The sequence below is a fragment of the Typopeltis vanoorti genome, chromosome 1 (assembly GCF_054136105.1).
Source record: "Typopeltis vanoorti isolate ZY-2024b chromosome 1, IOZ_Tvanoo_1.0, whole genome shotgun sequence".
In the NCBI taxonomy this organism is placed as follows: Eukaryota; Metazoa; Arthropoda; class Arachnida; order Uropygi; family Thelyphonidae; genus Typopeltis; species Typopeltis vanoorti.
Window position 1 is genome coordinate 157,307,826 of NC_143549.1, and position 460,702 is coordinate 157,768,527.

The 460,702-nt window shown below is 35.0% G+C and overlaps 1 protein-coding gene across 2 annotated transcripts; it reads left to right on the forward strand.

Annotated features, from left to right (window-relative positions):
* Window positions 1-37,707: 37,707 nt before the first annotated feature.
* Window positions 37,708-438,326, forward strand: sp3 (phosphatidylinositide phosphatase spermathreecae). 2 transcript variants are annotated; one of them, XM_090394946.1, is made up of 18 exons: window positions 37,708-37,847; window positions 58,456-58,536; window positions 85,190-85,326; window positions 117,758-117,886; window positions 142,654-142,698; window positions 159,503-159,691; window positions 168,598-168,973; window positions 175,857-176,049; window positions 203,136-203,213; window positions 223,862-223,982; window positions 244,642-244,770; window positions 308,750-308,820; window positions 326,155-326,400; window positions 344,925-344,996; window positions 358,782-358,855; window positions 389,530-389,685; window positions 399,233-399,639; window positions 435,721-438,326. In XM_090394946.1, the coding sequence occupies exons 1-18, from the start codon at window positions 37,751-37,753 to the stop codon at window positions 436,663-436,665; spliced, it is 3,546 nt and encodes a 1,181-aa protein (XP_090251072.1). In that variant the 5' UTR covers window positions 37,708-37,750; the 3' UTR covers window positions 436,666-438,326. The 2 variants fall into 2 exon arrangements, with proteins under 2 accessions (XP_090251072.1, XP_090251080.1); XM_090394954.1 differs by having other exon boundaries at window positions 435,724-438,326.
* Window positions 438,327-460,702: the final 22,376 nt, after the last annotated feature.

The window sequence follows — 460,702 nt, forward strand, 5'->3', positions numbered from 1 at the left end:
TGTTTATATCAAATTTTGTATATTATTTTAAAATTGGTATTGCAGTCATTTTGCTTTCAGTAGAACTTGTTTAAATTTTATTTCATGCCCATTTTGTAATAATTGTAAAATTCATTCTATAATTCCATGGCCAAAAAATTAGGGCCAATTTAAGGGCCCAAAACAATGAGAAAGTGGGGTCCCAGAGCACTCTACTGACTCAGGCCCTGCCAGCCTCAGGAAAAGTGTAAGTATGGCCCTGTCATTAAACTGTATTATGAGTTAAAGAGAAGGTATGACAGCTGGTTTGGTTGATGTATAGCCTTCCTCAGTGACTCATTGACTCCCTGGAGGTCTCAGATAATAATAATATCAACTTCTATAAATTCAAAATGCTAATCTCCAAAGCATTCTACAGTAAGATTCTGGAGAGAGAGAAGGAAAAAAAAAAGCCTGTATATTTGGAAGAAAACAGTTTTTACATCTGGATCTTCAGACAAGATGGGATTTCTTTTCTTTGGATTACTCTAACCAGGGTGGAAGCTGTGGTGAAGCGCAGTACATAGCCTTTCCCACTCAAATGTCAACCTCACCTTCTCGTAGTCCATCCTGTTCTAAAAGTGCAGACGAGGCACTGGCGACCAAGTATGGGTGGTATAACCCTAACAATAAATGCTGTTAGATCTGCCTGTTCAGAGGTGTTAGGTAGCAGCCCTACCACTGGACTCACCCAGCGACAGGTTAGTAACCTCCCATGGGGAATTTCAAAATACTTTCAAGTCTCATCCAAAGAAAAGCTAGACGGACTATCAGGGAAAAGACCACGATTCAGGAAACGGTAAACGAAATTGGAAAAAGGAACACATAATGAAGATTGCAAGATGGAGTGTGAGAAGCATTACACTCAAAGAAGTAGAACTTGATAAACAACTAAACCAAGCTACATAAAGATATGTATAGTAACAGAAACATAGAAAAAACAGAAAGGTACAAAAGAAATAAACAACTATATACAAATCTACAGTGGGGTAAAAAAAACAAGAAAGAGCAAAAGCAGGTATAATGATTATGGTACATAAATCACTAAATAACAATATTGTATATTAGCAAAACAAGTGTTCTCTGCCAGGTTGGCAGCAAAACGACCCAGAGGAAGACCAAGATATAGGTGGATTGATACGGTACAAAGTGCTTTAGACAATAGAAATATAAGATCTGATAATGTTGGAGTCTTGACAAGTAACAGACTGATTTGGTGGAAAATTGTAGATAGAAAATTAATAATGATGTAATTTTTTTCATGTAGTACTCTCATATCCTGTACACCCCTTGAGGGTACATGGCAGGAATTTGATGATGATGATGTATATTACAACTATTTGAATGAAAGATTAATAGAAATTAGACTCAAGACATTAAGAAGCCACATAACAATAATTGCTGCATATGCACCAGAAGAGAGAAAAGAAGAAGACAGTAATATATTTTATAAAGAATTACAGAATGACATAGATAAAACAAACAAAACTGATTATTTACATATAAAGAGCCAATAGGCTTCATTTCGGTGATATAAACATTATTCAAATTAAGGGGATATTAAATCCCACATTGTTTTAAAACTGAATAAGAAACTCGAAGATTGGAATCAGAGAGTTTCATGCCAAATATAGTAAATTATAAGTATCGGCCAATTACTAGCGTGAGCTAATGCAAGTAGTGCATTAGCCCACCTTTGCAACGAGTTGCCCGAGATTATACTACGTACTAGGACTACTTGCATTATCTCACGCTAGTAATTCGCCGATACTTATAGTTTATTATATTCGGCATGAAACTCTCTGATTCCAATCTTTGAGTTTCTTATTCGGTTTTAAAACAATGTGGGGTTTAATATCCCCTTAATCTGACTATTTACTACTGGAGGAGTTACGCAGGAGATTTAAATGCCAGAATAGGAAACAAAAAATGCAAAACAAACATAGTCAGAACCCCCTTTCGAGTCCGGAACTCGGGGGGGTAGTCCCCCTAGCATATAAATAAAATTATAACAATCTGGAAACAGTATAACCCCTTTGGTAAACAAATAACCCCACAAATGAAGATAGGTACACTACTATTTGCACAGATGATCAAATAATATTAGTTACATCAGAATGATTTACAAAGATCATTAAAATCATTAAGTGATATCTCTAAACAATATATGACAATATCTAAAGAAAAAACAAAAATAATGTCATTCAAAGGAGAAAAACCAATAAGAAGTAAAATAGTGATAGATAATAAAATATTAGAACAAGTAAATACTTTCAGATACTTGGGATTTTCTTCTTCATATTTATCATATGAAGAAGAAAAAGTCATAGACACCAAAATATCAAACTTTGTCAAAAATAATGTATTTAAGCCATCCCTAGTACAAAAACACACTGGAATCAGACTATATAATGTCTTGTCAAAACCAACTCTACTATACGAAGCAAAACATGGACCATAAAAAGAAAATAAGTTTCTCAGAAAAACAGCTGGATTGAACCAAAAAACAAATGAAGAAATTTTACAATCCCTGAAAATAAAACCATTTAATTACTACATAAGACAGTATAAACAAAAATGGCAGCGATAGGTTTTTTGCTTGGAGAGTGGTAAGTGAGTGGAATAGATTGCCAGAGGTGGTTCTTGAGTGCTTCAATAAGTTTATGGAAGGTATGATAGCCACTGCTTCAGTAATGATTAGTGTAGGCCCATCCTGTGATGACTCTTCAAACTTGATAGAGAGCTTCTTAGATAATAATAATAAACATAATATTAATATAATTTTGTACTCTCACCATAAAAATTTAAAGACTAAGTGCGTCAAGTATTTGAGTGGACTATGGGATTAAATAAACCAGTAAATATTCTCTAAAGAATATTTTAATTCAGGCTTCTCATAAGCACTGTCTAGAACATAAACACGTATCCGCATTTAAAAGAAAAGTGAAATATATTTCAGACAAACTATCACCTGCGATATATGCAGCATTCGATAATATGCAATAATTCCAAAAACATACAAGTGATTTTAATTCATAGAAAGTGCTGCAAACTAGGTAATAATAGTTGCATCTAGTTTGCAGCTTAGCTCAATGGATAATATTTGATTACTCCTGAAATGTTAATGATGATGGCTTAAAAAATATATATATACAATTATTATAAATGTGAATATCTAATTTCCACTACAGAAAGGCAGTTGTTACAATCTAAATAGAGGCAATGCAATAAAGAAACATCCATAATCTAAATAGACTTTTACATACAACCACTCCATAGTGTGATTCAATTCCTTTGAAGTGAACTGTTGATTAGATAGTAGGCAATTCTGTCTTCTGAGTGTATTAATTAAAAAAAACAAAAACAATTTCTATTAAATTTATTACAACATGAAAGTTTTAAAATATTTCATGCATGTTTCGTGGCCATCTTTCACAAACCAGGATATTAGTTTCATACCTTCCATAGTATAGTATATATCTGCATGGGATTAGGCACGTGCAGACCAAGTGGCTTTATCTTGATCTCATTGGAATTGTCATTCGATAATAATAGTAGTCCCACTGAACATTATTCCTTTTTATCATTTCTTTTAGCATACATGCATTATTTAACTAAATAATATATATATATTTCATATATATTTTACATTTTCTTTATTTATAAATAATACTATTAATGATTATTATTAGTCCTCTTACATAATTAAGAATAGTTTAAGAATATGTGATCATGACTCAGTTCTGCAAAACCATGGAACCTAAAAATGTATGAATGAGTCACTGTTACTTTCATAAAGACAGTCTCTCCTTTCCTGAAATATTACAACTGAAATCAGTCAGAGCTTAGTTACACGATCTGGTTGGCAAAATTGATCTTCTGTAATTTTTTTTTCTGATACCTTAGTCATGAAATCTGGCACTTTCAGACAATTTCAGCCAGGATATGGGATAAAGCATAAAGATTTCATGATTGTGCCAGGTTACATATGTACATGGCTACTAGGTTGGCCACTGTGTTCAGGCTAGTGAATGAGACCTGTTATCACTCACTCAGAAATATACAATAATACCATGCATTACAATGATCTGTTTATGCGATGCTTTTCAATTATGATCAGTGTCCATTATACAACACTGCATTTGCTAATGTGACAGTGTTAATGATCAACATCAAACAATGCACAGCATTCTTGAACTCAGTTTATTTCTGATGTCTGCTTTCTACTTCTTTGTTGTCATGTTTAGTTGTGTGTTTATATACCATTTATAACTTATATATACCATTAGTTATATACCATTTATAACTATTTTATTCTTGTTGATAATAGAGGATAAATTTCAAAATAAGAGTTCTGTTACTTCCAGTGAAAAGAAGATGCCAACCTATTTCATTACATACTATTGTATCAAAACACAGACAGGCCGGAGGCTAAACTTACTTCACTACTATTGTTCTTATCCTGATTTACATTCATGCATAGACCCACACTGTTGTTACAGTTGTTACTGTTGTTGCAGCTGTTAAAAACAAAGATAAAGTTCTGAGTGAAGTGAAAAGTGTTACTCTAATTGATACTGCAGTTATTTGTAAATGTGAAAATTATTTAAAATTTTTCATTTGCTTATCTGATGTAAATGCTTTATTTACATCAGTTTGGAACCTTACATATCATATGTCAAGGGCATGCCTCTATCAGGTTTATTGTAACACTCTCTCCAGATTGCTGAGTTCAAATCTTCTATAGCAGTGCTTCTCAAAGTGTGGTATATGTACCTAACCCCAGGGTTACAGGAAAGGTCTTTAGAGGGTATGAGGTAATTTTTTAAAATTTTGATTACCTTCTGTACTGCACTTATCTGCAACACCAGGTTGTTGCAGAAAAGCGGGGGTTAATTTTATAATTTTTCAAAAAATGAAAAATCTAAAGGAAGTTTTAAACAATGTCTTGTATCATATGACCTATATTAGGGTTGTATCTGGTTGACAGTATGGTTGCATTCTAGCCATGTGGTTTTAGCTGTTTGCATTACAAATTTAAATTCAAATAGTTTGAACTATGTGGTCCAAACTCTCCACTGAATTTCAGAATCATTTGCATCTTGGTCCTTGGCAAATGTCTCACCATCCATATGTGCATTTATATGTTTGTGTCACAAGTTGACTAATGTGCATGGATAATACTCTTACTTTTTTTTAAGCAGATGTGTTATTGGTTATTAACAAATCTTGAAGTGGAGTATAATAATAATTAATATAAAGTATTTAATTACTATTTCCCTTTGGCATTTCATCAATTCTTTAATATTGGTCACTGGTTAAAAATGGGATGTTTGAAATGCACAATAGAAAATAGTGAAGCAAATTAAAATGATTGTGGTAGCTGTGAGAAAGAACATGTTGATGCGTTGGGATCAGATATTGTAATTAAAGTAAGTATGAGCCATCTGTAAGTTTCTTAAGGGTCAACTACAAAAAAGTAAAAAAAAAAAATCCATAAATATGATATACCATAAAGATTACCTAAAATTTGGATTTTCATGGACTAGTGATGTAGAAACACCTATTCCGGTAGGTGGTGTTTGTTATGAATGCATAAATGAAAGTATGAAGCAGTCCAATCTAAAGTTCCATTTTGAGACAAAACATAAAGTATCGGGAAAAACTTGTAGAATTTTTCGAAAATAGATGCAAAGATTTTAAAAAATTCCAAAAAAAACAATACATTGTGGGTGGAAGGTGAAAATATGAAAGCTTTGGGTGCTTTTATTGTGTGCCATTCTTAATAATGAAATCTGGAGCAGCTGAAGCATGAGTAAAAACCTACAACCAAAATAATGGTGCAAGCGATGATTGCAGATAAGGCAAACAAAGTTATAGATCTTATTACTAGGACCCATCCTATTTATAATATATGTTAATGATCTATGTAAATACAAACTTTTTGGCAAAATGATATCGTTTGCTGACGATACGGCTTTAGTATACACCGAAACAACCCTTGAAGATCTAAAAAATCAGATTACTAGCGATATGTTAAAACTAAGTATATGGTTTAGCAACAATGGATTTAACATTAATACCAACAAAACGAGATATGTGTACTTTACATTAACAGAGACAAATTAGATCACAGTATAACTATAAAATGGCATGAAAGGAAATGTAGTGATATTCTAAATTGTAAATGTAGCTTAATCAAAAAAACAAAAACTGTCAGGTATTTGGATCTCCATATCAATAGCAATTTGAAGTAGAACTCCCACACCACTTTCTTAACAAATAAGTTTAGGTTCATAATTAACAGAATATATTGTGTTAAAAATTTGTAAATGCAGCATTCTTAAGATGTTTATACTATTCCTGGATAAATTCTTCACTGCAATATGGCATTACCTGTTGGGGAGGAGACTATTATAACAATCTGCTTCCATTAATAAGAATGCAAAACAGAATAATTAGAGCCATAACTACTACCGACTTTGTACATTCAACCAATGATCTGTATATCGCTCATAATATTCTACCATTATGAGCGATATTTCAGAAACTATATCTCTATGGTTGTCTGTTATATGTAAAAAGAAACACTGAAAGTTTCTTGGTATATAATGTAGACTATGGATTTCGCTGCGGTCGAAACACGCTGGAAGTACCTAAGGCTAACAAAGAAATTTTTCATAAATCTTTCAAGTACATTGCAACCAGTGGCTATAATAAACTTCCGAATGAAATTAAATCTATAACCTGAGAATATGTATTCAGAAAAAGATTGAGAAACTACCTTATGGGATTAAAGAATGTTGACAATTATTTTAAACTTATAGTATAAGAGATCATTATAACTCATATTTCATAAACAGTTAAGGTATTGATTTACAAATTGGTTCATTCAATTAGGTATTAAAATATCAACATGTACATTATTATAACTGGTAAGGGAGCCCTCTTAGATGCGGTCCCCGGACTCTCAGTGTCTGTTTTGAACTAATTACTTTTCGAGTAACAAGTATGGCTACGGTACTTGGTTACACATATTTGCATTAGCTAACTTACATTACTCTAAACCAGTTACTTATCATAACTATGAACCCATTCGAAATATATTATATTCTACTTGCATATATGAGAACTTTTTATTAACCATAATAAAATAATAGCCAAAATAAGTGTTAGTACCAACGGAATATGATAGTAATACTTGAATTTTATTTTGTAACATTGTACTGTGCATTGAATTGTATTGTGAAATATTGTCATAATTATACAAGTTGAATAGTGTAATATGTATAATTTGTATACATGATGTGAATAATAAAAACTGTTAAACTGTTATTCCCTTGTCAAATAGCACTGTTCATCATACAATCACAAAAATGATCAAAAATGTAATAATTTCAAACTTCTCCCAAATTGCCTTTGCTTAAGAAGGGAATATGTGTTAAAATTTCAAAAGCAGTGTGCAGGTGCTGAAAGTTGGGAAACTGTTCTACACGATCTGAGGAATCTATAAGGATCTTTCAACTTTTAGCTGCACTCTTGGAGGTGTTAGGGTTTTCCTTCCTGGAAACTCAGATTTTTATTTTGCAAAGGCAAATGCCAGAGAGCTCAATTAAAAGAAAGAGTCCCTTGTTCCCTTTGACTGGGAGAAAAAAAAAATCATTATTTTCTTTAATTATCATCATCAATTTCCTGATATGTACCCTCAAGAGTTGTGGCTATTATGACAGTACTACATGATTAACTTTGCATCATTATTAATCTCTTATCAACAATTTTCTTCCAGATCAGTATATTATGTATCTCCAAATCAGTATATGATTCATTTATATGAATCACATTATGAAAGAAAGTAGCATTAAATCTGATATTAAAAATGGCAATATCAAATTAGCTCTTTGCTTTGTGCAGATAATGATGTACTCCTAAACACATCCAGTGTTAATCTCCAGGTTTCTCTAAATTGAATAATAGCTATAACAAATTTGGCATGAAAATCAGCAATAAAAAGACTAAATCAAAGAAAATAGGCAGGTAGAAAACTTCAGTTGCATTCTAAATGGAGAGCCTATAAAACAAGTAAAAAATATTTCAGCTATTTAAGCAAGTTATTAGTGAAGATGCAAGTTAAATCTGGAAATGCAATAAGCAAATAGTCTTACACCTAATTTTACATCAAACCATCTTCCTCTATCCTTCAGTTCTAACTGCTGACTTACAACTTAAATATAGACTATATGTTGCCCTGTATAATGTTTCATTTATCCCATAACTGTAGTGTTTCAAAAAGCTTTTCCCTGGCACCTTGTTGTATGCCTGTTATAGATGTACAAAACTTAAGTACAGATCCTTATGGAAACAACTACCGTATTGGAGTTAAACTTTGGTTTAATATAAACACTCGTCATTTTGACCTTTACATTAAGGTCATCATCTGGAGTATACACATATGCAAAGAAACAAGCTGCACTACAATCTACATAGCATGCTAAAGTTACTAACCGTTACAACTATTGGCCTGATTTCTGGTGAAAAAAAAAATACTTACTACATCAAAGCTAGAGTACTATTATTATTATGATTATTATTATCCATTAGGTTATAAAATTAAATTAAACTGGAGTGCAACATTTTTACAAAAAGGAAAAATATAATAAATTTAAAAAAATATAAGTGCATATAAATTACAGCCAACTAGTATGAATAGTTAATTAATAGATATCTAATTATTGGATAGTTGCCAATAAAAGCTGAAAAATTGCTTCAAGTCCTAAAGTCAGGGTTTGCTGGAAACTAAGTGGGCTGAATGTGTGCCATCCAAATTCTTGGGATTTTTATGCCAAGTTATCAATAACACCGTTACTGATAACATTGGGGTGGTTAATCAAAATTTCACAGTCTACTTTAAATTTCCATTCATACGAGGTTTTTGTATGATGTAATGAGCAAGCACTTTTCCAATCAATTTGGTGTAGGGTGTTAAGAGCATGATCTGAGAGGCCTGTTTCACCAAAATTGTTAAATTTAATGTGTCATTTGTGCTCTTTTTATGGATGGGGATTGTAAGTCCAGTTTCCCCGATATAAGGTAAGTTACAGGTGCAATAGATGCAATAAACTCCAGAATGTGCCTTAGATGAGTTGAATGTTTTTTTTTTTTTTTTTAATTTTATTTTAAAGGTGGTGTAAAAGTGGCATTAAGATTTCAATGCTGCAGGATTCTATTAATTTTTTATGATAATCCTTTAATACATGGGATAGCTATGGTTTTATTGTAATCTCTATATATTTTTTATGAAGTTTATGAACTATATTAATGGTATTTTTGCTATAGCCATTATTTATAAATGTATTGCTAATAATTTTTAATTCTTGTTTAAGAGTGTTCATTAGAGCATATTGTTATAGCTCTGTTTTTGAGGGTGTTGATGACTCCTCCAAATTGTTGCAAAGGATGGTGATAATGATTTAGCATGTTAATATTGGCCAGTATGTGTAGGCTTGCAATAAACCGTGAAGGATAGACAGCCTGAGGTGAGACATGTGACTTGTATATCCAGGAAAGGGAGCAAGTTCTGATTTTCAATTTATTTATTATTCACCAGAGGTCTGGCCGATAGTTGTAATGGTTGGTCAGTAATTTTAGCATGCCATGTAGATTGTAGTGCAGCTTGTTTCTTTGTATATATGTGTATACTCCAGATGATGGCCGTAACGTGAAGTTCTGAAACATCGAGTGTTTATTTTGGTTTATATAACAAAGTTTTACTCTGACACTAGTTGGTTCTATAATTTGCATGATGTACAGTTCCTTGTCATACTCACGTGATTTCTCAACAGTTTGTCATAAAGTGAAAATCTGATCTCGACAACCTCTATTTGGTCTACATCGTGATCAACTGTTAAAACTATTGGCCTGGCCTCTGGTGTGAAAAAAAACTTTACTACATCAAAGCTAGAGTTCTATTATTATTATATGGGTATCTCCATGGAGTCAGAAGACTTATTGCGGGAGACCCAAACTATCAAAGCAATATCTATCATACCTCTTCTTGAACTCATTTACAGACGAAGAACTCGCAACTGAGTCAGGCAATGCATTCCATTCATTCACCATTCTCCAAGCAAAAAATCTAGTTCTTGCACCCTTGTTTACCACACTTTTCCTTAATTTCCAGGGATGACCTCTTGTTCTTCCATCACTATCCCACAGCTGAAATATTTCCCTTGCATCAATCTTATAAAAACCTTGAAGATTTAAATGTTTCTATCATATCTCTTCTTCTCCGCTTATCAACCAACCTCTGTAATCCACAATCTATCAATGTAGGGAGCATTTTTTACACCACTCACCAACTTAGTCACTCTCCTCTGAGCCCTCTCCAATTTCTCATCTCCAAGGAATCCAGGCGACCAGACTTGAGCACAGTAATCCAAATGTGGAAGTATCAGCGCCTCAGAAAGAGGAATAATAACCCTTTTATCTCTGGATGTTAGTGTGTTCTTCAATAACCAAATAATCCTATGTGCAATCTTGGACACCTTAGCAATGTGTCCTCTGAACTTCAACTTCCTATCTACTAATACTCCCAAGTCCCTAGCCTCATCAATCTCTGGGAGTACCATTCCATCACTGTGGTACACAGCTGGTAATCTTTTAACCCAAAATGCATAACTTTACACTTTTCCACATTGAACTGACATCCATTACCATTTGCCCGTTTTGCCAGCTTATTTAAATCATCGTGTAAATTCTCAACATCGGCTTGATTTCTTATTGCGTTTCCCAACTTTGCATTGTTAGCAAACAGCTGAACATGTCCCTTCAAGTCATTTCCTATATCATTTATGTACAAATTAAATAATAACGGCCCAAGCACAGAGCCCTGAGGCACACCACTAGCCACCTGCTTCATCCTGGACTCTGCTCCTCCATATACTACTTCCTGGTATCTCTCCATGAGCCATTCTCTTATCCATAACACCAGTTTAGTATAAATCCCCATTTTTCTAATTTGTGCAACAGTGTTCCATGGGGTATCCTGTCAAAAGCATTTGCAAAATCCAGAAGTATCACTGTGTGGCCATTCCCCTTGTCCAACTCAGATGTCACTCTATTATAAAAAAAGTAATAAATTGCAAGGCAGGACCGACCTTTAACAAAACCATGTTGGCCCTTATAAAGTATCATATTCTGATCCACCCAATTCTGAATTCTGATCCAACTTTTCCAATACTTTTACCACCACTACCGAGATGGTAATTGGTCTGTAATTTACAACCGCAGTCTTGGAGCCTCCTTTATGCAAAGGAACTATTTTGCCTTCCTTCCATTCCCTAGGGACCATACCAGAGTTCAAACTTAAGTTAAATAACCAAGTAAGAGGAGTTGACAATTCCCTTGCACATTTGCGTAACACCCGAGCTGATATTCCATCTAAGCCAAGAGCAGTGGTTGCGTTTAAATTCTGCAATATTCTAAGTACCTCTGTTTCATTAACTTGAATTCTCACATCAGTTATTGCTACAGATACAGAGATATCCTCACTTGGGTGAATATATCTCTGTTAGTGCTCACTCAGTAACTCTACTATTATGTCTGATTTGGTCACCCCGATACCATCGGCACCCACGAAGGGGTTATCCTTCAAAAGTCATTCTTCCTTTTACTTGCCACATATCGAAAGAATTTTGGAATTACTCCTGATCCCCTTAGCTAAGGTCTTCTCATAATCCGATTTTGCTTTTCTTACTATGCTGGTAAGGTCATAAAATTAAATTAAGCTGGAGAGTAACACACAGAAAAATAATAAATAAATTACTTATATATGAGGGTGGTCTGAAAAGTTCTCCGTGTAACAATGAGAAAACGAATTTATAATTTCAAAATTATTTTTATTTTTCAACATAATCTCAATTAAGACTAATACATTTATTCCAGCACCATTATCCTGTCCCTGTAGTGGTTCTCAGTAAAATCTGCAAAATACCCCTCTACAGCTGCAATCACCTCTTGATTCGAAGAAAAATGCTTACCAGCGAGGAAGAGTTTTATTTTTGGGAAGAGATAGAAGTCAGAGGTAGCCAAATCTGGAGAATAGGATGGATGTTCCAACAATTCATAGTGCAGATCCCTTAATTTTTCATTGCCAAAATACCTTTGTGGGTGGGTGCATTGTCCTGATGAAAGATGATTTTTTTCTTCTGCAAACTGGGTCTTTTCTCACGAATTTTTTCATCTAGTCTGGTTAAAAGAACGGAATAATATTCCCCGGTTATTGTTTTATCCTTTTCAAGATAATTAATAACAATTGCTGAAATGCTTTAAGCATCCCAAAACACCATACAGTGACCTCTCCTGCTGATGGAACTGACTTTGTCTTCTTTGACAAAGTTTTGACTGCTGTTTGGATTCTGGTGTGTAATGGTGAATTCAAGTCTCATCCATAGTAATAAATCGACGCACAAAATCAGTTTTATTCTTGTTAAAACACTCCAAATGCTGTTCAGAGATTTTCATGTGAGGTCATTTTTGATCTGCTGTGAGATATATTCATGCAAAATATATTCTACATGTTCTTTTGAAATTCTTATAGTCTCATCAATTTCAATCACTTTGACTCGCTGGTCATCCAATACCATATCATGCACTTGATCAATGATTTCTGGTGGTGTTATGCTTTTTGACATCCTGCTGGTATGGCCACGTTTAAACTCAGTATCCCATTTCTTAATTGTCAAAAATGAAGGAGAAGAGTGCCCATAAACTATTATGAACTTTGAATGAATTTCTTTTGACGTTAAACCTTCATTTACAAAGAAGTTTATAACCGCAAAAATGCTTATAGTCTCAGCAATTTCAAGCACTTTGACTCGCCTGTCATCCAATATCATATCATGCACTTGATCAATGATTTCTGGTGTTGTTACACTTTTTGACATCCCGCTGGTATGGCCACATTTAAACTCAGTAGCCCATTTCTTAATTGTCAAAAATGAAGGAGAAGAGTGCCCATAAACTATTATGAACTTTGGATGAATTTCTTTTGACATTAAACCTTCTTTTACAAAGAAGTTTATAACTGCACGATACTCAGTTTTATCCATTTCAAGGGATACAGACAACACTTTTGTTTCAGACAGCTGTATAACACACACTACTTGATACAATGACTTGCACTTTCACATGGATGCTTGTGACAGATGTACCAACTTGGAAAAAAAAAAAATCTTGTTGATAGTGTTGCCATCTGTGGTTGAGGCCAAGAACTTTTCAGACCACCTCGTAAGTATACGTATAAATTGCAACAAATTGTTTATGTTGTTGCAATTTATTATGGATAGTGGCACAAAATTATTATGGATATTGGCCAATAAAAGCTGAAAAATTGCTTAGAGTCCTAAAGTCAGAGTTTGCTGGAAAACTAAGTGGGCTGAATGTATGCCATCCAAATTCTTGGGATTTTTATGCTACCATTATTAAGATTAGGATGGTTAATCAAAATTTCACAGGCTTCTTTAAATTTCCATTCATACCAAGTTTTTGTATGATGTAAAGAACAAGTATGATGTAGGTGTTAAGAGATGATCTGAAACACCTTCTTCTCCAAAATTGTTAAATTTAATGTGCCATTTATGTTCTTTTTTATGGGCATGGTCTATTTGGTCAAAATTTAGTTCGTTCTTCTCCCAGTTTCTCTTCCACAATTTTTCTGTCTGTTTTCGAGTATGCTTGCATAAATCTTACCTGGAACATTTATTAGAGAAATTCCTCTAATTCACACATTCAATCATATTCTCTCTCTCTCTCTCTTTTTTTTTTTTTTTTTTTTTTTTTTTTTTTTTTTTTTTTTTTTTTGTAGACTACTCCAATCATCTGGAATTTCTGAAATCCTGGTCCCTCTGAATTATGCAGTGTGGCCATGGAAAAACGCTTATACCTCCATGTATGAACATTTCTGGTCAAATATCATCTACTTCAGCTGCTTTTCCACATTTCAAGTTTTTCATGGCATTTTCTACCTCAAGTATTGATATGTGCTCCTGTTTGCATTTCCCTTGTTCCATTTAACAGTCTTTCAAAGTAAACACTCCAGACATTTAGGATATCTTATTTTCAGTTTTCATGTTACCTTCTTTTCATTTTATAGTATTGTTTCCTCCTGTCTAAGCTTTATCAATATCCTCCAGGACATTTTGCCACCTTCTTTAATTATATTAATTTATAACATGTGTACATAAAAAGCAGCTAGTGCAAATTTTTAGCTATTTTTTAGAAAATTGGTTGACAGCTACACTAGTGGCCAAATTTATGGAAACCTTTTGGAAAAAGTATTTCTGATGTTTGATGGCTCATAACACCACTTTGTTTTTATGGTATTACTCCAAAACTATATATGAATGGAAAGATAATTTAATAAAGAATGTAATGCAATAACTTTTATGAAGGATTTTTTATTAGAACAGCAGTTATAAAGAAGAAAAGTAAAACATAGAAAAAATGAGACATACAAAAATTCTGACAATGTGAGTTAATACTTAATTGGGTAACCTTTAGCGTTAATTACGGTCTTTCAACGCCTACCCATGGAGATAACAAAGTTTTTAAGTTCTGCAGCTGTTATAATGTGAAACCAAGATTGAATAATAAAGTATATCTTTAATTAGTAAAAGGACAGATATTTCATACTAAAATTAATAGTACATCCTCAGTGTCTGTAATAGGAATGGAATACAGGTAAAACGTTCGGTGGATCACCTATTAAAATACAATTGTTACCGCGTGCTAGGAAATAATAGAAATAACAAATTTAATCTATTAAGATAAATGGTTTTTTACATAACATAAAAGTCTCCCTGATCTTTGAGAGAGACATAGTCATTTCTATTTAAATTTGGTCGGTGTAAGATAGTTTCACAACTTTCTTTGAATAAGCGTTCATATTTGAATCTGCATCTATGGAGGAGAATTGCTTTATCCCACTGGACACTATGAGTAGAGTCAATACTGTGCTGCGCCAGACCAGACTTCAGAGGTTTGTTATAATCAATATAATATTGATGTTCTTTTATTCTTTTTTCCCAAAGAACGGCCAGTTTGTCCAAAATAAGAGGCATTGCATTCGCAAGGTATTTGGTAAACGCCAGCCAAAGATAGAGAAGAAAGTTTATCCTTTGTAGAAGGTAATGAAGAAATTTTGTCGATAGGAATATATGTTGGAATCAATTGATACTTTTTTAGAATTCTACCTATAGGTTTTGAGATTCCTGGAATGTATGGAATAGAAACTCTGCGGACTGTTGAAGAAACTGTAGGAGTTGGAAAATAAGAGTCAAGTATCTGTTGGATTTGATTGGAGTTGTAATCATAAAGTTTGCTCTTCCCCAATAATCTTACAACAAGAACTTTCCATCATTAAAAAGTTAATGGAATCAAATAATTACAACTCCAATTGGACAGAGGAAAATGGGATACTGTATCGGGGACAGCATGGTTTTGTGAAGGGTAGGTCATGCCTCAGTAACTTGCTCACGTATTATAACACAGTGACGGCTGAACTGGATAAGGGTAATGGGTTTACAGTGATTCTACTGGATCTTGCTAAGACCTTTGACAGGATACCACATGGAATTCTAATCAGTAAATTGCAGCATATGGGGGATGGCTATAGGGTTGGTGAGATGGATAGGAGGGTGGTTGACGGAGAGATATCAGAGAGTGGTTTATTCAGGAGTAGAGTCCACAAGACGGCCTGTGACTAGTGGTGTACCACAAGGATCTGTTCTTGAACCACTGCTGTTTAATTTGTTTGTTAATGATATAGGAAAGAATCTGAGAGGAACAGTTCATTTGTTTGCAGATGATGCAAAGTTGGGTAGGGCAATAGTGAATGCAGATGACGTTAAAATTTTGCAAGATGATTTGGATAGATTGGAGGTCTGGGTTAAGGAGAATGGATGTCAATTTAATGTGTCAAAATGTAAGGTTATACATTTTGGGGTGAAAAGATTAGCAGCAGTTTACTACATTGGTGGAACTGTACTCCAGGAAATTGATGAGGCACGAGATTTAGGAGTATTGGTGGATAAGGAGTTGAAGTTTAGGGGCCAAATCAGCTCATCAAATCACTTGGTTGCTGAAGAATACGTTGACAAGCAGGTTATTGTTCCTCTGTATCGAGCCTTGATAAGACCCCATCTCGACTACTGTGCCCAGATTCGGTCACCTAGGTTTCTTCTTGATGGTGAGGAGATGGAGAGGATCCAGAGGCGAGTGACCAAGATGATAGCAGGTCTGTGGAATGAACCTTATGAGAACAGGTTGAGGAGTTGTGGGTTGCAAAAATTGATTGATAGGCAGAGGAGGGGAGATATGATTGAGACATTCAAATTACTGAACGGTTTCTATAAAATTAATTCAGAAGATATTTTGAGAACAGGGCTGGTTGTGGGAGGACTAGGGGACATCCATGGAAACTGGGCAAAAGTGGTTAGTAAAGGTGTTAGAGCTGGTGAATGAGTGGAATGCGCTCCCAGAGTCTGTGGTGGATGCTGTGACAGTGAATGAGTTTAAGGCGAGGTATGATAGATACTGTATGAATGTCGAATAGCTGTGATGAATATGATTTGGGGCCTCCCTCGATGAGTCTAATGACTCCCTGGAGTTGCCCGTTATAATAATATGTTCCAACTCCTACAGTTTCTTCAACAGTTCACAGACTTCCTATTCAGCACATTCCAGAAATCTCAGCACCTATAGGTAGAATTCTAAAAAAGTATCAATTGATATAATATAAATTTCTTCTTTATTACCTTCTACAAAGGATAAACTGTCTTTTCTATCTTTGGCTGGCATTTACCAAATACCTTGTGAATGCGATGTCTCTTATTTTGGATAAACTGGCCTTTCTTTGGAAAAAAGAATAAAAGAACATCAATATTATATTGATTATAACATACCTCTGAAGTCTGGTCTGGTGCAGCACAGTATTGACTCTACTCATAGTGTCCAGTGGGATAAAGCAGTTCTCCTTCATAGATGCAGATTCAAATATGAATGCTTATTCAAAGAAAGTTGTGAAACTATCTTACACTGACCGTATTTAAATAGAAATGCCTGTATGTCTCTCTCAAAGATCTAGGTGACTTTTATCTTATGTAAAAAATCATTTATCTTAATAGATTAAAGTTATTTCTATTATTTTCTAGAACACGGTAACAATTGTATTTTAATAGGTGATCCACCGAACGTTTTACCTGTATTCCATTCCTATTACAGACACTGAAGATGTACTGTTAATTTTAGTAAGAAATATCTGTCCTTTTACTAATTAAAGATATCACTGTGGTTTTTATGTGTTACTTTATTATTTAATTACTATGCCACAGGTTCCACTAAAAATTAAACCAATATTGAATTATTGCTTCTATTAATTGGGTTTTATTGGTGGGTTGCTTCTGATTAACAAGTTTCTTTAATTGGCTATATACATTTTCGATTGGGTTATTCCCAGGTCATTAAAGCAGTAGAATATGATTATCTTGAAACCACTTTTTGCACACAGCAGCAACATGACATGGAGCTGAATCCTGTTGAAATATAAATGCTTCATTATCTTGGAAAAGATCACATGTGGAAGGCTTCAGTTTGGGCTCAAGTATTTCATTTATGTATTTTTGGGCATTTACATTCCCATTAATCACACAAATTCTGCCCACACCTTTTGATGTCATACAACCCCAGATCATAACACTAAATGGGTGTTTCATGGTAGGTGTAATGCAATCAGGATGAAAATCTTCTCCGATTATTCTCCTTACGTATTTTATGCCATCACTACCAAACAGGGAGATTTTGTTCTCATCGCTCCAAATAACACTGTCCCATTGTTCCGCTGTCCAGTTAACATGGGTTTTAGCCTAGTTTAATCTTTTCAACTTTTGTTTGAGAGATAAAAATGGCTTTTTTCGTGGAATTCTAGCATTTAGACCAAATTCCTGCAGTCTGCGCCGAACAGTCCTTGCACTGAACTTCACATTGTATTGCGCCATTTCATCTTGTATGCACTCAGATGATTTTCTTCTGTCACGTAGGCACAGTCTCTCAATTCTTCTGTTCTCACTTGCTGTTGTGCACCTTTTCCTGCCTTTGCTAGTCTGGTTTTGTAGTGACTGAGTCTTATACCTTTTCAAAAATTTAGAAATGCCACCTTTGGTTAAGTTTCCACCAATTTTTCTTCTAATTTCTTCATAACTGTAGCCTTAGTCACTTAAAGGTACTATATTACATCGCTTTCTGGGTGACCAGTCAACTCTTTGCCCCATTTCTTTAATTTTATTACGTTTTACAAGCTCACTAAATGAAAGAACACAAAAAAAAACCAACCAACTTGATAGCAATTACATAAAACACTGACAAATGTCCTCCTCTCAGCTCCAATACATGACATCAATAGCTGAATCCTACTGTAACCTTATTGGTTCATTGCAAAAAACAAGATGACACCTGATTGGCTCTCTAAACAGGCATGCTCATTGGCTATATTCAAATGAAGGAAAGCTACTTCATATCAACCTAAGCAAGCTGTGCTTCTTTTTTCTGGTTATTTGGCTATAACTTTTCATAGAATACAGATAACTGAACAAACTTTGTTGCATTTCATTCTTGATTAAATTATCTTTCCATTGATATATAATTTTATGGTATTACAACAAAAAAAAATGGTATTATGAGCCATCAAACCTCAAAAATACACTTTTTCCAAAAGATTTCCACAATTTTGGCCACTAGTGTAGGCTCCATATTGTATGCATTAGTTGAGTTTCAAGTGTCAAGTAATGGACAGTATGGTGGTGATATATTGGTATGTTCAGTAAATTACATTGTATTTAAAAGTTTTTAACTTGTAAATGCAATGTAGATATATGTTTTTTAGTCACATTGCTATTTTTTGGGGTCCATATGGTCATTCCATACTCCATAGGGTTTTGGGAGTGTAGTCTCTGTTAGAAGAGTAGAACAATCACAAACATCCATGCCCATTGTGGAATTAGAATCCACAGCCTATTGGCTGGTGTGGATATACTAACCACTCAGCTAACCAGACTAGTACAGTATCACGTATTTCTTTACAAATGCATATTCTATCACTATGTGCTAGATAAGGGATTTGTTTGTGTAATCATGTGTGAATTCTGTGGTTTATTTGATTAAAATGTGAAATAAAAATCAAATCCAAGTGTTGCTTTTATTGGAGAAAAGAATTATTTATTTATTCCTAAGATGGATTAATTAGTGACTAGAATCAATAATGGTCTTTCTTCTAAAGCCTTATCTTCTGCCGCCTCTCAATTTCATGATGCTGTCTCCGGTCATTGTAAAAAAAAAAAAAAAAACATAAGGGGAAATCCTGTTTAATGAACATTTTATTGGGATATTTCATCCTGAAGAAGTAGGTTTAATACTAGAGAGAAGGGGGAAGTTTGAGGTTTAGAACTGCAAAAAGAGAATGTGTTTCAAATACTGAGAACTCTGGATGTCGATACAGCAGTGGGACTATTTGAGAGAATGTGCTAAAAAACTGATAGATTGACAGCTCTTCTGACCTAGCTTTTCAATGAAAGTTTCGCTGAGAGAAAGGTACCCAAGAAGTGAAGATAGTGCCATTGCATGAGCATGGTTGCAGACTGGAAGTGTCAAATTACAGTCCAGTTTGTGTTTCATCAGTAGATGTTAAGGTCGGAGAAATTAGTGAGGGACTATATACAGCGTTGGGCAGAGGAGGGGTAATGAGAATCAACATGGATTTGTTAAGGGGCGCTCTTGTATGATTGCCTTTCATAATAAAGTTACAAGAGCAGTTTATGAAGGAAAGGCATATACTGCCATTTTTTTGGATTTTGCAAAGGCATTTGACAGGGTGCCATATGATAAGCTGATATTTAAGTTGCAGCACATGGGTTTAAATGTCCGGTTAGTCAAATGGATTCAAGATTGGCTCTGATAGGTGTCAGAGAGTTGTGTATGGTGGGACAATATCAAGGAAGCAGAAGGTTACAAGTGAGGTTCCACAGGGTTCAGTACTGGGACCTGTATTGTTCAACCTTTATATAATGACATTGTCAATGGATTGTGAGGGGATATTCAGTTGTTTGCAGATAATGTGAAGCTGGGAGAGGTTATCAGTAATAATGCAGATGTGGCAGCCCTGCAAGAGGATTTGAATAAACTAGACAGATGGGTAAATGAATAGGGGTATCGGTTTTATGCAGTAAAATGTAAAGTCTTGAAGTGTGGGATCCATCGATGGGAGGATGCATACTCGATTGGAGGAAGTAGAGGAGACGAGATCTGCGGTGATGATTGATAGAAAACTGAAATTCAGGGACCATATTGCAAAGGTGGTGTATAAGACCCTGATCAGAGCACACTTAGACTATTGTTCTCAAATTTGGTCCCCAGGATTTGAAGGGGATAAATTAACCATGGAAAAGGGTACAGAGGCAGATAGCAAGGATGGTTTCAGGACTGTACAATGTCAGTTACGAGGATCGACTGAGGGAATGTGGACTGCAGAGTTTGGTGGATAGAAGAAGGAGAGGTGATATGATCAAGACTTCTAAACTGTTGAGAGGCAGTTACAGGGTAGACATTGGGGAGTTCTTTCACTTGGTGGGAACAGCGGGAAAGAGTGATGATAGCAAAGGGGGGGGCATCCCTGAAAGTTACAAAAGGAAGCTGTGAGCAAGAGGGTGAGGAGTGTTTTCTTGGCATGGAGGGTCATTGATTGGTGGAATGCATTGCTTGAGAGTGCGGTCAGAGCAAGAATGGTCAATGAGTTCTAGGAGTATGATAAACTTTGTATTTCCTAAGAACGACCTCCCACGATGAGTCTTTTGACTCCATGGAGGCCTGGATAATAATGATAATAAAAATCATATATTTGAACAAGTAAAGCAGTTTACATATCTTGACAGTCTCACTACTCACAACCTCGACGACACAAACAGTAAAATACAGACTTGACAAAGAATGGTCTAATGTGAATAAATGAAACAAAATATGGAAAAATAGCAGCATTTCAAAAAGCATCAGACTAAAACTATAAAACCAGCATATCTCCTTCAACCTATTGTTATATACTCTTCTTTTTCTATATTTTCCCTTTTAGCCCCTTTAAAGTTAGTCTATACTTAACTCGTTCTCTTAAATCTTTCTCCTTTTTAAACAAATAAATTCTTTGGCCACTCTTAAGTTTAATCACGTGTAGGGTACTTAATGATTAGGGCTTTGTTCTAGAATGAGATGTGGCCATTAACATATCTTCTGAGACAGTCCACCTGATAAGCATTGACAAATTTATTTTTTTCTGTGCCAGCCAATACCGAGGATAGATGAGACTTATCCAGAATGGCTCTCTCAGAGTGAAACACAGTAAACTACAATGAATATCTAACTTCTGTTCACTATATTCTTGCTTGCAGTTGTGGTCCGCTTTATCTAATTATATACACATGGGTTCTTCCTGCTAAGTTCGATAATATTTTTATGAGTGGCTGTTTGAATTCATATACTAAACCAGATCAGACAGGTACTAAGAAACATATTTATTAATTAAAGAAAAGATACATGAAAGTCTTACTACTAGGTAATCTGAATCAAATTCAAGAAAAATCTCTGGTTCATTACTACTAATAAAATACATGAACAAATTTGCTTAGATCACCTCTATATGTAACTTACATTTTCTCATCACAAGTTATCACACATTCTACACTCACGTGGTCACTAGTTATATCACTTAACACAACACAACACAATTCATACAAAATAAATAGAGCCCTTCTAGGCAGACAGTTCTCAAACAAAGATGGGTCTATGCCAAGTTGGAGGCAGTTCCTAAACTTCCATATATTGAGTCCACTACACAAAATGTTCTTTGGAAAAGACACAATTCCTCAACCGTGAATATATAATACAAGAGTCTACATTATCATCTCTGAAATGATACTCGTTCCTTTCTTCTGCCTTGTCTGGGCATCAAGGCTTCTTCTCAGTCAGCTACTCGTCTGGTCACCTTCGACGACTGTACAGCCTGATTCTCAGTGGGAAGGGCGATATGGCTCAGGAACTTAGCCAGAACGGATGGCTCTACTTGGTTCTTCCGTCACACGACATTGCTCAGCTATCCTAGTCCTAGGAAATAGCTAGCCCTATTCCATACGCTGCAGCAGATGAACCATACCTTCCACGGTCAGCCTGGAACTTCTACGTCGGTGCAGAATGGACCAACGTCCGAGAGGTCAGGAACAGGAACCAAAAAAATCCTCAAGTGGGGGTTGCTTGACCTTTTTGTTTTCATGCTCTTCCCAGCGTTTTTCGTATATCGCGATGCCTGCCAACGCGGGCACTTGGGTTTTCGTCACGGAGTCCAGCTCATTCGACTACATCGCGCATGCACTTGGTGTGTTTTCTTAGAAAGCGCTCTAGTTTCTCATAATTTCTTCCTTCCCCCCCCCCCCCCCGGGCACACATAACACTGGACGGTCGAAAAGGTGACCCTTGGACTCTGGCTTACAGATTTTGCTATCATATGACACATGAAATGGGGTTCTTAAATTGATTCAATATTTTAAATAATTTCTTTATCTGACCCTTATACATAACAGGTTAGGTCTTACAATTTTCTTTCATTTGTCATATAATTTCTTACTCCTATTTTAGTGTTATATACGTAAAAATACATTTCCAGTATATAGCCAACACGCCACATTCTCTGCCCTTATTTAAAGAAAGTTGTTCCTGAATAAAAAAATTGGTAATTCTTTTTCTCGGTTTATTCAGGACACAACACAATGCAGTCAAGACATGGAAACTCAATCAGAAAAAAATACAGAAAATGAGAACATTTGAAATGAATTGCTCAAGAAAAATAAGGCTCACTGGTCAAAATACGAGGACTGTTCAATAAGTAATAAGACTAATTTTACTGTCGCGAAACCACTCATCACAATATTAATTTCTGTGGAATAAAGAAATGTTGCTGTCTGTATTAACAAAAGAGGTTGATAGATGGCGTATACGGGTTGATGTGCCAGAGTATCACGTGACTAAACGCAAGCTTGTTTCGGCGCGCCTCGAGCCACGACCAGTCTTCGAAATGGAAACGTCCTTCGAACAGCGTTATGCAATTAAATTTTGTGTGCGTTTGCGAAAATCGGCATCGGACACTTTTAACATGATACGCGAAGCTTTCCACGATGAAGCAATGTCGAGGGCAAGTGTTTTTCGCTGGCATAAAACTTTTAAGGAAGGAAGGCAAAATGTGGAAGATCTTGAACGTGAGGGAAGACCTTCAAGTCCATTACAGACAATGATCAACACAGCAGCGATTATCATGAAGGAGGATCGCAGAATTACAGTACGCCAGCTGCATGTTGTCCTGAATATTTCTGTGGGAAGTGTTCACTCAATCATGGCTGAACATTTGGGACTGAAACGTGTTTGCGCCCGATGGATTCCCAAACTCTTGACACCGGAGCAAATGCAGCATCGAGTGGATGTGTGCACAGAATGGAAAGAAAGACTGGAACAAGAAGGCAACAACTTCTTAAAACGCAACATTACTGCAGATGAAGCTTGGTTATCACTATAACCCTACAATGAAACAACAAAGCAGTGAATGGAAGCATCCGAATTCGCCTACCCCTAAGAAAGCAAAAACTGTAAAATCGGCTGGTAAAGTTATGACCTTAATGTTTTTTTTACTACGAAGGCATTGTTTACCAACACGCTGTAGAACCCGGGAATACTGTAAACGGCTCATACTATGCAGATGTTTTATGGACAATGGTACAGCACGTCAAAAGGAAACGTCCATTGCTGAAGAATGGCTTCTTATTGCACCACGATAATGCAAGGCCACATATTGCTGGTTGTGTAGTGGACGTTTTGCAGAAGAACAACATAGATATCCCACCACACCCTCCATACAGTTCTGATCTCGCACCGTGCGATTTCTGGCTGTTTCCTCAGCTCAAGAAACAACTAAGAGGCCGCCATTTCGAAAGCAACAAAGCATGTGTAAAAGCTGCGGAGGTGGTTTTGAAAGAACTCTCAAAAATCGGACTTTCACATGTGTTTAAGAAGTGGACGCAACGTTGGAACAAATGCATCGCGTCTCACAGTAGTTACTTCGAAAAAGACAATGTAAATGATGATGATTAAAGGTAATCTGTTTTCTGTATAAATATAGTCATAACTTATTAAACAGCCTCCGTACAAAACAAATGAACAAGTTAAACACGAATTAAACTATAGAAAGATATCATATATATAATTCTTGAACAGCAATAAGATCCTCAATAAGAACAGCAATTCGGTCCTCTCAGAGATTACCGAATATAGTGTTGAATGGAATCAGTGAACTTGGTTACAGTCTTTGAAGGAAAGTGACAGGTATATGGCCAAATGGGAAAGATTTATTTATATGGGACTCAACCCATCATCAGATGGATAAAAAAGAAAATTAGTGTAACTGGCATTCCTTTTAATTTCTGTTTAGGTATCTTAGTTTTACTGGAAAAGGTTTAACAAATAGTTTGTTTACTCAAATTAGTGTAACTGGCATTCCTTTTAATTTCTGTTTAGGTATCTTAGTTTTACTGGAAAAGGTTTAACAAATAGTTTGTTTACTCAAATGCAACAGCCTGTTTGCTATTACTTTGTACATTTACTCCTGTGTACTGTTGAAGGTATTGTTTATGTTCTGACATTATTAATGCAAATATTAGAAATATAAATACTTTTACATAAATACTTTTAGATTATACACTCATCTGTCATATAACTTTTAGTTCTTTCCGTGTAATCTTCTGTTATTAACTAGCATTAATTTCTCTCCATTACTTAATCATAATATCTCTTGCAATTGTAGTACCAGTGGCAGCTTAAGTAACAGTACAGTGGAATTACGGAAAATTGGAATTTACTAGGTCAAAGTTTGGGTTTAGCAAATATTTCCAGTGAATTCTTTTTTTATAAGGAACAAAGCATGGCAATAAAATACAAAGTAAATCTAACAATCACAAAAAGTTTTATACAAAATTCATTGGTTCTGAAAGTTCAGAACTACATTTTGAATGATAAAATATTGACTGCACTACCTAAAATTTGTACCAAAGTGACAAAGCATTTGCAAAAATACAAACAAAAAATAAAGTGGGAGGAGGGTTGGTAGTGCTAGATGTTCACAATGCAAAAGTATATTTTTATAGATTATTTGAATCAAATGGTGGATAGGACGAAAATAAGTTATTGTTTGCAGAATTATTTCCAAATATGTATAATTAAACAGGCAGTAGTGTTCTCCCCCCCCCCCTCTCGGAAACTTTAACCATTATTCCAGAAACCACCTTAGTCAATCACCTCTGAACTTTTTCCAACGCATTTTCATCTTTTTTGAAAACCAGGCGACCAGATCTGTGCACAGTAATCCATATGTGGCCTGATCAAAGCCTTATACGAAGGAACCATAACATTCTTACTTCTACAAGTCGATGTCCTCCGCATCATTCCCATTATCCGCTGTGTTGTCTTCACAATTTTAGTAACATGTTCCCAAAATTTAGGTCCTTGTCTACAATCACTCCCAGATCTCTCATCTCCTCTACCTCCTCCAAGACATTTCCACCGATTGTGTACTTTACATCCCATCTCTGCTTCCCAAATTTCAAAACCTTACACTTTGAAACATTGAATTGACATCCTCACTCATTCACCCAATGTATTCAAATCTTCTTGCAAAGCTACAGCATCCACATTACTCCTGATAGCTCTCCACAACTTTGCATCATCTGCAAACAACTGCATATCACCATTCAGACCTCTCCAAATATCATTTACATACAAATTAAACAGCAATGGACCCAAAACATACCCCTGAGGTACACTACTAGTAACTTTCCTCTTGTGGGATATTGCTCCTCCACAGACAACTCACTGACAGCCAATCTCCAGTCCAGTGAACCAATCTATTGTTCAGCCCCATCCGTTCCAATTTAATTACCAGCTTGTCATGTGGCAATTTATCAAACGCCTTTGCAAAATCTAAATATACCACTATATGCAACATCCTTATCCAACGCATTTGTCACTTTATTATAAAAAGCAAGCAGGTTGCTAAAACACGATCTTCCTTTAGTAAATTCATCCTGGCCACCAAAGAGTATTTTTGTGTTGTCAACCCAATTCTGAATCTTAGTCCTAACTAACTTCTCTAATACTTGGACCAGAACTCCAGACACACAGACTGGTCTATAATTCAAAGCCTTACTCTTATCACCTCCCTTATGAATTGGAACAATTTTACCCTCTTTACACTCCCTTGGAACTTGACCCAGTGAGAAACTCGTATTGAAAAGATATACAAAAGTTGTTGTTAATTCTCTGGCACATTTCCTCAAGACACATGGTGAAATAGCATCAAGTCCCACAGCCTTATTCACATCAAGTGTATTAAATTCCTCATATACCTCCTGTTCACTTACTAACAGTTCCTCCTCCTTTCCCACTGCTTTCAAGTTCTGCATGATGTCACATTCGCAAGAATGAAATACCTTTAGAAATTGCTCACTAAATATCTCAACTATATCTTCCACAGCGGTTATCATTCCTCCGTTTTCACCAATCAATTCCATCCTACCATAATCATTCTTTCTTCTACTGGCCACATATCGAAAAAACTCCTTAGGATTTTTTTTTTGGCCGCTTTAGTAACTGCTGCTCATGCTGCATTTTTGCTACCCTTATCAAGTTAGTCACCTTCCTCGCCTGCTCTTTCTACTTCTCATGCAATCGGTTGTTATAAACACTAATTTTGTGTTCCATAATACCTTCTTCCAGACTGCATACCTTATCTCTTGATTCATCCATTTTACACCTACTCTATTTACCCTCTTAACTTTTGGAAAACACTGATATTGCCTCCACCAAATAGTTCTTGAGTATGGCCTAAGCAGCATTGATATCCTTTCCATCCAGTCCAACTTTCCAATTTATTATCGCAAGCTGTTTCCTGAGCTTTTCATAATTACCGTCTTATAATTCCACATATATCCCTTTCTAACAGACGTCCTCGAATGACTGGTCACCCTGCAAGTGATCACCTCATGGTCACTCTCACCAACTGGTGGAAGATTTGACACCTCATTTATAATATCATCTGATGAGATGATCAAATCAACTACTCGTGTATCCTCTGTTACGTGCTGCCTAAGGTAATTATCTTTCAAAAATTCCCAAAATTCATTTCTTTACCCAAAGATGCAGTCTCTTGCTTCCAGTCTATATTAACATAATTAAAGTCGCCCATAATGATAACTCGTTTCTTGTTAGCTAGGCCAATTCGCCTATACATTTCCTTCTCATTACCCTCCATATTACCAGGTCTATAGCAACATCCATCTAAATATTTCATCCTGTTTACTTCTACCTCACACCATATTGCCTCAAAACCATGACCACTATTTGCACCTTGCAAATCCAACTTAGATGGCCACAACTCATCTGCTACCATTAAGAGTAACAGATGAGATGTACTCCTCCTCCCTTTCTTCCCTGTCTCTTCACGAAAAATATCATATTCGTTCTTCTCTATTCTTGTCAGGATGTCATTGTCATCTAACCACATCTCAATTATACCAACAATTTTGGGGCGAATAGATTCAAGCAAAGCAACAATTTCGTTTCCCTTATTTCGAACACTTCTAGCATTAGTGAAGAAACATAAGAAATCATTACTGTTTCTACAAGTCCTATGAACGTCACTCCTACGATGTGATTCTTCAATATCTTTCCCAGTCATCACTTCCTCTAAATTACCACCAATTCTACAACTTTCATCACACATAAACTCTTCCCATCCATCTCGATCTGTGTTTGCCAGCTTACACATTCACCTCTGAATTCAGCATCCGCATGTTTCATAAAGTGTCTCCCCGTCCACCCTGACTCCCCCCCCCGTTTCCCTGTTTGTGTTGCACCTTCAATCTCTCATTTACTTCATTCATAATATTCACCTCCCCATTTGCAAGTGAACAAATACCTCTCCCTACCCTGCTATTTTGCTCTTTCATATCACTTCGCATCACCTCAGATCTATTCATTACAGTCATTACCTCTCCTGCCAGTAACAAGAGGGATTGTTACTGGCAGCACAGAATTACCGATGGCAATTATGTGCTGCGTTTTTTCGGTTGCACCTCACCAAGTAACAAGGCCTGGTTACTTGAGTCATGTTCACTCTTCTCCTGAATATCAATACTGGAAGTATCCCGTTGTGCAACTTCTGTACAGATCTCACCATTCAGACTTTTAGGAGCATTAAGCAACGTAGCAAGTTGGTCCTGCAAAATGATCACTTCACTCTTGTACATAAAATCTATTATTATTTTTAAATTCGTGTATTTTATATCTTTGAGAATAACAACTGGATATTTACAAGAGTTTTCAAGAAATATGCCATAAAATAAAGAACTGCAGGGAGACAACACTATTTTGGGTGCTTTAAATCTATTACCTTCACATACTAAAGTCACATCTACAAAAGTTTCAGTAAAACATAATTCGTTAAAAGTAGTTAGTACATTGTCATGGTGATTATTCCTTATTAAACAGATCTGCTCAGCCTCCATCTTCATAATCTGGTAACAATTTTTTTTTTTAAAGTTAACCAATAACAAGTCGGGAAAATGAAACTAGCACCTAAATTGTTATGTCCTTACCAGCAATACAGTGGTAGTCACAGTAATCAAACACGTGTAAAATTAGCCTAACTCGACGCGTATACGAAACCCCAATCAGTGAAAAATGACACCACATTAATTAATGACTTCATTTATCATTGGAATGTCTGATCAGACATATACCATCAATTATATTGATGGTATATGTCTGATCAAACTAATAATGTAAACACAAGAACTGAAAATTATCGACATTAACTAATACGCCACCATTAAGGTTATTATAAACTACAAAGTCGATTAATTTTTTATCATTCCTAATTAGAGTATGTTCTCCGTATATTCCTCTATATTATTATTAATTTTCGTGGTTCCAATTCTTGCATTTAAGTCTCATATTAGATCATTTTTATTTATTATATATATTGTAATTGGTTATAAAATTCAATATTATCCTCTTCTTTCTTTCTTCTGGGACATATAAACCAATTATTGTTAAATAACCTCTATCTATTTTTATTTCAGCTTCTGTTATTCGTTCATTCCATAATTTTTATTTGAACTGTTTTGAAAGGGAATTATGGATCCAGATCATAACATCTGCTTGTGCTCTTTCGACTCTGTCAACTCCATTACATATTGCATTAAAATTTTCAGTTCTCATGGTTCCTTTTAATTTATTTTTTGTTTCAGTGATTACTGCAATTTGAAAATTTCTTTCATTTAATATAATTATTTATATTTCTTTATCCGATTATATTTTTCTGTCAGCTTACAAGTAGAATTATGTTCTCCATGTCAGGGGACTACCCTGATGATGGAATAGTTCAGTGGTAGGGCTGCTACCTTAAGGCTTCTGAACTAGCCTTCTTCCGAATTTAAACCCATAGGAGGAATATGGTATATGGAAGGGGGAAAGAGTAGATTATAGAAGAATTATAGTAAGGTTTATAGAGAGGGCATAGTTGTAAGGCCAGAAATGAAAAGACCCCATGGCCCTCGAGTACTCTAATATATCATAATGATCATAAAATGAGAAGAGTCGGCTGATAAGGCCTTATAGGAAAGATTAAAGTAAGTGGATCTTCCTTAAAGTAGAGGAAGAAGAGGATAGATCCAGCTTGGGGGGTCCATGGGAGTGCCACTTCCCCTACAATCAAGATGATTGCCCCTTATGGCCCTGTTGGTCCACGAGTCGTTATTCAGTATATACGGACCACCCAACCATACATACCCACACACACATTGGCCATTAGGAAAAAGAAAGCCAGGACGTCCTCTTAACCGATTCAGCGATGACTTCTAAGGCCAGAACAGGCCATGCTAGGTCCAAATCCTTGATACGCATGATGATGATGATGATGATATTTCTTTATATGCTGTTCCTCTTACGTTCCAGTTTGCTATGTGTATTATATTATATATTGTCTTTTCCATTCCAGGGTCGTTTTCCATATATTCATTTCGATTACTTTTTCTCTGTTAGCTTAAAAGTAGATTAAAGTTCTCTATATAATTTTGGGATGATTTGGATAGTTTGGAGGACTGGGCTAGGGAAAATGGATGTCAATTTAATGTGGCAAAACGTAAGGTTATGCATTTTGGAGTGAAAAGATTAGCAGGAGTATATCACATTGGTGGAACCATACTCCAGGAGATTGATGAGGCCAGGGATGATTTGGGAGTGTTGGTGGATAGGGAGTTGAAGTTTAGGGGGAACATTGCAAAAGTGGCCAAAACACCTCATCAAATCACTTGGTTGCTGAAAAATACTTTAACAAACAGAGACAAATAAGTGTTTGTTCCTCTATATCGAGCCTTGACAAGACCCCATCTAGACTACTGTGCCCAGATATGGGCGCCAGGGCTTGATGGGAAGGAGGTGGAGAGGATCCAGAGACGAGCGACCAAGATGATAGCAGGTCTATGGAATGAAACTTATGAGCACAGGTTGAAGATTTGTGGGTTGCAAAAATTGCTTGATAGGCAGAAAAGGGGTGATATGATTGAGACATTCAAATTACTGAAGGGTTTCTATAGGATTAATCCAGAAGATATTTTTGAGAATAGGATTGGTGGTGGGAGGACTAGGAGCCATACATGGAAGCTGGGCAAGTGTGTGGTTAGCAGTTGTGTTAGAACTAGGTTTTTTACTTGGAGAGTGGTGAATGAGTGGACTAAGCTGCCAGAGTCTGTTGTGGGTGCTATGACCGTGAATGAGTTCCAGGCGAGGTATGATAGGTACTCTGTGAATGTCGAATAGTTGCTCTTGACATGATGTTAGGGCCTTCCTCGATGAGTCTGTCGACTCCTTGGAGTTGCCCGAAATAATAATAATAATAATAATAATAATAATAATAATAATAATAATAATAATAATAATAATAATAATGTGACTTGCCTGGCGATGGATAGTCCAGTGATAGAGCTGCTAACTTAAGGCTTCTGAACTAGCCATCTTCCAAATTTAAACCTATAGGAGGAATAGGGTATTTAAATGGGAAAGAGTAGATTTTAGAGGGGACATAGATATTGGCCAAAAATGGAAAGACCCTATAGCCCTCAAGCACTATAATATATAAGGGTCATAAAATAAGGATAGTTGGTTGATAAGGCCTTATAGGAAAGATTAAAGTGAGTGGATCTTCCTTAAAGTAGAGGAAGAGGAGAATAGATTCATCTAGGGGACATTAAAGTGCCACTTCCCTTACCATCAAGTGATGGCCCTGTTGATTCACGAGTCCCTATTCAGTATATTGAGACCACCGCACCATATTGTAAAATTCATTCATATTACAGTAATAATACACACAGTAAAATTACAGATTTTGCTTCTCGACTCGGTGCAACATAACTATAAAGCATTATGTTGAAGTTTTCTTACAAAATATAACAAATTTCGATTTGGTAAGGGTTAGTAAAAATAGTGTATAGCGAAAAGGTGAATATAAACTGTGAGATTATTGGTTGATATGCATACATTCACTATTCCAGTGTGCTGTTGTCTGTCTACAAACCGATATTAAGTGTACAAATACTTTCATATACACAGTTACAGACGAAGAACTTAAAAGCTTTCTGAATCTGCAGCAGAATTATGCAAAATTATTAAAGCATGCAAATATAACATTTTATAATTATGCCCGTTACCTGACGGAATTTTAAGCATGATTGACGGACTTCATATTTTCTTTCTCAGGAGAAATGTCCTGTAATGTTGAAAATTTAAGCATTGCCAAGATATCAATTCGTACGTTAGAAACATATTAACATCTTGACCACTAGTATTAATAAATTAAAGACTTAATTCTGTATGTTAGTCAAGTAAATAATAGTTTAATATCCGCCGTTTCACTGACTAATATCTGTCAGCATTTTCAAAGGATACACTGGTGAGCAATAGAAAGTAACAAAAACTAGGAAACTAACCGACAATGACAATTCTAAAAATTATATAAAGTTATCATTGTGCGTGATAACAATACGACATATGATACAATACGCATGTCGCAAGTGCAACGTTTTATTTGTCGAGATATTTATTGTAAAAAGTTGTTTTAGGCGAAGACATTTTGGTATAACGTTGTTGTCACGACACCTTTTTAAGAATGTCAAATGGTTCAAATGCCTTTTTACATTTTAAACTTTCAAGATTGCGTAGCTTTTTGTACTTGCGACACGCGTATTGTATCACGTGTCGTATTGTTATCACGCACAGTGAATACTTTATATAATTTTTAGAATTGTCGGTTAGTTTCCTAGTTTTTGTTACTTTCTATTGCTTACCAGTGTATCCTTTGAAAATGCTGACAGATATTAGTCAGTGAAACGTCGTATATTAAACTATTATTTACTATATTAACTTCGTTGAAAAACTATTTCAGCTACCAGAAAGTAGCGCTAATATTGAAAATTTTAGTCAGATTGGAAGCCAGAAAAAATAAACTTTTTACATCAACAGATGTTAAACAGTTATCAGACGTATGTGAGATGAAGTCAATTTTTTTTTGAAGAACTCATAAACAAATTGTTCAAAAAAAATTGACTTCATCTCACACACGTCTAATAACTAACCTTAACGGAAACTAACCTTGCGACACGCGTATTGTATTACATGTCGTATTGTTATCACGCACAGTGATAACTTTATATATAGCTTGGGAAACACTGAAAAATTTAAACAGGTATTACTAAGAAAGTCACCTGAATAGAAAGGATAACGTCAAGGACCATGTTACCAATAAGTACACATGTAATTCTCATAAATTTTTATAAGACGATAAATATTTATCGTCTTATAAAAGCTTGATGTCAGGTAGTTGGATAGATGGAATAAAGAAAACATTTCCATATATATCATAGGCAGGTTTTTTTTAATTAAATAAGTTAAATAATTTTAAATTAAATAAAAGAAATCTAGTTTCTAAAATTTTCATTAATGTAGTAGACGTTATTCTTTGCCTGTCCAGAAGTATAGCTTCCGTGAGAGAATATTTTCCATAAATTGCATGTAGTCAAAGGAGAGATATAGATTAAGTGCTGACAACAATGAGAGCAATGCTAATTATAAAAACAACAACCCTGGGTTCAACTCCCGTAGGTGTCTGATGCCATCTTGATATGATTCTTTCATTGCATTCTGTTTTGTGCAGGATGACTCAGTTTGTGCACAGAGGTTACGCACCATTTGACAATGTCATCGCCCCATTCTCTGTTTGGCTATCCTCTTTTGTTCTTTCTTTCCATCATCCCGAACAACAGCGATTTTAATTTCCTCTCATCATTTATTCTACATATATGGCTAAAGAGACTTAGTTTCCTTTTGATTATTTTCTGTATCAGGTTTTCTTTTGGTTGTATTCGTCTATAGATTTCCTCATTTTTCACTTTCTGGACCCAGCTTATTCTCAAGATCTTTCTATAGCGCTTCCTCTCGAATGCTAATATCCTCCTTTCAGGTTCTCTAAGGAGTAATAACCAGGCCTCACATCCATAGAGCATGCTGCTGAAGATAGAGGTTTCTATAATACGCAATTTAGCATGTATCTTTATAGCTCGTCTCTTCCATATTTTGTCCATGGCTTGGTAACTAATTATAAGCCAACATTGTAATATGAAGTATAAGTTTTGCAACACTATCTTAAGAGAAGAAAATTTCTTCCCCAAAATATATTCATCCAAAGAATATTCTCAGTATGATCACGATGCCATGCAGCCCCCCCCCCCCTACGTGGACCTAATATTTTTAAATATGCTTCCATTGCACCAGGCTACCTGAAGAACTCTAAGAACTCTTCTAAGTTAGATTTCTACTCACTGACTGAAGGAACGTTTTCTAAGTTGAAGGGTAAGTTGATATTTGAACAGGCAAGTAGGTTCCTGGCTCCAGAAAGTCTGATTTGTAATACTGTACCTCAAAAATCGACAGTATTATTATTAAGAGAGACCTCCAAGGAGTTAGAGACTCATCGAGGGAGGCCATATACCACACACACACACACACACACACACACACACACACACACACACACACACACACACACACACACACACACACACACACACACACACACACACACACACACACACACACACACACACACACACACACACACACACACACACACACACACACCAGCTATCATATTTATTCTTGAATTTATTCACACTGCTTTTACTCACATATCAAAGGCAATCCTCCGTAGGAAGCGCCTCCGTAGCGCAATTGGAAGAATGACGGTACATTATGCCCTTCGATTGCAATAGGCCTAAGTCCGATTCTCGTAGCGACGAGAGGAAACTTTATCTGGACGATTTCAGTCGATGGTGAGTTAGCCAATCTCATACGGAGGTAGCAGGATTTTTTCTCCCGGAAACTCGGGTTTTTCATCCCGCATACAGACAAATCGCCCTTCAGAACACACGCAATTTACAGACAAAAAAATACTAGTTGTAGTGGTGGTGGAGGTGGGCGCTAGATGGCGTTGAGGGAGATGATTCGTAGTAGAGGTTCGGTGTAGTGGTTGAGACAGTTGTAGGTGTCCTCCCACGATGAGTCTTTGGACTCCTTGGAGGTATCAATAATAATAATAATAATAATAATAATCCATTCCAATGACGCACCACACTCTGAGAGAAAAATCTGGCCCTCACACCCTTCTTGGCGGCCTTCATTCTCAGCTTCCAAGAATCCCCTCTCATCCTTCCCCACTCCGTAAATTGAAATTATAACTCTGTTTGACCCTTTCAGAAGTTTGTAAATCTCAATCATATCACCCCTCTTTCTAGTGTCTGCAATCTACAAATTCTCAATCTCTCCCATAATCAGTATTCTACAATCCTGATATCCAATATATCAGAGTCACAACGGACACCAGGAGACTAGACCTGCGCACAATATCCCAAGTGAGGTCTTATCAAGGCCTTGTAAAGAGGCAAAATAACACCCTTTTCTTATATATAAATGTTTGTTTCAGCATTGCAATTATCTTTTGTATTTGCAATCTTTGCTACATCCCCTGAACTTCTGACTTCCTATTTACTAACACTCCAAGATCTACAGCCTCATCAGTTTCTTCTAGCCTAATCGTGCAATATAATACGACATTGGATATCTAATCATGCCGAAGTGAATGATTTTACATTTACTGACATCCATTTTCCCATACCCACAATTCCAGCTATTCAAATTATTCTGCAGACTGCATATCAGCAACATTCCTGATTACCCTACCTATCTTTGCCTCATCATCAGGAAATAATTGTATGTCGTTTGTCAAATCCTTCCCAATATCATTAATGTACTGATTGAATTCTAGTGGACCATGCACTGATCCCTGTGGTACACGGATATTACCTTACACCTTGCATCCTCAGATCCCCCTTATACCACTTTTTGTTATCTGTCAGTCAGCCATCCTCTTATCCACGCCAATATTGTATAGCACAAACCCATTTTCTCCAATTTATGTAGCATTCTTCCATGCTGTATTCTGTCAAAATCCTTAGCAAAATCTAAAAGTATCATGGTGTATCCATTCCTCTTGTCTAGTTCAATGGTGACATTATTATAGAATGTAAGCAAGTCGCTAAAACATGACCTTCCCTTAGTTAACCCATGTTGTTCATTGCAAAGTAATGATTCACTGTCAACCCATTTCTGAATGTGGACCCTGACCAATTTTTCCAAAATCTTCACCACCACTCCTCAGATATTAATTGCTCAATAGTTGGATACATCGGTCTTTGTACAACCCTTCTACAATGGAATTACCATATGTTCCTTTCATTCCTGTGGAATCTTTACTGTTCTGAGACTCATATTAAACAACCTGGTCAAAGGAATGGCCAGTTCAGCTGAACACACTCTTAGCACAGGTGCTGATATTCCATCAGTCCCTATTGTTGAATTCTTATTCAATTTGTGCAACAACTCTAATAGCGCCGGCTCACACACCTGCTCTAGTGAAGAGGTAACAGTGAGCTCAATTTTGCGTTTGCAGGTTAATAGCTTTTAACGCAATGGGCACTCATTAACTGATCAACCTCCTCTGCATCTGTAACCCTCACGCCATCTTGATTTAGAAGAGTTATTCTTCCATATTCATTTTTTCTTTTACTTGCAGCATATCGATAGAATTCTTGTGGATTGTCTTTAGCACGCAGAGCCAGTTTCTTTTCATACTCAGCCTTTGCTTTCCGTACAACACTTGTGACTATTCTAGTCTGCTGCTTACAACGTTCATAATGAACGTCATCCTTATGCACACCGTATTCCTTCCACATTGTCCTTTTCTTACGGATCTCTTGCTTAATAAGATTACACATCCATTTCGCTCCTACTCTGTTTATTCTTCGAACTCTCGGGACACATTCTGATATCGCATCATTTAAGTATTGTTTAAATACTTCCCATGCACTGTCGATATTCTTTCCATCCAACAACCGATTCCATTCCACTGAACACAGTATACTCCTCAGTTGGTCATGATCTTCTGCTTTGTAGTCCAACATGTAACCTTTTCTGAATGGAACATTCATAAACTTGGTCATTTCCCACGTGAGTACCGCATGACCACTGTCACCAACATTCAAGTTAATGTAGTCTATCAGATTAATAATACAGGGGAATTATAAAAAGAGTGAATATTAAGATGGTAAGAACGAGAGGCCATTTCTGGAAGTTTATAAATATGTGGTGAAGAAGGGTAAAGATAATTTTTACTTGGAGAGTTGGTGAATGGAATGCATTGACGGAGTCCATTATGAATGCAAGGAGTGTAAATAGCTTCAAATTTCATTATTATGGCACGTTGCTGGTTGACTAGGCCTCCCGATTAGTCTATTGATTTGGAGATTACCAAAATAATAATAATAATAATAATAATAATAATTATTATTATTATTATTATTATTATTGTATATCTAATCATTTACCGAAAACAAAAAAGAAAACTTAAATTCATGGAAGAGCCGTTGGTTTTTGTCTTTCTGATGAGAACTGTGATAAACGCTGTCTTTATTAGATGAATGAAATACTTAATCTAAACCACACATAAAAGGCGAATGTATGGGTTCCTAGATTGAGAACATATATTTTATGGAGTGCTATATTATTTTACTGTATGTTGGGAGGCTGTCCTATTTTATAACCTCCTGATCACTTTTGAAAATTTTAAATGCACATTTTTTTATCCCGTTAGTATGAAATGATGGCAGATTTCTATTCGTGTATTAATAAATTTCACCATCAGTAGAAGTCTTTTATACTCCTTTCTTTATTCATTATATTATATATTTTTTAATTTATGAAGTAAGTGGAGACCACTTCCAGGTTGATGTCGCTTTTTTCTTAAATGATGTAACATCTTATGTTTATGGGTACATTAAGCGTTCACGAATCGATAGAAGGCGGAGATTGGGAGAATAGTGAAACAGTAGAGTTAAGTTAGTGAAATTTCGAATTTCGTGAATGTTTATATTAGTTCATCATGGAATTACTAATGACAAATGAATATTATGTTATCGTTAAAGACAATTACAGTTTATGGTGCAGTAGAGTTGATGGCCAACTATCGGCGAAAGGAGGTAAACATTGTCATCTTTCGCGTCATTCATTTTCCGCTCATTTAACTCAGTTTAACAGTATGTTTAGTTTTAGGATCGTGTTAAATCTGTAGCACAGGTTTATTTTGATCATACGTGAATGAGAAATTTTAAAGGCGCTATAAATGTTATTATTATAGTAATATGTAGTACATATTTATTTGTGTTGTGCTTCTATGAGAAGTTTTTCACGAAACCCTGTTAATTTTATTAATTTGAACAACATAATTTAATGATTCAGTTTTTATATCATTTAGGTACATATACGATATATCACGTGGAGTTTGTTTTCCTTTATAACTTGCTGGAAGAACTTTATCTCAGACATTTAATTATCAGTTTTTATTTATTTATTATTATTATTTTAATAGTATATACATAGGATGTGATTCATAGCCAGTTTTCTAATTTTAAGCTTTTTTGATAATAATGTTTTGTATAGAATTCTGTCCATTACACTGAACATGAGAAAGCAAACGTTAAGACCCATGGTTGACTACGTGCATTTGCGGTAGGTTTAAGGACAATAGCAGCAGCATATCATATGTAGATAGTATTACACGCAAATTTATTTCTTCCATTGTGGATGCTAAAATAGATCTTTCCCAGAGACCGAATTTTGCAGGTTGAAATCAAACTGCACCCAGAGATGATATTAGTCTACCACCTAAATATATTCGTGCCCTGCAGTGGGAATCAAACTCACAACCTATGTTGGAGAGTGCATAAATTACCTTGGCCAGCCCATAGTTTTTAGTAAAGATGGCAGGTCATCATCATCATCATCAAATTCCTGATATATACCCTTAAAGGGTTTACAGGATATGATAGTATTACATGAAAAATTACATCATTACTAACTCCATATCTACAATTTTCCTCCAAATCAGTGTTACCTGTCAAGGCTCCAACATTATCAGATCTTATATTTCAGTTTTCTTGCTGGATTATATTCATGCAGAATAAATAAAATAATGAAAGTTAGATGTTAAATGCTAACTTTTAGTTATTGAATACATCTAAAAATGCTGAATATAGTATTTGAAAGTTTTTACACTCGGTTATACTGTAAATTAAAGATGGTATCACTTCCAGACCTAGAAGTTTTTCCACTTGGTTATACTCTAAATTAAAGATTCCAAGAAGTTATATTTTTGGTTTCATCCTTTATCCAAGTGTAGGCAAACAAAGTTTACACATGAAGTCATTAGCCTCTATATGCAAGTAGTCCAGTCGTGAAGTGACTTCACATACAAACTTTGTTTGCCTACACTTGGATAAAGGATGAAACCAATAATATAATTTCTTGATATTATTAGTATTACAACAGAAAATCATACACACCAATTAACATATGCATTAACATTAATTTGTTGTTACTTCACTGACAACAAAGAATATTGTACAATGAAACTCCTCTGCACTTGTATTATTCTATTTATAAGAATTATCATCAGAGAAGGCAAATTTGTTAGCCTGCAAAAAATGGTAGTAAATGTTTTTTTAGCAGAAGATACACAGAATTGATGGACATAGCAGGTTATCTTCTCATCAGAGTATCAACTTTATATGAAGGCAAGTTACTTGGTTATGACAGGCTATTGATTCATATGTTAAGGGGAAGGTAAATATCTCAGAAAACCATAAAGAAAATAACCAAAATTTACTTCTTGTATAAACAAGCATCATATACAAAAGAGAATGTGATTCTATTCTCATATTCTCTTCTATGATTCATATTTTCTTCATTTTCTACCTTAGGTCTAAGACCTTTTGTGACATTAATGTTTTGTTGCTTTGCAGTGTTTCCACTGTTTTCATGATCCAGTCGGTCTTCTGTTATTTGGTTTCCATTTTGTTTTCTATTTGTCTGATTATTCTTTCTTTTTGCATTCTGTTAATGTGTTTGCCATTTTTTTTTTCTTTTCTGTTTGCTATACATTCATTTATTAGTTGTAAGGCACATTGTTTGAATATTTCTTCCTTTCTGATTTTATGAAAATTTTTTTTCTGCAATTTTCCTAAGAGTTTTTATTTCTGTAGTGTTTAACTGTTTGATCTTAACTGTTAGATGCATAAGTTAAAACTGGTCTATTTGTACTTGTTTTAGTTGCAATATTTAGATTTTATTTTTCTATACTATTCTGTTTAAACATCCAGAACGTTATTTGACTTAAATGCTTGCTCTATTATTTCATTTTTGTGTCTCAAGGGGTGCACAAAAATCTCTGGGGCTCACATTGTTGGGTACGGGCATAAGATACCTGAGCTAGACCTGATCTTACTTCCTACAATATACACTTGTTATATTATATCTGTAGACTAGTCTTCTGCTCTTCTTTCTGCTGTCTTACTTCTTACCCCCCCCCCCCCCCGAAGTGCTATTAGAGCAATTTGAGGGTAAGAGGGTGACTCTTTCCTCTCAAAGTGCAGTTTTCACTATCTACTAAAAAAAAAGGCAAGCCTAGTTGCCCTAAGGTGGCAGCCCACCATTATGATACCTATCATCATGATAGTAACTTGATATAGGGAAAAAACATATTATTTTCAAGTCTCATCAAAATCTAAACTGGACAGAAAACATGAGAAAAGACTGCAAATTGGAAAAGGCTAACAAACTTTGGAAAAAAGTAAAATGTGGTGAAATATGCTACATGGAACATAGATGCATAGCACATAAAGAAGCATAATTAGATAAAATTTTAAATGAAGAAAATATAGAAATTGCAGTTCCTACAGAAACAAAAGAAACTTAAAGGAACAAAAGAAACAACTGATTATATCGTATATAGTGGAGAGACAAACAAATACTTGCAAAAGCTGGCATAATGATTTGGATCCACAAATCAATTAAAGCAAAAATAACTCATTATACATACTGGAATGAAAGAATATTAGAAGTGCGATTAAAATTAAATAAAGCAAAGTTAACAGTTGTTGGAGCATATACTTCCGAAGAGGTAAAAAAAGAAAATGGTTACTTTTACAAAGAGTTACAAGGAATATATGTTAAATTAAATAAAACAGACAGTGTAATTATAGCTGAAGATCTTAATGTCAGAATTAAAAAAAAAAAAAAAATAATAATACAGAAAAATTTGGAGAACAACAGTAAACAAAAATGGAAAACAACTCATTGATTATATAATTTAAAAATAACGAATGCATTTTGGTGTGCAAAAGGACAATAATAGACTGCTTTGTAGCAAATGAAAAGAAGCAAATTTCTTCCTAGATGTTAAAGTCAGGAAAGGACTAGAAATAGAGATCATTATTTAGTGCAGGCAAAATTAAGGTTTCTGCCAAATTGGTTACAGAAAATGCAAAAAAAAAATAAATAAATAAAATAAAATAAAGAAAGAAACAAACAAATAAAAAAAAAATCGAATTACAAAGTAAGAGACTACTAAATGATTAAGTACAAGATATTTATACCAATAGAGGATTAATAACTATTTAGAAAAAAATACAAGAAAATGAAGCTATTGAGAAAGAATGGAATAATATGAAAGAAATTATTACATCAGCAGCATATAAAAGTCTAGAAACAAACAAAAAAAAAATCATAAAAATAAAAAAATTACATATATGGGATAATGAAATAAAAACAGTAATTGAAAATAAAAAGCTGGCATTTAAAAGATGGTTAAGTAACAAAAAACAAGAAGAAATTGAATATAAAAAAGATGAGCAATAGCCAAAAGAGATACAGAGAAAGCTGGGAAAATTTGTATCATACCTAGAAAATGATATATTCAAAATAAGTCCCACTGCATATAAAATACTAAAGCACATGAATGCAAATATAAGAGAAACTGCAAATATAAATTGTAAAATAGATTTAAAAGAATCCTTGGATTACTTTACAGATTTTTGGACAGATAATACTAACAAAAAAAAAAAATCTGCCTAAAACTTATAAAATGCTTTAAACGATACAATAATTAAAATAAAAAATGGTAAGTCAGCAGGAGAAGATGAGATAAACTCCGAACTATATAAATTTGCTGGAAAAAAATTTCATCAGAGATTATTAAAATTTTTAAATAAAATGTATGCAAATAGGCAAATACAAATAGAATGGAGTACAAGTATAATACCTATATTTAAAATGGGGGGATAAAACAAACCCTGCTAATTACAGAGGTATTATTTTATTGAATACATGCCACAAAATATATAGTAGAATACATAATGAAAAATTGAAAATATACAGTGAAAAAATATTATTATTATTACATAACACCTCCAGGGAGTCCAAAGACTCATCGAGGGTGGGCACCTGCTCTACATCTCCTTCTCCACCAGCTGCAACTACCTTCATCATCTACACCAATGCTATCTACCACTGTCCACCACTAGTATTTTCACAAACAACCATCCATGCCCACGACGGGATTCGTACCCACAGCCTTTTAGCTGGAGAGAGGGGATATGCCAAACACTCGGCCAACCAGGCTGGCATATTATTAGAATGTCAAAATGGATTTAGAAAAGGATGCTCTACAAAGATGCAGCTTTTTGTTTAAAACTCTGTATAGAAAAAGAGGAGAATTTAATTTAGAAACTCATCTTTTGTTTTATAGATTATGAAAAAGCACTTGACAAAATAAAAAGATATATACTATTTGATATATTATTACAATGAATAATTATACCTAATATTTTACTACATGCAATATTGAATATATACAAAGATATCGAATACTAACAAATGAAAAAATGTCTGAAAAACAATCTATATACCAAAGAGAAAGACAGGGTTGCCCTCTGTATTCAACACTTTTTAATATTTATATTAAATATGAAATAATACAGTGGAACACCTTAAATAATCCAGGTATAGAAATTTCCTGGAATAACAAAATAAATACACTGTTATTTGCAGCTGATCAGGTAATAATATCAGATAAGGAAGACAATTTACAAAGAGTAATATTATACAGGGTGTTTCTAAAGTGTGTATACAGCTTTGTAGGACAACAGAGAATAACTTCGAAGATGTACAAAAGCTGAATGAGTGAGTGTCATAATGTAGTGAAACATCATATTTTGATTCACATAACTTTATTACCAAATGACAGCACTACATGGTGTGATACGGCACACCATTTGAAAATGGCAACTTTCGATGTTGCATATTGAGCACATTGTGTGTTTTAGTTTGAGAAAATGACCCAGCCACTGGGGAGGGCAGACCAGCCCATCTCGGTGCCAGTCCCAAGCCCGGATAAATGGGGAAGGTTGGCGTCAGGAAGGGCATCCAGCTGTAAAAAAATATGCCAAAACCAGGGATGAAATGTCGGATAACAGAAAAAGGACAACTGCTATGGCGTCCCCCGTAAGTGATGCGCAGTTCCGTCGCCCGAGGACTGTGAGAAGTGGGCTTGGGCTACCAAACCAAAGACAGGTTCAGCTAAAGAAGCGAGTCCAACAGAAAGAGAGTGTGTGTAAAGTAAGAATTGGGTTGCTGAATGTGGGTACAACAGGGAGAGATAGCAGACATGATGAGAAGAAGGAAGCTGAAGATCTTGTGCATGCAGGAGACAAGGTGGAAGGGCAACAAAGCAAAGGAGCTGGCTGAAGGATATAAACTGTTTTACAGCAGGGTAAATGAGAATGGAAGAAATGGAGTTGGAATCATCATCGACAAGGAGCTCAAGGGAGTCTGCGAGGTGTGCCAGAAGAATGATCGGATTATGAGTGTTAAGCTTCAAATTGGAGGAAGTGTGGCTGCGATAGTGTGTGACTACGCTCCACAAGTAGGTTGTGATGAGGAGGAGAAAGAGGCATTCTGGAGAGAACATGACCAGGTTGTAATGGGAATCCCTGATGGTGAGAGAGGGATCGTCGGAGCAGACTTGAATGGGTATGTAGGAAGACGACGGAGTGGTGAAGAAAGGGTGCACGGGGGTTGGAGTAGTGGTGAAAGAAATGAAGAAGGTTAAAGAATCGTAGAGCATGCTGTGGCCTTCGACCAAGCTATAGCTAACACATGGTTTAAGGAGATAGTTGGACACCTGATAACATATGAGCAGGGATAGAATGAGTCAGATTGACTATATTATGTGCGATAGGAAACATCTGAAGGAGGTGAAAAACTGTAAAGTGATTAATGGAGAAAGTGTAGCTGCACAGGTTGGTTGTGGTAGACTGTGATATTAAAGGGGAAAAGAAGAATAGACGGAAGTGGCGGAAAGATTGGAAAATAACGTGGTGGAAATTGGAAGATGAAGGCCCAAGGAATAAGTTTAAAGAAAAGGTACTGAAAGAAATGAAGCTACCAGAGGATGTGGAAGAATGGTGGAATGTAAATAGTCAGATTATTAGAAAAATTGGAGAAGAGTGCTCAGTATAACATCAGGAAAGGGGCTGCCTGAGGATAAGGAGGTATGGTGGTGGAATGAGGAGGTGCAGTTGGAGATCAATGTAAAGAAAGAGGCAAAGAAAAAATGGGACATGACTGGAACTAGAGCCGACAAGGAGGCATATTGATTAGCAAAGAAAAATGCAAAGAGAGCTGTGGCAAGGGCAAAGGCGAGGGTAGTTGATGAGGTTTATGAAGTACTGGAGAGAAACGGTGGTGAAGCTAAGTTGTTGAGAATAGCGAAAGCTAGAGATAAGGCCTCGAAAGACATAACATCAGTCAAGCAGATAAAGGATGCCTCAGGAGTAGTATTGCAAGAGGAGGATAAAATCAGAGGAAGATGGAAAGAATATTTCTGTAATCTGCTAAATGAGGAGAATCCAAGAGAGAGGTGTGAGGATGGAGAGGCAAACGATGGATTGGTGCAGGACATCAGCAGAGAGGAAGTGCTTTGGGTACTGAGAAAAACGAAGAATGGAAAGGCTATGGGGGTAGACCAGATACCTGGGGAAGTGTGGAGAAGTCTGGGCAGCGAGGGCACAGACATGTTATGGGATTGATGAGGAAAATAGCCCAACAGGAAAAGATACCAGACGAATGGAGGAAAAGGTCCCAATCTACAAAAGAAGAGGAGTGTTCAGAATTGTGGCAACTATAGAGGGATCAAACTGATGACACACATGTTGAAGCTATGGGAAAGAGTAATTGAAGGAAGGATACGGCAGGAAATGCAAATTGGCGAGGAGCCATTTGGATTTATGCCAGGGAGAGGGACAATGGTTGCGAGATTTGTGCTAAGGCAACTGATGGAGAAATATAGGGAGGTGCAGGTGGAGCTGCATATGGTGTTTATAGACCTGGAAAAGGCATATGACAGAGTGGCCAGGCAGGAGGTATGGAGGTGTATGAGGAAGAAAGGGGATGTCAGAGAAGTACGTGAGGTTGGTGAAGGAGATGTATGATGGAGCGAAAACTCAGGTTAGGTATAGTGTCGGCATGACAGAGGGGTTCCCCATAGTCGTTGGGCTCCATCAGAGATCAGCTCTCTGAGCCCTTACCTCTTTGATCTTGTCATGGATGTATTAGTGGAGGACGTTAAGAGGGAGGTGCCATGGAGCATGATGTTTGCCGATGACATTGTTCTTTGCGAATTGTCCCAACAGAAGCTTGAAAAGACCCTGGAAGAGTGGAGAAAGGTATTGGAGGAGAGAGGCATGAGAATTAACCGGGTTAAGACCGAATATGTCAACAGGGAGTGCCGAGGATAAGGTCATACGACTCCAGGGTGAAAGGTTAACTTCAGGGAAGAAATTCAAGTACCTCGGGTCAGTTGTCGAGAGGAATGGAGACCTGAATGAGGAAATACAGCACCGAATAACATGCGGCTGGATGAATTGGAGGGAGATGAGCAGGGTCCTGTGCGACATGAGAGTGAGTTGTAAGATGAAAGGAAAGCTGTATAAGATGGTGGTGTTGCCGGTGATGCTTCATGGTGCAGAGACGTGGCCTATAAAGGCACAGGAGAGGAAGATGGAGGTGGTGGTGATGCGGATGTTGAGATGGATGAGTGGTGTGACAAAGAAGGACAGGATAAGGAATGACTACATCAGAGGGATGGTCAAGGAAGGACTGATCAGTAAGAAGGTACAAGAAAGCAGGCTGAGGTGGTTCAGTCATGTAGAGAGGAAGATTGAGGAGTATGTTGGCAAATGAGTTGAGTGCATGGAGGTGGAGGGAAGGAGGAAAAGAGGCAGGCCCAAGCTCAGGTGGAGGGATAAGGTGGCAGAGGATCTTAGGGAGAAAGGATGGAATCGGGAAGACCCCCTGGACCGGAGAATCTGGGGGAATATGATTAAAGATGGGAACGCTGACCCCGTTTAACATGGGATAAAATCATAGCGAAAGTTTGAGAAAAAAGAAGTTTGAAAAAATGGCCCTTCTTTTTTTCGGAGTCTACTGTTACTGGTGGTGGTGTGTATCTGAACATGCTACTTGGATACCTAATACCACATGATCACGATGATCTCAACAGATGCTTACATTTCCAGCAAGATGGAGCACTTCCCCCATTGCCTGACAGACGTAAGGTTGTTCCTCGACACCCTTTATCCAGACAGATGGATTGGTAGAGGGGTGCCTATAGCATGTGGGGCTTTGCAAAAGATCAAGTGTTTGTTCCACCACTACCAGCCAATTTGGATGAGCTGTATTCCAGAATTCCTGCCGGTATTGCTGAAGTTATTCCAGATATGCTCTGCCACGTGTGGTAGGAAATTGATTACAGATGGGATGTTGGAATTACTGGAGGCAGTCACATTGAACTTTAATTGTCTGTGTTGAAACTTCAAGTGTTACACTACATTTGCGTGATAATAAAAATTGTTCACCTATAGCTATTTATCTTCTATTACCATTCAAAGTTGTATACCCTCTTTTGAAACACCTTGTATAATTTAAACGTTATAGTAGAACAGTTTGGAATGAAAATATTCATAGATAAAACTAAACCGTGTAATTTTGTCGACAAACTCCAGTTAGAAGTAAAATAGTTATTAATAATAAAATAATGGAACAAATACTTTCAATTATCTTAGATGTGAAATATCATACGAAGGAGAAAAAGACATAAAATTAAAAACTACAAAATTTTTACATATTATAAGCATGATAAATAGAACACTCAATCTAAATATTTTACAAAAAAGAAACACACTTGAAAACATGCACTACTTTAGCATTATTATATGGCAGTGAAATTTGGGCATTAAACAGAGAATAGAAACAAGTGAAATGAGATTCATGAGATCTTTAATAATAATAAAAATATTATAATTTTTATTATTATAAAAATACATTATTAGACAAAAAAAAAAAGAAACAAAGATATTTTAACAGAACTAAAAATAAAATCAATAGAAGAAAAACTATCCAATTACAAACAAAATTGGAAGCAGCATGTAAACCGAATGGCCAATGCTTGATATCCTAAACAATTAATAAAATATAAACCAACTGGAAACAGAAGGCTAGATAGATCTCAAAAGATAGATAACGAGACCGGAACAGACCAATATTTTTTATATCCATAATTAGCACGATGATGATGATGTGTGCCCTTCCATGACAGCAGAAAATAATTTAATATTATTTTCTGCTGTATAAAAATATTATAATAATTTTTATTATTATAAAAATACATTATCAGACAAAAAAAAATAAAACAGATATTTTAACAGAACTAAAAATAAAATCAATAGAAGAAAAACTATCCAATTACAAACTGAATTGGAAACAGCATGTAAACTGAATGGCCAACACCTGATATCTTAAACAGTTAATAAAATATAAACCAACTGCAAACAGAAAGCTGGACAGATCTCAAATTATGATTTACTCAAATTATGATTAGCGAATACTCTACTACATTACCAGTAGTAGAGTATTCACAGTGCGTATCGTGTTTACTCCGTCTCTTTGAATATTTGGACATTACAATTAAAGGTATAACATTTGTTATAGTTTTTATTTTAGAACAGTGGTCTCCAAACTTTTTGCCGTGAGGGCCACATTGGGTACTTCAGCACTGTTCAGCGGGCTGTAGTAATAAAAAACTCTAGAACTAGATATACGAGTTTTATTGAAAGCAGATAAAAACTGATTACAGAGTATGTGAGATTAAATTATCATATATTAATGACAATGAACACTATCAGCAAATTCTCATATTTTTATCACAAATTATAATAAAACCATTAATGTGAATGATGTAACTGTGTTTGTGTTTTTCAAATCTTATTAAACTCAGGTTCAAATTTTGAAGTGCCATTAAACAAGTAGTGATTTCAAATGTTCATCAGATAAATTTGCCCTGTATTTTGACTTGATATATTTCATTCGGGAAAAAGTTTGTTCGCAAAGATACGTTGTCCCGAAAATAGAGAAATTTACAAGCAAATTTCTTCAAATTTGGGAACTGCTCAGAGTAGTTTTATAAATTCAAAAATTTATAAAAATCAATCAAGTTTCCTTCTTTGTATTTATCTTTAATATGTTCATTTGCCTGAAGTTCAATAATTTCCGTTTGAAGTTGACTTGGGACATCAGTAACAACACAGTCAAACGGATTTTGAAACAATCTTATTTCCCTGGCATTGGCGTCCAAATCAGCAAATTGCTTCTTAAATTGTTGTTTAAGATCTGAAATAACTAAATTTGCAAACGAGAAAGGAAATTCTGCTTCACCCTTTTTATGCAATTCTGCACAGTATGGCATATGAGCATAGTTACAATTTTTCACCTGGCCTTCCAGAAGTATCAACTTTGCTCTGAATGCCCTGATATGAGATAATAAATCACAAACTAAGTTATTTTCACCCTGCAAGTTTAAATTCAAATTGTTCATGTGGTTCACCAGATCTGCAAAAAATGCCAATTTCCAAGCCCACTCAGTATCTGATAAAAGTGGTTCATAACGGTTTTTCTCGGTAAGAAATATATCAATTTCATTCCTGAGATGCAAGAAGTGTGAAAGAACCTTTCCACAGCTAAGTCAGCAAACTGCAGTAATATGTCAAGTCAACATGCTCAGAATCACATTCCTCGAGAAAAGACCTAAATTAACGATGATTAAGTGCATGAGAGCGAATAAAATTTACCATAGACAACAGGTTTCAAGACACAGCTAGTCATTAGTTTTTCAACCGAATATACACCAACAATTTACATGTAACTTTTTTTTTTAATTTTGTATAACTTCGAGTTTTTTGCCAATGAATACAGATAAGGAAATTTTATTTTATTTCGTTTTTTGCTCGTTAGTTCATATTAATCATGTTTTTACCGACTTTTTTAAGTGTTCTTATTTTGAGCAACATAAATTTTTTTTTTTGTTGATAAAAAAGTTTATTTGGATATAACTTTTTTATTTTGTTTTGAATTCTTTTAAATTTTTTTTCTTCATTAGTCCATTTTAACCGACCTTTTAGTCAGAAAGACCCTAACTTGGATTACAGTTACTTTTTGCTATTCGGGAATATATTTTGAACACAATTTTAATTAATGCATTTGAAACCTATCAACACCCCATATTTTTTTTTTTGCGGATTCTTATTGAAAAATTAGTCCAATTGGCAGGCCTGATAAAATCATATCGTGGGCCGTAGTTTGGAGGCCCCTGTTTTAGAACATTATTTGGGGTTATGATAATGGATTTTATTTTTAAGTAATTTTGAATTATACTAAACTGTATAATTTTATCGATAATAAACAATATTTTTTCATGAAACAAAATAAGAATGTATTTTATTTTTAAGTAATTTTAAGTACCAAACTATATGGTTTTATCGATAATAAACAATATTTTTTGATGATTTAATTTATTTTAAATGTTTACCATAATTTTGATATTTTATTCAAACATGCATACACTGTACTTACAGTGTGTATGTATATTTCGAAAGTTGCAGCACCCCCCACGATTTCAAGCCACGAGCCGCCACTGACATTGATGGAATGGTACTCCAAGAGATTGATGAGGCTAGGGACTTAGGGGTGTTGGTAGATAGGGAGATGAAGTTCAGGGGAACACATTGCTAAGATGTCCAAGATCGCACATAGGATTACTTGGTTATTGAGGAACACACTAACATCCAGAGATAAAGAGGTTATTATTCCCCTTTATAAAGCATTGATACTTTTGCATTTGGATTACTGTGCTCAGGTCTGGTCATCTGGATTCCTTGGAAATGAGGAGGTTGTGGAAAGGGTTCAAAGGAGAGTGAATAAGTTGGTGAGTGATGTAAAAAATTCTGTGTAGTAATTTAGAAATTCTTCTAATTTCAATTCGGTGTTTAATTTTATGTTTTCTTTGGTATCTGCATTTAAGTGTTTCAAAATCTTATATACATTGGATCTTATTTTATATAAATCATGTTCTAAATTAGAAACAAATTTGTTCAATGATTCTCTGTCTTTTTTTGACTTCTCTTTTAGCTGTAGCTCTTATTCTTTTATATTCTATTTCATCTTCTAATCTTTTACTGCTTAACCATTTGTGATAGGCTTCTTTTTTCTTTTTGGTTGTATCATTTCAGATCTTCAGTTTTTTCCTTTTATTGAATTTTTTGGCCTTTCCTAAGCTTTCATTCATTTCATTTCACCCGTAATAATAATAAGGGGTGTTTGAGGGTCAAAGCTGTATAACTGAGAGGAGACCTCCACATAGCCTTTAAAGGAATGTGGAGAACCGACCAGGGATTCTGAACTAATGTCCAATCCTCACCTTCTTGTGGTGCACCCTGTTGGGTATTTACTTAGATACTGAACGAACGAGGATGGGCTGGCAATTTGGGATTTAGCTGATTTAGCTAAATCCCAAATTGATTTAGCCAAATTGTATTCTTATTGGTTAAACCAAAAAAAAAAAAAAAAAATAATAATGTAAAGGCATATGTAAATGGACTTATTTTATTATCATCATCATCATCATCAGACCTCCATGAAGTCAAATGACTTGTCATGGGAGGTAATTCTCTCTCTCACACACACACACACACACACACACACACACACACACACACACACACACACACACACACACGCAGCTCGTCATACCATGACTTAAAGGCATTCACTGTCTGTGCACTCACCAGACTTGCAGGCAGTGCATTTCAATCACATATCACTCTCTGTGCAAAAACCTACTCTTCACCTTTCCATATACAGCTACCAGGAATGGTCTCTTGTTCCGTCTATCTCTGTTTGTAAAATCTCATCCATATTAATCCAGTAATTATCCCCTTACCAACTTATATGTCTCAATCTTCCTTTTATCCACTAGACTGCAATTTGAATTCTCCCAATCTCTTCTCACACTCAACATTACAGAGACCAGAAGCCACCTTAGTAAATTGTCTCTGAGCCCTTTCCAACATCTCTTCATCTTTTTGAAAAACAGATGACCAAATCTGTGCACAGTGATCCATATGCAGTGTGTGATCAAAGCCTTGTAGCCTTATATGGTTGAATTATAACATCCTTACTTCTTCAAGTCAGTCTGTGTCCTCCCAATTTTTGCAAAATATTCCCAAAATGTTAGGTCCCTATCTACCAGATCTTTCATTTCTTCTGCCTCCTCTGAGATATTCCCACAATCCTATTCTCTGCATCCCATCTTTACTTCCCAGATTTAAAATCTTATAGTTTGCTGTATTGAACTAGTATTCCCACTCGTTAACCAATTCACCCAGTCTATTCAAATCATCTTGCGAGGCATATTCTGTTCTACTCCTAATTTTTATGGTAAATATTTTCTATTCTATCAGTAGCTCTAACAGGCACTTAAGCATCTCTTTTCCTTTTCAAGCATCCTTCGATTTCCTAACTAATACGAGGATAAGGTGGTTAGTCCTTTGTCTTTAGTATTCTTATCTGTAAACTATGTGTGTGTTCTACTGACCAGTTTGCCTGTTTTGAGGGACGAAAAACCCAAGTTTCCTGGAGGAAACCCTCTACCACTGTATCTGGCCAGCTAACTCACCTCCACTTGAAAAACCCTAATAAAGGTTTTTTGCATCCTAGATGAGATTCAAACCTAGGTCTTTCCTAAGGAGGAATATCATTATTAATTTTAACTTTAAGTATTATATTAAATAAATAAAATATTAATACTATTATTAATAATATTATTAACATCAGACATTCATGGAGTCAAGACTCATTGTAGGTGGTCTACACTCTTACACAAAAAGGTTATCAAACCATGCCTTAAACCCATTCACACAGTTTTTGCACTCATTGAACTCTCAGTCAATTCATTTCACTCACCAATGACCCTAAGAATCTGCTCCTTGTTCCCACCCTTCTTATTCAGCTCATAGGGATAGTCTCTTATGCTATTCCTGTTCCCCTCTTCTCTACCAAAAAATCTACTGCACAATGATCTGGTAACCACCAGCTTGTACTCAGTCATATCCTCCTCCTCCCCTCATTCTATTCATGAGTCTGCAAATCACTTTCCCTTGATCCTTTGAAAAGCAGGCAACCAGATTTTTGCAGTAGTCCAATATGGTCTAATTAAGGTTTTACAAAAGGGGAAAATAGTCTTTGTTTCTATATGTTAAGTTCTTCCTCATCATTGCCGTAATTTCTTGTGATGTGTTTATAATTTTAGCAGTTTGATCCCTAAACTATAAGTCTTTGTCCACTATCACTCCCAGATCTCTCATGTCCTCTGTTTCATCAAAATTTCTCCATTAATTGTGTTTTGTGCATCTTATCCTTGCCCCTCAAATTTCAAGATCCTTCTTCTTCGCTCTTATAGCCTATTCAGATAATTCCACAAGGCCATAACATCTGCTCTACCTTTCATAGTCCTCAACTTTGCATCATCTGCAAGCAGCAGCCTATCTCCAGTAAAGTCTGTTCAAATATCATTAACATAGAAGTTAAACAATAATGGGCTTAAAAAACTGATTCCCTATAGTACACAACTAGCGACTTTCCTCTTTTGGAAGACTGCTTCCATATACATAGCCTGCTGCATTTCCAATTGAGTTACCACCATTTTAAAGGGCTTTGACAAATCCAAGTATACTACTATATACTCCATTGCCCATTGAATTTGTCACCTTATAGTAGCAGAGAAGCAGACTGGTAAAATATGACTTCTCTTTAACAAACCATACTGATCATCACAGCGAATACTGCTGTCATCAGCTACATTCTGAATTCTAGTACCCACCAACTTTGCCAACACTTTAACCACAACACAAGACACAGATTGACCTATAATTTGTAACCTCAGTCTTATCACTTCCTTCATGAAGTGGAACAATTTTTATCATTTCTCCATTTCTTTGGTACTCTCCCTGTTACAAGACTTGTTAAACGGGTATGTCAAGTGTGCCATTAGTTCATTAGTATTAGGTACTTTAAGATATGATGTTATCAAGTCCTCTTACTGACTTATTAACATCAAGTTTATTAATTCCCTGTATACCTACTCACTCTCTATCATACCCCTACACTTGAGCTCCTTATGGTGTTGCATTCATGAGGCTGAAATACTGTTAAAATTGTTCATTGGATACCTCCACTATACCATTGGCAACAATTACTAATTACCATTTTCATACAGTAACATCCTTCTCCCATAATCATCATTTTTCTACTATATATATATATATATATATATTGTAAAATGAGTTGAATGACTTAAACCAAGAGTTAGGTAAAAAGGGGGTTTAATAGTAAAACATGACTAGTTTCAGCTTATAACAGCCTTCATCAAGTGACATTATAAAAGAAAAGAAAAAAACACTGAAGGTTAAAAAACTATGAACAACATAAAGAGTTTCTATACATAATTAGCATGAAAATGTTGTAATTGTATTTAAAGCTATTCTTTCATTTGTTGCATTGTTGGGAGAGTGCATGCTTGCAGCATCATGTGAACGCCAGTACATGATTACAGCTGAATGATTATCTGGGAAGTTGTAGCTCAAGTTATTATTTAGATGTTCAGGGTTGAGGATGATTTCCCTAGATTCTGCAATTTTTTTCTCCAATTCATCATGGCAACGAAAGATGTTAGTAGATCTGTCCCAGCGGACTGTTGACTTGGGTTTTCATCATTAGGATCAGCCGAGAAAAAGATATGGCTTGATAAGGCACTGGCTCGCTGTCTCTTGTAAGCAATGTCCGTCATGTGTTCTTCCATACTTAATTCAATAGATTTGTCCATCTGGCCAAAATAAGGAATATCACAATCACACCATATTTTGTACACACCAGGATATTTAAGATGATGACGACATGGTTTTGGGTGGCCTATTAAGGAGCGGATTTTTGGAAGTGGAGTGAACAAAGTTCTGATATTGTATTTTTTTAGAACCTTGGCTAATTTTTGTGAAACTGAACTTATGTAAGGAATAGATATATTGCCTTTAAATATATTTATTTCTTCTGTGTGATGACTTGGAGGATTAAGAAGGAATTTTTCAATAATTCTTTCAGAATATCCATTTAGTACGAAAGTAGTTTTGAGATAGTTGATTTCTTTTTGAAGTTCATTTGGGTCATCAAGAAGAGAGTGAGCTCTATGTCCCAAGGTAGAAATTATTCCAAGTTTTTGGGGAGGGAAGTGATGGGACTGACTATGAAGATATCTGTTGGTATGTGTAGGCTTTCTATACATTGAAATTTTAAGTTTACCAGAAGAGTGGGTCAATTTTACATCTAGAAAAGGCAGGGAACTATCAGTTTCAAGCTCTGCTGTGAACTTTGTACTTGGATGTTGACTATTGAGATGTTCCAGGAAATCCATTGGGGAATCTTGTCCATGGCTCCAAATGAGGAAAATGTCATCCATATAACGTTTCCAAACTTTAGGTGTTAAAGCAAAGGAAGAGATAGCCTTGGCTCTTCAAAATCCTCCAAGTAAATATTTGCAAGAACAGGGAATAAAGGATTACCCATCGCCAGACCATGATTTTGATATGCTTAGTGATATAACATCACGCGGCGTGTTCTAATTTTAACGATCTATTGTTAGTATTCTAGCTTGTATTTTTTAAACTGTTCTTGTAATACCACTGATGATGGTCTGCTATTTCCAGACCGAAATATTTGGGTAAATAAATATCTTTCTTGTGATTACGTGATTATATCATTCAGTCTTATGTCGCAAGTATCCTTGAAACAACAGACCATGATTTTGCTTGTATATAGTATCTTGGAATCTAAAGTAACTGGACTTGATGCAATGGGTAAGTAAGGCCAACATTTTTTTGGATAACTTGTCTTTGAGTAATGTTATGACTTCGTCTGTTGTATATATATATATATATATATATATATATATATACACTTTCCTCACAAAAATCTTCATACGATTGGTACAACCAGGTAATCACTTAATAGGCACTCTTGTAAACTACAGGATAATTGGATATCTCATTCATAATAATATCCTCTGATGATTTGATCAGATCTAAGACTCTCAATGTTTGTGTGCAGAACATTACCTAAGTCAGTACTGGCAGACCACGCTTTGGACACACCTTCACACAGCATTAGATGGAGGAAAACGAATGTGCTATTTAGGAGTCGTTACAGATCTGAAAGATTATTTTTTGAGTCAGCAATGGCTTTGAAAGAATTCTCCCAACCTTAACAAATATGGCTGCATTAATTTGCCAAAAATTTGGGAGACTGTTATCCTAAGAGAAACTCCCGCATAGCTTTTTTTTTTTTTTTTTTTCATTAGAGGGCGCCAAAATAAAGGACTTTAGGTCTTTTGTCCATTGCAATTGTATTGTTTCACTCACTCACTGTCGTGTGTACAAGTGTGTTGTGCTCTAATGATGCTGAGTTGAAATTCAGCAAAATATAAGCAGTTAATAAAACATCTCTGATAAAATTGTGTGGTGTTGTTAATACCATTAAAAATAAGTCATGAATAACCGTCAACACCTAAGTTTATCTGTTAGATTGCCTAAGATAGTTCCATATTTCCAGATTTGGTCTCTTCATTCCAACTTGTATTATCACAAAGAAAAGTGCACATAATCAATCTTCTCTTGCTTGCTAAGCCAGTATGCCTTTATTTCTATGTTTGTGGATATGTCACTTCAAGTCGATTTAGTCATGATGGTAACTGCTGTGACGTGAGTGTTCCCCCAAAAAAGCAATGCACGTATGTAGATCCATTGATCATGACCATAGTGAAGTGCTTAAATGTTACTGCAGCATTTGCATGGAATATATCGCTACCTTGCTAAAACCAGATATTTTTCATATATTATTATTGTATGGGCACTTTTACATAGTCTGAAGCCTCATCTTGGGAGACCCAAACTATCCACACATTATCTGTCATACTGCTCTTTGAACCCATTAACAGACAAAATGTTCACAGCTGACTCTGAAAACTCATTCCATTCATTCATTCCACCACTCCACTCTCCAAGTGAAATATCTAGTCCTTACATCCTTTCTTAACTCCTCTTACTCAATTTCCAGGGCTGCTGTAAACATCAACCAATTTCCTCATCATAAAATCATTGTCATCACGATCTTGAGCTATGATCACTTGATCATCAGCTAACAACAACAGTGAATGAATAAAAGTGTCTCCAATTTCAATTTCCATATCTCTACATGGAGCATTCCAACATATTACAAGTGCTGCATTAAAATAGATTTTAAAGGTCAGTGACATCTCAGACCTGTTACCAACTCAGCTCTCTGCAACTTTTTTATGTTCTCTTAATCAAACTAATGATCAACTCATTCACTTTCATTATCCTCATGGTATGCTAATAGGAACTGAATCACAGGCCTTCTCAAGATCCACAAAAATCAAACATTTCCTGCCTTTATGTGATTTTTTTTTCTTTTTCTGTGATCTGTCCTATGATGAATATTATCAATACAAGACTTGCCAGTCTGTTCTTTTGACACAGAAGGAAATACTCTCTAACTTTGCAATTATAATTTTACTTAATAACCTACTCATGGATGCCATCACACTACTGCATCTGTAATTTGAAGGATTGTTCTTATTGCCCTTTTTTGATAATATGAGTTATATGTGAGACCACTCATCAGGAGTCATATCTCCTAGAATTTGATTTAGCATTTTTGTTATTATTCTTAGCTGCTAATCACCTCCATATTTCCACAATTCTGTAGGTGCTCCTCCTCCTGGTCCAGCTGCCTTCCCATTATTTGACCTTGCTAGGGCATCTTGCACTTCATCTTCCAGTAACGGATCCACTAGCTCCTTATACCCTCAAATCACTATCTGTGTCTCCTATCCTTTCACTATCTATAAGATGTATTTCATCTTATACTCTGTCAAAAGTCATTAAAATGTTTCATCCAGGCTATCATAGGTATTAACCTCACTAGATATGATCTACAGTTTGATGTTCTCACGGGTCTGATGGTCCTCCATGCCTCAGCTGACCTATTATATCTTAGTGGCTGATTAATCTTAGAATAAAGCTTTCCAACATTCTTCCTTACATTTTCACACAACTTTTTTTCACTTATTATCCTCTTAATAACTTGATACTTTCCCAATCCTCCTGTCTTTCAGAACTAAGCTGAGCTTTGCTTCTTTTTTCTTGGTGATGGTCTCAGCAGCTTCTCCTATCTATATATGGTGGGGGGGGGGGGGAGGCTGGAGAGGTAAATTTGTTATGATGGATTGGTTTCAGAGCTCTCTTTGAGCTTTTTTGCCAGTGCAGGGTACTGTTCTATCACATATCCTCTTTCTCTTCATAAATGACCTACTGTGTCATCATCAGTCTTATCCACAGCTTTGCTGACAGTAGCACTCTCCATTCACCCTACTCCTTTAATAAATTATGTAGTTCTCAGACATCCCTAACATTAGGATCATCTCTTTAGGATCATAGTTTCTACATTCAGCTGCATGCAGCTGAATGTAGAAACTATGAAAGTTTAATAAAAAATAAGTTGACCAGAGAGCTTACAGGAATACACTCACTGCTATTCACGAATTGCCTTAGCACAGACTACTTGGAAAACATAAATGCTTCCCAAGTGTCTATGTATTTGCTCTCTATTAGTCATTTTGATAACGTTTCACTTTCCTGACAGTTGTTTTTTGAACTGTTGGTTTTCCTCGGAGACCAGTGTTTAAGTAAAGTGCCTCTCTAAAAATTAGGCACCCCACCCCAGACCACTCCCCACGAGTGACCGAAAGATTGTCCATCTCATAGAGGCCCACCCCATCACTGAGCAGAGCTGCCCATATTCCAGGGAAAAGCATCCAACTGACAAAGCTCCCCCCCCATGGGCCACGCCGGAAAACACTCTACCTGGAGACCCAAATCGCTTTCTCAAGGCAAAACTCTTCTGAAATCTTAAGCCTACCTCACTGGGAACGAAATTCTTGAAGAAACTTTAAGAGAGCAAAAATTTGAAGAGGACACCACTCCAACATTTCAATGTTGGAGTGGTGTCCTCTCCAGTATTCAGTTGTTTTGCATCATCAGCAAAAAGTAATCAAAGAAATAATTATTTCTTTGATAATTTCTTTTATTTCTTTGGTGAAAGAAATAAAGGATAGTATAATTCTAGAAATACTGTGAAAGAGATAATAAATTACTAAGTAGCATCTAGTATGAGAGAAGTTTTTTGACATTTTATGCTTCCTTTCTAAGTGCTATTTTTGTTCACTTCATTTTGCAGGATCAGAAGTAAATAGTCTAACAGATTACATATGTCTAGGAATGGTTTATGGTTTCATTGGAAAATTCAGCATTCATCCTGGTAAGTTCTAGTTTATTTTTAGCAAGTTTCAGTATTAAACATTTTTTTTTTTTTTTAAAGAAAGGTTTACATTATCTTAGCTGATTATCACATTTAGTACTTTCATAATTTCAGTTATGTAAATCAGAGTAATTTTAATGCAATAAATTGTAATTAAATACATGGCATGTTTTGTGAAGTGAAGCATTGAACATCTACATTGTTACGTTGCTTTTTTGTTTATTGGTTCTTATATGCTGTTTATTCTTATTACTTCCCTGTTAAACTTATCTCTTATTCCCATATATAATCTTCAATTTAAAGACATACTATACTTATTCCGTTCTTTATTTAAATCTCCCCTTTCTCAATAACCAGTCCTATTGGCCTCTCTATAGTTTAACCATGTGTAGGTTACTTAGTGTTTAGGGCTTTGTCCTTGTGTGAGATGTGACCATTTACACATCATTCTGAAAGAGTCCACCCAATGAGCATTGACAAAATTTATATTATAACTGCACCAGCCAATACCGAGGATAGATGTGACTCTTACCCAGGATGGCTGTCTCAGAATGGTACACAATGATTAAACTACAATAAACTTATGTTCAGTACTCAAGATTCTTGCATGCAGTTGTGGCTCGCTTTGTTTAATCATACACGTGGGTTCTTCCCGCTAAGTTCATCAATAATTTTATGAGCGGCTGTTTGAATTCATATATTAACAACAGGTCAGGCAGGTACTAAGAAACATGTATAATAAAATAGAGAAATCATACAAGTAAGCATTATTACTAATTAATCTGAATTGTTCTCAAGTAAGATCCTTGGTTCAATACTAATATACAAAACATATAAATAAACTTGTATAGACCACCATTATAAGTATCTTAACATTATCTCATTAATATCTACCACACCTTTTACATTCACGTAGTCATTGGTTATATCATTCTATACATTTACTATTAATTCCTGCAGAATAAACCTGGCCTTGTTAGGCAGATAATTCTCAAACAAATGGGCCTGGGCCAAGCTGTAGATAGTTCTTAAAGTTCCATAAAATTAGTCCACTTCACAAAATTTCTTAGGGAAATACACACTTTCTTAACTGGAAATCACAATACTAAAGTCTGCTTTACTGTCTCTGTATCAATGCTATGTCTTTCTTCTTGCCTTGTCTGGTCATCAAGGCTCCTTCACTTTGCCTTCCGTCTGATCACCTTTGATCAATTTATACGGTCAGAACCTCGGTGGGAAAGGGGATATGGCTCGGGAGCATAGCCAGAACGGATGGCATTTGCTTGGTTCCTCCGTCGCACGACATCGCACAGCTATCCTAGTCTTAGGAGGCAGCTAGGCCATTCTCAAATGCTGCGACAGATGAACCAATGCCTTCCACGGCCAGCCAGGAACTTCTCCGTCGGAGTGGACTGGACCCTACATCCGAGAGAGAGGTCAGGAAACAGGAACCAAAAAAAAAGCCTCGAGTGGGGTTTGCTTGCCTTTTTTGTTTTCGTTCTCTTCTCGGTGTTTCTCGGCTATCGTGATACCTGCCAATGTGGTCACGTGGGTTTACGTCATAGCGTCCAGCTCCCTCTATAACATCGTACGTGCACATGTCGTGTTTCTTCTTGGAAGGCGCTTTAGTTTCTCTTTCCTATAACTACCTACCCCCTTTTTGGTATGCGTAATACAGGATGGTTAATGGTGACCCTTGAACTCTGGCTCACAGGCTTTGCTACTTTATAATACATGAAATGGGGTTCTTAAATAGAATTAACAGCTTTAATTAATTTTTATATCTGACCGAGATGCATTACAGGTTAGGTCTTACAAACATTTTTATACATTTTTGTATAAAAATGTATTATTTCTCGCTCTTAATTTTGATTTATATACATAAAGTTATCTTTCTAATCTATTGCCAACATGCCACATTTTCTGCCTATGTTTAATTAAAGTTGTGTCCTGAATAATTGTGTTAAAACATTTCTTAGTTTATTCAGGACACAACAACATGGAATATGGATATAATTTTTAGCTCTGTATTCAGTTTGCTTTAATATTTTAATTTTGCTTATTTGTTATTTTGCTAGATTTGGTAACTCCCCTGCCACAATTTTTATATTGCTTTGTTCTTTGTGTCTGATTTCTCTGAAATCTGTATGATTGAACTACAACAAAGGGCAGTATAGTTAAAATTTTCTTGCTTGGCTATCTGTCCTTTTGTTGGCTTCTTTGTTGATCTATTTTTAAAAATTTGTATATTTCATTTTTTAAAAAATTTTTTTTGGATTCATAATCATATGGACATTATGGCAGCTTGCTGTTAGTGTTGTGTTTATTGCCATATTCCATAATGTCAGTGCAATTGAAGACCATTTTATGTTGATTGCATTATCTCATAATGGTGATAATTTAATCATCCCTTCAGACACTGCATAAATTAAAATTTCCTCTAAAGATAGCAACTACAAGTTATTTATCTTTATATTTACATTTTGATCCTTCTCGTGGAAAGGCTTAGACGTTGGTTATGCATTTTTAACTCAGTAACTGAAGGAAATTACAACGTCACTAGGATATACATCAAAATAAATTTTAATATACTTCAATATTTCGGCAACGTCGCGTTGTCATTTTCAAGAAACTTAAGAGCAAGACACGTGCACGTAGGCACAACAAACAGTAAATGAGGAAGAAGCAGGAAGCTATTATTTCTCCTAAAGTCCTGATAGTGCCCCCTAGCAGGCAATGTTGGGGGCACTATCAGGACTTTAGGAGAAATAATAGCTTCCTGCTTCTTCCTCATTTACTGTTTGTTGTGCCTACGTGCACGTGTCTTGCTCTTAAGTTTCTTGAAAGTGGCAACGCGACGTTGCCAAAATATTGAAGTATATTAAAATTTATTTTGATGTATATCCTAGTGACATTGTAATTTCCTTAAATTACTTAGTTAAAAATTTTAAAAAAATTACATTTTGATAGAATTGAATAGATAGACTAAAGCTGCATTTTCTGAATAGATCATGGACTGCAGTTGTATTTCCTGCAAAAGCTTATGAACTGCTGTGGCATTTATCTTATTGTGTCCCCCACAGAAAGGCATTTAAGTTCCTTTCATAATTGAAACAGTATGCTATATTTGATGTGTGAGTGATTGTATCAGCATTAAACTAGTATGGTTAGAAATTTCCAAATCCTGAATGCTTGGGCTTTGAAGTTTTTATTTTTTATCTATACATTTGCGGAGAACCGACCAGGGCTTCTGACCTAATGTCCAATCCTCACCTTCTCGTGGTGCACCCTGTTGGGTATCTACTTTGATACTGAACGAACGAGGATGGGCTGGCAATTTGGGATTTAGCCGACCAAATTATATTCTTATTGGTTAAACCAAAATAAAAAATGATGGTACAACATGACAAAATTTCATGCCGGCTGGGGCGTCGCCCGGTTAAACAAGGCCCCCGTTGTTTTCGCCAGGGAACCAGGGCGAACAGCAAAAAGTCAGCTACTGGAACAAATCTGAAAACAAATCCCAACTCAACATCACCAGAGTTAAAGATCGGTACTATCAACGTAAGAAGCCTGAATGGCAAAGAAATGGAGCTAGCTGAGGAATTAGATAAGTACCAGATCAACATAATAGGGGTGACTAAAACAAAAAAGACCAAAACTGGTGAGATCTTTCTGAGCAATAAATAAAAAATGTTATATTCAGGCAATAACAATCAAGGAAAAGAAGGAGTAGCCATAGTATTCAACACAAAATACGAGGCTAATCTTCTTGAATGGCAGTCAGTCTCAAGTAGAGTAATGTGGGCAAATATGAGAATGGGGAACTGGACAATGAGACTTATTTGTGCCTATGGTCCCACAGAAGGTTCTACTAAGGTAGAAGTGGAGGAATTTTTTGAGGCTTTAGAAAAAGCAACTGACACAATGAAAAAGGAAAAGTTGGTCCTTGTTGGGGATCTAAATAGTAGAGTAGGATATGATTGTGAGACATACAAAAATATTTTGGGAAAATTTGGAGAAAAGAACAAAGCTAATAATAATGGCAAATATCTGTTGGATTTCTGCTCAGGACATGGACTGGTTATTACTAACACCATGTTCCAACATAAAAATGTGCACAAATTCACATGGAGAGAAGAGGCTAGGAATAAGAAAAGTCTCATTGACTATGTTATCAACAATAACATAGTCAATGAGACTATGTTATCAACAATAACATAGTCAATAACATAGTCTCATTGACTATGTTATTGTTGATAGTGATGTTTTCTACCTGGTGCAGGACACCAGAGTATACAGAGGATTTGAAATTGGAAGTGATCACTATTTAGTCTTGAGCAGGATAAAATTGAATTTCATATTGAAAAGAATAACATGTAAGAAAGTTTTAAAGCGAATAAAAGTTGAGCAGCTCTCAGATGTAAACTGTAGACTAAAATACAGAAATATTATTGAAAAGAAAACGAAAGAGTTTGAGAACAGGAATCAAACCTTGGAGATTCAGTGGCAAACTCTGAAGGAAACATTGATTGATTCTGCCAGAGAGGCATGTGGTGAGGTTGTGTGCAAAGATAAAAAAATCAGAACTCCCTGGTGGACACAGGAAGTTAAAGAGGCAGTGAAGGAAAAGAAGAAAGCATATCAAAAGTTCCTGGCAAATAAGTCAGCTTTTATTCTTACAGAATACAGAGACAAATGTAAGAAAGCTAAACAGTGTGTAAAACTAGCTAAACAAAAGTCATGGGAGGACTTTGGCAAGAATATAGAAAATAAATATCAAGAAGGTGGCAAAATATTCTGGAGGTTGTTGAAGAAGCTTAGGAATGGAGGAAAGAGTGCTGTAAAAGGAATTAGAGATGATAAAGGTGAAATGAAAACAGGAGAAAAAGATATCCTTGAAGTATGGAGTAATTACTTTGAAAAACTGCTAAATGAAACAAGCAGTGATGACAGCACAGTGATAAAAAACACTGACCAGGAATGCAGTCAGGAATACATATCCATACTTGAAGTAGAAAAAGCCATCAAAGGCTTGAAATGTGGAAAGGCAGCAGGAGTAGATGATATTCGACCAGAAATGCTGAAGTATGGTGGTATAAGAGTCTTACAGTGGCTGCACTGCATAGTTCAGAAAGCGTGAACAGAGGGACGAATTCCCGATGATTGGAGTAGAGCTCTCATAGTACCCATATATAAAAAGGGAAATAAAACTGAATGTGAGAATTACAGAGGTATTTCCCTACTGAGTGTTCCTGGCAAGATCTATGCAAGTATACTTGAGAAACGGTTGAGAAGAATTGTGGAAGAAAAGCTTGGTGAAGAACAAGCTGGATTCAGGCCAAATAGAAGCTGTCAGGATCAGATCTTCACTTTACGACAAATAGTCGAGAAAGCATGGGAATATAACAAAGATCTGTATTTAAGTGTTGTCGATTTGGAAAAGGCATATGACAAGGTGCCAAGAGAGAAGCTATTCAATACGCTGCAGTTATATGGTGTCAATGGGGCATTATATCAAGCAATACTTAGTCTTTATTTGAGTTGTGAGTCAGCAGTTAGAATTGAAGGAAGTACAGGAAGATGGTTTAATGTTAAATCTGGTGTGAGACAAGGATGTACATTATCCCCTCTGTTATTCATTATCTATATGGATCACATTATGAAGGAATGTGGTATTAAACCTGATATCAAAATTGGAGATGTTAATGTCAGCTCTTTGCTTTATGCGGATGATGTTATACTTCTAAATAAATCCGCTACAAGTCTGCAAGATTCTCTGACTAAATTGAATAGCTGTTGTAATAGATATGGTATGAAGGTCAGCAATAAAAAGACAAAGACAATGAAAATAGGCAGAATCATTGAAAATGTCAACTGTGTTGTGAATGGAGAACCTGTGGAACAAGTAAAACATTTCAGCTACTTAGGCACAATTTTTACTGAAGATTGTAAAACTAAATATAGAAATAGACAACAGAATCAGCAAAGCTGGTATCGTGGGAAGTCAATTGAATAAATTCATATGGAATAAGAAAGAAATTAGTCGGAACACTAAATTAGCTGTATACAAGACTGTGTTCAAACCAATTTTAACTTATGGATCTGAGAGCTGGGTCAGAAGTAAAACACTTGACCAAAGACTAGAGACCGCAGATATGAGAGTCCTGAGAAAGATTAGAGGCGTGAACAGATGGCATCAATGGCAATATCATATTAAAAATGAGGATATTAGGAAAGAACTTGACATTGTCAGCATCCAGGAATGTGTTAGCAGAGCTAATCTCAGATGGTATGGTCACTTAAATAGAATGGGAGAGGAAAGATTAGCAAAACAAGTGTTCTCTGCCAGGTTTGCAGGAAAACAACCCAGAGGAAGACCAAGATATAGGTCGATTGATACGGTACAAAGTGCCTTAGACGATAGAAATATAAGATCTGATAATGTTGGAGTCTTGACAAGTAACAGACTGATTTGGAGGAAAATTGTAGATAGGAAGTTAGTAATGATGTAATTTTTTCATGTAGTACTGTCATATCCTGTACACCCCTTGAGGGTACATGGCAGGAATTTGATGATGATGATGATGACATTTGCTTTCTTCTTCACTATTAAGTGTAAATCCTTGTAAGGGCCTCTATTTTTAAGACCATCTCACCATCTATTTTTGCTTGGTCTTCCTCTACTTTTCTTGAACAGATACTGAAATATGACCAGTCTGCTTTCTTTTCATTTGATAGAATGACATATCTCAGTTGTTATAGTTGGCCTGGTTGGCTGAGTCGTTATTGTATCCACTCTCCAGCCAAAAGGCTGCAGGTTCGAATCCCACCTTGGGCATGGATGTTTGTGATTCTCTGTGAAAATACTAGTGGTGGGCAGTAGATAGCGTCAGTGTAGATGATGCAGTTTGCTATAGTTGGTGGAGATGGAGAGCTGTAAAGTAGGTGCCCTCCCTCGTTGAGTCTTTGGACTCCTTTGAGATGTCACATAATAATAGTAATAATAATTTAGTTTGTCATATGTACAGATATTTTTCATGCTCCAAGAGGAGTTGGCCACACTTCAAGGATTGATTCCAAGTGATTTTAAGCAAAGGAAGTTTATCAACATTTATTTAATTGCTAACTGGTATGAAGTGAAATGCTTGTTACAAGCATCACTCATGCTGCTTTAAGTAAACATTTTTTATCATGGAAATAAATCGATGCAGTTTATTTCCATGATAATTTTTTTTCCATGATACATTTTATTTCCATGACACATCAAGAAGTTCATTCATGCATCATAATTGTACCTGTCAGTGTGCTATACTTGCAAATGGTATGGATGTCCACACTCTTTATGTAGTGGTCTCCAGACAGTCATTTTAGGTACTTGCAAGATGGGTAAATATTTTCAAAGTACTTTGCCCATATCACATTATTTTGAGTTTGGTGATTAATGTAACATTTTAATATGATACTGAGCAAGATTGTTGGTATACGTCATTCAAAACTTGTAAACGAGGGGTTGATACAGGCATGAAGTTTATTAGTATTGCAGTTCTGGTATAGATGCTTAGGTGTTACTTATCACTAATGTTGTTATGATACAAACAACCTCCCCCCCCCCCATAAATTTAGTGTATTCTCCCTTGAAAACTTAATGAGCATCATTTTAGTAAAAGCACATAGTCAAACACATTCAACTCAGTAACACACAATGGAATATTTACAAACCAAAAAAAAAAAAATGATTGTGAGGCCTACATAACTGGGTTGTGATTGGCACAATCAGGCAGTGTTGCAATTACCAGTAGCTGAATCATGCAGTGACTATCTCCTTTTCCCCTCTTAAATATAGCAGATTCCTCTTGGGGCATGTATCATGTTAATTCCTTGTATAGACAAGAGGATGAGAGAGAGAAGAAAGCCATTGTTCTTTTTGCATAGCTGAAGGGTGTAGTCTTTAGGAAAGGTTGGGAAGGAAGGCTATTTCAGAGAACAAGGAAGAAGATGGTTTGGATTTGGACTGTGAATGATGTTGAACAACTGTTATTATTAGCTCAAAGAAAAGTTCAGAAATGATGATTACAAGTTCAGTTACCCTTATCTGCTTTAGTGATAAATTCTTGTTCCCACATAGCTTACTTAGTGTAGTGAATTCAAGATGAGAAAGATTCATGTTTGGTATTAGATGCTTGATTCTATTTTTGACATAATTTGCAGGCTAGGTATTTCTTTTGAAGCTGTTTGTTAAGGATATTAATAGCTTCTTTATGTAGTTGAACTAATGGCAAATTAACATTTGTTTTATTGATAGCTGTGACCTTTGTATAGATTGATAAATTTATCGATATTGGAGACCTTCATTTTCTTTAATTACTTTTGTGCTGATGCATCAACTGAAAAGGAATTAAAGTTAGAATCTCCAAAGCTTGTTATTCAGCGTGTTGAAAAGATCATCTTGCACTGCTGGATTGATGCCATTTGTGTCTGCCTACATGATGCATCTGCCTTGAATTGATGTCATTTTTCGTCAGCCTATATCTGCTATTAATCTGTTCTTGTAAAATGGTGAAGCCAGCATGCAGAAATGCATAATAATTGAGAATTTAAGCTTGATTTTGACACAAGCATAAATAATGCTTGGATTACGACAACATTTGCAGAATGCTAGCCCATTGAAAAGTCTCACTATGCTAGCATGCAGAAATGCATAATAATTGAGAATTTAAGCTTGATTTTGACACAAGCATAAATAATGCTTGGATTACGACAACATTTGCAGAATGCTAGCCCATTGAAAAGTCTCACTATGCTTATCAAATTAATATCTGTAGGCTGTTTAATAAGTAATAAGACTATATTTATACAGAAAACAGATTACCTTTAATCGTCATCATTTACATGGTCTTTTTCGAAGTAACTACTGTGAGATGCGATGCATTTGTCCCAGCATTGCGTCCACTTCTTAAACACATGCGAGAGTCCTTTTTTTGAGAGTTCTTTCAAAACCTCCTCCGCAACTTTTACACATGCTTTGTTGCTTTCGAAATGGCGGCCTCTTAGTGGTTTCTTGAGCTGAGGAAACAGCCAGAAATCGCACGGTGTAAGATCAGGACTGTATGGAGGGTATGGTAGGATATCTATGTTGTTCTTCTGCAAAACATCCACTACACAACCAGCAATATGTGGCCTTGCATTATCGTGGTGCAATAAGAAGCCATTCTTCAGCAATGGATGCTTCCTTTTGACGTGCTTGATGATAATCGCTGCTGTGTTGATCATTGTCTCTGTGATGGATGTTGAAGGTCTTTCCTCACGTTCAAGATCTTCCACATTTTGCGTTCCTTCCTTAAAAGTTTTATGCCAGCGAAAAACACCTGCCCTCGACATTGCTTCATCATGGAAAGCTTCGCGTATCATGTTAAAAGTGTCCGATGCCAATTTTTGCAAATGCACACAAAATTTAATCGCATAACGCTGTTCCAAGGACGCTTCCATTTCGAAGACTGGTCGCACCTCGTAGGCGCACCGATGAGCAGTTGCATTTAGTCACGTGACACTCTGGCACATCAGCCCGTATACGCCATCTATCAACCTCTTTTGTTAATACATACAGCAACGTTTCTTTATTCCACAGAAATTAATATTCTGATGAGTGGTTTCGCGACAGTAAAATTAGTCTTATTACTTATTGAACAGCCCACGTACGTTACACACTATATCAATTCCATGTAAGACCACTGATCTGACATGGATATTTAGATGCTGATTGCTTGTTTTTTCTGTAATGCAAGAAACAGACTTCTGACCAAAGTCCAGTTCTCATTCTCTTGACAAATGAGGATGGACTGGCAGTTTGGGACTTTTCTATTGTCCATTTCTCCTTTTGGAATGGATGGAATAGATGACAACTGAGTATAAAACAATATAGATGATATAGGACTGTTATGGAGCACAACTTTTAAGTACATAAAAGGAACTAACTTTTTTGTTGTTTAGGTTATTCAGTGTTCATTTTGTCTTGTAAAAGATCATGAGGAGTGTGTAGTTCGAAGAGAAGATGATAGTTTTGTCTTGAAGTGTGCTATTACTCTAGTGAGATGAGAAGATGAGTGGTGGAAACTCAGATGGTTGTCTGTTAATTTAATTGCTTTTGAAGAGAGCAGAAGTTACCATTGCCATATGGACAACAAATTCCTGCATTTAAGTGTTTTGAAATCACATTTGGATTTGTTAATGATTTTGCAGCTGTTTTCATTGCAGAAGCTGAGAATGGAGCTGAAGTCCTTGTCTCGAGCTGCTTACATTATTCTAATAACAAGAAGAAAGCAATTCAACATACCTAGATTTATTGAAAACTTTGAAATTTTGTGACTTGGTCAGAGTAAGTATTTGAATCAGAGATTGTAAATAGTCTGACCATGGAAAACAGGTTACAAAAGTGTTCTCCCTTGGCTCATTTATAATTTGAAATGATGCAGTGAGAGTGACTCAGGGTAGGGTGTTCTGATTGTGAAGATGGTTTATTCATTTAGTAGGAGGTATTTACTGTGTGCATTAGATCATTTATTGCATGCTTCAGCAGCTCCCCCAATATTGTTAGTGGAATCAGAAAAAAAAAAAAGAAGCTGGTTAGGTCTGTGGAGATTAAATCAGCAAAGAAGACGACCTCACTGTTTGGGTAATTGGATTACAGCTGCCTCAGGGATAAGTCAGAGGTCATGGTGATTTTCAGAATTGCGGGAGCAGTAAAGACAGCAGAAGAATGTTGTAGAATAAGACTTGGAAACCTTAAGTAGTGATAATCAAAAAAAGAGAGGATTCTAGACTGCATTCTTTGCTTTGTGGATATGACACAATACAAAATGCATGGATGGCCCTCTCCCCTTCTGTTGAAAGGAATCATACACTGCATATTGTTGAAAGTTTTTTCACTTAGTTATACTTTATTTAAAGATACCAAGAAATATTCTTGGTTTCATCCTTTATCCAAGTTTAAGAAAAAGTTTGCACATGAAGTAATTTCATGACTTGTATATAGAGGCTAATGACTTCACATCAATTGCCTTAGTATCCTATAATGCAAAGCATATAGGCCATGATAAGGTATGACACCATAGAGTGTATAGTTTGAACTGTTAAAATGCACAGTAGTTGTTATAACTGCTTTTTTCTTTTCTTTTTTTTTTTAAATTTATGCGACTCCCACCCATGAAAGGTTTATTGTAAACCTATAGTACATTTGTACCATGGGTGGGCTAAGGATTTTTCCCTCCTATTTTTATTGATTTTATGTAGTTTTTGTATTTTTATTTATTTCTTACATTGCCCAGAAGTTTTAGGTTTTATGGTTTTTGCCCTTGAATATTTTCTGTCATTACTTATTTCATTTAAAAAGTCTTGCAGTGTAATAATCCAGGCATCTAGAACAGTGTTTCCCAAACTTTCAGTGCTTGCATATTCCTTCTAAAATTTTAGTAATACTGCTATACACTCTCTCCAGCAAAGTTATTCTTATAACTTCTCTTTGAGAGAAGTTATAAGAATATTTCATTCAAACACAAATAATTATAAAGATATTTCTTTTTTATTATTTGCAGTGTAATAAACTACAAACATGCGCTAACCATACATATGCTAACCACTCGGCCAACCAGGCCGGCCTGGTTTGCCGAGTGGTTAGCGTATCCGCTCTCCAGCCAATAGGCTGCGGGTTCGAATCCCACGTAGGCATGGATGTTTGTGATTGTCTTCCACCTTCATACATTCCTTCACCCCAGTATAGATACACTCTCCCAATATGGACTGGGTCACCATGGGAGCAGTAGACCCAAACCTCCTGCAATTGAAGAGGCTTTCACCATACAGTGGGTAGAAAAATAGGCTATTCATCATCATCAAACTACAAACATGAAATATTTTAAATACATTTTAGTTACACTAATTCAGTGTATGTACACCAGAAACCAAAAAAATTATAAAATATACATTTTCAATAATAATAATAAAAAAAAAAAGTTTAATGAAATATTGCTCTTTGGAAAAAGTTAGTTTGGCAAATTCCAGTTCTGTATTTGCTGTTTTGACACAACAGTTTTTTTGAGGTCCACAAGCTGCATGGGTTGTGATAAATCTCTCTGAAGACTGTTTACAATTTAAGGTATGAATGATTCCAAAATATAGCAGTGAGTTCTGACCACATGGTTCCAACTATTTGAATTTAAACTTTTAATGCAAAATCGTGGTGTCATCAACTAGATGTGGCTCTCATTGAGGTCATTTGATACTTGCCATGAGACAAGTTTTGTTTAAAAATTTCTTTAGATTTTTTAGTTATTGAAAAATTGATTATAAAATAGATCTGCACTTATTAGCAACAGTGCATTGACAAAAATATAAATAAAAAAAAAGTAATCAAAATTAAAAAAAAAGTGCCTTGTATCCATTAAAAACGTTTTGCATATCCATGGGGATACATGTACAACACTTTGGGAAACAGTCATCTAGAATATTTCTGTCTTTGGTTTTTCATGTCAACTTTATCATCTCTGAATTCCTGTTACTGTATTCTTTTCTCTAAGCTCTTTCAATAGCTTCCGATACCATTCTGATATTTACCTTCTGTGTTCTTATCAGTCCTCCTATGACTTGTTTAGCTACTTTTACACAGTGCTGCTTTCTTATTCTTTTTTTTTTTTTTTTTTTTTTCTGTACTCTCTTAGGGAGAACTGGCTAACTTACTTGCTAGAAAAACTTTCAAAACACTTTCTTCTTTTTTGTGACTGCCTCTTAAACTTTCCCTTAAACTTGGAGTCCACCATCAAGTTCTCATTTTTCTATCCTTTCAGAACACTTTTCCACCTGCATCTCTTGCTAAATCAGTCAGTGTCTTTAGAATCTGCGCTGAGTTTTCAGGATTTGGTTCTTGTTTTAAAACTGTTCTTGTCTCTTTCATTTTTTATTGAATAATATTTGTATATTTGAGTCTACAGTTCACCTCTGAAAGCTGCTCGACTTTGATTCTTTTTTTTTCTTTTTTTTTCTTTTTTTTTCAACATTCAATTTTATCTTCCTTAGAACTAAATAGTAATCACTCCCTATTTCACATTCTTCTGTATTCTGAACTAGCATGAAAATGTCACTATCAATGATGACATGGTCAGTAAGACTTTATTTCTTCTGCCCTCTCTCCATGTGAATTTGTGACATCTTTATTTTGCAACATTGGTTATTAGTAATGACTAGTTCATATCATGAATAGAAATCCAGCAGGTACTTATCATTATTACTTCAAATTCCAACTTTTCCCCAAACATTTCTATTCTTCTGGTATTTATTTTTTATTCTGCTGTTTAGATCTTCAAGAAGGACCAACTTACCTTTTTAACATTTTTTTTTTTTTTTTATGTCAGCTGCATTCTCTGACCCAAATTCCTCAATTTCTTTCTTTGGAGAATCTTATATAGAACGTTCAAATAAGTTTCATTAACCTATTCCCATTTTGTCACATCTGTGTCATTCTGGAAAAGAAGATTATCATAATGTTTAGAGTTTAATATTATAGCTACTCCTTCTTTCCCCCTTATCATCATTGCCTGAATATAACATCTTGTATTTAGAAGAATCAATTCTGTTTTCTTTGTTTCAGTATCACCAATTTTGTTGATGTGGTACTTTAATTCTGCAGTTCCTCTTCTTTTCTATTGATACTTCTTACACATCACCATGGTGCATATTTTTAATTCTGCTGATTTTGAGTGGGAGTAATTTGTTCCAATAGCTGACTTTTCACTGTTCACCCTGGTTCATTAATGAAGATAGGGATCTTGTTTAACTGGTTGAGTTCCATCCTACATGATATTTCATCTTATTCTACCATCATTGTGTTCTGGTATTTATTTCATACTTTTACATGGATCTTGTTTAACTGGTGAACACTTGGGTAATCCTGCACTGGTAGGAAAATTGTATTAATGTTAGAAAAACTTACCATAACATGTATTAAGAGAACTCAAAGAAAGATTAGTGTGTTCTGGTTTAAGCCAATACAGAATAGTTTGGTTGGCTAAATCCCAAATTGCCAGCCCATTCTCCCAAGTAGGTAGCTACTAATGGTGGTGCAACATGAGAGTGTAAAGATTGGATATTAGTTAAAAAGCCCTGTTGCTTTTCTGCATTCCTTAAAAGTGTATATAAGTATTCTTTTTAATAAAATATGTTATTAAAATAATATATATATATTTTGTCTCTCCCACCTTTGAAAATTTTTAAATCTATAATACATTAGCAATCTGGATGGGCTAAGGATTTTTTTATCTTTTTAAAATTTTTATTTATTTTTCACATCCAGAAACCCTGAAACTTTTTCAAGCCTGTTGAGGTAATAACAGTAGTCTGATGGGTAGTAAAATTCATTTCTCACCTAAAGACAATGGCAAGCGTCCATGCTCATGTCTAGATTTGAACTGGCAGCCTGTTGGTCAGAGATTGAGTACGTTAACCACTCACTAAACCATCAGTCATATTTGTTAGTCATCAGTTTAGGAGCAGTTTCTTTGTTATATTTAAATAAGCCAAGTCATGTATACAGTTTTTCCTGTTTTCTTTTTCCGCTGTTTCATGTATAGGAGAGTGCTATTTTGAGTCCGTATTAAATGATTAGTTTTACTTTATCTAACAGACAAAGGGTGAAAAGAAAGGAGGAATCTTTCAACGTATTTTTAACAGCTGAAAGTTGTAGGGGAAGACAAAGGTAAGGGTGACTGAGATAGATGGAATGAAGGAAGAGATAGAAATGTTGGTTTGGTAAGTTTGAATCCAGACTCAATGGATGTTAAGCAACAGCTCTTATTATTATGGTTTTGTTAGAAATTGGAGGAAGGATACATAACAGCCAGTTCAGCAGAACATTGTCCATGAAAGTATCTTGAGAGAGGCATAATGCAGAAATTGAACTTCTATGAGCGAAGGATTGGAGTGGATCTTTGAGAGAGGAATCACCAGTTAACTGGATTTCCCTCTTCTTAATAGTATCAAGTAATCTTAGAGAGGATTTGGGATTTATAGTGTTAGCAGTTAGGGGTAGTGACATGAGATCTTTTTTTGTGAGAAATTAATCAGTCTTCTTGAATTAAGACTTTTACCATCCTTTTGTTTCTGGAATGGGCTACTTTATTGGAGTATTTCATCCTGGAGGAGTCAGTTTTAATGCTAGAGGGATAGGGCAGGTTTGAGGTTTAGAGGTACAGGAGGAGAGTGTGTTTCAAATACTGAGTACTCTGGATGTCAATAAAGCTGTGGGACTGGATGGTATTTCACCACGAGTTTTGAGAGAATGTGCTAGGGAACTGACACAGCCTTTGACCTGGCTTTTCAATGAAAGTTTGGCTGCAGGAAAGGTGCCAATGGAATGGAAGGAAGGTAAGATAGTGCCATTGCATAAAGGCGGATGCAGACTGGAAGTGTCTAATTATAGGCCAGTTTGTGTATCATCAGTAGTTAGTAAGATCTTGGAGAAAGTAGTGAAGGACCTTATACAGCATTGGGTAGATGAGAGTAATGTTATCTGTGAGAGTCAACATGGATTTGTGAAGGGATGCTCTTGTTTTGGCAATATGCTAGCCTTTTATGATAAAGTTACAAGAGCATTAAATGAGGGAAAGCCATATACTGCCATTTTCTTAGATTTAGCGAAGACATTTGACAGGGTGCCACATGATAAGCTGATATTTAAGTTGCAGCACATGGATCTGGATGTCAGATTGGTCAACTGGATTCAGGATTGGCTGTCCGATAGGTATCAGAGAGTTGTGTATGGTGGGGCAGTTTCAAGGAAGCAGAGGGTTACAAGTGGGGTCCCACAGGGCTCAGTACTGGGACCTATATTATTTAACCTTTATATCAGTGACATTGTCAGTGGATTGCAAGGGGATATTCAGTTGTTTGCAGATGATGCAAAGCTGGGAAGGATTATTAGTAATAGTGCAGATGCAGCAGCCCTGCAAGAGGATTTGAATAAGCTAGATAGATGGGCAAATGAATGGGAGTGTCGGTTTAATGCAGCAAAATGTAAGGTCTTGAGGTTTGGGAAACATCGATGGGATACTGCATACTCTATGGGAGGAGTTATACTGGAGGAAGTAGAGGAGACGAGAGATCTGGGGGTTGATGATTGATAGAAACCTGAAAATTAGGGGACATATTACAAAGGTGTGAAGGTAACACAGAGGATTGCTGCAATAATGGGAAGGATGCTGCAGAGATAAAACACTCTGCAGAGACAAAGACAGTCATCATTCCATTGTATAAGACCCTGATCAGACCACACTTGGACTATTGTTCTCAGATTTGGTCCCCAGGATTTAAAGGGGATAAATTAACTGTGGAAAGGGTACAAAGGTGGATAACAAAGATAGTTTCAGGACTGTACAATGATAGTTATGAGGATTGGCTGAGGGAATGTGGACTGCAGAGTTTGGTGGAAAGGAGGAGAGGTGATATGATTGAGACTTTTAAACTGTTGAGAGGTGGTTACAGGGTTAATACTGGAGAGTTCTTTCGCTTGGTTGAACAGCGGGAAGGAGTGATGACAAAAGGCCATCCCCGGAAGTTGCGAAAGGAAACTGTGAGCAAGAGGGTGCGGAGTGGTTTCTTTGCATGGAGGGTGGTTGAACCATGGAATGCATTGCCTGATGGAGTGGTGAGAGCGAGAACGGTCAATGAGTTTAAGGAGTGGTATGATAGACTTTGTGTTTTTTAGGGGGGAACTCCCCTCGATGAGTCTTGATAGACTGTGTTTCTTAGGAAGGACCTCCCACAATGAGTCTTTTGACTCCATGGAGGCCTGAATAATAACAATAATAATAATAAATATAGGCTTATTTTCATGGATTAAGGGGGTGAATGTCAGTTGAGTAGAAATAGTTGAAGAAGTGAGGTAACCAAAGCACTAAACTCTAATCTCCTTACTATACTTCTGTGGAATAAGGACAACCTGGCTTCACAGAAATATGGTAAGGAGATTAGAGTTTAGTGCTTCGGTTATGATTGATCTTGAGATTTCTAACAATTGAGTGTTAGAAGGTTTGTCAACTGAAAAGGAGGAATGATGTAAACTGTCATTCAGACAAAATAATAGAAAGGATTAAAAGTTAGTGAGAGCAGGTAATTTTTGTGGAGGAAGTGAGTGTGAGTGAACACTTGGATAATCCTGCTTGGTAGGAAAATCATATTAATGGTAGAAATACTTATCATGACATGTAGTAAGAGAACTTAAAGAAAGCTGGTAATTCAATTACAAAGGGACAGACTGTAGGACGGTAGTTTGTTCAGTCTTCTATATAGGCCAGACCAAATCATATGCTTTAGAAATGTCAAGAGCAACCACATGTGTTTCTCCATACCTTTCCATGCTTGAGTTGAAAGTTAGATAGTGTGGGCTGCAGTATCATCTATAGATTTGAGAGTGGTGAAATTAATTTTAGTTATTCACATTTAACATCACTGGACACCATATGGTCACTCCTGTGTATCTCACAGGGATTTTGGAAGTGAAACCTTCTGCTAGAAGTGGTAGGATCACATGGTTAATAGCACAATCACAAACATTCATGCCCATGACAGAATTTGAACCTGCAGCTTCTTGTCTAGAGAGCTGATATGCTAACCACTGCCAACCAGGCTGGCAAAAATTCATATTGCTGGTCACTAATTAGCTGGTTTTGCCTCCAGGTGATGAAGAAGTTTACTATTGATGACCTGCATGGTTTTTGATAGTACTTATGATCAACTGGATGGTAATTTGTTGGCTGACTTTTACCATCCTTTTGTTTCTGGAATGGGCTAAATATAGGCTTCTTTTCATGCATTGGGGGGGGGGGATGCCAGTTGAGTAGAAATGGTTGAAGAAGTGAAGTAATACTGATGTTCTGGAGCATGTTTTTTCATACACCATGTGTGGATAGGGGTATGCCATCAGCACCAGATGCCTTGTTTGTCTCCAAATTATTCTGGATTCTTCTTATTTCTTTGTGGTGAAAGATTCTGGGGAGGGTGGCATGGAGTGAGCATTTTTTGATAAAGTGGGAGAACTTTGTCTTGTCATCAGTGCAAGAATTGGGAGAGAAGAGGAATGATGCATATCCTTCATCTTAGAAGGAATATTGCTTTGATTCGGTGTGACTTCCTATAAACCCAGGTCAAATAAGGCAGGATGAAAATCCTGGGCAGTATATATACTGGTCTCATAACCTTAGTTTAGTCACTTCCTGTAATTCCAAACAACCAATCTTAGTGATTATTCTACCTTCTTTCACAGTCATCATGTGCCTTTTCACACTATACTCGTGTCAAATGGGAATAAGTCATATTATTGTTTCTACTCTTCAGAGTGGAACACTTGTTCAGACTGAATTACTGAAATAATTTTTCTAAAAGAAAAACTCCATTCAACTCCCTTTATATTATTCAAATCTTTATTTTCAAGCAATTTTGCCAAACCAACCAAAGCATGAAATTCACAAATATATCACAAGTATCTTAAAATAAAAACTTCTGTTTCACTTCACTTTCAGCTTATACTTAAGCTAGCAACGGTTTCAGGAAAAATAAATAAAAAATAAAACATTCAAATTTCACTTCGAAATTGTCAAACTCAGAAAACACCTACTATGTAAAAATGATTGTGTCTCCTGGTCACTTGCAAAGGCCATCAGATTTAATTTCTCTGCTTCGGCCTCTCTCTTTCTCTCATATCCAGATGGTACTACTGTAACATAATTGTCCGGCATTATTCTCTTCTCCATATTTAAATATAAAACAGATGTGCTGCAGTGAAATAATTATTATTTATTAATCACATATTTTGTTTTACATATTGACATCAAATAAAAAGAATAAAGAAACACATGTTAAAATGGAATCTCAAACATTCAGGCTAGGATAAAACACCATTGGGTGTGTGTGTGTTTAAAAGTATAAAAATTATTTAATACAATTAAGGATAACAATTTTTCCAAAAGTTTGGAATCGAAAGGCAGTCATTATGATAAGTTAGGTCAATGGAATAGGCTTTCTTTTTATTTTTATTACCCCTCCAGCCACAATAGTGCTTCTTAGCTGCTACTTCACTATCTGTTTAGAAGGATTTTACTGTAATGCACAAGTTTCTCTATTTGTTTTACTTATTGCAAAGTATCATCAGTGAGAGTTCAACTCATAGTGATGTTTTGCAATAAGTAAAATGAAAAATTTGTGATTGATAAAACTTATTTCACTGTGATATATGTGTTTTGTATAAATATGGAAGGCTCACAGGTGTCTTTATACGAGGCCTGTTCAATAAATAATAAGACTAATTTTACTGTCGCGAAACCACTCATCACAATATTAATTTCTGTGGAATAAAGAAATGTTGCTGTCTGTATTAACAAAAGAGGTTGATAGATAGTGTATACGGGCTGATCTGCCAGAGTGTCACGTGACTAAATGCTTGTTTTGGCGTGCCTACTAGCCACGACCAGTATTAGAAATGGAAACGTCCTTGGAACAGCATTATGCAATTAAATTTTGTGTGCGTTTGCAAAAATCGGCATTGGACACTTTTAACATGATACGCGAAGCTTTCCACGATGAAGCAATGTCGAGGGCAAGTGTTTTTCGCTGGCATAAAACTTTTAAGGAAGGAAGGCAAAATGTGGAAGATCTTGAACGTGAGGGAAGACCTTCAAGTCCATCACAGAGACAATGATCAACACAGCAGCGATTATCATGAAGGTAGATCGCAGAATTACAGTACACCAGCTGCATGTTGTCCTGAATATTTCTGTGGGAAGTGTTCACTCAATCATGGCTGAACATTTGGGACTGAAATGTGTTTGCACCCGATGGATTCCCAAACTCTTGACACCGGAGCAAATGCAGCATCAAGTGGATGTGTGCACAGAATGGAAAGAAAGACTGGAACAAGAAGGCACAACTTCTTAAAACGCATCATTACAACAGATGAAGCTTGGTTGTATCACTATGACCCTACAATGAAACAACAAGAGTTGTTTGGAAGCATCTGTCTTTGCCTACCCCCAAGAAAGCAAAAACTGTAAAATTGGCTGGTAAAGTTATGACCATAATGTTTTTTTACTACGAAGGCATTGTTTACCAACAAGCTGTAGAACCCGGGAATACTGTAAACGGCTCATACTATGCGGATGTTTTACGGACAATGGTACAGCACGTCAAAAGGAAGCGTCCATTGCTGAAGAATGGCTTCTTATTGCACCACGATAATGCAAGGCCACATATTATGTAGAGGATGGTTATGTAGAGGATGGATGTAGGTTATGTAGAGGACGTTTTGCAGAAGAACAACATAGATATTCTACCACACCCTCCATACAGTCCTGATGTCGCACTGTGCGATTTCTGGCTGTTTCCTTAGCTCAAGAAGCCACTAAGAGGCCGCCATTTCGAAAGCAACAAAGCATGTGTAAAAGCTGCGGAGGTGGTTTTGAAAGAACCCTCAAAAATTGGACTTTCACATGTGTTTAAGAAGTGGACGCAACATTGGGACAAATGCATTGCGTCTCACGGTAGTTACTTTGAAAAAGACCATGTAAATGATGATGATTAAAGGTAATCTGTTTTCTGTATAAATATAGTCTTGTAACTTATTGAACAGCCTCCGTAAAAGATTTTTCTTTTTATACTCATACATACAAGATCTAGGTAAATCATCAACCAGACTTGCTTCTGTGCATGCCTCCTTTGTGTTGTATGGAGGTAGGAGAGTATCATCTTTAGAAACTTGGGATTTTCATCCAACAAAATGGACAAACTGGCTAGAAAAGAATATTTCATTAGCAGACATAATACACTGATCTCATAACATTTAATTGCTTGTGCTGAAATTTCAAAAAACAACAACAATAACAGTATGTGCTTCTTTTTTTGTCTTGTGCCAGAAAATCTGCAGAAGAATTTTGAAGGTAACAAAAATGTTTTCTCATCTTGATGGAATTCACTGTCCCACATTATTTTCCAGAACTGACTTCTTTTTTTTTTTTTTTTTTTTCATACTCAGCTAGTTTCTTCTCCATCACAGCATTGAAGCTTATATTCATTCCATTCTGTAAAAGTGAGATAAGGCATGATTACATCTATCACAGAGGCCTGCCATGTTATCTTCTACCCTCAAGTTTATGTTCAATGGAGAAAGCACGTAGCTAGAGATAATAATTAACTAAATTTATTTAGCTATTTAAACCAATATTTCATCTTACTAAGCACATGTATGCAGGCATACCAGCAGGAATGTGAACACGGACTGAGTGTGAAAGGTGGGATTCTACAATTCTAACTGGAATCCTTTATAGGTGCATTGATGGAATCTTGCTGAAGGTATGAGTACAGTGGTCTCCAAGATTATTATCTCATCTCATCTCATCTTCTTTATACCCTCTTTTACCTTGCAGTGTCGAGGGTCCATTGATCAACGGACCTCAATCCGTTTATAGGATAAGGTGGTCAGCTCTATGCCCCGGTATATCCTATGGCCTGTAGTGTTAAGTTCTCAAGGCCAGTTTGCCTGCTTTGCGGGATGAAAAACCCCAGAATAAACTGAGGAAAAAACCCTGCTGTCCATGCCCAAGACTGGCTAACTTGGCTATGGCTGAGGAAGATCCTTCAGCTCCTCACGTCACCGACGGAAATCGAACCTAGGACACTCCTTCCCCAGGCATATGGTTGCGAAGCGCATAGCCACTAGGCTAACCGCGCGGACTCCAAGATTATTAAGATTTAGAAAATGTAACGCTGTGGTTCCAGATTCCAGAAATAACCTTTTGGATTTATATCTGGTTCTCTATAAAATGGGAGTTTTACCCATTGGATCCAGTAGTCTGTATCCATGTCATGGTCTGCTACTTCAGAAGGTTGTAGTGCAAATAATTAACATAGTTTCTGTGTTCATCCAGTTGGATTTTTGTTCTTCCAGTTGGTCCCAAGTAATTTAGCTTTCAGGAGCAAGGGATAACCAGGTCCAGCATGTATGAATGTATGGGGGGGGGGGGGGCTCCCTTTTATATCGAAGAAGAAGACCTAAATTGACAGATTACTTCTGGAACCTGCCCGAGTACTACAACATTCTCCAAATCTAAATCTTTACAGATTCAGTTCTCTTTTCCAAAAATCTGGGAGGCCATCATATTGAAACCTTAGCAAGTTTCCATCACCACACCTATAAAGGATTGTAGGATCAATTCATTGTTCACTCTGTGTTTGCCTTCCTGTTGGAATGTCTTTATGCACATACTTAGTATATTTATGTTCATGAAGAGGTCTGGTGATCAGAGCAATATATTGCCTTAATAATCTAATACAATAATCTAACAATTAATAATCTAATACAACTCATAAGGGGCAGTCATCTTTATTGTAAGGGAAGTGGCACTTCCATGAACCCCTAGCTGGATCTATCCTCTCCGTCTTCTACTTTGAGGAAGATCCACTTACTTTAATCTTTCCTATAAGGCCTTATCAGCCAACTCTTCTTATTTTATGACCCTTATGCTATTAGAGTACTCAAAGGCCATGGGGGTCTTTTCATTTCTGGCCTTACAACTATACTCTCTCTATAAACCTTACTATAATTCTTCTATAATCTACTCTTTCCCCCTTCCATATATCCTATTCCTCCTATGGGTTTAAATTCGGAAGAAGGCTAGTTCAGAAGCCTTAAGGTAGCAGACCTACCACTGAACTATTCCATCCTCAGGCTAGTCCCCTGACATGGAGAACATAATTCTACTTGTAAGCTGACAGAAAAAGATAATTGGATTGAATCTATGGGAAACGACCCTGGAATGGAAAAGGTAAAACAAAAATGGAAACGATAAAATATAATACACATAGCAAATTAGAATGTAAGAGGAATAGCATATAAAGAAATACAATAAGACCAATTATTAAATGAAAGAAATTTTAAAATAGCAGTAATCACTGAAACAAAAAAGAAATTAAAAGGAACTATGAGAACCGAAAATGTTAATGTGATATACAGTGGAGTCGACGGAGACCAAAGAGCACAAGCAGGAGTCATGATTTGGATTCATAACTCCCTTTCAAAACAGTTAAAACATTATAAATTATGGAATGAAAGAATAATAGAAGCTAGAATAAAAATAGATAGAGGTTAATTAACAATAATTGGTTTATATGCCTCAGAAGAAGGAAGAGAACAGGATAATTTTGATATTTTATAATCAGCTACAAAATATATATAATAAAATAAAAAAAATTATTACATAATTTTAGAGGGATGTCCCCTCTCAGCAACTCTTTTTAATATCTACTTAAATGAAATAATAATAAAATGGAATAAAAATTTACATCAAGGAATTAAACTTTCTCCTACAGTAAACTTAAACATTCTCCTCTTTGCCGATGACCAAATAATAATTACAAATTCTGAAGATAACTTACATAAAGCTATTTTAGATCTAAATAAGATAGCCAAAGATTATGGAATGATAATATCAACAGAAAAATCAAAAACTATGTCCCTTAAAGGACAAGATCCAGCAAGAACTAAAATAGTAATAGATAACAAGATCTTAGAACAGGTGAATACATTTAACTACCCAGGATGCATGATCACATATGAAAATGAAAAAGATATAAACATAAAAATTGCAAAATATTTAAAAATAACATGTGTAATTAACTCTATATTTAAACCAAACCTAGTTCAAAAACAAACCAGACTAAAAGTATACAGTACATTAGCCCTACCAGTCTTAATGTATAGAAGTGAAATCTGGACAATAAAACAAAAAAATCAAACAAAGATTAACAACAGCAGAAATGAAGTTTATGAGAAAAACTGCAAAGTATACCCTTTTTGATCACAAAAGAAATGAAGAGATAATGAAAGAATTAAACCAAGAACCAGTAATAGAAAAAATTAAAAAATATAAACATAAATGGATGGAACACATTCAGAGAATGAAAACAGAAAGATTACCAAAACAAGCCTTAAAGTACAAGCCATTAGGAAAAAGAAAACCAGGACATCCTCTTAAATGATTTAACGATGACTTCTAAGGCCGGAACAGGCCATGCTAGGTCTAAATCCTTGATACGCATGATGATCATGATCTAATACAGTAGAGAATGGATATCAGTTCTGAAAAACAATGTGGACAGTGAAATACCATCAGGACCAGAAAAAATTTACTAAATAAATTTAGTTAATTATTATTTCTGGACTTATTTCTCCACTAAACATCAACTTGAGTGATAAGCAGTGTCTGAGCTTCCATCCAGATTCTTAACCGGTGGACCACAAAAAATTTATAGAACGTTTCTAGTTTTTAAAATTTTAAATCTTAAAATAATTATTTTTCTTCTTTATTTTACTTTGTTTCAAACTTATATCGTTTTGTATTAGTAATCTGAATTATGCAGTTTAATGCAGTAGTTTCTTTTGTGATGGTACCACCAAGTAGACTTTTCTCTGCTTGCAATACTGCAAGTTGTGACATCTGCCTACTGGACGTGTGAACGTATGGTAGAAGTGATTCTCTGAAATTTTAAACAGTACTAGTATGAATGCATAGAACTTAACATTGTTAAGTGCTACTTGAGTGCAATTACTTTTCAAAACTTTCAGTGCTGTAATACTGATTTGTTATTTCTTAAAATTTGCCCCCTTATAAAATGAGCAAAAAATATTATTTGATTTCCTAAATATAAGTAGAGTAAAGTTTTTACAGTAATATTTAAGTAAAGTTGATTTCTGTTTTCTGATTTTTTTTCGTTGTTATAATCAGTAAGTAAAACCACTATTTTTTAAAAAAAAGTTTAATTATTATGTTACTACATACTAGGGGGCCCACGACTACTAAAAGGTAAAGAACCACTGTAACCATTTTACTACATTTTGTGATAGCCATTTTCCTATCCTTGGATTTCCCTGCCAAAGCAAGAATGCATAGAGCTTTGTTATCTTAACTATCTCTTTCACTATACATAATTATTTTTTCCTTACTGATCTGAATTCCTTCCCCTCCACCCCTATAAGCTTACTGATAATAATGCACTCTGTTCTTCTTCATTTAAACGATCTCCTAGTACCTCCAAGCTTTCAGGATCCTTCATAGTGTCCACTATCTTAAACAAAATTCTCCATACCATTCTCCAATGGGTTATGGCAACTTGGTCATTTTGAATGCTACCACAACACCATCCTGCTTTATTTTGCAAACTGGAGCCCACTTCAGCTTCTTTCATCTCTAATGATGATGCTCAGATTCCCAAAGAAGATGATAACCAGATTTCTCTTCTATAATTCGTCTTTAGCCTCTAGGCACATTCATATCTACTCAACCTCAACAATATTTGTTACTTTCTGCTTAGATGTTACTTTTCAACTGTATTTTGCAGAAATTCCAAATGTTTCCAAACTTGGAATTTTTGGAGTAGTGCATCTCTAAAAGTTTTTGATAATATTCAGAGAGCATTTAGATTGATTTAATTTATTGCTATCTGAAGGCAGTCTCCATCTACCTTATGTCTTTAGTGAAGGTACTGTACTTGTATGGGTGCTGTTCTACTGAATTTGTATCTGTTCATAGTTCCAAGTTCCTGAATGAGCTTCTCATTATTTTTCATTCCACCTGCTATGATACACATTTAGCCTAGTTAATGAGTTCATGCTGCTTTTGTTTTTCCTTTCCTTCTTTACTGAATATATCTATGAATTTGTCACTCTAATATGGAATTGTATAATTTTAGATATGTACCCTTTGACAAAGGATGACCATTTCTGAAATTTTTGCAGTTTCTTATGGTCAAATTTTTTTAAATTAGGGGTTTGGGATGTTCTGTAAAACAGCATAGTCGAAGACTGGTTGAAAGGCTGATTTCCAGAATAGTCTCACTTCTGAAGCAGGACTTCATGGTAGCTACCAGTTAGTGTTTCCCTCTAAGCTCACACCAGTCAAAAAGGGAGTTCACATGTCTAGTAACTTTTGCTTTCATAATTTGTAATTTAAAGTTAATAATTTTTGAATGTATTATTGTAAAAACCAATTATATGATAAATCATACTTGTAATATATTTTATTTAGTTATTTCTCCAATGTCCAAAGTAACTTAATATCCTCTAATTAGTTAATGTGCTTTATTGGTAAACTGATACATGTCAACAAGTTGCAGAGGCATATTTATTTTGTGTGTATGCAGCATGCCTAGACAGCAAAATTGCTTGAACTCATGCAAATGGTGAGGAATTTTTCTAACCACATGGACTTGAGTGAATTAATTTTGTGCTTCCAGTTTATAGGTTATAGCTAGACAATAAAAGTACAACATTAATGTGAGAAATATTACATTAGCACACACATTGAGTCTGAGATATAAAAATTGCCATATGTTTGGATTTACTAGAGTGTTTTTTTCACTGATTTGCATAGCTTGTTTAGAGGTTTTGACTGTTTTTGCTCTAAGTAATTAATTTTTTTATGCTTTATATTGTATAACCACCATCCTTATAAGCTTGATTTATGAACATATAGGCATATTTTGATGAGGAAAATGTGTGTGTGTGTGTGTTTTGTAATTAATGTATGCATGTTATATGCAGTGATTTTTATTTATCTTCCACTAGAAATTGACAAAAGGATTGTTGTCATTCGCCAAAGGACAGTAGCTGGATGTCTACCAGGAGATCACGAGGTTTACAAGATTCAGAAAGTAGCACTGATTCCTTTGAATCAGCATGATATTGCAGAACTTGATTTAGAGGTATTCTAATTTTCATTTAATTTTGTTGATGGTTTATTTAAATTTATTGTTTCTCTTCCTCAGGACTGCAGTGATATAATTTTTAGAATAAGTTAATAGAGAAATTTAGTAATCTTATAGATAAATTCAGAATTTTGCACAAGACTTTTAGCAGTGAACTTTATAATAACAAATACTGTATTGGATTCTGCTATACTCTGCTTCACTATTCTCAGATGGACAGAAGTAAGCTAGCAACTGTGCTATAGTATAGGTAATCACAACATGGTTGTTTACGTGTACAGGAAAACCTTGCTTAACGCGAATTTGATATGCGTGATAATCAGTTAGCACGATTGAGTGAAATTATACTATTTCCTGCTTTAAGCGAGTCATTAATCAGTTAATGCGATTTTTTATGATACGCAAAATTTTTTGTCATCGATCTGCAGTGAGCAGAAGAACTGGAAGGCATTAAGAGACATGAAAGCGTCTACAGTTTGGACTATATTAAATAAGAGCAAAGAATACAAAGAACAAGGAAAAGTTGCTACTGCTTCTTTAATCATGCCAATCACTCAAAATAGAAGCCATTTAATGGTCAAAATGGAGCATCTTTTATCACTCTGGATTGAGGATTATAACCAAAAAAGAATACCCCTTAGTGCAAGGAATATTCAGGCAAAAGCTCTCAATATTTTTACCTCATTGAAAGAAACCAAATTTCAAGAGGAATGCGAAAGCTTTACTGCGAGTTTAGGATAGTTTGACTGTTTTAAAAATCGAGCTAGACTGCATAACTTAAGAATAACTGGGGAATCTGCTAGTGCTGATAAAGATTCTGCGGCCAAGTTTCCTGAAGAATTGCAAAGGGTAATTCAGGAAGGCAATTATGATGATCGTCGAATATTCAATGTTGACGAAACTGGTTTCTTTTGAAAGTGTATGGCAACAAAAACTTTCCTAGCTAAAACTGAAGCATCTCAAGGATACAAAGTATCTTAAAATAGTCTTACGCTTTTATTAGGAGGCAGTGCAGAAGGTAACTTTAAACTGAAGCCTATGTTAGTTTATCGTGCACGAAATCCAATATCTAACATTTTAAAGAAATCAGCACAATTGGAAAAGAACTTGGATTTAATGAACTGAATAATGAATATGTGAGAAACTTTTCGATTCCCATTCAGAACAGTTAAGCGAGAGTGATCTCTAACTAGAACAGTGTGCATATGAAGAAGAGGATAAGGAGTGTGAACAAGAAGAGAATCTTATGACTAAGAAGCTAACTGCAAAAGAACTTGCTAGTTTTCAATCATTGAATATGCTAGGAAATTTTGTTTGATGCTGATCTTGATATGGAGCGAAGCTTTGAAGTCCGCCAAACCTTGATAAAGCAAATGCCAGCTATTGCAAATTGCATGAAAAGATGAAAAAGTCAAGCACGATGCAAACATCTATCCTTAATTTTTTTGTAAAAAAAGTAGCTCAATCAAATATTTAGACATTAAATAAAAATTTAAGCAATTAATTTTTGTTAACTTGATTTTATCTTCTAGCATAGCTTATGCTGTAATTTTTTTTTTCCAAATTTACACTAACTGATGGATGAATTATATTTATTCCTATTGTTTATTGTATTTGCGTGATGCGATTTCACTTAGTGTGCATTAATTGATGGATTAATTAATCGGGTTAAGCGAGGTTTTCCTGTAGCATGATTTTTTGCCTGGTTAGAAATTAAATCATACTTAAGAAGAAATTATATGCTTGTTTTTATCCTTTACCAAAGTGCTTGTAAACAAAAGTTTGCGTGTGAAGTAATATCATGCAACTAGGCTACATGCATATAGACAAATGACTTAATATACCAGGGGTAATTCACTGCAAAGTCATATGCTTCTGCATTATTATTATTTTGGTAACCTCCATGGACTTGTCATGGGGCACATTCTACCAGCAGCATTATGTCTATCATAATGAACCTAGAAGTTATTTACACTCCCTGCATTCATAATGCACTCTGGCAATGCATACTAGTCACTAACAACTCCATGTAAAAAGATTTACTCCTCACACCCTTCTTCATCACATCTTTATACAACTTCCAGGCATGGCCTCCTGTTCTACCCATGTTAACATCCACCATTTTTCCTTCTGTATTAATCTGGTAGAATCCCTTAACTAACTTGATGATCTCTATCATATTTCCTCTTTTCCTTTTATCCAACAAACTCTGTAATCCACATTCTCTCAAACATTCTTAATAACCAACACACCAGAGTCCTGATATTGCTTTGGCCATTTGTCTTTGGACACTCTCTTGTGTTTTCATATCCCAAGGAAAACCAGGCAACCAAACATGAACACAATAGTTCATGTGTAGTCAGATATGTCTTATACATATCTATACATATAGATACATAAAGTAAGAATACCTCTGAGACCATGAGTACATGAATACATATTAGAGATTCACTGGCCTCCAATATTTTCAAAAATTTATGACGGCTAGTAGCATTGCATAATAAATAATCAAGAATCCAAAGTAGTGATCCTTTCTTATATCCAGTGTTTAACATACAAAATTTCTGAAATACTTTGATAACATGACATAAAAATGGCTTTTGTCCAACTATGCAAAGATGCCAAGATTTGGACTTCTAAACCACCTCATCTGCCTATTTAAAAACTAGGAGGTTTATCTTATAGCATATAATGTTTAGGACAAATGAGATCATTTGGATTTTTTGTATGTTGGAACATGATAAAGATGTTAAAAAGAAACACCTGTGGACTAGCCTATCATGCAACTCGGCAGAAAAACAGAAATGATGTATCCAGATCATGGCTACTTTGTCAGAAAAATTGAAGTTAGAAATGCTATGCATACTACTGAGTGCAGTAAAATCCTAGACATCATGTTACATCACATCTGGTCATTGTTCACCAATACTCATGCAGCTTGGATATGATGTAATTTAAACTGCATAATACACATTATGTTTCAAAACATAATAATTATAGCTAGCTCATATACCAGCACAAGTCCCCTGTTAAACCATTTTCCGACTATTGATTCCATTTCAGCTTTGAAATATAATTTAAGGTGTATGTCTCCATTTTTTAAGGTGTAAGTACCCAGAACAGCATATAAAACTACACAATTTTGCTAAAAGTGTCTGGACACCCCATAACTTTATGTTGCCTCACCTGTATGATGCAAATACTCATCTGCAATGCTATATAAGCATGGGGATGTGAGCATTAGCAGTGTAGACATTCTTTGCCATCAAGATGAGTATGATAGTTGGAGCTCACAAGTTTGGTCATTTGGTTTGAGAGATTTCTGCAACATTGCAGGTTCCCAGGTCTACTGTCAGTGATGTTATCGTGGAGTAGAAAAGTAATGGAACCACCAGACCTCTTTCCCTGAGCTGTTAGGCCCAAGAAACTGACAAATCGGGACTGGCAAACTCTCAAGCTTGTTGTCCCAGTAAATTGTCGGTCAGCCTTAGCAACCATCAAACGGCTTCTGCATGAGATCTGAAATAGATGCGAGTGACAGAACTATTTCTCAAGAGATGTTTGTTCTTGGTTTTCATGGTTGTGCTGCAGCTCACAAGCCCTTGATTACATCTGCCAATGCCCGGCATCATCTGGAATGGTGCAAAGAACACTGTCATTGAACTGTGGATCAATGGAAGAGGGTCCTGTAGACCAGTGGATCATGGCACATGATCCGGAAATCCGATGATTGTGTACAGACCTGGTGGGTTTCTGGTGAATGATACTTAAACGAATGTCTTGTATTGGCTGTAAAATTTGAAGGCATAGCATAATGGTCTGGGGCTGTTTTTCCTGGTTTGGACTGGCCCCATTGATTCTGTGTCTGGATTTTTAAATGCTGATGCCTACTGACATTTTGGACAATTCTGTTCTTCCTACACTGTGACAACAGTTTGGAATAGGTCCTTTCTTGTATCAACATGATAATGCACCTGCTCACAAAGCAAGGGCACCAGCTCCATGGTCTGAAGACATGGAGGTGGAAGAACTAAACTGGGCAGCTCAACGAACCCTGTTGAACATCTTTGGAATGAGTTGGAGTAATGGTTGTGTGCCAGATCTACTTGCCCAACTAACACTTGTCAGATGTTTGCCATACTACAGGAGGAATAGAAACAAATTCCAGACACTTTTGGCAACATAGTGTACTAGAGAATTGTAAAACTAATAGTTTTATCTTAGAATTAGTTAGGTGATTTCTTTATGCTGGAACTCTCAAGAATGGATGTTTATTTTTTTGGTTTAATGGTTTTCATGCTAAGACATATTTTTAGTCTCTTTAGTAATTATGATTTATAACTGTATTTCTAAGAAGAGAAGTCAGGGTTTGCTGAACATTCCATTTTCTTACATTTCTTTACATATATTTTATAGCCATAAAATATATGTAAGAAAGCAATTTATAGACAGTGTTTAAATTTGAAAATTTGTTTATAAGTTATCTGAAGCTGTGATGAATGTTTATAATTTAAATTGTAAGGACTGAATCCAAATTATCATCTAAATTCTGCATGGAGTTCTAAAATTCACTGTGAAGCATCATACATCATTGTTCACACTCTGCCTATCATTCCTCTTTAAACTCATTCACTGACAATACATTCATAACGCTCTCTCTCTCTCTCTCTGCAAACCATTCTCCAAGTAAATAATATAGTTTCCTCATCTTTACTTACCATACTGTTACTCAGTGTTTCCAGGGGGAAAAGAAGGAGTAGCCATAGTATTCAACACAAAATACGAGGCTAATCTTCTTGAATGGCAGTCAGTCTCAAGTAGAGTAATGTGGGCAAATATGAGAATGGGGAACTGGACAATGAGACTTATTTGTGCCTATGGTCCCACAGAAGGTTCTACTAAGGTAGAAGTGGAGGAATTTTTTGAGGCATTAGAAAAAGCAACTGACACAATGAAAAAGGAAAAGTTGGTCCTTGTTGGGGATCTAAATAGTAGAGTAGGAAATTATTGTGAGACATACAAAAATATTTTGGGAAAATTTGGAGAAAAGAGCAAAGCTAATAATAATGGCAAATATCTGTTGGATTTCTGATCAGGACATGGACTGGTTATTACTAACACCATGTTCCAACATAAAAATGTGCACAAATTCACATGGAGAGAAGAGGCTAGGAATAAGAAAAGTCTCATTGACTATGTTATTGTTGATAGTGATGTTTTTTCCCTGGTGCAGGACACCAGAGTATACAGAGGATTTGAAATTGGAAGTGATCACTATTTAGTCTTGAGCAGGATAAAATTGAATTTCATATTGAAAAGAATAACATGTAAGAAAGTTTTAAAGCGAATAAAAGTTGAGCAGCTCTCAGATGTAAACTGTAGACTAAAATACAGAAATATTATTGAAAAGAAAATGAAAGAGTTTGAGAACAGGAATCAAACCTTGGAGATTCAGTGGCAAACTCTGAAGGAAACATTGATTGATTCTGCCAGAGAGGCATGTGGTGAGGTTGTGTGCAAAGATAAAAAAATCAGAACTCCCTGGTGGACACAGGAAGTTAGAGGCAGTGAAGGAAAAGAAGAAAGCATATCAAAAGTTCCTGGCAAATAAGTCAGCTTTTATTCTTACAGAATACAGAGACAAATGTAAGAAAGCTAAACAGTGTGTAAAACTAGCTAAACAAAAGTCATGGGAGGACTTTGGCAAGAATATAGAAAATAAATATCAAGAAGGTGGCAAAATATTCTGGAGGTTGTTGAAGAAGCTTAGGAATGGAGGAAAGAGTGCTGTAAAAGGAATTAGAGATGATAAAGGTGAAATGAAAACAGGAGAAAAAGATATCCTTGAAGTATGGAGTAATTACTTTGAAAAACTGCTAAATGAAACAAGCAGTGATGACAGCACAGTGATAAAAAACACTGACCAGGCATGCAGTCAGGAATACATATCCATACTTGAAGTAGAAAAAGCCATCAAAGGCTTGAAATGTGGAAAGGCAGCAGGAGTAGATGATATTCGACCAGAAATGCTGAAGTATGGTGGTATAAGAGTCTTACAGTGGCTGCACTGCATAGTTCAGAAAGCCTGGACAGAGGGACGAATTCCCGATGATTGGAGTAGAGCTCTCATAGTACCCATATATAAAAAGGGAAATAAAACTGAATGTGAGAATTACAGAGGTATTTCCCTACTGAGTGTTCCTGGCAAGATCTATGCAAGTATACTTGAGAAACGGTTGAGAAGAATTGTGGAAGAAAAGCTTGGTGAAGAACAAGCTGGATTCAGGCCAAATAGAGGCTGTCAGGATCAGATCTTCACTTTACGACAAATAGTCGAGAAAGCATGGGAATATAACAAAGATCTGTATTTAAGTTTTGTCGATTTGGAAAAGGCATATGACAAGGTGCCAAGAGAGAAGCTATTCAATACGCTGCAGTTATATGGTGTCAATGGGGCATTATATCAAGCAATACTTAGTCTTTATTTGAGTTGTGAGTCAGCAGTTAGAATTGAAGGAAGTACAGGAAGATGGTTTAATGTTAAATCTGGTGTGAGACAAGGATGTACATTATCCCCTCTGTTATTCATTATCTATATGGATCACATTATGAAGGAATGTGGTATTAAACCTGATATCAAAATTGGAGATGTTAATGTCAGCTCTTTGCTTTATGCGGATGATGTTATACTTCTAAATAAATCCACTACAAGTCTGCAAGATTCTCTGACTAAATTGAATAGCTGTTGTAATAGATATGGTATGAAGGTCAGCAATAAAAAGACAAAGACAATGAAAATAGGCAGAATCATTGAAAATGTCAACTGTGTTGTGAATGGAGAACCTGTGGAACAAGTAAAACATTTCAGTTACTTAGGCACAATTTTTACTGAAGATGGTAAACTAAATATAGAAATAGACAACAGAATCAGCAAAGCTGGTATGGTGGGAAGTCAATTGAATAAATTCATATGGAATAAGAAAGAAATTAGTCGGAACACTAAATTAGCTGCATACAAGACTGTGTTCAAACCAATTTTAACTTATGGATCTGAGAGCTGGGTCAGAAGTAAAACACTTGACCAAAGACTAGAGACCGCAGATATGAGAGTCCTGAGAAAGATTAGAGGCGTGAACAGATGGCATCAATGGCAATATCATATTAAAAATGAGGATATTAGGAAAGAACTTGACATTGTCAGCATCCAGGAATGCGTTAGCAGAGCTAATCTCAGATGGTATGGTCACTTAAATAGAATGGGAGAGGAAAGATTAGCAAAACAAGTGGTCTCTGCCAGTTTGGCAGGAAAACGACCCAGAGGAAGACCAAGATATAGGTGGATTGATACGGTACAAAGTGCCTTAGACGATAGAAATATAAGATCTGATAATGTTGGAGTCTTGACAAGTAATAGACTGATTTGGAGGAAAATTGTAGATAGGAAGTTAGTAATGATGTAATTTTTTCATGTAGTACTGTCATATCCTGTACACCCCTTGAGGGTACATGGCAGGAATTTGATGATGATGATGATGATGATTCCTTATTTTTCCCCCTCTTTCTATGTAAATAAAAATTCTCTTTTCATCTACATTGGATTTGGTGATGATATTTGCTATGATATTATTGCAGTTTTTGTTTTAAATGAGTGTGGGTTTGACTGAGCAAGCTATTTTGTAAATAAATGTATTATTATTTTTTCTTTAAATATGATATTGTCGGCATGGCACCAATGTGTGGACAAACAATGGCAGCAAAGACCACATTGTTGGGCAATTTGAATTTGTAGGATTTTATTCAGTGCAGTGTGTGTGTGAAATGTATTTGTTGAGAAAATTTAAGGATATGTGGAAGGAAATTGAAACTGGAGAGAGAGAGAGAGAGAGTGATAGTGTATTAAGTATTTCAAAAGTGACTGTCAGGTGAAGAGAATGGTAAATATTAGTAGAATGGACAGTACTAATGGAAAATGATGTTATTAATGTTGAATGTGCAGCTATGGAAATAGAGGAGAACAAAATGGTTCTCCTCTATTTCCACTGGACTCTAGGCCAAAGAATGTTAGATTTGATTATAGTGTGAGGGTGTTTCAGTTAAAGATGTAACTATTCTCCCTCCGGTTGGTGACAGTGATCATGTGGTACTCACTTGGGAAGTGGTTAAGTTTATGAATGTTCCATTCAGAAAAGCTTACATGCTGAACTACAAAGTACAAAATTATGACCAACTGAGAAATATACTGTGAGTTCATTAGAATGGTATTGGCTGCTGGATGGGAAGAATATCAACAACGCATGGGAAGCATTTAAAAAATATTTAAATGTTGCAATATCAGAATGTGTCCCAAGAGTTCAAAGAATAAATAGGATTGGAGTCAAATGGATGTGTAATCTTATTAAGCAAGAGATTTGTAAAAACTGGATGATGTGGAGGAAATACGTATATGATGTCCATTAAGAAAATTATAAGCAGCAGAAACAGTTCAAAATTATAAATTATGAACCACTGTCCCCGGTGCCGCCGCCAGGGAGTGGTTCATAAGTTAATTTTTAAGAAACAAAATTTTTATCATAAAAACAAAAAAATCCTTAGAATGATCAATATTAAAATAAATAAGGCCGGATACACTGAATAAAAATTTAAAAAAAAATGTATATTGCCGCCTCTTTGATCAGCCGGCTGTTTACAATTTGCAGCTAGAGCAGGCTAAATGCTTGCCTGCAGAATGTTGTGTCTACTGCAATCTATCTAAAGTGAAACGATGAACGGTTTTTATGCGCAGAAACAAATTTTCGTACAAAACATTTGTTGCTAGTTAACCAGTCATATGGTACGCATCTCAGTAGGCTACTGACAGTAGCGCAGTGCTGACTATTATTTCGTCTCTGTGTCGTGTTGTGTAATAATTTCTTGTGGGTATAAAATAGAAATGGAATCAAAAATTTAAAAAAAAGTTATTCGGTGCACAAAATCATAAGCGTCGTGCTGCAAAAGAAGCAGATATTAAGAAACAAACTGGGGCTCTTAATAAATTTGTTAAAATATTAAAATATTCTGATGCAGATTGTAACCAACTCGATACATCAGAAATCAGAGTTGAAGAACCATGCACATCATCCAGTTTTCATGAAAGTACTATTGCAACTATTGAACAAGATAATTGAACATGATTTGAGTGAAAAATAGTTAGGATTTAGTCAACTACAACAAGATTTAGTTGTAGTTGACCAAGAAATTAACACATTGCTAGTCTGTAAATTTAGAGGATCCAGGTGAATGGGGAAATATTGATGAAAAATTATGAGCTGTTTTAATTGAAATGGGGCCTGTTCAAAAGAAAAATATAATATATCCCAGAGATACATATGGTCGTAAATTTGGTGACACATATTATAATAGAAAAATGGAAAATGGGAGTTCGTGCCAAGAACATGGCTCATTTATTCCGAAACTTTAAATTCTGTTTTTTGCTTTTGTTGCAAACTTGTCGCACCTACTAAATCAACTGAATCACCTACTGAGTCTTGTAGAAGGTTATAACGATTGGAGAAATGTAAGTACAACTTTACATAGACATAAGACTAGTTTAACTCACATGAAAAATTTCTTTAAATGGAAGGAACTTGATAAAAATTTAAAAAAAACAAAACTACTATTGATTTCCAGACTCAAAGCATGTATGAAATGAAAAAGAAACATTGGACGAGTGTTTTAGAACGCTTGATTGAAATTATAAAATTCCTTGGTAGATGAAATTTAGCTTTTCGCGGATCATCTGATAAATTATATGAAAGGAGTAATGGCAATTTTTTAAAATTAGTTGAACTGTTTGCTATGTTTGATCCCATTATGGAAACTCATGTTGAAAGGGCCCTACAACGAATACAATAGGGTACACTATTTGAGTAAAGACAGTCAAAATGAAATATTTGAAACTTTAAGTAATGCAATCAGGGATACAATTTTATTATAAATTCGAAAATCTAAATATTATTCCATAATTTTAGACTGCACACCTGATGCAAGTAAAAGAGAACAAATGACCATTATTATTCGCTTTGTTTCCTGTGACAATGCAATTGTCAAGATCAGGGAAAACGTTTTAGGTTTTGCAGATATATCAGATTCGAACGGACGTGGTTTATGTGCAACAATAATGGAACAACTGGAAAAATGGAACATCCCCATTGAAGACATGCGAGGTCAAGGGTATGAAAATGGGACAAATATGAAAGGGAAAAAATATGGGCTCCAAAATTTACTTTTGAACAAAAATCCTTGAGTGTTTTACGTGCCACATGCTGCTCATACTCTAAATTTGATCATTAACGAGGCAGCCAAAGTGAATGCAGATATAATTAGTTTCTTTGCAATTATTCAAGAAATATAAAATTTCTTTTCATTCTCTTACAAACATTGGGCAATCCTTTTAAAGTTCATAAAAAAACTAACATCGAAACAGCCATCAGAAACGCGATGGGAAAGTAAAATTAATGCAATCCACCTACAATATCAGTTAGGAGAAATTTATGATGCACTTTTTGAAATTTTAAATAATGAAAATTTTAATAAAGAAACTCAGCATGAAGCACAAACATTATGTGCTAAAATAAAGGACTACAAATTTATTTGCTCTCTTATAATTTGGCATGATTTACTTAACAGAATAAACCCTATGAGTAAAATGCTTCAAGACAAAAATACGAACATTACACTTGCTTTAGAATCTATCGAAAACTTAAAAATATTCTTACAAGAGTATCAATCAGATACAAATTTTAAAGAAGTTCTAAAAACGGCAAAAGAACTGAGTGAAGAGGTGGATGGAGAACAAGAGTTTAAAACTGGTACAGAAGTTTGATGACTAAAGAAGACACGACAATTTGACTACGAGCATCATGACGAAACGCCACAATCGCCAGAAGATGAATTTAGAGTGAATGTGTTTTATACACTTATAGACATTGCAATGTGTTCGTTAATAGAACTTTTTGAACAACTAAAAACATATTATGATAATTTCAATTTCTTGTATAGATTACTACAAATTAATAACGAAGATTTACGAAAAAATTGTGGTGATTTAGAGATTCTCTTGAAGGACTGCGACAATAAAGACTTAAATGGAATAGAACTATATGACGAGTTATGTGATTTCCAGGATATTTTTCGGAAGGATAATTTAAACATTCAAAAGCCTTTCGATATTCTTAATTTTATTGTGTCCAATAATTTATCTTTCCCTTACTTTTCAATTGCTTTAAGAATACTATTAACCTTACCTGTTAGTGTAGCGAGCGGTGAACGTTATTTTTCCAAGTTGAAATTAATTAAAACCTACTTAAGAACAAGTATGTCACAAAAAAGGCTTGTTAGTTTGGCGTTAATAGCTATTGAAAATGATATATGTGCGGAATTAAACGTTAAAACCATTATTTCTAATTTTGTGAATATGAAATCAAAAACCTTGAAATTTTAATAAAAAAAATTTCAAGTATATTTATGTAATTTAATTTATTTTCTGTTATTCTGTAAAGATGTCATTTTTTGAATACTTATATTAAATGTTCTAATTATTTCTGAATTCTTTTCTTATTTTCTCATCTATTTTGAGTTTCTTTTATTTTTCTAAAAGATAGTTCCACTTATAAAAATTATTAAAAACTTTTTACAAGTTACTAAGAATTTAGTAACTTGTAAAATGCAAGAATTTTTTAAACTTTAGTTCAAATAAATTTTAACTTTAATTAAAATTCATTTTAATTTTGTTAGCGATTCGGGTTGGTGAGAAGGCTATAATCCCTGTATCATTATATTCAACGATTAAAGTGAAGTGGCTTTATCAAAATTTGCTTTAACTTTTGAGAATTTTTTGAATATTCTAGTTTTTAACGATTATCCTGCCTAGCCAACACCCCCAGTTCATTATTACATTTAGCGAACCAACGTGTGGCTGTTCCGTCAAAATTTATTTAAGAAATTTCAAATAATTAAAATTTTTATTATCGTAAAAGAACCACACTCTCCCAGATCTTTACAGGGGTGCTTAGATAGAAATTGTATGCAAGTGCCAAAGACCCTAGCGCCAGCTCTGTATATACTAAGTAGCTGAAATGAAACAAGAGGGAGGAGTTTTTGGCATTGGTTAATGCAACCTCGTCAAAAGTTATAGGAATAAGTGAGACTTGACTAACAGCAGATGATGCAGTTAGTCAAGTTAGAGGGATAGAATGTAAAGGGTTTAGTATTTTCAGGGAAGATAGGATGGGGGAAGGGTACTGCTGATAGCAAATGAATTGCAGTCATAGGCAGTAGGTTGGCTGTTGGTTTGAAGCAGTCTGGTGTGATTTTAAGGCTACTAAGACAAAATATACAGTTGGTTGTTGCTATAGGCCAGGGAGTTCCACAGATGATCTGGAAGACATTCATTGCCAAATTATTAAAATGAGTACAGGTCGAGTGATTATTAAGGTGGACATCATCATTATCAAATACCTGATATATACCCTCAAAGGGTGTACAGGATATGATCAATCACATCATTACTAACTTCCTATCTACAATTTTCCTCCAAATCAGTCTGTTACCTGTCAAGACTCCAACATTATCAGATCGTATATTTCCATCTTCTAAGGCACTTTTTACTGTATCAATCCACCTATAATCTTGGTCTTTCTCTGGGTCTTTTTCCTGCCAACCAGGCAGAGAACACTTGTTTTGCTAATCTTTCCTCTCTCATTCTGTTTAAGTGACCATACCACCTGAGATTTGCTCTTCTAACGCATTCCTGAATGCTGACACTGACAAGTTCTTTCCTAATATTCTCGTTTTTAATATGATATTGCCATTGATGCCATGTGTTCATGCCCTTAATCTTTCTCAGGACTCTCATATCTGTGGTCTCTTCTCTTTGGTCAAGTGAAAATTCTGACCCAGATCTCAGATCCATAAAAAACAGGCTTGAATACCATCTTGTATACAGCTAATTTAGTGTTTTGGCTAATTTCTCTCTTATTCCATATAAATTTATTAAGTTGACTTCCTACCATACCAGCTTTGTTGATTTTGTTGTCTATGTCCATATTTAATTTACCATCTTCACTGAAACTTGCTCCTAAGTAGCTGAAATGTTTTACTTGTTCTATAGGTTCTCCATTCACAATACAGTTGATATTTTCAATGTTTCTGCCTATTTTTATTGTCTTTGTCTTTTTAATGCTGACCTTCCTACCATATCTATTACAACAGTTATTTACTTTAGTCAGGGAATCTTGCAGACTTGTAGCAGATTTATTTAGAGGTATAACATCATCCATATAAAGCAGAGAGCCAAGATTAACATCTACAATTTTGATATCAGGTTTAATACCACTTTCCTCCAATAATATGATCCATATAGACAATGAATAGCAGAGGGGATAATGTACATCCTTGTCTGACACCAGATTTAACATTAAACCATCTTCCTGTACTTCCTTCAATTCTAACTGCTGACTTACAACTCAAATAAAGATTAAGTATTGCTTGATATAATGCCCCATTGACACCACATAACTGTAGCATTTTGAATAGCTTCTTTCTTGCCACCTTGTCATATGCCTTTTCCAGATCGACAAAACTTAAATACAGGTCTTTGTTATATTCCCATGATTTCTCATCATTCGTAAAGTGAAGATCTAATCCTGACAGCCTCTATTTGGCCTGAATCCTCAATTTGGCTTGTTCTTCACCAAGCTTCTCTTCCACAATCCTTCTCAACTGTTTCTCAAGTATACCTGCATATATCTTGCCAGGAACATTCAGTAGAGAAATAGCTCTGTAATTCTCACATTGTTTTATTTCCATATTTATATATGGGTACTATGAGAGCTCTGCTCCAATAATATGTAATTCGTCCCTCTGTCCATGCCTTCTGAACTATGCAGTGCAGCCACTGTAAAACTTTTATACCTCCACACTTCAGCATTTCTGGTCGAATATCATCTATTCCTGTTGCCTTTCCACATTTCAGGCTTTTGTTGGTTGGTTTTAGATAAGGATATAGGTGACAATTTATCCTTGGTAGATTGCATTTGCAAAGAATTTGTGCTATTTGTTTAGAAGTCCCTTTAAGGTGAGTATGGAAATCCTTTTAACATCAGATTATAGTCTGGTTGTAGGATGATAATTATTGATTTTCTGGATTTAGGGTTTTCGTTATACCCATTAGATGCTAATGTGATTCTTATTTGGTTGAATTCTCCTAATAGAAGGGGATCAGAAGAATAAATTGTACGAACTCTGTCAATAAGACTCTCAGCAATATCTGCCTTTTGTGATGAACAAAAGGCATATTACAAGAGAAAAGCATTTTCAAAATGCTACAATTACATGGTGTAAATGAAATGTGATATCAACAAACAGTCATGAACATTGAAAGCATCAGCTGCGTCTTGAGTGAAGAACTGTAGAAGTAAAATATTTCACCTGTTTCCTGATATATATATATATATATATATATATATATATATACTATCCTTGAGGGAACATACCAAAACTTTTTAGTCAAGATGGAAAATTAAGTATGTCTAATTTACTAAAAATTAAATTAAATTCAATATTAAAAAATGAGTATATTAAATAGTAGAATACATAAATAAACTAAATAAATTTATGTGGTATAAGCAGTGGTGAGCTATGGAAATTTTAACAAAGGGCTTGCATCATCGAGCAAAAAAAACCGTATTTCACACAAAAACTTTTATTAATACAGCTTGTGTACAAATGCCAATCAAAAAGTATGAGGGGACAATCAACCTGTAAAGGTTATCATTTTTAAACAAATATTTCATGATCTAAACATGAAATATTTGCACACAGTCATCTGTGTTAATTTATCTTACATAAGAAAAACATTTTTTAACTATCAAAATATAATAAGAATAAAATCTTTTATAATTGCACATATGCAATAGTCTGCATTTTTTATAAACAAAATAAATTTATTTATGATAGAAGTTTTTATGGCCAGTGGATCTTGTTATGTGGATGCAGGTGAAAAGTTATCATTACAGGCCCAGCCACAAATTCTAGTATCGATTCCTTTGACAGATTTGCAGTGAGGAATTACACTGCAAATCTGTGTAATTCCTCACTTGCAAGAGAACTTGCAAGAGAACAAGTGTGGTTTTATTAGGACGAGAAAGAAGAGGACCGCTAGGTCTAGGGATGCTATTTTAGATGTAAGACTGATTGTGCACATTGTTGACAAATGGAGTAACTGTTAATGCATCTCTTTTTTCTCGTCCACCAGTGCTCAAGGATATGATGTTTAGAAACAACGTTAAATGCTATGTTTGTTTATGCTATGTATGCCTCAGGCTTTCAGAAAAACGTGGTATGAAATTAAGGAGGATTTATATATATGTGGGAAATATAAACTAATTGATGAAATGATATGTGAAAACATAAGCCTGAATGTGCATGTAAATGTGAATGATTCTGTGATGAGTGAAGAACGGAAGTGCGGTAATGAGACTTTAGGGAGATTTAGGGCTCTCTGTAGCTCACCACAGATGGCACAGAGTGAGATTGGGGTGTTGGATAAGAAAATGGAAAGGATGAAATTGTAGAGATGGATAGACAGAGAAAGATTAAGGTTGATGGGTAAGGTTAAGAAAATAATAATAAGGGATTCAATGATTAGTAGAATAAAAACCGGAGATGTCTTTAAAGAATGTTAGCCGGGTGGTACGGTAGAGTGTGTAACTAGAGCTGTAAAGAGAGGTGATAGTGTAGATGAAATGATTTTAATGGTTGGGAAGAATGATTTGGGAAACAGTGTAAATCTTGTGGCAAGTGATTTAAGGGAGATGTTAGAGATTGCTCTAACATCTCCCTTAAATATGCTGAAGATGGTCTGTATTTGAATAAGTATGGGAGTAAGCTTTTACAGAAGTTACTGTTTAATGAACATATGGGGGGTTTTAGACCAGGGAAACGAGAGTTATTAGAAGGGGAGGTGCAAGGATTGTTGTCAGAAATAATGACAGGAAAGTAGAGTTAGCTGTAAATAGTACTAAGGTCAATAATTAATGTTATATGGGGAATCATTGTACTCAGAATTTTAACGGTATTCAGAGTGGACTAATTCACGCACCGTGTGATTATGGGGGAAAGGAGTATTGCAGTTTTGTATACTAATGCCCGAAGTGTTTGGAATAAGTGTGATGAATTTTTGTCATTACTCAGTTCTACTTGGCCAAAAATTATAGAATTAGTGAGACTTGGTTAATTAAGAATGATTTAGTCATAGGGATTGAATGTAAGGGATATAGTATCTTCAGAAAGGATAGAGAGAACAGAATGGGGGAGGAGTTTTATTAATGATAGATGGAGTGTTAAAGCCAGAAATGGTAGAAGTGCCTCAAGGTGACAAGCATGTAGAGGGTAGTTCATTATTTGAAGCTGTTTGGTGTGTGAGATAGAAATCAATAGGATGAAATATGTAATTGGTTGCTGCTGTAATCCAAGGGGTATAAGGGAGAATGTAGATGGTATGCATTGGCAAATTAGTAAGATGAGTGGAGGACGTGTAATTATTATGGGCGATTTTAACTGTGGGGACATAGATTGGGAGAAGGAATGATCTCAAGGAACAAAGGAATTGGAGTTTATATAATTGTTAAGAGATAGCTACCTGAGACAGCATGTAATGGAAGGGATAAGAGATTTGAGAGTGTTAGATCTGGTCATAGCATCGGAGAACATATCAGTAAGTAATTTAGATACACTGTCTCCACTTGGGGAAAGTGATCATGTGGTCTTGACTTGGGAGATTATATTATGTGCTGAATATTCTGTTAAGAAGGGTTATATGTGTAATTACAAGGCTGGTGATTACGACAAGCTGAGAAGTCAGCTTTCAAAAGTGCTATGCAATGAGAATTTAAAGGGGCGAGATGTTGATGGTGCATGGGAGATTATCAAGGAGTATTTAATGAAAGCTGTATCCGACTGTATTCCCAGAGTCAGGAGGAGGAATCAGGTAGGGGTAAGATGGATGAATAATATTATTAAGCGAGAGTTGCAGATAAAGAGAAAATTGTGGTATAAGTATAAAGAAAAAGGTGATGAGCATTCCCATGAGCAGTACAAGATAGAGGCAAGAAGGGATAACCTGCATGGTAAGGAAGGCCAAAGCTAATTATGAGAGGAAGCTAGCTGATGAGCCGAAAAAAAATCCTAAGGAGTTCTTTCACTATGTGACAAGTAAAAGGAGGAATAACTTTGGAAGGATGACTTAAAAAAGTGTTGTTGGTAAGGAAATTACAGAAGCTAATCAAATAGTTGAGTTGCTTATTGATCATTTTGCAAAAGTGTACCATCTTGGTTGTGATATTGCAGTGCCGAATGTGTCATTGACTGATGAGAGTCTAGTGATAGAAGAATTTGAGGTGCTTAGTATATTACAGAACCTTAACGTTAACACTGCCATTGGGTTAGATGGCATATTGGCCCATGTTTTAAGAGAATGCTCAAGAGAATTAGCACCTCTTCTAACTTGGCTGTTTAATTTAAGCCTCAGTCCCAATTGAGTAGAAAGAGGGGAAAAATTATTCCACTACATAAGGGGGGAATAATTTTTCCCTCGTAGGAGACATCCCATAGGACTGCAAGAATTTTTGTAACCTGTCTCTGAATCCTCTCCACCGTTTCCACATTACCAAGAAATCCAGGTGACAGATCTGTGCACAATAGTCCAAATGAGGTCTTATTAATGCCTTATAAAGTGGGACAATCACTTCCTTATCCCTGCTTGTCAGTGTGTTCTTCAATAACCATCTAATCTGATGTGAAGTTTTGGCAACCTTTGCAATATGCCCTTGAAAACTTAAGTTCTCTGTCCACAATAATTCCCAAGTCCCTAGCCTCACCAACTGCTTGCAGTTCAGTTCCATTAATATAGTAAACAGCATGTGATCTCATTCTTCCGAAATGCATCATGGCTGTTTAATTTAAGCCTCAGTCCCAATTGAGTAGAAAGAGGGGAAAAATTATTCCACTACATAAGGGGGGCTCCAGGACCAAGGTAGCAAATTATAGATCAATCAATATATTGGGACTGGTGGTTAAGGTTCTGGAGAAATTGATAAAAATTAGAATTCAGTACTGGGTGGACAGCAATATGATACTCTATAAGGGGCAGCATGGTTTTGTGAAGAGTAGATCTTGCCTTAGCAATTTGCTCATTTTCTATAATGAAGTAACAATGAAGTTGGATAAAGGAAATCCTTTTTCAGTGATCCTGCTGGACTTTGCAAAGGCATTTGACAAGATTTTGCATGGAATTCTGTTACATAAATGGTAGCAAATGGATATGGATCCGAGGCTAGTGATTTGGATTAGAGGATGACTAGTGGATAGATATCAATGAGTGGTTTATGGTGGAGCGGAGTCCAGTAGAAGGCAAGTGACTAGTGGTGTGCCTCAGGGCTCAGTGCTTGGTCCTCTATTATTTAATTTGTACATCAGTGATATTGGGAATACTTTGAAAGGAGATATCCACTTGTTTGCTGATGAAGCATAACTGGGAAGAGCGAAAATTAATTCAGATGATGTTGATATCTTGCAGGATGACTTAAATAGGCTGATGGTTTGGGCTAACTAAATGGCTGCCAGTTTAATGTGGCCAGTGTTAGATGATGCATTTCGGAAGAATGAGATCACATGCTGTTTACTATATTAATGGAACTGAACTGCAAGCAGTTGGTGAGGCTAGGGACTTGGGAATTATTGTGGACAGAGAACTTAAGTTTTCAAGGGCATATTGCAAAGGTTGCCAAAACTTCACATCAGATTAGATGGTTATTGAAGAACACACTGACAAGCAGGGATAAGGAAGTGATTGTCCCACTTTATAAGGCATTAATAAGACCTCATTTGGACTATTGTGCACAGATCTGTCACCTGGATTTCTTGGTAATGTGGAAACGGTGGAGAGGATTCAGAGACAGGTTACAAAAATTCTTGCAGTCCTATGGGATGTCTCCTACGAGGATAGATTGAAGGTCTGTGGGCTTCAAAAACTAGTTGATAGATGTAGGAGAGGAGATATGATAGAGGCATATAAATTATTAAAAAGGATTTATAGGATTGACACTGATAACTTTATTAAGACCAGTGCAGGAAGGGAGAGAACGAGGGGTCATCCCTGGAGATTGTATAAGAGGTGGTATGGTTAATAAGGGTGTTAGGAGTAAATTTTTTGCTTGGAGGGTGGAATGTGTTGCCAAAGGTGGTTGTGAATGAGTTTAAGGGGAAGAATGACAGGTATTGTGTGAATAACGGTTAATGTTGGGTCTCCTGCGATGAGTCTTTTGACTCCATGGAGGCACTTTATATAATAATAATACGTTATATTTCTCTTGTTTTTATACTTCAAGTGATAATCAACTGTTTTACCATACAATTGGCTACCAGAAGAGAGATGGGTAAAGATAGTGCATGCGCTTATTTTATTTTCAAACTTGGTCGCATTTGTTATAGAGGAGTTGAAACAATAATTCCAAATAATCTATACACTGCCAAATAGACTAATTTTTGTTAGGTTACCATATGAGTTTGTCGCTTAATATATTTCAAAAAATTATGTTTACTCTTTTATTTTTTCAAAACAAAACAAGAAGAACAAGGTACTCGGCAATTTGAGAAAAATTTAACAAAGGGCTCGTGCTATCTCCTGCGAGCCCCTTATAGCTCACCACTGGGTATAAGAGAGAAATTAGTCAAACACCAAACTGCTATATACAAGATGGTGTTCCAACCAATTTTAACTTATGGATCTAAGAGCTGGGTTTGAAATAAAACAGTTGATCAAAGACTGGAGACTAAAGATATGAAAGTTCTGAGAAAAACTGTTAGTGAACAGGTGGTATCATTGGCAGAATCATATTAAGAAAGGAAAATTTTGGAAGGAATTTGAAATTGTTAGCATTTAAGAATATGTGAGCAGAGCTAATCTAAGATGGTATTGGTCACTTAAACAGAATGGCAAAAGAAGTTTTTGAGGGCAACAGAAAGACCCAGAGGAAGATAAAGAGGTGGGTTTATACAATTAGAAGTGCCTTAGAAGGCTAAAATATAAGATTTGACAGTATTGGAATCTTGACATATAACAAATTAATTTTGAGCAAAACTGTTGATAGGAAGTTAGTAATGTAAACTTTCATGTAATATACTATCATGTTAGTGAACAGGTGGTATCAATGACAGAATCATATTAAAAATGAAAATATTATATCAACAGTATCTTATATACCTCATGTGGGTAAATATCAGGAATTTGATAATGATTAGTGCTTATGACCAAGCCTCAGCATTTTTCAGGAAGTGAAAAAAGAGAGACAAGACATGGACTGCATATTGCAGACTGTTCAGTATCTCAGAAAGGCTGTAATTAGGAGTGGATGCATGGGAATATGATTACTCCAGTAGAGATGGCAGTATGACTCTAATGGAGAGATTCTGCCTGAATAAATTACTCATTTATTGTAGAGTTAGACTAAGGATCAAAGCCGTATATATCTGAGAGGAGACCTCCACATAACCTTTAAAGGAATGCAGAGAACCAATATTTCCAGTCCTCACCATCTCATGGTACACCCTGTTAGTACACCCAGGTAGATATCTACCTGGATACTGAACGAACGAGGATGGGCTGGCAATTTGGGATTTAGCCTACCAGATTGTATTCTTATTGGCTTAAATCACAATGTAAAATGATGATACAACATGACAGAATTTCATGTCGACTGGGACGTTGCTGTTAAACAAGGCCCCATTGTTTTTGCCAGGACGAACAGCGAAACAAGGGCGAACAGCGAAAAGTCAGCTACTGGAACAAATTCTGAAATACATCCCAACTCAACATCACCAGAGATCAAGATCAATACTATCAACATAAGAAAACTGAATAGCAAAGAAATGGAGTTAGCTGAGGAATAAGATAAGTACCAGATCAACATAATAGGGATGACTGAAACAAAAAAGACAAACACTGGTGAGATGTTTCTGAGAAATAAATGCAAAATGTTATATTCAGCCAATATCAATCAGGGAAAAGAAGGGGTAGCTATAGTAATGAACACTAAATACGATGCTAATCTTCTTAAATAGCAGACAATATCAAGTAGAGTGATGTGGGGAAATATCAGAATGGGGTACTGGACAATGAGACTTATTTGTGCCTATGGTCCCACAGAAGGTTCTACTAAGGTAGAAGTGGAAGAATTTTTTGAGGCTTTAGAGAAAGCAACTGACACAATGAAAAAGGAAAAGTTGGTCCTTATTGGGAATCTAATTAGCCGAGTAGGAAATGATTGTCACAGATACAAAAAATATTTTGGAAAAATTTGGAGAAAAGAGCAAAGCTAATAATAATGGCAAATGCCTGTTGGATTTCTGCTCAGGACATGGACTGGTTATTACTAACACAATGTTCCAGCATAAAAATGTGCACTAATTCACATGGAGAGAAGAGGCAAGGAATAAGAAAAGTCTCATTGACTATGTTATTGTTTATAGTGGTATTTTCTCCCTGGTAGAGAACACCAGAGTTCACAGAGGATTTGAAATTGGAAGTGATCACATTTAATCTTTAGCAGGATGAAATTGAATTTCATATTTAAAATAAAAACATGTACAAAAGTTTTAAAGTTAATAAAAGTTGAGCATCTCTCAGATGTGAACTATAGACTAAAATATGCAAACATTATTCAAGAAAAAATGAAAGAGTTTGAGATCAGGAACCAAACCTTGGAGATTCAGCCAGAGAGGCATGTGCTGAGGTTGTCTGCAAGGATAGAAAAATCAGAACTTCATGGTAGACACAGGAAGTTAAAAAGACTGTGAAGGAAAATAAGAAAGAATATCAAAAGTTCCTGGCAAATAAGTCAGCTTGTGCTCTTAGAGAATACAGACAAATGTAAGAAAGCTAAACACTGTGTAAAACTAGCTAAACAAAAGTCATGGGAAGACTTTGGTGAGTCTTTCCATGACTTTTCCCAGGAAGGTGGCAAGATATTCTGGAGATTGTTGAAGATTGATAAAGGTGACATGAATACTGGAGAAAAAGATATCCTTGAAGTATGGAGTAATTACTTTGAAAAATTGCTATGGTAAAAAACACTTAACAGGCATGCAATCAGGAATACATATTCATAGTTGAAGTAGAAAAAGCCATCAAAAGCCTGAAATGTCGAAAGGCAGCAGGAGTAGATGATATTCGACCGGAAATGCTCAAATATGGAGGTATAAAAGTCTTGCAGTGGCTGCACTGCATAGTTCAGAACTTCTGGACAGAAGGATGAAATCCAGATGATTAGAGTAGAGCTCTCGTAGTACACATATATAATGGGAGATAAAACTGAATGTGAGACTTACGTATTTTCCTATGAGTGTTCCTGGTAAGATTTATGTAAGTATACTTGAGAAATGGTTGAGAAGGAGTGTGGTAGGGAAGCTTGGTGAAGAATCAGCTGGATTCAGAACAAATAGAGGCTGTTAAGATCAGATTTTCACTTTACGACAAATAGTTGAGAAATCATGGGAATATAACAAAGAGATGCATTTAAATTTTGCATATCTGGAAAACATATGACAAGGTGCCACCAGAAAAGCTATTCAAAACGCTACAGTTATATGGTGTAAATGGAGCAATATATCATGCAATCAGTGGCACACCCAGGGAGGGGGGGGGACAAGGGGCCATGGCCCCCCAAAAAGAAAAAGGAAAAAACACTAGAAAATTTTCAAAAAAATCTTTTATTAATTAAACATTTTTTAAAAATTTATATTGTGTTGTGTCTTCTGTTTCTATACTACTTATGAATTAGTGGGTCACATAAGGTGGGAATACCCTATAGCTCATGGGAATCACAGCCACCAAGCGCTACTTCGTTTGCCTGAGCCGGGCCAAAGGAGATCATGGGTACCATGTATTGGCGATCACTGCAGATGCTCAGTCATAGGTCGTATGCAATGTGTAGTGTGTATTCTCAAATCCTATAGTTAACTCGGCCTTCCCTCCCCAAGATTAAATCTGAGTGTGCCACTGCATGCAATACATTGTCTTTGAGTTGTAAGTTGGCAGTTAGAATTGAAGGAAGTACAGGAAGATGGTTTGATGTTAAATCCAGTGTCAGACAAGGATGTACATTATTCCCTCTGTTATTTACACCCTCTGTCCAAAAAGAAACTTTTCGAAAATAGAAGAAAGTAGTGGTGCCACCTGTTGTAATTTTTTGTTGTCGAAAGCGGCAACCTTCATTAGTGCTGTGTCAACTGTTTATGACATTTGTTTCATTAGAAGCCAAGTTATAGTGCCCAAAAGTGACAGTGTGTTTGACGAACAGTCAGAAAATGAGTTTCAAACAGAGAGCTGTGATTGACTTTTGTGTTAAACTTGGTAAAAGTTTTACTGAAACGTATCAAATGCTTCTAAAAGCATATGGTAATGAATGCTTATCCCATACTCAAGTTTATGAATGGTTTAAGCGATTTCAAAGTGGTAGTGAGATGCTTGAGGACGACGAAAAGCTGGGCCATCCAAAAACCGAACTGAGCAAAGTTAACATCCAAAAAATGCATGATTTCATCAAAGAAAATCAGAAATCATCCGTGAGATTAATTGAAGATGAATTACGGATTCCAAAAGTCAACTGTGCACAACATTTTGACAGAGTTTGGGCCTTCGTAAATTGAATTTGTGATTTATTCCCCACAAGTTGACCGACGAGCAAAAAAATGTATCGAATTGAACACTGAAGGATCTCATTAAAATCGTTCGTAAGGACTCAAACTTCCTTGAAATGATCATTACTGGTGATGAAATGTGGTGTTTTGAGTATGAGCCCGAAACAGAGTGCTGAATGGAGACCACCAGAAGAGGACATCCGAAAAAAGTCGCTTGGAGAAGACAATGCTGATTTGTTTCTACGATTCCCAGGTCATTATCCAGAAAGAATTTGTTCCGCCCTGCCAAACGGTCAGTGGTGAGTTTTATCTCGATGTTTTGAAGTGATTGATAGCGAGAATTTGTCGTGTGCGGCATGAATATTGTGACGACTGACAGTTCGTCAAAACACACCGTCACTCTTGGCACAATAACTAGGCTTCTAATGAAACAAATGTCATAAATAGTTGACACAACACTATTGAAGTTTGCCTCTTTCAACAACAAAAATATTCAACAGGTGGCGCCACTAGTTTCTTCTATTTTTCGAAAAGTTCAGTTTGTTTTTGGACAGAGGGTGTATTATCTATATGTATCACATTATGAAGGAAAGCAGTATTAAACCTGATATCAGAATTGGAGATGTTATTCTAAGCTCTTTACTTTATGCAGATAATGTTATACTTTTAAATAAATCCAGTGCAAGTTTGCAAGATTCCCTGACTAAATTGAATAACTGTTGTAATAAATTTTTTATGAAAATGAGCAATAACAGGACAAAGACAATGAAAGTATGCATTAATGATGAAAATATCAATTGCATCGTGAATGGAGAACCTATAGAACAAGTAAAAACATGTCAGCTACTTAGGCACAATTTTTAGTGAAGATAGTAAATTAAAAATGGAAATAGACAACATAATCAACAAAGCTGGTATGTTAGGAAGTCAACTGGATAAATTTATATGGAATAACAGAGAAATTAGTCAAAGTAAATTTGCTGTACAAGACAGTGTTCAAACCAATTTTAACTTATGGATCTGAGAGCTGGGTTAGAAATAAAACACTTGACCACCGATATGAGAGTCCTGAGAATGATTAGGGGCATGAACAGATGACATCAATGGCAATATCATATTAAAAATGAGGATATTAGGAAAGAACTTGACATTGTCTGCATCCAGGAATGTGTTAGCAGAGCTAATCTCTGGTGGTATGGTCACTTAAACAGAATGAGAGAAGAAAGATTAGCAAAACAAGTGTTCTCTGCCAGAGAAAATCAGATTTAGGATTTATAAAAAATGCTTTAGAAGGCAGAAATATAAGATCTGACATTGTTGGAGTCTTCACAGATAACAGATTGATGTGAAGGAAAATTGTTGAGAGGAAGTCAACAATTCAAGAAAATTCAGTCAAGAAAATTGTTAGGTTTTTTCATGTAGTGCTATCATAATATCCTGTACATCCCTTGAGGGCCAATGTCAGAAATTTGATGATAATGGTTATTGTAGAGTTAGATGAGGGAAATAGCTATACTATGATATTGCTGGACTTGACTATAGCATTTACAAGGATATTATACAGAAACTAACAAATTTGAGTAAATGAGGTAAATATTAAGCTAGTAAATAGATAAGAGGATAGCCCATAGACATTGGAGAACAAAAAAGAATTGCCAGTGGCCATTTCTTTTTGTTCATGTTCACCAAACATCAATATGATAGCTTGCCTTCTACTTCTGTCTTGCAAACCAACTTTTATTGGTAGCTATCTCTCTCTCTCTCATTTGCACACATCTATCTCAAAAATATGGAATTATAAAATCCTTGGTATTCTAGATAAAATCTACTTCTGAGAATAGGAACAGTCATGGTTATTATTATTATCTGGACATCTGTAAGATGTCCTGGGACTTATCACAAGTGGCCCACACTATTCATTTATTCTCACAATGCTTATCAGATTTTTTCCTTCACCGCTCCTTCACTGATTGCACATTTATCTACCCATTCCACTTATTTGCACTCTTAGCAAAAAAAACCTAGTTACTTACATCCCTACCAAGCACATTCTCACCCAATTTCTTTAATTATACTTGTACATGTACTTTATACACATCTAAGCAATCCATTGTACTAATGTCTTCACTTCTTGAAATATGTACCCACCTTAACTTCTTCCTTCTTCCGCTATGACCCTGAAATTTCTAGTCCCATCAGTTTTTTGTAAGTGTAATTATCCTCTGCATATTGCCTTATTCAAATTATCATGCAGAATCTCTACATCTCTTATTCGATGCTATCCTTCCCAATTTAGCATTATCCTCTGTAAAAACACCTTGAATACTCTCCTTCAAATAAAAAATATCACTGTTGTGCAAATTAAAAGGTACTATTCCACGCACATAGTCCTGTGCATGGAAGGCATATCACTGATCACCTTATCCTCAATTCTTCTCCTTCATAGTAGTGATGGAGAAGAATTGAGGAAAAATTAGTTTGCATGACAAAAGTAGAAAGCAAATTATATTCATGTTTGGTGAATGTGTCTAAAAAAGAAATCGTATCTGGCAACTGGCAAGTCTTTTTTTTTTTTTTAAAGCAAATTTTATTGTAAGATGAAATTTGTTTTAAATAATTTACTTTGATATAATTTACAATAAAATTAAAATAATTTTATTGTAAATTATTAGTTTTATTTAGAAAGTTAGTATCTCTGGCCCACTTCAATTTCAGATAGCAAGATGTTTGTCATCTACATAGCATAATCAAAGAGAACATTTGTGATTGAAATTTAAAGGTCTTATTTCACGATGTTCTAAATCAAAACTGGTCACATTTGGGGGTACTGGTGAGCTCATAAAAGCTCTTTCGAACCTGTTTGTAAAGTTTGTCTTTACAGGTGAAATGCTCAGAAATGATCTTAAATTTGAATATGTATGTAATGTCTGATAGCAGTTCTTGGGATAAAAATTCTAATGTCTCATTATGAAGAATATTTGTAAAAAAGAGATATACAAATTGACTTTGATAGCTAAACTTTAAGTTAAGTTTTAAGTCGCATTTTTTGAGAGAAATTCTGCAGAATTTTTTTTTTTTATTGAACAAACAGGGTGACAAATTAGAGAATGAATAAGGTTAGACAAAAATTTAGAAATGTAGGTAAGATTACCTATAAGTTCACAATTTTTTTTTTAATATCTGATCTATACACGAAAGGCCACAAGACCTATAGCACACTAGTGCTGTGCGTGTGGGCAAGAGGAAGTGAAGGAAGGAGGAGTCTGTTCACATTTTGCTCGACTAGTTGAGGGTTGTAATCTTTGGGGGAAGGCAAAGTGTGCAAGACTGTTCCAAGGGACAGATTTAGATGGAATGAAAGAGGAGTCAGTGAAGTTGGTTTGGTGAGTTCCAAGATGGACTCTAAAAGGGTGTTGGTTAGCAGTGGCTCTTGTTTTAATGACTTTGGACGAGAGTGGAGGAATAATAGTGATCATTTCAGCAGAGCACTGTCCATGAAAATATCTGTAAGAAGCACAAGGCAGAAACTGAACATCTTTGGGAGAAGGATTGAAGTGGGTCTGTGTGTGTGTGTGTGAGAGAGGGATCGTTAATTAGCCAGATTGCCCTCTTCTGGATAGAGTCGAGCAGTCTTAGAGAGGATCTTAGCATTTTGGTGGACCACCCTGAAATATGGGAGCAATATTCCATGTCTGGGCAAATGGGCTTTGTATAGAGTTAGCAGTTGTGAAGGTGTGAAATAGTGTCTTGTGCAAAAAAAGTACACCAAGTTTTTTAGTGATTGCTATAGTTGAAATATGGTTGTGCCAGGAAAGATCAGCAGTGCAAGTCAGTCCAAGAAGAGAAATCTGATCTTGTTTGGATATCTCAGTATTTCTGAAGGTAAAGGGGGAGAGAGATGCAAGCTCTTTCTTGTGAGAGATTAGACAGAACTGAGTTTTGGTAGCATCGAAGTTTACAAGGTTGTCCTTGCCCCACTGAGATATAGCTAGGAGATCTGAGTTCAAGTCCATGTTAGGTAGCTCTTGAGGATTCTAATACTTGAACACTAACAGGTTTGTTGAATGAAAAGGAGGAATGGAGTGTGCTGTCTTCAGCAAAGCTATAGCAAAGGATAGGATTAGAAGTCTTTGAGAGCAGATTATTTATATACATGATGAAGAGAGTGGGTGAAAGAACAGAACCTTGAGGTACTCCTGCATTGATGTTGAAATCTGAGGAGTAAGCCATCCACCATGATGCATATTGAGTGACCAGTGAGCAAGTTGGCAATCCATTTGCAGAGTGGGGAAGGTAGACCATAGGATGACAGTTTGGTGAGTAGGACTCTGTGCCAAACCTGAACAAATGCTTCAGAATGTTAAGGGCAACCACGTGAGTTTCTCCAAATTTCTCCATGGCCCTAGTCCATAGGTGGGTGGTGAAAGTAAGATCAACTGTAGATCACAAGTGGCAGAATCCATACTGCTGGTCACTCATTAGTTGGTATATCTCTAGATGGTTCAAGAGTGGTTGTTGATAACCTTCTCCATAGTTTTTGAGAGAACAGAAGTGAGAGCAATTGGATAGTAGGTCGTTGGTTGACTTTTATCACCTTTCTTTGGGATGGGCTGGATGTGGACCTGTTTCCATGTTGTTGTTGGGTAAATGCCAGTTGAATAGGATAGATTGAAGAGGTGATACAGGATAGTTGTTAGTTCTGGAGCACATTTTTCTGGATCATCTGGAGAGGATTGTCTGGTTTTCTGATGGAAAGATTTGAGATAGGTCATTGCTGATGGCAAACACCTCAGCATCCCTGCATGCTTGATTGGTGAAAGTGGAGAAGGGGAGCCAATATGAGTTGTGGATAGTGAAGTCCCAAGAAGGATGACCTTACTCTTGGGGTATTTTGACTGCAGAAAGACTGGCTTTACAGAGAGAAAGCTGAAGAGGTCAAAGTGGTTGATGGAGTTTGGAGAGTGATAGAAGGAGCATGCGAAAAGGGTAGGTTGATTTGGTAGAGAAATTTTGAGCCAAATCAGATCAAACAGTGGGGATTCAAGGATTTGAGTCTTTTGCATGGTTTGTCAGTTCTCATAAATGCACAAGTGTCACCCTTGTGGTGGAAAGAGCTGTGTAATGTGTAGTGAAAAATGTGTTGAAGTTGCCAGTTGGGGTTCTGAAAGGAATAATAGTTCTGGTTTTAGATGACTGCAGGTGGTGATGCACATCATTTATATTGCTGGGCCATGAATATTGTGAAGTGGATGCAGAAACTTTTTTTGGTAAGAATTGGTGTTGGTGGATTGTTTGATTGGATCTTTTATGATTATTTTGGTTGGATTTTTTTTTTTTTTAATTAACTATTTTGCGTGGGAGAATTTTAGAGATCCACAGGAAAAATACATTTCTTTCAGTTGTGACTCATTGTGTTTGGTGGATGGTGCACAACCATACCACCCACACATAAAGGAGTTGGTCTCCTATCCATATGTGGTCTCGAGTTCCTCCTGCAGCCACAGTATTTGGTCTCCCTCCAGTCACAAACTGGCAAAATATGTGTTTGGGATTTTTCACTAGCTAATCAGAAACCCTCTAAGTTTGTTACTACCTAATTCAGTCCCATGTACTAACTATCGGCCTGCTTGCTGAACAGTTTTACTACTGTACCCTTGAATTGGGGTGGGGGGTAGGTCTGGGCCTCCTGCAGCGAGATTGATATGTCTTTGATGGTATTACTCTCACTGCATGTGAGAAGAGTTGTGAGGGAGGCAGAAACTGGAACCCTTGCTCTAATCATACATGGCCGCAGTCACTTCAGGTCTCTAATAAGCAAGGTGGTAGTATTTCACCAGGTGATGAAAGACATCTACCACCTAGAAGTTAAGTTAGCATTTCCTCCAACTAGGGAAGATATTCTTTTTCAGTGCTAGTGCTGCTCGCCATGTTCGCCAGATTCTCCTTTGTGGAAACAGGCTATACCGCTGGAAGGTGGGGGATGATTTGACTCGACTGTGAGAGGCTATATATTGCACATCAACAGCCCTTTAGTAGCCCAAAGAAGGTTGAAGTAGAAAATTATTTTTTTGTAGTTTAGGTGGGCTGTAGATTCTAGGAGACCTTGTGTGGTATATTCTGATGTGTTTTATAGTTGCTTCATTATTGGAAGTGGTCTTATATAATAACATGTAGTTTATTTAGCGTTTTGCTATGATTCCTTCTGAAGGTTGATCCTAAAACCTCTTTGGTTCCACTATTTGGAATACTACTGAGCTGGAGCTACTATCCTTTCTAAAAATTAATCATTCACATATTTATTGCAAATTTGCCATAGGAAGATGGGATAATTTTTTAGACATATTCATCAAGTATGAATATACTGGCTCACATTTTGCAAGCTACTTTTTATAGGTTACTATATATGTATGTTATCTACGTGCCATCCACTTAAAAACAAGGAATTATAAAATTTTCATAGGAGCATATAAAATTTGCTCCTGCAAAAAATCATTGGCAATTGGGTGTTCCGAAAAGTTGTGATAAACATATGCCTAGATTCTGCAAACCTAATAAAACAGATTTGCTGTTATGCCAGCCTGGTTAGCCGAGTGGTTAGTGTATCTGTTCCCCAGCCAAAAGGCTGCGAGTTCGAATCCTGCCATGGGCATGGAGGTTTGTGATTGTCTGTGAAAATACTAGTGGTGGTGAATAGTAGGTGGCGTTGGTTTGCTAAGTTGGTGGATTGAGAGATGGAGATTTGGAGAGTAGATATCTTCCCCTTGATGACTTTTTAAACTCTTTGGAGGTGTTATGTAATAATAATAATAATAATTGCTCTCGACATCCTCCAAGGTAAGAAGTTACAGAACTCCTGTTCCTTATGTTAAGGCATTTCTGCATGTAGCATTTTTGCTACATGCAGAAATTCCAACTCATTATCACCTTCACAATCTTCAACCAAATCTATTAGTTATCTTTTCCAAATGACAAATTACTGCCTGGATGTTTATCATATTTAATGTTCCTGTAATTTATCTTATTTTTGTCATATGAAAAATCATTTAATAAAACATCTCAGAACATCAGATCCACATTTATCTTATCAAACCTCACAAACCTAGTCTGGCTCAACCTGAAGTCGACAGCACTATCCATGGGATTCACTAATTATAATTTTAAATATTTATTCAGAGAAAGTACTGAAGCCTTACTACATCCAGCTAACTTACATTGTGATGATTACCTTTTTCTTCCAAAAGTTTGGAAATTCTTATCTTCAGATGTATTAAATCTTTTTTAATGTCACAGTAGTGTTTTATCCCAGCTGCTATGAGACTGCATGCCTTAAAGTTTCACTGTAGTGGACACATTTCACTGTTCAGTTCTATTCAAATATTTGATGAGATATAAAATACTTATTAATGTCATTAATAACTTACCATTTAGCTGTGGCATGTATGTTCTCACACATTTAATTAAAGTGATGTGACATCACTTTAATCACAGACAGCTACACATTTACAAATTATATACGTATGCAATCTATACATTGACTCATTTGTTGTTAGGACCCTTCTGAGTTCACTCCTGTCTTCTTCTGTAACTGTATGGCATTCTCTCATTCCATACAGTCACTTCATATCATTCATATCTGCTAAAACTTAACTTTTATTTCTCTCTTTCATTCTAAGCATCAGTCACACATCTTTGCTGGTAAAAAAACATTTTTGTCACACTCCCACCCTTGAACATAGAATTGCCATACCATATTATCTTTTTCCTTCTCAGTCTTTTTCCTATTCTCTTATCCCATACCTTTACACTTCCCACCCGCCCCTTGCTTCTTTCTCTGCTCTACCACTCAAAAGACATGAGTGATCAAAAGACCGGCTCAGCTCATTCCTTCTGCCTTATGAGAGGACGTTATTTCTCTTATCACTGTTACCTTAATATTATCCTCTACTATCCCTTCTTTCATGTCACTTTTTTTTTCCAAACATGCCCTTTTATCATTTACATTTTGTTTACTTTCATTCATTACTCTAGTTGCATTCCAGCCTTCATTCTAACCTTTTATTCATTTTTACAGTGGTTTTCCCATTCACACATGCTTGCTAACACTTGTATCTTTGTGCCTTTGTTCCTATTATTCAGGCTCTGCTAAGTTGCTTCCATCAAAACCTGCACTTTTGGCACTTTCAATACACTTTTGCTGTTTCCATTTCCACAAACATCATCTCTCTAATGGTACATCACACAAATGCTACAAAGTCACTTATGTTAAATTCTTTTTAAACAGTGGTGTAATATTTTGGCTATGGTTCACACTATTATGCTTAGATGGCAGTTTGCTGTGCTATGAATTATTTATAAACATACAGTGTTATATATATATTTCCAGTCTCATATTTAAATTCTGGATGCTCATACCTAGCTAAGACCAAGCATAAGCAATCAGACTTAGGATTTTTTTTTTTTTTTTAATGTTGTTATTTCTTTCACAGTACACAGCCATTCATTAAAGAGGCAGTAGTACCTTAGGCTTTGTTCTCTCTCTTATTTGTGGGTATCACTTCACTGCTATTAAAGCTTGACCTAGACAGTTAGGCAGATATTTGATACAGTTAAGCTGTTACTGTCATATTTAAAATTTGCCAAATTATTAATGTTTAATTGTTTTCTGTTTCTAAATTATGAATGTTATTTCTTATAGTTATGCAGAAAGCACCATCTGAGTCCAAAGAAAATGGATAAGCACTCACCTGCAGATTTTCAACAGCGTGCATTTCAAAAAACTTGGAACACTATAAGAACTGCAACAGCCCAAGTAAAACCAAGAAAGGTAAATTTTAATCTGTGTTTATAATTTTAATGTTAGTTGAACAAGTTACTTGGTTATATTGAAACTGCATTTTGGGTTCCAAGTGTTTTTAATATATGCATTATGTTCCTAGAACCTAATTAATTTACATGAAATGTAAATTTAGTAAGGCTCTGTATTAAATTTAATCCTGAATTTATGTGAATATTAAGATGTTACCATATTTGTTGAAATACTAACCAGGTTTGTCTTTATGAAATGTTATTACAGATTTGAAACATATTTCATTGACATTTTCTCGTAAATTCTCTTTTTATTTATAATTGAAATTATTGGAGCAAATTAGTAATAGTTGTAATAAGTGCTAAAACCAATACATATTTCATTTACTCATCCATTAACCATTTATATGTATGTATTGAAGAATTTTCAGAATTTTCAAACTGTTTGAATACTAGAAACATAAGTGCCCCTGATTTCATCTTTAATTCATATTTAAAGGAATATTCTAGTAAGTCTATAGAAGATGCATGGAGTTTGGTGCTCAGTCTACTATATGTAATACTGAATAAATATGTAACATGTCATTCATGTCCATCAGTCTAATATTCACAAATCGTTGGATTGTTCTAAAAAAAAAAAAGTTTTGAGAACATTCAAAGTTGAGCAGCATCCAAATACAAACTGTAGATTCAAATATACAAATATTATTCAAGAAAAAAAAATGAAAAAAGTTTGAAAACAAGAACCAAACCTTGGAAGCTCACTGGGAGACCTTGAAGAAAACCTTGATTCAACCAAAGAAGCACCACTACATAGATAACCACTATTCATTCTTAGTATTAGTTTCTTTATTTCTTAAGGGAATCATTAACAACTTTTCTTTTCAGTTATCCATTTCTTTTTAACTGTCCTCTATGTATATTCTTTTTTTTTTTCATGTACATCTGCTTTTCAACTCATCTCACAATCTAGCATACTCTATATTTCAATAATTTTGGCTGTGCAAACTGTCATGAAAACTGGGTATTACAAATGGCAAAGCACAGTTCAGTCATGATAGATGCAGCACAGTCAAGGCAAAGCTTCCTTTTTACTTGATGCCTAATTTATATAGTCAACAGAAAAACTTTTACATATATTTTAGTTCCAACAATGCAAGACAGTTGTACATTTTGCTGATTCTTCGATTTTGCACTTACTGAACAAAATGTACTTTTCCATCAGTGAACTTCATTGTGAGGTATGGTTAGGCTTAACAGCTTCACTGGTCTTCAACTGTTACCAAAATCAGAGGCTCTTTTATTGCATTCTGTTTACATTGGAATATTGTTTGGACAAACATGTTAAAATATTATCAGTATGATATCCACTTATACCTTTTATTCAGATTTTAATAAAACTAACAAATAAAATTTGTCGGGTAAGTTAAAATATGTTTAAAAGAATTTAAACATCTTTTTACATCATGATATGAAAATTGGAGATGTTTCTCAGCTCTTTATTTAAATGTTATGCTGTAAAAAAAAAAAAAAAAAAAAAAAAAGGAGTACAAGTCTGCAGGATTCTGTAACTAAATCGATTACATGCTTTAACAAATTTGGCATGAAAATCATCAATAAGAAGGCTAAGAAAATATGCAGGAACATTGAAAAACATCAGCTGCATTCCAAAAATTGAACCTAAACATTTCAGCTATTTAGGTTCAATTTTTAGTGAAGATGCAATTTAATATTTAAATAGACAAGATAATAAACAAACCCAGTATACTGGCGAGTCAATTAAATAAATTTATAATATAGAGATATTGGTCAGAGCACTGAACTAACTGTATATAAAACAGTATTCAAAGCAATTGCTAGTGACTAGAGACCACAGATATGTGAGTGCAGATAAAAATGGTAGTGAACATATGGTATCAAGTGGCAGAATCATATTAAGATAGGGTGGAACTTGAGATTGTTAATATTCAAGAATGTATGATATGATTAGTCATGTGGTATGGTCACTTAAACAGAATGGAACAGGAAAGGTTAGCAAAATGCTGTTTCATGCAAGGATAGCAGGAAAAAGATCAGAGGAAGACAAAGATATAGGTGGATTAATGCAGTAACATGTATCCTAGAAGACTGAGATATAGACCATATTGGAGTCTATATGAATAACAGATTAATTGGGAAGAAAATTGTTGATAGGAAGTTAGTAAGAATGTAGATTTTCATATAGTACTATCATTGTATCCTGCATGTACCTTGAGGATAAATATTAGGAATTGAGCGATGATGAAAAACGTAATGAAATTCTCTGTGTGTGGGAATAATATTGAATGAAGGCAATTAAGGCATTACAGTATTGTAATGCAAAGCAGATTTATTAGCTTTATCAATATCAAACACAATAAGAATTTTTTTTATTCTGTATCTTATAGAGAAAATACAGAACACTTTAGATTGTTAGAGGAACAGTTCAAGTTGTAACTGAAAAGGAAAACTAATGTCCTTCTCTACGATCCAGATGAAAACAAAGTTAATTCAGAGAAATCATGCTAACCTAACCTAACCACATTTGCAGTTTTAGAATATACCTAACTGTTATCTATTCAAAATCAGAGAAATCTGTTTTAAATGTAAGAAATCTATTCTAAATCCAAGAATTAAGATACCAGTGTGAAATATTTATAACTGAAATGATTCTGATCCTCCCATGTTCATGTATGAAACACTGTTATGTAAAACAAATTTCAGTTTTCATATCACAAACCAAAATATTTGTATGGTTTCCATGACACTTTTCAATCTATGTGCTATAATAATGGCATATATTTTTATATGTAGTTTTGTATTGTTATAATTGGGCATTTATCTTCTTATATTTCTAATATTATTTTACTTACTTTTAATACTTGTATTCATATATATATATATATATATATATATATATATAATTATCTTCTTTTCTGACTTCCCCTTTTTAGTAATTTCTTAAACTATCAGTGAGTCATGTCTTAACTTTCAATCTAGGCCGATAAGCAATTATACAAGATGTGCACGTGAGTTATGAAGACAAAGGAAATGTCGTTAATTGGTGCCAATTCCTTTGTTTCATTTCAGGTACTGGTTCCTTCTTAATTTTAGAGAAAATTTATATTTATACTGCGCCACCCTAAAATGTACTTGATGAATATTTATTCATGGAACCAAACACAGTCTCGTAATTCTTAAACAATCTCACTGATAGGATTTATCTCGCAGTCGTAGCCCCTTAATTTATGTTTGTCAATCTTATCTCCCGCTTAGGTTCGAACTTTTAATGAACGGTTCAGTAAAAAAGAAATCAGGCAAGTCTTCACATTCATTTCAAAGGAAATTAACATTTAATACATTGAATAGACATAATACATATTATAATCAATTTTTTTCTGACATTAAATTAATTTTAGTTAATATTGGGAAGAGAGTAGTTTCACTTATGATGCTAAATCTCCTGTAACATATTAGATAATAATTTCAATTCGTTTCTTCTAACAAAATCTAACTCTCATCTATGTAAGACACCATTAAATACTATACTTTCTATAATTCACATACATTCACAATTATCTTCACACCATTAATTCAGTTATTCACAATTATCTTCTCACTACTATTTCAATTAGAGTATAGAGTTCCTAAGTTTCATCAGCATAACTCCTAAAGTTCTTTCAATGAGGGTTCAGTCCTAAGTTGAAGACGTACATATATCTAAATCAATGTCCCCTACACAATTTTTACATTAACAAATAAGAAACTCATTACCAGTAGTTGGGGACGCACTAGTCCTTCATGCATATCCCTACAGCACTTTCAATTTTCTGATTAACCTCCTAGATTTACCTCGGCTTTTCTACACATCAGTTGGATTCAGACATGACACATCGCTGACGTGGGAAACAATTCTGGCTCCTCGCTCGCTCATCAGTCGGCTGGGCATGGGTCTACGATCTTTGGCGTGATCTGGAACTTCACCGTGTCAGGTCATTCCATAGCCCCAAACTGCCCATGGACACTGCCACTAGCCGCGATGACCTCACGATGGACTTCTCCACTGATGACTCTAGTACAGGGAACGAGAAAAAAAAGCCGCGAGCTGGTGTCACAGCGTCTTTTAAAACGCACGCCCTACGTTTCTTGTCAGCATCATCCTGATTTCTCCCGTCGCGTCACTCCTATGAACACCTAGCGCCAATCTCACCCCTAGCGTTCTATTCGGAGGTCATCTGCGTGCGCCTTCTATTAGGTGCACGTGTATGACTTCAGGCCATTACTGTATAATCAGATTGCCTTTTGCCTTCAACATTGTAATAGCACTTACATAGATTACACATAGTTTAAATTTTACAGAACACTTATTTAATTTCGATATGATGCATTAGATTAAAACTTTCTTAAATATTAACGGAACTGATAATTTACAATTGATTATTTTTCTCTTGATATATTGATAGGCTTCGTAATTGATAAATCGCGTTAAATCTGAATGAAGGTAAAGGTTTTGACTTTTCTTTTCATTCAGAGTTTAACAGTATGTATGCTAGATTGTAATCTTTCTTATATAGTGAAACCTGTGGGTATCCATAACCATAAAATAACACGTCTGCCACAGTAAATAACTTTTTTTGTTATTTTTTTAATGATGATGGAATTTGTGATACTAAGTTAATGCATAGTAGTATCTTTAAATGTAAACACCTTTTCAAATAAAAAAATTATTTACTGTGGCATACGTGTTAATTTATTGTTAAGGTTCTAATCTGTAATGCCATTGTGTGTACCAGGTTATAATCTCTAATTCTATTGTGTGCATGTGTATACGCACGTACACACATGCTAGTTTGTAATCTTTAACACTGTTATAATGCAATGAACTATAACATTACTGGAATTGTGGTCTATTTTTGATGTTAATGTTAGGATGATCTCAGCACTTTCTTTGAAAAGGTGTTCATATTATTATTATTATTATTTCCCAAGACCTCATGGAGTCAAAGACTCATCTGGGAGGTCCTTTTATCACACACACATCTCATCATACCATGTCTTAAACACACTCAAACTCCTTGCAGTCACCACACTCTCAGGCAAGGCATTCCAATCATTCACAACTCTGCACAAAAAAAAACCTGCCTCTCACTCCCCTACTCACACCCTCTTTATACAGTTTCCAGGGATGACCTCTGGTTCTCCCCTGATCTCCCACTATTCTCTGTAGAACTTCTCCACCATTGATCTTATAACAACCCGTTACCAACTTGTAGGTCTCTATCATATCTTCCCTCTTCCTTCTCTCCACGAGACTCTGCAAATTACATCTTCTCAATCTTTCCTCATACTCAACATTCCAGAGGTCAGAAACTACCTTAGTCAGTTGCCTTTGGACCCTTTCCAACATCTCTTCATCCTTCTGAAAACCCGGTGACCAAATCTGGGTGCAATAGTCCATGTGTGGCCTAATCAAAGCCTTATACAATGGAACAAGAATCTCCCTACTTCTACATGTCTGGAGGGTATTAGGCCTTAAATAGGATACTACTATGCATTAACTTAGTATCACTTCAAATAGATACTACTATGCATTAACTTAGTATCACAAAGAATCCCACTGCAATGCACAGAAATTGACATGTCAATTTCTGTGCATTACTGTGCAATTCTGGACTTACAATGTTTAATTAAATGTATTTAATGAAATTTATCCATCCATCTGTTCATTGGACATTAGCAGATGCTGTATGGTCACTCAAATGCTTGGTATACAACAGAACCTCACCATGTGGTTGTGTTGTATACTTTTCTGGAGGCTTCAGATCTCTGAAGATCAGACACCATCCATCCATCTCATTGATGGTCTACCCCTTCCTCTTTTTCTAGGAATTTTATCTTCTATTACTGTTCTGAGAAGTCCTCCTTTCATCCTTTCAGTGTGTCCAAAGTATTTCAGCTTTTTTTTTTCTGTCACTATCCTTAAGGAGCCTTAAAGTTCTATTGATCCTTTCTACCATCCATCCATTTGTCCACCTTTCAGTATAAATCCTCCACAGCCTTCTGTAACACCACATCTCAAAAGCAGCTATCCTTTTCTTATCTGACTTCTTTTGGTTCCAAATTTCACATCCATAAGTCACTGTTGGAAAAACAGCTGCATCTAAAATCTTCAACTTTATTCTTGTAGAGATAGATCCATCCTATCCAGATTTTAAACAGGTCTCTGACTGTTGTTTTAGCTATTCCTAATCTTCTTCTGACATCTTCTGAACAGCAAGCAATTCTTCACATTAATAATGGATTCCAGGTACTCGAACTTGCTAACTTCCTCAATTTTTTCTCCATTAAGGTTCATTTGTTTCTCAGGAGCTTCCTTGTCTGTATTTTCTTAGAGAACCATAATCTTTGTTTTGCTAGGATTGAGCTGAAGTCCTCTGTTCTTACTGATCTCATTAACTTTGTCTAGAATTTGTCCTAGTTCTTCCTTGTCATTACAGAGGAGTACTATATCATCAGCATACTTCAGATTACTGATCAATCCACCACCTATCCTAATTCCTGTCTTGCACTCATCCAGTGCTACATGCATGATGTCCTCAGCATAAACAAGTGAGGTAAAGTAGACATCCTTGCCTAATTCCCTTTCTAGTAATCTGTAAGCCAATCAGTAATCAAACACCTGTTCGTACTATGGCTTCTGGCTACCTGTACAAGTTAGCAATATCAGATTTATAGTGTGTTGAGGAAAACCCAGTCTTTTCAATACTTCACATACTGAACACATTCAACAACTTTAGAGTAGTCTATGAAACACATTACCATAGGAAGTCTAAAGTCTTTATACTTTTCTGTGATCTGTCTAAGGCAAAGGATCTGATCTCTGGTATCCTTACCTTTCTTAAAACCTGCTTGTTCCTCAGGCACATCTGTCTCAACTTTGGCCTCAGTGCTATTTAGAATAATGAAATTTTGCTTGCATGAGATATTAAACTAATAGTTCTATAGTTCTTGCAATCCTTCATATCTCCTTTCTTATGTAGTGGTATGAAAATCAACTTCTTCCAGTCTCTTAGCCATGATCCTGTCTCCCATATCCTTGTAATCAATCTATGAAACACTCATCTTTCTACCCCTCTGTAGCCTTAACTCTGCTGGGATTCCACCTGCACCTATAGTCTTACTACTATTAAGCTGTTTAACTGCTCTTTCAACTTCATACTAAGCGGAGTTCCAAATTGAAATTTTTCTGGTGAGAGGGCTCCAAATTTTCTTTATCCTCTCTATTGTACAGTTCCTCACGGTATTCCTTCCATCTGCTTTTGATTTCCAGTCCTTCTGTCAGTACTGCTCCATTACTGGCTTTGATGACATGCAATTTGGGCTTAAACTTGTGTTTTAGGTCACAAACTAAACAAAACTTTCCTTTATGATTATGCCTCCTCATCTGGAACTCTCTTCACATTTATTAATATAAAACTTTTCCTTGTCCTGCCTGTTTAATATAATTAAACATATATAAATGTATTAAATTGGTGTTCTGAGGTTGGTTTATCATTTGATTGACCTGTTTGTCCAAAATTAAGAGAAGTTGTGGCTGCATGGAATTTGATGAACACTAGGCAGCTGCAAAGGAGAAATTTTATCTTTAGAAGAGAATAACAGAGTATGGATTTCATTGATGGTTTTATATGCTGCAATAAGTTGAAGTTTCTTGACAACATGAGAGACACGTTCTAAACACCTCTTAATATCTATGGCTATTAAGGCTATTATATAATTAATTAAATTGGAATTAAACTATTAAAAATGTATCATCATTGAACAAAGTTTTAATTTTTATTAAACAAATAAAATAATATAATAAAGGTATAAAATAAAAAAAATGTAAGCAAAATTTATTTTTAAGAAATTTAAAAAAAAAAAAATTATAAAAACAACAGAAATTTTTTCAAATGCATTTAGCCATTCTAAAATTATAGTTGAGAGCACTCAGAGACTTTAATATCTTAAACTAGCATTTCTCAACCTTTCAAAGCCCAAGAACCAGTAAAATGCCTAAAACAATTCTATGGACCACTAACTTACAGAGGCTGGGGGGGGAAGGGGGGAGCAATCCGCCCCAGGCTGCACTTTTTTGGCTTTTAAGAAATCTTTCCATACTGTCTATAAAACAGCAACTGAGTGATGAAATAGACTTCGACAATGTCATAGACAATTTTGTGAACAGAAAAGCAAGAAAAATAACATTTTAGAATGTTGGAATTAAAGTTTTACTTCAAAAATAAATATAGTGTTTTTAATTTATTTCCCTATACGTCGTTTTGACTTTTTGAAATTTTTTTAAAAACCTATGTAGGAATTACCAATATTTCTGAAAAACTGTGCTCCATCAATTGCAATATCATATTAAAAACAAGGATATTAGGAAAGAATTTGACATTGTCAGCATCCAGGAATGCATTAGGAGAGCTAATCTCAGGTGGTATGGTCACTTGAACAAAATGGGCAAGGAAAGATTAGCAAAACAAGTGTTCTCTGTCAGGTTAGCAGGAAAATGACCCAGAAGAAGACCAAGATATAGGTGGATTGATACAGTACAAAGTGCCTTAGACGATAGAAATATATGATCTGGTAATGATGTTGGAGTCTTGACAAGTAACAGACTGATTTGGAGGAAAATCGTAGATAGGAAGTTAGTAATGAGGTAAATTTTTCATGAAGTACTATCATATCCTGTATGCACCCTTGATGGCACATGTCAGGAATTTGATGATGATAATGATAAATCTAAAAGAATGTTACACATGAAAACATAATTAATTAAATTGAAGTAAACTATTAAGTGTATCATCATTGAACAAAGTTTTGATTTTTATTAAACAAATAAATAATATGATATAATTATGTTACTACTTACTTTTAATGAGATGATTGAGCTTCTCGGCCCTTGCAGAGCTGCTGGATATCTGGCTCAATATTGGTCAACTTCAGTCGAAGATCGGCACACACACTAAGACAATTTCAGTATTTTGTTTTTATTTGAAGAGGCGATGAAAATCCTTTCTCACAAAGATAAGTTGTAGAAAACTGTATGACGATTTTCAGTACTTCTTCAGATAATTCGGGAAATTCACTTCTCACTGAAAGCGAGATTCAAAATCGAGCTAATCCAAGATCATGAAATTGCATTTTAAGTCCACTGTCACTTGAAAGCTCAGTTAAATTAACTGTTCTTTTTTCGATAACGAAAGGTCGTTCTCGTGACTGCAAGCCTGAAATGGATCGCGAACCCACAGAAATTTCTTATAAAAGTTATTCGGAAAATATGTTTTGAAATTCCATTTCAGATTTTTGAGTGGTCACAAACCCTTTCCAGAAACTCAGAATCACAAAAATATCATTTTCCAGTAAAAAGAATTCCAATGTTGGAAAAGGTGCAAATTGTCTGTCTTTTACATAATTAATCCATAAAACCAATTTTTTCTCGAATACTTTTATTTTGTCATAGGCATCAAGAACAGGTAAAGAATTTCCGTGAAGGGAGGGATTTAGTTCATTTAATTTCAAAAAAATGCTGAAAGATAGGATAGTGTTGATAACCATGCTTCGTCAACAAGGAGTAATGCAAAATCAGAATTACGTTCGTTTACAAATAATAAAACTTCGTGCCTTAATTGAAATAACCTTGTTAGTACTTTGCCCCTGGAAAGCCAGCGAATTTCAGAATAAAGCAAAAGTTGTATATATTCACTGCCCATTTAATCTCAGAGTACTGAAAATAACCTGCAATAACCTGTTTGAGCTTTAATAAAATTAACTAGCTTTACAGCATTGTATAGCACAGTTTTAAATTCTGGTGGCATTCCTTTGGAGACTAACGCTTCCTATGTATGAAACAATGTACCCAATTCATATCCGGAGCTACTTCCTTAACCATAGAAACAACCCCCCCCTATGCATTTTTCCCACTGGATCCCTTTGTGTATTATGTAATTATTGAGTGTGAAATATTTCTTCTCCAGTTGTTCGGGATGGCAAAGTTCTACAAAAAGAATATCATCATGAATGTTGTTATCATGTGTATATCTTACATAGCATATTAACTGCACATTTGTAACATTAATAGTCTCTCGTCTATTTGTAATGCATAATAAGGGCTCTTCTTAACTCTTTCGATTAACTGAGATAAATGTCATTAATTCTGCGACCGACAGTATCATTTGAAAGAGGAATCAAATCAGCATCTTTTAGTAACTTGTTGTCAAACATAGTTTTAACCACATCTTTTATAGCTGGAAGTAGCAAATTTTCACTGATAGAATGAGGTTTCCCTGTTTTCGCTATAAGAGATAGGGTGCTTCCAGTGCCTTGCTATTAATGGAACCCATGGCCGAAACTATATCTTTCCCACAATTTAATGTCCCTAAGCGTCGCTGAAAAAATTTAATTTGATTATTTTTCACATCACAATGTTTAGTTTCTAAATGTTGTCGGAGTTTTGCAGGTTTCATGCACTCGTTCGACAACGCTTCATAACACAAAACACACTGAGGTTTCTGTTCACTTTCATCTCCACACCAAGTAAACCCGAATTCCAAATATGAACTGTTATATTTCCTATTGTAGTTTTTCTTTGAACTGCTTGTTTCTTCTACTTTAATAGTATCAGATTTACTCGCCATTACAACACGTGTATCACAATTAGGGGTTAGCATTACCTGTTCCATTTGCTCTTGTTTTCAAGTCCTAATTCTAAGCCACTTTTCCATTATTAAAAAATGTTTCCGAAAAATATATTATTATTATTCCTGATACCTCCAAGGAGTCCGAAGACTCATCGCGGGAGGACATCTACAACTGTCTTAACCACTACACCGAACCTCTACTACGAATCATCTCCTTCAATGCCATCTAGTGCCCACCTCCACCACCACAACAACTAGTATTTTTTGTCTGTAAATTGTGTGCGCTTTGAAGGGCCGATTTGTCTGTATGCGGGATGAAAAACCCGAGTTTCCGGGAGAAAAAATCCTGCTACCTCCATATGAGATCGACTAACTCACCTTCTATTGAAATTTGGGCACAGAGGATTTGAAATTAGAAATGACCATTTTATCTTACTTAGTATTAAGTAGGATAAAAATGAATATCGCATTGAAAATAACAGTATGAAAGTTTTAAAAAGAATTATAGTTGACCAGATAAACTGGAATTAACTATAGAAACATTATTGAAGAAAAAATGAAACAATTTGAAAACAAAAACCAAACTTTGGCATCTCAGTGGCTGAAGAAAACATTGATTGCTTCAGCTACGGAGGTATGTGGTGAAGTTGTTTACAAGGCTAGAAAAATAAGAACACCATGGTGTACACAAGAATACAGAGAAAAATTGTAAGCTATGTGTAAAAGTAGCTCAGGAAGGTAGCAAAATGCTCAGTCTATTGAAAAAGTTTAGAAATGGAGGAAAGAATTCTGTAAAAGGAATCGAAGATGATAAAGGTGACATGAAAACTGAAGCTAAGGATATCCTAGATGTCTAGAGTAATTATTTTGAAAGACTGTTAAACAAAACAAACAGTGAGAGGATTAAACTAAATTTATTATGAGAGAACTGTAGTAAAAAAATTTCAAGAGAAATCCATATACATATCAATATGTAGAAATGTCTCTACATATCAATATTTGAAATAAAAGCAATCAAAAACTTGAAATGTGGAAAGGCAGCTGAAGTAGAGATATGAGCAGAAATGCTTAAATATGAAGCTATAAAAATTTTACAGTGACTACACTGCAAATCCATAGGATCTGGTCAGAAGGTTTAAGTCCAGATGATTGGAGTAAAGCTGTCATAGCTCCCATCTATACAATAGGGAATAAAGCTGAATGTGAGAATTACAGAGGAATTTCTCTATTAAAGAGTGTTCCAGGCAAGATTTATGCAAGCATACTGGAAAAGAGGTTGAGTAAAATTGTGGAAGAGAAAGTTGGAGAAGAAAAAAGTGGATTCAGGCCAAATAGAGGTTGTCAAGATCAGATTTTCACTTTATGACAGATAGTTGAGAAATCATGGGAGTATCTGTACTTAAGTTTTGTAGATCTGGAGAAGACTTATGACAAGGCACCCAGGGAAAAGCTTTTCAAAAAATCTACAGTTATATGGGATAAATGGAAGATTATACAGGGCAATACATATATTTACTTGAATATAACTTCCTCTTGCGTATATCTCACACCCCTGTACTTTATGAAAAATAAAAATTAAAAAGTTTCTCATATATATTGCACATGAAAAAAAGTTTAAAACTTTAAGAAATAGATTGTGAATGTCATTATGGCAGTTTCAGATATTTTTGTATTCGGTTGAAGAGAATCAGCATAACCTAACAATCATCGGCTTGCTTTTGTCGTTGAGTTGCGTGATCTTTTATTAATACCACACCAATCATTATGCATAGAGATGGAAGCAACTAGTAGAGGAAATGTGGGAGTGTGAGCATCGACTTCTACTCGATCTTGGATTGTCCGGGGATCAATGAGGTGAGGTTTAGTTTCTACATGGAGTAGATTGCAGCCAGTGGCTGCAACCTGACTCTGGCAGGGAAGATTAAGAGACCATCATTAGAACTGTTTTGGAACTGGATTTTGAGAGCTTGGGACATGATTTTGCCAGAAATGATTGTCCAAATTTTTTTAAAAACCAGCATCTATAGGAGCAAAGATGACACTATTTGGGTAGATGACTGTTTGTTCTAATTTATTTACAAAAGCATTGCTGCTAAAGATTCAAATATATCACATGATGGTGAGCAGCCGATTGCTTAAATAACATTGATAATCAAAATTTAAATACATTCCTTTTATAATATGAGCAATTCTAAGTTGTAATGAATACTGAGGATTTAATTATAAATGTCAATCTAATTTTTTCCTGAAAAACTTTAGTTTCCGAAAATCCTGCATATATCTCGCACCATGATTTTTTAACTTTCATTTTCTGGAAAAAAATGCTAGTTATATTCGTGTAAATACGATAATACAGCAGTTAGAATTGAAGGAAATACAGGAAGAAGGTTTGCTGTAAAATCATGTGTAAGACAAGGATGCATATTATCTCCACTCTTATTCATCATCTGTATGGATCCTATTATGAAAGAAAGTGGCATTAAACCTGATATTGGAATTGGAGATATCAAACTTGGTTCTTTGCTTTATGCTCTTACTGCTAAACACATCTAGTGCAAGTCTACAGGGTTCTCTAATTAAATTGAATAACAGCTGTAACAAAAACACCAGTGATAAAAAGGCCAAAACTGTGAAAATAGTTTGAATGTAAGAATGGCTGCATTGTCAATGGAGAACCTATGCAACGTAAAATATTTCAGCTATTTAGGCACAGATTTTAGTGAAGATGCACATTAAATTTGGAAACAGACAACAGAATAAGCTTGGTAAGGTGGGGAGCTAGTTGAATAACTTTATATGAAATAAATGAAATTAGCTAAAACATCAAACTAGCAGTATACAAGATAATGTTCAAGCCAGTTTTAAGTTATGGATATGAGAGTTTTGGTTAGAAATAAAGCACTTGATCGAAGATTAGAGATTCCAGATATGAGAGTTCTTAGAAGAATTATGGGAGTGAACAGATGACATCAGTGGTAGAGTAATATTAAAAATGAACATATTAGAAAGGAACTTGATGTTGTCATTCAAGAGTGTGTGAGAGCAGAGCTAATCCAATGTGGTATGACTGACCACTTAAATAGAATGGGTGATGGAAGGTTAGCAAAACAGGTGTTTGATGCCAAGATGGCAGGAAAAAGACTAAGAGGAAGTATAAAGTCTTGGTGGATTGATTCAGTCAAAAGTGCCTTAGAAGAACAAAATGTTAGATATGGAATGTTAGAATGTTAAATATTGAAGTGCAGACAAGTAATAGTCTAATTTAGAGGAAAATTGTTGATAGGAGATTAATAATAATGTACACTCAATCAAGTAGTGCTGTCATAGTAGCCTTGAACACCTTGAGGGTACATATCAGGAAATTGATGATGAAACGTAATATTCCACTTCCTGAACTAAAAGCCTTTCAGAGTTAAAAAGAATGAACTTCATGTTTTAGGGACAGAAAAAACAGTTATCTCAAAAACTTATGAGATGGATATTCTCCTTTGTGATAGTAATATCTATGCCTTCATTAATATAATCCTACCAAAAGCCAACTTAAATGCTCAGTATGCTTCTAGATAGTGTTATCACTTGGAATCAAACAACTGTTAAAAAAAAAATTTCATTTTATCATGCTTGAATATTCACATTCTACAGTCTACCTAAAGTGCATAAAACCGGCTGCACTCTTAGACGAGTTGGTGATTTTTGGACTTTAAATAATTAGACAGTGTAACTTATTAAACTTCTAAATTCCTGTCAAACCATCTCTATCCTCACAGGTCATTCCTTTTGCTGTATTAAAAATACTATCAAATTCATCTCAAAAATCAGTTTTAAAACTAAACGTCTGTGATATTATGGTAAGTTTTCATATCATCTCACTTTTCACCAGGTATTTCCTTGAATGACAACTTGGAATACAGGAAAACCTCACTTAATGCAAATTTAATCATCATCATCATCATCATCAAATTCCTGCCATGTACCCTCAAGGGGTGTACAGGATATGACAGTACTACATGAAAAAATTACATCATTACTAACTTCCTATCTACAATTTTCCTCCAAATCAGTCTGTTACATGTCAAGACTCCAACATTATCAGATCTTATATTTCTATCGTCTAACGCACTTTGTACCGTATCAATCCACCTATATCTTGGTCTTCCTCTGGGTCGTTTTCCTGCCAACCTGGCAGAGAACACTTGTTTTGCTAATCTTTCCTCTCCCATTCTATTTAAGTGACCATACCATCTGAGATTAGCTCTGCTAACGCATTCCTGGATGCTGACAATGTCAAGTTCTTTCCTAATATCCTCATTTTTAATATGATATTGCCATTGATGCCATCTGTTCACGCCTCTAATCTTTCTCAGGACTCTCATATCTGCGGTCTCTAGTCTTTGGTCAAGTGTTTTACTTCTGACCCAGATCTCAGATCCATAAGTTAAAATTGGTTTGAACACAGTCTTGTATACAGCTAATTTAGTGTTCCGACTAATTTCTTTCTTATTCCATATGAATTTATTCAATTGACTTCCCACGATACCAGCTTTGCTGATTCTGTTGTCTATTTCTATATTTAGTTTACCATCTTCAGTAAAAATTGTGCCTAAGTAGCTGAAATGTTTTACTTGTTCCACAGGTTCTCCATTCACAACACAGTTGACATTTTCAATGATTCTGCCTATTTTCATTGTCTTTGTCTTTTTATTGCTGACCTTCATACCATATCTATTACAACAGTTATTCAATTTAGTCAGAGAATCTTGCAGACTTGTAGCGGATTTATTTAGAAGTATAACATCATCCGCATAAAGCAAAGAGCTGACATTAACATCTCCAATTTTGATATCATGTTTAATACCACATTCCTTCATAATGTGATCCATATAGATAATGAATAACAGAGGGGATAATGTACATCCTTGTCTCACACCAGATTTAACATTAAACCATCTTCCTGTACGTCCTTCAATTCTAACTGCTGACTCACAACTCAAATAAAGACTAAGTATTGCTTGATATAATGCCCCATTGACACCATATAACTGCAGCGTATTGAATAGCTTCTCTCTTGGCACCTTGTCATATGCCTTTTCCAAATCGACAAAACTTAAATACAGATCTTTGTTATATTCCCATGCTTTCTCGACTATTTGTCGTAAAGTGAAGATCTGATCCTGACAGCCTCTATTTGGCCTGAATCCAGCTTGTTCTTCACCAAGCTTTTCTTCCACAATTCTTCTCAACCATTTCTCAAGTATACTTGCATAGATCTTGCCAGGAACACTCAGTAGGGAAATACCTCTGTAATTCTCACATTCAGTTTTATTTCCCTTTTTATATATGGGTACTATGAGAGCTCTACTCCAATCATCGGGAATTCGTCCCTCTGTCCAGGCTTTCTGAACTATGCAGTGCAGCCACTGTAAGACTCTTATACCACCATACTTCAGCATTTCTGGTCGAATATCATCTACTCCTGCTGCCTTTCCACATTTCAAGCCTTTGATGGCTTTTTCTACTTCAAGTATGGATATGTATTCCTGACTGCATGCCTGGTCAGTGTTTTTTATCACTGTGCTGTCATCACTGCTTGTTTCATTTAGCAGTTTTTCAAAGTAATTACTCCATACTTCAAGGATATCTTTTTCTCCTGTTTTCATTTCACCTTTATCATCTCTAATTCCTTTTACAGCACTCTTTCCTCCATTCCTAAGCTTCTTCAACAACCTCCAGAATATTTTGCCACCTTCTTGATATTTATTTTCTATATTCTTGCCAAAGTCCTCCAATGACTTTTGTTTAGCTAGTTTTACACACTGTTTAGCTTTCTTACATTTGTCTCTGTATTCTGTAAGAGTAAAAGCTGACTTATCTGCCAGGACCTTTTGATATGCTTTCTTCTTTTCCTTCACTGCCTCTTTAACTTCCTGTGTCCACCAGGGAGTTCTGATTTTTTTATCTTTGCACACAACCTCACCACATGCCTCTGGCAGAATCAATCAATGTTTCCTTCAGAGTTTGCCACTGAATCTCCAAGGTTTGATTCCTGTTCTCAAACTCTTTCATTTTCTTTTCAATAATATTTCTGTATTTTAGTCTACAGTTTACATCTGAGAGCTGCTCAACTTTTATTCGCTTTAAAACTTTCTTACATGTTATTCTTTTCAATATGAAATTCAATTTTATCCTGCTCAAGACTAAATAGTGATCACTTCCAATTTCAAATCCTCTGTACACTCTGGTGTCCTGCATTAGGGAGAAAACATCACTATCAACAATAACATAGTCAATGAGACTTTTCTTATTCCTAGCCTCTTCTCTCCATGTGAATTTGTGCACATTTTTATGTTGGAACATGGTGTTAGTAATAACCAGTCCATGTCCTGAGCAGAAATCCAACAGATATTTGGCATTATTATTAGCTTTGCTCTTTTCTCCAAATTTTCCCAAAATATTTTTGTATGTCTCACAATCATTCCCTACTCTACTATTTAGATCCCCAACAAGGACCAACTTTTCCTTTTTCATTGTGTCAGTTGCTTTTTCTAAAGCCTCAAAAAATTCCTCCACTTCTACTTTAGTAGAACCTTCTGTGGGACCATAGGCACAAATAAGTCTCATTGTCCAGTTCCCCATTCTCATATTTGCCCACATTACTCTACTTGAGACTGGCTGCCATTCAAGAAGATTAGCCTCGTATTTTGTGTTGAATACTATGGCTACTCCTTCTTTTCCTTGATTGTTATTGCCTGAATATAACATTTTGTATTTATTGCTCAGAAAGATCTCACCAGTTTTGGTCTTTTTTGTTTCAGTCACCCCTATTATGTCGATCTGGTACTTATCTAATTCCTCAGCTAGCTCCATTTCTTTGCCATTCAGGCTTCTTACGTTGATAGTACCGATCTTTAACTCTGGTGATGTTGAGTTGGGGTTTGTTTTCAGATTTGTTCCAGTAGCTGACTTTTCGCTGTTCGCCCTGGTTCCCTGGCGAAAACAACGGGGGCCTTGTTTAACCGGGCGACGCCCCAGCCGGCATGAAATTTTGTCATGTTGTACCATCATTTTTTATTTTGGTTTAACCAATAAGAATACAATTTGGTCGGCTAAATCCCAAATTGCCAGCCCATCCTCGTTCGTTCAGTATCAAAGTAGATACCCAACAGGGTGCACCACGAGAAGGTGAGGATTGGACATTAGGTCAGAAGCCCTGGTCGGTTCTCCGCATTCCTTTAAAGGCTATGTGGAGGTCTCCTCTCAGTTATACAGTTTTGACCCTTAAGCACCCCTGCAAATTTAATATATGCAATAATTAGTTAGCACGATTGAGTGAAATTATACTATTTTCCTCTTTACATGAGTGATTAATCAGTTAACGCGATTTTTTTTTATGTTATGCGAAATTTTAAGTTACGTGAAATTTTTTAATGTGCCTTTAATTATGTATCTCATTCCCACTTTGAGCCTGTTATTGATAATGTGAAAAAATATCTTGTAGTCAGTATTAGATAGAGAAATAAGTCTCCAGCTTCTGATAAGGTGTGATCTCTAATAGAGATTACACCTTATCAGACATAAGGTGTAAGGAATGAGGATGGTATGGTTTGCTACAAATTCACTTGGCATGTGTCCTGATGGAGAAAAGAATTAAAAAGAATTAATTAGAATGGGAAGAATAAAATCCCAGGCCTCGCGGTAAAGTTTTATTCTCAGACCATCAGGTCCTGGGGATTTTCTTCTCTGGCATTCTTTATAGGCTATGGTAACTTAGGGTCTGTCAAGCGATCTTGAATATGAACAGGAAAGACATAATTTCCAACAGTACTATTGTCTTGAAACAGATTTTGCAGTCATATTTATGAATTTAGGGACACAAAACACACGTGTTGAAAAGATTATTTTACTGATTAATAATAAAATAATAACGTGACGTTTCGACCCCTGTATTGAGGTCATCATCAGAAGGATACATGTGTATAAGAACCAAGTTACATGCTGTTGCACTCTATACAAGTAAAGTACATCTACATTGCTAACTAATCTTTTTTCTTAGCCTGCCCTCTAGTGATAAAAAAAAAAACTCCAATAAACTCTGCTAAAGTCCTCACATACTAGGATTCTTCTGGAATTATACAGTTCATATTGTTAATAAAATATTGTTCATAATCTTTTCAACGCGTGTGTTGTTTGTCCCTAAATTCATAAATATTAATGCTGATCACCATGTAACCTTAAAAGAAAGACTTTTGCAGTGTTTTTGAAAGGAGTCAAGGATGTCTGGAATAGTGGACATGTCTTGACCATCAATGCAGATTTGAGTGATTGTCCTTTCTTTGCAGAACTTAGTGAATTGTCAAGACATGTCCACCACTCCAGACATCCTTGACTCCTTTCAGAAACACTGCAAAAATCTGTTTGAAGACAGTAGTACTTTGGAAATTATAATGTCATTCCTGTTCATATCCAAGATGGCTTAACAGACCCATTACAGACCCTAAGTTACCACAGCCTATAAATAATGCCAGGCAAGAAAATCCCTAGGACCTTGATGGTCTGGGGATAGAACTTTACCTCGAGGCCTGGGATTTTATTCTTCCCATTCTAATTAAACTATTTAATTATTTTCTCTCATCAGGACACATGCCAAGTGAATTTGTAGCAAGCCATACCATCCTCATTCCAAAACCTAATAGAGATCACACCTTTTCAGAAGCTGGAGATTAGAATTGTAAATCCTCCATATGTCTACTAGTTGAGCATTGTCGAGACATGTTTTTAACTGTGCATATCCCACTTTCCCACTCCTGGAGTGTTCTCCTATTTTGTCTAATGTGGGATTTTCAATGTAATTCCAGTCTCCTCCAGCTGCTATGATGTAGTGGGCACCATATAAATATGGCTCCAATTTCTGGAAGAATTTTCATCTAACTGTTCCATTGGATGGAGCATAAACATTTATAAACCTTATTACACATCCACAGTATTTCCATATTGTTGTCAAGATTCTCTCTTCTGCATCCCTTTGGATATTACATTATGACCCAAGGAGGGGGGGGGGGGTCATAATAAGAAAGAAGTGGATATATATCTGTTAAATTTTTATATCTGAAGAAGTATATTTCTTAGAGAAACAAAAACTTGATATTATGGTGTAGCATAAGTTTCCATATAGTTTCTTATTTAATTTGCCTGTAGAATCCTTGTCCATTTAATGAGGCAATGCAGAAAGGAGAGATGTTGTGATTAATGAAGTGTTACTGGTAAGTCTTTTACTTCCAAATTTGGATGAATCTGATGAGGTCTTCAATCTGCGAAGGAGCAATTTTGTAGTCTGCTTCTTGTAAACTGTTTTCCAGTTTTTCCATGTGCTTTCCATTATTTCAAGTTCATGCCTGTTTGGGAGCTAGTTATTTTCTTTTCATGTAGATCATAATCATACTGAGAAAACTTTGAATCAGTAAACTTTATTATTTTTTTCTTTAATTATATCTCTTTCCCTTTATTAGCATGAGATGGTTCTTCATAGTTCATAAACTCTTCTGAGCCTGAAGAGTTTTCATTTGATCATCCACAATCTTCTCAATCTTTACATTTTTAATTACTTCTTTTTCTTTTAGATGTAGTTCCTTTCTTTATTTTATTTTTGTTTATCCTTTGTCAATTTTTTTTTATTAATTCATCTTTCCTTTTTGATTATCTTCTCTGCATATTAAGTTCTTTCAGTTGTCTTACTTGCTTTTTTGTTTCTTCTCCAGTTTCTCCTGTTTTTGAATTTCGTCTTGTATCTGTTCTGTCGTTATACTAGGTTCATTATTGGTAATGAACCTAGCATAACGAGGTTCATTATTGGTAATTTCAACTGATGTTGTTCTATCTATATTTGACTGGAAAAGTGACTCCTGCAGATCTGGAATTTTGGGACTAATTTCTAGCTGATTTGGTTGTGCACTTTTTGTGATTTTACAAAGTGTAGTTTGTTTAAAATCACTGTCTTTACTAGACTTAATTGGAAAATCTGGGAACACTTCATTATGCCTCTCTGATATATATATATATATATATATATATATATATACACGGTGTTTTAATTGGCTCTACCAGGTGTTCCCACTCGTTCAGTGAAATTTTTAAAAGGACAGGTGTTAACGGAGTGTTCAGAATGTTCACATTTTTTCTGACAAGGTTTGAGACACTGATTAGCAATATGTCTGATCTCCATGCAGTTGAAACATTTAGATTTGGGGCAGTTATCAAGTGATCGTATGAACCACAACACAGGCACTGCCTTTGTACTTCGGTATGGTTTACCATAAGGTGACATCACCAGAAAAACAGTTTGGATCTTCACCTGATAAACCCTTTCATATGTCACTAATCTTACACCATTTCGAGAATGTCTGTATAAGAATTTCATTCCCATTCTCTATATATTCCATTAGAAATCTTTAAATTTTTACTGTTTTTACCTGGCTCCCAACCATTACAGGAATAACCAGGAATAACTGCTGCCTTTGAAAGTAAAAAACCCTTTAATAGTTTGTCCCCCCCCCACCCCATCTTCCACTACAATTAAATATTTCCCTCTGCTGTACAGGGTGAAAGAATGAATCTTATTAGCACCAACTATCTCTTTTAAAACCTTAGTCAACCGTTTTGCTTCTTCAAATCTCTGCATTTGATTGTGAGAGAGAAAAAAGAAAAAAACTTTCAGCCCAAGGTTTTTTCCAGCAAATGCTCTATTTGAGCTCCTATAAAATGGCAGCCTTGATACTTCCAAAAGTAATCCCATAATGCAGATATTAATTACACTACCAGCAATCTTAATATTTACTTCAAAAAAAAAAAAAAAAAAATAGTGCTACTGGGAAGCCAGACCTAGAAGTGATACCAAAGTTGAAGTAATGTAGAGGTCATATTTCCATATACAAGTAGCCAAAAGGTGTCACACCTTATTACTAAAATAGTCTGGATTAGAGATAGATGTTGGAAGCTTTTTCACTTGGTTAGACTATAAATTATATATATTTAGTTTAATCCTTTTTCCAAGTGTAATCAAACAAAGTTTGTGCTAAGTATCTTCAGGACTGGGGCAACTCGTGGTAAAGGTGGAATAAGTTCTCATCACTTGCCTAAGTATCTCCCATAATGCAAAGCACATCTCTTTGCAAACATGTATAATGCTATGCATTAAGGGATGAGCCACTACCCAGACTGGTTTTGATCTTTATTGCAGTTTCATCAGCGGGAGCCAGACCCAGAGGTGGTGATACTAAGGTGGAAGTAATGGAGAAGTCATGTTTACCTATACGAGTTGCCAAAAGGTGTCACGCTTATAACTAAAATAGTCTGGATGTGGAATGTTTTTTTCATTTAGTTACACTGTAAATTAAAGATATCAAGAAATTATATACAGTGGATCCTCGGTTGTCGAACATAATTCGTTCCTAAAGGCCATTCAGAAACTGATTTGTTTGAAAACTGAAACCATTTTCCCATAATAATTAATGTAAAATGGATTAATCTGCTCCCGAACCCCAGATGATTGCTTATTTAAACCTTTATAACTTTTTTACTTCGTGCATAAAATCATATACAAAAACAACGAAAATGCATAGAATCTTACACAAAAAGAATAAACACAATAAATAGATAACATATAGACGAAAATTGATCACCTCTTTATTTCTAAGTATTGTACAGATCGTTGATTTCGCCATACCAAACTGCATAGCAAGATCCGAGACACGAACGCAATTTTCATGTTTGGATATGATTTCGTTTTTCACCTCTATTGTGGTTCTAACAACTTTTCTTTTCACTTTGCTGCTATCGCTATCCTTCTTCGTCCCCACGGTGGCTTATTTGATAATAATTTATAAAAAAAAAAAATACAAAGAAAATCAAGAATGTGTGTTTTTTTTTTTTTTTTTATAAATTATTATTAAATAATCCACCGTGGGGCCGAAGAAGAGAAGTATGACAAGTATTGTGTGAATAATGGTTAGTATGCAATGTTGGGTCTCCCGCAGTGAGTCTTTTGACTCCATGGAGGCACCTTATAATAATAATAATAATAAACAATAGGTGTCTTAATTTAATTAATTCTCCAGAAATTCCACCAGGTGTCTGCACTAAGCGGAGGCTACGGCATAACCAACGCTCTCCTGCCATAATCTCAGCTCGCAGAGCATGTGGTTGCCTGTTTGCCTGTTCAGGAACCGTGATTCTGTTCAGAAACTGGTGCAATTTTTGTTCGGAAAATATGTTCGGGAACCGATTTGTTTGAAATGAGAGTCGTTCGACAACTGAGGTTCCACTGTACTTGGTTTCATCCTTTATCCAAGTGTAAGCAAACAAAGTTTGAGTGCAAAGTCAGTTCATGACTGGGCTATCTGTATCTCTATATACAGGTAATGACTTCACATCAATTGCCTTGGTATCCCATAATGCAATGCCCATATCTTTATGAACATGTGCTTTGCATTATGGGAAGGGCCACTACCCAGACTGGTTCTGAACCTTATTGAGGTTTCATTAGTGGAGCCAGACCCAGAAGTGATACCAAAGTTGAAATAATGCAGAGGTCATATTTGCATATACAAATAATCAAAAGATGCATTATACATGGTTGAAACTAAGAATATAATTTTTGGCATCTTTAATTTGTAGTATAGCCAAGTGAAAAAACTTTCAACATCTATATCTTTCAAGAGTATTTTAGTAACAAGTTGTAACACCTTTTGGCTTCTTGTATATGGAAATGTGACCTCCTCATTACTTCAACTTTAGTTTTATGATGAAAATAACACTGTAATGAAATATTAAAAGGATAATGCTCAAATGGACTCATAGCAATGTCAGTTGTATTCCTCTCAGTTCTTCTTTTCTATTTATGAAAGTAAAATATGTCGAAAATAAACAGCAATAAAAGATGCAACAAAATTGCTAACACTCATTGTTTATTATATATTTATTGTGAAAAAAACTGCTATTTTGATTATGCATTATAAGTTCATTCATATAACCTAGTTTGTGTGAAATGCTAGGTTTCACATTGCCAGAAATAGTGGGGAAATAATCAGAATGCATATTTTAATAGGAAACATTTTAAAAAGTGATACCAAGATAATAAAAGACGAGCATTTGATTAAATAATTAAATAAAAGTAACTTAAAAGTAACTTTTCAAGAACATGTACAAAAAAGTGGTTCTTGTTTTTCATTTTGTTTCCAGGCAAACCACATGAATAAGTGTAATTTTTTTTTTTTGGACATTTACTGTTTTTTTGGGAGTTATAGGTTTGGGACTTTGTACCAGTATGAGTAACAATTTTATTATGGTATCCATCAACTGGAAATTGTTTGCATTCATTGTTGTATGTTATGATTTTCATTACTATTTTGATAAATGGATATTGCCAAATAGATTTCATATTCATTGCATATTGCACTATTCTCTTCATTAAATCTTCTTACGCTTATTGTATTTGTCTTTTCTCCCTTGAAATAAAGCCCTTACAATTGTAAATATGTTTATTTTAAGGTGCAAGGTTTTAGGCAATTGCCTTGATTGCTTATCCCTAAGTCGGCTCTCTGTTGTAGAGATCAATTATGACATGTGGAGTAATATGATTTTGAATGAATTGTCTACATCATAATTAAGTTAAACACTGCAATTTTAATAAGTTTGTTTTACAAGGTATATTGTTATTATTGTTATCATTTTCTATTAGAAATGATCTTAGCATGGATGTTTTTTTGGTATTGATGGGATTATATGTCATATTCACATGTGTCATATGTGTGTCAAATCGATTTTCATTTTATTAACAAGAATACATCTCCAAAATTATAAAATGAAAATTGATTTGACACACAAGTTTGTTTGATTGAAGCATTTTAAGGAATTCTTTCTTTTCATACATTGAGTGATGTATTTTCATGAGGTTGTCATTATATGATATATTATACAATGTAATACCTTTCTTTTTTGTTGACTTGAATTTTCAGTCTATGTATTTTTATTTATTTTTCATTTGTCTGCTTATCTTTATTATTGTTTACAAATGATTTTTTTCTTTTGACAGAAAGAATTGAGAGATAGAGAAAAGCTGGAACGAAGAGTATTAGATGTAAGATTTTATTTTATATGTATGTAGACATTAATTATTGGAATATTTCTAACATTAGTAATTTCTGTTTTTCTGCCTTAATTATATGAATTGCATATTATGCCAGTATAACCTGTTTATTCATCAGGGATGTTTTTGAAAAGCATGACAAATAGCAAAGCAGTTTTCTTCATAAGAATTAATACATCGTGAAAATTATGAAACAACTACCACATTAGAGTAAAACTTTAGTTTAATATAAACCAAAATAAACACTTGACGTTTCGACCTTCGCATTAAGGCTATCATATGGAGTATACACATATATGCAAACTTGCATACAAATTATTGTACTCTGTTTTTATTTCAAATATTTCTTCCGAAATCAATAGCAAATAAAAAAGTTTCTAATTTCTTACAGTCTTGTAAATTAGCATCCAATACTATAAATTATATATTTAGTTTAATCCTTTATCCAAGTGTAAGCAAACAAAGTTTGCACCTGAAGTATCATCAGGACTGAGGCAACTCGTGGTAAACATGGAATAAGTTCTCATCACTTGCCTTAGTATCTCCCATAATGCAAAGCACATCTCCTTGCAAACATGTATAATGCTATGCATTAAGGGAAGGGCCACTACCCAGACTGGTTTTGACCTTTATTGAATGTTCAAGTACAGGTCAAACTCTAAAAACTCAGTGTTGTTCCCTTCAGTAACAGGCTCACCCTGCCACTGAGAAGAACTCTCGGAACCGGTTGCTCTATCCCATGGCAGGCTCACCGCACTACCAAGCAGAGCCGCTCATTTGTCATCTGAGGGATAACAGCAACAGCCGTGCCTCAGTTAACTTCATGGTCTACATTATTGCCATTCATTACCCCCCCCCCCCCCCCACCCACTCAAGACCTGGGTGACAGCAACAGCCGAGCCTGAGTTAAAACTTCATGGGCTAAAGCATTGCAATTCATTACCCAAGCTATCAACCAGTTTTGATCTTTATTGAGGTCTCATCAGTGGGAGCCAGGCCCAGAGATGGTGATACCAAGGTGGAAGTAATGGAGAAGTCATATTTACCTATACGAGTTGCCAAAAGGTGTTACACCGTATTATTAAATTACTCTGGAATGGAGAAAGATGTTGGAAGTATTTTGACTTGGTTAGACTATAAATTATATATTTAGTTTAATCCTTTATCCAAGTGTAAGCAAACAAAGTTTGTGCCTGAAGTATTTTCAGGACTAGGGCAACTTGTGTTAAGGTGGTATAAGTCCTCATCACTTGCTTTAGTATCTCCCATAATGCAAAGCACATCTCCTTGCAGACATGTATAATACTATGCATTAAGGGAAGGGCTACTTCCCAGACCAGTTTCAACATTTATTGAGGTCTCATCAGTGGGAACCATACCCAGAGGTTGTGATACCAAGGTGGAAGTAAAGGAGAAGTCATATTTATCTATACAAGTTGCCAAAAGGTGTCACACCTTATTACACTGTTTGCTTACACTTGGATAAAGGATTAAACTAAATATATAATTTATAGTCTAACCAAGTGAAAAAACTTCCAACATCTTTCTCTAATTCAGATTAATTTAATAATAAGGTGTGACACCTTTTGGCAACTCGTATAGGTAAATATGACTTCTCCATTACTTCCATCGTGGTATCACCACCTCTGGGTCTGGCTCCCACTGATAAGACCTCAATAAAGGTCGTAACCAGTCTGGGTAGCGGCCCTTCCCTTAATGCATAGCATTATACATGTCTGCAAGGAGATGTGCTTTGCATTATGGGAGATACTAAGGCAAGTGATAACTTATTCCACCTTTACCACGAGTTGTCCCAGTCCTGAAGATACTTCAGGCACAAACTTTGTTTGCTTACACTTGGTAAAGGATTAAACTAAATAAATAATTTATAGTCTAACCAAGTGAAAAAAACTTACTAGCATCCAATACTTTGAAATTTGGGGTACCTGCAAATGGTGATCTGATAAGATTTGTTTCCAACTGGATCTGACCATTCTTTTTTTATTAATATTTTCATCAATACTTTTTTCGTTGTCTCTGGCATCTTAGCTCACAGAACTAGATGGTCAGTTAATTCCTTTAGTTATTTTTATGACGAGTAAAACCCAGTTGTTCTCTTCCTTAAACTTCACTGGTTAAAATTCTCCTATCAAACATCATTAGATAAGTATATTGGAAGGATAGCAAAGTTTAATAGACTTTATCCATGAATTGTCGGTCTTTTGAGATTTTTAGTAATTAACTGGCTGCATCCAAACATTGCTTTAAGCAGAACAGAATAGTGAGCATCTTTTTACATTCACAATGGTTCTTCATGGTATAAACAACACCAAGCGAGGAAAAAAAAAAAAATTAATTTATTGAACTTATTATTTTGTTGGTTTTTCTGCACAGCATCTTCCGAGCATAAATTAGAACTGTGTCAAGCACATCAGCACTTATCAAAATCATTAGAAACATTTCAGATTGTAACTGAAACAGAACTACTATCTTAACATGGCAGCACCATTTGAATTGGATAACCATGAAGTTATTTTGGAGAAGTTAGGCTATCTGGTCTCAGAATGACTGTTGACCAGATCTTTCGAAAATTAATGCAATCATGTATGTTGTGGTTGCAGGTGGGAAGGGATAAATAGCCAAAGATCTAGGTAACATTTTGAGACCAGATAACCTGACCTCTCCAAATTAACTTTATGATTATCCATCCCATAGAGGATGGCATGTTATGGCATTAGTTCTGTATCGGTTAGTTTGAATTGTTTCTAATGATTTAGTTGAGTGCCTTTGTGCTTGTCAGTAATAATTTGCATCTTTGAAGATGCTGAGTAGAAAATCAGTGAAATATTAGTAAGTTCAATAAATTAATTTATTTCTTCCTCTCTTGGTGTTATTGCCGTGAAGCTCTATTATGAATAACCAACAACACCTAAGCCTTTCTTTTTTGTATTCAATTAATTGGATCTTAAGAATGTTCTTTTTTTTTTTTTTTTTCTGGTGAAAAGAAAAATATTGGCTTTGTTTGACCTATTTCAATTCTCACTTACATAATGTGCAGTTGATGTTGGTTGGAAAAAGTGTGGGGAAAAAATATATATATATATACTAAAATAAAAAGCCAAAAGGCTTCAATTCGGCGATGAAAAATTATATAAATTAAATACAGGTGCTTCGGCATGCGTGCTTACTATTAGGTTCGGCTAGGGCAACTCGTAGTATGGCAGCGAATATATTCCCACAAGCTCTCTGGTCAATTTTCAATATGAAACTTTTATAGTTTCTGTATTCGGCTCTGAAATAAAGTTGAATTTAATATCCACTTAATTTATATATATATATATATATTTTTTTTTTTTTTCCCTCCTGTAGGTATGCTAATTATATTTACATTTTACTTTGAGCAATGTACCAAATAACTTATTTAATGTTCCCCTGCCCTCTCTAATCAAACATTATTTTTTAATTCTGTTTACTTTGTCTCATCTATTACCAAGAACTCCATGCTACATACCTCCAAAATCCCAGATGGATGACTTGTAAGTACGGCTAATAAAACAGGTTACAAATAATATTCCAGTTTATTCTAGTTTAATTTTTTTATATAATGAGGTACATGGTAAACACCAGTGTTTCACTTTTAAATCTTTCTAAAAGTTAATTCAATCTACAGTTGCCACTTTTGCTAGCATAAGGTGTCCCATCCACTCGTTATGTCACAAATTGCATACGTCAAGAAATTGTTATAATATATTAACTTTATATAAGTAGTTACACATATTTTTAACACAATATTTAAATAATAAAGTACAGATTATCTGTCTGTTTTTCTTTAACATATTAACATTAATTATTTAGCACTTAACCAGCAAAGCCTTAATTTTGTTCTCATAAAACAGTAGCTAAATAGTTTCATAAAAACTATAACTAAAATATATCTAAATTTAAGAATGTTTATAAAATATATCTGAATTAATATATTTTTTATCATCTGTACTCAGGGTAGAGAAATCCAACAGAAACCTGAAAGGAAGCTATGAAAAGAATCTGGCCTCATATGCTTTCTGACCCTACCCTTTCTCATCTTCCAGGAAAGAGTCTGAGTTCCCCCCCCCCTCCACCTGCCATGAATTGTGAAATTTCTGCTGGATCTTTATCCAAGATCTTCTTACCAACTCATATGTTTCTGTCATATTTTCTACTGTTTCTCAGACTTTGAAGACCACACTCCTTTCCCTCAATGTGGGACACCTATTAGTGGTGGAGGGGACCTCCCAGAGATGGTACTGTCCTCTCTATATTCTCTACTTTACTTCTCCCGAGTCTTTTTTTTTTTACTCTCCTTTCTTCCAGACCACCATCACTGGGATTCAACACCATGCTGATGTGTTTGCTGTGTGGTGCAACCTATGGACATCTGTAAAGGGGGATCCTGGTAGTCTGTTTACTAGTCAGTTATCCTGGATGATCCATCCAGGATCAATTGACTAGTGGGCTTCCTTGCAAGGTAAATGGTGTTGCAGTAAGTCTCTCATCCTATGCTCTGGGATGGATTCTTCATCTTCAAACATTTCAGGGGCAACCCAACAAAGTTCCAATCAAGTACTGATACTGTAGATACAGCATTTGGTAACAGAAACAAAAGATATATGATACTAGTATAAATCTACCACTGTTTTTAATCATCCACTTAAACATTTTAAACATTTTCCCAATAGGGAAAATGTTACCCTTCTTTATTCAAAAGAGTTTAGAAGGACTGGTCAGATCTCCCAAAACTGTTAAGAAATTACATTCCGGTGATATCCTTGTGAAAACATTGTTTCAGCAACATTCCAAGAAACTACTGGGAGCAACATCAGTGGGTGGAATACCAGTCACAGTAACACCTCATAAAATACTAAATTCTTGTAAGGAGTGATATCAGAATGGGATCTCCTTGATGAACATATCTCCTGATGAGGAGATATGTTCAGAGCTTAAAGATCAGGGAGCGACCGGTGTGAGGTACATCCTGATATGCAGGGATGGTCACTAGGTAGGAAGCTAATGACTTCACATAACTTTTAGTATCCCATAATGCAAAGCACATATCCTTGCAAACATGTATAATGCTATGCATTGTGGGAAGGGTCACTATGCGGATCGGTTTCGACATTTATTGATATGTGCTTTGCATTATGGGATACTAAGGCAAGTGATGTGAAGTCATTAGCTTCTATGTACTAAGTTGCCCCAGTCCTTAAAATACTTAAGGCGCAAACTTTGTTTGCTTACACTTGGATAAAGGATTAAACCAAGTATATAATTTCTTGGTATCTGTAATGTGCACTATATGTAACATTTATAATCATTGATAAGGATAAGATAAATGGAAGATGGGCAGAGTACTTATCAGATCTCTATGATTAGGATAATGGTAACATGATAGATGATTCACAACACCTTAAGTTAAACGTAACAACAGATACCCTCTACCGACAAGAAAGGAGATAGAACACATAATTAAGAATCTTCCTAATAGTAAATCCCCTGGGTGCTATAATATTCTGACTGAGCTGCTGAAAGCTTTGACTGGCAATAATAACTATTTAGTGGAATCCATTCAGGACATCTATAAAACAATAGAATTACCTGAAGTTTTTACAACATCTATCTACATACTAAATTCCAAAGAAAAATAATGCACAAAATTACGAGGATTACAGAACTGTGAGCCTAATATTCTATTGTTGTGTCCCAATTTATGATTTTTATTCTATCTAATAATTTCCGCTTATCTATGTTCTACTATTATCTATGCTCGAGATATCACCAAAATTTTTACTAATACTTAAGTTATTTCTCCCCTTAGTATCCCTAATATTTGTATTATGCTGCGCCTTTTGGGACATTTAGTTTAAGATATATACAAAAACAAGGAGAAAGAACTAAAATATGTCTGAAAGTGAAACTATGTTGCAGTCGTGACACTTTATCTCGTTTCTTAACACATTAATTTCCCGCGTGATTAGGTTCGTAATTTTTCAAGTGGTGCTTTGGACAGCAATTTCAGACAACTGTTTTATCATTGGACAAAAGGTTTATTAAATTCCTTAACATGGTACAATTCAAATATTAGTTATTACTCAATTCAATGCTATACTAAATATTTACAAACTGGCATTAGCTTATCATAAATGATTAAGCTATGATCCTATAATGGGTATTACGATCATGCCGCCATACACATTCAACACATAAATTCATTTGACACGGACGTATAAGATTAATTCACACTATTTAACTATCCAAACTTAAGTAGATTAACTAAACCGTTTACTGCACTGACACATAACTATGACATTTAAACTTTCTTATACAATATATTAGACATGCAAAATTCTCAGGACACTTAATTACTCATATAATATTAACATTAGTAAGCTTACTTTCATTATATTCTGTCATATACTAAAGTCCTAGTATTGTTTTCTTGGTCACTTCAACAGTTCAGTATTAGAATAATGATAACTAATACAGACGAATCTTAGTTAACACGAGATATATTTTACAGTACCTTTCTTTCTTGAATTTTCCATATGGGCCTCTACCTTTTTCCTATCGAACTATCTGTATAACCTCTCCGATAATCTGTTTCTCCTATGTTCCTTTTGGAATTGAACTATGCTTACGCGGTCTTAACCTCTCGTAACTTAGGACACACTTTGAATCATCTGTGTAACGGCTGTACAACTCGCGACGTGGACATCGATTTCTTTACTTCTTTCCCTTTCTCGTAGTTGACACTGGAGTTGAAACACAAAGAATATGCTTTCTTTTCTTTGACTACATGGCATTCCTCACTTCTTACATAGGAAGTACGGAATCGAAATCCCGCTCACTTTCGTTTCCGTGTTGTGACGACGGAGATATAAACCCTATCTCGCCACTCATGAAAACACCGTGAAATCCATACAAAAGAGCTCGCGAAGAACTCTCCTGGAACAGAACCAAAACCAAAAGCCAAAAAAGAGTCTCAAAAGCCTCTAAGTCAAAAAAAGTCCCCTGGGGGGGGGGGGGGGTTCCAACCCTTTTATACTTGCTCTCCTAACGGCACCCTCTTTAACTTCTTTTCTCTGCCCTCCTCCTTGACTTGATTTTACCGACCAATTAGGGTGGCGTTTTTCTGCCAAACGTCCTTTGATCGGCGAGCCCGTAACGAAGTCTCAATCCGGGAATTGACCCTAAGCGATTTTCTGTTGTTTTTCTTGTGCTAGCCTCTAACTTAATCCCCTTTCCAAAATTTCTCTATGAATTCACTTAATATTTTAATCTCTAGCCTCTCACATACCATCTCTTATGACTAATCCTTTTCTGTCTTATTTAGTTAAATTTTCTCTTTTATATCATATTACAACATTAATATATTCTTTATTTTTGTTAGTTAGTTCAACAAACACCTTTATATTTTATATATTTTATTGGGTGCAAGAATATTTCCTTTTCTTTTAATTAATTCATCTATTATCTTTTATGCAGGGTTTTTAATTTATTTGCTCTTCGTGTTACACCATGATAGCTGAGAATTCTACATTCTTAAGATATCAGGTATAATACTATGCATCTAAAATTATTTTTACCATTGTTAACAAAGAAATGGAAAGAGCCTTAATCGGTGAATTGAGTGAACAACACAAAGGCTTCAAAGAGGAATAGGAACCTTTCTTTTAGTGTTACACGGTGAACAGCATTCATTTTTGAAATTATGGATTCTACGACCGTATTAAAATAACTCTTTTTATTATCCCATTTCGATCTTCATATCAAGATCATCATCTTGAGCATACATTAATATACAGGACAAGCTGCGTTACATTTCCAACCGTAAGCTAGAGAAACAATGATTTGATCACATGCTACTCACTGCCATGACCTCTAGTGAAAAAAAAAAAATAAATAAATACATCAAGCTAGATTTAATTTATGATTACATGAATAAACATTCTTGCTTACAGATGGTTTTCCTTCCAGTAACAGTGATGTTCTATTTCTATTATTACAATTGTTATTTTTGATTTAAAAAAAAAAAAATAAAATAATTACAAATTACGACATGAATAAACATTCTTTCTTATAGATTTTTTCTTTAACAGTGATGTCCTTTTTTTTATTATTACAGTTATTTTTGATTTAGGATCCTGGATTTTCTACAGTTCTGTTTATAGTTGTTTTTAGAGAGGAAGGACTCGTGGGACGAACATATGCCTTCCATATGTATGGGATTTTTAGACCATCATTGTTTAGATTGGGGTGGTTGATAACGATCTCACAAGCTTCCTTAAATTTGCGTTCATACCATGTTTTGGTGTAATGTAGACAACTAGTGCTTTTCCAGTCAATTCTATGTAAGGTGTTCAAGGCATGGTCAGAAAGGCCAGCTTCACCATAATTATTATATTTGATGTGTCGTTTATGTTCTTTTTGTCTGATCAGAATTGTGCATCCTGTTTCTCCTATGTATGGTAATGTTGCAGGTGCAGTAAATACGGTATACTCTAGGGTGTGCCAGCGGAGGGAATGGGTCTTTGGATGAGTTGAGTAAGCTTTTTAATTTTGCAGGAGGTTTAAAGGTGGTTTTGAGGTTGTATTTTTGTAGTACTCTGTTTATTTTGTCTGATGTCTCTTTAATGTAGGGAATGGTTATAGTTTTACTGTAGTCTGGTTTGTCTTTGTTTTTTATTGAGGTCTTGTAGAGAATTTTGTTAATAGTGTTTTGGCTGTATCCATTTTTTGAAAAGTATTGCTGATTACTTTAAATTTGTTTTTCTGTGCCTGTTCATTGGAGCAGAAGAGCACTGTTTTTTAGGGTATTGATGACATCTAGTTTTTGTGTTGGGTGGTGGAGTTTATGTGTATATATTGGCCAGTATGTGTCGGTTTCCGGTAAACAGTGAAGGAAAGATTGCCCGAGGGAAGACGTGACAAGTATATCTAGAAATGCAGTGTGTTATGTTTTTCAATCTCAATTGTGAACTGTATGCGTTTGTGTTGCTTGTTTAGGTGGCTAAGGAATGTGTCTTGTGTCTGGCAGCCATGAGACCAGATCGCGAAAACATCGTCAACATATCTAAGCCAGACTTTGGGTTTTAAAGGGGAGGAACCTAAAGCAAGTTGTTCAAAATGTTCCATATAAAAGTTAGCAATTGGGGGGGGGGGAGGATAATGGCTACCCCATGGCTGTGCCTTCTTTTTGTAGGTAGAAAGCGTTTTGCCCTACAAATTAACCAGAACGTAATACATGTGCAAAGAGCGCCGTGATATCTGGAGGAAATTTGTTCTGTAAAAGAAGAATTGTCATTGATTGGGACATTTGTAAAGAGGGCAGAGACGTCAAAACTGACTAATAGATCATCTTTTTCTAATGTAATGTCTTTGATGATGTTTATGAAGTGTTGTGAGTTTTTGATATAGGAGGGGGAATGACCTACCAACTCCTTGAGTGTTTCCGCTAATATTTTGGCTAAGTAATAAGTCGGGCTATTACTTATTACACTTATTAACAATCACAAAGAAAACACACCATGTTTTCTTTGTGATTTTTCAGTAGCCCGTAAATTCTCGGGGAACGAGCGTAGTGGACATAGTTTTTTGACCATATCTTCGGGCAATGTGGTAATTGATTAAATAGATTTTCTGTTTTCTTTTTTATTCTATTAGTTGGGTTATAGTTAACTAACTGATAAGTGTTATTGTCCGAGACCAGCAGATTCATTTTTTCCACATACGTGGTTCGGTTTAAGATAACAGTGGCACTTTCTTTATCTTCTCTGGTTATTATTATTATTATTTTTTTTTAAATCAAAAATAACAATTGTAGAAATAGAACATCACTGTTACTGGAAGGAAACCCACCTGTAAGCAAGAATGTTTATTCGTGTCATCATAAATTAAATCTAGCTTGATGTAATTTTTTTTTTTTTTTCGTTTTTTTTTCACTAGAGGTCATGCCAGTGAGTAGCATGTGATCAAATCATTGTTTCTCTAGCTTACAGTTTGAAATGTAACCCAGCTTGTCCTGTATATGAAGATCGAAACGTTGGGATAATAAAAAGAGTTATTTTAACACAGTTGTAGAATCCATAAATTCAAAAATGAAGGAATAGGAACCATTAATGCTATCCTAGAACTAAAAATAGTAATAGAAAGAGCACTTGAAAGAAATAGGAACATTTACATATGCTTCATAGACTTTCAGATGGCCTTTGACCAGGTTAAACATAATAAAATGTTCAGTATATTAGATAAATTAGACATAGAAGATCATGTACTTAAGATTATAAAAATGATTTACACAAACAGAAAATGCAGCTGTTTAACTCTGAGGCTTCTGTAGTAAAAATAAAAAGAGGAGTTAGATAAGGTTGTATCCTTTCACCAAATCTATTTAATATCTGTAGTGAGACAGTAATGAAAAAGATTGAAAAACAAAAAATAGGAATTAGTATCAATTAAAATACAATCTTAGATACACTGCTATTCTAATAGCAGAAAACAGAAACAAATTAATCAAATTACTGCAGCTACTAATTGAAGAAGGTAAAGAGTTTGGATTAGATATAAATGCAAATAAGACCAAATTTATGAAAATCTCAAAAAACAGATCTGAGCCAGAAATATTCATAAACAATAAAAATTGAACACACAACAGAATACAGATATTTAGGCACCTGCTTACTGCATATGGAAAGCAAGATAAAGAAATTAAAATAAGAACAGCCATACCTAAAGATGCCTTCTGGAAAAATAAAGATCTCCTCAGAAGTTCTGTGGGTATCAAGACAAAGAAAAGAACGATAAGAACATTAGTGTGGCCAGTTTTCACATATGGAAGTGAGACCTGGATATTCAAGAAGAGAGTAAGACAAGAGATAATGTCTCTTGTCTTACTTGAAATGTGGTGCTATAGGAGAGCTCTGAAAATCTCATGGATAGAATGACAAATACAGATGTCTTACAGAGATTGAGAACACACAGAGATCTTTATTACAGGAAATGATCCAGAGAAAGACGAGATTGGCAGGACATTTACTGAGAGGTTCAGCAGGGCAGATGATTTTAGAAACAGTTTTAGAAGGAAAAATTATGGGAAAAGGATCAAGAGGCAAAAAATGAAGGACATAGCTTGATCATGGACAGGATCACATGGCTATGCAGAAACAAAAAGGAAAGCCACCAGCAAAGAGAACTGGAAGGACATGGTGCTGTACCCTCTCACTGAGGAAGCTACATGAAGAAAGAGAATATAACATTTGGAGATTCTTAGTCTTGTTTTCAGATTTAATTCTGTAGATCTCAGCAGATTTTTCATATTATTGAGAATTGACCTTGCGATTTTTCATATTATTGAGAATTGACCTTGCGATTTCTTCTTCTAATTTCATCTTCTGTCCTGCCATTCTTTGTGATCAAGTGTCTGAGTTATATGTATGTTTGCACTTGTTATAATTTATTTCCTTTTATATTGATGTATATTTTTGGTATTTCCTTTTCTCTTGAAATCATCATGATTTTTGTCTTTTTAAAGTTGAAACTGAGACCATACTGTTGGCTTCACTTGTAAGTTTCATCTGTAAGAATCTTGTGGTCATCTTTATTTTCATCTAGAACTGTGTCATCTGCATATCTTAGGTTATTAATATTTCTGCTCCCTACAGAGATTCCTTTGAGGTTACTGATTTTATTAAATATTTCTTTTATGTATATATTAAAGAGAATCAGAGGCAAGACACCGCCTTGTCTCACACCTTTCTGAACTGGGAATTCTTCTGAAGTCTCTCCATTTATTCGCAAAGATGCAGTCTATTTCCAGTAGAGATTAGTTATTAGCCTAATATCTTTTCTATTGAAGCCTATTTTTGAAAATATTTCAATTAATTGCTCATGTTGAACGTTGTCAAATGCCTTTTTGTAATCATGAAGCAGAGGTATACATCTTTTTGTTTTTGTAGATATCTTTCTATGATGGTTCTGATGTTGAAAATACCTTCTCTTGTACCTACATTTAACTTGAAGCCGCTTTGTGTATCATAAGAGGACTTTTGATACTTGACTGATGAGGCTAATTGTCCTGAACTCTTCTCATCTTGTAGTATTATAAATTTAGTTTAATCCTTTATCCAAGTGTAAGCAAACAAAGTTTGTTCCTGAAGTATCTTCAGGACTGAGGCAACTCGTTGTAAAGGTGGACCAAGCTCTCATCACTTCTTGTCTTATTATCTTCCATAATGCAAAGCACATCTCCTTGCGGACATGTATAATGCTATGCATTAAGGGAAGGGCCATATCCAGACCGGTTTCGACTTTTATTGAGGTCTCATCAGTGGGAGCCAGATCCAGATGTGGTGATACTAAGGCGGAAGCAATGGAGAAGTCATTTACCTATCCCACTGACGACACCTCAATAAAGGTCGAAACCGGTCTGGGTAGTGGTCCTTCCCTTAATGTATAGCATTATACATGTCTGCAAGGAAATGTGCTTTGCATTATGGGAGATACTAAGACAAGGAGTGATAAGAGCTTGGTCCACCTTTACCACGAGTTGCCTGAGTCCTGAAGATACTTCAGGCACATACTTTGTTTTCTTACATTGGATAAAGGATTAAACTAAATTTATTATAGTCTAACCAAGTGGGGAAAAACCTTACAACATCTTTCTTTAAATCCAGAGTAATATTAAGAGTAATTTAATAATAAAGAGACACACCTTTTGGCAACTCGTATAGGTAAATATGACTTCTCCATTGCTTCCATCTTAGTATCACTACCACTGGGTCTGTCTCCCACCGACGAAACCTCAATAAAGGTCTTGTCAGTGGTCAAAACCGGCTGTTGCTGTCACCCAGGGCCTGAGTGGTGGTGGTGGGGGGTAATGGATGGCAATGCTGTAGCCTGTGAAGTTAACTGAGGCATGGCCATTGCTGTTACCCCTCAGATGAGCAAATGAGCTGCTCTGCTCAGTGGTGAGGGAGCCTGCCATGGTGTAGAACCAACCGGTTCTCAGAGTTCTTCTCAGTGGCAGGGTGAGCCTGTTATTGAGGGGAACAATGCTTTGTTTCTAAATTTTTGATCCTCCAGGTCGCTCATTATTGGGTGATCTGGGGGATCTCACGAGTTTTTGGAGAGGTTACCCCTCACTTAAACAGGGAAATCAGTCTGGGTAGTTGGCCCTTCCCTTAATGCATAGCATTATACATGTCTGCAAGGAGATGTGCTTTGCATTATGGGAGATACTTGGTCCACCTTTACCACGAGTTGCCTCAGTCCTAAACTAATTTATAGTCTAACCAAGTGGAAAAAAAAAGAAAAGAAAAAACTTGCATCTTGTAGCTTTTGTTTTTTTTTTGGGAATTGGAATGAAAATTGAGTGCTTAATATCTTTGGGTAGAAATCCGGTCTCACATATCTTATTGCATAATTTTGTTAGGAATTTCAATCCTCCTTCATCTAGAGCAATCAACCATTTTGCCAAGATATTATCTGTTCCTGCAGCTTTATGTGGTTTTAGTTTTCTGACAGCTTTTTCAACTTTTCAAAGTAAAATGGATAGTCCTTCTAATTCTGTCTGTTCAGGACTATTATTTCATTGTTGCTTGTATAATTTCCTTGTGTATTCAGTCCATCTTTCCATGATTTCTTTTTTATCCATTAGAATATGGTCTCTTGAGTAGCTAATGACACTTGCGTGATTTACTGTATTTGTCTTGCTTGTCATTTCTCTGCTTCTGTGCTTTCTATCAAGTTTTCTATATCTATACATTTATTCCAAATCCATTCCTCTTTGGCTTTCGTGCATTCTTTTTTTATTTCTTTATTCATGCTTTTATATTTGGGTTTGTTCTTTAACTGTTTTCTTTGTTCCATCAAATTTAATATTTCTTTATTTATCCAAGGTTTATTCCTTTTCCTTTTTAATTGTGGGAGTGTATTTTTGGCTGCTTCATTGATGCTATTCTTGAATGTTTGCCAATTCATGTTAATTTCATCAATTGGCATTCTATTTTCTGTGTGAGTTGTGGTGTCAGACTTGTTAAGGGATTTTGTGAATTATTTTATAAAGCAGTCTTTAACTTCTTGGTTGTTAAGTGAGTTTGAATTATAGGTTTCTCTTATGAATGGTTGGCTTGGTATCTTAAGTTTTGTTTTGATTTTTGCAATCACTGAGTTGTGGTCTGATTCTGTGTCTCCTCCAGAATATGTTTGTGTTTGTGTGTGTGTGTGTGTGTGTGTGTGTGTGTGTGTGTGTGTGTGTGTGTGTGTGTGTGTGTGTGTGTGTGTGTTAGTTATTGCATTTTAGAATTTTTTGCTTATTATTATATAGTCAATTTGGTTTCTATAGATGTCCCCAGGGCTTTTCCATGTATATAGTCTTCTGGGAGGATGTTTAAATAGTGTGTTTGCAATTATTAGGTCACTGGTTTCACAGAATTGAATTACTCTTTCACCTTTTTCATTTCTAATTCCAAGTCCTTGATTTCCCATGCAAAATGAGAACAACATATGAACAACACACATCCACTTTTCATCATAAAAACAATCACTGTTAATAATACTGGTTTTAGTGATAAATATGATTGTATTATTAATTGATAATCATCAAAAATAATTAATTATATGGATGAAAGTAATATATGTAACTGTCAAACAAAAAAAAAAAAAAAGTTAAAACATCGTATAAAGAGATAGGTGATTATCTCAAGTAAATCCAGATCAGGACCATGGAAGATGCATGCAGGTGCTCCACAAATGAAAATGAGCTGATTCTTTATACTACGATTAGAGCAGTTTAGATATACAACCTGAAACATGTATAGACTTTTTTTTATGTTAAACCTTAACCTTTATTGTAGATTTGGAATCTGATAAACTATGATTCCTTTTTTTTTATGTAATAGCTTCACTTGTTTCTTCTCTTATTACCTCCCATATGTATGTCCTTTGCATAATAATACAAACAATGATGGGATGAATGGGATATTATATACAATTTATACCTATATTATAAATTATACACGGCCCATTAATTATATGTGTTAAGTGGGTCATTACACAGAGCAATAAATTGTCTGTATTTAAATTCTAAGTTAGTAGTTAGAATGATTTTTATTTTTATGTAAAATCAGGTGTCAGATAAGTATATACACCACCACAACTCTTCTTCCTTGTTTATATGATTCACATTATAAAAGAAAGTGGCATTAAGGCTGATATCAGAAATATCACTTAGCTCTTTACTTTATGCAAATACTATTATACTCTTAAACAAATCCAGTACAAGTCTCTAGCATTCTTTAACTAAACTGAATGACTGCTCTAACAAATTTGACATAAACATCAGCAATAAAAAGACCAAAACTATGAAAATATACAGGAACATAAAAAAAACATCACCTGCATCTTGAATGGAGAACATATAGAACAAGTAAATTACTTCAGCTATCTAGGTACAAATTTTAGTGAAGGTGGAAAATTACATATAGAAATAAACAGCAGAATAAGCAAAACTGATATGGTTCAGAGCCAGCTGAATAAATTTATTTACAATAAGAGAAAACTTAGTCAAAACATTAAACTAACTATATAGAAGACAGTGTTCAAACTAATTTAAGTTATGGATTTATGAGTTGGGTCAGAAATAAAACAATTGATGAAAGACTAGAAGTTACAGATCTGAGAGTTGTGAGAAAAATTAGGAAAGTAAACAGGTGAATATGATTGGGAAAATCATATTTCATATGATTTATGCCATCAATGCCATCAATGGCATAAATCATATGAAAAATTAAGGTATTGGGAAGGAGCTTGACATTGTATTCAGGAATGTATGAGCAGAGCTAATCTAAGGTGGTATGGTTATTTAAATAGAATGAGAATGGAAAGGTTTGCAAAACAGGTATTTGCCAAGATAGCAGGGATAAAGATCCCAAGTGAGACCAAGATCTAAGTGGATTGATGCAATCAGAAGTGTGAGTACTCCTGTGTTGTCAGAAATATATCTGACAATATTGGAGTGCTTAGAAGTTACACACTAATTTGGAGGAAAATTGTTGTTAGATGCTTAGTAATAATGTAAAATTAGTCATATAATATTGTCATAGTAATCCTCTGCACTACTCCTTGAGGATATGTAATCAGGAATTTGTTGATGAGAGATAGTGATAAAAAGCTATTGCTTAACTTTTCCCCTTTGCCACTATGTGAAGAAAGATCTTCATCATTAAAAGGTTAGTCAAAAATACTATTATGCCTGAAAAGAACTGTAACTACCTCTGTAATGTCCTTGCTAAAGATGTTTTTGGTACTCAGATAAGAAAAAACTGTGAGCTTTATGAAATTAATTTTTATAATAAAGTACAACAGAGTCAAAAGTACCACTTTTGATTTATCGAATTCATTTTAGACTCCTTTCCTATAGTGCTACACGGTGATCAGCATTCATTTTAGACAAATTATGGACTCTACAACTGTGTTATAAATAATTATTTTAATTTCTCAACGTTTTGACCTTCATATTAAGGTCGCTATCTGGAGTATATACACATAAACAAAGACAGTCTACATTAAATTTCACACAGTAAGCTACAGATACAATGAGAATTGATTTATTGAATATTTTCATCTCTCCCGTGCACACATGCGCAGATTTCTCATTGCTTGGCATTTGTGAACCACTACCTTAAAACTTAATATTATGTAGTATTCTGAAAAGTTTGTTCAGTTTGTCTGTAACCTAAGTTTTTTTTTTTCCCTCCCACCTTAGGAATTCTTGAAGATGTTTCATGATACAGAGTCTTTTTATTACTCTTGGACGGGTGATCTTACAAATTCTTTGCAGCGACAGTATGCTCAGACAAAACTTCCTGGTGCAGATTCTTTTCCTCTATGGAGGCATGTAGATGAACGTTTTTTTTGGAATAGACATATGCTATTGGAGCTCATTGAATCATGGGTAAGGGGAAAAAGCATTTTTGGTATAAGTTAATTTGCAACTTTTATATTATAGTAAGTAATTTATTGTTCTCAATAAATTGATTCATATTTCACATGCAAGTGAAATATGAATTATTATCTTTTCGTCTTCCGTTGTAAAACACATACCTGTTAATACATATTTTACTTTATTATCTGGCCATTATTAAACACATGGACACAAGAATATGTATAAAATTAATAAAACTTTATTTAATATTTTGATCTGAAATAAGCAGATCATCCTGAGTGTTGTGCCATTGCAAACAAGGTAGAATGATAACAATAGATTTTTGTTAAAAAAATGGTATGAGTCATGTGTTAGCATAATGAGGTATAATTATTGTGCACAGATTTGGTCTCCTGGGTTCCAAGGGGATAAAGAAGCTGTGGAAAGGGTGCAAAGAAGAGTTACAAAGATTATATTCAGATTATGGGATTTAGATTATGAGGACAGATTGCTAGTATGTGGATTGCAGTCTCTGGTTAACAGGAGAAAGAGGGGTGATATGATAGAGATCTATAGACTTTTGAATGGGTGTTATAGCATTTCAAATGATGAAATTTTTCATTATATGGAAGGCGGGGAGAGAACACGGGGGGGGGGGGCATCCATGGAAGTTAAGGTTGTTCTCATTCTGGAAAGGGATAGGAGCTAGGTTTTTCTCCCAGAGAGCAGTCAGTGAGTGGAATAATTTGACCTTAGGGGTAGTGAGTGCATCTAGTGTAAATGAATTTAAGGGAAGGTATAATAGCTGGGTTGGGTAATTTACAGCCTCCCTTGATGAGTCCTTGACTCCCTGTAGGTCTCAGATAATAATAATGAGATGTAGACAACAAGATATAGTATAATGATGTGTGGTTGACAAAAAAAAATTAATAAAATGTTGGAGAGAATTAAATTTGAGAGATATAGTAAGGCTTCAGCGAAAGTTCTCGACCAGAACATACTGAGGTCACTAGTGTCAGCTCCATGTTGTGCCAAATCTTATTTTAGATTTCTTAGAGGTGATATATTCTTGCTTTTTTTTTCTTCCTCCAGAGAGTGCCCAGTCTACCCAAAGTAGAAGAGGTAACAGTTCCCAGTGATTGTTACAATCACTGGTAAACACCTTGAAAGGGAAATAGTACACCATTATCTTTAGAGGAAGCAGCCAAGAGGAAAGTTTATTAATATTAATATAAAGAATTGGATTTCTTCATACTGGGTTGCTAGAAGCAAAAGAGTAAAAAATCTTCTATATTCTCTTGGAGGAAGTCATTCTTTTGCACAATAAGCTAGAAGTTGTGAAGTTCTAGTTTGAGGCACTGAAGACTGTAACAGACATCATGAGCTTTATTTAGTAAAGTTTTGATAATTTTTTTCAGAATCCTTGCTGGTGTTCACTGAAGGTCAGTTTGCAGTAAACATAGATAATTCACCAGAATGAGAATAGGAGAGCAAAATGTGTAAAAGGCCAATTTACCATTCTTTTCTTTTTCCATGGTGAAGTTTATAGGGTAAATCCACTTTGTCATCTATTGGTACTTTATCTGCCAAAATAAATTCTGAAGGTACTTCCATGGAAGCCCACTCTCTCCAGTACTAGTTAATTCTTCTTTTTTCTTGATTTATGCTCATATGTTTATCTACACTTTACTGTGCAGGCATTTGAAACTGAATCCTGCAGAATAGATAGTTAATTCATATTCCCATAGTGTCCTATATCTGTATACTCTGTGTGTTCTTCTGGCTGGTTTGTCAAATCTGAATCTTTCTAACCAAAGGCTTATCTAAACCAAATGAGCTACAGAGGCTCAGCCAGTTCTTAGTCTGAACATTTAGAAGAGGAAACTTCTCCTTCATATAACTCCAACTATTGTTTTTGGTAGTACTGTGTGGATGATTTTTCCACCATCTGTTCAAGGATAATCTTACCCACTTTTCTAGAAAAACAAATAGCCTGTACCCCCCTTATAAACTGCACCATGTAAATAGGAAGGGATGATAAACTGACCTTTTTTAGACATATTGTTCTCCCGTTCTCATTCTGGTGAAACATCTACCTCTGTTTACTGAAATCTTACTGCCACAGCAAGATTCTACTCATTATCCATGTCAAAAAATTATCAAAACTTTACTAAATCAAACTCATGCTGTCTGCTTCGGTATCTCAAAACTTCTACTCTTAGCATCCTAGAACCAGTATAAAGGGTTCCAATTCTTTTATTTCAGGTATCATCAAACCCTTCTCAAAAATCCTCAAATAAATACAACATGGTATCTACAATTTTTCCTATTAATGAACTCTCTCTCCTTTTGGCTGCTTTCCTCTAAGGATTAATGGTTTACTCTTTCATTTCCACCTCTACTTTGGACAGATTGGACATTCTGTGGAAAAAAAGATTGCAAAAACATCAATTTTATGTCACCTCTGATCACAACGTGGAATTGACACTAAACTCAGAATCTTCTGGTTGAGAACTTGTCTACTTCACTGGTACCACTTCAAATTTGAATGCTCGTTCAAGGAGAGTGCTGAAACCATACTACATCACCCATATTTAAATTGGAACGACTGTCTGTCTCTCCTTGCAAAAAATTTGTCAAAGTCTCATTCTTATTAGTCATTAATAGTTTATCACACTTCATTATGCTAAGTTTCAGACAGAAATATTTGTCAAATAAAGTTTTATTAATTTTATTTACACAGTCATACCTTGATTATTCCATTAGGTTCCAGATCACCGTTGTTTATCAAATTTGCTTCGGGTATCTCTTGTTGCATATTTTTCATCTTTCAAATTATTTGTGTTATCAGTCAAAACAATCAATTCTTTCACTTCTCCCCCTCTACAAACATGCTTTCATCACTTTCTTAGTAAATACACTACACTTCTTATCTCCATACACTACTTTCTCCTTAATTCCTATTTCTCACACTTTTATACTTTTCTCATTCACTGTTTCTTTCATTCTCTCTCTCTTTTGCATTACACAGATCAATATTTAAGTTGTAAGTCTGCAATTAAAATGTAAAATGAGGTGTAAGACAAGATTGTACTCTATCTCCAGTCTTATTCATCATTTATGTTACTTTATGAACAGGATTACTTTATGAACAAAAGTAGCAAAAGTTAAATATGTCCAATTTCCTGATATGGAAATTGGACATATTTAACTCAGTTCTTTACTTAATGCACATCCAACTGTTGTGATAAATATGGGATGAAAATCAGCAATAAAAGGACAAACTATGAAAATATCAGGAACATGAAAAACATCTACTCCTTCTCAGTAGCAAATCTGTTGAATAGATAAAACAATTCAGCTGTTTAGGCATAATTTTTAGTGAAGATGGCAAATTAAATATTGGCAATAGACACGTGGTATGGTATGGTGAAAACCAGTTGCATAAATTAGGTATCTCTGTGGAGTCTGAAGACTCATTGTGGGAGGTCTATCCTAAGTAATTCATGCAATACCCCCTCTCCTTCAAGTTGTTCATCAACAAATCACTCATGACCATCTCTGGTAATCTGTTCAACCCATTTACTACTCTTTAAGAAAATCTAGTCTTTACACACCTATGCCAAATACGCTCTTACACAACTCCCAGGGGTGATCCCTTGTTCTTTCCCATCCACTTGTGTACTGGAAAATTTCTTTAGCATTTACTCAACAAAATCCCTTTAGCTTATGTTTCTCTCATATCATCTCTTTTCTGCCTGTCAGCTAAACTTTTTAATGCACATATCTTTAATCTGTCCTTACAGGAAGCACTACATAAACTAGTCATCCTTTTGGTTACTCTCCTCTGAATCCTCTTAATCATTTGCACATTACCAAGAAACCCTGCAACTAAATCTGTATACAAGCAGTCTGGATGTAGTCATATCAATCCTTATAAAGAGGGATAATTACTTCTTGACCCCCATCTTGAGCATGTTTCTTAACATCCAAGTGATGCTTTGAGATATTTTTCAATTTGTCCTCTGAACTTCAGCCATTACTTGTAATGCACCAACTAATTTTTTGCATTGCAGTTTGTCATTGTAATATACAGTCCATAGTTGTGACATCCCGATGTGCATAACTTTACTCTTTCACACTTCTCTGAATTGCAGCTGTTAACCTTTTATTAAAATTTTATTAATTCAGTGTATTTAGATTATCTTGCAGGGGGTCAAAATTCAGAATGAGCAGATAAAAATATGATAGGTCCTGTGTCAGTAATTTATTCACATTCTACATGGGTGGTCTGAAAAGTTCTCTGCCTAACAATGAAAAAACGAATTTATAATTTCAAAATTATGTTTATTTTTCAACATAATCTCTCTTAAGAATAATACATTTATTTCAGTGATGCTACAGCACCATTATCCCATCCCTGTAGCAGTTCTCAGTAAGATCTGCAAAGTAACCCCTACAACTGCAATCACCTCTTGATTCGAAAAAAAACGCTGAACAGCAAGGAACAGCTTTAGTTTTGGGAAGAGATAGAAGTCAGAGGGAGCCAAATCTGGGGAATAGGATGGATCTTCCAACAATTCATAGTGCACATCCCTTAATTTTCCCATTGCCAAAAACACCTTTGTGGGTAGGTACATTGTCCTGATGAAAGATGATTTTTTCTTTTTCAAACTGGGTCTTTTCTCACAAATTTTTTCCTCTACTCTTGGTTAAAAGATTGCAATAATAGTCTCCGGTTATTGTTTTAAATTTTCAAGATAATTAATAAACAAAATGTCTTTGGCATCCCAAAACACCGATGCTATGACCTCTCCTGCTGATGGAACCGAGTTTGTCTTCTTTGGCACTGAACAACCAGATTCTGTTCACTGTTTTGACTGCTGTTTGGATTCTGGTGTGTAATGGTGAATCCAAGTCTCATCCATAGTAATAAATTGATGCACAAAATAAGTTTTATTCTTGTTAAAACACTCCAAATGTTGTTCAGAGATTTTCATGCGAGTGCGTTTTTGATCAGCACAGCACCCATCTCGTGCAAAGCTTTTTCATATGCAATTCTTCATGCAAATTTTATCCTATACGTTCTTTTGAAATGTCTGTAGTCTCAGCAATTTCACGCACTTCAATTTGCCAGTCATCCAATACCATATCGTGTACTGAGCAATGATTTCTGGTGGTATTACGCTTTTTGGACGTCCTTCACATGGATCATCTTCAAGGCTGGTATGGCCATGTTTAAATTCAGCAGCCCATTTCTTAATTGTTGAAAACAAAGGAGAAGAGTGCCCATAAACTTTTATGAACTTCGAAGAATTTCTTTTGGCGTCAAACCTTCTTTTACAAAGAATTTTATAATTGCATGATACTCAGTTTTATCCATTTCAAGGGATACAGACAAAACTTTTGCTTCAGACAGCTGTATAAAACAAACTACTTGATGGAATGACTTGCAATTTCACGTGGATGCTTATGACAGATGTACCAACCTAGAAAAAAAAAAATCTTGCTGATAGTGGCCCATTTATGGGCGAGACCAAGAACATTTCAGACCACCTACATACAATAAAGTGAAATCTAAGTTGGACAAAGGAAATGGCTACACCATAATATCACTCACTAGACTCTACAAAGACATCTGAGAGAATACTACATGGAACCCTATCTCGTAAGTTGGAGCAAACAAGGATAGACATGAAGCTGGTGACAACATAAATAAGATGATGGCTGACAGAAATTGAATCAAGAAGAAGATGGATTGTTATTAGTGTGCCATGAGACTCTGTACTTGGGCCACTGTTGTTCAATTTGTACATCATCGAGAAGAAAATGGATTGTTACTAGTGTACCAAGAGACTCTGTACTTGGGCCACTGCTGTTCAATTCGTACATCAATGATGTACAAATTGATCAGCAGTGGCCCAAGTACAGAGTCTCGTGGTATACTAGTAACAATCTATCTTCTTCTTGGTTCAATTTCACTATATACTATTATCTGATGCCTACCTGTCAACCACTACCTTATTTATGTCACTAGCTTCATGTCTATTCCTGTTTGTTCCAACTTACATGATAGGGTTCCATTTAGTTTTCTCTCATATGTCTTTGTGGAGTCTAGTCGTATCATGGTGTAGCCATTTCCTTTGTCCACCTTAGCTTTCACTTTATTGTAGAATGTGAATAAATTACTGACACAGGACGTTCCCTTCACACAGTCATGCTGCTCTTTGTAGTGTATCATATTCTTATATGCTCATTCTGAATTTTGCATTTAACCACCTTTTATGATACTGTAACAGTCACTCCTGAGATAAGACCTGGTTTGTAATTTGCTTCCTCAGTCTTTGAGCCTCCTTTATATAATGGAACTCTTTTGCTTCCTTTCTGATACTGTTGCACTGTGCCAGTGCTGAGACTTGAACTGAATTAGATTAAAATTTATATGTAATAAGAAAATTTAACCAAAACACTAAACTAGCCTAGTAAACAAGACGGTATTCAAACCCATTTTATCCTATATTATAGATTTGGGAGTAGAAATAAAACGGTTGATCCACATCTAGAGCCCATAGATATGAAAGATTTGAGAAACATAAAGGAGTGAACAGATGGCATCAGTATTAAAAAATATTAAATATTAACATATAAACATCATATTAAAAATTAAGTTTTTTAAGATTAAGAATTAGGATGGAGTTTAATATCATATTATCATTCAAGAAAGTGTGACCAGAGCCAATCTAAGATGCTATGATCATTTATAGAGATTGCAGAGGATATTCTCGTATCACAGATGTTTGATGCTGAGATGGCAGGAAAAGACTGAGTGGAAGACCAATATCTAGATGGGTTGGTGTAGTTTAGAAGCACCTTAAAAGACTGAAATATAAGGTGTCACTATTAGAGTACTGACATATGACATGGATCTGGAAGAATATTGTTGTTAGTAAATTATTAATACTGCAAACTTAATCATGTAATACTCATAGTATTCTATACACCTCTTGAGGATACATGTTAGGCATTTGATGATGATCATTAACTAGTAAGCTCCACACTGATCTGGTGGTTTGAGGTTGGAGTTAATTTTCAAAACCATATGGTGTATAATCTCTCACACAGATTTTGTATCTTGCTGAAAGGTTTGTTTATGGTAGTTGTTCCTATCACTCTCCTCACTAAGGGGTCATGAATAACTACTCAAAAGACTTGTGATCAATAATCCTTGTAGGGATGCCATAAACAAATATTGAAAGGCATGTGTCAGTCCAGTAAATTTTGTATTTGAATGACAGGCAATATATATTCTTGACACATTATAAAAATGCCTCTAATACAACATACTGTTCATTAATATTAACATATATAAATATTCTAAGTAAATTATGTGTTTGTGACATAAAAGTGATTTAATGCATTCTTGGCACGAGGTCTATTACATTTTTAATACATTGCCACATGCACACAGAGAACATACAGACAGACCTAGAAGATAAATATATTATACAGCTAGATCATGATTAATGCACGTTTGAATAATGCAATATTTGCTTTAGTGTGAATTCTACAATGATACCAGGTTGCATTTAATGTGAACCAAAATTCAGTTAATGCAGGCTAGTGTATGCACATTTCCAAGGTTACCAAGTTACCATTACCAAGATCCTGCTACTTCAGACTGCATGTTTTATTTTATTTTATTTTTTATTTATTATTTTTTTTTTTTAAAGAAGTACTCTTAAAAAAATGGACAAAAGAAAGATTCCTTCAGATAAAACACAAGTACAAGAAAGAAGTTTCATTATCACATAAGAACAAAACTTTGATGTGATTGAATGTGGTCATAGCAACTCTAAAATAGGACCACATGCCAGATTGCCTGACTCTATAGTATGGAAGCTTTTAAAACATGCAAGGGGAATGAAAGAAAAGGTAAAGGTTCATCACCTTTTTGTGGTTTGCAAAAAATCCACAAGGATAAAAGTGTTACAATGATAGAAACGGAGCTTCTTTTAACTGTACAGATTGGGAATTGCAATCAAGAATGCATTCCCCTTAGCCATTCAGATAAAAGCCTTAAATTTGTATAAAAGGATGAAAGAAGAAAAATGATGATGCAGAAGAAACATTTAATGGAAGTGTTGGTTTGTTTGGTCGATAGATCAAATAGATCGGCTAAAAATAGATAGTTCAGTTGCATAATGTTAAAATCACCTGTTAAAATTAATGTGAAACCACAACACCTTAATATCCTGATGTTTTTTTTTTTAAAAAAATAATCAAAGATGGTGGATACACTGATCAACAAATATTTAGCATGGATGAAGCTGGTTTATTCTGGAAAAGGATGCCTTCCAGGACTTACATTTCTAAGGGGTGGGTGGGAAGCTCAGTCTATGCCACTAAAATATTTCGGAAGACAATAAAGATGTTTTCATCAGTGTAAGTAAGCTCACCTTCAGGAATGATACTTAGAATATTTTGAACATTGTGAATTTGTTAACAATAAATTTAAATTTTAAGTGTATTCTTTTTATCCTTTACTGTAATGTTTTTTTTAATAAACATATAAAAACGTTATGTTTAAATTTTTCACTGCTTATTTTCATCAAGCTAGAATCAATTACCATATTTTACATATAATTATAAGTTCAAATAGTGTAATTTGAATAATGCGACCATTACATGGAATTCATTATCTGCACTAATTGAGACATACCTTTGTGTATATAACTGCTGCCTGATATTTTAGATGTTTATATTCAGCTTCTTGTTTTTGTTTAAATATATATTAGTATTAATTGGAATATTCCATGTTGTGCTTCATTTAAAATGGCAATCAAAATTGTTCATAATTCAGCTACTTTGTAATATCACTGAACTGAATATTTTTTTCTTATACTTTTTTGGTAACTGATGTCATAATTTTTTCATAGGAGCCACTTGCTGATCCTTGGATTATTCCTATAATACAAGGTTTTGTACAGATAGAATATTGTTGGACAGATGGTTCTGAGGACAGTGAATTAACACTGCTTGATGGAAAATATGATATGGATAGGGTGTCCCCTGAAAAATCAGGAAAAGAATATAGAATGGCATTGATTTCTAGAAGAAGCCGTTATAGAGCAGGTACAAGGTACAAGCGTAGAGGAGTTGATGAATTAGGCAAATGTGCAAATTATGTTGAAACAGAGCAAATATTTGAATACTCTCCTCACATTGTGTCTTTTGTTCAAGTGCGAGGTTCGGTACCGGTGTACTGGAGCCAGCCAGGCTATAAGTACAGACCACCGCCAAGACTAGATAAAGGTTAGGAAATTTTAGTCATTGTTTCTGTATCATATTTTCAAAAATGAATTGAATAACACTTCTCTGTTGCATTATTTTCTATTTTAAATAACTAAATGGAAGAATGGCTTTAATTCTTATATGGTCATGCCTGTCCAACTGTTGAATGAAGAAATTTGAAACTTTGTTGTTGCCAAAACAAAGTTTCAATGCTTTGTTCCAAACATTCTAGATTTGATATTTATGAAAGTGTTTGAGCGATCATTTTTCATCACCTGGCTTGTGTGTGTTGTGTGTGACCCCCACTACCTTGCCTGCTGTATGCTTGAAATAGCATGATAAAACAAAGGTGATTTACTTTTTTTTTTTTTTTTTGACAAATTTCCTGATTTGTTTGTTGCGGATGCTGTCAGCCATGCCATTTGGTCCATTACTAGGGCCATTGATGATCACCAACTTGCTCATCTTCAGATGACACCATCGTAATGATGTTTAAAGAAGACAGAGCTTCCCTTTACACACACACACACACACACACACACACACACACACACACACACACACACATACACACACAATATTTCTGTTCTCTATTTCCTGTCAGATAATGAAGGCCTTTTATTATACCAAAGACAATACACCTCTGTTCTTTCATCAGAAAAATCAGACTTTTGAGTTTCTGTGCTACGAAAGTCTTCCAGCCCTGATGGTAATCCCCAAATTGTATTTAAAACTTTCTGCTTCAGAACTAACCAATTCTGAATCATCCCTGCAAGATGATTCAGGATTGGTCAGTTTCTGCAAGTTTTAAAGTCCACTTTTCTCATTAGCTGTTTGCAACACTGTACATTATTCTCATTAGCTGTTTGCAACACTGTACATTATTCTGGCTTTAAATTAAAGATACCAAGAAATTATATTCTTTGTTTAATCCTTAATCCAAGTGAGCAAACAATGTTTATATGTGAAGTATCTTCACAACTGGACTACTTGTATATAGAGGCTAATGACTTCACATTGATTACTTTAGTATCCCATAATGCAAAGCCCCCCCCCCCCCCCTTTTTTTTTTTGATGTGTATAATGCTATGTATTATAGGAAGGGCCACTAATTAGACCGGTTTTTACCTTTATTGAGGTCTCCTCAGTGGGAGCCAGACCCAGAAATGCAGAGTCATGTACAAAAGTCAAAAGGTGTCATACACCTTATTATTAAAATACTGTGGATTAGAGATAGATGTTGTTTATTCGTGGTTCTACTATGAAGTACATATGGGTTGGTGCATCCACCCAACGAGATGTCTCTCCAAACCATCACACTACCTCTACATAAGTGTCCCTTTCATGGATATTAGTGGGATGAAAACGAGTTGCTGGTTCTCTCCAGATCAGAGCATGCCTTTTGTATTACTTTGTAGAGCAAATTGGGACTCATCTGTTAACAGCACCAACCCCCATTGTTCTTGAATCCAGTTGACATGGAGGATAGTCCATTTCAAACATTTTTTCCTATGCCATGGGGATAGGGGCATTCAGATTACTGGTTGCCTAGAATATATATACCACCTTCAAGCTTTCTGTGCACCATGGAAGCAGATACTTATGTTCCTGTTTTGTTGAGCAGACAATCCAAGATATTGATCATCTTCTGTAGTTATAGCCTGTGACTGTTGGAATTGGTTTGTCTGTGAACTACAGAACAACTTACATGCAGCCATCTGACTACTCCTGCATGACTTTTGCTGGATTCAAGGCTAATGATGTCTTGTCACTTGAATTCGACAGTTAAATGATATCATGCAGAAATATCCAAGAATTTTGCTATCACAAAATGTTTTATTCTGACTCTGGACATGAAATGGAAAACCACTCCAGAATACCTGCTTTTATGCTGTGGCTCATTTGCATATAATGCTGATACCGCCATTCATTTGTTTATGATAACTCGACTCAGCATCACTTTTTTGCATAATGTACCTGACTTTGTCATGTTCCCATCTTCTGAGTTATTGGTATTTTTCTCTTTGTTCCTTAATTTACAGAAACCAGTGTAGTAATTGGAATTGAGTGTAAATGGTATAGTATTTTTAGGAATGACAAAAAAGATAGGAGAGAAGTGGGAGTCCATTTATGAAAGTAAGAAGTTGGCAAGACTGATCCTTTACCTTGGGACAAATATTGGCTCTGAGGAATGGGCTAGTCAGGATGGGGTCTGAAGCAGATATGGCACTGCACCAGTACTGGGCAAAACTATCCGGTGGTGGAATTGGTTCAGCTTAGACTAAGGCATTTCATGGATCTTCCCATGAAATGCCTCAGTTGTGTGGCATGCTAGATGGCCCATCTGGTATGACCATTTTAGCTGGCAACTAACAGCTGACTCTGAACTGGCACAGACCAGGGAAACTGTCTAATTAAAACAGAACATTGCAATGGCCTTTGAGAGATATTGCTGCCATGTGATCCCTGCCGATTGTTGTGAATGTTTAAGTGAAAGAATATCAATCAAAATCATGAGTGAATGGTGGCAAGGGTGATCATAACTCTCATTGAGGCAGATGCTGAATATAATCATATATCTCAGTGATATGGAAAGTATCATTGAAAAGTCCCATACCACTGAACTGTATTCTGAGTAGATGATCTTCATCAGCCACTTGTGCAAATGCTAATTTGTGCATTCCTTTGATCTAAGACATAACCTCCTTTTCCTTGCTTTACCATTGAAATGCTTTTATTTTTTTAAAATGTGGCTAAAGTGTTGGCTAGAATTAAGTTAAAATATATGTTTGTATTTTTGAGTTGAGCAGTTTGATGTTATTTGCTAATAAATGTGGTTTGCTATACTAGTCGGTTTGCGAAACTCCATTGTTCACAACATTATTATTATTACTGTTATATAAAGGTATCTGTGGAGTCCAAACACTCATTGCAGGAGATCCATTATTCACACAATACCTATCATACCTCTCTTCAAACTCAATCACTGAATGAGTGAAATGGGTTGCACTCACAACCACCCCTGACAACCCATTCACCACCCTCCATCAGGGTTAAAATAGCATTACTACTGTAGAACTTCATTTAAAACTTACATTGTTGAAACAACAATTTTTTTTTATAAACAGGGTTTACTGCAATGTGCATCTACCATACTTTCAATGAGGAGCCCTTGAGCTACCTAACTAAAGTAATGCTTTACCACAAAACTCCGCATTCTAAGATTTTGTGATATGATAGTGTAAAAATAGTCATAATTTAAAATTAAGAATATTTTTACAAATTGCTTATGTTAATACATTATTAGTTTTGGTTTCATAACATGTATTGTTGGCACTTGCGATGTGCCCATTATTGATGTTATTTTGTCAAAATGAAACGTATAGCAGCTAAAAATTTATGTACTACTTACTGGATTTGGATAGTTACTTTCAGAAATTTTATTGTAGTTTAAAATTATTAAGTGTTGTGTTTTGAAAAGACATTCTTGTTATGGTAACGGAGACAAGTCAGCCATTATACCTAACTTCTTGCTTGCCACTTTCACGGAGTATCCATGCTTGCCTAGGAATTTGATGCATGATTGACAGCTGGACAACTGACAAGGAGAGCCTTCAGTATTGAAGTAACGGGAGTAAATAAGAGAGAGCATTCAGTATCAGGATAACAGGGGAAAACAAGAGAGAGCTAATGGAAGTTTAAGAATGCAGACAGAGGAATTTTGCTCTTATGAAGTTTATTTAGTTGTATGTGGCAGTCGGAAGAATATTAATAGAAGATTCCGAAAAGGAATCGCAGAACTGTTACTCTTTAAACTGGAGGAGTTTGAAACTGTCAATAAGTATTGGTTAATAAAAGAAGATATTGCAATTGATGTTCTGAAGGAATGTTCGAGGAAATGCTGATTGGAAAGTTTCATCTGTCTTTAAGGATGCCGGATCTATTTGTTATTTCTAATGGAGCTGTTAATTAATAAAAAAAATATTTTTTTTTTATTAGTTAACAGTTCCTAGCTTTATGTATACATGTGCTTGCAACAACCCTGCTGTGTTTGGGGATGGCAGAGAACAAGTGAAGTTTAGGCCAGATAGGGATAGTCAGGAATGAACACACACACTTGATGCAAGGAATTACTTGGCTATATGACATAAATAAATTTAATGACTAGAAGCTGAGAAATACCAAAATAGAAAAATACTATTTATTATTTGAATGCACAACTAGTTTCATCTTCTTGGAAGACTTCATTGGGTGTATAACTTGAAAGAGAAATACAAAAATATACATTACAAGAGAACAACAGCTATAAATTAACTTGCAAACATCGTGCTAACATTTGAAGGTGTTCTGGATGGCATGGAATTGTCAGGCACACGTGTGTGTGTGTGGGTGGGTGTGTGTGTATGTATGTACTGACTTCACAGGCATTAAATTCACACAAGCATGATCTTGTGTATCCAAAGTTGGATACCTGAAGAGTGACACTCAGATAGGTTATAGCCAAGGTTAGTATTAAGATGGACTAGATTGAGGACAATTTCTGTTGATTTCACAATTCTTCTCTCCAGTTGCATCAAATGTATATGTTACGGTTAAAGTGATAAATCTGGTTATTATTAATAATTACCAGTTTTTATTAATTAGAATTAATCACTTTAACCGGTTAAAGTGAATAATTCCTAGAGGAGTTGGTAAATGTAATAAAAACATGTTTATAGGTTTTCATTCTCAATAGAAATTATAACAGCTTAGGTTAGGTTAGTTTATAATGAAAAAAGTAAGGAAAGTACTTCTTTTGCACTCAATGAAATCAGAAATCATTATAAACTAACCTAACCTAAACTAACTTAACCTTTATAGGTTAGGTTAATTTATAATGATTCCTGATTTCATTGAGGGCAAAAGAAGTACTTTCCTTACTTTTTTCATTATAAACTGACCTAACCTTTATTAGGTTAGTTTAGGTCAGGATAGGTTAGTTTATAATGAAAAAAGTAAGGAAAGTTCTTCTTTTCCACTCATTGAAATCGGAAACCAGAAATCGTTATAAACTAACCTAACCTATCCTTTATCAGCTGGAAATCATTATAAATAAACTAACCTAACCCAACCTAAACTAACTTAACCTTTATTGGTTAGGTTAGTTTATAATGATTTCTGATTTCATTGAGTGAAAAAGAAGTACTTTCCTTACTTTTTCATTATAAACTAACCTAACCAATAAAGGTTAGGTTAGTTTAGGTTATAATGATTTCCAATCGATAAAGGTTAGGTTAGTTTATAATGAAAAAAGTAAGGAAAGTACTTCTTTTGCAGTCAATGAAATCAGAAATCATTATAAACTAACCTAACCAATAAAGGTTAGGTTAATGATTTCTGATTTCATTGAGTGCAAAAGCCCCACCCCCCCCCCCCCCCACCCCCCCCCCCCCCCACCCCCCCCCCCCCCCACCCCCCCCCCCCCCCACCCCCCCCCCCCCCCACCCCCCCCCCCCCCCACCCCCCCCCCCCCCCACCCCCCCCCCCCCCCACCCCCCCCCCCCCCCACCCCCCCCCCCCCCCACCCCCCCCCCCCCCCACCCCCCCCCCCCCCCACCCCCCCCCCCCCCCACCCCCCCCCCCCCCCACCCCCCCCCCCCCCCACCCCCCCCCCCCCCCACCCCCCCCCCCCCCCACCCCCCCCCCCCCCCACCCCCCCCCCCCCCCACCCCCCCCCCCCCCCACCCCCCCCCCCCCCCACCCCCCCCCCCCCCCACCCCCCCCCCCCCCCACCCCCCCCCCCCCCCACCCCCCCCCCCCCCCACCCCCCCCCCCCCCCACCCCCCCCCCCCCCCACCCCCCCCCCCCCCCACCCCCCCCCCCCCCCACCCCCCCCCCCCCCCACCCCCCCCCCCCCCCATAGAGGCTAATGACTTCACATCAATTGTCTTACTATCCCATAATGCAAAGCTCATATCCTTATGGACAAATATAATGCTATGCATTACGGAAGAGCCACCAACTACCTAGAACAGTAGTGGGTAGCCCAGTCCCAGAAGTGATAGTTGATATCACTTCTGGATCTGGTTCCCACTGATGAGATTTCTATGTTTATTGAGGTAGTGGCCACTACAGTCTGGGTAGTGGCCCTTCCCATAATTCATAGCATTATATTTGTCCGTAAGGATATGTACTTTGCATTATGGAATACTAAGCAATTGTTGTGAAGTCACTAGCCTCTGTATACAAGTAGTCCAGTTGTGAAGTTACTTCAGCGCAAACTTTGTTTGCTTACACTTGGATAAAGGATGAAACCAAGAATATTATTTCTTGGCATCTTTAATTTGTAGTCTAACCAAGTGAAGAAACTTTCACCAGCATAGCAAGATCTCAAAAATTATCTTCAAATGAACAATCTTCAAGCTTCCAAGTTCCTAGCTTTACATAATTTTGTCTCATTTTAACGTCATAATGCATTCTTTGCACAATTTTGATAATTGCTCACCTGCAGCAAACAATCTTGTATTATGTCCCAATTTCTTTATTTTAAATTAAAATTTATTATTATTAATAATATTATTAATCTGAAAACACAATACTATCTAGTGTAAAACATTACTGCAGTATCATGTATTGGAACTGAGTTTCTCTAAAGTAACTTATGGGTTGGAATTCATGCTTTAATTTTAAAATAATGTGCCTCACATCACATGAAATACTTGAATGTTTACACCTCATGATTTCGCTTTGGTTGAAAATCCTGATATCCTCATATAATGCATCATAGTGAATCAAATAATCAGAATATTATAAATTATTACATTTGCAGTTATCTTAGCTTAATAAAAAAGTTTCCTGGTTTAATTTTATTCAACTTGAGATGAATTGGAATACTATTGAAAATCAGATAACTGTTTTTCTTTAGGTGAAGAGGAGGCACAGGTAGCATTTGAAAAACATTTTGCTGAAGAACTTTCAATCTGTGGTAATCAAGTTATAGTTAGTTTGGTAGAACAAAGTGGAAAAGAAAAAGTTATTGCTGATGCTTATCTGAATCATATTCTGAACTTTAGCTGCCCTGATCTTACCTATGTTGCTTTCGACTTTCATGAATATTGGTATGTTTATCTGTTCTATAGATTTAGTTTTAGCATAGAGGGTTTTGCATATATTTTATAAAATAATATCCCATGTACCATTAATATACAGGGTGTTCTGCAGCATAAATCAACAACTTCAACAGATGTTTAAAAGTCATTTTAAGCAGATATGTTCATATACACTAGGGCTAGTTTAATACCAGTATTGCATTATACAGGCTGAAATAGTGGTAAAGTAGCACCACTGTAACCCTATGCTGCTCACTCTGCTTTGTGTCTGAGCAAGAGTGGTTGTGTTGTTTATGCACAGTGCCTCAAACATTTTCAAATGTGAAATATGACACTGTGACAGGAATGAAAATGCTTTTGTTGCAATGAAATATTGGTGATACCCACATGGTATGGTTCCTCATTACTCAACATTTACAATTATGTATTAGAAGGAGACTGCTTCCCCCGCCCCCACAGGCAAAAATGGAATATGCACAACAGCAGCATGAAGATGTTCTGAATGTATGCAGAATTTCATATATGACTTGTATTCCATCCACTCAGGAATTGAGAATTTTGCAGTCGGATTATTTTTATCCATACCACCTGCAAAGAATACAACATCTCTTTCTCTATGGTCATGCAGCTTATGTGAACTTTTGTTAATGTTTCCTGGCAATATTTGAATATTCTTCTTCTTTCTTACATTCTGTTTATGGATGAAGCTCGGTTTACCTGTGAAAGTCTAATCTATACATGAATTCTAACACTTACTTGCAAACTGAAGTCCATTTTATTTCTAAAGTTACCTTATTCTAGTGCCCTCCAGCTCTTCCAACCAATCATTCCTTTCTTTTTCTGTATTTCTCTGTCAAGTTAGTTTGACAGATGCTTGAAAAATAAGATGCTTGAATTACTACAGAGTGACACTTACTCAATTCTTGAGAGAGATCCCACTCGTGAACTTCAAAATCGTACCAACAATTTATTAAAAACAACTTCTGAACTGTCTAGAAACATTCGCCTTTCTCTTCGCTCTCTCTCCATCTGCTTGTGCCATGCATATATGGAGTTCCCAAGATCCACAAGAAAAATACCCTACTTCGTCCCATTGTTGAAGGCATTGATTCACCAACATACAACCTTTCAAAATATCTCGCAAAATACCTTAAATGTTTTTCTGGCAGGTCTTCGTCTTTTATTAACAACTCTGCGGATTTTGTATCATACATTAAAGATATTACTGTTCAAGAAAATGACATCATGGCTAGCTTTGACATAGTATCCTTCTTTACAAATGCTCCTACAAATGAAGTCCTGACATTACTCAAAAATAAGTTATCTAAAAAAATGTTAGCCTTACTTACTCGTTGCATCAAGTCTGGATACTTTAGATTTCAGGACACCATCTACAAGCAAAATCATGGTCTAACAATGGATAATCCTTTATCTTCTGTACTTGCCAACATTTATCTGGAAGATTTTTGAAGTTAAAGCTATCTCTTCCTATTCCTTAGCACCTAGAATTTGGAAATGATATGTGGACGACATTTTCCTCATTTGGAGCCATGGACATGATTCTCTCCTGGATTTCCTTGAGCATCTCAATAGTCAACACCTGAATATCCAATTCATGGCTGAGTTTGAAACTAATGGTTCCCTGCCTTTCCTGGACGTGAAACTGACCCGTTCTTTTGAAAAACTTAAAATTTCGATGTACAGAAAACCTACACGCACACACCAATAGATATCTCCATAGTCAGTCCCATCATTTCCCTCCTCAGCAACTTGGAATTATTTCTATTTTAGGACATAGAGCTCGCTCTCTTCTTGACGACCCAGATGAACTTCATAAAGAAATTAATTTTCTTAGATCTACTTTCAGACTGAATGGTTATTCTCAAAAAATTACTAAAAAATAACTTTTTAATCCTCCTAGTCACCATACTGAAGAAATGAATAATGTTAAAGGCAATATATCTATACCATACATAAGCTCAGTCTCTCAAAAATTAGCCAAGGTTCTCAAAAAATATAACATTAGAACTTTATTCACTCTGCTTCCTAAGATCCGCTCTCTAGTGAGCTGTCCAAAGCTTAGCCATCACAATCTAAAATATCCCGGTGTATACAAGATATGGTGTGACTGCGACATTCCTTACTTTGGCCAGACGGATAAGTTTATTGAATTGCATATCTGTCTTGTCACTTGTTTAGTGACAAGAGAACACGTGTCAGTGCTTTATCCAGCCATATCGTTATTTCTGCTGATTCTGATGATCAAAACCATAGTCATACAATCCTTTGGGATAGATCTAACAACATTTTCCATTTCCATGACAAATTGGAGAGAAAAATTGTTGAATTAGAGAAATCATCCTCAATCCTGTACATTTAAATAATAATTTAAGCTACAACCTCCCAGACTGTCATTCTGCTGTGATCACATGCTGGCGCTCAAGAGATGCTATACTCATGCACTCGCCCAACAATGTGGCCAACGAAAGAACAGCTTTGAATACGTATACAACGTTTCCACGTTAAATATGTTTAGTGACTTTCCTGCACTGTTCACAATTTTTATCTTTAATATTTTTTCTTTTCTTATATGAAAACACCTGAAGAAGCTGTAAAAAGCTGAAACTAATCGTGTGATACCGTTAAACCTTTTTCCTTTACTCTCGGTTTATGTCATTCAATTCTTTAAAAAAAAAAAAAAAATACATATATATATATATATATATATCAATTCTGGGTCTGCATGGTTAGCCTAGTGGCTATGCGCTTCGCAACCATATGCCTGAGGAAAGGAGTGTCCTAGGTTCAATTCCCATTGAAGATGTGAGGAACTTAAGGATCTTCCTCAGCCATAGCCAAGTTAGCCAGTCTTGGGCATGGACAGCAGGGATTTTTCCACCAGTTTATCTCGTGTTTTTCATCCTGCAAGCAGGCAAACCAGTCCCGTGAACACGCATGCTACAGTCATAGGATATATTACGGCAAGGAAGGCAACGGGAAACCACTTTGCTCATAATCATTTCCCTGCATGGTAGCATATAGCCACTCCCCACCAGCTGTATGGCTGAGGGAATAGAATAAATATATCAATTCTATAAGAGGTGGTGCAGAAACTATAGCACTATTTTCCATAATCGCCTACCATATGTGGGTAGGTGATTATGGAAAAAGATTGAACTTCTTGATATGTGTCTGGAACATCTTCAAGTTTTTCTTTGGGGGAAAAATAGTGTGAAGAAAAAACAGAATAAAAAAAAAAGGATGTGAAGTTAGTTTAGTAAGTTGGAAGTAAACCAATAGAGCTGCTTCTGTTTTTACAAGTGTAAGTGAAAGTGGAGGAATGGTGGCATCTACAGTGACCATGAAAATACCTGTAGAAACAGCAAAAGTCAAACAGGATGTCTGTTTGAAAGTAATTGCTCTATAGGAGCAAGTCAATGATAGATGATTATTTATCAGTTGGATTGCCCTTCTCTGTATAGTACCAGGCATTTTTAGGAAGATTTTCCAGTACATTATATGTTTATGTTAGGTAAGGTTAGCGTTGTAAGTCATCGCAAAAAGATAAATCTGATTTGGATTGGCAATTTATTTGTTTTGCATCAGACTCATACTGTGTGTATAGGTAAAAACAAAGAAGGAATCTCCTGATGTATTCTTTGAACAGCTGAAGGTTGTGGTCTTTGGGTAAGACACTGAGGGAAACTGTTCCAAAGAACAGAGATAGATGGAATGAAAGAGGAGGAAGAGAAGTTGCTTTGCTAAGTTTTCATCTGCATGGTAAATGAATGTTGACTGATGTGTGCTCTCTTTTTATTACAGTGTTGGAAGCTGGAGGAGCAATCATGGTGGCCAATTATTATTATTATTATTATTATTATTATTACTGGCAGCTCCAAGGAGTCCTTAGACTCATCGAGCAAGGCCCAATATCATGTCAGAACAACTATTGAACATTCACACAGTATCTATCATACTTCTCCTTGAACTCATTTACAGTCATGGCACCCACAACAGACTCTGGCAGCTTATTCCAGTCATTTACCACTCTCCAAGTAAAAAACCTAGCTCTAACACCCTTGCTAACCACACTCTTACCAAGCTTCCATGGATGGCCCCTAGTCCTCCCACTACCAGTCCTATTCTCAAAAATATCTTCTGAATTAATCTTATAGAAACCCTTCAGTAATTTGAATGTCTCAATCATATCACCCCTTTTCTGCCTATCAACCAATTTCTGCATCCCACAAATCTTCAACCTGTTCTCATAAGGTTCATTCCATAGACCTCCTATCATCTTGGTCACTTGCCTCTGGATCCTCTCAACCTCCTCCATCAAGAAGAAACCTAGGTGACCATATCTGGGCACAGTAATGAAGATGGGGTCTTATCAAGGCTCGATACAGAGGAACAATAACTTGCTTATCTCTGCTCCTCAAAGTGTTTTTCAGCAACCAAGTGATTTGATGAGCTGATTTTGCCACTTTTTCGATGTGTCCCCTAAACTTCAACTCCCTATCCACCAACACTCCCAAATCCCTGGCCTCATCAATCTCCTGGAGTACAGTTCCACCAATGTGATATACTGCTGCTAATCTTTTCACCCCAAAATGCAAAACCTTACATTTTTCCACATTAAATTGACATCCATTCTCCTTAGCCCAGTCCTCCAAACTATCCAAATTATCCTGCAAAATTTTGACATCATGAGCATTCACTATTGTTCTACCTAACTTTGCATCATCCGCAAACAGATGCACAGTTCCTCTCAGATCCTTTCCTATATCGTTAATGAACAAATTAAACAGTAGCAGTCCAAGAACAGAACCCTGCGGCACACGGCTAGTCACAGGCCGTCTTTTGGACTCTACTCCTGAATAAACCACTCTCTGATATCTCTCCATCAACCACCCTCCTATCCATCTCACCAACCCTATATCTATTCTCATATGCTGCAGCTTACTTATTAGAATTCCATGTGGTATCCTATCAAAGGCTTTAGCAAAAACAGTGATCCAGCAGAATCACTGTAAACCCATTACCCTTATCCAGTTCAGCCGTCACTGTGTTATAGAACGTGAGCAAGTTACTGAGGCATGATCTACCATTCACAAAACCATGCTGTCCCTCATAGAGTTTCCCATTTTCATCTATCCAATCTTGTATTTTCCTCTTGACTATTTTCTCCAAGACCTTGACAACAATTCCTGATATGCTGATCGGCTGATCGGTAATTTTCAACAGCAGTCTTTGAATCTCCTTTATGCAGTGGAACTATTTTCTCCTCTTTCCACCCATTTGGGACTAACCCAGACCCGAGAACTCAAATTAAACAAAATGGTCAAAGGCACTGACAAAACCTTTAGCCACTTCTCGTACGACACGAGCTGGTATGCCATCCAATTCTGCAGATGAATTGACATTGAGGTTTTGTAATAGACTACTGACCTCCACTTCATTCACCACAATTCCCGTATAAGCTGTTTGTTCTTCCATTTCTGCAATGTCACCACATGGATGATATGCTCTTGCAAAGTGCTCACTCAGTAATTCTACTATATCAGCTGATTCGGTTACCTCCCTACAATCAGCATTCTTTAAAATCAGTCTGCCGTATACATTTTTTTTTTACTTGCAACATATCGAAAAAACTGTTTGGTATTCTCTTTAGCTTGTATGGCTAATGTTCTTTCATAATCCGCTTTTGCTTTTCTTACCACACTTGTTACCTTTCTGGCCTGGGCTTTATACCGTTCATGTGCCTGCAGGTCACCTTTCTCTTTAAATTCTCTCCACAGTTGTATCTTTTTTTTCAGCTCAAGCTTAATGGTGTTATTCATTCATTTAATCCCTACTTGATTTATTATTCGGACTCTAGGTATACAGTCAGCCATTGCCTCCTTCAAAAACTTCTTAACTGCCTCCCATGCACTATCAACTTCCAGCCCTTGCAGTTTTACATGCCATGGCACTGAACTAATCAAACTCCTAAGCTTGTCATACTTACCAGCCCAATAATTCCACATGTACCCTTTCTTAATTCCACACCTTTAGCCACCTCCCAAGTCAAGACCCTATGATCACTCTCACCAATTGGTGGCAATGTGGTCATATTCGTTACAGCCAAATCCTCAGATGCAATTACTAGGTCAAGTGCTCCCTGACCCCCTAGTATTTTCCATTACATGCTGTCGCAGATAGTTATCCCTTAATAACTGCATAAAACCCAATTCCTTCCTCCCGTGTGTCCTCTCCTCCCTCCATTCAATGTTACCATAGTTGAAATCTCCCATAATAATTACCCTCCTTCCACTCATTTCTTCTGTTTGCTTGTGCATACTATCTCCACGATCTTTTCCATTACCTGGTCTATAGCAGCACCCAATTGTATATTTTGTTTTGCTAGCCTCAATCTCACACCAAGTGGCCTCAAATGTGGGTCTTTTCTCTATCCTGGAATTCAATTTCTATTCTCCTTGGCTGCAGCTCATCAGCTATAATCAACAATACTCCTCCCCACATTTTATTCTCCCTGTCATTCCTGAACACACTAAACCCATCGCATTCAATACCACTAGCTATATCATCTTCAGTCAGCCATGTTTCACTAATGAAACCAGTACCCTGTGGTCTGGAAGTGCCAACCTAGGCCAAAAATTCTTCCTTCTTGTTCCTAATACTCCTAGCATTAGTGTACATGAATTGCTGACCCCCATTAGCCCCATCCCTACCTTGATGCCTTATACTAACTATTCCATTCTGATTTGTTGTCCTTATTCGCTCAGGCATATTATACTCATTCATACACTCAACTGCCTCCCTAAGGTCGGCATATCTACTCCCACCCCCCTTAATTAATCTAGTTTCCCTGATTCTGCACATCCACTTTATTCAACAACACTTTTTCAAGTCTCCTTACACTGAATCCATTTAAATGCAAACCATCCATCTTATATAGATCCTTTCGCCCATCGAACTCACTCCATTCGTCCAGAAATTCCACACCATCCATCCTGCATAACCCATGCATAAAGTCATTTGCAATTATGGCCCTCCTTCTAAACTCTTCACTGTCATACCGTGGCAAAAGACTAATCATCCTAACTCTCTCGCTCTTTTCTTTTGCTACCTCAAACAATTCATTCAGGTCCTTTATCATTTTCATTTTATCTCCTTGCAAATCATTCATACCTGCCACCACTATCATTTCTTTCACCCTTTGCTTTTGCTCTCTAATAGACTCACTTACGTCTTTAATGGTCGCACCAGTAGTACGATTTTGTCAAATTCTGTACTATCACACCTCGTACTAACAAATCTCCATACAGCACTCGCTCCTTCGTTTTGTTTACATTACATTCACAATCATACTCTTATTTTTCCTATTGTACTTTTTATTATTGGCTAGTACACTCGGTAGACATTTGTGCATACGTTCCAGCTGCCGCTTTGCTCTATGTATCGCTCCACTCAACAACACGATCCCACTCGTTGCATCTATCTCATCTTTTTTATTATCTGTTAAACCATTAATTTGCTCTGTATTAATACCTTCATATTTTAAATTTTGATATCAAAATTGGAGATGTTAATGTCAGCTCTTGCTTTCTGCGGATGATGTTATACTTCTAAATAAATCCGCTACAAGTCTGCAAGATTCTCTGACTAAATTGAATAGCTGTTGTAATAGATATGGTATGAAGGTCAGCAATAAAAAGACAAAGACAATGAAAATAGGCAGAATCATTGAAAATGTCAACTGTGTTGTGAATGGAGAACCTGTGGAACAAGTAAAACATTTCAGCTACTTAGGCATGATTTTTACTGAAGATGGTAAATTAAATATGGAAATAGACAACAGAATCAACAAAGCTGGTATGGTGGGAAGTCAATTGAATAAATTCATATGGAATAAGAAAGAAATTAGTCGGAACACTAAATTAGCTGTATACAAGACAGTGTTCAAACCAGTTTTAACTTATGGATCTGAGAGCTGGGTCAGAAGTAAAACACTTGACCAAAGACTAGAGACCGCAGATATGAGAGTCCTGAGAAAGATTAGAGGCGTGAACAGATGGCATCAATGGAAATATCATATTAAAAATGAGGATATTAGGAAAGAACTTGACATTGTCAGCATCCAGGAATGCGTTAGCAGAGCTAATCTCAGGTGGTATGGTCACTTAAATAGAATGGGAGAGGAAAGATTAGCAAAACAAGTGTTCTCTGTCTGGTTGTTTGGAAAACGACCCAGAGGAAGACCAAGATATAGGTGGATTGATACGGTACAAAGTGCCTTAGACGATAGAAATATAAGATCTGATAATGTTGGAGTCTTGACAAGTAACAGACTGATTTGGAGGAAAATTGTAGATAGGAAGTTAGTAATGATGTAATTTTTTCATGTAGTACTGTCATATCCTGTACACCCCTTGAGGGTACATGGCAGGAATTTGATGATGATGATGATGATAATACCTTCATTCACACTTTCTACATTCACGCCCTCACAGTTCTCTGGTACATCCTCACAATTTCTTATCATATCGTTATTTTCTACATTCTGAAATTTGACAAAAATATCACACTCATGACCTGAAATACACTTTAATTCCTCATTTTCCTTACATTTTCTACACACATTCACTCCATTATTATCATCTAACCATACTCCAACCGCTCTCCGCAAGGAGTACATTTCGCAGGTAGTACATTGTATAATCTCCTTTATATTACAGTCATTGAACAAAGGTGGTGAACCATTATTACTAGCCGCCATTTTCCTTCTTAACGGAGCCATGTGCACACTTCTATCCTGTTTTATCAAATTAATAATTGAAACACCAAAAACACACAAACAGACACACTAAGATACGAAAAGCAAAGACAAACGTAATATTCAAGCAAATTTGTCAATGATAACTTAAAATAACACTTATCTTATCAGGAGCTCTCTACAAACACTGACATTGTCCATGAAAGTAAGAGCTGCAGAAAAAGGAATTACTGTTGTCTTTGTAAGTGATTGAAGTAAATCTGAGGGGAAGGGGTGGAAAGGAGTCATTGATTAGCTTGCCCTCTCATATGTCATGGAGCAATCTTAAAGAGGTTTTGGGGGGCACCACTCCTAATGTATGAAAAGTATTCCATTGATGGATAGATTTGGAATTTAGGTAGTATAGTTAGTGTCTTGAGTGAAAAATTGTATCAAATTTCTCAGAGGCTGAAGAAGCTATGAATGAGATGGGTTTGTGACAGAAATGTTGGAGATATAAGTCAGAAAAAAAGAGAAATTGGATTGTGTTTAGAGATCTGGATATTATCAAAAGTAAGGGGAAGTAAGATCATCATTGCGAGAAAGTTCTCAACTGGAAGTCTTCAATCATTAGATCTCAAGCTCTTCTATAATTTAAGACTTCCACTTCTTCCTTTGACAAATATTGTCTGTGGAGGAAGTGGATTTAAGTATACTGTCATTAGCAAAGTTCTGAATATATTGGATTTGTAATGAGAGATCATTGTGTATAGGAGGAAGAGAGAGGTGAGAGTTCAGACCTGTAGGATTCTTCTGCATTGGTGGAGAAATCTGAGGGAGGAAACCATCTACTGTGATATATAAGCACCCATAGAGGAAGCTGGTGATCCATTTGCAAAAAGTAGAAAGCAGCCAAAGCATGGTAGTTTGCTGAGTAGACCTCTTTGTCAGACTCATTCAGATGCCCTAGAAATGTCAAGAGCAATTGTGTACACATTTCCAAACCTTTACATTGCTTGCCAAAGGTCTGGTTATTACAGACTTCAAAAACAGCCTTCCTGATTTCTAATGCCTTCTGTGTAAGATTTTTGTCATCAGCCATTATCAATTCACTGCTATATTAAGGCCTTTCCAGGTTGACTCTAAAATTATCTGTCAGTGGCTTTTCTTCCTCATGTTTTCCTCCTGTACATCTGATTTCTTCATTCTGTTGTGATTTTGGCCAGCATTATGGTAATTTTTCTTTGCATGGATTCTAATTCAGTGCTTCTCTTGTCCATTGATAGTATTATCTTCAAGCAATATGCCCAGCCGCTTCAGATGTGTCACGCTTTCTATAATGTTTGAAATGTATTTGAGACTGGTTTGAAATGTATTCCTTTAGTAGTAGTTCTTGGTATTAAGCATACTAAATTGTGTTGTTGTTGGTTTTTGAGTTTCCTTTACATTTAATATCCATGTTTTGCAGCCATATGTCAATATAAGAAGAATTGACTGTTAAAAAATCCATCTTTTATTTTTTTATTTTTTTTTAGGCATAGCATAATGGTAATTAGCTTTTTGAATATCAACTAATTTAATTTTCCAAATGCTTTTTAGCCAAATGTCATTTGTATTTTGACTTCTTTTATGGTATTTTGATTCATTGATATTTGTTTTCCTAAATATATATAGATTCACTTGTTCAGTTTTATCACCATTGAATTTTATTATTTTTGTTGTATATATCTATTGAACATAACTTGGATCTTTGGGTTTATCCTTAAGCCAGCTGTTTTACTAGCAATTTGGAGTTCATAGGTATGTGTCTGTAGTTCATGTGAACTTAAAGATGTCCTCTACAAAATGTAAATTTTTTAAATATTGCCTGTATATCTTCAGACTTTTTTTTTTCCCAATCAAAATGTTTGATACATCAAACATATTGATTGGGATTTCTTCATTCTTCATTCTGATTTCTTCATTCTGTTGTGATTTTGGCCAGCATTATGGTAATTTTTCTTTGCATGGATTCTAATTCAGTGCTTCTCTTGTCCATTGATAGTATTATCTTCAAGCAATATGCCCAGCCACTTCAGATGTGTCACGCTTTCTATAATGTTTGAAATGTATTTGAGACTGGTCCCCCACTCAATGACATGGTTAGTTAGTTCTCTACAACTAACTATGTCATCGAGTGGGACAAAAGCTGTTCCCCTTACATAGAGACAGATTACCATTCAAGAATTTTCAAAGCAGCAGCCACAGTCGCCCGTTCTACTGTAAACCTTAACAGAAACCAAGGCCTAATACTCCCAGAGATATGGAAAACCCTAATCAGAACCTTAAAAACGGAAGAAACGAACTTTAATACAAACTAGAAAGTTCCTCAGCAACAGCTAGCTGATCTTGTACACGCGATACGTGTTTCACTCACGTTCGATACTATTTTATTTGTAATTATTCTAGTCAGTTTTTTATTCTTGTCAGTTTTTGCAGTTACGCATAATTGTGAGATTGTTTAAACCTATATGTAAATGCTCTGAAGATGCCAACAGATAAGTGTGGCGAAACTAGTTGGTTCAGTTAATAAAATTGATCAACACTTGATCGGTAAACCAAATATTATTATTTACTAATATTGATATATGCTCTTGATACATCATCTTTCTTTAGATGCAGGGTAAAAGTTTGCCTAAGATTTTGTTTACTTTCCCACCTGCTGTGAGAAGTTCAACTATGACTATATCCTCTTCTATAGCTTTTCAATTAGCATACTTTGGATGCTCTGCCTAACTTCTTCTGTTAGAATATATGGTGCTTTAGTTATTTCACAGTTATATTTTGCATTTGTTTTGTCACTCTGACACTGTATTGAGTAAAATTCTTCAATTCCTTTTGCTGTAGCATATCTATTTCTGGTTATACTTCCATCTTGTAATAGTTTAACTGCAATCATCTCTTTTTATCAATTGATGTTTAGCTTTTTTGAAACTGCATTTGTGTTCATTCATTTTATGTGAGTATGCATAACAAATCTGAAAATTGAATTTTTGTATCTGGTTGTTTTGCACAGGTCAATATATTTAATTTTATTTAGTCGATTTCAGGTTTGTTTCATTTCTCTTTGTCTCTTTATAAGTTGCCTTATTTTCTCAGATATTTTATCTTGTTTCATTTCTTTTATAGCAGCTATTTCAAGTGAGAATTGTAAAAGGTTCTGGGTAATGTGGTCATTTCCCAGATAGATCAGGGTAAAAAGTTTGCCTAAGATTTTGTCAACATTGCCATCTATATAAGATTTATAAGTCTGTTGCTTAATTCATGGTGCAGTATTTCTTTCTTTCTTTCTTTTTTTTTTTTTTAATGTTGTTGATGTATATTTTATCAAAGTTATATCAAAGTTATATTTTTTCAAGAATCTGTTTTGATTCTTGAAACATTTTCTTCTTCCTTTTTTGCTTTTTGGTAGTGTATATGTTCTATTCGATACTATTTCCAGTGTTGAAGGTGCTGATAATAAACATTCCATAAATATGTTTTTTCTTACTATTGAGGGTAAAGTCAATTTCACTAGTCTTTAATTTGGAATTTGCCATGTCCACTTTCTATGTAGCTTTTTCTTGGAAAAAAGAATTTATTATACAAAAGTTCAACAAATTCTATTAGATTTGCACCTCTGCCATCTCTTGTACCATATCCAGAATTTCCCATCAAGATTTAATATGATTCTTGTGTATCAATTCTTGCATTAGTCTCTCGTAACAATTTTGAGCTGATGCTTTTCCTTTGTTGCAGAGTTGTGATACATCATAATAGAAGTCTTCAATTTATCAGTATGGCTTATTACAACAATAATACTTGCTATTTGATCAAATATACTTTCAAATTCTATGATCAAATTTTTGTTGATCATGAATCTGACCACACTGATTTTTTCTTTATCCTGATCTTTGTGGTACAGTATGTCTCTGGGTTTTAATTGAAGAGTTTCGTCACTATTATGTCTAACTTCAGACAATCCAGAAATGCTCAGTTTTAGTTGCTCTAACTCTTCTTTTAATTCAGTTAGCCATGTTTCACTGCTTAGAGTCCTACAGTTTAAAGTTTCAAAGTTTAGTTTCTAATGGCAATGTGATTCCAATTAACTTTTGGAATCACATTTGGAAGTTTGTGCAATAATTAACCACACTGCCTAAAAAGAAAGATTTACAACCAGTGTTTACTCCTAACAGTGATTTATGGTAGTCTGAAAAGAACATGGAAAGAGCTATTTTGGGAATAACCCAGTTAGATAAAAAAAGAATAATATTTGGATAAGGAAGCAAACAGAGGTAACGGACATTGCATTAGTAATAAAAGGCAACAAGTGGTGGTGCTGGACAGGACACATGATGAGAATGTCTGACAGCAGATGGATAAATATAATAGAATGGACACCAAGAATTGGTTATCAGAAACCAGGTAGACCAGCAATAAGATGGGATAATGAGATAACAAGATGTTATGGACATTTATGGTGGAGAGTTGCACAAGATTAGCCAAAATGGAAGACATATGGAGAGGTATTCATCTAGTAATGGACTGAAGAAAGCTGTTGATGATTATATATAAAAGAATTCAGTATAAGAACATTATATATTATATGAAAATGGAGGACTTTTATTCATTCACTCACACAAACAATACCTTAAAATTATGAATTGAGATTTTTTAGATATTATTTTTAAATTGTCTATTGGGATATAAAGTCAGCATATTTCATCCAAAAATTAAATATACACAAAATGTCAACAGTTTAAGAAAGCTGACTAATCTTGTTTTTGAATTTCAAAATGCACACACAAAACGGCAAATAATAAAAAAAAAAGGCAACAGAATTTGCAAAACTGGTATGGTAGGAAGTCAACTGAATAATATTTATATTGAATAAGAGAGAAATTACCAAGAAATTAAAGAACTTACTAAATAAGAGAGAAAGCACTAAACTGGCTGTATACAAGACTGTGTTCAAACCAATTTTAGTTTATTGATCTGAGTACTGATTTAGAAATAAAAGATCAAATACTGGAGACTACAGATATGAAAAAGATTTGGGAAGTGAACAGATAGCATCAGTGATATTGTCATATTAAAAACTGAAAGTGGAATCAGCAATAGAAATTGATGGACATACAATGAATCGATGTAAAGCAGTATAAGACAGCTGTGCCATCTCAGCTACTGTTTATCATCTATATAGATTGCATTTTGAAGGAAAGTGGTGTTAAAACTGATCAGAATTGGAGATATTAAATATGAGTTCTTAACTTTATGCTGATGAAGTAATATACTGTTATTCAAATCTACTGCAGGTGTTCATGACTCTAAACAAAATTTGGTACATACCAGGAAATTATAATTATGATAATTAGTTACAATATAAAAGTAGTTTTCAAACTAGCCAAACAAAATCTCTTATTCATTCTATAAAGTATTACCATGTCCTTTCCTAACTCCAAGTATTGATGAAACCCTTAAGTTGTATAGACCTAGTTTTAAATCCTGGGTAGGACGAGAAGAACTTTTCTAAGGGTTTTTTTTCATCTGAAGATGAGTTGGTTAGTATGGAGTTGAAAGATTTCCTCTCTAAAACCTTGGGTTCCCCCCCCCCAAAAAAAAAACAAAAAAAACTGGCAAGGCCACTGTTTGTCCCTTCCCCCTTATACACACACACACACACACACCATGTGTTAATTGTGAATACCTTGCAAAATCCATACTTTGAGTAGACTATGAAGAATGGTTTATCGGATTAGTTATTGTCATAAAAGTTACATGGTTTTAACAACAAAAAAATTCATTTACTGTGGTTAATTAAACTTTAAATTTTATTAAATTTGGATAGTTTTTGTAACTCAGTTTTTGATTCAAGAAATCGTTTTAAGAAAATGGCTAATGTGAATGGTAACTGTGCCTTCCCATGAGTCCTTGAACTCCTTCGAGGTGTCATGTAATGTTGTTAGTATTATTATAATTATTCCATTTGCCTATATAAAGTTTGATGAATATATGTTATAAAACGAGACTTTTTGAGGTTATGAGACCATAGGTTTTTTTAATTAATACATAGATTAGTATAATCTCGCCTACTAGTTTCACTAGCGACTGTCTAGCTTTGTCAAGGCTCGAACGGTACGTACAAAAAAATAGGAGAGAATACAGAAACATTGCTAACTGTTAGGCAGTTAAGTTTTAAACATATGTGTGACAATGCATGCATGTGTTGAGAAGCTTTAGTTAGTATCATGGATACGTGTTGTATGCACATGTGCTACATAATTTTTTGCGTATTGTAGTTTTCCGTTAAACTGTGTGAGTTCATTAAGTTTTTCCATATATCTTTCAGTATGGCACCCTGATTTCTGTTGAGGTTGTTACCCATTCTTAATACCACTGCTGCTTCCTTGAAAATTCTGTAACTGTAATTATCATCTAAATACGGCATGGAGCTATTTTCTCAGTCAATTGCATGGTTTGAAGTAGAAATGTGATGTGCTAAGCCTGAGGAGACTGTCCTGTTGTGATTGACATCCCCAACATGCTGATTTCCAGGCTTCTTAAGTTTGCCCAATATATGAAAGACTGCACGTAATTCTACAAATACCTGGATATTTGAAATATGGTACACTGTCTTTAGGAGATCTTAATACTTGTCTGATGGTAGTAGTTGGATTAAATACCACTCTGATGTTGTGAGATTTTAACATTTTCGCTAATCTTGAAGAGACTGAATCAACATAAGGGATGACTACTGTTGAAGCGTACTGGGCGATTGTTCCTTGTTGTTGAAGGTTGTCTTTATAAAGAAATTTGTTGATAATGTTTTTAGGAAAAGCATTCTGCAATAGTGTTATAGCAATTTGAGAATGGTTTTCCTACAAACATTATCAACAAATTCCTTTATGTATGCTTCAACAGTAGTCATCCCTTATGTTGATTCAGTCTCTTCAAGATTAGCGAGAATGTTAAAATCTCACAACATCAGAGTGGTATTTAAGCCAACTACTACCATCAGACAAGTATTAAGATCTCCTAAAGACAGTGTACCATATTTCAAATATCCAGGTGTTTATAGAATTCCATGTACGCGCGGTCTTTCATATATTGGGCAAACTTCAAGAAGTCTAGAAATCAAACAGAAGGAGCATGTTGGGGATGTCAATCACAACAGGACAGTCTTCTCAGGCTTAGCACATCACTTTTCTACTTCAAACCATGCAATTGACTGGGAAAATAGCTCTATGCCATATTTAGATGATGATTACAGTTACAGAATTTTCAAGGAAGTGGCAGTGGTATTAAGAACAGATAACAACCTCAACAGAAATCAGGGTGCCATACTGAAAGATATATGGAAAAACTTAATCAACTCACTCAGTTTAACGGAACTACAATACACGAAAAATTATGTAACGCGTGTGCATACAACACATATCCATGATACTGACTGAAGCTTCTCAACACATGCATGCATTGTCACGCATGTGTTTAAAGCTGAACTGCCTACAGTTAGCAACGTTTCTGTATTCTCTCATAATTTTTTGTATGTACCATTCGAGCCTTGACAAAGCTTGACAGTCGCTAGCGAAACTAGTAGGTGGGATTATACTAATCTATGTATTAATTAAAAAACCTGTGGTCTCATAACCTCAAAAAGTCTCGTTTTTTAATTATTTTATGACCAAATATGTATAATTTGAATATGTTATATAAATATTAGTTAGCTGCTGAATTTTTAGTGTGTAGTCTTCCTGTTTGTGCGAGTACAGTCATTTCACTTTTGCAATTATTTAGTCATTTTATATTACTTGTGTATGTACGTATATATATATATATATATTTTTTTTTTTGCTAACAATATGCTGTTTTACTTCATAGCCATGTATTTTTTCCCCAAAAAATGATCAGTAAATCATTGAAATATCAGAAATAGAAAAGTTTTGTTTTTATTTATTAACAGTGAAATGCTGATTTTAAACATGAATCATGGGTAACAGTAAGTTAAGGGTTAGTTTATTATTGATTTTCGTGCTTATTGATATTTAAGTTTCTCTGTCTTGTTTTATTCTTATTGATTAGAATGCCTGTTGACATTTTCATTAGTTATACTACATTTTATGCATTTAAAATAAATACATCTGAGTTGACGTCTTTAAAATATAAGTTTTTTTATAGTTCTTATTGGTAACTGAAGCCAGGCTGCACATTTAATAACACGATTAAACCTCATGAAGTAAGGTGCATCATATATTTTTATTAAGAATAATCGTCATTATGAAAAAAATATGAAAAAATATTTAAAAATGGATTTATTGCATCCAGTTTTGACTGTTGTTACAAGGACATTTTCAGGGAGAACAAAAAGGGAATAAAAACATTCACAATGGACAAATGTCACAAGAAAGCATGTATTTACTGCTTGAGTCTGATTACAACGTGAAAAAAGAAACCATTAGAGCTCAGATATATTGGGCAGTTATGTTAATTAAATACAGAGATCATGTTACTTCATTTGAAAAGAAAAATAAATAAAATATGGACAGTCACATAGGCATCTTTTTTTGCATGTAATAGCCATCTTTATAGATAGGTATATGAGAAATCATAATACCATTCATTCATTCAGAATTTGATCATCTGACCAGGCCTTCTGAATTTTACAGTGCAGTCACTGTAAAACTTTTATACTTTCATATTTGAGCATTTCTTGTTGAATATTATCTACTGTAGCTGCCTCTCGACATTTCCAATTGTTGATGGCTTTTTCTAGTTCAAGTATTGATATGTACTTATGGTTGCAATTGCACTTAAAGATTTTTTGCAACTGTTCTGCCACTTATTGTTTCATTCAGTAATAATTCAAAGTAATTTGAATTTTAATCTTCTGGGCTTGTTTGCTGACTGGTCAGATATCTGCTCTTCAATTAACAGACTGCAGGTTTGAATCCTGCCATGGGCATGGATGTTTGTGAATGTCTTTAGGTGGGAGATGAATTTCATCACCTGGTGTGAGACCACCCTACTTATTGGAGGCCTGAAGTGGCTTGAAAAAGTTCCATGTTTGGTCTCTAGAGCAGGGTTTCTGGACTATGTGAAGAAATAAAAAATACTAAATATATATGTTACTGCTAAAGCTCGAAAGCCGTTAATGTGCACACATTACCTAGCTAATCTGCAGATTAACTGATTTGCTCCGTTAACGTGCGGAATCAAGAGTTTTCCGCATTTTACCTAGGTAATGTGCACATTAACGGCTTCCGTATCATTAAAGTTCAAAAGTTTGTTTCTCTCATTTCCTTTCCCTACTCCTTCCCCCCCTCTTCCTCCACTTTTAGTTTGGTTTCGTCAGTGTCATATGTTTTGCAAATTCATTTCCTTAATTGTAATAATATTTTAAACCGTTTGATTCTTTGTATTATAGTTTTTTAATTGATTGATGGTTGATTCTATCAACTAATTTGCTGATTGTTTGATTGTATTAACTTGATTCTTTAGATATCGAAAAATAAATAAATAACATTATGTTAATTTAAGCGTACAGAAACGTTGCTGTTGTTCCAGCAAAGATCTTATTTTCACTTTAACGAGTGCCTAGTAGGTGATGTGCAGATTATCTAGGTAATTTGAGAAATGAAACAATTTTCGGCACGTTAACAGATCACCCTAGTTAATCTGCACAATACCTAGATAATCTGTAGAATAACTGATTTCTGCACTTTAGCGGTAACATATATATATATATATATATATATATATATATATATATATATATATATATATATATATAAAATTAATTAAAAAAAAAAAATAGAAAGAAATCCTTTCTTTATCCATGGTCTTGTAATATCTTGCTGTTTGTTGCTATTATTTATAATGTCTTTACTCTATACTTTAAATACCGTTATTCTAATTAGCTGTGCGTGCTTTCTCTCTCGTAACCTTTCTCATTTACTCTACTGCGTACTATGATTATCCACCTTCCGTATTTACTAGTCGAATGCCTATGAATACTGGAAATTTATTTGTCAGACTGCACCACCAATATATCATTTAATTGGCATAAGACTAAATAATTGGCATAAAACTAAATATACCTTCAGATAGATTTCCCTCTCTCTCATGAGCGAAGTTTCTTTTATCAATGTTTACTTTAACAGTCGTGGTTCGTAAGTAACTGAACTGCATTTTTATTGCCTTAAATTATTTCCTGCTCACAAGTCCGATTTATTTAAGAACAGTGCAGTTGTAAAATAGAAGATCAGGCAGCACTCTTTTAACAAATAATTAAAACACATTTATTTACAAATTATACATGAATTAAACAATATGGAGATTGCTTTCTCTATCCATTTATAAAATCTTTAGCATAAATTAGAACCTTTTTACTTTAACACTAATTAACTTCTTTAACTCACAATCTTATTTACTCTCCACTTACAAATTCAACTTATTAAACTTCTAGTTTACTTGCAAAGAGGTTAGCTAACTCTCTGTTAAGTTATCTTTACGATTTTTATATCAACTTCCAATATGCCAATCGATTCTCTTAATGACACTTCATACTGCTGTTAACCAAATTCTTAAAATTCTTTCTATAACATGCTATAAGAGGAATTGTACAAAAGTATGGAACTTACAAAGGCTCTAATAACTACCTTACCCCAGTCCTGAAGATATTTTCAGGTGCAAACTTTGTTTACTCACACTTGGATAAAGGATTAAACTAAATTTATTATAGGTCTAACCAAGTGAAAAATAAACTTTCAACATCTTTCTCTAAATCCAGAGTAATTTAATAAAAATCCTTTCTTTTAAGCTTACACGGTGATCCGAATGCATTTTTGAAAATTATGGAGACAACTATCGTGTTTGAATAAAAACTTTAGTTTAATATAACTAAAATCTACATTCGACGTTTCGACCTTTATGTCAAGGTCATCTTCTGGGGCATATAACTATACACAGAAAACAAGCTACACTACAATCAAACTGGTTTGTTAAAGATACTGACCAACCACTGCAACAATTGTTGGCCTGATCTAATATATGCTGGATCTAATATATAAGATCCAGCATAAGTCAGCACTCTAGCCAATCTTCAGCTAGTATTAGAAACCATTCCACAACCAACTGGCTGGAATATACAAGTATAATCATGATGTTAATATATGTATATAGATAGATACTTGTTGTTACGCCCAATGTATTTCTACAACCAACAGATAACACTAATAATAGGACTCTAGCGTTGATGTATAATTTTTTTTTTATTTTTATTTTATTTATTTATTTTTTTTTTCATCAGAGGTCAGGCCAACAATTGTTGCAGCAGTTGGTCAGTATCTTTAACAAACCAGTTTGATTGTAGTGTAGCTTGTTTTCTGTGTATAGTTGTATGCTCCAGAAGATGACCTTGACATAAAGGTCGAAACGTCGAATGTAGATTTTAGTTATATTAAACTAAAATTTTTATTCAAACACGGTAGTTGTCTCCATAATTTTCAAAAATGCAGTTTAATAAAAGGTGGCACACCTTTTGGCAACTCCTATAGGTGAAGATGACCTCCCATTGCTTCTGCTCTACTCTGGGCCTGGCTCCCACTGAAGAGACCTCAATAAAGGTCGAAACTAGTCTGGCTCTTCCCTTAATGCATAACATTATACATATCTGCAAGGAGATGTGTTTTGCATTATGAGAGATACTGAGATAGGAGTGATGTTAGCTTGGTCCACCTTTGTTATGAGTTGCCCAGTGTTGTACTACTTTACCCCAGTTCTGAAGATATTTTCAGGTGCAAACTTGTTTGCTCAAATGTAGGATAAAGGATTAAACTAAATTTATTATTGTCTAACTAAGTGAAAAATAAACTTTCAAAAAAAAAAATTTACAAAGGCTTTGTATCGCACATTCGGTCAAAAGTCTTGCACAAAAAGTTCTAAGGCAATTCTTTGATCTCAGATCTTGAGCTTCCTGAGGAATGTCTTGCTTCAGTAATATCTCATCTGGATAGCGGACTGCAACCTGTGGTACTCGTACAGCTCCAGTGAAATGAAAAGCTTTCGAGCAAAGTTGCTTCGGGTAATTTACATCGTCTTATTTCCCCTACTTGGGCTCGCCGTAAGGTCTATATGACTCGCTTTTCTATCTGCCCATTTCCAATACCTCTAGCTGCTGCCTCTAATGACCATAATTGCCACCAACTGACTCTCTTATGGACTCCCGAATCTATTCCCTCTCTCTGGCGTCGACTGGAAGCTTTCTCTGGCAACCTGGAAGCTCCTCTTTCTGGCGATGACTGGAACCGGGAAGCTCCTTATGCTCTGCTCAGTCTCCTTTTATTTGGCGATTTTGCAACCTTGCGCTAACGAAGAATTCGGCATGACTTTTTCATCTTCTTTTTAGTTTAACGTGCTCTTTGTTCTCCTCCGTTCATTCTTTTGATCATATTTTGTCAGGTGCGGAAACTTGTCTCTAAAACTAGTGCACCCCTTTGATACTTTGCTTCTCCTTTCGGTCCATGGAAATTTCTCTAAACCTGGTGGCACTATTGAAAACTAACTTTAAAGGTATTAGCGCAGAGCTTGTAGGCAACTCTTATATATAAAACCAGTAAACAACTTTCCTGCGCTCTTACACATAACTATATACAAAGTTCTGATGGGAAAGCATTGCCTTTGTTTTTGATGTTAAAACAGTAAATACATTCACTTCCCACAGGGTTAACTACATTAATATTTTGCAAAATATGCATAGAAACAAACAAGGTTATTTACAGTTCTCTAGGGACTTGACCTATGTAAAAAAATCAATGTAAAGGCGCCTTGATATTTTTAAGCTACATCGAGATTTTACAGTATGAATGTACTGTGGATTTACAGAGAAACTTTTCATGGTGGAGCTATTTAAAAAAAAATAACAATAATATTCTAGCTCATGACTTATTTTTAACAGTATTACAACACCAAACAAACTATTTTCTAAAAGGATGTTTTATTAACTTGCTCATATTTTGCTGAATTTCAAATCGACATCATCAGAGCACAACACAGTATATATATATATGTGACAGTGAGTAAGTGAAACAATACAATTGTAATTGTAATGGACAAAAGATCTAGTCCTATTTTGGCATCCTCTATTGTTATAAAAAAAAAAAATTACATCTATGTGGGAGTTGCTCTTAAGATAACAGTCTCCCATTGTCAATTGCATAGATAGTCTCACTTGTAAACTTTCCCAATAATTCGCCAAGTCTCTTCTTCACCATCCTCTAGCCCCTAGCATACCCTGGAGTGTATGAAGTTCCTTGTGACAGTGACTTGACCTACTATGGGCAGATAGGATGATCTAACATCTGCCTGGAAGAACATAAAAAATAATTTTTCATGTACATAAAAATACATTTTATATTTGTTTTATTTTATCTGCCTGTCCTGACTTTGGACAAAATGGCAGATCACACTTTGGACACCTCTTCACACAGGATGAGATGGAAGGAAACTAATGTACTATTTAGAAGTTGTTACAGATCCGGAAGATTATTTTTTGAGTCGGCCATGGCTGTGAAGAATTCTCCTAACCTGAACAAATATGGTTGCATTAATTTGCCAAAAATTTGGGAGACTGTTATCTTAAGATCAATTCCCACATAGCTGTGATTTATTTATCTTTTTTTACAACATTAGAGGGTGCCAAAATAAGACTTTAGATCTTTTGTTCATTATTAGTGTATTGTTTCACTTACTCACTGTTGCATATACATGCTGTGTTGTGCTCTTTATAAAATAGTTTGTTTGGTGTTGTTAATACCATTAAAAATAAGTCATGAATAACTGTCAACATCTAAGCTTATTCTGTTAATACTTTGGCTATCCAGAATATGTCTGTCTACACTTTTCATGTCACTCTTATTATTTTGGAATCCTTTTCAGGATTTCTTCATGGTAATAATTTCTCTGTGCTGTTTTCTTTATTATGTTTATGTTAATACTAATTTAAATCAGAATGAAACTGCTTGTGATACAGCCTGAGTTTTAGTTACCAATAGGCAACTGAAACTTGTGCTGTATGCTGAATAATGTATTTCAGTTTGACACTTAAGGTAACCTTTAGGAGAACAGCTGCACCTCAATGCCACTTGTTCAGAATTCAGCCTTCTGATCAGGCCTTCTGAATTCCGCAATGCAGTCACTGTAAATCTTTCATACATCCGTACGTATGAAAGTTTTAAGTCTAATCGAAGTTATTTAAGTCTAATCAAAGTAAATTTTGAAAACTTGTTTATTAAGGTGTCTAGAAAGAATAAGTTGTTGTTAATATCTTTCCTTAGTTAAACAGATTTTTTGAGTATTCAGGTTGAGGTGGATGAGAATTGTGTCTATATCTACCAAATTGAAAACACATCATCAATATATCTTAGCTAGATAAAGAGCCTATTGGGACTATGCCACACACACACACACACACACGCCATTAAAAGATTATTACGGGTTTGTTAATCTTTTTCTTATAGAGAAAACACTATAGAAATAGCTTTGTATATTAAGACTGCTGTCTCTGCTATTTATCATACAGACAACACTGTCAATTCAGAGAACTTGTGAATTAATTGCTAGGAGGGAGTGTTGTGGAAAAATATGTATGATTATGTATTATGTATGATATGTTATAGAAAAATGATATGTTATGGGAGTGTTGTGGAAAAATATGTATGATTATGTATTATGTATTATATATTATGTATGATAAAACACTTTGTGTTTTATCAGATATTTTTTGTTTATATTTTTCTCATTGTAATTATTGACTTTTTCTTGTAAAACATGTTCACATTGGGCACCTACAAATTGTTTCCTTGTGTACTTGCCCACAGGGCAAGATGTTTGCCTACCAGAGGGCACAAATCAAATCGTTACAAGTTCTTTGTATAAAAATCGTAGCTATGTAGAAGGGATAAGATTTGTTGCTTTCAGGATATAAATCCATGAGCCAAAACATCATGACTGCCTATCTAGTTGCAGTTGGCTGAGATAATTGTTTTAACCATCTTGGTATCAACTTCACTGGATTATGAAAGATGTCCTGAGGCATTCTGGACAAACTAGAAGAATAACATCCCAGAGGTCAGTGACTAAGTGAGGCACTGGCATTAATCAGCATGTGTTGTGTTCCATATGATCCCACAGATGTTCAGTGGGATTAAAATTAGCATATGGGGCTATACCACACCCACACCATTAAAAGATTATTACGGGTTTGTTAATCTTTTGCTTATAGAGAAAACACTATAGAAATAGCTTTGTATATTAAGACTGCTGTCTTTGCTATTTATCATACAGACAGCACTGTCAATTCAGAGAACTTGTGAATTAATTGCTAGGAGGGAGTGGGGAGGAATGTTCAGATATACTCTTTGAACTATGCTTGCATAATGCAAGACTTGTATAATCTAGAGGTAAAAATTAGTCACAGTGTATTCAGTGAGAGGAACCAGAGGTATCCTCTGGTTCCAGAGGGGATGAGAGGACCAAGTGATATCCATGAAAACAATCATCATACTAGGATACTGCTATCGCCAGCCAACTGTGCATGGGTGATCATAATGTTTTGGCTTATGAGTGTATAAGTAACTGATAATTCAGAGAATTTGTATAATTGGTTGGTATGTTTAAATATCTTAGAGGTGTAGGTAATTATATTTCAACCTACATTAATCAGATATGAGCCCTTGCTTACTGGTACATCTAAGGCAGAGAATAAGCATGAATACAAATAGATTTGTTACAGACAAATACATATCCACTTTACATTTGTGGTATTATGTGGTATTATCGGTAATGTGCAGTAAATTAAATGAAAAGTAATGAATTACATGTCATCCCATAAACTCTATTTATTGAGCAGCTTCAGTTAAAAACAGGGTGGAAGAGAATTTGTGAATAGATAGTAGGGTAAATACATTCCTCTCATCCCACACTGCACTGCACGAATACTTAATGAATGCAAAACAATGCAAGTTTTACTGTAGCAGGAAATATAGTAAATATCTTAAAAACTTATTTCAAAATAATGGATAAGAGATTTTTTTCTAAGAATTTTTGATAACTGTACACCTATTCCTTAACCCCAAGATAGAAAAGACTTCAGTTTTAAGGGTTTATTTCCAAGAAATCCAAGAAAAGCTTGGATAATTTTAAAAGATTAGCAAAGTTTATCTTGTGTGTTTGGGAATCATCTGTGTTTAAAAAAAAAAAATAAAAAAAATAAATAAAAAGTGAAACAAGGAATTGTGGAACTTTATGCATAATCAGTATTTTATAATATATATTTTTTTATTTTTGAACCTGGTAATGTAACCAGACTTTATTTGAGAGTGAAATATATGAGAAACTTTATATTTAAGGATTTTGAATATTTTTTCTGCAAATAACATACAATTGATTATTTTATGAAATGAACAATAACTCTGGTTTTCTGTATAACATTTGATTTATTTTTACTGACCATTGCTGACTGAATTGGAGGGAAATGAGAATGGAAACTATCTATTTCATAAACAGTAATATTCAGGAACAGCATATGAAATAATTGCAAGTTCAGATAAATGAATTAATAATTCATATCTTTTGAAATCGATGCTTTATTAAATTCAAAAAACATAGTTCTAGAAAATACAGTAAAACCCCTTTTTTACACTTTTCAGGGGACTGATGGAAAAAAGTGTAAATAGCAGGAAATGTAAAAAAAAAGGCTAAAAGATGACTTACTGCTAGTATGTGAGTCTACCTACTCGATTACCAAATTTAATAACTGAAAATAAATGAATTTACAATTACTTACATTTATCTATTTAAAAAAATCTTTAATTGTTGATTGTTTTTGCTTTTCGTTTTTTTTTTTTTGTGACATAGCACCAGATTGCTTTGCGTTGAGTTCAATGCTTGACCTGTTTTTTATTATTGTGCTCAAAGTGGACACGGAGAGTCCAAGATCTTTTGCTAAATGAACACGTGTTCCGGCATGCCAATCTACATGTCACAGAATTGCCATCTTTTCTTCTACCGAAATACATTTTCTGTCTTTTTTCTCCATATTACTAACATGGATAATCCACCACCGCAACTCGAAAGCAACTTTCACATGCTTAATTACGTAGCAGAAATTCTGCAATATCAATTCGTACTGTGATTGAAAAATCACGGTATCGCTCATCACTGCATTACTGCTGCAAGCGTGCAAGTAACCATGTTGGCAGAAACGAAACTACAGCCGAAAGCAATGCTATTTGGGAACAGAAATGCGCATATTTCCGCAGAAATCGATTCGAAAATCAGTATTGCCACCTGCGAAAAAAAACGCAAATCACGGGAAATGACGTCCACATCGTTGTTAATGGCGGGAAAACAATATATCGTAAGAATAGGCCTTAAGACGGGACAACGGAAAATGACGTAAATGGCAGGAAAACGTAAATTGCAGGAACGTAAAAATGGGGTTTTACTGTATAAGTAGAAAATATAGCTAAATGGGTGAGCATACTACTATATTATTATTATTATGTAACACCTCCAGGGAGTCTAAAGACTCATCGAGAAAGGGCACCTACTCTACAACTCTGTCCCCACCAATCTACCAAATGCAACTACCTTCATCATCTATGCCAACGCCATCTACTGCTGACCACGACCACGACCACTAGTATTTTCACAGACATCCCTGCCCACGGTGGGATTCGAACCCGCAGCCCTTTATCTGGCGAGCAAATACACTAACCACTTGGCCAACCAGGCCGCCAATATGAAAGTGCAATTCTGTATTCATAGAAATGGTGTGTGTGTGTGTGTGTGTGTGTGTTGATGAATGTGAAAAAATTTTTCTCTGTGATGCAAAAGGATGTAACATGGTCAAATGAGCTCTCACTAGATACAGCATATGTGTGAACAGTGGTGTAAATGTGTTATGTCAGAGATTCTTTATACTATTTTTTTTTTAAGTTGCTGTTATTGTTTACAATCAAATTTGGTTTGTGTAGTTAATTATAATTAAATTGCATCATCATTAATGATAATTATAATTAGCTGCAGAAATAATCTTGATAGTAATTGATAAAGGTAACTTATGAATTTTAAAAGAGTTTATACCAAAGTTCATTTTTTAAAAGGGAAACTCAGAAGGCCAGCTAGAAATGTAGTAATATCAATAATATTTTTTACATAGAAATATTTATTAATAATTTTTTTTTTCTGTTCTCTTCCACAGTATAATTTAAATGTGTTATAGTAGTATATTACTTGATTATTATTAGTTTTCTTTTCTTAGCCGTGGAATGAAATTTGAAAATGTAACTGTACTTACTGAAAGTATTAAAGACATCATTCGGGATATGAGATACTGTTGGTAAGTATATAAACCATATTATTGATGGTTTTCAGTTTTTTATTAAGCCTAACAGTACAATCATCAATCTTTGTAAGTGAAATACTGATGCACTTTATTCATGATAAATGTGCCTTAATAGTATATATTATATGTTCCATTTTCTGAAACATTTTGTCCCTTGTGCATGAATCAAGTCAAGATATTATGATGTTAGGCATGGGCTGGAAAGCATATATTTGTATTTAACTTTTAAGTAGAAGCAGGGTAATGGTATATACATCTGTGTGGTGAAAATTTTATCTCTTTCTATTGAGAAGAGATAGCTTGAATATACTTTAAAATAAGTTTGAGACAAACAATGTTTCAAAAAAACCTAAACCTAAAAGTAGCATTTGCAGTATGCATGGTATAGTGTCATTGAAAGAGACATCTATTCATGAGACTTACACAAAGTGGGAAGCATTGCATTATCCAAAAGTGTTGCTCATCCATTGATGTTCATCCTTAAGGGTTGAGTCCATACTAGAACTCAAGCTTTTGGTTGTAGTGATACATCTCTGCCAGCAGATATCACAGCTGGATTAGTGTGCATGTCATAACTACTGCACAGAGTTTTCAGATTATATATCCCTCAGCCCACCCAGGGTACTGTTATGCTGTACTTTTATATCTTATATATAAATGTATCAGATCCACAGAAGGAATCTGTTGACAGGTTTCTAGAACAGCTGATGGCTGTAATCTTTTTGAGAAGGAAAGTTATTCCGAAGGACAGATGTAGCTAGAATTAAAGAAGAGGTTGAGAAGGTGGTTCAGTAAGTTGGAAGCCAGATAGATAGCATATGGATACTTATGTTCTTAGAAGATAATGGAGGAATGATGGTAGCTAACTATTTCAGTAGAAGATTGTCTCCATGGAATTACTTATGGGCAGGATAAGGAAGAAACAGAATGTCTGTGGTAAGAATGGAGTAAATTTCTGTGAGATAAAGTCATCATTTAATCCAAATTTCCTCTTCTGGATACCATTGTTAGAAGTTAGCTGGTGAGAAGAAGTGTCTTGGATAAGAGGCACCAAATTTTTTTGAGGCTTCAGAAAATATGGCTGGGATGTGTTTGTGCCAGGAGAGGTAAATATAAGTTAGTCCAAGAAGAAATCTGATCCTGTTTGGAGATCTGGGTTTGATATCAGTAAAGTTGATGAGGCTATCTTCACCATTGAAGAATTGCAAGGAGATCAGAGTTAAAGGCATAGATTATAGAAGATTTTGAAGCTTCTAATGATTATATGCTATAAGGTTTGTCAAATGAGAAAGAGAAATGTAAATACACTGTTATCAGCATAGCTATAGTTAAGATTTGAGATATGTGTGTGAGAGAGAGAGAGAGAGAGAAGGAAGAGAGTGCCTTACTCTCCAGCATTGGCAGGAGAAATCTGAGGTGAGGAAGCTATCACCCATGATACGTAGCTAATGACCAGCTTCCATATTTGGTCCATTAACTATGAACAGCTTTCTAGTTCTAGTAACAACCAGAAAGGAAACTAGTAATCCTTGCAAAGCATTGAAGGTGGGGGCCATAAGATGATAGTTTACTGTCCACCCTATGTGCAGCTTGGTCTAATGGCTTTGAAATGACAAGAGTAACCTATTGCTTGTCATTAATTAATTGATGGGTCTCCAAGTGATGAATCTGATATAATCTTTGTTACTCTTATTTGCACCCTTTCCACAGATTCTTTATCCCTTTCAAACCCAGGAGACTAAATCTTTGCACAGAAATCCAGGTTTTAACTTTATACTTACTAATATTGATTTGATAGCCATTATCATTTGCTCACTGTTCTAGCACTATTCAAATCAATTTGAATAGTGCTAGAAATTAGAGAAATTAGAAATTAGAAAATAGTGCTAGAAAATCAGTAGCATCCCCGATTGCTCTGCCTATCTTTGCATCATCAGTGAACAATTGAACATCTCCTGTCAGCTTCTTCTCAATATTATTAACGAATACAACAACGATCCAAGGAGTAATCTCTGGGATACACCACTGGAGATGTTCCCCATATATCACTTTCTGATATCTATCCCTTAGCTACCCACTTACCAAGTCAGTAGTTTATGTTCCCATCCCATGTTCTCCAGTTTATGTGGTAGCCTTTCATATGTGGTATCCCATCAAAAGCCATATGAGCAAATTGCTAAAACAAGACCTCCAACAAGAAGAATCATGCTGTTTCAAAATGTGATGAAAGTCATCTACTACCTAGAGGTCTAGTTAGCAGTTTCTTGAAGTAAAGAAGATATATATATATGCTTTTGCAGCATCAAAGGTTGCCTTTGCTGGATATGTCAGAGTGTGGAAACGGACTATGCTAGGAGAAGTTGGAGTTGTCTTGACTGAGAGAATCTATGTATTATATGTTGCCATCTCTTTAATAGCTTATGAATAGGATTGGTATCAATAAATAAATAATAATAATAATAAAATAAAAGGTTGGGGAAGAAGAATGGATCTTTAGTAGGGAGATAAGGTTGGGGATTGAATTTTATTATGTGATTTATTTGTTTGCAATGAATTGTGTTTTTCCAATTCAAGATGATTGTAGGATATGATCATATCAACATTGTCACAACCTGTAATCACCTACATGATTGGAGAAAGTTTTTTGGAAACACTTGGTTACAAAATAATTATACTTGCCAAGAAATTATATTCTTGTTTAATTCTTTATCCAAGTACAAGCAAACAAGCTTTGTATGTGAAGTATCTTCACAACTAGGCTTCTTCTATATAGAGGCTGTTGGCTTCACATGACTTCACATCAGTTGTTTCACAACTGATGTGAAGTATCCCATTATGCAAACTTTCTTTAGTGTATATTTCATGTATATTTGTGTATTTTGTGTATATATTTGTTATACAACCTTCATAGCTGATACGAAGCAAGATCTGGAGAGGTTGATTCTATTGGCTAAGATGGAAAGTGACAAAGCTGGGCTTGATTTAAACATTGCCAAAACAATTTATAATAGAGGGAGATAAAATAGAAATTGTCGAAAGTTATGATTTACTGGGGTCCAGAATCAGAAATGATGGTAAATGTGAAGATAAAATTAAAAGAAGGATAGTCGTGGGAAAAAAAGTGATGTTAAACCTGACAAAAATTATGAAAGATAGAGGTGTGAGTAAGGCCACGAAAGTTAGAACTGTCGAAGCAATGTGGACTATTAAATTATTTAAGGAATTTACAACGTATACTGGAATATTAATTTAAAGAAACTTTAATAAATACTTCCTGTATTTTGGCAACGTCACATTATCATCTTCATGGGAACATACAAATATGATAAACTGTCCTACTTTGGCCAAACAGCCAGGACAGCGAATATCAGGATTTCAGAACACAAAGACTACATCTGGTTTCACCAGTACAGCCACTCTGGTCTTGCAGACCATGCTCTGGATACCCACCACAGAATACGTTGGAAGAAAGCCAAAGTAATACACCGCAGCAAGTTTAAGTACGAAACATTATTCATAGAATCTGCCTCAGCTCTAAAAAATGTTCCAAACCTCAACAAATTTGGCTGCATGAGACTGCCCCAAATTTGGGAGACTTACATCATGAGAACATCAGCCCATTGGCCAAGACAACCCAATATAACCCCCTAGGGGGGCACCATTAGAACTTTAGGAACAACAACAGAGTCTTATCTTCTGCTTCATTTGCTTTTTGTAGTGCCTACATGCATGTTCCCATGAAGATGGCAATGTGACATTGCTGAAATATAAGAAGTATTTATTAAAGTTTCTTTTAATTAATATTCCAGTATACATTGTAAATTCCTTAAATAATTTAAGTCATATATTGCCAACGTATAAGCCTTTCTACAAGAAGCAATGTGGACTGTATGACTTGCTACAAATTCATTTGGTATGTGATCTGTAGAGAGAAAAGAATTAAAGAATATAACTAGAATTGGAAGAATAAAATCCCAGGTCTGTCAATAACTTTAGCTGCTGTAATATCGAGCCCACCTTGGATATAAATAGGAAAGACAATGTTCCAAGAGTTATAGTTTCCCACACTATTGTCTTGAAACAGATATTCATAGTTATTTTCAAAGGAGTCAAAGATTTCCTGTGGTAAACATGTCTTTACCATCCATCTAGATTTGAATGATAGTCCTTTCTTCATGAAATTTGGTGAACTGTCTGTTGACGATAGCAGCTGAAGAGCTATCTGCTAATTGCTGCTGCTGTATTGTTATTTAAAATTGTTTTTTCCCACTTGTTTCTGCCTTTCCAGTTCTATTTCTATGTTGATGTTTCTGATGATATCACAGTATTCTATACCATTATATTAGTTTGCTATGAACCAGCTTCTTTCTTTATACAGATCTTTTAAGTGAGAAGTTTTTTCACTTGGTTGCAAATTAGATTAAACTTGCAAACTAATTATATTCTTGTTTTATCCTTTATTCAAGTGTAAGCAAGTTTGCATGTGAAATGCATTCGTGACTAGGCTACTTGTATGTAAAGTCTAAATTACTTCACATTAATTGTCTTTGCATCCCATAATGCAAAGCACACGCCCTTTTGGATGCATTATGAAAATGGTCATTACTCAGACCAGTTTTGACCTTTACTGAGGTTTCATTTCTGGAGCCAGACCCAGATGAGATACCAAGGTTGAATTAATGCAGAGCTCATATATTTTGCATATACAATTAGTAAAAGTAAAGATGTATCACCTTATTATTAAAATTCTCTGGATTAGAGATAATTGCAGGATGTTTTTTCACTTGGTTGCAAATTACATTAAACTTGGCAAGAAATTATATTCTTCTTTTATCATTTATCCAGGTGTAAGCAAACAAAGTTTGCACATGAAATACATTCACAACTGGGCTACTTGTATATAGAGGCTAAAAGACTTCACGTTAATTCTCTTATTTCATGAATGTATTTTCGTGTGTAAACTTTGTTGGCTTACATTTGGATAAAGGATCAAACAAGAATGTTTTCTTGGCATATTTAATCTAACAGGCCTTTTAACTTTTTCCTTTTGAGGACACCATATTCCTTTCTCCATTAAATCATTTTCTGTTTTACCTCTTCTTTGAATTTTGACTGTATCCCAGTCCTGTGTAACATTATTCCAGTTTGAACACAAGGTTTAGAGCTTGGTTGAAAAGATCAGTGTTAAATCTGGTGGAAGTCTCCATGGTCTTGAACTGATCTTTACTTGTTCCATGCAGTGGAATTTTAAGTAAGGCTAGATTATGACATAATCTTCCATATATTTAACTACAACCAAATATTTCCCTTTGCTGTATGAAGTAAAGAGTAAATCTTACTAGCCATTACTATCTCATTTAAAATCTTAGTCTTTTGGCTCACCTCTTCACGTCTTGGAATTTCAATTCCTATAGTTTGCACCATTAGAGAAATTGGTATCAATATTGTGTGTAATTATGAGAAAAATCTTCCAGTCATAAGACCGAAAATAAAATGATCTTGTAATATAGAAGCAATTCTATACCACCAGCAAATGCTGTAGCTGAGCTACTATATGAGAGTTCCAGATGAGAAGGCATAATTATAAAAGGATGTTTTATTTAGTTCGTGACTTAAAGCACAAGTTTAAGCCTAAATTGAATGTCATCAAAGACAGGAATAGATCATTACTAACAGAAGAGTTGGAAATCAAAAACAGATGGAAAGAATACTGTGAGGAACTGTACAGCAGAGTAGATAAAGAAAATGTGGAGTCCTCCCACCAAGAAAATTTTGATTTGGAACCTCCTCCACTTAGGCATGAAGTTGAAAGAGCAGTTAAGCAGCTCAACAGCAATAAGGCCCCAGGTGCAAATGAAATCCCAGCAGAGTTAATTAAGGCCACAGGGGATGGAGGGATAAGAGTGTTTCATAGATTGATTACAAGGATATGGGAGACAGGATCATGGCCTAGAGACTGGAAGAAGTCAGTTTTCATACCACCACACAAGAAAGGTGATAAGAAGGCATGCAAGAATTATAGAACTATTAGTTTGATATCTCATGCAAGCAAAATTTTATTAAAGATCATGCTAAATAGGATTGAGGCCAAAGTTGAGGCAGAGATGCCCGAGGAACAAGCAGGTTTTAGGAAAGGTAGGGGCACCAGAGATCAGATCCTTTGCCTTAGACAGATCATAGAAAATATAAAGAATTCAGACTCCCTCTGGTAATGTGTTTCTTAGACTACTCTAAAGCTTTTGACTGTGTTGAGCCTGTGAAACTGGGAAGTAATGAAAAGAATGGGTTTTCCTCAACACACTATCAGGTTGATAGCCAACTTGTATAAGGAGCAAGAAGCCACAGTAAGAACAAGTGTTGGATTGACTGACTGACCTTATTATTATTTTAATAATAAGGCAGTTGCAGTTTTGTTACTTGGATATGGAAAATGCATAATTTCTGCATTAATTCGACCTTGGTATCATCCTAGGTGTGTCTCCCACTAATGAGACCTAAATAAGGGTTGAAACTTGTCTGTGTAGTGACCCTTCCAGTAATGCTTAGCAATGTGCATATCTAAAAGGAATGCCCTTTGCATTGTGGGATGCTTAGGCATTTCATGTGGTGTTAATAGTCTCTATATACAAGAAGCCTAGTTATGAAGATGCTGCATTGTGCAGAGTTTGTTTACACATGGGTAAAGGATGAAACAAGAATACCGTTGGATTTGTTGAGCATGGAAATAACGAGATCATGGCTGTAATGAGCAAAAAGCTATACTGATTTTAATTTATGCATATCCTCATACAATTGCTCACTTTTATAATGAATGTACTACATGGATATGCCATACAATTTTGAGAACTATGCAAACATTTTAATTGCTCGGATATTTCTTGGAATACCCAAGTGACTCAGGGACCATCGCTTCACTACCATGACTGTAAGTCTATTAAAAATGAATCTTTTCATTGGAACATTTCTACTAAAAGAAAGTGTCCCTCGGTTCATGAAAAAGTCGAAATTATTCATGAGTTAGAACATGGTGCGAAAAATGTTGAAGTGTGTAAAAAGTTTTCTTTGGCCTCTTCAGTATCGACATTTTGAAAAATAAGATGTTTACATATTGGCACTGGAAAACAACTTAATCAAAACAAACAAACAAAAAAAAATTTTTTTTAAAAAATAGAAATTGTGAGCTCAGAAATGTCAATGAAGCATTGCTTCAATGGTTCACTATACAAAGAAGTGCTGGATTCTCAGTAGATGGTCCAATCTACTGAGAAAACAAGTGGAATAAATTGCTAAACAATATAGATGTGATGATTTTGTATATAACAATGTTTGGCTGGATTGATTTAAAAATTGACATAACATTCCTATGTTGGTTTTTTTAAAAAAGACTAATTGACATTGTGTTTATTATTAATGAGTATTGTTTTTAATTATGAAGAAATAAACTGTTAAGATTTTGGTTTTAAAATTATGGACAAATATATTATGTTTAATATTAAATGTATTGTAGTTTATATAAGAATATTCATACAAATAATATCTATGTGTGTAATTGTATTATTTTTCTTTCTAATACTCCTTTTTTTTAATCTATTTTTTATTGAGTTATTGAGAATTAAAAACAATAAGAGGTGAATTTAACTCATCACTGATATGGCGAGTAATGGTTATAACGAGGAAACTTGTCAGTCCTGTGGTGCTCGTTATAACCAAGTTAGACTCCTTTCTTGTCAAGCATACAAGTACATTATCATTACAAAAATACTAACGATGTATTAAAAAATACAAAAAAAACCTCACAAGAAACCAAATCCCACAGTCGTAGTGAGTTTTTTTTCACTTGGTCAGAAAGTAAATTATACTTGACAAGAAATTATGTTATTGTTTGATTTTTTTGCCCAAGCATGCGCAAACAAAACTTTGCACACAAAATAATAATTCTATGACTACTTATGTACAGAGTTGCCGACTTACCAATAAATTGCCTAGATCCAAACCAAATGGGTCTGAACCAGTGTTCCTTCTAAGCTTTGCACATACACACCAGTCTAAAAGTGATTGCACATGCCTTGTCTCCACTACAATATTATGCTAACCCATTTCATCTTAATACTCTAATTAGTTGCTTTTAGCCTGCACCATGTGGGCAAACTGACACTGATGTCTGTATGTTGCATAGGCATAATTTGTGTAGTGTCCACTGTGTACACAATCACTTTAACTCATGTAAACAGAGATGGAGTTTTGTAGCTGTGTGTATTTAAACAAATTAATTTAGTGCTTGGAATTTTACAATTTATAGCTAGACCAAAAATGGGCAACATTAATATGAGAAATGTTATGTTTCTCATATTAATCTCATGTGCAGACATTGAGTCTGAGACAGGAAACTTGCACACAAAATGACACTCTCGCACACATGGGCCAGAAAAAATTAGAAGGAACATTACATCAGGGTTACCCAACTTTTCTGACGACGAAACACTTCACAAATCCTGAAATTATCATGGAACACCTTGGTTATTTTATAATGTATTAATTAATAATTGATCATTAATTATTAATTAATTAATTAAACATCAATTAAACATAAACACCATTAAATTAATTTGTGCCGATTTTCATTGACATATCCCATTCTGATCACCAAAAATTTATAATATTATAAGTACTTATGAGTGAATGCAGACTTTTTCTCCTGTGTGCTGGTAGTTTTCCCCCTCCTTTTATACATCCTGGAGATCGCTTTTGTAGGCTGGTAATAGATGACTCACTATCTGTTTTGTCACAAATACCTTCAATAAGAGATTTCTTAATAGCAAAATTAAACAAAGTCCCTTGTCTCTTATTCATATTAAAATTTAAATCTGCAGGCCTATTACTTTTAAAAAATCATGGCACTACAGTTTTGAAACTCTCACCCTACAATATGAACTTGCGAAGAAAGTATTCGGTATTACTAGATTTGAGAACCGGATACAGACTACCTTGATCTTCAATTTTAGTGGAAAAATTTTCTTTATACTTCCTTGCTGATTACTCACTAACATTTGCAACATAATGTTATTTCTTTCAGTTTTGAGAACAGAGGATATGTCGCCCATTGTTGTAATCCGCTTGCAGGCAATTTTTATGATCGGTCATAAACAGTGGTATTCCCGTTCCCAAATGTTGAAAGGTTTCGATGTGTGAAAATTAACGATACACAGATGTTATTAGGCATTCTGGGTCTGAGCTTTTCCACATATTCACGAATGTTATTCTCCTTATTCTGAGAATATTATTCTCAGAATATTTCCACTATAAAATATTTATTCATGAAAAATGCTTAGAAAACTAAAATGACAAATTCCAGGAGAACTTCTTGCGGAACACTTATTCATCTTCCGCTGAACACAGTTTGGGAAACCCTGCTCTACACCCTAGATGAAGGGTCATTACTCAGATTAGTAACCTTTCCCGTGATGCATAGCATTATCCAGTGTGCTATGCATTATGGGATCCTAAGCAATTTGATGTTAAGCCAGCAGGCTCAATATAAAAATAACTTTAATTGCAAAAAATATATCTTGTGCAAATGTTTACACATCTTTGATAAAGGGTATTTATTAGCAAGTGGAATTTAATTTCTGACAACAACAAAAAAAAAAAAAAAAAAAAAAAAAGAAAAGCTTAAACTATCCTTCATCCAGTTTATCTATGTAATGTGGTGATACATCACTTTGTTATTTGTATATGGAAAATGTTACTTTTGCAGTGAATTGTCTCTTGGTATTTCCCTGAGCCTAGCTCTCACTGACGAGACCTTAGCAAAGGCCAAAATAAAGATATAGAAACTGTAATAGACAAATATCTACTGATGTCTTATTGAAGCTTTGGATTGTCTATCAGGGGTTTCATTATCAAAAGAGCCTATTATAATACAAGTACTCACCTCATTCAATGGGTTCATTTTGAACTGACCTGCTCTTCTAAATATTGCCTCTACCCCTATCCCCAGTCCCTTGCCTTTTGCATTGATTTTGGAATGGTTTGTATATTGTACATTCGACATGAAGGAAAATAAAGTACATACATATGCAGATGGTGTAACAGACACTCTAAAGGATAATAATTATATTTCATCTTTTGGTATCTTGGAAAAATTCAGCAAAGTTAGGTGACTAACTTCCAATGCTGATAAGAGGAAATTAAAACTTTTTTTTGGAAGAAGGAAATGAGTCCAAGATCTTGTCTAAACCTCTAAGAGAGAGAGAGAGAGAGAAAGAGAGAGAGCATCTCTCACTGTACTTAGAATTTTACCAGTTCAAGAACTTATGCAGAAAAGTACAAAACCTTAGAAAACTGAAAAATCAGATCACTTTCCTTTTCTTCTAAAGTATTTAAAACCATAATCTTCCCTCTGTACATAATTAATGTACAAATATCAGAGAAAAACAATTATATAGTACACCTGTGCAATTTTTGGTCCAGACAATACTAAGAAGTTCAAAGTTAATTTCATTAACTACCAAAGAGGCATAAGGGCTTTCAGTATTATTCAAATTCTACTATTTAAGCAATACAGGTTTAAAAATCCATAAAATATTTCAGACCAATCACACATATGCAGCCTTCTCCAGTACTACCTAGGTTTTCATATGTTTATTAAGAGATAACTGTATGTTATTCATTCTTAATAAATAACATGTAGACACAGTTGAAAATATGTAATTAAGATGGATTAATTAGAAATAGTTTGATCCACTATGCATGAATTGAAATATCTGTAATTAATCCATTAATCCAAAGTATTTTAAATTGTGTCTATGTGTTACTTATTAAGAATATATAGGTTTTCATCGCCCACTATTTTGAATAAATTACTACAATGGACCAAGAGTTAAGATTGTTTCTGTGTTTAGTAACTCAGAGACTCCTCTCGCATTCTGCTACCTTCTGTTCAAACTTCCATGGTTGAGTATTAACAGTAATACTATTTAATAAATTAACGAAGTTCCAAGGACACTCTAGCAGGAGGGTTCTTGCTTGGAGAATTGCATATGGTCACCTTCAAGTAAATGCTATCAAATAAGGGTACTTTAAAATTAGAGATCCATCAGATCTGTGACATCCATTATAGATTAGAAACAGTAGAACATGCATGCTACTGCTGCATTTTCCCTGTGTATTTGCAACAGACTATGTAATGCGTTAGGCCAGTAGTCTCAAACTGGCGGCCCGCGGGCCGCATTCGGGCCCCCGAAGCAATTTTGCATGCCCCGCAAATACATTTCAATTATGTATTTGTTGTAAATACGGTGCTTATAGATTTAGAGAAATAGAGATATGGACTGAGCTTATGTGCGCATAAGCCTTGTCCATATCTACAATTTACAATCAGTAAATTTAGTTCGCCAGCTGACAGTTGGTGGCACTTCAGTATTCTGGTGTTTCCGATGCACAGCTGCACAGTTCATATTGCAATATAGATGGAGACAAACTAACGTATGGCTTATAAAACCTGTTTATTTGTGCTTGTTGTTAGATCTACATTATATCAATACCTATCGTTTAGAATTGTGCATAACTTTTGAGTGTTGCTTTCATACGAAAATTCATCTTATTGAATTAAAGTTGTAAATAAAATTATAATAGTGATTTTAATTAAGAGATGAAACTACAAGCCATGTCTTTAACAAAGAGTAAAAGAAAAGTGGACGAAGAAGGACGTGTTTTTCAAGATAAATGGGAAATTATGTACTTTTGTGGTGTTGTGCGCAATAAAATTGTATGTTTTATTTGTAATAAGGGAAGATCAGTTCCAAAAGAATACAATTTACGTCGCCATTACGAACCAAATCATGAAGAAAAATTTGAAATGTTGGAAGGCAAATTGAGGGAAGAAAAGTTACAGTTTCTGAAATCTGGCTTACAACGACAACAAAATTTTTTTACTGAAGCAAATAAATCCAGTGAAACAATAGTTCACGCAAGTTTTGTTCTCACTCACATCATTGCAAAACGATCGAAACCATTTACTGATGGCGAATTCCTTAAAGATTGTTTGATTAAGTCTGCTGAATAACAAACAACAATTATTTAAAAATATTAGTTTGTCATCCAACACGGTAGCAGAATGTATTAACGAAATCGCTAGTGATTTACGATATCAGTTAAAAGAAAAAAGTATAGATTTTGCAACATTCTCAATAGCAGTTGATGAGCGTACTGACATCACAGATATAGCACAACTTGCCGTTTTCGTACGAGGTGTTACTGCTGAATTTGAAGTAATTGAGGAATTATTAGAAATAATTCCTATGAAGGGAAAAACTGGTGCACATGATATTTTTTCTGAAATAAAAACTGTAATAGTTAAATATAAATTAAGTTGGGATAAAATGGTTGGATTTGCAAGTGATGGTGCAGCTGCTATGGTTGGTAAAAAAAAATGGAGTAGCGGTAAAATTAAGAAATATACTGAAAGAAGAAAAATTTCAGAATAAATTTTGCACTATACATTGCATTATTCATCAAGAAGCACTTTGTGCCAAAAGTTTGCAGATGGATAATGTTATGGAAACAGTAACTAATACAGTAAACTTTATCCGTGGAAGAGCTCCGAATCATCGAGAATTTGTTGCATTGCTTGAAGAAATTGAAAGTAATTACGGAGAAATGATTTATTATAACGAGGTGAGGTGGTTAAGTCGAGGAACTGTATTACAACGTTTTTTTGATTTAATAATTGAAATCAAAATTTTCATGACACAAAAAAAATAAAACCATCAACGAGCTATGTAATGATACATGGATAACAGATTTAGCATTTCTTGTTGACTTAACCGGCAATTTAAATATTCTCAATAAACAGCTGCAAGGAAAGAATAACCTTATTACTGACATATATGCTTGTATTAAAGCTTTTAAAGTTAAATTGCAATTATGGGAAACAACTGGAATCAAAAAATTTCGTACATTTCCTACATATTAAATCCTGCCCTATTATTTCAAATGAAAAATCTCAAGAATATGCAAGAAAAATAGCATTATTACGACAAGAATTTGAAGAAAGATTTAAAGATTTTAATGATTTGGAGTCCGATGATTTTACATTATTTATTATTATTATTATTATTGTTCCGGGCAACTCCAAGGAGTCAACAGACTCATCGAGGGAGGCCCTAACATCATGTCAAGAACAACTATTCGACATTCACACAGTATCTATCATACCTTGCCTTGAACTCATTCACGGTCGTAGCACCCACAACAGACTCTGGAAGCTTATTCCACTCATTCACTACTCTCCAAGTAAAAAACCTAGCTCTAACACCCTTGTCAACCGCACTCTTGCCCAGCTTCCATTCATGGCCCCTAGTCCTCTCACCACCAGTCATATTTTCAAAAATATCTTCTGGATCAATCTTATAGAAACCCTTCAGTAATTTGAATGTCTCAATCATATCACCCCTCCTTCGCCTATCGACCAATTTCTGCAACCCACAAATCTTCAACCTATTCTCATAAGGTTCATTCCACAGACCTGCTATCATCTTGGTCACTCGTCTCTGGATCCTCTCCACTTTCTCCCCATCACAAAGAAACCCTGGCGCCCATAACTGGGCACAGTAGTCCAGATGTGGTCTTATCAAGGCTCGATACAGAGCAACAACAACTTGTTTGTCTCTGCATGTTAAAGTTTTTTTCAGAAGCCAAGTGATTTGGTGAGCTGTTTTAGTCACTTTTGCAATGTGCCCCCTAAACTTCAATTCCCTATCCACCAACACTCCCAAATCCCTGGCCTCATCAATCTCCTGGAATACGGTTCCACCAATGCGATATACTGTTGCTATTCGTTTCACCCCAAAGTGCATAACCTTACACTTTGCCACATTAAATTGACATCCATTTTTCCTAGCCCAGTCCTCCAAACTATCCAAATCATCCTGTAAAATCTTGACATCCTGTGCACTCATAATTGCTCTACCCAACTTTGCATCATCAGCAAACAAGTGAACACTTCCTCTCAAATCCTTTCCTATATCATTGATGAACAAATTGAAAAGTAGTGGTCCAAGAACAGAGCCCTGTGGCACTCCACTAGTCACAAGCCGTCTTTTAGACTCCACTCCTGAATAAACTGGTATCTCTCCTTCAACCACCCTCCTATCCATCTCACCAACCCTATATCTATCCCCATCTGCTCCAGTTTACTGATTAGGGTTCTATGTGATATCCTATCAAAAGCCTTGGCAAGGTCCAGTAGTATTACTGTAAACCCATTACCCCTATCCAGTTCAGCCATCACTGTGTTATAAAACGTGAGCAAGTTACTGAAGCACGATCTACCCTTCACAAAACCATGTTGTCCCCCATACAATATCCCATTTTCATCTATCCAATCCTGTATTCTTTTCTTGACTAATTTCTCTAAGACCTTGACAATGATTCCTGATATGCTAATCAGTCGGTAATTTACAACAGCAGTCTTGGAACCACCTTTATGCAGTGAAACTATTTTCCCCTCTTTCCACCCCCTCGGGACTAACCCAGACCCGAGACTCAAATTAAACAAAATGGTCAAGGGTACTGACAATTCTTTAGCTGCTTCTCGTACAACACGAGCTGGTATACCATCCAATCCCACAGATGTTTTGACATTGAGGTTATGCAATAGACTACTCACCTCCACTTCATTCACCACAAAATCCCGTATAATCTACTGGTACATTCGTTTCTGCAATGTCACCACCTGGATGATATATTCTTGCAAAGTGCTCACTCAGTAACTCAACTATACCAACTGATTCAGTTAGCTCCCTACCATCGGCATTCTTTAAAATCATTCTGCCATGTACATTTTTCCTTTTACTTGCTACATATCTAAAAAACTGTTTAGGATTCTCTTTAGCCTGCATGGCCAATGTTCTTTCGTAATCCTATTTTGCTTTTCTTACCACACTCGTTACCCTTCTGGCCTACGCTTTATACCATTCGTGTGCCTGCCGGTCACCTTTCTCCTTAAATTCCCTCCATAGTTGTTTCTTTTTTTGCAGCTCAAACTTAATGGTGTTATTGATCCATTTAACCCCTACTTGATTTATTATTCGGACTCTAGGTATACAGTCAGCCATTGTTTCATGCAAACACTTCTTAACTACCTCCCATGCACTATCGACTTCTAGTCCTTGCAGTTGTACATGCCACGGCACTGAACCAATCAAACTCCTAAGCTTGTCATACTTTCCAGCCCGATAATTCCACATGTACCCTGTCTTAATTGAAAATTAAGACAGGGTACATGTGGAATTATCGAATTATCTACACCTTTAGCCACCTCCCAAGTCAAGACCCTATGATCACTCTCACCGATTGGTGGCATTGTGGTCATATTTGTTACAGCCATATCCTCAGATGTAATTACTAGGTCAAGCACTCTCTGACCCCAAGTATTTTCCATTATATGTTGTCGCAGATAGTTATCCCTTAATAACTGCGTAAAATCCAATTCCTTCCTCCCGTGTGTCCTCTCCTCACTCCAATCAATGCGACCATAGTTGAAATCTCCCATAATAATCACCCTCCTTCCACTCATTTCTTCTGTTTGCTTGTGCATACTGTCACCACCATCTTTTCCATCACCTGGTCTATAGCAGCACCCAATTGTATATTTTGTTCTGCTAGTCACAATCTCACACCAAATGGCCTCAAATGTGCTCTTTTCTCTATCCTGCAATTCAACTTCTATTCTCCTTGGTTGCAGCTCATCAGCTATCATCAACAATACTCCTCCACCCATTTTATTCTCCCTGTCATTCCTGAACACACTATACCCATCACATTCAATCCCACTAGCTATATCATCTACAGTCAGCCATGATTCACTAATACCAATAACCTGTGGTCTGGAAGTGCCAACCATGGCCAAAAACTCTTCCTTCTTGTTCCTAATACTCCTAACATTAGTGTACATGAATTTAAGACCCCCATTAGCCCCAACCCTACCTCGATGCCTTATATTAACTATCCCACTCTGATTTGTTATCCTTATTTGCTCGGGCATATTATATTCATTCTTACATTCAACTGCCTCCCTAAGGACTGTATATCTACTCCCCCCCCCCCCCCCAATAAATCTAGTTTCCCTGAATTTGCACATCCACCACATTCAGTAACATTTTCTCAAGTCTTCTTACACTGTAACCATTCAAATGCAAGCCATCCATCTTATATAGATCCTTTCGCCCATCGAACTCACTCCACACGTCCACAAATTCCACACCACTCGTCATACATAACCCACGCATAAAGTCATTTGCAATTATGGCCCTCCTTTTAAACATTTCACTGTCATACCGTGGCAAAAGACTAATCATTCTAACTCTTCTCACTCTTTTCTTTTGCTACCTCAAACAATTCATTCAGGTCTTCTATCATTTCCATTTTGTCTCCTTTCAAATCATTCGTACCTGCCACAACATTCATTTCTTTCATCCTTTCCTTTTGCTCTCTAATAGACTCAGTTACATCCTTTATGGTCGCACCAGGTTGGTACGATTTTGTCAAATCCTCTACTCTCACACCTTGTACTAACGAGTCTCCATACAGCACTCTATCCTTCATTTTGTTCGTGTTCACACTCATACGTCTGTTTTTCCTGTCATACTTTTTATTATTGGCTGGTTCATTCAGTTGACTTTTGCTCATATACGCTATAGCTGCTGTTTTGCCCTTTGTATCGCACCATTCAACAACGCGATCTCACTCATTGCATCTGTCTCATCTTTTTTATTCTCAGTAAAACCATTAATACTATCATTCACACTCTCACAATTCTCTGGTACAACCTCACCGTTTCTTGTCATATCCCTGTTTTCTTCATTCTGAAGTTTGACAAAAATATGACACTCGCGATCCGAAATACTCTTCAATTTCTCGTTCTCCCTACATTTTCTACACACGTTCACTCCTTTATTATCATCTAACCACACTCTGACCGCACTCTGCAAAGCGTACATTTTGCAGCTAGTACACTGAATCATCTCTTTTATACTACCGTTCTTTGATAAAGATGGCGAACTATCATTACTGGCCGCCATTTTCCTTCGTACTGGAGCCATACTTACTTGCAACGTATTTTATCAAATTATAAATTATAACACACCAAAAACTCGCAAAAAGATGCACTAAGAGACGCAAGGCAAACAAAACTACGCAATATTAAATATATTTATCAAACGATAACTGAAAATAGTACTTATCTTATCCGGAGCTTTCACGAACACTACACACTACGAATCCCTCTAGCGGCGACAACCCCAATAAAATATGTTATAAAGACACACAAAATACTCATATAACCTCGAACCCAATTATTTTCATTACCATTAAAAACGAATGTGAATAACGCACCAGAAAACCTACAAATGGAGCTAATTAATTTACAGTGTGATATAAATCTTATTCAAAGATTTGAAGATAATACAGATTTGATTAACTTTTATTCGTATTTGTCAAAAGATAAATACCCACAGTTACGAATTTTTGCAATAAGAATAATCGCTTTGTTTGGGAGAACATTTATATGTGAACAGTTTTTTTCGCAGTTGAAAATTAATAAGTCTAAGAAAAGAACCCGATTGACTGATGAGCATCTACAATCCGTGATGAAGATAGTTTCTAGTAATTTTTCTCCAAGGCTACAAACTTTATCAGAATCGAAACGCCATCAAATGTCAAGTTGCAGTAAGAAATAAAGAAGTTTATAATTATTTACATACAAGCATATGTATTTTTTCTGTATGTGTCGAAGAAAAATTTAATAAATAAAAGAAAGAGTATAGGTTGTCATTATTTATTCTCAAGTTATAAAGGTTATAAAAGAGTTTCATAATTATAAAGGTTATAAAGGGGTGGTATCCATACATTAGGGGTAAGTATGATTCAATATATATATTCACTCCCATTTTGTTAAAAAAAAAATTCCAGCCTGTCAGCTGCTTTCACATCGTGCATTCGGCCTGCATGCAATTTGAGTTTGAGACCACTGCATTAGGCTTTCCATTATTCACAACAAAACTTCTTTTTTTTTTTTCCTCAGTACCCTGACTAGTTAGCATTGGAGGGGAAAAAAAAAAACATAATTTTAAAAAAACTAGTGTGATATTCAAATGCTTTACAACATTGTATTATGGAAATTCTATTGTTCAGTCTTGATTTTGTTTTTATTTACTTAGAAACCTTCTAATGATGCTATATATTTAGCATGATGGAAGATTACTAACATTATCCAAGATTGGTTTCTGACACTGTTCTGTCTTTTTAATCTCACTGTGGTCTTAGGTCAAATAGAGAGACGACTGCTATGATCAGTCTTTGGCAGGGCCAACTCAAGACAGTTAACTTAGAAAAAGCTAACCACTTGGGTACCATTCGCCTTTGAATTTTGGTTGTTCAGTTGCATAGGACTGGTGAAAAAGAGAAAAAAATATCCTTTGGCTACATCATGATATAAATGAGTCGAGGCCTTTTGTATACCTGTCCTTTCTTTCTCCTAATACTATCATGCCCTCTTGCACTCATTACTACTCTAAGCCTGTTATGAGCAAGCACACCTTTAGTTTTTTACCTCAATTAAGGTTCAAACTATTATGGATAGGTGACCCTTTCACATAATTCATAACAATATACTCACCCATAAGGAACACTTTTCACTACTTGTGTTTGGAAAATTGATGTCTGCATTAATTTAACTGTGGTATTTTGGGTATAGCAGCCACTACTGAGGCCTCAATAAAGGTTAGCAACTATGGATTGACCATTCCCATAATACACAGCAATATATAAGTCTGTAAGCAAATGCACTGTACATTATGGATTACTGAGGCAATTGACAAGCACAACATCCTATACACACAAGTAGTCATCAAGACACTTTGTGTGTAAACTTTGCTTCTGCTTGAGTAAAAGCTTAAAACCAAAATATAATTTCATATCTAATGTAATTTACACTAGAACCAAGGGGGGGGGGGGGAAACAGCACTTTACAAATATTTGACAGAACATGGGAGTATAACAAGGATCTGGATATTTGTTTTGTAGGCTTTTGGAAAAGGCATATAACAGAAAAGCTGTTCAAACAGTACAATTATGTAGTGTAAATAGGATGTCATATGAAGCAGTATGTAGGGTATATTTAAGTTGTAAGTTAGCAGTTATATTAAATTAGGTATGGAAGTATGGGTTGCTGTCATATATTGATCATGTATATGTTACGAGGATGCCTACTGTTATTCCCCATTTATGTGGATCACATCATAAACGTTTCATTAAACTTTCAGAATTGGGAGATATTCAACGCAGCTTCTTATTTTATGCTGATGACGTTTATATGCCTAAATAAATCTAGTGTCAGTCTTCAGGATTTAAACTAAGTTAAGTAATTGCTGTAACAAATTTGTCATGAAAATCAGCAATAAAAAAAAAAAAAAATCACAAACTCTGAAAAGTGGTAGAAATCTCAAAAACATTGATTTTACTATAAAATGGAAACCTAAAGAATAAATAAAATGTTGCAACTATTTAGGCACAATTTTTCATGAAATGGACAATATAATAAAGAAAATATGCTGATATGTTAGTGGGCCAGTTGCATTGAATATGAGAGAATTAGCTAGAATACTAAATTAGCAGTGTGTAAGATGTTTAAACCTGTTTTAACTTATGGATCTGAAAGTTGGGTTAAAAACTTGGACAATGGATCAAAGACCAGAGACCACAAATATGAGAGTTGTCAGAAAATTAGAAGAATGAACATGTGCCATCAGTGGCATAATCATATAAAAAGCTGATGATATTAGGAGAGAACTTGACATTGTTAGCATTCCGGTGTGCATTTGCAGAACTGATCTGAGGTGGTACGTTCACTTATGCAGAATAGGAGAGGAAAAGTTAGCTGAACAGTTGTTTGATGTCATGATGGCAGGAAAATATATCCAAAGATTGATCATGATCCTTGGACTGATAGATAATAGTGCCTTAGAAAACTGAAATGTTAAATGTGATCTTATTGGAGTTCTGATAAATACCAGAATAAATTGTACAAAAATTGTTGGTAGAATGTAAATAATCATGTCAGGTGTTAGGAGAGTTGAACTTATTAAGTGAACTGCTGTAGTATCCTGTTACATATCACAAATTGGATGATGATGGTTTTCATGGCGATATTGAAAATCTTAATAATTTTGAAATGAATATAATTTCAGTGATGTGGAATATAAATCAGGAGAATGTCTGCAAACTCTGGTAAATGGAGGAAATAGGTGTGACATGATCATTAGCCATTGAGCAAGTCTTACTTATATAGTGGAGTGCTTTTTCTAAGGTTTCAGGAAGAAAGGATACCTGTGGAAACTATAAAGGTGTGGTAATCAAGAATGTGAAGATTAAGTTTTTTGCATGGAATATGTTATCAGAGTGTCATGAGCATGAAGACTGAATGGATTCAACTTGTGGCAAAGTAAATTATATATGCTTTCTTCATGTGTAATGCCTTTTGACTCAGTGGATATGCTATAATAATAAATAATATATATTTTTAAAAGTTCTCTTTTTATATATTTCTTATAATATTATGTAAGGGTTTTTAAAATCTGTTTCAGGCTTGACAGTGAAGGTATGATATGTGACCAGAAAAGTGTATTCAGGGTGAATTGTATTGATTGCCTAGATCGCACAAATATTGTTCAAACTGCTCTAGCAAAAGCTGTTATGGATACACAGGTAAATAAAAATCTGCTTGAATTTTATTTATTTATTTATTTTTGTAATTAGATGATTTTATTACATAAAAAGTTAGCAGATTTATTAATAAAATAGAAGAAAGCATACATGGAAGACAAAACATAGCCTACAAAATATTAAGGAAATTAAACAGTGAAGAAAGAGATACAGCAGAAATCACCATAATACAAGTGAAACAATGGATAGAACATAAGAACTTATGGTATGACCCAAATTTAATAACAGAAAACAATAATGAAAAAAAAAAAAAAAAACAGTGCTGATATAAAACCAATTAGATTAGAAGAACTAAAAGAAGCAAAGAAGGTATCAAAATATAAAAAATCAGCTGGATTAAATGATATAAATGCAGAGCTTTGAAAATATGGTGCAGAATCGTAAAATCAAAGATTCTTAAAATTAATGAATAACTGTTGGAGGAAATGTAAGGTTCCATCAGATTGATCAAAAGCTAAGGTTATATCTATATTTAAGAAAGGCAACAGAGATGATTGTGGAAATCACAGAGGAATCAGTCTATTAAATACAGGTTACAAAATTTACAGTAAAACCTAAATAAATGACTTAGAAATATTGCAAACAGTCTACTCTTAGAAAAACAAAATGGTTTCAGACATGGTAGATCGTCTATACATCGTATTTGTTTTAAAACAAATTATTGAAAAAAGATGAGAATTTAATTTAGAGACTCGTCGGGCCTTTATAGATTATGAGAAAGCTTTTCATAAAATATTCAAAGAAAAATTGCAGAATATAATGAAAAAATCAGGGATATCCATTACATTTGGTACAAGCTATACAAAATTTATATCAAGATACAAAAATATAGTTATAGTTATACAGTGATGTAGCTTATCTCCAACTCTATTCAAAAAAAAAAAATATATATATTTTTTTTTATATATATATCTATATCTAGTATATATATATATATATATATATATATATATATATATATATATATATATATATATATATATACGAGGGCTGTTCAATAAGTAATAAGACTAATTTTACTGTTGCAAAACCACTCATCACAATATTAATTTCTGTGGAATAAAGAAATGTTGCTGTCTGTATTAACAAAAGAGGTTGATAGATGGCGTATACGGGCTGATGTGCCAGAGTGTCACGTGACTAAACGCAAGCTTGTTTCGGCGCACCTACTAACCGCGACCAGTCATCGAAATGGAAGCGTCCTTGGAACAGCGTTATGCGATTAAATTTTGTGTGCGTTTGCAATAATCGGCATCGGACACTTTTAACATGATATGCGAAGCTTTCCACGATGAAGCAATGTCAAGGGCAAGTGTTTTTTGCTGGCATAAAACTTTTAAGGAAGGAAGGCAAAATGTGGAAGATCTTGAACGTGAGGGAAGACCTTCAATGTCCATCACAGAGACAACGATCAACACAGCAGCGATTATCATCAAGGAGGAGCGCAGAATTACAGTACGCCAGCTGCATGTTGTCCTGAATATTTCTGTAGGAAGTGTTCACTCAATCATGGCTGAACATTTGGGACTGAAACGTGTTTGCGCTCGATGGATTCCCAAACTTTTGACACCGGAGCAAATGCAGCATCGAGTGGATGTGTGCACAGAATGGAAAGAAAGACTGGAACAAGAAGGCGACTACTTCTTAAAACGTATCATTACAGCAGATGAAGCTTGGTTGTATCACTATGACCCTATAATGAAACAACAAAGCAGTGAATGGAAGCATCTGTCTTCGCCTACCTCCAAGAAAGCAAAAACTGTAAAATCGTCTGGTAAAGTTATGACCATAATGTTTTTTGTCTACGAAGGCATTGTTTACCAACACGCTGTAGAACCCGTACTGTAAACGGCTCATACTATGCAGATGTTTTATGGACAATGGTACAGCACGTCAAAAGGAAACGTCCATTGCTGAAGAATGGCTTCTTATTGCACCACGATAATGCAAGGCCATATATTGCTAGTTGTGTAGTGCATGTTTTGCAGAAGAACAACATAGATATCCTACCACACCCTCCATACAGTCCTGATCTCGCACCGTGTGATTTCTGGCTGTTTCCTCAGCTCAAGAAACCGCTAAGAGGCCACCATTTTGAAAGCAACAAAGCATGTGTAAAAGCTGCGGAGGCGGTTTTGAAAGAACTCTCAAAAACGGACTCTCACATGTGTTTAAGAAGTGGACGCAACATTGGGACAAAAGCTGCTGAGGCGGTTTTGAAAGAACTCTCAAAAAACGGACTTTCACGTGTGTTTAAGAAGTGGATGCAACGTTGGGACAAATGCATCGCGTCTCACGGTAGTTACTTCGAAAAAGACTATGTAAATGATGACGATTAAAGGTAATCTGTTTTCTGTATAAATATAGTCTTATTACTTATTGAATAGCCTATATTGAATATAGGATAGAATTTATCGTATATTGAATAGAGTTGGAGATGAGCTACATATATATTCTTCTAGCTTTACAACTCTGAGTTTTAGCCTGCAAAAACAATTTTTAGCCATTCTTTTCTTTTCTGTGCAACATTCTTCCAATTCTGAACTTTTAAAGTTGTGAGATCTTTTTGTACATCATCAATCCATCATTTTCTTGGTCTACCTTTCTTCCTTTGTCCTAATGGTTTCCATTCAAATATTTTTTTAAACTCTTTTTCCATTCTTTCTGTATGCCCCAACCACGCTATTCTTTGTGTCTTTATATATCTTACTATATCTTCAGCATTAATTAGTTGTTCAAGTTCATTATTTGTTCTAATTCTCCATATTCCATTTTCTTCTATCTATATCTTTTTTGCATTAATGACCATGTTTCACATCCATACGTTGTTACAGGTCTTATAATTGTTTTATAAAGTTTTAATTTAGGATTAAGAATCTTATTACTCATTAACTTTTTATAAATTAAATAACACTTATTTCCAGGCATGATTCTACTATTAATTTCTTTGGATATATTATTGTTTGTTGTTATTAATGAACCTAAATTAAAACTATCTACAACTTCAAAACTGTATTCACCTATATCTTGTAATGTTTTTATTTATGGTCTTGCCACATTGCATATATTTAGTCGCCTGTTTGTTAATTTGCAATCCAACTTCTTTAGCATTTCTATCAAGTTCTTCAAATTTCTCTTCTAAATCTTTTCTCCTGCGACTTGTTATTGCTATATCGTCTGCATATGCACATATTTATATTAATTTATTATTAATAAATCTTCTCATATTTAACTGTCTTATTATTGTTTCAAGTACCAAATTAAATAAACTTGCTGAAAGTACATCTCCCTGTCTTACTCCACAGTTTATTTCAAAGGGATCCGTTAATTCCTCTTGTATTTTAACTACTGCTTTGGATCCTTCTAATGTAAGTTTAATTAATCTAATTAGTTTTCTTGGTATTCACAGTGTTTTCAAGCTATGTATTATTTCTTGTCTATTTAATTTATCAAATGCTTGTTGGAAATCAATATAAAATTGGGAAGTTCTATATCATATAAGCATTTTTCATATATATTTTGTAGCATAAATATATTATCAGTTGTGGATCTTTTATTTCTGAAACCACAGGTACTCTCCTGTTATTGTTTCTATATATGGTTCTAATCTTTTATATATCATCATCTTATCTCCTTTTTTATTTATTATTATTATTATTACCTAACATGAGGTGGATGGTGGATTGTGAGTGGTGCCCTCCCTCGATGAGTCTTTGGACTCCAGGGAGTCTGAAGACTCATCGAGGGAGGGCACCACTCACAATCCACCATCTACAACAAACTGCAACTACCATCATCATCTATACCAATGCCATCTACCACTACCACCACTAGTATTTTCACAGATAGTCACAAACATCCATGCCCTCTGCAGGATTCGAACCTGCAGCCTTTTGGCTAAAGGCAGATACGCTAACCACTTGACCAGCCAGGCTGGCTATATTGGGTGGATTATTCCAATTATTTGTAATTTTTTCTTTCCATAAGATTTCACCTGCATTCTTTATAAGTTCTCCTGTTATCCCATCTACTCCTGTTGCTTAAAAACGTTTGATTTGTTTTATTATTTCGACTATTTCTTTATAAGTTGGTTTGAATTCTTTCTTCTATATTTCTATTTTGATCTTCATTGTCCTTATTTTTTTCCGCTGTCATCAGAAATAATTCTTTTAAATATTCCTTCCATCTTTCTTTAACTAATTCTTTCCCAGTTAATACTTTTTCTTGTTTATCCTTACATCCTATCATTTGTGTATCAAAATTATGTATAAACTGTTTTAATTCTTTATGAAATTTTCTAGTTTCTCTTTTCTCATTATTCTGCACTATTAGTTCCGCTTTCTTCTCCATCATTTCTTTCTTTCTTTTTTTTTTTTTACAAATTTTATTTCCCTGCTTTCTTTTCTCTTCATATTCTTCTCTACTTTTTCTTGTGTTCCTTATGTTCCTACCATATGTTTCTCTATATTTCATACTTTTATATTGTAAATACTTTTTCCTTGCTTTGTTTTTCAATTCAATTATTTCCTTACATTCTTCATCAAACCATTCTGTTTCCTGTACCATCCTATTGCTTCTTCAGCTGCTTGTTGGATTAAGTCCCAATTTTCTTCTGTATTCTTTCATTTTTCTATTGTTTTAATATTATCTTTTATTTTCTTCTGATATTTATCAATTATCTCCATTTTGGAATGCTTCAGTGTTCCATTTCTTTATCTCTTCAGTTTTCTGTTGATCCACATTTGATAGTCTGTATATAAATTTAATTTTAACTAACATAAGATCAGATTCACAATTTGCTCCTTTATATACTCATACATTATTAACTGAACTTGTCCATCTTTTCGAAATCAGGACACGATATATTTGATTACATCCCTTGGTTGTTGGAATAATCTAGGTCTCCATGTATAATCTTCTGATGTTGAAAGCATGTACTCATTATTCTAAGTTTATTTGATCTTTCCTTTCCCATTCTATTTAAGTGACCATACCACCTGAGATTAGCTCTGCTAACAAATTCCTGGATGCTAAAAATGTCAAGTTCTTTTCTAATATCCTCATTTTTAATATGATATTGCCACTTATGCCATCTGTTTATGCTTCAGATCTTTCTCAGGACTCAGATCTGTGGTCTAGGCTTTGTCAAGTGTTTTATTTCTAACCAAGCTCTCAGATCCATAAGTTAAAATTGGTTTGAACACTGTCTTCTATACAGCTAATTTAGTGTTTTGACTAATTTCTCTCTTATTCCATATAAATTTATTCAGTTGACTTCCTACCATATTGGCTTTATTGATTCTGTTGTCTATTTCCATATTTAATTTACCATTTTCACTAAGCATTGTGTCCGCGCGGTTAGCCTAGTGGCTATGTGCTTCGCAACCATATGCCTGGGAAAGGAGTGTCCTAGGTTCGATTCCCATCAGCGACGCGAGGAGCTTAAGGATCTTCCTCAGCCATAGCCAAGTTAGCCAGTCTTGAGCATGGACAGCAGGGTTTTTCCCCCAGTTTATCCGGGCGTTTTTCATCCTGCAAAGCAGGCAAACCGGCCTTGAGAACTCAACACTACAGGACATAAGAAAAATCTGGGCGTAGAGCCAACCACCTTATCCTGTGAACGGCTTGAGGTCCGATAATTAATAAACCCTCGACACCAAAAGGTAAAAGAGGGTAAAAAGAAGATGAGATGAGACTAAACATCGTGCCTAAGGCTGAAATGTTTGTTCTATAGGCTCTCCATTCACAATGCAGTTGATATTTTCAATACTTCTACCTATTTTCATTGTCTTTGACTTGTTATTGCTGACCTTCATACCAAATCTAACAGTTATTCAATTTAGTCAGGGAATCTTGTAGACTTGTGCTGGATTTATTTAGAAGTATAACATCATTCACATAAAGTAAAGAGCTGAGATTAACATCTCCAATTTTGATATCAGGTTTAATACCACTTTCCTTCATAATGTGATCCATATAGATAATAAATAACAGAGGATAATGTACATCCTTGTCTGACACAAGATTTAACATAACACCATCTTCCTGACTTACAATTCAAATAAAAACTACGTATTGCTTGATATGACGTTCCATTGAAACCATATAACTGTAGCATTTCGAATAGCTTCTCTCTTGGCACCTTGTCATATGCCTTGTCCAGATCTACAAAACTTAAATGCAGATCTTTGTTATATTCCCATGATTTCTCAACTATTTGTCATAAAGTGAAAATCTGATCCTAACAGCCTCTAGGCCTGAATCTAGCTTGTTCTTCACCGAGTTTCCCTTTCTCAGTCCTCAACATTTCTCAAGTAGGGAAATTCCTCTAATTCTCACATTCAGTTTTATTTCCCTTTTTATATATGGGTACTATGAGATCTCTACTCTAATCATCTGGAATTTGTCCTTCTATCCAGTCTTTCTGAATGCAGTGCAGCCACTGTAAGGCTTTTATACCTCCATACTTGAGCATTTTTGGTCGAATATCATCTACTCCTGTTGCCTTTCCATATTTCAGGCTTTTTATGGATTTTTTCTACTTCAAGTATGCTTATGTATTCCTGATTGCATGCCTGTTGAGTGTTTTTTTACTATTGTGTTCTCACTGATTGTTCTTTTTCAGCAGTTTTTCATGTCACCTTTATCATCTCTAATTCCTTTTACAGCACTCTTTCCTTCATTTTTGATCTTTTTTAACAGCCTTCAGAATATCTTGCCACTTCTTGATATTTATTTTCTATGTTCTTACCAAAGTCTTCCAATGACTTTTGTTTAGCTAGTTTTACACAGTGTTTAACTTTCTTACATTTGTCTCTGTATTCTCTAAGAACACAAGCGAACTTATTTGCTAAGAACTTTTGATATGCTTTCTTCTTTTCATTCCTTCACTGCCTCTTTAACTTCCTGTGTCCACCATGGAATTCTGATTTTTCTATCTTTGCAGACAACACCACAGGCCTCTCTGGCTGAATCAGTCAATGTTTTCTTCAGGATTTGCCACTGCATCTCCAAAGATATGTTCTCATTGGTTCCTGTTCTCAAACTCTTTCATTTTTTTTTTTTTTTTCAATCATGTTTGTGTATTTTAGTCTACAGTTCACATCTGAGAGCTGCTCAACTTTTATTCTCTTTAAAACTTTCTTACATGTTCTTCTCAATATGTAATTCAATTTTTTCCTCTCAAGACTAAAAGGTGATCACTTTGAAATAGAAATTCTCTGTACACTCTGGTTTCCTGCACCAGGGAGAAAACATCACTATCAACAATAACATAGTCAATGAGACTTTTCTTATTCCTTGCATCTTCTCTCCATGTGAATTTGCGCACATTTTTATGTTGGAACATAGTGTTAGTAATAACCAGTCCATGTCCTGGGCAGAAATCCAACAGGTATTTGCCATTATTATTAGCTTTGCTCTTTTCTCCAAATTTTCCCTAAAATGAAAGCAACAGGATTCGATAAATGGATGAGGAAGGGAGGGACTAAATCCTACTTATGCAAAATTCAATTATTATTATTATTATTATTATTATTGTACGGGCACTTCCATGGAGTCCGAAGATTCATTGTGGGAGACCCAAACTATTCACACAATCTGTCATATCCCTCCTTGAATCCATTAACAGACAAAACACTAACAGCTGACGCTGGCAACTCATTCTATTCATTCACAACTCTCCAAGTGAAAAATCTAGTCCTCACGCCCCTACTAACCACACTTTTACTCAATTTCCATGGTTAATCTGATGTTATGCACCCTCTAGCCCAGTGCTGAAACATTTCCTGTACATCATTCCTATAAAGCCCTTTAACCCGGCATTAGTAAGGTGGCATGTGTCACAGTTATTTTTTTCTATATCTTTGGGGTCTGTGACACCCCACCTTACTAACGCCGGGTTGAGTAACTTAAATGTTTCTATCATATCCCTCCCCTCTTTATTTTTGCCTATCAACCAACTTCTGCAATCCACACACCCTTGATCTATCGTCATAGGGAACATTCCACAGACCACTCACCATCCTGGTCACTCGCCCCTGAATCTTCTCTCCCACTTCTTCATCTCAGTAGACCAGACTTGAGCACAGTAATCCTGATGTACAAGTACCAAGTTCTTATAAAGAAAAATAACAACTTTCTTATCTCTACTTGTTAATGTATTCTTCAAAAGCTATGTAATCTTATGGGCTACCTTAGGAAAATTCTTTTGTTTAAAACATTTGTTTATAAAATTTAATTCAGAGCATTTAAAATTTAATTTAGCATGCTTTGGCCAAATTCTAGAATGAAGGAGTGAAAAATATGTAGAATAATACTTCACCTAACCAAATAACTATATGAAAATACAAAAATAAAAATTGCCATCCTTAATTCATAACCAAATACACACACACACACACACACACACACACACACACACACACACACACACACACACACACACTCTCTCTCTCTCTCTCTGTATATAGAACGTGGAAAGATTCAACAACAAAAACCCAGAGAGCTTCTAGGAAGAATACAACCTGTAGCCCCAGCTTGCACTGTTTAAAATGCACAAGTGCTGCCCTGCCCAGGTGCCTGTATGTTTTCTTTTTATTAAGAATTTTTTGATTAAAGTTTCATTGGCCAGAGCTGTGTTGAATAGGTGGATCTCATTAGAGAACAGATCAATGCACTCCTGGTTGTATTTCTCATAAATGAAGTGAGGTTGGTGCATAAGAGTAATTATCAGAGATGAGTCTAAAAGTCTTCATTTTGGCATTGCAGAATAAACAGATCAATCCATATTTCATAGCTGAATATATGAGGGTGGTCTGAAAAGTTCTCAGCCTAACAATGAAAAAACAAATTTATAATTTCAAAATTATTTTTATTTTTCAACATAATCTCCCTTAAGACCAGTGGTGAGCTATAAGGGGCTCACTTCAGCCCTTTGTTAAATTTTTCTCAAATTTCCGAGCCCCTTGTTTACTTTTTATTTAAAAAAAACATAATTTTTTGATATATATTAAGTCGCAAACTTGTACGGTAACCGAACAAAAATTATTCTATTTGTCAGTGCATAGATTATTTGGAATTGAAAGTTTATTTTTCACTTGGTCAGACTATAATAAATTTAGTTTAATCTTTTATCCAAGTGTGTGCAAACAAAGTTTGCTCCTGAAAGTATCTTCAGGACTGGGGCAAAGTGGTACAACACCGGGCGACCCCTTGCAAAGGTGGAGCAAGCTACCAACATTCCTATCTCAGTATCTCCCATAATGCAAAACACATCTCCTTGCGGATATGTATAATGTTATGCATTAAGGGAAGGGCCACCTACCCAGTGGAGATACCAAGGCTATGCTAATGCTTCTGTCTTGGTATCTCCACTTGGGCCTGGCTCCCACTGAAGAGACCTCAATAAAGGTTGAAACTAGTCTGGGTAGTGGCCCTTCCCTTAATGCATAACATTATACATATCCGCAAGGAGATGTGTTTTGCATTATGGGAGATACTGAGATAGCCTTGCGGATATGTATAATGTTATGCATTAAGGGAAGGGCCACCTACCCAGTGGAGATACCAAGGCTATGCTAATGCTTCTGTCTTGGTATCTCCACTTGGGCCTGGCTCCCACTGAAGAGACCTCAATAAAGGTTGAAACTAGTCTGGGTAGTGGCCCTTCCCTTAATGCATAACATTATACATATCCGCAAGGAGATGTGTTTTGCATTATGGGAGATACTGAGATAGGCATGTTGGTAGCTTGCTCCACCTTTGCAAGGAGTCGCCCGGTGTTGTACCACTTTGCCCCAGTCCTGAAGATACTTTCAGGTGCAAACTTTGTTTGCACACACTTGGATAAAGGATTAAACTAAATTTATTATTTGAAATTATTGTTTCAACTTCTCTGTAACAAATGCATCCTCTATAACGAAAGTTTGAAAATAAATAAAGATAGCATGCTCTATCTTTACCCTTCTGATAGCCAATCGTATGGTAAAACCAGTAGACAATCAAAAGTTTGTAAAACTGTCATCAGCGGGTTGTTCCACTGGACATTAGTTCTGTGTTCATCAGTACACTGATGTATAACAATTGTTTGTGTTTAAAATTTAAAAATAAGAATAAATTTAAAAACTGTACATTCAGCAAATTTTATTTTTATAATTGTAAAAGTATTTTTACCCATGAAACATGAAAAGACAGTGAAATTCATTACATTTTTTTGGGAAAAAAAATAACGAAAAGTGATTCTGCTGATTCTACTGTTGTGGAAAATGAAGATGAAGTTGATGATAATACACGCATTGATTCAATGAAGATGCAACAAGTTGGAGGAGAAAAAGAAAATCATTTACCTGATTGCTGGAACGAGAAGAAAGCATCGTATTTCTAGCAGTAGTATAAGTGGTTAGAAGTTAAAAATGATAAATTAGGATGTCGTGTTTGCTCAAAATATAAAAACTTAGGTGTTGAAAGAGAAAAAAGTTGTCACCTATCAAAGGAATGAGTAGAAATGAAAATGGAACCGAATGGAAACACTACAGACTCAAGAACGGCATATTTGCATAAAAAGTTATCCAAACATAATGAATCATATGCTCATAATAAAATCATGAAAATAAATGAAGAATGCAGCAAATCTATATTACCAAATTTAATTGACAAACTAAATGAAAAAGAAATTTTGATAACTTCAAAAATGTTTAATTCTGTTTATAGTTTGGGAAGAGAAACCGACCAATTTCTGATTTACCAGATTTAATCGAACTGCAAATTAAAAATGGTATTGATCTAGGATTATCATTGCATTCTAGATTCTCAGGAATTAGAATAGTTGAACATATTTCTAAACAAATAAAATTAGACATATTCTCCAAAATAATAGAAAAAAAAAAATTGCAAAATTTCTATATTAGCTGACGAATTGATAATGTTGTCAATTCTTCTGCTATTATAGAAAATAAGTGTTTTAGTTATTCGCATACAAGTTGAGCTCACTGAACCATGTATGATTTTTGTAGATCTTGTAGAACTAGAAAATACCACCGCAGAATGTATACATGCTACTATAATTGCTACTTTAAATTCATATGGATTTTCTGATAACTATTTAAAAAATCATCTCATTGCATTTTGTTCTGATGGAGCTAGTGTAATGTTAGGAAACAAATCAGGTGTTGCAACAAACTTCTACAAAAATTTCCCAACATTGTGATTTGGCATTGCATAGCTCATCGTTTACAATTAGCATTAGACGATTCGATAAACAACATTAAAGAAATAAATCATTTTGAAATATTTATGCATATATTTTATCCATATTTTATCATCAATCACCAAAAAATCAATGAGAATTAAATATGATTGCAAACGACCTTGGTATCGAAATTTTAAAGATCGGCCGTGTGTTTGGAGCACGATGGGCAGCTTGCAGTTTATGAACGACTCTTGCTGTGTGGAGAAATTATCCAGCTTTATGTAAGCATTTTGCATTGAATGATAAATATAAGGGCTTTTTAAACCGACTTCTCAATTTGAATTTTTAAAAGATCTAGCATTAATGATTGACATCCTACAGGAATTATCATATCTGTCAGAAGCTCTACAAAGTCGCAATATAAGTATTATAAGAGCTAACTCCTTAATCATGTGAACAATTAATGCAATTAATGATTTTAAAAATTCTGTAGGTTCTTGTGAATCTAAAATTGATACTATGTTAAAATCAAAAGAATTTGAAGGAATAGCAAGTGAAAGCAAATCAGATTTCACAAACTACTGCTAGAAACATTACTAAACCCACTTATAATGTCTTTAAAGGATAGATTAATGCAGAAAAGAAATTTTAAACTTAAAAATGAAAATTATGAGGATTTGGAAGATGAACAACTGAAAAACGTTTTAAATGTATGTTATCTTGAAACATGGAATATGAAAGAAGTTCATGGTTAGAAGAAAAAAAGAGAATAAGATCTTTAAATTTTATTTTGAAATATGAAATTAAAATTAACGATTTTAGAGATTTAGTGGAAATGACTTTGACTGGAAAGATACAAAACGAAATTCCCAGTACGATGAAAAAAGCCAATGTGATTATGGCAACAATTGCAGTTTACAGCGCTGAAGCCGAACGAGCTTTTAATGTGATGAATAATACCGTAACGACGAAGAGATCTCTCATTAGAACATATTTTGGATTTAATGACAATATGTATAAATGGGAAACCCTTGAATGAATTTAATCCGAATCCCTATGTCAAATATTTTCTAGAAAATCATCGTTTGGCTATAGATCCTCCTAGAAGAACACAAGACGTGAAGGAGGAAGGAAATAAGGTGTGGCAGCTGTTGTCATAAGTATTTCCTTAAAGTAATTGTTTATAAATGATAACCTGTAAAGGAAAGAGTTATTTCTTAGGTAAATGTGCACCAGACAGTGAGTTTTTTTTTTTTCTTCATGTAAAATCGTCTCATCGTCTCGAAAGTGATTTTATTAAATAAACTATTATAGTTATTATTACTACCATTTTAAAAATAAGAATTCACTTTTGGTAATCACATAAATTAAAAGGACTATAAAATAATGCCCCTTGATTGGTACCGTTGATTATCACTTGAAGCATAAAAACAAAAGAGAAATATAACGTATTTCAATATTATTGTGTTTTAGATAATATTTATGTATTATTTATAGATTGTTTGTCATAAAAACTTCTATCGTAAACAAAACAAATTTATTTTGTTTATAAACACCCCGCAAACATCCATTCACATTCACAAACATCCTGCCGTGGGCATGGATGTTTGTGATTGTCTGTGGAAATACTAGTGGTGGCAGTCAGCAGTAGATGGCGGTGGTGTGTTTTTTTTGTTCGATGATGCGAGCCTTTTGTTAAAATTTCCATAGCTCATCACTGCTTAAGACTAATACATTTATTCCAGCGATGCTCCAGCGCCATTATCCCATACCTATAGTAGTTCTCAGTAAGATCAGCAAAATACCCCTCTACAGATGCAATCGTCTCTTGATTCAGAGAAAAATGCTAACCAAAGAGGAAGAGTTTTAGTTTTGGGAAGAGATAGAAGTCAGAGGAAGCCAAATCTGGGGAATAGGGTTAATGTTCCAACAATTTATAGTGCAGATCCCTTAATTTTCCCATTGTCAAAACATCTTTGTGGGCAGGTGTATTGTCCCGATGAAAGATGATTTTTTTCTCCTGTAAACTGGGTCTTTTCTCACAAATTTTTTCCTCTACTCTGGTTAAAAGATCGGAATAATATTCCCCGGTTATTGTTTTAACCTTTTCAAGATAATTAATAAACAAAATGCCTATAGCATCCTGAAACACTGATGCCATGACCTTTCCTGCTGATGGAATCGACTTTGACACTGAACAACCGGCTTCTGTCCACTGTTTTGACTGCTGTTTGGATTCTGGTGCGTAATGGTGAATCCAAGTCTCATGCATAGTAATAAATCAGTGCAAAAATCAGTTTTATTCTTGTTAAAATGCTTCAAGCACTGTTCAGAGATTTTCATGAGAGTGCGTTTTTGATCTGTGCAGCACTCATCTGGTGCAAAGCTTTTTCAGTTGTAATTCTTCATGCAAAATATATCCTATACTTTCTTTTGAAATGCCTATAGTCTCAGCAATTTCACGCACTTTGACTTGCCAGTCATCCAGTACCATATCGTGCACTTGATTAATGATTTCTGGTGTTGTTACACTTTTTGGACGTCCTTCACGTGGATCATCTTCAAGGCTGGTACGGCCACATTTAAACTTGGCAGGCCATTTCTTAATTGTTGGAAACGAAGGAGAAGAGTTCCCATAAACTTTTATGAACTTCGAATGAATTTCTTTTGGTATTAAACCTTCTTTCACAAAGAATTTTATAACCGCACGATACTCAATTTTATTCATTTCAAGGGATACAGACAACACTTTTGCTCCAGACAGCTGTATAAAACAAACTACGTGATAGAATGACTTGCAATTTCACATAGATGCTTATGACAAGTGTACCAACTTAGAAAAAAAAAATCTTGCTAATAGTGTTGCCATCTATGGTTGAGGCCGAGAACTTTTCAGACCACCCTCGTATATACACAGTCTTGCCATAGATATTGTTTCAGTTTCTACAAATCCCCAGACTGCCCACAGAATTGCACAAACCCATTTCCATTACTGGTGCTGTGCGCGGTGAACATTCACATGTTTATCAGCAGAGAGAGAGTTGTATAGCTGTATGGGTTAACGTGCAAGAGAGGATGATTAAGATGTAACTGCAATAGCCGTTCCTAAGATTGGAATACAGCCATCTGTTATTTTCAACATGCTAAAAAACACTTTGGATCAGTATGGTGTTTTGTGTATTGGACTGTTAACCATTATAATGATACATCAGACATATCTGATTATCAAAGAACACGTCAACCATACTGTGTTAGAATGCAACAGCTATGAGAACTCTACTTTGCACTTTCTAACACCATAACTTTTACAGCAGGGGGTGATAAAATCAAAGACACTTCTCTGGTAGTACGATATCCTCTTCACAGATGAGAAGATTTTCACTATTGGAGAGTCGTTTAGCTACCAAAACAATCGGGTATATGTTGCAGATGGTCTCACAGCATGTGTCATCGCACCCAGGATTCAGAGGTAATCACCCCATGTCAGTTATGGTTTTATTAGTGATGCATCAGGAGGTATCCAAGTTTCATTTCTGCAAGAAAGGAGTCAAAATCTCTAACCAAGTGTGTCAAGACATAATTCTGGAACATGTAGTACTATCCCTGAACAACACTTGTTTCATCGTAGACAGTGGTCCTTCCAACAGGACTCCGCACCTGCACACAAGGCAAGGACCACATAACAGTAGTTGAAGGTGAATATGCCCAACCACATATCACTATCTGATAGGCCATCTGGAAGTCCCAGTCTGAATCTATTGAACTTCAGATTGTGGTTGGAGCTTGAGAGAGTAGCCTACAAGAAATGACACTCCAGCATTGCCAGCCTGAAGGTGGTTTTAGAGCAAGCAGTGGGTATTATTTCCATTGGATGTTGTGTGTGTGCTGGCATCAATATGTGGCTCTTCAGACTTCAGGCATGCATGAAGGCAAAAGGGGGACATTTTGAATATGGAATGCTGCTATATGCATGTCATTCATGTGGTTTTTATGTGCTGAAAACTGGTGATAGAATGTAAATAATTTACTGATAAATTAAAGGTTTATGCACTATTCAAGTTCTAACAGTATTTATGGCTAGACTAGGTATAACATATAGAAAGATGGAAAGTTTTTTAAGAAGTTCTAACTAAGGCAACTCTGCTGCTAAGGATTGTATTCTCATAAGCTCTGTGGTCTTTATTCGAATCTTTTTAAGTTTATGAAATAAGCATATATCTTTAATATCCCCTGTTTCTGTATTTTGCAATTGTTTCACATTTCCCAAATAAAGACTTTTAGGCTCTTCGATGAAAAGCGAAAATTAAATTTTTGTTTTCCATGAATGTAATAAAATTGGCAAATATTAAAAGTAGAGTCTAGAATCTTCAATCTGGCATTAGTAAGATACTGAAAGGAGAATATTATGGACCCATCTATATTTTATAGCCAAATGTAGAAACATTTCCCAGAGCTTAAGAAAACCTAAATTTCTCATACGCTCTCTGAAAGATTTTTGAAACTTTTAAGTTTTTTCTATATTTGGGTGTAAAATACAAATGCATTCATATAATATCTACTAGTTTATTTTCTTATTTATTCCAAATTAAAGTCTTTTTGCTTTATAATTTAATATGTGATTATGCAGCTACCAAGAGTTTACTTATTCTGTTTAACTTTTTGACATAGAACTGCTATGGTATTGTTATATAAGTCAAGTGGATATTAGATCCGGCATTATTTCAAAGCCAAATATGGAAACTATGAAAGTTTCATAATGTAAGTTGACCAGAGAGTTTATGGGAATACACTCCCCAGCATTCACGAGTTGCTTTAGTATGGACTACTTAGATGACATAGGCGCTGCCCAAGCATCTATATATTCGCCTTTTATTAGTCCATTTTGATAAGGTTTCACTTACCTGACAGCTATTTCGAACTGGTTGGTTCTCCTCAGAGATCAGGAAACTTTAAGAGAGCAAAAATTCTCATTCAGCACTAAGGAACTTGAAATATCAGAGAAATGTATTTTTTATAAGTGAATTCTCAGTCGGTGTGTAAAAGTAATTACTAAAATAAAGAGCCAGATGGCTCCATTTTGGCGATGCAAAATTATATAAGTCAAGTGGATATTAGATCCAGCATTATTTCAAAGCTGAATGTAGAAACTATGAAAGTTTCATAAGTAATTACTATAATAAAGGGCCCAAAGGCTTTTAGCTCTTTATTTTAGTAATTACTTTTATACACCAACTGAGAATTTGCTTAGGAAAAATACATTTCTCTGACATTTCAAGTTCCTTTGTACTGAATGAGAGTTTCAACCAGTTTGAAACAGCTGTCAGGTCAGTGAAACCTTATTAAAATGGACTAATAAAAGACGAATATATAGATGCTTGGGTGGCACCTATGTCTTCTAAGTAGTCCATACTAAGGCAACTTGTTAATGCCGGGGAGTGTATTTCCATAAGCTCTCTGGTCAACATACCTTACAAAACTCTCATAGTTTCTAATTCGGCTTTGAAATAATGCTTGATCTAATTTCCACTTGACTTATATAATTTTGCATTGCTGAACTGAAGTCTTTTGGCTCTTTATTTTAGTAAGTGCTATGGTATATTTAAAAGAGACTTGTTACTCTGAGGTTTTTGTATGGGCTGTTATGATGAGAATAAACAGTTTGTAACACCTATCAGGCCAGTGAGACCTACTAATAAAATGTGAATATACCGGGTTCCTGTACAGATGTCCAGGACTCATGTCCTTTAAATAGTGAAAGTCAAGACAACTCATGCCAAAGATTATGTCCTCATAAGCTCCCTGAAAAATGTTTGAAACTTTATTTCTGCAATATAATTAAATTTTATGTGGAACCTTTAATAACAAAATAAATAAACAAAATAACAAAATAAATATGCTATTATTTGCAGATGATCAGGTAATAATATCAGATAAGGAAAGCAATTTACAAAGAGCAATATATAATTTAAAGATTATAGTAGAACAGTTTGGGATGAAAATTTCCATAGATAAAACTAAAACAATGGCATTTTGTGCAAACTCCAGTTAGAAGCAAAATAGTTATTAATAATAAAATAATAGAACAGATAAATACTTTCAGTTATCTTGGATGTGAAATATCATATGAAGGAGAAAAAGACATAAAATTAAAAACTTCAAAATTTTTGCAGATTATAGTTCTGATAAATAGAACACTCAACCCAAATATAGTACAAAAAGAAACACGCTTGAAAATATACAATACGTTAGCAGTGCCCACATTATTATATGGCAATGAAATTTGGGCAATCAAAAAACAAGATAAACAAAGAATAAAAACAAGTGAAATGAGATTTATGAGAAGAACTGCAAAATGCATATTATTAGATCAAAAAAGGAATGAAGACATTTTAAAAGAACTGAAAACAAAATCAATAGAAGAAAAACTAAACAATTATAAACAAAAATGGATTGAACATATAAATTGAATGGCCAACACCCGATATCCTAAACAAATACTAAAATATGAGCCAATTGGAAAGAGAAGGCAGGGTAGACCTCAAAAAAAAAAAGTATATTGGATGGAAAATGAGACCGGAACAGACCAATATGGTCTATACCCGTAATTAGATTATGCATCATCATCATTATGATGATGACGATGCATAAAAATCAGAACAAATATTGCACTTATTTCCTCAAATAGCAAAATTAAAATTATTTTTATTTTAAATTGCGAAATATAGAGAATAATTATGGATTTATTTTAAAAAAATGAATTCATTTTTGAGAGAAGCCTACATCTAGTTTCATAATGAATATTTGCCCTTCTGAAGAACTTATGTTGGCAGGATGCCAAAAGAAATTGTACTACAGAATAAGTTTATTCATTATCCTTAACCCCCCATCCTTCCTTTTTTAAGCAATAGAATATGGCCTTTTATCCAATGCACTAATTTCAACCATAGTGTAATGCAAATATATTTGCCAATTTGTCATCCAGAGCCTTTTTATTTTTTAGATAATTCATTAACATTTAATTTCAAAGAACGTTTGTTATTTTCATAGATTTACTTTCACTTTTGACTGCCTATTTTTTTGATATTTCTTTCATTTGTTTTACAAATAAAATAAAAACAACAAAGAAAGCACCTATTGCAAACCAACAAGGCTTTGTATGAAGTGACCTGATTTTTTCCATTTGTTTTGAGACATCTAACAGGAATTTTTCTGCTTCAGCCAGCCAAATACTGAATTTTTTTCTTGCTTTGCATGTATTGAATACCGAAGCCAAACCGAATATTCAGCACATCTCCACAAGTAACACTCCACCATCTCCTTTACCCTCCTCGTCCTCCCAAAATATGCTATTCCTTTCAGTTTCTTTCCCTGTCAGGACAACCTCCTCTATCAACTAAGTTCCATTGATACTAATAAATTTATGTACATATTACTTTCCAAGAAATTATATTCTTGTTTAATCCTTTATCCAAGCATAAGCAAACAAAGTTTGTACTTTGTTTATAGAAGCTACTAACATCATATGAATTAACTTAGTATCCCATTATGCAAAGCATACTTCCTTTCAGAAGTGCATAATGCTAAGCATTATGGGCGAATCACTTGTGTGCAAGAAATATATGACATCTGCATTAATTCAACCTTGATATCTTCCTGGGTCTGGCTCCCACTAATGAGATCTTGCATGGCAGTATCATGTGGTTGGCAGATTATCCTTATTCAGTCTCACAGCCGTTCTCTTGAACATTTTTAGAGGTGGGCATTGCTCTTTAGGATCAAAGCTAGATTGTTAAGAGGAACCTCCACATAACATTTTTAAGGAATGCAGAGAACTGACTGAGCTTCTGAACTAATGTCCAGTCCTAACCTTCTTGTGGTTAGTAGGATCTGCCTTGATACTGAACAAACAAGGATGGGCTGACAGTTTGGGATTTACCCCACCACCGATGTAAGTAAGTGGTTTACACCATTTACTTACATCAAGAAACTGTTATGGCACTTAGTTAAACAAAGCCCTCTGCTATTTTAGTCAAGGAACCAGAGCAAACAATGAAATATCAGCTACTGAAACAAACTTGAAGTCAATATCAACAGAATTCATGATAGACACCATGAGCAGAAGAAGAAACAAAGGAGTAGAAATAGCAAAAGAATTCAAGAAGTACCATATCAATGTAATTAGCATTCTTCTTTTTCTTCTTATGGTGCTATCTTCTGTCGAAGGTCAGTGACCATCTTGGCGAACAAACTGCGTTCTTGTGTTAATCGGAGCAGTTGTGCGCTGCTCTTTACTGTCCATGTCTTGAAGTTGTCAAACCATGATATTCTTTTTCTTCCTCTAGTTCCTTTGCCATCAGTTCTTCCTACCAAAATAGTTTGTAGAAGTTGGTGTTTGCTGTTTCTCATGATGTGGCCAAGTTATGTTGTTTTTCGTTTCTTGATTATTTGTACAAGATCTTTAGCTTTGCCAAATACAAATAACAAATACAAGATGTTGAATTCAGGCAGTAATGGTCCAGGGAAGGAAGGTGTAACTATAGTATTCAACACTAAACATAAGGATCATCATCTTGAATTGCAAGCAGACTTAAATATAGTAATGTGGACAAACATCAAAATGGGGAATTGGATAATGAGACTTATTTATGCCTGTGGCATAAATAAGTCTGACACAAGGGAAAAGCTGGTTCTTCTTGGAGAGCAGAGTAGGAGATGGATACCAGACATAGAAATGTTTGGGGAAAATTTGGAGGAAAGAATGAAGCTAATAATAAGTACCTGCGCAGTTTCTGTTCAGGATGTTGACTAGTCATATTGTGAAGAAGTCAGCAGTGACTTCTTCACAATAGTTAATAATGGAATCTTCACAGATTCACATGGAAAGATACAAGAAATAAAATTAGAGGAGTGAACAGATCATGGTGGCAGAATCATGTTAGCAGTGAAGTTATTAGGAAGGAACTTGACATTGCTAGCATTCAGGAGTGTGTGAGCAGATCTAATCCCAAGTGATTATTTAAACAGAATCCTTCGATTAACAAAACAGGTGTTTGATGCCAGGATCGAAGATAAAAGACCCAGAAGAAGATCAAGGTCTAGGTGTGGATTGATGCAGTTAGATGGGCCAGATTAGACTGAAATATAAGATCTGACAATAGTTGTGTTCTGGCAGATATCAAATTAATTTGGAGAAAAATGTTGATAGGAAGTTAATAATAATGTAAACTTTTGATGTAGTGTTATAGTATTTTGTACATATCAGAAATTTTATTATGCTTGTCACGCCACTTTGCAGTTTTCTATGCCACTTTGCAGTTTGGACGGTTTCTTAGAAAATGAGTATGGTGATACAGTCACTCAAGCATTTATCTAGAATCCAGAAATCTGTGTATAATAATAATTATACTTCGAAATAACAGAAATTGTAACTGATTAATTAATCTCTTGTTTTAGTTTATCAAGCTAGGTTTACTACCACCAGAAGGAATCTTACCAGCCAGTTGCAGACGGGTTTTTCAAATGATGTGGGCAAATAATGGAGATATCATTAGTCGTCAATATGCTGGGACTGCTGCTCTTAAGGTATTAGATGATTTTAGCATTAATTGTTTTATTTAGAATTTATTTTCAAATTCAGAAGTAATTTGATATGAACAAATAAATTTTAAAGAGGAAATTTTGCTGGTTTGTCAATGAAGATAAATAATTTGCACTGTGGGCTTAGACTTATTAAAATGTTCAAGTAGAGCTTTTATACATTATTTTTTATAATTTATTTATGATAAATAGTTTTGCTTGTTGTCTTGGATAGATGTGGCATAATGTTTATGATAACAATGGTTCTTTTAACAGCTCAGTAATCAGATGTTTGTTACTACAATAAATGACTGTTTATTTGACCGTATTGGAATGGCAGTTTGCTGTTGTGATAATTGAGTTACAATTACATGATGTTGTACCAGAAGTCAATTGACATGCAGGGGTCTTTGCTTTGAATCTTGAATAAATATTATATTACTAAGGAAGATCTAGATCAGATTGGTTTTGGTTCCAGTGTATTTTTGGAAGTGATATACACTTCCAAAAATTCTGCATATTGGTTCCGCACATTCAACCAATATGCATATCATATTGGTTGAATTCAAAATATATATTCAATAATATATATTTGGTTGAATTTAAAATGGGAAGGGAAGAATGGAAAACAAGTGATATTAAACTTGAAAAATTATCTCCTTTTCATCCATATTTTGTGCTTGCATAGAACTACTTGTCTGTGTGTAGAGAGAGAGAGAGTAGCTGACTTTGTCAAGTTGTCCTTTGTATCACATAGTGGTACAGTCCATTCTCTTCTCTTGAAGTATAATTATATAAGTTGCAGTATGTCATTGTGAGAATATCTTTCCAGAATGAAGCCAGTTGTTGTGGTTTTCTCTAAATTAAATCCAAATGCAAACCAGCATATAATTTCAGCTATAATTACTTAAAAAAAAAAACCTTATTCTGAGTACAGTAATAATAAAGGTTACACACACACAGGTTTTTGCTACTTATATACTCAAGGGAGTATATAATATATTATGTACTGTACATGTTAGTACACATTATTACTAGCTTAATGTCAATGATTTTATTCCAGATTAATTGGCTATTTGTTAGGTCTCTCTTGTATTTCAAACCTTACACTTTGTCTTCTAAGATTTTACCTGCATCATTTCACAATCTTCATTTACCTCTATATCTTTTTCTTACTATCCTGGCATCACACACCTCTTTTGCATTTCCTCTCATATAAGTTCTGCTCATATATTCTTGAATGGCAACAAAGTCCCGTGTCTCTCTAATATCTTCATTTTGAATGACCATTTATGCCATCTGAGCTGGCCTGGTTGGCCGAGTGGTTAGCATATCTGCTTTTCATCCAAGAGGCTACAGGTTCAAATCCCACCAAGGGCATGGATGTTTGTGATTGTCCTACTAACCATTATCATATGTAGTGCTGTGATCCGTGTCCTGGTGCAGTGTCACCTTTGATGTGTTTGCACCATAAAAAATCAAATTAAAAAATGTCATCTAACTTCCCTAATTTTTCTTAGCACTTGCACAACTATGGTTTCTAGTTTTGTCCTCATATTTCTAACCCAGCTTTCGGATCCAGAAGTTAAAATTTGTTTAAACATAGTCTTGAATACTGCTAGTTTAGCATTTTGACTAATTTCTATACAAGTTTATCATCTTTGCGTATTCTATTCTCCATTTCCAAGTTTTATTATCATATTCACTAAAAGATGAGATATTTTACTTGTTCTGTAGTCTTCACTAAGAATGCAGTTGATGTTTTTCATGCTCCTTCCTATATTTTTAATTTTTGTCAGTTTGCTCCTAAAACCTGTAATGGATTTGTTTAAGAGTATGACATTAACTGCATAAAAGTAATGCCACTTCCCTTCATAATGTGATCCATATAGATAATAGATAGCAGTGAGGATCATTCACTTGTGTTTTACACATAATTTTGCTATTATTCTAACATACACATACCTCTGTTGGCTGTGTGTGTATTGGATATTGTACTTCTGTATAATATCCAATTTGCATCATAATTGCAGCATCTCGAACTGCTTCTCTCTTGGTGCCTTATCATGTGCATTTTTTAGATCTACAAAACTTAATACATGCACTTTTTATATTCCAGCGATTTCTGAGACTGTTTGTGTTAAAGTAAAAGTCTGGTTTGGTTTGAACTCAACCAATTCTGAAGTTTCTCTTCCACATTTTTCATAGCCACTTAAGAATATATATGAATCTTACATGGAACACATTATCGATTTCCTGACATATACCTTCATGGGGTATACAGGACATCGTGTTAGTACTGCATGAAAAGTTTAAATCATTAATAATTTCTTACAGTTTTCCTCCAAACGAATCTTTTATCTGTTGGGACTCCAATATTGTCCAACCTAGATATTGGTCTTCTGCTGGGTATTTTTCCTGCCATCCTGGCAAAAAAGAAGAAAAATTAAAAACACTTGTTTTGTTAACCTTTCCTATCCCATTCTGTTGAAGTGATCATACAACCTGAGATTATTCTGTTATGGACATCTTGCTCCAGTGGTTGCTAATGTGTATTCTTCTAAGTGCCATACCAACTGTTTACTTGGGACATGTAGCCTGATTAGCAAACATAAGTAATAAACAAGGAAATAATCATATGCAATCATAAAAAAGGTACATATCATGATGCATTCTTTTGTGGTGCCATTGTTAATTAAGACAACAGGTAAACTTAGAATTTTTTTGACATAAATTGTAAACATAATTTTGTTTTGCTAAATCTTTCATTAAAATGGTCCAGTCATAGTGGGAGAGAAAGGGTATATATTATTATTACTACTACTATTACTGTTATCATTTCAAAATAGTTTTCCAATATAAATAGAATTGTAATGGTGTGGGAGGGGGCAATCTTTCTTGGAACACATTTGAATCAAGGACTAGTGTAATAATGAGAGCTAGAGATTAGCATCATATCCTCTCTACTATATTGATGTTAGGGTTAAAACTTCTTTAAATATTTTCACTGCGATGTTGGTTGAAGTATTCCATAAATTAGCAAGTGTGCCCGAAAGGGGACTTCTTATAGCTGTATCTTCAATTATTTGATACAATTTATTTTGAATGATAAAATATCCAGAGTGAAAACAAAATCCAAAAGTTTAACAATATTAGAAAGAAAATTCTGGTTGAGTATCTCGATATCTGATAGAGTGTTGGTGAAGAGTGACACTGCATCTGAGCTAATTAATATCCGAAGAATTTTGTTTCTAAAGTCTAGTGTGTTTGTAATATGAAAGAAAGATTTTCCTGCAAAAGTAGAAAGTAAATTTGTCAGATACTTAGCTTATAATTGGGACAACCAGTAAAATCAGCAATCAGTCTTTAAGGAATACTAGGTATATGGATCTTGGAAAAATCATATAATGTTACTTGGGAGACATGCATGAAAGAGCTTGAGTTTTTTGTTTAAAATCATCATCTCAACCAGAGACATTGTCACTAAGATTATTAAGTGTAATAATCTTACTAACAGTGGTAATAGTCCACTGTTAGTAATCTTACTAACAGTGGACTATTCTACTTACCAGTCCCTCAGAAGAGGGACTGGTAAGTAGAATAGTCACAGGCATTAAGGAAATCTTCCTGTGATATTCTTTTTTATCTTGTATAACCATAGCCTTACCTTTGCCTGCTCTGGTGGTGATAATTGTTATTCTCATTATTCTTTAAAGATTTAAGAACTCTCATTTCTGGAATGAAATTAAGATTAAATTTAGTATTATCTAACAATCAGATGGTGGTGGGTTAGCTTTGAAAAGAATTTTGACGTTCATAAAGTGAATTGCATTAGTAGTTTTGGACGGAACAGAATGTAAGCCTCTATCTATGGAATAGAAAGTCCAGTGCCAAATGCTTATGAGAAATGGTATAATTGTGACCTTTAGATGATACTGAATTTCATCTTAAGTGAACTGTTGATCATATATAAATGACTAATTTATTGAAGTTGCTGGTAACACTAGAAGTTCTGGAACAGTTAATGAGTAATTTATATTTCTGTTTGAGGTTGCCAGTAGTGGTATTAAAAACCATTTTTTAAAATAGATTGAAGTTACAGCAATGGAAAGCCTCTTTCATCCGCACTTGCTAAGTACTTTATGGAACACCTTGGTACAGATATGCTGACATCTTTGGAATTTGGATTAGTTTTTCTTCAGATCTAGAAAAGTTCATATTCCAAAGAAATACAGTTCACTTTAACCAAAAAAAAAAAAAAGCAGCCTTTTGGATCTGCTGATTCTTCATCAACCCGCTGACGGTCTTTACTTCTGAGTGCTTTGGGAAAAAACTCACACAACTGTTATATTAGTGTTACTTCCAAGCCTGATAGTGAAAAGTGCACTCGTCACTGAAAATAATCATGTCCAAAAAAGTCCTCATTTTGTTCTATCCTACTGATAATTTCCATACAGAAATCTTGAACATCTTCTTTCTTCGAATGTTGTATGAGGGAAATCTGTAGGGCCTTAAATGTAGATGCTGTCATAAAACACACCACACAATCATGTGGAATTTCAGTTTGATGAGACAACCATCTGGTTGACTTTCCAGGGCTTCTCTGGAAAAAACAGCACCGACAGCACACAGCCTTCCTGTTGACCTTGGATAATGCACAGAACAACCTGTTTCCACAAAATTCTTGTGTCATGTGTAGATTGTGTACCTACTAGGAGGTTCTTTGTCATATTGCATGTGGAAAGTCCTTTGAATTTGTGTTGCAGACTTGTTTTCTTAAACCAGAACACACGTAATTGGAACACAATATGCTCTCTCTGCACCATTGAAAGTCGCCATTTTCAAATAAAGTTATGTGACCAAAAATTGATGTGTTTCACTACATTATGACATTCACTCTGCTTTTGTATGTCTTCCAGGTTATTCTCTGTTCTCCTGCAAAGTTGTATACACTCTTTTGAAATGCCCTGTATTTTGAACAGCTTTTCTCTTGTCATATATCTTTTTCTAGATCTATAAAACTACAAATGTTATATTCCAATGACTTCCCAATTATTTGTCTTAAAGTGAAAATTTGATTCTGATAACCTCTATTTGGCCTGAACTCAGCTGGTTCTTTCACCAACTTTCATCCTCTCCCAATTTTTCTGAATTTTTTTTTTCAAGTACACTCGGGTCTCTTTTTATGCAGATTTGAAGTTATGCGGTATAGTACACCCACAGATACGAGACCTTTCGACACTTCTGCGCATGTTAACAGAAGGAAAATCCATTCCGATAATAGGGTAATCCAGCATTTCCCAAACTTTTCCTACGACGAAACACTTCGCAAATCCTGAAATTTTCATGGAACACCTTGATTATTTTGTAATATATTAATTAATAATTAATTGTTAATTTAGCTGATTTATTATTATTAATTAATAATTGATCATTAATTAATAATTAATTAAACATAAACATTAAATTAATTTGTGCTGATTTTCATTGACATATCCCATTCTGATCACCAAAAATGTATAGTATTATAAGTACTTATGAGTGAATGCAGACTTTTTCTCCTGTGTACTGATAGTTTTCCCCTCCCTTTGTCCTGGAAATTTCTTTTGTAGTGGATGAATCGCTATTTGTTGCATCACAAACACCTTCAATAAGAGATTTCTTAACACCAAAATTAAACAGAGTCCCTTGTCTCTTATTCATATTAAAATTTAAATCTGTAGGCATATTACTTTTAAAAAATCTAGGCACTACGTTTTCTAAACAAGCATGAATAATGCCTTAAGTGACATGATATTATTGGATATCGATTAACTTTAGATATCGTCGAAGATCCAGAAAACGAAGCTCGAGAAAAACCTGTCCCCCTCACTGCAAATATAATTCGAGAAAGTCTTGAACTGTGTAATAAATTGGAAAATCATTTTCTTGTTAATGACACAAATTCTGAACGAGCCTTTAAATTCCAATGTGAGCTGAAGAACTGTATGTCTGGATATCGCGAGCTGTATAAAAAATTAGTGAAATCATCATCGCAAAGTTTAATCACTGATTACATTGTTAGAAGAAAAAAATCAGCACAGAACGAGGGTGAAGCTAATTCTGTTTGTGAAGAACCATTGCCTTTACCATACAAATCTGATGCGCTGACTATCTCTTCTGGTGATGAAAGTGATTTTGCGCCAGTTTGCAAACATTGCCGAATATTGTCTAATAGCAATGATAATTCTGATGAAAAAAAAAATTGTTACTTTTCAATAAAATTAAATGAATAAAGCTTTAAAACAAACTTAGACATTCTTATTTTCCTGAATTTTCATAAACTTTTTTATGCAATTTTAGGTTAATTTTAATTCATTGCTTCAGTTTTATGTCGTTTTAGAAAATTATGGAACATATCCCTAATTTTTCAACATAAGTTAGACCTTTTTTTTTGTGCGATTTTTTATATGCGGTTTTCTGTGGAACGTATCTACTGCATAAAATGAGACCCGACTGTATATGTTTATAAATCTTCCCTGGAACACTCAGTAGGGATATTCATCTAGAATTCTCACATTCAGTTTTATTCATCTTTAGTATTACTTCAGCTAGCTGCAATCATTTGAAGGATTACATATCTTTGTGACTTAATAGTTATTAAAATGGTATGGAGACATGCTGTCATATCAGTCCTGTCCTGTCAGGTGTCTTCTCCCTCCAGGAGATTGACTACCATGTGTCTCCACCATGTCCTATTCTATGCCTCTCTGCTGCATTCCTCATATGAGAGATAGGTCCAGTCTTCTATATTTTTCATCCACTCCAGTCTTTGTCTTCCTTTCTTTCTCTTTCCCTCAACAGTTCCTTCGAGAAGTGTCTCCTTTGTAGGCAGTTATGTCTCAGAATATGTCCAAAATATCTAACTTTTCTCTTTTTAATTTCTTTCATCAGGCTCCTGTTGATGCCTGCCATCTCTAGTACCTCTTCATTTGTCTTTTTTTCTTTCCATGATATTCTCATAATTCTTCACAGCTTTCAAAGGCCTCCAGTTTTTTCACACAGATTGGAGAGTGTCCATGTCTCTACTCCATATAATAATGTAGACTATATGTAGCATTTGGAGATTCTTAGTCTTGTTTTCACATTTAATTCTCTAGATGTTAGTAGATTTTTCATACTGTTGAAAGTTGACCTTGCGATTTCAATCCTTTTTCTAATTTCATCTTCTGTCTTGCCATTCTCTATGATCAAGTGTCCGAGGTATATGTATTTTTGCACCTGTTCTAATTTATTTCCTTTTATATCGATGCATATTTTTTTGTATTTTCTTTTCTCTTGAAATTATCATGATTTTTGTCTCTTTAAAGTTGAAACTGAGGCCATACTGTTCGCTATACTTGAGGGTTTCATCTATGAGAGTTTTGAGGTCATATTTGTTTTCAGCTAGAAGAACTGTGTCATCTACATATCTTAGATTATTAATATTTCTGCCCCTACAGTGATTCCTTTGAAGTTGCTAATTTTATTAAATATTTCTTCTGTGTATAGGTTAAAGAGAATCAGAGAAAAGACACAGCCTTGTCTCACACCTTTCTGAACTGGGAATTCTTCTGAGGTCTCTCTATTTAATTTCAAAGATGCAGTCTGTTCCCAGTAAAGATTAGTTAATAGCCTAATGTCTTTTCCATCCATGCTTATTTTTGAAAGGATTTCAATTAGTTGTTCATGTTGGACATTATCGAATGCCTTTTTGTAATCTATGAAGCAGAGGTACACATCTTTTTGTTTTTCTAGATATCTTTCTGTGATGGTTCTGACATTGAAAATACCTTCTCTTGTACCTACATTTTCCTTGAAGCCACTTTGTGTATCATTTATTTCTATGTTTATTTTTCTTTTATTTCTTTCAAGAATAATGTATAGGAGGACTTTTGATACTTGACTGATGAGGCTGATTATCCTGAACTCTTCACATCTTGTAGCTTTTGTTTTTTTGGGAATTGGAACGAAAATTGAGTGATTAATATCTTTGGGTAGAAATCCAGTCTCGTATATTTTATTGCATAATTTTGTTAGAAATTTCAGTCCTCCTTCATCGAGAGCCCTCAACCAAGATGCCGAGATGTTATCTATTCCTGCAGCTTTATGTGGTTTTAGTTTTCTGGCAGCATTTTCAACTTCACAGAGTAAAATGGATGGTCCTAAATCAGTCTGTTCAGGGATATCATTTCTTTGTTGGTCATATAATTTCCTTGTGTATTCAATCCATCTTTCCATGATTTCTTTTTTATCCATTAGAATATGGTCTCTTGAGTCTCTAATGACACTTGCATGGTTTGCTGTATTTGTCCTGCTTGTCATTTCTCTGATCTTTTCATGCATTTCTCTGCTTCTGCCAAGGTTTTCTATATCTATACATTTATATTTAATCCATTCCTCTTTGGCTTTCCTGCATTCTTTTTTTTTAAATTTCTTTATTCATGCTTTTATATTCAGGTTTGTTCTTTAACTTTTTTCTTTGTTCCATAAACGTCAGTATTTTTTCATTCATCCAAGGTTTATTCCTTTTCCTTTTTAATTGTGGGAGTGTATTTTTGGCTGCTTCATTGATGCTATTCTTGAATGTTTGCCAATTCATGTTAATTTCATCAATTGGCATTCTATTTTCTGTGTGAGTTGTGGTGTCAGACTTGTTAAGGGATTTTGTGAATTATTTTATAAAGCAGTCTTTAACTTCTTGGTTGTTAAGTGAGTCTGAATTATAAGTTTTTTTTATGAATGGTTGGCTTGGTATCTTAAGTTTTATTTTGATTTTTGCAATCACTGGGTTGTGGTCCAATCCTATGTCTGCTCCAGGATATGTTTTTGTTTGTGTTATTGCATTTTGGAATCTTTTGCTTATTATTATATAGTCAATTTGGTTTCTATAGATGTCCTCAGGGCTTGTTCAGGTATATAGTCTTCTGGGAGGATGTTTAAACAGTGTGTTGGCAATTATTAGGTCATTGGTTTCACAGAATTGAATTAATCTTTCACCTCTTTCATTTCTGATTCCAAGCCCTTGGTTTCCCATGCAAAATGAGATTTTTTCTGAGCCCACTTTTGCATTTAGGTCGCCCATCAGTATAATAACATCATCTGACTTAGCACTGGAGATTGCAGTTTGGATGTCTTTATAAAATTGTTCCAACTGTTCATCTGGGTGATCTTGGGTTGGTGCATATGCTTGGATAATATACAGGTTGAATGGTTGTGCAATTATTTTGGCTGTTATGATTCTGTCATTTATGGGCCAATATCCCATAGAGATTTTGCAATTCTATTACTTAGGACAAGCGCTACTCCATTAAAGTGTAGTCACTGCCAGAGTAGAGTAGATCACTGCCAGAGTAGATATATGCCATAGACATATCAGCAATAAATTATTAATTTGTGTGAAGAAGAAGAAGATTTTAACCATATTGGCTGACATCTCCAGAAACACTAATACGAAATTAGAATCATTAGAAACATAAATAACTACTCTAACAGTTTTGGCATGCAAATTAGTGATAGAAAATCAAAAATAATAATAGAAATAAGCCAGCATGGGGAAATTAGAACTGCATCCTAAATGGAGAACCTGTAGAACAAGGAAAATACTGTGGCATAATTTTTAGTGAAGAGACTACAAATTAAATTTGGAAATAGATAACAGAATACACAGAGTTGGTATGGTGGGGAACCAAGCATTGGCCCACTCAGAATTTAATCTTGGAGGGGGGGCTGAGCGCTCAGGATTTAACTTTTGGGTAGGGGCCGAATTGAGTAGACGATTTGCGAATACATACTACGCATCGCATACAACCTATGACTGTGACCTATCTGCAATGATCGCTTGTTCATAAGTAGCATAAAAATAGAAGACACAACACAACATAAATAAAAAAAATGAATTTTAATTAGGAAAAGAGTTTTGGAAAATTTTCTGGTGTTTTTTCCTTTTCTTTGGGGGGTGGCCGGGCCCCTTGCCCCTCCCCCTCTGGGTGCACCACTGGAACCAAGTTTATATATATTTACATGGAATAAGAGAGAAATTAACCAAACTAAACTAGCAGTATACAAGACTGTTCAAACCAATTTTAACTTATGAATCTGAGAGTTGGGTTAGAAATGAAGCAGTCAAAAGCTAGAGAACACCGACACGAAAGTTCTAAAAAAAAATTAGAGGAGTGAACAGATGGCATCATTGACAAAATTATGTTAAAAATGAAAATATTAGAAAGGAACTCGATGCTGTTTGCATCAAAAAAATGTGTGAGCCATGCTGATCTCAATGATCACTTCAACAGAATGGAACAGGAAAGGTGAGCAAAACACTTGTTTGGTACCAGGATGGCAGGGAAAAAACCCAGAGTATGATCAAGATCGAGGATTGATGTTGTTAAAAGAGCCTTAGAAGACATAAATGTTAGATGTGACCATACTAGAGACCCGACAAACATAATTTTGAAGAAAATTGTTAATAGTAAGTTAGTAATAATGCAAACAAGAAGAGTATTATGATGTGTGGGAAAGTCGTAAGTGGCCTAAATTGTCAGCAGCACTGATATAACCTAAAGATAACTACAGCATTTAAAAATAATAATAAAATAAATCATGTGCTTTTCTGTTTTTTCTGTTTAGAAATGTGATATCAATGTAGGTTTTCTATAGTCTTTCAAATTTGATTTAAAAATAAAAAACCCTGCAGTGATGCGACATCTAGTTTCAACAGATCACAGGATCTACAGATATCATATCAGCTAGGCTGAATAAATCAAATATAATCTGTGTTTATTTTTTATTATTGAATGCGTTGCGAATTGCATTTTAAAATGCAAGGTATTGCCATTTGGAGTGTAAAGGAGTGTATTTGTTGAATTGTCTGTAAGAAGTGTATGAGATATGTGAATTGAAATCTTGGGGTGAATGACAGTTGTCTACTTTCAGAGGGCACTTTGTCGCAAAAGTATGTTGCTTAAATGATAGAAGTGTGCTATACAGCATATTGCTGCCATGATACGAAACACTGACAAGTAGAAATAAGAAGGTAATTGTGCCAGTATAAAAGCATTAGTCAGGACTCTACATGAGTAACTAAGGAAGTATTAAGATTCTCAAATGTTGGTTATAGGAAGAAACCAAAGAAATGTAAATTTGCAGGGATAGGCAAAAGAGAGGTGATATGATAGACAAAAGAAAGTACATAGAGTGAAGGGTGAGTATGGGGAAAATGAGTTTTCTCAAAAGTTTTGTAAAGATGTGGTGAAGAGGGAAATGAAAAGTAGGTTTTTTTTAAAAAAAAGTAGTGGTTGAAAGAAATGCATTGCTGGAATTTGTTATGAATGCTAAGAATGTGAGATAAAGGTGACAATAGGTATGTTGATTGCCGAGTGAAACATTCTCAATGGCTGACTCCACCAAGGTTGTTGTAATAGTTTTCATAACACTATGCATTCAGCTGTCCAAATGAGAAGAGTTTCAGTGGATATTTTGTGATATCAATGTAGGTTTTCTGTAGTCTTTCAAATTTGATTTAAAAAAAAAAAAAACCTGCAGCAATGCAACATTTAGTTTCAACAGATCACAGGATCTACAGATATCACATCAGCCAGGCTGAATAAATAAAAAGCCCTGCAGCGATGCAACATTTAGTTCCAACAGATCACAAGATCTACAGATATCACATCAGCCAGGCTCAATAAATCAAATATACTCTGTTTATTTCTTATTCTTGCAGTTGTCTCTGAAGTAATTCAGGCTGCAAGAGCCTAAAGAATGCCTTGCTTTTGAAACCCTCCCTATTTAAGTATAGGGAGGATAAAGAATTTTTCTTATAGATGAAAATCACATGCAGATCACAGGATCTACAGATATCACATCTGCCATGCTGAATAAATCAAATATAATCTGTTTATTTCTTATTCTTGCAGTTGTCTCTGAAGTAATTCAGGCTGCAAGAGCCTAAAGAATGCCTCGCTTTTGAAACCCTCCCTATTTAAGTATAGGGAGGATAAAGAATTTTTCTTTTAGATGAAAATCACATGCAGAAATTTCAGATTCCTTTAATATAGGACAACACTTATCAACACTTTTTTAAAACAACACTTATCGTAAATTCTTCTGATAAGTGTTGTTTGGATCCATATTTTTTTGTAGAATGTTTGAACTTATTTTTATATTGATACCATTGAGAGAAAGAGACTCATCTAGGCGGTCTCTTTGTCATACACACACAGCTCATCATACTGTACCTTAAACACATTCAAATTCTCTGCAGACACCATGCTCTCAGGTAATGCATTCCAATCATTTACAACTCTCAATGCAAAAAAACCCTGCTCCTCAATCCATTGTTCCCCTTTATATAGCTTTGAGGGATTGACCTCTTTTTCTCCCCTGATCTCTCAATATTTTATGAAAAGCCTCTTTAATGTTAATCCTGTGCAACCCTTACCATCTTGTATATCTCTGTCATATCACCCCTCTTCCTCCTATTCGCTTAACTCTGGAAAGTTGCATCTTCTCAACCTTTCTTCATATCATTCCAGAGATCAGAAACTATCTTAGTCAATTGCCCCTGGACTCTTTCCAACATCTCTTCATCCTTCTGAAAAACCAGGTGACCAAATCCATGCACAGTAGTCCATATGTGGCACAATCACGGTCTTATACAATGGAACCAGAAACTCCTTACTTCAAGTCAGTGTCCTCTGCATCATTGCCAGAATTTTTTGTTGTCCTGAAAACTTTGACAATGTGTCTAAATTTTAGATCCCTATCCTCAATCACCCTAAGATCTCTTCGTTGCTACACCTCCAACAATATATCTCCACCAAGAGCAAATTCTGCTTCCCATCTTTGTTGACCAAATTTACATTTTGTAACTGGCATCCCCACCCCTGTGCCCATTTATTCAACTTATTCAAGTCTTCTTGTAAGGCCACAACATCTTCTCTACTCCTCGTAGTTTGTCCAAACTTTTCATCTGCAAGCAACTGAATATCCCCATTCAAGTCTTCCCCAATATCATTAGCATACAGGTTAAACAGCAGTGGCCCTAAAACAGATCCTGAGACAAACCACTAGTAACTTTAGCCTTCCAGGATATTACTCCTCCATACACAATTTGCTGACATCTATCAGATAGCCAATCTGCAATCCAGTGCACTAGTCTAATATCCAACTACATTAACTCTAGTTTGACTCTCATGTGGTAATCATGTGGTTTATGTTAATCATGTGGTTTGCAAAATTCTAAGTATACTACTGTGTATCTATCTCCCTCATTCAATGCAGCTGTCACCTTATTGTAATAAGTAAGTATATTACTAAAACATGACCTCCCTTTATCAAATCCATGCTTCCATCAAAGATAATATCACTGTTGTAAACCTGATTCTGGTTCTCACCTGATACGCAGATTAGCCTATAATTTGATGCTTGAGACCTTCCTTACAAAGTGGCACAATCTTGCCTTCCTTCCATGCCTTTAGAACTTGACCCAGTGTACTATTCATATTAAGTACTATACATACTATTCATACTATTCATAGTGTACTATTCACATGTCAAGGCAGATGTCAACTTTCCAGCACACGTTCCTTCAATGATGTGGTAATTTATCAAGTTCCACAGTCTTATTAACATCAAGTTTTCTCAATTCCCCATATATGTCTTACTCACTCATAGTTAGTCTCTTCTTCTCCTCATCATCCACTGCTCTCAAGCTCTCCATGATGTTACATACACAAGGATGAAACACCTTTATGAACTGCTTAATAAATATCTCAACTGCATCCTCCTCAGCAGTTGTCCTCACACCATTTTCTCCAATCAGTGTCATCCTACCATAATCTTTCTTTTTTTCTGCTGGCTACATATTGAAAGAACTCACTATTTATTTATTTATTTTTTTTTTTGCTGTTGTTGTTTGGCTTCATTAACTAACTGCTGCTCATACTGCTCATACTAGTGTCTCTCAAAAACTCAAACTCATTTTCACTTCTGGTTGCTGTGGCAATACCAGTCTATATTTCCATAATTAAAATCACCCATAATGATCACCCTTTTTCCATTTAAGAGTTATTGTGATCCACGTTTTTGATTATCTTGATAATGCAAGTCTGTGGATATGTTATGTAAATGTGGGTTTTCTATAAATGGATAAGCTTTGATTAATCTGATACTAATGAAGCATTTTAATAAATGGTAATATTGTTGGTTTTATTTTCAGTTATCGTAACACCACCAAGGATTCTGAGGGTTTATCATGGGAGGGCTTTTCTTAGTTACTTATGCTTAAAATACACTTGTGTCCAAAACCTAAGGATGAACACTATTTCTGAAGATTATAACTGCAAATTAAGTTGAATCAGCTTGTGACAACTTGTGTAACTGATGATTTCAAGCACAAAGCAGGTACACATTCAAATTTTCGAATCATGTGCATAGGGGGTCACATGGTAGCATAGCACTCAACAGGATAAAAGTCAAAAGTCTGTGCTAAGTGAATTATGATGGAAGGAAGCTCATTTTGTGAAGGAATAAAGTTGCAAATTTGAATGTCTTGTAATGCTCAAAGACATCATCTATACTCTTTTTCAGGTTATTTTGGAAGTAGTGGAATAAACTACATTTCCACCTTTTCTTATCATTCGTACTACAGGCTTATGCTGCAAAATATAGTTCCTTAAATTTTTTTTTACGTTATCACATCGTGTGGTACTTTGTATATAATTATTTTACTACTTCCTTACTTGCCAATGCTAGAATTATATGTTTCATATCATTAAATTGTTACAGGGAACTTATTTTTAGAAAATTCAATTATCTATCACATGGTCTCTGATGACCGCCGACTTTACCGTAAACATGGCGGAGATGACTGGTGGTGTTGGCTCTTGTATTTCCACTTGCGGTAGTCCTAAATTAGTAATACATCCTAAAAGCAAACCTGTGAGAAGCTCTGAAAAGCGTATCATACTAAATGTTTACACTGGTTTATGGATGAGAAATCCTGATGAATCAGTGGGCAATATCGTGAAGCAAACAGCAGAACTGACAGGTGTAAGCAAGACAGCAGTATACTGCATGAAGAAGGGACTGCCTACGACAGGACAATTGCATATGCCGGGGAAGAAGACACCTAGCGCTGTAAGGCTATGCACACGCTCGGTGAAATATGATGACTTTATGCTGTCAGCAATTCGTCAGAAAGTGCACTATTTCTTCTGAAAGAATATAATTCCTACGATATATATAAGGTAATGATTGCTGTAAACAATGATGAAGATCTCCCTCACATTTCATTAACAACAACTTACCTGTTGTTAAAGGACCTTGGTTTTGTTTACACCACAAGAAAGCAATCATCGGTGTTACTTGAAAGGGAAGGTATAATTTTATGGCATCGCCAGTATTTGTGTTCTGTCAGGAAATATCATCGCAAGGGATGAAAAATTTATTATACAGTCACAACCTGGGTGAATGCCGGTCACACCTGCACTAAAGTTCTCTAGGACATGACAGTAAAATAAGTGCTCATCAAGCATTTTTGTTGGGCTTAATGACAGCCTATGACAGCATCAAGTGGAAAGGGGGCTTGTATAATTATAATGCATGCTGGCAATGAAGACAGATATGTACCAGGGGCCCCTTGAAATTTTACAAGCACAGAAATCACAAGACGATTATCATAAAAAAATGGATGGAAAGTACTATGAACATTGGTTCACGAACATGTTTTTGCCAAACATTGAGCCTAACAGCATTATTGTAATGGACAATGCACCTTACCATTCTGTCTGACTGGAAAATGTGCCATATCAGGCTACACGCAAAAAAAGGACATTCAGAAGTGGCTGAAGGAAAAAGGAATTGGTTTTACTTCTGATATGGTGAAAACAGAACTATTGAACTTGGTGGCAAATGTCAAAAGTCAGTTTCAAAAATATCGCATTGACAGAAAGAACACACAGTTATTCGTCTTTCACCATATCATTGTGAACTGAACCCCATAGAATTCATCTGGGCACAAATTAAGGGGCATTTGTAGCTAAAAATACAACTTTCAAAATTTCAGATGTTGAAAGACTGGTCATGGAAGGATTTAAAAAAATTACTGAGTACACATGGAAAAGTTGCATAACCCATGTTATTGTAGAAGAATAAAAATTCTGGGCCCTTGATGGAATGATTGATGAGGTGGTGAAAATATGTTTCACAGTAGATGACAGCTCTGAATCTTTATTTAGTGAAGATGCATAATCTGATGATACTACCCACAGCCTGAGTGGTGTTGAAGAGCTTTCTCATTAAATTAATGAAGGGATACGAGTGTTTATATTATTATAATAAAATGTCGTGTTCGGAAATCTATGTTGTGATGAGTGAAGTTCACTTCATAACGTAAACAATCACTGCTTATCTTAAGCCAGTTTATAATAAACTATATGAAATCTCTTTTATTTACAGCCTAATCACATGGCCAAGAAAATCTAAAGACACACAATTATATAGAGTAATCTTGGCCATGCAATTTCATATTAGCAATCATAATGTAATGTTATATGTAGAATGGTGTGATTTGGGCAACGATGGCTTTTAGGGGATTTTCTACGCATGTGCGTAGTTACAAATGTAATCCGCATTTGACCATTGCCATAGTAACAGCGAACTAATATTCTGCTACCTTTGGATGCGGTATGGCCTGTAGTATATTTCTTTACTTCCAAGATAACCTGAAAAAGAGTATAGATGATTTCACATGGAAGAAGAATTATTGGAAAGCTTGAAGAAGGCTGCAGAATTACTGATACTGCCAGAGAGTTTGAATCTTACATAGCATTGTATCCAGTTTCTGGGCAGTGTTTCAAACTAGTGGAATGCATTCCAGATGTTTGCTAAGAGATTTTCCTTGATATATGGAGCATGAAGACAGATTTTTGGTTATAACAGCAAAATGCAATTGATGCACTGTGGCAGGTCAGCTTGCAAGCTGGCTCCATTCAGGTACAGGTACATGGATATCTTGACAAACTGTAGTAAGACATCTGTGGCAAGTAGGCCTATATACCCAGAGGCCTGTAGTCTGCATTCCTTTATCCAGAGCTCATTGTAGAGCACATTTTTAGTGGTGGTGTATTCATAAAAATTGGACAAGACATTGGTGGACATGTACTCTTTACAGACGAGTCATTTTAGTATTTCCTCTGATTCTAGACAACACTCGATCTGCTGTGAAAGTGGTCTGTGTACCATCACAAGAATGTTCTTGAAAGGGATAGATATGACAGTGCTAGGGTCATGGTGTGGGGAGGCATTATACTTAATGGACTCATTGAGCCACAAGTGCTGGAAAAAGGGATAATGACTGGTGAACAATATTGCAATGAAGTTCGACATCGTGTTCAATTGTGCCTTGATGCTGTAGGCAAAGAATTAATTTTTGTGGATGACACCACAGCAAATCATACATGAACCTCAGAGATATTCTAGAGACCATTGATAATGTAGGCAAAGAATTAATTTTTGTGGATGACAATGCCACAGCAAATCATACACGAACCTCAGAGATATTCTAGAGGCCATCAAATTGTGTGACCAGCATGTTCCCCAGATCTCAATCCCATAGAACATGTTTGGGATGCATTGCTACTCAAAATTCTTCTCCAGCAAACAAAGAAGGCCTTATCCTTGTTCTAAAGGAGGAGAATTGGGTCAGTTTGCCTCAAGAACTGAATTACTTGGTGCTAAGCATGGTATGACATTGTAAGAGCTGCATTGCAGTTTGGGGTGGATATATTCCGTACTAAAATGTTTTTCCACATAGTTTTCTATAAGCACTGTATATTAATTCCTTGACTGTGTCATGTTATTGGGAAATCTGTAATTTTTGCAAAAAATATATTGCAATTTAATTTTTAAGAAATTTATAACATTTTTTGTTTAATATAATTTATTAGTATGCTGGAAATGAAAATTTTTTCATATACAGGTAAAAATGTAGTTCGTCCTTAGCTTTTGGACATTAGTGTATCCAGATATATTGACTGAGTATGCATTCACAGCAATTGATGGTAATCACACCACATGTACTACACACCTTGAGAAGAACCTGTTTTCTAACCACGCCCTTAGTCACCCTCTAGGAATGATCCCTCTCCTCTCCCCCAAAACATGTTCTGCTCCCACTTAACATAAGCTGCAAAATCTCATTTGTTTGTATATTCATTCATCTTGCTAACTCATATGTTTCTATCATATTTCCTCTCATCCATCTATCCCTCATACTCTGAAGACCACATTATGTCATCATATGTGCAAATCCATTGGCAAGTTATCATGGTTATCTGCTTTTTCAACAGTCTCCCCCATTTCTTTGGAATCTGTCACTCCCAGATCTCTAGTTTCATTTACCACTTGCAACAAATTTCCATTAATATATTCCTCAGTCCAGAATGCATAACCTTGCACTTTGAATCATTAGATTGACTTCATTAACAACTACTCCTAAAATTGCTGTTCAAATCAGCCTGCAAGGATTCTATATCAGATATGTTACTTTTCACTTTCCCCAGTTTAGTATCATCAGCAAATTACTGGACATGGCCTTCTATGCCAGTGTTTCTTAAAATGTAGGTCTTAAACTTTTTAAGACCTACATAAAACCTACATAAAAATATCTTTATTCATGCAAATCCTGTCATCGGATAGTATGGAATTTCATAAAATATTATGATAGGAAAGGAATTATGATATTCTATCATGTTGTTCCATCATTTAATATTGTGGATTTAAAATCCACATAATTTAAAATTGTAGATAGGAAGTTAGTAATGATGATATTATTTTTCATGTAGTACTATCATATCCTGTACACCCCTTGAGGGTAAATGTCAAGAATTTGATGATGATGAGGAGGAATTATAACAATGAACCATATGTGCAAATATTTTAAACAAGAAAATATTTGATACATAATATGGATAACAAGATAACTGTTCCAGAAATAAGTCACTTTAATAAAAATTAGTATTATTCCCATTCAAAGTTTTTTTTTGAAAGGTTCCCCCCCCCAGAAACTACATCAAATACAAGTTATAAATGTCTGTATGCTCTTGGAAACCCTAGAAGTTTTCTTGAAACCCTAGACTTCTGTGTAATAAGCTGAAGAAACACTCTTTTAGACCATCCTCCAATATCATTAATACATAGTTAAACAATAGCCTAAGTATAGAACCCTGCGTATACTCTATTGGTTGCTCTTTCTCTTAGACCAGTGGTTCCCAACCTTTTTTCCACTTGTGTACCCCTTTAAAACCCATTTCTATAAATTGTACCCCTTGTTTTTAAATACTAACACTTTTGTTCAGTGCCTCAAAAGATGAAGATACAGTCTTAAATCCATTTTTCTGTCATTACTGATTATTTTTCTTGTAACCCTAAACGGCCCAGCATGTACCTCCGGTTTGGAACTGATGTCTTAGACTAATTAGCACTTCCATACATCACCCCCCCCCCCCACCTCTCTTGCTATTTGCTAAGTGTTTTCAACTATTGTGTGGTATTATGAATCACTTGTCAGTGGCTCAAAAATTTTACCATCGTACCAAGCTCTTCTTTTTCTAGTGTTTTTTATATTACTTTTCACACACACTTTTACATCTTTTTGATTACTGTCTTTCATTCTGCTACTTCCATTCATGCTTGTATTCCTCCTATCATATATCACTACCAGCTATTTTATCTCATTTATCTTTCATTTGAAATTTAGCTCACATTCAGTAACTGACAATCCTCAATCTGCCTTATCAACACACATTGCTGATATATTCTAGCATTCTCATCCCCTTTTTTCCTGCAAACTACTCACATCCACCAACACATACATACCACACCCATTATGTCAAACAAAGTGTTTCGATTAATTACTAATCAGTTTTTTTTTTATTTCATGCATGAATTCATCTTGCATTCTGCACACATCGGATAGTGTGTGACATCATCATTACTGTGTAAGATTTTCTGGATACATGTATCTGTTGGGATACCTGTATGGAATGATAATCCATTTAACAATTTGCAGAGTACTAATAAACATTGATAGTATTACAATACAAATAGTAAAAAAGATGAAACTAGAAAATCTGTGGTGATAGGTGATATTATACCCTCCCACAAAGAGGCTGCCAACTCCATGGAGGGTGTAATGATAATAATGATAAATACACCTGAGACCATCTGTAAACCAGGTGACTACTATGTCTCCATTTGGTGTGATTGTGTAGTTTTGATTTGGGAGATGACTATGAAGGGACACATACCATAACTAGAAGATATGTGATTATACTAAGTTGAGAAGGTGGCTTGAAGCAACATCTTGGCATGGTAAACTGCATGGTAGAGGAATCAGCAGAACATAGGAAGTATTCAAAAGGTGTATGAAGAAGCAATAATTACAAGAATGAATCACATGGGAATTAAATGGATGAATGACACTTTAAAGCAAAAGCTGCATAAACAGAGAATACTATGGGTACAATATTGTGAGAAGAGATGAGTCTTAAGAGTAGCATAAAGAGCAGGCCAGGAGAGTGACATTGTGAAGAAAGAAACATCAAATTATGAAAGGAAATTGGTTGAAAAGGCCAAAGGAAAGCTAAGAGAATTTATTATGTAGCAAGAAAAAAGAAGAATGACTGGAAGAATAATCTCAGTGGATGCAGATGCACTAGAAATAGTTAATGTTCACTTTAGTTAAGATAAATTGAGGAAATATGGTCTTCAAAGTTTGAGGAATAGATGGTGGAGAGGTGACGTGATAGAATTGCACAAGTTAGGAATGGGATTTTTCAGCTTATGTTCATACCTGGAAACTGAGGTAGGGTCCACTTAGGTCTGTGATATCGTTTTATCTTATTATTCCCTCTTAATGCCTCTCAACCTTATCTTCTTTGTCCAGTTCATAATGTCTGTTCTGTTTAAAGTAATTCTTTAAAATGTTTTTTAGTTTTGATAAAATGGCAGAACGAATGCAATGCATGATTTGGTGCATGGATTGTCTGCCTTGATGTATCTTGGTAAGATCATGCGATTTTATTAAACAGTTATGAAGGTGGATGCAGGTGGATAAGAGACCTGCTGTGGAGTGAGAGTGGTAGAATCCATAGTAGTGATCACTGATTAATTATTAGGCTTACACAGTAAAGGTAGTAAAGGAATTGGCGGTTTATGACTTTCTCTGTTTTTGAGAGGATATAAATAAAGTTTTCATGTGATTTTTTGTAACTAGGTCACTTCTGATATTCATCTTCTTTTTTAATATGAGATTTTCAGTCTCTGGATGCTACGATGTAGTGGGCACCATGTAAGTGTGAATTCAGTTCCTGGAAGAATCATTGTGCAGTTTCTGTTGGATGGAGCATACACTTATAAACTTTATTACATGTGAATAGTATTTCCAGTCTACTATCAATATATGCCCTTCTACATACCTTTTAATGTTACAGAAAGATCCAAGAAGGAATGCAAGAGTAAGCACTTCTGCTCCCACTCTGTTTAGGCATTCTAAAGCTCCAACAAGACAACATTGGATATTTATCTGTTAAGGTAGGGATGACCATTCTTTTACATTCCATGCACCAATTTTTTCTCACACGAGTTTGGATGCGCCATACAACTCTTGTATCCCTAAAAAAAACTCCCTCCAAAAATATGTTAACATAGACATGATATATTGTTTTAATATAAAAACAAGATAAACATTACTTACTTTAATGAAACGTTTAAGTATGTTTTGATTTCACCAAGCTTTTAATGTTGGTAGTTAAATTACTTACTGAGAACAGCAGAGAATTTTTCAAATTTGAATCAGTCAGTTGTGACCTCATTTTGTTTTCATCAGTTTCATGTCTGAAAATGTTTGTTCACATTTGTATGTCATTCCGAAATGACAGATATAATTTGGGCAAATTTTCTTAATTCTGGATAATCACAGAAATCACAGAGTAATAATCACAGAAATTGACCATGTCGGAAGCATTTGAGATTGACCTCATCAAATTTCATGTTCAATAATGAATTTGTTTTCAAGTCAATAAATTCCATTTGTATGTTACTAGGCATCTTCATGATTTTTTGTTCACTAAGTGAAAACGGGTTTAATAAAGGCAAGTATGCAATCCTCTTCTTTAGCAAAATCATGAAAACAACTTTCAACTGACTCTTTGCAATAACCTGATTTTTTCAATATATATATATATAAGAATTCATTATCCCACTATTATTCACATATTCACACTATATTCACACTATCGCCTTCTGTTTATCTTTTGCACATGGATAACTGAATGTAAAAACAAAGCTTAATTTTCAAAAAAGTACAAAAGTGCAAATGTTCAAAAAGGACAAAGCACAACTCCATATCACACGAGTATCAGTTGTAAATTAACTGACAAAAACCTGCAACACACTGCTGTTGCTAACGCTTGGTGCCTTAGACAAGCGTTTCTCAATCTTTCTAAGTCCAAGGACCAGTAAAATGCTGAAAACAATTCTATGGACCACTAAGTTACATAGGCGTAGCTGGGGGGGGGGGGGATGATCTGCCTCAGGCGGCACTTTTTTGATGTTTAAGAAATCTTGCCTTACTGTCTATAAAACAGCAACTGAGTGATGAAATAGACTTCGACAATGTCATTGACAATTTTGCGAACAGAAAAGCAAGAAAAATAACATTTTAGAATGTTGGAATTAAAGTTTTACTTCAAATATAAACATAGTGTTTTTAATTTATTTCCCTATACGTCATTTTGACTTTTCATAATTTTTTTAAAAACCTAAGTAGGAATTACTAACATTTCGGAAAAACTGTGTGATTTATAACATAATAAATCTAAAAGCATGTTTTGAATACATATGGAAACATAATTAATTAAATTGGAAGTAAACGATTAAAAGTGTATCATCATTGAACAAAGTTTTAATTTTTAAATGAATAATATGATCTAATTATGTTACCACTTACTTTTAATGAGATGGTTGAGCTTCTCGGCCCTTGCAGAGTTGCTGGATATCTGGCTCAATATTGGTCAAATTCAGTCAAAGATCGGCACAATACGAAGACGATTTCTGTATTTTGTTTTTATTTGAAGGAGCGATGAAAATCCTTTCTCACAAAGATAGGTTGTAGAGAACTGCATGATGCTTTTCAATGCTTTTTCAGATAATTCAGAAATTCACTTCTCACTGAAGGCAAGATTCAAAATCGAGCTAAACCAAGATCACAGAATTGCATTTTTAAGTCCACTGTCACTTGGAAGCTCAATTAACTGTTCTTTTTTTGATAACGAAAGGTTGTTCTCGTGACTGCAAACCTGAAATGGATCACGAACTCACAGGAATTTCTTATAAAAGTTATTCAGAAAATATGTTTCGAAATTCCCTTTCAGATTTTTGAGGTGGTCACAAACCCTTTCCAGAAACTCAGAATCAACAAAAATATCATTCTCCAGTAAAAAGGATTCCAATGTTGGAAAAGGTGCAAATTGTCTGTCCTTTACATAATTAATCCATAAAACCAGTTTTTTCTCGAATGCCTTTATTTGGTTGTAGGCATCAAGAACAGTTAAAAAATTTCCCTGAAGGGAGAGATTTAGTTCATTTAATTTCGAAAAAATGTCTGAAAGAGAGGATAGTGTTGATAACGTGATGAGACGAAGAGTTGGAGTAGATGCTCTCACTTGATGAATCTTTGGACTCCCTGGAGGTGTGATGTATTACTACTACTAATAATAATTATATAACGATACTTCGTCAACAAGGAGCAATGCAAAATCAGAATTACATTCATTTACAAACAATAAAACTTCGTGCCTTAATTGAAATAATCTTGTTAGTACTTTGCCCTGGAAAGCCAGCGAATTTCAGAATGAAGCAAAAGTTGTATATATTTACTGCCCATTTTATCACAGAGTACTGAAAATAACCTGTTATTTAACGGTCGAGCTTTAATAAAATTAACTAGCTTTACACCATTATATAGCACAGTTTTAAATTCTGGTGGCATTCCTTTGGAGGCTAACACTATGTATGAAACAATGTATCCAGTTCATATCCAGAGCTACTTCCTTGACCATAGAAACAATGCCACTATGCCTGCCTGTATGGGTGCGAGCTCCATCCAAACAGAAGCCTATACATTTTTTCCATTGGATCTCTTTGTGTATTATGTAATTGTTGAGAGTGTGAAATATTTGTTCTCCAGTTGTTGGGGATGGCGAAGTTCTACAAAACAGAATATCATCATGAATGTTGTTATCATGCGCATATCTTACGTAGCATATTAACTGTGCATCACTTGTAACATCAGTGGTCTCGTCTATTTGTAACACATAATAAAGGCTCTTCTTAACTCTTTTGATTAACTGAGATTCTACCTCACCTGCCATATCATTAATTCTGCGACCGACAGTGTCATTTGAAAGAGGAATCAAATCAACATCTTTTAGTAACTTGTTGCTAAACATTGTTTTTACCATCCTTTCTTTTAGAGTTACACGGTGATCAGCATTCATTTTAAAAATTTATGGAATTTACAACTGTGTTAAAAAGAACTTTTTTATTATCCCGACGTTTCGATCTTCACATCAAGATCATCATCTGGAGCATACATCAACATACAAGACAAGCTGAGTTACAGTGTTAACTGTAAGCTAAAGATACAATGATTTGCTCACATGTTATTCTACTGGCATGACCTCTAGTGAAAAAGAAAAAAAGAAAAGAAAAAAAAATTACATCAAGCTAAATTCTATTTACAATGACAGGAATAAATTCCTCCAAATGAAGAAAGGAAACCTAATTTCCAAATTCCAAAGACTAAAAGAACGACAAAACCAGCCGCCATATTCAAAGTTTGCCACAGTGAACAACAACAACCAACCAGAAGCAGGAAACAGCAGGAGCCACCAATTACCCACAGGTATCGATAACATAGTCAACCTATCTAACCACTCTCTAAATAAAGATGAAATCTCTATACTTAACAAAGGTTTAAATTTTGCTATAGCACTGAAATCAATAAACAAACTTGAATTTATGTGCAATATTGAAAGAGGCCTAAGATTCATCCCTAATAATATAGCAGACAAAATACGTTTAGAAACTGCCAACATTTTAAATCATAACAAAACAATAACAAGCAACATTACTAATCACTTTTAAGTGATAAAATCTCTTATAACAAATCCGAACATAGTAATAACCAGAGCCGATAAAGGAAATACTACCGTTATTTTAAACCGTACCACTTACGTAGAAAAAATGAATCTGCTGGTCTCTGACAATAACACATACAAATTAGTTAACTACAACCCAACCAACAGAATAAAAAACAAAACAGAGAAACTACTTAAGTCAATTACCACTTGGCCTGAAGATACGGTCAAAAAACTATTTCCTCACTATGTGCGCTTCCCAAGAATTTACGGGCTACCGAAAATTCACAAAAAAAAAAAAAAAACACCGTTAAAACCTATAGTTGAAGGAATTGATAGCCTGACGTATCACTTAGCCAAAAAATTAGCGGCAACATACAGCGAGTTGGTAGGTCATTCCCCCTCCTATATCAAAAACACACAACACTTCAAAAACACCATCAAAGACATTACATTAGAAAAAGATGATTTATTAGTCAGTTTTGACGTATCTGCCCTCTTTACGAATGTCCCAATCAATGACACAATCCTTCTCCTACAGAACAAATTCCCTCCAGATATCACGGCGCTCTTTGCACATGTATTACAGTCGGGTTATTTTGTATGGCAAAACGCCTTCTACTTACAAAAAGAAGGCACAGCCATGGGCTTACTATTATCCCCCCTATTGCTAACTTTTACATGGAACATTTTGAGCAACTTGCCTTAGGTCCCTCCCCTTTAAAACCCAAAGTCTGGCTTAGATACGTTCATGATGTTTTCGCAATCTTATCCCATGGCTGCCAGACATTAGACACACTCAGCTACCTAAACAAACAACACGAACGCATACAATTCACAATTGAAATTGAAAAACACAACATACTCCTGTTTGTGGATACACTTGTCACACGTCTTACTTCTGGCAATCTTTCCTTCACTGTTTACCGGAAACCGACACATACGGGACAACATATACACATAAACTACCCACCACCACCACCCATCACAAAAACTAGGTGTCATCAACACGCTAAAAAACAGGGTGCAGACGATCTGTCCAACGAACAGGCATTAAAAGACGAATTTAAAATTATCTTTAATACTTTCCAAAAAAAACGGATACAGCCAAAACACTATTAACAAAATTCTCTACAAAACCTCAATGGAAAACAAAGACAAACCAGACTACAGTAAAACTATAACTATTCCCTACATTAAAGGAACATCAAACAAAATAAACAGAGTACTACGAAAATACAACCTCAAAGCCACCTTTAAACCTCCTGCAAAATTAAAAAGCTTACTCGACTCATCCAAAGACCCACTCCCTCTACTAGCCCACCCTGGACTATACCGGATTTATTGTACTTGCAACATACTATATATAGGAGAAACAGGATGCACAATTCCTATCAGACAAAAAGAACATAAACGACACATTAAATATAATAATTAAGGTGAAGCTGGCCTTTCTGATCATGCCCTGAATTCCTTACACAGAATTGACTGGAAAAGCACCAGCTGTCTACATCGCACTAAAACATGGTATGAAAGGAAATTTAAGGAAGCATGTGAGATTATTATCAACCACCCCAATCTGAACAATAATGATGGTGTAAAAATCCCAAACATATGGAAGGTATATATTTGACCCATGGAACATTCCTCACTAAGAACAACTATAAACAGGACTTTAGAAAATCCAATATCTTAAAAGCAAAAATAAGAATTGTAATACTAAAAATAGGACATCTTTGTTTCTGAAAGAATGTTTATTCCTGTCATCGTAAGTAGAATTTAGCTTGATGTAATTTTTTTTTTCTTTTTCACTAGAGGTCATGCCAGTAGAATAACATGTGATCAAATCATCATATCTTTAGCTTACAGTTAATAATGTAGCTCAGCTTGTCTTGTATATTGATGTATGCTCCAGATGATGATCTTGATGTGAAGATCGAAACGTTGGGATAATAAAAAAGTTTTTTTTTTTAACACAGTTGTAAATTCCATAAATTTTTAAAATGAATCGTTTTTACCACATCTTTTATAGCTGGAAGTAGCATATTTTCCTCGATAGAATGAGGTTTCCCTGTTTTCACTATGTGCAAACTTAAGAAAAGGGTGCCAGTGCCTTGCTATTAATGGAACCCATGGCCGAAACCATATCTTTCCCATGATTTAATGTCCCTAAGTGTCACTGAAAAAATTCAATTGGCTTATTTTTCACATCACATGTTTAGTTTCTAAATGTCGTCGGAGTTTCACAGGCACTTGTGAAATGTCAAAAATGTATCAAATGCACTTGTTTGACAACACTTCATAACACAAAACACATTGAGGTTTCTGTTCACACCAAGTAAACCCGAATTCCAAATATGAACTGTTATATTTCCTGCTGTAGTTTTTTCATTTTTTCTTTGAACTGCTTGTTTCTTCTTCTTTAATAATATCAGATTTACTTGCTGGTACAACATGTGTATCACAATTAGGGTTAGCATTACCTGCTTCATTTGCCCTTCTTTTCAAAGTTCTAGTTCTAAGCCACTTTTCCATTATTAAAAAAACATTTCTGAAAAATATATAAATATATAATACTGGGGTTAACTCAGAACACACTTTGTCCAAGTATCACTTAGCACTTCTCAAGATATACTGAGCCTTCATTGAAGGAGGGAATGGAAACCTTCAATAATAAAAATCAATAAACAACAAGCAATTGGTTGAAATGTGGATGACACATGTTCACTTCGAATCTGACAAAACAGCAAGGAAAGGTGGAAGCAATAAAACTATATTATTGTTCACTTCATCCCTCTTTTATTATTGTCATTCTGCCAGTACAAATTTAGCAGCAGAATGATGAAAATAAAAAGGGTGAAGTGAACAACAATATAGTTTTATTGCTTCCGCCTTTGAACAATCTGACGATAATTGTTTTTTTTGTTTTTTTTCAGTCTTTTTTTTCAGTTTTTTGATTTCAATAATTTTTACTTATTCAATTTTAATTTGTTTAGATAATTAAAAAAAAAATATTTATTTAATTAATTTAAGTCTGCCTACGAACCACCTGTCCCATCGTTGCGGACCACAGGTTGAGAAACATTGCCTTAGACAATCAAACAGTGAATATATAAAATATGTGCATGAAACAATAATGTTGCACCAAGTTTTAGCTTTTTTTTTCCTACAAATAATTTTTTGATTAATACTATTTGCATAAATAGGCTTAATTTTTTTATCATCATCATTGGGGTCCACTGTGCCACTTCTGATCATCCATAGGTTGGCCATCCCTGTATTAAGCTTTTATATCTTTATTTTGACCTTTATTGGAAAGAGCCAAAGCAGAAGTAATATTTTTAATTACAAATAGCAAATGATGTATTATTGAAATATTCTGGTTCCAATTACAAATAGCAAATGATGTATTATTGAAATATTCTGGTTCCGAAAGATAGTTGTTATTATTATTATTACGTGACACCTCCAGGGAATCCAAAGACTCATCGAGAGAGGGCACCTACTCTACAACTCTCAATCTGCCAACTACAATGAATCACAACTACCATCATTATCTACAAAAATGCCATCTACTGTCCACCACCACTAGCATTTTCACAGACAATCGCAAACATCCATACTCACGGCAGGATTCGAACCCGCAGCCTTTTGGCTGGAGAGCAGATACGCTAATCTCTTGGCTAACCAGGCTGACATTGACCAAATCCAATGCAACAATAACTGTTTTATCTCTGCAGTACATCTCCTCCAATTGAAAGTTAGTTGTGGCTGCAAGCTTTTTAGCTTGGTCAGGAAGTAACTTTTATTTGATAATTATATTCTTGTTTTAATAGGTTTCCAAGCATGTGGAAACAAAAGTTTGCATATGGTGTATCTTCACAATTAGGTCATTTTTATATAGAGCCTGTTAACAAAGTTAACAAGCTCTATATAAAAATATATAACAGGTATATAACAGATATAATAGATAATAGCTATATAACAGGCTCTATATATTTTATATGGAGCCTGTTCACAAAGTTAACAGGCTCTATATAAAATCTGTGTATATCTGTTAACTTTACAGATATAAGTAAATTTTATGTTTGAACTGTCTTAGTATCCCATAATGCACAGGGCATTCCCATTTTGCATTTATACACTGCCATGCATCATGGGAAAGGCTAATTCCTCACTGATAATCTGAATAAGTGATCCTTCATCTTGCCTAGATCCAGACCCTCTTTTTGTCTGGATCTAGGCAATTTCTTGGGAAGTCAACAGTTTTGTATACAAGTACTCCAGTTATGAAGCTATTTCATGCATAAAGTAATCAAATGAAAAAACTTGCTATGACTAATAATAAAGTCACAGTTACACATAAACATGGTTGATTAATTTTAAGACTGATAAAACCAGAGATATTTCAATTCATATATCATGAACTATCATCAGTGTTACAGTTGGAAATTAAAAATGAAACAGCAGTGAAGGTATATATTGATCATGATGGGCTCTCTGATTTCTCTTATACTTGTTAAACTACTTTGAACACTTGGAAGAAAAATTTTCAATGTTTTAATCCAAAACCTTCCCTATGGCTCTGCTACATGGCGAATGTTTTTGCTAGAATAATTCATATGAACAACTAGAAACCTTCTTACAGAAAATCAGTAACTTTCATCACAGGATCAAATTCACTATGGAATTGTATCTTTCCTAGATGTCTTTATAAAAATAAAATTGGATGGTTCCTTGTCAACTTCTGTTTTTCAAAACCTTCCTTTTTGGGTCAGTATATCCATCACACTTCTGCTCATCACCCCTCACAGAAATATGGTATTCTTAAAGTCTTCTTTCAAGAGCTCATATTATCTGTTCCTCATCTGTGAACTGCTTCAAAAAGAAATTTCTACACTCGAAGAAATCTAAGTGTCACCTATGAATAACTGGAATGATGAAGACCTAAATAAACTTAAGAGAGCACATGAATAACTTAGATCTTGGTGCTATCAACTGTAAAACTGTAAAAATCAAAACTGTAAAAAACCTGTAAAAATGCAACTATCAACTGTAAAAAAACTATATAATCTAACCTCCGTAAAAAGTTTTTTGATACCACTTCAAATTCATCTGAGAACGCCAACTTAATATCTTATAAATATTAGGTCAATTTTTGATAATTTAATGTTACTTTTCACAGAAATCGAACCATATATTGATGTACTAGTCTTAAGTGAAATATGGATCAAACAACTTGAAATTGATTGTTATTCTCTCATTAATTACGACATGTATTATGACTGTTGTGATTATAATCATTCAGGCAGATTAATTCTGTACACTAAGAAAAATACTTTCAATTTTCATAAACTGGAATCAAATATGCATAGTGCTGAAACTGTAATGATTTATGATACAGTAATGAATGTACTTATATGTACTATATACTGTGCATACGATGGCCCAGTTGATACATTTCTGTCAGAGCTAAATAATGTCCTTAAAGACCTTAAAACACAATAATGTCATACTAGTGGGACATATAAATTTTGATTTATATAAGAATAATAGCAAAATTGAAGAATATATGAATATATTATTTACACATGGGTTTCTTGCATACATTGATGACAATATGAGGCGAACAACTCAGTAAGTTGTATTGATCATATATTCATAAGAAACAAAATGGCCTATGAGGTATCTGCAATCTACTTTAGCAAAATAACAGATCATTTTATACTGGTGAATCTATTATTACCTCATAGTGTTTATATGAGCTGTGCAGGTAGTCATGAAAAATTTGAAATTGGCACCAATTATAATAAATTTAAGAATTACATAAAAATTATCAACTGACTTAAAATGATATATTAGATTCAAATCAGTTATATGAGGAATTTATCAAAATGATTAAATATGCAGACAGCAAATTGCAATATCACAAAAGAGGTTCTGTGAAAAAGGATGTTCATCACACTTGCTGGATAGCAGATGAACTAAATATATAATAAGGAAAAAAAAGGAAAAAAGAAAAGCTCTGTTATAAGCATAGGAAGTATCCCTACCATCTAATGTTTGAACATGACTACAAAAATTTTGCTAAACACCTAAAGGAAAAAATAAAGCAAGCAAAAGAACATTATCTCTTAACAAAATTTCCTTCTTGTATGAATGATAAAAGTAAAGAATGGGGATTGGTTAACATGATAATTGATAATACAAAGCAGAAAACGTGTAAATTCCCAGAGGGCAATGATGTTACCGCTGTATTTAACGAAATGAATAACCACTTTACAAACTATGGTAGTTGTGATTTTGATCCTGCAGAGAGGATAAAGTATGTGAGTCACCTTCCATATTTAAGAATTCCATGTGTCTATACACAGTAAATGAAGATGAGGTAAAGAGTGTAGTAATCATATTAATATCTAATCACATTAATCACAAATAAAGGTCGAAAAACTAAATATTATCATTAAACACAAGTTAAAGTTCTTTACATATATTATTAATAAATCTTTTGAACATGGAAAATTTATCATCATCATCAAATGCCTGCCATGTACCCTCAAGGGGTGTACAGGATATGACAGTACTACATGAAAAAATTACATCATTACTAACTTCCTATCTACAATTTTCCTCCAAATCAGTCTGTTACTTGTCAAGACTCCAACATTATCAGATCTTATATTTCTATCGTCTAAGGCACTTTGTACCGTATCAATCCACCTATATCTCGGTCTTCCCCTGGGTCGTTTTCCTGCCAACCTGGCAGAGAACACTTGTTTTGCTAATCTTTCCTCTCCCATTCTATTTAAGTGACCATACCACCTGAGATTAGCTCTGCTAACGCATTCCTGGATGCTGCCAATGTCAAGTTCTTTCCTAATATCCTCATTTTTAATATGATATTGCCATTGATGCCATCTGTTCACGCCTCTAATCTTTCTCAGGACTCTCATATCTGCAGTCTCTAGTCTTTGGTCAAGTGTTTTACTTCTGACCCAGCGCTCAAATCCATAAGTTAAAACTGGTTTGAACACTGTCTTGTATATATACAGCTAATTTAGTGTTCCGACTAATTTCTCTCTTATTCCATATGAATTTATTCAATTGACTTCCCACCATACCAGCTTTGCTGATTCTGTTGTCTATTTCTATATTTAATTTACCATCTTCACTAAAAATCGTGCCTAAGTAGCTGAAATGTTTTACTTGTTCCACAGGTTCTCCATTCACAACACATTTGACATTTTCAATGATTCTGTCTATTTTCATTGTCTTTGTCTTTTTATTACTGACCTTCATACCATATCTATTACAACAGTTCTTCAATTTAGTCAGAGAATCTTGCAGACTTGTAGCGGATTTATTTAGAAGTATAACATCATCCGCATAAAGCAAAGAGCTGACATTAACATCTCCAATTTTGATATCAGGTTTAATACCACTTTCCTTCATAATGTGATCCATATAGATAATAAATAACAGAGGGGATAATGTACATCCTTGTCTCACACCAGATTTAACATTAAACCATCTTCCTGTACTTCCTTCAATTCTAACTGCTGACTTACAACTCAAATAAAGACTAAGTATTGCTTGATATAATGCCCCATTGACACCATATAACTGCAGCGTATTGAATAGCTTCTCTCTTGGCATATGCCTTTACCAAATCGACAAAACTTAAATACAGATCTTTGTTATATTCCCATGATTTCTCAACTATCTGTCATAAAGTGAAAAATCTCATCCTGACAGCCTCTATTTGGCCTGAATCCAGCTTGTTCTTCACCAAGCTTTTCTTCCACAATTCTTCTCAACCGTTTCTCAAGTATACTTGCATAGATCTTGCCAGGAACACTCAGTAGGGAAATACCTCTGTAATTCTCACATTCAGTTTTATTTCCCTTTTTATATATGGGTACTATGAGAGCTCTACTCCAATCATTGGGAATTCATCCCTCTGTCCAGGCTTTCTGAACTATGCAGTGCAGCCACTGTAAGACTTTTATACCACCATACTTCAGCATTTCTGGTCGAATATCATCTACTCCTGCTGCCTTTACACATTTCAAGCCTTTGATGGCTTTTTCTACTTCAAGTATGGATATGTATTCCTGACTGCATGCCTGGTCAGTGTTTTTTATCACTGTGCTGTCATCACTGCTTGTTTCATTTAGCAGTTTTTCGAAGTAATTACTCCATACTTCAAGGATATCTTTTTCTCCCGTTTTCATGTCACCTTTATCATCTCTAACTCCTTTTACAGCACTCTTTCCTCCATTCCTAAGCTTCTTCAACAACCTCCAGAATATTTTGCCACCTTCATGATATTTATTTTCTATATTCTTGCCAAAGTCCTCCCATGACTTTTGTTTAGCTAGTTTTACACACTGTTTAGCATTCTTACATTTGTCTCTGTATTCTGTAAGAGTAAAAGCTGACTTATTTGCCAGGAACTTTTGATATGCTTTCTTCTTTTCCTTCACTGCCTCTTTAACTTCCTGTGCCCACCAGGGAGTTCTGATTTTTTTATCCTTGCACACAACCTCACCACATGCCTCTCTGGCAGAATCAATGTTTTCTTCAGAGTTTGCCTCTGAATCTCCAAGGTTTGATTCCTGTTCTCAATCTCTTTCATTTTCTTTTCAATAATCTTTCTGTATTTTAGTCTACAGTTCACATCTGAGAGCTGCTCAACTTTTATTCGCTTTAAAACTTTCTTACATGTTATTCTTTTCAATATGAAATTCAATTTTATCCTGCTCAAAACTAAATAGTGAACACTTCCAATTTCAAATCCTCTGTACACTCTGGTGTCCTGCACCACGGAGAAAACATCACTATCAACAATAACATAGTCAATGAGACTTTTCTTATTCCTAGCCTCTTCTCTCCATGTGAATTTGTGCAAATTTTTATGTTGGAACATGGTGTTAGTAATAACCAGTCCATGTCCTGAGCAGAAATCCAACAGATATTTGCCATTGTTATTAGCTTTGCTCTTTTCTCCAAATTTTCCCAAAATATTTTTGTACTCACAATCATTTCCTACTCTGCTATTTAGATCCCCAACAAGGACCAACTTTTCCTTTTTCATTGTGTCAGTTGCTTTTTCTAAAGCGTCAAAAAATTCCTCCACTTCTACCTTAGTAGAACCTTCTGTGGGACCATAGGCACATCTCATATTTGCCCACATTACTCTACTTGAGACTGACTGCCATTCAAGAAGATTAGCCTCGTATTTTGTGTTGAATACTATGGCTACTCCTTCTTTTCCTTGATTGTCATTGCCTGAATATAACATTTTGTATTTATTGCTCAGAAAGATCTCACCACTTTTGGTCTTTTTTGTTTCAGTCACCCCTATTATGTCAATCTGGTACTTATCTAATTCCTCAGCTAGCTCCATTTCTTTGCCATTCAGGCTTCTTACATTGATAGTACCGATCTTTAACTCTGGTGATGTTGAGTTGGGGTCACTTAAAGATTGCTTCAGTTATTCCGCTGTTTAAAGGAAGTTACAGAAATGAAATAAAAAATTACAGACTAATATCTGTACTATCCACAATCTCAAAGATATTGAAATCCTAATAAAAAAATGGTTAAATGGCTATCTAAATACCATATCCTTTTACGCATCTAATCAATACAGGTTTTGATTTGGATATGATAACGAAAAGCTCTATTGAAGTTCCATAAAACAGTTTATAGTGAAATAAATAAAAGCTTATTCACAGGTGCTGTTTTTCTTGATATTTAAGGCATTTGATTGTATTCATTGTGACCTATTACTACTGAAAATGTCTAGATATGGCATTAGCAGAGTTACCAATGACTGTTTAAATCCTATCTGAATAATAGAAAACAATATACCAGCTATGGCACATTTAATAGCGCAACAAAAATAATAAAATATGGAGTCCTGCAAGGTTCTAGTCCTGATGGGCTCTAGCACCCATCCTATTTTTAATATATGTTAATGATCTGTGTAAATACAAACTTTTTGGAAAAATTATATCATTTGCTGGTATTAGTATACACCAAAACGACCCTTGAGGATCTTGAAAATCAGATTAATCATGATATGTTGAAACTAAATAAGTGGTTTAGCATTAATGGTCTTAAAATTAATACTGATTAAATGAGATATATGTACTTCATATTAACAGATGAACTAGTCACAATATAACTATAAAATGGCATGAAATGAAATATAGTGATATCCAGAATTGTAACTATAGCTTAGTCAAAAACTAAAATCAGTCAAGTATTTGGGTCTCCATATCAATAGCAATCTCAAATGTAACTCCTACATCACATTTTTAACAAATAAGTTGATGTTTGTAATTAACAGAATATATTATGTTAAAAAATTTGTAAATGCAGCATTCTTAAGATGCTTATACTATTCTTTGGGTAAATTCCTCACTGCACTATAGTATCAAGCAGATTAAAAACAATCTGCTTCTATTGATATGAATGCAGAACAGAATGATTAGTGCTATAGTCATTACTGACTTTGCACATTTGACCAATGAACTTTTTGCCATTCATAATATTTTGCCATTAGAGAAACTCTATCTCTATTGTTATATATTATATGTAAGAAAGAACGTTGTGAGTTTTTTGGTATATAATCTAGACTATTGTTTATGAGGGTGTCTGAAAAGTTCTTGGCCTAACAATGAAAAAACAAATTTATAATTTCAAAATTATGTTTATTTTTCCACATAATCTCCCTTAAGAATAATACATTTATTCCAGTGATGCTACAGCACCATTATCCCATCCCTGTAGCAGTTCTCAGTAAGATCTGCAAAGTAACCCCTACAACTGCAATCACTTCTTGATTTGAAGAAAAATGCTGAACAGCAAGGAACAGTTTTAGTTTTGGGAAGATATAGAAGTCAGAGGGAACCAAATCTGGGGAATAGGGTGGATAGTCCAACAATTCATAGTGCATATCCCTTAATTTTCCCATTGCTAAAACACTTTTGTGGGTAGGTGCATTGTCCTGAAGAAAGGTGATTTTTTCTTCTGCAAATCAGGTCTTTTCTCATGAATTTTTTATTCTAGTCTGGTTAAATGATCGGAATAATATTCCCAGGTTATTGTTTTACCCTTTTCAAGATATTTAGTAAGCAAAATGCCTTTAGCATCCCAAAACACCGATGCCATCACCTTTCCTGCTGCTGATGGAACTGCCTTTGTCTTCTTTGGTGCTGAACAACCGGCTTCTATCCACTGTTTTGACTGTTATTTGGATTCTAGTGTGTAGTGGTGAATCCAAGTCTCATCTATAGTAATACATCGACGCACAAAATCAGTTTTATTCTTGTTAAAACACTCCAAGCACTGTTCAGAGATTTTCATGCGAGTGTGTTTTTCATCTGCGCTGCGCCCATCTGGTGCAAAGCTTTTTCAGTTGTAATTCTTCATGCAAAATATATCCTACATGTTCTTTTGAAATGCCTATAGTCTCAGCAATTTCACACACTTTGACTCGCAGGTCATCTAATACCATATCATGCACTTGATCAATGATTTCTGGTGGTGTTACACTTTTTGGACGTCTTTCACGTAGATCATCTTCAAGGCTGGTATGCCCATGTTTAAATGTGGCAGCCCATTTCTTAATTGTTGAAAACAAAGGATAATAGTTCCCATAAACGTTTATGAACTTTGAATGAATTTCTTTTGGCGTTAAACCTTCTTTTACAAAGAATTTTATAACCGCACGATACTCAATTTTATTCATTTCAAGGGATACAGACAACACTTTTGCTTCAGATAGCTGTATAAAACAAACTACTTGATAGAATAACTTGCAATTTCACGGGGATGCTTATGACAGATGTACCTACTTAGAAAAAAAAATCTTGCTGATAGTGTTGCCACCTGGGTGGTTGCAGCAGTGAGGACCTCTGTGAGAAAAGGGTATATGTGGAACTACAAGGGGGGGCGTGATTAAGAAGAGCTCAGGAGACAGCTTGCGGGTGTAGCATGGAATGAGGAGTTAGCTGGAAAAGAGATCAGTGCAGCTTGGGGGATTTTCAAAAACTATCTAGTAGATGCAATGTCTAAATGAATTCCAAGGATGAGAAGGTTAAATAAGGTAGGTGTGAAATGGATGAATAAAGAGATTAAGCATGCGATACAGAGAAAAAGGCATTGTGGAGGCAGCATAAGAGAAATGGAAATAACCAATTCCATGAGGTCTACAAGGACCAGGCAAGGCAGGTGACTTGGTTGGTGAGGGTAGCTAAAGTGAGGTGTGAATAGCAGTTAGCTAATGAAGCCAAAAATAATCATAAGTAGTTCTTTGGATATGTAGCCAGCAAAAGAAAGAATGATTATGGAAGGATGACATTGATAGGAGAAAATGGTATAAAGACAGCTGTTGCAGAATGTGTGGTGGAGATACTTAATGAGCAGTTCATAAAGGTCTTTCAATCTTGTAAATGTTACTTCATGGAGAGATTGAGAGCAGTAGATGATGGGGAGGAGAGACTGACTGTAAGTGAGCAAGAGGTGTATGGGGAGTTGAGTAAACTAGCTGTTAATAAGGCTCTGGGACTTGATAATATATCACCATGTATTCTGAAGGAATGTGCCAGGGAGTTGACACCTGCCCTGACATATTTTTTTAATACGAGTCTTGCACTCGGTCAAGTTCCTAAGGAGGGCAAGATTTTGCCACTTCATAAAGGAGATGATAGAAATCAAGCATCAAACTATAGGTCTATCTGTGTGTTCAGATGTTGTAGTTAAGTTGTTGGAGAAGTTTGTGAGAACTAGGATCCAGAATTGGATTGACAACAATGGTATTATCTTTGATGGACAGCATTGATTTGCTAAAGGGAGGTCATGTTTTAGTAATCCACTTACTTATTACAATAAAGTGACTGCTTCCTTTGACCGAGGAGAAGGATGCACAATAATATATTTAGATTTTGCAAAGGCTTTTGATAGAGTACCTAATGATAAATTGATAGTCAAACTAGAGCAGATGGGGTTGGATGTTAGATTCGTGCATTGGATTGTAGACTGGCTATCTAATAGGTATCAACAAGTTGTGTATGGGGGAGCGATATCCAGGAAAAGGAAAGTCACAAGTGGAGTGCCTCAGGGGTCTGTTTTAGGGCCATTGCATACTGTTCAGTATATGTCTGCATACAGAGTATTGCAAACAACTGAAATTGTAATGCAAAGTTGGGATGAACCATGAAGAGTAATGAAGATGTTGTGGCCTTACAAGAAGACTTGAATAAATTGAGTGATTGGGTACGGAAATGGGGATGTGAGTTCAATGTTGCAAAATATAAGGTTTTAAAATTTGGAAAACAAAGATGGGATGCAGAATTTATGCTTGGTGAGGATGTATTGTTGGTGGTGGAAGAAATAAGAGATCTGGAGGTGATAGTGGATAAGGATCTGAAATTTAGGGGACACATAGCCAAAATTGTGAAGATAACACAAAGGCTTCTGGGAATGATGCAGAGGACACTGACATGTAGAAGTAGGGAGATTCTTGTTCCATTGGATAAGGCTTTGATTAGGCCACACATGGACTATTGTGCCCAGATTTGGTCACCTGATTTTCAGAAGGATGAAGAGATGTTGGAAAGGGTCCTAAGGCGACTGACTAAGGTAGTTTCTGACCTCTGGAATGTCAAGTATGAGGGAAGAAAGAGAAGAAGATATAATTTGCAGAGTCTGGTGGACAGGATGAAGAGGGGAGATATGATACAGACCTACAAGTTGGTAAGGGGAGAGGGGAGATATGATAGAGACCTACAACTTGTTATAGGATCAATGCTGGAGAAATTCTACAGAAAATAGTGGGAGATTGGGGAGAGAACTGGAGGTCATCCCTGGAAACTGTATAAAGAGGGTGTGAGTAGGGGAGTGAGAGGCAGGTTTTTTTCGTGCAGAGTTGTAAATGATTGGAATGCCTTGCCTGAGAGTGTAGTGTTTGCAAGGAGTTTGAATGTGTTCAAGGCACGGTATGATGAGCTGTGTGTGTGTGTGATAAATGAATCATGATTGCAGATGTATCGCTTAGAAGAACACTAGTCATACATCTGCAATCATGATTATGGTCAATCTGGCCTTGCATGCCATGTTTTGGATACAACCATGTTTTGGATACAACCCACAGTTTTTTCCTGGGGAAAAAACCACCATGCTCCACCATAGTAAATTAAAAATAGAAAGACTGTTCTTTGCATCTGCACTCAGGAATCAACATAATTTAAACAAATACGGTTGCATTAAACTTCCCAAAATTTGGGAAATATTAATTATCAGAGATCCCTCTTTACATCCTAGGCCACCTGCAAATGCCCATAGAGGGTGCACCACCTAGATAATACTTTAGTTTCACTCACTACTGTATTGTATTTCAGTGTGTGTGTGTTGTTACAAAAACGTTTTTGTAATCCCTGAAGATGTCTCTGTGATGGAGACAAAATATTGGAAGTATTAAAATTAGTTGGAAATCTTTCAATATTTCGTCTCCATCACAGCACTTAAGCCTCAACACACGGATTAATATAGTTCATGTGCGAAACATTATTTTGCTTTCTTGAGTAAAGGATTAAAACCAAGTATACAATTTCTTGGCATCTTTGATGTCTTTACATGGCATGTTCTATGATCTCTCATAGATACGATCACTGGATTTTGCAGTGACTGTATCGAGCTAATTTAATTTTCTATTAATATAATTAAGCTATTTTAGCCTGTTTTTGTTTAGGAGTGTCCCTTATATTTAATACATTGGCTAACATAACTCAAAAGGGGTATATATATATATATATTTTAGGGCATTATGGGTGAGTATAGAAGGCAATTATGGCAGAATAAAAATGTGGAAAAATTATGTGCATACCTTGTTTTTGGTTTAAAGATGCCTTCTAAATTCAAGCTCTTGTTGAAAGGTTGTATGTAAATGGGGGGGGGGGGGGGAGAACATGGGGGATGTGCTTGAGACATGGGAAATAAGTTTGGGAACCTGGGTTACTATTAATAATATATATATATATATATATATATATATATTATTTTGTTGTGAGTAGAGGGGGGGGGGGAAGAAGGGGAAGGGTATCCTTATGTGGAAACTGGGGCAAGGGTTGCCCTTGTTCCAGTTTTCACATAAGGATATAATGAATTTTGTATTGTAAAAAAAAAATCGCCATTCTTAAGTGTAGTCTTAAAATAATAGAGATTATCAACTGTTTTTCTCCCATCTGTTGTGTCGGAAAATATGATGAGTCATCTCCTTTTTCCGACCCAACATAGAGTCAGCTCAGAAGGAGTGGATAAGGGCATACTTATGCCTCCAAACAGAAAATGTGCTCATTAATGACCCAAGAACATGTGTATATCCAGATTAGTAAATTCTAAGCAATGTTAAAGTATCCCATAAACTAAATAGAGAAGGTTTGTTAAATCTATTAAGGTAGAAAATCATGTATAAATTCTAAAAAGATGTGTACAAGCTAATAATAGTTTTAGGCCAGGTCAAAGATAGTTCGTGGCCACGGTATCCAATCGGCAGCCGCCATACGTATGACGACACCACCAAGTGAGGGCGCTGTTTTGGAGTGTATAGGTTTCGGCGGGGATTTGAATCACTCTCTTTTTTCTTCTCGTTTTGTCGGTATCTGGTCTCCTGTGTGGAAGGCTGTATAGCTGTGAAAAGCTTGCCGCCATGCGTAGCAAGAATCTTCCCCTGCTATGTGTACTACATGGATCAAAGCTGCAGCTATAGTGCATCCAGATTCCTAAGAAGAAAGGGCCACTGAGGAGTTAACGTCAGTGTGTAATTCAGTGTAAGAGTGTTTCGTTTCATGTGGAACAAAAGAATAGTGAAGCCGCCATTAAAGAAAGTACAGTAAAGAGATCCGAATATCCAGACAAAGCAAGAACGGTAAGCAGAAATCTTTTCATATTAATATCGGAGTAACTGTGGAGTAAGGAGAACTGGTCTTTAAGAACACAGCCCATTTCCGTGAAGTGTTACAAGAACTGTCTGCAGTTTGGACATTTTGTCTATATTTAAGGAAACGGCATTTTAGGCTTGAGCCAAGTAGGAGACCGAGGCTACGAACTGTTTGTGTCTAAAGAATAATAATGTTATACTGTTAAAACCTAATTGAATGTTAACTAAAATTTTGGGGGAGGATTGAGTCTAAAACATAAGAAGGAGCATTGCCTCAAGAAATCTATGTCAGAGTTACTGAATTGACTTGTATATATATGCAATTAGCATGTGTGATAGTAGATTGGTTATTTAGTATATGTTGTCAGAGTCTGAGGATAGTTATATATACATAAATGAGGGAATTTGTGTCAGTATAGAGGATTACAGTGTAGAAATTTTGGATGTGTTAAATTAAGAAAAGGGAGGGAACCCAGACTCTTTTAATTTAAGGATTAACTAACTTGTATCATTATGTTTTGTGCTAAATAAACGTATTTCTTTATGTGTAATCAAATGAGTTTGTCATGCTTTCTGTGGATTGAATTACCTCTTGGAAAATTACGAACCGTGCATAAAAGGGGAATCCACTAATAATATAAGAAACGGGACCACGACTGCATACTTCATGATCCCTGCATTTTCTTTCTAAGTAATCTTGGTTAGTGTATCAGAATTTAGTTGCCGGCTGGCGCAGTCATTAAATAATATAAATTTGTCGGCAAACGAATTAACTGATAATAAGTAAAGTACTAAAATTTAATGATAACAAAAGATAAAGTTTAAGATAGGACAGATAAGAGATAAGACTCCAAATAACGCCGAAGACACCAAGATATAACATGTCTCTGTCAGAAAAGATGACTGACATAGAATTGCCATTCCTATACAGTAAAGGTGTTTTAGAATGCATTTCTCGCATCTTGAAGAACTTTAATATCTCTACCACTGTCAGGTGTATTAATTCAATCATCTCTATGATACCATCTCCAAAAGATAAAATTTCAGCTCTGTTGCTACCTGGAGTGTATTCACTCCCATGCAACCAGCAGTTATTCTACTTTGGACTGGCAGGCTGATCTGTTTCTATTCTATACACATTTCGGAAATCAATCATATATTACCTACAAGAAATGCAACAAATTTTGGTTAGCAGAACATGATTACTAACACTAGCCACAGAATCCTTTGGAATGATGCCAAATGATTACACAGATGTTCCTATAAATACAAGTCTGTAAAGAAAGTTCTGAAGGCTTTCTACAAGTATAATTTACTTTTCTCTCCCAATCTTGATGATGGACTTTCCATTCCAAAATCTGGAAAATTATATATTATATTAACTAAAATAAAGAACCAAAAGGCTTCATTTCGGATGCAAAATTATATAAATCAAATGGATATTAAATCCAGCATTATTTCAAAGCCGAATACAGAAAGTATAAAAGTTTTGTATGAAATTTGACCAGAGAGCTTACTGGAATACACTTGCCAGCATTTATGAGTTGCCCTAGCCAGACCTTATAGGAGACATGATCGCTTTGCCCAAGTGTCCATATATTCGCCTCCTATTGGTCCATTCTGATAAGGTTTCACTGGCCTGACAGCTGTTTCGAACTGATTGGTTCTCCTCAGAGACCAGGCAGAAACCTTAAGAGAGCAAAATCTCTCTTAAGTAAATCATACCATGTTTTGTTGTGATGTAAACAACAGGTACCTTTCCAGTCACTTCTCTGTAGAGTATTCAAGGCATGATTAGAAAGGCTGGCTTTACCATAGTTACTAAATTTAATGTACTGTTTATGTTCCTTTTTTTCAGATAGGAATTGTGCGTCCTGTTTCCCTTATATAGAGCAAATTACAAGTGCAATGAATATGGTATACTCCTAAAAACAACAACAACAACAAAAAAACCCCCTCTTAACTATACATAAATTCCAAATCTGACCATGTGTAGAATAATTCACATTTTGGGAGTGATGGACCTAAAATTACCCTTAAAATCCTTGATGCCATCCAGAGTCGAGTGATTAAGCTTATAGACGATCCCTCTCATGGATTCACTTCAATCTCTTTCCCACAACTGCAGTGTTTCAGCACTGTAATCTGTTCTAGAAGTACTGCCATGGTCAGTCTGGTGGTAAGGCTTATTACATTAGCTATTCGTAATTGTATTTTTTAAGGAAATTACAATGTGGACTAATATTAACTAAAACAAATTTAATTAATACTTCCAATATTTCAGCAAAGTCAAATTGTCATTGTCAGGGGACAAAATATAATAAGATACATGCATGCAGGCGCCACACTAAGTATTGAATGAAGCATGTCAACTGAGAGTAGGCCTAAAATTCCAAATAGTCCCTTTTAGTGGGCTAAATTGAGTGTCCTTGGCTGTTGGACTGAAGTACGGAGGAAGAGAACTTCCGAAATTTGGGGTAGTTTCATGCAACCAAATTTGTTGCGATTAGGGTAGTTTTTTAAGGCAGAAGCAGATTCAAGGAAAAGTCTTTCATGTTTATATTTGCTATGATGGAATAAAGTGGTTTCTTCCAGTGTATTCTATGGCATATGTCGAAAGCTTGGTCAGCAAGTCCCAAGTGACTGTAGTGCTGGAAATAGATATAGTCCTTATGTTCAGAGTTCTGATGACTGTCCTGCTTGTTTGGCCACAACTACAAGGGACCTGATAAACACCTGGTAGGTCTAGGGAATGTAGCTGATCTTTGGTGGAATGGATAAGGGATGCTGATTTTTTATGTCACCTGTAAGTGGTTGAATGGTTGTATTTTTTTAAAGATTTTTATTAGTTATTCAGATGTGCCTTGGATATAGGGAATAATGATAGCTTTGGTGTAGTCTCTGTTCTGGAGAGGGGGAGGATATGTGGGTTTGTGGTTTTAATATTTTTTGGTTATGATAGGAATTGTAGTCATTGGTTAAGAAAGTTTTGTGAAGTTGGTACTGTTATCTGAACTAATTAATTTAGCCCTGTTATTTAAGTTTTAATAATTCCATACTGTTGGGTTGGAGGATGATGACTAGTTTGTTAATGTATCTTCCAGTATGTATGTGGTTAAGTTTTCTGTAAACAGAGAATGCCAGGGATTCATTAGGCTGGCACATAATTAAAGTGTTTAGGAAGGGAAAGACTGTTATCATTTTCTTCTTCTAATGTGAACTGGATCCCTGGATGTTGATTGTTTTTGTGTGTTAAAAATATATCGAGAGCATCCCGGCATGTAGCCAAATGGGAAACACGTCATCAACAAAGCATAGCCAAACAGTGAGTCTGTATGGGGCAGAGTCTAGAGCTTTCTTTTCAAATATTTCCATGAAGAAATTAGCCAGGAGGGGGGATGGAAGCAGAGAGCACTTGGCTTCCTCTCTATTTGTTTGTAGAATTTTCCTTGCCAAAAGAAATAGCCAGAGTTCATAGTGAATTTAAACACGGCTGATATATCGGAAAGAAAGCTGAACACTGTGTAAAACTGGCTAAACAAAAATTATTATTATTATTACACCAAGACCTCATGGAGTCAAAGACTCATCTGGGAGGTCCTTTTGTCACACACACACACACACACACAGCTCATCATACCGTGTGTTAAACACACTCAAACTCCTAGCAGACACCACACTCTCAGGCAAGGCATTCCAATCATTCACAACTCTGCATGAAAAAAAAAAAAAAACCTGCCTCTCACTCCCCTACTCACACCCTCTTCATACAGTTTCCAGGGGAAGAGCAGACCTCTGGTTCTTCCGCTGTCTCCCACTATTTTATGTAGAACTTCTCCAGCATTAACCCTATAACAACTTCTTACTAACTTATAGGTCTCTATCATATCTCCCCCTCTTCCTCCTGTTCACCAGACTCTGCAAATTACATCTTCTCAATCTTTCCTCATACTCGACATTCCAGAGGTCAGTCGCATTTGGACCCTTTCCAACATCTCTTCATCCTTCTGATAACCAGATGACGAAATCTGGGCACAATAATCCATGTGTGGCCTAATCAAAGCCTTATACAATGGAACAAGAATCTCCCTATTTCTACACGTCAGTGTCCTCCGCATCATTCCCAGAAGCCTTTGTGTTGTTTTCACAATTTTGGCTATGTGTCCCCTAAATTTCAGATCCTTATCCACTATCATCCTCAGATTTCTTATTTCTTCCACCTCCAACAATATATCCTCACCAAGCATAAATTCTGCATCCCATCTTTGTTTTCCAAATTTTAAAACCTTATATTTTGCAACATTGAACTCGCATCTCCATTTCCGTTCCCAATCAGTCAATTTATTGAAGTCTTCTTGTAAGGCCACAACATCTTCACTACTCTTCATGGTTCGTCCCAACTTTGCATCATCATCATCATCTGTAAACAACTGAATATCTCCATCCAAATCTTCACCTGTATCGTTAATATACAAGTTAAACAGTAATGATCCCCAGAACAGACCCCTGAGGCACTCCACTAGTGACTTTCCTTTTCCTGGATATTGCTCCCCCATACACAACTTGTTGATACCTATGAGATAGCCAGTCTCCAATCCAATGCACGAATCTAATATTCAACCCATCTGCTCTAGTTTAACTATCGATTTATCATTAGGTACTCTATCAAAAGCCTTTGCGAAATCTAAGTGTATTACTGTGTATACTTCTCCTCTGTCCAAGGAAGCAGTCACTTTATTGTAATAAGTAAGTAGATTACTAAAGCATGACCTCACTTTAGCAAATCCATGCTGTCCATGAAAGATAATACCATTGTTGTCAACCCAACTCTGGATCCTAGTTCTCACTCTTTTCCAACAACTTAACCACAACATCTGACACACAGATAGGCCTGTAGTTTGATGCTTAAGTTCGATCACCTCCTTTATGAAGTGGCACAATCTTGCCCTCCTTCCAATCCTTAGGGACTGGACCGAGTGCAAGACTCATATAAAAAAAAATATGTCAAGACAGGTGTCAACTCCCTGGCACTTTCCTTCAGAATATGTAGTGATATATTATCAAGTCCCAGAGCCTTATTAACATCTAGTTTACTGAACTCCCCATACACCTCTTGCTCACTTACAGTCAGTCTCTCCTCCCCATCATCTACTACAGTGCTTCCCAAACTTATGGATGTCAAGGCCCCCCTTTGGAAAAATGAAAAGGATTCACCCCCCCCCCACCATCGGGAAAAAAATCCTAATACAGACATATATTATTATAATATTTATTGTATTTATATTCAATACAAAACATACACACCAGGCGTATTTCTTTCCCGCACTTCGCCGCACCTGTGTACACTAGCAATGAAACATTAATTTAAAGCGCAAAAAACTTGGCCATTTTGAATGGGCGCAAGATTTTGCGTTTGTAAGCTTTTTTTGTGCCTTCTTATCAATACCTTTGAAATGAAACTTATATGAATAAGTATATATTTACTAATATTCATTAAGCGCAGAAATACGCAGGAAGCAAAACTTGTGAACACCAATGTATGAATTTTTCCATTAAAATATAAAAAAATAACAAAAAAGAAATAATAAAAATTAAATACATTTCTTTTAAAATAAATAATATCCACTAGTCTTAAAACATTTTAAATTTGTTTTCATTATTTCACGGCCCTCCTCAACAAAACTAACGGCCCCAAGGCAGCTACATCCCACAATTTGGGAAGTGCTGATCTACTGCTCTCTCAATCTCTCCATGAAGTCACATTCACAAGATGGAAAGACCTTTATGAACTTCTCATTAAGTATCTCCACCACACCTTCTGCAACAGCTGTCTTTATACCATTTTCTCCAATCAATGCCATCCTTCCATAATCATTCTTTCTTTTGCTGGCTACATATTGAAAGAACTACTTATGATTCTTTTTGGCTTCATTAGCGAACTGCTATTCACACCTCACTTTAGCTACCCTCACCAACCAAGTCACTTGCCTTGCCTAGTCTTTGTAGTCGTCAAGAAATTGGTTATTTCCACTTCTCTTATGCTGCCTCCATAATGCCCTTTTTCTCTGTATGTCATGCTTAATCTCTTTATTCGTCCATTTCACACCTACCTTATTTAACCTTCTCATCCTTGGAATACATTTAGACATTGCATCTACTAGATAGTTTTTGAAAATCCCTGAAGCTGCACTGATCTCTTTTCCAGCTAACTCCTCATTCCATGCTACACCTGCAAGCTGCCTGCTGAGCTCTTCAATCCCCCCCTCCCCCCTTGTTGTTCCACATATACCCTTTTCTCACAGAGTTCCTTACACACTGCTGGCAACCACCCATGTAATCACCTCATGGTCACTCACCAATCCTTGCGTTCACTCTGTTACATACTGTCTGAGGTAGTTATCCCTCAAGAAACTCATTTTCTTTACTTCCAGTTGCTATCTCATCATTCCAGTCTATATTGCCATAATTAAAATTGCCCATAATGATCATCAGCATCAAATTACTGCCATGTATCCTCAAGGAGTGTACAGGATATGATAGTACTACATGAAAAAAAAATTACATCATTACTAACTTCCTATCTACAATTTTCCTCCAAATCAGTCTGTTACTTGTCAAGACTCCAACATTATCAGATCTTATATTTCTATCGTCTAAGGCACTTTGTAACGTATCAATCCACCTATATCTTGGTCTTCCTCTGGGTTATTTTGCTGTCAACCTGGCAGAGAACACTTGTTTTGCTAATCTTTCTGAGATTAGCTCTGCAAACGCATTCCTGGATGACCCTTTTCTTATTTGCTTGAGTACTTTGATTATACATTTCATTATCGCCACCATCCACATTACCTGGTCTATAACAACTTCCAACTAAGTATTTGATTCCATTCACCTCTAACTCACACCATACTGCCTCAAAACCACTGGCACTTTTTTTCCTCTTGCATCTCGACTTTGTATGGACATAACTCTTTCTTTATCATCAATAGCACTCCCCCTTCCTTTTTACCCCTTCTATCCTCATGAAACACATCATACCCTTCCATCTCTATTCCTGTCAGGATGTCATACTCTTCCAACCATGTCTCACTTATTCCGACAATCTTTGGGTGAACAGATACAATTAATGCAACCATTTCATCTGCCTTGTTTCTTATACTTCTAGCATTTGTACACAAACACAACAGCTCATTTCTGGATCTACAGCCAGTTCCACTGATACCACTCACTCGATGTCTCTCCATGCTCGACTGGGGCCATTTCCCTTTCTGCTTAATCATTTTAAAACCCTTTTCAATTCCAACTGTTTCCTCTTGATTCCAGTGTATCCCATTTCTTTCATGTCTACAAATGCTCTCACCTCCTCTCAGAGCATCCACCTTTCTCACGCTGTGTCCATCCTGACCCTCTCCGTTTCCCTGCTCCTCTTGCACACCCATTCTCTCATTTTCTATACTCATACCAGTCACTTCCTCATTCATAACCACCTCTTCATTCTCTCCTGTCTTACTCTCCTGCTCTTCCACATCACTCCCCGCTTGATCTGATTCATCTCTCTCTCACTCTACTCACTTCTCTACGTTCCACCAGCAGTCTCTCCAAGTGACTCACACCATAACCACTCAGATGCAGTCCATCGCTCCCATACAGTTCACTTCTTCGTTCAAACTCATTCCACACATTAACAAACTGTACTCCCATCTCCTCACATATTTCAGCTAGCATATCATTCATAATCCTTGCTCTCCGCCTCATCTTACCACAGTCGTACCTAGGCAATGCGCTGAATACCCTTCCTGTCACACTATTCTCTTTTATCCTTCTAAGTAGCCTCCTGACATCCATTCTGACTTGCTCTTTGTCCTCTGTTAAATCATTCGTGCTGATTAAACCATCAATTCCTTTGCTCGCTCCCTCCTCATATCCAATGCCTCAATCACTCTACTCATTTTACTGCCTGGAAAAACATGCCTTGTGCATCCTGTTATCCAGCACATCTTTAATGATGGAGTCACCATATAACTCCACTCGCTCATCTTTTGTTAACTCTTTCGTGCCATCATGATTAGTTTTAATAGTTTTTACCCAAATTTTCTTAATTTCATTCTGCATCCATTTCATCTTTCCTCATCCAATCCAATTCAACTTCAGAATCTCGCATCACATTCTCTCTGTCATTCATTCTTTCTAATTTTCTGACTCTCGACACCCTCTTCTCACTTTCACTCTCATTCATCCTTCTGTGCTTCTGTACTTTTGATCCAATATGCATCCAAGTTTTGCTATCATTTATTCTTTCGATTTTTTCCACTTTCGATTCCTGCATCAAGCCATTTCCAGTTTCATTCATTCTCTCAATTTCGTTTCCTTTCGTCACTCTCGCCTCACTTTCATCCTTATTAATATCCGTTATGGTTTTTAAATCACTCGTTTTCTTTTCTACTGAGTTTTTAACATTCTTTCGCCTCTCTTTCACACCATCCTTCTCTTTCGAACGTGCACTCATTTTCCCCGCAACATTCTTGCTACTAACACTTTCTGTCATCAATTTAATATTTGCATTCATCAATTCCTCGTTCAGGTCGCACTTCACACACATTCTCCTTCCATCCACAAATCATTTATGTAATCGAAAGAATGCATATAACACACCTCACATTTAAAGTCATGGAATGACAAAGCCGCTGCCCTGTTTAATCTGCCGGTTAACACTCTAAAGTCTAATAATAACAACAAATTCGTAATTAAGTTTAAGCAAAACAAATCCCCCACACTAATAATAATTGTAACGCACAACTTTTACAGCAGCTCTTACTCAAACAAACACTCATATATACTTAATTAATCATTATGGGAGGACTTGGGTAAGAACATAGAAAATAAATATCAAGAAGGTGGCAAGATATTCTGGAGGTTGTTGAAGCTCAGAAATGGAGGAAAGAGTGCTGTAAAAGGAATTAGAGATGATAAAGGTGACATGAAAACAGGAGAAAAAGATATCCTTGAAGTATGGAGTAATTACTTAGAAAAATTGAAACAAGCAGTGATGACAGCACAGTGGTAAAAAAACACTGACCAGGCATTTAGTCAAGAATACATATCCATACTTGTAGTAGAAAAAGCCATCAAAAGTCTGAAATGTGAAAAGGCAGCAGGAGTAGATGATATTTGACCAGAAATGCTCAAGTATGGAGGTATAAAAGTCTTACAGTGGCTGCATTGCATAGTTCAGAAGGCCTGGACAGAGGGACGAATTCCAGATGATTGGAGTAGAGCTCTCATAGTACCCATATATAAAAAGGGAAATAAAACTGAATGTGAGAATTACAGAGGTATTTCTCTACTGAGTGTACCTGGCAAGATCTATGCAAGTATACTTGAGAAATGGCTGAGAAGAATTGTGGAAGAAAAGCTTGGTGAAGAATAAGCTGGATTCCGGCCAAATAGAGGCTGTCAGGATCAGATTTTTCACTTAATGACAGATAGTTGAGAAATCATGAGAATATAACAAAGATCTGTATTTAAGTTGTGTAGATCTGGACAAAGCACATGACAAGGTGCCAAGGGAGAAGCTATTCGAAATGCTACAGTTATATGGTGTCAATAGGGCATTATATCAAGCAATGCTTTAGTCTTTATTTGAGTTGTACGTCGGCAGTTAGAATTGAAGGAAGTACAGGAAGGTGGGTTAATGTAAAATCCGGTGTCAGACAAGGATGTACATTATCCCCTCTGTTATTCATTATCTATATGGATCATATTATGAAGGAAAGTGGTATTAAACCTGATATCAAAATTGGAGATGTTAATCTCAGCTCTCTGCTTTATGAGGATGATGCTATGCTTCTAAATAAATCTGCTGCAAGTCTGCAAGATTCCCTGACTAAAGTGAATAACTGTTGTAATAGATATGGTATGAAAGTCAGCATTAAAAAGACAAAGACAATGAAAATAGGCAGAAAATTGAAAATATCAATTTGCATTGTGAATGGAGAACCTATAGAACAAGTAAAACATTTCAGCTACTTTGGCACGATTTTTAGTGAAGATGGTAAATTAAATATGGAAATAAACAACAGAATAAACAAAGCTGGTATGGCAGGAAGTCAACTGAATAAATTTATATGGAATAAGAGAGAAATTAGCCAAAACACTAAATTAGCTGTATACAAGACAGTGTTCAAACCAAATTTAACTTATGGATCTGAGAGCTAGTTTAGAAGTAAAACACTTGGCCAAAGACCAGAGACTGCAGATATGAGAATCCTGAGAATTAGGGGCATGAACAGATGGCATCATTGGCAATATTATATAAAAAAAAAACGAGGATGTATCAGGAAAGACTTTTACATTGTCAGCATCCAGGAATACATTAGCAGCAAATCTCAGGTGGTATGGTCTCTTAAACAGAATGGGAAAAGAAAGATCAGCAAATCAAGTGTTCTCTGCCAGGTTGGCAGGAAGAAGACCCAGAGGAAAACCAAAATATAGGTGGATTGATACAGTAAAAAGTTCCTTAGAAGACCGAAATATAAGACCTGATAATATTGTAGTCTTGACAGGTAACAGACAGATTTAGAGGAAAATTGTAGATAGGAAATTAGTAATGATGTAAATTTTTCATGTAGTACTATCATATCCTGTACACCCCTGAGGGTATATATATATATATATATATATATATATATATATATATATATATATCAGGAATTTGATAATAATGATGATATATCAGCAGGAAATTCAGTTAGAATAAGGTCTAAAGTGTCTTTAAGTGGGACATTGAAACTCATCATAATGTCAGTTTGTTGGAGTTTGAGGTTTTCTGTACTGGCTTTAAAGTAGGCTGATATTTTTGTGAAGGAGTGTTGCCAGTATATTGTAAGAGGACTTTGGCTAAATGTCTATCTGAGTTTTTTTATTTATTATTATTTTTTTTTTTTGTGGGTGACAAAAAAAAAATTTTTCTTAGGTAGTTTCAATATGAGTGTGGGGGGGGGGGCAGATCTAGAATTATTTGCTTTTAGTTTATTAGTAACTTCAACAGGCCAGGAGTGACCTTTTTAAGGAGGCTGAAATAATCTGATTTGTGTATTGGTAGGGTCATAGCCTAAGGAAGGTAGGTTGAGCAATCTTTAAGTAAAGAAGCAAGTTTTAATGTGTAATGATAGTAGTTAAGAACTACTGTAGCATTTCCCTTATCAGATTAAGTAATGACTATGTTGTTGTGATTATTCTTCTTGATTTCCAATAGTGCTCCTTTATTCACAGAATCCCAGTTCAGTCTGAATCATAATTTTTTTCTGTAGGAATGTTTACAGGTGCAAGAGTGTAGTTGTGGCCAAGAGATTGTGCACTAATTGCTTCTAGTTTGGGGGTGAAAGAAGATAAGTTAATTATAGTGTTTACTTTACATTGTTGATTGATGTACTGACTGTTTATTTTTAGAAATTCCAAGGTACATTCAAAAAACTAACAAAAATCTTTAAAAAAATTCAACTTTTCGACCAATTACAGACCATAAATAATATGATCCAGTTCATTAGTATGGTGGTCCATCGCTCATCTTCTCTTCTGGATAATGTCCAACCCACTGCCATTTTAGTCGCTTGTGGTGAAGAATGATGTCAGTGATGCGAGTCTGGCTTCTTATCCAGGTGTTTCTCTTCTTATCTTTTAATGTGATGCATAGCATCAATCTCTCCATATTTCTTTGAGTTTTGTTGCTAGTTTATTTGCCAGTGCTTTTGTTAGCAACCAAGTTTCACAACCATATGAGACAACTGGAAGTATACATTGGTTAAATGTCTTCCTTTTTTAAACAGAGTGGGACATCATAGTTTTGAAAAATTATGAATTATAGACACGTTTACATAACAATATTTTAATATTTACCAAATATTTCAGTCTGAAAATAACAGACTGTCTTCAGTGGCTACATAGGAACAATTTTTAACAAGGTGGACTACCAACAATTGATCATTCAAAAGTAGAACAAGCTGCGTGATGTTACATTGCTAAGCATTAAAGAGAGGAAAAATTTCATCAGAGTGATGATTAAATTATACGTATTAATTCACAATTCATATAATAATCTTAATTTATAAATAACATTAGACTAATGTAGGAATTAAAAGTCTCAATTTAAAAAAAAAAGAAAAAGTGTTATCCTGATTAAACTTTCCCATACTTTCTCAGCACTCTTTGAATAGGCGTTCAAATTTATAGCGACATCTGTGTAGAAGGCGAGTCTTGGACCAGAGGATGTTGTGGTTTGTCTCTATTCTGTGCTGAGCTAATCCAGACTTATCGGATTTGTTGTGCTGAATGTATGATTGATATTCTTGAATTCTTTTTGCTATAGAGCATCCTGTTTGTCCAGAGTAGAACAGATTTCAGTTACAAGGAACTTAATACACAACAAGCAGAGGTATTGTTGAGCATTTATCTTTAAAAGAGGAGAAATAAGTGGATATTGTGTTAATAGGTATATAAGTGGCTGTTAAATCACATTTCTTCAGAATTCTTGAAATTCGTTCTGAAATCCCGAAAATATATGGAATTGGAACTCGACGTATTGAATCTTTGTTGTTCTGGATTGGATTGTAGGAATCGAACAGATGTTGTGTACTTTTTTCGGAGAAGCCATTTAATTTCAAGTGATGTTTGATAGTTGAAAGTTCTTTCTGTAATTCATGAGGAGTTGAACAATGAGTTCTAGCTTGTTGGATTAAACATTTTATGATTCCTGTTTTTTGATAAGGATGATGAGCAGATTGTTTGAGAATATAACATCCAGTGAAAGTGGGTTTTCTGTAAACTGTTGTTGTTAGAATACTTGAAGGTGAACAGATGAGGAGGACGTCTAAAAAGGATAACTTGTTGTCTTTTTCAATCTCCATGGTAAACTTAATATGAGGATGTAAGGAATTGATTCTGGCTAAAAAGGAAGGTAAGGAATCTCTTTTATGAGGCCACACTGAAAAGATGTCGTCTATATATCTCACCCGAAAGGATAGTTGAGGGAATATAGATGAAAACAGGACGTCTTCTAGATGTTCCAAATAAAAGTTGGCTAGAGCCGGTGAAAGTGGACTTCCCATGGCTGTTCCTTCCACTTGGTTGTAGAATTTGTTTTGACTCAAGAAATATCCAGAGTGCATCACGAAATCAAATAATTTTATAATGTCTTATGGGAAGATGTCAGCAAATAATTGTAAAGTCTCTTTGAGAGGTACATTGGCATATAGAGATTCTACATCAAAGATCACCATAAGATCAGTAGATTGTAATGAGATATTTTTTAACTTATTTAGGAAATCCGAAGAGTTTTTCAAAAAAGAGCGTGATTTGCCTATATATGATTTCAACACTTTCGCTAAATATTTGGCTATGCGATAAGTAGATGAATCAATACAGTCCACTACAGGACAAAGAGGAATATCTGTCTTGTGGATTTTAGGTAGACCATAAAATTTAGGAGGTCTTGCGAAATGTGTTTTCAGCCTTTCTATCGTGTCTGCATCCAAACTTATCACCTCATCTAGAAGGGAATTTAATTTCCTCAGTTGCCTGTTGGTGGGATCGTGATTAAGTTCTTGGTATGTTGAGCGATCTTGAAGTAAAAGAGAAAGTTTTCTTCTATAGTTTGAAGAATCCATAATTACTGTCGCTTTTCCTATGTCTGCTTTAGTGATGACAAGGTGACTGTTGCTTCTTAAGGAATGCAGCACTTTCTTTTCAGAAGGAGATATGTTGGAAGGAGGAAGCTTGGATTTAAGTAGCGTAGAAGCAACATTTAGGCGGAGAGAATTAGCCTTTTCACTGGAAAGATGACTAAGGTTCCGTTCGATGTTAACCAGGAAATCTAGATACGTAATCTTTTTAGGGACTATAGCGAAATTATGTTCTTTTGAGAGGATGAGTGTTTCACTACTCATTAAAGGGCGACAGGATACATTGGCGATCCAATTGTCCAGAACTTGGAAAGGCTCGATTTGTCTAGAAACAAGAACATCATATTTATTATTATTATTATTATGGGCAACTCCAAGGAGTCGATAGACTCATCGAGGGAGGCCCTAACATCATGGCAAGAACAACTATTCGACATTCACACGGTATCTATCATACCTCGCCTTAAACTCATTCATAGTCATGGCACCCACAACAGACTCTGGCAGCTTATTCTACTCATTCATCACTCTCCAAGTAAAACACCTAGCTCTAACATCCTTGCTAATCACACTCTTATCCAGCTTCCATGTATGGCCCTTAGTCCTCCCACCACCAGTCCTATTCTCAAAAATATCTTCTGAAATAATCTTATAGAAACCCTTCAGTAATTTGAATGTCTCAATCATATCACCCCTTTTCTGCCTATCAACCAATTTCTGCAGCCTACAAATCTTCAACCTGTTCTCATAAGGTTCATTCCATAGTCCTGCTATTATCTTGGTCACTCTTCTCTGGATCCTCTCCACCTCCTCCCCATCGAGAAGAAACTCTGGCACCCATATCTAGGCACAGTAGTCTAGATGGGGTCTTATCAAGGCTTGATACAGAGGAACAATAACCTGTTTGTCTTTGCTCATTAAAGTGTTTTTCAGCAACCAAGTGATTTGATGAGCTGATTTTGCCACTTTTTCGATGTGTCCCCTAAACTTCAACTCCCTATCCACCAACACTCCCAAATCCCTGGCCTCGTCAATCTCCTGGAGTACAGTTCCACCAATGTGATATACTGCTGCTAATCTTTTCACCCCAAAATGCAAAACCTTACATTTTTCCACATTAAATTGATATCCATTCTCCTTAGCCCAGTCCTCCAAACTATCCAAATCATCCTGCAAAATTTTGACATCATGAGCATTCACTATTGCTCTACCTAACTTTGCATCATCTGCAAACAGATGCACAGTTCCTCTCAGATCCTTTCCTATATCATTAATGAACAAATTAAACAGTAGGAGTCCAAGAACAGAACCCTGCAGCACACTGCTAGTCACAGGCCGTCTTTTGGGCTCTACTCCTGAATAAACCACTCTCTGATATCTCTCCATCAACCACCCTCCTATCCATCTCACCAACCCTATATCTATTCTCATATGCTGCAATTTACTGATTAGAATTCCATGTGGTATCCTGTCAAAGGCCTTAGCAAGGTCCAGTAGAATCACTGTAAACCCATTACCCTTATCTAGTTCAGCTGTCACTTTGTTATAAAACGTGAGCAAGTTACTGAGGCATGATCACCCTTCACTAAAACCATACTGTCTTCCATACAGTATCCCATTTTCGGTTTAGATGTTGATTCTGTTTTTTATATGAACGTTGTATGTCAGAAAGATGTGGGTCTAAGTTTGTGGAGATAAAGTTACGGAGATCAGAAACTTGACGAATGTTATTAGCAAGATCATGTTTAGCTGCTCTATATACAACGTTTTTAGAATTCCTGCTTAACATCTAACGGAATCTTAGTAATCTTTCCAGTGAAAAGGCTAATTCTCTCTGCCTGGAAGCTGCTTCTACGCTACTTAAATTACTTGTCTTTAATTCCCTTAAAGCCAAGCTTCCTCCTTCCAAAATATATCTTCTGAAAAGAAAGTGCTGCATTCCTTAAGAAGCAACAGTCACCTTGTCATCACTAAAGCAGACATAGGAAAAGCGACAGTAATTATGGATTCTTCAAACTATAGAAGAAAACTTTCTCTTTTACTTCGAGATTGCTCAGCATACCAAGAACTTAATCACGATCCCACCAACAGGCAACTGAGGAAATTAAATTCCCTTCTAGATGAGGTGATAAGTTTGGATGCAGACACGATAGAAAGGCTGAAAACACATTTCGCAAGACCTCCTAAATTTTATGGTCTACCTAAAATCCACAAGACAGATATTCCTCTTTGTCCTATAGTGGACTGTATTGATTCACCTACTTATCGCATAGCTAAATATTTAGCGAAAGTATTGAAATCACATATAGGCAAATCGCGCTCTTTTTTGAAAAACTCTTCGGATTTCCTAAATTAATTAAAAAATATCTCATTACAACCTACTGATCTTATGATATAGAATATCATAAGCTTTGATATAGAATCTCTATATACTGATGTACCTCTCAAAGAGACTTTACAATTACTTGCTGACATCTTCCCACAAGACATTATAAAATTATTTGATTTCGTGATGCACTCTGGATATTTCTTGAGTCAAAACAAATTCTACAACCAAGTGGAAGGAACAGCCATGGGAAGCCCACTTTCGCTGGCTCTAGCCAACTTTTATTTGGAACATCTAGAAGACTTCCTGTTTCCAAGCTACATGCTCTTGCACTCTATAAAGGTAAATTAAATCTACTCTGTTAATTAATCTTTTTCTTAGCCTGACCTCTAGTGATAAAAAATATATATAAATAAATAAAATAAAATAATTTTTAAAATAAATAATTAATAAATAAATTAAATAAAAACTACAATGCACTCTGCTAAAGTTCTCCTGCTATGATTACTAAGATTCTTCTGGAGTTGTACAGTTTAAGTTGCTATTGAAATGTTGAGTAAAAAAAAACACTTCACCAAGTCCTCTGTAGTTGCTATAAAGGTTGCAAACAGGTTCTCCACATCCTTGGAATTGTTAGACCATCATTTTTGTTCAGATTTGGATTATATTTGAGCATTTCACATGCTTCTTTAAATTTCCTCTCGAACCAGGTTTTGGTGCAGTGTAGGGACTTGGTACCTTTCCAATCAATTCTGTGATATGTTTGGAGTGTGTGATCAGAAAGGCTGGTTTTTCCAAAATGGAGATATTTAATGCGTTGTTTGTGTTCATTCTTCCTAATTGGGATGGTTTGCCTGTTTCCCCTATATACATTGTATTTTGTAAACCCCTGGGTGGGCTAGGTGTGGAAGAGGATCTTTGGAAGAACTGAGTAGGTGTCTTAATTTTGTCGGAGGTTTAAAGGTGGTTTTGATGTTGTATTTGTGTAGTGTTCTGTCTATTTTTTTGGAAATGCCTCTAGCATAAGGTATGGCAATAGCATTCTTAAATCTTTTTTGATTTTAGTGATATCTCTGTTGAGGATCTTGTGAATAGTTTTTTTACTGTATTCATTTTTCCTAAATGTATGATTGATGATCTTGTATTCCTGGTTTAGATCTTGTTCATTTGAACAAATCGTTTGAGCTTTATGTTTAAGGATGCTTATAACCCCTAGTTTTTGTGTTGAGTGGTGATAAGAAATTTTGTGTATGTACTGGCCCGTAAGTTTGCAGTAGACTGAGAAGGAGAGACAGCCTGAGGGAAGATATGATGAGTGTGTCTAGGAACGGAAGAGAATTTTTTTCCCATTTCAATGGTGAATTGGATACGTTTGTGTTGTTTGTTCAGGTGACTAAGGAATGTATTTAGTGCTTCGTGGCCGTGGGGCCAAATGGCGAAAATATCGTCGACTTATCTGAGCCAAATTTTGGGCTTTAGGCACGCTGACTCTAGTGCTCGTTGCCCAAAGTCTTCCCTTTTTATCACTAGAGGTCAGACTAAGAAAAAGATTAATTAACAGAGTAGATTAATTTAACTTTATAGAGTGCAAGAGCATGTACCTTGGTTTCCTATACACATGCATCCTTCTGATGATGACCTCAATACAGGGGTCGAAGCGTCAAGTGTTATTTTATTAATATTAAGTAAAATAATCATTTCAACAGGTATGTTTTGTGTCCCTAAATTTGGAAATATGAGAATAGATTTAGTAAGTTTGTGACATGGTGAATTATATTGTTTGCTCCCCATTTAATTAATTCTATGAAAATTAGGTCTTCACCAGGACATTTTCCATTTTTCATTTGTTTTAATGCTGGTTTTATTTCATCTGAAGTGAATGGGAGGATGAATTCCATATGCGATGGAGAAGAGTTATTTATATTTGATTTATCTATTGGAGTTCTATAGAGTTCTTTATAAAATTCTTCTAGTCTGCTTAGGATTTGTTCTTGGTTCCTTATTGTAGTTCCATTCTTATCTTTTATTGCAGTTATTTGACTTTTGCCAACTGATAAATGTTTTCTTAGTATTTTCATTTTATTGTTTTCAATTGTTTCTTTTATTTTTTTAGTGTTATAAGATCTTATTTCATTCCTCATATTTTTCCTTATTGTTTTGCATAGTTCTGCATATTCTATTTTAGAAATTAAGATTTTGTCTTGTTTCATATTTCATCTCTTTTTTAGTAGTTGTAAGGTTTCCTCTGAAAGTTTATGGCCTTTTTGTTGTTTGTTGCTTTTGAATTCATTGGCTGTTGAGATTATTACTTCTGTTAGGTTTTTGCTTATTTTATTTATGTCTTCTTCTTCAAATATATTTATTAAATCTAGTTTTTTGATTGAGTTTTTCTTTGTAATCCTTCTTATTGCTTTTGATAGGTTTTAAGTCAAACTTCTTGATTTTTTGTTGTTTAGCCATTTTATTCTTTCCAATTTGGGATTTATTTTAATTTTGGCTCTGATCAGTCTGTGGTCACTTCCTGTTTTTACTTGATTTAGTACTGAGGTATCTTAAACTGTTTCTTTATTATTACACAGTATATAATCTATTTCATTTTTTATATCTCCGTTTGGACTTCTCCATGTCCATTTTCTTTTGAAGACTTTCTTAGAAAATGTATTCATAATATAAAGCTTGTTACTGATAGAGAATTCTGTAAGAGCTATTCCTGAGTTGCTGCTTGTACCATATATGTCCTATTGTATCTATTTGGTGAATGGGATGAACTACTTTGGCATTAAAATCGCCCATTACTATTGTAAAGTTTGATTGCTATTTCTTTTTTTATATAGAGTGTGCTGCAGTGAGTCATAAAATGCTTCTATCTCTTCATCAGTGTGGGATGAGGTGGGAGCATATATTTGGATGATCCTGATTTTAAGTTTAGAGTTTATTTTAAGTGTAATGTGTATAATGTGTGTAATTGTTTTCTTAATTAAAAATCCCACTCTGTATTGTCCTTTAGTTTTCCCATAATAGTATAAGTAGTCTCCATTTTTTAGTTTTGTTAAATGTTCATCCTGCGTATGATGTCCCATTTAATGTTTTAGTTCTTGCTGTAAGATGGTAAGATCTTCCTCTTCTTTAAGTGTTCGACAATTAAATGTTCCTACATAGAGGAAAAGAGGATTGTATTGATTACTGTTATATTTATGAATTCTTTGGGCTATTCCAGTATTGCTTATTATTTGGGAAAGCTTCCCCACTGCATCATACTCTGGGCTCCATAAATGGTTTCGATCAGAGTAGTCATATAGTTTGGGAAATTTAGTCGCTTCCAGTGATTGCCCATTCTGGCCAATCTTGAGCTTTATGGCCTTTCTTTCTTCTTCTTGGCATTGAAGTGTAGGAGTTATGGCCTAATCTCCCACGCTGGCCACATAACATCTTGGGAGATGCATTTTATAGCTTTCTGCCAGCTCTTTGCTCAGTATCAACTTTGCCGTGGCTCATTATGACACCATGTTTCCTGGGAGGGGGGTCCATGTGTAGGCATGATACTGAGACTTCCTGGGTATGGCCCTCCAGACTTCATTGAAATATTGGCACTGCCATCTATATCGATTCCATCAGGGTTTTTTACAGTGTTGTAGGTTGCCAGTCCACCACAGAAATCCATCCCAGGCTTTAACTATGTTCAACATGCTACAAGCATGACTGATGGCTAGTCATCCAAGATCCTGGTAGGAGAACACAGCTAATCACCCCCCCCCCCCCACACACACACATTTAGCCCACTAAGGGGCACTATTTAGGACTTTAGTAGGCCTGCTCTTAGTTGACATACTTCATTGTTTAGTGTAGTACCTGTGTGCACGTCTTATTATATTTTGTTCCCTGACTATGGTCATTTTACTTTCTGAAATATTGGAAGTATTAATTCAGTTTATTTTAGTTTTTATTAGTCTATATTATAATTTCCTTCAAAAATACAGTTGCTTCAATGGTCACTGCTCCATTGAATTGGCAACCATCATTCCTCTGCTTTCTGTTGTACTTGTTAACACAGAGCAGCAGCTTCCCAGAATCTCTTTACTGCACAAATACAAACACACGAAACCTGCTTCTATTCTTACTCTTTTATTTCATCCAACCTTTCCTCTGGAATGAAGCATTCCCAAACAACTACAACCTGCAACTCTTCAAAAAAAAAAAAAAAAAAAAGTTAGCTTCAATATCAATCATAATTTGCAACCCACACAGCACTGATATGCTTATAGTACTTCAACCTCTTGTGTATGGGATCAATATTACAAAAAGGAAGAAAAAGAAGCCAAGTTTCACTATTGCCAATAGTGAAACTTGGCTTTCACTATATGAGCTTTGGCTTTCACTATATGAGCATCAGAAACAAATTTAACCCATTTGTTTCTGATGCTCATAGCATTTGTATATAGACACCACAAAATACCTAGCCTTGTTGTAGAATTTTCTCTTTTCCCTTCTAAAGCATACTCAAAAAGTTTGAACCCAAAGTATACGTTTCCATCCTTTTGTCAGATGCATGACCATGTTAAAAGTCATTCAAATCATTATCACATTTGCATACCATAGCAAAACTTTCACATACATATTTCTTATTCCTTCCTTAATGATTTTGTTTCCTTGACTCTGCATTAGGTTTCATCCCAGTAAATAATTACTTTTTTCAGACTCCCAATACCAAATCCATTCAAATGCAGACCATCCCTGTTATACAAGTATTTTCTGCTACCACATGCACTCCAAACATTTAAAAACTCGCATCCATTTCTTCTACACACCCTGCACATTGAATCATTTCTTATCATTGTCCTCCTTCCTAACTTCGTACCATCATATCTAAGTAGCAAACAACAATTTTTACTCTTTCACATTTCTTTCTCTCTTCTTCCAACAGACCTTTCATATCTTCTCTCATACCATGTTTGTCGCTACTTAAATTATTAGTTTCACCAAGAACTACCATGTCTTTTTCTTTTCTGTTCTTCTATTACATTTGTTATACCTTTAATTTTTATCCCTGGGAAGCCAGAAGTAGTGAATCTCTCAGCAATTGCAAATTTTATAATTGAATCACCTTTACCATATCACCTTTTTTTTTTTAGATTTTCATTAGCTTATCTTGTTATATACTAACAACAAGGAAATAATAACCTTGTTGTTATTATTTTTATTACCAAGTTCAGTGCTTTGTTTAATTTTTGTTAAATGATTTTTCATTTCCAATTCTCTGGTTGATTTTCTAATAATTTCTTTTAAGCATGATATTTCCAATGTCATATCCTTATCGCTGTAGCAATGTTTCTGCTCATCAGAACAAAGGTTCTCCCCAATAGTAACAACTTGTACTTGAGCCCTTTTGTGCAACTTTTTGGCACCATTCTTAAGAATAAAAACTAACTATAATTATGTTATTAAATGCACTAGTACAATAAATTCACTAAAAAAACTACAATAATATACTAAAGATACACCAGTTAATCTAAGAAAAAGTTAATAAATCAACAAAAAATCACCGATCTTTCTGGAGCTTTGTAACAGCAATCTTTTTACAAGATAGCCTCGAACTTTTGCTCTGAATTTGTAAGTTTATTGTTTTGAGGGTTCGTTTTGAGCATGTTGATTGCATTGTTGGTATCTCTTCACCCCCCCCCCCCCCAAGTTGTAGTGCTACTGCTATTTTTGATAGTGTGCATTTTATTGGTTGATGATGTTTTAAAACTTATAGAGCAGGAGCATGTAGAATGAATGAATGAATGAATGACCTAAGAATATGACTTCTACAAAAGGAATGCTTGGTTTCTTGTTAGAATGTGGCCTTAACTGTGTCCTCCAGCATATTGTACTGACTATCTCCAAATATGATTTGGCATATTAAGTGGCAATAGGGTTATTTGTTAGCTTGTCCGAAAGCCTCCTGGTTCATTACGATTGAGTTGGCCACATCCTGTAATCACCTCCATTCAGACTGTGGAAGATTCCCGTTGTCAAGAATCATTACAACTCATCCCAAATATTCTCATTTCAAATGAGATGACTGAGCAGCCAATAGAATGGTTGTATCAGCCTGATGCTAATGGAATCATTCTATGTGATCTTTGTCTTTTGATAAGGCACATCAATTTTGAAGCAACCATTGCATTGATAAGTATTTGATCAGTAACAGTATTCAACTAGGCTGCAGCATTCAGCCATCACTCCACCATTATCAGGGATCTAGTATGCCAAGCAAATGCACCACATGCCTAATGTGACTGATTTTGATGCTATTCCCCATCTCTGTGATAGGATCGTGTGTGCGCACGCATGCGCATACATGCATTCTTGCATACTTGTTTTAATTTGGCACATGAGCTAGAAAAGGTTTAGGTTTACTTTTATATTTTTGGTATGTGAGCTAGAAACAATTTACTGAAATGTTCGATTGATAAGTACTGTGTATCTACAGCACAGGAAAGAAGAAAAGCAGTTTTCCTACCAGTTAGGAGTTAATGGAGAGAAGCATTTGAAGCATTTTTGTACTCATTGGTGGGATGTGTTGCCTATAAACAGGTTCTTTGCAATCTATTCAGTGGTTCATCTGATTCAATGTCTTTTTATGCATTTTTAATGTGTGTGTGTGTGAAATTACATCTCCACATCATACAAATGGAGGTAGAGATCTGATAAGAAAAAATATGAAAATTTTTTTTTTATTATATTTCATTAAGTTTATATTATAATTTTTACTATATGGGTAAATAAATTCAGATTAACTGCACTTTATAGCTTATATATATTTTGGCTTTAGGGTGATTTCACAAGAACAGGAGAAAGAAGATTAGCTGGTGTAATGAAAGATGGTTATAATTCTGCAAATCGGTAGGTTTCAGAGTTCTGAAATGAGAACTTTATTCTTGCTAACTGTATTTAGTAAGCAAATATGGTTGAATCTCACTACATCAAACACCACTATAACGAACTACTGAATAATCCTGACTAGTGCTTCATAGGTGCAATGCTATTCTAAAAAGTGGATAGTTATAGTAGATCACTTGCTGTTCACTATAGCAAACTATCCACAATAACAAATATTGCTGTAATCCTTATGCGTTTGCTGTAGTGAAAGTTGACTGTATGGTAATCTCTCAGTTATCTATTGTATTGGGAAATTGATATGCTGGTTTGTTAACTTTATCTGTAGTTACATAGTGCTATTCTAGAAGTTAGAAGACATGCTAACTCACTCATGGATTGATTAACCGAGAGTTTTGTTATTTGAAGGTCACATAATTATGAGATCTCTATATTTAATGAATTTGTGTGGGAGTGAGTAAGTGTGATACCGTTTGTGTAAGATTAGAGATTTTAGTTTATTATGTATTGCTGTGTGAATTAAGCTGTTTGGTAATAATTTGAATAGTTTCATAAAATAATGTTGGGTTCCAGTTCATAATATTTATTTCATAATAAAAAGAAATTTACATCAGAAGTAACGGTGAATTTATATTATTAGTGCTAAAAATGGTTAAACTTAAAAAAAAATAATAATAATAATAATAATCAGTTTCACTTTAGCTGGTGATTATGTATTCAACTTTGCTGGTCATATTAAATAATTTGACCTCTCATTTATATATGTGGAAATAACTAAGTTTATTATCAGGTCACTGTGTACAGTAATTTCATATGATCTTTCATTGTCATCCTTCTTACATGTCAGAGGTTATGTTATGCTGAAATTCCAATTATGTTCAACTGGTATTTTCATTTTGCAGGTGGTAGTGAATGACCAAATTTAAAATTGAAATTCCATTTTTTCTAGGGGGGGGGGGGGGGGGCTTTGCAGAGAAGAGAGAGAGACCGAGAATAAAATAGAAATGGGAAAACAAATGTCATATGACATGCAGTGAAGAGCAAATTGGAAATTAATGAAATGCAATATGGTTTTCAGGAAAATAAAGGTACTAGAGAAGGACTCTTCAACATTAAAACTATTATAGAAAGATACCTGGGGAAGCAAAAAGATGTCTACTCATGTTTTATTGACCACACAAAGGCCTTTGACAATATAGAACATGAACAACTAATAGAATTCATTAAAAAAAATTAGGAGTAGATGGTAAAGATACCAGATTACTGATAAATATATATTAGGAACAAACTGCCTCAATAAAAATATTAGGCAGAGGAATTCCCAGTAAAGAAGGGTGTCAGACAAGGCTGTGTTCTTTCTCCTATGTTGTCTAACCCCTGTAATGAAAATATTTTCCAGCAATTAGAAGAATTTAAAGGAGTCAGCATAGGAGGCAGAAATATAAACAACTTAAAATATGCATACAGTACTGCTGGCTGAAAATAAAAAAGATCTTCAAAACCTATGAGAAGAGATGCTGAAACGAAGTGAAAAATATGGACTTAATTTCAACTTCAAAAAAACCAAAACCATGCTGATAACAAGAGAAAATGAGAAAATACCTGACATAAATATTAAAATCAAAAGAAATACCTTAGATCAAGTAGAGAATTATATATATTTAGATCAACTAATTACAGAGAATGGAAAGTGTGATAAGGAAATTGCTATATATCAACCTTCATTAGCATGAAAAACATTGTGACCTCAAGGGAAATTCACACAAAAACAAGAATTAGGCTGCAAATGCTATGTATGGTCAACAGTGCTATATGAAGCAGAAACCTGGACAATATCAAAATACTGTGAAAATAAACTAAAAGCCTTTGAGATGTGGATCCTCAGAAGATCCTTAAAGTCCCATGGACTGCCAAAAAAAAACTAATTTAGTAATATTAGAGATGATTGGAGAAGATAGGACTCTGAAAACCATTAAGAAATGGAAAACCACCTACCTTTGTCACATACTAAGGCATGAATCTCTACAAAAAACACTTCTAGATGGAATGATACAAGGAAAAAGAAGAGGAAGACAAAGAACTGATTGGATGGGAAATATTAAGGACTAGACCTTTTTGTCTTATAAAGAATGTAAAAGAGAAGCACAAAACTGTACTTAGTGGAAGCTCATGATGGTCAGCCTCCTGAAAGGAGATGACATCTGACAAGACAATGCATAAACAAAATTTCATCTTTTGTTATCACTTTTTTAGAACAGTAAGTAAGTCTTGCTAATTTGAAACTGAAAGAGAGAAAAAAAAAATATTCCAAAACCAACAGAATTTATACAGTTGGAATTTCTTTACTTCCAATTGTGTAAATATTTCTGCAAAGCTTATTCAGATTCTACTTTTGCAGTTCCTCATAAAATTGGAAGAGTCAATTGAGAAGCAGTATTTGTCAAAAGGTCCAATAATCTATATTTTTTTCTTGAACCTGTGTTCCTGTAAAAGTTCTGATTCATAGTAACCATGGGTGATAAGTTTTGGATACCATGGTTCAGTGATGATACGTTGCCTGTTATTAACATCAAAAAGCAAAATATCTTATTAGTATGTTATAAGTTATAAATTTTTTTTTTAAATTGGCACAGATATTAATATAATTTAAAAATATCCAAGCTTTGTATTAATTGCACATTGTAAAGTCATGCATGAAAGTTATAACTGATTATGTAGATCAGGAAGTTTTAATTCAGGTTTGAATTGAACTGGTTTTTACAGAAGAAAAGAATTTAGTGAACACTTCTTGTTAAGCAAATCATATTCACAGACTTCACTTCCTCCTGCAAGAGTGACTATATCTGCTGCATTGAGTTCAACTTTCCAGTGGAAAGAAACTGAGTACTGTGCATTCAAGAGGTGCAGGCTAGAGAGGACTTTGTAGAGTAATAAACTCTGTAGTTATAAAATATTGCTACTCAGAAAATAATACACTTTCTCAGAAGGAAAAGCAATTTTATAATACAGAATGCAGAGAACAGCACATAAGTTGCAATGGTCTCTTACTTACTTTCTGAGTAAAGTTGTTCTCCAAAAAGAAAAATGCTTTGAATATCATAATTTGTTAATGTGATTTACAAATACTTCAAGGGTAACAGACTTTTGTTAATCCCTGAAATATTTTAGCAGGTAGTGATTTTATTGGCAAAATGAAATCTTTGATAACACTTTGTGGAAAAAAAATGACCCAAAATATATTATTATTATTTAGGCCTCCAAGGAGTCAAAAGACTCATCACGGGAGGTCCTTCCTAGGAAAGACAAGTCTATCAAGACCCATCGTTGGAGGTCCCTCCTAGGAAACACAAAGTCTATCATACTACTCCTTAAACTCATTGACCATTCTCACTCTCACCATTCTATCAGGCAATTCATTCCATGGTTCAACCACCCTCCATGCAAAGAAACCACTCCTCACCCTCTTGCTCACAGTTTCCTTTCATAACTTTCAGGGATGGCCACCTTTTGTCATCACTCCTTCCTGCTGTTCAGCCAAGCGAAAGAACTCCCCAGTGTCAACCCTGTAACTGCCACTCAACAGTTTAAAAGTCTCAATCATATCACCTCTCCTTCTTCTATCCACCAAACTCAGCAGTCCACATTCCCTCAGCCGATCCTCATAACTAACATTGTACAGTCTTGAAACCATCTTTGTTTCAAGACTACCTTTGTACCCTTTCCACAGTTAATTTATCCCCTTCCAATCCTGGGGACCAAATCTGAGAACAATAGTGTAAGTGTGGTCTGATCAGGGTGTTATACAATGGAATGATAACCCTTTTATCTCTGCAGGTCAGTGTCCTTATTATTGCAGCAATCCTCTCTGTTACTTTCACCACCTTTGCAATATGTCCCCTGAATTTCAGGTTTCTATCAATCATCAACCCAGATCTCTCGTCTCCCGTACTTCCTCCAGTATAGCTCCTCCAATAGAGTATGCAGCGTCCCATTGATGTGTCCCAAACCTCAAGACCTTACACTTTGCTGCAATATCTCCATTATAATTTACAAAAAGGAGATAGTCCTTTCCAAATATTAGGTGCAATTAGTGCCTATTAATACAAATATGGATTGCTCTTTATTAATCACTTATCTGTATTTGTAAATGGTACTTTAGTTTCTTTTAATGAGGTTTAGCACTAGCACTCTCTCTCCCTGCATGTGTGTGTGTGTGTGTGTGTGTGTGTGTGTGTGTGTGAGAGAGAGAGAGAGAGAGAAAGAATATAACACATTAATGTAAATCCTTTTGCCTAATTTTTGTATCCAACTTTCTCTGTAAGTCATCTTAGCTCAGTTGATATTGATGTTGCATTTTGGTTGGAATGTGTTTGAATCCCATTTAAGATATGAACAATCTTTATAAGGATTTTCAGCTGAAGTTGAGTTAACTGGTTTTATATGGTGGTGACAGGGTTTTTCAACTTGCATTACTGGCATGATTGACTGAGTGGTTAGTGTATCTATTCTTCAATCAGTAGGCTGCAGGTTTGAATCCAGTTATGGGCATGAATGTTTGTGATTGTCTTTAGATGGCAATTTCATTGCTTGCTGCAAGACCACCAGTCTACTTATTAGAGCCTTCAGAAAAGTCCCGTGTTTGGTCTCTATGACAAGATTTTCAGATTACGAAAAAATACAAAAAAAATATAAAATTAATATTAAAAAATAGAGACCCGACCCTAATTCCACTTATGATTTTAATGTACTGAAGGATGGGATCACATAAAAAGGGGAGGAGGGGGTTCTTTAATAGACGATCCACACAACAGCCTCATTACCTTAGTAGTTTTTACCATAATTTAAAACAGAACAACTCCACTATTACTATGAAATACACCAGTGCTACCAGAACATGTTCTGTGTTTAATTATTTAAAGTAAACTAACATTCCTTTCTGATATAAATATACCACATACTTCCAACTTCAGGTAGACTCAAGAGGTTGGAGGCAATCAAGGAAAAGAACAAAGCATATCGAATATTCCTGACAAGTAAGTCGGTTTGTGCTCTTGGTGAATACAGAGACGAATGTAAGAAAGTGAAGCACTGTGTAAAACTAGCTAAACAAAAGTCACGGGAAGACTTTGAAAATAACATAGACAATAAATATCAGAAAGGTGACAAAGTATTCTGGAGGCTGTAGAAAAAACTCTGAAATTAAAGAAAGAGTACTGTAAAAGGAATCAGATGATAATGGTGACATGAAAACTGAAGATAAAGATATTCAAGATGTCTGGAGTAATTACTTTGAAAGGTTGCCATATGAAAATTGTCAAAACGAAGTGACAGCATGGTGGTAGAAAATACTCATCAGTAATGCGGTCAGGAACACATATCCGTACTTGAAGTAGAAAAAGTCATAAAAAACTTGAAATGTAGAAATGTGCTGGATTAGGTGACATTTGACCAGAAAATAACGGAAAAAATTCACGTAGAAAGATTATTTATTAGTATAATTTTCGCCTGTGTGTCACAGGCATCCTCAGTACATTAAGCTCAAAATTAAACACTAACTGACAATTCCAAAAAGCACCACCTAAGTAGCTGGTGTAAGATAACTAAAAAGGTCAATAACTTTCCTAAAAAAAAAAAAAAATTAATACAATAAAAAGTTAGGAAAGATTAGCTGATTTGTAAAGTACTATCTCCCATAAAGGGGACAGACGTAAGCCGTCGGATCTGTTTAAGTTAGGAGAATGAAGTAGAGTTTCACGTTTACTTAAGTATAAAGAGCTAATAAGCTTCATTTCGGCAATGAAAACATTACTTAAATTAAGGGGATATTAAATCCCACATAGTTTTAAAACCGAATAAGAAACTCAATGATTGGAATCAGAGAGTTTCTTGCCGAATATAGTAAACTATAAAGTATCGGCGACACTAGCGTTAGCCAATGCAAGTGATCCTAGTATGTAGTACAATACCGGACGACTCTTTGCAAAGGTGGGGGAAGTTCAGATCGCTATTCTAAGGTATTTTCCATAATGTAAACACACATTTCCTAGGAAATGTATGCTGTTATTACATTATGGAGGGAGGTCACTACCCACACCGGTTTCAGCCTTTTTTGAGGCTTCATCAGTGAGTAGCTAGACCTAATACCAAAGTGTATAGCGAAAAGAACTTATGTACTCTGCGAACGAGTTTTCCAAACAGGTGCAACCGTTAAGTTACTTAAGTATAAAGAGCTAATAAGCTTCATTTCGGCAATGAAAACATTACTTAAATTAAGGGGATATTAAATCCCACATAGTTTTAAAACCGAATAAGAAACTCAAAGATTGGAATCAGAGAGTTTCTTGCCGAATATAGTAAACTATAAAGTATCGGCGACACTAGCGTCAGCCAATGCAAGTGATCCTAGTATGTAGTACAATACCAGACGACTCTTTGCAAAGGTGGGGGAAGTTCAGATCGCTATTCTTATCGCTATTCCTATCGGAAGTTCAGATCGCTAGTGTCACCGATACTTTATAGTTTACTATATTCGGCAAGAAACTCTCTGATTCCAATCTTTGAGTTTCTTATTCGGTTTTAAAACTATGTAGGATTTAATATCCCCTTAATTTAAGTAATGTTTTCATTGCCGAAATGAAGCTTATTAGCTCTTTATACTTAAGTAAACGTGAAACTCTACTTCATTCTCCTAACTTAAACAGATCCGACGGCTTACGTCTGTCCCCTTTATGGGAGATAGTACTTTACAAATCAGCTAATCTTTCCTAATTTTTTATTGTATTAATTTTTTTTTTTTTTTTTTTTTTTTTTTTAAAGGAAAGTTATTGACCTTTTTAGTTATCTTACACCAGCTACTTAGGTGGCACTTTTTGGAATTGTCAGTTAGTGTTTAATTTTGAGCTTAATGTACTGAGGATGCCTGTGACACACAGCCGAAAATTATACTAATAAATAATCTTTCTACGTGAGTTTTTTCCGTTATTTATTGTGTACCGATATGTCTACTTACCTGATAAATAAAATGGAATGTGAGAATTACAGAGGAATTTCCCTATTGAGCATTCCTGATAAGATTTATACAAGATTTTCTTGAAAAAAGTTAATAAAAAATTGTAAAAAGGAAACTCAGAGAAGAACAAGCTAGGTTCAAGCCAAACACAGGTTGTCAGGATCAGACGTTCATTTTAAGACACATTCTTGAGAAATCATGAATATAACAAGGATCTGTTATTTAAGTTAGGTAGATTTGAAAAAGGCATATGACAAGGTATCAAAGAGAAAAACTGTTCAAAATGCTATAGTTATCGGATGTAAAGAGGACATTATATTGGGCTGTATATAGTCTATCTTTGAGTTGTAACTCAGCTGTTAGAATTGATGTTAAATCAGCTGTGAGACAAGGATGTACATTATCTTAACTGTTATTCATCATTTACAGGGTGTTCGGGATAAATTTGACATATTTATAATTAATTATATTTTTCCGTAAGTTACATGTATTAACACACACTTCTCTTCATTTAAAAGTTTGGACCCTTCTTCATTCATATACAAGATGTCAGAAAGGATGGATAGCTGGAACCCACCTGAATCATGGAAGAGAATAACTTGTATCGTGATGATTCGTGCCCGCCATCAAAATAAGGATATTACGACTGCTGCCCAATGCTCCCTGAATACAGTAAAAACAATCAGGCATGAACTAGAGACTTGCAATGGTGACTACGAGGATGTAGCAAGAAGAAAGATCCCTAGCAGACGATCTGATTGCGTTCGTACAGCAGAATTCCTCGCAAATCTGCAGGAACAGGTGTTGAAGAACCCTGGCATTGGAATTCGGGCTTTGTTCGTGGAGTTGCTAACTGTAGTCAAGCCCTGGATAACAAGGGTAGCCAATGGTAGGCCGTATGTATGGCAGCAGGATTCGGCCCCTTGCCACACCTCTGGGAAAAGTCAAAAATGGTTGTCTGAAAATTTCTACGACTTCACCAGTCCAAATGTTTGGCCTCCAAACTCCCCAGACCTTAACCCCATGGATTATTTTGTATGGGGCGCAGTTGAAAAAGACACCAATCGCACTTCCAGTAATACAAAAGCCCAGTTAATGGATAAAATTAAAACAGTTTTTGCGGCCCTTCCCAGGGAGACTGTAGCATCAGCTTGTTCGAGGTTCCGAAGCAGAATTGAAGCTGTGATCGATGCTAATGGTGGTTATTTTGAGTAAATCTTGTTGATAGTATTGTAATTAACTCTGCCTGTAATGTTTTTTTGTCAATTCATTAAATTTAATAGATACAAAGAAGATTTTCTTTTTCCTTACGAAACTGTCAAATTTATCCCGAACACCCTGTATATCGATCGTATTATGAAGGAAAGTGGTATTAAACTTGATATCAGAATTGGATGTTAATCTGAACTCTGTACTTTATGCCAATGATGTTATACTTCTAAATAAATGAATCCAATACAAGTCTACAGGATTCCCTGACTATATTTTATGACTAAATTTTATTGGCAATAAAAAGACAAGGACAATGAAGATAGGCACAAACATTGAAACCATTAACTACATTCTGAATGGAGAAACTACAGAACAAGTAAAACATTTCGGCTATTTACGCACAATTTTTAGTGAAGATGTCAAATTAAAAATATGGAAATAGACAGCAGAATTAGCAAATCTGGTATGGTAGGAAGTCAACAGAATAAATTTATATGGAATAAGAGAAAAATTAGTCAAAATACTGAATAGCATAATAGCCAGAATTTGTCAGAAGAGAGGATTAGAATATATGGATGCTTGGAGGCATTTGAGGACAGAAGATAACTGTATGCAAGAGACCACTTGCATTTGAATAAGGAAGAAGGAAGGCATCTGGAGAAATTGCTGTTTTATGAACAAGTCAGTGTGTCAATGCAGGGGAAACTAGAATTCCCAGGGTGGATGGTAGCAGGGATGGCCTCTTGTGGGAATGGGTTCTAGGGGGAAGGGGGGATGACATCAGGTAACTCTGAGTCCATGGGGTTGAGAGGGGATAATGATAGGCATAGAAGCAGTGACATTTTTATGCTTTATACTAATGCCAGGAGTATCCGAAATAAAGGAGATGAATTGGTGGCGCTGATAGCATCAGCCTGGCCGAAGATCATTGGGATCTCTGAGACGTGTTTGATGGAAGATGATATAATAACAGGAATTGAAGTAACAGGGTTTTTCGGCAGGATAGGAAAGGAAAACGTGGTGTGGAGTATTGCTTATGATAAGTGATGACTTATGTCCTTTAAGAGTGGAGACTTTGGAAGGCAGTGACACTGATGGTTTTGAAAGCATATGGTGTAAGGTAGAAGTGGCCAAGACAGGATATTAGTGGGGTGTTGCTACAAACCAAGGAGCACAGAGGGTGGGGAGCATTAGATGTTAGGCAGTTGAGCTTGGTAAGTGAAAGAAGAATGATTGTTATGGGAGATTTTAACTACAGCAGTATAAGCTGGAAAGAGGAAAATGCATGTAGTAATAAGGAGATGGAATTTCTAGAATTCTTGAGGGGACAAATGGCTTAGGCAACATGTAATAGAGGGAACACGAGGTTCAAGAGTTTTGGATTTGGTCATAGCATCGGAAGAGCTGATAATAAGTGAGATGATATCTCTCCCACTAGTTGGAGAGAGTGACCATGTGGTTTTGACTTGGAAGATGAATAGACATGCAGGTGTATCAAAGAAAAGGGAACGTTTGTGGAATTATAAAGCAGGTGATTAAAATTGTTTTAGGTATCAACTAGGGGTAGTTCCATGGAGGGCAGAATTGGAAGGCCAGGATGTCATTAGTGCTTGGGAAATTGTGAAGGAATATTTGTTAACAGCAATAGTAAGCTGTATTCCATGAGTGAAGAAGTGGACACAATTTGGTGTAAAGTGGATGACAAACAATATCAAACAGGAACTGCAGTTGAAAAAGAGATTATGGAAGAGATATAAGGAGAGGGGTGGAGAGCAGATGCATGAAGAATATAAGACTCAGTCCAGGAGAGTGAGTAGTATGGTGAGGAAGGCAAAACTGGAATATGAGAAGAGATTGGCACTAAGATTCAAAGAAAATGCAAGGGAATTTTTTAGTTATGTGGCCATTAGGAGAAGAAATGATTGTGGAAGAATGACATTGTGGGATAAAAATGGGAATAGAGTGACTGATGCAGAGGACATAGTGGAGTTGTTCAATGAACACTTTATTGGAGTGTTTCCTGGAGAAGTAAGCTTTAATACTAGAGAGAGAGGTAAGGAGGGGTTCAAGGTTTAGAGGTGCAAGAGGAGAGTGCGTTCCAAATACTGAGTACTCTGGATATCAGTAAAGCTGTGGGATGATGGTATTTCACCATGGGTTTTGAGAGAATGTGCTAAAGAACTGACAGCACCATTGACCTGACTCTACAATAAAAATCTGGCTGTAGGAAAGGTACCCAAGGAATGGAAGGAAGGTAAGATAGTGCCGCAGCACAGGGTGGTAGCAGACTGGAAGTGTCTAATTATAGGCCAGTTTGTGTGTCATCAGTAGTTGTTAAGGTCTTGGAGAAATTAGTGAGGGACAATATATATACAGTGTTGGGCAGATGAGGGTAATGTTATCTGTGAGAATCAACATGGATTTGTTAAGGGGTGCTCTTGCTTTAGTAATATGATTGCCTTTTATAATAAAGTGACAAGAGCAGTTGATGAGGGAAAGGCATATACTGCCATTTTTTTGGATTTTGCAAAGGCATTTGACAGGGTGCTACATTATAAGCTGATATTTTAGTTGTAGCACATGGGTTTAGATGTTGGGTTAGTGGATTCAGGATTGGTTGTCTGATAGGTATCAGAGAGTTGTGTATGGTGGGGTAATATTAAGGAAGCAGAAGGTTACAAGTAGGGTTCCACAGGGCTCAGTACTTGGACCTGTATTGTTAAACCTTTATATCAATGACATTGTCAATGAATTGCAATGGGATATTCAGTTGTTTGCGGATGATGTGAAGCTGGGAAGGTTATCAGTAATAGTGCAGATGTGGCAGTCCTGCAAGAGGATTCGAATAAACTAGACAGATGGGAAAATGAATGGGGTGTCAGTTTAATGCAGCAAAATGTAAAGTCTTGGAAGTTTGGTATCCATACTCGATTGGAGAAGCTATACTGGAAGAAGTAGGTGAGATGAAATCTGGGGATGATGATTGATAGAAAACTGAAATTAAGGGAGCATATTGCAAAGGCGATGAAGGTAACACAGAGGATTGCTGCAAAAATGAGAAGGATGCTGACCTGCAGAGATAAAAGAGTTATCATTCCGTTGTATAAGATTCTGATCAGACCACACTTAGACTGTTGTTCTCAAATTTGCTCCCCAGGATTTGAAGGGGATTAAATAACTGTGGAAAGGTTACATAGGGGGATAACAAAGATGGTTTCAGCTATACAATGTTGGTTATGAGGATCGACTGAGGGAATGTGAACTGCAGAGTTTGGTGGATATGAAGGAAGGAGAGGTGATATGATCGAGAATTTTAAACTGTTGTGAGGCAGTTACAGGGTAGACATTGGGAAGTTCTTTCGCTTGGAAGGAGGAGCCATGACAAGGGGCAATACCTGGAAGTTGCAAGAGGGTGAGGAGTGGTTTCTTTGCATGGAGGGTGGTTGAACCATGGAATGCATTGTCTGAGAGAGTGGTTAGAGGAAGAACGGTCAATGAGTTCAAGGAGCGGTATGATAGATTTTGTGTTTCCTAAGAAGGACTTCCCACGATTAGTCTTTTGACTCCATGAAAGGCTGAATAAAAATAATAATACTAACCATTGCTATATATAAAACAGTGTTCAAACCAATTTTAACTTATAGATCTGAGAGCTGTGTTATGAGAAGTAGAAGTAAAATGCTACATCACTCTGACTGGAGACTGATATGAGAGTTTTGAGAAAGATTAGGGCAGTCAAGAAATGACATCAGCACTATGATAATTAAAAATAACATTGTTAGCCGAACTAATCTCAGGTCAACACCTAAACAGAATGAAAGAGGAAAGATTAGCAAAACAAGTGTTCTTTGCCAGGATGGCAGGAAAAAGATCCATAGCAAGACCAATATCTAGCAGAATTGATGCAGTAAAAAGTTCCGTAGAAGACAGAAATATAAGATCTGATAATATTGGAGTCTTGATGGATAACAGATTAATTTGGAGGAAAATATCGATAGGAAGTTAGTAATGATATAATTTTTCATGTAGTTCTATCATAAATATCCTGTACACCCTCTGAGGGTACATGTCAGGAACTCAATGATTACTTCCGGCTTCTTTAACCTATGCTATTTCAAAATTTCAAAAATGAATTGACACTCATTATTGTTAGTTTCCTATCCTATCAGTGGTCCTAAAAGGCACTTAAGTGCCCATGACCTTTTCAGGTATTCTTGGACTTCACAACCGTAACTCGAGGATAAAGTGGTTAGCCCTATGCCTCCCGGTGTGACCTCTGTCTGTAGATGCACGTGTTCACAGGGTTGGTTTGCCTGTTCTGGGAGACGAAAAACCCGAGTTTCCAGGTGAAAAAATCCCCTCCCTCTGTATAAGACTGGCTAACTTGCTTTTCATTGAAAGAGAACAGACGAAGGTTCCTTATGTCACTGATGGGAATCGAACCCAGATATTTGTGACCGAAGGGCTTCGTCTATACCAACTGAGCTACGGAGGCTCCTCATTATTGTTAGTAATATCCTAAAATTGAAGCCCTCAGTACTAAAAGAATTTATAGCCTTATATGTATCAGAAAATGAAGTTCTTAGTATTTTCATTAATTTTGCATATGTTACTGATGCCAAAGAAGTTAATATCTGAATAATATACATTGTTAAATGTGAGGAGTTCTTTTAAGATTTACGAGGTTGGTTCTGGCCTGGCTAACTTTTAGAGGTGATAAAAAGAAAGCAACTGTGTCCTTTTCAATATAATCTCCCTTTACTTCAACACACTTTTCACATCTTTGAATTAATATTTCTATGCCCTTGAAAAAATCATCTGTACTTTTGCCTGCAAAATGACCTAAACTAAAACTGCATCTTTCACCTCATTGTCATCTGCAAATTTTCTTCCTTGAAGGTCTTTTTTCCATTTTGAGTACAGGTAGTAGTCACTGGGTACTAGATCTGGGGTGGGTGTTCAATCTCCTGGAAGCCACAGTTCTTCATTGCAGCCTTTGCAACAATAGCCGTATGGAGTGGAGCATTGTTGTGAAGCAGGCGAACAACATGACTAAGCATTCCTCATCTCTTCTCCTTTATGGCGTTGTGCAGGAGTGAATCATAATATTCTGCATTCATGGTAGTATTCCTTTCCGTATATTCAATCAAGAGAATTCCCTAGCAATCCCAAAAGATTGTTGCCATGATTTTCTTGGTGGCACTTTGCCTGGTTTGCAAAGTGCCACCAAGAAATCACTCCATGGATTTCCTTTGGAAAGAGGATCATAATAAAGGACCATGGTTTCATTCCTTGTGACAATGGATTCCAGCACTTGCCTGTGATTCCTTTGACAAAGCTCTAAAACCTTGGGATAGCAGGTCACATGATGCTCCTTTTGAATTGAAGAGAGAAGTCGGGGCACCCACCTTGCACTGACCTTTGTGATGTGAAGCTTCTCATGAATGATGCGAGTGGTTGTTATAGAAAGCCCCAACCTTGCTGAGATTTCTTTCAGCTTCAGCCATCTGTCACTGAGCAGTTCCTCCTCAACAAGAGACATTTTCCTCAGTCATCACTTCCACAGGCTGACCATAATGAGGATCATCTTGGATGCTCTCTTCCTAGGTGAAATTGTTTAGCCCATTCCTTCATGGTGGAATATTAAAGAGAAGTTTCTCCATAAACACCATCCAATCGCTGTTTGATAGCACTTGGAGAAAGTCCTTCTTTGGTGAAAAACTTTATCACAGCACAGTACTCAATCTCTAATAACGTTACAACTACTTAAAGTGCCGCCTTGTTAGTCAAATGAGTGCCTCCAATTGAATGACACAGTAGAGAGTTGATACTAGTAAATTAAGCTCCCCATAGATGGTGCTATCCATCTTTCACAGCTTTTTAAAATTGATTCAAATTTTTGTATAACAGGCTGGAAATTTTTGGAACCTACCTCGTATTTTATTTTATTTAACTTTTTTTTTTTTTTTTCAAGTAGTCTTGATATCTTTGTTTTGATTATTATATGCTTCATCAAAAACTGCATTTTGTCAGTAAAAGTGAAAGATCTACATGATAATTAAGTTATAATCCAATTTATAATGAAAGAAAAGGAAAGGAAATATGAAAGCTTTAGTGAAGTAACATTTGAAAATTAATTACAAAAATTTTAAGTATTGTAGATAAATTAAAAACAGAAATATCTGAGCTTGTTGTATAGATTCCCACTATGGTTTTACTTTGATTCCTAGTTCTTCTAATTCATAGAATGTTTGATTTCTTATTTTTCTTATATGTAAAAATGCATCTTATATATCGCAAATATTTTTGGAAGCTTTTGAAACCTAACGACACTATTTTATTTAAGAAATAAAAGTACAGGAAAATGAGTCATGGTACCATGGTATGAATTTTGAATTATTATTACAAGAGAGAGAGAGTCAGACCGAATGAGGGAGATTACTTGTCACTCACACCACATCATACTTCCTCTTGAATTCATTCATGCTATTTGCACTCACAGCCTCGAAAGTCAAGCCATTCCAGTCATGCACTACTCTATGAGAGAAAAAGCTACCTCTGATCTCTTTCTTGACTGCATTCATTCTCAACTAACATGCATGTCCTCTTATCCTCTCCCCAATCCTCCATAAAATCAGGGGCATGCCAGCCATATGTGCAATGTGTGCGACACACACAGGTGCCAGGATAGTAAAGGCACCAAAGATTAGGAAATATTTAAAAAAAAAAAAAACGTTTTTTTAAAGTGATTTTTTTATTGGAGGGGGGGGGGATAGGGGCGCCAACTAAAGTTTTGCACACAGACGCTGGGCACTACTGCCGCGCTTCTGCATAAAATGTGCAATTCCATCTACTGGAATCCTTTATGATTTAAAATTTGTTTATAGGTCACTATGATATTACTCCTATTATTATTATTCACTTGTCTGTTAACATTTGCATTCCAAAAATTCTCTTTCTCACCTCATAATCTACATTCCACAGTCCTGATACTGTCTTTAATGCTCTCTTTTGTACTCTCTCCACTGTATTTGCATCATCTCAGAAACCAGAAGACCAGATCTGTACGTAGTAGTCCTGATGAGTTCGTATTTCATATGAATGCCTTGTAAAAAGACAAAATGACTTTCTTATTCTTTCATGTTAGTGTTGGTTTCAGCATTGCAATTATCCTCCAAGTTGTATTCACAATTTTGCTATATGACCCCTGAACTTCCACTTCCTATATACTAAAACTTCAAGATCCCTAGTCTAGTTCGCTTTTCCTGTCATAATCCCACGAATAAAATATGCCATTGGATATCTCATTACATCAAAGTGCATACCTTACATTTACTAACATTGAACTGATAGCCATTTTCACATGCCCAAAATTCCAGCTTGTTCAGATCATTCTTCAAGTACTACATGTCAGTTTCATTCCTGATACCCTGCCTATCTTAGCATCATCAGTAAATAGCCATATGTTATGTGTTAAATTGTTCTCAGTATCATTAATGTGAAGATTGAATTCCAGTGGACTTAGGACTGATCCCTGGGGTACATCACCGATCACTTTTAATCTTGTAGACCCCCACATTCCCCATATACTGCTTTTCAATATTTGTCACTCAGCCATTCTTTCCAGATTAGTAATTTATAAACTAATCCCATATCCTCCAACTTATGCAGCAGTCAAAAGTATAAAAGTATCATGGTATATCCATTCCCTTTTAATAAATTTAGTTTAATCCTTTATCCAAGTGTGAACAAACAAAGTTTGCGCATGAAAATATCTTCAGGACTGGGGTAAGGTAGTACAACACCGGGCAACTCGTAGCAAAGGTGGACCAAGCTAACATCACTCCTATCTCAGTATCTCCTATAATGCAAAACACATCTCCTTGTGGATATGTATAATGTTATGCATTAAGGGAAGGGCCACTACCCAGACTAGTTTTGACCTTTATTGAGGTCTCTTCAGTGGGAGCCAGGCCCAGAAGTGGAGATACTAGGCAGAAGCAATGGCGAGGTCATCTTTACCTATCTGGGCCTGGCTCCCACTGAAGAGAGACCTCAATGAAGGTCGAACCTAGTCTGGGTAGTGGCCCTTCCCTTAATGCATAACATTATACATATCCGCAAGGAGATGTGTTTTGCATTATGGGAGATACTGAGATAAGAGTGATGTTAGCTTGGCCCACCTTTCCTATGAGTTGCCTGGTGTTGTACTTCCTTACTCCAGTCCTGAAGATATTTTCAGGCGCAAACCTTGTTTGCTCACACTTGGATAAAGGATTAAACTAAATTTATTATAGTCTAACCAAGTGAAAAATAAACTTTCAACATCCATTCCCTTTTGTTTTAACTTGACCTTATTATAAAATACGAGCAGGTTACTCACATGTAACTTTCCCTTAGTAAACCTATGCTGTTCATTGCAAGTTATAGATTCTCTCTCATCCTGTTTCTGTATGCAGTCTCCTACCAATTTCTAAAATTTTCATCACTACTCCAGTAATACTGAAGAAAAGGAACAGCCAGTTCAGTTAAGCACTCTTTTAGCATCATGCTGATATTCTATCAGTCCCTATTGCGATATTCATGTTCGGTTTATGCAACAGTTGTAGTACCTCTTCTTCATATACCTGAATTTCTTCCTCCAAAATTCTACTGATTTTGGATTTATTGTGTTTATTATTAATTTTAAATTTTATAGTAATATTGCATATTTTTAAAAATTATATTGGTTTTTTTTTTTATTCATTTAGATATGAAACTCAGAAGTGAAAACTAATTTTGTTATTAATTCTCAACTTTCTCACTTTCACGATAAATCAAACTGCAACTGAGCAGGTCCTCCTGCTGAACAAATTTAAGCATTATTTCACTCTGGATATATTTATATAGACTAATATGTACTTACTGTTGGAAAATCTACCTTGAAATGTTTTAATGTATTAAGTAATGTTCAATTTCTTGAATTTATTTTTCAGATTTTAAGCATGATTACATATCTTGTTTTATGCAGTTAATATAGATTATAAAAATTAAAATTTTTATATTCAATTCTTTCTTAAATTTTTAAAGAAAAACATTGAAGATAATATACCAATTTTAGATATTTTTCCCTTTGCTAGATATTATGTAAATAGATTTAAAGATGCCTATCGCCAAGCTACTATTGATCTCATGTTGGGTAATCCTGTCACTGAGGATATTAATGCTATTAGTCCAGAAAGAGAAGAAGCAGATTTGGAAATTGATGGTTCAGAACAGGAATATCATGAGAGAGTAAAGCAACTAATTGAAGACTGCAAAAAAATTCTCATTCCTGAAACTGAGGTTGTGTTAGGAGGCTGGGCACTGATTGATGCAGATCCTGTGTGAGTAGTGAAATAATTCTCTGTGGATGAGTGAAAGGGAAAGAATTTCCAATATTTAAATGAATGTGTTCATTTAAATATTTTATTTAACACCATAATTTTATGTGTTTATTCAATTTGTAACATTGCTTGTCCAGATGGGACTTAGAAGCAGTCCTCACAGCTCATTATTAGTGTATATTTAGTTACTAATGACCAAGGATGGGATGGCAGTTTGGGACATTCGCTAACCAAATTATATTCTTTATTAGCTAAAACTGCAAATACCTTTACATTATGATGGTACAAAATGGCTAGGTATTATTCTGTCTGCTAGGCATTATTTTGCCTGGTTACACTGGTTCGTCTCTCCCCATTATTTTCATGAAAGGACTAGAGTGAACAGCAAAAAAAGTCAGCTAGTGGAGCAATATCATACTCAAAAGACTTGAAGATAATCATTGAAAATAAGTAGAGGTAGTAGAAGAATTACAGATGTTAATGTTGCTGAATTGAAGAGGAGCTAAGCAGACTCTTCATGCCTCTATTTTAGTTCTTAGATAAAGATTCTGGTTGTTTTGGAACATTATTAAATAATGTCATCAGCAACAGAACTGTGATAGAAAATATACAGCAGGGATACATGAGTATATTTCAGTGCTGAAAGTGAGGGGAAGAGATTAGAAATCAGAAGAGCAGCTGGAGTTGGTATTAGATCTGAAATACTTTAATATGGAGTAATACGTTTTACAGTGGTGTTCTACTGCATAATCCTGGAATCTTTGGTCACAATGTAGAATCTGAGATGGAGTAGAATTCTTGTTGTACCAATTTATATCCCCCCCCAATAGGGAGGGGGGATATAAATTGGTGAAGAAACAAGTAGTTTAACGATTAAAAATTTACAAGTTCAGGTTTATACTTTAAAAAATTTGAGAAGTCATGGGAATATAATTAGGATTTAGGATACGCTAACCACTCGGCCAGCCAGGCTGGCCGAGTGGTTAACATATCCGCTCTCCAGCCAGAAGGCTTCGGGTTCAAATCCCACTGTGGGCATGAATGTTTGTGATTGTCTGTGGAAATACTAGTGGTGGTTGGTGGTAGATGCCGTTGGTGTAGTTGCAGTCAGTTGGTGGAGACAGAGTTGTAGAGCAAGTGCCCTCCCCCAGTGAATCTTTGGACTCCCTGGAGGTGTCAAATAATAATAATAATTTCTAGTTTTGGAGTAATATGTTTTACAGTGGTGTTATACTGCATAATCCTGAAAGCTTTGGTCACAATGTAAAATCCAAGATTTTAAAATTTTAAAAAAGCACGCAATAAGATGCCAAAGGAAATTCTGTTAAAAATAAATTTATATGATGTAAATTGAATAGCAGTTAGATTTAAAAGATGTGCAAGAAAATGTTTAATTATAAATAACATGTATGATTAGATGTATACTGTCTCCACTCTTCTTTATATTAATGAAAGTGATATTAAACCTGATATCCAAATAGGGGTTATTAAACATAGTTCTTTACCATGTGCAGGTGATAACATCTTCTTAGGTAAACCTACTATAAAAGTATTCAGAGAGTCTTAAGCCAAATTAAGTAATTACTGTGATTAATTTATTATGAAAATGGACATTAAAACGATACTGTGAAATTAGGCAAGAAAGCAGTCATCTGCAATTTTCAGCAGTGACCTTATAGAGCAGGTGGGAATTTTAGCTACTTAAGTCCAGTTTTTATTGATGCTGACTAAATGTGAATACAATAATAGAATGAGTTTAAAAAAAATAAAGCTAGTCTGGTGGGAAGCTATTTGAATAATTTTATATGAAACAGAATGGAAATCAACCAAAATGACATATTTGCTGTCATTACAGTTGAGTCTCGTCAGCTCTACAGCAAACTCTATAATGAATTTACCCACTATAACAAACTTCACATGAAAACTCCCACAGGCATAATCTTTTTTCTAAAGAAAATTCACGGTAGAAAACTATCCACTATAATAAACTATTTCTGTGGTCTATAATAAGTTTAGTTTAATCCTTTATCCAAGTGTGAGCAAACAAAGTTTGCACCTTGAAAGTATCTTCAGGACTGAGCTAAGGTAGTGCAACACCAAAGCAACTCGTGGCAAAGGTGGAGAAAGCTATCATCACTCCTATCTCAGTATCTCCCATAATGCAAAGCACATCTCCTTGCGGATATGTGTAATGCTATGCATTAAGGCATGGGCCACTACCCATACCAGTTCGACCTTTATTGAAGTCTCATCAGTGGGAGCCAGGGCAGCTTTCTCCACCTTTGCCACGAGTTGCCTTGGTGTTGCACCACCTTAGCTCAGTCCTGAAGATACTTTCAGGTGCAAACTTTGTTTGCTCACACTTGGATAAAGGATTAAACTAAACTTATTATAGTCTAACCAAGTGAAAAATAAACGCTCAACATATTTCTGTGGTCTTGCATATTCACTATAAGAAAGTTTGCTGACAAGGTACTGTTTAAACCAGTATTAACATATAGATCTGAGAGTGGGATAAGAAGTAAGAGGATTGGAGGCAACAACTAGAAAGCAGTCTGATAGAACCTATGTTAGAAAAATGAAGATATCAGATAAAAGTTGGCATTGTTAATATTCAACACTAAGCAGAGCTAATCTGAGCTGGTGGTTACTTAACAGAATATAAAATAAAAGATTAGCAAAACAAAAATGTAGGAGAAAAACCAAGAAGGGCAAAGATTAATGTATTTTGAATCAGTATAGAAGCTAAATTAACAGTTGGTAATTTTTTTCCAAATTGGTCCATTATTTATTAAATTGTTTATAGGAAACTAATAAGAAAATATTACTTGTGTTAGCTCATATCTGGTACCATCCCTAAGGGGATGTACACCAGAAAATGACGACTCATAGAATGCAAGATACATATCAGTTAGATAACTAGATTTTTTTCAGGCTCTTAAAGGAGCTGAGTGGCTAAGTGATACTGAGTTCATTTTCTATAGGTTGTGGTAATTTTGTCCTCTGACTAATTTTTTGGATCATAGGCCAAAGCTTGGTTAACAGGGTGAAGCCTTCATATATACTATAAAGAATGTAAAAAACTAACTAATGCTTGTAACTAAATGTCAACTCTTCATCTTGTAGCATGCTTCAATTAGAATATTCCATTTGATTACTGAATGAACAAAATAGCTAACAATATGGGCTTAAGTGACAAAATTCATTATTAAGAGTATATCATAATCAAAATACATTCTATACTTGATGTTTCTGTTTGATAATGATTGCCTTTTTTTGTCAACAAGATAGATGCAGGAACATTCTTAAAATTCAGTGGAAGTGAAAGCAGGCACCATTAGAGACCACTTTCATTTATGAAGTATAAATGAGAAAAAACGGAATTAGCAATATAATGACACAAATATAACGTTGCTGATACAACAATTTTTTTTTTTTTTTAATTCTTGCTGATGGTTTGGTGAATTAAATAATGTATTTCAGTCCTTACACAATTTTTAGTGGAGATGGGGAAATATAGATAATAGAATGACTTTATTTAGAGAAATTGTCAGTGGCAGAATAATAATACTGTACATTAGAAGGATGTTTTGCATTAATATTCAAAAATGTCTAAGGAACAGTAATCTAATTATGATTAAAAATGGAAGAAAACTGGACTTATTTCATAATAAACCAAAACACACAAAATATGACTGAGTTTTATTAGTCAAATATATAGTAATTTCATGAAGAAAATTACTTTATATTTGAGTAACAAAACTCAGTCATATTTTATGTGTTTTGGTTTATTATGAAATAAGTCCAGTTTTCTTCCATTTTAATCATAATTAGATTACTGTTCCTTAGACATTTTTGAATATTAATGCAAAACATCCTTCTAATGTACAGTATTATTATTCTGCCACTGACAATTTCTATTGAATTAACATAAAATGCAACAAAGAGTGAGATATTAAAAGAGACATTAGTAATGAACTAGTAGAAAATTGAAGTCTTGTATTGCAAATGTTGCTTGCTATCAGGTTTTTGCATTACCTTCCCATGGTTAGAATAATTGAAGTCTGATGTATGACAAGATCTGATAATAGACTTCTATATGATATGCAAAAACTTTTTCTTAACTACAGATTCCATATGAGCAAATAACTTTACTAGATTTATTTATTTTTAATTCTTGCTGATGGTTTGGTGAATTGAATAATGTATTTCAGCCCTTACACATTTTTTTGTGGAGATGGGGAAATATAGATAATAGAATGACTTTATTTAGAGAAATTGTTGGCAGAATAATAATACTGTATATTAGAAGGATGTTTTGCATTAATATTCAAAAATGTCTAAGGAACAGTAATCTAGTTATGATTAAAATGGAAGAAAACCGGACTTATTTCATAATAAACCAAAAAAACAATCAGAACAAATCTGAAAACAAACCCCAACTCAACATCACCAGAGTTAAAGATCGGTACTATCAACGTAAGAAGCCTGAATGGCAAAGAAATGGAGCTAGCTGAGGAATTAGATAAGTACCATATCGACATAATAGGGGTGACTGAAACAAAAAAGACCAAAACTGGTGAGATCTTTCTGAGCAATAAATACAAAATGTTATATTCAGGCAATAACAATCAAGGAAAAGAAGGAGTAGCCATAGTATTCAACACAAAATGTGAGGCTAATCTTCTTGAATGGCAGTCAGTCTCAAGTAGAGTAATGTGGGCAAATATGAGAATGGGGAACTGGACAATGAGACTTATTTGTGCCTATGGTCCCACAGAAGGTTCTACTAAGGTAGAAGTGGAGGAATTTTTTGAGGCTTTAGAAAAAGCAACTGACACAATGAAAAAGGAAAAGTTGGTCCTTGTTGGGGATCTAAATAGTAGAGTAGGAAATGATTGTGAGACATACAAAAATATTTTGGGAAAATTTGGAGAAAAGAGCAAAGCTAATAATAATGGCAAATATCTATTGGATTTCTGCTCAGGACATGGACTGGTTATTACTAACACCATGTTCCAACATAAAAATGTGCACAAATTCACATGGAGAGAAGAGGCTAGGAATAAGAAAAGTCTCATTGACTATGTTATTGTTGATAGTGATGTTTTCTCCCTGGTGCAGGACACCAGAGTGTACAGAGGATTTGAAATTGGAAGTGATCACTATTTAGTCTTGAGCAGGATAAAATTGAATTTCATATTGAAAAGAATAACATGTAAGAAAGTTTTAAAGCGAATAAAAGTTGAGCAGCTCTCAGATGTAAACTGTAGACTAAAATACAGAAATATTATTGAAAAGAAAATGAAAGAGTTTGAGAACAGGAATCAAACCTTGGAGATTCAGTGGCAAACTCTGAAGGAAACATTGATTGATTCTGCCAGAGAGGCATGTGGTGAGGTTGTGTGCAAAGATAAAAAAATCAGAACTCCCTGGTGGACACAGGAAGTTAAAGAGGCAGTGAAGGAAAAGAAGAAAGCATATCAAAAGTTTCTGGCAAATAAGTCAGCTTTTACTCTTACAGAATACAGAGACAAATGTAAGAAAGCTAAACAGTGTGTAAAACTAGCTAAACAAAAGTCATGGGAGGACTTTGGCAAGAATATAGAAAATAAATATCAAGAAGGTGGCAAAATATTCTGGAGGTTGTTGAAGAAGCTTAGGAATGGAGGAAAGAGTGCTGTAAAAGGAATTAGAGATGATAAAGGTGAAATGAAAACAGGAGAAAAAGATATCCTTGAAGTATGGAGTAATTACTTTGAAAAACTGCTAAATGAAACAAGCAGTGATGACAGCACAGTGATAAAAAACACTGACCAGGCATGCAGTCAGGAATACATATCCATACTTGAAGTAGAAAAAGCCATCAAAGGCTTGAAATGTGGAAAGGCAGCAGGAGTAGATGATATTCGACCAGAAATGCTGAAGTATGGTGGTATAAGAGTCTTACAGTGGCTGCACTGCATAGTTCAGAAAGCCTGGACAGAGGGACGAATTCCCGATGATTGGAGTAGAGCTCTCATAGTACCCATATATAAAAAGGGAAATAAAACTGAATGTGAGAATTACAGAGGTATTTCCCTACTGAGTGTTCCTGGCAAGATCTATGCAAGTATACTTGAGAAATGGTTGAGAAGAATTGTGGAAGAAAAGCTTGGTGAAGAACAAGCTGGATTCAGGCCGAATAGAGGCTGTCAGGATCAGATCTTCACTTTACGACAAATAGTCGAGAAAGCATGGGAATATAGCAAAGATCTGTATTTAAGTTTTGATGATTTGGAAAAGGCATATGACAAGGTGCCAAGAGAGAAGCTATTCAATACGCTGCAGTTATATGGTGTCAATGGGGCATTATATCAAGCAATACTTAGTCTTTATTTGAGTTGTGAGTCAGCAGTTAGAATTGAAGGAAGTACAGGAAGATGGTTTAATGTTAAATCTGGTGTGAGACAAGGATGTACATTATCCCCTCTGTTATTCATTATCTATATGGATCACATTATGAAGGAATGTGGTATTAAACCTGATATCAAAATTGGAGATGTTAATGTCAGCTCTTTGCTTTATGCGGATGATGTTATACTTCTAAATAAATCCGCTACAAGTCTGCAAGATTCTCTGACTAAATTGAATAGCTGTTGTAATAGATGTGGTATGAAGGTCAGCAATAAAAAGACAAAGACAATGAAAATAGGCAGAATCATTGAAATTGTCAACTGTGTTGTGAATGAAGAACCTGTGGAAGTAGTAAAACATTTCAGCTACTTAGGCACAATTTTTACTGGAGATGGTAAACTAAATATAGAAATAGACAACAGAATCAGCAAAGCTGGTATCGTGGGAAGTCAATTGAATAAATTCATATGGAATAAGAAAGAAATTAGTCGGAACACTAAATTAGCTGTATACAAGACTGTGTTCAAACCAATTTTAACTTATGGATCTGAGAGCTGGGTCAGAAGTAAAACACTTGACCAAAGACTAGAGACCGCAGATATGAGAGTCCTGAGAAAGATTAGAGGTGTGAACAGATGGCATCAATGGCAATATCATATTAAAAATGAGGATATTAAGAAAGAACTTGACATTGTCAGCATCCACGAATGCGTTAGCAGAGCTAATCTCAGATGGTATGGTCACTTAAATAGAATGGGAGAGGAAAGATTAGCAAAACAAGTGTTCTCTGCCAGGTTGGCAGGAAAACGACCCAGAGGAAGACCAAGATATAGGTGGATTGATACGGTACAAAGTGCCTTAGACGATAGAAATATAAGATCTGATAATGTTGGAGTCTTGAGAAGTAACAGACTGATTTGGAGGAAAATTGTAGATAGGAAGTTAGTAATGATGTAATTTTTTCATGTAGTACTGTCATATCCTGTACACCCCTTGAGGGTACATGGCAGGAATTTGATGATGATGATGATGATGATGATGATAAACCAAAACACACAAAATATGACTGAGTTTTGTTACTCAAATATATAGTAATTTTCTTCATGAAATTACTATATATTACTATGTGATAAATATTTCTTCCAGATATGGCATAGTATGTATGCTTCAGCACATGATGTGGTTTACAGACATGGCATGCAATTAAATCTGACTTCTCTTTTCCTTTATGACAAACATATATTAACCTGGATTTTTGGATGTGCCTAATAGATTAGATTTGTACAAAAGGAACTGCCTACACCTAAATGCCTTTGGTATTTGAAGTTTTTCAGAAGCCTTGAAAAACTAATAACTGGTATGAGACCTAACACAGAGAGTCAGGAAAACTAAATTATAATGGGAGGAATGGTGAAAATATGAGTATTAGGGCAACAATGTTATATAGTTGTGCTAATGGGCATTATAATGGAAATGATTATGAGGAGAGAACGATTTTGACTCTATGTGGACCCATTCAAACATGTGCAAAAATGTCTATTGTATAAGGCACTAGAGAAGAATAGAGATCTGCAAGTTGTCCAACCATGTCATGAACCACAAACAAGAGTATCCAAAAGAACAGCAGTAGCTTATTATATCTATACAAATGCTAAGAGTATCAGAAACAAAGGGGTAGAGTTTGTTGCCTTGGTCAGTATATTGGGACCTCAGGTTGTAGGCATTAGTAGGACCTGGCTATCAGAATTAGACATACTAACTTCATACTAACATCTGGTGTGAGGTGGAATTTAACAAGATCAATTACATAGTGGGGGTGTTCTTACAGACTTGGCGGATTGGTTGCTAGTAATGAAGAAATGCACCACCAAATAGAGACAATGGGTGTAAAAAGAGTGTAAAGAGTACAGTATTTTTAGGAAGGATAGACAGGAGAGGAGTGGACGTGCCACTAATAACATTGGATGATTTGAATTAAGTTAGTGTTGAGAACTGTAATTGTAGTACTAATGACAGTATTTCATGTGGCAGTGAATTTGAAGCCATCTGGTTTGAGGTGGAATCTCATCATCATCAAATTCCTGCCATGTACCCTCAAGGGGTGTACAGGATATGACAGTACTACATGAAAAAATTACATCATTACTAAAGGAGGTGGAATGGAATCTAACAAGATCAATTACATAGTGTGGTGTTGTTACAGACTTGGTGGATTGGTTGGTAGCCATGAAGAAATGCACCACCAAACAGAGACGATGAGTGTGAAAAGAGTAATCATAATGGGGAACTTTAATTATTCAAATATTAATTGGGTAGCAGTAAAATCTCATGAGAAGAATGAATCTGAATTTATTGAGCTGTTGCAGGACAACTTCCTCAAGCGTGATGTGAAAGAACTTGAGGTCAAATAGTGTTAGATTTGATTATAATTATAGTAGGGTATAGTAAATGAAACTCCCTACTGTAATAGTAGGGTGTTTTAGTTAAAGATGTAATTATTCTTCTTCTGGTTAATGACAGTGAGCATGCAGTACTCACTTGGGAAGTGACTAAGTTTATGAATGTTCCATTCAGAAATGGTTACTTGCTGAACTACAAAGCAGGAAATTATGAGCAACTGAGGAGTATACTCAGTTCATCGGAATGGTATTGGTTGCTGGATGTGAAGAATATCGACAGTGCATGGGAAGCATTTAAAAATACTTAAATGATGCAATATCAGAATGTGTCTTGAGAGTTCAAAGAATAAACAGGTTAGGAGTCAAATGGATGTGTAATCTTATTAAGCAAGAGATTCGTAAGAAACAGATGATGTAGAAGGACTACCATCTGCATAAGGATGATGTCTGTTATGAAAATTATAAGCAACAGGCCAGAAGAGTCACAACTGTTGTACAGAAAGTCTGAGTACGAAAAGAAACTGGCTCTGCAAGTTAAAGACAACGCACAAGAATTCTATCATTATGCTGTAAGTAAAAGAAAGAATGGATATGAAAGAATATCTCTTCTGAATACAGATTGTGTGAGGGTGACAGATGCAGAAGAAGTTGTTCAACTGATGAGTGCTGATTTTGCTAAATGCTGTCTACCTGGTGTATGCAACATTGAGTTCACTGCTACCTCTTCTGAAGAAACTCAGGTGTACGAAGAGGAGGTATTAGAGCTGTTGCAAAAGATTCGTAACAATAAAAATTCAGCAATAGGAACTGATAGGGATATCAGCATGGTTCCTAAAAGAGTGTTCAGCTGAACTGGCTGTTCCTTTGACCAGGCTATATAATTTGAGTCTCAGAAGGAAATTCCTCAGGAATGGATAGAATGTTTGGTAATCCCATTGCAGTGTATCCATGACCGACTCAGGAGTTGTGGTGAAGGTTTTGGAAAAATTGGTTAGGGCTAGCATTCAGAAATGGGTTGACAGTGTATCTCTACTTTGCAATGAACAGCATGGGTTTACTAAGCTAAGGTCATGTTTTAGCAACTTGCTCACATTCTATAATTATGTTATCACTGAACTAGACAAGAGGAATGGATTACACCATGATACTTTTGTGTTTTGATAAAGCTTTTGATGGAATACAGCATGGAAGACTGCTGCATAAATTTGAGAATATGAGTTTGAATTATAAAATATTAGCTTGTTTAAGAAGATGGCTGACTGACAGATATCAAAAAATGGTATATGGGAGTTGTGAGTCTGCAACATTTAAGGTAACTAGTGGTGAATCATAAGGATCAGCCCTTGGTCCACTGTTATTCAATCTACATTAATCATATTGGGAAGGATTTGACAGGCAACATACAGTTATTTGCTGATGATATGCACTTGCAGAAGCAGAATGATTTGAATAGGCTAGAATTGTGGACATGGGAAAATGGATATCAGTCCAGTGTCAGTAAATGTAAAGTCATGCATTTTGGCATGTTTACACATTCAGTGTCTTATTTTATTGGTCGGATTATGCGAGAAGAAACTGATCAGGCTAGGGATCTTGGGGTATTAGAAAATAGTAGGGTGAAGTTCAGGGGCCATGTAGCAGAGATTGCTAATACAACTTAAAAGATAATTGCAATACTGAAATGAACTTTGCAATGAACGGTAGGGATGTCATTTTACCTCTTTACAAAGCTTTGATAAGACCTCACTTGGGCTATTGTGTGCCAGGTCTGGTCTGGTCTCTTAATTTCCATTGTAATTCTGATACAGTGGAGAAAGTGCAAAGGACAGTGTTAAAAATGATGTCAGGATTGTGGAATACTTATTATGAAGAGAGATTGAGAATTTGTAGAATGCTGACACTAGCAAACAGAAGAAAGGGGTGATATGATTGAGACATATAAACTTCTGAAAGGGTCATACAGGATTTCATTTGATGGAATTTTTCATTTTATGGAGGATGCAATAAGGACAAAAGGTCATGCTTAGAAAGTGAGAATGAATGCTGCCAAGAAGGGGTGAGGGTTAGATTTTTCTTTCATACAGTGGTGCATGATTGGAATGGATTGCCATTGGATGTTGTGTGTACATGCAATGTGAATGAATACAAGAATGAGTATGATACTTGGTGCGTGTAATGTGTGGCCTCCCTCGATGATTAATATGATATTATTATGATATCTCCTTCAGTATTACTGTAAGTTGGGGGGGGGGAGTAAGTCATTGGTAGTTATATCAGTAGAGTACAGATATGGGGGGGGGGGGTCTTCTTCTTAAGTAGCTTCTCATAGGGTGTACCATGATTGCTAACCTCCAATTTGGAGGTTAGCAATCATGGTACATTAGAGTGTCTGATCCTCTGTCATTCTTTTGATCTCATAATAGCTCTTGTTACTCATCCATTTCTTTACATTATCAACCCAAGAAGTTCTTAGTCTATCAGATCTTCTTCTCTCTGATTTTGTCTCCAGTATTTCCAGAGATGTTTTCTCTGCTGACCTCTTAATATGTGTCCTGCCATCTTGCACTTTATCTTTATAAGGTCTTCCGTGAGTGCTCTTTTGGTTCTCATTAACTTCAATCCCTTTTCATTAATTTTTTCTTGTTCCAAGAAATCTTCAATGCTCTCCTGTAGTACCACATCTCAAAGGCTTGCAATTTATCGATTATGGATTTTATATGTCTATGTCTCACATCCATAATTCAATGTGGAGCATACATAGGATTTTATTATTCTTATTTTAGTCTGTTTATTTATTCCAGAGGTCATTAGATTTATTATTCCAGAATGCTTCTTTTGCTTTAGCTATTCTTGATTTTATTTCCATAACAGTTGTTCCATAAGTCTCTTCCATTTTCTGTAATCATTACTCCTAAATAATTATAAGTCTTGACATTTTGAACAAATCCTGTTGATACTCTTAAATCTGTGTTGCTGCTTTTTGCTTATGACCATATACTTGGTTTTATCTGTATTTAATGCTAAGCCATAATTCTAACTCTTTTGATTAGTATTTCAACTATATTTGGTAACTCTATTTTTGATTTTGCTATGAACACCAAATCATTCTCAAATCTAATATTGTTATTCTAATGCTATTTATTTTTATTCCTCTTTCAATTTCTTCATATTCTTTCATTATCATTTCACTATATATATATATTGAAAAGTATAGGGGATATTATACATCCTTGTCTCACTCCTCTTTTGATATCTATTGTTTCATTATTAATGTCATTTATAATTTGTGTCTTCTGATTCTAGTATAATTCTGATTATTCTGAGGTCTTTTGTATCAATTTCTATTAACTTCATGGCTTACTGTGTCAAATACTTTTTGAAAGTCTATAAAGCAGAGATATATGTTATTATTTATTTCTATTGATCTTTCAATAAGTTTTTAATTCATAAATGGCATTAATTGTACTTTTTCTTGGCATGAATTCTTTTTGTTGTTCACTTATATGGCATTTAATTCTAGAAAATATTGTTTTTTTATTATTTTCAATTGTATTTTTGAATTATGCGATATGATACTAATTGTTCTAAAATCTTTACATTCTGCTGCATTATTCTTTTTTTGTATCGGAATGCAAATAGATTTTATGAAGTTTTCTGGTAATATGCCTGTATCATACATGTTCTGTGTTATTTCTATTAAAAAATCTGTTCCTTTTCTCTTATATCTTTTATGAACTCGGTTGATATTCCATCACATCCAGTTATTTTGCCATTAGATGGTTCTTTTATTGCACTTCTTCTTTAAGTATACAGATTTTTTGAATGAACACTTGATCATAGGTTTGCCAGGCTTGTGGTCATTATACAGTTCTGTTAGGTATTCTTTCCATCTTTTTATCTTAACTTCTGGATTTATAATAACATTCTTATTCTTATCTTTTAAATGTTGGCTTGTTATTTTCTTTTGATTATTAAGAAATTTAATTTTGAATTCATCGAAAAGGCATATTTTCGATGAATTCAATTCTACAATTTTCTTTATCGAATTTCTCTACTTCAAGCAATTATTATTGATCCATCTATGTTTTTCTTCTTTACATTTATTTTTTATTTGTCTGTTTAATCTTTTATATTCTTCATTTCCATTAGGGTTATTTTTTGAGGTTCTTCTTTTATCCATTAGTTCTAGTATTTTTTCAGTCATCTATGTTTTGTTTTTTTTAAATTTACTCTTTGTTTTTCCAGTGAGGGGATCACAACTGTATTATTCCTGGCTAGATATCATTATAGGAGATATGCCATGGTGGATCTGTGCTATGAAGAATTTCATGTAATTTCTGAGTTCTGTTTATAAACTTGTGCTTTATCATTTGTATGGAGTTCATTTCATGTGATTACTGAATATTCTTGATAGAAAAGAAACCAGGTACAGAACAAAACCACTTGCATAGCTTATAATCTATGCATAGTACCTTTCTTTTTTTTTTTTTTATTTTTAATGTTGTTTAATCTTGGATCTCAGTGGCATTTTTATCACAATAGAAGTAGAATTTCATGCATGAACATTGTTCTTTAAAATCTTTCACCTTTTATAAAACAATTTTTTTATTGCATATGGTTTTGGTTATTACTTTTGACTCATGGATATTACCACAAGAAGATTACATCAGATGTTTCAACAGAATATAGCAATTGAAAGTTTATTTTTCACTTGGTTAGAGTATAATAAATTTAGTTTAATCCTTTATCCAAGTGTGAGCAAACAAAGTTTGCGCCTGAAAGTATCTTCAGGACTGGGGTAAGGTGATACAACACCAGGGCAACTCGTTGCAAAGGTGGAGCAAGAAACCGACACTCCTGTCTCAGTATCTCCTATAATGCAAAACACATCTCCTTGCGGATATGTCTAATGTTATGCATTAAGGGAAGGGCCACTACCCAGACTAGTTTCGATCTTTATTGAGGTCTCTTCAGTGGGAGCCAGGCCCAAGCTGAGATACCAGGCAGAAGCATTCACAGGTCATCTCTACCTATAGGAGTTGCCAAATGGTGTGCCACCCTTTTTTAATAAATTACTCTGGATTTAGAGAAAGATGTTGAAAGTTTATTTTTCACTTGGTTAGAGTATAATAAATTTAGTTTAATCCTTTATCCAAGTGTGAGCAAACAAAGTTTGCGCCTGAAAGTATCTTCAGGACTGGGGTAAGGTGATACAACACCTTAATACAACACCTTGAAAAATAAACTTTCAACATCTTTCTCTAAATCCAGAGTAATTTATTAAAAAAGGGTGGCACACCATTTGGCAACTCCTATAGGTAGAGATGACCTGTGAATGCTTCTGCCTGGTATCTCAGCTTGGGCCTGGCTCCCACTGAAGAGACCTCAATAAAGGTCGAAACTAGTCTGGGTAGTGGCCCTTCCCTTAATGCATAACATTAGACATATCCGCAAGGAGATGTGTTTTGCATTATAGGGGATACTGAGACAGGAGTGTCGGTAGCTTGCTCCACCTTTGCAACGAGTTGCCCTGGTGTTGTATCACCTTACCCCAGTCCTGAAGATACTTTCAGGCGCAAACTTTGTTTGCTCACACTTGGATAAAGGATTGAACTAAATTTATTATAGAATATAGCAATGCACTCTGTATGAAATGTATTGCTTTTGCATTCAGTCCAGAAACTTTCTGATCACACCTGATACATTACAATGGAAAGCTGTAATCATTACAGGAATCCATCACTTTATATGTTTAATATATCCTGTGAAAATGTGTTAAACAATATAATAAGCAATTTTAAAAAATTGTCACTCATCTATGGGCTTTCAAAATATTTGCTTTTTTTTTATTTTAAATACTTTGGTTTTTACTGCTGGTATGACTATAAAGGATAATAAAGTTTTTTAAAATATTTTAAAATAATAAACATATTTAAAAGAAAATTATGAGAAATATCTGAACAAGGTACTCCACACTGTCTTTTGTTTCTTTTTCTGTGTGTACACTTTCCGGTAACAGCTTTGGCTACATTCTGGTGGATTTGGATAGTACAATTAAGATTAGGGTCAATATCCATACATTGTTTAAAAGTTTCAACAACTCAAAACAATAATTCAAATGTTCTTCATACATGTAGTGTTCATTAATGTTAAGAGGTCATTATTACTCATTTCTTCAGAATGTGAGTTTAATAATTTCTGAATATTTACTGAATTAGTCTAGCATTTGCATTGTTTCCTCATTCAGTCCAAAATCACACAATTTTTGCTTCTTATCATTGGCACTCACTATTTCACTCTTCCTTTTATCCAACATCAATATTGAAGGATAATTTTTTAATATAAAAATGTTTGTGAGACAGTAGACATTACTCTGTTGGAAGTTTTTTCTTTTATTTATTTATTATGTCTATTTATTATAGACATTACTAATTCAGTAATGGTAGCTCGCAACACAATACTGACTACGCTCATGGCATGCAAGTACAGTATGCACGTTCATGCTCTGTTACAGAGTTTCATGCATCCTTTGAAATTATAAAATAACTCTCAGCAAAACACTGTGAATTAGTTCATGATGGTATGGTGCTTCGCAAGTGATAATTTGTTTGATGGTATATTGTAAAAATTTGATGTAGCTTAATAATGCCAGAAAGCCTTGCATCAATTTTTACAGAAGTCGAGCCCAGTAAGATTGTAACCTATATGTCTATGTATAGTTAAAATTGTTAACTAAATAAATAATCCCTATGGGAATTGTCCTTACTTGCAGCCCTAAGACAAATTCTAGAATGTGTTGAACTAAGGCAATACCTTGCCACCAGAAAACCGTATATGTTAGCTCCTTATAAGGACATAAAATTTTTTTGTGAAGTGTACCTGTAAATACTCAAGGTCAGTGTTAAATGGACCGACAAACTTCAGACGAATGTCCGCTGCCCGAATCAAATAGGACTAGAAGTGTACACGAGAAGAACAAAGAAAGGGTCAGCATCAGTGGAAGAACAAGGGACCACACTGAAATGTTCGGGGTCCCGTATCTTCGTGCAGGGATACGAAAGAAGGCGAATAAAAGGTGTTGGCCTGGAGATTGAGTATCGGTTCCAAGAGTTCCTCATCAGTTGTCGAGAGGTCGTTATTGAGAAGTCACCAGCAGTTGTCCGTCAGATGTATGCCATCGAGGATGCGACTTCAGGAGAAATCATGCCAGTGATCTAAAAGAAAGATGACGAGAGCTGATCTGCCAGGCAAAGCAGATATTTGATGACAAATTGACGAATCTTCGCCGGGAGCTGTTGTCTGAGGGAATAAATTGCTCCGTTAGTCCAACGCACATGCAAGCATTCCACAAGCCAATAATCTTTGTTCGAAGTGCGGCAAGTACCGCGTCCCAAGAAGTGTCAGTAAATCTCTATCGCCGGTGTAAAGGGGGAGAAAAAAACCTGATTCGGGAAAAAATGGTCAGGACTCCAGTTCAAAGCCAAGTACACAGTGGGTAGCAGCTATAAAGTGAGTTGATCCGTTTATTCAAATTTCATGAAATATAGGAGAACTTTATTAGTGGACTGTTAAGTTGAGGCTGATGAATTTGAGCAGAGTTAATGGTTGAAAATTAGATGTTTTATAATTAATAGAAATTTATATGTATAACAGTCAGAGGGTAACTGTTTGTCAATGGTGCATTTTGCCTATAGAATTATCTTAATATCAGAAGGAAAGAGCTTTTGTGTGTATTGATATTTTTTATGTGCATAACAGTTAAGATGTAACAATTTATTAATAGGTACCATTGCTTAGGGTTGTAATTTGCATTTTGGAAGTGAGTGGTTAATTTTGTGACATAAATTTCATGAATTGAAAGGACATTTTAAGCTAATTGTTGAACTAAGCAAAATTTTCTTTAATTGCAATAATAGTGTAAATTGTTTTGTGGTAAATAAATGTGTTGTTTAAATGTTAATAGAGTGTTGCCTGATATTTAATTCTTTGATACACTGTTCCAAAAAAAAATTAGAGCCTATTAGCAGGAACCCAGGAGAAAGGATAGAGAGTAGACCCAATTGCAGATATTAATTAATCAGGGATAATTTGAATGTAATAGGTGCAGAAGGCAGTATAAAAGTGCAGAAGGCAATATAGCGTAAAGAGATACCAAAGAGTGATAAGGAAGAATAGTTAGAAGTACATAATAATTATTGCATTAACATATATACATAGAGTGGACACAGAGATAAGATAAGCCAATTAAGGAAAATATATAAATAGAGATGTAAAGAAGGGGGCAGATATATAAGAAAAGATAAATAAAGATATATAAACAATAAAATAAATAGACCTCCTGTTTACAATATTAAGTCTTTTCCATGTAGAAGAGTATTATGTTTTAAATATACAGTATATGTCATGCTAATTTGAATGTTTTTGGTTAAATTTTATTTGTAAAATTATTATTTGTGAACTATCTTAATGATATAGAAAATCTCAAGTACAATTCTGATTTCAACTTATATAAATATTTATTGCTTTTAAAAATATGCATTACATAAATCATTTGGTTTTTGCACCCAATGACTATGTTAGAAACAGGCATTATCACTTATATTCTGCAACTGGTTGATAGCTTCATAGTTGATGGCTTCTTCTCTTTGAGCTTCACTACTGATGCAGGAGTACCTCAGAGTTCTGTCCTGTTGCCTACTTTCCTTCTCACATACATAAATGACCTGCTCCCAACCACCACTAATTTCCTAACTACAGTTTTTCAGACAATAGTGATCTCCATTCATCCTACTCATTTTATAGACCATGCAATGCATAGGTATCAAAAGCATCAAAATCATCCAAGACTAGTGCCTTAAACATTAATCTATGTACTATTCTTCAATGGGATGAGGACAATCTGGTCATATCTAATGCCACCACAACACAGTCTTGCCTATTCGCTTCCAAAATAAATCTCAGTTCATATTCCTTTACTCTCGCTAATACACAAATCACCAGACAAGATGACATCTCTCTCTGCTTGGACTAACAATCACCTCCAATCTCTCCTGACACAAACACATCACATCTGCTTTTTTTCTTCATCATCCTCTGGAACAGCCTACAGCAAAAAGTATTGTAAAAAAATTGAAATTCTTTCAAAAAAAAAAAAAAAAAAGAGTAAGTAAACTTCCACATCCTCACCTGCACCCCAGTCACAGTACTAATGTACTTATCAGCGCTTCTATTTCTTGTGTATGGGATCAATATTAAAAAAAAAAATCCTTGAAAATTTGGTTGTTAGGACAGTGCATTTAGTTACACACTTCGCTTGGTGCTGCAATGAACTTTGTTTTACTTGCATGTATGCAGTAATAGTGTCTGTGAATGGGGAGGTGTTTTTCATTATGCAAGGTTGTTTTCATTGCAATTCTCTCTAATTACTAATTGTTTCCTCTAATTACTAATTGTACATTGACTAATTGTGCTATACAGTACAGTGATATGATAAAAAGCTATGATTCACATTAAGGTCAAGGACTGAAGAAGTTTCATTCAGACCAGCTTGAATGGAATGTGTTAAGTGAATTTTTAACCCATGTTAAATAAATGGTGGTATCAATTTATTAACCGTGTTAATTTGAAAAGTATGTTGTTCGAAACTATGTAAAGTGAAGGATTCGTGTACAAATATTTTATCTAATTGCATTTTGCTTGTTACCCAAATGAATACTGTTATTTTTACAGAACTGGAGATCCAACTCAACAAGATATGGACACCATATTAGTTTTAACGAAAGATTCATATTATGTGGCGGAGTGAGTTACTTTTTATTAATATTTTAAATAATTACTAATAACTTTTAATTTTAATTAATAGATTATAATTTTTTAATATATAGTATGTAATTTTAAGATATGTATGATCAGAATAGTTGAAATTGATTGATTGATGATTTCATTGTTCAGGTTCATGTTTTTATTTTGATAACTTAGTGATTTACTTTTTATTATATAAATTGCAAATTGCTCTTTTAGCATTTCAAGTTCCATATAGATGTGAAATATGTCATTAATGCACAGTCACTCTGTGTATTAAAATAAAGCAATTTTTTAATATAATGAAACCTGTGGTGAATTCATCACTAAAAACACACGTAATAACCACAGTAATGAAATATTTTTCGGGATGAAATATTTATGAATTAAATAGTCATTACTGTGGTTATTACGTGTGTTTTTAGTGATGAAAATAAAGTGAACATAGACCGTAATATGTCGGCATGTAGGATGACCGGCGTATAAGACGAGGCCTAAATTTTAGGCTATTTTTAGGTTTTAAGCTTATAATTAATTGTATGAGATGCCCCCCCCCCCCCAATTTCTTCTCTCTTGTATTGCAACGTTGGGTATTGTTGTTATATCCGTTATTTTTATATCTATGCATATTCGTTATATTTTTGCATAGCGTAGATTTAGTATTTATGCAAATTTAAATTATATCTATTTAAAAGTGATTAGCCTCAATTTTAACGTTCTCATGCATAAGGGACACATAAAAATGATGTCCTCATCTGAGGACATCATTTTTACGTGGATGAAAGTATAGAATTTTGAGCTACTTCAGGATGGTGTAATCATTTTATGAATAGACAAAATCTGGTAATACGACGAAAAACAAAAATTGCTCAAAAACTACCAGCAGATCTTGATCGCAAACTTACCAGTTTCCATAAATTTATTATTCAGTTGAGACAAGAACATAAATTTCTATTGTCAAATATTGGAAATATGGATGAAACTCCTATGAGCTTTGATATGATAAGCAATAAAACAGTGAAGTTTAAAAGCAGTAAGAGTGTGCTAGTTTGAAGTACGAGTCATGAAAAAACAAGGTTTAAGCTTGTGTTGTCATGTTTGGCTGATGGAACCAAGTTAAAACCAATGATCTTCTTCAAACATAAAACTAAACCTAAGATAAAATGTCCTTCAGGTGTTTTTGTACATTTTCATGAAAAAGGATGGATGGACAAAAATGGTGTGAAATTATGGATAAATAACGTGTGGAACACGTGACCAGGAGGTATAATGAAGAAACACAGTTTATTATTATGAGATATGTTTCGTAGTCATTTAACTGAGAATACTAAAAGTCTTCTAGAAAAAAAAACAACACAAAAATTGCTGTTATACCAGGTGGCTTAACTTCTATATTGCAACTACTAAACGTCTGCTTCAACAAACCATTTAAAGATCACATGCGAGGAGAGTGGAATAATTGGATGTTGACTGGTGAAAAATCATTTACAAATGGTAGATCTATGAGTGCTGCATCACTTGATATATTGTGCAATTTTGTGATCAAAGCATGGAATAAAGTAAAAGTAGAGACTGTAATAAAATCATTTAAAAAGTGTGGTATCTCTAATCTTATGAATGGTATGGAAGATGATCTGTTGTGGGACACCGATGACGATGAAAACAAAATAAATTCACCGGATTCAAACTGGGATCCATATGATGATCATTTAAACAATGAATCTGAAGAACTATTTTCAACAGATGATGAAGAAAATTAACATAAAAATTGAGGTTAATAATTATTTTTTTTTTTAAGACTTACATCTATTATAATATTTTAAATAAATTTATGTAACAAAAATTTAATCTGATTTGTTTATAAACACTGCCTATTTTCTTATATAATGATGTATTGTAACTACCTAAATGTTCATACAAGAAATCAAGCTTCCCTTTTTATACTCGCTGTGTAAGATGACCTATGATTTCGAAGGTTTTTTTGTAGTATTTGAGAGTCGTCTTATACACTGACATTTGCACTTGCTCTTCAGAGTACTGCAATTGCAGCATATGTGCAAGCAGGGGTCTGAAGATCCACTTGACACTGGTAAGTTGTTATCATCATTATTATTATTACATGGGCAACTCCATGGAGTTCTTAGACTCATTGAGGGAGGCACTAAACATGCCAAGCACTACCAACATTTGTGCAATATCTGGAGGGCCCTAAGGTGGGCCCCAGTTCTCCCACAACCAGAAGATCTGTTCCGAAAAGTTTCTTCTGTATTGATAAAAATACAGAAGAATTAATAAAAACTTTTCAGTAAATGGTTGGTAATTCGAACCTGTAGCGAAAAGGCTGCAGGTTCGGATCCCACCGTGGGCATGGATGTTTGTGATTGTCTGTGAAAATACTAGTGGTGGCGGTTGGCAGTAGATGGCATTGGTGTAGATGCACTTCACTGTAGTTGGTTGATGTGAGTAGTGGAGACAGAGTTGTAGACTCCCTGGAGGTGTTACGTAATAATATTAATAATTTGTATGTCTCAATCATATCATCCCTTTTTCACCTCTCCACCAATTTTTGTAATCCACAATTCTTCAATCCACCATCACAAAGTGCATTCCATGAACCTGCTACAATCTTAGTCACTCGCACCTCCTCCTTCCCAAGAAACCCATGTGACCAGATCTGTGCACAGTAGTTAAGATGGGGTTTTACCAAGACCCCATAAAGAGGTATCATAACTTGCTTATCTCTGTTTGTCAGGGTATTCTTCAGTAACTAAGTAATCTGATGAGCTGTTTTAGCCACTTTTGCAATATGCTTTCAAACTTCAACTCCCTATTCACTAACGCTCCCAAATGCCTGGCTTCATCAATTTCCTGGAGTACAGTTCTATCAGTATAGTATGCAACCGGTAATCTTTTCACCCCAAAATACATAACTTGACACTTTGCAACACTGAACTGATATCCATTCTGCATTGTCCATACTGCCAGTATATTTAAATTATCCTGCAAAATTTTAGCATCTTTTATTGACTGCTGTTCTATCTAATTTTGGATCATCAGCAAAATAACAATATAGTTCCTCTCAGATCATTTCATCATCATCAGTTTCTTGATATGTACCCTCAAGAGGTGTTCAGGCTACTTATAAAGCACTACATGATTAAGTTTATGTTGTTATTAATCTCCTATTTACAGTTTTTCTCCAAATTAGTCTATTACTTGTCAGCACTCAAATATTATATCTTACATTTTGTGTTTCTAAGGCACTTCTGTCTGAATCAGTCCACCTAGACATTGGTCTTCCTCTGGACTCTTTTCTGCAATCTTGGCATCAAACACCTGTTTTGCTAACTTTTTCTCTCCCATTCTGTGAGTAATTCTCACACTAGAGATCACAGATCAAGCTCTGTTTACACATCCTTGAATGCTAACGATGTCAGGTTCTTTTCTAATATCATCATTTTTAATATTATTTTGCCATTGATGCCATCTGTTCACTCCCCTAATTTTTCTCAGCTAGTTTGGCATTTGAATAATTTCTCTCTTGTTTCATCTAAATTTATCCAGCTCACTACCAACTATACCAGCTTTACTTATTCAGTTGTCAATTTCCTGATTTAACTTTCCATCTTCAATAAAAACTGTGCCTAAATAGCTGAAATATTTTACTTTTTCTATAGGCTCTCCATTCAGAATACAGTTGATGTGTTTCTGCCTATGTTTCTCAATGTTTCTGCCTATTTTCATAGTTTGGTCTTTTTATTTGCTGATTTTCATGCCATATTTGTTACAGCTGTTATTCAATTTAGTTAAAGAATCCTTCTTGCACTAGATGTGTTTAGAGTACAATATCATCTAAATAAATCAAAGAACTAAGTTTGATACTCAATTTTGATATCAGGTTTAATGCTGCTTTCTTTCATAACGTGATCCATATAGATGATGATGAATAAGAGTGGAGATAATGTGCATCCTTGTCTCCCCTGATTTTTCACCAAACCATCTTCCTGTATCTCTTTCAATTATATTGACTTACAATTTAAATGTAGACTATGTACTGCTCTGTAGGATGTTCCATTTACCCCATATATTTGTAGTGTTTTGAAAAGCTTTTCTCTGTTCACCTTGTCATATGCCTTTTCCAGATCTACAAAACTTAACTACCAAATCCCTGTCATATTCACATGATTTCTCAACTATTTGTCGTAAAGTGAAAATCTGATCTTGGCAACCTCTTTGTCCTGAAACCAAGTTGTTCTTCTCCATGTTTCTCTTCAACAATATTTCTCAACATCTTTTAAGAATGCTTGTATAAAACCTTATCTAGAATTCTTAGTAACGAAATTCATCTATAATTTTCACGTTCAGCATTATTCCCCTTTTAATAGATGGGAACTATTAGAGCTCTACTGCAATCATCTGCAATTCAACCTTCTGACCAGGCTCTCTGAATTATGCAGAAATGTTTAAAAGGTATAAAAGTATAAAAAGGAGGTATAAAAATTTTTGCCAATGCAAAACTTTTATACCTCCATACTTAAGCATCTCTGGTCGAAAATTATCCTACTCCAGCTACTTCTCCGCATTTCAAGTTTTTGGTGGCTTTTTCTACCTCAAGTATTGATATGCACTCCTCTTTGTATTCATCTTGAAAATGTTCTGGTGTGGTTCTGCCATTGCTTGTTAACATTTAACAGTCTTTCAAATAATTACTGTAGATATCTAGGATATCTTCAGTTTTCATGTCACCTTTATCATCTTTGATTCCTTTTACAGTACTCTTTCATTTCCTATCATATCATTCCTATCCTGTCCTTTCATTTCATACTCAGATTATTTACTATATTGTTAATGCAAAAATTAAATAGTAGTTAGTGGCCTAAGAACAGAGACCTTTATCATGTCACTAGTAACAAGATTCTACTGATTCTATTTCGAAATAAACTACTGTCTGGTATCTGTCCATCAATCACTCATTTATCCACATCACCAACTTTATATCCATTGGCAACCTCTTTGTCCTGAAACCAAGTTGTTCCCCTTTTAATAGATGGGAACTATTAGAGCTCTACTGCAATCATCTGCAATTCAACCTTCTGACCAGGCTCTCTGAATTATGCAGAAATGTTTAAAAGGTATAAAAGTATAAAAAGGAGGTATAAAAATTTTTGCCAATGCAAAACTTTTATACCTCCATACTTAAGCATCTCTGGTCGAAAATTATCCTACTCCAGCTACTTCTCCGCATTTCAAGTTTTTGGTGGCTTTTTCTACCTCAAGTATTGATATGCACTCCTCTTTGTATTCATCTTGAAAATGTTCTGGTGTGGTTCTGCCATTGCTTGTTAACATTTAACAGTCTTTCAAATAATTACTGTAGATATCTAGGATATCTTCAGCCCCATATGCTGCACTTTACTGATTAGAATTCCACGCAGTATCATGTCAAGACTTTGCAAAATCGAACAGTATCACCATAAACCCATTATCTTTATCCTACTCAGCTGTCACTATATTATAAACAGTGAATAAGTAACTAAGGCATGATCTCCCCCCTCACAAATCATGTCCCCCAATATAGTATTCCTTTCCTGTCTACCAATTCCTGAATTTTGCTGTTAACCAGCTTCTATCCCCCCCCATGCCTTGACCACAACTCCTGAGATGCTGATGGGACATTAATTTGTTACCTTAGCCTTGGCACCTCCTTTATGCAGTGGAACTATTTTCCCTTCTTTCCAACCCCTTGTGACCAGCCTTGAGCTGAGACTTAAACAATATGGTCGAAGGCATTGCCAGTTCCCTAGCACCGTCTTGTAAAACTCAAGCTGGTATACTATTTAATCTGATAGCTGTATTTACATCAGGGTTTTGTAATATCTTGTGTACCTCCAGTTCATTTACCCTTGCCTCCTCTTATTTCTACAATATCTCCACTTGGATGATATACTCTTGAAGTGTTCACTTCGTAATTCAACTATTTCATCTGATTCAATAACTTCCCTACCATTGGCATTCATTAAAATTATTCTGCTATAAACATAACAAAAGAACTCTTTGGGATTATCTTTGGTGCCTGTGTAGTTTCCTTTCATACTCTGATTTTGCTCTCTTTGCCTCTAATTTCGCCTTTCTTACCATATTGGTCACTCTCTTCTGGTCTGTGCTTTGTATTGCTCATCACCTTTCTCTTTGAATTCTCTCTACAGTTTTTTTCTTTTTAGCTCCTGCTTAATGATGGTATTTATCCATTCAACTCTCACTTGATTTATCCTCCTGAATCTAGGTATACAGCCTATTACTTCCTTTAAACACTCTTTTATGTCTATGTGCTATCAACACTCAGGCTTTTGCAGTTTATCATGCCATGGTACTGCTCCAAGCAATCTCCTAAGTTTTCATACTTACCAGCCCCTGTAAGTACATATACCCCCCCCCTTCTGAACTGTAACTTCCACACATTTGACTATCTCCCAGGTCAAGACAATATGATCACTCTCACCAGTTGGTGGCAGTGTGGTCATCTTGGTTATTATACAATTTCTCTGATGCAGTTAATAGATCTAGTGCACTCACACTTCTAGTACATTCCTGCACATGCTACCTAAGGTAATCATTCCTTAGTAACTACATAAATTCCTATCCTTCCTCTCATCTGTCCTTCCTTACAGTCCATGTTCCCATAGTTGAAGTCCATTAATAATTACCTGTCCTCCACTCATTGAGTCTATTTGCTGATGCATGCTGTCTACATCATCCTTTACTCTGGTCTACAGCAACAGTGAACTGTATATTTTGTCTTGTTGGCCTTTCTCACAACAGATGGCCTCAAATGTACTATTTTCGGTATCCTGTAATTGAACTCCTACTGTTTTTGGTTGCAGCTCATCAGCTATCATGAACAATATCCTCCCCCCCCACCACCACCACCATTCTTTTCTTTCTATTCTGTTTGAATATTCTTCACATTCTATCCCACTAACTTCATCTTCTGTCAGTCATGTCTCACTAATGCTAATAACCTTTGGCCAAGATGAAGTAACTAATGACAAAAACTCTTCCCCCTTGTTCTGAATACATAAAGTACAATATTCCCCTATGCCCACAGCTGTCTTTACACTTTATACTAGCTATCTCATTCTAGTTTGTTAGCAGTGATACTAACATAGTAATTTTTTATTACATTCTTACACACAGCCATCTGCCTGACCCAGTATCTGTGTACTCACTTAACAGCCTTCCCCCCCCCTCCCAAATGCTTTGCACATCCAACTGCATGTCATACTTTTTCCAGACTCTGAACACTAAATCCATTAAAATGTAAACAATCCACCTTGTATAATTCTGAAATTCAATCCACACATCCACAATCTCCGCTTCATTCTTCTTGCATAACCTATGCATTGACTCAATTGCTATCATGGCCTTTCTTCTTAACTTAATTCAACTCTGTCATACAGTGGCAATAGACTCACTATCTTAACTTCCTTGCCCTTTTCTTTTGTTATTTTTAGTAATTCTTTCATGTCCTCCCTCATACCATACTTGTCTCCTTTCAAATCATTTTTCCAACAATCATCTCTTTCACTTTGCAATCTAATAGTCTTGCTAACATTCATCTTTGCACCTGGGTCCAAACAAGTTTATTGGTGTACAAAATTTTCTCTTTAATTTTTCTTTCTTTTTTAGTCAAGCATTTCTTTCTCTTTTCTTGCACCTCTTTATGTTCTCAGATGAACCAGTCAACAAATGTTTCTGCTTTTTCTTCTTACTGATGCTTCATCCTTTGTAGCACTGCATAACTGCAATGTTTCCTTTGTTATTGCCAACTCTTCATTCTTCACATGTATCATATAGCTATTCTTTTTATTGTCACTTGTACTCTCTCTTTCTCAATCCTATCTTCCACTATATCTCACACATATTTCCATGTGCATTCCCTGTTGTACCTACTGCTTCAATATCTCAACCTAACCTGAACTTCTGACACTCAGTTTATTAACATTTTAAGCACACTTTCCCCTGCCACTCTTGCTTTCAAAGTAAAGTCCATTTGCCTTTTGTAACAAGTACTCAGAATGTTATCAGAGACAAGTGGTGAGTGAATTTTGAGCCTCATTCTGAGCTCATTTAGAATGAGCCTCATTCTAAATGCATTCAAGTATATTGCCTTATTTCTTCTTTCTCCTCATAATCTAAAACTTTTTTCATTTTAACACATATGTCATTCACTATCAAGTTATTTGGTCATGGCTTCCTCCATGAATGTAATAAAGAATATTATTTTCTACCAGGGGATAGTATCTTATGTAATTAAATTAATAAGTTAATTCCTTTGTAGATTGTTTGTTTTTAGTTTGCATGAAGGTACTCTCCAAGTTAAACCTTGCTGCTGTTTTCATAATATGAAGTAATTCCAATCTGTCAGATAGCACGATTTATTTCTCACTCTTTATTATAAATGTAAGTCTACCCTGCATCTGCAGATTATTTTCAAAATAAATAGTCAAGTATTCTCACATAACATTTTATTTTACATAACATGCAAGTCATCACCATTCTTATAAAAATGGGACATATCTAAAATAAAAAAAAACTAAAAAAATAATAATAATAATAATTTAAGAAGACTGATTTTCATGTGTTTTAATGACAACTTTAATGTGAAATAAGACAAACATGTACAAATTTTATATTCTCCAAGCAGCCTCTTTTACCAATATGCCTATGTAATGTAGTATTGACACAGGCATATTTTCACTATTCAGAACATGAATTAGTTTAGTGAAATTATTGTGAAATTTAAAAATTTAGTGAAATTAATCACATTTGTGATTGTCTGTGAAAGTACTAGTGGTGATAGGCAGCGGTAGATGGCGTTGGTGTTAGATGATGAAAGTTGGTGGAGTGGTGAGACGAGAAGTTGTAGAGTGGATGCTCTCCCTCGATGAGTCTTTGGATTCCCTGGAGGTGTGATGTAATAATAATAATAATAATTATCTTGCAAAGACCAGTCAGAGACTGAATTGTGTTATGAGATCATGAAAAGGTAGTCTGTTGTTTCATCAGCTAAAAACAATTAAGATGCACTTCGTAAAACAAATTGCTCAAGGAGTTCAAGTGTCTATGTGGTGGTGGTGGGGGGATGCTATGAAGATGAAGTTGTATTCTGTATGTATAAAAATATCCTTGGGATGTTGAAAGTTTATTTTTCACTTGGTTAGACTATAATAAATTTAGTTTAATCCTTTATCCAAGTGTGAGCAAACAAAGTTTGCACCTGAAAATATCTTCAGGACTGGAGTAAGGAAGTACAACACCGGGCAACTCATAGCAAAGGTGGACCAAGCTAACATCACTCCTATCTCAGTATCTCCCATAATGCAAAACACATCTCCTTGCAGATATGTATAATGTTATGCATTAAGGGGAGGGCCACTACCCAGACTAGGTTCGACCTTTATTGAGGTCTCTTCAGTGGGAGCCAGGCCCAGATAAGTAAAGATGACCTTGCCATTGCTTCTGCCTGGTATCTCCACTTCTGGGCCTGGCTCCCACTTAAGAGACCTCAATAAAGGTCGAAACTAGTCTGGGTAGTGGCCCTTCCCTTAATGCATAACATTATACATATCTGCAAGGAGATGTGTTTTGCATTATGGGAGATACTGAGATAGGAGTGATGTTAGGTGGGTTCACCTTTGCTACGAGTTGCCTGGTGTTGTACTACCTTACCCCAGTCCTGAAGATATTTTTAGGGGCAAACTTTGTTTGCTCACACTTGGAGAAAGGATTAAACTAAATTTATAGTCTAACCAAGTGAAAAATAAACTTTCAACATCTTTCTCTAAATCCAGAGTAATGACCTCCCATTGCTTCTGCTCCACTCTGGGCCTGGCTCCCACTGAAGAGATCTCAATAAAGGTCGAAACTAGTCTGGGTAGTGGCCTTTCCCTTAATGCATAACATTATACATATCCGCAAGGAGATGTGTTTTTTGCATTATGGGAGATACTGAGATAGGAGTGATGTTAGCTTGGTCCACCTTTGCTACGAGTTATCCAGTGTTGTATTACCTTACCCCAGTCTTGAAGATATTTTCAGGCACAAACTTTGTTTGCTCACACTTGGATAAAGGATTAAACTAAATTTATTATATCCTTGGAATGCTGACAGAGACTCTAGATTATTACAAGATTTTTGAGGCCCTTTGAAAGTGGAGACATTTAGGTTTCATGAGACATTAAATTACAAAAGGTGCTTGAATAGAATTTCCAGAAATCACCCAAGTATTACTTTTAGCTATTTCCCATAGAAAGATAGATTCTAAAACATTTGAACACCTGAAGTACCTTTTTTTAATACAGCCTATTATCAAGTTAAATTCAACAAACCATTTACTGACTTCAGAAACTTCAAAGGCTTAGTAGTAGAAAAGTATAAAAATGACATGAAATGTAAAGAATTTGTGTCAGTTATTGCTTATCATCATGCATGTCAAGGATTTAGGCCTAGCATGGCCTGTTCCGGCCTTAGAAGTCATCGCTGAATCATTTAAGAGGACGTCCTGGTTTTCTTTTTCCTAATGGCTTGTACTTTAAGGCTTGTTTTGGTAATCTTTCTGTTTTCATTCTTTGAACATGTTCCATCCATTTATGTTTATATTTTTTAATTTTTTCTGTTACTGGTTCTTGGTTTAATTCTTTCATAATTTCTTCGTTTCTTTCATCAATTATTGCTGATGTCATTAAACAAAATTTAGTTAAGGAAATCTATGATTTTTCTTCTAGATACTTCTAGAAACTTGTCCATTATATGAGATGCATTGATAAAAATTCGAAGAGGTATTTGTTTACGCAACTCTTTTCCAAAACTTAACTGCAGCATATTTTGATAAATTGGAGTATGAAATGAACAAACTTTTCATTTCACCAGCAAAACTGATAATTGGTTAGCAGGCATTGGAACAGAAGTAACATGCTGAAAAAAATGGACAATATTAAAGAGAAACATGCCAGATTTTACAAATTATTGCACATAATTTTAATTTGCTGCTTTAAATTCTATTAAAGATGTTCCTTTTGTATCTGAAATGATGTTAGTTGGGTGTGTATATATACATACCCAACTATTCAGACCTGACTTGGCACGTGCACGTCTCTCTCTCTCTCTCTCTCACACACACACACACACACACACACACACATATACACACATATAAGACCAATGATTTGAAAAATATTGCAACAATGAACTGCAGCACCAGTTAGTATAGATGAGCCTTTGCTGAAAAGACCCCGGTTCAAATCTCATCTGCGATGTGAGGAACTTTTATCAGGTCTTTTCAATCAAATAGTGAATTAGTTTTACAGTTCTACAGACAAGAAATACTTGCCCCTCGAGGGATGCAGCAGAGGGTCGGCTACATTAAATTGCCTCAGGCCCCTACCAGGGGACTCAATGCATCGTGGAATGGATGAGAAATGGATGAATGGCTTGATGTTAAATCAAGTCTTCAGCCTGATTTAACATCATACCATCTTTTCTATCTGCAAACTTAATTATAATTATATTTCTTTATATAAAGTCCCATTTCGACCATATAGTTTTAGTGCGCTTAAGAGATTTTCCCATGGCAGCTTTTGTCATGCATTTTCAAGAGCTGTATAACTTGTAGAGAGCTTTGTTATATTTTAATAATTTGAATCATATGATTTTTAGTATTTTGACTTAATCTTATAATATCATTTCAAAATCTGGAGTAATTAGTTTTGCTACATTCCCATAACCTTTTGACTATTTGTGATTTAGTAAATATTTGCTGAGAATTCTCCCATTTAGCTCAAATCAACTTCTTTTGCCAAGAACTCAGTACCCATTACTGAATTCTTATATTCAGTAATGGGTACTGAGGATATAGATCCATATTTTTAAGGCTCTGTGTTTTAGACTCTTTATATGCCTGTGTTCGGATGTTCAGTGTTATTTTATTTTACAGTTTGTTTAGATAAAAGCCGTACACTAGTCATCTGGGATTTGTATTTCTCACTAGCTCTTCTTAAGTAGGTAGATAGCCCCATTGGCTCTGCCTGATGGTTTGCATTCCAGCATTGAACATGACTGTTCAGAGTAAACTGTATCTGCTATCTCCTAACACCTTTTATTCCCCAAAGGGAGTCATTAAGGCCATTTAGCTGTAACGTTTGAAGACTGGTGAGCAGCTAGTCTCTTCCATTAGCCAATCGCAGAATAGCCAGCATAAGACTGGATTTTTTGTGATTTTTTTTTTTTCCTAACTAGTATCCAGGAAGGAGAATATCGCAACAACTGCCATTATCTTATAGTCCCTAACCATAAGATATTATTGGCTGAAATAGTGCAGATCCTATGATCAATTTTCTTGAATTTATGGGATAAACTCTCATCACACTTCTGGCGTTTGCTCATGAAACACCTTTAATGAACATATCTTCCAGTTTCATTCTCCTTCCATAAATCTCTCATTCTGTGAGGACCATACATTTTGCACATGCTGCAGCAAACATAATCATGTATGTTTCTGCCATTGTTTTGTGCATCTGTACCATGATGCACCACACAGTGTACAAGAAAACAAATATTATACTTTTGAAAATTAGAAAATTAAGCCAACTACTCTTACAGTTAATCAAACAAGAGTTTCCAGGAGTAAAATTCCTCAGTTATGCAACAGTCAGCCTGTACATAACTGTTTGTACAGTTATTTCTTTTTATTTTATTTATTATTTATTTTTAATTATTTATTTTTAATTTTTGGAGAGACACAGAAGGGATGATCTAAGGTGAGGTTTTTTTTAATAGTTGATTGTAAAGTTGATAATTTTACTGTTGTTTTTTTCTGTGTAGCAAATGGTCCATGTTCTTCTGGATGGTCAAAAATCATAATATGAATAAATAATATAAGTGTTATTGTGATATTATAATAATGGAAGTGCAGCAGACCAAAAATGAGAGATTCAGTTTGATTCAGTTACTCTAAAATCAGGTCCTGTTTTTAGGGTAAGTTTGTCATAGATTTTTTGGTATTGATATTTAAGAAGAAAACCTCCAGTTTTTAGAAATAGGAATCTGAAAACATTCCTGTTTAGAATTTCCTTTACAAATTTCAGAACATAAAGTACCATCGTGTTATTTAAGATCTAGAACATTAATTAGAAATAAGTTTTAAGAATGGTTCATAACAATCCTAGTTAGTGTATATAAAATATGTAAAGTATTTATAAAAAGGTGAGGCCAGTGATTAGTTTCACTATTCATTTATGGCATTGCATATACTCTTCTTCCTTTTACTAACAAATCTCTAAATTTGTATGAAGAGCCTGATTATAAGTTGATCCCAGGATTTTAGGGTTTTAAATTGATGATTTTCAGTAGTTTTTGTGGAAAGAATTTGTTTCTAGCAATAAGTTGGTCCCAGCATTTAAATTGGTGATATTCAGTAGTTTCTGTGGAAAGAGTTTCTCTGGAGGTAAAACAAAATTCATTTTGCTAAAATAAAGAGCCCAAAAGGCTTCAGTTGCAAAAATTGTATAAATCAAGTGGATACTAGATCCAGCATTATTTCAAAGCCGAATGTAGAAATTATGAAAGTTTCTTAAAAAGAGTTGACCAGAGATCTTACAGGAATACACTCGCCAGCATTCACATTTTGTCCTAACATGGATGTTTTGTTTTACCTCCATGTATTATTTGATTTACTTTTAATTAAACCTTTTTTATTTTTGTCTTTTTCATAATGAAAAATATAATCAGATATGATGACCAAACAGACAGGATCATTAGATATCAAAAAGTTTTTCTTGAAGATTTAGAAAGGATTGAACTTGGTAAATTAACATTCTTGTCTTTTAAAAGTAATTTGAATTCTTATTAATTTTTACTGTTTGTTTGTTTGTTTTTGAGTCATGTAATAACTTTCAGTGATATTTTTGCAAAAAAAAAAAAAAAATGGCGGCGGGGGTATCAGTGTTAAATATCTGGAAGAAGTTTTAACATTTGAAATACCTTAAACCTTATTATTCATGTTTCAGAAGTAACTCATAATCACTATAAAAAAAGCATGTGATATCGCTGGTCATTAAGCATTTTGCAACTAACATCAGAATTGATTCTGTATATTTTAGAACACAGAATTTAAAATTTTTTGCTAGCATGTCAGGTTTCTTTTATTATAAGTGAGCCAAAACATAAATTTGGCTAAGTATTGTTCAGTGATTCATAATAATACAGTGGGTGATCATATTATTAGAGCCACCTCCATAAATTACAGTAACAATTTTACACTTCGACCAGTTATAATAAATGAAAACCTGGTTACATGGGGTTCTTTATTTATTTTTTTTATTAAATAATTATGTTTACTGATTTTAAATATACAGTTGACAGTACTGTACTGTTGGTTTCATAACCTGTCACATGGATGCCACTTTGTGTTTAGATTCTCAGCCACCGCTTGACACCCATCTTGTTCAATTGCATTTGTTTATAAGTTATTGAGGTTATTCAAGCATTTTAATTACTTTTGGAGTGTTCTTATAATATTTTGATGGTAAGTAGTTTATTTCAAGATTTGTGTAGGTTTATAAGTGTTGTATTGTGTTATTTTTTGATTTTTTAAATTCTTTTCTTGACAGAGTGTATTTTTACCATAGGCAAGGCCAAAGATCTTTCTCCAATGAAAATTTTAGAAATAAAAATATTCTTAATGAATACTGAACATTCTCAAAGGAAGGTAGCATCAATTGCTAATGTTTCACGAGCATCAATGGGGAATAAAAAAAAAATTAATGCAAATATTGAATTGGCACTGAAGTGTTTGAAGAAATGTGGGCGAAAAAAATTATCACCTGATGGGATGAAAAAAAAATTAGAGATATTTGCGTGGAAAACATGAATGCACCTCAGAGGGTTCTTACAAATATGATGCAGGATGCTGGTATTAAGATATCTTCAATGACAGCTTATTGACGCATCAAGGACTTGGGCTTGAACAATGAAGCAGGATCAATACATCAAGGTACTGGAGACCAAGATGCTACTCCCAGGTACAGGAGTGGTTCCCGAATAACAATTTCACATATATACATGATTCTGCTCCTTGCCATAAGGCAAAAAAAGTAACAAAATTCCTGAATGACAAAAAAGTCAAGGTTCTTGACTGGCATGGAAATTCACTCGATCTCAATTCCATCGAGAACCTTTAGGAACTGATGAAGTGGGAAATTTCCAAGGAACTTGTCACCAACAAATGCTAATTAATAGAGCATTTGATTGATGTGCGGCACAGGAATGAATCAATCAAATTAAACTGTGCCAAATGCATAGAAAGTATGCCCAAAAGAATCGAAGCAGTAATTGCAGCAAAAGGCGGTGTTATCAAATATTGACCTCATAATTATTTCTTTATACATTTTTCTTTAATTATATAAGCATTCTTTACTATTTTAAGTGTACCATTAGAGGACTAATTTTAATAAAAATAATTTGATGTAAAAACATTGACAGTGTGGTTTTATTTCTTCCTGAAACTCACAAAATACCTTTTTCGCACTGTGGCTCTAATAATTTGATCATCGACTGTAATTTTAAGAAAAGCCGAGTATATAAAAAATATATTTTAAAATGAATATTAACTGTTAAAATTTAAATACTTGCATATTTTGTTATATATACTAATAAGAAAATTAAGAAAAAAATCATTAAAAATATCCCCCAACTTCAAACTGCTCTTAAGTGCAATGAAGGCCAAAATATCACTGTAGATTTGCTTCCTTCATTCTCATCTGAACTTTTTTTTTTTTTTCTGCAAGGCCAATTGCTCTGCCAGGATGTAGTGGTAAAACAACAATATCAAGAAGAAAAAAAAAGTTCAGATGAGAATGAAGGAAGCAAATCTACAGTGATATTTTGGCCTTCATCTTGTAGTACTTCATTAATAAGGGATCAACTAGTGCTTTGTAGTTTTTTTCCTCCCAAAACCCCTTTAGCAATATTTCTGAAATGATTTTCTAAACTTCTAATGTTATTTTATTGTTCCTCTTCTAATTCTTTATCTTTTAATACCTACCTTTGAGGTTCAACAAGTATTTCTCTCTTCAGTTGAGCTTCTCAAAATTTTTGGACATTACACTTAGACTGTGCAGGTACATTTTTGTCCAGTGCTTTAACAAAGTTTTCATGAGACTCAGTTTAATATGTATTGGTTTCAGAAATATCATCTTGGGTTAACAAGGGACTTCTGTATTATGTTCTCTTTCCCTGATATAAAATCTTTTCAGAAGTATTTTCATTCCTAGACCTAATGAATTCCATAACTGAAGATAAGATCCAAGCACTTCAGATTGTTCTTTCTGTCAGATAAATTCAAATTCTAGTGGGTTGTTTAATTCCTATTCAATCAAATTATGAAAAGTATTCTTCATAAAATTACAAATGCTTTCATTTGATGACAACTTCCTATTCACATTGAGAGCAGGGAGTTAGTCATCTGTCAGTATTACAGTAACTTGTGGTGCTGGTTGAAGCAGGTGCCGAAATGAATACCTTACTGATATTGTGGTATATTTTAAGTTTGGTGAGACATCGAATGTTTTTTTCCATAGGAAAAAACTCCAGATGTGTTATTTAAGCAAAGTAACAAGGAGAAAATCCTTGGTAGAAGTGGAAAGATGGTTGTTCTGAAGAGAAAGGATGATAAATTAGACAGAAATGAAATAATAAGCAGAATTAAAGAATATTGTGAAGCACTTTATAATGACAAAGAAATAAACTTAAAGAAATCATCTTGAATATTTTCATTGGGCATGGAAGTAGTTATGGGAGAAGAGGTTAATGATGAAAGGGTTCCTGGAGAAGGTTATTTCATCCTCTCTAAGGATGAAGGATTAAATCAGGGAAAGTAGAACTCTTGACAGAACAGGTAAGAAAGAGAGAGAGAGAGAGAGTGTGTGTGTGTGTGTGTGTGTGTGTGTGTGTGTGTGTGTGTGTGTGTGTGTGTGTGCATGTGCCATGGAGGTGAATGTGTATGAAAATGCAAATGATGAAAATACTGAATGGCTTTCTCAAGTCTCAAATTTGAATGAGTCATTCATCATAGATGAATGATGAATGGTACAAGAGTAGTGATGAGTGTAAGGAAATATTGCAATTTATGTAAATTAATGCTAGAAGCATCAGAAATAAGGATGAGAAGTTTTTTTTTTAATTGGTAAGTTGTACTTGGCCAAAAATTATTGAAGTTGCAAGATTTTTTTAACATAAGACAATGTAGTAATAGGAATAAAATGTAAACAGTGTTTTATTTTCAAGAAGGATAGACAGAACAGGTCAGGAGAAAGATATTGCTGATAATTGTGCAACCAAGAGTTCAACAGGAAGTCATGATAGGCAGTGAATTTGAGGCTAGGGCCAGTGGATTGCCCTGCACTCAGTGAAAGTAAATTATTATAAAGGACTCTCACTGAAAATCTAGAGAATGACATGGTAGTTCTAATGAGAGAGAACAGGAGCATTTACATGGTTGTCATTAATGGGACAAACCTTGAGCTCAAGTGGCCAGTAGTTTCTCCTCTGTACACATATGTATTACAGAAGAGAAAGATAGGTGGGAGTGCAAAAGGAAAGAATTTTGTATGGTGATTTCTCGATAAGAAACGTATTAATGGGGAGGGTATATTTTTGCTGCTACTAAGTGATAATTATCTGAAAAAGCTTTTATTCGTAACATAGGTAGCTGTTTTGCCTCCAATAGGTAGTGTTTATGCAGTCTTTACCTGAGAATTATTTAAACATGAAATTTTCAGTTAATAGTAACAGCAGGGAATTTGTTGTAACTGCAATTAGGAGGGCTTGTTAAATATTCAATGAAAGCTTTAGAAAAGTAATTAGAATATGTACCTAGTATAATAAGGATAAATCCAGATGTCATCATTAAGCAGAAACTGGGGGGGGGGGAATGTTGGGAAGGAAATATAAAAAGGTGATCAGCAAGCACATGAGTTGCACAAAGCACAGGCAAGAAGAGTGACCAGCATGGCATTATCAACAAATTTCTGATACCCTCAAGGGGGTATTCAGGAAGGTAAATGCATGCTACATTACACTAAAGCAAGTATATTGATATTGCTGGAAGTCTTGGACTCCTTTTTGTATGCATTGGTGTCATGAACATGGAATGCTTTTGAAACAACATCACATAATAATAGTCACAATTAAACACAGTCAGGCCATTGCCCCAGCGAACTGGCAAACATCATTCCACCACTTTCTCTTAGGGCTGTTAAAACAAGTACAGCAGCTGCCCAACATCTCTTTTTTAATACAACTGCAAACATTATACCTGTGTTGCTTCTTCATTTAATCCATCTTCCTCTGTCTTCTGCAACAGGCTTCCATATCCTGTTTCCCAACAAAAATAGCAGCCTTCAGCTCTTCAAGAAAAATGTCAAGAGATTTCTTCTTTCTCAATCCTTACCTGCGCCACACACATGGCACTGATGTGCTACAGGTTCTTGTACCTGTCATGCACGAATTAAAAACAAAACAAAACATGGATTGATGCAGTTAGAAATACTGTCAGATCTTATATTTCACTCATTTAGAGTGAAAAATATGATCTGACAATATTACAGCCCAGAAAGATAAGACTAACTTTGAGAAAAATTGTGGACAGGAAGTTGAAGTAGGTACTCATGTAAAGTCTTCATGCTGTACTATTACAGTATCAAGATCATATTTTTCACTCTACGAGGGTGGTCTGAAATGTTCTTGGCCTCGATCTTACTATCAGCAAAATTTTTTTTCTAAGTTGGTACATCTGTCATCATAAGCATCCATGTGAAATTGCAAGTCATTCTATCAAGTAGTTTGTTTTATACAGTTGTCTGAAGCAAAAGTGTTGTCTGTATCTCTTGAAATGGATAAAATTGAGTATTGTAAAAATAATCATATTAAAAATTCTGAATATTTTTATGTATTAATTATGCTTGTTAGTTTTTGTTTTCATACACGCAGTGTCTGCACTTGTGATGTGCTCGTTATGAAAATGTTATATTAGAAGTAACATGTAAAGAAGTAAAAAATATTGAAGTACTTACTAAACTGATTATTTGTGTTACTTATAAGAAAGTTTGTTGTATTTTAAAATGTTGAATTTTGTGTTTGTGAAAGACTTTCTCTTAGCGCTGATGGATACAGCGAGTCAGCCATTTTATTGCAGTGCGTAGTTTCTGACTTTTGTGAAGTGCGCATGCTCCCGGAGAGAACTTGATGTGTGATTGACAGCTGACAAGGAAAGCGTTGCGTATCCAAGTTACAGTTGTAAACAAGAGAGCGTTCGGAAAGTTTTTAGAAAACTTGCCGAGGAATATTCAAGTTGGAAGGAACTTGATTTTTTGTGTGCGGCAGTCAAAAGAATTTTCATAATGTATTCCGAAAAGGGAATAGTGAAAATAATAGGTTTCAAGCAGGAATAAGTAAAGAATAAAAAGGAAGTCTTGAAACTATAAGTTTTTATAAACTGGCTGAGGAATATTCAAGTTGGAAGGAACTTGATTATGTGCGGCAGTCAAAAGAATTTTCATAATGTATTCCGAATAGTGAAATAGTGAAAATAATAGGTTTCAAGCAGGAATAAGTAATGAATAAAAGGGAAGTCTTGAAACTATAAGTTTTATATAAATTTGCCGGTAAATATTCAAGTTAGAAGAAACTTGATATTTGTTTTTGTGTGTGGCAGTCGGAAGATATTTTATAGTGTATTCCGAGAAAAAGGAATAGTGGAAATAATATGTTTCAAGGAGAAATAAGTAATGAATAAAAGGAAATCTTGAAACTGTAAGTTTTTAAGGTAGAATAAGTTAAGACTGTCAATTTAGTATTGTGAATGAAAGAAGAACTTGTTGCTTACATTCTAAAGTGAATGTTTTTCTTAGAGAAAATAATAATAAGGAAGTTCTATAAGTATTAAGAATGCTTGAAAGTGAAAGTTTAGAAAATATATTGATTAAGAAGATTTTTAGGTATTAAAGGTGCCTGATCTGATGAGTATTACTACTAAAAGGAAAACAGGATATAGTCAAGAAGACTTTGTGTGTTATATTGATTGATGAAAAGGATCCTGAATATGAAGTACAGAGCCTTGTAACTTATGGAAAAGAGCCTTAACAGAAAGAGAAAAAGACTATGAACATTTTTTTGTGATTGTGAAAGAAAAAGTGTTTAGTCTTAAGAGTAAGTTTATATTTTTAAATAAGGCCTTGGATCCATATAATCTGTAGTTATAGTTATGTATTATTACTAGAAATGTATATATATTGTTTTAGTTTTATTAAATGTGTTTATTTTGTACTTGGTATTGAGTCAATGATTAGTTGGATTCTGAAAGAGTGAGTTAAAGTCATTGCACCAATTGGAGTGAACTCTTTGTGCAAATATAATAACATATAGGGACACTCGGAGTCAAAAATAAAAATAATTGTTAGTAAAAGAAATTTATATAATATTTCATCTCATAAGTATATAAAGAGAATAATAATATACTATATACTATATAGAGGAAGAAGAAATAATATAAAATACACATAAAAAATAACAATGGCGCAGTCGACGACAGGATAATTGGTAATGACTAAACTATTTTAGAATCCAAAAGGTAAATCTTGACTCAAATAAAAAATAAAAAAAATAAAAAAATGGCTACAGAAAATAGTAATATTAGTAGTAAAGTTCCTTCAGTTAATGATGAAGAATTTTTTAGGTTAATAAATCCAACCTTAGTAATACCTTCTTTCTCAGGTGATAGTAGCGAAAGCATAGAAACATTTTTTAGGTATGCAGAAAAAATTAAAGATTTAGGAAATTGGTCAGTTTTCACTTGTTAATTATACTTCGTAATAAATTGTTGGGAAAAGCCAAAACATTCTTAAACACATCTCCTTTACTAAGAGATACTGACAATTATGCAACCTTTAAAAGTTTGCTAATATCAGAATTTTCAAATGTAAGAGAATTAGGGCCTAACATTTGGAAGATTCAGCAGTGTATCCAAGGTAATAAGGAATCTGTTTCTGAATATTATCATAGATTGTGGACCATTGCTCATGGATTTAATATTTCATCTGAAGAGAAATCCTCTTTAGAATGGTTGCTCTTTAATCAATTTAGGCTTGGCCTCAAGGATAATTTAAAAGAAACAGCGTATAAGAAAAAAGTTAGAAATCTTGAACAATGTTTTGAGCTTGTTAAAGAAAAGGAAGAAAGACTAAGAGATATTTTTCATTCCTCAAGCAATAAGCAAGTAAATTCTTTTCAGCATAATCAAACTCATTCTTCTAGCATTGTGGGTACTGATAAAATGAGAGAAGAAAAGCTTCAAAAGGGTAAAGCTGCAAATAAAAAGAAAAAGTCTAAGGAAACTTCTGTGAATTTTACTAAGGATATTCCAGAATCTGATTCCAGGGTAAAATTACATGATTTGGAAAAATATGAGGAACTGAAAACATTTCTGAGTGAAGAGATAGAAAGACAACAGAAACCCATAATACAAGGACAAGAACTTCTGTTTAAGATGATGTCGGATTTATCAATGTCAAAAAATCTTACAGATAATCAATCTTTTTCTTGTAAATCTGATGGCATTAACAGGAATAAAGCATCTCATAGAAGATACATTCCAAAATGTTTTAGATGCAATAAACAGGGTCATTTTGCTAAAGATTGTTATGTTAGAGATCTTGTTTTCAAAATAAGAAATCAGAGAATAAAAGTAAATCTGGAATTAGTTATTATTCCAATATCATACTGGCAAGGACAGAAATGTCAAACTATTCACTAAACATGGGTAAAGCCAAAGACAGCTCTAACCATAAAAGAAAGTTTGATGTAGCATTAGCTCCTTATGCTAATGAAAGTAATCCTTTAACAGTATTACAAGGATTTATTGAAGATGTACCTTGTGATATCTTACTTGACACAGGTGCACATATTTCACTCGTTTCTTATAGCTTATTTAACAAAATTAAATCTCTAATTCCAAATGATATTTCAGTTTTAAGCAATCCAATAAAATTAAAAGGAATATTTGAATCTGAAATTTCAGCTTATAAGCAAATCAATGTCTTTATTTCAATTCCTTGCTTTCCATTAAAAGTTTCTCATTCATTAATCGTTCTTCCAGAATCTTCAAATCCAAATGTACAAATAATATTTGGAATTGATTTTCTGAAACGTCATGGGTTTGTGTGTAATTTTGTTGATAATACAGTATCATTGTGTGGAATAGAATGCTGTTTGGATAGGAAATCAGGTGACAGTGTAAAATTAGAGCAGTCTCCTGAAGTTTTTCTAGATACTAATGATAATGATCAAGTATTTAATATTGACACTCTAAAGAAAGATGAGAAGGAAAATATTCAAGAATTTAAGGAGAATTTGGTGCAGAGTTCAATGAAATCAGCAATTACTAATGAAGAAAGGGATAGAATTCTGAAGTTTTTTAAATCTGCCTTTGAATTTTTCTCTGGTGTTTTCACAGAAGATATTGTTTCAATGTCTTGCACTAATGCAGTAGAACATTCAGTACAGATTTGTACTCAATCTCCTATTTATATTAGACAATATCAGACTCCACTGAAATATATGGAGCATTGCCAGAAACTACTACAGGAATATGAAAGGGCAGGAATAATTGAGAAGTCAAATTCTCAGTGGAACAGTCCATTTATCTTAATTGAAAAGCCAAATGGAAGTCTGAGATTTGTTTTAGACTTGAGAGCCATCAATAAGGTTACAAAACCTATTGATTTCCCTCTATGCAAAATTGAGGAATTATTGATATGCTTGGAAGGAGCACAATATTTTACAAAGCTGGATTTAAACTCTGGCTACTTTCAAATTCCTTTGAAGAAGGAAGACAGAAAATACTTCGCATTTACTACCAGATGGCAGAAATATCAATTATGTAGATTACCACAAGGTGCAAGAAATTCTGCTATGTCATTCCAGTCTTTAATGAATTCTGTCTTATCTGATATGTTGGGAAATGGAGTCATCTGTTTTCAGGATGATCTTCTAATTTATTCAAAGGATATAGAAACCCATTGTAAAATTCTATGGAATGTCTTAAAGAGATTAGATGAGGCAAATCTATCTTTAAAGTGTTCAAAATGCCAATTTTTCTTAAAAGAAGTTGAGTATTTAGGTCATAAAATAAATAGCAAGGGAATTATGCCAACTCAGTTAAATGTAGAAGGCATATTATCAGCTAAACCTCCTAAAACAGTTAGACAAGTTCGCAGATTTATTGGCATGTTAAACTTCTATAGAAAATTTATTCCAAACTGTTCACAACTATTAAGACCCATAGTGTGCTTGACAAGAAAAGGTTTTAAATTCAATTGGGGTGAAGCTCAACAAGAAGCATTTGACAAATTAAAACTGGCATTGACTAAAGCTCCAGTCCTCATTTATCCTAAGTTTGGTGAAGTATTTTATCTTTCTGCTGATGCTTCAAATGATTGCATTGCTGCTGTACTAGAACAAAAGGAAGGAGAAGATTTTAAGCCAATAGCTTTTATAAGCAGAAAATTATCAGGTCCAGAGTTGAATTATTCAACCATAGAGAAGGAAGCACTAGCAATAATTTTTCCATTGAGAAAATTTAGATATTTATTGTTAGGACAACCTATTCAAATAAGATCTGATCACCAGCCTCTGTCATTCCTAAGTACTATGAAGGATAAAAATCAACGTATAATTAGGTGGGCACTGGAACTCCAGGAATATAATATTGATGTGACTTATATTCCAGGAAAAAGAAATATAGTTGCTGATTACTTATCTAGATCTCTAGAATCTGATATTGATGATTTGTCTAGGAATAACCAATTTAATCAAGATGAGGAAAAGTATAAAATTCACGTTATTCATAAAGTGAATAAGGAAATAAGTTCTCAGAAGACTAGACACTATACAAATTGTTTTAGAAAGTATAAATCTTTTGTACCAGGTGATTTGATATTGTTAGATGATAAATCTAGTATTAAAAGAGTTGGGAAATTAGGAAGAAAAGCCTTAGGTCCATTTAGAATTTTAGACAATTTTTCTCCTGTAAATTTTAGAATTCAAGATGTCAATAATCCTAGTAAAATTTTAAATGTACACTCTGATAGATTAAAAAGGTACTTTTTGGGAAATAAAAATTTAGTTACTTTAGGTGACAATATGAATAAAATATTGAAGGATGAATGTAAGTTTTTAAGGTGGAATAAGTTAAGACTGTCAATTTAGTATTGTGAATGAAAGGAGAACCTGTTGCTTACATTCTAAAGTGAATGTTTTTCTTAGAGAAAATATTGATAAGGAAGTTTTATAAGTATTAAGAATGCCTGAAAGTGAAAGTTTAGAAAATATATTGATTAAGAAGATTTTTAGGTATTAAAGGTGCCTGATCTGATGAGTATTACTACTAAAAGGAGAACAGGATATAGTCAAGAAGACTTTATGTATGTTATATTGATTGATGAAAAGGATCCTGAAAATGAAGTACAGAGCCTTGTAACTTATGGAAAAGAGCCTTAACAGAAAGAGAAAAAGACTATGAACATTTTTTTGTGATTGTGAAAGAAAAAGTGTTTAGTCTTAAGAGTAAGTTTATATTTTTAAATAAGGCCTTGGATCCATATAATCTGTAGTTATAGTTATGTATTATTGCTAGAAGTGTATATATATTGTTTTAGTTTTATTAAATGTGTTTATTTTGTACTTGGTATTGAGTCAATGATTAGTTGGATTCTGAAAGAGTGAGTTAAAGTCATTGCACCAATTGGAGTGAACTCTTTGTGCAAATATAATAACATATAGGGACACTCGGAGTCAAAATAAAAATAATTGTTAGTAAAAGAAATTTATATAATATTTCATCTCATAAGTATATATAGAGAATAATAATATACATAAAGAGGGAAGTATGTAAAAATACATGATAAATAACAATGGCGCAGCCGGCAGGATGAAAGTATAGCGGAATTTCATAGGTTGATAAATATAGGATTAAATAAAAAAAGGGAAGTTAAAGATACCTCAAATTTAGTTAGTAAGGATAAGGAATCCCAGAAACTTGTAGAATCTCAAAAACCTGTGGAAACTGATTCTGATAGTGATGATTCTATAGATTTAGGACATAATTCAAGTAGTTTAAATGAAATATTTGAAAGGTATAAAAATGAAATTTGTAAGTATTTAGAAGAAGAAAGTTCAGAATTATCTCTAGTGTCAGATGATTCTGAAACTAGTGATTCAGAAGATATACATAATGATTAGCAAGAATCACGATATATTTTAAGATCTAGAAATAAATATTAAAATTTTGTTTAGATGTAGATTAAATATAAAAAAATTTAAAAAAAAAAAATTTTTTTTTCACAGAAAAATGAAACTGATGTAAAAATAATCATATTAAAAATTCTGAATATTTTTACGTATTAATTATGCTTGTTAGTTTTTGTTTTCATACACGCAGTGTCTGCACTTGTGATGTGCTCGTTATGAAAATGTTATATTAGAAGTAACATGTAAAGAAGTAAAAAATATTGAAGTACTTACTAAACTGATTATTTGTGTTACTTATAAGAAAGTTTGTTGTATTTTAAAATGTTGAATTTTGTGTTTGTGAAAGACTTTCTCTTAGCGCTGATGGATACAGCGAGTCAGCCATTTTATTGCAGTGCGTAGTTTCTGACTTTTGTGAAGTGCGCATGCTCCCGGAGAGAACTTGATGTGTGATTGACAGCTGACAAGGAAAGCGTTGCGTATCCAAGTTACAGTTGTAAACAAGAGAGCGTTCGGAAAGTTTTTAGAAAACTTGCCGAGGAATATTCAAGTTGGAAGGAACTTGATTTTTTGTGTGCGGCAGTCAAAAGAATTTTCATAATGTATTCCGAAAAGGGAATAGTGAAAATAATAGGTTTCAAGCAGGAATAAGTAATGAATAAAAGGGAAGTCTTGAAACTATAAGTTTTATATAAATTTGCCGGTAAATATTCAAGTTAGAAGAAACTTGATATTTGTTTTTGTGTGTGGCAGTCGGAAGATATTTTATAGTGTATTCCGAGAAAAAGGAATAGTGGAAATAATATGTTTCAAGGAGAAATAAGTAATGAATAAAAGGAAATCTTGAAACTGTAAGTTTTTAAGGTAGAATAAGTTAAGACTGTCAATTTAGTATTGTGAATGAAAGAAGAACTTGTTGCTTACATTCTAAAGTGAATGTTTTTCTTAGAGAAAATAATAAGGAAGTTCTATAAGTATTAAGAATGCTTGAAAGTGAAAGTTTAGAAAATATATTGATTAAGAAGATTTTTAGGTATTAAAGGTGCCTGATCTGATGAGTATTACTACTAAAAGGAAAACAGGATATAGTCAAGAAGACTTTATGTGTGTTATATTGATTGATGAAAAGGATCCTGAAAATGAAGTACAGAGCCGTGTAACTTCTGGAAAAGAGCCTTAACAGAAAGAGAAAAAGACTATGAACATTTTTTTGTGATTGTGAAAGAAAAAGTGTTTAGTCTTAAGAGTAAGTTTATATTTTTAAATAAGGCCTTGGATCCATATAATCTGTAGTTATAGTTATGTATTATTACTAGAAATGTATGTATATTGTTTTAGTTTTATTAAATGTGTTTATTTTGTACTTGGTATTGAGTCAATGATTAGTTGGATTCTGAAAGAGTGAGTTAAAGTCATTGCACCAATCGGAGTGAACTCTTTGTGCAAATATAATAACATATAGGGACACTCGGAGTCAAAATAAAAATAATTGTTAGTAAAAGAAATTTATATAATATTTCATCTCATGAGTATATATAGAGAATAATAATATACATAAAGAGGGAAGTATATAAAAATACATGATAAATAACAATGGCGCAGCCAACAGGATGAAAGTATAGCGGAATTTCATAGGTTGATAAATATAGGATTAAATAAAAAAAGGGAAGTTAAAGATACCTCAAATTTAGTTAGTAAGGATAAGGAATCCCAGAAACTTGTAGAATCTCAAAAACCTGTGGAAACTGATTCTGATAGTGATGATTCTATAGATTTAGGACATAATTCAAGTAGTTTAAATGAAATATTTGAAAGGTATAAAAATGAAATTTGTAAGTATACTAATTTAGAAGAAGAAAGTTTAGAATTATCTCTAGTGTCAGATGATTCTGAAACTAGTGATTCAGAAGATATACATAATGATTAGCAAGAATCACGATATATTTTAAGATCTAGAAATAAATATTAAAATTTTGTTTAGATGTAGATTAAATATAAAAAAATTTTTAAAAAAAAAATTTTTTTTTCACAGAAAAATGAAACTGATGTAAAAATAATCATATTAAAAATTCTGAATATTTTTACGTATTAATTATGCTTGTTAGTTTTTGTTTTCATACATGCAGTGTCTGCACTTGTGATGTGCTCGTTATGAAAATGTTATATTAGAAGTAACATGTAAAGAAGTAAAAAATATTGAAGTACTTACTAAACTGATTATTTGTGTTACTTATAAGAAAGTTTGTTGTATTTTAAAATGTTGAATTTTGTGTTTGTGAAAGACTTTCTCTTAGCGCTGATGGATACAGCGAGTCAGCCATTTTATTGCAGTGCGTAGTTTCTGACTTTTGTGAAGTGCGCATGCTCACGGAGAGAACTTGATGTGTGATTGACAGCTGACAAGGAAAGCGTTGCGTATCCAAGTTACAGTTGTAAACAAGAGAGCGTTCGGAAAGTTTTTAGAAAACTTGCCGAGGAATATTCAAGTTGGAAGGAACTTGATTTTTTGTGTGCGGCAGTCAAAAGAATTTTCATAATGTATTCCGAAAAGGGAATAGTGAAAATAATAGGTTTCAAGCAGGAATAAGTAATGAATAAAAGGGAAGTCTTGAAACTATAAGTTTTATATAAATTTGCCGGTAAATATTCAAGTTAGAAGAAACTTGATATTTGTTTTTGTGTGTGGCAGTCGGAAGATATTTTATAGTGTATTCCGAGAAAAAGGAATAGTGGAAATAATATGTTTCAAGGAGAAATAAGTAATGAATAAAAGGAAATCTTGAAACTGTAAGTTTTTAAGGTAGAATAAGTTAAGACTGTCAATTTAGTATTGTGAATGAAAGAAGAACTTGTTGCTTACATTCTAAAGTGAATGTTTTTCTTAGAGAAAATAATAATAAGGAAGTTCTATAAGTATTAAGAATGCTTGAAAGTGAAAGTTTAGAAAATATATTGATTAAGAAGATTTTTAGGTATTAAAGGTGCCTGATCTGATGAGTATTACTACTAAAAGGAAAACAGGATATAGTCAAGAAGACTTTATGTGTGTTATATTGATTGATGAAAAGGATCCTGAAAATGAAGTACAGAGCCTTGTAACTTCTGGAAAAGAGCCTTAAGAGAAAGAGAAAAAGACTATGAACATTTTTTTGTGATTGTGAAAGAAAAAGTGTTTAGTCTTAAGAGTAAGTTTATATTTTTAAATAAGGCCTTGGATCCATATAATCTGTAGTTATAGTTATGTATTATTACTAGAAATGTATATATATTGTTTTAGTTTTATTAAATGTGTTTATTTTGTACTTGGTATTGAGTCAATGATTAGTTGGATTCTGAAAGAGTGAGTTAAAGTCATTGCACCAATTGGAGTGAACTCTTTGTGCAAATATAATAACATATAGGGACACTCGGAGTCAAAATAAAAATAATTGTTAGTAAAAGAAATTTATATAATATTTCATCTCATAAGTATATAAAGAGAATAATAATATACTATATACTATATAGAGGAAGAAGAAATAATATAAAATACACATTAAAAATAACAGTATCATGCAGTTATAAAATTCCTTGTAAAATAAGGTTTAACGCCAAAAGAAATTCATTTGAAGTTCATAAAAGTTTATGGGTATTCTTATCCTTTGTTTTCAGCAATTAAGAAATAGGCTACTGAGTTTAAACGTGGCTTATGCTAGCTTTGGAGATGATTCACATGAAGAACGTCCAAAAAGTGTAACAACACCAGATATCATTGATCGAGTGCAATATATGGTATTGGATGACCAATGAGTCAAAGTGCATGAAATTGCTGAGACTATAGGCATTTCAAAAGAACATGTAGGATATATTTTGCATGAAGAATTGCAAATGAAAAAGCTTTGTGCAAGAAGGGTGTCGCACTTGCTCACAGCAGATCAAAAATGCACTCGCATGAAAATCTCTGAACAGTGCTTGGAGTGTTTTAACAAGAATAAAACTGATTTTGTTTGTCGATTTATTACTATGGATGAGACTATGAGACTTGGATTCTCCAGTACATACCAGAATCCAAACAGCAGTCAAAATAGTGGACAGAAGCCAGTTGTTCAAGGCATTTTGTTTATTATCTTGATAAGGGTAAAATAATAACTGGGGAATATTTTTCCGATCTTTTAATCAGACTAGACGAGAAAATTCATGAGAATACACTTTTGAAAATACACTCAAAAATACACTTTTTCCAAAAGTGTATTTTTGAGGTTTGATGGCGATAACACCACTTTTTTATGGTGTAATGCCATAAAATTATTTATCAATGAAAAGATAATTTAATCAAGAAAGTTTGTTCCATTATCTGTATTCTATGAAAAGTTATAGCCAAATAACCAGAAAAAAGAAGCACAACTTGCTTAGGTTGATATGAAGTAGCTTTCCTTCATTTGAATGTAGATAATGAGCATGAGTGTTTAGAGAGCCAATCAGGTGTCATCTTGTTTTGGCAATGAGCCAATAAGGTCACAGTAGGATTCAGCTATTGATGTCATGTATTGGAGCTGAGAGGAGGACATTTGTCAGTGTGTTATGTGATTGCTATCAAATTGGTTGGTTTTTTTTGTGTTCTTTCATTTAGTGAGCTTGTAAAACGTAATAAAATTAAAGAAATGGTACAAAGAGTTGACTGGTCACCCAGAAAGCAATGTAAAATAGTACTATTAAGTGTACACGGCTACAGTTATGAAAAATTAGAAAAAAATTGGTGGAAACTTAACCAAAGGTGGCATTTCTAAATTTTTGAAGAGGTATAAGAAGACTCAGTCACTACAAAACCAGACTGGTAAAGGCTGGAAAAGGTGCACAACAGCAAGTGATGATAGAAGAATTAAGAGACTGTGCCTACATGACAGAAGAAAATCATCTGGATGTATACAAGATGAAATGGTGCAATACAATGTGAAGTTGAGTTCTAGGACTGTTTGGCGCAGACTGCAGGAATTTGGTATAAATGCTAGAATTCCACCCATGTTAACTGGACAGCGGAACAATTTAACATTGTTATTTGGAGTGATGAGACCAAATTCTCCCTGTTTGGTAGTGATGGCATAAAATACGTAAGGAGAAGAATCGGAAAGATAATCATATTCCACTGCTGGAATGGCCTGGGAATAAATAGCCCAGATCTTAACCCAATCGAAAATCTATGTAGCCAACTAAAGAAACTTGTTAGTCAGAACCCACCAATAAAACCCAATTAATAGAAACAATAATTCAATCTTGGTTTCACATTATAACAGCTGCAGAACTAAAAAACTTGGTTCACTCCATGGGAAGGCGTTGTAAGGCCGTAGTTAACGCTAAAGGTTACCCAACTAAGTATTAACTCATAATTTTTGTATATCTCATTTTTTCTGTATGTTTCACTTTTCTTCTTTATAACTGTTGTTCTAATAAAAAATCCTTCATAAAAGTTATTGCCATTACATTCTTGATTAAATTATCTTTCCATTGATATATAATTTTATGGTATTACTCAAAAAAAAGTGGTGTTATGAGCCACCAAACCTCAGAAATACACTTTTTCTCCACAATTTTGGCCACTAGTGTAAGATCTGACAGTATTTCTAACTGCATCAATCCACTTTTTTTTTTTTTTAAATTCATGCATGACAGGTACACAAACTTGTAGCACATCAGTGCCATGTATGTGGTGCAGGTGAGGGTTGAGAAAGAAGAAATCCCTTGACATTTTTCTTGAAGAGCTGAAGGCTGCTATTTGTTTTTTTTTGGGAAACAGGATGAGGAAGCCTGTTGCAGAGGACAGAGGAAAATGGATTAAATGAGGAAGCAAAACAGGTAGAATGTTTGCAGTTGAATTAAAAAAGGGGTGTTGGGTAGCTGTTGAGCTCGTTTTAACGGCCCTAGGAGAAAGTGGTGGAATGATGTTTGCCAGTTCGCTGGGGCAATGGCCTGATTGTGTGTTTAGTTGTGACTATTATTATGTGATGTGTTGTTTCAAAAGCATTCCATGTTCATGACACCAATGCATACAAAAAACAATGAAGTCCAAGATTTCCAGCAATATCAATATACTTGCTTTAGTGCAATGTAGCATGCATTTAATGTATTCATTGCTGAGAGTGAATGGTTTGTGGTACAAGAATGGAGTGGAGAGTGTTTGTCAGAAATGTTATGTGAGTGAGGGCAAGAAATGTCAATCATGTCGAAATGGGAGAATGAAGTAGCCATTATGGATGTAAGGCAGGATTGCAAATTGTTGTAGCGAATGTAGAGCAGTGAATGATATTGTATAAAATATGAGAGTGGATGATGAGATGATGGTGCAGAGAAAAATAGCACTCATATGCAGACTCCTTCAGAGGACAAAACATGATTTCCAGTGACTAGAGAAACTATTGGCATATGGTACAGCAGGAGGAAGAATGAAAAAAAAAAGTGAATAAGAAAAGTATAAAAGTGTAAGAAACTGGGAGAATTAGAAAGTATTGTATGGAGATTCTGTGATAAGAGGTGTGCTTAAAATGAGAAGATAACAAAAGCTTGTTCCCCACATGTGGAGATAAAAGATGTTAGTGAGGCTTTTAGTTTACAGAGGGAATAATTGAAATAGCTGATTGTTTTGGTAGACACAAATGATTTGAAAGGTGAGAAATATGCAATGAGAGAGAGAGAGAGATGAACGAGTTGTTGAAATAAGCAAAAATGAAGAGCAATAATGTAAAAATCGTAAGTCTTTACATTTTTGCAAAAGATTACGCAGGTTTACTATGAGTTGCCTCAGTCCTGAAGATACTTCAGGCACAAACTTTGTTTGCCTACACTTGTATAAAGGATTAAACTAAATTTATTATAGTCTAACCAAGTAGAAAATAAACTTCCAACATTATGCAGGAGGAATTGTGTGCAGTTTATGGATATGTGGAGTGAATTTGATGAAACCAGGGAAACTAGAGAGCAGTGCAATTGAGCACGTGTCAGGTCACATTGGGGACAAATTGTGAGTGCAGGAATGATTGTGCTGAAATAGCAACCTCAGGATAAATGAACGTGAGTGCAAAAATGATAATGAACAGCTGGATTTTGAATCTGAATGGGCTGGTAATGACAGATGGATGTTGAAATGTATGCACACAAATGCCAGAATATCAGAAATAAAAGAAAAGCGTTTTTGGCATTGGTCAGCTCAACTTCTCCAAAAATTATTGACATCAGCAAGACCTAGTTGACAATGTGATGTACTTACAGGAATAGAATGTATGGGATATTAGTTCAAAGAAGATAGAAGTAATAGGGCAGGAGGAGGGATATTATTAATAGGCTGACCATATTTCCTTGAGATAAAAATGGGACATTGGGATGGCAAAAATGGAATGGGGGGGGGGGGGGTATGTAATATTCTATATTCATGAAAAAGTAAGACGATAAAAAGAAGTTTATTACATAAACATATTGAGCTTATCATTATTTTTCAGTGACAGAACCCATACAAAAATTTAGGTAGACATAGAAGGAGACTGTATTTCACCACAATCGTACCATGAATATTTCTCCGATGAAGTGATTTTACGCAGCAAATTTTTGGTCTTTCAACACCTTATCATAAAGCTGCTTGCATTCCATGATGCAATTTTGTCTTACAGCTAACATAGCCCTCATTGTCTCAACACTTAATCTAGATTTGTCCTTTGACCACACACTGTTCATAACAGAAAATATTTTCTCAACAGGTTCTGTACTTCCTTGAAGACAAAGAGCAAACTCTATAAAATATTACAAAAGTCTTGAAAGTCTAAGCATTTTATGCTCATTTCAGAAAAAAATCTGTATTCATCTATCAGATACAGAAATGTTTTCTTTATTCCATGTATCCAACTTCCTCACAATTATAAATTTTATGCGGGTCCACTGATCGAATACATGAATTTCTTCTGTTTCTGCATGTGTGATGAATTCCTTGTTCAGGCTGTCCTGTATTTCTTTTCATTCAGGTGTCTTACTTAGTAGCACCCACTTGAACTTGTTGGTGTTTCCTAAACTGCACTTCCATTTGTTAACACATTCTATGCTGGTTTCGTAGAAATTCTCAACTACCTCAAAAAAACTTAGCCTCGTTAATTTCACCTGAATCTACTAACATTTTCAGTTGTTTTTTGACATCAGTAGTTACAAATACTTCATCTTTATCTAAATTGTTTACAAGATTTTCAAACCACAATTTCAAACAGGGATCTTCAATCAGTTTTTTCAACATAACAGGGCATTTTTCTTGAGAAAGAAAATAAGAATGAAACCCATCAAACATGCTTAAAATTCTGTCAATGGATGGAGCCAAGGACAGAAATCTTGTATTCCATTCTCTAACAATTTAACATAATTGTTTCCTGCAAAGTCACAAAAGTTTTTCAGTTCTTCAACTCTGACTGTCTATATATTGAAGTATTTGTATACTTTCACTGCAAAACATTCAATATTAGTTGGCAAACAGTCGACAGCACACTGGAGACAATTGTGTATAAGGTGTGTCCTACAACCTATACCGATAATCTGCCTCTTCGGTTCAGTTTCAAGTCTTTTGCAACCACCAAAATTAGTGTTCGTGTTATCTGCACACAAAGCAACAATTTTGTTTGTAAGGCAAATCACTTACTTCCTTCAACATAATATATTGTAGATTGGATGTTTCACCAGGTAAGGAAATAAAGTCTATAATTTTGTCTTGAACACCACAAGTTGGCAAAAAGTATCGCACAACGATTCTAAATAGTTAGACGTCTTTTTTGCATCTAAACTGACTGTAATACTTTTTTGTTTTATTCAAATCTTCCATTACTTCGCCCAATATGTCATCATCATCAACAAATTCATGACATGTACCATCAAGAGGTGTACAGGATATGATAGTACTACATGAAAAATTTACATAATTATTAACTTCCTATCTACAATTTTCCTCCAAATCAGTCTATTACTTGTCAAGACTCCAATATTATCATTATCAGATCTTATATTTCTACCGTCTAAGGCACATTGTACCGTATCAATCCACCTATATCTTGGTCTTCCTCTGGGTCGTTTTCCTGCCAACCTGCAGAGAGCACTTGTTTTGCTAATCTTTCATCACCCATTCTGTTCAAGTGACCATACCACCTGAGGTTAGCTCTGCTAGTGCATTCCTGGATGCTGACAATGTCAAGTTCTTTCCTAATATCCTCGTTTTTAACATGATATTGCCATTGATGCCATCTGTTCATGCCTCTAATCTTTCTCAGGACTCTCATACTGCGGTCTCTAGTCTTTGGTCAAGTGTTTTACTTCTGAACCAGCTCTCAGATCCACAAGTTAAAACTGGTTTGAACACTGTCTTGTATACAGCTAATTTAGTGTTCCGACTAATTTCTCTCTTATTCCATATTAATTTATTCAATTGACTTCCCACCATACCAGCTTTGCTGATTCTGTTGTCTATTTCCATATTTAATTTACCATCTTCACTGAAAATCGTGCCTAAGTAGCTGAAATGTTTTAATTGTTCCACAGGTTCCCTGTTCACAACACAGTTGATATTTTCAACAATTCTACCTATTTTCATTGTCTTTGTCTTTTTAATGCTGACCTTCATACCATATCTTTACAACAATTATTCAATTTAGTCAGGGAATCTTGCAAACTCGTAGCGGATTTGTTCAGAAGTATAACATCGTCTGCATAAAGCAAAGAGCTGACATTTACATCTCCAATTCTGATATCATGTTTAATACCACTTTCCTTCATAATGTGATCCATATGGATAATGAATAACAGAGGGGATAATGTACATCCTTGTCTCACACCACATTTAACATTAAACCATCTTCCTGTACATCCTTCAATTCTAACTGCCGACTTACAACTCAAATACAGACTAAGTATTGCTTGATATAATGCCTCATTGACACCATATAACTGTAGCGTATTGAATTGCTTTTCTCTTTGGCACCTTGTCTTATACCTTTTCCAGATCGACAAAACTTAAATACAGATCTTTGTTATATTCCCATGCTTTCTCGACTATTTGTCGTAAAGTGAAGATCTGATCCTGACAGTCTCTATTTGGCCTGAATCCAGCTTGTTCTTCACCAAACTTTTCTTCCACAATTCTTCTCAACTGTTTCTGAAGTATACTTGCATAGATCTTGCCAGGTACACTCAGTAGAGAAATACCTCTGTAATTCTCACATTCAGTTTTATTTCCCTTTTTATATAATGGCACTATTAGAGCTCTACTCCAATCATCGGGAATTCGTTCCACTGTCCAGGCTTTCTGTACTATGCAGTGCAGCCACTGTAAGACTTTTATACCACCATACTTCAGCATTTCTGGTTGAATATCATAATATCATCTACTCCTGCTGCCTTTCCACATTGCAAGCCTTTGATGGCTTTTTCTACTTCAAGTATGGATATGTATTCCTGACTGTATGCCTGTTGAGTATTTTTTACCACTGTGCTATCACTGCCTGTTTCATTTAGCAATTTTTTGAAGTAATTACTCCATACTTCAAGGATATCTTTTTCTCCCATTTTCATGTCACCTTTATCATCTCTAACTTCTTTTCCCTCCATTTCTAAGCTTCTTCAACAACCTCCAGAATATCTTACCACCTTCTTGATATTTATTTTCTATGTTCTTGCCAAAGTCCTCCCATAACTTTTGTTTAGCTAGTTTTACACAGTGTTTCGCTTTCTTGCATTTGTCTCTGTATTCTCTAAGAGCAAAAGCTGACTTATTTGACAGGAACTTTTGATATGCTTTCTTCTTTTTCTTCACTGCCTCTTTAACTTCCTGCGTCCACCATGGAGTCCTGATTTTTCTATCCTTGCAGACAACCTCACCACATGCCTCTCTAGCTGAATCAATCATGGCTTTCTTCAAGGCTTGCCACTGAATCTCCAAGGTTTGATTCCTGTTCTCAAACTCTTTCATTTTTTCTTCAATAAGCTTTGTATATGTTAGTCTACAGTTCACATCTGAGAGCTGCTCAACTTTTATTCACCTTAAAACTTTCTTACATGTTATTCTTTTCAATATGAAATTCAATTTTATACTGCTCAAGACTAAATAGTGATCACTTCCAATTTCAAATACTCTGTACACTCTGGTGTCCTGCACCAGGGAGAAAACATCACTATCAACAATAACATAGTCAATGAGACTTTTCTTATTCATTGCCTCTTCTCTCCATGTGAATTTGTGCACATTTTTATGTTGGAACATGGTGTTAGTAATAACCAGTCCATGTCCTGAGCAGAAATCCAACAGGTATTTGCCATTATTATTAGCTTTTCTCTTTTCTCCAAATTTTCCCAAAATATTTTTGTATGTCTGCCAATCATTACCTACTCTGCTATTTAGATCCCCAACAAGGACCAACTTTTCCTTTTTCATTGTGTCAGTTACTTTTTCTAAAGCATTAAAAAAATTCCTCCACTTCTATCTTAGTAGAACCTTCTGTGGGACCATAGGCACAAATGTCTCATTGTCCAGTTCCCCATTCTCATATTTGCCCACATCACTCTACTTGAGACTGACTGACTGCCATTCAAGAAGATTAGCCTCATATTTTGTGTTGAATACTATGGCTACTCCTTCTTTTCCTTGATTGTCATTGCCTGAATATAACATTTTGTATTTATTGCTCAGAAAGATCTCACCAGTTTTGGTCTTTTTTGTTTCAGTCACCCCTATTATGTCGATCTGGTACTTATCTACTTCCTCAGCTAGCTCCATTTCTTTGCCATTCAGGCTTCTTACGTTGATAGTATTGATCTTTAACTCTGGTGATGTTGAGTTGGAGTGTGTTTTCAGATTTGTTCCAGTAGCTGACTTTTCGCTGTTCGCCCTGGTTCCCTGGCGAAAACAACGGGGGCCTTGTTTAACTGGGCGACGCCCCAGCTGGCATGAAATTTTGTCATGTTGTACCATCATTTTTTATTTTGGTTTAACCAATAAGAATACAATTTGGTCGGCTAAATCCCAAATTGCCAGCCCATCCTCTTCATTCAGTATCCAGGTAGATACCCAACAGGCTGCACCACGAGAAGGTGAGGATGGACATTAGGTCAGAAGCCCTGGTCGGTTCTCTGCATTCCTTTAAAGGCTATGTGGAGGTCTCCTCTCATTTATGGTGATAAAACATTGGTAATTGCCTTTGATTTGGTATTTGCTGAAGAAAATTTTGTTCATAAATTTTATTTATCAATGTCAACAAGCAGTCATTTGCATGAAAACTTTGCCCATGATGCACAGTATGATAAGCAAAAGAGCTTCGCTTGCTGCAATTTTATCGCTTTCACTATCACCGTCACGTCTCACCATAAACGAGCTGATGTTTTTAACTGAAGCCAGAGTGTTTTCAGCATCCTTATGTTTCTGGCTACGTAGATGTTGGTTGATGTCACTTCTGCCTCCACAAGCAACAGTAAAATGGACATTATAATGTTGGCATAACACTTTTGTTTCATCAATACCCAGCTTGTCCAGTTTAATAAATTTGAATTCTTTCTGGAGATCGCCATTAAAACTGCAGTTTCGCCTTTTTGACATTGTAAGGATAGACTTAAAGCTTTAAAAAATAATACTTAAAATTTTAAAAAATATGAAATTTAAACCATCGGTTAGCATACAGACTGTTGTATCCAATTCTGTTTTTTTTATTTTGTACAATGGTTGTGTTTTATTCAATCTTTTCTAACCTAAACCTTCTTCTATATTAACCTTATTCTATCAATATCCTACCACCCTTTATGTTGTATCCTATTCTTGTTCACACTTATTTTCAACCTTTGTTGCTTTATCTCCGTAATACACTATCGGGTAGCACGTGGTACCTCTGAGGGACAATGGAATTTCCTCGAGATAGAGGCAGTATCAGAGTGTCTAAGATCTTCCTCTCGTAAAATGCCAAGAAATTTATTTGTTTCGCTGTGCCACTTAGCGCTATTAGATTATTAAACATTAACAACCAAGAGGTAATCTCTGGACAGTACTTAATGATACCTATCAACTCTGCAGACGTGGCCAAAATATACCCTTTTCAAATATCCCTTTTAATATCCCGCATAGGTTCGCATTAATGTTTTATAAGCAGTGCATCGGATTCCAGAAATCACAGAAAGTCTTTGTTAGAATCAAAAGCAAGGTTTATTATACTCAAAAGTTGATACACATAATAACATAAATTAAAATCCCATCTTAAGGGAGTTCCAGACAAGGTATATAAAATTCAAACACTACTATTATACTAAAAAAATAATATACAGTAGCTTCCTAAAGTATGAATTATATTAACCTTTGCTAATGCATTAATCATGTACTATTATCATAATCAATCTAAGACTCCGTAGCTCTGTCAGACTACACAAGATAACATTCATATCTTTCACAATCTCTTTATATTATGCCAATTCTTTACTCTAAACATATCCTTAAATTCATTCAATATAAAGGCGAACATTAACACAACGACAGATAGTAAGGTAAAATCAATATTCTTCTAAAGTCCTAACAATACAATCCTATCCTAGATCATTAATGTTCTTCTTCTATAACATATTAACGTGACACAAATCTTTCATTCCTATTCAGTATAACACAAGCAAAGTTTACTTATCTTCCCTTTTTGATTCTTTAGTGCTTCGTAGGTTCACAGGAACAGGCCTTCTGTGGACGGCCAGACTTGCTTCTTCCCATGGAGATACTGCTGCCAAGACCCGCGACTGCCTATCGGGATCCGTCCGACATCGAGGCACCATCACCCTCTGCCACCACGAGAGGGGAACACCGGAGATCGAGAAACAAAAGGCCTTGTTACAGGGTCGCATGACCCTTATATTTCCCCTATTCTTCTCGGCGATTCTCGCCCTTTTCGATGTCCAGCCAACTTACATGTGTTGCTACGTCACAGCGTCCATATCTCTCCCCCGCTATTGCACGTACACTGACGTCACGTTGTTTGCTTGGGGCGAGCCGCTTCCTCGCGTTACGACTCCGTAACCTTTGGACTTGACCTCCCCCAACTGTTGAATTTGTGCTTACATTCCATAACTCTTATATATATATGAACTTTCATATTGCTCTGTTACTGTTTTATACCTTCAATATCAATTTAATCACATTCGTGAACGGCACAAATTACATACTTATTTAACCTTTTCATAACAGAACACATTTGATTTATATATACATAATACTTATTCTACACTTAGAGGCAATTTATTGTATTTATCTCATTCTTTTGTTTGGAAAAGCATGTTAGACTGTGATAAGATAGGAATTCATAAATTTCCACTATCACAATATAACAAGACAAAACAAAAATTAATACTACAGACAGATGCCGCACCTGAGACGTGCAAGTGTTGCGAACGTGTATTTTTTAAAATTATTTTCTCTGAATAAATCACTGCAGATATCGATATTTATTATCGAACAATGCGACTCCATAGTTATACAAATGACTGGTATCCATGATATTGAAATTCAATTATAGGTTATGAATAATAATTTATGATTGACCAATATTAAAGTATATTTATAATTTTTTATTAAAAACTGGACAAAATTGACATTTTTATTAAAGCGACGGGACGACCAGGAAATATGAAAAAAATGGTATGTAGGGTCAGCCTAATTATTAATGATAACTGAAGAACTTCAACTAAAATAGAAGTTAAGGAGGATTGTAGATCTGAACGAGATGGTTCATTTGAGGTTGTATCATGTGAGGTCAAGGCCAGTAGAACAGAATATGTTATTGGTTGCTGCTATAAACCTGGAGTCCATTGGAAGATGTGGATGCCATGCATTGGCATATTAACACGATGAGTGCAAGCTGAGCAATTATCTTGGAGAATTAATTATGGTGATATAGATTGGAAGGAGGAAAGGGTGCATGGCAAGATGGAAATGAAATTTATACAGTTAAGGGATAATTACCTGAAATAGCATGTCATGGAGAGGACCAGGGGTTTGAGAGTGTTGGATCTGATATTGGCATCAAAAGATCTGATAACTACACTAGCAACTCTACCTCTGATTGGGGAGAAAATGACCCATGCAGTCTTATTCTAGGAGGCTCAGCATATGGAATTCTCAGACAAGAAAGTGTTTATATAGAACCATAAAGCTAATGATTATAACAAACTTAGGTGGCAGCTTGGAGCAGTACCATAGCATAAGAAGTTACAAGGAATTAATGTGAGTAATGCATGGGATTTCTGAGAAGTTTTTGGTATTGATATCACATTATTATTTAAATAAAGAATTTAATAAAAATAAGCAATTAAAACCTGACAAGTTTCATAAGTTGTACATCGTCTTCTTGATAACTTCACAACTGTAACATATAATTGATAAACCAGAATACAAATGGTAAATTTGTTACTGCATGTGTGTTGGAACATTGCTAGTTGTTGCTATCACATTCTGTGGTATCATGCGTGTTATATCCTAGGTCCGTGGCAGTTAAATTTTTATGAAAGCAGACCATACTGATGTAAAATTAAGCTTTGATTTTTATTGCATTGTGTAGAGATCCTAAACATTTGCGAGGCTTCTTTAAATTTTCTTGTAAAGTTACAATCAATATATGACATTTTTATTTGTTGCCAAAGTACCTGATTGCCAGTAGTGGTTGTGTGGAATGCCAGGCCTGATTTATTCTACCTTCTTTTTTTGACATCTTTTATGTGTTCAGATATGCAGATCTCTGCTGATCTCCCTGTTTGGCCTACATAACAAATACCACAAGAGCAGTGAATCTCATAGATGCTGGTTTTTTCATGGGGTGATGTAGAGGTTTTGATGGATGTAGGAATCTTGATAATTTTTCTAAAGGTAAAAAAAAGCCACTTTTATGTTGTACTCACAGAACAACATAGCCATTTTGTCTGTGACATTCTTGATATAAGGCAATGTGATTGCATTCTTGAAATCTTGTTTAAGTAAGGGAGTTGCAAAAGATGTATTAAGAATTTTTCTGATAATCGATGTAACATAACCAAAAGCCGTGAATATGATGTTCTGTTTGAGGTAGTGCAGTTCTTCATTCCTTTTAATTGACATGCTTGATATATTGTATGCCCTGTCTCATAGAGTTTGAATTATGCCTATCTCTTGCAATGGATGTTAATGTGAAGTAGCATTTAAAAATCTTCCCGTTGTGGTAGGTTTTCTATATATGGAAAAGAATAACCTCTTTTCCTCTTCATTTACTTTGCCAAGGATATCAAGGAATGGTAATTTTTTTGTGTTGCTAGTTCAAGAGTGAATTTTATATTCGGATGCAAGTTGTTCATATAATCTTTGAAACAATCAGCTCATCCATCGTTCCCAACCAAATTTTTGGTTTCTTCTGATTTATATATATTTTATCAATTATATGTTACAGTTGCGAAGTTATCTATAATATCTAATATATGTAATTACTTGTTAATAGGCTTTTGTTGTGTAAAACTTATATACCAGTACTCCTGATGATGTAAGTCTAATGACTTACGAAACTTGTTTGGTTTTAATTGCTTATTTTTTTTAAACTCTTTATTTACATAATAATGTGGGCTCAATACCAAAAACTTCCCACAGAAACTTTTGAGAGAGGAAGTATCAGATGGCATACCCATCATCAGGAAGATAAACCAAGTAGGGGTGGAATAGATGAGAAATAAAGTAGCAGCTTCAAAAAAAAAAAAAAAAAGTTGTGGAAGGAACATAAAGATGAAGAGCATGCTCAATTAGGCAATACAAAGCACGTGCACAAAAGATAACATGTATGGTATGTATGGAAGGCTAAATCAGATAATAAGAAAAAATTAACCAGATCAAAATAAATCTGAAAAAGGTTTTTTTTTTATTAGCAAGTAAGCAAAAGAATGTTTATTGAAGGATAACCTTACTCACTGCTAATGATTGGAAAGTGACAGAGCAGAAGTTTGGTTTCTAAGTGATCACTTTGCAAGGGTGTATCATCAAGATGAAGACTTTGCAGTTACTGATGTTGAGAATTGAGCTAGATTAACTGGAGGTACTCAACATACTGAAAAATATTAATGTGAATACAGTAGTGGGACAGGATGTTATGTCAGCTTGCGTGCAAGAGAACTGGCAGTGCCTCTGACGATGAAGTTGTTTAATCTAAGTTTTATCTCTGTCAGAATTCAAAGGAAGTGGAAAGAAGGCAAGATAGTTCCATTACATAAAGGTGGCTCTAAGATAGACGTAGCAAATTACAGACCAATTAGTATCTCTGGAGTGGTAGTTAAAGTTGGAAAAGTTGGTTGAAGGTAAAATTCATGAATGCATGGATAGAAATAAGATACTCTATAAGGGACAGCACAGGTTTGTAAAAGGTAGGTCCTGCCTTTTTATGGCAGTGATTGGATTGTCAGTCAACAGCAGTGAAACTAAAGTCCTAAAGAACAGAATAGAAGAAAATATTAGGCTGAATGACCAAATCCTTGAAGAAGTAAATGATTTTCAGTACCTTTTGTTCCTACATCACTCCTCTAACAGACATAGTGAAAAGAAAGCACAAAGCTCTTCAGTTCCATAAAAATTATGCTGTCTACCCTTTCAGTTATTTGGAAATCTAATAAGAAAGCATGGGTAACTGCTTCCCTTTTTGAAGAATGCTTTGTACATCAGTGAAAGGTTACTGTAAGGAGATCAGTATTCCATTCAAAATTGTTCTTCTTCTGGACAATGCTCCCAGCCATCCTCAAACGTTGGATGATCTGAACCCTAATGTTCAAGTTTTATTTCTCTTCCCCCAGTATAACCTCACTTCTGCAGCCAATGGACTAGTGTGTCATATCTGCTTTCTAGCTTTATTATTTAAAAAGAACTTTCACCAAGTGCATCACGACAATTGACACAGAAGAAGAAGAAGAAAGTGGTCAACAATCGATTAAAAAAAAAAAAAAAATTCTGGAAAGGCTTCAACATTTTAGATAGCATCAAGATTGTACAAGATGTTTGGAATGATGTCAAGGTAACAACACTGAAAGGTGCCTGGAAAAGTTATGCCCACAGTTGTTTGATGACTGAAGGCTTTGAAAATCCTGTCCCCGAAGTAACTAAAATATTGTAGAAATAGCAAAGCAATTGGAGCTGTAAGTAGAGCCAGAAGATGTAGCTGAACTTGTTAGGTCTCATTATTCTCAGCCTCTAAGCAATGAAGATTTTCTGACACTTGAAGAGAATAAGAAAGATGAAGGGATGTCTGAAGAGGTATCAATCCCTGAGCCTGAAGGCCTAACTACAAAAATTCTTTCTGAAGCTGTTCGTCATTTTAAAATGGGCATGACTCTTTTAGAGAAGCATGATAGGGATTTTGAAAGAAGCTCTAAAGTTAATTCTGGCATTGTAGAGCAGTATGCCTGTTATTCAGAAATTTATATAGAGTGAAAAAGGCAGTCTAGAATGCATTCCCCTTTAGGCAAGTACTTAAAAAAAAAAAAAAAAAAAAAAAAACCACCAGCACCCACTGAAACTCCTGCTCAACCCTCAAAATCCACTGAAAGTCCTGCTCAACCATCAACTTCTACCCAAAGTCCTAAATCACCAGCACGAAAGTGTTTGGCCTTTGATGACTCTACTACTTATGAAGATATTCCCTCTCCTTCAGACCTTTTTACAAAATTATTTTTTGTGTCTTCATTTCACATCTACCAGCCTTAGTAAGGCTGGGGTAAATGTGAAAAGAAGACCTAGTAAAGACAAGTAAAGTGTATTTACAGTATTTTGATGGTCTTGCCCTATTTTGTGAAAATGAAATGAAAAAAGAAAATGAAAAAATGTCCAGCGATTTGTATGTTTACTTTTTTCAAAATATAAGGCCTGCAGTGTTTATTATAGTTACATATGTGTTATTTACAACAGTTAGGTCTGTATATGATGATTGCAGTGGTACATGTATCAGTGAGTGAAAAAATACATTTCTTTAAGTGAAAATTTTCATGTTACGACAGTAGTATGGAACCTGACCTTAATACATCTTAAGCAGTGTTTTAAAATGTGCATATGAAGATTTTCACAGTGATCTTTTATGTCAAGCAGTTGTTTGTTTATCATTATATCCAAAATAGAAATATAAAAAATTTATTATAATTAAACTTTTTTTTTTTCTTGAAAAATTAATTTTAGGTCCAGAGCCTTCTATATTTAAATCAAAACACCACTGCCTTCGTCTTCATCATGTAGTTAATGGTCAAACAGGCTATTTTCAAATGTTTCGATCTACTAACACAAGATTTTTCAATAATATGGCTGTTCCTATTCGCAGTGAAGAAGAAGCTGCAGGTAATAAATGTTTTAGAAGCTTAATTTTTATACATTTGAGAGCTGAATTAATTTATTTTCTTGTTTTTAGTTTACTGTGCAGAATCTGAGGTGCATTTCTTAAGTCTCTTCCATTTTTTTTTTATATTCATTTACTTAACATACCTTACTCTGATTGCATAATCTTTCCATGTAAATTTCATTGAGCAATTTCTTATATTTTTATTTATTGTAATAAAAATGTATTTTACACATCAGATAAGGAAATGTACTGTTTTTTCAGCCTCACAGGATAGTGCATTATAATTACACAAACAATAATAATCCTGGATTTTTTTGTTTATCCCTTGCTCTTTTACTGCATTTTGCCATTTTAAATATAAACATGTTTCTGAGTAGCATTAAAAGAACTCTTTAATAGTTGATTTACATTTGCATATTCGTGTGTGTATCACAATTAGAGTGCTTTGAGTAACAGGTGGGGTCTATATCCAGCTATTAAATCTTAGGAACTTTTTTGAGATTTTTTTCTACTCACTCCTGAAGGAGAATCTTAGAAAGTGAATGTGAGGTTTCTCAGTTCACTTCCTGTTATCTTCAACAACAGTTCTTGGACAAGATTAGATCTGTCATCTTGATCTGATATGTAGCACAAACATATCATATCCGTAGTTCTTTGTCCAACTGTTAACTCTATCGAAATTCCAAACTTCATATTTAGAGTGTTACATTAAAAACCTTGTTAAAATTCTTTGATGTTGTTCAGAAGAGAGAACTTAGCTAATCAGTGACCTTTCCCTCACATGTGCATTACAACTTCCATCTCATAAATGGTCTGTTTCTGCTTTGTCTTTTCTTGAACTACAACTTTCCATGTTTGCTTTTAAATGAAAAAACATAAGCAGCAATTGCACAACAACATTTATTCACAGGCCATCTGCATATCACTAAACCTTCTTCTCTTCCTTCTCTTTCATTGCATCTACTTTAATCACTGGACCTGCTTTTATCAAATGTTTTCCAAAGACTACACCCTCCCAGCAGTAAATTCATTCTATCTTCCTGACATCTTTCACACATAGCACTTATTGTACCATAGTTTCTGTGGCCCTTCTTACATGGGATTGGAGAAGAATAAAATTTAAGGAGAATAAAGAAGTAAGAGTGTTGATTTATTTTTTAATATAGCTATAGACTCTGATAATGTTATCATTTAATCCTTATAATAGTGATTCAAACCCTCTCGTCATTTGGAGGTTTAATGGAGTATTGACAGCACTAAGAAATGATTAAAATATGTATTTTAGTTTCCAATATTTCATTTCAGTCTATGAAATGAAATATTGTTTCCCAAATTTTGGGAAGTTTCTCCCAATTGTATTTGTTTATCTGAGTGCCACTGCAGATTCCAAAACCAAATTTTGGGAAGTTTCTCCCAACCATATTTGTTTGAATTCATGATATCTGAGTGCCACTGCAGATTCCAAAACAATTTTATATTTACTGATGGAGCATGGCGTTTTTTTTTGTTTTTTGTTTTTCTCCAGAAGATCCTGTGAGTGAGATCCAATACATGGTCATTGACTATAGTCGTAATTACAGATGGTGGCTGCTATACCTGTCTGTCCAAAGTATGACAACTTGCAGAAACAGGATATTTTATATACTCCTTGCACTGAGAGAGGTGGGAAGTGATCTTTGGTAGAAAGGATAAGAGTAGCAAGTTTCCTGTGGAGCTTAAAAACTGTGTAGAGGGTGTATTTTTTTTAAGACCTAGCTATTTTAATATACCCTGGATGTAGGGGATGATGATGGCATTTCTAAAATTCTTCAGAAGGGATTGCTGAAGATTGGAGAGGGATTGATTGGAGAAGTCATTAGATAGAAAGGTGTTTTGTATATGGTTGAGTTCTGTTGAAAGAGAGGTTCCACTGGACAAAGATTATAGGCTTTATTGGTTAGAGTTTTAATGATATCATGTTGTTGAGACATCCTTAAATGGTGGTGCCTGTGTGAGTTGGATTTCTGTATAGTGAAGAAGAGGTTACTGTTCAGAAGGCATGTCACTAAGGTATCTAGGAAGGGTAAACTATTATTTTCCTTTTCCACCGTAAACTGGATTCTTGGATGTAGACCACTGAGGTGATTGAGGAACAAGTCTAATGTGTTTGGGCCATGAGGCCAAATAGAGAACACACACATCTACATATCTTAGCCAGATGGAAGGTGTGAGGGATGACTGAGTCTATGGCTTGTTTCTCAAAATTTTCTGCGTAAAAATTGGCAGGTGGTGGTGGTGATAGGGGAGAACTCGTAGTAGCAGTTCCCCTCTATCTATTTGTAAATTTTGTTCCTCCAAGATAACCAGAATTGATGGCAAAAGAAAAGAGTTTAAGATGTCAGAAGGAAAAATTTTTTTATAAGTTTTAAGCGATCATTCAAGAGAATATTGGTAAACAGTATGGTAATGTCAAAGCTTACCAATATATCTGTATTATTTAAAGTTAGATTTTCAATATCCATTTTAAAATGGATAGGTTTTTTATATAAGATGTAGTATAACCATTAGTGGGGGGGGGAGAGTTTGCTAGCTGTTTTGATAATTTCTAGCATGGAGCATCGGTGACATATTATTATTACGGGCGACTCCAAGGAGTCCTTAGACTCATCTAGGGAGGCCCTAAACATCATATCCATCATAACTATTCGACATTCATGCAGTATCTATCATACTCTGCCTTGAACTCATTTACTGTCATAGCACCCACAACAGACTCTGGCAGCTTATTCCACTCATTCACCACTCTAAAAGTAAAAAACCCAGGCTCTAACACCTTTACTAACCACACTCTTGCCCAGCTTCCATGGATGTCCCCTAGTCCTCCCACCACCAGTCCTGTTCTCAAAAATATCCTCTGAATTAATCCCATAGAAACCCCTTCAGCAATTTGAATGTCTCAATCGTATCTCCCCTTTTCTGCCTATCAACCAATTTCTGCAACCCACAATATACTATAGGTATTCTTTTAAGTATTCCACATCTCATTTTTAACAACTAATATGTGAAGATCAGTTTAGAACAGGGGTTCCCAATCTGTGAGGAGTTCTTCACATCTCCCCTGGACTCTGTCTAGAGGAGATGTGAAGAACTTTTAGTTGTATGTTGTCACAATAAATTCACTTTACCCAAAATACTAGTTTCAAGTGAGTAACATGGTGGTGGAAGAAGCACAAACATTGCTTTCACTTATGGCCAACTTGTTGAAGTCATACACCTATAAATCAGATCACTTTCGATTTGATGGATGATGCTGATAAGAAGGAGGAGGATCTCATCGAACAAGAGAGCAAATTTTTGCTGAGGCAAAATTTTGTGAATCTTGATGAATTCTGGTGTTCCCAAATGTCTGCATACCCAGTTTTGACAAGTAATGCTCAGATTCACATAGATAGGTTGTAGCAAATGGGATTAAAACTTTTATCCCTAACCCCATTTGCTACAATCTATTTATGCAAATCTTGATTTTCAACATTCGTCAGTTTAAAGACAAAGTTTAAAAATTTATTAGATGCCAGACATAATATTTGCTTAGCATGATCAAAGACTGTTCCTCAATTTTCTGTCCTAACAGGTTGAAAGCAGCAATATCTATCTCATTAAAGTAATTATGAAGAATTATATAAATTTTATAATTGTTTAGAATAAATAATTGTTTTATTTCATATGAACATTTTTATTTTTGGAACACCTGGTGTAGAACCTATATGATGTTATAGAAAAAGAAAAAAAAAGATTCAGTATGTAGAATTATGGAAAATATTTTAAGTAATAGAAATCAACTGATATTGAAAGCAAAAGGAGTGAGTCTCTCATGCTGTGTAGCCAACAACAAAATCTAGAAGAGCATTTTGAATGCACTACATTAAAAGTTCTTACAAGTTTTAATTATAAATACATTAGAAATAGCATTATACGAAGGTGGTCTGAAAAGTTCTCAGTCTAACAATGAAAAAACGAATTTATAATTTCAAAATTATTTTTATTTTTCAACATAATCTCCCTTAAGACTAATACAGTTATTCCAGTGATGCTCCAGCGCCGTTATCCCTTTTCTGTAATGGTTCTCAGTAAGATCTGCAAAATACCCCTCTACAGCTGTAATCACTTCTTGATTTGAATAAAAATGCTGACCAGCAAGGAAAGCTTTTAGTTTTGGAAAGAGTTAGAAGACAGAGGGAGCCAAATTTGGGGAATAGGGTGGATGTTCCAACAATTCATAGTGCAGATCCCTTAATTTTCCCATTGCCAAAACACCTTTGTGGGCAGTTGCATTGTCCTAATTGGGTCTTTTTCTCACGAATTTTTTCGTCTAGTCTGGTTAAAAGATCAGAATAATATTCTCCGGTTATTGTTTTACCCTTTTCAAGATAATTAATAAACAAAATGCAGTATCCCAAAACACTGATGCCATGACCTTTCCTGCTCATGGAACAGACTTTATCTTCTTTGACTCTGAACAATGGGCTTCTGTCCACTGTTTTGACTGCTGTTTGGATTCTGGTGTGTAACGGTGAATCCAAGTCATATCCATAGTAATAAATCGATGCACAAAATCAGTTTTATTCTTGTTAAAACACTCAAAGCACTGTTCAGAGATTTTCATGCGAGTGCATTTTTGATCTGCTGTGAGCAAGCGTGGCACCCATCTTGCGCAAAGCTTTTTCATTTGCAATTCTTCATGCAAAATATATCCTGCATGTTCTTTTGAAATGCCTATAGTCTCAGCAATTTCATGCACTTTGACTCATTGGTCATCCAATACCATATATTGCACTTGATCAATGATTTCTGGTGTTGTTACACTTTTTGGACATCCTTCATGTGGATCATCTTCAAGGCTGATACAGCCATGTTCAAACTCAGCAGCCCCTTTCTTAATTCTCAAAAACGAAGGAGAAGAGTGCCCATAAACTTTTATGAACTTCGAATGAATTTCTTTTGGTGTTAAACCTTCTTTGACAAAGAATTTTGTAACTGCATGATACTCAGTTTTATGCATTTCAAGGGATACAGACAACACTTTTGCTTCAGACAGCTGTATAAAACAAACTACTTGATAGAGTGACGTGCAATTTCACATGGATGCTTATGACAGATGTACCAAATTAAAAAAAAAAAAAAAAAAAATCTTGCCAATAGTGTTGCCATCTATGGTCGAGGCCGAGAACTTTTCAGACCACCCTTGTATTTGGTTCCATAATGTCAAATCACAAGAAGAAAGATCATTATAAGTTTGATTAGTCTAGTAAAAACTTTTTAGTCTCTTTTTCAGATCCGGAGTCAATCTCTGATGCAAGCAAGTAGTTTTTCACCCTTCCTGAAAATCAAGATTTTATTCTCATAATTCAGAAAAAAATGACCAGTAACTCTCAGATAATAATAATGCAATTTAATTTATGATCATAATATGGTAGTGGTCTTCCATACATTAACCCTGATGCTTTTTTTTTTTTAAATCTTCATTGGCAGCAGCTATTAGCTGGGCTGTCTTGATGGCTATGAGTGAAAGCCACCCACCCACCAATTTTTAAAAGTTAGGACTAATGTGTTCTGCCTGCTCCTTTTGGGATATAAAAAATGCATAAAGGCATTAGAGAAGGATGAAGATTTATGCTATCTTATTATTGGTATTTTATTATTATTATTATGCTTAAATTTGTAATTGCTGCTAACAAAAATGTTTTTAATGAATTATAAATTACTCTATTCATTATTCAAAATTTGGAGGTTATTATTATTTTTTTTATCGAAGTGAAATGCTATAGCAGTATTTCTCAACCTGTGGTCCGCAGGCAGACTTAAATTAAATAAATAAATATATATTTTTAATTATCCAAACAAATTAAAATTGAATAAGTAAGTAAAAGTTATTGAAATCAAATGGAGACTTAAAAAAAACAACAACAACAAAAAAAATAGCATCAGAATGTTCAAAGGCAGAAGCAATAAAACTATATTGTTGTTCACTTCACACTTCTTTTATTACTCATCATTTTGACACTACAATAATTTGTAGCAGCAGAATAAAGAATAATAAGAGGGGTGAAGTGAACAACAGTATAGTTTTATTGCTTTCGCCTTCCTTTGCTGTTTTGTCAGATTTGAAGTGAACATGTGTTATCCACATTTCAACCAATTGCTTGTTTTATTGATTTTTATTATTGAAGGTTTTCGTCCTTCAACCAAGACTAAAAATATATAAATGATACTTGTACAAAGTTTGTCATGAGTTAACCCCCAGTATTTATATATTTTTCGAAACGTTTTTTAATAATGCAAAAGTGACTTGGAACTAGGACTTTGAAAAGAAGAGCAAATGAAACAGGTGATGCTAACCCTAATTGTGATACACATGTTGTAACAGTGAGTAAATCTGATACTATTAAAGTAGAAGAAACAAGCATTTCAAAGAAAAAATACAGTAGGAAATATAACAGTTCATATTTGGAATTCGGGTTTACTTGGTGTGGAGATGAAAGCGAACAGAAACCTCAGTGTGTTTTGTGTTATGAAGTGTTGTCGAACGAGTGCATGAAACCTGAGAAACTCCAACATTTAGAAACTAAACATTGTGATGTGAAAAATAAGCAAATTGAAAAAAACAAAGCTAATTTCGGCGATGCTTAGTGACATTAAATCATGGGAAAGATGTAGTTTCGACCATCGGTTCAATTATTAGCAAGGCACTGGAAGCATCTATCTCTTAAGTTTGCACATAGCGAAAACAGGGAAACCTCATTCTATCAGGAAAAATTTTTTACTTCCAGCAATAGAAGATGTAAAAACTATGTTTGGCAACAAGTTACTAAAAGATGTTGATTTGACTCCTCTTTCAATGACACTGTAGGTCGCAGAATTAATGATATGGCAGGTGATGTAGACTCTCAGTTAAGCGAAAGAGTTAAGAAAAGCCTTTGTTATGTGTTACAAATAGATGAGACTATTGATGTTGCAGATGATGCGCAGTTAATATGCCATGTAAGATATGCACATGATAACAACATTCATGACGATATTCTGTTTTATAGAACTTTGTCATCTCGAACAACTGGAGAAGAAATATTTCACATTCTCAATAATTACATAATACACTAAGGGATACAGTGGGAAAAATGCTTGGGCTTTTGTTTGGATGGAGCTCGCACTCTTACAGGCAGGCATAGTTGGAGGTTGTTTCTATGGGCAAGGAAGTGGCTCCAGATATCAATCAGGTATATTGTTTCATACATAGGGAAAAGTCAGCCTCCAAAGGAATGCCACCAAAATTTAAAACTGCTATACAACGTTGTAAAGCTAGTTCATTTTATTAAGGCTCAACCACTAAATAAGTTATTTTCAATACTCTGCGATGAAATGGACAGTGAATATACGAGTATACAACTTTTGCTTCATTCTGAAATTCGCTGGATTTCGATGGGCAAAGTACTAACAAGATTATTTCAATTAAGGCACGAAGTTTTATTGTTTGTAAATAATGAATAAATCTCTCCCTTCAGGGAAATTCTTTAACTGTTATTGATGCCTATGACAAAATAAAGGCATTCGGGAAAAAAAAAAACCTAGTGTTGTGCATTAGTTATGTAAAAGACAGATAATTTGCACCTTTTCCAACATTGGAATCCTTTTTAGTGGAGAATGACCTTTTTGTTGATTCTGAGTTTCTGGAAAGGGCTTGTGACCACCTCAAAACTCTGAAACAGAATTTTGAAACATATTTTCTGAATATCTTTTATAAGAAATTTCTGTGGGTTTGAGATCTATTTCAGGCTTATAGTCTCGAGAATGACCTTTCATTATTGAAAAAAGAACAGTTAATTGAACTTTCAGGTGGACTTAAAATGCAATTCCATGACTTGATTTGGCTCGATTCTGGATCTCGCCTTCAATGAGAAGTGAATTTCCCGAATTATCTGAAGAAGCACTAAAAATCGTCATGCAGTTTTCTACAACCTATTTTTGTGAGAAAGGATTTTCATCGCTCCTTCAAATAAAAACAAAATAAAGAAATTGTCTTAGTGCGTGTGCCGATCTTCGACTGAAGTTGACCAATATTGAGCCAGACATCCAGAAACTTTGCAAATACTGAGAAGCTGAACCACTCATTAAAAGCAAGTAGTGACATAATTATATTATTTATTTGGACTACAGTTTCCGATTATTCTCGTTACTGGTTTTGGAATTAATCCATTTCCAAAATCGGGGATGAAATGACAGTTATGCAAAGCGATGTCAAGGTGAGGCTCAGCTTTGCTGGCGAGGGGGATAGCTGTCCATGTCCTGTTTTGCAAAGTTCTGTATCTCGTACGGTCACTTGCAAGAATATGTGGCCAAGCACACCGAATCCATTGCATGCAGGCAACAACATCCGTACGGTCATGGATTGTACAGAAACACACATCATAACATAACGAATACAAGCAGCACACAGGACAGATATAAATAAAACCACCTCACAATTAATGAATTTGCCAGATTTATGTTGACCACTGTTGTGCCTCTGAATAAAACAGGGCGGATATAATTAAAACCACCATCATAACACGATTAGTACAAATCACATGCGTACGGTGCATACGGTAAATGTTGCGGGAAAATGTGCCCGACCACGTGTACGGCACTTTGCGGCTGACTTCGTGGGTTGGACTGTTTATAGATATCAGGAATGACCTTACATAACATGATGTCTTAAATTTTTTTGCTGGTCATGGAAGACTCAGGGAAATAAGGTGATTCATATCGGCCTGAAGTGTGTATGTATTGGGGACATTAATGACTTTGGGATGTTCTGAGTGAAATTTTTGGATATATGCATGGAATGGTTTGAACAAGGGATGTTATCCATGATGGAATCCATGGATGTCAAGTTCGTATTCAGTATTATGATGAATGGAGTAAGATAAGAACAACATTTTTCCCTCGTCTCACGATGTACTTAGCGAATGGAACATGTTGCATGTTGAATCAGGGAGTGCTTGAAGATAAAAGTTGTTCTGGGCTTAGCTTCATGAGTATGGGCAGATGAATGGGGATGAAAGATAAACGTCGTTGTGAGCACATGAATGAAGCTTTCAGCGGGATGGCGCTGACATACCATTCATTTGCCCACAGCAAATCGGAAACTGATACCTTTATTTGTTTAATAAAAATTAAAACTTTGTTCAGTGATGATACACTTTTAATCGTTTACTTCCAACTTAATTATGTTTCCATATGTATTTGTAAATACATAAAAATGTTGTATATGTATGTAAAATGTTGTATGTAAATATGTAAATGTAATATGTATATGTTGGAAATCCCACATACATTTAAAAAAATTAAATAACTTAGTGGTCCGTAGAATTGTTTTTGGCATTTTACTGGTCCTTGGGCTTAGAAAGGTTGAGAAACGCTGTGCTATAGTAATATTCATAGCAGCAAAGTTTTATGAAATATTCACAATAGATTGAATATTTATTTTATTTCAAAGTCAAAATTCTGAAGATACCATGTCACTTATATTTTCAGAGTCTCTGAAAGCTATATGTGAAGCTTTTAAGGTTGCACTTAGTGTAAAGTCTTTAAATGTACCCTTTTTTGAAGGGAAGCTAGAACGACGGAAAAGTAAAATGCCATTTGCTCAGTGCGGGAGCATGGGCAATTCTTCAATTCGAGGAGTTCGTCAGGGTCACAATTCTGGTAGTATCGTGTCTTTCCATCTTGAATTGCCTTCATTATCCTCAATGCCTCGTAATATATCTGAGGGACAGTTGAATGTACTGAAGAGTGCAGGATCACGAGCATTGAGCAATGTTACTTCACATTTTGCCAAGCTAAATCCAATGCGCACTGTCAAGGTTCTTGGTAAGAGAGTAGGTAATGGATCAGTGCCTCCACCTCCTTTAGCATCAGTTGTGGAGACTGGTGGCTCCTTAGTAAGTTATGTTATGTTTTCTAAAAGTAAAGCATAAGGCTAAATCTTTACATGTGATATTTATTAAATTTTCCAGAATTATTGTACATTTAAAACTTTAAATGTATTTGCAGTATATTTAAAGAGCAAGCATAAATTTTATTATTGAATTATTGTCTTATGTTTCTGTACTTTATCGTGTTCTGGTTGCACTGAAATTTTTAGCATTCCTTATTACTGCATGAGTGTATAGTAGTAGTAGCAGTGATAATTTTTGTTTCTGTTCTATTAGCTTATATATGTTTCAACATATTTTAAAATATAAAATTAATTTTATCAGAAATTCAGATCTTACAGTGTGGATTGCTTGCAGCATTGCATTATATCTGTGGGGGTTGCTTGGGTCAGTATGTATCTGTTGGAGGAGGAGGGTTTATCACTTAGTACTGGAATGAAAATAGTTTTTCATTATATTTTTATTTCTTTTTTTTTATGTTTCTCTTATCAACAAAAAATGAATTACAAACCTATAGTGCATTTTGTAGTGTGGGTGGACTAAGGATTTTTTTTCTATTTTTTCTATTTTATATATATATTTTTAATTTACTTTTTACATAGTCCAGAAACCCTGCTCTAGAGAACAAACATCAAACTTTTTCACACCACTTCTATGACATTCACAAACATCCATGGCATGGGCAGGCATGGATGTTTCTGATTGTCTTTAGGTGGTAGATGTATTTCCTCACCTGGTGTGAGACCACTGCCCCAGCAGGAATTGAACCCTTAGCCTGTTGGTTGGAGAGCAGGTGCTAACCACCTGGTTGGTATCTGCTCTCCTTTTCAGTTGGTTATCCTCCCAAGCACTAACTGGGCTCAGGTTTGCTTAACTTCAGTGATCAGATGAGAACTGGTACTTTCAAACTGATTTGGCTGCTGATGAGTTAAGCTACCAATATGCAGATGCTGTTTATTATTAGTTGTTTGTCCATGCGGTTAGCCTAATGGCTTTGCGCTTTGCAACCATATGCCTGGGGATGGAGTGTCCTAGGTTCGATTCCTGTAAATGACGTGAGGAGCTTAAGGATCTTCCTCAGCCATAGCCAAGTTAGCCAGTCTTGGGCATGGACAGCAGGGTTTTTTCCGCCAGTTAATCTGGTGTTTTTCATCCCGCAAGCAGGCAAACCGGTCTGAGGACACACGAATTACAGTCAGGAATACTGACCCAGTCATATGTGTGATTCGTCAGCCTATGCCGGTTCCAGAGCCCGGATAAAATTTGGGGGGACTAGATGGTACCATGAACTCCCGTAAAAAGGGGAATGCAGTATCATCACGAAATTTATTTTATTAGTTGTTTAAATATACCAACCAGATATAGAATTTCCATTAATTATCTATTCGCAACCTTAAATGGATTTTTACACCTATCAGCATATTTTTGGTTTCAATGGGAGCTTATGTCATGATTTGTATCATGCCCACTCCAGGCTCAAGTACAACATGAACTGAGTTTTCCTCTCAATGGCAAATGTGTTAATGTTATTATATTATTTTTGACTCCAGATGCTTGGTCACAAAGTCTAATAATGCTGTTCCATATGTTGTAGAGTAATATCTTTTCATTTGTGATTTTTTGTGGTTATTTTTTTGTGAAAATGTCCATTGAGCAAAAATGATTCTTCTAGTAGTGCAGCAAAGAATGAGACTATTGAATTAGGAATGAAAGTGAAAATATTGTGATTTCCAACTTATGATGGGATTGTTTTCTGACTTACGAATTGAAGTCCTTGACTTACGAACAGAACCTTATTCGTAAGTCAAGGACTGATTTTGTGTGTGTGCGTGTGTAGAAATTTAATGACTAAAAGCTAAGGGATAACAAAATAGAAAAAAAAAAACTATTTATTATTTGAATGCACAACTAGTTTTGTCTTCTTAGAAGACTTTGTAATTCTCACATGAGAGGTGAAAGAACCAATAGCAAATTAGTTCCACATGTAGGTGAAGGTTGGGAAAGAAGAAACCTAGTAACATTCTTCTTGAAAAGCTGGAGGTCATAGTTGTTCTTGCGAAACACCTTGCAAGAAGGCTGATGATGATTATCAATAATGAGAATTATCTGGTGTTCTGGTTTTAACCACTTGTTAGATCATGATTAATAACAGAATTCAGCTTCACTTCTGGTCTTGATCTATGAAGTTAGAGAAGGAAAGTCATTTTGAGTTAGGAAAATTAGTTTTCTAGAAAGATAATCTTGCAGTTTCTAGTAATCATACTGTATGAAATCAACTTTCAGAAACAAAGAGATTCATCTGAATTAGGAGAGTAGTAAAGGCTGAAATGAAAGCTATAAAGTGAGGCAAGGAAATCTTGAGCCAGAACAGATTGTATAATGGAGATTCCAGGTTTAAGTAACCTTTGGCAAAGAATGTCTGATTTGAAAGAAGCTCATGTTTCATACTTGTTATTATATAAAGCATGTATGATGTATTCTGAATAGCTGAGATGGACTGTAGTCAATAGGGGAGTTTCGGTTAGGAAGATCAGATTGGGCTTTGCTGCCTCTGAATGATGGCACATATCATTAATGTTTATATTGATACCTAAAATGTTAACAAAAGGCATGTGCAACTGCTTTTTATTGTGTGAAATTTTGATGTTACTTTGGATTTTTTTTAATGTTTTTGAAATTTTTTAAACAACCCCACTAATATATTATTTTTTTAGCTATCTTTTTTTGGTTGACTTAGTTCTGGAAAGATATTGAGCAGGGACACGTAACCAAGGTAAAGGATTTGTGCACATTACTCCCACACTTGAAGTACCCAGACTCCAATCCAAATGTGGCCTCGACTTCATGACCTGGCTAATGGTCAGCTGTGCAAACAGTTTTACCTCTACCCTTAAATGGAGGTGGTTAGATTAATAATAATAAGTATGTTGAGCATGCCCAGCCTCACCATCATTGCACTTCATGTAAGAAGAAATGGGGACAGAAACCAGGGAACCACTCTGAAGACAAAACATAATGTGTCTACTTCCAGCCTCCAGTAAACTGGACAGTTGTGTTTTGCCAGGCAATGAAAGTAATCTACCACCTATCCTATCCTATCCCAATGGCTTTAACAGGCCTTTAAGGCCCACAACCGTCCAAGCATGCTTGGATTTCGTAACCGAAATACGAGGATAGAATGGTCATGCCTATGCCTCAAGGTATTTTTGGCTGTATTCCTGTGTGTTCACGGGGCCGGTTTGCCTGCTTGTGGGATGAAAAACACCAGATAAACTGGCGGAAAAAACCCTACTGCCCGTGCCCAAGACCGGCTAACTTGGCTATGGCTGAGGAAGATCCTTCAGCTCCTCACGTCTCCGACGGGAATTGAACCTAGGACACTCCTTCCCCAGACATATGGTTGCGAAGCGCAAAGCCACTAGGCTAACCGCGCGGACAATCTACCACCTAGATGTCTAATTAGTGTTTCTTTCAACCAGGGAAGATATTTATGAGCTAGCAATGCTTGCCTTGTAAGATGCCTGTTTGTAGAAATAGGCCCTACAACAAGATGCTGGATGTTAACTTGATCAGGATAGGATGTATTACCAATCATCAGTCTATCAATAGTCTGATGTGAACACTATTCTAATGACGGATGGATTTAGGATTTGGGTAGAGTTAGCAGTTGGATGAAAAGTTATGTCTTGAGCAGCAAAAGGATGTCTTTTTTTTTAGATTGAGGAGGTTATTGATCTGATTAGTTTAACAGAAAAAAGATCTGATCCACTCTGGTAATTTTTATATTATTGACTTTAAGGCAATGTAAGTTGAGATTCTTTTTACAAAAAAGAAGGCAAAACTGCATTAATGGTCATGTTATCTTTGCTGCCCTCATTGGAGAATCATGTGGAAATCAGTGTTTAAGACTGTTTGAATTATTATCCTGAAATTTGGGATGTTTGTGCACTCCTGTCTTATCACAGTGCACCCTGAAATCCACAGAACAGGTTTCTTTTCCTCCTCCTTCATCCCTGCAACTGCTGTATTGTAGAACAGTCTTCCCCCTGTTGTGTTTCCCAAGGGATACAATATGCAGTCTTTTAAATCAAATGTAAGCAAGTTCTGCCTTTCCCAACTTGCTACCTACATAAAGTACTAATGTACTATAGGTTGATCAACCAACCCCTCGTGTATGGGCTCAACATAAAAGAAAAAAAAAAGTTGCACAAAAATGACTGAGGATGGCAATTTACTTCAGCAAGCCTCATTTCAAGACATGATCAAATACATTAAAAATATCAAGAACATCACATTTCTCCATACCTTTTCGTGGTGCATGTCTAGTGTATGTGTAATGTAGGCTAAGAAATCTGCCATGAATCTGTGAGCTTCTGGATTGTGAAGGTGTTGATGAATAATGACCTTCTTCATTATATTGGAGAGAAATCGGGTGAGGATAATGAGATTTTTAGTGATGCCAGAATTTTTTTTGGAATACATTGGAATAGGCCAAGTCAGTAGTGTAGCTAGAGCTGTTGCTGCCTGGGGTGGTCCCTGAGTTTGCCACCCCTCTCAATATACACCAAAAATACTACAAAAAGTCAAAACGACATAGGGAAAGAAATTAAAACACTGTGTTTATTTTTGAAGTAAAACTTTAATCCAACATTCTAAAATGTTGTTTTTCTTGCTTTTCTGTTAGCAAAATCGTCGATGACATTGGCAAAGTCTATTTCATAGTAATTGTAGGTAATTCTTAATCAGATTGTATTTAGAAAAACTCCTCTCACAACTAGCAACACTTACAGCAATTGTGAGGAAAATTCACAGTAGTATTACAATATTTGGAACTGAGTTCTCGAGACTGTATTTTAGAATTAACTGCAAAAGTTCAAAAAGATTCAGTGCCACCACCCCCTGCACCCCCCCCCCCCCCAGCTACACCACTGGGCCAAGTGGTTATCATATCGACTCTCCAACTAAGAGACTGCAGTTCCAATTCTGCCATGAGCATGGGCAGAGGTGTAGGAATGCTTTGGCACACTGGGGCCATGGCAGATATTTTACCAATCATCAAAATTGTCACACTATATAAAATACTTAGCTACAAATTTGCCAAGGATGCTAAAAAGTCTAGCTACACTGCTGGTCATGGATGTTTGTAATTGTCTTTAGGTAGTAGATGAAATTCATCGGTCAGTGTGAGATCCATGCCCGCTTAATGGAGGTTTTAAGTGGCTGAAGTCTCTAGTGCAGAGTGTCCAAACCAGGTAAAAATAATGAAATACACAAAAAAATTATAAAAATTAATTTTAAAAAAATCATAGCCCACCTACATTACTAATGTACAGTAGATTTACAACATTTTTTTGTAGGTGGGAGTCACATAAAAAAAAAAAAAATGCTTGCTTCATTGTATTGGGATATGTGCCAGCTGTAAAAGACTAGTGCAGGTCAGATTTTAATTCTTGAGCACAACTCTTTGATTACAGTTGTGGAGATACCATCAGGACCAAAAGGTTCTGTGCTGGAGTGCCATTTGGGCAAGATAGGCAGAACTACTGATCAGACTTGCATCTGATAGCTTTTGCAAAGGACCAGAAGGCAACTGCCATTTGGATAGGAGGCAAGTATTTTGTTGTTGACCTTTATATCATTTAGATATGTTTTTTTTTTTTTTTTCTTGTGTGCTTCAATTGTAGGCTGAGTATGAAGCTAGAGTTCCTGTTACAGACCATCTGTGGTATGCTGAATTTTTTCTTAAACTACCTCAGTACATCTGTTAAATCATGGCTTGGAAAGTGTAATTGAAATTTTGGTTGGAGTAGAGAATAGAGGATTTCATGATAGTGAGAGTAATTTCTGTAACTTACTCAGACTAGGTGCTTGGATCAGAGAAGTGTAAGCAGTGATCTGACCATAGAAAGGAAGAATGAAAGTTCTGGAGATCATCTCATGTAGCATCATCATGAAGTTAGGAGTGGTTGGTGAAGGAGATTCTGTGGGAGAGGAAATTTGCACAGAATCATGATGGTGTATGTTTCTGAGAGGAGTGATGACTTCTGTGGCATGCGTGGAAGGAGAACTGGAAGAAAAAATCAAGGATAATGGGCAAGTGGAGAAAGAGGATTAGCTGATGCTTGAGTTCGTAGATGTATCATTTGTTGTAGATTATTGCTTATAACAAATATTTCTGCATCTTTTCCAGCACGGTTGTGGAATTGAAAAAAGGAAAGCCAGCTGGAATTGTAGACATTGAAATCATCTAGAAAAATGGCATCAATATTTGGTAATAGGATTGCTGAAACTCAAGTTTCAGGGGTAAGAAGCTGAAGGGGTCAGAGCAGTTTTCAGAATTTTGATAGTGATAAATAGAGCAGACGAATGTTACTGAATGGGATAAGGAAGCCCTAAACCAGAGGAGGTCATAAGCAGAGGATTCTAAATTTGGCATTCTCTCAAGCAGTATCAAACTCATAAAGGCCCAAGCACCATCCATCTGAAATCATACAGAGTGTATTTGGACAATTAATGTGAACTGTGGTGGTTATTCTTGCAATTTCAATTTGTCAGAAATAGGAGGCCTAAACTAAATGTCAGTAAGTGGTTAATGTTTGTCATTTATTTTGCTATTTATGCTGCAGAGATTGCTGAAATGAATGTGATTTTTATTAATTTTTGTAGGGAATTGTTTATATTTTTTGGTTAGGATATTTTGTTTTATTAGAATTTCTGTTGGAATTAATATGATTGTTTGTTGCACTTGTGATAGGATTTGGGAATAGTTAAATAGAGGGTATAGAAGACATGTCACCCATACAGAGAGTGACTGGTCTCCTTGCCATAATGTAGCCTTGACTGCTTCCTACACACTAATTTCTTTGTTTCGGTGAGGCCACAATAAAACATTTCAGCAGACCATCTACCAAACAGTGCATGTGGTCCTAACCTGATGATAACAACATGCAATGTATGTTTCTTCCTCATAACTTGATATGATGTGTAGGTGGTGCTTGGTGGGGATGAGAGAGGTGGATCTGTAATCCCACAACTAGGCTTACTGGAATTTGTATACATTTTTCTCATTTTTATGTTTAATGAAATTAAAACAGCACAATGAAATAATTAAACACTGGTTTAATAGTTCTTTTCATTACAAATTTAAACAGTATAGTGATGTTATGCTTTAATTTTTTTTCTAATTGAGATTAATGTTTCTTTTATTGGGATGTTCTTCAGAACAAACTAGACTGAGCACTTTTTTTTATTTTATTTTTTTCTTGTTAATAACAATGAAGTGCATCCTGTGTATTCTAAATATTTTACTAATTTGCATGTAGAGCTATAGTCTGGAGTGGTAATTTGTTTTTATAAATTTTTGGTGGTCCATAATAAAAGTTTTAGGATGATTAGGAAGAATATAAAAAAATAAGTATCTTGAAGGTAATAAAATGTTTTGGAGACCATTTAAAAAACTCAGAATTAGATGAAAAATAAACCCTCAGCAATATGACAGCATTGTTTAAAAAACTAAAGATTCTGGATGTCTGGAGCAATTACTTTGAAAAACATTGGTAGAAATTACCAGGAAGAATACAAAATCAGGAGTAATTTAAATAGTGGAGATAGAAAACCAAAATTTAAAATATGGAAAGATGGCTTGAATAGATAAATATACACTCTGAAATGTCACTGTTGATACAGTTGCTTTTTTTTTTCTCTTTTTTTTCCCAACTATATCAGTAAAAATCTAATCCCAGCAACTTCTATTTGGCCTCAACCTAGCTTGTTTTTCCTTAAATTGTTTAGGAAACTTATGTAACTTTCATTACACCAGCCTGTGGGAAATAAAGCTGTATACAAGAATTAAATAAGGTATTTGCCTACTGAGAATCCTAAGCAAGGTTTTAGAAAGTACTTGAAAAGAGACTAATGCAAATCTTGGACAATTTAAGGAAAAACAAGCTAGTTGAAGCCAAATAGAAGTTGCTGGGATTAAATTTTTACTGATATAGTTGGAAAAAAAAAATGCCAAGTTTAAAAACTGTTCTTTAAAACACTAAAGTTATATTGTGTCAATAGAACAGGGAGCAGTGTATAGCTTTTTCTAGGCCAGCCATTAGAATGAAAAATGTATAGTTTTTAATGATAACGATTGGACATTCCCTGTATGTCTTCCTCTATAATAGATCCGATGTAAGGCCAGGATACATGTCCACTATTGTTTATAATCAGTTTATAATCACATACAGTAGTTGCTTATATCAGTATTAAAGAAAAGCCAAAAATTATGAAAATTGCAAGAAAATAGAAACAATTTAACAACAATCTCAATATAAAAATAAGTATTGCATTTTCACTATTCAGGATTTATTTTTAGGGATGATTAAATTTTAAGGCAAACTGAAATATTTTTCAAAATAAACCCTCCACACAAGGGTTCACAGGAAGCATAGCACCCCAGTGCTATGTCAGCATGACAATCAGGGTATTTTAGTCAGTTCTGATATATTCAATCTATTTACTAATGTTCTAACTGAAGAACCCTTTGTACTACTACAAAGACATTTCCTAAAAAAAAAAATCATGGCACTCCTTAAACACTATTCCCTCTGGATACTTCAACTACAATGATTCCATATAAAATAGAACTCAGGTTTGGCATTGAGCAGCCCGCTTTCTCCAATTTTAGCAAATCTTTTTTATGGAAATAATTGAAAGTAAGGTCATAGATGAATACCATCCCAACCTAAATTATGAAAAAGGTATATTGAATCTTAATCTTAATATTGAACCACGGACAATCTTCACTTTCAAATTTCTTCGAGTACCTCAATAATCAACATTCTAAGATAAAATTTATCCTTAAGTTGGAATCAAGTAGTTCATTTGCATTTCTGGATCTACAACTAAAAATCTAGCAAGTTTAAAAAAAAATCTTCATCTACTGAAAACCAACACACACTGACAGATATCTATATACCTGTTCTCACCATTACAGACCTCAAAAATTGAGTATTATTTCATCACTAGGAACAATGGCTTGCTGTCTTGTTGCTGACAAGGATGAACTAGCTTAAAGAACTCCAGGTTTTAACAAATGCCTATCTACAAAATGGCTATAGTGAACATATCGTCATGAGTTGAGACACTTCCAATGATGAGGAAATCAAAGGTTTTATTTCTCCATCCTATATTAGTTCTGTTTTCATAAAGCATGCAAAAACCCTTAAAGAATATACAATCAAAACAGTATTCACTTCCTTTATTAAGATGAGGGTAACTACTTTGATCCATAAAACCTGAACATGGCCCTCTAAAATATTCAGGTGTGTATCAACTGGTGTGATTGCATGAAATAATACTCTGGACTGACTGAGACATCTGTTGAACAACACATTGAAGAACATATCAGAGATATTGAGTACTAAAGAAGCGAAACCTCCGCTCTCTCTCTCTCTCTTCACATGTACTGACTTCAACTGATCCACAAGATGCCTTGATAGAGAGACATTGAATCCTAGCAATTTATAAGTCTCAGATCCAATCAACCTTGGAATACTGTTCCCACATTTGGGATGGTGCACCCAAACCTCCCTAAGAATTCTTGATGATATACAGGAGAAGACAATCTGCTTAATAGGTGATTCCTCCCCCAGAAACTTCCTTCAGTCACTTTCCCATAGGTGCTCTGTTTCTGCACCATGCCTTTTTTTTTTTTTTTTTCCCTATAGGTACTTTTATGGACATTGCTCCTCTTAATTAGCCACTACCATTCTTCCACTTTCTTCTAACCATGTAAGAACTAGAGCAGCCACTGGCCAACACCCATAAACTGTCCAACTTCAAACATGCTGAACAAATATCTCATCATCTTCCTTCATTCCATCTGCCTCTATTCTTTAGAGCAATTTCCCCATGTTATATTTCCCACAAAGTACAACCTCCAACTCTTTAAGAAACATATCAGTAGCTTACTTCTTTCTCCTTAGGGTTATAGGTTCTCTGACCTTTCACGTGTGTGGTTGTTAAATAAAAAAATATGCATTGTTACATCTAGACCTGCTGTTTTTGCAGGTCTAGATGTGATGATGTTTTTCTGCTGTTTTTGACTGAAACCCGGATTACTGCCACAGTATTTGTCTTAATTGTCCAAACTACACTTTGCATGATTCCTTTTACTCGTGCTTTCATATTGTCTGATATTCCTTGCATAGGATGTCTAATCCTCAGTCTCCTCTTTTTAATTTTCTATGGCTTAAGATTTTCTTACCTTATTATGTATCATTAATTTGTTTTCTTCACCTCCCAGTTCTGAAAATTCTGACCTCTTTAAATTCTTATCCTTGAAGCTTTATTTCCTGCACTCTGGCTACCTCAAAGTCAAGTCATCTTCCTTTGTGACTTTTAACACAACTCCAGCTGGTTCTTTTTTTTCAGTTCCACTAGCAAGAGAAGGAAGACTAGGAAAAGAAGCTGGTAATTCATAGCATAATCTCATACAAGTTTCATCTTTAGAGGAACACCCTTCCTCTAGCCTTTTACCTTTTATACTACAAAGCCAAATGACAAATCTCGGTGACTTCTCCTTTCCATAGTTAGAGTGCTGTCTCAAATATTTGTGAACATATTAGAGAAATTATCTGTGTTGAAATGAAGATCTTAATTCATAACTGTTTAAAATTCCTGCCCAATATTCAAGCCATGTCAAAACTGTGTCAGTCCAAAAAAAAAAAAAAAAAAAAACCTATTGCCTATAGCATGACAGTGTGATGTGTGAGCAAGTAATCAGAGAAAAGAAAGGAAACTTTTAATATGTTTCTTGAAGATCTGGAGGTCCTATGCTTTGTGGAAAATCATATAGGAAGATTGTTACAGAGAACAGAGGTATATGATGAAGGAAGATGATGAATGGGTTCATTGAGTCTGGAGCTGAACATTATTTCAAGAGACTTTGAAGGGACTAATCATGGAAATTTGCCTTCTTTGCTGGTTGTAGTCATTCCTTTTGATCATCCTTCAAAAGCTGTTAGGAACAGTTTCTGTATATGTGTTCCCACCCATCTCTCTCTTTCACCCAGATGGCACAACTGCAACATCACCTAAGGATAAAGTTGACCCCTTAGCATCATTCTTCTCTTCCATTGCATGGATCACCTCTATCTTAACCTGGAACATTGCATCATGTGTCTCCTTTAGGCCTTTGCCAGAAAAAACTTGATTAACCTGGATATCAAAAACTCCAGGTCCTGATGGTATCTCATGTGCTTCTGAACTGATATGTCTTTTCTCATCTCTACACTATATTATACTTAGCTGTCATCCATCCTACAGCATGGTCAAGTCTATGTACAGCCATTTGGGGGGTGGGGGAAGAGAGTGATAGGTGTCTATCAAGCTATTCACCTATTGCTCTAACTTCAGTCTTGTCTAAGGTAATGGAGAAGTATCAACTAATCAGCAGCTATCATGTGGATTCAGCAGCAGATTCACAGCATTGCCTGTGTCAACTCTGGACATGTGCCATGGAAAGATTTGGAAAAATGTGCTGTTACACTTGATATTTTCAAATCATGTGATATGATTTGACATTAAGTGTCTCTTAGCAAATTACCTTCTCATGGTCTGTCTTCTGCCCTTTTTAAATGGATTGCCAGTTTTCTCTCCAGCTATTCACTGTGGGTAATGGTAAAGAGTATTCTCTTCAGATTTTCTCTTCAATGCAAAAGACAGATCTTCCTTCAGGTCAGCAGCTTGGAACAGGGAGTACAACCTCCACCTCTTCTTTGTCACTCAAGACAACAATGGGCAACTGTTACCTACATCGAAAAGAGTTCTTTCCACGAAGCATACATAGACCAATTATATTAGAGGTAGGCCTGCAGATACCCCTTGTCAAATCCATCCAACCTCTGCTGGAATTTCCAGAAAGCCAACTGGGACACATTTGGTGTCCATCTTAACAAATATGTCCATTGGATTCCTCCAACAAACAATAATTATAAGAGATTCATGGGAGCTGTTTTAGTTGTAGGTAAGAAGACCATAACAAGAGGCTTCTGGAAAGAGTATATCCCTGGATGGGATGAAGATAGTAAAAACTATTATCAATAATACCTAGAGTGTGGCAACCTTGACATTGCAGATGAATTCATTCACAGCCTTGGCACCAACCAACAGAAGAAATGGATTGAGATGGTAGAAAGACTTGATTTTCAGCACTCAGGTAGAAAAGCATTGAGCCTTCCAAGACAACCAGGTAGTGGCACCCTGATTGTCCAAGAACAATCAGCTATTTCTCCTAACCAATATGCATCACATATTGTCAACACATCAAGATATACTGCCAAGGACAAACAGAGCACGCTCTTCAAATAAAAAGAGAACTTACATATTTGAAAAATAGCAGACCATCAGACCCTTTATATTCGTGACCTTTCACTCTTAAAGATATTAACACTGCTTTAATGGATATGAAACCAGGTAAGGCTCCAGGTTTTGATAGAATTCATCCTAATTTCCTGTCGAAGTCAGGCCAGAAAGTTCGACAGTGGTTAACTTGCTTCTTCTTTGATATCCTCCAGACTGGTAGACTTCCGAAAGAGCTTAAGAGGACAAAAATTATCCCCATCTTAAAACCAGGGAAAACCAACAACAAACCAGAAAATTACCAACCATTTGCTCTGCCTAGTGACTGTTATAAGCTCCTAGAAAGGCTCATCCCAGTAGAATTGCCCCTAAGATAATAGAACAAGTCTCTGTGGAACAGGCCGGATTCACACATAAACGAAACTGCTATGATCAGGTTCTGTCACTCTTATGATACAGTCTGGAGGCAAGGCACAAGCTACTCCATGCAGTCCCATGCAGAATAATAACTAAACTAATTGAAAACATGCTAAGCAACTGCCTGTTCCAAGTGTTTATGGACAAGAACAAAAGTAAACAAAGAACACTAGAACACTAGATAACGGATTACCACAAGGGTCAGTTCTGGCTCCCCTCCTTTTTAACTTATACATCGCAGATTTGCCTACTAGCCTCCAAGAAGTTTTGTTATGCTGATGACATTGCTCTAGCCACCAGACTCACCAACTTTACTACAATGGAAGATATACTAACAAATGACCTTGCAGTTGTAGATGCATACTTCTGTAAATGGAGATTACGTCTCCAAATCCTAGCAAAACAGAAGTTTCATGATTCCACCTGAACAATAACCAGGCTAACAAAGAACTGATGGTCTACTTCAACCACAAACTGCTATACTACAACAGATTCCCAAAATATCTGGGTGCGCCACTTTGATAAAACTGTCTTTTAAACCATATCTCATTAGCCCAGCATCCAAACTAAAAACAAGAAACAATATACTGCAAAAACTCTGCGAAACAACTTGGGGTACCTCAGAAGCAACACTTCACTGCACTGCTCTTGGTCTAGTTTACTGTGCTGCTGAATACTGTATGGCTGAACAGTGCCCATGTGTACTTGGATGATGCTCAGCTTAACACCACTATGTGCTTCATATCTGCACCATCCTTCAGTTTGGTGATGACAAACTAATTACTGAAAGTAATTACAATATATATAGATGCATAAAGTGACTGGGCATATGACGACCCCAAAATTTATTTTCAAAATGTTTATTTTGTGCTATACTCACCATATAAGATGACCACAAATTTTACACTTGCTGCTGACTGCTCTTACACATTAATATAATGTATGATATAAGTAAAGTTATTAAAGCAGATTATCAGAGAGATGACGTTGGAATTACAGAAAGCCGAGAGGCATTTGAATGAATTTAGGGAGGAAAGAAAATTAAGCAGCAGAATAAGAAACAACAGCACAGAATCAAGTAAATCAGTAAGCAAAAGTCAGGCAAGTAATTGTTTGTAAAAAAAGGCTATTACTTGGTTTGGCAACTCTATCATAAAACGTGCTGCTGATGAGCAGGTTATAACATCAAATTTTCCAGGAGCTAAAATTTAAAATATAGCACATTAAATTCGAAAACAGAAAAAAAAAGTAAACGAGATTATACTTGTAGTAGGTACTAACAACTTAACTAGTGAAAAGTTCAGTATTACAGAGGATATGAAAGGTTGTTGGAAGTGGCGCAAGTGAAGAGTGAGAAATTGAAAATTAGTAAGTATATTACCTTGATATGATAAAAATAAATTAAGAAGAAAGGGGGTATGAAAGCAAACAATTCAATGCATAGGCTGTGTAGAAGGAATGCATGCGAGTTTTTGGGTGTGTGGAGGGAGTTTAAGGGAAAATTAGATTTGTATAAGGATGGCCTACACCTGAATGCATTTGCTATCAGAGTCTTGAAAAACTAATAACTAGTATGAGACATAACACAGAGAGTTAGGGAAACTAAATTAAATATTATATAATTGTGCTAATGAAGGAAATAGGCATTATCATGAAAATTATTATGATGAGAGAATAATTTTGACTTTCCAGTTCAAACCCTTCACATATGTGCAAAAATGTCTAAATGTTTAAGGCACTAGAGAAGAATAGAGATCTGCAAGTTGTTCAACCGTGTCAGAAACTGCAAACAAATGTATCCAAAAGAACAGGCAGTAGCTTATTATGTCTATATACAAATGCTAAGAGTATCAGAAACAAGGCATGAAGTTTGTTGCCTTGGTCAATATGTTGGGACCTCAGATTGTAGGCATTAGTGAGACTTGGCTATCAGAATTTGACATACTAGCTGGTATCGAGTGTAAAAGGCACAGTATTTTTAGGAAGGATAGACAGGAGAGGAGAGGACATGCTGCTAATAATATTGGATGACTTGAATCCAGTTAGTGTTGAGAACTATAATTGTAGTACTAATGACAGCATTTCATATGGCAGTGAATTTGCAGCCATCTGGTGTGAGGTGGAATCTAACAAGATCGTTTACATAGTGTGGTGTTGTTGCAAATCTGGTGGTTTAGTTGCTAGTGATGAAGAAATGTACCACCATATTGAGACAATGGGCATGAAAAGAGTAATCATAATGGTAGACTTTAATTATCCAAATATTGATTGGGTAGCAGTAAAATCTCACCAGAAGAATGAAAACTGAATTTATTGATCTTTTCGGGACAATTTCCTCAAGTGCATGTGACAGAAGGAACTCGAGGTCAAAGAATGTTAGATTTGATTGTGTAAGAAGGTATTTCAGTTAAAGATGTAACTATTCTACCTCCGGTTGGTGACAGTGATCATGCAGTATTTACTTGAGAAGTGACTATGTTTATGAATGTTCCATTCAGAAAAGGTTACATGCTGAACTACAAAGCAGGAAATTATGATCAACTGAGGAGTATACTGACTTCAGCGGAATGGTATCGGTTTGTGGATGGGAAGAATATCGACAGTGCATGGGAAGCATTTAAAAAATACTTAAATGATGCAATATCAGAATGTGTCCCTATAGTTCGAAGAATAAATAGACAAGGAGTCAAATGGATGTAATCTTATTAAGCAAGAGATTCATAAGAAACGGATGATATGGAAGAAATACCATCTGCATAAGAATGGTATCTGTTACGAAAATTATAAACAACAGGCCAGAAGAGTCACAACTGTTGTATTGAAAGCAAAGTCTCAGTTTGAAAAGAAACTTGCTCTGCAGGCTAAAGACAACCCACAAAAATTCTATCGATATGTTGCAAGTAAAAAAAAAAAAAGAATAGATATGAAAGAATAACTATTCTGAATAACAGAATAACATACACCTTTTCTGAAGAAACTCAGGTGTATGAGGATGAGGTATTAGAACTGTTGCACAAACTGAATAAGAATTCAGCAACTGATGAATATGGACTGATGGATTATCATCACAGGTGCTAAAAGAGCAGTCATCTGAACTGGCTATTCCTTTGACCAGACTATAAAATTTGAGTTTCAGAACAGGATAGCTTCTGCAGCAACTGAAAGGATGTATGGTGATCCCATTGCACAAGGGCTGTGCAAAGACTGGTGTATCCAAGACTGACTCAGGAGTGGTGGTGAAAATTTTGGAAGAATTGGTTAGGGCTCGCATTCAGAAATGGATTGACAGTGAATCAGGATTGTGGAATAATTCTTACGACAGGTAGAATTTGTAGACTGTGGACACTAGCAAACAGGAAAAAGAGGAATGATATGATTGAGACATGCAAGCTTCTGAATGGGTCACAGGATTTCAGTTGATACTACTATCATATCCTGTACATCCCTTCAGGGATCAGGATATGTATCAGGAATTTGATGATGATGATAATTTTGTATTTTATGGAGGGTGGGGAAAGGACAAAAGGGCATCCTTGGAAAGTGAATAATATGAATCCCTCTAAGAAAAGGGTGAGGGCTAGATTTTTCTTTCATAGGGCAGTGTGTGTGGTCGGAATGGATTTCCATTGGATGTTGTGTGTGCAAGCAGTGAATGAATTCAAGAATAAGTATTATACCTGGTGCGTGTAATGCATGCCCCCCCCCTCCTTGATGAGTCCCTGACCCCCTGGAGGTCTCTTAATAATAATGACACCAATCTTTGTTTTGTTTTTATATCACAGACACGCCCATAAAAATTATATATGTGATAGCATTCTTGCATAGTGCCATTCATTATGATACCCGATAACCGATCACCCCTCGTAGTGGTACGTGGTGCATTGACGAGGCAGCGGTATGTGGATGACATTCCTGGCCGGGATACCAGGAGCGCTATACCAGTAGGATAATGCTCGTCTGCACACGGCTCGTGTTGCCCAGGCCTGCCTATGTCGTGTACAGACACTTCCATGGCCTGCCTGCTCCCCGGACTTGTCCCCTATTGAGCATGTTTGGGAGTAGCTGAAATGGCAACTCCCACCATGTCGCAATATCCGGGATTTGGAGCACAGCATCCAACACATGTGGGCCAGTCTGCCGCAGGACAACATCAGGCATCTGTTCACCACCATGCCGGACCAATTGCAGCATGTAATGCCGCACAAGGTGGTGCAATGTGCTATTGATGATGACCAGATTGCGTACCACAGATCCCTTTATAATTGTCCTTCAGCTCTGTTTTTACCATCATGTGCATCACTCACCTGTATCATTACACCAATAAAATTTCAGTTGAATCCTATACTTCCTTCTTGGTGTGCTAATTTCTTTGTCCGTGTGTGTATATCAGTATATAAATATGCTAATTAATATAATATTAAAACACAGTACATGTTTCTAACATATTGTGTAAGAATATGTTACTGAAGGAGCTAGACAACTGATTGATAATCTTTTCCCATTGCTAAGTTCCTAGGTTCAAGATAGGGTTGTGTCAGATAACCTGTATGAGACCACCCTGTGTTTCAGAAACTTTTTTTTTTCTTAACACTTCAAATATCATCTTACATGGCAGCATATATGGTAGAATATCATTACACTGAAATTTTCAAAACACAGTTTTGTCTTTTTTTTCTAATAAAAAGAGATCTCAGTTCTTCACTGCATACTCAGCTTAACAGCCAAAGTCAGATTTCTCTTCTCAGTCTGAGAAGAGAAATCTGGCCTCTCATCTTTAATGGAACAAAAACATCACTTTGCAAATCACTCTTGGCTTATAAAAACTTTCTGTCAATTTTAGCTCAAGACATTTTCATCTGTCCAGCTGTTAACTCTGTACAATTCTATCATATTTCTGCTCTACCTTGGAATACTTCTCTCATGTTTGGGTAGTGCACCGAAAAATCTTTCTAAAAGTTCTTGATGCTAATGTTCAGCTAATTAACAATCCCACTCCCTCTGTAAACATTTTTTTTTAATTGCTAAATTTTATTATTAAATGATCCAGTCAGGTTAGATCGATATATTTTAACGGTGACCATGAATACCAGATTTCATTCAATTCCATGAAGCCAGGAAAAATTATCATTCTTTGCATTTATTTTGCCTGTAAAATTATTTACAAAGGTTATAAATAAATGGGATTATATTAAATAAGGATTATTAATTTGACATTTTTGCATGCATTTTTGAAGGTATGGATCACACAGCACTTTGGATCACGATTTGATTAACTGAGTTGGTATTATTATTATTATTATTAAGAGAGACCTCCAGTGAGTCAGAGATTCACAAGGGAGGCCACATACTACACAACCAGCTATCATACTTATTCTTGAATTCATTCACACTGCTTGCACTTACAACATTCAATGGCAATCCATTCCAATCACGCACCACCCTATGTGAGAAAAATCTAGTCCTCACCCCCTTCTTAGCAGCCTTCATTCTCAGCTTCCAAGGATGCCCTCTCATCCTTTCCCCACCCTCCATAAATTGAAAATTTTCATCAATTCAAATCCTGTTTGCTAGTGTCTGCAGTCTACAAATTCTCAATCTGTCTTCATACTCAGTATTCCACAATCATGATATCATTTTTAACACTCTCCTTTGTACTCTCTCCAGTATATCAGAATCACAATGGAAACCAGACCTGCACACAATAGTCCAATTGAGGTCTTGTAAAGAGGCAAAATAACATCCTTATCTTTACATGTGAACATTCAATTTAAGCATTGCAATTATCTTTTGAGTTGTATTTGCAATCTTTGCCACATGACCCCCTGAACTTCAATTTCCAATCTATTAACACCCCAAGATCCCTAGCCTCATCAGTTTCTTTTAGCCTAATCCCACCAATATAATACAACATTGGATAATCACACCGAAGTGAATGACTTTTCATTTACTGACATTGAACTGACACCCATTTTCCCATGCCCACAATTCCAGCATATTCAAATCATTCTGCAAGTAATATAGGTAGGGTAATCAGGAATGCTGCATAACAGCAGCATTCCTGATTACCCTACCTATCTTTACATCATCAGCAAATAGCAATATCATTAATGTACAGATTGAATAACAGTGGACCAAGCACTGATCCTTGTGGTACACCACTAGTTACCTTAAATCTTGCAGACTCACATCCCTCATATACCACTTTTTGATATCTTCAGTCAGACATCCTCTTATCATGCTAATATTCTATAACCAGACCCATTTTCTCCAATTTATGCAGCAGTCTGCCATGCTATATTCTGTCAAAAGCCTTAGAAAAATCCTAAAGTATCATGGTGTGTCCATTCCCCTTTCCTCCCCTTTACTAGTTCAAAGGTAACGTTATTATAGAATATGAGAAAGTTGCTAAAACATTATCTTCTCTTAGTAAACCCATGCTGTTGAATGCAAGGTAGAGATTCACTCTCAACCATTTTCTGAATGCGAGCCTAACCAATTTTTCCAAAATCTTTACCACCACTCCTGAGATACTAATCAGTCGGTCTTTGCACCACCACCCTTGTGCAATGGAATTACCATACATTCCTTGCATTCCTGCAGAATTTTCCCTGTTCTGAGACTCATATTAAACATCCTGGTCAGAAATGGTCAGTTCAGCTGAACACTCTTTTAGCACAAGTGCTGATATTCCATCAGTCCCTATTGCTGAATCCTTATTCAATTTGTGCAATAACTCTTGCTAATATACTCTTGCTAATACCTTGTCCTCATAGACCTACGTTTCTTCATCTAGTGAAGAGGTAACAGTGAGCCCAATGTTGCATACACCAGGTTGATAGCTTTTAACAAAATCGGCACTCGTTAACTGAACAACCTCTTCGGCATCTGTAACCCTCATGCCATCAGGATTTAATAGAGTTATTCTTTCATATTCATTCTTTCTTTTACTTGCATCATATCAATAGAATTATTGTGGATTGTCTTTAGCATGCAGAGCCAGTTTCTTTTCATACTCAGACTTTGCTTTCTGTACAACAGTTGTGACTCTTCTGGCCTGTTGCTTATAATTTTCATAACAGACATCATCCTTATACAGATGGTATTCCTTCCACATCATCTGTTTCTTACGAATCTCTTGCTTAATAAGATTACACATCCATTTGACTCCTAGCCTGTTTATTCTTTGAACTCTCGGGAGACATTCTGATATCTTACCTTAAAAAACCCATGCTGTTCATTGCAAAGTAGAGATTCACTGTTAGCCGATTTCTGAATGCTAGTCGTAACCAATTTTTCCAAAACCTTCACCACAACTCCTGAGTCGGTCTTGGATACACTGCAATGGGATTACCAAACATTCTATCCATTCCTGAGGAATTTCCTTCTGAGACTCAAATTATATAGCCTGGTCAAAGGAACAGCCAGTTCAGCTGAACACTCTTTTAGGAACCATGCTGATATCCCTATCAGTTCCTATTGCTGAATTTTTATTGTTACGAATCTTTTGCAACAGCTCTAATACCTCCTCTTCATACACCTGAGTTTCTTCAGAAGAGGTAGCAGTGAACTCAATGTTGCATACACCAGGTAGACAGCATTTAACAAAATCAGCACTCATCACTTGAACAACTTCTTCTGCATCTGTCACCCTCACACAATCTGCATTCAGAAGAGATATTCTTTCATATCCATTTCTTTTACTTACAGCATAATGATAGAATTCTCGTGGGTTGTCTTTAGCTTGCAGAGCCAGTTTTTTTTCGTACTCAGACTTTCCATACAACAGTTGTGATTCTTCTGGCCCTGTTGCTTATAATTTTCATAACAGACATCATCCTTATGCAGATGGTATTCCTTCTATATCATCTGTTTCTTACGAATCTCTTGCTTAATAAGATTAGACATCCATTTGACTCCTAGCCTGTTTATTCATCGAACTCTTGGGAGACATTCTGATATCGCATCATTCAAGTGTTGTCTAAATGCTTCCCATGCACTGTCAATATTCTTTCCATCCAGCAACCGATCTATTTCCACTGAGCTCGGTATACTCCTCAGTTGATCATAATTTCCTGCAATATTGTTCAATATGAACATTATTGTTCATATGTTGAACAATAATGTAACCTTTTCTGAGTCCTAAACTTAATCACTTCCCAAGTGAGTACTGCATAATCACTGTCACCAACCGAAGGCAGAATAGTTACATCTTTAACTGAAATGCCCTCTGACACTATAATCAAATCCAGCACTCTCTGCCCTCGAGTTCCTTCTGTGACATGCTGCTTGACTAAGGTGTCCCTCAACAGCTCAATAAATGCATTTTCATTCTTATGAGATTCTACTGCTACCCAATCAATATTTGGGTAATCAAAGTCTCCCATTATGATTACTCTTTTTGCGCTCATTTTTTCTGTTTGGGAGATGCATTTCTTCTTCACTATCAACCAATCCACCAGGTCACTAACAACACCCCACTATGTAATTAGTCTTGTTAGATTCCACCCCCACACTAGATGCCTTCAAACTCACTGCCACATGAAGTATTGTTAGTAGTAGTACTACAATCATAGGTCTGAAATCTAACTGGATTCAAGTCATCCGATATCATTAACAGCATGCCCCCTCCTCTCTATCCTCCCTAAAAATAGTGTACCTGTTACACTTGATACCAGTTAGTAGGTCTGATTCTGATAGCCAGGTGTCACTAATACCTACAATCTGAGGTTGCAACATATTGACTAGGGCAACAAGCGTTGTTTGTTTCTGATACTTCTAAGATTTGTGTACAGACATAATAATCTACCTGTTTGTTCTTTTGTCTTGTCTTGTCTGCAGTCTGCCTGACACAGTTGGGCAACTTGCAGATCTCTATTATTCTCTAATGCCTTACACATGGTGACATCTTTGCACTCATATGATGGGTCTGAATCGGATGAACACATACCCGAAATCTTTCTCTCCTCGTCAACATTTCCATGACAAAGCTCATTTCTGTCATTAACACAGTTATATAAAATTGTCACTCTTACACTCAAATTCACACCATTCCTCCATTTATAATTTAGTTCCCCTGACTTTCTGTTTTAGACCTCATACCAGTTATTAGTTTTTCTAGACTCCTGATACCAAATGCATTCAGGTATAGGCCAATCCTCATGCAAATCCATACTTCCCTCAAACTCACTCCACACATCCAAAAACTCGCATCCATTCCTTCTTCATAGCCTACACTTCAAATCGTTTGCCATCATAGCCTTTCTTCTTAATTCATTTTTATCATATCGAGGTAATCTACATACTATTTTCACTTTCTCACTCTTCACTCTCGTCTACGATTTTGTTTACTTTTCTTTTCTGTTTTTGAATTGCTTTTTTTATATTCTTCATTTTCTCTCCAGGAAAACTCGATGTTATAACTCACTCATCTATAGCATGTTTTATTATAGAGTCACCATACCAAATAACTGCTTTCTTTTTACTAACAACGTCGCTTACCTGATTTCCATTATTTCCTGACTTACCTGTTTCCTTGCTTTATTGTTTCTTATTTTCATATTTAATTTTCTTTTTCTCCCTCTGTTCGTTTAAATGCCTCTCGACTTTTTGCAATTCTCACATCATCTCTCTGATAATCTGCTTCAACTTTGCTATTTTGGAGGTTAATTCATTTTCATTAACCTCCTCAACAACCTCGTTAGCAGGACTAACCTTCTTGTTTTTGCCTGCACTGCTTTTTTTAGCATTACATTTCTTGCCCTTTTTTGGTGCCATTTTAAACGTATGCTAAATATTCAAATAACTAAAAAAATATGTGATAAAATACTAAATACACTAAAAAACACTAAAATCTACACTAGTATACTACAAAACACTAATTTTTCTAAGGGAAAACACGATAAAACAGACAAAAATCACCAATCTCACAGGAGCACCAAATTTGCCAACCAACTGCAATGTATCATCAAACCGGAATGCACTGTAAAAAAAAATGTAAAGAACTGATTGATATGTAATTAGCAGTGTTGAAGATGAAGAACCAGTGTTCTGAGCATAGATAAACTTATCAGACAGGCAAACTCCTGAATATAATAAATTTAGTTTAATCCTTTATCCAAGTGTGAGCAAACAAAGTTTGAGCCTGAAAGTATCTTCAGGACTGGGGTAAGGTGGTACAACACCAGGACAACTCGTCGCAAAGGTGGAGCAAGCTACCAACACTCCTGTCTCGGTATCTCCTATAATGCAAAACACATCTCCTTGCGGATATGTCTAATGTTATGCATTAAAGGAAGGGCCACTACCCAGACTAGTTTCGACCTTTATTGAGGTCTCTTCAGTGCCACTGAAGAGACCTCAATAAAGGTCGAAACCAGTCTGGGTAGGTTGGGTTCAACAACCCTTTCATGTCCTCTCTCATACTGAACTTTTCGCCAGTTAAAGGAAGGGCCACTACCCAGACTAGTTTCGACCTTTATTGAGGTCTCTTCAGTGCCACTGAAGAGACCTCAATAAAGGTCGAAACTAGTCTGGGTAGTGGCTCTTCCTTTAATGCATAACATTAGACATATCCGCAAGGAGATGTGTTTTGCATTATAGGAGATACCGAGACAGGAGTGTTGGTAGCTTGCTCCACCTTTGCAACGAGTTGTCCTGGTGTTGTACCACCTTACCCCAGTCCTGAAGATACTTTCAGGTGCAAACTTTGTTTGCTCACACTTGGATAAAGGATTAAACTAAATTTATTATACTCTAACCAAGTAAAAAATGAACTTTCAGCAAACTCCTGAACTTTGAAACCACTGCTCTGGAACCAATTAAACTCTTCGATAATCTTGATCCAAACCTAACTCCTCCTAATAACTCATTTCATAAAACCATGTGGCAAGCTCCAGGTTATCTCTGTTCAATATCTGATGACGTTTTAAAAATAAAATGGCCAGCACCTGTCTTGTTGCTAGCTTGCTGTGTACATTACAGGTTTTATGTTCCTTTTTAATCTTTATATCTTTTCTTTTAGGCTTACACGGTGATCCGAATACATTTTGGAAAATTATGGAGACAACTACCGTGTTTGAGTAAAACTTTAGTTTAATATAAACTAAGATCCACTTTCGACGTTTTGACCTTTATATCAAGGTCATCTTCTGGAGCATATGCACTATATACAGGAAACAAGCTACACTACAATCTACACGGATTGTTAAAGTTACTGACCAACCGTTACAACAATTATTGGCCTGACCTCTGGCAGAAAAAAGAAAAAAAGAAGAAATGAAATATAAAAATATACATCAACGCTAGAGTCCTATTATTAATAAATATTATCTATTGGTTGTAAAATTACATTGGGAGCAAAAACAAGTCTATATATATATATATATATATATATTAACACCATGATCTTACATATACATTCCAACCTGTTGGTATGGAATGGTTTCCAATACTGGCTGAAGGTTGCCTAGAGTCCTGACGTATGCTGACTATGTGTTAGGGCTGAATGTGTGCCATTCAGATTCTTAGAATTTTCATGCCGGCATTATTGTTGATATTTGGGTGGTTTATCAGAATTTCGCAGGCTTCCTTCAATTTTCTTTCATACCAGGTTTTAGTATGGTGTAAAGAGCGGGTACTTTTCCAGTCAATTTGGTGTAAGGTGTTGAGAGCATGATCTGAGAGGCCTGCTTTACCAAAATGGTTATATTTAATGTGTCTTATGTGTTCTTATGTATAGGGATTGTATGTCCTGTTTCACCAACGTACGGTAAGTTACAGGTGCAGTGGATGAATAAACTCCAGGATGTGCTAATGGAAGGAGAGGATCCTTAGAGGAGTTGAATATGTTTTTAAGTTTAGTAGGCGGTTTAAAGGTGGCATTGAGGTTATAATTGTGTAGGATTCTGTTGATTTTTTTTCGATGACCCTTTAATGTATGGGATGGCTATGGTTTTACTAGTCTAGATTCCGTTTTGTTGATGTTTTATGAAGTATTTTATTGATAGTATTTTTGTTATAGCCATTATTTATGAACATGTCGCTGATGATTTTTAGTTCCTGTTTCAGAGCTTCCTGGTTGGAGCAAATTGTTATAGCTCTGTTTTTAAGGGTGTTAATGACTCCATATTTTTGTGATGGGTGGTGGTGTGAATTAGCGTGTATGTATTGACCAGTTTGTGTCAGTTTGCGGTAGACCGTGAAGGATAGACTGCCTGCAGGAAGACGTGTGACCAATGTATCTAGGAACGGGAGCGAGTTCTGATTTTCAATTTCGATGGTAAATTTTATGCATTCATGTTGTTTGTTCAGGTGGCTAAGGTATGTGTTTAGTGTTTGTCGTCCATGCGGTCAGATAATGAACACATCATCAACGTATCTAAGCCACTCTGTAGGTTTTAGAGTGGCGGAATCAAGAGCACTTTGTTCAAAAGTTTCCATATAGAAGTTAGCGATTGGGGAGGATAGTGACGAGCCCATGGCTGTACCTTCTTTTTGTAGGTAAAATTTATTTTGCCACACGAAGTAACCCAACCGTAGTATGTGGGAAAAGAGGGCCGTAGTGTTGGGTGGAAATTTGTTCTGTAGTAGAAGGATTGTGTCACTGATTGGGACATTTGTGAAAAGGGCAATGTCGGAACTGACTAATAAGTCATCTTTGTCAAGTGTTACGTTTTTAATTTTGTTTATAAAATGTTGTGTGTTCTTTATGTGGAAGGGGGAATGACCTACCAACTTCTTGAGTGTTGACACTAATTTCTTGACTAAGTGGTAATTAGGGCTATCTATTCCTTCCACAATAGGTCGAAGTGACACATTTTGTTTGTGTACTTTCGGGACACCATATATTCTGGTAGAGCGGGTGTAGTGGGATATAAGTTTTTTAACCATATCTGATGGCCATGAAGTGACAGACTTAAGTAGTTTCTCTGTTTTATTCTTTATCCTGTGTGTTGGGTTTACAAGCTGATAGGTGCTGTTTTCGGATACTAGTTGATTCATCTGATGGATGGATGTTGACCTGTCAAGGAAGGACAACAGTGGCATTGCCTTTATCCGATTTCGTTATAATGATGTCTTGGTTGGCTTTCAATGACTTTACTGCTGCTAGTTCCGTTTTTGTGAGATTGTTATGTATGGTTTTCTTATTGTGCATAACATTGCTGATTTTTAATCATATTTTATCGGCTATATTGTTGGGTAATGCCTCTTTCTATGTGGTAAATAAAATCCAATTTATCGACCTTTTTTTTAGGTGCTATTGCACAGTTAAGGACTTGTTCAAGTAACACAAATTGGCCGCTATTTAAGGTGTGGCCTTGATAAGTTGATCACATGGTTCTTGCTTGCAGGTGGTTGGTGGCTCCTATCGAGCTATATAAATCCAGATATTCTACAAGTACTTGAAAGAATTACTGACAATTCGGCAAAATATATCCTGGAAAATAATAAAGAAAAACTCAAATCCAAATTTTACATTTTGAAACAATGGCGAAACATGGCTGCCAATCATACGAATCCAACCAAACAGGGGATCTCCTCCCTGCTAAACAGCTCCAACAGTGAACAACAAGGGAGACAAGGAGCCACCAACCACCCGCAAGCAAGAACCATGTGATCAACTTATCAAGCCACACCTTAAATAGCGGCCAACTTGCACTACTTTAAAAAGGCCTATTCAATTAACTATGCAATATCACCTAAAAAAAAGGTCGATAAATTGGATTTTATTTACCACATAGAAAGAGACATTATTACCCAACAATATAGCCGATAAAATACGATTAAAAATCAGCAATGTTCTGCACAATAAGAAAACCATACATAACAATCTTACAAAAACGCAACTAGCAGCAGTAAAGTCATTGAAAGCCAACCAAGACATCATTATAACGAAATCGGATAAAAGCAATGCCACTGTTGTCCTTGACAGGTCTTTTTGTTGATGTTTTACTTCATAAAACATCAACAAAAAGGAATCTAGACTAGTAAAACCATAGCCATCCCATACATTAAAGGGTTATCGAAAAATATCAACAGAATCCTACACCATTATAATCTCAATGTCACCTTTAAACCACCTACTAAACTTAAAAACATATTCAACTCCTCTAAGGATCCTCTCCTTCCATTAGCACATCCTGGAGTTTATTGCATCCACTGCACCTGTAACTTACCGTACATTGGTGAAACAGGACATACAATCCCCATACATAAGAAAGAACACATAAGACACATTAAATATAACCGTTTTGGTAAAGCAGGCCTCTCAGATCACGCTCTCAACGCCTTACACCAAATCGACTGAAAAGTATCCACTCTTTACATCATACTAAAACCTGGTATGAAAGAAAATTGAAGGAAGCATGTGAAATTCTGATAAACCACCCAAATATCAACAATAATGGCGGCATGAAAATCCAAGAATGGCAGACATTTAGCCCACCAAACACCTGGTATCCAGTATTGAAAACCATTTCATACCAACGGGTTGGAATGTATATGTATGATCATGGTGTTAATATATATATACACATAGACTTGTTGTTGCTCCCAATGTAATTTTACAACTAGTAGATAATATTAATAATAGGAGTCTAGCATTGAAGTATATTTTTATTTTTCATTTCTTATTTTATTTAAATTTTTTTTCCACCAGAGTCAGGCCAAGAATTGTTGTAATGGTTGGTCAGTAACTTTAACAAACCATGTAGATTGTAGTGTAGCTTGTTTTCTGTATATAGTGCATATGCTCCAGAAGATGACCTTGATATAAAGGTCGAAACGTTGAAAGTGGATCTTAGTTTATATTAAACTAAAGTTTTACTCAAACACAGTAGTTGTCTCCATAATTTTCCAAAATGTAATTTTTATATCTATCTCTTTATAAAATTCTTAGTTTGTTTAGTTCATTTCTTCATTATTGGTTTTTTCATGTTTTTGACTATCTGATGAGAAGTATATCTATGCACAGATTGACTCTTCATCTTCTACACCTTATAATAACATAGACACTGAGTCTAATCAAGGACTGGTCCAAAGTACTGTATCATTTTTACATTCAAAAATGCACACAGGTATGTCATATTAGTAATTCTTTTTTAATATGAGTAATTTAATTTATCCATCATCTCTGTAACCTAGCTCGATAATTCTTAAAAAAGTGGCACTCTATTATAAATATCTCTGCTTTGTAATTTCAAATATATGTACAACATGATTTTCATAATTTCAAAGCACATATAGAATAATAATAATCTTAAATCAGTGAAATCAGATTTACAAAGAAAAATAAATTTCAACTAGTGGTGAAATATACATTGTGTTAGCTAGTTAGATTTTAATTGTTTACTTAGCTTGCAGACAATAAAATTGTCATCATCAAATTCCTGACATATACCCTCAGAGGTTGTACAGGATATTATGATAGTAACCAAAAGTTACGTCATTACTAACTTCCTATCGACAATTTTCCTCCAAATTAACCTGTTATCTGTCAACATTATAATCAGATCTTATATTTCTCTCTTCTAAGGCACTTTTTACTGTATCAAGCTTCCTAGATCTTGGTCTTTTTCTCTTATCCTGGCAAAGCTATTTCTCTCTTCTAAGTCACTTTTTCCTGTATTGATCCTTCTGGATCTTGGTCTTCTGAGTCTTTTGCTTGCTGTCCTAGCAAACAACACTTATTTTCCTAATGTTTCCTCTCTCATCCTTTGTCTTTTTATTGCTGATTTTCATACCAAATTTATTACAGCATTCATTCAATTTGGTCAAGAAATCCTGTAGACTTGTACTGTATTTATTTAGAAGCATAACATCATCTGCATAAAGTAAAGAGCTGAGATTCATCATCATCAATTTCCTTATGTGTATCCTCAAGGGGTGTTGAGGCTACAATGACATCACTACTTGATTAAGTTTACATTATTATTAATCTCCTATCCATAATTTTCTTCAAAATTACTTGTCGGCACTCCAATATTGAAATATCTAACATTTTGTGCTTCTTCCAGGATTCTTCCATAACTAAATTGAATAACAGTTGCAACACATCTGGCATGAAAATGAGTTTCCCCCCATAGCACAATTGGAAGAATGACTGTATGTTGTGCCCTTTGATTGGAAAAGGCCTAAGTTCGATTCTCGTCGTGACCGAGGAATCTTTATATGGATTTTTTGAATTGAAGGTGAGTTAGCCGATCTCATAGAGAGGTAGCAGGGTTTTTCTCCTGGAAACTCAAGTTTATCCTGCATACAGACAAATTGAACATACACAATTTAGAACACACGTCATCTACTACCCACCACCACCACAACTAGTAATGGGCAGTACATGGCATTCATGTAGATGATTGGTTGTAGAGGTTCAGTGTAGTGGTTGAAACAGAGTGTAGTACAATAGGTGTCCTCCCTCGATGATTCTTCGGATTCCTTGGAGGTGTCACGAATAATAATAATAAAAATCAGCAATAAAAAGACTGAAACTGTGAAAATGGGCAGAAACAGATAGGCACATTGATTCTAACCAATTCTGACCACATTGATTTAGATTTTATACTCATAATATATACTCTGAGTATAAAATCTGAACCATTGAATTCAGCAATGGAAAATTTATTATAATTGATTAAAAAATATTATTAATCAATTTTCTTGCAGTAACATATTCATTTTATTTCATGGTATGGCTAATCTTGGCTGGATCTCTTTCCTACCATCGAACACCTCTTGCTAAATTTTCCTCACCCATTCTAAATGGCACGTTACATTACCTCTTCTTATTCTGATTCTTGAATACTAACAATGTCAAGATCCTTTCTAATATCTTCATTTTTAACATTATTCTGCCATTGATGCCATCTGTTCATTCCCCTAATTTTTCTGAGAACCCTCACATCTGTAGTCTCTAGGCTTTGATCGACCTTTAATTCTTACTCAACTCTCAGACCCATAATTTAAAAAAAACTGGTTTGAACACCATCTTGTATACTGCTAGTTTGGTATTTTGGCTCTTATTCCATATAAATTTATTCAGCTGGCTACTCACCATACCAACTTTACTTATTCTGTTGTCAATTTCCTGATTTAACTTTCCATCTTCACTAAAAACTATGTCTAAATATTTGAAATATTTTACTTGTTCTATAAACTCTCTGTTCAGAATGCATTTGATTTCTGCATATTTTCATAGTTTTGGTCTTTTTATTGCTGATTTTCATGGCAAATTTATTATAGCTTTTATTCAATTTAGAGAATTCTGGAGACTTGCACTAGATGTGTTTAGAAGTTCAATATCATCTGCATTAAAGCTAAATTTGTTATCTCCAATTCTAATATCAGGTTTAATGTGCTTTTGTCGTGACGTTCTATTTTCATGTTATGTTCTAAATCCGCCATCTTGGTTCAAGTCACTCTTATCAATATAACACTTAATCGCAAATTGATCACCGATCCAAAAGTAGAGAAATTTATAATTATACTGCGCCACCCTATTTTTAGATTAGTCTATATAAAATAGTAGGATCAATTCTTAATTAAGTTAGCAGTCTTCTCATTAGGCCGAATCATTTATTATTATTCTACTTGGGGCACCCGCAAGATTCGAATTTTTTATGAACGGTGCAATAAAAGGGAGTTCAGGCAAACACAATATTTAGATTAACAAAATAAAACATTTAATATACGATATATAGCAAATACATGAATTCTACTTTTAAATGAAACAATACAAATAACTTAATACATCTTGCTAAGTCACTCATTCCAATTCAATGTTCTAAACTTTAACATACAATTCACTGCTTCAAAATTATAAATTTTCTTAATTCAAGTTAATAAAACAAAACTTCTCATTTGATCAGTCTGCACACATCTATCAGTTGTACTTAATGTTTAAATTCACAGCAGGCACTAATCAAGGTAGACATTATTCCAAGCAATCTTATTTCGGACCTTGAACTTCGAAGGTATGCTATAGTTAATGTTAGAATAAACAAACATGTATGACTACTCTTACCAGATACAATCTTCAATACATCAATTTATTGCGAGCACACTTATGAATTAACTTATTTGAGCTAGCGGAACACATTAAATAAAATTCTCCAACGCTTTAACTGAACTACTGTTAATCGCGCTTCACTACTCTAAAAAACACAGCAATAAGGTACTGATAACCCTCCTTGTTTACTTTCCTGCAACTAGTTAAATTCATTATAATTCTTCTCAGGGCAACATAGAATTAAGACGTAATCCTAAATTAACTGGAACTAATCAGAATTTCCCATTGAATGTCCAGTTCTTTATTTATCCGATTACGACATCAATTTTCCTCTATAACAACAGCTGATTTCACTTGCAGCTGAGTATAAGATTCACTACGTTTCTTGCTTACTTCTAAACACTATGCTCTTGAATTTCTGCCCTAAAGAATTTACAATTTTCTTTCACTTCCTTGCTTATATCCTACTTTCCTTCAGGCTCCGCAAAACTCTTACTTATCTCTCATTAAAATTCGTATTCTCTCCTTTTTCCTTTCTCTTTTCTGGTTCCAAGGTCACGCACTCTTCGACTCATGCTTGTTTATTTCATGCGTCTCCATGACAACGCATGAACGTAAACATTTCGCTAATGTAATACAACGCTCTACTCTTACATAAGTGATTACATAACGTTAAATTTTCACAAATAAGAATAAACAGAATATTTGAGCTACTTAATCAGCTCTTTCATTACGTATACAATTATTTATAATACACTTTTCGTTACTTTACATATTTTAGTTATCATAAATTTCTACACATATTATTATTTAATAAATTAATAGTAGGTTAAGTTTAGAATAAATATTTAAATAGTAATCCTTAATTAAGGAACAATAAATAATCTTTATACAAATTATGATTAATACATAATAAGCAATGTTAAATGTGAATGAAAAAAAATAAATTACACAACATAGTTTCATTCACAATTGAACACTTTCATGTATAATGAGATTCATGCAAAAGATGAATAAGACGGAATATATTGTTCATCCTTGTCTTATTCCTGATTTTACATCAACTATCTTCCTGTATTTTCTTGAATTCTCTAACTGCTGACTTAAATATAGACTGTGACTGCTCTGTATAATGTTTCATTTACCCCATGTACTTGTAGTGTTTTGGAAAGCTTTTCTCCGGGCACCTTGTCTTTTGCCTTTTTCCAGATCTACAAAACTTAAGTATAGATCCTTGTCATATTCCCATGATTTCTCAACTGTTTGAAAATATGATCTTTCTCAATCTTTCCCCACCTCTCTTCATGTACGTTTCCATAAATCTTACCTGGAACACTTGGTAGAGAAATTCCTTTGTAATTCTCACATTCAGTCGTATTCCCTTTTTTATAGATGGGTAGCTCTTAGAGCTCTACTCTGATCATCTGGAATTCAACCTTCTGAGTAGGTCCTCTGAATTATGCAGTGTATCAACAATAAAACTTTTAACCTCTATATTTAGGCATTTCTGGCCAAATACCATCTACTCCAGCTGCCTTTCTGGATTTCAAATTTTTATGGCTTTTTTTTTTACCTTAAGTATTGATATGTGTTTCTCTTTGCATTCATCTTGAAAATGTTCTGGTATAGTTCTCTCACTGCTTGTTTCATTTAACAGTCTTTCAAAGTAATTATTCCAGACACTAGAATACTGTTATCTTCAGTTTTCATGTCACCTTTATCATCTTTAATTCCTTTTACAGTGCTCTTTTCTCCATATCTAAGCTTTTGCAATAGCCTCCAGAACATTTTACGACATTCCTGATATTTATTTTCTATATTCTTACCAATCTCTTCTCATGACTTTTGTTTAGCTACTTTTACACACAGCTTAGCTCTTTCATTTTTCTCTGTATTCTGTTAGGCCACCTGCTGCCACATATGCTAGGAACTTTTGGTATGGTTTCTTCTTTTCTAGAACTGCATCTTTAACTTCTTGTGTCCATCATGGGGTTCTTATTTTTCTATCCTTATAGACAACTTCATCACATAACTCCCTAGCTGAATCAATCAGTGTCTTCAGAGTTTGCCACTGAGGCTCTAAGCTTTGGTTCTTGTTTTCAAACTGCTTCGAATTTTCTTCAGTAATGTTTGTATAGTCAAGTCTACAGTTACCTGTTAAAGCTGTTCAAATTTAATTATTTTTAAAAACTTTTTACATAATTTTTTACGTCTTTTCAATATAATATCCATTTTTATCCAGCTTAGCACTAAATAATGCTTTTCCATTTAATCGTAGACTTGTACTGGATTTATTTAGAAGTATAACATCATCTACATAAAGTAAAAAGCTGAAATTAACATATCCAATTTTGATATCAGGTTTAATATCACTTTGCTTCATAATGTGATTGATAGAGATGATGAATAACAGTGTCTTACACCTGATTTATCATCAAATCATACTCCTGTTACTCCTTCATTTCTAACTCTGATTTACAACTCAAATAGAGACTTGATACATGAAAGATTGGTAAATGTTACTCGATATGATGTCCCATTGACATCATATAACTGGAGCTTTTTGATCAGCTTTCTTCTTGGTACTTTGTCATATGCTTTTTCCAGTGGACAAAATTGAAACAGATCCTGTTTATACTCCTATGATATCTCAGCTTTTATCTTGAGGTGAATATCTGATCCTGGCAACCTCTATTTGGTCTGAATCCACCTTGTTCTTCTCCTCCAAAATTTTCTTTAATGATACTTGTATAAATTTTACCAGGAATACTCCAAGAGAATTCCTCTAATTCTCACATACAGTTTTATTTTCCTTTTTACAGATGGTACTATTGAGTGCTCTACTTCAGTCATCTGGAATTAGACCCTCTGACTAGGCTTTCTGAACTATGCAGTGTAGCCAATGCAAAACTTTTATCTCCGTATTTCAGCATTTCTGGTCAAATATCATCTACTCTAGCTGTTTTTTTCATATATCAGGTTTTTGATGTCTTTTCTACTTCAAGTATTGATATATTTCTGATTGCATTCCTGTTGAGTGTTTTCTACCACCATGCTGTCACTGTTTGTTTCATTTACCAATCTTTCAAAGATTACTCCATACACCTAGAATATCTTTATCTTCAATTTTCATGTCACTTTTATCATCTTAAATTCTTTTTACAGTACTCTTTCCTCAATTTCTGAGCGTTTTTTTTTTTTTTTCAATAGCCTCCAGAATACTTTACCACCTTCCTGATATTTTTTTCTATGTTCTTACCAAAGTCTTCCCATGACTTTTGTTTAGCTGTTTCTACACAGTTCTTTGCTTTCATACATTTTTCTCTGTATTCTCTAAGAGCACAAGCTAACTTACTTACCAGGAACTTGTGATATCTATTCTTTCTTCTTTTCCTTCACTGCCTCTTTAACTTTCTGAGTCACCACGGAGTTCTGATTTTCCTGTAATTGCAGATTACCTCAGCATATACCTCTCTGACTGAATCAGTGTTTTCTTCAGGGTTTGCCACCGAATCTCCAAGATTTGGTTCTTGTTTTCAAACTTTCTCGTTTTTCTTGAATAATGTTTGTGTATTTAGTTTACAGATCACCTCTGATAGCTGTTCTACTTTTGTTCATTTCAAAACATTCTTACACTCTCTTGTTTTCAATATTATCCTGTTCAACACTAAATGGTGATCACTTCCAATTTCAAATCCTTTGTATACTCTTATGTTCGCAACCAGTGGGAAAACATTACCGTCAACAATAACATAGTCAGTGAGGCTTTTCTTATTCCTTGCATCTTCTCTCCATGTAAATTTGTGCACATTTTTATGTTGGAACATGGTGTTAATAATAACTAGTCCATGTCCTGAGCAGAAATCTAGGTACTTACTATTATTATTAGTTTTGCTCTTTTCTCCAAATTTCTCCAAAACATTTCTATATGTCTTGTAATCATTTCCTACTCCGCTGTTTAGGCCTCCAACAAGGACTAACTTTCCCCTCTTCATTTTGTCAGCTGCCTTCTCTCATGCCTTGAAAAATTCCTCTATGTATTCTCAGCAGAATCTTCTTTTGGAAAATGGGCACAAATAAGTTTCATAGTGCACTTCTCCATTCTACTATTACCCCACATCACTCTACTTGATATTGCCTGCCATTCAAGAGGATAATCTCATATTTATTGCTGATTACCATAGGTACTTTTTGTCAGTTGTCATTGCCTGAATATAACATTTTGTATTTGTTGCTTAGGAAGATCTCACCTGTTTTTGTCTTATTTGTTTCTGTAATGCCTATTATGTCGATCTGGTACTTATCCAATTCTTCTGCTAGCTCCGTTTCTTTTCCATTCATGCTTCTTATGTTGGTGATGTTGATCTTGATCTCCGCTGATGTTGAGTTAGGATTTGTTCCTGTAGCTGAGTTTTCACTGTTTGCCCTTGTTCATTTCAAGGGCAAACAGTGATTTGTCTGAAACATGGAAACATGAAACAAGGGCAAAAGAGTTTGTCAGGGAACCCTGACAAAAATAATGGTGGCCTTTTTTATCTGGGAAATGCTCCACCTGGCATGAAATTCTGTCATACTATACTATCAGTTTCATAATGGCTTAAGTCAATAAGAGTACAATTTGATCAGCTAAATTCCATACTGCCAGTCCATCCTGTTTGTTCAGTATCTAGGTAGATACTTAACGAAGTGCACCACAAGGATTGGACGTTATTTCTGAAGCTCTGGTTGGTTCTCCACATCCTTAAAAGGATACATGGAAGTCTTCCAATTATCCATATTTGACCCACAAGTACCCTACAATAAAAGTGGTTACAGTTGTTAATATTTTCATTGTTTCCTGAAGAACTGTCATAACACCTGTGGAAAATTTATATTCAAAGAACTCTGTCAAGCAAGTTCTGTAAAAATTCAAGTGTGGGAGTAGTAATTGTGTGTTTATAATATAGCTGGTTTTGTCTTATGTACTCATGGATGTTTAATTTTGCCAATATAAACATTCCAGTTCACAAAAAATTGAAATAGTGTAAAAAGTTTGACAGAGATGTTAATTATCAGTTTTTGTTAATTTTTTAACTCCAACCATCTGAATCTTTTTTATTTTAGAGACCTAAATAATCACATAGATAGATGAACAAAATGGATCTACTAATTTAATAGTATCCTATTCTAGCAATTAAATTGATGTTTCAATATATTAATTCTATCCTCAAAATGCTAGAGAATTATTACTCTGGAAGCAGGAGATTTACTTTATTGCAGATAACTGATGAATTAAATAACTGGAGCTGTTATACTGATATATTAATTTTTTCTTTCAGCAGATGCCATTTTTTAACATGGATAGTTCTTCGGATTCAGAAGATGATTCTCTTCGTCGGCGGAAAAAGCAGAGTAATCCAAGTTTCACTACTTATACTACTGATCGCACCTTAAGTTCAGATTATTCAGAATGCAGTGATATTGAGGACCAAGATATAACTATCACAGAAAGTCTTGATCATGATGACTCCAGTAGTATACATGATGCTCTTTTGGAGAGTTGTGGTATTCTGGCTACTAGTCCAAGTTTAAAGAGTGATAGTTTTAGTCTAGATAATTTAAGTTCAATAGGACATCAGTATAAAAATAATCATAGTAATATTGATGTTGATGACTTTGTTTTGGATGCTATGAAACGAGCATCCCTCAGACAGCTTCATAGGAGATCAGCAAGCACTGTTAGGAAAGATGTGTTAAGCCCAAGATCCCCCCCTATCATTCTGTCATCCCATTCACAAATGCCTCAAATTCATGTTAGTACTGAGAGCAATTTGGCTTCCTATATCAAACCTGAAGAATTATTGACTGCAACTAGTAGAGCTGGAGCATCCAGAAAGCTTTCCAAATCATCTGAAGACTTAGACTTCAGGCCAACTGTTTTAGCTTCATCAGCTAATGAAGTTTCTCATCTTCTTGTGCAAGAAGAGGTTACTTTAGATGCAGAAAGTCTTACCGCTAAAATGAAAACATCTCATAGTGAAAGTGCAATCCAGGACTTTTCCCTTCCATTAAACCTTCCCAATCCACTATCATCACCGATTGTTATTAAAAAAGATTTGGTACTTTCACCATTGTCTCGCATTGCAAAAGGAGTTCAAAATCTTGGAATGAACTTGCGTTCTGGAGTTCGTGTTCGTAGTAATCAGAATTCACCAGAGGGTGAAGAGTATGAGCTCATGAAAGAAAGAAGAAAAAATTGTTGTACTCGAATTATTGAACTGTAATACCAAACATAGTTTCCACATGTCTTGATAAAAAAGGAAAAAAAGAAAGAGAGAGAGAGACAAACAAAACATGATCACCAGGAACTCAAAGTTTAGTCTCATATGTTTTATATATATATAAATATATATAGGATACTTAGTAGTGTAAAGTAATATGAAAAAGTAATATCAATTAAAACTAATTTATTATTAGTTTTAATTGATCATTCTGCAGGCCAGTATGATCAATTTTATTAAAATATTTAATTTTTCTTCTGTTAAATATAAGTTAAGCCGTTGCTAAGCTTAGCATTTCTTGTATATAATGCCATTTTGTTTTAATATGTAAAGTTTATTTATTGATTACCGTGGTTGTAATTGTTATAATAATTAATATATTGTTATATGATATCGAATCTACTGAAGATTTGATAATTTTAGACTGGATTGCTAATGTGCAGTAAATATATAAATTTAACTTCATGGTTTTTACAGCTCTATAAATGACATTTTGCAGCAGCTATTTTGTTTTTTCTAAACTTTAATATGAAAGAAGTTACATTTATGAATTTTTGACTTTGATTTTAAACTTCAGAGAATTGATTTATAGTGGAATCATTTCATACAAAAATGCAGTAACACAAAAATTTAATAACAAAAATGCAAGAATAATTTACCTTGAGTATAATGTAAACAGAGCTCACTCTAAATATATATATATATTTTAACTCTTTCAAAATAAAATTTGCTTTTCTGTGTGTGTGTGTGTGTGTGTGTGTGTGTGTGTGTGTGTGTGTGTGTGTGAGAGAGAGAGAGAGAGTGGAGAAAAAAGTTACTAGTGTAAAATAAATTTTAAAGTGATTTAAACCAACTTGTAAATTTTTGACAGTATTTATTTTATCAGTTGTTATTCTCTCATTTAGTATCTTGGTAAACATTTCTTTGTTCTTTACGATTTATAATTAATGATTTGCCTCTGGCTTGATAACTGCAACTTCTTAATGTGAGTTTTAAGTAATATAGATTTTGTACTATATGAAGGTAATTGTTTTATTTTGATAATTACTTTATAGCAGTTACATCTTTTGACAACAACAACAAACAAACAAACAAAAAAAAAATTTGCAAATACATTTGAGCATCCATAATTGATAATGATTATTGTCTTTTATCAGATAAACTTTAGTGCATTAAAAGATGACCAGTTATTGTTCAAAATATGTTTTCATCATCAAAATTCTAAAATTTTGTACATTTTTATTTTTTATTTTGTTAGCTACTTATTTCAACGTACAAGAAATTGCTTCTTTTTATGGTTACAGTAATCCATTTTACTTTATGAAAATGTCTTCAGATTTAATATAAAGATATCATATGCATTAACTGTCATCATTTTATAGAACTTTTTATTGTTCAAGCATATTTTTGTTTTCCTTAAGTGTATAAAATTGTGGCTTTGGTTATGTTTAATATAAAAGGGTTGCAAAATATTTCATCTATGGAATGATGGAATTATTATATAAAATAATTTATTATGAATAACTATTAATAGTTGAGAACCCAAAATAGTTTAAGCTAAGCCACAATTTTTATTGATATAAAATAAATTACTTAAATACACAAAACATGAATATGGTTTATTTTTTAATATTACATATTGAAAATTACCAGAGTATTCTTTATAATTTTTTTATTGTGTAGTGATGATGAAAATAACATCATAATGAAGTGAAATCTTTCTGAATTATTTTATTTTTTATGCATTCATTTATGTTTTTAACATTATTGAGTATTGTAGGAAGAGATGAAATTAAAAGCTTTTCCAATTATTTACATTTATAACTTAAAAAATGTTCTTATATTGATTTAAAACTCAAGTTTATTTGAAATGTCATTAGTCATTTCCATCATGGCAGTCTCTCACTGAAAACCATTAGAATTTCATGAATCCTCTTTCCCCTGATGTTGGATATAAGAGAAGAATTTTGTCAAGAAACAACATAAACCAGTAATTAGATGTGCATTGTTTAACTGAACAATTACTTTAGTACTTTTTATGGTAATGTATTGGGTAAATTGAGGCTTTCCAACTTTATGGAAGTTAAAACAAATCTTAAATTTGCTACATGGTAATTGAATGTTTGAACTAATTATGGATATTTGATATGAAAAAAAATTTTGGAAGATTTCCTCCCCCCCATAACTACAGCTATTGATAGCATCAATAAACAAGAAAATTTTCAACTTTGTTTCATAAGAAGGCCAAAATAAAATACAGTGATTGCTCAATTATTCAATCTTCATATGAACAAATCGTAAAATAAACCAACCCTTGAATGGGTAAGGGTGTCAGCTGAATTTTGGTACAGCACTGTTTAATAATACTTTCAGTTCACCTCTTCAGTCCAGCCAGTGAATTGCTTTCCCAATATGATTAGATAATTGAGGGATTACTATATATTTCAAATTACTAACCTCAAGAACTGTAATAATAGTTTACTCGCTAGCTATATAATAAATGCCAGCTGAAGACATTTTATAATACTTTATAACTGCTTTTAATTCCTATAGTTAAAAGCGTAGTCATATTCTGTATGCTCAGAGTTTAAAACAGAAACATTTCTCAGTAGAGAAGTATCATTTTTAAAATAAAACATAGTTGGCATAAGTTTATAACAGCATAGAAGTGCATAAAAGTGTTATTTTTTCATAATTTTTGTACGTTGTTTAATCTGAATGTTGGCATTATTGTATCATACACACACACATAGGGAAGAGGAGGAAAAAAAAAAAAAAAGACATGTAACATTTATTCAGAGATTTTAGTGAAAGATCATTTTGTGTTCAAATTGCTATCCATTTACTGTGTCGGGTGTCTTACATTATTTTCACATTTCTTTTAGAAATATTTTTGCTTGTTTTTAGAACATAGTTAGTGTTTTAGAAGAAATGTAACACAACAAGAAGCATTCAAGAATAGTTTGTTATAATGGAAGTTTTGCTGTAAATTTCCATTAGAGTCATAGTAAGAGTTGACTGTATATTGCTCATAGCAATATCAAATAATCTTTTATTCCCCCCCTTTTTTTTTTCATGTGTATATTAATTTTTATTTTCCCCCCACATGAAACGGGAAAAATTTCTTTAGAAAGTATGTTTTATTTAATCATTTATGTATTCCAAGTCAAACAATTTAATCATTCAAACTTTTATTATCTTCCAGTTTGACAAAAACATTGCATTACATCAAGTAACAAATGTATAAATAATTTTTCATTCCTGAATGAATTCATATTAAAATATACTAGATGAAAAATTATATTGTTTTAATTAGATGTTTTACATTTTTTGTTTTAATTATGTTTGTTTACATTATTTACTGTAAACAATGTTTACGTTATTGTTTTAATTAGATGTTAAACATTTGACCTGCTGTGGCTTAAGATTTCCTTCCCTCGTTATATATGATTCATCTGTTGTCTCTACCATTCCTCGTTCTAAAAATCATTCAGTCCTATTTGACTTCTTATCCTTGAAGCTTGATTTCCTGCAATCCAAATCCCTAGCAGCAAAGTCATCTTCCTTGGTGATTTAATGTCCACAAATCTGACTACTTTTTTTTTTTTCCCATTTTCCCAAGCTGGGGGGCATTTGTAAACAAACTGTTGAGGTTAAAGGAAATCATTCATCTTAGAACCAGAATTCCTAGCAATTCTCTTCATGCTCATCCAATGTTCTGGATCTTTTTTTTAACCAATTCTCCTTCCAGGTACACTGTTGAGGTGACTGCTATCCTTTGGTAATTCATATCACAGTTCTCATCCAAGTTTCCTCTCTAGTGGAATGCCCTCTCCTCAGCTATTCATAGCCTTGTGTATTTTGGCTCTACAACAATGCCAAGTAAGATCTCTGTGTGATCTTTTATTCCTCCTATCCATGGTCATTTTTCTCACCCATTGATGACAGAGGCAGTCATCTCTTCCTTTACCTGGAACATTGCATCGCATACCTCCCCTTCTACATGAAAGACATCAGAAGAATCTTGAATAGCCTAGATACCAAAAATGCTTATGGTCCTGATGGAATAATCCCATAAATAATATTCATGACATGTACTCTGAATTAACACCTGTTTTCATTATTATCTATACACTATGCTATACTCATATGTCATTCATCCTACAGTAGAGCAGAGCAAGTCCATATACAACCAATTCTATAAAAGGAGATAAGTGTTCCCATCCACCTATTGACCTCACCTCAGCGTTTTCCAAAGTAATGGAGAAGTTATCAAGCTTCATCATAATTTGGGGAACTGTCAATTAATCAATGAACACTAATACAGATTTTTTCCAATGAAGATCCATAGCAGATCTCCTAGCCTACATCATCCGACTCTGGACACATGCCTTTTTTCTACAAACTTTTTTTGGAGAAAAAAGGTTTCTCCAAATCTTTTTCTCCAAAAAAGGTTTGGAGAAACCTGTGCTGTTGCACTTGGCATTTGATAGGTTTTGGCATTGAGGACTTTTGAGCAGATTGCCATCTTATGGTATATCTTCTTACATTTGTAATTGAATTGCCAGTTTTCTCACTGGTTATTCAATGTGTGTAATGGTGGATGGTGTTTTTGCTTCATATTTTTCTATTAATGCAGATGTTCCTCAGGACTCTGTCCACCCACATTCTTCCTCATATATATAAATGACCTGCTCTCACTGACCTCAAATCCTCTTCATAGTTTTGCTGATGATAGTGCTCAAACATTTCAGCTTCAAGATCATCTACAATGAGTGCCTTAAACACTGATATCTGTTACTCCTTCAGTAGAGTAACAATCTGATTATCTTCAATTCTTCCAAAGCACAGTTTTGTTTTGATCTTGCAAAAAAGCAGTTCTTTTCCTCTTACCTTTGATAATGTTCAACTTAATAGTCAAGATCAGATCTCTCTCTCTTCTCAGAGTGACTCTCACTCCTGGCCTTTCCTGGTATAATCTCATCACTTCTGTAACATTCTCAGCTCCAAGAAAACTTGGCGACTTATTTTGCTCAAGATGTTACTTTTTGTCTATTCTGTTATTTACTCTGTACAAAATCCAAATCTGCCCAGTCTTGGAATACATCTCTCACTTTCGGTGTGTGTTGTATACCTAACACCTTCCTAAACAATTCTTCATGTATTTCAGACAAGAACAGTTTGGTTGATTGACAACCCATGTCCTAATTTGCTTTTAACCAGCCCACATGTGGCATTTATTTGCTATAGGTCTTTGTGGCTTCTCATGTGGGAGTGGCATTTTAAAAAAAAAAAAAAAAAAAAAAGGATGTAAAGCCAACCACTTCTAATGTAGTCATCAAGTATAATCACGAAAACACTTTGCGTGCAAACTTTTGTTGGCTTACACTTAGCTAAAGGATTGAAGCAAGTATAGAATTTCTTGTAAGCATAATTTACTTTAACCAAAAAAAAAAAAAAAATCTTGTTCTGAATGAATTCAGTTTTTAATGTTTTTGAATTCAGAATCTGAAAATCATCTTAGTTTTTCTAGCATCCTAAATTCAAAAATTACTTAAATCATTACATTCAAAGCAGAATTAGATAACAATGTATTTTTAATGAATTACTCTATAATGTAGCATAATTAACCACTGCTAACATTATATATACATGAATCCCACTCACAAAAACATGCAGTAGGTTATCTGTGGTACATTTTTCTTAGTTCAGGTTTTCTTGCTCTAGAGACAAAAAATGGAATTTTTTTTCCAGCCTTTTCAGGCCTCCAATATTTAGGCTATATTTCTGGATAATATTTTCCTTCATTCAAATATTTTGGTGGAGCCTCTCCATTACATACCTCACTCACATTTCCAAAGTTAACTGGAAAGAATTCTTGATGAGAATAAAGGTCAGTTGTTGATATGCTGATGTAAATTTTCTGTCAAAAAATTTTGAAGCGTTTCATGAAATTCCCTTGAATGCATGCCCAAGTTTCTAATTCCATTGGGTTCCAAGTATTTCTAATGTATTCATATTTCCTCATTTCTTTTGTGGACCAATAAAAGTAACTTTATTGTTACAAGAACATTTCAGCTGAAAATATTTGGAACCAGCTCTCTTTTCATTTATTCAAAAAAGATTGTTCATTGAAATGAACAATATTTTATTTGTTTTTCTAAATGCTTTGTGTGAAATGCTCTTGAACACATGCATGGGTTTCTAGTTACATTGGATTCCTACTTCTAAAACATTCATATTTTATTTCTTTTGTGGACCAATGAAATTACCCACACTGCTGCAAGGACCATTAAGATGAAGATAGTGGGAATCAGTTATCTTTTTATTAGAAATTTTGAATTAAACAGTCTTTTTGTTTTCCTAAGCATTAAATGAAATTAGTCTTGAATGCAATTTCCAAGTTTTTAATTGGGTTCCAAGCACTTAAAATATTGTTTAAAGCTTTCTTAATGAAGGTCTGGTAATTAATAGATACAGGGCTATGGTTGTTTAGTTTATAAACAAGTAAGGAAATGGTTATATAATTATAAAATAGTGTTTCTTCATTGCATTTTGTGTGGTTACACCATTCATTATCACAACAGTTTATGAATTAAGTCTCACTTCCACTGACATTTTCTAATTATTCCAGTTTACTGCTCGTGCAGATTAGTTTTAATGGAAATGAAAAATATACAAACTAAATGAGATTTCATTGAGTGTACACTGTTCTGACTTTAGTCTGTTTCTATAAAGAATGCTCCAAGGACAAAGCACACAGTATAGCTACACTCAAATTATTATTCTAACTGTGCTGTTAATGATGGCTCCAATCTCATTCATTTTTAATGTGCTTTCAGCATACTAAAATACACTTTGCAATAGAAAAAAGAATGAAGTAACTGCCTAGCCTTCTTAGATACATCTTGCTACACACATCTTTCAAAGGATTCTTTTTTTTTATTTCTTTTTATTTACAGAATGTCAATATGCATTGGAAGATGCATAAACAGTCACACCATTCAGCAAGACATTATCTTTGAAATTCTGACAAGGCCAGTGCTGTTTATTCTAGTAATATAATAGCTCTTTCCACAGAATTTAATTATTTTATCCCAGTGCCACAATCCTTGTAAATTTGATAAATTACTGCATGCTTCTCTCTCCCCCCCCACTTAATATATCAAACTCAATGCAAAAACCATTACCAGCCCCCCTTCACTGGTATGAAAAGATAGCCAGTCTAAATAAACATAATCTTCATATCACTTTTAAATCATGCATCAAATTAGTAACCCTTATCTGTTGTAAAGGCAAAAATCTCCTACAACTCATTCAGGAAAGTGTAAAATGCCCAGTGCCTGCAATTTAGTCTACTATGGACAAACAAAGTTCTATTAGAATCTGCCTTGAAGAACAAAAAAAATACACTAGTGTCATTATGGCAGGGATTGGCATTACTACATATTGGATTTGCCTTCATACTAGTTTAAAGTTTTTTTTTATTTTATTATTTTTTTTTTTATATAATTGCAGTTTTTTCCCTTTCCCTTGTAAAGCTACTGTGAAAGAAAGTCAAATGTACAAGTCCAATCTGCTATAAGGCTCAAAAACCATTTGAGTAGCCAGCATCAGAAATGAAGCACATGATGAACTCCAACAAGTATGGCTACATTAATTTACCAAAATTTGGAAACAGTCATTTTAAGATATTTTTAATCGGATAGCTTTAAATTCAGGCCTAGCAGGCGTCATTATAGGATTTTAGCCCTTTTATCCAATTTTGGAATGTTTTTTGTCAGTTTAAAATTGTTTTATATGTTTCCAGCTAAGTTTTTTTGGCTAATTTTTCTTTTTCTTATTCCAGTATATCTGCTTTGCTTATTCTATTGCCTGTATCTAAATTTAATTGCCATTTTCACTGAAAATTGTGCTTAAATAGCTGAAATATGTTGTTTGTTCTTATAAATCCTCCATTGAGAATGTAATTGATATTTTCCACATTCCTGCTTTTTTTCATTTTTTTTTTCATACTCTTTGTATTTTTATTACTAAAGAGTTCTGAAAACTTGTACTGGATACCGAATATATTTAGGAGTATAATGTTATCTGCATAAAGAACTGAGGTTTTGATATCAGGTTTAATGCCACTTTTCTTTATAATGTGATCCATATAGATGATTAGTAACAGCTGCATGCTTCCTTGAAGTTCTAACTACTGAACTTAAGTGTCATGTATTGCTTTTTATAACACTTAATTTACACTTATATGATGTGCATTTTGAACAGGTTTTCTCTTAGGTCCTTATCATGCAGCTTTCCATAGCCACAAAACTTAAATACAGATGACTATTATATGGCCATTATTTCTTGACTGTTTATCTTAAAGTAAAAATCTGATCTTGACAGGCCCTATTTGACCTGAATCAAGCTTATTCTTCTGAGCCATGTAACAGTATTGACAATTCCCTTGAGTTTGAAAGACTAGGGTTCAAATCCTGTCTTAAAATGCAAAGAACCTTTATGACAGTGTTTCATGTGGAGGTGGCAAGTGTTTGTCTGAAAACTCTGGTTTCATCCTACAAAACAGCAAGCTGGCCCCAAAGAACTTACATAGTTTTTTACTGACATAGTATCTTTCCTCATAGCTTTAGCTATGCTGACTATAATTCCAAACAACTATCTCTTCTCCAAGTTTCTATTCCACAATTTTTCTTAATTTCTTCTTCTTCAGTATAGAATAATTCTTACCTGGAACACTCAGTAGGGAAACTTCTCAGTTATTCTTAGAATAAACCTCTTTGAAATGTAGAATTTTTTCCTCCAAGAAGCAGGATTTTATTCAGTGTCCTTTTAATTGTTCCACAGATTTTCTGAAATTTTTTATTTTTTCATCCATATCTTTATCTTTTAGATATGTTATTATTCTTTCACTACATGTTATTCCTGCTTCCTATGCAGGGTTCGCGTGTTACTTAGACGTGACTACTTGTTAGTACCACTCCCAACCGACCTGTCGCCTAGTCTGCTGCTGGGGGGGGATATATTTTTGGCTGTAGAAGCATATGTTCACAGGGCCGGTTTGCCTGCTTGCAGGATGAAAAACGCCAGATAAACTGGCAGAAAAAACCCTACTGCCCACGCCCAAGACCAGCTAACTTGGCTATGCCTGAGGAAGATCCTCAAGTTCCTCATGTTTTTGACAGGAATTGAACCTGGGACACTCCTTCCCCAGGCATATGGTTGTGAAGCGCAAAGCCACTAGGCTAACCACGTGGACCCTTTTAGATATGTTATTATGCAGCCTAAATAATTAAACTGTGTCATCTGTTCTGTTATTTTGTTTTCTATAACTATTTTTAGTTATAGAAATAGTTATAGAAAACTATAACTATTTCTATAACTTTTGTGACCATGACTTTTGTGAGATTTTTAAATTGTATCATTGTCTTATTTTGTTTAATTCATTAACTGATTTTTGAAGGTCATCTTCATTGTCTTGTAATATAATCTGATAATATGCATAGAGCACTGTATTGATAACAGTTCTTCTGGTTAACTCCAGTTAACCAGAAGAACTGTTATCAATACATTGTTTTATTGTTGTTTTCCATATTTTTGAATAATCTAATCAGTATATATATTAAATAGAGTTGGAGATAAGCTATGTCTGACACCTTGATTTATTTCAATCTCTTCTGTTAATTTATTACCTAATCGTAATTTTTTTTTTGTATCTTTATATAAACTTTGTATAGCTTGTATCAAATGTAATGTATATCCTTGTTTTTTCATTATATTCCAGGGTTTTTCTCTGTTTATTTTATTAAAAGCTTTCTCATAATCTATAAAGGCGATATGAATCTCTAAAATTTTGTCTTTTTTAATAATTTGTTTTAACACATAAATATTGTCTTTACAATATTTAGCTATGCTGACTATGCATGTCTGAAGCCATTTTGTTCTGAGAGTAGATTGTTTGCAGTATTTCTAACTCTTTTATTCAAGAGTTTAATGTAAATTTTGTAACCTGTATTCAATACTTATTCCTCTGTAATTTCCACAATCATCTCTGCCTCCTTTCTTAAATATAGATATAATTCTTTAACTATTTATTTAATAATTAATGGAAACTCACATTTCCTCCAACAGTTATTTATTAATTTTAAGAATCTGTGATGTAAATATTCTCTGCCATATTTCCAGAGCTCTGTATTTATGCCATCTAATCCAGTTGATTTTCTATTTTTTGATACCTTTATTGCTTCTTTTAGTTTTTCCAGTTTTATTGGTTCTATCTCAGTGCTGATTTCTTCATTATTATTTTCTGTTATTAAATTTGAGTCATACCATAAATTCTTATAATGTTCTATCCATTATTTCTCTTGTATTATGTTGATTTGTGCCATATCTCTTTTTTTGTTATTTAATTTCCTTAATATTTTGTATACCATGTCTTGTCTTCCATGTATGTCTTCTATTTTATTAATAAATCTCTCCCAAAAATCTTGGGACAGATTTCTTTCTGTACTATGTTCTATTTCATTTGTATGTTTTTGAAGGAATGATTTGTATACCATTTCTTTTATTGCATTTTCTATATCTGTGTTCCAGATTTTTAATGTTTTTCTTTTTAATAGTTTATTTTCTTTCCAAGTGCTTAAGAGGCTGCTTTATGCATGATCATTACTAAAGTTTTCCATTCTTCTATTTCTTCACCGATTTGGGCTTCATTTAGGTAATCTATTCATTGTAATTGATATATAGCATTCTAATGTTTTCTTCTCATAATGGATAATACTTTGTCTACTTGTTCTATATAGACCCAGTTGCACTGACTTGGGATCATCATATTCCTCCAATTCTTCTTCTTCTTCTCTTCAAGGAGAGGAATTCCTCCAATTTATACCTACAAACACATGACTTGTTACATGGTATGATGCAACATTTTGCAAATTTCACCTTAAAAATTGGCTATAATAATAAGCAGACACTTGCCTGGTAAAGTTTTTACAATTCATGTTCATATTATATAGATTCTCAGAGATATAGCCCTTCACCTCAGTATGCAATACAGCTTGTCTTAAATGGTGCATGTAGCTTGCATAGTTCATCAAAATGTGATGAGAATGCATGTTATTTTTATACTATCTTTCTTATCCAAACAGAAAAAATCAGATGGGATTTTGTACTTTATTTTATTTATTTATTTTTTTAGACAAATCTTACTCAAAGAGCAGCAAACCAATGATAACATCAGTATTAATATTTTGTGATGACTAAAGGCTATATAATCTGGAAACCTTGTTCCTAGAATGGAATATTTTCAAAACACTTCATATCCTATGGTGATTATCTAGCATCAGGTAACAAAATTTAATTACTACATAAAACTGTTACAAACATTCATACTCATATTGTGATTTTAACTTACACTCTGATGATTGGAGAGCAGAGATGCTACAATTCACCCAGCCAACCAGGCTAGCATTCATAGGGCTATCTACACGGCTAACCAGGCCATTGGTCAAACAGTCAAATCATTGAGATGTTGACAATGCAGTAAACTATGGAGAAGCTCCATTATGTGCTGAAAAAGAAATATCATTTAACAATATTGGAAGTTCATCTTGTAGAAATCATAGATAAATATCACCTGTAAGATGACTTCCAGAAATAAATGGACCAGAGAACTGATCATAGAGGACACTATGCTAAACATTGGTTATGTTAGTGTTATGTTATTTTTCCATGTGGTAAAAGAACCATATATTGAATTGTATGAATAAACTTCATCACAGAACAGTATGTATCAGCTCAGTTGGCATTTTTGCCACTGACAAAATTTTGACCATTTGGCTGGGTTTGAGTTGCTGCATGTGCTACTGTATCTGGTATGAATAAAAACTTTCTTTATGTATATTCTATACATACTCATTTGTGGAACACTTAAGTGAATGGAAATCCTTCACTGACTTCATGAAGAATATCATACCATACTGCTGCAGTAATGTTTTTTGTTCAGCTACATCCTGTTCAACCTAAACCCTGTATGAAATTCGAATGTGAGGAAATGTTCTGCTCTCTCACAGTTTCTAGGGAATTCTGCTGAATACTGAGCAGGAATCAAGACTGAATCTTGGTCAGGAATTTTTCAGTTTGGAAAATAATTAATGCTATTCTGAGATTAAAAAAAAACACCTCCATTGCAAATATGCACCATACACATAAATATATACTTTATCAGCATATTTAGCATTAGAAAACATAGAAAGCATATACTGAATTGAGATATGATAAAAATATTAAAATTACTTAAAAGGATTTTATAGGGTTGATGCAGGAGAAATGCTTCACCACTTGGGTAGAGGGAACAGAACAAAAGGTCATCCCTGGAAGTTTGGTAGGGGTGTGGTTAGTAGCAGCATTAGGACTAGATTTTTCACCTGATGAGTGGTCAATGAAATGAAATGAATGGAATAGGATGCCTGACTCAATTGTGGTTGCTTCGTCTGTTAATGGTTTCAAGGAGAGGTAGAATAGATATTGTGTTGATAGTTTTCCTAGGATGCCTTAGGACTCCATGGACATACCCATACAATAATAATAAAGGCTGTTAGCTATAGTACATTACTATTAGAATTGTGGTGGACTGAGAATTAGATAATCTGGAAATCCTACTCTAGAGACCAAACATAGAACTTTTTTCCAAGTAACTTCGGGCCTCCAATAAGACTCAGCTTCAGATGGCACATTTTGTCATGTGTGCTCATATATTTACATGAGTGCTGCATATCTTAATGTATTTTTCTGCTTGAGATGCAAAAAGAATATTTTAAGACACCATGTGTAAATTGAAGGTTTAGCGTATATGTGATAATTCTGTTTTCAAGGCAAATGTGTCACCAGAATTTTAGGATTGATTTTAATATAAACGCAGAATTCAGACTAATTAGCTAATAATATTCTTGTATCATCTGATACTTGAAATGATTATGAACTTTAACTTCATTTGTAATTTAAGCATTTTACAAAAACTATCCTGTTTCCTGGATAGTTCATGTAAAGTGAATTGTGGTATTTGATATTATCATTTTGGCATTTGACCATATTGCCACTTTAATTAATTATAATGTAATATACAGTAGTGAACCATTATGTTGTAGATTATCTGTTTACAACTTATTTGCATTTAGTTGAATACATGTGAAAAAACTGGAGTTTAACTAAGTCACTAAGCATTGACTATTTGAAAAGTGCTCTTCCACTTCACCAGTCAACTAATCTTCACATTTTATTCATTTCTCCCTCTTTGTACAATTAAATTCATAATGATGACCAGAATTCTATAATGGAAGGTTTGCTGTCTTGCATTCCTTGGTACATTTCAGTAGTTTGTTATGGTGAGATCTCTATAATGGTGTATGAAGTAGTGACAATTGACTTTATAATCGTGTTTTAATTCTAATATTCAGGATTTATTTTACAAACCAATCCTCTGGATTTCATTTAAGTTCCATTTTGCAGGACAGTTCCTTCTTTGTTTAAACACTCATTTTTTATATTATTATTATTACCCCAAGACCTCATGGAGTCAAAGACTCATCTGGGAGGTCCTTTTATCGCACACACACACACACACACACAGCTCATCATACCGTGCCTTGAACACATTCAAACTCCTTGCAGACACTGCACTCTCAGGCAAGGCATTCCAATCATTCACAACTCTGCACGAAAAAAACCTGCCTCTCACTCCCCTACTCAGACCCTCTTTATACAGTTTCCAGGGATGACCTCTGGTTTTCCCCCAATCTCACACTATTTTCTGTAGAACCTCTCCAGCATTGATCCTATAACAACCCCTTAATAACTTGTAGGTCTCTATCATATCTTCCCTCTTCCTCCTGTCCACCAAACTCTGCAAGTTGCATCTTCTCAATCTTTCCTCATACTCGACATTTCAGAAGTCAAAAACTACCTTAGTCAATCACCTTTGGATCCTTTCCAACATCTTTTCATCCTTCTGAAAACCAGGTGACCAAATCTGGGCACAATAGTCCATGTGGGGCCTAATCAAAGCCTTATGCAACGGAACAAGAATCTCCCTACTTCTACACATCAGTGTCCTCCGCATCATTCCCAGAAGCCTTTATGTTGTCTTCACAATTTTGTCTATGTGTCCCCTAAATTTCAGATCCTTATCCACTATCATCCCAAGATCTATTTCTTCCATCTCCAACAATATATCCTCACCAAGCATAAATTCTTCGTCCCATCTTTGTTTTCCAAATTTTAAAACCTTATATTTTGCAACATTGAACTTGCATCTCCATTTCTGTTCCCAATCAGTCAATTTATTAAAGTCTTCTTGTAAGGCCACAACATCTTCACTACTCTTCATGGTTCGTCCCAACTTTGCATCATCTGCAAACAACTGAATATCTCCATCCAAATCTTCACCTATATCGTTAATATACAAGTTAAACAGTAATGCCCCCCCCCCAGAACAGATCCCTGAGGCACTCCACTAGTGACTTTCCTTTTCCTGGATATTGCTCCCCCATGCACAACTTGTTGATACCTATCAGATAGCCAGTCTCCAATCCAATGCACTAATCTAATATCCAACCACATCTGCTCTAGTTTGACTATCAATTTATCATGAGGTACTCTATCAAAAGGCTTTGCGAAATCTACATATATTACTGTGTATCTTTCTCCTCTGTCCAAGGAAGTAGTCACTTTATTGTAATAAGTAAGTGGATTACTAAAACACGACCTCCCTTTAGCAAATCCATGCTGTCCATCAAAGATAATACCATTGTTGTCACCCCAACTCTGTATCCTAGTTCTCACAAGCTTCTCCAATAACTTAACCACAACACCTGATACTTCAGAATACGTGGCAATATATTATCAAGTCCCACAGCCTTATTAACATCTAGTTTACTCAACTCTCCATACCTCTTGCTCACTTACAGTCAGTTCTCCACCCCATCATCTACTTCTCTCAATCTCTCCATGAAGTCACATTCACAAGATTGAAAGACCTTTTTGAATTGCTCATTAAGTATCTCCACCACACATTCTGCAACAGCTGTCTTTATACCATTTTCTCCTATCAATGTCATCCTTCCATAATCATTCTTTCTTTTGCTGGCTACATATCGAAAGAACTCCTTAGGATTCTTTTTGGCTTCATTAGCTAACTGCTGTTCATACCTCTCTTTAGCTACCCTCACCAACCAAGTCACCCTCCTTGCTTGGTCTTTGTAGACCTCATGGAATTGGTTATTTCCATTTCTCTTAAGCTGCCTCCACAATGACCTCTTTCTCTGTATCTAATGCTTAATCTCTTTATTCATCCGTCTCACACCTATCTTATTTAACCTTCTCACCCTTGGAATACACTTAGACTTTGCATCTACTAGATAGTTTTTGAAAATCCCCCAAGCTGCATTGATCTCTTTTCCAGCTAACTCCTCATTCCATGCTACACCCGCAAGCTGTCTCCTGAGCTCTTCATAATCACCCAGTTCCACTGATACCCCCCCTTGTAGTTCCACATATGCCCTTTTCTCACAGAGTCCTCAGACTGCTGGCAACCACCCAGGTAATCACCTCATGGTTACTCTCACCAATTGGTTGATGATTTGACACCTCATTTATAATTACATCATCTGATGAGATGACCAAATCCAAGACCCTCAATCTTCGCATGCTCTCTGTTACCTACTGTCTGAGGTAGTTATCCCTCAAAAACTCGAAACTGATTTTCTTCACTTCCAGTTGGTATCTCATCATTCCAGTCTTAAAATCGCCCATAATGATCACCCTTTTCTTATTTGCTTGACTAATTTGATTATATATTTCATTATTGCCACCATCCACATTACCTGGTCTATAACAACATCCAACCAAGTATTTGATTCCATTCTCACACCATACTGCCTCAAAACTGCTGGCACTATTTCCTCTTGTATCTCTACTTTGTATGGACAGAACTCTTTCTCTATTATCAATAGCACTCCCTCTCCCTTTTTACCCCCTTCTATCCTCACGAAACACATCATACCCTTCCATCTCCATTCCTGTCAGGATGTTATCCCTTCCAACCATGTCTCACTTATTCTGACAATTTTTGGGTAAACAGACGCAATTAATGCAACCATTTCATCTGCCTTGTTTCTTATACTTCTAGCATTTGTATACAAAACATAACAGCTCATTTCTGGATCTACAGCTAGTTCCACTGATACCACTCACTCGATGTGATCTCTCCATGCTCAGCTGGGGCCATTTCCCTTTCTGCTTATTCATTTTAAAACCCTTTTTAATTCCGGCTGTTTCATCTTGATCCCAGGTCATCCCATTTCTTTCCTGTCTACACATGCTCTCACCTCCTCTCAAAGCATCCACCTTTCTTGCTCTTTGTCCTCTGTCAAATCATTCGTGCTGATTAAAACCATCAACTCCTTTGCTCGCTCCCTCCTCATATCCAATGCCTCAATCACTCTACTCATTTTACCGCCTGGAAAACATACCTTGTGCATCCTATCATCCAGCACACCTTTAATAATGGAGTCGCCATATAACGCCACTCGCTCATCTTTCGTGCCATCATGATTAGTTTTAATAGTTTTTACCCGAATTTTCTTAATTTCATTCCGCATCCATTTCATCTCTTTCCTCATCCAATCCAATTCAACTTCTCACGTCACATTCTCTCTATCATTCATTCTTTCAAATTTTCTAACTCTTGATGTCCTCTTCTCACTTTCACTCTCATTCTTCCTTCTGTGCTTCCATACTTTCTTTTGGTCCAACGTGCGTCCAAAAGAATGAATGATAGCAACTTTCGCTATCATTCATTTTTTCGATTTCTGCATAATGCCATTTTCAGTTTCATTCATTCTCTCAATTTTGTTTCCTTCTGCCACTCTCGCCTCACTTTCATCCTTATTAACATCCATTACGGTTTTTAAATCACTCGTTTTCTTTTTTACTGTTTTTTTTAGCATTCTTTCACCTCTCTTTCGAACGTGCACTAATTTTCCCTGCGACATTCTCGCTACTAACACTTTCATCATCAATTTCATATTTGCATTCATCAATTCCACGTTCAGGTCACATTTCGCACACACCCTCCTTCCATCTGCCCTAAACATCCACAAATCACTTATATAATCAAAAGAATACATATAACACAACTCACACTTAACGAAACAACTGAAATCTAAGTTAAAGTCATGGAATGACAAAGCTGCCGTCATGTTTAATCTGCCGGTTAACACTCTAAAGTCTAATAATAACAACGAATTCGTAATTAAGTTTAAGCAAAACAAAATCTCCCACACTAATAATAATGGTAGCGGACAACTTTTATAGCAGCTCTTACTCGAACAAACACTCATATATACTTAATTATTCCAAGAATACTTATCTCAGTCTGGAGCTCTTCTTACACGTGTGCGCCACGCTTATGTTTATATAATTCCATTTTAAGTACATTGCAGTATTTATTTCATTGCTTTTTTTTAGTAACTTAATTTAATTTGCAGAGCCTCAGAAAATTGCAGAACTTCAGAAAAAATCTTAGTATGTGTAAACATTCAGCTGCTTTAGATTCCAAAATAGTCTTTTATCTCAGAAATGGACAGTATCATGAAAGGCATCTTGCTTTTGCAAATCACTGACACAAATACAGCTTCAGAATTACTTCAGTTCAGAATTACTGGAGGTTACATTCACAGCATGTAAGTTTTCTTCTTTACTTCTTTCAGCTTTTTTTTTTCCTTTACCTTTCTTTTCTGTTTGTATACATTATCATCATAATCTTATGCTCTGTACCATCAATGGTTGTATCAAGTCAACTCTTACTGCAAATAAACCACCAAAACTTCCTGACCATAGCCCAATACTGTTTATACTATGATAAAAGAAATACACTATAGCATAACTTCCACCATAACAAGCTGTTTTCCTTTAGTCCTTATGAGATCAGTATAGTGAGAATTTACTGTACTAAGTCAACACAATTACTGTCATTAGTATTTCCTGTGAACACTTTTCTTTCAAAATGTTATTTACATGCATTGTCCTGCAGAATAATATCTGCATTTCATAAATTATAGTGATATTTAATGACATGTAAATACATAAACATTGCTTTAGTTTTGGTGTATTGATGAACAAAAGCCATTGGATACAGTGGTATAAGTATGACTTCTGCATTCTTATCTGATCACAATAAGGTTTTGCTGATTCTCTTGGACCATCCCATGACAGATTTTGCACTGCAGTGAAATCCAGTAATGCAGGATAAATAGTTATGCCACTGATTGGAGACCATGTGGAATTAATCATTGTGACTAAAAGAAAACATGCATATAACACAAAACTAAATGTATAATTACTGACTCAGGACTTTAGCTAGATTGTCCATTTAGTCAGTAAAGTTTTTTTTGTAGCAGATGAATAGAGACAGAAAGCTCTTACTTGAGTATTTTAGTTCTTTAGAGAGCAAGTTTTCTTTAACTGATTTTTTTTTTTTTCCATAAAACGTTTACAGCATATTTAAGATATTTTATGTATTTGAGACCTGATTATATTTGAAGTATAGGGCTTTTATTTGCCCTCCAAAAATATAAGCAAAATATATATATATATATATATTTATTTATTTATTTATTTATTATTTTATTTTTTGGAGGGTAAACAATATATTTTAAACTAGCATTTTAATATATATCATAACAGTAATATATATCAAGGAGCAACACTGTGTGTGTGAGGGGGGGGACCATAGAATTTGGATTCTAAATGCATATCTGGATAACCTGATTTCTGTAAATAACACACACACACACAAAGTATTCTAAGTAATTGTACTCTGATGATTTAAACAGATTTTATAAATTAATATTTTTTAATTAATTTAACTTAAGAGGATTTGTGTCAACTATGAATAATCAAGCAGCTTAAATTCATGGCACTTGATTAATTTAAACTACTGGCCTGCTTGGCCGAGTGGTTAGTGTATCCTTTCTTTATACTGAAACTTATTTTTGTTTTCTTTTCCTGTTGATCTAAGCATTTTTTTTTTGTTTTGTTTCATCTGTTTGTTTTATTGGAAAATAAAACAAATAGTTAATTGATTATATATCCAAAATTGTGTTGGATAGTATTGCCATAAATATTTTTAATACTGAAATGCAATATTGTCTGATTTTACTAGTTTCTGCATAGGATTTATCATAAATTATTTATTGATATTTAAGAATTTTTCTAAGAATTTTATTGTTTGTTTCTTTTTCAATTGTTTGAACAGAATTATGTTTAAATGAAATATATATAGTATTTGTCCACTCTTGATTATTTCATTTGCAAAGTATATTCCCTTCCCTTTATGTGTCATCTCCTACCCAGGAAGTTCGCTACCATGATGTAACTCAGGATTGACTACAAGCATAACAACATATGGTGAAGACCCTATCTCTTCCACATATTATAAGTATTCATGGTTGTAAATCTCTGTGTATGTTCATGGGGCCAGTTTGCCTGTTCTAGGGGACGAAAAACTCGAGTTTCCAGGTGAAAAAACCCCTATCTCCATATGAGACTGGCTAACTTGCCTTTAGTCGAAAGAGACCAGATAAAGTTCCTCACGTCATGGATGGGAATCGAACCCAGGTCTTTTCGACCAAAGGGCTTTGTCTATACTGACTAAGCTACGAAGGCTGCAAAGTATTTTACTTCCATAGTATTTTAGAAACCACTGTGGACCAGTGTGACACAAAGTATACAGCTCTATGTATTTTATAAAATTAGAAGTTTATAGCACATAGCTGTCAGTCATAAGCACTGCCATTTTACTGCTCGCATGACTTGGGCTTCTTTGTATTTACTGTGTAAAAGCTGAAGTTATTTTTACAAAATGAACATTGAATATATACACCACATCTTATATGTAGAAGGAACTTGATTAAAGAAGCAAGTGCAATTAGAAATAAGCAGTTTTTAACTTTAAAGCTTATATCTACATTTATAGGTTTTCTACACACACATATATATATTTTTTTTTTTTCTTCCCTAAATCTGGTTAGTCTTTGAATTGATTTGTTACTACTTTGTAATAGTTTTTAAAATGAAGGAGCTAGGATGTATTAAATGAAAGCCTATATCAGATTTGCATATTATAGATAATTTGAATCTAATTCTAGGAACAGTAATCAGCAACTCCTAGAATTATTTTGGTTAGAATAATCAACAAGTTGATTATTCTAATTTTATTTGGGTTTCATCCCTGCATTGCATGTTGAAAGTTCATTCATGCTACCAAAAAAAAAAAAAAAAAAGTAATTATGTGATTAAAACAAGAACAAATATCCACCTCTCTTTCTCTCTCTCTCTCTCTCTTTTTAAAGTCTCATTCACAATAGATGATAAACCCAAGTTTACAGTCTGGAATTTAGAAGCCTGACATGGTGCTTTTCTTATGGTTCTTTGTTACTGAACAATTTTGGAATCAAATTGTTCAGTAACAGAAATCGGAATCTCACTACACTTGAAGAATTCAGATGACATGCCACAGATATCTGCTTTTACATTTTAATACCATTTTTACATATTTTTGTGCGTATTAAAATTATCATAGATTCCTGATATGTACCCTCAAAGTGGTTTATACAGGATACTGTGTTTGTATTGCATGAAAACTTTAAATTTATTGTACAATGAAACCTGTGGAAAATTCATGACTAAACAAACACACGTAATAACCACAGTAATAAGTTTTAATAAGTAAATATTTCATCCTAAGTATCAAAAGACATCGTCAGTACAGTTAATTCAAGTAATACTAAGAATAACATACAGTTAGGGCGCATGATTACGATAGAATCCCAATATGCATGCAGTAGCGTGTTAGAATTAAATTAAAATATATTATTATTTGACAACTCCAGGGAGTCCGAAGACTCATTGAGGGAGAGTGTGCCAACAGCATTGAACGATTGGTCCCCTTCCAATTACTCACCGCGCTCAAACTTACTTAACTGAGCCATTAGTAGCAGAGGCTCTACCAATCGACCAACCTTTGCCGGCATATCTGAAGGGAAAAAAAAAATATTTTTTTTTTTTATATATGTTCCCCACACATCAACCTTGACAAGAACAAGCCTGTAGGATTCCCATACCTTATGTCAAAGGCATCTCCAAACGTCTTTCAAAAATTATGAAGAAATACAAACCTACTACCTACAAACCAATCAACCAGTTCTATAACTTGTTACCTTCTCCTAAAGACAAACTCTCACCTCTGATGCTACTTGGCATGTACAAAGCTCCATGCTCCTGTAAATTGTCTTACCATGAACAGACAGGTAGATCCGTTCATAAACGCATTTCGGAACATCAAGACTATATCCGTCTTATCGAACCGCAGAAATCTGGCCTAGCACAACACATAGTTGAAAACCCAAACCATAGGATCCATTGGAAAAAGACCAAACTTCTGCATAGATCTTTATATAAACATGAATGTTTATATAAAGAAAGTGCTGAAGCCCTACTTCACAGACCAAATCTAAATCGTAATGACGTTCTTGCTATTCCTAAAGTATGGGAAATTGTCATACAAAATTGTGTAAAATAATTTTTTTATATATGTTATCTTATTTTAATGTAATCTATTTTTTTTTCCCTCCAGGTATATTTTAATTTAATTCTATAACATGCTACTGCATGCGTATTGGGATTCCATTGTAATCATGCACCCTAACTGTTATTCCTAGAATTGTTTGAATTAACTATACTGACGATGTCCTCTGGTACTTAGGATGAAATAACATACTTATTAAAACTTATTACTGTGGTTATTATGTGTGTCAAAACTTTAAATTATTACTGACTTCCTATCAATTTACTCCAAATTAGCCTGTTGTCTGTCTGGACTTCAATATTTTCAGACTTTATATTTGATTTCTATGGCTCTTCTTACTGCATCAGTCTGGTCTTTCCTGTGCATCTTTTTTTTTCTTGTCATCTCTTGCCTGTTTATTTGTATATGACACTAGCTCTGCTCACACATTCCTGAATGTAGATAATGTCAAGTTTTTATTATAATAATAAGCTATCGCCTTTTATTCCCTTATAAGAGTAGGCGAGGCCTTTAAACACTATCTAGCTTTTGGAGACTGAGTGGGAAGTTCAATCTCCACCAGCAGTAGCCAATCAGAGATAGTTGGCCCATGTCTATCACTAATTATAGGTGCACTGGTGAAGAGACGAGCAAACAAGTGCTGCCATCTCTTGGTACCTAACCCTAACAGGATATGTTACCGTCTGAAATAATATGGGTTCTACGATCAATTTTCTTTAGTTTACGGGGTGAAAAAACCCAAGTTTCTAGGAGAAAAAACCTGCTGGCCCATTCCAGAGATCAACTAACAAGAAAGCTATTCAAAGAAAGTCTTAGAAAAAGTTCCTAATGTCTTCATTGTTAATATGAATCTTGCCATTAATGCCACCTGTCACCCCACCACCACCACCACAATTTTTCTCAGAACTCATATCTCCTGTCTCAAGTTCTCTGATTAATTGATATTTAATTTTATTGCTTTATTTCTAATTTATCTCTCAGATTTCTTTGTTAATACTGGCTTGAACAGAATCTTGCATAAGGCAATTTAGTGTTTTGATTAATTTCTCTCTTATTCCATAAAGTTTTATTAATTTTACTCTCCTCCATACTGATTTTGCTCATTCTAAAAATTGTACCTAAATAATTGAAATCTTTGACTTCTAGAGGTTTTCACTGAGAATTTAGTTGATCTTTTCAAAATTCTTGTCTATTTTTATTGCTGATTTTCATGCCAGATTTCTTATAGCAGTTATTCAGGAAGTTTAGTTAAGGAATCATCCCGACTTTTGATATCTGGGTGAATGTCACTTCATCATGTGATCCGTATAGATGATGAATAATAGTGGCTGTAATACACAACCTTGTCTTACATCTAATTTTACTTCAAACCATTTTTCTTTACCTCCATTTCCAATGTACAACTCCAATGTAAACTGTGTTGCTCAATACAATGATTACTCAATACAATGAACCATGTAATTATAGAATTTTGATTGGCTTTTCTCTTGCCAATTCTCAATTCTTTGACTTAAAGTGAAAATTTGATCCTGACATTTCTCCATTTGGCTTGAATCCACCTTGATCTTCTAAGTTTTCCCTGATGATATTTATTAGCTTTTTTCAAGTATGCTTGCATATGTCTTACCTGGAACACTCAGTGGTCCAGGTAAGACATAAAACAATGCAAGATCTTGCATTGTTTTATTTCGCTTTTATAAATGGTTACTATGAGAACTGTTTCAGTCACCTGGAGTTTGGCCTTTGGCTGCCCGTGGAAAAACTTCCTTTTTACATTTCAAAATTTTGATGCCCTGCCCCCCAATTTAAATATTGATGTGCTTAGAGCTCTCAGATATGAGAATTATGAAGAAAATTATGGGAGTAAACAGATGATATCAATGGCAATGAATCCTGTGTAAACTGATACTCTTAGAGAGGAACTTGACATTCTTAACATTCAAGAATGTCTGTGAACAGAGCTAATTGAAAATGTAGGTGGTTGGAATTATAGCAAAAATACCTACAGCTGTGATGCCTGTATATTATGTCTGTTAAGCACATGTTTCTCTGGCTAGCTTGCTTATTTTGAAAATGTTTGAGGTAAAATGCTATCACTTCTGTATGCAATTGGTTAACTCGTATATGAAAAGCTTTTATAAAGGTTTTTCATGTCATAAATAGATTTAGAATGTGTGATATGATAACTTACCATTTCCATTCTGTTAGCAAAACAGGTGTTTGATGGCCAGAAAATGATCAAGATTTAAGTAATTTAATATAGTTATCAGTGCCTAAGAAGACCAAGATGCAAGATATAACAGTATTGGAGACCTGATAAATAATAGATTAATTTGGAAGAAAATTATTGACAAGAAGCTAGTAATAATGTAAACTGTGTAGTACTCTCATAGG

Excerpts from the sequence above, each read along its gene's own strand:
- sp3 (XM_090394946.1), top strand. The coding sequence starts at position 37,751 with ATGGAATTACTAATGACAAATGAATATTATGTTATCGTTAAAGACAAT. Across the intron at positions 168,974-175,856 it reads ACCGCCAAGACTAGATAAAG|GTGAAGAGGAGGCACAGGTA; the intron begins GTTAGGAAATTT and ends GTTTTTCTTTAG. Across the intron at positions 244,771-308,749 it reads CTGGGACTGCTGCTCTTAAG|GGTGATTTCACAAGAACAGG; the intron begins GTATTAGATGAT and ends TTTTGGCTTTAG.